A 514,634-nucleotide genomic window follows, 5' to 3' on the forward strand; every position below is an offset into this window, starting at 1 on the left:
CACAAATGAGCAAAATAAACTGAATAAAGACCCTTAAACATATATTTCCAAGTGATAAGAATGAGTTTGTAAAGGTAAAACTGCTTAGTCAAAGATATGTAAATTTTAAATGTTGATTAAATGTTCATTTAAAGTTACATTTCAGAAGGTTATGTCAGTTTGCCCTCTCACAAACAGCACGCTGCAGGGCCTGCTGCACTGCCAGAACTAGATGTTCTGAAGCGTTTTATCTCCTGCCAATCTGATAAGTGGAAGAAAATGTCTCATTCTTACTTACTTATATTTACATATTCCCAATTATTTGGCAGACCATATTTTTTTCTGCTCCTACTCTTATTCTGCCTCCTCCACCTTCTTCTTGAATTTTTGGGGATTTTTAGGGAGTTTCTTTTTGATTTCTTCCTATTAATCTACAGGGATACACTGAAAAGTATAAATATCAACCCTTTTCTGTCTTTTATAAAATAAAATTTCCATAGACTTTTCACTGCCTCTTAACATTTTCTATATTCTTCACAGATACTGTCTGTGACTGACAAAGCCAAATTTTTCTATTTTTTATATTTATGGCACATAGATATTTTATTTTAATTGAGGAGTCCATGTCAACTCAATGTATATAATTATTTTCCTATACTTTGTTCAAAATTTTTTTTATTTTTTAATTTAGATTTTTCATTTACCTACAATTTCTTTTTCTTATATGGTGAGGTAGTTAGTTTTTAAAATAGTGTGAGATGTTAACAAATGGTTCTGGAATAACTGGACATTCACATATTAAAAAATTAATCTAATCACAGGCCTAATATCCTTCACAAAAATTAATCCAAAATGAATTATAGACCTAAATGTAAAATTCAAAATTATAAAATTCCCAGATGATAAAATAGGAGAAAATCTAGATGACTTTGAATATGGCAATTACTTCTTAGATACACCGTGAAGGCATTTAAGAAATAATTGATGAGCTGGTCTTCATTAAAATTTAAAACTTTTGCTTTGTGAAAGACAAGGTCAAGAGATTGAGAAGACCTGCCATGAAGAAAATAGTTGCAAAAGACATATCTGATAAAGGACTACTAATCCAAAATATGTTAAAACTCTTAAAACTCAATAATAAGAAAACAAACACCCAAGTTAAAAATGGGTAAAAGACTTGAGCACTTTGCAAAACAATATATATAAATGATAAACAAGCATATGAAAAGATGCTCTTTATCAAATGTCATCAAGAAAATGCAAATTAAAATAACAAGGAGATACTATTTACACTATTAGAATAGTCAAACCCCCAAAATGAGATACTGTATACACCTATTAGAATACTCAAACCCCACACTGCTGACAACAGGAAATGCTGGTGAGAATGTGGAGCTGCAGGAAATCTCATTGCTGTTTCACTTCGGAATACAGGTGAGCAGTTTGTTACAAAATTAAACATACTCTTACCAGACACCCCAGCAATCACACTCCTTGGTATTTGTCCAGAGAAGTTGAAAACTTTATTTCTGTACAAACCTGAACATGGATTTTTATAGCACCGTTAGTCATAATTGCCAAAAGTTGGAAGCAACCAAAGCGCCCTTCAGTGGGTAAGTGGATAAATAAACTGGTAAATCCAGACAATGAAGTCATGAAATGAGCTATGAAGTCATGAAAAGACATGGAGGAGACTTGAATGTGTGTATTGCTAAGTGAAAGAAGCCAATGTGAAAAGGCTACTGTGATCCCAACTACTGCATGTAATTTTCTGAGAAAGGCAAAACCACATAGACAATAAAAAGATTGGTGGTTGCCAGGAGTTGGGGGATGGATGAGTATATGGATCAAAGATCTTGGGATGCTGAAAATACTCTGTGTGGTACCATAGTGATAGATACATGTCATTATACATTCTTCCAAACATTAGTATACACTATGGATTTGGAGTGACTATGATGTGTGAATGTTGTCGGTTCCTTAGTTGTAACAAATATACCATTCTCATCGGGAATGTTGATAACAGGTGGGGCTGCACATACGTGGGCACAGGAGCTACATGGAAAACGTTTGCACCTTCCTTTTAATTTTGCTGTGAACTAAAAACTACTCTAAAAAATTGAAGTCTGAGAAATAGCTTGTTATGAAAAGGAGTACCTTCGTCAGTCATAAATTTATCGAGTATGTAAGCATTATATGAATGCTTACTATAGGTCACACACAGGGAATAAAGTGCACAATGACATGATCAGTGGTGTAAAATACGTTACTAATGGGGTATAGAAAATGAGTGCACAAAAATAAAGCAGTATGACTCTGTACACGTACAGAACTGACACAGTCTGATAACCACTATTTCCATCAAGGGGAGGTCTAGAGAAATGACAATGTTATTCCTGATGCTGCTATTGCTAACAACATTTTGGGAACCCTTCTTCTGAAATTTCCTTTAGAACCTTTGGCACACTGTGAATACTTTCAATGGGATGAATTTACAGCTTTGGCATTTACGAATAATCTGATTTTTGGAAATAGCCAAAAGCTACATGTATGTATTAGAGCAAACAACTCCCTCCTTTTTTGCCATTCACTTTTTACCCTCTCCCTGAAACTATAATTTTTATTAACAAAGTTTTGCATTCCTTTCCATGATGGTAGATTTGTCTAAGCCTTCTTTTTATTTTCTCTTTATGTAGTCCCAGATTATGTTATTGAGGTTATGTACCTTCATGTTTACTAAAAATTTTTGAAGGGTTAAACCTTCACATTGTCTACCTTAAACTTATGCAATGCTGTTATGTGTCAATTATATCTTTTTAAATTTATTTTTTATTTAATTGCTGTTCAAGTAGTTTTCTGTCTTTTACTCCCATCTCAGCCCACCTCCCCAGTGCTCATCACCTCCCTCCCATTTCAACCCCCCTTAGTTGTTGTCCATGTGTCCTTCATACTACTTCCTGTAAACTCTTCCCTTTTCCCCCCTGAGATTCCCTCCCATCTCCCCTCTAGTCACTGTCTGCCTGTTCTCTATTTCAGTGTCTTTGGTTATATTTTTCTTGGTTGTTTGTTTTTTTGTTTCGGTTCCTCTTAAAGGTGAGATCATATGGTATTTGTCTTTCAACACCTGGCTTATTTCACTCAGCATAATGTTTTCCATTTCCATCCATGCTGTTGCAAAGGGTAGGAGCTCCTTCTTTCTTTCTGCTGCATAGAATTCCACTCTGTATATGTACCATAATTTTTTGATCCATTCATTTACTGATGGGCACCTAGCTTGCTTCCAAATCTTGGCTACTGTAAATTGTGCTGCTATGAACATTGGTGTGCATAGGTTCTTTTGGATTGGTGTTTTAGGGTTCTTAAAATATAATGCCAGCAGTGGAATTGCTGAATCAAAAGGCAGGTCCATTTTTAGTTTTCTGAGAAAAAATTGTATACTGTTTTCCATAGTGGTTGTACCAGTCTGCAATCCCACCAACAATGGATTAGGGTCCCCTTTCTTCAACAACCTCTCCAGCACTTGTTTGTTGCTTTGTTTATGATGGCTATTCTGACTGGTGTAAAATGATCTCATTGCGGTTTTAATTTGCATCTCTCTGATAGCTAGCTATATTGAGCATCTTTTCAGGTGTCTCTGATCTTCTGTATGTTCTTCTTGGAGAAATGTCTGTTCAAGTCCTTTATCCACTTTTTTTTTCAAATTTTTTTTGCTTATTTAATTGTTATTCAAGTACAGTTTTCTGTCTTTTACTCCCATCCCAGCCCACCCCCCAAGTGCTCCCCACCTTCCTCCCATTTCCACCCCTGTTAGTTTTTGTCCATGTGTCCATTATACTTGTTTCTGTGAATCCTTCCCCTTTTCCCCTGAAATTCCCTCCCCTCTCCCCTCTGGTCACTGTCAGCATGTTCTCTATTTCAGTGTCTTTGGTTATATTTTGCTTGTTTGTTTGTTTTTATTGTTGGCCCACTTTTTAATTGGGTTGCTTGTCTTCTTAGAGTGAAGTCGAGTAAGTTCTTTGTATATTTTGCAGATTAAACCTTTGTCTGAGGTATCATTGGCAAATATGTTTTTCTATATAGTTGGTTCTTTTTATCTTAATACTGTTTTCCTTAGCTATACAGAAGCTTTTAATTTTGATGGGCTCCCATTTGTTTATTCTTTTCTTTATGTCCCTTGCTCTAGGGGACATATCAGTAAAAATGTTGCTGCATGAAATATTTGAGATTTTCCTGCCAATGTTCTCCTCTAGGACTTTAATAGTGTCACAGCTTATACTTAAGTCTTTTATCCACCTTGAATTTATTTTGATGTATGGTGTAAGTTGGTGCTTGAGTTTCATATTTTTTTCACGTAGCTGTCCAGTTCTCCCAACACCACTTGTTGAAGAGGCTATTTTTAGTCCATTTTATGTTTCTGCCCCCTCTGTCAAATATTAATTGACTGTAGAGAATTGGGTTTATTTCTGGGCTCTCTGTTCTGTTGCATTGGTCTATGTGCCTGTTTTTATGCCAGTACCAGGCTGTTTTGATTACAGTGGCCTTGTAATACAGTTTGTTATCAGGTATTGTGATCCCTCCTACTTTGTTCTTCTTTCTCAAAATTGAAGCTGCTATTTGGGGTCTTTTATGGTTCCATATAAATTTTTGAAGTGTTTGTTCTATGTTTGTGAAGTATGTCATTGGTATTTTAATAGGTATTGCATTGAATCTGTAAATTGCTTTGGGTAGTATGGACATTTTGATGATGTTAATTCTTCCAATCCATGAACATGGTATATGTTTCCATTTACTTGTGTCTTCCTTGATTTCTTTCTTCAGTGTTGTGTAGATTTCTGCATACAGGTCTTTTACCTCCTTGGTTAGGCTTATTTCCAGATATTTTATTTTCCTTTTTGCTATATTGAATAGGATTTTTTTCTTGATTTCTGCTTCTGCTGTTTCATTGTTGGTATACAAAAATGCCTTTGATTTATGGATATTGACTTTCTTTCCTGCTGTTTTGCCAAATTCATTTATTAGTTCAAGCAGTTTTTTGGTAGAGTCTATAGGATTTTCCATGTACACTATCCTGTCATCTGCAAATAGTGACAGTTTTGTTTCCTCCTTTCTGATTTGGATGTCTTTTATTTCCTTTTCTTGTCTGATTGCTGTGGCTAAAACTTCCAGTACTATATTGAATAGAAGTAGTGAAAGTGGACAACCTTGTCTTGTTCCTGATCTTAGTGGAAAAGCTTTTAGTTTTTGCCCATTGAGTATGATGTTTGCTGTAGGTCTTTCATATATGTCCTTTATTATACTGAGGAATGCCCACTTTGCTGAGAGTTTTTATCATAAATGGGTGTTGTACCTTATCAAAAGCTTTTTCCACACCAATTGATATGATCATGTGATTTTTGCCTTTGCTTTTCTTTATGTACTATATTACATTTACTGATTTACGAATATCGAACCATCCATGCATCCCTGAGATGAGTCCCACTTGGTCATGGTGTATGATCTTTTTAATGTATTGTTGAATGTGATTTGCCAATATTTTGTTGAGTATTTTAGAGTCTATGTTCATCAATGATATTGGCCTGAAGTTTTCTTTCTTTGTTGTGTCTTTATCTGGTTTTGGAATTAGGATGATACTGGCTTCATAAAAAGAGTTTGGGAGTCTTCCATCATTTTGGATTTTTTGGAATAGTCTGTGAAGAATAGGGGTTAGCTCTTCTCTAAATGCTTTGTAGAATTCTCCCATGAAACCATTATGTCCAGGGCTTTTGTGTGTTGGGAGATTTTTGATTACTGCTTCAATTTCATCTGCTGTTATTGGTCTCTTCAGGCTTTCTGCTTCTTCTTCATTGAGTTTTGGAAGATTATATTTTTCTAGAAATTTGTCCATTTCACCTGAGTTTTCAAATTTCTTGGCATACAGTTCTTCATAGTAATTTCTTACAATCCTTTGTATTTCTGCGGGGTTAGTTGTAATCTCTTCTCATTCATTCTGATTGTGTTTATTTGGGTCCTCTCTCTTTTTTTCTTGATGAGCCTGCTTAAAGGATTGTTAATTTTGTTCGCCTTTTCGAAGAAGCAGTTCCTGGATCCATTGATCCTTAGAATTGTGCCTTTAGTCTCTATGTCATTTAATTCTGCTCTGATCTTGGTTATTTCCTTCCTTCTACTTGCTCTGGGCTTCCTTTGTTGTTGTTCCTGGAGTTCTTGTAGGCATAGAGTTAGGTTGTTTATTTGAAATGTTTCTGTCTTTTTAAGGTAGGCCTGTATTGCTATGAAATTCCCTCTCAGGACTGCCTTTGCCATGTCCCATAACTTTTGGGTTGTCGTGAGTTCATTTTCATTTGTTTCCAGAAACTTTTTGATTTCTTTCCTAATTTCATTCTTGACCCATTTGTTGTTTAATAGCATGCTATTCAATATCCATGATTTTGAGTGTTTTGGGCCTTTTCCCTTGGGGTTGGTTTCCAGTTTCAGTCCTTTGTGGTCAGAGAAAATGCTTGGTATGATTTCAGTTTTCTTAAATTTGTTGAGGCTTATTTTGTGTCCTATCATGTGGTCTATCTTTGAAAATATTCCATGTGCATTTGAAACGAATGTGTATTTAGCTTCTTTGGGATGAAGGGCTCTCTATATATATCAGTTAAGTCCATTTCATCTAGGGTGTTGTTCAATGCCACAATATCTTTGTTGATATTTTGTTTGGAAGATTTGTCCATATTTGACAGTGGGGTGTTAAAATCCCCAAATATAATTGTGTTTCTGTCAATATCTTTCTTGAAATCCTCTAAAATTTTCTTTATTTATTTGGGTGCTCCTATGTTGGGTGCATATATATTTTCAATGTTTATGTCTTCTTGGTGAATTCTTTCCTTGAGTAGTATGAAGTGACCTTCTGGGGTTTTTTTATGGCGATTTTTTTGAAGACTATTTTGTCTGATATGAGTATTTCTACACTGGCCTTTTTCCTGGCCATTTGCTTGCAAAATTTGTTTCCTGCCCTTCACTTTTAGTTTGTGTAGGTATTTTTTCCCAAGGTGGGTCTCTTGTAGGCATCATATGTTTGGGTCATGCCTTCTTATCCATTCAGCTATTCTATGTCTTTTGATTGGAGCATTTAATCCATTTACATTTAAGGTCACTATTTATAGGTACTTATTCATTGTTGTTTTTATACCTGTGTTTCTTTTTCTTTGTCTCTCTCTTTTCCTTCCTTTCCTTAAAGCAGTCCTTTTAGCATTTCTTGTAGAGCTGGTTTGGTGGAGGTGTATTCTTTTAGACTTTTTTATCTTGGAAGCTTTCTTTGGCCTTCTATCTTGACTGAGAGCCTTGCTGTGTAAAGTGAAGTAGCCTTGGTTGTAGTCCTCTGGTTCTCATTACTTAGAATATTTCTTGCCATTCTCTTCTTGCTTGGAGTGTTTCCATTGAGAAGTCAACAGCTAACCTTATTGTGGCTCCCTTGTATGTTACTTCCTTTTTCTTCCTTGTTGCCTTTAAGATTGTCTCTTTGTCTTAGAATTTTGCCATTTTAATGATGATGTGTCTTGAAGTGAACCTCTTTGGGTTCCTCTTGATTGGGACTCTCTGTGTTTCCTGGATTTGTGTGACTTTTTCTGTCATCAAATTAGGGAAGTTTTCCATCATTACTTTTTCAAGTAGATTTTCTATTCCTTGCTCTTCTTCTCCTCTGGTATCCCTATTATTCAGATATTATTATGTTTCATATTGTTTTGCATTTCTCTTACTCCCTCTTCATTCATTGTGAGTTTCTTTTTCTTTTATTGCTCTTTTTGGGAATTTTTTTCTACTTTGTCCTCCAACTCCCTGATCCGATCTTCTGCTTCATTCATCCTGCTTTTGATTCCTTCCACTGTGTTCTTCAGTTCAGAAATTCTATTCTTCATTTCCTCTTGGCCCTTGCTGGTAGTTTCTATTTCCTTTTTCATGTTGATATAATTTGCAGTGAGTTCATTGTAGTTTCCCTTTAGTTTCTGGTAGCTCATTGTGAGCTCTCTGAACTTCCTGATAACCAGTGCTTTGAATTCAATGTTTGATAGCTGACTTGCCTCTATTTCATCTAGCATTCTTTCTGAGGCTTCCTCCTCTTTTTTTGTTTGGGGATGGTTTCTTTGTCTTCCCATTGTTTGCGAGACTCTTATTTTTAGCTTCAGCTTCTAATTGATTCATTTTGGCTTACTGGGTTTATAGTGTGAACTTCTGTGGTATAATACTTGTGAGATTCAGTGATGTAGTCTTCTTGATCTCCCCCGGTCACTGGTCTTGGACTGCCCTTTATGTTGGCTCTGAGTTTGTTTTTGGGTTTTTGTTGTGTTGGGGTCTCTCTTTTGTGGTCCTTCCCACCAGCTGGTGAACTGATGGTCCCCCTGTCCACCACCCATTTTAATTTGTTGTGCTGGTGAGGGCAGGTGGTGTTGAAGCTAGTTCTAGTTCCACAAAATTTTGAGGATTCTCTGTTGCTCTTGTTCAGTTGTTTGCCCTTGGTAATTTCTCCACTGTTTAGTTGTATTTCCAACTAGGTCTTTGACTGAGGTTTGTGCGGTTTCCACTACCTCCTTCACCTTCTTCTGTTGTTATCTGTTGGTGGTTCCTTTGTTGTTGGGTTTCCTCTTCCAGTGGGTATCCTGGTGTTCACCACTTCCATCTTTTTTTGGTCTCCAGCTGGCCAGACTGGTTTTTCTGGTTTCATTGGCTGCAGCAGGCTGAGGGGCAATTGGTGTGGCCTTTCTCCCTTTTTGATTTACTCAGCCTGTCTCTCCAGCACTCTCCCAAGATCCAGATAGGCGCCTTCCCCCAGACCCCCACTGAGGGACTCCAGGTCCTCTTCCAGCAGTCTTTCCCCGGGAGTCACCACTGTGGGCTGGGGTGCTGGCACACACTCCTGGCCTGGCTTCCCTGGTGCCACAGGTTTGGGCTACGGGAGAACGGAAGGGTGACTCTCAATTCTCCCAGGCTGGCGACCACAGACTTCACCGGTGAACAAGGCCCCCTTGTTTGCTGCTTTGTGCCCATTCCTCTCTCTGACACTTTAAGCAAACAGGTCTCTCCCTGCATTTTTCATACTGTGCCCGGCCGGGTAGGGAGGGAGCTGATGATGCTGCTTTCTACCAAGGTGCTGCTGTTCGCCCTCGGCTCCCAAAGAGTCCGTGGCATACCTGGCACCAGGCCCCTGGCACCTGGCCTAGCAGAGGCGGAAGCCCTGGCCTGTGGCCTCTGTGCTGGTCCCTCAGACCTTATTGTCCTGCCGCCATCTCCTCACCATCTGGTCTTTCAGCGTCCGCTACAATTTCTGGACTCCTCTTTTCCTATATACTGGGGCACTGTTGGCTATTCGTTGTGTTCCTCCACAGATCAGCCAGGTTTTTCTCTCATGCGTGGAGGGAAGCGGAATCCCCTTTTTTTACTCCACCGCCATCTTCTCCCAATTATATCTTAATAAGTCTGTGTCAAAAATCTTGAAGGATTGGCTTTTTTATTGTTTTGAAATATCCCATATTTATTTTTTGGCTATTTGTTTTATATTTCTTAATTAGTAGTAAATATATATTATATAGCTATTACGTAATAAATATATTATATAATCTATATGTCTATATCTATAATATATACCATAGCATATTATTTATATTGATTTCTATGTCCATCTATATCTATATTTATATCATTCTCTACATCATCTCCCTAGCTCTTGTTAATCAACCTTTGTTTTATGTTAGTCTCTTAGAAATAACCATGCATGAGTTTTACTCTTTTATTGACCTTAAGGTTGTCATCTTTTAATTAAGGATGTTAGCTGATGTGCATTTAATGTTATTTATATACTGAGGCTCATCTTTGCAGTTTTATTTTGTGCTTTTTATTTGCCATGTTTTCTCTTGCTTCCCTTTATTTCTCCTCTGCTGGCAGAGAAATTGTACATAATATGTTTATTCATTTAATAGTTATCCCTACCTTTTACCGTATAAATATTGAAATGTAAAGTTTTCTTCCCAGATATAAAGATTATAAATACTTCTGTCCTCTTCCTGAAAAATAAACAAAAACCTTAGCATTAAGACTTGGTGACTAAATTTGAGAAGTCTCTGCTTTTTAAAAAAAATTTGTTTTTATTGAATTTATTGGGGCTATATTAGTTAATTAAATAGATTTCAAGAATAAAATTCTGTAATACATCACCTGTATATTATAGAGTGTTCGCCACTCACAGTGTAGCCTCCTGTCGCCATTTATCCCCCCCTCTACCCTCTTCTACCTGCCACACCCACCTTTCCTTCTGGTGATCACCATACTGTTATCTGTGTCTATAAGGTTGTTTTTTTCAATTAATCCCTTCACCTATTTCACTCAGTTCTCAAACCCTGACCCCCTGACAGCTGTCAGTCTGTTCTCTATACTTATGGCTCTGTTTCTATTTCATTTGTTTATTTTGTTCATTAGATTCCACAAGTAAGTGAAATCATATGGTACTTGTCTTTCTCTGATAGGCTTCTTTCACTTAGCATAATAATCTCCAGGTCTACCCACACTGTTGCAAAAGGTAAGATTTCCTTCTTTTTTGCAACCAAGTAGTATTTTATTTTGTAAGTGTATCACAGCTTTTGACCCACTGAAACACTGATGGGTACAGCAGAATAATTGCTATTGTAAATAGCACTGAAATGAATTAGGGGTGCATATATTCTTTTGATTCAGTGTTCCCGTTTCCTTTGGAAATATTTCCAGAAGTGCAATTGCTGGGTCATAAGGCAGTTCCATTTTTTAATTTTTTGAGGTAACTTCATACTGTTTTCCACAGTGGACGAATCAGTTCTGTACTTTCCTCAGCAGTGCGCTATGTTCCTTTTTCTTCCCATCCTCACCAGCACTTGTTTGGTGACTTATTGATGATGGCCATTCTGACAGGTGTTAGTTAATACCTCATTGTGCTTTTAATTTGCCTCTCTCCAATGATTAGTGTTGTTGAGCATTTTTTGTATGTTTATTGGCCATTTGTGTGTCCTCTTTGGAGATGTGCCTGTTCAGGTCATTTGTCCATTTTCTAAAAATTAGATTGATATTTGGTGTTGAGTTGTTTGAGTTCTTTATAGATTTTGGGTATTAACCCCTTATCAGATATATCATTGGCAAATGTGTTCTTCCACTTGGTAGGTTGTCCTTTTGTGCTATGCTGACTGGGATGTGGCCACTTAGTGTCCTTATGCACGACCCAATGATTTGTGTTGAAGGAAACAGGTTTTTATTAACAGAGTTCTGATTTTGGGGGTGCTGAGAGCACCCCTTCCCTGAGCCCTTCTATGCCATAAGACACAGAACTTCTCTTGCTCTCCAAAAGACAGCAAGCCAGCACCAAAAGTTTCCCACATCCCAGAAGTTCCCCATGTCCTTATCTGTCCTTAAGTCAGTCACACAAACAGATCTCCGTCCTCTCTGGAATGTGCACTGGTGGGTTTCAGAGTTGCCATCCTCTTGCAGCAGCTCTTTCCTTCAGGATCTGGGGTGCGCTGCTCTCAGTCTCCCCGTAGCAGTACAGGAGCCATGTGCCTGAAGCTGGAGCCCAGGGAGATGCATGTCCCAATGTGGGACCCTGCCTCCAGGAAAAGGCTCCCATCCACATGGGGTCTAAGCCCCTGGTGGGCCTAGCATCTACCTGGTTCCACAAGTACTCCTGTCTGTGCAGGGAGTAGGGCCAGAGTTCCAAAATGCCCAAAATGCAAAAACCCAGAGAGAGAGTTTGCACCAAACTCCAAATCCCTGTACCAAAAAACCCCATACCAGTGTCCACTATTTTTGTCAGCTGCCTAGTGTTTTGGACCCTTTTTTAGCTGCCATTTGTAGTCAAGGCAAGAGTTTTCCAACCATACACAGGTGCACAGGCATCTTTTAGTACAGGGTTGGGCATCGGCCCCATGCAGGCTCTGTAGGCACTTCCTCCAAAACTGTGTTGCCAGAGTAGATTTGCTGGCACATGTTTGCATAACCACGTAGTCTTTGTTTACAGTTTGTCCTAGGCAGCAGCTTCCTTTTGCAGTCCCTCCCTTCAGGAAGGAATGGGAAGCATCAATATGCCTTTGTTATGCAATGTGCCTTAGCCACTGTGCCTTCTGCTAGTCAGAAACTCTTCCCAGCCCCTATCCCATCTCTCTGCTTTGGGGGTCCCCCTGTTTTCCAGGGGCCTCCACTCCAATCTACACCTTTGTCTTCTCATGATGGTTTCCTTTGCTGTGAAAAAAACTTTGAGGTTTAATGTATTCACACTTGCATTTTTGTTGGTTTGTTTCACTTGCCTGAGAAGATATAGCAGAAAAATTATTGCTATGAGAAACATATGAGATTTTACTGCCTATGTTTTTGTCTAGGGTTTTTATGGTTTTGAATGTAACATTTAAGTCTTTAATCCATTTTGAATTTGTTCTTATGTATGGTGTAAGGAGGCAGTCTAGTTTCATTTTTTTTGCATGCTATTGTCCAGCTTTCCCAACACTATTTATTGACTAAACTATCTCCACCCCATTGTGTGGCCTTGCCTACTTTGTCAAATATTAATTGATCATAAAAATGGGTTTATTTCTGGGCTCTCTATCCTGTTCCATTGATCTATTTACCAGTTGTTATGCCAGTGCCATGCTGTTTTGATTATTATGGCCTTATACTATGGTTTTAAATCAGACAGTCCCTCCAATTTTGTTTTTTTTTCCCCCCTCAAGATTGTTGAAGATATTCAGAGCAGTTTGTGTTTCCATATGTTTTTGGAATATCTATCCATGTTCTGTGAAGTATGCCATTGCTATTTTGATAAGAATTGCATTGAATCTATATATCACTTTGGGTAGTATGAACATTTTAGTGATATTAATTCCACCTATCAATGAACACAGTATATGCTTTCATTATTTGCATTTTTCTTGATTTTTTTCTCCAGTATCTTATAATTTGCTAAGTATAGGTCTTTTACCTTCTTGTTTAAATTCATTCCTAAATACCTTATTTATTTATTTTTTTGGTAATTATAAATGAGATTGGTCTCCTAGTTTCTCTTTCTGTAGTTCATTTTGATGCATAAAATGTCACCAAATTCTGAATATTAATTGTGTATCCTGCTACTTTACTGAAATCATTTATCAGTACTACTAGTGTTTTGGTTGAGTCTTTGGGGTTATCTATATACAAAGTCTGTCCAGAAGGTATGCTGCCATATAATATGAAAAATAGAGACTTTTATCGAAGAAGACATAAGATACAAGAAGCATTGTGCATAGTACAATTACACCTCAGCCCCCTTCAAAATAAGCACCTTGGGATCTCACACAGTTCTTCCAGTCGCTATCAGTTGCCCTGCCATATTTTCCTGAATCTCATTCACGATCTGAAATCTCTTGCCTTTCAAAAGTGATTTAATTTTAGGAAAAGCCAGAAATCACAGGGTGCCAAATCTGGGCTATAGGGGGGTTGAGTCACCTAGGTGATTTGATGTTTTGCAAAAAAAACTGTAGGAGACATGATGCATGAGCAGGCCCATTGTCATGGTGAAGCGCCAATCACCAGCTACCCATAGCTGCAGCCTTCTGAATCACCTGAATAGTTTCTGCATAGGAATGTTCAAGCTCAACGAAAAATCTGATACAGTTAGTTGCTCTACTTGCTCAGTCATTTGGAGTGCTATGGCCACACAGTACACATGCTCACTCAATGAGTGAGCGCCTACCACCCCTACTGACTAGCACAGTGAAATTATCATTGTTCACACACCTGCATCCACTCTACTTGACTGCCAGGTTACATTGATGTCATACAAACTGTTCTCTTTATATTAACAATGGTTGGACTTTTGCTGAATAGTATCCCTTGTTCTGACCTTGTATACAGTATCATGTCATGTGCAAATAATGACAGTTTTACTTCATCCTTTCCAATTGAGATACCTTTTATTTCCTCTTCTTGTCTGACTACTGTAGCTAGAACTTCCCAAACTATGTTGAGTAAGTAAGAGTGGTGAAAGCAGACATCCCTATCTTATTTGTGCGTTTAAGGGAAATGTTTTTTGCTTTTGCCTGTTGAGTATGATGTTGGCTGTGGATTTGTCATCTGTGGCCTTTATTACATTGTGGTATGTTTCCTCTATTCCTACTTTGCTGAGAGTTTTTATCATAGATGCATGCTAGATTTTATCAAATGCTTTTTCTGCATCTATGGATATAATTATGCAATTTTTATCTGTCATTTTTTTATGTGATATATCACATTTATTGATTTGTGGATATTATACCAACCTTTCATCCCTGTAATAACTCCCACTTAATCATGGTGTATGATATTTTTAATGTAGGGCTGTATATGGTTTGCTGATATTTTGTTGAGGATTTTTGCATGTATGTTCATCAGGGCTTTGGGCCTACAATTTTGTCTCGGTAGTGTCTTTATCTGGATTTCAGATTAGGATAATACTAGCTGTGTAAAATGAGCTTGGAAGTCTTCCTTCCTTTTGAATTTTTTGAAACAGTTTGAGAATGCAGGTGTCAATTCTTTTGAATTTTTTGTCCTGGACCAAAGTATTTTGTTTACTGGAAAATTTTTAATTAATGCTTTGGTTTCATAGGTTGTAATTGGTTTATTCAGATTTTTTTATTCTTCTTGATTCAGTTTTAGAAGATGTTAGTTTGTTTCTAGGAGTTTATGCATTTCACCCAGATTGTCCAATTTGTTGACATACAGTTGTTAGTAATATATTTTAAATTCTTCGTATTATTTTTGCTGTCAGTTGTTACTTCACTGTTTTCATTTTTGATTTTACTTATTGGGGTCCTCTCTGTTTTTAAAGTCATGAGTCTGGTTAAAGTCTTAGCAATCTTGTTTATCTTTACAAAGAACCAGATTTTAGTTTTATTGATCTTTTATATTTTTTAGCCTCTATGTCCTTTATTTCTACTCTAATATTCATTATTTCTTTCCTTCTGCTTATTCTGAGCTTTGTTGTTCTTTTTATAGATCTTTTATGTGTAACATTAGGTTGTTCATGTGAGATTGCTCTTGTTTCTTGAGGTAGTCCTTTATTGCCTTGGTTCTTTCTTTTAGCACTACTTTCGATGATTCCCACCAATTTTAGGTTGTTGTGTGTTCATTTTCACTTGTCTCAAGGTAATATTTGATTTCTTTCTTGATCTTGTTGTTGACTCATTCATCATTTAGTAACATGTTATTTATCCTCCATGTGTTTGTGAGTTTTTCAGCTTTATTCTTGTAATGCATTTCTAGTTTCATACCATTTTTGTCAGAGAAGATGTTTGATAGATTTCAATCTTCTTGGCTTTATTAAGACTTGTTGTGTGTCCTAATGTGTGTACTTTTCTAGAAAATGTTTTATGTGTGTTGAAAAGAATGTATATTCTAATGCTTTGAGGTAAAATATACTGTAAATATCAATTTAATGTATGTGGTCTAGTATGTCATTTGAGGTCACTGTTTTCTTACTGATTTTCTGTCTGGAAGATTTTTCATTTGATGTCAATAGTGTGTTAACATCCCCTACTATGATTGTATTACTGTTGATGTCTCACTTTATGTTCATAAAAAATTTCTTTATATATTTAGGTTCTTCTATGTTGTGTGAACATATGTTTAAAAGAATTATATCCTCTTGTTGGATTGATCCCTTTAGCATTATATAATGTCCTTTTTGTCTCTTGTTATGGTCTTTGTTTCAAAGTTTATCTTGTCTAATGTAAGTATTACTACCCCAACTTTTATTTTTGTTCTTTCCGTTGGCATGGGATATCTTTTTCATCCCTTCACTTTCAGATTATCTGTAGCTTCTGTTCTGAAGCAAGTCTCTTGGAAGCAGGATGTATGGGTCATGTTTTCTTATGCATTCAGCTACCCTATGTCTTCTGATGGAGAATTTAATCCATTTACATTTAAAGTAATTGTTGATAAGTACTTATTCATCGCCATATTGTTCTATATACCTATGTTTCTTTTTTCTCTCTCTCTCATTTGGTATTAATGAACTTTTTTAGCTTTTTATTTTATGCTCAATTTTATTTATTTTATTTATTATTTTTAATTTTGTTAATTATTGTTCTATTACAATTATCCCAATTTTTTCTAATTGCTCTCCCCTCCCCCCACCCACAACCCTTGCTCCCACAATCAATCCCCACACTGTTGTCCAGGCCCATGGGTCCTTTATACAGGGTCCTTGCCTTACCCCTTCCCCTTCTTTCCCTCATTATCCCCCTCCCCCTGTCCCTATGATCACTATCAGTTAGTTCTTTATTTACATGTCTCTGGTTTTATTTTGCTCCTTTGTTTGTTTTGTTTATTAGGTTCTTCTTATAGGTGAGATCATATGCTATTTACATTTTACCACCTGGCTTATTTCACTTAGCATAATGCTCTCCAGTTCCATCCAAGCTATTGCAAAATGTAGGAGTTCCTTCTTCTTTCTGTTGCATAGTATTCCATTGTGTAAGCGTACCACAGTTTTTTGACTGGCTGTTTCCTGCACTTGGCTATTGTAAATTGTGCTGCCATGAACATGGGCATGCATAGGTTTTTCTGGATTGGCATTTCAGGCTTCTTAGAGTATAATCCCAGCAGTGGAATTGCTGGATCAAAACACAGTTCCATTTTTCATTTTTTAAAGAAATTCCATACTGTTTTCCACAGTGGCTGCACCAGTCTGTGTTCCCACAAGAGTGACTAGGGTTCTTTTTCTCCACAGCCTCGCTAGTACATGCTGTTTGTTGATTTGTTAATGATGACAATTCCAACTGGTGTGAGGTGGTATCTCAGTGTGATTTTAATTTGCCTCTCTCTGATGTCTAGTGATGGTGAGCATCCTTTCTTATGTCTCCGGGCCTTTTGAATGTTCTCCTTAGAGAAATATCTGTAAAGATCTTTTGTACATTTTTAATTGAATTTTTTGTCTTCCTGGTGTTGAGTTGTATGAGTTCTTTATATAGAACCCTAGTCTGAGATATTATTGGCAATTATGTTTTCGCATACAGTTGGTTCCCTTTTCATTTTGCTGATGTTTTCTTTGATAGTACAGAAGATCTTTTAATTTGTTATACTTACAATTTTTTATTCTTTCCTTTACTTCCCTTGCCCTAGAGTATATATTGGCAAAAATATTGCTGTGTTGGATATCTGAAATTTTCTGCTTATGTTTTCCTCTATGAGTTTTTATGATGTCACAGCTTATGTTTAAGTGTTTTATCTATGTTGAGTTTATTCTGATGTATAAGATGGTGGCCGAGTTTCACTTTTTGCATGGACCCTTCAAGTTCTCCCAATACCATTGGTTGACGAGACTATTTGACCCAATTTTATGCTCCTGCCCTTTTGTCAAATATTAATTGACCATAGAAACATGGGTTTATTTCTGGGCTCTCTGTTATGTTCTATTGATCTATGTGTCTATTCTGATTCCACTTCCAGTGTGTTTTGATTACCATGGCCTTATAGTATTGTTTGATAGCAGGTATTGTAATACCTCCTATTTTGTTCTTCTTTCTTATGATTGCTGGGGTTATATTGGGTCAGTTTTCACTCCACATACATTTTTGAAATATTTGTTCTAAATCTGTAAAATATGTCATTAGTAGTTTAATAGGGATTTCCTTGACTCTATAGATTGCTTTGTGTAGTATGGATGTATTAATGATGTTAATTTTTCAATCCATGAACACTGTACATGCTTCCATTTGCTTGTATCTTCCTTAATTTCTTTCTTCAGTGTTGTGTAGTTTTCTGAGTACAGGTCTTTGAACTCTTTGGTTAAGTATATTCCTAGGTACTTTATTTTTTCTTGTTGCTACAGTAAGTGGGATTATTTTTTCCTACTTTCCCTTTCTGGTATTTCATTGTTGGTATACAAAAATCCCTTGCTTTTTATCACTTTGAATATTTCATACCAATCTCTTCTGTCCTGAAGTGTTTTGTTGAGAAATCAGTGGGCATCCACATGGCAGCTCCCTTGTAGGTAACTAGCTTCATTGCTCTTGCTGCCCTTAAGATTATCTCTTTATCTTTAACCTTTGCCACTTTAATTATGATGTGTCTTGATGTGGGCTTCTTTGGGTTCATCGTGTTTGGAATTTTCTGTGCTTTCTGGGCTTATGTATCTTTTTTACTTACCAGCTCAAGGAAGTTTACAGCCATATTCCTTCAACCAGATTCTCTATCCCTTGCTCTTTCTCTTATCTTTCTGATATCCTTATGATGCAGATGTTGTTAGGCTGCATGTTGTCTGAGATGTCCCTCAGACTTTTCTCATTTAAATTTTTTCTCTTTTCTTTCTCTGCCTGGGCATTTTCTGTTATTTTTTTTCCTCTGGACCATCAATTTGATTCTTTGTTTCATCCAATCTGTTGTTGAGTCCTTCTAGTATATTCTTCATTTCAGATATTGTATTCTTTATTTTCGACCAGTTATTTTTTATGGTTTCTATATATTTTTAAATGCTTACTGTCTCTTTGTTTAAGTTTTCACTGAAATCATCCATTCTTCTTTTAAAATCCTTGAGCACATTTATAAGCATTATTTTGTACTCTGCATCTGGTATCTTGATTGCTTTCTTTTCATTTAATTATTTTTCTGAAAATTTCTCTTTTTCTTTCATTTGGGGCATGTTTCTTTGTATCACCATATTATTTGCCTTTCTGCATTTGTCTTTGTGTATTAGGTAGATCTACTATGATTCCAAAACTTGTTTTGGTGGTTTTATGTTGCAGGAGTCTTATAGGGCTTAGTGGCATTATCTTCCAGGTCATTGGAGCTTTAATCTCCCAGAATGTCTCTCATGTGGGTTATGAGTACCCTCCTGTTGTAGTTGAATCTTGAATGTTGTTGCCTGATTCATGGGTGGGTTTATCTTGGACTGGCTGATTATATGGATAAACCTTGATCGCAGTGTTTGAGCTGCTGTGTGGGATCTTACTCTTCCAGGGCAAAGTTGCTCCAAGTCATGTCTGGTGCCTTCCACGGGTCCGTGTTGTTGGTGTGTTGCTTGTGTGGCTAGTTGGGTTGGGCTCTGGCTCGGTCTGAAGTCTACTACTGATTGTGTTGGTTCTGGATCCACTTGGGCAGGTTTCTGGTGCAGGTAGATATTGGATGATGTCTGTAACCAGCCTTGGGCACCTGCCTGAAGCTACCACATAAGTCACTATTTGTGGCTTCCTCTGTTGTGCCTGGATGTGTGTAGGAGGGGCTAAACTGTGTACAAGGTTTGAATCTCTCCAGCTCTAACCTGGGGGCAGATCAGTAAAAGGTCCAAGGCACCCTGAAGTCTTCCTCCACCTGCTGGCTACTCTGCCACCTGCTGAGGTTGCCTTGTATCCCTCAAGAGACTTTTGAATAAAGAATGTAGAGTGGGCCTAAGCTGGCTGACACACAGACCCTACCACAAGGCATGAGCTTGATAGTATGGGGCAACCAGTGTCAGGAGAATGGGGCTACTAGCACTCCCATCAGTACTCAATGGAGGAACATGGTTTGCACTTAGAGCCATACCGCTCAGTCTCTGTCAGAGTCTCTGACCCAAGCTCTCTCAGGATGAGCAGACTGCAAGTTCAGGTTGGATGCAGCCATCCAGCCCCTCTGAGGAAGCAAACTCATCAGGACAGAGCTCTCTGGAGTCAAAAGGGCAGATTAAAAGACCTCTCATTGTAGAGGTAGTACTAGCTAAGCTTGTAGGAAGGGTAAAATACCCCCCATTCTGTAGCTACATAGCCCAGTGCCCATCTGAATCCTGGAGAAGAACATCCCAGGGAGACATGCTCTTCCAAAGATTCTAGCTCTGAGTAGCACTCTGATCCCTCTGTGGGGCTGAGCTCAGCAGGATGGGGACATTGGGACTGGGAAGGTCAGGTCAAAAGAGTCTCCTGTTGGAGGGGTGGTACTGGCTGAGCATGTGGGGGGAAACACAAGCCCCCCTTTGGCTTCACACTCCATGACATAGCCACACAAGTCAGCACCCATGTGAATAGAGAACAAGAGCCTCCTAGGGAGACTTGCTGTGAAAGTCCCAGCTCTGTCCAGCATTCTAATCCTCCTGCTTAACTGAGCTCTGTAGGGCAGGGCCACCAGGACTGGGAAAGACAAGTCAAGAGAATCACTACTTGGGTGAGGGGCTGCCTCCTGTGCACAGGGGAGGTGAGGAAGATTGGTCCAGTTCCAAAGCTATGCTGCCCAACAAATATCTGAGTCTCCACTAAGAGTTTCTCCAGAAAGAGAGGACACCAAAGGTCCTGGTTGGGTTCAGTCAGCAGACTTTTCTGTAGGACTTGAGCTCAGCAGAGTGGTGTTGCCAGTAGTTGGTGGACAAGGAAGTACATTAGCTTCCACCTACTCTGCAGCCATTTTGGCATCTCTATCTCCACTTCTAAGCTCTGTGTGGCATTGGCTGAAACTGCTGTTGCAACTGTGTCTCAGCCCAACTTCTTCCTCTGCCAGTCCTGCTTCCATTAGCCTCATAGCACTCTGCAAAAACTTTCCGAACATGGTTTGTAGTAACTCAGTGCACACTGAGTTACAGAGAAGCCAATTTGCAATATTCAGGTTGTCCTCAGTCTGAACAATTTTATACTATGCTTATAATGGTTTACATCCATTTTAGCATTTGAACAGACTCTTTAAAACATGATTTACTATTCCTCAGTTTATTCTGGCATACATTCTTGCACAGACTTGATGGTCTTACAGCATAAACAAAAATCAATAAAAGTCCAATTTAAAATGCCCAGATATTGAAGAAATAGTTTAAAGATTAAGTTCACCTTTATGTTTAATATTATTTACAAAGATTTACTGTTCTAAACAAAGTACACATAATGGGCAAATTGGTGAATATATAAAATGAAATCATTTGATTTACCATAATGACAGATGGTGGCCACCAGTTGATTGTATTAAATATGAATCATGTTCAGTAATCTCACAATTCAGGAAACTAGAGATGATCTCTATTTTCTACCTCAGATCTGTAAAATAAGCATAAACAAATAAAGACATGACAGGTTTGATAATTAAAAGAATGGCAAAGTTCCAAATTTACTACATAAGTGAGTTTATTATGAGATTTTACTTCATGGCCTAGTGATCGAGGCATAGTCAATCTAGATTAAGCATGGATATTTATAATTATCATATTTTTTACATTAGGGCTACCTAATGAGATATCGCCTGCTTAACTTTATTAAAGAAAATATGGAAGAATAAGCATAAAAACATGTTGAAAACTAAAAGGTACATTGAGTATTATTTCAGCCACATTACTTAGTCACGTAGCAGGGGTAATCATTGTAACTAAGATGCCCGAGTAATGGGTCTAAATAATCTGTAATCTAAAAGATCCTCAAAACATGACATATTTCTGTAATAAGACTGATTGTATTATGGAAATATAAAGTGAGTCTGAATTAATCCCCAAAGCAGCTCTGGATTTAGTGACGAGAGCACTGGACCTTGAGGTCCTGCTCACCACAGGTAGAATTCTGAGTTGTAGGCAAGTTACTTGACATCTCTAACATTCAATTTCCTCACTCTGAAATATGTGATACCTAATTCATAGATTCAATTCTGCAAACACGAGTGCCTTCCCTCTCTTCTAAGTCTAAACACACAGCCATATCAAACAGCTTCTCAGGGGTGGCCGTGGATGTTAGCTAACATTTGCTGAGGTTTGCTATTGTACGTGCCCAGCACAGTTAAATGAATTTAATCACTGAAGCCTCACAGGCATTCACATTTGCAGAACTGAGTTTCTGAATTAAGAGAATGGCTGAACAGTCTCTGTTTTATATATTTGTTATTGGCTGAATTGTGTCATGATAGGCATGAATTGGAAAATGCAAATGTTGAAGTTCTAATACTTAGTACCTTAGAACGTGACTTTATTTGGAAATAAGGTCATTGTCATCAATATAATAGGTTAAGAAGGGGTCATTAGGCTGGGCCCTAATCCAATATGACTGGTGTCCTTATAAAAAGGGAAATTTGGACATAGAGAGACATACAGGGGAAGAACCCCATGCGAACATGAAAGCGGCCTTGGACAGAGGCCTAGAAAAGATTCCCCACCACAGCCTTCAGAAGGAACCAACCCTGCTGACACCATGATCTCTGACATTCCAGCCTCTGGAGCAGTAAGACAATAAATTTCCACTGTGTAAACAATTAATTAATTAATAGAATATATGATACCTAAATTACAGCATTATTTTAGTGAATAAACTAGGGTAATATATATCATTCTTCCTAGAACAAACTGGGGGCCTATCAAATATTTATTGAAAAAGTAACATCATTTAAAATAAGGAAATATTTATTAGCAACTTTCTTCCAAAACTGAATTATACCTTACAGTATAGTTGATGCCTAAACAATAACAAAAATCATACATTAAGCTGCAGTGAAAGAGACTTAAAAGTGACTAGGATGGAGAATAAAGCCAAGATGAGACTACAGTGAAAACTCTAAGTGGCTATACTGCACTTAGGTGCAGGCTTCGACATTGGCTCTAATTCTCTGTAACTCGCATTCAAAAGAGACCTTTAGTTATACAACACATTTGCTCAGGGGCGGTGTGACTATCTGTTCCTGGGACTAAGAGCCAACAAAGATTTCCCCTGAGGTTCTCCATAAAGATGAGATTGTTGGAAGTAATAAACAGCATTCTCAATGGTATCCTTAAAATCGATGCAGTGACAAAGACTTTATAGAACTCTTTCTAAATAGGTTTCTTGCAATATTTCAGGGAGTAGCTCAGTAAACATCCTTCTGTGGACGGGATGGTGAGGGCACATCTACTAAGTCTTTCTTATTTGCCAAAGGGAACTGAGAAATGCATAGGTAACAGAGGCGGTTGTGGTCTAAGCTTAACACAGGGAGGTATTTTAGGGAGGCTCATGCTCTTCGTGAAAGTCGTCTCGAACACCTGTTTGCTTCTCACAGAGAAATTTTAAATAAATGAAAAGAGCAGTGAGCTTAAACCATAATCCTTGGAAAATACAAATGAGAAGCTATTCAATGTTGCTTGTTTTGCTCTCTTAACAGGTGCCTGAGCACTGACTATGAGCTAAGTATCATGCTGGGGATACACAGCACAATACTGTGGTTTGAAAACGATATTTGTGCGTGTGTACATTGACACCTACATCGCTGTATCTGTATCTACAGCTATAGCTACACCGACATCTATTTCTGTGCCTCTGCATCTCTTCCCTCAGAGATATCCACAAATACCTCAGTGCTGAGTGTTTGTCATCAGAATTGGATCCAGACAAGGGGAGAGGCAACACTACTTCAGTCACATAAACCTTATAAAAGACCTGCATCATCAATCCTTTTAAGGACATACGGGTTGCTTGATAAGATTCATACTTAAATGGAAGGCTATAATCTCTGGCACAAAGAAAGAGATGATTTTGTCTTTGACATGTCGTAGGCTCAAAATGCATCTCCACCCTTCTAGGTCATAGTTCCTTTAGTTAAGTTAAACATGTGATATTCTAAGTACTTTTCTTATAAGTGAGGCTTATTCTTTTAAATATCAATCTAAAAATCCCCTTACAAAATGAATAAACATATTATGTGGATAACACTAAACATTGGGAAAATCTGTAATTATGTGATTCAGTAATATCTACCAAGACTGCTGAGGTGGATTGGTGTTTTCCACCTGCCTTTGTTGTTCAGAATGTATACGATTCTAGAAAAAAAGGTATTACAAGGTAGTTTTATTTGTCAGAGAAAGACAAGAATCATGATTTCACTGACATGTGGAATCCAATAAACAAACTGAACTAACAAGGAAAATGGGGACAGATTCCTAGATGGAGAGCAGGCTGACAGCTGGGGAGGGGAGGGATTGAGCAGAAATGGAAAAGAAAAAGAAAAAAAAACTAGTGTTTTTATGTTAAATGACACAAACCTCTTCAAATCAGGCCCTAGGAAAGTAGGACTGGTATTTTTGGTGACATTTGGAGCTCAAATGAGTTAAATAGTTTTAAATTGCTAGGGAAACAGAGGAAAACTCTCCTTGAAAGCTTCATGAAAAAAGGGAGGGAATGGGAGTTAATTGTATAAAATACAGATTTTCTAAAGATTTTATTTATTTACTTTTAGACAGAAGGGAAGGGAGGGAGAAAGAGAGGGAGAGAAACAGGAATATGTGGTTGCTTTCTTGCACACCACCAACTGGGGACCTGACCTGCAACCCAAACATGTGCCCTGACTAGGAATTGAACCAGCAACCCTTTGGTTCACAGGCCAGCACTCAATCCACTAAGCCACACCAGCCAAGGCTAAAACACAGATTTCTTAACAAGCATAAAATCTTAAGTTACTTCAAACAGTCTAAATTTTAGATCCTGAACTACGGGGCCAAAGTTGATCATATTTTAGTAGAGAAATCCTAATTATTGTGGGAAATGCTCCACTGGATAAAAAATTATGCATTCATAATGAGTATCTTATCATTTCCGAATACTGTATTGTACAGAATCTCACCCCTCCTTTCTTTGGACTACATCTTCTTTGCATCTAGAATCCAGTTTTGTTATGTATCGTAGGCCTAGTCCATCAAGGGAGGCTGAGATAATGACCAGTGCTCAGGGTTTTGGTCTACATTGTTAAGTCTACCAATCACAGCAGTTCCACATCAACCCATCTCCTTTCCAGCAACTGGTTTAGGGGTAGAAAAGGGAATACAATGCAATTCTGTCCAGTGAGATGTAAAGACAAGTTGATGGAGAGGCTTATGGCAGGTTTTCTTTACACCTAGAGAGAGACTAATGGAAAGTATATCCAGTCTTCTGGCCTTAACAAATCATTGCACAAGGAATTGGTGCCTCCATTGTTGCAGGAATCTTGCAGTCACACAGGGATTTGACATTAAGTTCCTGGTGGCAGAGCAGAGAGGTCACACGCTGAGACGATGTCATCATTACGTGCATGAATCCCTCAATTGCCTCCTCTCTGGATGTCTCTGTATGGTATGTTGTTATGGTTTCTGTCATTATGTTTAAGTATTCTCTGAAGTCTGTTGTTATTTTTGTTATTTTTTGTAGCAAGCTAACTGCATGCTACATCATGTAAAAATAACAACGTAACTTTGGGCTTCACGGTTCTTGGAAGCCTGAAAGGTAAGGTCTAAAAAGTAAGATATCAGGTTTGTAAAGTTCTTTTAAACAACTTACTATGAACTTTTTGAATTTGGCATACTGAAACATTCACGAGTCTAAAAAACATCGTTAATAAATATTAACTTAAAGCATTTTATTCAGAAAATTAAGGTAATTTTGAACAAAAGAAGACAAAAAATTTTATTACTTCCCCAACTTAAATTTTTTTTTCTTTAAGATTTCATGACCTTAAAACATTAGGGTCAGTATTTAAAAATCCCTAAACTGGGTATATCGTCAAGATGTGTTTCATGTTGAAATGGGGACCTCTCTCCAAGAGCTTTTCAATACCTGTGGGTTCTTTATAGGTCACAATAAGTTTTAGGACTTTTTGAAATTGTACTTGATGTTAAGGGTTCCATCGGATAATCAGAAGCATGTTGTCTCAGGCCGGATCAGCAGTAACTCCCTGTCCTACTTCATGAGCGCGCTGTCCCGTGAACACAGCGCCTTGCCTGGCCCTGGCTCTGTCATCCTCATTTACACAGATCCGAGTTGTTCCTAATGAAAGGCAAACCAGTCATCCAACTGTGCTTTCAGGAAACACAGTTGCAACTGATTTTTCATATGTAGAAGAGTTTTAATAATGAAACTTTAGATGTTCGTTGAATTATTGACCATACATGCGTTGACCCAGGAATCTGCTAAAGATTTATAAAACAGTCTCTTTTCTATCTGAGAGCAAGTTAGAACACAATTACTTTACCTCTTTCATATTGAAAATCCAGGTGAGTGTAACTAAATGTTAAAGTCATTGGAAAGTGAGCTCTCCCTATTACTGCAGTTCCTACTTATAGTCCCTCCAGAATCTAATGGGAAAAAAAGCTTTCCACATACACAGACTGACAGTAATACTGAATACTTCGATTTTGGAAAGTGGTAGGCATCCATGCAAAAGTGTACCTCCCACTTACATTTAGATATAAAAGCAAAATACAATACATAATTATTCATGGCAAATGAGTTTATCTTTGAATAAAGATATGTTTTCAGAAACAAAAAGCCAACTTTTTCTTTTAAACTACCTTGTATGAGCAAATTTAAGAGATGGCCATAGTAAGAATTAAAAAAGTTAAATTGTTGAGTGCCATTTTAATCCCAGGTCAAAAATCCTGCCTGTCTAGGCACAAAAATTGATTTTATTACACATATCAGAGCAGATGCATGAGTATGTTCATTTTGTTGTTGTTGTTGACAGAAGGTTGTATGTGTGGAAGATAACTTGACCATGCCAAGATTGAAGCAGCATTTCCAACAATTCTGGTACTTCTTATTTACATTTTTAAATGTCCTTTACCCCTCAAGGCTAGAGTCATCCCATTTAATTCTTTTTGTTTAATGGAAGAATGCATTCACAGTTTCAGAGGAAAACATTTCTCTTCACAGTAGTGTTAATTATTGATGTGCTAGCTCCTTCCACGAAAACTTTCAAGGTAGCTTGGTATTGAAAGTGCATTGTGAATGTCCAGCTGGACCAGGAGTGAAGTGGCCCAGTCTGGTCTGCAGACACGAGACAGGGTGGGAGTGTGCCAGAGGCGCCAAACAACTGGAATGCACAGTCTGCAGCCATCCCTCTCCCTCTCTCCTGGAGCTCTGCAGGGAGTGACAATGGGCTGTCACAGTCGAGGCACTGTTCATAGGGTGGAGGAAGGAACAGTCAAGCTGCATTGTCAGTAAAAGTAAGCTGTCACCTTGGGAGATGATGTGAACACTGTAAGTTTCTTTAGAAAATGAAAGCTTAACTTTCACTTGTCATCCAGGGAGAGTGATTTCTTTAAATTCTAGCTGTCAGTAGGGTGTGATGTCAGGAAGAAAAGCTGGGCCCTTCCCCCACCCTGCATGGTTATAAGATAGCTGTGGAGAGCTGTCTGTGCACAGAGGTAAACCAGTGCACAGTGGTGCATTAGAAGTTTATCTTTGGGACAGGTTCTGTGTGTTCCAAATGCTGTGCATTCCAGAGTTCCTCCTTGCAAAACCCCATGGAGGCTTATTTCCCACTGAATGAAAACTGGCCTTTGCCCAATCCTCAAAGTCCTCCTCTTCACTACAAAGCACTTGTCAATCTGTTAAGAAAACTATTAATGAATATTTATATTGATGGTTACATTAGTGCTGTAAGGAAACTTAGAGCCTCTTTAGGTCCACCATAGTCTCAGCTCATAGATAAGGTGAATTATTATGTACATGAGCAACTAATTACATGGGAGGGGAAGGCAAGAGTTATTTTTCTTATAATTATTATGATTACATATAATAATTAAACAATAACTCGTTGAAATTGAAAGATGGCAGGGAGTGATACAGAGCTGTAATCAGAGAGGGTTGATGGACTGGCTACCCAGAGATCTCCAATTTCTTTAATTAATTTAGAGCAATACAAGTCTTCTCAGCTCACAGAATCTCAGCGCACAAGTGCTGCAAATAGCTGACTAAATTGAGAGCTTCTGGCTTACACTTACCAAAACCGCAGAAGACTCTGGTAGAAAGCTGAATGTCAACGTGTTAATTGATAAAGAGAAACATAACTGTCAAGTAGACTAGAAGGACACGTTGATCTTTCAGAGAGTTTAACTGGAAGTAATGATAATTAATTAAAATTATTACTAAAATATTACATACCAGGCACAGATTGGTGTGCTTTACAAAAGCCGTCATCTAATCTCAGCAACCCTGTAAGGTAGATGCTATCATTGTCCCAGTTTTAGAAACAAGGAAGAAGAAGCACAGAGGAGTCAAGAATCTTGACTATGGCCATAGACTTAGTAAACAGCATGTGCGGGTTGTGAACCCAGGCAACCTGGTTTTATCTACTCTTTCATGGCGCCTCAGCAGACGGTTGGGGAAGGCAGAGCACATGTTCAGACACCTGACTTACCTCTTTAGTGATTGGTACAAGGAACCAACCAATACCAGCCGATTCTCAGCCAGGAGAGCATTTGCTCCTAGAGGACATTTGACAACATCTGGAGGCATTTTAGATCGTCACAACCGAATCAGAGGCTTGCTACCAGCATCTAGTGGGTGAAGGCCTGGAATGCTGTTAAATATCCCATAATATACAGGACATCCTCAACAGAAAAGAATTAGCCAGTCTAAAATATCAGTGGTCCTGGGGCTGAGAAACCATAGTATAAGGCAGTGAGAGCTGCATCCGGCTCCACAGTGTGGGTTTGTGTCCCATTAGGGCACACTCCAGGAGTCTGGGGGCCAGAGTACTCTGTTACGTGCATAACGTCTAAATGTGCAGTTCAGATTTGCCTTTCTGGGAGGTCCCCACACTCTTCAGATCCCATCTAAGCCTAATTACCTCCCAAAGTCCCCATCTCTCAATATAACCTCACTGAGGGATAGGATTTCAAGTTATGAATTTGGGGGGGACAGAAATATTCAGTCTACAAGATGAATCTTTTGTCAAATCTTTGTGGTATCTTTTGATACCACTGTAAATAATACTGCTTTTAATTTTTAATTTCTAATTATTAATTTCAATATAGAAATATAATTGAGTTTAATAACCAATCAGATATCTTACAAGCTTTCTAAACTCACTTATTAGTCCTAGCAGCATTTTGAAAAAATGGATTCATTGGGTTTTTCCAAAGATAATCATGCCATCTGTAAATGGGGACAGCTTTGCTTCCTCTTTTCCAATCTGGGTGCCTTTTTTCATTTGTTTTTCCATCACTGTGGTGGCATGAGCTGCCAGTACCACAGAATGAGTGGAAGTGGTGGGCATGTATGTCCTTGTCTTGTTCCTGATCTTAGGATGGAAACATCTGGACTTCCACTCCTGGGTATAGACTTGGCTGTAAGATTTGTATAGATGCCCTTTTTTTCTTGACTCAGAAACTTCTGTTCCTAATGTGCTGAGGGCTTCTCTCACAAACAGATGTTGGACTGTGACAAGTACTTCTTATAGATCTCAACCTTAACCACTTACTCCCTTTCCTAAAGCCCATTAAAGTCTTCCTTTCCCCTTTGAAATGAAGTCCAACTTTCATAGCATGGCCCATATCCCTCACCACTCCTCAAAACACACTCCACACTCCACCACCACCAAAGTACTTACAGGACTGTGAATACATTAATGCTATTTCAGGCCTTAGTGAATTTCTTAGGTTCCTTCTGTCTGGAATATCATCTTCCTCACCCCACAGCACTTACACCTGCACCAGACACCCAAACAGTCAAGTGAACGGGAACCGTCCATGACAACTCAATTGAACATAACTTTCTTTGTGATCCCTACATCAGTCATCATTGTTGTATCTGTATTTATGCCCCCACTGTTGACACTGTCACCTGCATGTCAGCATTTGTTTACTTTTTTTGCCTTTCTCTTCAAAGATAGTGGGCGACTTAAAAAGTGGACCATATTCAGCAAAATGCTTGGTAGAAAATAGTCCCTCAGTACAAGTGAAATAACATTTATGAAAATCTTTGAAGACTGAGAAAAATTCTACAAAAATTTCTCTATAAAAATTGTAGACATTACTTTTTTGCAGCACATTCTATTGTATACATGTATTCTTTTCTCAAAGTAACTAATGCAACATAAATATTGATAAAAAAATTCATACAAAATGATAATATAATCATCATCATATCTCTGCCAATGCATTAATACTTAAAGCCAATAGAAAAATCTGATCCTATACTGTCCACCGGCCAGGGCCCCAGTAGGAATATCTTACATAATTTTTACAAGCATTCATTTAATCATTATGAAAAAATTATAGGCAAGTCCTATTATTATTTCTATTTTACTAATGAGAAAACAGAAGCAAGAGAAATTAAACTACAGGGCTGGAAGTAGCAAATTTTGTCTTTCAAATTAGACAATTTGGCTCTGAAATCTATTCTTTTCATCTCTGTGACATATTTAATTAAAAAAAAACTTTACAAAGCACAAAGTGAGGCTTCTGTGTTCCTTTCACTTTTTAGCTACATGAACAGTAGATAGTTATATCTAATTATGCTGTACGCAAAAACCAAATATTGCTTCCAGATTCCCTGTAGTGGAATTATAAATATATTATGAAATATAAGGAATACAGAAATGTTTCCTATCTACTTGAAATGTTCACTGACAACTGATAACTCACAACTATAGCTCTCAGAACACTGGCTTAAACACTTAACTTTCCTTGAATTCAGCATATTAGGAAAAACTATCAAATAGAAGTGAATTTAAAATAATTCTATATTACATAGTGGGTTTTATAGGTTCATACTACAGTTGCAATGACATTGTTGAATCTTTGTGTACTGGGTGTATGAAATGACCCATGAAACTGGAATACTCACCTAGATTTCACTTAGGGATAACAGAATACTTAAGAAAGAAGTAAACATAAAAATAGGAGCTTAAAATTTCTTCCCCAAATTAAGTGCCCTTAATAACTTTTCTGTTACTAATTTAATATAGCCTTGAAGAAAATAAATACTCATTTAAAAGACAGTATGAGCCATGACTGGTGTTACTCACTCGGTCGGAGAAGCCTCCCATATGTACACCAAAATTTTGTGGGTTCGATTCCTGGTCAGGGCACATGCTTAGGTTGTGGGTTCGGTCCCTGATGTGCATGAGCCCAAGTGATCTATGTTCCTTTCTTACACCAATGTTTCTCTCCTTCTCCCTCCTTTCCCCCTTCTCTCTAAAATCAATAAGTAGGCCCTCAGGTGAGGATTTTTTAGAAATCTCTAAAAGATATGAAACAAATCACCTGCACATGAAACAGACATTTTTTTTCCTTTTTTTCTATTTCTGATATTTGTGACTGTTTTTGCTTTACAGCTTGCTCTACAGTATCAGTGACTGAATATGTGTTGCATTAAGCCAGAGCTAGACAAAATAATAAAGTACACTGTGGGGGGGACTTTGCCTGCAAGTCCCCCCATCCATCATGGATGAAAGTAACACTACCAAAACATGATCTGCTTGGGAAGGAGAGGTGGCAAATCTCTCAGAGGAGAAAGACCAAGAGCCCCTTCCTCAATGGCTTTTATTGGGTTGTAATACACAGGAATACAGGTGGCAAGGATCAAACAGTAGATAACATTTCAAAGAAATCTGAGGGGTTAGTCTGAGTCAGAGGTTGTCAGGAAGGGGGTTTTGCAGAAACTCTGGGAGACATACTCATTTCCTGCTCAGATCCTTATTATATGAAAGAAAGCACTCTTAGCAAAGCAGGCTTCACAGGACTTTGTGAATTCATACTTATGCCCGATCACCTTGGATCCCACCCTAGCCGGCAAGGGGCTGCACCTCGTCCCCCATCACAGGTTTTCAGGCTTAAGTGAATTAGAGCCAGGAAGTGCTTCTCCCAGAGGACACGGGGACTCGGGCTATGTCAGAATAGTGGAGGGGCAAGGGTCCATCTCTCCCTCTTTGTTGCAGCCCCCCGAGTCCTTCCGTGATGGCCTCCCAAGTGATCGTGTCTGGCTTAGGTTGCCCCCCTCTGAGGGGTCTTACCTGTCACTGACTAACCGACCAAGCATTGGGGGCAGGGGATGAAGCAGAAGCAGGGCTGCTGCCAGAGTCAAGCTTTGTCTCCTTAGTGGCTTGCATTCCGGAGGTCGCTCACTCAGTCTTAGCCATGGGGGGGGGGGCAGTTACAACTCCTGAAACCAGGCAGAGCAGTTCCCAACAGTACATAGTATTTTTTTCAAAAATTGCCTTTCTGACTTATGTTTTTTTACATGCTTAAAAATGGTTAATTCCCAATAAAATCAATTTATCTTCTTAGATATGATAAAACCATGGTGTTCCCCTCTATTCCCTCCCAAAGTTATTTGCAACTCCAATACTAAGACTACAAAATTAGCAACAAATACTGAATTTGTCTCATGTAGTGTGTGGTTTAAGCCAGAGTTTTAGTTCTCTCTCTCTCTCTTTTTATTATTATTCAAGGCCAGTTATCTATCATTGGCCAAAATAATATACATTTTTTCCATTAAGATAAAAAACAGAACAAAAATGCTAAGGAGCCAACCTAGGGCAGTTCACGCATGACCTGCATCATGCTGCCATTTGCCCCTCCACACTTCTCATTCTTGTTGCTCAGAGTTGACATCCATCTTCTCTGCTTCACTTGTCTGATACTGCAGTCACACTCAGTTATGGTTGCCTTCTTTTAAGTAGCATTATTTTTAAATTGTGGCAAGTCTATGTGATAATTCATCACCAAAATGTGTACAGTGTTGTTGGAGATTATGCTAAACTGCTTTCCAAAAAGATTTCCAAGTATATATATTCACTGAGAGTGCAGAAATACATTAAGACATCAGTATATGAATGCACATTATTGATCTCTAAGGGACAGCCATAATAAAAAGATTTTCCCATATTTATTTCACCACAGAAAATTTTGCCATAGGATATCTATTAATGTGCTTGATAAGATACTACAATTTTGGGGACACAGCTTGAAAACCATTCAGATTTGGTAAAAAAATGAAAAAAAAAACAGGACAGTCTCATTACTGTCAATATTTTTACAACATTCTTCCATCTGGAATACACTGTAAATATTTCAAAATATTTGTGAACTAAGAAAAAGCATAACATTCAGTACTCTATTTTGTATTAAAAAGACTGAATCATATGTCCATCAGGAGCTTCTGGAAGTTTTACAAAGAGGTGACTGGTGAATTCAGTATTTTGCTGAAACCAGTTTTTAAATTTGAGTTCACTGTATAAAATTTCATCAAATACTTAGTTTTAAAAATATTTTAAGGGCATACACTACATAATTATAGTTTGTCTTCAAAAGCTAAAGATATGCTTTGTTTTTTACTATTTGAGAAAAAAATAATTTCAAAATTACTTGAGAAATTAAGGAATAAGTGGGACAAAAACAGCCTTTAAATATGGAGGTTAAAACAAAACTCGTGACTTGGAGCTACACTTTAATCAGTATTGTGGATTGGTTTAACTATAAGTTCTTCCTTCTACAAAACCACTACCCCCTGAAAAAAAAACAAACTTCTTAGAACATTGTTCCAATGATAAGACAAAAGGCCATTTCTATGCTTACCCCCAAAATATTCCTGTGATCTGAATCTGGAGCTGAGATCTCTGACCAATCAATGAACAGACTGAGGAGGCAGGCAGATCTATGAGCAAACATGGCTTTCAGGCTAAGCAGTAAGCAGAGCAAGTCAAGGAACTCCCTCCCCTGAGACTCCCACTGAGCTGGGATCTGCCTGGAGAAGGAAAGGCCAGCAGTGCCTCTGGCTGTCAAAACAGCCAAATCTAATTGTTTTGGCGGAAAGCATCTGCAATGTCAACTCTACAAATTAAGAAAATTTCTACAAATTAAGAACAAATATTTGTGATCTCTGAAAATACAAACAAAAAAGCAAGAGACTGAATAAAGTTAGATACCACTTTTTTCTCCTTTGGTTTTTCTGTGTGATTATTTCAGCAGAGATGCTTCTGAACACCAAAATCCTTCCTCCTTTTCCTCTTCTGCACACAAAGTTTCTAGCCTTCCTTGCAGTAGTTACAGCCATGTACCTGAGTTCTAGACTCTGCCTGACTGATAACACCTTCCCATAGGCCCTCTTCCTTGTTCTTCTTCCCTCTGGCAGCCAGCGGGCCGGGCCCAATGACCCCATGGCCTTAAATATCATTAAATGCAGATGACAGAGTATCCTTCTCAAACTTCCTGCCAAGTGACCATGTTGGGTAGAGTGGAGGAGTCTTCTCTATACTTCTCAGCAGGAATCCTATGTTGCTACGGGAATGTAACTGATATGTGTGGTCCATTCTTCCATTGGGAAACATTACTGGGGCTAACCCCTTCATATTACACTATTAGCAGACCTTAAGGATCCATGTCTGGACATGATGGAGAGAGGTAGAGAAATCTAAAGGTTTAGATGGATGGGACTTTTAATTGTCCCCCTTGAGGATAACATGGATATGTACTAATGACAAAAGAAGAGCATGCGTGGGTTGTGCTGGCTAACGCTATGGCAAAGACTGCAAACGTTCACTAAAATCTTTTCCCCATCTTCTTGATCATACAGTTAGTTGACCCTTCCTGGTATCTCTGGCCATGTGGCCATGTCACGATACCTATGGAGTGTGAACAGAAGTTATGTATGTTACTTGCTGCCCTGGCCGATAGAAACTTCCCACATGCAGTTGTCAATGATCTTTTCCCCTTCTGATTGACTTAAACAGACACAAATCCCAGAGTGTGTTTTAAAACCATTTGTTGAAAATGGCAGAGTCTTCAGCATGAAGCAGAGCCACAGTGGATTTGGAACTTCTGCCTCCGATACAGGACTGTGACATAGGCAAGAAATATAGGGGTTTCCCCCTCCTTTTAGCTACTAAAGGTTGAATGCTATTGACTAAAGCTTCTTAGCTTTCCCTTGTGAATACAAACCTGTTACCTAAGCTTATATGCACTATGTTCTAGTGTCACTCAAGTATCAAGAAAGTTTGGCTTATATACCAGTAAGGAATTGATACCTTACATTTGTATATTACTCTTACATTTGTATATCAATTCCTTAAATTTGTATATTGATCTTACAATTTCATAAATTCTATCTTATGTGATTTCTAGTATAATCCCTGAAGATAGGTATGGATTCATATCTACATTTTAATATGTGCTATTATAAACATATTTAAATGACACAGAAGTCTAAGAGGTGAAACATACCACCAGAAATAGCACATTAGTGACTAGTTATATTTTATGCCATGTTTGATTACATTGTCAACAAAATGAAGCCAAATGCATGTAATTAATTTTAATATGTAATTAATTGTAATGAGTAATGTATTTCCCATGACAATATTGATTTTCTCTTAAACCTATTGAGTAAATGCTTAATATTTTGTGGTGGAGATTTTCTTAAATTTACTTAACCAGTCACTAAATTTAGAATATGTTTTTTTTTGTAGAACTTTTCTTTTATTTAAAGAAGTATAATTACAAACAATCACACATATATGTTTATGGATTTGACTAGTTCTTCTCTAGTTTATCGTAAGTTTAAAATTGAGATTTCTATTGCCAATTGCCCTGTAGAAAAGCATAAATTATAAATCTTAATAGTATTTGGTATATTTCCTTGTTCTCTTCCTGATACTAGGAATTATTTATCATTGCACAATTTGGCAAGTGATAGGAGGTCATATTACTTATTTCTTTCTTTGCACCTTTGTTATTAATATTGTTGAGCATTTACTTTCATAGGCAATCTATCTGTGTATACTTTTTCATTAATCTCCTAATCATTCCCAATTTTCTTATTTTTGAAGATATAATATATTTATTTTTATAGAGAGAGGGAGAGAGGGAGAAAGAGAAGGAGCAAAACGTGGATGTGTGAGAGATCCATCAAACAGTCCAGTTGCCTCTTGCATTCCCCCAACCGGGGACCTGGCCCACAACCCAGGCAAGTGCCCTCACTGGGAATCCAATTGGTGATTTCATTTCGCAGGCCGGCACTCACTCCATTGAACAACACTAGCCAAGGCCTAATCATTCCCAATTTTCTTTATCTTTTTTTTTATTACTTTCTTTTTCAGTCACTTGTTTTTCTGATTTTTTACAGTTTTCTATATTTTATATTTTACAAAAATCTCTGATTTTTACATATTGCTAATGATATCTTTGACTTATAGGCAATTAAAAAGTAAGGCTTGAAGTGGTTAATTGATGGTTCCGAGGACTAAGTGGCAAAATCATAACTAAATGCCAGGTCTTCTGATCCCAGTTCTGGGATTTTGTTTTAAATTAACCTTCATAGCTGCCTTTCTTGAAATGAGGAATTTAGAAATCCAAATATGAGATGCAAAAATAATTGCACTTTGAGGATGCATTCCTTCTAAAATATTTTTGAGTGCTTACTAAAGTAGACTGCGTACTGCCCCACAGGAAACTAATGTATCTTGCTTTCTCCTTAACACTGTGTGCTAATATAATCCCCGGCACATAGTAGGTCCTCTGCAAATATTTGTGAATGATAAATATTAAGAGATATAATTCTTTTATCAAGAGATAAAATCTTAGTTTCTACATTCAAAGGACTGCCAGTTTTGTGGAAGTGACAAATAAAAGACAAAATAACAGGAAATGAGATGTGTTAGATGAAAATAAGCATAAGATTTATCCAATATCTAAGTAAATGTTAGAAATAATTTACAATGACTCCAAATCCCTTTACTCAAATCCATTAGCTAGGAACACAGCACATTATGATGGGACATTTTCCTTTCCTGACAAGTAATGGAATCATTAGACACACGCTGGCTTTGTAGTCAGATACACACCTGTATTGAAGACCCAGACTTTCTCGTTCTTGTCTGAATAATACAAATGAGGTGGCTTTTATGAACCTAAACTTCTTTACCTGTCAGTATTGTTAACGATGGCTATATCTATCCTCAGGCCTTAGAAGAACTGAAAGACAATAGATACAAATTACTCAGCTCTTAGAGGGTGTTCTAGAGGCAATTGTTCTTTTTTATGTTCCTCAGATAAATTATCTTAAATATAGCCTATATTGAAGATTACCTGCCATTCTAAGGCCATGATTATACCTTTAAGAAAACTATTAATAGTTTATTATCTTAATTTGACCTTTATTATTAATAGAGCTTTGGACAATCAGCAGCATACCTTTACCATGGGACCATGCATCTGTCTCACACAGAACAATCTAGAGACAGAAATGATGTATTGAGTTTAAATTCTTCAGGAATATATGTGGCACTTGGCTTTTAAGTTCCAAAGATCTTCAAAAGCACTTAATAATATACTGTATAAAATACAGAAATATTATTTAATAAAAGATATGCAAATGCTGAAGAACAGGCTTTCGATGAAGATCGCATGGTGTTACATTGCCTGTTCTTAAACCATAACCTGATTTTCCAAGTGGGTATTAGAGACATGTTGATCTGGGTATACTAAGCAGAATAAGTAACCACTGACAGTTCAGGAAAGGTGTTTGTGCTAGAATCTCACGTGCTTCCTGTCATGGGAGTGTGACAAGGACAGCCCTTGAAGGTCAATGTGCACATTTTCCAAAATGTGATAATTCCAGTTCCCAAGGAATTGGTCCCTCCTTCCCACTTGGGTGCTGGGTAGTGGCTGAGCTATCTTCTTATTTCTGTTGTTTTTCCAGGAAATGTTGGACTATTTATGTTATTAATTATTTATGGTTCATATTGCCATACTAAAAAGAGGAATTTTGAGTGGTCTTAAAATCACCAAATAGTTTACTGATTTAGTGGTAGAATAAACAAAGATGATTTTTTAAATGATGTAATTCTTTATCTTAAATTGAGCTGGTCTTATCAAATATTCTATATTCAATATTTTGNGGCTGAGTTATCTTCTTATTTCTGTTGCTTTTCCAGGAAATGTTGGACTATTTATGTTATTAATTATTTATGGTTCATATTGCCATACTAAAAAGAGGAATTTTGAGTGGTCTTAAAATCACCAAATAGTTTACTGATTTAGTGGTAGAATAAACAAAGATGATTTTTTAAATGATGTAATTCTTTATCTTAAATTGAGCTGGTCTTATCAAATAGTCTATATTCAATATTTTGTTGATCTATAGAAGCCTTAATTTTCAACAGCATGGATGGAACTGGAAAGCATTATGCTGAGTGAAATAAGCCAGGTGTTGAAAGACAAGTACCATATGATCTCACCTTTAACAGGAAGCTAAACAACAAAACAAACAAGCAAGCAAAATAAAAACAAAAACACTGAAATAGAGAACAGGGGGACAGCAAGCAGAGGGGAGAGGGGAGGGAATTTCAGGGAGAAAAAAGGGAAGGATTTACAGGAACTAGTACAAAGGACACACAGACAACAACTAAGGGGGGTGGAAATGGGAGGGAGGTGGGGAGTATGGGGGTGGGGTGGGCTGGGATGGGAGTAAAAGACAGAAAACTGTGCTTGAGAAATAATTAAATTTTAAAAAAGGAAAAAATAAATTATATAAAAAGGAAAGAAAAAGAAGTCTTAATTTTCAGACTATTTTCTTGTTTACTAAAAAAAACTGTTATGGGTTTCTTTCTCTATTATGTTGTGACTACAAGGGTTACAATAGGGTCTGCTGCTCAAGAAGTATTTCAACAATTTCCTTTACAAATATGAAAATACAACAGGCTGCCTTTCATACTTTTGAAATATTTTTCTTAAGGAAATTTCTTTTATTTCTTGCTTCAAACTAATTTAACTGACAACAGCCTCAATGGCTCAAATATGTGCAAAATATACTGATAGGTATGAAATAAGATAAAATTGTGAAACTTTGCTTCAAAAACAAGTTAGAAACTTTTTGATTCTTTTATCCAAAGACAGCAAAATGCATTCCTCTAATGATATGAAGTGAACAAAAACCTGAATTACTGAAGCAAATGACAAACTTTCCTCTATAATTCTACTGAAGAGAAACTATTAGAAATGGAAACTGAATAAACATTTCTTTTTGGCCCACTATTACCCATATACATGGTACAAAATACACAAACAAGGAATCAGTCATAGTGCAACCAGTAAGAGCAGCACAGTAATGATTATTCATATGTAAAATTTGCCCCTCTTATTAGAATAAAAACCCTGCCCAATTTTGTCTGTGATATAAAAATTACCTTTCCTCATCTTCTATTTGTCTTTCATACATCTAACTTTAATTCACTATTTTACAAATTAAAATGTTAGATAAGTATGGGAAAGGGCCAAATCTCAATAAATAGCAGTTGCCTCATTCTGGGCACTACCAAGAGAAGGAGGAGAAATGCAACTCCTGAAAACTTTGCAATAGAAACTACTGAAAATCAAGAAAAAAGAAAATATAGTAAAAATTCAGGAAAGAGTCTCTCAGTAACCTTTCTGATAACATCAAGAGGTCTAGCGTATATGTAGTTCGAGTCCCAGAAGAAGTGGGAGAAAGGGAGTCAGAAAAGTATTTGTAAAAAATAATGGACAGCTGAAAAATTTTCCAAATTTTATTAACTCTATATACCCACAGACCCAAGAAATACAATAAATAACAAAATAAACAAAGACATAATAAACAGATCAAAGCTCACACAAAAATACATTGCAATCACATTTTTGAAAAATTCTTTTTCCCTTTATCTTTTAGCGATGAAAGATGTTGAAATGTTTTTAAAAAGAGTACATTATGTATAAAAGCTCAAAGAAAATAATGAACATACACTTCATGTCACATGTCAAATATTTTGAGAAATTGTTGTATTCAGGATTGTGTCTGGATTTCCTTCTCAATGTTCATCTCCCAGAGTTTTCTCAGAATTGTCCTTGGCTAAAACTGTTAACTGATACTTCTAGATGAGGCCCTATCTCCAAAGGCATATAACCAATTAATTTTGTCAGATTACTAAAATAAAATTTAGTAGGGAATTTCCAATTTGACATGTATGCAAATTAATTCCATTCTATTTACCATCTATTTTAACTGTCTTTGTTCTAGTTGATAATCTTCCATTATCCATAAATTTCTTGTATATTATGATAAGACATAAAACAGAGTGGTCCCAAAGTAGAGAGCAATTCATTTTGCCACTATTGAAGATTTAATGTATTTATACACTTTTGTCCAAACTGATAATGAAAAGTGAATAATAGCTACTGAGAACAAGCTCCTAACATAGCAAGAAATTTGGTAACTTTCTATCCAAGTTGAATTAAAAAAAAAATTTGTAGTCCTTAACAAATAATTAGATTTTTATTAGGATCCATCCTAAAGCCTTGATTGCCTCACTCTCGTACAATATTTAATTTGTAAATATATGTCACTGGTTTATAATTAGAAAAAAGTAATCAGTTCAGTGAACTTTTCAGTTCAGATGTAATGAAATATTTCATCTAAAATGGTAACCAGAGCGGAGTGGGGAGGAGAATAATAAAAGAAAGAAGGGGAAGGGTCACCAAGGAACGTGTATAGAGGACACACGGACAAGGACAATGGGGGGGTGGGATTGAGGGTAGGAGGTGGGGCGGGTGGGATGGGGGAGAGAGGTGGTGGGAAATGGGGACAACTGTAGTTGAACAACAATAAAAATAATAGTTTTACTGCATTTAAAAAATAAAGAAAATGGTTTCATTTAAAAAATGGTGTATTTTCCTGATAAAAATTACTTTTCCCTCAACTTTCACTGCTTCTAATCATGATTAAAATGAAATTTTATATTCCTTATGCCTACACTAAGAGTCATCTTTGAGGTTCACAGTCAGGTAACATTTTCAGATAGCTTCAATATCAAATATGTGTAGGAAAAACTGATAATCAAAGTGTTGGAAAAACTAGGCAACTGATACCTATATTATTTTAATCATTGGGAACTGCTAGACTTCTAGATTCTTATAAGCTTTAGCCTCAATTCCTCTCCTTCTTTACCCACTTCTTTCAGGGAGCAGATAAATAAGATGAAACCCCAATCCATTTATTTTTTTCCCAGGATTTTCTTTTACTTAACGTTCCATTGTGTTTTATAGCCATGTATAGCTACTTACCTGTTTTACCTGTAAACTGTGGATTAACTCCTCAGAGAAAGTGCATTACTTTCACTGAAGCCTCATCACACGGTTTTTCCTTTTCATCTGCCCAGACTCCATCTGTTCCTTCTGACAGCTGATGGCTTGGCTTTACTCTTCCCTTTGATTCTCGTTTCATGTCTGTTAACAGTTTGACTTTGCTCCTTGCTTTCCTGTCTTCTGTTGCATCCTCATGGTTATTGACCACATGGATGCTTCTGACTTTCCTCATTTCTCTGCCCATAATCTCTGTTTATGACCCAAAGAAAGTCTCTGGACCTTTGCTTCAGTTTTGGTCATTGAATTTCCAGTTACGGATCTGGCTCTTTCTTTTCTTAGAGCCTGACATTTCTTCGAGTCTTGCCCACGTCTTTTCTTAGAGACTTTCCTTGGCATTATTCACTGTCTCTTTGTTCTTAAAAATTACATTTGTAGAGAAGTGCATGCAAAAGACTTAGTAGGAAAAAGAAGGGTTGAATGTAAGTGTTATACCAGACAAATGAACTCTCTGGTTTTGGTAGGTAAAACTGCTTGAGACTTTGGGTGACAATAATGCTGGCTGAAATTATTGTCATTTCTTCCCCAACTGGGAAGAATTCCTGATAATATCACATTCTTTATAATGACTGGTGGTAACAAAAGACATAATTGAGAAATATAAGAATTTACATGAAAAAGTAACAGTAAGGGATTAGGCACCATAAATGAAAGCTTTTAGAGCACGAATGTATTATTTATATTCATTATCATGATACAACACTAAGTCAGTATAACATTGGTGATATTTTATACATGCTTCAATACCACTCTGTGCAGAACTTCACTATTGCTCCTCTGATGCTGCATCACAATTATTTGCTCACCTATCTCCACCATTAAAATAAAATGTAATCCATGTAGTCAATTTCTGGCCTTCTTCTAAAAAGAAGATTATAGACAGTTTTTTGGTCCACTAGTCAGGTACTGCATTTTACTCATTATTTCAAATGTATAATTAATTAATTGGTTCAAAATTCCAAAAATTAAATAACCATATATAATTTAATGTGCTTAATGTAACAACAAAGTTTATAGCACTATTTATTGCAGTTTATTTTGGATGTCACTGTTTGCTCAGGGACGTAGAAAGAGAGGTGTTGACTTGGCAGGGGAAGAATTTTCCTTGGACACTTCAGAGCAAAGCCTCCCTAAGGGAGGGGTGGCTCTTTGAGAAGTAATGGGATTGACTAGCATCTGCAAGCTGTGAAACTAAAAAAAAAAAAAAAAAAAAAACTGAAGCAAAAATCCCTTTTAAGAAAGGTAGGCAAAGAATCAAGAGGAGGAATGAAGACCAGAGTTTGCAACTCAGATGAGAAAATTGGGGCCAGTGACTTTAAAGGGGCAAACATTTGTTTGTGCTAGGAGAGATTTCCTGAAACCTGTGGCACAGGAAACCATATATAGAGTGTCTGTGGCCCTGCTCACAGATGGAAGGGAATGGGCAGGTCAGGGCAAAAGGTCCAGAAGGACACTTTTCTGGATCTTCCTGCAGGCAGTAGGCTTTCACTTCTAGCGGCAAAGTATGTTGTGATCACTACCCATGATTTTCAGTCAACTTCTTAAGTATGTAAGTGCCAAAGATGAGAGAGACTGATTTATTGGGAAGAATTGCTTATCCAATTGCAGGAGCTGGCAAGTCTGAAATTCGTAGGAGAGGCCAGCAATAGAAGCTCTCAAGCAAGAGTTGATGATGCAGGCTTGAGGCAGGTTTCATCTCTGGGAAACCTTCATTTTTTCCTGTAAAGCCTGTCAATTGATTGGAGGAGCCCCATAGACACTGGTGAGGGTAATTTCCTTTATGTAAGGTCAACTGATTTTAGATGTTAACCACATCCACAGAACATCTTCCCAGCAACCCATATATTAGTATTCAATTAAATAACTGGGTACCATAGCCTATCTAAGTTGGTACATAAAATTACCACAGGCCACAACTTGACAGTTGGCAGCCATATGCATACCCTCAAAGCCAACAAAATTTCCATATAAAAAGAGTAACAAAATCATACTCCTGTCTCACAGGAAGCAACTTTCTTGTTATAACCCAAAACACACTTACCTCCTGAAAAGAATGTAATGTCCTTGGGTGGTGTTTCTTCTCAATATCTCATAACTTAATACTGTGATATAATGTTAACTACTATTTATAATAAGGGGATAAAGGGGGGGAAGAAAACAGTTTGGTGTGTATGTATGAATACCGCATAGGATCTATGATTCATATAAATCTGATTTGGCAACCCAATTCTTTGTGTGAGCTCAAATGTTAATACTGACCTGTGACTAACCATGTTATTTTTAATTAAATCTTAAAAATTTGCAATTGCAGTTGGCATACAATATTACATTTATTTTCAGATGTACAACATGGTGATTAGACACTTACATAACTTTTGAAGTGAACACCACAGTAAGTTTAGTACATGTCTGACACCATGCATAGTTAGTACCATGTAATTGACTATATTCCCTAAGCTGGACTTCACATGCTCAGGACTATTTTTATGACTGGTGACTAATATTTTTTTAATCCCTTCACTTTTTTCACCTATGGCCCTGAACACCCCTGTCCCAACTGGCAAACAACAGTTTCCTCTCCATATCTATGAGTTTGTTTCTGTTTTTGCTAAACGTGCTATTTTAATTATATAAGCAAATAAGACATGAGACTCTACTGTCAAGTTTTTCCTTTGAGTAGTTTTCATACTGTATATCAAACAGAAACTGAAGTCAATTCAAATATGCTGCAGTAAATGGAAGTCAGTCTCCAGAATTTAAGCAGAGCTCAGCCTCATGACAAGAGAAAAAGAAATAGACAGTAACTACTGAGGATACAACAGTAAACAAGATAGATTTGGTCTTGTGGGGTTCGACCAAGAGGTTGTTGATAGGGAGTTTGTCAGAGCTCATACAGAACTGAAAAAGGTACTTGAGTCTTGGAGGCAAATTAAATCTTGCTGATATCACCAACAGTACTTTGTTAAGTCTGACTTCTAATGGGCATGTTTACTTTCCTATGGTAATCCCTTGGAGTTGATAGAACTACTCAGAATGGTCCATAGTTCATATGTGCCAAATATAGGAGTCTATCCATGCTTAGACTGGAGATGTATAGATGGCAGGGCACGCTCACGGTGATGCGGGCACCAGTAACCACAGTGAGAAGGCCGCCGGGGTTTGGAAATGTCAGGGAACTAGGTTTTGGTATTCGTGAGCCTACAACAGACAAATTCGGGGGAGATTTATTTCAGGAATGCTAGTAGAAAAAGTGATTTCACTTAACAGAAAAGTGTGTTTTGAGATGAGTCTTTAGAGAATTAGGTATAAAACTGAAAAGCAATAGATTATTCAAAGCCTTGAGCCACCATGAACGTGACAACAGAGCACTTCCTTGCCCATTAAATTTAATCTTCCTGTTAGACACCTTGTGGCCTAGATACCATGATGTATTTTTTCAACTGATCTTTATTTTGTAATGACTAGTACATGTTAGCGATATCTGAGAGAAAATTCATTGTTTATATATCTCATTCAAAGAGTCATCTATTATAATATATTCAGAAAAATCCTCTTATTTTATTTAAAGTTAGCCTTCAATAGAAAATACATGGAGATGTTATAATATACTCAGCAAAGTAGGTACAATGCAGTTCCCAGTTCTCCCAGGCACGGCCTGCCCTGCACATGGTTAACGGCAGTTAATGTCCAGGCTGACTTCCCAGAGCCTCTTTCTTAACACTAAGGATTTTTACTGAAAGACCAGAGGAAGGTCCATATGTCAATTGAGACCTATAAATAAGAGATTAAGGAAGAAAAAAATTCTTTTTAGAAATTTATTTTTCTAATTTATTTGTGTACTTGCACTTTCCAGTGAAAACTAGTATGATTATCCAAGCACTGTGCACTGTGAAAAATGTTTCAACAAGACATTATATAAACATATAACTCCCATTGTGTTCTCTAGCACTTAAAATGTAAAATACCTCACCCAACTTGGTCAATACACAAAGAAAGAATCTTAGAAAGAAAGAATACAGAAAGAAAGAATCTGTTGAAGAGCCAGGCTCTTCAACAATGGATAACTTTCTTTTAAACAATACCCATATAGCATTATTATTCATCTATTTTCTTATGAAAACTTCTGAATAACATTAGAGAAGATAAATTAAATTTGGAACAAACATAAAACTGAAAACTGGGGTAAAACTGTGGAAAAATGTGTCGAGAGAGAGAAGAACTCAGATCTGAGTTCTCTAACTCATCTTTAAGTATCTGAACCTACTTCATTCACTGAACAACATTTATTTAACCCAGCTAAGGGCAAGTTCTGTTCTAGGCACCCAGGTTACATCCTTGAACCAAACACCAGTCCACCCATCTCAAGGCTTTCATTCTACTTCCATAAGGTTGGAATTTTTCAGAGCAACAGTAAGAACAAAAAGAAATTCAAGAAATCTTTAGTTCTAATATAGGTAGTGGGAAACTGTTGAACCAGTTTGTAATGAACGTCTTTTGTAATCGGTGTCTTTTGTAATCAGTGTAATTACTTTTTAAAAGCTTATTGAAAAAAAGACTTTAAGAAAGTGGGATAGTAAACATCTCACATGCCTTCTAGAAAGTTAGAAGGAAGCATTATTTTGACTGAGATGTTTCCAGTGAGTAAGTTCTTCTTTCCACAGTCTCTACAGCACCAAGCATCAAATGCAAAATGAAAATGTTCAATGAGTTATTCAGAAATTTCTTACAGATTTAACTCAAATATAAGAGTAATAGGTTTCTTAACTATTGTAGATCACGATAGAGCATTTGGCAAATTGTGGTTTGCAATGTTAAAAAAAGCCCTAGCTGACATTTAACAAAATATTAAATCCTTTCACAAATGTATATTCTTATTTATTTATTTTCCATATGATTAGACAGTAGTCAGCTCTCTGATGTTTCATAGGGAAAAAAGTTCTTTTAAAAAAATTATTATGTTTAAAACTCATGAAGTTTTTTCTTTGAGCAAATCTTAGCATTTAACCTTAATTACTGAAGTCATATGTGCTCTATTCAGAAAATTTGGGAAATACCAAGACCAGAGAACTGGAGAAAACTCTGAAGGGCGTTTTTAAAGTACTATTAGGAGTTTTGGTGTGTGTCTTTTTTTTCTAACACACTTTTTTGCTATATAGTTGTGGGGTAAGTGGAGGCAGTCTGGCTTCCTCACCCAGGTGTCTGGGTAACTAAGGGAAGCGGTGTTCCCATAACCTTGGAGAGGACTGATAACCAGTGTTCCCATAGCCTTGAGACTGGGTCTGATAAATTGTTCCCATAACATGAAGTGGGCTCACATGCACAGAATTATGTTATGTCATGTAATGTTCTGGCAGTTTTATGGCTTTGTTCCCCTCTAGTACTTAAACAGGTAGGGACTCCATGGAACGATGATGATGACACATGCACAAGGGGACAGAGACCACGATGGGTGCCATGATGGGGAGCCAGGGGCCATGACATGAGACATGCAGACAGACCTGCAGCTTGCAGCATGCGTGGCTCACCCACTCATGAATAAAGGTATGCCAGACATCCCAATGACTCCATGGATATTGTCCATCTGATGAATACCATGAACCTGCCCAGTCTTAGAGGGTCGCAACATAGTGGTGTGTATAATTTCCTATCATGTCATATAGCATATGTAATTTCAAACTCTTCATAGTTTCCTCTTTTTTTTCTCTTAGCACCCCCAAACATGTTCCTTTGTCGATAAATATTCATGTGTTTGTGGCATATAGACTTTTCCATATGTATAACAATGCTTTGAAATATATAAAAATGTTGTTCATATGTCTGTTTATTTCCTAAGGGACAAATGGCATGCTCCCATAAAGGTTGTGTGTGTGTGTACATGCATGTGTATTTTCCCATATTATTCACTGGAAAGTCACCCATTTAGGTTTATGGCCCTTCCTTGCCTTTCTAAACCTTCATCATTTACGTCAAGGTTTTTGCTACTCCATTTACCCAACATTAGCCTGCCTTCTCTCAAGAAAGAAACAGAAGGCATTGGAAAAAATTCAACATCTTTACTTGTAATCTAGAAATTTATTTAGATATTTGTCCATGATTCTTACTTTTCCTCCTTGCTCAGTTTTCTCTAATATTTCTGTGCATGATCTTTCCTTATGTTCTGAATCCTATCACCGTAGTACCACATCTGACACCATGTGCCAACATTTATCATGGAATTTGTTCATTTTATCTACCTGATTATATTTCTTGGCAAAAGAATTTAACAATGTTTATTGTCATATAAATATTAATAGATATTCTTTAAAAAAACAAAGATTTTATTTATTTATTTTTACAGGGAGTAGAAAGAAGGGAGAAAGAGAGAGAAAAACATCAATAAAGTAACATTGATTGGTTGCCCCTCATACGTACTATGGCCAGGGATGGAATGGGGTGCCTTTCTCTCTGAGGGAGGGTGCCCAACCAGCTGAGCCACACCAACCAGGGCAGATATTCCTGTTTCTAAATGAAAATAAGCTTATCATTAAAAAAAGAATATCTATTTCTTTTAAAATGATATTCTATTTTTTAATTCCCTGAAACTGATCATTTATGTTCTCTAATTTTTGTCATCCCTTATGCGAAGAATTTATCAATTTTACTAGACTTTTTTAAAGAACTAACAAGTTTTTCTTTAGTAATTTTTCTTTTTGCTGTAGTTGGTTTCTGCTTTTTTAAGTTATTTTTCTAATTACTTTTGTGATTCTTTTGTAAGCTATATATTGATAAATTTCCAAATAAAAATCATGGTTTTTGCTCTATTTATTAGCTATCATTCATGTTTAGCTGAACTCCACTTTTGTGACAGAAAATTCTCTGAATTATGCAAGTACATTGGTATTTTTTGAAGTTTGTTTTATGGCTCGCAAATGCTCTGTTTTGGTAAATGGCCGATGTGTATTTGAAAAGCCCCCTGCAGCTCTTTGATCTATATTAAATTTAAACAAATTGAATCAAATTTATACTTCTGTTAATTTTGTTTTTCAAAATTTTATATTCTTAGTAATATTTGATTTGCTTGTTCCCTCAGTAAAAAGAGAATGTATTCAAATCTCTCCTATTTGTGGATTTGACTACCTCTTTTTTGAGTTTTGCCCATTTTGCTTTATAAATTTTAAGCTAGAAGATTGCATGACGACAAATTTAAGGCTGTTAAATCTTCCTGCTCACTAGACTCTATCATTATGAAATATCCCTCTTTATCCCTGTAATGCTTCTTTCTTTACGGATAATTTTTTCAGACATCAGTGATATAAACACTTTTTTGTGCATCTTTGCATGGTATAAATATTTCCCTCCTTTGATTGTCAAGTCACCTGTGCCCACAAGTATAAGGTGAATCTGTTGTAAATGCCAAATGTTGTTATTTTAAAATTTATTGTAACATTTTTATTCATTAAAATGTTATACAATTTACATTTAGACAATAAAAATGTTTAAATGTAAAGTTTTATTACTCTTCTTTACATCCCATCATATACAGTGTTCTGTATTATTTTTACCATGTAGGTTATTTCTACATATATTTTGAACCTCAAAAAGTATTATAGTGGCTATTTTACATAAATGCTCTTGTGGATTTATGTAAATAATTAAACTTTCTGGTCATCAAATTAACCTTCCTGTATTACTGTGATTTCACCCAGGACAGTCTTTTCTCTCCCTAAAGAACACCATTTAGTGTTTGTTTGACTGTTGGTCTACTGGGGACATATTCCTTCAATTCTTTTTTTTTTTTGCTTGAAAATGTCTTTATTTGCCTTTATTTTGAATGACTTTTTTGCTGATTGTTATTCTGCATTGAAAAATGTCTTCTATTAATCTTTGAAAGATGATATTTCATTATCTCCAGGCTTCCATATTTTCTGTTGCATAATTAGTTGTTGAAATATAGTTGTTCTTTTAAAACAATGTGTCATTTCCCCCCCTCTAGCCGCTGTTGTAATTTGCTTCCAGCAATTTTTCCATGATGTGGCTATGAGCAATTTCCTCTCCCTCTGTCTCTGCCTCTCTCTCTCTTCATGTTTGGCTTTACAGAAGTTCCTGAATTCATGGCTTGCTGTCTTTTATTTTGCTTTGGAAATTTCTCAGTCATTTGTATCTCCTCAAACATCACGTCTTTCCTTTCCTCTCTTCTGTCACTTCCTAGGAATCCAATAATTTTTAGGAAGTTTTATCACTGGAGTTTTAACACCCATGTTGCTGTGTTTCAGTAAATTTTCTATAAATTTATCTTCTTATAATTGCTTGTCTTAATCTGTAAATTTTTTAATTTAATTTTAATTTTCAGTTTTAAAATTTAGTGTTTTTCAGTTTTAAGACATTTATAATTTCATTTTAGAAAGATTCATTATTTTGAAGAAATTTTTATTTATCTATGTTTTAAACATGTTCATTAAGTATAGGTACATTAAGAACCAAATCTATAACTCAAAAAAGCTAGACTAACCATGAATGTTTTTCTATTGCTGTGTGTTTTCTCTTGGTTTTGAACATTTGTTTCTAGTTTTTGACAAGAACGTCATAGTTCATTGAATATTAGACAATGCTTATGAAAATTGTAGAAGTCCTGGCTGTTATTATATTCCAATGAATAGAATATGATTTTTTCTTTGCAGTCAAACAGAGTAAAACCAGCTTACCTTGATCTATTTCAGGCTAGCCTATTTCCAATTTGCACTTAGTTGAGGGAAACAGTGTTTCTGGATTCTGAGTGGAAAAGCTGAGGAGTTTCTCCTGGCTTCTCTGCTTTGGACGGCTCTGAACTGTAGTGATGGGAGACCACAAAAATTCATGCTTAAATTTTTGCCACGTAGCAGCTACATTCTGTTTCATTTCTGAGTTAATGCTCTATGCATTAACAGCTTAGTAACCTGCAAAAGTATCTAGAAAAATTGTGATGCATCTGTTGGGTTCATTTTTCTGAGACTTTTTTTTTCTGTAATTTTAACCATCAACACTAGATGCCTTGATAACTTTCAATTTTGAATTCTGTCCCCAAGCCCAGTGGACTGCTGCAAGCTCGAACCTATTTTCTGCCATGCTACATCTACACTTTATGGAGAGCATCAGCAATTCCCTGATGGGGTATATGGCATTTAGTATGGAGCTTAACACTCTCTTGCATTTCCATTCTCTTGAGGATTTGATTGTTTGTATCCAGGTTGTCCTTTACTCGAATGTGTTGATAATACAATTTTTAAAAGACTAATTTACATTTCTATTTTTAAAATAATTATTTTATTGTTGTTCAATTACAGTTGTCTGCATTTCCCCCCAACTACTTCCCTCCCACCTTCCACCCTTGCTTCCTTCCTCCCCACCAGTTTTGTCCAGGTGTCCTTTAGAGTAGTTCCTGAAAACCCTTCCCCTCATTATCCCCTCTCACCTCCACTCTGGCTACTGTCAGATTGTTCTTAATTTCTATGACTCTGGTTATATTTTTCTTGCTTTTTTTCTTTTGCTGATTATGTTTCAGGTAAAGGTGAGATCATATGGTATCTGTCTCTCACTGCCTGGCTTATTTCATGTAGCACGATGTTCTCCAGTTCCATCCATGCTGTTGCAAAGGGTAGGAGCTCCTTTTTTTTTTCTCTTTGCTGCATAGTATTCCATTGTGTAAACATACCATAGTTTTTTGATCCGTTCATTTACTCATGGGCACTTAGGTTGTTTTCAGTGCTTGGCTATTGTAAATTGTGTTGCTATGAACATTGGAGTGCATAGGTTCTTTTGGATTGGTGTTTTAGGGTTCTTAAGATATAATCCTAGCAGTGGAATTGCTGGGTCAAAAGGCAGTTTCATTTTTAGGGTTCTGAGGAACTCCATGCTGTTTTCCACAGTGGCTGCACCAGTCTGCATTCCCATCAACAGTGCATTAGAGTTTTCGTTTCTCCACATAGCTCTCAAACACTTGTTTTTTGATTTGTTTATGATGGCCATTCTGATCTGTCTGAAGTAATATTTCATTGTGGTTTTAATTTGCTTCTCTCTGATGGCTAGTGGTACTAAGCATCTTTTCATATGCCTCTGGGCCCTCTGTATGTCATCCTTGGAGAAGTGTCTGTTCAAGTCTATTGTCTATTTTTTAACCGGGTTTTCTGTCTTCCTGGAGTGGAGTCATGGAGCTTCTTATATGTTTTTAAAATCAAACCTTTGTCCAAGGTATCTTTGGCAAATATGTTTTCCCATATAGTTGCTTCTCTTTTCATTTTAATGCTGTTTTCTTTGGCCATGCAGAAGCTTTTTAATTTGATGAGTTCCCATCTGTTATCCTTTCCTTTATATCTCTTGCTTTACAGGACATATCTGTGAAGATGTTGCTGCATGGAATGTTTGAGATTTTCCTGCCAATGTTTTCCTCTAGGACTTTTATGGTATCACAACTTATATTTAAGTCTTTTATCTGCCTTGAATTTATTTTTGTATATGGTGTAAGTTGTTGATCAAGTTTCATTTTTTGCATGTAGCTGTCCAGATCTCCCTACATCATTTTTAAAGAGGCTATTTTTACTCCATTTTATGCATCTGCCCCCTTCGTCAAACATTAATTGACCATAGGGACTTGGGCTTATTTCTGGGTTCTCTATTCTGTTCCATTGATCTGTGTGTCTGTTCTTATGCCAGTACCAGGCTGTTTTGATTACAGTGGCGTTGTAATATAGTTTGGTATCAGATATTGTGATCCCTCATACTTTGTTCTTTTTTCTCAAAATTGCAGCAGCTATTTGGGGTTGTCTATGGTTTCATATAAATTTTTGAAATGTTTGTTCTATATCTGTGAAATATATCATCAGCACTTTCATAGGGATTGCACTGAACCTATAAATTACTTTGGGTAGTATAAACATTCTGATGGTGTTAATTCTTCTAGTCCATGAGTATAGTACATGCTTCCATTTGTTTGTGTCTGCTTTAATTTCTTTCTTGAATGTTGTATAGTTTTCTGAGTACAGACCTATTACCTCCTCAGTTAGGTTTACTCCTAGGCACTTTATTTTTCTTGTTGCTATATTAAATGGGATTTTTTTTCTATTTCTGATATTTTATTTTTGGTGTACAGAAGTCCTTTTGATTTCTGTTAATCAGCTTAACAATAACCCACAACCTTCGGACCATCTTCCTTTTGATTTCTGAATATTGACTTTGTATTCTGCTGTTTTTGCCAAATTCACTGATTAGGTCGAGTAGTTTTTTGGTGGAATTTATAGAATTTTTTATGTACACTATTATGTCATCTGCAAATAATGACAGTTTTGCAAATAAGGAAGACAGTTTTGATTCCTCCTTTCCAATTTGGATGTCGTTTATTTCTTTTTCTTGTCTGATTGCTGTGGCTAGAACTTCCAATACTATGTTGAGTAAGAGTGGTGAAAGCAGGCATCCTTGTCTTGTTACTGATCTTAGTGGGAAAGCTCTTAGCTTTTGCCCATTGAGTATGATATTGGCTGTATGTGTCTCATATAAGGCCTTTATTATGTTGAAGAATGCCCCCTCTATTCCCACTTTGCTAAGTGTTTTTAGCATAAATTGGTGCTTTATCTTATCAAATGATTTTTCTACATCTATTGATATGATCATGTGATTTTTGTCTTCACTTTTGTTTATGTGATGTATTATGTTTATTGATTTGTGAATATTGTACCATCCTTGCATCCCTGGGATGAATCCCACTTGGTCATGGTGTATGATCTTTTTAATGTATTGCTGGATGTGGTTTGCCAATATTTTGTTGAGGATTTTAGTATCCATGTTCATCAGTGATATTGGCCTGAAGTTTTCTTTCTTCATTATATCTTTATCTGGTTTTGGGATTAAGATGATGCTGGCTTCATAAACAGAGTTTGGAAGTCTTCCATCGTCTTGAATTTTTTGGAATAATCTGTGAAGGATAGGGGTTAGCTCTTCCTTAAAAGCTTTGTAGAATTCTCCTGTGAAACCATCTGGTCCAGGGCTTTTGTGTTTTGGAAGCTTTTTTTAAAAGATTTTATTTATTTATCTTTAGAGGGGAAGAGAAGGAGAGAGGGAGAGAAACATCAATGTTGCCTCTCATGTGTCCCCCACTGGTAACTGGCCTGCAACCCAGACATGTGCCCTGACTGGGAATTGAACCACGATCCTTTGGTTCACAGGCCCACGCTCAATCCACTGAGCTATACCAGCCAGGCATGTTGGAAGCTTTTTGATTACTGCTTCAATTTCATTGGCTGTTATTGGTCTGTTCAGGCTTTCTGCTTCTTCTTCATTGAGTTTTGGAAGATTATATTTTTCTAGAAATGTGTCAATTTCACCTAGGTTTTCAAATTTCTTGGCATATAGTTCTTCATAGTAATTTCTTAAAATACTTTGCATTCTGTGATATTAGTTGTAATCTCTCCTCATTCAATTCTGATTACGTTTATTTAGGTCCTTTCTCTTTTTTTCTTGATGAGTCTGCCTACAGGTTTGTCAATTTCATTTATCTTTTCAAAGAACCAGCTCCTGGATTCATTGATCCTTAGAATTGTGCTTTTAGTCTCTATGTTGTTTAATTCTGCTCTGCTCTTTGTTATCACCTTCCTTCTACTTGCTGTGCGCTGTCTTTGTTGTTGCTTCTCAAGTTTTTATAGTCATAGGGTTAGGTTGTTTGTTTGAAATGTTTCTATCTTTCTTAGGTAGGCCTGTATTACTATGAACTCCCCTGTATTACTATGAACCGCCTTCGCTGTGTCCCATAAGTTTTGGATTGTTGTGATTTCATTTTCATTTGTTTCCAGAAACTTTGATTTCTTCCTTGATCTCATTCTTGACCCATTCATTGTTTAATATTATGCTATTCAGTCTCCATTAATTTAAATGTTTTTGTTTTTTTCCTTGAGGTTGTTTTCTAGTTTTAGTCCCTTGTGATCACAGAAAATGCTTCATATGATTTCAATTTTCTTGAATTTGTTGAGGCTCATTTTATGTCCTATCATGTGGTCCATCTTTGAAAGTTTTCCATGTGCATGTGAAAAGAATGTGTATTTTGCTTCTTTGGGATGAAAAGATCTAAATATATCAGTTAAGTCCATTTGATCTAGGACATTGTTCAGTGCCACAATATTTTGTTGGTATTTTATTTGGAAGATCTGTTGATTTTTGACAGTGGGGTGTTAAAATCTCCTACTATTATTGTGTTGCTGTCAATATCTTTCTTAAAGTCCTACAAGATTTTCCTTATGTATTTGGATGTTCCTGTGTTGGGTGCATATATATTTACTATGTTTAAGTCTTCTTGGTGGATTCTTCCCTTAAGTATTATGAAGTGACCTTCTGAGTCTCTTTTTATGGTCTTTTTTTAAAGTCTATTTTGTCTGATATGAGTATTGCTACCCTGGCTTTTTTTTCTCCTGTCTATTTGCTTGGAATATTTGTTTCCAGACCTTCACTTTCAACTTATGTAGGTCTTTGGTTCTGAGGTGGGTCTCTTGTAGGCAGCAAATGTGTGGGTCATGCTTTCTTATCCATTCTGCTATTCTATGTCTTTTGATTGGGGCATTTAATCCATTTATGTTTAATGTTATTATTGATAGGTACTTATTCATCACCATTTTTTGTACCTGTGTTCCTCTCTCTCTCAGTGTTTTTCTTCCTGTTCTTCGTGATCATGGTATCTCTCCTGCCAGGTAAGTATTTTCTTCCTGTTCTTAAAGAAGACCTGTTAGCATGTCTTGCAGAGCTGGTTTGAAGGAGGTATATTCTTTGAGTCTTCTTTTGTCCAGGAAGCTCCTTATTTGGCCTTCCATTTTAACTGAGAGTCTTGCTGGGTAAAGTAGTCTTGTTTGCAGGCGTTTGTTTTTCATTACTTAGAATATTTCTTGCCATGCCCTTCTGGTTTGGAGTGTTTCCATTGAGAAGTCAGCTGCTAACCGTATTGGGTTCCCTTGTATATTACTTCCTGTTTTTCTTTTGCTGCCTTTAAGATTCTTTTTTATCTTAGAATTTTGCCATTTTAATTATTATGTGTCTTAAGTGGGCCTCTTTCGGTTCCTCATGATTGAAACTCTCTGTATTTCCTGGATTTGTGTGGCTTTTTCTCTCATCAAATTAGGTAAGTTTTCCATCATTACTTTTTCAAACAGGTTTTCTATCCTTTGCTCTTCTTCTCATTCTACTATGCCTATTATACATATATTATTATGTTTCATATCATCCTGCATTTCTCTTAACCACTCTTCATTCTTCCTGAGGCTCTTTTCCTTTTCTTGCTCCATCTGGGTATTTCAACCTTGTCCTCCAGCTTGCTGATCCACTCCTCTGCTTCATTGATCCTGCTTTTGATTCCTTCTACTGTGTTCTTCAGTTCATAAATTGTATTCTTCATTTCCTTTTGTCCCTTGTTGATAGTTTCTATTTCCTTTTTCATGTTGATATAGTTTGCAGTGAGTTACTTATGGTTTCCCTGCAGTTTTTGGTTATTCCCTGTGAGCTCATTGAGCTTCCTGATAACTATTGCTTTGTACTCCATATCTGATCATTGACTTGCCTATATTTCTTTTATCATTCTTTTTGGGGATCCGCCTTTCCTTTCACTTGGAGATTGTCTCTTTGTCTTTCCATTGTTTGTTGTGTGTTGTGTTCAGTTGGAGGGGGAAGGCAAAATGATTTAATGTAGCAAGAACGCATTCTATGATATTTAAAATAGCAACCTGCAGAGAAGAGATAGGAAATATTTTGGATATGTGTAGTGTTAACTGTGATATATCACCCAAGTAGCCACTTTTTAGAAATGTTGGGGGAGGAGGAGGATTGTGAGTTGGATCTGGAAAGCAGTGAGCTCGTGGGAAGTCATGTTATGAGGTAAAGTGATAGTAAAGGAAAAAATAGGTGTCATGTGTGAGAATAGAGTGAACCACAATAGTATTGAAATTCTGGAAACAGTGAAGTGAAACAAGGTCTGAGAGGAGTGCTGTGTAGTATTTACAATTGTATGGGACTGCAATTATTTACAATAGTAATGGAGCAACAATCATAGGGTAGAATCTTTGTGATCTGAATAAGAATAGGAAGTACAGGACCTAGAATAGTGTGGTATTGGAACACAAGTGAAGTGAAAGATGGAAAATTAAAAATATGCTATGAAAGAGAGAACAAGGGAAACCAGTCAAACAATGCAACTTAACAAACCAAGTGAAGAAGACTAAACAGAAAGAAATTAAAAAATAGTAATAAAATAAAATAGGAAAAAAAATAATAATACAAATATACAATAACTTGCAAGTTCCCTGGAGTAGCAAAGTAAAATTTGTCTCACTGTCTCAGTTATCAGGATAACCCCTCTTTGGCTCTAACTCTGGTTCTTTCACAGCTCCAGGTTTTATTGTCTAACTTGTGGGAATAATAAAAAGAAAAAGAAAAAATGGAAGGAAGGAAGAGGAGATTTTAGAAAAGAAGGAATAAAGAATGAAAAAGGAAAGAAGAAAAGAAAGGAAGAAGGAGTTAGAAAAGAAAAAAGAAAACAACAAAAAAAGCATCCTGCTGGCTTTAAACAAGTCAAACCGGTTCTGCTGGTCTTCCTGGCTGCAGCGAGCTGATGGGTGATTGGTGGGGTTGGGTGGCAGGGTCAGGTGAATTCCATTCTGGGGTCTTCGGGCATAAGTGCTCAGTCTCCTCTGCTGGAGAAGGATTACATTTCTATTTTTTTTACTTTGAATATTTTTTTTATTTTCCAGTTATAGTTGACATACAATATTATATTAGTTTCAGGTGTACCACCCAGTAATTAGACATTATATAAATTACTAAGTAATCATTCCAATAAATCTTGTTCCCTTCTGATATCATACCCAGTTATTACAAAATTATCAACTGTATGCACTATGCTGTATCTTACATCCCTGTGACTATTCTGTAACTACAAATTTAAACTTCCTAATTTTTTCACCAAGTTAACCCATCCCTACAGTGCCCCTCCCATCTGGCAACCATCAAAATGTTCTCTGTATCTATGAGTCTGTTTCTGTTCTGCTTGTTTGTTTACTTTGTCTTTTAGATTCAGTTGTTGATAAATATGTATTTATTGCCATTTTATTATTCACTTCTTTTTCTTCTTCTTCTTCAGGAAGACCCTTTAATATTTGATGTAATATTGGTTTGATGGTGATGAACTCCTTTAGCTTTTTCTTGTCTTGGAAGCTTTTTATATGCCCTTTGATTCTAAATTACAGCTTTGCTGGGTAGAGCAATCTTGGTTTTAGGCATTGCTTTTCATCAGTTTGAATATTTCTTGCCAATCCCTCTTTGCTTGCAAAGTTTCTGTTGAGAAATCAGCTGATAGTCTCATAGGATTTTCTTTGTAGTTAACTAACTGCTTTTAAGATTCTCTCTTTGTCTCGAACCTTTGGCATTTTAATTATGGTGTGTCTTGGAGTGGGCCTCTTTGGGTCCATCTTGTTTGGGACTCTCTGTGCTTCCTGGACTTTAATGTTTATTTTCTTTACCAGGTTAGGGAAATTCTCCATCATTCTTTTTTTTCCCCCGTAGGTTTTTAATACCTTTTTCTCTCTTCTCCTCTGGAATCTCCATGATGTGAATGTTGGTATGCTTGAAGTTGTCCCAGAGGCTCCTTATACTGTCCTCATTTAGAAAAAAAAATTTTTTTTGCTATTTGCTGCTCTGATTGGGTGTTTTCTGTTTCCTTTTCTTTTAAGTATCTGATTTGATCTTCTGCTTCATCTACTGCACTGTTGATTCCCTGTAATACATTCTTTTATTTTTAGTTTAATAGATAATTTTATTATATATTTTCCATTTACCATTTATCTCCCTTATAACTTCTTCTACCTCTACCTACTCCCCCTGCAATCACCACTGTTGTCTGTGTCCATGAGTTCTTTTCTTTTTTTTTGCTTGATTCTTCCATGTCCCCAAACAAACCCCCAAATCTGTCAGTCTTCTCTCTACCTATGAATCTGAATCTGTTTTATTTTGTAAGTTCAGTTTGTTTATTAGATTCCCCATATGAGTGAAGTCATATGGAACTTGCCTTTCTCAGACTGGCTTATTTCACATAGCATAATGTTGTCTAGGTCCATCTAAGCTGTTCAAAAGGGTAAACTTTTCTTTTTTANTGTTCTCTGTATCTATGAGTCTGTTTCTGTTCTGCTTGTTTGTTTACTTTGTCTTTTAGATTCAATTGTTGATAAATATGTATTTATTGCCATTTTATTATTCACTTCTTTTTCTTCTTCTTCAAGAAGACCCTTTAATATTTGATGAAATATTAAATTGATGGTGATGAACTCCTTTAGCTTTTTCTTGTCTTGGAAGCTTTTTATATGCCCTTTGATTCTAAATTACAGCTTTGCTGGGTACAGCAATGTTGGTTTTAGGCATTGCTTTTCATCAGTTTAAATATTTCTTGCCAATCCCTTTTTGCTTGCAAAGTTTCTGTTGAGAAATCAGCTGATAGTCTCATAGGCTATGATAGTCCCCAAACAAACCCCCAAATCTGTCAGTCTTCTCTCTACCTATAAGTCTGAATCTATTTTATTTTGTAAGTTCAGTTTGTTTATTAGATTCCCCATATGAGTGAAGTCATATGGAACTTGCCTTTCTCAGACTGGCTTATTTCACATAGCATAATGTTGTCTAGGTCCATCTAAGCTGTTCAAAAGGGTAAACTTTCCTTTTTTACGGCCAAGTAGTATTCCATTGTGTAAATGTCCCATAGCTGTTTTGTGAGCTCTACCACTCACCTACTTATGGTCACTTGGACTGCTTCCAAATGTTGGTTATTGTAAATAACACTGCATATGTAGGGGTGCATATATTCTTTCCAGTTAGTGTTCAAGGGGTTTTTTTCAGATAAATTCCCAGAAGTGAAATAACTGGGTCATAAGGCAGGTCCATTTTTAATTTTTTGAACTATATGAAAGGGAAATTAAAATTCCCTATAACATATTCTTCATTTCAGTTCATGTATTTCTTCATTTCTGATGGGTTATTTATGTTTTCTATCTCTATTTCTATGTTGCTTGTCTGTGTTGAAGGTCTAAATTCATCTCTACTCTTCCCTTAAGTTTATTGAGCATCCCTATAACCAGAATTTTGAACTCTGTATCTAGTAGATTGCTTGTCTCCATTTTGTTTAGTTCTTTTTTTAGGGTTTTGTTCTGTTCTTTCATTTGGGACATATTTCTTTGTCTCCTCGTTTTAGCTCCCTGTGTTTGTTTGTTTTTTTAATTTTTATTTATTTTTCTTTAGAAGGGAAGGAGAGAAATATCAATGTATGGTTGCTTTTTGGTGCATCCCCTGCTGGGAACTGGCCCCTGCTGGGAACTGGCCTGCAACCAGGCATGTGCCCTGACTGGAAATCAAACCAAAATCTTTTGGTTCGCAGGCCCGTGCTCAATCCACTGAGCTACACTAGGTAGGGCTTTCCCTGTGTTCGTTTCCATGTATTAGGTAGAGCTGCTACATCTCTCAGGCTTGGTAGAGTGTCCCAGATAGTGCGTTTCCTGAAGGATCCAGTGGCACAGCCTCCTTGTTCCCCAGAGCTGGGCTTTCCAGGTATACCATCCCCGTAAACTGTGTACACCCTCCTGTGTAGTTGAGCCTTGATTGCTGCTGGCATGTCAGTGGGAAGGATTTACCTCCAGATCAATTGGCCGCAAGGACCGGCTGTGACCACTGTGGAGGATAGGCTACGCAGGAGCCCATCCCATGGAGCAGGACTTAGTTCATCGGGGCTCTGGTGGCTGCTGAGTCTGCCCCTTGAGTGTGTCACTTGAAGAGGTGGTGGGGTGGCACTTTGACATGGTCTGAAGCTGCATGCTGGCTCTGGCATCTCCAGGCAGGTAAAGGCTAAGGTCAGCCACTACATTTGTAGCTGTAATTGGTGGGGGTGGGAAGAACTTAGTTTGCCACCAGCTACTGCACCATAGCCAGAAGTGCAATTGAATTCCTACCTCAGTAAATTTTACTTTAAACTTCATCATTTCTGCTTTTTTGAGATTTTTTTTCTTACTCATAAACTTGAAAATTCTTGACATCCACTCGGGCTCTTTCTTGTGTATGTTTTATGGCTATGCTTTCCTTCTGAGCCTCACTTTAGCTATTACACAGAAACTGGTCTCCGGTTTGTGCCACTGCAGTCCCCCAACCTTCCTGAATGTTTTGGAATTTCCCTTTACATTTCTTATTGAACCAACACTGTGCGGGAAAGAATTGTATTGTTTTAAAATTTCTGATGCTAGAATGTTTTTCCTTCTGGTTTTGTTAACTAATTTCCAATGTTATTGCATACTAGTAATAAATGTGTACTTAAATTTTAGAGTTTGGTGAGGCTTTTTCTCAGGCAAAGCTGTGAAATTTAATGAGCATTTTGTGTTGCTTGAAAAGAAAGTGTGCTCTCTGTTTTCAGGTTATTGAGCGGCCTCCATTCTGACGCCTGATGCTGTCTTTTTGTCTGTCTCTGTGTATCTTCTGTCTCTTTGCCTGTTTTCTGGCCTGAATTTAAACTTGTTATGAACTCTACTTTAAAGTTTTCACTAGTGCTTTACTTAGTATTTTATTTTTAACCTTTCCAGATAATGTTTTTCACATTCTGTCTCTTGCACGTAGCTCACAATTTTAGTTTTCATTGCATTCCAATATTTTACATTAAATAAGTTAGGCCTCTTACTTTTGTTGATATTTTAGAGAAAGTTCAGCTTAAATTTGTCATGTTATTTTATGCTATTCTCTCTGTTTATATACCATTGCTTTTAAAAAATCTTTTACTTTGTAGTCAATTTACATTACTTCTCCAGAAAATTGGAAATTTTGTATAAGTTTACATTGCTATTATATTCTATTTATATTGCATTACCCATGCAATATAAACAATTATCAACAATGGTAGCCCTGGCTGGTGTAGCTCAGTGTATCGAGCGTGGGCCTGCGAACCACACGATCGCAGTTCGATTCCCAGTCAGGGCACATGCCTGGGTTGCAGGCCAGTTCCCAGCAGGGGACTCATGAGAGGCAACCATACATTGATATTCCCTTCCCCTGTAAAGACAAATAAATAAAATCTTTAAAAAAAAAACAATGGTAAAATTTTCACGTCCTCTCCCCCAACCCTCTACCAACCTAACAAATTGGGTTTACTGTATTATTTTTGGTTTGGGTTACCTTCGTGCTATTATAGTTACATTTTAAAAATCAACCTTAAGTGATATTATATGACTTCCATCAGGAAACAATCACAAGTATACACACACACACACACGCACTTCCACCATGTAGAGACGTTGTTGCTGCCCTGGCTGTTTCTGCTTTGCATTTGTCATGTGCATGTATGCCAACAGCAAACACATGTGACTTCTTTCCTGAAGACTTGGATCTATTGGCAAAGGCTGACTGCCAGAAGTGCTGGAGAATTGATATCCCTTAACCAGTGCTGAGGAAAGCTGATGGATAAACACACAAGCTACTCTAGCCCTTGACTGGGATGACTCCCATGCGTGCTCTGCACTCCGCCCCCGGGCAGCCTGGTTAGGTCCAGTTTCAGCCGACTATTGCTATTGATGCACCTTTAATGGTAATTCCCTTCCCGTTCCCTTGCTGGTTTTGTTTCTTCATCCTTGCTCTGGTGCTTACTAGGATTACCCCCCTTTAAAAATTTACTCGCACTCAAATCTTTATCTCAGAGTCTGCCTTTTGGGGAATACAATTAAATACATACTTTCCTCCTTCATCTATAAACTTCCATTACTTATATCATTTCTGCATTGCTGGGCATGTTATTCACTTTGGTTTTTAGTGTTAGGCTTACAGTAAAGAGAATCAATACTTACGGCTGTACTATTTCAATTTATTTTTTATTTGGCTAAAGTTCGGCCCATAACTGTTTCTTCAAGGTCTTAATGGAGTCATATTCCCTGAGTGCTTTTATTTCGAAAGTGTTTATTTGTTACATTTACATTAAAAGGCAGTTTGGCTGTGTATGGTATTCTTGTGTCAAAATGAAATGTATAGCACCATTGTCTTCTTGCATTTAACATTGCTGAGGAAAAGTGTGAGGGCACTCTGATATTCCCACCTTTCCTTTCATTTGTATTAGCTTTAAATTAAATTTGTTTGTTGTTAATAATCTTATTAATATTGGTTATAACATTGGTTAATAAGATGACATAGGTTTCACTTGTACAGTTCTATGATACATCATCTGTACATTGTATTACATGTTCACCACCCAAAGTCAAATCTTCCATCATCATATATTTGATATGTATTAATCTTTCAAGAAATAACTTTTATCCTTGAAGTTTAGAAATAATTGTTAGATATGGTGTGTCATTTCAACATGTAGATCCAGTACTTTTTTGACACCTGGAAATTTTTCTTGAACTAAATATTTAAATATTTAGTTGTTCATTTACTTTGATTTTATTATTTGGGGACTCTATTTATGCCTGTATTGAATATTTTTCTTCCAACTTCTCTAGCTAAATGTTGCCTTCTACATTTTAGCTCTTTCTTTTCTTTCTATTCAGCTTGTTTTACTTATCATTTCCCTCCCTGTCTTTTATATATTTTGAACAGTTTCTATTTTTGAATTATGTCCAATTTTACTTTTATTTGAATTATGATTTTATCATTTCCTTTTAATTCTTTCTTTAATATAGATGACCTGTTTTATCTTTTTCATATATCTTAATATCTCTTTCCTGAGGTCTATTATTCATGCTTTATATTCTTAATATATAGAGAAAAATTTCTACATTAAGATTCTGGAATATTAATAGGAAGATATGTGATTTAAATTTTTATTTTTCCTTGGCAATATTTTTCTGATTAGTTTTTTAATTATCTTTCTTACTTTTTATTCCTTTTCTCCATTTTTACTCATATTATTTTTGTATGTACACATCTTAAGTAATTTTTCTTGTTTAGATACTTGAGGAATTTCAAGAAGAGAGACCTGTGGTTTGATCAGGATTAATGTGTATTGTACATGTGAAAAAAACAGCAGTAACTTTCATTTCTCTCAGTCCAGTAGATGGGAGATATTTAGGCAGATCTTAAAATACAAAATCTTATATTATCCATTGTTGTTTAGCATGTGGACAGACCATGTCTTCTGAATGGGACTTCTCTAAGTAATTCTTTGTTTAGTCCTGGGTCCTCTGCTTTTCAAACATATTCATCTTAGAAAATTTTTTCCAACTTTCATTCCCCTGTCCACTAGTAACATATGAGAGTAGTTTGTATTCAGTGAATACCTTTTACTTTAAAAATGATATCTGCTAGTTTCTTGGTGACCAAGTGCTGTAAATATCTTATCTCTACTTTTTTCTTTACAACTGCTGCCAAATTTGCAATTTGGGGTTTTGCTGATGCGTAATTTATTTTAAGCTGGGTCTTGCCTCTTTCTTGCTTTTCTTGATGCATTGGTTGATGTCCAGTGGGGGAAGAGGGAACTTTTAACTCTTCATCATAACTTTCAAATTGGATTTCTAATCTACATTTTAATCTTAGCTCTTAAGAGCATAAAGAAAGCATAAAAATCTTCTGATCTAAGCATCTCATATTTCAGAAGGTAAAATTCAGGTTAAACTAAAACAATATTCCCAAGGCCAATACCAAACATACGTAAATAGGAAAATAAAAATTTTTCCCAGATCTTTCTCAATTTGATGCCATTTAAGCTACACAAACTATTCCATCCCACAATGTCTAGTGAGCCATGACTCAAAGCAAGTGCTTGTTAGCAAGTTAGGGCAATATTTGTAAACAATGTTAAACATCAACTCCTTCAGTTTATAATATGCAACTTCATTTCTCATTATTTGTAGTTTGAAATAAAATGCTCTAACTTTTTTATGATTGTGTATGTGGATTAAATTTTTTAAAATAAAAATGAGTTATTTCTATATCTGTGATTCTATTTTATTGTTATCTACATGTAATCACATTTACCTTAGTTATTCAGTTTAATTTATCCACTTTCATCCCAATGTCTAGGCCAATACAAATGTTATTTTTAATGAAGTTTTTAAACTTTATTTTTATTGTTTACACTATTATAGATGTTCCCATTTTTCTCCCTTTTGCCCACTCCACCCAGCTCCTGTGACCCCCCCCTTCTCTCAGGCCATCACCACATCATTGTCTGTGTCTGTGTGTTATGCATACATGTCTTTGGCTAATCCCTTCACCTTCTCTCATCCAGGGCTCCTGCCCCCTGCCACAGGTGTCAGTCTGTTAGTGGAGTTTTAATTCAGGACATTAAATAAATGATGGCTGAGATCTTATACATAGGAACTTTCCCATGATATAACTCAGCCCCTGGAAGCCTATGCTATATTTGAAATTAGACTGTGAATTACGTACATGCTTAAATGCCTCCAGCCTTTGAATAATCAATTATGTTATTTTCAGTTCTTATATTGCATTGGATCTTTATAAAATGGATCTTGCGTCCATGGATCTTTATAAAATTGTGTAATTTATCTATTGCTGCATAAACAAACTATCCCTAATCTTAGTGGCATAAAACTTGTTTTTTCTCACTGTTCTGCAGTCTGAGCTGGACTCAGATACATGGTTCTTCCGTTTCATGTGGCGACTGCTGATGCCTGAGCATCCAAATGGCTTTTTCCCTTACCTGTCACACCCCTGCCTCCACATGGTCTATCAATCAGGGTAGCTAGATTTCCTCATGTAGTGGCTCAGGGTTCCAAGAGAGCATTACAATACAAACCCGAAACTTTACTAAGCCATTGTATTTAGCTTGTTAGTGTTCCGTGAATCAAAGTTAGTCTGGTGGCCAAGCTCTGAGTCAGTGTGGGAAGGAACTACATGAAGGCATGACTACGAGCAAGACTGAGGCATTAGTGGGCAACCTGTACAATAGCTACCACAGGTGTTCTTCTGGCCTCTGTTGATTTATATCTCACGAACTTGAAGAATAGACTCAACTCTCCCTAAATTCTATAATGTCACTCCATTACAGAATCATACCGGTATGGTTTAGGCTCCTCGAGTGAAATTCCTGAGATGCATCTTTGTAAGCATTGTCTAGCATACAGAGCACTGTAAACTGAAACTCAAGTTATCTGCACAACAGGTGACCAAACCAGAGATATGTGTGTGTGGCTTAACCAGTCCCTAAGCTCATGCATGATGCCCTGCTGATGAAGTAGAAGGAACGGTATGTAGATTTTGAGTCTGAAGACCTCCTGGCCTGCCACTTCCTGGCCAATTCATCTTGCACTTTTCATCTAAAAAACAATGAGTATAAGCCAAAATTAGAAACAACCAAAAGCTTATCAGGATGCAAAGTAGTTAAGCAAACTGAGTTTAGTTACACAGTAGGATAATGTACTTTACTACATTTAACAATGAATGAGAGGACTTGTGCCAAAATAGCAGCATAGACAGACCTGGCTCGCCTCTTCACACAACTACATCAAAATTACAACTAAAATATAGAATAACCATCATTCGGGGCCATCAGAAAGTGAGTTGAATGAAAGTCTGACTATGAAATTAAAGAAGCCACATCCATCCAGACTGGTAGGAGGGATGCAGACATGGAATGAGTTGGCTCCACACCCACCTGTGATGACTACAAATTATGGAGGAATATCTCAGGAGCAAGGAGTCCCAGCCCTACATCAGCCCCCAGCCCAGGGTTCGAGTGCCAGGAAGATAATTTCCCACAAATTCTGGCTGCAAAAACCAGTGGGGATTGAGTTGGTAGAAGAAACTGCTGGAGTTCCAAGAAGTACCTCTTAAAGAACCCACACATGGACTGACCTACTCAGACTCACTCCCTCTGAGCTCCAGCACCAAGGTAGCAGCCTGAAAGGCAGCAGTGGTACACAGGGAGAAACTGAAGCATCTGACATCAAGGCAAGCAGAGACCATTGTCCCTTTGCTAAACCCTCCCCAAATAGAGCCAGGAAGCTGGTGCAAAATCTGAGCTTCTATCAACCTGGCTAACACTGTTTACCCACCTTGGAGACCCCAAGAGACTCAGCCCCACTCAACTTAGGAACCGCCCAAGCTGATCTTCCATATGAATGGCTGGTCTTGGCTCATGCTTCAAAACTTCCTAATTCCTGTCAAATAAGCAACAGCTGGCCTCACTGAGCTCCAGGCCCAACTCTAGCAGTAGCCAGCCTAGATTCACAGATTAGCTTCACCTGGGAATCTCTAAGCCTAGCACCAGCAGCAGCCATCCCAGATTGTTTTGTAGCTTAGGCAGAGTGGCCCTGGGTGCAACACAGGTGGGGCCTGACCTTGACCTGCACCACCCAGGAAAATCTAGAGCCAGTGTACCTAGTGAGCAGCTACAGACCATATCAGATTACCACCACCCTGCCCCTGCACAGCTGATCCTTTATGGAGGGTGGAGGTTGACGATAAGTTGTCACAGCCAATCCTGGCAGCTGACTAGCCTGGGTAAATCCCTCCCATTGGTCTGCCAATAGTGACCAAAGCTCATCTACAAGAGGAGGATGTACTCAGTCCCCATGAAGGGCACACCTTGAGTACCCAGCTTGGGTGATAGCAGAGGCTGTGTCATTGGGCCCTATAGGATACTTACTACATCCTATAGGACACACTACTAAGACACTGAGTCATAGCAGCCCTACCTAAAACATAGAAACAAACACAGGGAGGCTGCCAAAATGAAGAGACAAAGGAACATGGCCCAAATGAAAGAACAGATGAAAATTCCAGAAAAAGAGCTAAATGAAATGGAGATAAGCATTCTATCAGATGCAGTGTTCAAAACGCTGTTTATAAGGATGCTCAAGGAACTTAGTGAGGAACTCAACAGCATAAAAGAGACCTAGTCAGAAATGAGGGATAAACTAATTGAGATAAAGAACAATTTACAGGGGAACAACAGTAGAGTGGATAAAGCTGAGAATCAAATCAATGATTTCAAACACAAGGAAGCAAGAAACAACCAATCAGATCAATAAGAAGAAAAAATACAAAAAAAATGAGGATCATATAAATAGCCTCTGGGATAATTTCAAGAGGCCCAACATTCATATCATAGGGGAACCAGAAGGGGGAAAAAGAGCAAGAATTTGGAAATCTATTTGAAAAAATAATTAAAGAAAAATTCCCTAATTTGGTGAAGGAAATAGATATGCAAGTCCAGCAAGCACAGAGAGTCCCAAACAATATGTATACAAAAAAGCCTACTCTAAGACACATCATAATTAACATGCCAAAGGTTAAGGATAAAGAAAGAATCTTAAAAACAGCAAGAGAAAAGAAGTTAGGTTAGTTACTTAAAAAAGAGTTCCTATAAGTCTGTCAGCTGATTTCTCAAAAGAAACTTTGCAGGCTAGAAGGGATTGGCAAGTAATAGTCAAAGTTATGAACAGTAAGGACCTACAGCCATTTGATTCTAAATGATATCTTTGCTCTACACTGCAAAGATAGCATTTAGAATCAAAGGGCAGATAAAGAGCTTCCCAGACAAGAAAAAAATTAAAGGAATTCATCATTACCAAACCATTATTGTATGTGAAATGTTAGAGGGACTTATTTAAGAAAAAGAAGATCAAAAATATGAACAATAAAATGGCAAAAAACCCCACATATCTATCAACAATCAAATCTAAGAAACAAACTATGCAAATAAGAAGAACAGACAGAATCATGGATATGGAAAATGTTTTGATGGTTGCCAGATGGGAGGCAGATGTGGGGGGAGAATGGGTGAAGAGGTGAGGAGATTAAGAAGTACAAATAGATGGTTACAGAATCGCCATGGGATGTAAAGTATAGAAAATGGGATAACCAAAGAACTTATACACTTGACCCATGGACATGAACAATGGTGTGGGGATTGCCTGGGGGAATAGTGGGTGCTGGGTGGAGAGGTTCAAAGGGGAGGGGGAGCAAATTGGGGAAACTGTAATAGCACAATCAATAAAATGTAATTTAAATAAATCAAGTTACTTGCTCCCTACACCCTTTCCCCCAAACTCCAACATAGATAATGAGATAGGGGCAAGATAATTATTAAATTATTAAATTAATATTTCTATTCAAGGGAATAGTGGTGGTTTGTGTATGGAACACAGTGGTCACTGGTCACAGCAATTCCAAAATCTAGCTGGGAGATGTTTTTAGATCCCCCTCCTCTGGAACTTGGAGGAAAATCCCCTCTTGTATCCAAGTACAAACTCCCATTTAGCTTCTGATAAATATAATTAGTGTTCAAATCAGGGTTAGTCTGCACTGTATGTGAACTTGACAGAACACAGTAATTTCTCTAACATATAATATCTGAGTAAATGAGTATAGGACAATTTCAGCAAAGACTAGGAAAATCATTACCATGCAAACTTGATATGCTGATACAAGGTTTCTCCTCTTGAGTATCTTTCATTTACTGGGTTCCAAATCTGTGAAATGGCTCAGGTCTGAAAACAATTTTTCTTTAATATGGTTGAAGCAATCTATAGATTGAAAAATATCTTTGTTGGATGTCTAGCTATTTTGTCCAAAGAAGCTCTGCTGTTCTAGTACCTCCACAGGTATCTGCAGATCGAGCTCCCTTGTTTGTCCTGCCAACCTTGCTAATTGAAATTATTGTGCCCATTTAGTTTCTGGTGGTTAAAATACTAGATTATTTTGGGGTTCTATCACTCCCTTTACTACCTAGGGTCCTCCTTTGTTGGGAGTTACCCTGCCTGGTTTCAGGAGCTGTACCCCCCATGGCTAAGGCTGAGTGAGCAACCTTCGTACCAAAAGCCGCTATGGAGACAAAGCTTATCTCCCTGGCAGGAGCACTGCTTCTGCTCCTTTTTCCATAACTGGCCCCCAGTGCCTGATCAGTTAGCCAATGAAGGTAAGATTCCCTAAGGGGGGAACCACCTAAGACAGGCATGATCACATGGAGACCCCAAGGAAGGATTTGGGGGTCTATGAAGAAAGGGGGTGATGGACCCTCACCCCCTGGCTTTGACAAAGCCTGAGTTCTCATTTTGTCTGTGAGAAGTCTCCTAATCTCTTGGCTGCCTTACTCCCCCTGCCTGACTTAAGCCTGAAACAATGACAGAGGGCGGTGCAGCCCTGGGCAGGAAAGGGCAGGTTCCCTGGGCTACTCCTTGAAGGAGTAGCCGTGCTGTCCCTTTTTCTCCACAGGACTAAGTAGTCCATGTAAATTTGTCTCATGTCTCATCCATAACACCTCGGACACTGTGGACAGGTGTCTGTATCACTCCTTATGTAAAAGCCCTGGTCTTCAGATGACAGCTGCTACTAAGCCTAACAATTCTGGTTCCCCACACAGTAACACACTCTTTATCACTTTCTAAACAGTATCCTCTCGGCCTTTCCATAAGACACATTCATCTCATGAGTTTTCTGTCTGCTGTAATATTATCCTCTCCAGTAAGCCTATCTGAACCATAAAGGCCCCTTGCTCTACCATTTGCCATAGCAGTTTTACTTCATGTAATAAGAGCTATCAACATTCCAAGCTTCAAAATTCCAAAGCATCGTGTTGGCACCATCCCCATCTCCAGAGGCTTGCCAGGGTGTCAAAGACTGTGTCACAGGAAGGTGAACCCATATTGAAAAGTCCTCCATCATCCAACTTTCCCTGATTCATCTCATTCAGGATCCGGGTCTCAACTCTTGCTGGTACACGTACCCTAATTCTTCCAGCTCTTTTGACTCACAGACCCTTTTTCTCTTCCTTTGAGGAGCCCTATTCTTCCTTTAATTGGTCATGTTTAGCTAGATCCTAATGATCAATCTGGTGGTTAAAAGAAGAGACAGATAAATAATGAAGCAGTATAGTGTATCTTGATTTCTAAGGCACAAGCTTGTGCATTTTTGTCAAGCCAGAGGAGGTCCTAGCTTTTATCGTGGAGAAGTTGTTTATGTCCCTGGGCACAGCATGTTCAGAGGAATCTGAAGATTTAAGTGCATAGAACCATAGACCTAGATGTTACTAACACAGGTTTCAGGATCTGTCCCTTCCCAATCTGGGTTCTGATTTTAGCATAGCTGGCTTGTCAAGATTGAGAATTTAAACTTCTCTGGAGTTCTGCCATTCAGAAAATGAAGTCTTGGCCCTGGAGGTGAGAATTTCTTTATTTTTTACATGTTGCCTAGGAGACCCTTTGTATTTCATGATTTGTTTTATATTGGTGACTAATCACCTTTGGCTGTTTGTTTGCTACAGCTATTCAGTTCCACAGTCCTTATCATTACAATTTTCCCAAACCTCTCAGGTGCCTGAGATATCGCACCAGTCAATTCATTCCTCTCCACAGGCATCCATTCCAGTTCACCCCAGAAAAAAAATTTACCAATTACACTGAAACCACATGCTGAGACTTATTATTGTCAGGGATGATATCCTCAGGGCTGGAGTAGGATCCAGCTTCAAGTTCACTTTAGGGTTTGCTCCCTAGGGCCACTCCTGACACCAACTGTCACAAGGTCTCTGCTGATAAACATTCCTAGAAACACACATTTGAGAGGTAGGAGAAGTAGGCTGGGGCCAAAAAAGGAGTTGAACAAGAAGTTGTTACAACAGAGACCTTGGGAAGTTCTTTTCTTTTAGGGTTTAAAAATATTCTAAAATTAGATAGTGAGTTAGATTGCCGTACTTTGGGAAGTTCTCACATTGATGACCCTTCAAAGTTGTCCCACTGGGTAAGGGATCCAACTCTTTTACTTCCACGTCAAGCTCCCACAAGAGCTCATTGTACTTCTGGAGGCAGAATATCTTCTAGGGACAGTGAGTAACCTTGAGCAAGGTGGCTTCTTTCTGCCAAGGGCAAGTCTGAGAGAAGAGTTGTGAGCTGTCCCTAGCCAGTACTCCCAGCAGCTGAAAGGTAAGTGCCTACATAGTATGCCACCTCAGGAACTACTTGAGCCAACTGCAAAAGTCATATCTAGGCTTTCAGGCTGATCTCTTTTTTTTGTAAATTTTTTATGTAACTATTTTTCAAGTACAGTTTTCTGTCTATTACTCCCATCCCAGCCCACTCCCCCGTGCTCCCCACCTCCCTCCCATTTCTGCCCCCCTTAGTTGTTGTCCATGTGTCCTTTATACTAGTTCCTCTAAATCCCTCCTTTTCCCCCTGAAATTCCCTCCCCTCTCCCCTCTGGTTGCTGCCCCCCTGTTCTCTGTTGCAGTGTCTTTGTTTTTATTTTGCTTGCTTGTTTGTTTTGTTGTTTAGCTTCCTGTTAAAGGTGAGATCATATGGTACTTGTCTTTCAACACCTGGCTTATTTCACTCAGCATAATGCTTTCCAGTTCCATCCATGCTGTTGCAAAGGGTAGCAGCTCCTTCTTCCTTTCTGCTGCATAGAATTCCATTGTGTATATGTACCATAATTTTTTGAGCCATTCATTTACTGATGGGCACTTAGGTTGCTTCTAACTCTTGGCTATTGTAAATTGTGCTGCTATGAACATTGGGGTGCATAGGTTCTTTTGGGATTGGTGTTTTAGGGTTCTTAGGATATAATCCCAGCAGTGGAATTGCTGGGTCAAAAGGCAGGTCCANCCCATCCCAGCCCACTCCCCCATGCTCCCCACCTCCCTCCCATTTCTGCCCCCCTTAGTTGTTGTCCATGTGTCCTTTATACTAGTTCCTCTAAATCCCTCCTTTTTTCCCCCTGAAATTCCCTCCCCTCTCCCCTCTGGTTGCCGCCCCCCTGTTCTCTGTTGCAGTGTCTTTGTTTTTATTTTGCTTGCTTGTTTGTTTTGTTGTTTAGCTTCCTGTTAAAGGTGAGATCATATGGTACTTGTCTTTCAACACCTGGCTTATTTCACTCAGCATAATGCTTTCCAGTTCCATCCATGCTGTTGCAAAGGGTAGCAGCTCCTTCTTCCTTTCTGCTGCATAGAATTCCATTGTGTATATGTACCATAATTTTTTGAGCCATTCATTTACTGATGGGCACTTAGGTTGCTTCTAACTCTTGGCTATTGTAAATTGTGCTGCTATGAACATTGGGGTGCATAGGTTCTTTTGGGATTGGTGTTTTAGGGTTCTTAGGATATAATCCCAGCAGTGGAATTGCTGGGTCAAAAGGCAGGTCCATTTTTAGTTTTCTGAGAAAATTTCAAACTGTTTTCTAAGGAATATAAATGAAAGAACAAACAAATGGGATCTCATCAAAATAAAAAGCTTCTGCACGGCAAAAGAAAACAGTATTAAAATAAAAAGACAACCAACTGTATGGGAAAACATATTTTCCAATGATACCTCAGACAAAGGTTTAATCTCCAAAATATACAAAGAATTCACACAGCTTCACTCTAAGAAGACAACTAACCCAATTAAAAAATGGGGAAAGGACCTGAACAGACACTTCTCCAAGGAGGACATACAGAGGATCCAGAGACACATGAAGAGATGCTCAATATCGCTAGCTATCAGAGAGATGCAAATTAAAACCACAATAAGATACCACTTTACACCAGTCAGAATGGCTATCATAAACAAAGCAACAAACAACAAATGTTGGAGAGGGTGTGGGGAAAAGGGGACTCTGGTCCACTGTTGGTGGGATTGCAGACTGGTACAACCATCAAGCTGATCTCTTACAGTAGACATTTAAAAAATATTTTCTTTTATTTCCTGATTACATTAAGACTTTTTTGATTTTTTACTGTCATTTAACCCCCTATACCCTTTTCTACCTCCACCACCTCCCTACTCCCAAGAATCACCACATTGTTATCTGTGTCCATGAGCTTCTTTTTCTTTTTTCCTTTTGGTCATTCCTTCCACCCCCTCAACTCTTCTCCCTCCCCCCAGAGCTATCCACCTTCTCTGAAAAGGCATTTGTTTTTTAATCTACTCATACTCTTTCCTCTTCCTGGAATAACATCCACCTTTTTCTGGGAAATGGTTTTCTTCTTATCTAACTGTGTGCTCCGAACATTTGTGGCCATCTTCCTACATATCTCCACCCCTCCTCTAACTGTGGTTGGTTGTCCCAGAGATGATCACCTGACCTCAACAAAATGAATCGACATGCTCCACACCTTCCTCCCTGACTGCAAGATTAGCTCTTGAATCGGTCTAGATCAATTAATTCCCTTCATTATAAATTTTAGTAATAGTTTCCTTGAAATACAATTCACATGCCATAAGATCCACCCATTTAAATTGCATAATACAGTCATTATTAGAATAGAGTCCCACAGTCAAACCCACTATCTAATTTTAGCGTATTTTTATAACCCTAAAAAGAAACCCTGTACTCAGCACTCTCCATCTGCCTCTAACCCTCAGTCCTTGGCAATCACTAATCAACTTTCTGTCCCTAAGGATTTGTCTATCCTGGACACTTCATATAAATAGAATAATACATGTGGTCTTTTGTTACTGGCTCATTTAACCTGGCATAATTTTTCCTTGTTATAGCACGCACCAGCACTTACTTCTTTTTTTATTGAAGGGTAATATTTCATTGTATGGTTATACCACATTTTTATCTGTCAGTTGATGGAAATTTGGGTAGTTCTCACTTTCTGACTATTATGGATAATGGTGCTATGAACATTTGTGTCTGTAATTTTTTAAACTTGATACCAGAGAGAGCAACTCACAATGCTATGCACTTGCCTCTCCTGGGCATGTTTTAATATTTGGTGAGAGTTATTCTAGAATTGGAGAAAAGAAGTAGAAGAAAAGAGAACAATCTTTTATTTCTGTTTTCCACAAGGAATAGATAGGCACACCATACCCTTTCCCATAGCTTGATTACACAACCCATTAATATAACCCGTTTTACATAAATTGCTTTGAGCTGGGTTTCTCTCATGTGCAGACAAAAGATTTAAGGCTATTACATGTCTTCTGCTAAAACATCAAACAATGCTCTTATCAGTGGAGCTGTTTAAATGACAAAATTCCAAAGTTTAGAAATTGCTTACAGCCGCTTTCTGATTTCAACTTCCTTATCTCTGTGAAAATAACCTGCCTCTGGAAATAACCCCCGATCCCAAAGCACCGAACTCCAAACCTCACTTTGTTCAGAAGTCTGTCTAATGACATCTTATCACCTCTTCCAATTTGGGTTTAACCAATTTCTTCTGCACCCTAGCTCTGGGTTTAATTATATGTGAATTATCATTAGTTTACATATCTGCCTTGTTCACTAGATTAAAAGTTCTTTGAGATCTGGGATTTTTTCTTGTTCAACTTTGTGTTTCTAATAGTTCTCACTGTAATTAATTAATCATTTATTGATTTTTACATACTTGTCCCCTGCTCTATATTGGAAACTATGATAAGCCAAAATGAATAAAATCCTTGCAGGGCTTACATCTTATTATGAGAAAACTGTATTTCAATCCATAAGAATAAAATGTAAGTGTTGTTATCGTAAAAATAAGTACAAGCCATAAGAAAGTCAAAAGAAGATATAGTTAATTCTACTCAGATTATTGAATCTTAGATTGATAGGCAAATTTACTTGAAGCCCAAGGAGGGAATCCACTTAGGTTCTGGCAAACATATGCAATGGTTAAGTCAGGGTTAGTTTGCACCAAACTTGAGTTAACTGACCAGCCCATTCAGATTCACAGAGGCCATAAGTCTCAAACTGATCTGTATTGTGGTCTCCAGTTCACCGGGATACAAGTCAGATAGTAGGTCTCTTCTTCCCTTCGTGTCTTAATAGGAGTTAGGTAGATGGACCTGCTCCTTGAAATAGAAAGGACCCTAGCCATTCCTATTCTCATTGGTTATGCTTGCGTGGCAAGGAACTTGCATAATACGTACTTTTGCAAAGGGTGAAAAAATGACATGCTTTCCCCACAAGTAGCTTCTCTGTTTCTTTTTTAAGGCAATATATCTGATTAAAAAGTGGCTCGCAATATAGAAATTACAACCTGTTACTGAAATGAGATCCCTTCTTACTGCATATGAAAGATATAAAAGGGAAAACTGTTGATACAGTTGGTATCTATCCACTTCAAGCAGTTTCAAGGGTAGACGACTGAAAAAATCGCCAGTTGCTAAAGGTATTACAATAATGAGTGTGTTATAGTAAAGATTTAGAAGATAAAGTGGCATATTTAGCTCTGTGCTACGATGGCTTTCCAGATCTATTATAATGTTCTATTCGTTTGGGGGTAGCAATTCACTTTTGGAAATAGCTGCAAGGCACCAGGAAACACTTGCCGTGTCCTGGATGGAGACTACTTCAGACGTCGTGTCTTCATTAGTCTAGATGGGTCTGGAGTAGGGATAATCCATCCTCAGGGGAGGTTTTCCTCACTTGAAGGTCAGTCAAAACCTCCTATGTCCTGCCTTAATCTGCTAAATATCTCATGTAACCCATATTATCAACTATATAATAATAGTATCTCTTCTCTATTGTAATTTTGGAATACTCTATTAGAATTATCTTGTTACAGTTGTTTTATTTGTGTTATGGGAAATACTCCAAGGATATAAACCATGGTATATAGCAGGTGTTTGATGCATAATTGACTAGAATGTCAATTACTGAATGACTAGATATTAATCCATTATAATAGACTTTTATACATATATTTTTTTCACATTCATTAGTGTTATTTTATGGCACATATTTATTGTGTCTATAAATCAAAATTCTTTAGTTTTAACTTGAACTTTTATTAGTCGTGCCTGTTAATTACTTTACTCTTACGCTCTGTTAATGAATTATATATTTTATCATATGAAATATTCATCCTTGATATATCATTATTAGAATTTATACACACAGAAGATAATCAGTAAAGAGTTATAAAGGGAAAAGTAACTTTTTAATCATACATTTTTAAATGTATTTTCTTCTATTTTGGTTACTTTTCAAAATTATTTTCAGCCTTTTCCAAAATAAAGGGCAGATTTGTTTTTCAGTACGAAACAGATGTAAAAAAATTTATACAAAATATTTTCACTGGTACTCACAGGATTAAAAATACTTCCCAGATTCCTCAGCCAATTTTTTTGAGTTGCTCCCTCACTTACATCTCTAGCCATCAGACAAATTCACTATCCCCCTTACTTCCTCTACTTTTGTGGCTATTCAGGCTACCTCCCTTCAGGCTACCCATGATTTAAACTCTTCTCTCTTTTCAAAACAGTTTTAAATATCGCTCTCCTATGTATATTTTACCTACACTCGCAAACAACACATGCCAGAATAATGTCTCCTCTTTCCTTCTAAGCCATACATGATGTTTTTGATTCCAAGAGATCTTCAGAAAGAAATATTTTTTGTTGGTCCCAGTAAAGATGGCCCGTGCTTCCCTTTGCATCACTCAAGGGCTCAGGCTGCATGAACTCTACTTGAAGTCTGTGACAGAGTACAGAGCTTGTGCACTGAGAAGCCTGTACTTGGAAATCTTATAGACGACTCGCATATTAATTCCACATAGCTGATCTCTCAGAAGGTGAGAAATGCATGCCAAACTAGCCACAGGAAAGGTGCAAAATGACCTCTCTGAAGGTCTGCAGAAAAGACCATTTGGCATTGGTTTCATGTTATACACGCCTTGGAAAATGAAAACTCATTTTTTATGAGAATTCTCACCATGAATTGCCACTTTCTGTTCTCATTCCCTCTTTTAGCTCTTTATAGAGTCCATTATGCTGACTTCTTTTCTCCTTTGAATGGGTGTTTCATACATGGACTGTAATGGGTTTTGCTTTTCAGGTCATAGCCCAAGAAAAAGGGCTCACGGACAGGAACAGCAGTGTGGTGATTGCTGGGGGCGGGCTATATCAGAGGGATAAATGGTAATGGGAAAAATACAATAAGTTTAAAAAGAAAAAAAACCCTGGACCTTAAAAGGAAACTTATTTCACCTGCTTCAAATAAATATCTGCATTTTCTTCTCCTCTAAACTGTTAACAAGCTACTCGCTGTCTTTGAAATTGAGTGGTAGACATGGAAACTGCCTTCTATATTCTCTCTCAATTTTTGAATTGTGTCAAAAGACGCAATTCTTAGAACCTTCCCCAAGCAGTTAAGAACTTAGTTACACCACTGGCTGAAACATTATCTGCTTCTCTTCTGGTTAAATTTTTTCTCAACCACTTCCTGTTGTTGTCTTCTGGTTTCAAACATTCTCAGTTTCAAAATTTCCTTACTATAATTTATTCATAATAAATACTGCCCCTACAGTCATATTACTTACAAGAATATTCTTGATCCATCCAAAGGTCCAAAGGCATTTTTCAATTGCCAGAAGTCTGTTTAGCATTACTTTATACAATTCTCCCTGCTCCCCACCCCCCACTAAAATTGAGGCAGAATGTCTAGAAGGCAGACTATTTGGATGCCAGGACTGTGTCTTTTCATCACTACACACCCAGTGCCCAGCACTTTGTTTTGTATATGGTAGGTACTTACTAAACACTTATTATATGAATTTAAATAGATAATGACAACACGAAGAGAAATGTTTCCTTTTATCAGTCTTGTAGTGGAGTGAAGCCAACAGGTTTAGCTATTGAGAAACCTGTGGTGAATTAAGTCCTAAGAAAAACTCTATTATAGGTGAGATGGGGAGTGTGGCTGAAATCTTAATCAAATCAATAATTATAGGGTAAAAATAGAAGCAAATTACCAGAGTTTACAAAGGAATTCAAAACGACCAGAAAGAGAAATGGAGGATTCTGGAGTTCTTGACATTCAAATACTTCATAGTATTGGTTGTTGAAACTCAGATTTACTGAGCAAACTCCCTTTCCCTTGAGAGCACAGGCCAGAGTAGAGAGGGAGCGCTATCAGCTGCAGTATAAGCAGAAAACTTGGTTAGTTCAGCAAGTCATCCTAAATCAAATAGAAAGAGAAGATTCAGCCCTTCTCCTCAACCACTAGAGAACAGAGGCAAGTGCATAGTGCTGAGAGCCTGCAGTAAGGAGTATCACCAAGCTCATACAGCCACCCGTTCATAGCGAAACACTGCTCCATAGAGACTTGGAAAGTTAATGCAACAACGAATTGAATATTCTTCTATATATGTTTATTTGGAAGAATGTGAAAGAGTTTTATTAATGGATTTCCCCAAACACCTTGCCACCCTAAATTTATGCATTAGTTTCCTATTGCTGCCGTAATAAATAGCCACAATCTCAGTGGTCTAAAACAACACAATGTCATCCTCTCACTGACCATTCTGGAAGTCAGAAGTTCACAATCAGTCTCATGGGGCTAAAAATCAAGGTTCCCACGGGGCTGGTTCTTTCTAGAGGCCCTGCAGGGGGATCTGTTCCCTCACCTTTCCAGCCTCTAGAGGCCTCCTTAGATGGTAGCCCTTTCTCCATGTTGCAAGCACATTGCTCTCACCTCTGTTTGCTCATCATGTCTCTTCTCTGATCTTCCTGCCCCTTATAAGTACCATTGTGATTACCTCAGCCTACCGGGATAATCCAAAATAATCTTCCTGTCTCAGGGTTCTTAACTTGATTCCACCTTCCATGTAATGTAAGGTAGTAAACACACAGGTTCTGGGGACCATAATGTGAATATACTGATGGGACCACCTTTATGCAGACTAGTATTGTAGAATTCAGTTAAACGAGAGAAGGGATAAGAAAATGAAGCCAGCCTCCCATAACAACAAGAAATATTATTGCTAGGAAATTCCTTCAGACCTTTCCAGTAATTGTTATAGTTTTGAGCTAGCAAATAAAAAGCATAATAACAACCTATGAAAATAATATAATTCAGTGTCTAAAGATCTGGACATGTTTGTCAAGAGGAAAATTCTCCACTAACAAATAACTTTGAAGAAGCAAAATACAATTTCACTTATAGAATAGATGGATGCTTTATTTAGGAAATAAAGCCAACAGCATTAGCAAAATAATTCAGTCCACATAAGGCCCAAAGAACTAGCCCTGTCAGCTACCCCAGGAGCACAGTGAGCAGCCTTAGCCTTCCACTCACTGGAACAAAGACTCAGTGTGCGGCTCTTATAATCTCCACAAAGTGCAAAATCATATTGAGGTCATCGATATGCTGCTAGAAAAAAGAATGCAAGGGAAGAAGTCAATGGATCCAAGAGTTTGGTATATTGAGAAACAGGGAACCAACTGGGGCTAGCATTTTTGTCCTTCTGTAACACAGATAAAACCAGAAACCTGCAATTACACACCGTCAGTGGCCTTCTGGCTGAAAAGCATCTCAGTGTGAGAATTACTAAAGGCCTCTTCCCTAAGAACAAGAACCAAGAGATAACCCGGCATTTCAGACAGTATCATTTCTTTAAGAGAGAAAGCTGGGAGAAAAATAAAGTCACCTGTGACTAAAGATGAAATTGACACTGAAACAAAGACTGAAATGAGTGAAAATATTTCTAAAATATCTTTTCACAAATGCATGGGAAAAGTTAGAAGACATGTAAGATGTAAGTCGCCATCTCTGCATGTATGGGATCACTGCACATTTTCTTCTTTTGTGAAAACTGTCTACATATCCTCAGCCAAATAGCGCCAACATTGTAATGAATTACAACTCTAGTTCACAGCTATTTTAAAGGATATGGATGTTCATTTCTATGAGATTATTGCTCTATGGGAAAACAGGTAGAAAAACAAAAGCAATTTTAATGTGTATAGGTATAGCATTGCCTATGACGTCCATGAAATATTCAACAATGACTTTATGTGACCTTGAAAGAAACGGAAGATTGATAAGAGGTCAGGCTATGGAGTCAAACTGAATTCCAGCTCTGTCACTTAAACCTTTTAAAACCCAGATTCCTCATTTGTAAAATACAATTAAGACCATATTTTAAAAAAAAAACAGATTACTTGAACATTGTGAAACACTTACATAGTGCTTGACACATTGAATACTTAAAAAAAATAACAAGAATAGCTGCTACTAGCACCAAGTAATGAAAGCAAAGCATAAGTAAGTAAATGAGTTAAAACATTACTTCATAAATTCAGAACAAGAACTATGTTTTTAGTCAGAAACAAATATATAGCTAATTTTTGGACTTTAATGGAAGATTTTAAAAGATTTTCTAGTATAAAGCCAAATAAAATAGTTTAAAAGACATCATTTTAAACACATTTTTGCTTCCATTTTTCCACTTACCATTATCATACTGATGTAAATAGTAAAGGTGAGCATCTGGAAATGTACTTAATTGTCCTATATATTGTGAATATTTTTTTCTGCGTGTATTACAGGAAAGGGTAATAAAGTTGGATAGCTGGAAAACACTTCAATATAATTATTCTAATATTCTCATTTAGCTCAGAGTATAGAAATATTTATTCCCTGGTTGCCCAGACTGAAAGATGGAGAGTCAACATGGCGCCCTCAGCCTTCTGATTCCCAGGCCCAGGCTCCTCATCCTGGAAGGGAGCTCCATGCAGACAAAAATAGTTAATAAGGACAGTTTTCAGTTGCAATTTGCCATCTGAAGACTATCTTCATTATGTTTTGTGTGCATGATAGACAAGAACACCATGTATTTCCACAGAACTAACTCAGATGGATGCCTTTGAAGATTTATTTGGATGCTTAATTGGGGAGCATAAGCTGGAGTATTTATGTCTCTTCCTTCCTCTAAAAATATTGATCGAAGTATCATTTAAGACATTGCATCAATTAAGACATTGTTCATTAGATTCCACATATGAGTGAAATCATATGGTATTTGTCTTTCTCTGATTGGCTTATTTCACTTAGCATAATGTTCACCGGGTCCACCCGTACGATTGCAAAGGGTAAAATTTTCTTCTTCTTTTTTTAAGGCCGAGTAGAATCTAATGTGTCAATGAACAAACTGAACTAACAAGCATAACAGAGACAGACTCATAGATGGAGAGCAGATGAGAGCTATTGGCGAGGGGATGTTAGGGGATGGAAGGATTGAGCAAAAAGGAAAAAGAACTCATGGTCATGGACAACAGCATGGTGATTGCTGGGAAAGATGGGTATAAAGTAATTAAATAGTTATGGAAAAAAATTCAATAAAGATTAAATTAAAAAATAAAGACATTGTTTCCCCAGTAGGTTGAATTGGTTTAAAAATACATAATGCTGTTCTAAGAACTGGGTTTCCAAAAATATTGACCCAGATTTTTTTTATGTACATTGCAGTACAAACCCTCTGTCTTTACCTTATTTTATTGAAGTCTCTTAGTAAACAGATATTCACAGAAGACAATATACTTATCAAAATATTATTTCTTAAATTAGATAAAATGTCTTCATTATTTCAAATACAGAGATCAACTTAAAATCAAGCATGAGTTCAGAGGATGTACTGGAAAACACATAAGTATGTCTGTAATAGTGTTCAAAATTTGCTGACATTTAATATATTTCCAAGTTTTCTTCATTATATTATAAAGGATGAAAACAAGTTCATCCCTAGCCAGTGTATCTCAGTTGGTTGCAGGTTTGATTCATAGTCAGGGCACATACCTAGGTTGCTGGTTCATTCCCAGGTCTGGGCAGGTATGGAAGGCAACCAATCTATGGTTCTCCCTGCCTTCCCCTTTCTCTCTAAAAGCAATGAAAATAATATCTTTGGGTGAGGATAAAATAAATAATTTTTTAAAGTTCAGTTATGTGAAAAAATTAACATTTTGATACTTGAGATTGAAGGTATTTCTTAGAAAGACTGTGTGTGAGGTAAATAGTTGCTACACAACACAAGCCTTCCTTTCAGGTTTCTTTTCTGAAAAGGGAGTAAGGGCCATTTCGCTACAGATTATTTCCAAATCTTCACATTGATCTTCAACATTTCTTTTAACTTCCTAAGGTAATTTAGAGATCTTTGAAAGAAGAAAGGAAATTTATTTTAAGGATCTGGGGCAGCTGTGAATTTTTCCTGCCTTTAAAGAAAACAAAGCAACAAAGAACACTCTCATTCAGAGGATCTATTTAGATCCATATCTAATTTTGTGCTGGGCCCAGTTTTGACTTTACAATGGTATGAATCTAATCTAAAAAGTCTGGGCCAAATTAACTATTTAAAAAACTAGTATGTATCTCATTTACATCTTTATCTATATCTTTGTTTTTATATTCATACATCTATTTTTTAAATTCATACCTATTACTCCCCTTTTCCAGCCAATGTCTCCTTCTGATATCCCTATTTCTGCCCCGAGTGGGGTGCGGAGGAAGACCCGGAATGGGACAAGAGGAGCTGCAGTAGCAGGTAACACAGCTCTAAAACCATCCTGGGTGAAAAGGTGAGGAGGGAAGAGGACCACAGAGCATTAGAAACCAAACCAGCCCAAAAAAGGATGCAAGAGCAAGCCCCAGAGCAGTTTCACTTCCTTCGGGTGCCCTGCAAAGCTGAGCCGGGTCCTGTGGCCTGAGTGCCCGAGCTGCGTTTCCCGGGACACGGCCCCAGTTTCCTGAGGCTCGGAGCGCTGCAGAGGGCGAGGCCCGAGAGACCACCAGCGCACGAACTTCAAGTCCAGAGGGGAGAGCCGGGAGCTCTGCGGCGCCAGTCTGCAGGCGCCTGGGCTCCAGCGACACGATGCTGCCTGTTGCCCCGGGAAGAGCGGGAGGGGGCCGGGAGCGGCCCCCCGGCGGCCCAGCGCCCCCAGGTGGGTGGGCGCGTGTTCGGGGCTCTTGAGCGGGAAGCAGCCCGCGAGTCTCAGGGGCTCCTCGGAGAAGGAGGACTATGCGGTCCAATGAGGGGACCAGGGCTGCCCACTCTCCCCCATCTCTGCCTGCCGGTCCATCTGGCAGCCCGGCTTCTATGCTGGGAATTTGGACGCGGCCAGGCGGGAGCGCAATCTGTGTGCTGGCCGGTTAGCCATGGCCGGTGTCTCCAACTTTCCTGTAACTGGAACTTTACAGAGCACCCGGGACAGAGTCCTCCCGTTTCTAAAATCACCTTGGAACTTGTTAAAGATGTGCAGGTGTTTTAAAGTTACGCATGATCCTAAAAATTCTGTCCACATGTTACGGCAAAACCCCGTTTGCCATTACTCTGTTCGTAGCATCCACCGTTTATCTGCTCTGCCTTACAAAATCCAACCTGGAAAATTGCTAGGATGGATCATGACCTGCTTATCTGGCTAATGTGGAACCACTTCACCTGCTAATTTGTTAAAAGGAAAAATGATCAACTTGTCTGAATACATAAACGAATTTACAAGTCGAATAGACATCGGGGCATTCGTAGTCTGTTCTTTTTGAAGTATTTGAAATGCATTTGTGAACTTTATAATATTATAAAAAGTGTTCAGTTTTGATTTTTTTCCCCCAAAAAAGCCTTCAGTTGGTATTAAGATAACTGGAGATGTTCACAGTGAGAAAGAACTGCACAAAAAAGATCTGAGTAAAATTTTATGAATTTGTTGAATGGATTTTCTCATAGCTTCCTAGACGTTTCCAGGTATTATAGTTTTGGCTTCAGTTGCTTCTCTTGGTTAGTGTATGTTTTAATATATAAAATTTATAAGACTGGTTTTCCGTTAAAATGGGAAGTACATTTGTGACAATGGGAAATGGCAAGAAGGGAGTTGGAGGCCATGATCTCTCCATGGGTCAAGTTTTCAATATTGAGCATGGACACCGTTGAAAGCTGTGGCTCTGTGGAGGGCAGCGGAGCAGCCTCTGCCAGCTAGCATCTGTCAACAGGCAGCCAGGCTGCGGGACCCAGTGCAGCTTCGCTGTTTTGTAATGTCAGCTTAATGACTTAGTTCCATGAGATGAACTACAATTTGTCTTAAATTTTTGGATTGAGCATGTCAGCCAGAAAATGACTTTTATTTTACTTGTACTCAAGTCATATGTTGAGGTACTTGCTATTGTGACTAATGCTAGAGTGATGTGAACCAACTTTTCACTTTCTGATTACTTCTGTTCCTTCTCTGCACTTGTCTTCATCTCCTTTCATCTTTCCCAGTATGGTACTTATCACTTGCTTTATTTACCTCCTTATTTGGCCAAAATAATGAAATTTGTTACGTAGTGAGCTGTCTTTTGGTATTAACCCAGGCCCTTTCCTAGATATGAGTAGTCTTCCAAAAGAACTAGTTTAGGTCAATCCTTTTATTAAGTGGATTGCTTTATTATTGCTGTCTACTTTGGGCATCTCCAAGGCACTATAGGCTTGGCTTAGGGGTCAGTCCACCTCCTTCATTTTAGAAAAGAGAAAACTGAGAAGCAAGGAGTTCCATAATTAATTATTTGCAGATCATCCATTCTTCACTTCACCAACAATGCATCACCCTGTAAGAGCTGTGTGGTAATAGACATGGAAAATGGCAAAAACAATCTAGCATGGTGAATGTGATTTCATGCCTGGGGAGGTGTTTCTGGCGTTGGGTGTGCACTGTGCTTGTGGTGACGTCTGTGTGCGCTGCCATCAGAGATGTCTACAAGTGTCCCCTCTGTCCTTTAGTGGGGCCCCGCACTAAAACAATGTAAAAATGATTCACAAAATTGGATAAAAATTGTATTTAGACTGTATTTTGTGATTTGTGTTGAATTAGATACTATCCACCTATGTCCAAAAGAGAAATTATCCCTTTGCTTCATTCCAAAACTAGTGATTTTAAAATTTAATTTTAACTGCTACCTTCAATAAGGACTACATAAGTATTAAAGCACAGATTATTCCCTATCCTATAGTTTTTTATTTTTATTAATATTATTTGATGTTCTTTATGAAAAGAATTAAATAAATCATGAGCTTAAAAACAGGGAGTTTTACCATATGCTTATCATGTTTATACACAGTCTGTGAGGAACATGGTTTCTCTGGGTCTCTCTCCTCTGTCTTGAAGTTGTTGAAGATTTTGAAGCTTTTTACTTTGACTACACTTTTCCAACATAGTCAACAACCTAGGTTTCAACCTAGATTTCTTCTTCTAAGGAGACACCCTGATTCTGATTCTACTTGCTGGCTGGTAAAACTTGCTTTCTTCAAACCAGCTGGGACGGTCCTGATAAGACTAATGTTGCTGAGATTTTAATGAGGCAGTTTCTAAGGGCATTTTCACTTTGATATGAGATCATTCTATAATGTCCAATTGCTTAGGAATTCAGATTTTAAAAGCAGCATATTTGGTGTTATACTTGGGATAGCAGAGGGAACTTTTTGCCACATCTATCTGAACACATACTGTAGGTGACCGTGCCCACCTATGATTGCCTCACGGCCAGTCTAGCTTCATTGCTTATCCACTCTGTGATCTGGGTCATGATCTCAGTTTGTCCATTTAAAAAACAAAAGTAGGGAGAAAAATTACCTTTATTTGAAAGAGCAATTTTGAGGATTAAAAAAGAAAATACATGTGAAATGCTTTTCAGGGAGCCCTAGCAAATAATTGCTTGATACACGCTAGCTATTATTTGAATTTTTAGGTCACTGATCAGTAGTATCATATTTGCATATAAAATCTAGAGGGTTTTTTAGATTTTTTATTTATTTATCTTTAGAGAGGAAGGGAAAGAGAGAAGGAGAGAAATATCAATGTATGGTTGCCTCTCATGAGTCCCCTGCTGGGAACTGGCCTGCAACCCAGGCAGGTACCCTGATTGGGAATCGAACCCCGATCGTGTGGTTCACAGGCCCATGATCAATCTACTGAGCTACACCAGCCAGGGCTAAAATCTAGAGTTTTTGTTGGGAAGTTGATCATGTTAACTTAGGAGAAACTTAACTAAATGAAGTCACCAAATTCTACATCAAAAAAATTAGGGAATATGTCTTCCTGTTGAAAGACACTTTCTCTTCCTTAGGGAAACAGTGTAGTTAATAGTTCTGAGGAGAGAAAAAAATTCTGCAATGAGAGGAACTATGAATAGGTTGATTAAAATGGTATTAGACTAGGGTGGTTACAGGAAAGAATAAAATGGAAATTTAATAGGAGGTTTTTCTATATCACAGAGTACCAGTTGTGACCCAATTAAAAAATATGTACATATGTGAAAAAATAAGCATCAAACAGAAAATTGTGGGATACTTTGTCAAATTATAAGAAGATGGAGAATCTATTTTATCAAAATATTACTATTGGGTTAAAAAAATCCAATGTGAAGTAAAGAAAAACCCTGTCAAATATAAATCACATTTTAAGAGTGTAAGTGGCACTTACCTGATCATCTAAGTTACAGTTGATGCTTTATCACGTACTTTACATATTATAGAATGTATTACAGTAGTTTTACAGATAGCTAAGAAATAAAAGTAGGGAGAGCAAACATTTCAGAAATTATCATTTAAAAATAAGTTGTTGTATGACCTTATAATTCTTTTTCTTGTTTTAAATATAGAGAATAGTTTCTAAGTTTTACTGCAGACATTCATTTAGTCCAAGTGGTGAAAATATCAGATAATTTATGGAGTTATACTGCTCCTGTATTTATTTTTCACTCCAAGAAAAACAGTGAGCCATTTAGACATTTACCACTGGACAGAAATTTCTCTGTTGCTTCCAGGTGCTCTGCATGGAAACGATCCAAAAGGACCACTTCCCTTTGTAATTATGCAAAGTAATCCATCAATGCCTGTGGTGTTTTATAAGATTTCCTTTGTATCTAGTTAATTAAAATGTTATGTTTTGTCATACAAATAATGTATCCTATTTTCCTTTCTTTTGAGTTCCTGTACCACTTTTCCATATTGGTAATTAATGAAAAGTACAAGAACAGTTCTTGACTTGGAACTCCATTTACTATTTGCCTTTTTTTTTTTTTGGTCATAATCCTTGCTAAGGATTAACCACCCTCCTTTGGTCAGGATCAATATTCTCATTCCTTTTTGTACCAGTTTACCCATAGGATCAAGTCTAACTTTCAGAAGAATACCATAGTGTCAGGACCACTTGAAATGTTGGCCTTCTTTTAAGAGCCACCATTTATTGTGTTCCTACTTTGAATTCATATGATATGGATATCACATTACCTTGATAAGTGAGAGCATCAGAAGATTAGCACCCAGTTTGGACAAAATATTGTATTGTTCAGTATAGTCATATGAAAATATTTAATAATTCATTGTGTTCTTTCACTTCCTGCAAAAACTTTTCTAAACGGTTGAAGCTATAACTCCTAAATTGCTATGTCTTTTATGAGGGGAGGAGTGGAAGGTAGAAAAGCACCCACAAAGGTGTACAGAAACATTCCATATCAAAGTGGTACAATTCTATAAAATCATGTCGCTGGAATGACAAATTGTAGAGTACTGTATTTTACCATGTATAATGCTCACCCATGTTTTGTGCACATTATACATTGGATACCTGTTATTATGATGGCATGTAATCATTATACTCATGTATAATGCACATCCTTGTTTTTCCCTCAAAAAATTGGCAAAAAAAGTGCTCATTAAACAAGGCAAATTACGATTATTCCTTATGACTGTATGAAGAATCCTTAAAGTTTATGCATTTTCTATATTGGTTGATCACATTTTACTTATACATAATAGACTGATATAGTTATAAATTTTCAGGAGATAACTGCAATTTTAGTACAATTAGTGAACTACTGGGTCATTATTAGAAAGTGAATGAGGTAAAAATTTAGACAAAATCTACGTTGATTTTATATAGTGAGATAATTTCCTTAATTCTCTCATTGTTTTCAATAAAAGTTTAGAGCTTTCACTACTCCAGGCACTTATCTGTAGGCAGAAGACCCTTCCCTTACCATGTCCTGCCCATCAATACTCATGTAAAGGGTAGAACTGAGTATCACCCAGGTTCCCGAAAACAGTCACTTGGGCCAAGAGTGGGCGCTTGATTCTAAGGTGGGCAGTCAGCCACTTGACCGATTCATGACCAGTGATGGGGGTTGTCTGGCTGTTGCAGATTTGTTGAACTCACCCAAGTCCTTCTTTTTTTTTTTTTCCAAAAAAGAGATCACGAGACTTGTCAGTGGAACATCGGTCTTTGATAATATACAGTAGAGATGACAGCTAGGTTGACTCATGTGCAAGATGGATAATTACAGAAGATGAGATGAAAGAATGGAGACAGCTATGTTTTAAGGGCTCATGAGCCACAAATCTAGTGGATACAGAGTTGAAAACTATAGTATGCTACTTTTGCCCATAAGGCAATAGAAAGTTCAGTACTCTAACATCACAGAAAAGTATTCATTCTACATTCTTGTCAAGGGATAAAATTTTGAAGTCATGTCATTATTTGTCAAAAAACTATATGAAACAACTAATATGTAACAAATGTCAAAATTTGTAATGTGCCCAACCTGCATGAACGTGTTTTTAAAGCAGCATGTAGTGTCTTGAATTCAGACAGAAAGAATACGGTTGGGTAGACTAATTTAGGGTTGGAGTTTTATCAGGTGGGTATGCCAGAAAAGGAGAAGGATGAGAGTTGAAAGATGTGCAAAGATGTGATTGTAATAGTGATACATAGATTCCAATTTGGATAAAAAGGAAAATGGTCAGTTAAAAGTACATCTAAGGGATTATTTAGCATGAAACAAAGTTTTCATTAAACATATGGTATTTTCCACTGATATTCACAATGAGTGCAAGAGCCAATGTGAGGAAAGAAAGGAAGAGGAGGAGGAAAAGGAAGGAAATAAGGAGGAGAAGGCACTCCAGACACATGGAATAAAAGAAGGAAAGAAGAAAGAGGGGAAGTGAGACAAAATACTTGAGCATGTGAGGAAAAATCTATTACTAATGGAATTTATGGAACTTGTCTTGAAAAGTTTTCATGGAAGAAAAATTTTTGGTATGATGTCATAAGCTATTGAGTACAATTAAGTTGCTATAGTAGCACTTATCTTCAAATAAAAACAATAAAATTCTTTCCTTGATTCCACATCTCCTCTAGTTACTATCTTTCCACACTCTGGCTACCATGCTTTCAAAAGTTTTACACGTGGAGACCATATTCTCATCTCCCTTCACCCTTCAACTCATTCGAATTTGGCTTTCATCTCCTTTGCTAAAGCTATATCACTGTTAAAAGGAATCTAAACAACAAAACAAACCAGCAAGCAAAATATGACCAAAGACACTCAAATACAGAACAGGCTGACAGGGACCAGAGGGGAGAGGGGAGAGAATCACAGGGGAAAAGGGGAAGGACTCACATGAATAAGTATAAAGGGCACATGGACAATAACTAAGGTGGGGGGTGGAAATGGGAGGGAGGTGGGGAGCACTGGGGGGGCAGGGCTGGGAATATAAGACAGAAAACTGTACTTGAACAAGAATTAAACTTAAAAAAAAGCTATTTACTTCTCTCCTTAAGGTCATCTGTGAGTTTCATGTGCCAAATACACTGGCTCAATTCAGTCCACATTTTAACTGAACTACTCAAAGAATTTCAGCTAGTTCACCACTCTTGTTTTCTCAAAATAATTTGGTTTTGTTTGATTGTTTGTTTTTGTTTTCTTTTTTAAGATTTTGTTTATTTATTTTTAGAGAGAAGGCAAAGGAGAGAGAAAGATATTTCTCTTATATATTACATTGATTGGTTGCCTCTCACAAGCCCCAAACCCCACAACCCAGGCCTGTGCCATGACTGGGGAATCGAACCCGTGACCTTTAACTTTGTAGGGCAATGCCCAACCAACTGAGCCACACCAGTCAAGGCCCCAAATATTTTGTTTTTGAAGTCATCATTATACTCTTGTTTTCCTTCTTTTCTTTTTAGACTCTCCTCAATCATATTGGGCAACACCTCCTTCTGTACCAACATTTAAATGTTTATTTTATTTTTTATATTAATTATTGTTCAAGTATAGTTTTCTGCCCTTTACCCCCATCCCAGCCCACCCCACCCCACCCAGCCCTCTCAACCTCCTGCCCCTCTCCACCCTTCCTTGTTATTGTCCACATGTCCTTTATACTTGTTCCTTCAAACCCTTCCCCCCTTCCCCTGAAATTCCCTCCCCTCTTCCCTCTGGTCACTGTCATCCTGTTCTAAATTTCAGTGTCTTTGGTTATATTTTGCTTGTTTGTTTGCTTTGTTGATTAGATTCCTGTTAAAGGTGAGATCATATGGTATTTGTCTTTCACTTCCTGGCTTATTTTGCTTAGCACAGTGCTTTCCATTTCCACAGGTCTCTAGCATAAAAAATAGCATACAAAATCTTTCCATAATTTTATATTGATTATGTTAAAATATATTGAATTTATTGGATTAAATAAAACATTATAACTAATTTTATCTTCTTATTTGTTGTAATGTAGCTATACAAATTAAAATTACACATGTGGCTCTCATTTGGTATTTATACTATATTTCTATTGGATAGCACTGCTCTATACCTTCAGAAAAAAAGTTCCAATAAAATCCACTAAAGACTTGATTTCTCTCTTATAAACTACTGTTGAATATACAGGGTCTGGCAGAAGTAACACCTGGGTGAGTGTGGTTGGTAGGGTAATAATATGGGTGTAATAATTTATAGTTTTAACTTGAACATTTCACTTAAAATGTCATATGGTGTGCTTGAGTGTGATCTTGTTATGTCACAGAATTACATACTTTAGATTTTGTAATAAAATGGGGGCGTTTTCTGTGCCAGACCCTGTATATTATCAGATAATTCTCACAAATACTAACATAATTCATGATTCCTTCAGCAGTGTAGAGCAAACCTCTGTCCATTCATGCTCACCACAGAATGTATTTTCATAGTGACATTTCACTATAAAATATGAAATATTAATTAAATTTTAATTAGCATTTTAATATCACTGGCTCCTATTTTGCTTTACTAATTTGTAAGATTCTAATGCTTTATATACTGATGATTTCCATTTATCTTATGTATCACAAACATTTTTTAAATGTATTATTTGTTAAATGATTTAAATTTTGGCATTTGCTTCCACTACACGTATTTTAATGTTCCTTGTTTCAAGTATATGTAACTTTCTTTCGTAGCTTTGGTTTCTCATCTTGAGTGAAGTCTTACTAATCACTATACAACCAATATAGTTTTCTAGTTTTTTTCCTGACATTTAAATTTTTTATAGTTGCTTGTGGTATACCTGGAATTTATTTTTCTACATAACATGAGACTGAAATCCAATTGAGTTCTTTTTTTAAATAAGGGTATCCAATTGAGTAATGGCATTTATTAAATAGATCCTATGCTTCCTATCTAATCAAAATACCACCATTGTCATCCAGCAAACTTTCCTACATCCTGAAATTTGCATTCTGAATTTTCTATTCTCTTCCACTGGTGTATTTGTTTATTCCCAAGCCAATATCTGCTAAGGAGAGTTCTCCCAAGAAATCTCTGCCCTAATTATCTTGACTATTAGTAGGTATTTATTCTTTCATTCTTCCATTTTCATTTTAAATTATTTTATCTACTTCTCTTCCTTCCCATGCAACAATCGGGGTGTTGTATAACATGTGGTTTAGAGGCGTTTAATAGAGAGCAATCTAGCAATTTTAAGCAGGAAGGACTTTAACATAGGGAATTAGTTATTACACAATCAATGTACCACATTTTCAGACTATAAGATGCACTTTTCCTCCCAAACTTGGGAGGAATAATGGTTATTAGTGCTACTCTTGAGTTCTGTTTACATTTGCATTGGTGAAATGTGTTATTTATGTTATTAAATATTTTATCACATTTTTTGCTTCAAAATTTTTTCCCGTTTTCCTCCTCTAAAACCTGGGTGCGTCTTATGGTCCGAAAAAAATACAGTAAGTGTCTTGGGAGTAACACCTAAGCAGGGCCACCAGGGACAATTTTTATAACTGACCCCCTGGGTAGGGGCGGAGTAGTGAGGAGACATCCATTATCACCATGAGGAATAGAGGAAATCAGGAAGGCACTGAACCAGCTATTGGCTGGGGAGAATCAACTTTAAATGGTATTAAATCTTCCACTGGGTTAATTTGGGTAGAAAATTCTGTGTATAAAAGGTCCTAGGTTTAAAAGAAATATATAGTAATTTTGGTTTATTTAAATCAAATGACAAAGTTGGAAACTTTCCACTTGCTCATGTTACCATCACATGGATGTTGAACTTTCCTGATGTAGTTCTGTGAACGAATGTAACGAGATATTGCTTTCTATATTTAAAACATCTTTCCATGTAACATTTTATTGCAAAACTGGTTCCTTGAATCATTAGCTGGAAAATGTGACCTCTGCATGGAAATTATGGAAAGGAAAAATATCAAATTTTCTATTAGTATTAAACTGTATAGGATGTTAAAAATAAAAAAGAAAGCATGTAATGCTTTTAAAAAAGGAATTTAAGATAGATCTTTGGATATGCACAGAGCATTGCAATTTAAATTATATCAAGATTTGTATTTGTATTACAGATCAAACTAATCTCCTAATAACTTACACATTTCTTTTCCAACTTAACATTGGCAAATGTTACTTTAAAAGACACCTGAAGCTGGAAGTTGTGTTTGCATCTGTGGGTTGATTATCTATACTGATATATGCATTTATCTATATTGACTCAGATCTGAATCTGTCCCTCACTTGTGTGACTCTGAGCAGAGTACTTATCTAAGATTCCATTTTTTAATATCTGAGATGGGTAACACACTTATTTTATAGGAACATAATAGTGGCTAAATGTAATTCTGGGTTTAAAGTGCCTGGAACCCTCATAGCAAGTATTTAACAAATGGCGAATGTTATTACTTTCAGCCAGAACTAACATTCAACTTTCACTTTTATTAGAAGGAATGTGTTCACATGGCTCATTTTCTAGTTTTCCGGTGTCGCATACACACGAATCTCAGGATTGAGTACCTCTTATACAAGCTCTTCCAGTTCCCTTGTTTGATCTTTGTCATCACTATATTAAACACCATAATACCTCTAGTATGTATTTGGGTATTCAGTACAAATTGTATTTGATGAAACTGATGATCTGCTATGAAAGCAAATGACATGGTACATGAGAACTGTGTGATAACAATCAATGGATAAAGGACATTTTCCCTATTTTGAGAATTTAATCCTGTTTATACAGCATATATTTCAGAATAAAAATACGGTTAATTTTTACTTGTTCTTGAAGGAAACTTGGTCTACAACTATATCACACATTACCTCTCCGTGCCTGCCACAAAAACACAGCACACACACAAAGCTGGATCACAACGGAGTTGACTCAGAATCTCTTAACTTTTGTGTAAAGGCATTTATAATAACATCACATGGATGAAAATGAGAGTTTATATAGTTTTGTAGGTAAAGCTTTAGTAATAAATTCAGAATTGTTTAAATTATGTCCGAGCCATTTATTTCCTATAAGATATAAATTTATGCAGTGTGTCACCTAAATCTTTGAGGGTGAACAGACTAACAGATAGCTCCCCTAAAACAAATTTCTAGTTCTGAGTAACCTATGATAATTAGAAAGTCTTTGTGACTATGGAAAAAAAGGGCCAACTTTTCTACTTCTTTTAATAAGGTCAGGCTGATGAGAAGTTAGCAATTAACACATTTCATTTCTGCTTATCATTAGGGAAATATAAAGTAGTCATTAAAAGTACATTTATGTGTCATATTATAAGTATTATATCACCTCTTAGAATAATTTTCTGATCTGGAGTATATAAAAATCTAGGCTTAGGTTTCTCACTTGGAGTTGGAAGCCTACCTGCACCATTTACTTGTAATTTTATGATTTTAGGTAACTCTGTTACATGACCTCTCTGGACCTACCTCACTACGAAAAGATGAAAAATCATTTAGTTATACACACCTGCCGCATAGCAGGTGCCCAGTAATTTATAGTTACACCATGACAGTTGCTAAGTGAGTGAGTGGCCATGTGGAACTTTACAAAAAGTGACATACTTCTCAAATCTGATGGCCAATAAACTGGAAAGCTTGAAGTCATATTTCCAGAGCTTCATTCCTTCAGTATGATGTTGCCCAAACTGTATTCTGTAGTGTATATGTTCCTTGAAAAAAGTGTCCTATGGTGAAACAAGTTTTGACTATATTTATTAGAACATTCCAATGGGCTGAGAAATTCCGCAACTAACAGTACATCTTCAATGTTCTTGAATCCATTGTTTCACAAATATTTTTAATGTGGGATGTTGTCATCTCACAAAGGGAAAGGAAAAATGAGACAGTTGTCTCATTTCCCCTCATTTCCCCCCTTCCCTACTTGGTAGGGAAACAAGTTTGTTTGTTTGTTTGTTTTTTGCACAAAGTTATCATTCCTGTTCAATTGCAAATGGTTCTTGAGAAGATGATTCTCACAGCCAGAGACTGGCATGTATTCCTGGATGCTCATCATACCATCGTGTAAATAAAGTTCTTATCCTTTACTGCTGACCACACTTTGAATGAATGAGAGGGAGGGAGGCCTATTATGGGAATAGAAACTGAAGAGGCTCTGGAGAAAATGGCATTGGTAGGCTGAGAAGGGCCCACACGTTTATCCGTCATTTTATTTTCTTATGATTAATTCAATTGGGTCACAGCTTTGATAATGCCTATGTTGCAGGCCAGTTCTCAGCAGGGGATGCACGAGAGGCAACCATACATTGATATTTCTCTTGCTCTCTCCTTCCCTTCCCCTCTAAAGATAAATAAGTAAAATCTTTAAAAAATTCAATTCCTTAAAAAAATGGAACAAGGAAAGTACCTAGAGAATTCTAATGTAAGACTAGATTGTAGTGTGTATGTTTCTATTTAAATAGTATTTGTGCATCTCAGTTGAGCAAGTGATCTTACAGATATTTTCACGTTAAACTGCCACTTTGTCAATAATCATGTAGGCTATGTTAGTGGTCTCACACTGCTTAAATATTGAGCTTTTATTTATGAAAACATTCCAAAAATTAAGAGCAACTTGACTACATGGCCATAAACAGATTGCTTCCGTGCTAGAAAAATCTTTCAATGAAACATATGTTTGAAGCAAGCACATAGCTATTAAGAGTCACCCAAATAAACTATTGCTGAAATATATTTCTTCTTGAAACAACAGAAGCTGATGTAAATGTAAAAAATTTAGCCAGAAAATGGATTTTATGTCTTGGAGGTTGACTAACTTAACAGGTTATGTCAAAACAACATTAATATGACGATGGCTTTTATTATTCAGACTGGGTGCTCTTTAAAAGAGGGCGTAACCTCAGGCATAGGTCAGCAGAGATAAGCGTAATAATAAGTGCTTGCTGATAAGCTAATACAAAGAATGGCATTAGCATGTTCAGTTAAGTTTATGACAAAGGATAATCTAAGATGTATCCACTTCTGAAGGCCACATTTCCGAGTGTCCTCGGGGTCCTCTATCTACCTGTGCGTAGCCACTCTTGTTTTGGTACTTGCTTTTTAATTGTGTGGTTTGCAGAAGGGTTTTCTTTCAATATAACAACAACAACAACAAAAACCCTTAAAAATTCATAAAACTTTTTACAAAATATAATTTTAAGGCATTTTAAATATTAAATTAACTTTTAATCTGATAATAAGTAAATTAGTTATTTTTACTAAGATTCTATGACTTTTTAATTTAACTTAGAATACTTAGCTAATTAAAATACCTTCTGGGACAAACAGAGGGAAAAAGTACTATTGGAATTCAAAAGCAAATGAAATTTAATATTCTCCAAGTATGTCTAGAAGATTAAATCATTTTTAGTATTCTTCCTTTCTAAAAGAATACAGGCACACAATTGAAAATATCTCACAAAGACTTCGAAAAATATAAAAAAGTGGTGTATATATATAGTTTTATTTTTCTACATTTAGTAGTTTTACTTGTTCAGCTCTGTAGTTTTAATATATTTAATATTTTTTTAATAAAGATTGTATTTATTTATCTCTAGAGGGGAAGGGAAGGAGAGAAGGAGAGAAATATAAATGTATGATTGCCTCTCATGAGTCCCCTGGTGGGAACTGGCCTGCAACCCAGGCATGTGCCCTGACTGGGGATTGAACCACAATCGCGTGGTTCGCAGGCCTGCGTTCAATCCACTGAGCTACACCAGCTAGGGCTAACATTTATATGTACACTTTAAAAGCATATTAGTGTGGCCATTTGATGACTTCTTATTCATAAATATTTCAGTTTTGATTTCTCCTTATGTAAATCTATTGCACAATATTCAAAATCAACGACAAAAAACAATAAAAGGAAAATCCACAATAATTCAGTGATTTACTGGATAAAAGAATAGATCATCTTCCATGCAGGATTATCATTAATTAATATAAAGAAAGATTGACATTTTTTTACTTTTATTTATTTTTTTAAATTTATTTTTCAAGTACAGTTGACATACAATCTTTTATTAGTTTCAGGTATACAATGCAGTGATTAGACATTTATACCCTAAAGAGTTATCACCTCAATAACTCTAGTATCCATCTGGCACTATACATAGTTATTACAATATTATTAACTATATATGCTGTGCTATAGATTATTTTCTATGACTATTGTTATAACTGGCATTTTGTATTTCTTAATCCCTTTCACCTTTTTTTGCCTGCCCCTCAACTGGGAGGGGTCTTCCCATTGGGTGACCATTAACTTGTTCTCTATCTATCAATTTGTTTCTGTTTGGCTTGTTCATTTATTTTGTTTTTAGATTTCACACATAAGTGAAATCATGTGGTATTTAAGACTGAATAGTTTTTAATAACATAAATACTTTTTGGTAGCACTGGATTTGAGGTCAAATAAGCACAGGATTGAGTCCTGATCCTGTCACTAATAGACCTTCACCTCTTTTTTAAAAATATATTTTATTGATTATGTTATTACAATTGTCTCATTTCCCCCCTTCACTCCCATCCACCCTGTACATCCCCCCACCCACATTACCCCCCTTTAGTTCATGTCCATGTGTCATGCTTGTAAGTTCTTTAGCTTCTACATTTCCCATACTATTCTTGCCCTCTGCCTATTTTCTACCTACCATCCATGCTACTTATTCTCTGTACCTTCTCCCTTCTCCTCCTCCCACTCCCCTGTTGCTAACCCTCCATGTGATCTCCATTTCTGTGATTCTGTTCCTGTTCTAGTTGTTTGTTTTTGTTTTAGGTGTGGTTGTTAATAATTGTGAGTTTGCTGTCATTTTACTGTACATGTTTTTTATCTTCTTTTTCTTAGATAAGTCCCATTAACATTTCATATAATAAGGGCTTGGTGATAAAGAACTCCTTTAACTTGACCTTATCTGAGAAACACTTTATCTGCCCTTCCATTCTAAATGAAAGCTTTGCTGAATAGAGCAATCTTGGATGTAGGTCCTTGCCTTTCATGACTTGGAATAATACTTCTTTCCAGCCCCTTCTTACCTGTAAAGTCTCTTTTGAGAAATCAGCTGACAGTCTGATGGGAACTCCTTTGTAGGTAACTCTCTTCTTTTGTCTTGCTGCTTTTAAGATTCTCTCCTTATCTTTATTCTTGGCTAATGTAATTATGATGTGCCTTGGTGTGTTCCTTCTTGGGTCCACCTTCTTTGTGACTCTCTGACCTTCCTGGACTTCCTGGAAGTCTATTTCCTTTGCCAGACTGGGGAAGTTCTCCTTTATTATTTGTTCAAATGAGTTTTCCACTCATGGCTGTTTCTTTCCCCCTTCTGGTACCCCTATAATTCGGATGTTGGAATGTTTCAAGATGTCCTGGAGGTTCCTAAGCCTCTCATCATTTTTTTGAATTCTTGTTTCTTCATAATTTTCTGATTGGATGTTTCTTTCTTCCTTCTGGTCCAGTCCATTGATTTGTGTCTCAGCTTCCTTCCCATCACTATTGGTTCCCTGTGCATTTTTCTTTATTTCACTTAGCATAGCTTTCATTTTTTCATCTAATTTGCGATCAAATTAAACAATTCTGTGAGCATCCTGATTTCCAGTGTTTTGAACTGTGCATCTGATAGGTTGGCTATCTCTTCGTTGCTTAGTTGTATTTTTTCTGGAGCTTTAATCTGTTCTCTTGTTTGGGCCATTTTTTTTTGTCTTGATGTGCCTGTTTTGTAGAGAGGGGCAGAGCCTTAGGTGTTCACCTGGGCAGGGCAATCCAATTGCTATGTTGTGACACAGTCTGGATGAATGTGCCTACTTTAACTCCTTGGTTGTCGGACTTCCATACAGTTCAATTTTCTGTCGGTACTGGTTGTTTTGTTTATAAATTGTTATTGTCCTTATTTTGTGTATTGTGTGAGGAGGCACAGTGTGTCTACCTATGTCTCCATCTTGGCCAGAAGTTCTGAACCTTCACCTTTTGCAAGCCATGTGACATCTCTGATACTCAGAAGGCATTATGTATCCTGGTCATCACCTTAATTATTCAGAATAATTGGCTCATAATAATTCAATTCATATCTCTTATCTTCAAACAAAAACACTGCAGAAATTAACATTGCTTCCTCTAGGCATTTGAAATTGAGGATGTTTATCAAGAAAGAGTGGACTAATGCCTCCATAGTTTTATGAAGGAATAATTATCCTTCCTTATTCATTTATTCTTCAAACATTTGTTCTCGAGCTCCTCTGCTGGGTTCAAGGGATGCACACAAAGGTGACTCTAGCCCCCTGGGACTGTATTTAAGTGAACTATGTATGGGAACATCTGACAAATTCAACATCAAATGACTCAAGAAAACCTCAGTCTACAGAAATCTGAATAAGTTAGTCATTGGAACTAGTTAGCAGGGACAAAAAACAGTGAAGAGTGTTTTCTCTGAGTACTAGGGGTGACTCCTGATGCATACTGCTGTTCCAGAAAGTCACTAAGCATTTCCAAGTGTAGTCACGAGTGCTGTCCCCTGGGACAGTGCTTTGCAAATTTCAGTCATTTTCATAAGACCTTCCTCAATTTTTTGCTATACTACCTATCCTCTTGTTTAAGAAAAATTTTTCTTTAGTTTAAATATAAATTTTCTCTATAAGTGATAAAGTAATATTACTGCATAAATAAAAGTTGAGCATTGAAATAAAATAGTGTTGAGATAATTATAGCTATAGAGAGGCTCTGGCTATTTATGTCACTTTCTCTTTGTTCATGAGGTCACAAGCCCCATACTTGAAGTAATCAGAATTGGAGACGTTTTCTACCAGGATTGCCTTTCTCCCTCTCTGACTCTCTGTCTTTGTGTGTCCTGGAGTTTGCAGCCCACCCACTGGGCTGCAAAAATTTTTTGATGGACTGTCTCCAAGGCACATTTTACTTTCCAGAAGGTCGAAACAAAGATCAAAACAAAGTTTTATTTAGCACTTACAGGTGTCAAGCACTATGGGAAATGCTCTAAGTACTTTATCTCATTTCATTCTCACAACTGATTTCATAAGTGGTGTTATCCAAATGTTACAAGTGGGAAATTCAGCCTCAGGAAGGGAAATTATCTGCTTACAATTGGACTCTAGAAGCTTGGCCTCTTCACCACTACATGACTCTGATATGAATTCATTTCAGTCTCACACAGGCAGATCTATACACCCACATCAGAATGCCTTTCTTCCCATGAGGACTTTTTTTTTTAATCAGTAAAGTAGCTGTGTATATAGAAAGTCATTTTAATAGAAAAGTGTGCAACATAAAAGATGATATAGTTACTTATCAGTAGATCAACTTAGAAACATTTTAATAAGCAATATAATAGACAACCACAGTTTCCAACTAATAATTGTAAAAATTTAGAACATTTTGCTACTTTCAAGGACCTTGGAGGTGAATGAAAAAATAGGAAGTGAAATAACTACAATAAAATGCTAGAAAAACAGCATCTTTAATGAAGGCCATTAGTATATTTAAAATGAAAGCTATAATACAAATGTGATTAAAGTATGTTGTAAAATGTTTGTAATAAAGAGTGTAAGGCTAATAATTTGCAGCTGCCTAATGCTTTGCATCTTTGAAGGAATTTTCAACGGCCTACTAACTGACTGTTAGAAAATTCTTCTAAAGCCTCATTTGCTTTGATTCAATGACAAATCTAAACATGACCATTTAAGCTACTTTGTCCGGGTTATCTTACAAACACTGTGTGAGGAGAAGCAGAAACTCTATTGTCCATTTTCTGTTTTACTTCAAAAGGCTGTAGGAAAGGAAGAAAAGGAACTAGAGTTGAAAGCAGCGTTGAGATGTTGTGGTAGATAGAATAATGGTTCCCCAAGGTGTCTCCATCCTAATGCCCAACCTTGGGAGTATGCTAGGTCACATGGCAAGCAGGATTTCAGGTTGCAGAAATAATTCAGATTATAATCAGTTTACTTTGATGTGGGAGAATATCCCAGATCATGCAGGTGGGCCATAAGTGAAAGAGGCAGGCAAGAGAGGCAGAACCAGAGACGTGGCCATGTGAGGAAGAGAGCCAATGTTGCTGGCTTGCAAAGGGAGGAATGGGGCTATGAGCCAAGAACTGTGGGTGTCCTCTAGAAGCTGGTGATGCAAATGAGTGATTCTTCCCGAAGGCCTCCAGAAGGAACATAACCCTGACAACATCTTGATTTTATCCCAGTGAGACCCATTTCAGACTTTCATCTTCCTGAACTATAAGATCATAAATTTCTGTTACCTTTAAGCCACTAAGATTGTAGTAATGTTTTATAGCAGCAATAGGAAACTAATGCAGATTTTGAAACACATGTGGACTCAGTAAAAACCAAGTGTAGATGAATGCCTCAGGCAGGGCCTTATCCATCAGACATTCATACTCCATCAGTCTAGTGAAAAAACTGGGTGTAACCATCAAGAACTAGCTTTTACAAATGTGAAAAGAATGTCATTGTTAACCCTTATATAGGCACCCTCAACAAGATATGTACTTGTGGGGCATCTGTGGAATTCTTGTTGTTTGAATAGCAAAACGAAGCAAATAGGTCCCATTATTTGGAGCTTTTACATTGGGTGTTGTTCACATTCAATGGTTTTACTAGTTTAATAATCCTTACCATTAATGCTAATGGCGACTGTTACCGTTCTAATTCTTACTAGTACAGACAGATGAACTTGAGCAATATATTTATGTTATCACTGTTTCAGTGGCTATATATGCAAAATAGGATAAGAAGATCATTTGTTCACAGGATTGTTAAAAGCAGGTTAATGTTTGTATAACACCAAAAGAGTCATTGATACATAATAGACACTTGTTATGTTTTGGTAGCTTTTATTATAAATATCATCATCACCGTTATCACCATCATCACTGCCATACATGTCAATGACTGCTGGGGTCCGGGTTTCGTATTTTATTTTTAGGAGTTAAGGATCATTATCTTCAGTTTTTTCAGGTAAACAACTGAAACATCTTAGCCAACAAGCAACTTAACCAGGTTGAAGAGGTTTTAAGTGAGGGAATGAGGACTGTCCCTGAAATATTTGGCTAAACTTCTACTAAGGTTAGTCCTAGAGGCCAGCTGTTTTTAATTACATAAGCCTTATTCCATCCCAAACTTTAAAGGACAAAGATGTTCTGAGACAACTAGTTTGGGTGTGTAATCCTTGCCAAAGCTCACTAATATCATTTTATGATTCCACTTTGTTTTGCTATCTGAGACCATGCACCATTTCTTAACTCTGGTGTGGAATTACTTGAAGATCATTTTCTCCTAATGATAAAAATTCTATTGGAGTCAGGCTGGTTTGCTGTGAATAGAAGCATATGGGTATTTTCTTACAAAAGTAATATATGTGCATTGTAAAACATTTGAAAAATAAGGACTCATATAAGAATAAAATTATAATATAGCACAGTCCTCCACTTAAAACTAAGTGTTCATAGTACAATATTTGTCTTGATTTGTGATTGTGTGTACACATATAAAAGATATCACATTATAAAAATGGTCTTGTAATGTTCAGTGTGATCTGAACATTCATTAATGATACAATTTCTGATATTTTAATACCAAACAGTTACATTTTACAAAAATTTAGATCTGTAAATTGTTCAAGTCTGAATTTTGTGATACTTCAGGATTTTTTGATACTTTATTTTCAAGGTAATATTTTATACTAACTCTAGGAAAAATAAGGTTAGAAGATCCTTCAACCACAGGTCTTAATGAGATAATAAAATGAATTACCTTTTGTTAAAGTAACTTGTAAAAGTCTGTGCTCTTTTTGTAATATGTAAATCCCTTTAAGGGCAGTAATTGAGCTTTATAATCTTTACATCTCTTAAAATCTGAACAACTTTTTTTGCAGAAATCATTAAATAATTATTAAGTAAACACATAAAAAGATACAAATAATTAAGTAATTGATATTGAGATATTTTTATAAAGATACTTTTGGATGATTACGGTCAATCATCCTGTTGAATTTCAAAATACCTGATCTGAAAATGTAAGTGTCAAATGAGAACTATAAACTATTGGAGTAGTCAGAATCAAGATCATAGAAGGGTAAGGACAATTATCTGTAAAATATGACTAGCTGGAAAAATTAAGAATTTCCAGTGAATGAACTATATCAATCACCTCATTCTATTAAGTGTTGCTGATTTTCAACTTTGCTTGCAACTGTAAACTACCTTAAGATATAGTAATTCCTCAAATTCAAGTGGTAACATCTTTCAATACTAAGCCATCTTGTTTTTATAAGCTGAGAAAAATATAGGGGGAAATTCAATATTTGGATAACTATTTCCCTACACTACATTTAAATGTAAGTAATTGCGCATCTCTTCATGTGTCTCTGGATCCTCTGTATGTCCTCCTTGTAGAACTGTCTGTTCAAGTCCTTTCCCCATTTTTTAATTGGGTTAGTTGTCTTCTTAGAGGGAAGTTGTGTGAGTTCTTTGTATATTTTGGAGATTAAACCTTTGTCTGAGGTATCATTGGCAAATATGTTTCCCCATCCAGTTGGTTGTCTTTTTATTTTAATGCTATTTTCTTTAGCTGCGCAGAAGCATTTCATTTTGATGAGATCCCATTTGTTTATTCTTCCCTTTATATTCCTTGCTCTAGGGGACATATCAGTAAAAATGTTGCTGCGTGAAATATCTGAGATTTTCCTGCCAATGTTCTCCTCTAGGACTTTAATGGTGTCATGGCTTATATTTAAGTCTTTATCCACCTTGAATTTATTTTGGTGTATGATGTAAGTTGGTGCTCAAGTTTCATTTTTTTACATGTAGCTGTCCAATTCTCCCAACACCATTTGTTGAAGAGGCTATCTTTACCCCATTTTATGTTACTGCCCCCTTTGTCAAATATTAATTGACTGTAAAGAGTTGGGTTTATTTCTGGGTTCTCTATTCTGTTCCATTGGTCTATGTGCCTGTTTTTATGCCAGTACCAGGCTGTTTTGATTACAGTGGCCTTGTAATACAGTTTGATATCAGGTATTGTGATCCCTCCTACTTTGCTCTTCTTTCTCAAAATTGCAGCAGCTATTTGCAGTTGTTTATGGTTCCATATAAATTTTTGAAGTGTTTGTTCTATGTCTGTGAAATATGCCACTGGTACTTTAATAAGTATTGCAATCAGAGAGATGGAAATTAAAACCTCAACGAGATACCACTCTATACCGGTGAGAATGGCTATCATAAACAACAAATGTTGGAGAGGGTGTGGCGAAAAGGGGCCTCTAGTCCACTGTTGGTGGGATTGTACACTGGTACAACCATTATGGAAAACACTATGGAATTTTCTCAGAAAACTAAAATTGGGCTTGCCTTTTGACCCAGCAATTCCACTGCTAGGATTGTATCCTAAGAACCCTAAAACACCAATCCCAAAGAACCTATGCACCCCAATGTTCAGAGCAGCACAATTTACAATAGCCAAGAGTTGGAAGCAACCTAGGTGCCTGTCAGTAAATGAATGGATCAAAAAACTATGGTACATATACACAATGGAATTCTATGCTGCAGAAAGAAAGAAGGAACTCCTACCCTTTGCAATAGCATGGATGGAACTGAAGAGCATTGTGCTAAGTGAAATGAGCCAGGCGTGAAGGACAAATACCATATGATCTCACCTTTAAGAGGAAGCTAAACAACAAAACAAACAAGCAAGCAAAATATAACCAAAGACACTGAAATAGAGAACAGGCTGACAGTGACCAGCGGGGAGAGGGGAGGGAATTTCAGGGGAAATAGGGGAGGAATTTAGAGGAACATATATAAAGGATACATGGACAACAACTTAGAAGCGTGGAAGTGGGAGGGAGAGGGGAGCACGGGGGTGGGACGGGATGGGAGTAATAGACAGAAAACTGTACTTGAAAAATAATTAAATAAAAAAATTGGAAAAAATAAATTATGTTTTTAAAACATCAAAAATAAATAAATAAAAGTAAATAAATAAATGTAAGTAATTAAGCAGATTCAATAGATAAAATAGATTAAGATTGATTAAGAATAATTTAAAAGTATTATTTTTACATTTTCTTGACATAGCTTTATCTTTAAAACTTTTATATAGTATAGAGCTTAAATTTTTGGTGGACTATATCCTTACACATTTTAAAAGGAGAGGAAAAATGGAGGAACAATTGTAATAATCCTTCTGGTTCTTCTTATTCTAAATTAATATTTCTTTGTCTAGAAGTTCACATATTTATAAGAACTCAATTGTAGATCTTATTATATTATACACTTCCAAATGTCAAATTATTAATGAAAATGGCCCTGTTAGGAATTCCCAGTGCTTCATTATTTCAGTTTAGATGCGGGTTTAGTATTTAGTCTTGAACAAAATACTAGCCATGAGTAAAGCAATTAAACGTTATTTTTTTTAACTTTGACCTTTGTAACCAGATTAGTGCCTGAGTTCTGGGTTATTAATTAACTAATATTTCACCTGGAGTGTGGGAATGAATAATAGTAAAAAAACATTTTTAATAAAAGTTAGCATAAAATGCAATACTTGTATTGCTTAACGACATATTTTATTGTAAAATTCCTTTCCCCCCAAATCACATTCTATATTACTTTATTTTTTATTTTTTTTCTCTTTATTGTTCAAGTACAATTGTCTCCATTTTCACCCCACCATGCCATCCCCCGCCCCACTCACCCCCACCTCCCACCCTGGAAACCACCCCATTTGGCTTTGTCCGTGTGTCCTTCATTCGCGTTCCTGATGTCCCCCCACCATTATCCCCTGTTATCCCTCTCCCTCTCCCTCTCTGGTTGCTGTAAGATTGTTCTTGGTTTCTTTTTATAGTGTTGGCTAACGTAATAAACACAATGTTTATTTCAGAGTTGCAATCTAAATTTTAGATGTGTCATTGTAAATATCGTGTTCTTTGGCTGGAAATAGGGAATTTGGCCCTTACATGAGAAACAAAATCACTGGAGTAAACTCAGGAAGACTTTGAGAAAGTTAATGATGTATTAAATTGAATTATTCACATGCATTTATTACTTAATAAATGGCATTATAAGTCATTTGAATTTTTATCACTAGAAAAGCCTAAAATCTTCCTTCATTTTCTTTTTTTATATCACCAAAACTTGAGAAATAAAAATGGTGGTTGTGCCCTGGCTGATGTGGCTCAGTGGATTGAGTGCCAGAATGTGAACTAAAGGGTCACTGGTTTGATGCCCAGTCAGGGTACATGCCTAGGTGGCTGGCCAGGTCTTCAGTTGGGGGCATTCAAGAGGCAACTGATCCATGTATCTCTCACACATTAATGTCTCTCCTTCTCTTTCTCTCTCCCTTCCCCTCTCCTTAAAAGTAAATAAACATAAGACTATACTTTCAGGGATCATTTCTATAGTTCGTTATTAAAAGTAAATAAACACAATCTTTAAAAAATGGTAGCTGTAATCATCAAATATGGTACTAGAAATACTATCAGTATAAAAAAAGACTCTGCAGTAATTTTCAAACTTGAGTGAACTCGAGAATTAGCTAGGTGCTTAGTTACAGGATGGATGATTTTTTTCCTGGGCCCCAATCCCAGAAAATTCCGATTTTATCAAGCTCCAGAAGTGGTTCTGATGCAAGCAGGCTCCGGATCACATTATGAAAAGAAAATGGAATCACAATGGGGAAATGCAGCTGTTATCAAGTGCTTAACAGAGTTGAGGACTTCTCAAAAGACAGCCAGTGTTTTCTTCACTGATGAATATGTGAGCTCCACCCAGAAGTCGTGTTTACCATGAACATGGGTCCCCGGAGGCCTCAGGTGGCCTCTGGGGAGTGGCAGAAAATGTACTTTCCTAGGTCTGCTATTTCCTTTCCGGGCAAGAATGACTGCAGAGGATGCAGATATCAGGAAGGGGAGGGGAGGTTACATACATGCTAGTGTTGCTCTCAACAAAAGAATAAAAATTGATCCCAGTCTTTATTTCAGTATGTATGTATTTTCTAGTAGATAGCTATTTCTAAAATATTTTAGATAATCTCCAGAGTAGGATGTGAGGTAGCTTCTCCACAGAAGGTTCTGCTAAGGTGTGTTTTTATTTAGTTATATCCTTATATTGTGACATCATAGTCTGCATGTAACAAAACTGTTGAAAGACATTAGTGTCTAAATGATCATCAAATACTTGCTAATGTAGTTAGATTACGAGATTCCATTAGAGTTTGAGACTGTGAAGTGTATTTATCACATCCTTGATTTATATACTTCAGCAATACAGACAAAAAAGCATTCGTTTGCACTGTTAGCTTTGTTTACAAGTCCATGAAAGGAATTTAGCAGGAGAAACATAAACTATTTGGTCATTGCTCTCAAGCCATAATAACAGGTACTATATTTTTAATCCCCCACAACATCCTGTGCTTTGGAAAGAAGTGGTAGAAATGATAAGCAAGAGAGGGCAAATAAACTAGGGAATGTCAACACTACTGCTCAGAACTAGGACAGCAAAATTAGATCTGCCAGTGCAAGTGAAGTTAATTTTCTTTTTAATCTGCTCAACTGATTATATACTCTTATCTATTGGGAGCTTCAAGGAAGGGACTGTAGTTTTATTTCATTTTCCCAATAATATTGCCTAAAGTGTGGCTTGATACCCAAAGTAGACTTGGCAGTAGATGGCGTGAATATAAGCCCAGCTTCCTGACTTACTATTGACGTGATCTTGAGTAATTCTTTCAAACTTTTTAACTTGTGTCTTCAGTTTAATTTTTTTAGTTAAATTGAGTTCCAACACTTTTCTTAAAATTGTAGCATACAGCATTTGTTTACACCATAATATTCATGTGAATACATTTGGTATATTATTACTATTGAATGGAATTTCAGTGTATGTTTCTTTGAAATGTGTCCCATTCAAAATCAGGTGTTAAGGCACTTTTAGTCAGAGAAAACTCAAGATCTTGTATTAGAGATAAGGTAGAGATGGAACAATAAATATTCCACTTCCATGCCTTAATTGTTAAGAGATTATAAATAAAAGAATAAGTCAGAGGAGAATTCAGACGTTGCCTGTATTATCGATGAAGTTGGCATTGGCTAATGGTGGCGTATATAGTTTGTAATGTGAAATGTCAGAATTAGACAGAGTTTCTCATTCAAACACAGAAGACCTTGGACCATAAACCAAGGTAGTTTAACACAGTAGCTAAGAATTGGAATTGGGTTGCAAGTTTATCCTGAATCCTGGTTCCCACTAACATTCTAGGTTTTAAGGAATTTACAACTTCAGATTAGAGATGTGCTAAAATTTATTGCTGAATTATTAACATAGATCTATATCAAATTCTGACTTTGTACATTTTTTTTAGGTTAGGTAATACAGGTACACAAAAGCTAATAGAATTTAAATGATATTTTAAAGTACATTTTATTGATTATGCTATTACAGTTGTCCCAAAATTTCCCCCTTTGTCTCCCTCTACTCTGTATCCCCCTTTCCTCCAACACTCCCCCAGGCCCACTTAGTTCATGGGTCAGTAACTATTAAGTACTTTGAACTATAAGTTCATGGGCCATGAACTATCTATCCATGGGTCATGTGTATAAGTTCTTTGGCTTCTCCATTTTCTATACTATTCTTAACATCCCATGTATTTTTTGTACCTACCAATTATGCTTCTTAATCCCCTGTACCATTTACCCTATTCTCCCTCTTCCCCTTCCCCACTGATAACCCTCCAAACAATTTCCATATCGCTGATTCTGTTCCTGTTCTAGTTGTTTGCTTAGTTCATTTTTGTTTTTTAGATTCTGTTCTCGATAGCTGTGAGTTTGTTGTCATTGTAATGTTCCTTGTTTTGATCTTCTTTTTACTAAATAAGTCCCTTTAACATCTTATATAATAAATGTTAAATCTGATAAATCTGATGGGTTGGCTATCTCTGTTCTGTTTAGCTTTTTTCCTGAGGTTTTGTTGTGTTCTTTCATTTGGGCCATATTTGTCTCCTCAGTTTGGCAGCCTCCCTTTGTCAGTTTCTGTGTATCAGGTAGAGCTCCTTTGACTCCCTGTCTTAGTGCACCTGTTAAATTGTGGGGCAGAGCCTTAGTTATTCACCAGGGCAGGACAATCTGCTTCACTGCTTTATGGCTCTGTACATGGGGGATGAGTTGGAGAGGGGACAATGCTGCTGCCTGGCTGCTAGTGGTTTGCTTGGCACTTGTTCCATTTCCAGTCACTTCACCTACTTCCTGTATGCACCTGGTGCCCTTCCAGCTGTTGCTCTTGTGGTGGTTCTCAGAATGGGTAGGTTTGTGTTCATTCTAGGACTGTGCAGGCTCCTTAAATGGACTCTCCAGAGAGACTGGCTCCAACCCCCACTGATTTTTATAGCCAGACGTTATGTTTTATTTTTCTTGATCTGGTTACCTAGGCTATGCAGTCTGGCCTGGAGCTGGGATCACTCACACCCAAGGTATCCTTATTGATTTTCATCCACCACTTGTGAATATGGTACTGCCTATTCTGCCAGCTGCCACTACCACTGTCTCGTTGCTGCTGCCTTGTCACTGATCCACGAAGTAACATTAAAGAAGCCATATTCTTCCATGTCCTCTCTGCCCTGGCTCCCTATTTCCACCCCTTCTACCCACCTGGATGAATATGACTTCTTTAAATCCTTGGTTGTCAGACTTCCATACAGTTTGATTTTTCTGGCAGTTCTGGGTGTTTTTTATTTTGAGGTTAATTGTGATCCTTCTTGTGTTTTTGCAGGGAGGTAAAGCATGTCTACCTACACCTTCCTCTTGACCTCAACAGAAGTCTAAAGGATATTTTAAAATCTATTAGTTACTTTATTAGGGAGTTGCCATTCTTTACATATGTTTTTTTTAATTTTTATAGTTTTACTAATTAAAGAATTGCTTACTAACAATTTTTTTCTGGATTTATTTATAATCATAAATATTGAGGTACAATCTGATGTGCATTTCTGTGCATTTGACAAATCTGTATACTCATGTCATTTTATTCTGGTGGTGTAATTACTCAAAAATAATATCTCTGTTCCATATCTTTTCGTTCTCTTCCTTTACTACTTTTTGTTTTATTATATGTTTTTTCTTTGAAATTAACTTTACGCTTGTGAAAAGTGCTTTGCCACAGGAAAAGGTATTGATATTTCCAATATGAATTGCCTTACATCTGTATAAAAACTTGTCAAACCTTGATCCTGTTGGGGCCTCAATTGTAATACTAACAAATATCAGCAAGTGTTTGTTGATCACCAGTGTGACTATGGGCTTATTATATGGTTCTACTTGCTCACAAAGAAACAGAAAAACATGAATTCAACTCTTACTTGTCTTTCTATAAGCCACAAAGAATATAAGGATATCACTGCATAGAAGAAAGTAACATGTAGGCTGATGCTTTAAATATATGCTTTCTTAATTCATAATCTAGTGTATATATTTTAATTCTGAAATAAGCATATCTCTTTTCATTCTTTCTTCTTTTCCTCGATGTAGATCCATAGCTCAGGCCTTTTTTCAAAGCAAAGTGAACAATGAGAGATACTGCCCAAAGTTCTGTCAGGTGGGAACATTTCCTTTCACCATCCTGTTTCGGGAGTAACCACGAGTGAGTCTGTAGTGCAGCGACCATTCACTTGGGTGGGTGCCAGTATGTTTCAGACCCATTCGTGTCCAGCAAAGATGCCACGGGTACAGCAGCAGTTGATGCCAATACCTGATTGTACTTGTGAACACAGCAGTTGTTTCATGCTGGCAGACAAGCAAGTTAAGCAGAAAAGTGAAGAAATACCACCATTATTATTACATCATTCAAAACATCATTCAAATTTTCATTGGTGCACAAATATTCATAATTATTCCAGTGTTTGTTTTAGTTTCTATTTTGGTGATGGTGAGAGGATGGGGCTGAACAATTTGAGACCTATTTTTTCCTTCCTACAATAATTTCCTCATACTCTTTAAGAATTCTACCATTTCCTTTGTGTAGATATTGTCACTATGCATTCATGCCTTAAAAAATACCCACGGATATATGTATGGGCCCACCCAAACTGTTATTAGATATACCTAAGGAAGATGTGATTCACTTTACACCATAAGTTCACCCTCACCAGTGTGCCAGGGTGGCATTTTGGGCCTTCAGGGTTTGTGTCAGTGGAGATTGGTAACTAAAAAGCACCGGAAGATAGGGATATTCCTTTTTCCACAGTATACATAGCTGAAGGTCTCTGGAGAACGCTTCAAAGAAGATTCATTTTGTACATGTTTAGCAGAGAAGAATCCTTTCTCAGACAGTATTAGCTTTTCCTTAGTCAAAGGAGTGTGAGTCTGAAACTAGATAGGAGGCTGTGAATCTCCTGCTTGAGTCGGTTTTTGCACTCAAATCTACAATTGTTTTCTTTATAAAGGTGAAATTGAAGCTTCATGGGCTATCCAGGAGTGTCTTTTCTAAGGACCCTCGGATCTATTTGTTCCAGTAGACCCCTGCAGTGAAAAATTCTAATTACTTAAATTGTCTCTAATAATTAAGCGTTGTTTTTCGTTCTCCACTAATTCAGATGTCATTATTTCCCATGGAACTAAGAAGTTCAGTTCAAAGATCCAGTTCTTATCATTGTCTCTGGGCTGCAGAGGACAGAAACCATAGAGCTTTCATGACTGAATTTCTTAACACTTAGAGAAGGGAATGTTAGAACAATCTGGAGCAAAGGCCTGCAACCACAGCCTATAGGCAAAACCCAGCTGGTGGCCTACTTATGTACAGCCTGTGAATAAGAATCATTTTTATATTTTTAAAGAGTAGAAGGAGGGAGAGAGGGAAGGGGAGGAGAAAAGGAAGGAAGGAAAGAATGATGAAAGAAAAACAGAAGATGTGGACTGCAAAACCCAAAGTGTTAAAGTGTTAGCATCTAGCACTTTACAGAAAAAGTTTACCTACGGACCCATTTTCTCCATCCTGGCAGATAAGTATTGACTTTGTAATCCCATTGGTTGCAGGCCACTACATACTCCAAGCTTTAATTATCTATTCAAATTGACTCTTGAGGGCAACCCAGATACTTGAGATAATATTAAATTCTGAATCCTATATGAATGCAACCATACTGACACATTCAGTCAGATCCAATCTTTGGCCTTGCCCTTCTTGGTCTAATAACTCTTAAAATCCATTCTATATGTACTTTTCAGACCCATACTAATACATATTGGCAAAAGCCTATAATAATTTCTATGTATGAAATAAGTAGCTTCTCTTAAATACTTCTTTCACTTATGGGGTTTAACTCTAGGTATTGATCTTAGAGGCAAACAGTGAGGGATGTTGGCATATCTAATAAGAAAAGTTGGTATCACTTGTAAGACAATTCCCTCAAGTGAAATTTTGAAAACTCTTCATTTTTTATCTTGTTTTGTTTTAGTTTGTTTGTTTTAAAAGGAAATACACATTCCCCCAGTAAAGAAAGAGCCAAGAACATTTAGGAGTTTAAAATTCTTAGCCTCATCTCTGTCCCCATCTCGTCTCCAAGTCTTACGATTCTGTATTTTCCTAAATGTTTGCTAGGGGTTTTGCCTGCTCCTGAAGTTGAAACTCTGTCTTCGTGCATTTGCACGCTCTCTAGGACAGTCAGAGAAGCCATTATTCTCCACTCCATCCCTGTAATCCCTAGTATTAACTACATTTCACAGACACTGTATTAACTACATTTCTCAGACACCTCCTCTCCCCTCCATTGACAGTCCATCCCAGTTAATTACTACTGCAAATTTGAGTGACTATGGTGATTCTGCATGCCATAAGTTGCCAGTGTGCTACTTCCCCTTGGCAAGGTATTGCTTGTATTCTACACAATTATGAGAACAACCCAATTCCAAAGTCGACCTTGTAGAGTTTGTATCCTGGGGCTATTTTAGTACCTGCACTTATCAGTATCCTGGCAGAAAAAAGATGCCACCATCAAAGGTTTTAACTGGAAAAATTTCATAAAGTCATTCTTTACTAATATGTTCAGGACTAAAAGACCCAAAGAGGGGTAGGGAAGCATTCAAAGACTAACAGCAGGAATCCTGTACTGCCCCTGGGAGGGGAGGGAAGGAAGATCATGGCTCCTAGAGCCGCACGAAAACTGGAGTTGTGGAAGAAAGGCCACAGAAGGACCACAAAAGAAAGCAGCTACTGCCCAAACTAGCAATGGGTGAGTGAGTGAGAGGGCCAGTAAATAGCACTATGGTTCCTTGCTCTCACCTTCTCGTGTTCTGACAGTGCTTTCCATTGCAGTGGCCATGGGAACCTGGGTGGTGTAATCCTTAGGGGAAGATCCGCTCTGTAGAGGGCACAGAAAATATTCAGGTCCTAAGGAAATCATTGGGGAACTAAGAAGGCTTTAAGGGACTGTGTGAGATGATACTACTACTATATTTAATTGATTCTGATTATTTTTGTTTTGTTTTATGTTAGTCACAGTCTCTGAAATCAAAATTCATTCTAAAATTTGTAGTATATTATAGTTTATTTGGGCACAGTATTCTTAAGAGTAATGGGGTGTCTTGTGGTCCATGTTGACTTAGATTCAATAATCTGTAGTGTATTGGCATAAAAGCTGGGGAAGGAGATGGATATTGTAGAAACAGAATTCCATGAACTTACACTAAGTAAGTTTGAAACATTTTAAAACCTCCTTACAGATTTAGAATCTTTTTATGTCTGTAGTCTTAAATGAACTATTAACAATTTGTATTAGTGACAAAGAGTGATAGGGGTGGGAGCTGAACATTTACAGTTTTTACGTGAGGAGTAGGAGTCCTTAGCAAAATAATCCTGTAGAAATTAACACTATGCTTTTTTTAGAGAAAAGAAAAAAAATCTCTCCTCCCAGGTTGTTCTGTGAAGCATAAAAGCTTTTGTTTGCATTTTAAACAGAAGAAGAAAGTTTTACATATGTATAAAAATAACTGTTTCTGGTCATTTTTCACGATTTTTCACCATATCTGAAAAGCATAATCTTAAAATGTGTTGGTACTTTCCTGTATTTGAAAGGAAGAAGTAGGTTAATTAACATACACATGTATAGAGAGTTTCCTTGAAGGAGATGCTGAGAAATAGACAGATGCAGATAGTTTATTGAGAGGATGAGCCCATGAAATTCTAGTGAGAAAATGGGAAATGTGAGACAGGAAAGGAAGAAAAGCCAACAATGTGTATATTAATAAGCAGATTAATGTGATGAGCAATTACAATTCAATAGCACTGGGAACCTTCTCATTACTCTGTAAGTAAAAACCTCAGAATTGTGCCACTGAAGAGGGCAACACTAAGTTTTTTTACACACTGTCTTTCATCCCCGATTGATTGAGGGTTGCCCCCCATGCTGCCCAGCTCTCGATATTCCCAGTGCTTCTGAGCTTCTAGGCAGGTGCCCAGGGCTGAGGCAGCTCCCTTAGCCCCAGTGAAAGTCTCCAGGCAGCAGTGCCGAGGTTGGAAGTGGTCAGTGTGCTTATAGTCAAGTGACCATCAAGATGTAGCTGGTGGTCCAGGAAAATATGAGATGTACAGCAGCAGCATCTGCCTGACAGATAGATACAGTAAATAGCTGATACTTTTTGCCACCAAAATTAACCAACTTTCTTGGAGGAGAAATATGAGTTTTACTGTGTTTCACTATTCTTATCCTGTGGAAAGTCCCTAGTGTTGTTCCCCTGCTGCCCTAAATCAAAGTATAAGACTATTTCAGCTATACTTACTATATTATCTGAGTATAATCTGATATATTTGTGTGTGATTATATCAAGATTAATGTTTCTGTGAATCACTACTAAGTTCATTACTGATGCAAATAGTTTCTTTGTAATTTTTTGTTTGTTTGTTTTTTCTCTGCACGTTGGTTACCAGTTAGAAAACTATGATGTTGAATAAAGGCATCATGCAATCTTTCATCATGATGCACAGTCAAGCAAGGGTAAGGATGGGATCTTATTCAAAAAAAAGAAAATCTGCCAATCGAAGCTATAAATATGTATTAGGAAGGATTTAGATTTATGATCAGTCTCATTCTTTTGGAAAATGTAGTATAGTCTGTTCTTGGTATAAAACAATTATTGATATCAATTATCAATACAGGTTACCTTCAAGTTTAAGGGCTTGTTATAGTATTTTGCATGACAAATAATGTATCATTATGAAACCTGAAAGAATACTTTATAGTACATTTACAGAAATTAATATGGCTCTATTTTTTGTATATGCTATCATTTACTTTATTTTGCTAGATTAGAAATTTACATTTTAAATAATTTATTTGCAGAACTTAATTGCAAATTGAAGCTTTCCAGGAATGAAAACTTTGTGTTTCTATATTTCACGTTCATTATTTATTATTTCACTTCACAGCCTGTTAAAATTGGCCAAACTTAATGACAATAACCCTCCTTAAAAGGGCAGAATAATGATTTTAATTTGATTTAGTTCACGTGGATAAAAGTACATGTACCACGAGGCCAGAAGGCTCCTCTTGAGAATTCACAGAGAACTATCGTTGGGTCTGTACTGTACTTCACGTGTTACTCATGGACAAGTTTGCATTTTCTAGAATAAGGGAAAGGAAAACATGACTATAAAACGGTGTTTTATCAACTTTTGTAGTTTGATTCAACACAGTTTTGTACAAAAAGATTAGTAGAAGGCAGCAGAAATACCAATGACCATCTTCATGGCTCCGACAACTTACCTAACCTTACTGAGGCTCAATGTGATTATCAGTAAAATAAGAATAATGAAGCTAACTTCATGCAGTTTTATGAATTTTAAATAAAGTAATGCATGTTAAATACTTAGCAACATATCTGATACATGGAAAGTTTTAGTAAATATAATTGAGAAAACTAAACATTAAAAGAACCAAATAATTTAATCTAAAGAGAAGGAAAGGATGACATTTAATAACAATCCTCAGGTTTTTAAAATCCATCAAACAGCAACTATGGACTAAGTATCAGGCTTTGAAAAATTGTCAAACAATGATTATTGACTAAGTATAAGCCAACACAAATTTAAAAGGAAAACAATTTAAACATAGAATAGCCATAAAGTTTTGATAAAGAGTAATTTTTCTCGAGAAGTTTTGAAGAGTAGGTTATGATTAAGTCTAGCATTGATTTCCTATGACTGTCCTTATGCAATGCTGTGATGCCCAACTATACGATGCGGGAGTATTCATGCTGCACTCTGTATACCTTATAGCTTAGTCTATACTTTTACTGATTTAAATTTTAGAGTCCAGAAGTTCTATAAATTCTTCATAGATAACTATACTCTTAGAGTGTGTCGTATAATCTTTAACCTCTTTTCTCTTGAGAGGAAATCAGATTCCCAATAAGCTGTCACATACTTTGCATATTTGAGATTAATTTGTAGGGTGCTTAATATTGGCTACATCTAGCCCATCTGAGTACAAAGAATCTCTGAGGATCTTCTAAATAACGTTATTGTGTCCCTCGCTGTTAGACTAAAGGTGCAGTCTGTGGGGCCAGACTGCCTGCATCAGAATCCTAGTTCCAACAGCAATCTCATTTTCCCATCTGTAAAGTGTGACTAACATCACTGCCTTAATGGCAGGAATTCTGAGAATTAAGAGAATAACATATGTAAAATATGAAGAGTCCTGGCTTATGTTAAGCACACGATCATTTAAAACATTATTAATTTAATTTTTACTGTAATTATTTTATAACTATGCAAAGTTCCTCTAGCCGGTTAAAGAACCTCTTTTTCTACTATTCTTCAAACATTAAAATACTGAATCATGACACCATGTCTGGGTTTGTTCAACAAGAATTTACTTAGGATTCAGGCTGATTGAGATACTACATAGAGAATAACAAGTATATTGGTGATTCATACACAACTAGTGTGTGTTTCTCATGTGTTTTCTGCCAGATTTTTTCTCATTCTGTGTATGTAAATATATCTTTCAAATTTCTCTTCCAGAAATTATGCTAAGCATTGTGTAGGAATCAGTGAGTTGAGATAGAAAGCATCCGTCTTCGGAGGTACTTTTCCATAATGAGGAGGCCTGGCTGTTTTGGTGACTCCAGTGTTTTCATCAGGACTAGTTCTAGGGTTTCCAGGTGGGAGCTAGGTTTAGGGTTAGCACTTCCCCACCAGAACCTTCTATTTATGTCACCAGGATCAACTTTTCAGTTTATGACAGGAGGTAGTACTGCTTCATTTGTACTTTGCTACTGAATTTCTTTTTTTAATTTTTATTTTGTTGGTTTTCTGGGCATGGACATTTTATAAGCTGTCTTTATGTACCCATCTTGACTTGGAAGAAAGACTTTGAAATTCTCTTATGTAGGGTCTCTCGTTTTTCTCAGAATAATCCAAGTCATTGGATAGGGCCTTTTTCTTTACAAACCTTCATTTAATTAAAAAACAAGAGCCATGGCTCAGAGGAGTTAAATACCATAATCTAGGTGAAACTGTGGTCCCTGGCAGAGCCGTGCCTAGTAGCTCAGCACGCCTAATCCCAAACAATGTTCTTACCATTCTACCCCCAGGCCTCTCACTTCTGCTGAGCATCCTAGACTCACATTTGTACGTGAAATGTGTTGCCCCTGAGGGATTACTTTGATCCCATATGATCATGGTGGGGATAGTATGAATTTTATTATTAGTCTCTGATATAAGCCAATTAATTCATTCCCCAAGCAGCACATTAAATTTTTTGAGAAATAACCATCTAACCTTCTGTTAGCACTTTGAATATAAGGAAATAAATACATTTTTTTATTTTTTCCAGAAAATACAAAAGACATCATAATGATCTATGAAGAAGACGCTGAGGAATGGGCTCTGTACTTGAGGGAAGTTTTCTCACACGTCGTGAAAAGGGAGACAATCCTGTTACACCACCTGGAGAATTCCCCTCTGCAGGATTTGGAACTGCTGAATTTAAACTCTTATAAATGCAAACTTTTGATATTATCAAGTAGCCTGCTTGAAGACCTCACTCCAAATAAATGTCAGTTTCTGGAAAAGGTACTTAATTCACCAGAAAGTGTGGTCATCCTGCTCTGTGGGGTGACGAGTTCAGATCACTTGTACAAACTATTAAACATCTCTGCAAGCAAGTGGGAGATCTCAACTGAGCAGGGACCTGAAGATTACATCTCTGTAATTGAGAGCATCCTATTCACAGGTAGTGTTATAGATCTTCTTTATCTATTTATTTATATATTTTTGGTTTTTCTTATAATTAAAAACACTGACGTTTTTTGAAGAATAGATATCTGATGTTACAATAAAAACAGAAAAATAAAAGCAAATTTATTTTATAATATGTTATACTTTCCTGAAAACAGAAAAATAAAAAGCAAATTTATTTTATAATATGTTATACTTTCCTAAATATTCTTAATTTTTAGCTCTATTCCAACAAAGACATCAGCTGTTCTAAAAAATGGTTCATAACTACTTCTTAGGGCAGCTTACATGAGATCACACTTGGTCAAACAAAAATGTTATGCTATACTGCTACTTAGGAGTTTGGTTCTGGAAAATGGTTTCTTACTTAACTTGAGATAATACTATTGCTGTAATTCTTTGACCACTCGGTAGTTGTCCAGTGTCTCGGGGTCTGGGTAAAAATTACAAAGCTTTTGTTGCATTGATAACTGTATGATATTTATTACCGGTATGAAATACTGCTATTTTTACTAATTTTCAATAACAAATTTAGTTTTAATCGTATATCCGTTAAAGAGTAGCACATGAAGACTCCTTGATGAATTAACTACAGTTCCACGTAATAGTCAAAAGTCCAGTGCTTACTAATGTGAAAGCTCCTCCCTCCCTCCCTGTTCTTTTCTGCTTGAGGCTTGATGTGGAAGGGGTACTGTGGTCAGTTCCTTCTCTGCTTTTGTCCGTCTGCATTTTGCTTCACAGGGTTCCAGCTGTAGTTTCTCCTCCTACAGGGAAGAGGTGGGGGTTTTATTTTCCAGGGGTGATATCAGATAGTAAGCTCTTGGGGTATATTTTTCTTGGGGTATATTTCTGGGTTGTTTGGTGATCCCCTCATTCACTGAGCATGTCCCACCTGCAATTCCTTGATGGAGATGAATATTTCCTCTCCACTCACCATGTAGTTGCGGTGGCCCACCTTATACAGGGGCGTACTGTTGGTTTCTCCGGCTCCCTCACATGTCTCTTTTGATCAAAGTCTCTGAGCTATCCCCTGACTGGTTCTTTCTCTTACCTGGTCCCTGCCTGTTTGTAAAACTGTCGCTGGAGGTAGGAAAGAGAACAAAGGGAACTTAGACATTGAGTTGAAGAGATAGGGAAGCATAAACCTGTCTGCCCACCAGCCAGAAGCTACAGCCTCAAATTCCAGGGGATTACAGCATTTCTCTGCCAACAGAATTAACAATCCTCCCTCTCCAGCCTCTGGTACCTGGTTCGAGGTGGGACCAGGGGGAAGCGGGCTCATGCCAATAGAAGTTCAAGTGGCACAGGGAGAGGTGCTGAACCAGAGAGTCCTGTCAGTCTAGTCTGGGGAAAGGATGGATGGGTTGGAAGGTCAACCCACCAGAGGCATGCCAAAGTTTGGGAAGTTGACTGGTCATTCTGAGAAAGCTACTGGTCCATTCCACACCCAAACTAATATAATGCCAGGGGGTCAATTTTCTCTTTTGCCAGAGTGACCCACACTCATCCTGTGCTTTTACTTGTCCTTTTTCCATGACCACGTGATCCTAGCTGACACGTAGTTCATGGCCATGCAACTTCACATGTAGGCTCAAGGAGGAAGTCTGAAATGGATTACAGCTGGAAACACACACTAAGCTAGCCAGATACTAGGCGGGACTACACTTTAAGGTGGAGCACAAACTTGGGGCTGTGGCCTTCGTCCTGGCTCTATTAAAGACAAGAATGGACTTTTCTCATGGTGAGATAGGTGGGATGGGATATTAGGGAACCAGGAGGGGATCCCCATTAATTGTACATCATCAGTAAATCATACCACAGAGCCACATCCTCCTGTGCATGTCTCAGAAAAATCTTTTCCTTTACTTGTAAAAAAATATTTTGTTGTTTATGCTATTACAGCTGTCCCAACTTCCTCCTTTACCCCCTTCCACCCAGCCCACCCCCACTTTCATGGTCAATCCCCACACCATTGTGCATGTCCATGGGTCTTCCATACATGTTCTTTGACTAATCCCTTCACCTTCTTTCAATCAGTTTCCACCTCCTTCTCCCCTCTTACGTCTGCCAGTCTCTTCCATGATTTTTTGCCTCTGGTTCTATTTCGCTCATTAGTTTATTTTGTTAATTAGATTCCTCTTATAAATGAGATCATATGGTATTTGTCTTTTACCAACTGGCTAGTTCACTTAGCATAATAGTCTCCAGTTCCATCCATGCTGTCACAAAAGATAGGAATTCCTATTCCATTTTGTAAATGTACCAGTTTTTTTTATCCACTCATCTACTGATGGGCACTTAGGCTGTATGCAAATCTTGGCTATTGTAAATAGCACTGCTAGGAATATAAGGGTACACAAATTCTTTTGAATTGGTATTTTGGGATTCTTCGAGTGTATTCCCAGCAGTGGACTTGCTAGGTAAAGAGGCAGTTTCATTTTTAGTTTTTTAGGAAATTCCATACTGTTTTCCACAGTGGCTGTACCAGTCTGCAATCCCACCAACAGTGCACTAGGGTTTCCTTTCATTTACACCGTCACCAGCACTTATTGCCTGTTTATTTATCAGTGATGGCCATTCTGACCAGTGTGAGTGGTATCTCATGTGGTTTTTCATCTCTCTAATGGCTAGTTATGATGAGCATTGTTTTCATATGTCTATGGGTCATCTGTATGTCCTCCTTTGAGAAGTGTCTATTCGAGTGGCTCAGTTTGTTGGGTGTCATTCAGCAAAGCAAAAGAGAAGTGTCTATTTGAGTACTGGCATAAGAACAGACACATAGAGCAATGTAACAGAATAGAGAGCCCAGAAATAAACCCATGTGTTTTTCAAAAAATTGTTTTATTGTTGTTCAATTACAGTTGTCCGCATTTACCCCTCCATCTGCATTTACCCCAGCTATCCCCACCTCCCTACCCTGCTTCTGCCTGCCTTGGTTTTGCCCATGCGTCCTTTATAGTTGTTCCTGAAAACCCTTCCCTCAGTATCCCCTTCCACCTACCCTCTGGTTACTGCCTGATTGTTCTTAATCTCAGTGTCTCTGGTTATATTTAATTAATGAACCATAAGGACATGGGTGTAAGAGAAATAAACCCATGTCTTTATGGTCAATTAATTTTTGATAAATGAGGCAAGAACATACAATGAAATAAAGACAGTCTCTTCAATAAATGGTACATGCAAAAAAATGAAACTAGACCACGATCTTATACCATACACCAGAATAAACTCAAAATGGATAAAAGGCTTAAATATAAATTGTAACACCATAAAAACCCTAGAGGAGAACATAGGCATAAGATTTCAGGTATCTTGCATAGCAGTATTTTTGCCATTATATCCCCTACATATCCATTATATCCCCAGGGCAAGGAAAATGAAAGAAAAACTAAACAAATGGGACTACATTAAATTAAAAAGCTTCTGCACAGCTAAAGAAACCATCACCAAAATAAAAATGGAACTAACTGCCTGGGAGAAAATATTTGCCAATGATACATCAAAGAAAGGTTTAATCTCCAAAATACACAGAGTTTATATGACTCAACACCAGGAAGGCAAACAATCCAATTTTTAAAAATGGAATATTTTTTTCCCTTTGGATACTGTAAGATCCCCACTCCCACCAGCAACAAATGGCATTCCACTGTAGCAAAACTCTTCATTTGCCTCTTGCCCTGACAAACTGCACATGCAAGCCATTGCCAGTGTAACCACCACACCCTGCACTCGGGGCATCCCTACATGCACACCTCTTGTCTTTAATCACTTCCAAACATGGGTCTAGCATGGGTCTTGGAGTTCTGTACATCTGGAGAACACATATCAATCCCAAATAATTTGCTGGAAGCCCCAATCATTATGCATGAGGATGGTGGTACCCCTCAGTCTTAACTGTGGGGGACAGTGGGACTCACAGCACATCAACAACTGTCCTTAAAAATTCTTTGTCTTCCAGCATTCTGACATCTTCAACTTCAATGCTTTTAAAGCCTTGTTTCAGTTATGTACTGTTGTCTAACAAGTTACCCTAAAATTTAGCAACTTAAAAAAACAAACATTGGTTCTATCACAGTCTCTATGGCTGAGGAATCTAGGAGCAGCTTCTCGGGGAGGCTCTGGATCAGAGCATCTCGTGGGGTCGCAGTCAAGCCATGAAGAGCTACAATGGTTTGCGAGCCTCCGCTGTTCACTAGGGGAGGATTTGCCTCCAAAAGGATCTTACAGTGTTGGCAAGTTTGTAGTGATTTTTTTTAATTTTTTATTTATTTATGTTTAGAGAGGAAGGGAAGGAGAGAAGGAGAGAAATATCAATGTATGGTTGCTTCTCGTGAGTCCCCTGCTGGGAACTGGCCTGCAACCCAGGTATGTGCCCTGACTGGGAATCGAACCGCAATCATGTGGATTGCAGGCTCGAGCTCAATCCACTGAGCTACACCAGCCAGGGCAAGTTTGTAGTGATTTTTGACACATCTCTTTGTTGGATGTCACCTCTCAGAGATTCCTGTGGAAGGGCCCCTGGCAGCAGTGTTTCTGAAACCTTGCATGTTCAAAAGTGTTTGTGTGTTGCCTTGTTCTTGAAGTACAGTTTCACTGAGGACAATGTTGCTCTTCTTTCTTCTAGAATTTCAGTATTTAGGGAGATCCTATTTGCCTGGCTAATTAAAGAATCCTTCATTTGTATTTTAAGTCTAGTGACTTCACTAGAATGTTACCTTAGTGCTGACTATTCTGGACTATTTTGCCCAGAGACATGACTACTTTTTTATAAGTCCCCTCCTGCCTCCTCAAGATGTAGATTCAAGTCTTCTTTTATTTCAGGAGCAAATTCTGGATTTATAGCCGTTAATATTTGCTCTCTCTTATGGTGATTTTGTTATTCAAGATTGCTCTTATGTATCGGTTGGATTTCTTTTGTTTGTGATATATTCAACAATTCCTCTCCGATTTATTTTGATTCCTTATTGATATCCATGATTTAGTTTGTAATTGTCACTTCACTTTTTGCTATCTTCTTATTCTTTCAGTGTTCTTCCTTCCCCCCACTCATTTCATGATACTTTCACTCTTTTCACTTAGACCATTTAGTTGAGCATTGAAAGTTTACAGTTCATCTCTCGTTCTTGTCTTGCTAACCTCTCCTTAACCCCCTGTATTCTGCACTATATGATTGCTTCAAAGCAGTGGTTGTTGTTTAGTATATTTTAAAAATTCATGGTAAAATGTTTGGTCATATTTTTTTCACTTCTCTATGGCAACATGCTTTCAGTGTGTGTTTCTGATATGCTATTGGTTTTTATTTTCTCTTTCTCTTTATCTTGTAGTATCTTTGTATAGATCCTATGGTTGCCCAGTTTTTCCTTTGTACCTCTGAACAAAGTGAGGTTGTATTTTCTTTTTTTGCTCTAGCCAATGATGATAGGCAATGTGGGTTTTTTGTTGTGTGTTCTGTTCCGTTTTTTCCCCCTGCCGTGAAAGGCTGGACTTCTCTGTTTCCGCAGATGCAGATTGCTTTCTGCAAATGTGTCTTTTCTGTACAGTTCCTCATTTAGCCCTACTTTCTCTGCTTTTTGGAACCAAATTGCTTTCACAAATGCTTCTATCCGAAACTGCTGCATCATGTCTCCAATTTAAAAATGGATGGCTCCGACCCTTAGAAGAAGGCGTCTTTGTTAGTGCTTCTTGAAAAGGAGGAAAAGGTTTTCAGGAACATGTATGGACACATGGACAAACCAAAGGGGGGTAGGATCAAGGGTGGGAACAACAATAAAGAATGAAAATAAAGAAACCCACAGTTTCTAGATTAATTCTTCGAGGTTCCTTTCCGCGATGTCCTCCTGCACGTCCTTTGCACACCGTCACTGATTTGGCACCATCCCATGGTCTGGCCCTCTAGAATGTCCCTGTTTTCGATTTTTAATAAGTAGGGCATTTGCATGATTGTTTCTTATTCTCGATGGTTTGGGATGATTTTCAGGAATAAAAAGAGGAAATGTCGACTGAACATTAGAATTTTGAAACTGACAGTCCTCAAGTTTCTTGTTACTTCTTCTTCTTCTTTTTTTTGGTATGCCCCAAGTATGTATTTTGTTGTTGTTGTTGTTGAAAAGGAAAAATGTTGCAACTAGAAACTATTAAAAATTATAATCAAATGCACATAAAATACGAGTCATTGTGCTCATTTTCTTCCCTAAGACAGAGGGGTGCTATACATTGGTGGTGAAATTGTGAATGACTTTCCCCACTCATCATTTCTATTTGGCTGCTTAAATTATGCTGTCACTATGACATAACAATATTGACAAAAAAGAAAACTCTGTTGTGTTAGTTGTTTTATTGTATAATGAGTATGTTTAGGTCATTATGTCAGTGGTATTCTGCTATATCTTTCAATTATTTTTCTATTCATATTTGAGTAGAAATAAGCTTATCGTTTATGGAAAAGTAGGCTTATTTTGAAGACATTGTTAGACATAGACATAGACATATCTTTCCATATTCGAATTTTAGATGGTGATTTCTCAGAGTAACTTAGGTGGGCCTACCAAATGAAAAACACAAAAACATGCATAGGAAAACACATTCAAAGATGATATATTTTTCTTAACTACAAGCATGCAATCAGAATGTAGATCTGTAAGCAGTTTTCAAACCATGCATAAAATGATTTGTATGTATGAATTGAGTTCCTTGACAAACTCGGTACTAATTACTATAGTCTACACAATAATAAGTGTGTTTTAATAAATAGCTTAAGTAGTTGGCTAAATTATTTTGTTTCATATTGAATTTTTGACACCTTGTTTTCCAAAGGTGGGTGAAATAGGGTGAAAGATGTGGAATTCAATTTTTACTGTCCTTGTGCTACTTTCCCTCTGTCTCATAGAGAAATTATATAAAAGAGAAAGAGAACTAATTATTAAGAAACATGACATGATAAAGAGAACAATACAACGCCCAGGTGATCATGGAAATAATTAAGTGTTCTAATATGTACACATAAGGAAGAAAAATCAGAAAACATATTATAAAACTTAATGAAAGAAAAAAGATATTTTATAATTAATCAAGGTTCCAGAGAGAAGTTTTTAATGCTATAAAAAGATAAAATGATACAGTAAATCATGTTTAATCTGATTAGTTTTGTTTTTTATTTTGAGGGTTTTATTTTCTTTTAAGAAATTTTGAGACTGAATTTTTCCTCTTCAATTCCCAAATTTGGATTAATCCAATACAAACCTGTGTGTGTTTCCCACCTTTTTCTGTGTAGTATAATCATTTTGACCATATTTCTTTCAGTTTCTGTCTTTCGTTTCTTTATTTTTTGTATTTTTATCTCATTTTCTGCTACGAGTTTTTCCACACGTGCAGGTTTCATGCAGTATTGTTTGTATGTAATACAAATAATCTGATCTCAAATTTCTGTGGAAACAACTGGCAATTCTGAGTGTTACCACTCTGTACTTTATTGTGTATAAATCATCCCCTTAAAAAAAGTTTACAGTTTCTGTGATCAGGACATGTCACTGGGTCTTCTTCCTCCCATGCTCTCTGCTCTTTATTCTTATATCTTTTGCCTTTGGACCCTTCTTAGGCGCCCTGGTTTGCTCTCAACAATTGCAGATCTCTCAAAGCTTTATTTTATTGTATTTTCATTACATGAAAATGCAGTAAAATAAAATATGTATTTAAACAATAAAATTGTATTAAAATACGTTTATATTTCATATTCATTTTATATTTCAATATTTTATATTTATCATATTTTTATTGTCAAATTATAGCTGTAATGATAGTAGGAAAACTGCTAATTTTTTTTAAAGAACATTTTTTAGCTTTTATTTATTTATCTTTAGAGGGGAAGGAAAGGAGAGAAGGAGAGAAGTATTAGTGTATGGTTGCCTCCCTTGAGTCCCCTGCCAGGAACTGGCCTGCAACCCAGGCATGTGCCCTGACTGGGAATCGAACCACGATCGTGTGGTTCACAGGCCCGCGCTCAACCCACTGAGCCATACCAGCCAGGGCAGAAAACTGCTAATTTTTTAATAAATAACCTTAATGTTTTAACTTTGTTTTTGTATTACCAAACCAAGGATTTAAAATTTTTAGCTTCATTAAGCATTAAAGAAGAAGCCTAAAATAAAGAATAGCAGTGTAATAGTAGAATTATTGGAAAAACAAGACAAGAAAAACAACCACCACACATCAGAAACAAACTATATAGAAGCGTTTAATTTTCTTTCCTCCATCAGAGCTGTGTAAGAACTCGGGTTCCCTGGTCAGTGAGGCCTCAAGGCCTTTCAAATCAAGTCCATCATTTTCGCCTGAACTTTCAGCTCCTCCAGTGTGTGGCTCCAGATGGGTGTTTATGTCATTGGCAGGCACATGCTGCCCATGAGGGTGATTCCCTCTCCTCCTGTTGCACAAACCCAGCCAATTATTTCTACCTTCATACCACTGTTCTCTTGCTGCCCTCTCCATCTGGAGTACCCTACCCGTATTACCAGTCGAAATCCCAGCTACCTTTTAAGGTCCACTTGAAAAACCTACCTTATTGCCCTGGCTGGTGTAGCTCAGTGGATTGAGTGCGGGCCTGCGAACCAGACGATCGCGGTTTGATTCCCAGTCAGGGCACATGCCTGGGTTGCAGGCCAGTTTCTGGCAGGGGCCAGTTCCCTGCAGGGGATGCACGAGAAGCAACCATACATTGATGTTTCTTTCCTCTCTCCTTCCCTTCCCCTCTAAAAAGATAAATAAATAAAATTTTTTTTTAAAAAAACCCTACCTTATTAGTGAATTTATCTCAGATCCTTTCCTTTTAGAAAATATTTACTTCATTTCTCATTCTGTTATTATTGTTTGCTTATGACTCTCATTACATTTTTGTAATTATTTTTGACAGTGTTCCTTTATATTATTTCCTGTTAAAAAATAAAATGCCAGCCTTGGCTGGTATAGTTCAGTGGATTGAGCACGGCCCTGCAAACCACACGATCATGGTTCGATTCCCAGTCAGGGCACATGCCTGGGTTGCAGGCCAGTTCCCAGCAGGGGACTCATGAGGGGCAACCATACATTGATATTTCTCTCCTTCTCTTCCTCTCTAGAGATAAATAAGTAAAATCTTTTTTAAAAAGTGAAATGCCAGTACTTTTTAAATAAAACATTTTAGCACTCCCAGCATTCAAAAAATAACAGAAGAGTATAAATTGTGTTTTTAACTGTAGATTTATAAATGTTTTTTGATGCAGTTGGGCTTTTCACTGTTTTAATAATGAACAGGTTTACTGCGATATTCTTACCAAAAATACGCAACCTTAATCTGATCACAAGGGGATATCAGACAAACATAAACTAGATTCCACAAAATAATTTTTGTAGTCTTCAACTATATTAAAGCCAAGAAATTAAAAGAAAGGATGAGTGATTGTTCCAGGTTAATGTAATCTAAAGTTATACAATACTTGAACTTCACAGAATATTTAATATTAAATTAAATGCTGGATTAGGGAATATAGCTGTAGTTGTAATTTTGATAAAGAGAAGCTCTTCATATAGTCACATATGTCAGTGTTTTTCCTTTAGTTTACTACTTATATATATTTTCTAAGAAATCTTTGCTTCTCTTAAGTCAAAATATGTCTTCTAAAATATGAAACTTTTTCTCACGAAAGTATGACATGTATCTGGAATGAATTCTGTGTGCAATGTGAGTTGGGCTCCAGATTATTTTTTCCATGTGAATGAACTGTTCTTTGTGCACTTAAGTTGAATACATTTAAGAATTTGGAACCATTCAGGTTTCCTATTTGAATCATTGTGTTGTTTTGTTTTTCTAGGAATTTGTTGATTTTAACTATTTTCAAATTTATTGACATAAAATTGTTTATAACATTTCTTTACTTTTTATATCTGCTTTATATGAAATTATGTTTTCTTTTTTATTTCTAAGATAATCTATTGTGTCTTTTTTGTATCAATTAATTTTTCTAGAAGTTTGTTAATTTCATTTGTCCTTTCAAAGGACAACCATGTGAATCTTTAAAACATATTTTATTTTGTATTTTTTTACATTTATTTTTGTATTATATTGAATTTAGTTCCTTTTACTTTTTTTGAAATTTTAAAATGCTTAACTCTTAGAAATGTACCTTAAATAAATATTTAAAGGTATAATTTCTAAATACTTCTTCATCTAAATCAAACAAGTTCTTATAACTTTTTAAATTATTATTTAGTTCCACATATTTTCTAATTTTATTTTGACTTCTTCTTTAGAAATATCGTAAATAAACAGAAGTGTGAATTTTAATTTTTCTTTTAGTCATTGATTTCTAAATTATGTGGTATAGCTAGAGAATGTGATGTATATTATTTTTATAGTTTGAAATTTATTGAGTTCTATTTGACTGGTTTTTAAAATATTGCATGTTTTCTGGAACAGACACTTATCTCCACATTTGGTGTGTGTTGTTATTTATGGCCATTAGATCAAGCTTGTTATTTATATGGTATATAGTTTTATGTTCTTTTCTTTAGAAATATCTTATGTATTTGCTAACCTTTATATATTTATAAATATAGATAGCTAGATTTTTTCAATTCAGTGTCAAAAATTTAATCTTTTAACATGTAATTTAATTATATATTGATTATAATACTTGATGCATATAGATTCAGTTCTGCCATCTTACTTATTGCTTCCTCTTTTCTATCATCTTCTTTGTTCCTTTTTTGTTTAACTTTTTTTTTTGCTTCTTTTTGGACTGAGTTCCTCCCCATTCCATTTGCATGCTACTTTGTTCTTTCAGTGATATCCTAGAAATTACAAGATGGCCCAGGCTGGTGTAGTTCAGTGGACTGAGTGCAGGCTGCGAACCAAAGGACCACCAGTTCAGTTCCCAGTCAGGGCACATGCCTGGGTTGCAGGGGCAAGGTCCCCAGTGGGGGCGCCACATAAGAGGCAACCACACATTAATGTTTCTCTCCCTCTCTTTCTCCCTCCCTTCCCCTTCCTCCCTTCCCCTCTAAAAATAAATAAATAAAACCTTAAAAATTAAAATTAAAAAAGAAATTATAAGATGTATACTTAATTTAGCCATTAAATTAGTATTATTAACAATCTGTAATTAATTATACTTAATTTTTTTCTTTCTTCTGAAAAAATATAAAGACCCTTTATAATGCTTTAACTCAGGTTATCTATTTTTCCTACTTTATAGGATAATTATTCTATCTGACATTTTCCATGTTTTTTTTATATTAAGAGAATCGTTATTTGTTTATTTTAAACCACATGTTTACAGCATTCTTTATATGCCATTTTTTCTTGGATCTTAACTCTCTTCCTGAGATCATTTTCTTTCTCCATAAAGTATATCTTAAAAATTCATTTTGGTGAGCTTTGTTGGTAGTAAACAACCTCAATTTCTATTTGCATCATTACTGAAGATAAGCTGAGCAATTAGCCCTAGATTAAACACTGTTCTGACCACACATAAAAAATTTAAAAGCAAGACTTGAAAAATGTCAAATGTTTTCAAGTAGCATAAATGCATTCCAGAACAAGTCTAAAAATATCTGTAGGAATATGGCAGCCAAGAAGGTAAAGTTCATAATGTCAAACAGCACATCAAAAGTTATCCAGCCAAAGAAGCAGGAAAATTTTGCACACAATCAGTAAAAAATCAATCTTAAGGAGCTTGTAATCACAGTAAGAAGAGAACTCTTCACTCAATAATAAGAAAACACACAAAGCAATTTTAAAAAACCAGGCAAAATATTTCAACAGATATGTCACCAAAAATGATATCCAAATGAGCACATAGAAAAGATGCTCAGTGTTATTAGTCTCTGTACCACAAACTACAAAACTGTTCTCCCAAGGTGTTATACCAGTCTACATTTCCACCAGCAGTGGTGAGAGTTCCATTTGCTCAATACCCTCACCAACACTTGACCAGTCTTCTTCATTTCAGTCATTCTAATGGTTGTATAGTGGTATCTTATTGATTTTGTTTTCTTATACAAAATTAACATTTATTTTAACCACAAGTGCATGGTGGTTAATACTGCAACCACTACCCCCATCACCCTAGTGCTGTCAAGGAGACTGCTCTCTCCCCCACATTGAATGAATTTCTCTGCCTTAGAAATATGTCTGCATTCCCCTTCTCCATCCCCATCAGCCTGGATCACCCATCATTTTTCCTTTCACAGTTCACTGCTGGTCGCCCGTCCCTTTCCTTTCCAACTTACTAAAACACACACTCAATTATGGGCCCTACATCACCTACAGAGTCAATTCAGGGGCTCCAGGGCATCAGACAGGCTGCTCATAACCACATACTATGCAAACTATTTTAGAAAATTAGCATGATTTAAAACACCTACATTGATTGTTCTCTAATTTAGGCAATAATTAATCACTTCGAATAGTAAATGTGTAATGATAACTCATGGTATGTAGAATAAAGGCCATAGAACTTGTTTTGTACTTTTAGAATTAAGGTTTGAAAAATTATTAGCTGCCAACTTTTAGATTCACGGATTGAATATCTGCTTTTTCCCTTTTCTCTAAGAAAGCTAATCATTCATTAGAACTTCAAATTTCCAATTAAAAGGATGAATTGTTTGAAAAGTATATTACTTGAAAAGTCTGGATTATAAGTGTGAGTTCAGGTATGTGAGGCTTTACACAAGGGGTTATTCTGTCCCAGAGAGCTTCTCTGGCTTTCCATGATTTAATCATGTAGCTTCAATTACCGCGGAGGCTGCAGAAACCAAGGTTCCAAGGTGTGTTCCACAACTTATGATAAACACTCAGCTTTTCTTTGAAGAACTTTATCTTTTTTATATTAATCACTTTATGTTTTTAATTCAATTTTTCATTATTTTATTTTCTTTTGTATTATTTCCTAATGTCATTTGGGGATTATTATTATACATATTGAGCGATAAAACTAAAGAACACCAAAATTATTAATAGCTATTACTTCTAGATATCAGAGTATAGTTACAAGTTATTTATTGCTAATAAAAATGAAAGCATTTGGTCAGGATATTGTTTGTTGAGCTGATAATGGCATTTTGAACACTACTCTAGGTAGTTTTCACCATGATCATACTATGGAAGTAGTGCCTTATTCTAGAATTCTATTACTTCCCTTTTTGGATCAAAACTAAGGTACACTGTCTCATATTGCTCAGGATCATTTTTTATTAACTACATAATAGCTAGCTTGTGTAATTACTTGCTAGTCCAAAAATACCACTTCCTCGTGGCAATTTTTCTTTATTTTGTTAAAGACGGTCTTCCTTTTCATGTGTCCACTCATTTCACACGGAAAATGGTCATATGCTGTATTAACAGCACTGTTGTAAGGTTTCTCTGAAGATTAGTGTTAAAGAGAAGAAACTACATATACAGCAAAGGAGCAAACTATTACTGGCTCTCATTGAATCAGAGACCTGGTGCGGAAATCTGTGCCGAGGTACTCAGTATCCACAGGGCTTCACACCTCTAATCTAAGGTCTGTTGAACCCCACCCTGCAGTGATGACTGAGCCATTGACAGGGAATTTTACATACCAGCTGTGCTTGACTTAAACACTCCTTACTCTGGTAACCATTTACTAGTTTTAGTAATTAGTTTCCTAGACAGACACTCTAAACTTTTATTTTCTTAACATCAGTAATATTTTCTCATCCACACTCAGGTTTATGCTGGAAGGTAAAACACAGGATCGTATCAGTTCGACTAACAGCTTGATGCAAAATGATGTATCTAACACCGATTTACGGTGTTTTTATATTTCACATGGGTAATAAAGTGATAGGCTCTTATATTTTAACTTAATCTTCACCAAGAAACACAACAGGCTATTTAAATCATGTTGAGAAATAAAATAAATTTTAAAAATCAGACATTTTATGATACCACCAAATGGGAGTTCATTTATACTCATACAGAATATATATTTTTTACCTTAAATTTTGAGATATTTCAAGTTACTTTTACTAATATCTTAATATTTCTATAAAATGAGAAGTGAACTTCTAAAAAATATGCTCATTTATATATTATATGATAGCAGAGTTGGAATTACATGTGCTCCCAGGAACCATTTTTTCCCATTAAGTTTTTATGGTTGCATTCTTTACTCTGCAATTATGATATTCGTTTGAATTATCATAGAAACATTGGGGCAGATAGAAGTCAATATAATCCCTCTTCTTAAGTTTATCCTGTATATGTATTGTTTTGGACTGCTAATAGTATCATAATGCTATACAAATATTTGTAGAGATACAAATAATGCTTATAAATCTCTTTAATAGCTTCTCATGAAAGTTAGATTTTATTCAACATTTTTTAATTCATGTAACTCAACAAAAATTTGATTTAGCTGAAATTATGGTAATGAAGAACATGCACTTTTCAGCCTAAGTAGAATGTCACCCAACTCCCTGATATCCCTTTCTCCAGTCTGGAGCTTCTTAAGCTAGGGAGATTTTCTCAATTATCATTTCATTAGTCACAGTGATTAGACCATACACAATAATACTTTTATTTATGACTCTCTTAAATTCTTTTAAAATGTGAGAAATTATGGGTTTTGTCTAATCTGTCATTGTTTCTCAGACTTTCATAACTGTTCAGAAGTTAAGAAAAGTAATACAATTATTTTCTTTCTACTCTCCTTCTTTAAAAAGCTACTGTATAATTTCAAGTATTTAATTTTATATTTTATTTAATTTCAACAAATATATGACACCCACTTTGAATTATAGATAAGAACTTTAAAATCCAAAGCAAAATATTTAAAATTTTTAAATTTATTTTTTCTAATTATAACAAAGGTATAATGTTCACTGTAAAAAATCTGAAAAGTACAGAAAATATAAGTAGGAAAAAAAATGTCACTCAGCATGACTCTATCCAGAGTCAATCACTATTAACCTTTTAGCATATTCATTCCAAAGATAAATTCTTGTAGTATAAAATATAGGCTATTTAAAAGTTAACAGAATACTTGCAAAACATGTATGTACATAGGTCCATTTTAAAACAATATCGTAATACATTAGAGGAAGAGGCTCAGCATGAGTGGCAAGTTAGGACTAGACTAGAATGAATGTGGGAATAACGTTTGTAAAGCATCTGAAATGATAGGCCAAGGTGTCAAATTTAGCCTTTGCCTCAGGCGTGGTACACTAATAACTGTTCCGTGAGAAAATGAAAATATCCCCAAAATCAATGTTGCACTCTAATGAAGGATTCCGGTTTGAAACAAATGTTCGTAATAATGAAATAAAACATTAATATATGGATGCACAGATAATTTTAATTACATAGAATTAAAATGTAGGGAGAAGCAAAATGCAGTGTTTCAGAGATGAGCTACAAACAGATGAACCATTATGAAAAACGGAAGAAGATATAAATTTGTAATGACAATTTTTCTAGTATTTTATATGAAGCATTATTTCTAAAACACTCTCTTTATAAATAAATCAGACTAGTTCTAGAGTTAAAAGCCGTCTCAAATATCTTCTCCAACATTCTTCTTTGACAAATGATGTAATGGAAACCCCAAGACACTACATTGTTTGTTCAGGACCCATAGTATCACACCTGGGGAGCAACCTGGGAAAAGCCAGGCGGAGTCACAGCCCAAGCTCCCCCCGCCAAGTCCAGTTCCCAAATGCTGCGGTGCTTCTGCAATCAAATGTGTTACTTCTCTTCCATTATTTGTTCATGGTTGACCCATTCCTTTATTCCTAACATTAACATTCTTTCTAACATTCACTTATGAATATCTATGAGCCAAGCATTGGTATAAGAACTTTACACACATTTTAAATTTAACCCTCACAAAAACAATGAGGTTCAGATACTAGTACCACTCTGATTTTTTTTAATGTTTTTTTAAGATTTCATTTACTTTTCTTTAGAGGGGAAGAGAAAGAGAGAGGAAGAGAGATATCAATGTATGGTTGCTTCTCATGTGTCCTCTGCTGGGAACTGGCCTGCAACCCAGGAATGTACCCTGACTGGGAATTGAACCATGATCGTCTGGTTCACAGGTTTGCGCTCAACCCACTGAGCTACACCAGCCAGGGCTGATTTTTAAGTAAAAATAAGAGGGCAGGAAACTAGAAAACCACAGAGCCAGGATGTAGATCAGATCCTTCAGCATCCACATTTCAAATAAACACACAGCTGGACAAACTAACTGTTTGATCTGAAAAATGTTGTTAGGGTGCTTTGAGAGTACCAGACCAATTTTAGGTTTTTAGGCATATACATACTTAAATCTAATCAGTGTGTTCCGAACCACTCGAGATTTCAGCATCTGGGATGAAAACATCAGGTGGCAGTGACTGGCAGAAGCTGTGCTGAGACTGATGCTGTCATGGGCAGTGAACCCCATGCCCGCCTGTCATCTATGTTTGGCTGTGGGGAGATTCTAAGCTTTCTTTCATAATGCACCCCTACATTCTAGGAGGGTTGGACAGGAGGGTTGCAATTTAACATATTTTATGTTTTAGGCTCTGTGTCTTAATTTACACTTGCAAGCTTGCAATATATTTCATTTGAACACAATATTATATAGTCTTTCCATTTCAGTTGTCTGTCTCGTGAGCTGGATCATCTTTAGAAAGCTTCCTATCTGGAGTCGTATGGCAATACTTAACATTTATAAGTTAAATGAGTTTCTAAATTTTCAATTGGAAACATTTTCTATTTTAACCAAACTGTGTTCTTCATCTTTTTAGGCATCATATTTCAAAATTACAAGCTAAAATTATTATCTGCTTTTCCTGTTTTAAAAGTAGTCATCTCTCTCATTGGTCTCATTTCATTATAGCAGATTTTTTTCAAATTTCCTTGTTAATATCTCTTTTCTATTTTATACTTTTTTAAAAGATTTCATTTATTTATCTTTAGAGAGGAAGAGAAGGAGACATGGAGAGAAATATCAATGTATGGTTGCCTCTCTTGAGTACCCTGCTGGGAACTGGCCTGCAACCCAGGCATGTGCCCTGACTGGGAATCGAACTGCGATTGTGTGGTTCGCAGGCCTGCAGTCAATCTACTGAGCCACACCAGCCAGGGCTATTTTATACTTTTTAAGATAAATATTCTATCATATTAACCTTGATTTAATAACATGCAATGATACCCCAATGCCCTTTTTATCAGCATATTAGTTATACCAAAGATCAATGATCTTCATGAATTTATATGCTTTCTTTATATTAGTCTTTTGATATCTGTATTTTCTCATTGTTAATTGAAACATTAGAATCGAGTATTTCATAATGTCTCCTCTTAATTTTTACATTTAGATATTAGGAATACTTTTCTTTCATAATCCTGAAACTCACTTAAATATTAAGACTACTTTTCCCATAACCAGAAAATGCGTATTTTCTGGCTAACATGTTTTTCCACTTCCCATGCTACTTAGTGCTATGTCTGTATAATTCGTTTTTCCTCACTGCTCAACTTTGTGTAATTTTCCTTTGAAATAGGTATATTGGCTATAAGGAACAATCACCTTCCTTTGAAATACATATTTTCTCTTTTGGCTTGGTTGCTTTTCCACTAAGTAATTGTTTCAGCCGACTGACATTTATTGAGCTTCTGCTGTGTGGCAGGCCTTTGTAAGTACTTGGAAGGAAGGAAATACGGATCATCAGCTGCTGTTATCAAGAGCTCACTATCCAATGAAAGAAACAGGAAAATCAATAGTATGCAAATAATATGATTCATGCGACTCTTTCTGAAGAAGTACAGTGTATCCAGGGAGCTGTGACTGTGGGGAAGCTGGAATGGTCTCACACTGGGAGCAACCATTGATGGGAATGTTCAAAATTAGGACAACAAATGGGACCGTGGGCAACAGGCAAAAAGAAAAGAGCATACATGAAAGCGTTCAAACCAAAAGCAAGCTCAGACTAACCTTGAAGAGCAGACAAAACCAGTTTAGTTATTAATTGGCTTAATTAACAATTACCATGAAAACATCACTTTCTTACTATATAAGCTGCTTTCTATGGTATATCTCTGAGCCTTATTCCACTTTTGGATTTGAGTGCTCCTAGTTTGCAAACTGTCTTTTTGGTGAGTGCACAGTACATTTTTAGCAATTACTATGTCAGTGATTCATTGATTTTATTTACTTTGGCTATTCTTTTTTAAAAGATTTTGTTTATTTATCTTTAGAGGGGAAGGGAAGGAGAGAGGGAGAGAAATATCAAGGTATGGTTGCCTCTCGTGCGTCCCCTGCTGGGAACTGGCCTGCAACCCAGGCCTGTGCCCTGACTGGGAATTGAACCACGATCCTTTGGTTTGTAGGCCTGTGCTCAATCCACTGAGCTACACTTACCAGGGCTGGGTATTTCTTTTTTTGATTTATTGGTTTTAGAGCATGAAAGGAAGTGGGGGAGAGAGAGAGGGAGAGACATCAATTTGTTGTTCCACTGATTTATGCATTAATTGGTTGCTTCTTATATGTGCCCTGACCAAGGATTAGACCTGCAAACTTAGTGTATCAGGAAAACATTCTAACCAACTGAGCCACCCAGCCAGGTGGCCCTGCCATGGCTACTTCTGAATCCTTCACAATAGCATGAAAGAAGATGGTCATGTTCAGAGACTAGGAGATCAGAATGGCCACGGTGGAAGTACACCATTGTCAGAGATGAAGCAAAGTGGGCCATGTGGGCTCTTCTTCACTCTTAACAGCACTTCCGCTTGTGGGTGAGGCAAGATGTGAAAAAGCCGAGGCTCTTTTACCTTCAAGGGTTTTGTATCAGTTAGTCCTGGATTCGAGTTCAGCTCTGTGAACTACGACAATTTTCAAAAACTTTCAAAACTCAGTGCTTCCTCAGTAAAATCAGAAAAATAATAGTATGTATAATTGTGAGGACTAAATATAATTATGTAGATGAACCTCTGTCTAGGGTGTTTGAGACTTAATCCAAACTCAGCACACATTATCTATTATTTTTATCCCAACAAACAGACTTAGGGACCTATGAACAAGGTAAACCGGAAGGAAAGTTTTCCTAAGCTTAATTGCCTTTCTCATCTTCATGTATCTCCCTGAATAGCTGAGACAAAAACACAACCTCTTTCTGCCTCAAAGGTGAGTAGATTCAGTTTCTACAGTTTTTATTCAAGATAAGAGAAGGTTATACTTACATACGCATATGATGTTCCTGAGAAAGTGAGAGGAAATGAAAATATTCTTTAAAAGGATGCTCCTAATTTGAAGCAAGCAATTTCAAAGATACGTTGTTTAGACACATGAAAATAGGAAACCAAAAACTGTAACTCATCCCTCAAATTTTACATACATACAACACTGACGTTTTTATTTATATAACTTGGAAGGTAAAATCCTTAGATACTAAGTCCTTGATATTCTATAAATATATTCTTAGCTAAATCAGTTTAAGATGTTGATTACTATTTAAAATGTCTAAAATGCTGGCGAACATTTAAAAAAAAAACCAAATTAAGTCTGCCATTGAAGTTCAGGATCTACTCCTAGATACCTGTAAAGAATGAAGATATTGGAAGGAAAAAAACAGAAACGCATTTACTCCTTCAAATCCAGTTTAGACGGAGGAGAACTGTCACTACTGCTAGCAGCTCCGAGTGTCTGATGCTGTACAAGTCGCTTTCTCCGGCTGCAAGTCAGTCCAACAACATACAAACACCCCTGGAAATTCTCTGTGGAATAAAACATTCTCATGAGATAATTCAGTGAGCAACAGGAATGGTAAAAAAACACACACATAAATGGCCATTTTGGTGTAAATTAGTAATCCTAACTAGGTCATCAATTTAATGTCAAAAGGAACATAATCTTAGGTTGTTGTTATAAGAATTAATGCCTTAGCCATTTCCACTGGAGTTTTAGGACATATGTTGTTTTTAAATGCTCTGAAAATTTTGTGTCTTTGTTTCTATCATATCAACTCTGTGACGACTGACTGTCACAAGCGTGGATTGAACTGAGGCTGCGGAAACGGGATAGTGTAGTGAGGAGGGTCTCTGAAGTCTGCCTTGCTAGTTCCTCTTTGACTTCAGCAATGGTTCTACAACCTTAGGAGAGTTAATCTACTACTCAGTCTTATTTTCCTCGTTTAAAACAGCAACCCCACCCCATCTCCTTGAACTACCCATCAGCCTTCCTAGCTTTAATTCATTGCCAGTACTTCCCAGCTCCACCGGGCAGTGGACTTGTGAAATGTTTGCTTCCACCCCGTGAGATTATAAATCCTGGGAAGAAAGGCTTACCTCAGCGTCCTGTTCAACGCTTGGTTCATAGATGGCACTTCATAAGTATTTGTTCAAGAATGAAAGATGAATCTGTAAGGTGAAGATAATATTATCACCTACCTCATGGAGTTGCATCGTCTCTGAGTACATGCAAAGCACTAAGGGCAGTGCTTAACCCATAGTGAAGGCTCAGTAGTTGTTATCTGTTAGTATTCCTGAGGAAGTTTGTTTGTAAAATCTTGGTCATTGGTGTTAGAACAGATGTCTGTTTACATTTATTTTCCTTTTAGGTAATCAATTGATAATAGCTTCCCTTTCACTTACTAGAAGTGAAAACATCTTCTACTTACTAGTTAAGCTAGAAGACATCTTCACTAAAAAACAGTAACTTGCAGCTGACCCTGCTGCATTGCAAAGAGAAAGGTCAGAGTTAGAATCACTGGCTAAGATAACACAGTCACTCACCAAGGATGGAAAGGAAACTCAAGTCCAGTGGCAAGGACATGGAATTTGATGTGAAGTTAATATTCTTAAGTCACTTTCATTTATGATTTTATTATCTAATTTAATTATTCATTCATGGGAATAAAAACAGCAATTCTATTTTTACTTAAACTTAGGTAACACAAATGTGCAGCTTGTTTTACTTACTCTTTCCAAGGGCAGGGGCTTAGCATTTAGACATTATAAAAGTCTGTGCTTTCCTCTCTTTTTATGATCTGTCTTTCTAGGATCCTGTTTGTCCTTCTAGTGCCTTCCCTCCTTTCCCTTTAGCCACTGAGTCCTTCTGCACGTCTGGGTAGTCCACAGCCCGGTGAGCTTCTCTGCTGAGCCACTGAGAAGGTCGGGTTAGACACGCATGCCTTTTTCTTGCTTCCCTGTCCTTAGCCCTCTGTAATCTCCTGAAGCCTGCAATAGGCTCTGTAGCTATGTGGACATGCCCACACCAAAGACGATACTAACACAGAAACACTGAAATTGTCATAAATGTGGATGGGTCCCTGAATCTCAAAGGGAAGAGAATTACAGATAGATCCTTTGCGAAGAGAGGGTGGGACTTTTCCACTCTTAAGCAGATTCCCCTAGTCTCATCTCTTCAAACATTTCCAAATATAATATATTCACTCCTTCATTTTACAAATAAATATTGAGCTCCAATCATTTGTTCAACAGTAAACAAAATAGTCCATTCCTCAATCTCATGGTTCTAAAGATTCAAATGTTCTCTTTCTTTCTTCTTATATTTAACATTTTACATTTAAGGCCCACTTCTGAGAAGACCAACCCAAACATCTGGTCATCACCATGGTCGTTATCTTAACAACTAATATATGGTATTAAGAACACTTAACATAAGAATACTCTTATTCAGCATATAGCAGATACACACACTACACATGCACACATGCAGAAGATATGCATATATAAGCTAATGTCAAACTAAAGTACTTAAAGTTTAATTAGAAGAAAAATACACTCAAATCATTTTCTAAACAACATTGAAATTTTATTTTCTCCTTGAGAACCAGAAGATCCTCATCATTTCTTTTGCAAAACTTAAGATTTTGCTGTTGATTTTATTATGGATGGCTTTGTTACTTTATTCCTGAGTTAATTGTAGGTTTTTGTTTTTTAACCCTATTTGATGCAAAGTACTGTGTTGTCTTCACATTTTTAAAACTTATTAGAAGAGAAATAAAAGATCTTTTTTTAAATCTCCTGCCTTTTTATAAAGATTTTTATTTATTTACCTTTAGAGGGGAAGGGAAGGAGAGAGGGAGAAAAAAATCAATGTATGGTTGCCTCTCGTGCATCCCCTGCTGGGAACTGGCCTGCAACCCAGGCATGTGCCCCGACTAGGAATTGAACCACGATCCTTTGGTTTGCAGGCCCGCGCTCAATCCACTGAGCTACACCAGCCAGGGTGAGAAACAAAAGATCTTATTTAGCTGAACAATATATGGGGAAGGAATATTTTCTGACTCAGAATTTGAAAACTATCTATAAATAGTTTTAAATGAATGACAGAAATTAAGTATTCCAGCATTGAACAGGGATTATAGTTTTACTTGTATGTTCAAAGTAAAGTAATGTATGTGAAAATCTTGATTGCAAAAAGCCATTGGAATATAAAGTATTATTGTTGTACCTAATAGTGTAAATATATTTAATATGGTCTCATTTTAATTTTTTCATAAAATGTGTTTGCATTCCTCAAACAAATCCTAGGAGAATATATATCAAAAAGTTAGTTATGGTTATCTCTAAGAAGTAGAATTATTTATAGGTGATTTAATTTTTTTCTTTTTCTTTGTGTATTCTGTTATACATAATAAATATTATGTAAATAAAGATACATAAATTCGATTATGAAAATGGAATTGCTGCTATCCTCCCATGCAATAAAAATGATAGTTTCTTGATGATGTTCATTTTTGTCTGACTGATTAGAAAAATAACATTTGTGAGTTGTTGAAAGTCTGGTGTATATAAAATGAATGAGGAAGAAAATTCTTAAAATAAATATTATTTTCTACTCCTCATAAATAATTACTGTTAAGATAATGGTAATATTTTTCTTGTCTCATATATTCATATGTGCACAGTGTATGAATATATATATGTACACTTACATATATGTGTGTATACATATACATGTAGATATAGCCACACATACATATATATGCTTTTCTATTTTGGTGAGTCTTTGATTTTTAATATTGTTTTTTTAATGTATTTTTAATTACGGTTTATATTTAACATTATTTTGTATTGGTTTCAGGTGTACAGCATAGCAGTTAGACAGTCATATACCTCACAAAGTATCTTCCCCAACATTTCCAGTACCCACCTGGCACCGTACATATTACAATATGTTATTACAATATTGTTGACTGTGTTCCCTATGCTTTGCTTTACATCCCCATGACTATTTTGTAACTACCAATCTATACTTCTTAATCCCTTCTCCTGTTTCATCCAGCCCCCAGCCCCCTCCCCTCTGGTGTCTGTCTGACCTCTGTATCTATAAGTATGTCTCTTTTGTTTGTTTATTTTGTCCTTTAGATTCCACATATAAGTGAATTCATGTAGTATCTGCCCTTCTCCGTATTTCACTTAGCATAATTCCCTCTGTGTCCATCCATGCTGTAAGAGGATAAGATTTCATTTTTTATAGCTATCATATTCCATTCTATGTGTGGTTATCTATTCAGCTAATGTAACAAAAATGTGTTATGCTATTACAACCTCATTTGGAACACTGTTCAACTATATATTTTACAAATCAGTATTCAGATCAATCTATGCTTCTTTCTTCATTTTAAGAAAATACTAACACAAAGAAACTGTAGATTGTTGAATGTGCCTGTGTCGAGTGTGCACTATCATGCCTTAGGTGTTTCAATGGAATAATTTTTAAAGCAACACACAGTCATTCCTCTATTCATGAGCTCTGTGTCCTGTGTATAACTAAACATTCAAAGTTGGATTGATCGGTTCATACACAAATTTTTCTTGTAGCCTAGATTAAAAAATATAACAATACAAATTATCAACTTTACAATGTCATTCAGTAAATGACATAATTGAAAGTTTAATGGTCAGTTTTTGTTTGCAGTCCTATTCAGTAGATTTTATTTCATTCTAGACAATCTGTTGAAAAGGATTATTATGACTCGTGTTAAACTTCATGGAGGATATAACCAGGGTTTGTTTCTTTCACTGGCCTTGCAATTTCTAAATCTCAGTGTTTCATATATCCAGTTGCAGGAAATAGCTTTCAATGACATGGGTAATGCTAATATTGCCTTAACAACCCTGAGAAAAAGTACACAAAAAAATGTGTACTTTTCTTCGTAGTAGAAAGAGCAAGAGGCAAGCTTAGTATTTGCTAAGCCAAGGTGATTTTCTCTAGCATTATTGAGTTCCCGGCTTTAGGGTCATACTGATTGAAGTACAGATGTACTTCCTTAACACAGTCAGGCAGGAGTGTTAGAGGGAATAAACCACTGTCCAGGAGAGACAAGTCCTTCCTTCCCTGCCTCCAAGAAAGCAAGTGAGGCATGAGTTTATTCAATTATTGAATCAAACAACAAATAATTGAATCTATTATACATACAAATACATCATATCATCTTATTCTACTTATGCAAATATTAAGCATCTACTCTGTGAAGGGCCCTACTGTATATACCAGAAGCAAAGAAAAAGAACTTACTGCCTGACCTCAAAAGCTTGCATTCTAAATGGATAGACAAGGAATAGGAGAGAGATATAATTGTAGTTAATGGTTTATGCTATGATAATGTTATGGAAACATATCACATGAAAATATTTATACATTGCTCCTCAAACTTGAATGTGCATTCAACTGCATTTTATAGTGCTAATTCTGATTCAGTGGTCAGAATGAAGACTGGGGTTTTGCATTTCTGATAACCTGCTGCTCTGAAGACCATACTCTGAGTTGCAAGGTTTGCTACTATTTTTTTTTTTTTTTGCAGCAAGTTGGGCTAAGAGGTGGGAAGGAAGAGTGATTGATTAGTGGGTCATGGAATGGGACAAGGAGAGGAAAAGGGTAGGAAAAAAAGGGAGAAAATGTAATACACAAAATGGAATGAAAATGCAGGCAAAATAAAGCATACAGGCCATCAAAGACAGCATCTCTACATATATAATTTCTGTTGGAATTACCCTGCATGTTATGAACTAAAATTAGAAGACTAAAGTACCAAGAATAAAATATAAATATACATTCAGGCTAACATATGAGAGAATTGCAGTTGGTGGAATTTTGTACATTTAGAGTGCCAGAAAAAAAAATGAGCATTTAAAAAAAGTAGATGTTCTTCCTTTTGGAAACCAACATTTTGGGGGCTGTATTGAGAATATCCATTTATATATGTATCTGGTAGGTAAGAAGTTTTATTGTTATCATTATTAATAATTAGTGCCATCAATAGTATCCTTGGCTGAAATATTTCTTATATTGTGTGCATTATAATGCACCACAGACAACAAATGATTGTTTGAGAATGCTGAGGACTAGACCAAAGTTTGTAAAAATCTTTTGAAAGCACACTTGTCCAATTTTAGTTTTCTGAGAAAATTCCACACTGTTTTCCATAATGGTTGTACCAGTCTGCAATCCCACCAACAGTGGACTAGAGTCCCCGTTTCCTCACACCCTCTCCAACATTTGTTGTTTATTGCTTTGTTTACGATAGCCATTCTCACCGGTGTAAAGTGGTATCTCATTGTGGTTTTAATTTGCATCTCTCTGATAGCTACCCATACTGAGCATCTTTTCATGTGTCTCTGGATCCTTTGTATGTCCTCCTTGGAGAAGTGTCTGTTCAAGTCCTTTCCCCATTTTTTAATTGGGTAGTTGTCTTCTTAGAGTGAAGTCATGTGAGTTCTTTGTATATTTTGGAGATTAAACCTTTGTCTGAGGTATCACTGGCAAATATGTTTTCCCGTACAGTTGGTTGTCTTTTTATTTTAATACTGTTTTCTTTAGCTGCGCAGAAGCTTTTTATTTTGATGAGATCCCATTTGTTTATTCTTTCCTTTATATTCCTTGCTCTAGGGGACATATCAGCAAAAATGTTGCTGCGTGAAATATCTGATATTTTCCTGCCAATGTTCTCCCCTAGGACTTTAATGGTGTCACGGCTTATATTTAAGTCTTTTATCCACCTTGAATTTATTTTGGTGTATGGTGTAAGTTGGTGCTCAAGTTTCATTTTTTTGCACATAGCTGTCCAGTTCTTCCAATACCATTTGCTGAAGAGGCTATCTTTACCCCATTTTATGTTACTGCCCCCTTTGTCGAATATTAATTGACTATAGAGACTTAGGTTTATTTCTGGGCTCTCTATTCTGTTCCATTGGTCTATGTGTTTTTATGCCAGTACCAGGCTGTTTTGATTACAGTGGCCTTATAATACAGTTTGATATCAGGTATTGTGATCCCTCCTACTTTGTTCTTCTTTCTCAACATTGCAGCTGCTATTCAGGATCATTTATGGTTCCATATAAATTTTTGAAGTGTTTGTTCTATGTCTGTGAAGTATGCCATTGGTACTTTAATAGGTATTGCATTGAATCTATAAATTGCTTTGGGTAGTATGGACATTTTGATGATGTTAATTCTTCCTGGGCCTTTTGACCCAGCAATTCCACTGCTAGGATTGTATCCTAAGAACCCTAAAACACCAATCCCAAAGAACATATACACCCCAATGTTCATAGCAGCACAATTTACAGTAGCCAAGAGTTGGAAGCAACCTAGATGCCCGTCAGTAAATGAGTGGATCAAAAAACTATGGTACATATACACAATGGAATTCTATGCCGCAGAAAGAAAGAAGGAGCTCCTGCCCTTTGCAATAGCATGGATGGAACTGGAAAGCATTATGCTGAGTGAAATAAGCCAGGTGTTGAAGGACAAATACCATATGATCTCACCTTTAACAGGAAGCTAAACAACAAAACAAACAAGCAGGCAAAATAAAAACAAAGACACTGAAATAGAAAACAGTGGGACAGTGACCAGAGGAGAGAGGGGAGAGAATTTCAGGGGAAATAGGGGAGGGATTTAGAGGAACAAATATAAAGGGTACATGGACAACAACTAACGAGGGTGGAAATGGGAGGGAGGGGGGAGTACGAGGGGGGGTGAGATGGGATGAAAGTAATAGACAGAAAACTGTACTTGAAAAATAATTAAATAAATTAAAACAAAAAATAAAGCACACTTGTTTCCTTTATCTCTTGGAGAAATATCTCTTTACTTACCTGACTGGTGAGTAGTATTACAGTCTTTAATGTGACAAAAATAATGATGTTTAGTGTTGTAATTCTATGGGAATGTTGTAGTCCTTTCTAAATTGTAGTTGGATATACAAACTGAAAAAGATTGATTTAAAACATAATATTTATTCATTTTGATATCAGAAATCAGAAAAAAGGGGATGGAAAGTAATATTGAGCACTAACTCTAGACCTACCATATTATACATATTATTAAATGTAGTCAAAGCAATTCAATAAGGAAGGTACTGTTTGTCCCATTGCATGAGATAACACTACACCACTTCATAGGCAGTGTTAATACCTTACAGCAACAAAATAATCTTAGTCCCTTTCTCTGTATTCCTGTTATTATTACTGTCATTCATTTCATTTATATATAAACATACATAAGCACATATGTACTATGTATACTTAAGCATATATAATTGAATACATTGTTGCTAGTATTTTAAATAAAATGGTTTCTGTTAGATCAATTATAATAAGAAAAATAAGTGTTTTAATTTTACCTTTAGTTATTTCTTTTTGATACTCTTCCCTTCTTTATGTAAATTTGAGTTTCCAACCTGTATCATTTTTTTCCTCACTGAAAAAACTTCAAGTTTTCTTGCAGGCCAGTATATTGACAACAATTATCTCAACAATTTGTTTTAATGAGAAGCCTTTATTTTTCCTTTATCTTCGAAGGACAGTTTCACCGGGTACAGAATTCTGGGTTAGAGGTTCATTTCTCTTACACTTTACATATTTTACTTCAGGAAAATTGAAAATATCTTGCTTGCATGGTTTCTGAAAAGTCAGATCATTCTTATCTTTATTCTTCTATAGGTAAGGTTTTCTTTTTCTCTAGCTCTTTTTTCAGAATTTTTTTCTTTATCTTTGATTTTCTGCCATTTTAAGATGTCATTCCATCCTATACTTGTTTGGAATGTTTCCTACTCCGTATTATCTGAGTTTGTTGGATCTGTGATTTGGTATCAGGCATTAATTTGGGGATATTCGCAGTTACTATTGTTTGCAATAGTTCTTCTGTTCCTTTGCCTTCTTCTACTCCTTCTGGTATTTCCATTACGCATAGGTTATGCCATTTGTAGGATTCTCAAAGTCCTTGGATATTCCGTTATGTTTTTTTAAGTCTTTGATCTATTTCCTTTTCAGTTCTCTAAAATTATATTGAGATATTCTCCAGCTCAAACATTCTTTCCTCAATTTATGCTCAGTCTACTAATAAATCCATCAAGGCATTTTTTATTTTTGTTAGTGTTTTTGATCTCTAGAATTTAAAAAAAAACTTTTCCTAGGATTTTCTTCTCTCAGTTTACATAACCAATCTTTCAGATTGTCTACTTTATCTGTTAGAGCCCTTAGCGTATTGACGATAGTTATTCAAATTCCTAATCTGATAATTCCAATATCTCTGCCTTGTCTGGTTCTAATACTTAGTCTGTCTCATCAAGCTGTTTTTCCCATTTTGATACACCTTATAATTTTTTCTCAGTCCCTACACATGATGTAAATGGAGGGTTCCTTTTACTGGGGGTGAAAGGAACTGCTGGAAATTGGTCTTTGTTAATATGGTATTAAGGTATAGAGGGAGGGAAGCTTTCTTTAATCCTATAATTAAGCCTCAGTCATTTAGTGAGCCTATGCCTCTGGACTATGAACCTCATAAGGGCTTCTCAGTTTTGTTTTGTTTTTCTGCCCTTTTGGTGGTGCTGAATGCCTGCGGTGGGATGCAGGTGGGTATTTCTCTTCCCTAGGTCAGTTAAACTCCCATAATACCACAGTGATGGGAGCCCTGGGTAATTCATTCCCCTTCAGGACAGGTAGTGCTAAGAAGTATCTGGGCTATTACAAAGTGGTTACTTTTCCTTTCCTTTTGCTGGAAACAGGAGGGAAATTTTCCCCAATATTCACTGTGGGAATCTGGTTAAGTTCCTGAAAAAAGATAAACCTCAAAATAACGTCTTCTTTTCTTCCTGGGTTTGACTAGATTCCCCTGGAGTGTTTAACTCTCAGACTTGCCCAGATTGAGCATCCAGCAATTTGTCGATCACAGTTCAGTTTTCCCCTGCCCGGCACTGGTTCCTGGGTGCTTTCCACTCCCGAGTCTCTGGTCAGCTGAGTCTACTGGATTTGCCTGCCTGCCTCTCCAACCCTGGGGTCAGCAATGGCACTGTGTCTGCCCCTTTTTAAGGATCAAAAGTAAAAAAAAAAATAGTTGTTGAAATTTTTTAGTCTGTTCAACTTTCTATTTGTTAGAATAGGTTCCTTACATGTGATGTCTGACACCAGACTTCCTACTTTTGTTTTTTAGCTAAAGTGGGAACCTACTAAATTGAAAGTTTTGCAACTTGAATTTTTTCAATCAAATTGTAAACCCGTTTCTTGTTAAACATTCTTTAATGGAATTTTTATTAGTGACATTACATATTTTTATCTGGTCTCTCAGTGCTCAGACTGCTTCCAATTTTCTGAGTTATAAACTGTGCTTCTGTGGACACTCACAGAGATAAATCATCTCGTACATCCATGACGATGTCCTTAGGGTAAAATAAAATAGCTCTTCTTAATTTAATAACACAGAGAAATTATCAGAAAACATCCCACATATTTCCATGGCGGAACAATTTATGCCTCCTTCTGATAAGGTATATTAAATGCAATCAGTTTATTTGTTCTTTCATCAATTNCCCTTTTTAAGGATCAAAAGTAAAAAAAAAAAAATAGTTGTTGAAATTTTTTAGTCTGTTCAACTTTCTATTTGTTAGAATAGGTTCCTTACATGTGATGTCTGAAACCAGACTTCCTACTTTTGTTTTTTAGCTAAAGTGGGAACCTACTAAATTGAAAGTTTTGCAACTTGAATTTTTTCAATCATATTGTAAACCTGTTTCTTGTTAAATATTCTTTAATGGAATTTTTATTAGTGACATTATATATTTTTATCTGGTCTCTCAGTGCTCAGACTGCTTCCAATTTTCTGAGTTATAAACTGTGCTTCTGTGGACACTCACAGAGATAAATCATCTCGTACATCCATGACGATGTCCTTAGGGTAAAATAAAATAGCTCTTCTTAATTTAATAACACAGAGAAATTATCAGAAAACATCCCACATATTTCCATGGCGGAACAATTTATGCCTCCTTCTGATAAGGTATATTAAATGCAATCAGTTTATTTGTTCTTTCATCAATTCACAAAATGATGCAGCCAGTTCTGTAACTTTTTATATTCTTGGGGGAGAGGTTGTGTGAAAGAGAGACACAGAGAGACAGGGAGAATGAGGCATTTTACAAAAGTGTTCTAAATTGGTAAAGAAGTAGAGGCTTTTTTAAAATTTCATTTCAAGCAAGGCTAGTACTAGGAGAAATCTGCAAATCCCAGGGGTTCTGTGCCTTTATTCCACAGCTTTCATAAGGCAGGGAAAGGAAAAGTCCCTCTGCTCAGACCTGGCATGCGGACAGCTCCTCTCTAGAGGGCATCTCTTCCGCACTCTGCTTTCTTGGTGGCATTGTCTGTATGAAACTGGTGGCTTCACTTTTCTAGGATACAACGAGACTAAATTCTGGCTGTTTCCATCTTTATTGCTCTTGGCTCTCCTTTTTTCTCCTGTCAGTGTCCCTTAGCCAAAGATCACTAGGAACACACCTGTATTTGAACTGTTTGGTTTGTTGTTGTTGTTGTTGCTATTTGTAATTGATAGAGGGCACCACGGAAAACCATAGGGTGTCTCAGTAAGAGGCTTTTAAAAAAGACTTAACTGTAGGATTTAGGCTTGTGTTAAGTGATTTGAGGGAGCATTCAAGGCAGCATGGCTATCATTTGCTTATTTCAAAAAGCAGGTGTAATGTTATGACTTGGTACAACCATAACCCTTACCGAGAAGGAGGTGGCCCATTATCCCAGTATGCTTAGGACTGACAGCGTTTCCTGGGACACAGCATTTTCAGTGCCCAAACCAGGAAAATGCCAGGCAAACTGGGAAGAGTTTGTTACCTTATCTATCCAGAAGGCAAGAGAAGTGAGTAGAGGCTGAGGCTGGAACTGGTGAAAAAGTGATATTATCACTCACAGGAGTCAGAACTTGGAGTAATCGGTCATGTTTGTGGTTTGGTCTATGTCCAGTTTTTGCCCAGATTCAGACATGATTTTGCAGTGGTCTCACCTCTAACGTGGTCCATCACGGTGACTGAGGGGCCATGTCTGATGTTGATATTGCTCTTAACAACGTCAAGGCTTTTGCACAGGGTCTGGCCAGTTTCTAGCTGTTCAGGGTCTTCTTCCTTTTTTTCTAAGTCCCTGTTTTGGAAATTGAGGAGTACTTTTGGGGCTGGCCTAAGATTTTACAAATGTGATCTAGTTGTTAGAGCCTTGGTTACAGCCACACTGGTTCTGTTCCTTAATGATGCTGTGGGCTTGGAAATATTGAGTAATAAAATAGTATTATCTCTCTTAAACACAACACTTTTCCCTTTGATACAGAAAGGTGTTTTAATGATTAAGACCAAATGATAAATTACTAAAAGTTAAAATTTAAAAAATCAGATACTGTTTTTCCTTCTCTGAAATTCTGAATTTACATTAGCATATTTCAGTGTTATAGTAAAACTGTCATAAAGAAACTCAATTTATTTGATATAGAACACTTTTTTTATAGAACACATTACCACTTAGATGAACACTAATAGTTTACTATTAGACTAATGTTTCTGCCAGTTTATTTAGTGAGTGTCTCCTAGTTAAGCTTTTTGTTTTTAAAAACTAGAAATATATGTGAAAGGTAAATTAATTGTTCTGATTTAAATTGTTCCAATTTAAAATAAAAAAAAATTTAATTACAGTCATTGAAAAGATGTAGTTACATATTTTTAAGAATTGCTGTTTTAATAATAAGAGGAAATATTAGATGGTAGTTGGATTTTTGTGGGGAAAACCTTTAACTAGTACATGGACTTATTATATAGTTGCTTCCATTTAGTCACTAAGGTTACACCACCAGTAAGATTGTGGAGCGATTTTAATTATCAACATTGGCCCCTTTAACTCAGTTTGGTTTTTCTGTTTATTAATGAAATTGATTGTTCAGCATATAGTCTATTTAACAGTGGAGGAAATAAAATGGCCTTCGCTGTATTATAATCTGCGTTTCTGCACCTTTGTCTAGGTTCTGAGGACTACCTTGAGTTCAATGTTACAACAGATGTAAAAGTGGGACATTCTGGGGGAGTAAGTGAGAAAAGCCAAGTTGAAGAATTACCAGAAGTCTCAAGAAGCAGCACCCCACCGGCAGTGGTGATCCCCACTGAAATTCCCTGTGAGGTCAGTAAAGATGCCTTATTGCTTGACTGGCCTTGTTGTTTCATGGGTATTGCAAACATTCCAAAATAACTGGCATTTTTGTTTCCTTTGTTCATGGCTGTGTCCTCAGAACCCCAAAACAATGGCAATTAGTAGGCATTTGATGCGTATTTGTTGAATAATTAACCATTGGAGAATATCTGAAAGCTTAATATTATCAACGGTTGCTTCATGAGTTACAAACCAGCTTATAATTGGTACACATATTGAGTTACTTACAAAAGAACATTGGGTTTGTATGAACCAGATCAAAGATGTTATTTTCATAAAGGGAAACAGATTCTTTAATAGAATTTTAAAATACTTATTTTTCAGGATGATCAATATTTCAATTACATAAACATGTATCAAAGGCTTATTTTATCAAGGGAAATATAAGAGCTAGAAGAGCTGTCCTTTTGAGAATTCAAGAATAAGAAGGGGGGAAAGCAGGTTTCTGAAAGTGAATATATTAGTACATATTGCTGACATTTTCCCTCTTGTCTTCCTTGGAATGAAAAACTGAAATAAGCCTCTCAGTAGAGCTTGACTGGAGTTCCAGGCTGTGTTATCTTTAGACAATAAAAGAAGGCTGGCCCGCAGTGTCCGCTTCTTTGAGTGGGAGGAGCCAAAGATACAGGAGAGCCTTGGGGAGTTGCCTGCAGGGGTCCTCCTGGTAGAAGCCAGTGGATTTATGTGACTGGATGACAGCGGCTGCATTGTCTACTTGCTAGGGGGCAGGTTCGGGGAGAGACTTTCCTGATTCTGCTGCGACCAGCAGTCCCTGGGAGCAGCCGCACATTCTGTGTGGTTGGGCAGCATTTAATCCCTTCAGCCCAGATTTCAAACCTAAGCAGAAAAATCACAGGTTTAAACTATTATACTGTCAGTTCCAGAGGAACAAGAAAAAACTTCTCTGATGCTACTTTAGAGACCCCAGGAACCTGAACTATACGAGGTCACGGGAATTGAGGTAGATAATCAGGCCAGGAAAAACTGCAACCCACTTAAAGGACTCAAGAACTCAAGGGAGGGTACTCAGGCTAAACAATCAGGACTGGTGGCTTCTATCAAGTCAGAAATAATGGAAGAGACAGAAATAAACAGGAGAGGCTGTAATAAAAGACAAATAAGAACTGTTCTCAAGTAGGTAAAATCAAAGAAGAAAAAGCAAAAAAAAAGAAACATCAGAAGAGAAAGAAAGAGAGAAAGAAGAAAGAGAGAAAGAAGAAAGAAAGAAAGAAAGAAAGAGAGAAAGAAAGAGAGAAAGAAAGAAAGAACTAAAAATAGCTCACCAAGAATTATGCAGTGAGTCAAAGTAGCTGCTTTTAAAAATACCTGTAACAGTAAAAATTGAATAATATAAAACCTGATTCCAAAATTAAATTTGCAGAGAAATTAAAATCCAAAAATTAAATTCCACTTGCCTCCAGGTACAGATGATGGGTTAGGATCAAGTTTTTTCCAATGGCAGAATCATGAGCTATTTTTAATTGACATGGAAATAATTCTTCCAAACCCTCTGAAGTTAAATTATTTCATTGTCAGATTTCTCTTGGGTACTCAACTTTTTAAGCAACCCTAAGAGTTGAAAGGACATAAAGGAAAATTTTAGCACCAGCCCTACACCCTAAAAATTGAAAATAAGCTAGTCTGTGGACCAGAAATAGTTACCCAAGTAAAAATCTTGTGTTCTCAGAACCTCGCTTTTAGCACATATGCTAAAATTTTGATTCCATATGATAATTGCCAGGCACCACAGGAAAGATCATTTGTATCCAAATAAGTGAAACTTGTGTTTCAGATTTGCCAGGTAACATTCTGCCTGCGCCTATTGTCTGAAACCACACCTTTGAACTTACTCATGTCTCTGACGTCTTCCAATTAGTGGGTAAATAGAAACGCCTTAAGACTATGGCCTGCTTCCAGGAGGTTATCTTTGATTCCCTGCCATCTTACAAGATCTAGAAATTTACCATGCTCTTATCGCCAGCCACCAGGTCTTATTTGAGATGGAACTCATTCATACCCAGCATCTTCAAAATCTATTCGTTTCTCCATGTACTTGTGTGTTTCCAGCATGCCAGCATGGAGTCGACTGTGAGTTCTATCTGGTGGCAAAGCCTTTACCTTTCTGATGAGGAGGGAGTTAGTGTGAATCCGCCCTGCTACTGCCTTTTGCTGTGGAGCTGCTTGGGTCTGGGGACCTGCCTGCTAGCGGAGTGCTCTCCTTGCTCCCTCCTCTGTTCGGAAGAATCAGCTTGCAGGGGTTGTTTCCCTAAGGCAGCGAGTCAGGCTGCTGCTGCTGCTTTTGTGCCCTGGAGCCTGGGAGCACTATTCCCTCGGCCTCGCCATCTTTCCCAGCCTTGTTCCTTTCAATGCATTGTTTTATTGTCCGGACCTTGAAAATCTCGTACTACTTTAAAAACAGCATAAAATATTTTTCCTTCAATATTTTTATGCACCGATGAAGATATCCCTCATGCGACTTATTCCCCCTTTCAGAATCACCTAGATAAATTTTAGCAGGTTAAATCTGCTACTTCATTTTGGCCTCTTCCTTTACCTTTTTTAGAATTAGCATTCTTTGTACTATCTTGGAATTTTTAAATCTTTTTTTTTAATGGGCCAAGGCATGTGTTTTTCTAGCACATTCCTCTTGAGCTTGTCTCGTAATTGATTATGAGAGATGCGAAGTCAGTGAGTTCTGACTACCCAATGTATCTATTATTTAAATGAATCTTATCTAATCTTATACCTGTGGTGAAAATTCTCCCTGGGAGGCATTCTCACACTGGAAGAGCATATAAACCACAACTGGACCTGTTCTATTATTTGCTGGTTTCTCTTCCCTGTGCCCTGTGTTACTTCAAAGTCTTAATTTCATTAATTTTTCTAGCAAATTTCCTCAGAGCAATGATTTTCATCTGGGAGTGATCTTGCCCTCCTTCCCCCAGAGGATATTTCACAAAGTGTGCCGCAAGTTTTGGTTGTCATAACTGGGGCCTACTATGGGCGTCTAGTGGGAAGAAGCCAGGGATGTTGCTAACTATTTTATAATGTACAGGACAGTGCCCGTAGCAGTGACTTCTCTGGTCCAAAGATGTCCGTAGTGTCGAGGTTAAATCCTGTCTCAAAAGGTGAGAAATACAGTCATGGCTTACAGCAGTAAATGGTCTTCAGATCGCCTAACAACAGCATCAGAAATTCAGTGCTGCCCTTCAGAGACTGCTCTTCAATCCANAGTTTTGGTTGTTATAACTGGGGCCTACTATGGGCGTCTAGTGGGAAGAAGCCAGGGATGTTGCTAACTATTTTATAATGTACAGGGCAGTGCCCGTAGCAGTGACTTCTCTGGTCCAAAGATGTCCGTAGTGTCGAGGTTAAATCCTGTCTCAAAAGGTGAGAAATACAGTCATGGCTTACAGCAGTAAATGGTCTTCAGATGGCCTAACAACAGCATCAGAAATTCAGTGCTGCCCTTCAGAGACTGCTCTTCAATCCACCCAGTTGTTCTCTAATCACTGGCTAGAGCTGTATAATCTGTAAGCAGTTATGCTATTCATTTTTTTGAGGAGGAGTGTGGAGTGAAGTGCCAAATTACTTTATTTGATGGAATGGTACAAATGAAACAACAGAAGTAGATGATTTGGTACAACTTACACAAAAGATAAAGGTAACCCCAACATGCATGTGCGGTAGTGACCAGTGAAGTCACCTATGGCAAAGGAAAGCCTACCTGAGGCTCAGCTCTCATCACTGTCTCCCAGGATACGCTTGTCAAAGAGCTATTCTGCCCCTCCAGACTCAGACCCTCATCTTGTGTGTGCATTGGTGGGAGAGTCGTGAGCATAGCTGCCTTCCAGTCACTCTTTTTATGAATAATACCTGAAGCTATAAGAAGGGACTTTCAAACTTTTCTGTGGCGGGTGTGCTCAGAAGTATTGTAGTTTGCTCTCTGTTGCCTCCTGCCTCCCCTGTTATTTCAGTGAACTCCCATCCCAGGTTCAGTCACAGCTTCTATGTTTCTTCTTCAGTAGTACCATCCTAAAGAGCTTATTTTCACTGTTTTACCTTTGTAGGCAGGCCTTCCATTTATACTTTCCCCTCTTATTGGAAGAATCTGTTCACTGCAATCCTAGCTTTCTCCCCCTCAAATCTCTTAGTCCCTTTAGTGCAATTAACCACTATCCCTGCATTGTTTTATTCCTTCTTCAATGAAAGATCTGTATTTGGAAAATTACAACGTTGAAGAAAGAAACTGAAGAAGATACAAGTAAGTGAAAGCACAGACCATATTCATGGATAGGAAGAATTAACATCATTAAAATGTCCATACTACCCAAAGAAATCTATAGATTCAATGCAATTCCTATCAAGATTACAATGCCATATTTCACAGAACTAGAACAAACATTTCAAAAATGTATATAGAAGTACAAAAGACCCCATATAGAAACATAAATCCTGAGAAAGAAGAACAAAATTGGAGGAATCATATTACCTAATACCAAACAATACTGTAAGGCCATAGTAATCGAAACAGCATGGTACTGACATAAAAACAGACACATGAATCAATGGAACAGAATAGAGATCGCAGAAATAAACCCACACTTTTATTGTCAATTAATATTCAATAGAGGAAGAAAGCACATACCATGGGCTAAAGATAGTTTATTTAATAAATGGTGTTCAGAAAATTGGACAGATAGGTGCAGAAAAATAAAAGTAGACTACTTTCTTACAGACCACACATAAGAATAAATTCAAAATGGATCAAAGACTTAAATGATAGACCCAAAACTGTAAAAATTACAGGAGAAAACATAGCAAAATCTTGGACATTGCTCATAGCAATATTTTATTGAATATATCTCCCCATCCAAGAGAAAGAAGAAAAAATAAACAAATGAGACTATATCAAACTAAACAATTATTTCATGGCAAAGGAAATCATTAACAAAATAAAAAAACAACCCACAGAATGGGTGAGCATATTTGCTGATACATTTGATAATGGGTTAATATCCAAAATTTATAAAGAACTTAAGAAACTCAACATCAAAAAAAGCCAAACCACCCAATTAAAAAATAAGCAAAGGACCTAAATAGACACTTCTCCCAAGAGGACACACAGATGGACTATAAACATATGAAAAGATGCTCAATGTCACCGATCATCAGAGAAATGCAAATTAAAACCACAATGAGATATCATTATCTCACACCTGTCAGAATGGCAATCATCAATTAATCAACAAACAAGTGCTGGGGAGGATGTGGAGAAAGGGAAACCCTTTTGCCCTGTTGGTGGGAATGCAGACTGGTGTAGTCACCGTGGAAAGCAGCATGGAGATACCTCAAAAACTTAGAAATGGATCTGCCTTTTGACCCAGTGATCCCACTTCTGGGAATATATCTGGAGGAACCCAAAATACTAATTCAAAAGAACATAGCGCCCCTATGTTCATTGCAGTGGTATTTACAATCACCAAGATATCCATCAGTAGATGAATGGGTAAAACAACTACTGAACATTTACACGATGGAATACTGCTTGGCTGTAAAACAGAAGAAAGTGTTACCCTTTGCAACAGCACGGATGCACCTGGAGAGCATTGTGCTACATGAGATAAGCCAGTCAGAGAAAGACAAATACCATATGATTTCACTCGCATGTGGAATCTTAATGAACCAAGTGAACTAACAAGCAAAATACAGAGAGACTCATAGATGGAGAGCAGGATGACAGCTTGGGGTGGGGGGCTTAGGGAGTAGAGAGATTGAGCAAAGAGGAAAAAGGACGCATAGACATGGACCACAGGGTGGTGATTGCAGGGGAGGGGAGTATAAGGGGACTAAGTAGTCATGGAACAAATACAATAAACACATTATTTTTTAAAAAGACATCCACCCTGACAGAACCAGAAACGTCACTATCTATAACTCATATTAAAGACCAAGTTTCAGCCCTTTTGTTTAGGTATCATAGTTTTTCACGCATGCAGCAAAACATTTGAGTTTGACAGTGATCGTTGTAATAACCCTTTCTCTCTTTGAATGCTCAGAACTAAGTATGGAATAAAGAGAGGAAAGATTGAGCATGAAATAATGGCTTCATAACTGATAAAACTAAATTTGTGAGGATGTGACTATCCTAGCATTTTCTCCGTGGGATTAGATGTATTCATATAATTCCATCTTTAGTCAGGATGCACACAGTTGTTGGGGGAACCCGGGCAAGCGCAGTCCCTCCCTCCTGGAGCAGGCTACGTCCTGCACGCAGATGCCAGTACCAGCTGAAGCTGGGAGTCCTGCGGAAGATAAGGAGTAGAGCAGAGCAGGCTCAGTCTTTAAAAAGTCATATTTTACAGTCTTATTTTCATCTTAATTTGAAAATATATAGATTGTCTCTTATGTACACGTTCTTGCAAGTTCTTTCAATGACATGAAAAAAATAAAAATACCTTCGAGATGCTTAAAATCTAGCTGAGAAGCAAGCCATAGACCTGAAACAGTAGCTAAGAGCCGAGGGCATGACTTAGAAAGGGTCAAAGAAGTAGTGCGGGTGTAAATTCTTCATGATTCCTTTGGAAGTTGTGCAACTCCTTGTGGGCAGAAGTTGTAGGAGGGATCTGTGGAGTTGGTGAAACTTGAGTTCAACACTGATGGATAGGATAAGTGTGGAGAAAGAGAGGGAGATAAGGAATGAAACGGCAAGCCAACATTGTATACAAACAGAACTGGCTACCTAATCAGTTCAGATATTCATTCATCATTGTCAAGAGATGTTGACAATGCAAAACGAAAATCCAGGTGCTCTTGTTCAAATTATTAAGTACTTCAAGGCATTGTCAACAAAGCATCAAACTAAGTGCAGGGCCCTGCTAGGCGCAGGCCCTGGAGCAATTGCACAGGTCACATGGCCATGAAGCTGGCTCTGTGTACAAATGAATGTGTATGTGCCTCATTTGGGGTGGTCAATATGCTTGTTGTTCATTTAGAACTTTTCTCCAGAAATGGTTGAAGTGTGGAGTCATGCCTTCTCTTAAGGAGAGAATCAAAGCAGTCATTGTGAATGCTCATGAGTAAGAATGTGTTGCCTGGGTGAATAAAACATTGGAGAGGATGCTTAGGCATACCAGGTTCTAAAGGAGAGAGGTCAAAGTTAAGTAAGAAGTAATGTTTCCGTGGAAGAGAACTCTGAAGAACGTTGAAGCAGGAATTGGAGATCTGAGCTAAAGTGAAATGTGGTCATTAAATAAGGGGACAGACACGAGTAACAAAGGGACTGAAGAACTGTGCTAGACCTGAGGTCCTGTGTAGAGGAGATTGCAGATGTGAGAAATGGGAGGGGCTCATGGTCCTGACCCTCAGGGCTCAGATGGGTAGTGCACCGAAAAGGTACAGTGAAGAAAACAGGGAAGTGTTTCCGACATGTTGGATGTGTGGGCCAAGAGAAGAAATAGTGATAGTTCCCTTGAGATGGGGTCTTTTTATTTTTAAATGGGATTTGTTTTTTCATTTTTCTCCCCTATTACTCTCCCCTGTCCTGGCTGCCCTTCTCACATTCAATCCTCCCCACCCCCCACCATTGTCCTTGCCCATGAGTCCTTATACTTGTTCCTTGACCCTTCCCCTTCTTTCCCCCATTACCCCTCCCCCACCCCTCTGGTCACTGTAAGTCTGTTTCTTATTTCCATGTCTCTGGTTTTATTTTGCTCACTTCTTTGTTTTGTTCATTAGGTTCCACTTATAGGTGAGACTATATGGTATTTGTCTTTTATCACCTGGCTTATTTCATTCAGAATAGTGCTCTTCAGTTTCATCCATGTTGTTGTGAAGTATAGAAGCTCCTTCTATCTTTCTGCTGCATAAGATCTTTTCCTGGTGTGCAACTGAATTGGTGAGGAGAAATTTAGATCAAAATACTCTATGGACAAATATGATTTGGGAGCATTGGACCCTGGTGGGAAACTCCCAAAGTGAGTGTGTGTCAGCTGCAGTGATTTTGTAACGTCAGTGAATCTGTAGAAACACTTTGGTACAGAGCATTAAAGGTGTTAGCTTTATTGGTGGGTGTTTTTTGCTTTGGGAGATATTTAAGAAATAGAACTTTGACATTGATGACTTTTGGGTAATCATAATTGTATGAGAGCATAAAATTAGGTTCCTGTTCATTTTGTGAGGAACTTACATTTAGTCCACTTTGAAGAAAGCCTTTGAAGAGTATATCTGAAATCATCATAAAAATCGTATTTCATTTTAGTTATTCTGAAGGGTTAAGCAATATGATCTAAAGAAGAGTGCAGATTTTGAATTTATGTAGTTCTAATTCATCTTCAAGTGTATCTTTGTGTATTAGTTATCCTGTTCATAAAAGGGAAAAATAATAGTCTTCCATTTTGGTTTTGGTTTGTGCATTTATTTACATGTGTGTGTGCATATATACTCTCATATGTCTTGGTTAGAATTAAAAAAAAACTTTATACAAAATTTGCTTAGAATAAGTTTTAGTATAAAATAGATGTTTAATAAATATATACTTTTTTCTCTCTATGTTTAATTTCAATATTCTTATCACTAACTTAAAAATTTTTCCAAGAAGTTTTCAAAAACCCTTCCATAGGTTTAGCTTTTTCACCTTAATAAAAATCTTTAAACTGTTATATTTATAAACTTTAGTCAACTCAATGGCTCTTTTCAGATATTCATTATAAATAACCTACCCAGAGAATCTCTTTTAGGTAAGATTTAAAACTATTGGACTTTTAAAAAGTTTTACACTTTAATTTTTTAAAAATCATCATATTTAAATGTCAGTCCTTTCATTTATAGATTAATACGCCAAGTTCTAGAAAGGTGGAGGAAAGGATTTTGGAAGGACGGTTTGTTTACTGGTTAAATGACAGCTCCCAGGAGGCCCACGAAGAGACGGGGAAGCTCGCACGCAGGGAAGGGGCAAGGGGGAAGGGAACAGCTATGTTCTCACGGACTTTTCAGTTGTAAAATAAGGTATTGGAAAGAAAGTGAGTGGTTGATAAACACCAAGTCCATAGACTCGAAATGTAATGAGATTCATGTTTACATATTTCCTTTCTAAATATGGTTGAAAATATGGACATGATAGAAGACAAATTGATTATATGCAGCCTCTATCAGTAATAATTGCAATGAGTTATTTGGTGAATGTAAATGTTTTCAAATGCTTAATTGGGTTTTATTTTTCATTTTACAGAATCCTGGTGACATGTTTATTATTTTGAAAGATGAAATAATTAGTGATGCTGTGGAGGTTGAATTTATATCATATAATAAATGCATTAGAATACGACCAGCCCTCTGGAATAAAACAGTCTGGCACATGAAAGCTTTAGGTAAGAAAGTCTTTTATGCTTTAATAAATATAAAACATCATCCTGAATTTCTTTCAATAAATTTATGATAAATGGTTTCATTTCCCTACAGAAACTAATATTGTCCTGCAGGTGTTTCCTGTGTTAACTTTCACACACCCAAGGTTGTTACTATTAATCTGGTTTTGCAAAAGTACAAATGCATAAATTCTGAGAAGTGAGCTTGTGTACCATGTGGTGAAACAGCATCCAGTTACATCACACATTTTTATGTGTGTCAGTAGAGAGCACTTGAACATACGCTAGCTATTAATTATGGAACTAAAATTATTAGCTTTATTGCAACAGGATTAGTAAATATTTGTATTTTCCTTAATGAACTTTGAATTTTTGTTTGCTTTTCTTTCTCTCTCTCACTTTCTCATTCTTTCCCTCCTCCTCCCCCCTCTCTTTCTCTCTCCTTCCCGCCTCTCTTCCTTCCCCTCTCTCTATCTTTTTTTTTTCCGGTCATGCTCCTGAGTATATTTTTGGTTGTTTTGGAAAGCATAATCTTTTTCAATATTTTATCATCAGGGTAACATTTCTATATACAATCTTCCCTTCTTTTCCTAATTTAATTTATGAAGCTAAACACTTACTACAAATTTTGTAAATGTAAAAATATATAAAAGTAAACAGTATTTCTAATGCATCCTGAGCTTTTTTATGAACCTGTTATTAAGTAAGTCCATTTACACAGCATCTGCAAACCGTCTCTATTATGCTACGCAAAGCATGTGTCCCCTCTGTGGATTTCCTTGCACAGCTGAGATGAAAATTCGATTACAGAAAGGAAAGACTCTACACCAAGCATGTGTAAACATTCAGACACGGCTTCTTCTCATGGACAAGGATATGCAGGAGTAAGATGAAAAAGAATTCTCTTTGTCTCTTTCTTCCTTTTCCAAAGACCCTTACTTCCTTATGCCACAGTTTAAAATGATTTAATGAAGACTAATTTCTAACTAATTAATTTTGGAGTTTAAACTAAATCTAGTTAGACTAAAATGACTATACAGAAAAAATCAATATTTCAAATTAAGAAGTACTTAGATAATATATCCCAAATAGCAGATCGAAATGTCAAATAAAATTACTCACAATAACCACAGTCATGGAAATAAAGAACAAACTGACAGTAACCAGAGGGGATGGGGTCGGGGATAGCAGGGCAAAGAAGGGGAAGGGTCATCAAAGAACAAGAATAAAGGACCCATGGGCAAAAACAGGGTTGGGGGAGGAAATTGAATGTGGGAGGTGTGGGTGGGTAAGGCACGGGAGAGTAAGGTGTGTGTGTGTGGTGGGGAATAGAGACAACTATAATTGAAAAATAATAAAAAAAGAATTTATGTTCAGTCTACCTAGTAGCTAAAAGCAGTGCAAAGAATAAAACATATCAAAGTTCAAAGGTTTTTCAGAAAAGCAGAAAATGAATAATGTTTTTCAAGATATACTAATTCATAATATGTCTATATAGTTGAACAGCAAGTTTGTCGTAAAAAAATAAATCACTATTTATTAATTATGCTAATTAAACCTCTCAAAGTCTTTCTGTCAACTATTCTGTCCTGTAAATTAATGAGAGGTTTTCTTATGAAATTTTGTCTGCTCTGTGGTGTGTAGCAATATATAGACTGACCCTATGAGTCTGTGTGAGAATATAGATGGGACATGCTTCTACAGACATGACCCCAGAGTTTTATTTTCTCTGCCTTGTGGCACTGTTACTTAAAATTTTTGCCTTGACTGGTGTGGTTCAGTGGATTGGGTTCTAACCTGTGGGCCAAAAGGTTGCTGGTTCAATTACTAGCAAGGGCACATGCCTGTGTTGCAGACCAGGTCCCCAGGTGGGGGGACGTGTTAGAGTCAGCCAATCAATGTTTCTCTCACACATCAATATTTCTTCTCTTTCTCTTTCCCTTCCCCTCTCTCTAAAAATAAATAAATAGAATCTTTAAAAATTTTTGAGCCTTAGCAAGAACTATATTTTATATCATGACCCAGTACATATGCATAAATCTGTAATTAAGACAAAGGTTTTCAAAGCAATAATTAACATAATGGCGTTAGCCCTGTCACGTAGAACTGGACTGTCACTCCCATTCTTGCAACATGGGGAAGCTGAACAAGCTGAAAATAAATTCCTTTTCTTGAGTTCATGAAGAACTATGCTTGTGGGGCAAACCACCATTCCCAAACATATATATATATATATATATATATATATATATATATATATATGATAGTATATGTCAGAGAACCAGCAGGAAGATCTCACCATATCTCTTTTATGATTTGTCACCTGGTTTTCTTTCAGAAAGTCAAAATCCCACTGTAAGACTCCTAATCTCTTTTCTGATAAATAACATCCATATCTTCATTTAAAATCATCCTTATGAAATTTACTGAAATTCATTTCATTTGAGTCCAAAAACTGCAGAGCCCTCATTACCACATGTGTGCAGCTGTGACTGATGAGAAGTACTTTACAGCTTTCAGGTTTTTGTTGTGATTTCTCTCCCATTCTCTATTGGACAGATACTTACTTTGGGAAGAGGGAAGTTTTCTGTTTTATTCCCTTTATAATACAAGTGTGTACTCAAGCAATACGGTGGTAGGAAATTTCATTTAACTTCATCTAGTAAGGCTTAAAATTGCTTTTGTTGGCTTTAGATTACTCTGACCAATATTATAAGGTCCTTTAACCCATTCAGGAGATAAAGTAAAATTAAACTTTAAGAACTTTTAAATATTCAAAGCTTCATTAGGGGGCTAGGGTTAAAATTAGCTTTTTAGTTAGTCTTATGCTAATGTCTAAATCCAAACCCCAGAAAATTTTCCAGGAGAATCGGGGGAATGTCTCCGGGACAAAGAGTGAAAGTTTTAAAAGTGTGTTCTGACAATGAATTGAAAGAGATAAATTATGTTTACCTTTGTTATGATAAAATATGACTTTTCTTTTGACATGACTATTTATTGTTATTCTTTCCTGGGAAGCCCCAAATTCTTAGATAACTTGAATTGCTGGTATGTTAGATCAGAATTTGCAATGGAATATATTAGTCACTTTAAACAGCTTCTTCACGAAAAGCTTTGGATAAATTAAAATGTGTGGTGTAGCTGTAACTAGTACTCAAACATCAGGGTACTAAATTTTGCCTTCCCAAAGGGTTTTTCGTTATAATCAATTGAATAAAATTTCTGTCATTTCAATCAACTCTACTCTTTCTCTGTTCAACTACAACTTTGAGAAACTTAACTGTAATTCAGGTAATTTTCTTCATGTGAGTAGTAACAAATACCTAACTTTTCATGAGCAACTTTACTGTTCTCAATTATAAAGTACTATGGAAAGATGATCATAGATTATTTTTGTAAATGGAGGTTAGTTGTTAGGGAGAAAGGACTTAGTGCCTTGGATGAAGAGGCCAGGGGAGTAAAGAATACAAATATAGTACAGAATTCTGTTGAACAGCAATTAAAAATTTTTTAAATGAAAAAAATTCTGTACAATCATTAGAGCAAAACATGATCATTATCTAAGCCTGCTTCTGATTCTGATGATAATATTCATCCAGCTCTTAACTTCTGTTCAAACTGAACCATACACACAAGTATAACTACAATTTCCGTGTTACAAAAAGGAGTAAATCTAAACAAAGTGAATGGCAGTAGATACTTTGGGGCATAACCTAAAGCTTAAACTGAACACTTAAACTGACTCTACATGTGTCCACTAACTTTCTGAATGTAGAACGAGCCTGAATTTAAACTGCTACTCAATTCCACCTCTATACCATTAGCTAGCCTTAAATACATAGCATGAACTCAAACATACTTCATATATTATTGTGTTTTATGTTGAGACCAGGAAATATCTTTTAAATAACACAAACCAATGTAAACATTCTTCTTCAAAAGTGTAGAAAAGAACTGTTTTCTTCAAAGCTACTGGAAACTATGATTGTTCTATCCATAAAACTGTAAATGTAATGATACTATAATGATATTTTTGAAAAGAAATGAGCCTTTTGCTCCATATATTGGGTAACATATGCTTCCATACTGGGAAACATTTTGTAATGAAGAAATGCATGTACAGTTTATCACATGACTACTATTGTTCAGGTTTCTCAACTCTGTGAGGAAAATATGTCGTAAAGAGTTAACTGAGCATCCTCAATCTTCTTTTCATTCTAGAACACAAAAAAGGTGTGTTCTAACATACTCAAGTTTAATTCATGTCAAGCAGGATTTGGAAAACTCTTCAGCTGTGGACATAATTACTAAACACTAGCTCTTCTCATTATGTGAATAACACATGTGACTTCAGAGATAACAAATGTGCTGTTTTGAGAGAAGAAATAAAACTATTGTTTCATTTTAAAAAAGAAGTACAAATAGGTAGTTACAGAATAGTCATGGGGGTGTAAAGTGCAGTCTAGGAAAGGGAGTAGCCTAAGAACTTATACACACGACCCATGGATGTGGACAATGGTGGGGTTATTACCTGAGGAGTGCTGAGTGAAGGGGCCAAAGGGAGAAAGTTGGGACAGCTGTAATAACATAATAAAATATACTTTAAAAGATAATTTTATCATGGGGAAAATGGAGACAACTGTACTTGAACAACAATAAAAATAAATTTTATCAGGTTCTTATCTTGTAATTGTATTAAACAAGTCTAGAATTATACATTCTAGTTTGTGACTTCTAACTTTTAAGAATGAAAAAGAAAACGTACGTGCTAGTAGTTAATAAAATTGGTACAACTTCTTAAAGCCTTCCTACATGTTCTCTAAGAGATATAGAATGTGAGACATACATTATATACCCAATTTCTAACTCTATTTTTTGTGTTTTATAAGATTTCCCTGCCGGCTCCGTCAGTGTCAATGTCTACTGTGATGGAACCATGAAGGCCACGGCTGAGATTAAGTACTACACAACAGAAAAAGCTGGGGAATGCCTATCGGGAGTGGCAGGCTCAGGGGATGGTGTGTGCTGGGTAAGTTCATCTCTCCATGAAGTTGGTAATGAGCTAAAGAGCTAATGTGGACAAAAGAATGCATGTTTGGGCAGAAAGTCTGTATGTGGGTCGAATAAGAATGAATTACTGATCGATAGGAAGGGAAGAAATCAAGTTCTGTGCTTCAGAGAGTCAGATGAATTAGTTTGCTTAAGTCAAGCATGCCAGATAATGTCATGGGGAGACAGGTTTGCCCATTACGAAATAGCTATTGTGATAGGCTGATTTTAAAGCTATTACAGAGCAGATAAAGAAAGGCAGACGGATTAAAGAAAAGCCTTAAGAAATTAATTTCCTCTTTGTCTAGTTCTGAACAATACAAAACAAAAGTCAGGTCATGTGATGCTGTGCAGTTAAGAAGTTAGACAAACCAAAAATACCATAAAAAAGGGACCATGAGGTATTAATCTAGAAATTTTTATAATCATGTGGAAATTTTCAAATTCAGTGTATGTTTTTCTTTGTTTAATTTATCACTGTTATCTGATAGTAAAAGTTCTTGCTTTAAATTAACAATATTTATTAGAAGATCAGGAAGGTTAAAATTTTCCAGGACATTACAGAGAGGCATTTTTGAGCCCAGGTTGCTGCTATTACTCAGCCATGACTTAGTGAGGAGTTTGTGGTCTCAGAGAGCCCGGTTAGGGACATTTTTCCAGGGAATGTACGTGCTGTGAATCCCTGCCCTCATGGATTTAGAATGTAATGATTGCATTTTGATTAATCTCTATGCCATTAGTTTAATTTTTGCATTTTATTTATCTCCTTGTTACTGGACCCATTTTCAAAAGAGAGAAAGCTTGCTTGATGTGGAAATTTTATCCTTTATAAATGTTTTGCATCAAAATTTTACAGCAAAGTAAATGTCATTTCTTTTTATAGCTAAGAGATGATTAGAAGTATAACCTTGCTTAATTGCTATTGCTTTTTTTTTTTGGTGGGGAGATGGAAAAGGTAGAAGAAAGAGGTAGTTGAATGAACAATGTGATCTTCAAATTCACCACAAAACACTCATAAGAACTTGTAACAAAACGTCCAATGATAGGAAGCTGATAGGTTGTCATGAAGCCTTACATATTGAAGCTAGTTGGGAACTCGAGGTTTTGTTATTTATTTTGTGTAACACATTTTCCTGTTAGAGTTCTCCTTTCTGAACGGCATGATTTAGAACAACAGAAATGGTAAAAACATCTCAGAGAAGGACAGGGAGTAAAATACCATTTGTCAAACCAGGGAGTCTGGACATTTGACAAAGTGTCTATTTTGTGATTTCAAAGCAAGAACAAAAGTAATAGCTTGAAATACAGATTGTTTCATTTTTTGTGACAAGTCTACTGTATCTTCTACTTTAAAAATGCTGTTCATTGCAAAAGGATTAATCAAAGTGATATATTGCATTATGAATATATAGTCAGCAAAGAAATAAAGTCATCTCCAAAACACATTTTTGTGTTGGTTTTCCCTTAGGGAGGAAAAACCCTTTGTATATAGTGAAAATTAAATGTAATTTATGACTCTTGGACAGTTTTTCAGAATTCTGTAATATGCAAGTTAGTATTTCTTCTACAACTTTGAGTGAATAAGAACTTTTAGATAACTAGAAAATGCTGTTTTATGTTCACCTTCAGCATCAGGAATGAGGGGTGAATAAGGGTTATGACTGCATCTTAGGGTTTCTGCTCACCACCAAGCCTTGGTGGTCCAGTGACAGGAAAATGTGGGGCAGTCACAGTGTGAATGAGGCTGTCGCTATCAGGAAAGAGCCACTTGAAACTCGAGGCGAGAGTACTGAGAGGTAGAACTATTCAGGCCTGGTGACAGCAGACCACAGTGTAAGAGAGACATTAAAAGATTAAGTGTAATACATATGACGTGAGATAGATAGGCTTAGAGATTTAGCTCCTGTCACCAGGGACCCAGATGTGTTGTGGGATGAGATCAAGAAAATTCTGAGAGAGATCTCAGGCCACACTGAGCTACATGATCACATGCCTAAAGGAAGAAAAAGGCTTCAGTTCAGTCAGTCTCCACCAGACCTTGGCCCAGGTTTGTCTGTCTAATCTAGCGGCATCTGGACCACCCATGTTATACCTGTTGGTAATTCACTAAGATGGTAGATGTCAGCCTCTTCCCTTGACGAGAAGCAAGGAAGCACAGCAGCATTTGCTCGGTGTGTTTCAGGAACGCCTGGTTTCAAAGGAGGTGTCCCAGCCCACGCTGCCTCTCCTTGCGGGCATTTGGATTTTCTCCCACATAGATTATTTTTTTAACATTTAACTTTGCTCCCACATAGAATATATTTTTGAAATTGTGTAAAAAGCTTTGCTTTTTCTTTTCATCATAGAACAGTACAATAATTGTCTTTTTCATGTGCTCGCTACTATATCATTTAATTGGAAAATTTGGATACTTTGAAAATAGTCCATTGAACATCTCTATTTAAAGAACAGTATACATTGTAATTTTAGTCACTGTAATTACCGTATGTTTGTAAGAACATATACCTGCAGATTTCAATTTTTTCAATATCCAACCTACGTAGCTGAAATGCTATCTTGTAATAGTTAGCCTGAGTTTCTTTACAAATTTTAATGGTAGATGCAATTTAAGTAGTCCTAAAAATTAGTAATAAAATACCCTCTATAATCATTTAAAAGCTTTTGCGCATATAACATGAACAGTCTCTAAATTTGAGGAAAGAAATAATAAGAAATCTGTAAGTATTATTTTACAATAACCCTAGAATTTACAAGAGACTTTAGATTATCATTTAAAACCTCTTAAGCATACAGCAAAATCACCATTTAGTGAATATGAGAAAAAAAATGATAGTGAGAAATTTGATTTTTTGCTTATTTTTAGTTATGTCCATTAAGTTTAAGAATATGTTACCAAAACCAGGTTAATAATGTAACTGATTCCTAAAGTCATATTACATTTTTCAGTAGATATTAAATCCCGGCTCACAGTCTCAGAAAGATACAATTTCCAGATTATCACCTAAAACTGTGGATTCAAGAGAGATTCAATGAAAAAAAATGCAAATTTTTGAGAAGATAATTAGAATTCAAGTACTAGTGTTAGAAATACTAGTAACTCCTATTTAGCCAAGATAATTAAAACCTTTGACACTTTCATCCCATTTACAAAAGTGTCTGGGGACAAAAGTAAAGTTAACTTTGTATAGGAAGAACTAGGTACAATATAAAAATCAAATCATGTTGATATGCAAAAAGAACAGAATTATTGCTTAAAGCATTAGGATCCTATTCACTAAGAGTTTTTGAAATGGTACCAAATAATTCTTCTTAGTTGAATTTTTTATCAGTAAAGTGGTATCTTTGTGTTGCATGTTTTACTTTATACTTATTTGAATCTTATTTTCATGTTCATGTTAGGTATGCTTCATTTCCAGCTTTTATCCCATTGTATATGTTATTCGGTCTTGGGTTTCTACCCACAAATGTCTCATACAGTATGCAGCCAGATGCAGTTGGGTGAGAGAAGGTACAGGCTTAGGGAACTCATGTCATTAGGAATTTCCCAGTTGTGCCTAGTTCCCTTACAAGTCAGTCTCTTCACTAAGTTAACACTCAGGTGTCAGCAGTTGTCTCCCTTAAAGAATCTTCAGGAGATTCTTCCCACTGAAAGATACTGGGAATTCCCAGGCCTTTCAAGTAATTTCTTTTTGGTCCGTATTTCCTTCGAAAGGTTGATGGACACATTTCTTCCTCTTCTCATCAGCTCCCATTGATAAGAGGTGCAAAAGCATCTACTCTCCTCACTGTCTTAGGTAACCAGTGTTACCTAAGACACTCCATTGCTACAGACTTTTAGTGGCTCCCTGGGTAAGGCCCCAGCTCCTCCGACTGACACACAAGGCCGCAGGGTCACAAATATTTTCCAGCCCGTGTGCCTCCACAGCATACCTTCTCTGTGTCTTAACTCTCTTCGTAACTTCTACATTCTAGCCATCGGGATTGCTCACTCTTGTAGGACACCGTGGCCCATTCCCCCCCGCCCCCCTCCACTCCCCGCTTCTTAAAGGCAGGGGCGTTGTGTGTTTATTCTATGCATACACAGTTTATTTCACACAAATAGTGTGGATGCAGGGAATACGAGTGATAGTTACTACTGAAAAAATGGGAGAAGTCAAAGTGATTGCTTATTTTCTAGTGCTATCTGAAAAGCAACTTAAAATAATAGTATAGATATATGAGATATAAAGAGAGATAAAACTGCCCTCTTAAAATATACTCTTACTTATTTATAAAAATGAATAAATCAATCTGGTGCTTATGAAAATGAGGAATTCCAAGAGGTCCGTGATTCTAGAAAAATGAAGAATTGTGCTATAAAACTTTTCTTCATGTTCTACCTCAACCATGGACTGTATGTTAATATACGTTCTTACTGACTTTTAACAACCATACTATTCCAGATTCCATTCTTGCCTTTCATATGAATACTGAGGAAATGCTTGCTGCTCAGAAATGCCCAAGATCTTACCTCTCACTCAAAAAGCTACATATTACCTTTCCTCTTCCTTCCCTGGCAAGTGGCAGCATGGCACAGGAAAAATAGTTTTCTTACAGGGCAGGAGCAGGAGTTAGATTATTTTTTACTGAATCAGCAATCACTTGCTTCATGAAGCTTCGTGTTCTTGGTGCGAAAGGAATTTCCTCCTGTGTACAATGGAGAAGCTAGAGTATATGATCTCCAACGTCACTTCCAACTCAAATAGTCCATGACTTTATGCCAAGAAAAAAAATACTTTACTACATTGGAAATTATGATGGCTCTCCATTAAAAAGGTTGACTTGCATATGTGTGGGCTCCCCACATAGCCTTCATTTCATTTTTATTTGCACTCCTTCCCGATTCTCCCTCCAGAGAGGAAGGAAATGATTTGTTTCAGGAATCTTCTATCAGTTTTATTACTTCTTTTATACTTCTGATGAAAGATTTCAAATGAGTAGAGAAAGAACAGTCGAATAAGATGTAATTTGGAGGTTTATTTCTGCATTCACTTTTCAATAGTCTGTGCCTCTTATAAAAACAGATCAATGAGAATAAGGCCTATCTATTGAAGTTTGTATTGTACTAACAAAATAAGTGGCATTTCCTCGGCACTGTGTCTCCACCTGCAGTGATGGACAAGAGAAAGCTGATGATACCTGATTAGGATAGTTCAGACCTAACATTTACTCTCACCTCAGTTACAAATTATCGAATCAAATAGGAATATACTAATTAGTACACTCATTCATTTATTTGGAGAAAAGCAAATAAATTGATTAATTTTAACAGCCCATACAGCAGCTGTGATAGGGAAAAGTAAATATTTCTGAGTGCAGGTATTTAACCATTAACTCAAGAATACTGTGCGCTACAAAATTCTTTATTTTGTAAGTAAATTCAGTCCCTTTTATAGATTTTGGCTATGTCCAACTACTGTTTAGAATATATTTTCTTTTTTTAAATATTTTATTTATTTATCTTTAGAGGGGAAAGGAAGGAGAGAAGGAGAGAAATATCAATGTATGGTTGCCTTTTGTGCATCCCCTGCTGGGAGTTGGCCTGCAGGGAAGTGGCCTGCAACCCAGGCATGTGCCCTGACTGGGAATCAAACCGCAATCATGTGGTTCGCAGGCCCGCACTCAATCCACTGAGCTACACCAGCCAGGGCTCTAGAATATATTTTCTTAATGGCTTGCAATTTATAGTTTCTATGTACTCATTGGAAATTAATACCCCATTTCATTTTTTTTCTTTTTTTTAAATTGGATATTTCATTCAACAACTTTATTTTTTTAATCATATACTTTTTTCTTTTATTTAATTATTTTTCAAGTACAGTTTTCTGTCTTTTACTCCCAGCCCAGCCCACCTCCCTGTGCTCCCCACCCCCTCCCATTTCCACCCCCCTTAGTTGTTGCCCAGGTGTCCTTTATACTAGTTCCTCTAAATGCCTCCCCCTTTTCCCCTGAAATTCCCTCTCCTCTCCCCTGGTTGCTGTCCCCCTGTTCTCTATTTCAGTGTCTTTGTTTTTATTTTGCTTGCTTGTTTGTTTTGTTGTTTAGCTTCCTTTAAAGGTGAGATCATATGGTATTTGTCTCTCACTGCCTGGCTTATTTCACTCATCATAATGCTTTCCAGTTCCATCCATGCATTTCTCTCAAACTAAAGTATCTTTTATGCTTCCCGCATGCCACTCTCCTCTGTTCCCCGGGGCTGGCTTTGACTGCCCTTTACAGAGGATGCCAGTCAGCTGGTGTGAGCACAGCCTGCAGGGGCCTAATTAGAATGCAGGCTTCCCTCACTATCTAGTTGTTAATTAGCTTAACAATAACCCACAACCTTCGACCAACTCCATCTAGTTGTTTAGAGGGTTGGAATCTTCAATCACAAGGAGTGTTTCAAAATAACTTAGAAAGAAAAGCACAAGTCTAACAAAGTTAACAATGTTTCTTCATAGTTATTATTTCTAATGAAATAATTGCAGAAAATTAGAGAATTTGCATCTGATAGGAACAAAGCCCAAACCATTCATAACCCTTTGGAAATGAGGAGACTGAAAAAATTATTGGGGCAAATGTGTTTGTCTATTTATTTTCAAAAGCCATTATGCATTCTTGTGGGCTTATTTTTTAAGAACAGTTCTACTTCAACAATAAGATAAATAAATAAAGTGGATATATAATTTGGGAATCCTACATTGTATTTGGCATTTTGTGCCTTTTCAGTAAACTGCATCAAGACACAAAAGATGAAGTAAAAAAAAATCTTTGATGAGGAATATTCAACTTCTAATATTCACCCCCCCACTTTGGAGGTCAGCATGCTAGCCACATGAACATTATTACTTTAAGTAGTAACGCACAGATATATGAGGTCTGTCCAGAAAAAGTCCAGACATTATTAATATAATGAGAACAGTTTGTGCCACATCAATGTAACCTGGCAGCAAAGGAGAGTGAACTGGAATGCTCATGCGCGGACAATGGTGCCTTCACTGTACTAGTCAGCGGGGGGCAGTAGACGTCATTGAGTGAGCGTGTGTACAGTGTGGCTGTCACATTGAAAATGACTAAGCAAGTTGAATAACGAATCTGCATCAGACCTTGCATTAAGCTTGAACATTCCTCTATGGAAACTATTTGGATGATTTAGAAGGCCGCAGTTACGGGCAACTGGTGATTGGCAGCTTCATCACGACAATGGGCCCACTCATGCATCACATCTTGTGCAGAGTGTTTTGGTGAAACATCAAATCAACCAGGTGACTCAGCCCCCCTACAGCCCAGATTTGGCACCCCATGTCTTCTGGTCACCTTTGAGAGGAAAATTATTTCAGACCATGGATGAAAATCAGAAAAATGCAATGGGGTAGCCAATGGTGATTGGGAGAACTGTGTGAGATCCCAAGGTGCCTATTTTGAAGGGAACTGAGGCATCATTGTCCTATGTACAATGTTTCTTGCATCTTCTTCAATAATGGTCTCTATTTTTTCATAGTATGTGGCTGGATACTTTCTGGACAGGCCTTTTGATGCATCATCATCAATCTGGTTTAAAAGCCAGAAATGTAAGGGTCTCTTAATATATTCCATTCTTTCACCCTACAATTAAGCCATCACTAAGCCATATCAATTTTACTTACTAATATTGCTCACCCCTCCACACATCTCTCCAGTCTCAGCGCTTTGGTCCGCCACTTTTCCTCCTGCCCAGATGGCTGTGGCAAGTTGACATTTATACATTTTGCATAATTGATCAAGGTGGTAGAAACTGCTAGTTGTCCCCCAGTATTTGTTTTTTCCTTTCTCACATGATACTGTAACTTCAATATTGGCCTATGACTGCCCAGGTAAATACTGCACTTCCTGAATTTCTTTCAGCTGGGTGGAGCCACGTGGCGAGCAGCCTACGGTGTGTCAGCGGAAGTGTTACCTGCACATGTCTGGTCAGGTCCTTCATAGAAGGACAGAGTCATGCTGTTCCTCTCACTGACTTTTTACTTTGGGGAGGCAATGGCAGTTAGGGAGTGATAGATAAAACAACTAGGATCATGAAGATGACATATAGTAACAAAATAAAATGGAGCTTCAATTATCTAATCAGGAAACCACCATGTCAGCCCTGGACTGCCTACTGCCAGGCTCTTATGTTAAAGACAAATAGGTGTCTATCTTGTTTAAGCCACTGGCCTTCTGCGTCTCTGCATTTTAATAGCAAAACCTACATTCTAAGTAATTTTAAAAGGTGTATTATTTAATTTAAAAATTTAGAAAGGAAAAAACAAACTAATTTGTTCAGCTGATGCAAAAACAAGTTTGGGAAGCAAAGTCTCATCCATAGACTTACATACTTCTCTGAGTTACAATTATTATTTTCATGATTTGTTATATCTGAGAGCTCCCATCATAGTATTTAGAAAAAAGGAATTAATTTTACTGGAGATTTTACATATATACTTGTTTAAACTTTAAATAGTTGTTAGTTAAGTGCTATCAAGGTCCACAGCTAATGAGTCTTGGAGTAAATATTTCAATACAAGTTTCTCGGATATTTCCTCATTAGACTATAACTATAAACATATTTTCTTGTTAGGCTATAACTGATAAGGTATCAAAAGAGATTGTACAACAATGTGAATCCACAATCAATAACAAATATACGAAGGGAGGCTTTAACTGCATTGAGTTTTATATTCTTATATTTATTTTTGCAAATGTAATCACAGAAATGCAGAAATTCTAAGAACTGACTCACTGAAAACAGAAAAAAATAATTTGACAAAATAAAATATCTTGGTCCTATTTACTTATTTAAATTATTCTTTTAAATTAACTTTTTTAAATTAACTGCTTGAACTCAAAAGTTAAGAAAAAAAGAAAAGGAAAAAAGGCATTATGTAACCCTAAAAATATTTGCTTTACTCATAAAACCTATCAGTTTTTTTTGCAAGGTTCAGTAGAACTTGTGTTTAAGACATGTTTTGTAAACTATTTATCAAATTCCCCTTTAAATGGCTATTTTGGCTCCCTTTCACAGCACACATTACAAACAATGAAACAGATGAAGTGACTTTTCTTTCTTTTACTAATGAAATTTAAACAAGCATAGCAAATTGTTATAATAAGAACAAGATGTTTTCAGCTCTACTACTGAATTCCCATTTAGATACCTGAAGGTAAATCATAAAATGCTATAACTATTTCATAGATTTTTTTTCTCCTATTCGGAATATTTCACAATCCTGCTATGATCATGTCACTGGAATTGCTTCTGTTGTGAACCAAGGCTGTTACTGCCTTTCTCTAACAGCTTTCAAAAATGACCTTCATGTCCTGTGGCCAACACTTTAATTTCTTCACCAAACATCAATATTAAAACCTTTTTTCCCTTGCCCACCTTTACTATGGAACCTGAAAGCCAAATTCTCATATTTTCAACCTGTGAAGTTAGAGGTGGTTATACGAGACAGTTTTAGCCAATGAGACCAAAGGGGACAACTTTGGAGATTTTGTTTTTCTGATTAAAAAAAAAAAAGAATAGCTCTGGTTGGCAATAGCCATTTTGTGCTTTCCCCCCACCCCCCACCCAGGTATGCCCAAACACGAATATGACGTCCATCAGGAAACCATGGGGCCATAATCTATTCTACACTTTACTCACATTGTACTTCAGATTTTATTTTTCCTCCCATGACTAGAATGTGGCATAAAACACATTTTTTAAGAATGTGAAGACACAAATTAAAGGCCTTATTCTACTTATCAGCTCTGCCACTTAGGGTATCATCCGTTTTTTAGACCATAATTATCGCATCTATAAGAACAGGCATCTAAAAAACCTACCATGCAGGAATGTTATGAAAAGTGTAATTCTATAAAATCTAGTACATTCTAAGCGCCCCACATGTGGTGGTTATTGTTACTACTTAAATTCTTTGAACCTATTTCATTGTATACACTTATCTTACACCTATATACAACCTTTCACACCATTCCAAACATCTGAGATATCTCCCAACTGCCTGCATTAAATTGCCCTAAAATCCTTTTAAAGAACACTCTCCCATCATTCTCAAGTAGTATTCACACTCCTCATCCAAGAAAGAAATGAATTAGACTTGAAAGGGGTACTACTATATAAATAGTTATTCATCTCAGGGAGCTCAACTTTCAGTAATGAATATCTTTTTTATTTCTTGTTTGTTTATATTTTTATATTAAATCAGCTTTTAATTATTCAAAAGTATATATCCACAGGTATTTGTGAGAAATAATAGAGAAAGATAGTGTCTGGTAATTTGTGCTTTTTAAGGAATTGGTTCATTTCACTGAACTTGTCAAATTTATGGCTAGAGAGTTGTTCATAGTACTCTCTGACAATTACTTTAATGTGTGCAGGGTCTGAAGTGATAGCTCTTGTTTTATTCATGACATTTGTTATCGTATCTTTGTTCTTCTGTCTTTTGGTCAGTCTTGTAAGAGTTTGTCAACTTTCTTCATCTTTAAAAAATCATCTCCTTTTGCATTTCTCTGATGATTAGTGACACTGAACATTTTTTCATGTTTATTGGCCATCTGTATGTCTTCTTTGAAGAAATGTCTATGCAGGGTTTTTTTTTGCCCATTTTAATTGAATTATATGTTTTCTTGGTGTTGTATACGTTCTTTATAAATTTTGGATATTAACTCCTTATCAGATGTATTATTGGCAAATATGTTCTCCCATTCATTGGTTGTCTTCTCACTCTGTTGATAGTTTTCTTTCCTGGGCAAAAAAGTTTTTAGTTTGGTATAGTTGTTCATTTTTTCTACTTGTTCATTTTTTCTTTAGTTTCAAGGAGATATATCAGAAGAAATATTGTTATGAAAAATGTCTGAGATTTGATTGCTTATGTTTTCTTTTACAATTTTTATAGTTTCAAGAGTTACATTTAAGTCTTTAATACATTTTGAGTTTATTCTTATGTGCGGTATAAGTGTCAGTCTAGTTTCACCTTTTTTGCATGTATCTGCCCAGTTATCTGGACACTATTGAATAAACTGTCTTTAGCTCATTGTATGTTCTTGCCCGCTTTGTCAAATAATGGTGTGCATTTGTTTCTGAGCTTTCTATTCTGTTCACTGATCTATATGCTTATTTTATACTGGTATCATGCTATTTTGATTACTATGGTCTTGTAGTATAGTTTTATATCAGGTAGCGTGCTACCTCCATCTTTTTTTCCCTCAAGATTGCTGAGGATATTCAGGGTCTTTTATGATTCCATATAAATTCTGGGAATATTTTTTCTAGTTCTGTGAGGTGGACCATTAGTATTTTAATTGGAAATGTGTTGAATCAATATATTTCTTTGGGTAATGTGGACACTTTATTGATTAATTATTCCTATCCATAAACCTTGTATGTGCTTCCACCCAATTTTTTTCTTCAGAATCTCATAATTTCAGAGTACAGGTCTTTTACCTCATTGGTTAAATTTACTCCTAGGTACCTTATTTTTGTTTGATGGGATCATAAATAGGATTGTTTTCTTATTTTTCCTTTCTGATACTTCATTAACCACAATGATAGATCACCTCACAGCTGCCAGAATGGTTTTCGTCAAACGACAAGTGTTAGTGAAGATGTGGGAAAAGGAAACCCTTGTGCATGTTGGCACAAATGCAGACATGTGCAACCTGTGTGGAAAACAACATGAGGTTTCTACAAAAAAAAATTTAAAATAGAACTGCCTTATGACCCAGTAATCTCACTTCTGGGAATATATCTTAAGAATCTTGAAACACCAGTTCAAAAGAAAATATGCACCCTTATATTCATAGCAGAGTTATTTACAATAGACAAGATCTGGAAGCAGCCCAAGTGCCCATCAGCTGATCAGTAGATGAGAAAAGTGCTGTGGTACATTTACACAATGGATGCCACGCAACCATAAAATGTTTCTTTTTGCTATAGCGTGGATAGACCTGGACATTATTATGCTAAATGAAATAAGCCAGTCAGAAGAATGCAAGTACTATATGATTTCACTTATATGTGGAATCTAATGAACAAAATAATTTTAAAACAAAATAAAAATAAACTCATAAATACAGAGAACAGACTCACAGCTGTCAGAGGGGAGAAGGTTGGGAGCAAGGTAAAATAGGTGAAGGAATTAAACCAAAAAAAATAACAAAAAAAAAAACCCCTCAAAGACACTGACAAGTGTAAGGTGATTACCAGAGGGAACGTGGGGATGTGAGGAGGTAAAAGAGGGTAAAGGGAGGATAAATGGTGATGAAAGGAGACTTGACTTTGGATAGTGAACATACAATAGAATATATAGTGATATATATTATAGAATTACACGCTTAAAACCTATAATTTTATTAACCAATGTGACCCCAATAAATTCAATAAAAATTTTTTAAAAATCATCTTGTTACAATGAAATTTTTATCTTATATTTTTAATTTTATTGATTTCGGCATTTTTTGATTATTTTCTTTCTACTTGCTTTGAATTTATTTTTACTATTTTTCTGGATTCTTGAAGAGGGAGCCTGGATGACTGGCTTAAGATTTTTTCCCTTTTCTTATGTGTGTGTGTGTGTGTGTGTGTGTGTGTGTGTATGTATTTGCTGTAAAATTTTCTCTCAGCCCTGCTTTAGCTGTGTTTAACAAATTTTGATAGGTCGCATTTCACTTTCATGCAAGTTAATGTATTTTTTAACTTTCCTTAAGACTTCCTCCCTCTTTCATTCATTGGTTATTTGGAATTGTGTTGTTTGGTTTCCAAATGTATGGAGACTTTCCTATTATCTTTCTGTTATAGATTTGTTGTTTGATTCCATGTAGTTAGTTGGAAAACACAATCAGTATAATTGAAATTATTTTAAATTTGTTAATATTAGTTTATGTCTCAGAAGATGGTCTGTCTTGCCCTTCATTCCATGGGCATGTGCTGAGAAGGTTGCTCTGCTGTTGCTGAATGGAATGTTCTACATATGTTCATTAGGTCCTCATTGGTTAGATTATTGGATCATGAGATACTGTGCTTAAATTTTTCTATATTCTTGCTGATTTTCTCTCCATTTGTTCTATCAGTTTTTGAAAAAGAGATATTTAAGTAGTTATGGATTTAACTATTTGTTCTATCTGTCCTGTTAGTCTTTACCTCACATATTTTGAAGCTTTTGTGCATACACATTTAGGATTACTGTCTTCTTGGTGGATTGGCTCTTTTATCATTACACCATGTTCCTTTCTGTCTCTTGTAATTTCCTTTGCTCTGATGTCTACTTTATCTAATATTAACACAGTATAGCTACTCAAATAAGAGTTTTTATGTTAGCATTTTTCTAGGGGAAAATAATTTGAGGATTATTTTTTGTATACTAGTTATTTATCTGCAGGCATATTACTAGTAATATGATTGTGAAATTGAAAATATAAGTGATTCAACCAGATATCGTAGGCTAGAACATTAAAACATAACTGTATTACTTCCTAATTAATTAAATATTCTCACCTGCATTGTAAGAACATTTTTATTCTTTCTAAGAATGCTGCTATCTCATTTTTAAATTCAATGATATAAGCTATAACATTTCTCACATTGAAGTATCATAGTGCCTCAGATTTCTGGTGGTAACTCTAGAATTCTCATCTGTGTCTCAAAATCTCAGAGCTGTAAATGATCCCAGAGGTTATTCTATGACTAACTTGTACATGATGAGTGTAGTAACTCTATGACACACCAATCTACCTGCTAAATCTTGTATAGTTTTGAAAAGAAATATTAAGTTTACCTCTATATGGAAAATTACCAATAAGTAGATAATAGGCTATGCAGAACTGTCATGGCCATTGACAGTTTTTAAAAATTACATATTAATGTTATGAGTTTCATGTTTTCTTAATTCCCTTTTCCAGCTCAGACAGCTAACATATGTTTTTGAACTTTAAATGAAATAAAATCCAAACATATTGCTAATAAAGTTTTGTTCCATTGCTTCTATTAAAGATTTCTTGAAAAAATAGAAAGGTAATCACAATGCAATATTACCTCACACCTGGGTGGAAGTAATCAAAAAGACAAGAAATATCAAGTGTTGGCAAGGATGTGAAGAAAAGGGAAGACTTGTGCATTGTGGGTGGAAATGTAATTTGGTGTAACCACTATAGAAAACAGTATGAAGGTTCCTCAAACTATTAAAAAATACAACTACTATAAGATCGAGTAATTCCACTTTTTGGGTATTGATCTGAAGAAAATGAAAACACTATCTGGAAAGAATATATGCACTTCAATGTTGATTATAGCATTATTTACAATAACCAAGACATGGAAAGAGCCTGTGGACACAATATATGAATGGATAAAGAGTATGTGACATACACAGAAAATGGAATATTATTCAGCTATACAAAATAATAAAATCTTGACATTTGTGACAATGTGGGCAGAACTTAAGGACATTATACTAAGTGAAATAAGTCATACTGAGAAAGACAAATACTGTATGATCTCACTTATATATGGAATGTAAAACAAAAATCCTGAACTCTGATACAAAGAATAGATTGATGGTTGTCAGACTGATGGTGGGTTTGGAGAAATGAATAAAGGTGGTCAAAAGGTACAAATTTCCATTTGTAAAATAAAGTCATGAGGATGTAATGCACAGCATGGTGACTATAGTTAAATTTTATAACATAATTGAAAGTTGCTAAAAGAATAAATCTTAAAAGTTCTCATTATAAGAAAAAATTTAATTATGTATGATGATGGATACCAATTAGACTTATATTTCAATATAACAGTATATGCAACCACTGAATCATTGCATTGTATACATAAAACCAAAATAATGTTATCTGTCAATTAAAAGGGGTAATTATCATTAACATAAAATTGCCACATCTTTATTTATAGACTAGGTTTTATTCTATAGGAATAGTCAACCAAATAATCAATCATAATCATGCCGCAACTTAAATAAACTTAATTTAATCCACATAGTAAACGTTTTCATGTTAAGCACTATAGACCTTAAACAACATCCTCAGTGGTTACAGCATGAATTATAAACTTTTTATTTGGGCACTTTTTGAGATGCCCACTCCTCTCTCCTCTCTCATTCTACTACAGTCTTATACAAATCCTGAAAGTACTTAACCAGGTCATTACTTATGCTCCCTCCATGCCTGTAAGCAATTTGTTCATTTAGTCCAGAATGTTCCTTGTGTGCATGGCAAGATTGAGTCAGGCCATCTCCTCTGTGAAGCCTTTCCTGGCCACCCATTCCTTTGTGGAATGGAGTCATCTTCCATTTGCCCATTCTGTATGTAACCCACAGTGACTTTTCCATCAGAGTACCTGAAACTCAGTTTGTTACCCATATGTAATTACATGACTGAATATTTTGAAGGCCAAGCTTGTTGTCCCATCTCTTGTCCTTTTTTAAAAATGTTCCTGAGCTAAGAGTTCCACAGAGTCCATAGCATCAAGTAGCTTGATGTCAGGTTTTGCTCTATATTATACAGTTATAGGTTGAGAAAAGGACTTACATCCCCTCCCCCAGCTTCTTTTTTGTAAATATAGTTGGCATACAATGTATTATTTTCAGGTGTACAACATAGTGACACAACATTTTTATATCTTAACAATGCGCTCACCAAACTAAGGTGTTGGGAACCATTCTGCCTGGTTTCAGGAGTTGTAACTGCCCCTCATGGCTAAGGCTGAGTGAGTGACCTCCAGTCTGTGAGCCACTAAGGAGACAAAGCTTATCTCTGGCAGCTGTGCTGCTTCTGCTCCAACCATCTCTGCCCCCAACACTTGGTTGGTTAGTCAGTGATGGCTAAGACCCCCTCAGAAAAGGGGCAACCTAAGCTAGACATAATCACTTGGGAGGTCTTCATGGAAGGACTCGGGGGGCTGCAACAAAGAAGGAGTGATGGACCCTCTCCCCCACCCTATTCTGACATAGCCTGAGTCCCCATCTCCATCTGGGAGAAGCACGTCCTACCTCTAATCCACTTAAGCCTAAAAACCTATGACTGAGAGGGCGGTGCAGCTCTTTGCCAGCTAGAGCAGGATCCGGGGTGATTAGGTATAAGAAAGAGTTCCTAGAAGTCCTGTGAAGCCTACTTTGCTAAGAGTGCTTTCATTCATGTGATAAGGGTCTAAGCAGGAAATGAGTATGTCTCTCAAACCTTTTGCAACCCCCTTACCTGACAGACACTAACTCAGACTAAGCCTTCGGATTTTTTTTAAATGTTATCTATGGTTTGATCCTTGCCGCCTGACATTGATTGATGAGCTTTACCTGTATTCCTGTGTATTACAACCTAATAAAAGCTGTTGAAGAAGAGGCTCTTGGTCCTTCTCCTGTGAGCGACTGACCACCTCTCCTCCCCAAGCAGATCATGTCTTGGTAGTTTCATTTCAATCCATGGTGGACAGGGGGGACTTGCGAGCAAAGTTGCCCCCACACTAAGGCCTCTGCCACCTTTTCAGAGGGACATAGAAAACCCACTGAGCCCTGAATCACTTTGCTATTTCAGGCACTCGGATTTCTGAAATGTGAGGAAATAGAGTAACACGAGTATCTATTTGTTCAATACAACAATTTAATGTATATGGCTAGATATTGGCAATATGTCTAATTTTATTTGGAAATCAATGCAGAAGTTTTCATTAGGAATTTTTCCCCCACAATCCTGTCTTCACTCCATGGCTTTGTTTGATTGATCCACCTCCTCAGCAACAACCGTCTACATCTCAAGTCAGTTTGGCACCAGTCATAAGCGTCACAAAACACAATGTGAAAATAATGCTGGTCTTTGTAATGGGTTATGCAATCAGCAGGAGAACACTTGAGTTCTGTTTGCCTTCTCCTAGGACCGGGGAAGCAGAGTACATATGTAGTTAGTTGCTCTGTGTTTGCAGGGGAAAATGGCTGAGTATTTTTTCTGAGTATCCCATATCTGACCCTTAAGTTGAAGAACCAGACTCATAATTTTATTATTTTGTCTATTTTATCTATTTGCCAAAATCTAGTATTAAAACAAATTTAAGTGTTATTATTGACCTGCTATAATGTTCTTTTATAATTAGCAAGTATTAGAGTAAATACTTAAAAGCAAAACTTTTGTTTCTTGCATCTATTTTCCTATTACTTTAATAATTGGTTTTTAGGCAAACCCTAATATTTTGTACGAGTCTTTAAAATGGTAATAGCATTATTGAAGATTGCCCAGTATTTACTCCAGCTAATGATTTTTTAGTAGATTAAAAATTTCTTCTGTAGTTTTAATAAAGCAACACTTTTAAAAATATTTTCCTTTATTATTGTTGTTCAAGTACAGTTGTCTCCAGCTAATAATTTTTATTCTATTGCACTAAGGTGAATTTCCACATGACCAATTGAACTAATAAAAATGTCTTTTTCGTTTGAAAACAGAATGACATGGAAGAACTTGATGATATTCTCACAACTGTATTCAAACAAGAGATACCATATTATAAGTTCCGATGTCTCCAAACTGAAATGTACCCTCAAAAAGAATGTGAGTATTTTCCAAATGCATCAATTATTCTTTAATGAAATATTTCAATGTATGTGACTTGGTGGTAAATTTTATAGCTATGAATATAGTTGAATTGATGATTAGCTCTTTTAGAAATTTCCCATCATCTTGTCAGAGAGCACACTGATACAAACTTCTGAAGATCCACCTGGTAATCTTTTTTTTAATCACAGACACTAAAAATGTGCATAAATTTTTAAATCAGTAAAACTACCTCTTATGTTTTTATCATGGAAATGTTTAGAAAACTACATTATGATAGAAGCTGTTCGTTAACAATGATAACATTTTTATAATTTTCAAAATTCAAGAAAACAAGGTATGTAGAGGTAAAGTGCAATCATCTTTTTAAAAGTACGTGCGTTTAATAGCATATATGTTTATAATTATAAATTGTTGATTTGTACAGATATGTACCTGTTAACATTAGTTACATTTGGGATTGTAAAATTTCAAGGATTACCTGTTAAAATTTTACTTAATATGTGTTTAGTCAGTAATAGTCAGTATATATTACTGACTATATAAGGTGACTATTACTGACTAAACACATATTAAGTAAAATATAGTCAGTAATATATACTGACTATATATTATTTGCATGATGAAAAATATATATAAGGTGCAAGAATAAAAAAAGGTATATATAGGACCTACTACCAAAAAAGCCAGTCTTCTAATTATTATCATGAGCTCAGTAGTACATTTTCAAAATTGTTTCCACATTGTTTGTTGACATACTGCTTATAATTCACTTATATGCCCTGTATGTGCCAAACACAGTGATAGAGATGTAATGTTGAGTAAAACAGGAATGAAGTGAAAGAATACAAAAAATCTATGGTTATTAAAAGACATATTAAAGACAAACAAGTATATAAATTTTTTTTCTATATAGTCTCTGTCTACTAGAGGCATTTTTTTATCAGGCTGGTGAGTTCAGGGCAACAGTAAGGAGCGAATGGGATTCCTAAGACACAGCAGACTGCTATTCATGTGAATGTGTAAGAATTCATATTATGTGTGGTGAGGTTATATTTCCCTATAAATCATTATAAGAAACTGCCAATGGTATGCTTGTTTTGAATAAGTAACCTTGTGAGATTAGTGAAACTTACTTTTGTTTCCCATATATTTTAACAATACATATAATTTAACAATAGATACTTTACCTACAAAGTAGACATTAGATTAGGATGGAAAAGAAACATGACATGATTTCCCACTTAAAATGTAATTTAATTGGAGAAATGAGATAATATATATGTTATAACAGAAACAATGTGCTGAACTTTGAGGAACTGATTATATTGACAATAGAATTTTAGAGAAAACATACCTTATTTTTCAGGACCAGCTTTGTTAAGGAGATGGGATTTTACCTGTCTTAAATGGTGGGTAGGATTTTAGTGAGGAAAAAGAAAGGAAACAGAAGATGGAATTATGACAGTTTTTTATGACAAATTCCCCTAAATATTTTGTTTATTTAGGTTTATGGAATGAGAATTGCAGGGTTGAAGAGGAAAGAATGGATTTAGTCTTTCACTTTTATAGGTAAAGAATTCTAGATAAATATAAAAGTGTTTCTCTGTGTATTGTTCAGGTTATGGAATGAGAATTTTAGAGTTGGAAATGATAGATTATTACCTTATTTTTATAGGGAAAGAATTCTGAGTGGGTTAAATCAGAGCTCCTGAGGATGTGGGTGTGACTCAGCAGGTTTGGGGTATAGTCTAAGCTTGTGCTTCTCCAACAAGCTCCCAGGTAAAGCAGATGCTAGTCTTCGGGCTTTTCATTGAGCCTCAGGGTTTAGAGGGCTGGTTCTCAGTTTTGGCTGCATATTATAATCAGCTGTGGACATTTTAAATTATCCCATCCAGTCCTGACTAGGTGGCCCAATAGGTTGGATGTCGTCCCATGCGCCAAAAGATTGTGTGTTTAATTCCTGGTCAGGGCACATGCCTAGTTTGTGGGTTCGATCCCAGTCGGGGTGCTTACAGAGTTGGGGGAGCTAACCGATGGATGTTTCTTTCTCACATCAGTGTTTTTCTTTCTCCTTCTTTCCTTTGCTCGCTTTCTAAAATGAATAATAAAAAATACCCTCTGGTATTTTCTAATAATTCTGAAAAAATTATAAAGTATCCCATGTCTAAACCACACCTCATACCAATTAATGAAGAATCTGAGGGAGTGGGTTCCAGCTCTCAGTGGTTTTTAAAGTGATTTCCCCAGTAGTTCCAATTGGCTTCCAGGGCGACCCATCTCTGGTTGCTTCAGTGTGTTACCAACCAGCCAAACAATTCATACTGTTCTTTGATATGGAGAAAATATATTACTCTCTCTTTATAAAGGTTAGAAAGATAGCAGCATATAAAGTTCTGAATCATTACTAGAATTGAATGATTATTCTGTGCTTGACAACAAATTTTATAAAACAATTATATTCTGTAACAGAAGCTAAAAATGGAAAGTGCAATATAATCTACGTAATTCATTCAGTAACTTAGTTGGGTATTGCTAATGACAGTTGCTCGTAAACTTATAACGGAAGTAAGACACCCTTATAACATGAGGCTCTAATTCCTAGTTGAAGTGCAAAATAACATGATACAAATTACTTAATAAAAATATGCAAGATAGAAATGAACATGACTGAACTCATGTTTTGCTGGCCTTCTTGGTCCTATAATGTTTGATCAACTTCAGCTTCAGGTTATCTGGTCTTTAAGACTTCGCACCTGCATTTTCATAATTTTCAAGGTGAATCTATGATAAGAGTGAAGCTGCCCTTTTACATGAAATGCAGTTAATTGTGGGAGAAAGGTTAGGAAATAAATGGTAAGTTGCTGAGGAATTTCTATAGAAACACCACTATACGTATTCTGAGAGATAAACTCAACAGATGATCTGGTGTAATTCTAGATTTCTATCTGTGAGACAGTTCTTCAATGACATGGTAAAATGTTTTATTTATTAATCATTGATTATTTATTACTCCATATTTTCACTGAAATAAATTGGAAACTTGGAGACTGTGAAGAGATGGTAGGCATGGGAATTGACAGAGTGAACCTTGGGCACTGACCCACCCTGAGGGGGCCCAGTGCTGTTCTCCACAGATGATACCCGTGGTTCTTGAAAAGTTTGGAAATAAATGCTATGTGAATCAAACTTGTTTATCTTATTGCCACCCACCCTATTTTCTCTCCCAAGTTGTTTTCAGTAAATTCTGAGTTTATTTCTTGTTATTTCAGTCATAATAAGCAAACTGTTATTTCACACCATTATGTCTTGGTCATTTCCCTTACTCTCTAACCAACAAACTTCCCCGTTTGACTTTTTCCCACCCTAGGCAGGCAAATGTGGAGCGGGCGGGGGTGTGACAGTTGCAGAGATAAGATAGAAATATTCTCTTCCCTTGCAATGTTTCATTATTGATTTTGAAATGACGTTTTCTACTGATAAGAATTTTCCATAGAAAAAAGTTCTCCCTGGGAGAAGGCTAATAAAAGATTTCCAGATAAACTTGGTATAGTAATGTGATGTAGGATGTTTGAGTGCAACAGTCACAGAAATAATTCATGACAACTTCCTAGTGTGGGAATCATCAGGGACTGTGGAATCAATATAAGGGATTGGTAACTGGCAAACTTTTTTACTGATCTAATAGGAGATACTAGAATGAAAATATCTGAACACATTTCTTAAAGTAAGAGTAAGTATCATTTTGAGCAACTTCCATTTTGGTGGTAGAGTTACATGCAAACCCACATGATATGGGTCACCATGAAGTCGGTTTGAATGTCTCTCACTTGGGGTGGCGTGAGGCAGAACAGCACACGTGGCCAAGCACAGCTTCCTTAGCCCCTGTACCTCTTCCATGTTCTGTGTTTCAAGCTATCTTATGGATTCTCTTCTTATAAGAAGGTACATGAATCTCTCTAACTTCTCTCCAGAAGCCTTCCAAAGGCTGGCTAATGCAGAGAACCTCCTTTCATTTTACAGAGATGAAAAATAAAATAGTTCAATTCTTTTCTTTATTTTTATCACTGACACTATTGCAGATGTCCCCATCCCCTGCTTTTCCACCTTCACTGGCCTCCGCTCCTCCTTCCCTCCGGCCATCACACACTGTTGTTTCTGTCTGAGGTGTGCACGTATGTTTTTTACAACAGCGAAAGTTGCTGGTTCAAATACTGTGAGTGGCAGTTAGTATAGAAAAAAAGGAAACTAGGTTACTTTGAGGCAGATTATTTACCTTCATCCAGAAAGGAGAACAGCTTTACAAAAGCCCACACCAGTACCTGGAAAAGTCTGTCAAAACATACATCCACTAAGGAGCGATATCTTAATCTAAAAGAGAAGAGCATACGATCACCAGTCCAGCGACATGTGAATGCATTGACTCAGAGCATTATGTCCTAATATGTCTATGAAATGTAGAAAATGTAATTGGATATTCAGTACTTACACAGTAGTAACTGTGGACCTCGGATTTATCTTGAATTTGTAGGATCTTTATGTTCACAGAGAATAGCTCACTTGCTATCTGAATAGAGGAGAATAAAATGTCATTGGGTTGTCTCCTTTTATATCATCAAATGATATAATCAGATAGAAAAATACAGAACATAAAAAACACTCTTTTGCCCATAACTTACCTTTGCTGTATCATAACATTTTGTCATGATTTGCTTCAGATCCTTTTTTTGAGAAGTAAAACATTACAGATCTCATTCAATTTCTCTGTTTCCCTCTGTGATTTCACGAACTTGAAAAGTAACCAGTGCTTTAAGTTTCTTACAATGAGCATTCTTACATATGAATGCCTATGTATATGTGTGATAATTTCTCAGGAGAAATAACTACCAATAGAATTCCTGAGTTAAATAGGTATATCTGTAGTGCTAGATATTTTCTGGTTTCTTTAGAAAACATTTGTGCCAATTTAGAATTCCACCAGCATTATCATGCCATTGGGCCACATCATTTCTAACAATTGTGAAGTAATTTATTTTTGTTAACAATTGTGAAGTAATTTATTTTTGCCCATCTGACAATTGTGAAGTGGCATCTCACTTTTAATTTTTTTATTATAAATATAGCTGAACATATTTTCTTCTATTAACTTACAATTTCATTTTTATTCAGTGAATTTCTATTTACTAGTCCTTTTTTATTTGTTGTTATTTTTCTTATTGAATTTTGGGAATTTTTGTCTTTTTTAATATGCATATCATAGATAGTAACCATTTTTCAGTTTTATACACTGTGAATATCTACTTAATTGGTGGCATGTCTTTTCATTTATACAGTTGTTTATGTAGGCATATGATTAAAGTTCATAATAAAACTTAGTATTTATTAAAGCCCATACCCTCCTTAATTTTTAAATTATTTTTACTTTATTTGTCTATCATATTTAGGATCGGTTTGTGAAATTCCATTTAAAAACTCTAGTACAATTGAATAAAGTTATAGACTAATTTGATGAAAACTGCTATATTTACTATATAGCAGTTTTATATTATATAACTCTGACCATAGTATGATATTTATGTGGGCCTTTTTATTTCTTTAAAAATTATATTTTTATAAAATTTGTCAAAACCTATCTTAGATTTATTTCTAGTAATAGTTTTGTTCAAATCAAGGATTTTATTTTAGAGCTATGTTTTTAAGTGATTTATGACTGCTCTCTTTCTTTATCTCTGGAATTGATATGAGTATCTCATGACATATTATAGTTCTACATAGAAAGAGGAGATTTTGAAAAGAGAAGTTACTAACTTACTTCCTGAAATGAAAATTGGTAACAGGTAGAATCAACATCAAGCATATATTACAAAAAAAATGTTTTAAATGTCTTTCCAAAAAATGAATTTTGCCAAGTGTTAAGCAATCTTGTACATTCATTTATAAAACAGGTAGCCACTATGGAAAATATGTGATCATGGAGCTTTTATTTTATTTAGGGAAATAGAACAGACAATTAAACAAAAATAGTAGTACAAAATAAACATTATTATTTCAAACAGCAATATGGTAATGAGAAAAATAAAACAAACGGAGAAGATAGAGAATTGAGAGGTGATGAGAAGCCATGCAAAGAATTTGGCTTGGTGTCATCTCATTTATATGTAAAAAATATTATCTTGCTGCTTTGCAGAGAACAGACAACAGGCATGTATAAATGGAAGCAAGGACTAGATAGGAGGCCTTTTTAGAAGTCTTGGGGGAGACATGATGGTGGCTACTGCCTGATGTTAACCGTGGAGGCACTGAGACTTGCTTTTACATGGTAGATATCTGAGAGTAAAGATGGGGGGCTTGCTGAAGATTATCATAAGCCCAGGAAGGAGGTTGCATGGTATTCACAGCCATAACCTAGATGAGATCATCCTGTAGACAGTATAGTCCAGAGCAAAGGTCTGAGTCCTGGGCAGTGCAATATTTAAAGGTCCGGAAGAGAAGTTTCCGTAACAGGAGACTGAGAAGGAGACCCACTGAAATATAAGTGTGGTGTCTTGAGAAACAAATGAAGAAAGTATTTCTGAGAAAAGGAAGTAATCAACTGTGTCATATCCTACTGCAGAAAGGAGTGAAAATACGCCACAAAATAATTTGTGGATTGTAAAACTACTGGCGCCCAAAGTGTCCCCCAATGGACTCAGGAGCTCCCCAAATCCTTGTAGCAGGAATATCACACGGATTTGTTGGTTTCTCCTGGAAGTCTGTATCAGTAGATGGTATGTATAGAGCAAATACTAGGGAGACAAAGGGCCCCCAAGACCCTCAAATTCTTCACAATATCTAAAAATATTTGGAAATGATATTGATTCAGAGAATGTAAGATGTTAACAAGTGAAAAACAGTGCACTGTCCAGGAGAAACAGAGAACAGGATTATGTATAGTTACCATGAACTGTCCCTTAGGCTCATTGTCCACTGTAGTAAACCTAAATTTCATTTAGTATCCACCCTTTACTTATTTTAAGCATATCTGAAGTTGAATACTGAGTTGAGATATACAGATGTTGGAATAAGGTGTGAATATTGGTCTACAAGATAAATTATAAACACGGCAATATAAAATACAAAGGACAGGATAGCAGATGAGTTTCAAAACATGTTAACAGATCAGGCTGAGAATCCAAAGTGTGTGGTAACAGCAGATTCGCAACACATTGTAAAGTGAAGCTTGAAAGCTGAAAGTGTTAGCTGCATTATCTTCCAGCTGCTTTCTTACTGTTCTTCTTACTAAAGACCAGTTACTACTGAGGCCATCCTACAAGCCAGAAAGGTATGTTGGAAAGGTGAAGAGAGGTACTTCTTGAAATAATGGAAATCTGGGAAAGAAGCATGACTCCTACCCGTGACATCTGACCAGCTGTAAGAAGTTATTCACTCTGTGATCATTAAATTCAGATTATGAATGGAGATTACTTCTGGAAGAATACACTCTGTGGTGTGTGGTTGAAATGTTGTTTCCAACAATGCTTTATTTCTCCAAGGACTATAAGACTGTGTGTATATCTAAGAAACAAATTAAGATAAATATCTTTTAGCATACAATTGTCCTCTCCATTAGAGTCTTTTCCATTGGTGAGACATGAGAAAGTATTTTTAAATATGTAAACCATAAGTAATTCTCTTTTTGTAGCTGTTTTAAAGTAAGGATTCTCAAAGCTAGAGCTTTTCCTCTGAAGTTCTTGACAGGTCAGAACACCCCTGAGGGTACCCTGTTACCAGCTCACTCCAAACACACGTTCTTCAACACCCTAAAGGGATTCATTTGGTCTCTGGATTCTGCCATGAACATATAGTTACAGAAGATCTTTGTAGTGTCACTATAGGTCTAAAGACCCATTGCATTACCCTGAGAAGAATAGGAACACAAAGAAATAGAACTTATTTTAGTGTGTCGTACCTATAGGTTATGGTTTACCAAAACCACCACAGTCATTTTCTACACTGAATTAGCCAAAGTTATCCAAAAAAAACAGAACCAATGTGTGGATATGGTGTGTGTGTGTGTGTATGTGTGTGTGTGTGTATATATATGTATATATATATGTATATATATATACATATATATATATGTATACCTATATATACCTATATATACATATATATACATATATATATATATGTATTTGAGAGAGAAGGACAGACAGAAACAGATTTACTTTAAGGAACTGGCTCATATTTATTTTTGTGAAACTGGCAATTCTGAAAAGTTCTAAAATCTGCACCATAGGCCAGGGGGCTGGAGATTTCAGCAGAAGTTGGTGTTCCAGTCTTCAGTCCAAAGGTAGCCTGGAGGCAGAATTCCCTCCTATTGGGGCATATTAGTTTTTCCTTCCAGGACTTTCAACTGGTAAAATGAGGGTAATCTGCTTTACTCAAAGTTTTACTGCTATAAATATTAATTGCATCTAAAAAAACCTTCACAGTAACAGCTAGACTGGTGTGTGACTGAAGACCTAGGCACCACAGCCTCACCAAATTAATACATAAAATTAACTATTACACTTACCATTTTCCTATTCAGAGGTTGGCAGCTCTAAACGACTATAATGTACACACTTTGGGGAACCCAATAATCAGTTAGAAAAATACTGGTTCACAGGTTTGTGAAGAAACAGTTACCTAGTGAGTAGAAAAATTTCCCAAAGTATCCTTTCCTGGTTCATAGACGGAGGATGCGCCAATTTGTGGTAATAAATATAATTTGGGTCATGTACTTAATATAAATTCTTGGTCAAGAATATATAGATGTTGGTTGCTGTGTTAAGACATGCTGAATTATAGAGCTATTACCACTCTCCTGTTCCAGAGGTGTGCCTGTTGAGTTAACATCTCTTGCTTAGTGCAGTAAGCTAAATAATTTCTCCTGGAAGAAAGTCACATCCCAACCCCCAGATCTGTGAATGTTACCTTATATGGCAAATGGGACTTTGTCTGGGGTCCTGTATGAGCATGTTTTCTCCACACAATGAGTGTTATCTCATGATTATTAGTGTCTAATGATATAAGAGCTAAGTTTGTAACCAATACACTCTCCCCAAAGACACATTATTTCTAATTTGACTTACTCCCATATAACTGTATTGCCAGCAGCTACCCTATCAACCAGCACACCTACACCTCTCCATGGCGATAATTGTTGTCACCTTTTCTAATGAATATTCTTTTTCTCTCTACCTTGTAACCTTATGGTCATGAACCTGAATGTTACCTTAAATCCAACTCTTTCCTTCTGAGCCTGTACAGTGAATTCCAAGGCTTTGTTAACATTTCTTCTGAAGTCTCTGACATCTCTGTTCTTCTACATTTATTTTCTCTGCCACCACTCTAATTCAGACCAACAAGTGTCTCTCCTTCCTCCTGAAAAACTCTTCTAGCAGGTTTCTGTAAACATGCGTCACCTTGCTTTCCAACCCATCCTGCGTATGAGAGTCCCTGATCATTTTCGTAATCCATTTTCATTCTATTGCTCTATTACATAAAATGATGCTCCCAAAGGCACTTCAGCTCTACCCAGTTACTCTATTGCTCACAGGACTGCCCAGATTTTCTTCCTTGCCTTAGTTCATTTTTATTATTAAAATTATTTAATATTTTTAGAGAGTAAATCTGGTGCTTGAGACTACAAGAAGTTCTAGAAAATACTGAATAGTTGTTGCTGGTGAAATCAAGAATCGTTGCCTGATATGTTGATTTACTACTGGTGGCGTCCATTCCTTGGATTTTCATGTGAGACCAATCAAAGCCAACGGACAGCTTTCTACCTGTAAGGCATGGCCTTGCAGTAGAGTGGCTAGCCATCTAATCCCAACCCAGCCCAGCTGGTTCCACACTTTGTTTCCTGGCTCTTTTAGGCTCTTTGCTGGTTTCCTTCTAGGTTTTTGGTTTCCTTGCTGTCAAGATTCAGCAGAGTCAATGGTAATTTTCAAAAGGTATTTTCTAAATAAATACAGAGAAACAGAATATAATCACGCATGTATAGACACGAAGTTTCTAGAGATTTCTTATCTTAACCCGTTAGCCACAGATTGGCTGGATTGGTTAAGCACGAAGAAACCCCGCTCTTCATTACCTCATCACTGTCTAGGTTTGATAGTGGCAAATGGATAATGAATATATTTAAATGCTGTGAGATTTACCTTTGATCGTTGTCAATTCCAAGAAGTTCTAATAAGAACCACACATCATCCTTTGTGTCCTAACGTTATCTCTGGACATGGACTCCAGGCTCCTAGGCTGTTCTCTGTGGCCCAATGGCCTGCCTTGTCTTGTTCTGTATGTTGCTTATTACTCCCTGGCTATTTCTGGCTCACTTCCCTGGGTAAGGGGGCATTTCACATTATGCCCTCCGATACTCCTCTGAGCTCGAACTGTCTTGCACCAACCTGCTACGTACATGTTCTGCTGCTCTGCTATTATTCATTCTGACCTAGGTGCCTACAATCCCTGTCAGCCCCATTCATAGGCCATCCCATTTCCTTCTCCTTCTCTTCCTGCCTTCCCTTTTCTTTTTCTTTCCCTCTTAATTACTACTGCTACTAATTTTTTTTAAGATTTTATTTATTTATCTTTTAGAGAGGAAGAGAAGGAGAGAAATATCAATGTATGGTTGCCTCTCATGAGTCCCCTGCCAGGAACTGGCCTGCAACCCAGGCATGTGCCCTAACTGGGAATTGAACCGCGATCGTGTGGCTCACAGGCCCACACTCAATCCACTGAGCTACACCAGCCAGGGCACTACTGCTGCTAATTTTATGGTGGATTCTCTACATTGGGATGTTCAGTGAATAATGAACTCTTTCTGAATTCAAGGTTACATGTTCCATTTATTTCTCATGCTTCTTGTCAATTCATCATTCAGATATTTACATATCTGGAACATCAGTCTTCTAGAAGTCTATTTTTATAGTTTTATAAAACTTCCAAATCTTAAACACACAGTTAGCACATACATTAAGAATTTTCACTAAAATTAAAAAGACATAAGTCATTTAAAGGAACTTTAAATATAGGAACTTTATTTAAAAGTTCCTTTTAAATATAAGAACTTTAAACTCTAAAACTTTAAATCCTGTATTTTAAATATAGGATTCACTTTCATCCTATATTTTTCCTGTTATTTTGCCTAATAAACCTGGTAAGGGGGAAAATAAACAACATAGAACCAAGACCCTTGGACTGTTCTTTCTATCTCCAGTGTGGCTGTGGATATCAACTCTAACCGTGCCCAGTTTGGATGCTAACGAGGTAGGCCCTAAAACACAGAGGCAGCCGGGGAGAAGGCCTCAGAAATCACAGGTTTGGATGCTGACTTGGATGCTCGGTAAAGTTGAAGACCGACTGTACTGATTTGTATGAAAAATACATTGGACTTAGGTTTGATACCTGATTGAATAGATATTATTACCTTCATTTAATGCAAGTTAAAGTAGCTCATCCAAATCACACTATTTGTAAGTATTGGAGTTGAGATTCCACCCATTAAATCTTGTCCCAAAGCCCTAATATTTAAGCACTAACTACATAATATTGTCTCTTGAAAGAAAAAAAAAAGTAAGTTTTTAATTTTAGGGCTTAAAATAATAAAAGGCATTATTTTTAGTTTTATTAAGATAAAATTAGGATTCATTTGAATATAATACTGATTGGGAATTTAAGAATCTACCTAAAACATTTGTAAAAATATCTGGTATGAAGTTTCTTGAGAAAATTAACAAGGGACATATAAAATGGATGCAAGTTTTAAGTTTTTTTCTTAAATATTTAAGGGAATGTTTCAGTAACAAGAATGCAATTGCAAACGTTAATGAGGTGAATACAAACTTGAGGTTAACATTAATGTGTATATCTATGAACTTCACACTCTTATATTTTACATATGAGAGAGAACGAAACTGCAGCAGAGGCCTTTGATGGACCATTATTTCCCTTGTTTATGTAATTTATACTATCTAGGTTTTAGAAATATAATAACTTCATCAGAGTGTTTTATTGCTTCAAAATTCTAAAGAGGATTTCTGTATGTGTCTGCTATTTCTCCAAGGCAAGAAGTGATATACCTCCTCCTGTCACAGAGTGGTCAGATCCATAAACCTAACTGCATTCTGTTTGCAGATCTACAGAAAACTAACATTTTATTAGACTCCAACACTGAAAAATGGAAGGAACAAAAATTGTTACCTTTCTTCAACCTTTGCAAATGCTATTGTCTTATTCCTTTCATTGGAATCTGATGATATATATATACCAACATATATCTGATTTTATATATATATATATATATATATATATATATATATATATATATAGGAACACCCAGGGAAATTTACCTTGAAACCGTCTGTGGCATGTTTTCTAGTTCAGAAGGATACCAGAAGTCCTACAGTTCTGAATCCCACCCTCTATTTGATAAATGAACATCCTGAGGTCCAAGGAGATGAAGGAACTTTCTCAAGTACCACAGATTTAATGGCTAAGTTGGTATTAGAAAGCGTATTTCCTACCATTTTATCTTCTCTTGTTGTGTGCTTCAAAGTTTAGTCCTAAAGTGTTCACCTGGTCATCCTACTTTGAGTGAATAAATATTTACAATTCCAGATAGTGATTTATGAGAGCAAATGAAGTACATGGTCATGTACTTCCAGTTTGCATACTGGTTCGATTCCCAGTCAGGACACATGCCTGGGTTGCAGGCCAGGTCCCCAGTAGTGGTGCTCAAGAGGCAACCACACATTGATGTTTCTCTCCCTCTCTTTCTCCCTCCCTTCCCCTCTCTAAATAAATAAATAAATAGAAATGTAAAAAAAGAAATTATCTTGAAATGTTAGAAACAGCTCGTCACAGAGCCCCATAGGTGGAAGCTGAAGTTCTAGAGGGATAATTCAGCAGCTGGGTGGTCCCTCTGAGAATTGTAAGGTCTAAAACCCAAGGTGGGCTTCACAACTGAGAGCACCAGGGCCAGAAAGAAACCCAGATAAAATCTGCCTGTGAGAAGCATCAGGGTTTCTGTCTCCAAGGGAGAGATTGCTGGAGGCACAGAGAGCCTCTTAAAGGGCCAATGCACAAAAATTCATTTGCAGCCTCTTTCCTGGGCTCCAGCAAAAGAAGGGAAGAGTGGATTTGAGATGCTCAAAGAGAGTCTGGGGTTGGTGGCTGTGGGGAGAGAACTGAAGGAACAGCCACCAGGTTCCCAGTGCTGAGTCATCCCCCATACTTCAGGATTCTTCTTTTGTGGCAGAGCACTGTTCTCCAAGTGACATCAGCCTGAGGGAAAGCAAGAGCCCCACCCACAAGAATTCCTCTGCCCCACCCTGTGGAGCTTAAGCTGGAATGCTGATTATAGATTGATCAGTTTACCAGTTGGTCAGTTTAATGGCTCATTAGCTTAACAACTAAGGCAGAAAATACAGAGAAGCAGGTAAAATGGGAAGACAAAGAAACAGATCCCAAATGCAAAAATAAAAGAATTCTCCAAAAGAACTAGATGAAATGGTGGCAAGCTATATATATCATAGAGAGTTTAAAGTAATGATTATAAGGATACTTAACAGCATGAAAAAAGACATAGAAACCATAAAAAATGACCAGTCAAAAGTAAAGAATGAGATACCTGAAATAAATAATATACTGGAAGGAATACACAGCAAGTTAGATGGAGAGAAGAGAGCATCAGTGGTTTGGAAGAAGTGGTACAAAGAAAAAAACACCCAGGCAGAACGGGAAAAAGAAAACAAATGAATTTTAAAACTGAGAAGAGCTTAAGAAACATTTAGGACAACATGAATGGTAACAACATCCTGGTAACAGGATGAGGACAACATCCTCATCACGGGAATAACAGAAGGAAAAGAGAGCTAGCAAGGGATCAAGAACATATTTGAAGAAATAATGACCAAAACTTTCCCTAATCTGGTGAGGGAAAAAGTCTCACAAGTCCAGAAATCTCAGAGTCCCAAACAAATTGGACACACACAGGCCTACATCAAGACATATCATAATTAAAATGACAAGGCTTAACGATAAGGATAGAATCCTAAAGCCACAAGAGAAAAGAAGACAATTACCCACAAGGAAGCACCAATTAGACTGTCATCTGATTAATCAACAGAAACATTTCAGGCCAGAAGGGAGTGTTATGAAAGATTCAAGGTGATGAAAAACAAGGACTTACAACCAAGGCTACTGTTACCCAGTAGGCTAACATTTTTTTTCTATTTTTTTTATTTTTAAATTTTATTTAATTCTTGTTCAAGTACAGTTTTCTGTCTTATATTCACAGCCCTGCCCGCCCAGTGCTCCCCACCTCCCTCCCATTCCCCCCCCCCACCTTAGTTATTCTCCATGTGTCCTTTATACTTGTTCCTTTGAATCCTTCCCCTTTTCCCCTGTGATTCTCTCCCTTCTCCCCTCTGGTGCCTGTTCTGTATTTCAGTGTCTTTGGTCATATTTTGCTTGCTTGTTTGTTTTGTTGTTTAGATTCCTGTTAAAGGTGAGATCATATGGTATATGTCTTTCACTGCCTGGCTTACTTCACTCAGCATAATGCTTTCCAGTTCATCCATGATGTTGCAAAGAGCTCCTTCTTTCTTTCTGCTGCATAGAATTCCATTGTGTAAATGTACCGTAGTTGTTAGATCAATTTAAGAAGCTGAGGCCAACAAGAAGAGTATCACAAACAACAGCAAGGCTAACATTTAAAATCAACAGAGAAATAAGGAGCTTCCCAGACAAGAAAAAAATGAATGAGTTTGTTAACACCAAACCAGTACTGCAACAAATGTTAAAGGGTTTGCTTTAAGAAGAAGGAAAAAGAAAGAAAAAAAAACTAGAAAAAAAAAGTCTAACAATAAAATGGCACTACACACTTATATATCAATGATCACCTTAAATGTAAATGGATTAAATGACTGATCGAAAGAGATGAGGTAGCTGAAAGGATAAGAAAACAAGTCCAATATATTTGCTGCTTGCAAGAGACCCATCTCAGATTGAAAAACACATACAGGCTAAAAGTAAAGGGTTGGAAAAAGATCATAAAAATGGAAAAGAAAGAAAGCAGGAGTAGCTATACCTATATCTGACAAAATAGACTTTAAAACCAAGGTTATATAGTAAGAGACAAAAAAGGACACTACATAATGATAAAGGGAACAATCCAACAAGAGGTTATAAACCTAGTAAATATTTACGCACCCAACGTAGAGCACCTAAATATGTAAAGCAAATCTTGAAGGGCATAAAAAGAGTGATCAATAGAAATAGTGTCATAGTTGAGGATTTTAACACCCCATTGACTTCAATGGATAGATCTTCCAGGCAGAAAATCAATGAGGAGACAGCAGTCCTAAATGACATGCTAGGTCAAATGGATTTCATTGACATCTTCAGAGCATTTCACCCCGAAACAGCACAATATACATACTATTCAAGTGCATATTGAATGTTTTCTAAGTAGACCACATGTTAAGATACAAAACAAGTCTCAATAAATTTAAGAAGACTGAAATCATATCAAGCATCTTTTCTGACCACAATTCTATGGAATTAGAAATCAATCACACGAAGAACACCGAAAATCACTCAAGGACATGGGAGCTAAATAACATTATTAAACAATGAATGGGCCAACAAGAACAAGGAAAAAAATCAAACAATATCTTGAAACAAATGAAAATGAGGACACAAGAATCCAAAATCTGCAGGCAATCCTGAGAGGGAGATTCATAGCATTATAAGCCTATCATAAAAACAAGGAAAAGCTCGACTAAACAATCTAACTTCACATTTAAAGGAACTTGAAAAAGAAGAAAACAAAGCCCAAAGCGAGTGAAGGAGGGAAATAATAAATAAAGATCAGAGTGGAAATAAATGAAATGAGGTCTAAAAAAAATGATACAAAAGATTGATGGATCCAACAGCTGGTTCTTTACCAGAATTGACAAATCTTTACCAGATTGACAAATCTTTAACTAGACTCATCAAGAAGAAAATAGAAAGGACCCAGTGAAATCAGAAATGAAAGAATAGAAATAACAACGGACACCAAAGAAATACAAAAGAAAGTAGGAAAATATTATGAGCAACTATATGCCCACAAACTAGACAGTCTGGATGAAATGGATAGATTCCTAAAAACATACAGTCTTACAAAACTAAATCTGGAAGAATTAGAGAATACTCATAGAATACTTACTTGGCCATAAAGAAAGAAGAAAATTTTACCCTTTGCAACAGTATGGATGGTCCTGGAGAACATTATGCTAAATCAAATAAGCCAGTCAGAGAAAGCCACTCATATGTGGAATCTAATAAACAAACTGAACTAACAAGGTAAATGGGGACAGACACATAGATGGAGAGGGATGACAGCTAGTAGAGGGGAGGTTAGAGGGTGGAAGGGCTGAGCGAAAGGAAAAAGGACTCGTGGATGTGAACAACAGTGTGGTGATTGCTGGGTGGAAGCAGGTATAAGGAGACTAAAAGGTAATATAAAAAAACCACAAAAATTGATGTTTCTCTTCCTCTCTCCTTCTCTTCCCCTCTAAAAATAAATAAATAAAATATTAAAAAAAAAAAAAAACGCCCTGGCTGGTGTAGTTCAGTGGATTGAGCGTGGGCCTGCGAACCACAGTATCACGGTTCGATTCCCAGTCAGGGCACATGCCTGGGTTGCAGGCCAGTTCCCGGCAGGGGACACACGAGGGGCAACCATACATTGATATTTCTCTCCCTCTCTCCTTCCTTTCCCCTCTAAAGTTAAATAAATAAAATATTTAAAAAAAAAACACAAAAGATTAAATTGAAAAAACAAAAGGAGTTATTACAACATGTTTTGTTTTCTTACATTTAAGAGGTTTATATTCCTTTCTAAATTAAACTTACTCACAAGTAAGAGTTAGACATAACCATTAGTGAGAATATTAGCATATATATATATATATATATATATATATATATATATATATATACATACAGGGTCTGGCAGAAGTAAGTCCTGCTTGAGTGTGGTTGGTAGGGTAATAATATGGGTGTAATAATTTATAGTTTAAATAGAACATTTTACCTAAAATGTCATGTGTGCTTGAGTGTGATATTGTTATGTTGTAGAATTACATGTTCATGATTTTGTAATAAAAGTTTTGTAATAAAAAAATAGGTGTTATTTGTTACATACCCTGTTTTTTAAGATGAGACATCGAAAGGGGAGATTCTACATTGCTAAAACCATTTATGGTTTTCTTACATGTAAAGTCACATTAAAAGTCTTCTCAGGTGTGTGGGAATTACTTTTAGGAACAGATTTTATTCAACTTCTTAGGGGATTGCAGATATGAAAAAACATTAAATTATATTAATTTTTATGCTTACAGATAGGAGTTTCAAAGAACTTCCAACTCTTCTCCACTGTACAGCAAAATTTGGCTTAAAGAACTTGGCTATTCATCTGCTTCAATGTTCAGGAGCAACCTCGGCGTCTCAGATGAAAAATTCGGAGGGTTCAGATCCAGCACATATTGCTGAAAGGCACGGCCACAAAGAACTCAAGAAAATCTTTGAAGACTTCTCAGTAAGTGTTTTCCCCTTATTTATCTCTAACACTTTTTGAATAAAATGAGTGCGTGTGTGTCTTTGTATGTACACATGCTCACTGCCCCTTTCAAGATGATGCCACTGAGCAGCTCGTTGGTAGAGTCTGTTGGTTTTGAGTCACCCATTGTCTTAAAAGCATTCTGCAAGATTAGTCAGCTTATTTTTGCGTGGCTGTAAACTGTCTCTGACTCCACATTTCCACCTTTGAATAGACTTTTTGAAACTTACGTGGTCTTTTTGGATTCTGTATAGCCTGTTCAATGTTGGAGAGGAGACAGTGAGAAGTAAAAACCTATTACCTTTAAAAGTCTAAATAAGACATTATTAGGGACAAAAGGGTTTATACAAACACTCACTTTGTCTGTCCCTTCAACTTTATCTTTCCACTTTCTATAACCTTTGCCTATTCTTCCATATTCTGTCCTTCCTACCCCTACTAATACATACACAATAAAAAAGAGAAAGAAGTATTTATTCCTTTAAATTGTATTAATTTAATAAGGACAAATAAACTTGATGTAAAATAAACATGGTAAATTAAAAAAATATATTGGGCACATAAAAGAAGATCAATAATTATTAGGTTAAAGGAATACATTTTAATAATCATTCAAAAAGTCTACCCCATAAAAAGTTAATTCATGTTGCTTAAATTTGTTTCTCATCTATGATTCCTTTTCTGTCTTTGTTAAGTCACAGTTCCTTACTATGTATGTTGAAGCCCCCAATTCCAGAACACTCTTTGAAGAATATTAGTATTGTAAGAATGCAACCAAGGGAATATTTTCAAGGAAGGGATATTCCCTTACTACACAACACACACTTTATGTTTTCATAATCAACTCTAGAAAAACACTAATTTTCTCTTTGTAACAGAAGTATGCACTTTTTGCTAAAGAAAGTGAATTATAATTCTGATGGCTCTTAAGAAAATATGATAAGGCAATAGTTTCATTGATGGATTTGTCAAAATTAGGGTTCTCATAAAAAATCATTATTGCCCATGAACATTTAATATAAAACATTGAAAGCTATAAATAGCTTCTGGTCATTTTAGCGTTTATTCTGATTATTAGATTAAGTCAGTGTGACATTTTACTTTTAAAAAGCATTGGTATTGGTGATTTTCAAAGAACAAAATAGAAACTAATGTAAAATTTTTTCCTTCACTTTTAAGAAATAGCAAAGTAGTTATCAGAAGAGCATGTATGTCACTCACTAAGTGGATTTGAAATAGGATATTAACATAGTAAATATATTACAGAACAGATCCAGGGCAGGTGAATGATATACTATGGTGAAATAGACCCACCCTTGTGCTCCAGGGGTCCCCCACCCCATACTAGGTTCGCCTTGCCTGCTGCCAGGGAAAGATATCTCTCAATGTCAGCAGTTGGTGAAAAGGAAAGGGATTATTTATTTAAAGAGTTATACAAACTTAAGAGCAATGATATCATGTCTTCATTGAGATCCCAAAGTCCTTTAGAATACCTACAGATGCACAGTCCTGCCTTCCCCATCTGCCCAGTCTGGGGTACTGTACCTCAGAAAAAGAAATAGAAGTCTGTGGTTCTTCTTGCCGAAGCCGCACGGTTCAAAAAGACACTGCATGGCTGCCACACCTGGGTTTAAATCCCAGTGCCAATCTTCCTCTGCTGCACCATTTCTGACTCCTCCCACAATTGGCCACAGCTGCCAGCATTCCCATAATTTTCCAGCTTTACTGGGCTGCCATAGTAAGTCTGGGCAGGCATGGCCCCGTGGCATGGAGCCAATCATCTCCAAGCTTTTACTCAGGCTCTGTAACCAGGGGTAGTTGCCTCCCAGTTACATCATGGGTTAAAGGCACTCCCATCCCCCAGGCTCAGAACATAGCCACAGCTATTTAACATGCCTATGAAACAAGTTAAAGATTCAAGATATGTTAAATGACTGTTCTAGAGGTTACCTGCAAAACTGTTGCTATTCAAAACAACTCTCAATGGCCCTGTTCCATGTGTCCCATCCCCCAGCTCAGACTTGTGGGGGTAAGGACATCCTACATATATATATATATTTTTCTAGTATTTCCTGGATGCTGAGTTCTGGACCCCATTACAAATCCCAATTTGCCCCCCACCCCACAACTGGCTGCACCCTGTTACAAATATAGGGCATGAAGTTTTATAAGATTAATAAACTACTAGATTTTATTCTATGTCCTTGAGGTATGGAATAAGCATTATTTTTATTCCTGAAAAGAATTTAGATGGTAATTCTCACAGTTTATGAGTGCATACATTTTAGTAACCAGCCACTGCGTGTCATCATTGACTAGTGCAACATGGAAACATAGCATCTACCTCAGGTAAGTCAATGATTCAATTCAGCCTTGTGTATTTTTACCCATAATACTGTTTATTCAGCTTCATCTCAATTCTCCACAACCATTTTCTGAAATTTTCAACCACTGATGGACTTCAGTTAAATTTCCCCCTAAAAATCTTCAGTACCTGGAATTACTTTCTAAGATAGACACTAATTTCCAAAGAGTGAAGCTTCCAATTCTGGCTCTCCTGGGAAGGCTCAGCTTTTAACAGAGGAGTCCCCATGCAAGCTACACATGTTCCATAAATAATATACTAGTATATAATAATGCAATAGATACAATAGTGAGTAAGAGCGAAGGATTTGATGGAGATGGGAAATGCTTTTTTCTCTCTCTCACATCCTTAGGTATTTATACCTCTGCTCCTGCAATAATAGCACTAATACAATTTGATCACTGTCATTGTGTTACAGAACACAGCACACACACAGGGCCAAGGGGAGTCACCATATACTACTATGGAAAGGACCCCCTACCAGGTTCATCATGTCCACCGCCAGATAGGAAAGACATCTCTCAATGCCAGAGATTTGCAAAAAGGAAAGGAAATGTTTATTTAATACTATACAGACTTAACATAGTGACCTAACATTTTCATTAAAATATCAATGTCCTTTTTGGATACCCATAGGTGCCCACAGTGCTTCCTTATCCCCTCTTCCCTAATTCGGGGTACTGTAACTCCAGAAAAGAAGCACAAGTTCGTGTTTCAGGCCACTGGCACCATCCAGGCAGGATCTCTAATTAATCCAAAACCATGTGGCACCTTCTCATGGCCTACTGGCGAGAGTTTTTTCACCCTTCTTCCAGGCGAAGTTTCTCCTGCTTCCTAGGCCGTGGGGCCAAAGGGAGCACCCCAAAGCCACGTGATCCTCTTCTACCAAAGCTGCAGGGGTCTGCACTCTGGCCAAACTGCTTGGGTCTCTTTTACTGGCAAAGCTGTGAGGGGTCCCCCACTCTGACCAAAAGTGGGTGGCTCTCCTTCCAATGGCTGCCATGTCTGGGTTGAATTCCCCACACCAATCTTCCTCTATTTCTGACTCCTTCCACAGTCAGTTACACCTGCCAGCATTCCTGTATCATTCCATGTCTACTGATCTGCCATCCTGAGTCTGGGCAAGTATGGCCCCATGTCTTGGAGCCAATCTTGTCCAAGCTATCATGCAGGCACTGTCACCTGGGGGACCTGCCCCGAGTTACATCTTGCGAGGGAGTCCCTTTCCATCCCCCTGGCTCAGAGCCACAGCTATTTAACATATCTTTGCAGCCAGTTAAAGGCTGTATATATGCTAAATGGCCATGCCCTAGATTAGCTGCAAAGCTGTTGCTGTATAAAACAGCTCTGCATGTTCCTGCTCCCTGTGTTCCTTCCCTCAACTCAGACCTGTGGCAAGGAAGGGGTGAGGATACCTTATATGTCTTTCTAATATTTCCTAGACATCTTGAGTTCTGGACCCCATTCCAAATCCCTTTTTGAGGGGGGCATCCTCTTGGCTGCACCCTGTATCAATTGTCTGTGGGTGACTACTCATTCTATTATAGTGGCTGCATTCAGTGTTGCTAAGTTATGCTTGATAATTATTCTTTCAAATATATTAAGTGATTTTATTTATCCTATCTCTTAGTGAGCTGTTACATTTGTCTACTATAGAACATCGTAGTAGACATTACAATTATAGGTAGGATAGATCAGTTATTTTGTGAATGTTCTGCTGTTAGCAAGGAACTCAATGTAGCTCTTGAAAGGGACAGCAGATTTATAAGGGCGTTTTATGGCTATGGATAATTTGGAGTTCCATAGTTTTGCAAGCTGCCAAAGGCCTTTGGCAAATGCGTGGTTAAGAAAATGAGAGCATATGTATTCAGTTATAACATACAAAAAAATTTGTTTCCTATTGATTTATTCGTCTAGTTATTTTTTATTTATTAATTTTATTTAATGTAAATCCAAAAGTCATACCTTTTTATGCTAGATAATAGACAAGCTAAAACTTTCTATTCTAAATTATGGAAGCAATGTCTTTTTAAGGGTGTATCTAAACCTGCTAGAGAAAAAATATGCACTCTCATTATGATGTTACAATATTTTATTGTTTCTTTAACAATATTTACTTGGCTTTAATGTTATAATCACATATGATAAATCTGATTGTCACATACACATTCAAATTTTCCATGAACTGTTGTTTCAGAATTATTGAGAGGAGTATACATTCTTTCATGTTTGAGGTTTACAATCCAACCATAGACCTTACTTCTCTACTGAAGAAATATGTGTTTTTAAATTCGAACGTATTTTACCACCAGCTGATTTACTGATTTGTTCAATTCTTACTTAATTCCCCATCGTGCAACATTGTACATTTTAAATTCTCAAAGGAAGTTATAATACAGTAAATTTGGTCATTACTAAATAAAGTGAGAAGAAGAAAAAAAGCCTCATTATTTTTAGAAATGCAGGGAAAAAAGAGCCATTAGCATGCCTTCATTAATCAAAAAAGTACCATCTCCATTTTAGTGTTAGCTAGATGAAGGAAGAAGTGGAAGAGAAATAGATTCAAATCACATTTCTTACATTTCTTCATGGCGTTTTTCCTTTGAGGGGTGAATAATTTGTTTACAATCTACAAACCGAGCCTCTTTTTATTAATGAGTAAATTTCATGTTTTAATAAAGTTATCTAATTAATACCTACATTTCTTTCATGTTTCCAGTAATGCTAAAGATAATAATACCCTATATTTGTAAAATCCGCAAGGTCTTTCAAATAAACTACCTAATTTTCAGTTTCTGATAATGTCTTCTGGGAGAATTAGTATGAACAGTGGCTGGGCAAACAGCACAGTGTTTGTACTTAAATCCACAGTTGGGTGTGAACCACACTTTGCTTAACAGAATTCTTGAGGAAATCCCAGACTATTTCACATAACAAAGAGTAATATTGGAAATTAATTTAGTCCTTTAAAAACATATCTTTTCAATAAAAAACACCTGAAGTATAAAAATGAACTGTAACTTGGCCACAGATTAGGCGATATTTTGTGATTTAAGATAAAGTAATTAGAATAGGTTTTAAGCAAAGTAATATGTGCTATTTCCTTGTATTACCTTGAGCATGTCATGCCCCATATATCCATCAGTTTAAAACACTCCTACATCCGTGGATAAGCAGGCAGGAAAGTATATCCTTCCCTATGGGGCCCCTATGGGATTGCAGAACCAACAGATATTTTCTTAAGTGAGGACAGTATCCAGATGGTGTGTTCCTTCTTCCACCGCAGTATTCACTAATGTAGTTTGGTATGTATGTTAATAAGATCTTAGTCATAAATAATCTTCAGTTGAGTTTAAGAAATAGAACACGATTCCTCCACGCACTTTCTCTAGATGACTTTCTGACTGGGAATCTTTCTATTGTTCTGGTCTGTGGTGGGAATCCTGCGACATCTTGCGTTTGTTGACTCACCTGGACACTCTGTTCACCCCGATGGACAGGGGGCTGGTGTGTGTGTGAGAGAGAGAAAAAAAATTAGAGAGAAAGGGGGCGGGGAGAGAGAGAGAGAGAGAAAGAGATTGAGTACATTGCCCTCTAGTGTGTGTATATGGCTGACAGACAATAACCATGATCTTTTCCAAATGGTCCAGGGTTTGAAATGAAAGTACAAAGGGGTAGATGTTGAACCATTTGGAGTATCTCTAATATAAAGCAATGACTGACTGACTGGTGTAGAGAACTAATTACTCAGAAGACAGGCTTTATGTGTGAAGGCCAGTGAACATTCACTCAGCTTGGCCCTTATTTCTCTCATTCTTAACATTATTTGGTACTTTATATACTGTTATGCTCTCTAGTAGACTGTTCCATTTTGTTTAGTATATATTAGTATACTAATTAAGTCTAAATTGTAGCGTACCCTGCTTTGCCTGTGTTGTTTTTATTCTTATAAGTCTAGAAGCGGATCATGTGGGATGGTTCTCCTTCCTCCCCTCATCAAACGTGCCAGAGGTACTCAGAGTGTATTTACGCATTGATGGGGCAGAAGGCAAGCTGTAAAATTAAGGATTTTTTTTACCTCACTTACATAATAATATAATTTAAAAGATCTAATGTTTTAAATAAAATAATTGTTTATATTTTCTTTATACTCAGTATTTTTTTAATTCAGTTTTAGAGAATTCGTAGACAAATAGCCAAACTGCTATCTTCAGCATGTATTTTTAATAGGCTAGGCTACAATGAATTTTAGAAGTCTGGCCTTTGTTCAATATTGATGTTCTGGTAGAATCAAAGAAACGGGAATAAGTCACGTAACTGCATTTGACTGCATGTATTACAAATTCATGTCTGAGTTAAGCTTTTGGAGCTACTTAGCAATTTCTTTCTAAAATCTCATTAAATGCACCATCGTGACTATTATAGAACTTTACTTTTCCCCAAGTCCTTAAACCCAGTTTTGACACTCTAACTCTGTAGCTCTAAAGATCCCGTTAAACTAAAAAAAAAAAAAAAAAAGATCCTGTTAAGCTCCTTCAACTCCCCTCTCTTCTTCGTTAAATTTTCAATTTTTCTCTACCCATGGGGCTTTGGGATTCAGCCAGATTTGGATTTGAATCTTAACTTCATCAAATACTAGGTTTTGGGGGAGGATACAGCCACTGTTTTCTCTGTTTCAGTTTTTTTATCTGCAAATTAGAAAAATAATTTCTTGCAGGGTGTTTTTAGGACTTGATTAAATAATGCCAGAACATTAAATATATAGTAGACCCATGATACATGACATTGCACGGGGCTTATTTTGTTGGAACTCACCATCAATCATACCTTCTCCTTCTTATATATCATTAATCTCTCCCATTAAACCGACTGTTCTCTGAGGAAATAGAACATACACACACTTACACATTCCCAGAAACCCTGCTTTCTCTTCCATCTCTTTTCCAATGCCAAAATTAACTGAAAGAATGGTCTATACCAGCTGCCTCTTCATTGTACTCATTTCTAGCTCCATAATAAGCACAACTTTATCCCACTGAAGGTGCTCTGTCAAAGGTCCTGAACATCTACCACACATCAGATCTATTGGATTCCTTCCCGAGGCCCTTTGGCTCGAGCTTTGGCACTGTTTTTCTTGACCTTGCCCTCTTCCTAAATGTCCACTGACCCCTTGTTACTTTCTCCTCTCACTCCTTCAGCTAAGATTCTTTCTATATAGTCTTCTCTTGTGATTGATAGCTGTACCATTGTCTTTAATCTGGACCTTTCTCCTGACTAAAGACTGTAGTTTCAGTTTGCAGGATGAAAATATCCACACATATAAATTGCAAACATTTAGATTGCAATATACAAATATTATTTTGCTTCATCTTGGTTAGTGGCGTAATCATCTGCTTGTTGACTTGGTATAAAACTTGAAAGTCATTTTCAAACCCTATTAATATAGTCAGAAATGTCATTTATGGAGACTAACTATGTGCAAACCCTCTGCATAGCACTCTAATTCCATTATCTCATTTACGCTTCCACTATGCGTATGAATTTACTATTTCTCATTTTTCATTTGAGGAAATAGACTTACAGAGGTGAACTAACTTGTCCAATGTCACTCAGTTAAAAATATGTCCAGCTAGCCCTGCTTGGTATGGCTCAGTGGATTGAGTGCCAGCCTGCAAACCAAAGGGTCACCAGTTGGATTCCCAGTCAGGGCACATGCCTGGGCTGCAGGCTACATTCCCCAGTAGGGGGCACGCAAGAGTCAACACACATTTATGTATCTTTCTGATTCTTTTTCCCTCCCTTTTCTAAAAATAAATAAACAAAAACTAAAAAAATATGTCCAACTAAACCTTAAACCCATTTATATAACCTTTCTCTCTCTCAAACAACCCCCATCAAGGCTATCAATTCAATCACCATATCTCAACAGTTTTACTTAACTATAATCTTTTGTACCTGCTCCCTGATTTTTATTGTCTCTGTGGTTCCCTTCTTTTGCACCTTATTTTTCTCTTTTATTCTGCTGCCCCGAAAAGGTGTCCTAACAAGTCTTCTTTCCCAAGAAGACTTGGCATCAAGCCATCCCATATCAAACCATCTACCAAGAACCCACCACAGCATAGACCAGCCCACCATTTAGCCTCATCTTTAGCTTCACACCTCAGTCATCAAAGTGCACTTGTCCTTCTCTCATTACATTATTTCAGGCTATTTCCTTGGCCTTGAACTCCCTTCCTCCTAACTGAAATATTTTGAAATCTTATCCATGCCTGAGTTTCAGTTCAAACTCCATCTACTTCAGAAAGCTTTCAAAGAAAGAGGTTATAAGTCATCTTCACTGCACACCTCTAACCTCCATTGCAAATTTTAGCATCACCTAGAAACATTTGAGAAAGACGCTGAGAACATGTACTTTGGAGCTGCCTGCCTGTGTCTAAACACTGGCTCTGGTATTTTCTAGCCATGTACCTATAAGTAAGTCACTTCCTCTTTCTATGCCTCAGTTTCCTCAACTGTAAGATGGAGGTAAAGATAACACCTTTCTTCGTAGTACAGTTACATTTATTAACTGTAAATACATATAAAACCTGTACAACAAGCTGGTAAATAATGAGTACTCAATAAATGGTAAGTATTATTGTGTATTATTCTTCTGTTATTCAGTCTTGGAAGACCCTTTTGTGGAACTTTTTTTTGTGGAAGACCTTTTTATAGTTTAAAGTAAATACTGGTGAATTTTCAAAATTTGTATTTATGTATTGTGGGTTCTTTTTCCTGTCTTGCTAGTAGATTATGAATTCCATGAAGGCACAGTCAGTTTTGTCTTATTTACAACAGTATCACCAATACCCAACATAGTTTTTGGCAAATACTATGGATTTACTGATTATGTCTTGAAGTGACTTAATCAGTCGATCAGTGTTGATTTTGTCAGCTTTTCAGTTCCTGGCATCAAGTACTATGCTCCATTTATTCTGTATTTCCCATAGCACTGATCATAATGTCTTTCAGTGTGGAGATAATAAGTGTTTGTTGAGTAATAACAAAAGCAAAGACTCTTTTCCTGAAGGAAGAAAACTGTAAAAAGTATTAGTTGGATAAATTCAGCCGAGGACATGGCAATCGTGCATGAAGAGTCAGGGAGCTGTAGCTATAAATGAAGGGAAAAGATTTATTCTGGGGTTTTAGGGTATGCAAATCAGATGCACAACCAAGCAATACCCAGAGTATTCCAAAGAAGGAACAAGAGATGAGAATGTTTATACTAAAACTACTTCTTGAGGAGAATCAGCCCTGCCTTTTGAGCTCTGGGTTGATCTGAGATGGGAATCCCCTAGATGAGGAGCCGTCTGCAGAATGGGTATCAGTTGGTTCTTTGCAGGGTTATCCACAGGAGATTATATGTATATGTATGTGTGTGTATATATAAGAGATTATGGATACACACACACACACACGTATCTTCCAGGAATTGATGCCCAAGTGAAAAGTTCAAAAGTTTAAGTTTTCAAGCTGAAGTAAGAATAGAATAATTTCCTCGTTCTCCATTCTACTTGATTTTAGTAATTTGGCAGCTTGACTATAATGACCCCATTTTATTTCTTCAGTCAGATATTAATGTTATTTTCCTGTAGTTGTTTAAGAGGAGTGACTATGGGAAAGTAAAATCTTTAAAAAAAAAAAGAAACATTAACACCCCCACCCAAAAGAATCAGGCAGTTTCCAGGAACTTACCATTAGCGAAAGAGACATTTAACAGGGCTCATTGTCACAGTACAAGTGGTTTTGATCTTGGCAAATATTCCAGTATTTCAGTGTTAATACATACACTTAGTCTTTTGGAGACACTCTCCAAATCCTCCACAACTTTTTTTTTTTAAGAACTACTTTCAGGCCAACACAATGCATTAAAACATTTTCCCCATCATTTGTCTAAATATCTAGAGATGTTTTATGACTTTATTTTAATATTTTTTTACTAAAATGTATTTTCTTAGCATATGTAGATTTGCCAGTTTTCTAGTTTGTTAAATATTTGTTCTGGCATTATTAGGCATTTACATAGCAAGTAAACGATAAAGTATATGCTTGTTATTTTACTGCAAATGGCAAGAAATGAAAAGAGATGATATATTTCTGTCGTCAATATCAAAGAACTAAGTGGTTTCATTTTATATATGTTATCGTCCATTTAACAAATTCTGTAGCTAGTGACCAATTACTGAGCATAAGGATGCTATTTGTTCCATTTTCTGAGTAGTAACCATAGTCACTATGGATGATTTGAATAAATGATCTTGAGTATCGGAATTATAAATACCATAGATTTTGAGCAAGTCTTAAGGAACATTCACATGGAAATACACAACAATGAAAATATCTAAGATCAGAATGGAGGTTGCTTTTACTTTTCTGATGGTAGACATTTGCCATAAAATTAGGAATTGTGGTTCACACTAAGTCTACTGAATTAAGATCCTCGAGGATAGTGGCATTGCTCCTACCTTATCTAAAGGGCATCTTAATCTTTATCCAGATCAAGTGCATTCTTTTAGTTTCATATAGATTTGACTCAAGAAAGGAAGAGGAAGGAGAGAAAACAGACTATGCTTTGATGCATGCTCCCGTGTCAAGCACCGTAATTGACGCCGCCACATTACACCCTCATACTACCCTGTGTGAGCTGGGTCTTTTCACTCCCATTTTGCGGGTCAGAACCTCAGAACCTGCTGTTTGTTGGGAATTATGCACTAATCTAGCAGAGCTGTATTCCTCATCTAAGCTCAACTGTTTGCCATTTAATGCTTTTTTAAACTAATGCCTTTCTCTGTCTTCCTTGAAATTGTAGACCAGTAAACTATTATATTTCATACTCATCTTCAGTATTTATATTCTGATAGTACACAAATATATCCATAATTCTGCTGAATCTTATGTGGAAAAATATTATTATGAGCATTAGAGCTCAGCAACCAGAGGAGACAAAGCTGTTCCTACATGTAGGAAAAAGCTAAAATTGCACTCAGAAATACATTTAAATTGGGATGTTAAATACTTTTTTTCTAATTTGATTTAAAAAGTGACTTGTGGTAACAAATACAGAAGACTTTTCACCTCAAAACAATTATGTAAGAAGTAAATTAATATTTTATGAAGTATTATAGCATATTGTATTTAAATGAAACAATCTCTAATGGAACAGTGTGTAGTCATTTGGGGTTGGATTGAGAAGGTATGCCTGGGGGGAGAAAAGCAGTTATGAGATTTTTAGAGAAGCACATAGATTTAATTCCTGGTTATAATTGCGTTTTCAGTTAATGGATAAAGCCTATTTCTATGTCAAAGGAAAAAATGTGCAATCATTTCTCTCCTATGTCACGAATGCTTAAAGCTGAGTCCCTTAGTGGCAGTGCCTTGAACGGGCCAAGTGTCTCAGGCAAAAGCAAGTCTCCTTGATGCAGAACTTGTTTACAACAAACAAAGCAATAGCTAGTATCCCAGCAGATAATGAAGTAGGTGAATGTAAAAATATCAAAACATCTTCATAAATATTAAAAGACTCAGAAATGGAAGGCAGTGTCATAATTATAACAATTACAATCACATGGAGCTTTTCCTAAGAAGAAGATAAGTCACGAACTAAATTTTAAATAAAAAGCACTTAGTGAAAAAATATGAAGGATACATCTGGGTGAAAGAAATGAAATGTGCAATTGTGGGGAGAAGGCAAAGAAGGCAAACGCAAGCTCTGACTTGGACCAGAAAATCAAATCATCTTGTAATTTTTTTGTAAGATATACAGAGTCTGGCAGAAGTAAGGCCTGCTTGAGTGTGGTTGGGAGGGTAGTAATAAGGGTGTAATAATTTATAGCTTCAATTTGAACACTTCACCTAGAACATTATATGGTGTGCTTGAGTGTGATATTATTTTGTTACAGAATTACATGCTTATGATTTTATAATTAAAAATTTTGTAATAAAAAGACATTATTTGTGCTAGACCTTGTATATTGTTCTCTGACTCATTTACAATAAGGAACTAAGAAGGACTATGAAACTTTTTTAAAACTTTATAATTTAAAATGGAATTTCAATAAAATGTGTACCAAGAAATGTTTTTAGCACTCAAAAGAGCTCAATGCAGAAGAGCTCATATTAGGTATTTTAAAATACAGGCAATATGATTTTTTTAACTAAAAATAAAAAATGCAAGGCAGACCTGTGTAGCCACTATGGAAAACTGTATAGAATTTCCTCAGAAAACTAAAAATGGATTTGCCTTCTGACCTAGCAATTCCACTGCTGGGATTATATCCTAAGAACCCTGAAACACCAATTCAAAGGAACCTGTGCACTCCAATGTTCATAGCAGCACAATTTACAATAGGCAAGGGACAGAAACCACCTAAGTGCCCATCAGTAAATGAGTGGATCAAAAAACTATGGTACATTTACACAATGGAATACTGTGCAGCCGAAGGAAAAGACGGAGCTCCTACCCCTTGCTATAGCATGGATGGAACTGGAGAGCATTATGCTAAGTAAAATAAGCCAGGAGGTAAAATACAAATAGCATATGATCTCACCTATAAGTGGAACCTAAACAACAAAATGAACAAGCAAGCAAAATATAACCAGAAACATTGAAATAAAAAACAAACTGACAGTAACCAGAGGTCAAGGGAGGAGGTAATGGAGGAAAGACAGGAAAGGGTCATCAGGAACATGTATAAAGGACCCATGGACAAAGCCAAATAGGGAGAGGATTAAGGGTGGAAGGTGGGGGTGGGTGGGACCCGGGAAAGTGGTGGCAGGAGAAATAGAGACAACTGTACTTGAACAATTTTAAAAAAGTGTTTAGAAAAGGTGCAGTGAAATAAATCTTGATGCTTTTCATTCTTTTAATCTTCTCTTTTTGTAGAATTATTCTACAAAAATGTCACTTTTATCACTTCAAGGAAAAAATATTAAATAAAATAGAAAGCAAAAAAAAAAAAAAAGAAATGGCCATTTATTGGCGGTTTTGATTGGCTGCAGAATACCATAAAATGAACCACATTGTAAGACAGAAAGAGAGAGAGAGACAACAGTTGCCTTTTAACAGAATCATCATTATTTTTACAGTCCAAATTATTAGTCAAAATAAAAATAATATTTGAAAATAGATTTGTTGACTTTAATGCTGTAAGTTAGGAAGTCATGGACACCCAATGAATTAATGCATAGAATTCAATAAATACTAGTTATTATCACAAAAAGATAATTTAGGCACTTAACACCTGCTAAAATATACCTTGCTTTCCTGTCATATTACTTAAATATGTACTTTTCTAGAATTTAATGTGGTTCTTAGTTTATATTCAGTTCTTATTCTTTGTATACTCAACTTGAATATATAAACAAGTAGTTGATATTTTAAGCACCTAATATGTATTACAGTATGCATTCACTTTAATTTCTGAGAATAGACATAGATTTCATTTTCCTTTCTTAAAATGATTAGGATATGATTGCCTCTTGTAAGTCAACCTCTACATTTTAAAGAACTCATTGGGTCAGAAATTTTTTATCAGCGAGTCACTTTTCTATATCAAGCTGTGGTTTGCCCTTATAGACTTCATTATGACCCTGCCTACCTTTTTATAAGTACCTCAGGGCATGCAATCTGAATAAAGAATGCAGAAGAAAAAATTCCATAATAAGCATCTGAAGCTAAATACCTACTTTCTTTTACATGGCATTGATATGTTATACCAACAGTGGGACAGAAATAAATTTTATGTTTGTACATTTCAATGAGAAAATATATCTATTTATATTTTCCTTTCAATTTAAAAGTAGTACATGGTTATGTCAGAATATCTGAAAAGTACAGAGAAATATAAAGATTATTTACAACCCCACCTTCTAGAAATACCACTTTAAATATTTTTATGTGTTGCCTCACATTCATCTTTGGAAATTTAAATAAATTTAAAGGACCCGAAGCCCATTATTAGGTAAATGGCTCTCAGAGTATAATCATCCCTAGGAATTTTACAGTCACAGATTTCTTATTCTTTTCTAGTAGCAGGTGGTTCCATGCTCTGGCTTCTTTTTATACTTCCAGCTTCCGGGTGGTAGCAGCCTTCTCTAGCTCTCCCAGTTCCTCAGTGTTGATGTGTTGACCTTTTCCCTGTATTCCCACACAGGCACCATTCACAGAAGACTTCTGTAAAAATAGCATAGTTTACTAAAAGTTTAGAGCTATGGAAGGAGTTTCACTGTAGCAATGAGCTTGGCACGAATCTTCACCAATAATGATCAGCCCTTTTGCCTCCAAACACTCCCCTAAAACAAGTCTTCTCTTCTATTGCAAACTCCTGAGAGTGTGGTCATCTTATATCATTCCTCACAGTGTATGTCCTAAAATATTATTTTCCTTCTTCAAACAATTTATCAAGGAACTCAAAGAGGGGAGAAGAATCCTGGTGTCAGCTATTAAGATAGATATAGATATAGATGATATAGATAGGTATAAACAGATGATAAAGATATAGACATATAGACATAGACAGATATACAGATAGATGTATAGATGTGATATGCATTATTTTTAGAAGCTTGTTATAAAACACTTTATATATTATAAGGTTTTTAAATTGTATTTTACTGATTCTGCTATTACAGTTGTCCTGACTTTTCCCCCTTTGCTCCCTCCAACCCGTCACCCCACCCTCCCTCAGGTGTTCAGGCAATGGTAAATCTCCTCACCATTGTTCATGTTCATGAGTCAAGCATGTAAGTTATTTGGTTGCTCCTCTTCCTATGCTCTACATCACCAAGGCTATTCTGCAACTACCTACTTCAGCTTCTTAACCCTGTCACATCTCCACCCACTCCCTCACAGCCCCTCCTATCTGGCAACCATCAAAATGCTCTTTGTATCCATGGTTTTGTTTCAGTTCTTCTTGTTGGCTTAGTTTGTATTTTAGATTCAAATGTTGATAGATACGTATTTTTTGCCATTTTATTGTTCATAGTTTTAATCTTCTTTTTCTTAAGTAAATTTCTTTAACATATCATATAATAATAGTTCGGTGATGATGAACTCCTTTAGTTTTTACCTGTCTGGGAAGCTCTTTATCTGCCCTTCAATTCTAAATGGTAACATTTCTGGGTAGAGCAATCTTGGCTATAGGTCCCTGCTTTCCAGGACTGAATATTTCCTGCCAGTCCCTTCTAGCCTGCAAAGTTTCTTCTGAGAAATCAGCTGACAGTCTTATGGGAACTCTCCAGTAGATAACTAAGTGTTTTTCTCCTGCTGCTTTTAAGATTCTCTCTTTATCTTCAACCTTTGGCATTTTAATTATGAGGTGTCTTGGAGTGGACCTCTTTACATCCATCTTTTTTGGGACTCTGTTCTTCTTGGATTTACATGTCTATTTCCTTCACCAAATTAGGGAAGTTTTCTTTCATTATTTTTTCAAATAGATTTCTAATTTCTTGCTCTTTCTCTTCTCCTTCTGTCACCCTTATAATGTGAATCTTGGACTTTTTGACGTTTTCCCAGATGCTGCTTATATTATCCTAATTTTTTTGGATTATAGTTTTTTTTCTTGTTCTGATTGCTTGTTTTTTGCTTCCTTACGTTCCAAGTAATTGCTTTCATTTTTGGTTTCATCCACTTTACTATTGTTCTCCTGTAAATTATTCATTATTTCAATTAGTGTATGCTTCATTTCTGACTGGATCTTTTTTATGCTGCTGAGGTCCTCACTAAGTTTCTTGAGGATCCTTATAACCAGTGTTTTGAACTCTGCATCTGACAGAGTGCTTATCTCCATTTTGTTTAGCTCTTTTTTTTTTGGAGTTTTGACCTGTTATTTCATTTGAGAAATTTTATTTGTCTCCTCATTTTAACAGCCTCCCTCTGTTTTTTTCCATGTATTAGGTAAAGCTCTTAAGACTCCCTGTCTTGGTAGCATCATCTAATGTAGTAGGTGTCCTGTAGGGTTCAGTGGCACTGCCTCCCCTCCCCTAAGCTGGGTACTCCAGGTATGCCCTTTGTGTGGGCTGAGTATACCCTCCTCTTGTAGTTGATCCTTAATTACTGTTATCAGGGCAGTAGGAGGAATTTACCCAGGCCTAGCTGCAGGGTCTGGCTGTGACCACTAACCATCAACCTCCACCTTCTATGGAGGATCAGCTGTGCAGGCAGCAGGGTGGTGGTGCTCCAGTGTGGTTTGTAGCTGTCCACTGGGTACAAAGGCTCTGAGCCTTGGCCTTCCAGGGTGGTGCAGGCCAAGGTCATCCTCCACCTGTGTTCTACCTGTGGCCACCCTGCATGAGCTATAAAGCAATCTGAGACGGCTGCTACTTGTTCTGAACTTGGAGGTTCCCAGGTAAAGCCAAGCTGTGGATCTAGACTGGCTGTTGTTAGTGGTGAGCCTGTGGCCACTTAGCAAGAAGCACTGAGGCTGGGGCTCATTGAGCTCAGCTGTTGCTTGTTTGATAGGATTTAGGAAGTTGTGAAGCATAAACCAAGTCAGCCATTCATTCACATGGAAAAGTTACTGTCAACAGCTTGAGTGGGCCCATAAATTGAGTGGACTAGAGCCTCAGATATCTGCAGGGTGGGGCAAACAGTGCAAGCCAGGTTGATGGAGTCTCAGATATGGCACCGGCCTGCCAGCTCTGTGGCTCTGTTGGAGGAGGGTTCAAAAAAGGGACAATGGCACTGCCTTCCTTTCTGTCTGGGACAAAGCTGCCCCCCAGCTCCTGCCTTGATGTCACACACTTCGGTTCCTCCTTGTATGCCACTGTTGCCTTTAAAGATTCTACCCTGGTGCTGGAGCTCAGAAGGAATGAGTCTGAGTAAGTCTGTATGTGGGTTCTTTAGGAGGAACTACTTGGGACTTTAGAATTTTCTCCCACTCACTCAATTCTCACTGGTTTTTGCAGTTAGAATTTGTGGAGACTTATCTTCCTGGTGCTGGAACCCTGGGATGGGGGCCTGGTGCGCGGCTGGGAATCTTTGCTCCCAGGATATCCCTTCTGATTTTTTATCCACCATGTGTAGGGGTGCAACCAGCCCATTCCAGGTCTCTGCCTCTCCTACCAGTCTGGATGGATGTTGATTCTTTAATTCTGTAGTCATCAGACTTCTGTTCAACTCAATTTCTGATGGTTCTGAGTAATGGTTGTTCTATAGTTTAGTTGCATTTTGATGTGTTTTGCAAGGAATTGAGCCCTCTTTACCTATATATTATGAGGTTTTTCATTTAAAATTTCATTCAATTCCTTCATTTTTGTTATATATGCCTTATAAACCTGATAACCTAAGTTTAGTAGAAATATGAGATAAATCCCTTGGGCTATAAGAACATAGCCCAAGATGCTGCTACTTGGAATTGTCTTCCTTCACTTACTCAGTATGATCATCAGAGAGGAATCTCTAAAATCTCCAACACCTGCATCTAAAAGGCAGCATAGTCATACCTGAAAAGTGTAACAATATTTGAACCAGTGAGCAACCCAGATGATGCTTATCAGGAGCAAAATAACAGATGTTGAGGGATCAGGGTCACAAGGATGGCCCCAAGACTGGGCATGCTTCCTAAGCCAATGGAAGCAGGAAGTGGCTGACTTTCTCTTCCTGAGGACAAATTAGCCCCTACATCCAAGTGGAACAGCTCTGCCTTGGACTTTTACAATTCTCTGACTTTAGGACTAGAAGGCATTTTCCTTGATAAAATTTTGCTTTCCTAGTTAGGATTTAATACCCTTCTTATGAAACTGGCCTTTACTTCTAAGGAGTGATCAAGGGCAGACTTGAAGGTGAAGAAGAAATCGTAACATTTAAGAGCACCAAGGAACAATATGTATTTACTCACGTAGCATGCTGCTTTGATAATGTGTGGGCATGGACAGGCATTACCACAGATAAAGAGGAGAGAGACATACCTAATACCTACTTGATATTGATTCAGTGAGGTAATTGGTTAAAAAGTGAAAAATCCAGCTAATTCATGGGTTGCTTGATACCAAATTTTACTAATTATTCATTAAATTTTAGTGCCAGTTATCTTAATTTTTACAAATTAATAGTACACAACAAAAAACACTCTTTGTTTTGACTTCAGAACTTGCCAAAAATGTGCCCAATGATCTAAAAAATCAGATAAAAATGTACGGGGAAAAAAGAAAAAGAGGAAGAATGGAGGACAAGGTGAGAGGGGAAAAACACCGTAAAACAGAAGAAATGGGTAAGGCAGACATCTGTGGTGTGTCTGCCTACTCAGTTACTATAAAGAAACAATTTTTAGTTAAGTATTTCTTTATCAGTATCTCACAGGCTATATGTTTAATGTAATATATAGGAAACAGCTTAATTTAAACTGGAGAACATGTGATATTGACTTTCCAAATCTATTTTATCAGCTGTGAAATTTTAATTGAGAAAACTATCCTTAGGTTGTACATAAGTAGAATGACCTTTAGGAAAGATATTTCTCCTGTCCAGTCTGCCCAGTGACCGCTTCAAATGATCTCTCCCTGAAAGGGTATTAGTTTGGCTTAACACAGCCAAGCAAAACTCCATCTGTAACTCACAGTAGGAACTATTCACAGATGTCCCAGATGCTATTTTCTCACTGTTCGCTACCTAATAAATGACTCATATTTTCATAAAGTTCCTAGAAGAGCTAACAGTATCTGTATTTTCTCTCTTTATAGATACACATAATATAACTCTAAAAAAAGGTTTTCTGGGTCCTTAACCCTTATCTACATCTGCACAAAAAGAACTAGAAGCAACAAAATCAGGATATATGCAGTAGTCTCCAGGACAGTATAATTTGGGGGAATTAAGGAGGCAATTACCACTGGAAAGAACAAGTTGAGTAAAATGTCTGAGCAGTCCTTGAGTGTTTTTTTTTCCAACTCAGCTTTCTAACAAGACTATTGTATTATCAATTTATATCACTCTAGCTGAAATTAGTGCTAGTGAAACTGCAACAGAGAAAAGATTTTATAATATGGATATAGTGCTTTTTTTTTCTGTTTCTGATTTTTGGCATAGGCACAATGTATTTGTTCCATGATTCAGGTTTTCCACATCACAAATGTTATTTTCTCATAAAAAGGGTATACACACATTTCTCATAATAGAGGTATCTGTTGTGAGATATCTGTCATCCTTCTTATTCTAAGGTCTGTTTTATCTTCTTCACTTCAAAATTGTGAAGTAAATTTTTTACCACAACTGTATAGTCACTATTTTTTAAAAAATACTTATAGTTAAAACAGTTGTTCCAAGAATTAATGACTTTTTTGATAAACCCTAGAGAGCATTCTGTCCTCACAGTAGCTGAAACATGAGAAATAATGCCTCGTCTTAGGCAGGGGGAAATCTTAGCCTTTGAGGAGGTCGTAATTTCATTCTTAAAAGAGATTTTATCTTGAAATATTTGTTTGAGTATCTGTTCATCCTTGCATTTTGGAAAATATTTTTATACCCATGGTAAGCCGCTCAGTCTACACTTTAGGCTGCTCTTCCACTGTCCTAATCTCAGAGTGCACAGGCAACAGCTGGGATGGCGAATTCAGTCACAACAAATATGTTTCCGAATTTATGATACCTCTGTTCTCATCTTCGTTGTTGCAAATGCCATAGCTCCTTGGAATACAGCCATGGTATATGAGAGCAAGCAACAGTGTTGTTTTGATTACCTATTGGCTCAGTAGGTAGTGATTTTAATGCTTTTAAGTTAAATGTAATTGAATAATCATTGGTAACAAGGCAACTCATGAAAGTAGTAGAGGGAAATGATACACATGTGCTCAGAGTTCCTATCAAATGCAGATCATTAATATATCATTCATTTTTTTCAAGATTGAAACAGCATCTCATTCTAAACAGATAATTCCTTATCTTTAATATATTCCTTTCAGATACAGACAATGTACAGCTTTCTTACAAAGGGTCACTCCCCTGCATATGTTGTCAAAACTGTATCTAAACCCCTTGAAGTCCTTAATTTTAATCATTGGTAAGCTTCTGATTTCTTGGAAACTTCCAAACTTGTTCTTTTGTTTCTCTCGGGCTTCTCTCAACCCAATTAGCTTGTGTAGAGCAGACTAGTCTGGAGCTGTCACTTCCAAGCCTATTGGTCAAAAGGAAATGCAACCTTAGTGAGTGCAGAATCAATCACAAATGTTAATTAGAACAATGGGTATCAACACCACCGCTGGAGAAAGTGGACCTCATGCAATAAATACAATGGCGTTACACTTTCGGCATGAAAGCATGCAAAGGCAGATTAATTAAAATTTCAGGGAAATTTTAAGTCTTAGAAAATATAAGTCTTAGAAATTCTTTCCTATTAATTGGTTCTGGATTTCAGTCATTCTTGATGATTGAGGATAGATAAGGATGTGTAATATAGTCCAATGTAGACTATGTACTTTTCTACCAGTAGTATGACATGGTTTCTTATTTAAGTTTATGGATGGCCTTTATAAAGTCCTCTCCAAGGTCATTATATAGGAGAAAAGTATGTGTATTTTTATTTAAAAGTATATATATATATATATATATATATATAATTTAAATATCATAGCTCTGAACCAAACAATATGATTTTTTCTTCATTTCTCCTCATATAGAAACACCTTCCGTGTGATATATATGTGTGAGAAATTAAAGATTCCATCTGACTTATTTTGCAAAAACACAGTGTAACAGGAAAATAGATGATATCACCTGAAGGCTAAATGTTGGATTTGTTTTAAATAATTTTCTCTTACTTGAGCCAGAAAATCAATACTTTCCAATTTTAGTTGAACAAATCAATTAATGTATTGATTATTCCAACACATATTTATCGGGTACCTATTTGATGCCGAGTATTGTTCTAAACACTGAAATTTAAAACAGACTAGAACTCCTGCCATCTACTAGTCGTTTCCCATCAGACTCAAATGGGAAAACGACTATAAACAAATATATAATTAAGACATAAATACGTCAAATAGACATTAGCGTTTAAGGTCAAGGAGACATGGGGTGGTGTGTGGGAGGAGTTGGGGGCAGTTTCCAAATGGGTGGTTTGAGAAGTGTCACTGAGAAGGCAGCCTTTTGGTCATAACCAGAAAGTGATGAAATCCATGCAGATATCTGAGAAGAAACTTTTCCAGGAAGAGGAAACAGCACAGCAGATGCAAAGACCCTGAAGTGAATGTACCTGGCACATCCAAAAAAGAGAGCAGAGTGTTACTGAAGCAGAGTGAATGAGAGAGAAAGAGAGTAGAAATTGATGGGGTCATAAAAGTAACAAAGGCCTGAATACTTAGGTTCTTATACACAGTGGTGAAGATTTTGGAGAAAGAAAGCCATTAGAGAACTCTGAGGAGAGACATATTCTGATTTAACTCTCTGGCTGCCCTTTTGACAATAACTGGTACAAAACAAGGGCAGGGAGAATGGGAACTGAATGGAGACTATTCCAGTAATCTGGACAAGGATAGATGATCAAATGGCAATAGCTTAGACCAGGGTAGCAGAGGCAGGGATACAGAGAAGTAGTTATATTTGAAATATGCTTTATAAGAGCCAACAGATTGATTTTGGGTGATGAGATGTAAACAGTTAGTGAATAGTTACTGATGTCTTTAAGGATTGTGGTAGAAGCAGTGGAAGAAGTGAATGGTTATGTACTGAGGTGAGGGATTGTATGAAGAACAGGCTGACTGGAAAAAAATCGAGATTGGTTTTGGACATATTACATTTGAAACTACTTGTAGATATTTCAGAATTGAGAAGTTCAGGTGATGCAAGCACCAAGAGAAAAGAATGAGCAAGCAGCCTTTGAAATAAGAAGAGTTATCAAAATCTATTGACCTGGAAGCCAAGTAAAAGAAATTAAAATTCATCAAGAAATAGTGAACAACTGTCTGAAATGGAACTGACAAATTAACTAAGGTAAGGACAGAGAACCAACCTTTGTATTTAGCAATGTGGCCATCATTTGTCTGAAGTGCACTGAGGGGAGAGGTGTGACAGAGGTGACAAGGCATGAAATGATCAGAGAGGTTCAAGCCAGACAAGGAGGAGTGGAGCTGGGGAATAATAAGTATAGAGCAATTCTTTGGAGTCTTTTATTGTAAAGGTAAGCATAGAAAAGGTATTGTAGCTGATAGGCAACACAGAGTCAGTGGAGGTATCTTTCATTTTTTTAAGGGTTGAAGAAATTACACGGTTGTAAGTTAATGGAAATGACCAACAGAGAGAGAAAAATTAATGGTTCTGATAAAGAGAAAAGGCACTGGCCAAACCCGTTTATATCTGTTTAATGAGACAAGAAAGATGATGATAAGAATAATATGCATGTAGGTATATTTATATGTGCATATTTATGTATTTTCCTTAAAAACTAATTATTATAAGAAGTCTTTCCAAATATTGAAAACATGCAACAGTGATTCACTGGAAGAAGAGAGATTGAGATAAAATTTTCTAAGGAAGCATGAGCTTTGTGATACTTTGGGAACAATTCCGATGAATATTTTACTCTAATTTAGTTTGTCCCAAATATGCCTTATTAGCTCTTTGTGGAAAAAAACATGTTTTATAAAGAGTAAAGCATGGTTCTATACCAGACACATTTCCTGACAAAGAGTTAGAAATCCCTGATGAAAAGAGGAGGAGACACACACAGCCTCAGACTGACATGAGTGTCTTGGAGAGAAAGTAAACTGTCGGGAGAAACACCAGGGCAGTCTCATCTGTCAGACATGAATGTCCTCGCACTGACAAATCTCAAATTCAAAGGCTTGATTTCAGCCTATGGCTGAGACTTCAGCCAAAGCAAACACATTTCTCTCTTTATTAGCGATTAATTTTCTTTTCTCAGTACTGCAGAGTCCACTTGTTCAGATCTGGCTCTCACTAAAACATCGGTAAGCCAATTAATCCATTTCCTTAATGAGAACTCTCTATTACAGAAATGGGTAATTGCATAGACTTATATTGAATCTGTCAGTCTTGCCTTTGGTGGGAGAGTGCCAATTATTCAAGCAATCTGGCTTATTATACGGCAGCGTTGGACCTCGGCAGCATGATTACAATAATACCGTAGGAGTGAGGAGGGCTTGGAGTTAATTGTTTGTTGAGGACCTGTTATATAATAGATTGGGCTAGAAGCCTCATGCACATTTCCTCATTCCATGTTCTCCACTAATCTGTAAGGAACTGGTACTCATTTCACATTTTGGGAAACTGAGGCTCCCATGTTAGAGATTTAGTGAACTGCAGAGCTAGAATCATTATCAAATGACTTTCAAAAATGATAGTAAGCACCCTGGCTGATGTGGCTCAGTTGGTTGGAGCATTGTCCAGTAACCAAAAGGTTGCAGGTTTGATTCCTGATCAGTGCACATGCCTAGGTTGCAAGTTCAACCCTTGATCCCCAAACCCTGGTCTGGGCACCTATGTACCTCCTGTGATCCCAGGTCAGGACACGTATGGGAGGCAACCAATTGATGCTTCTCTCTCTCTCCCCCTCCCCTCTCTCTATCTCATCGTTGCTTTTTCTCTCTGTATTCCTCTCTCTAGAAGCAAACCCCGCTCCCTTTTAAATGCAAACATGAGTTCTTGACATACTAATGTCATGAGTAATTGACAGGTGGCTATTTTGAAATGTACCAAAAACAATGGCCCATGGTAAAGACAGGGATATAGAAAAGGAGATTATTTGGATAAATTAATGGAAACAAAATTTAGAGTTTTATTTGTATGGGAATAACAGGTAGCATATTTAATGACTAAGGGGGAAGCAGGTAAGTAAAAAAAGAGTTAAAAAGAGAGCATCCATTGGAAGTAATTTCTTTTTCAAAGAAAACAAATCTGTGAAAAAAGCATATTAAAAATGTGCCAAGTTGATATGGCTATAGCATCAGCACCTCTGGCCTAATACAAAAGATTGTTCTGTCTGTACCATATGTAAGAAAAGCCAGTGTTTCCCAGGGTGGCTGTGCTCATTGCTGTGTTGCAATCTCTTCACAAGTATAACATCCGGTTTTGATCCACCTGTATTTTAAAGCATAATTTAGCATACGTAATGTTATAGTGATGACTGGTAGCACGGTATAGTACAGAGAGACACAAGCAACTTACTGCAAAAGAATATCAAGTGTGTACCAATGGAAGGTCAAATAATTCTTGACAAGAGTGACAGTTCTGCCTCACATGTGTAGTGGAAAGCTGGTCGGACAAGAAACTGTTTTACTCAGACCTATGGCAGCGCTGACAAGTTACCAAATGGGCAGTGCCTGACAGTGAACAGGGTCATAGACTGTGTGATACACTGTGACTCAGCAGTCAGGGTTCTCCTATAGTTATTGCTGGCTTGTTTTGAGTGATTTGACTGTTTTCATTCATTCCAGTTTGCTGCCAAAAAAAGGTGGTGTTGAAAGTGCATCTCACTGCAACCACATAAATATTGTGAACCCTGCCTTAGGGCCAGAATGACACCGGCAAGCTGTCCAGTATAAACGTGGAGCCAAGGGTGAAGGCAGAGCCATGGGCACAGGCAGTGGGGTCTCTTATTCTAGAAGGAAGGCCAAGCCTGTATGGGCATTAATTATGATGACTCTCCCAGAGTGAATTAGAAAAATCATCATTAGCAGTATTAAGGGTATGCCAAAACTTTTGAGATAACTTTGTATTGAAGGAAGGAAACTGTGGTCCTACAACTTACTTGTTTAAAATGGCTTTTTCAATACCTCTCCACCCTGTGGTAGCTGAAGGAGTAAGCTGAGTTGTGTATGTCATATGCTAATAGGCTACAGTAGGCAACAAACAGCTGGGAAGAGTAGAGGGCTTGAATGCTTGATGAGTAGAGGGAAGATTTGATGTCTTGATGGAAATTAAAAAGTTATGAGCAGTAAGAGCCTCCATCGCAAGTGAATTCTAGAAACCAGAGCAACTACTTTGTTTTAGATTTATAATGAGCATTTAAAATGGCACCTCTAGCCCTGGCTGGTGTAGCTCAGTGGGTTGAGTGCGGGCCTGCGAACCACATGATCGCGGTTCGAGTCCCAGTCAGGGCACATGCCTGGGTTGCAGGCCAGTTCCCAGCAGGGGACTCACGAGAGGCAACCATACATTGATATTTCTCTCCTTCTCTTTTTCCCTTCCCCTCTAAGGATAAATAAATAAAATCTTTAAATAAATAAAATGGCACTTCTGTCAAAACAAGACAATCACAAATTAAGAAGCCTGTGCATTGATGTAGCCAATGGCATTATGGACATAGCTTAAAAACAAACAAAATAAACTGAAACAAAACTAAACACAAACTCACCTACCAACTGTTAGAACAATGCACCAGTGAGTTGAGGATTCCGTATGTAGCACCATAACAGGCACTATTGTGACTGCCCTAGTGTCATAATTCCATTTAAAAGCAACTGTGCTAGAGGAACTTCTGCCAAATTTTATACATTTGCAGCTCTATCATAATTCTTCATTGTCCATGTATTTTATGGGCAGGGTTCACCTGCTTTTTCATAATCAGGACCATGTATAAGTCCCTCACCTTCTTTAGGGACTTGCTAAAATGTCATCTCAATGAAGTCTACTGTAACAACTCTACGGAAAATTGCTCACCCCGATCCTCCCTTCACCTGGCATTTCAATTCTCCCTTATTCTGCTGTACTTTCCATTTTTCCATAGCACTTAAGACTTCCTGAAATACCACGTGACTGTATTTATTATCGGCCTTCCCCTCCCCCACACCAAGGATCCAAGGACGTAAGTGCTGTGAGAGCCAGGATCTTTATTTTTATTGCATTGAAAATCTTTCCAAAGTTGAAGAAGGTAGATTATCTAAACTAACACAGTAAAATTCAACACCCACACTGTCATTCTAAGAGCAAAGCAATGAAAAAGTTATAAGAAAAGTTCTTAAGAAGTCAATCAGGAAAACAGCTGTGTCAGAAAATTGCCTTGTGGATGTAAATTGAAATGTAAATCTTTCTGTGGGCTGTTAATTTCCTGAAAAATACATTTGGCTCATTAGAGGAACACTGAGACTGCTCATTAGCTGAGTGGAGAGAAATATGCCTTCAATGCTGTAACCCGAGGCCCATGTCTACTTTTTGAGAAACTATCTATTTCAATTTTTAAAACCCATTTATGAAGACAAAGAAAGGGGGAGGAGTCTTTTTTCAGTTTAACAGGTTTATTATTCAATTTATCATCAAATGCCATTGAAAATCTCATAGATGGGTAACATCATAATTGATAGAACCTGTAATATTTTCTTCAACTAATTAGTTGAAGGAGGGTCCTAGAGAATACATGAAACATGGAACAAACTGTCTAACCACTGCCACATTAAAAAGTTTAATTACCAGGGGGGAAAAAAAACCCGAAACACGTATTTCAGACATGAGTAAGTGAATGGCAGATAGCTCTTGGGGAACCTCAGTCCCTAAAACCCATTTTCTGTTCTGACTAGGACTAAGGACACTGTTGAAAAGCTGGTCTCTGAGGCTTTGGCATGCAGAGTGTGACTGTGTTTTCTGTCCACATACCTATGTTTGTAACAGTTATATCCAACATCTTACACTTAGTCCCTAAATGCTTTAAATTGTGTCCGGTCAATGCCCATTTCTCTCTGCCTTCAGCAATAACCTGGTTTACATTTTTTATCCTGTGTTCCTGAAATCAGGTGAAGCTGTAAGTACTGCTTATGCCCCCTCTACCTGATATGTGTTTTTACCTGAAATATTATACAATGAAAACTTAAACTTTTACTTAAATCTCCATTCTTTCCATCAGTTGAATTTATGGCATTTTTTCCTGGCTTGGCCAAGTCATTTTCCTTTCTAAATGGGCTGTTCTACAAGGGCCTATGTCTCTACTCAAAATTTCTATACCTGCTTATGCCTTTTAATTTTTTAAAGATCTTATTTATTTATTTTTAGAGAGGGGAAGAAAGGGAGGAAGAGAGGGAGAGAAACATCATTGTGTGGTTACCACTTGAGTGCCCCCTACTGGAGACCTGGCCAAAAACCCAGGCATGTGCCCTGACTGGGAATCAAACCAGCAACCCTTTGGTTTACAGTCTGGCACTCAATCCACTGAGCCACAACAGCCAGGGCATGCTTATACCTTTAAAATTTACAGTATTCCTTTGTGGCAAGTAAAGCTTATAGTAATCTTAAAGTTACATCTGTCTACCTATAGTAAAATAACCTAAAATGTAATATTAATCTCTTAAAATATATGCAGTCTTTCTTCCTAGTAGGTTAAATAATACTAAATATAGCAACAGAGAAACTACAATTATCTTATGACTTAATATGGTATGTAATATATATCGTGCATTCAACCTAGGCTATCAGCATTTGACGAGGTAGGTCTACCCCATATGATAATCTAGGAAACTAGAGTAATGGATGCTACACTTCTTATAGCAGCACCTGGATCCATGGTTCCTGGAGTTACAAGGGGAAGGAAATAGAGAGATGAAGTCTTACAGATGTAGGCTCTTAACTCCCCAGAAGTAACTGACATCATTTTCTCTCACAAACCACTGACCTAAACCAGTCACCTGGCCCCAAGCCAACTATAGTGATTCTGAGGAATGTAGGAGAACCTATAGACTATTCGGTGAAAACTACCTTTGTCACCCTGGCTGGTGTAGCTCAGTGGATTGAGTGCCGGCCTGCGAACCACACAATCACGGTTCAATTCCCAGTCAGGGCATATGCCTGGGCTGCAGGCCAGTTCCCATCAGGGGACTCATTAGAGGCAACCATACAATGATATTTCTCTCTTTCTCTCCTTCCCTTCCTCTCTAAAGATAAATAAATAAAATCTTTAAAAAATGTCATTTAAGAAAAAAATGACCTTTGTCACACATGTTTTACACATCAGCTGTGGGCACTAACTTAAGAAAAATCAAACTTCAAACAATGCAATTTTAATAAAAGTAATTTTAAATGTGTGCCAACATTCTGAAGATACAAGCAAGGATAAAATACATCAATAAGAAAGTAATTTTTAAAAATCACACTGAAACCAATTTTCTTTGGCAAGTCACCTTCTCTGGTGCTAATCAAATACCCTCTAACTGACACAATTAGCTTGAACAAGAGCAAATTCAGCTCCTAGCTTCCCTGTTGACTGTTGGATGCATCCAGAAACCAGACTACACAGAACTTGCTCATCTGTTGTCTATTCCCTCTAATTTACTTCTTCAATCATCGCCCCTAAGAGATTTCTTCTTTCAGCTTTCCCTTCCCTGAATGTCATTATGAGGCATTTACTTACCTCGCTACATAAATGAATGTAATTAGAATGATAAATGTTTTATATATTAAATATTGCAATGCTAGAGGCTTTTCCTTAAATTTTCTAGATATTTAAAAAAAAGGTTTTGGTAAAGTCATTTTATTATTATTTTTTATCTTTTTAAGATTTTTAAAATTTATTCATTTACTTATTTATTTATTTATTTTATTTAACTATTGTTCAAGTACAGTTTTCTGTCTTTTATTCCCATCCCAGCCCACCCCCTAGGTGCTCCACACCTCCCTCCTTTTTCCACCCCTCTTAGTTGTTGTCCATGTGTCCTTTATACTAGTTCCTGTAAATCCTTCCCCTTTTTCCCCTGAAATTCCCTCTCCTCTCCCCTCTGGTCACTGTCCCCCTGTTCTCTATTTCAGTATCTTTGTTTTTATTTTGCTTGCTTGTCTGTTTTGTTGTTTAGCTTCCTGTTAAAGGTGAGATCATACGGTATTTGTCCTTCACGCCTGGCTCATTTCACTTAGCACAATGCTCTTCAGTTCCATCCATGCTTTCCCAAAGAGTAGGAGCTCCTTCTTTCTTTCTGCTGCATAGAATTCCATTATGTATATGTATCATAATTTTTTGATTCATTCATTTACTGGTGGGCACCTAGGTTGCTTCCAGCTCTTGGCTATTGTAAATTGTGCTACTTATTTTTAGATGGAAGAGAAGGGAGGGAGAAAGAGAGGCAGAGAAACATTAACGTGTAGTTTCCTTTAGCACATCTCCTACTGGGTACCCGGCCTGCAACTGGGGACCCAGGCCTCTGTGCTGACTGGCAATTGAACTTATGACCCTTTGAATTGCAGGTTGGGGCTCAATCTACTGAGCCACAACTTCCAGGGTTATTTTATTCTTGTTTAAATAAACTTTATATTTAGGAGTGCTTTTAGAAAAAGTTATGAAGATATTGTACTTTCCATATACTCTCTACTCAGTTTTATTTATGATTAACTCTCAATGTTATTATAGCATGTTTGTCCCAATTAATAAACTAATATCAATATATTACCATTAGCTAAAGTCCATACTTTATGGACTTTTTCATACATTCATACATCCTTAGTTTTTACCTAAAATCTATTTTCTATTCCAAGAGCCCTTCAAAGATACTATATTGCATTTATTTGTCATATCTACTTAAGTTTCTCTTGGCTGACACAGTTTCTCATATTTTGTTTTTGATGACTTCTCTGTGTTAAGAATTGCTGGTCAGGTGTTTTGCAGAACGTTTTTCAAGAAGTACTTATGTGTCTCTTATGATTAGACAGAAATTATGTGTTTGGGGGAGAAAGGCCACAGAGATAGAGTGCCAGCCTCATCACATCACATCATGTCACATCACATCATGTCACATCACATCAATGGTTCAGACTGCCCACAGGACACACCACCATTGTCCTCCTTGATCACCTGGCTGGGACAATGTTTGACAGGTTTCTCTACTATAAACTAACTACTCCTTCATAATGTCCTCTTTAGAAGAAAATCACTATGCACAGCTCACTTCTAAAGGGTGGAGATTAATACTCTACCTCCTTTTTTTTTCAAACCCCAAATCCTTGCCAAAGCTTCCCATCCCACACAAAGTCATAGTGTGGTGTCAGTTCACCCCAGAGCACAGCCAGATGTTCATACTCCATCTCCTTGGCATCCCACTATTTACAGAGTACACAGAATCTTGCACAGGAGGACTGCCTATCTGCTTTATTTATTTATTTTATGCAGTAATATTTGTATCAGTATGAACTCATGGATGTTTATCTTATACTGTGGATTATAATCCTATTTTATTTTGTTGTTCAAACTGTTCTAGCTTTGGCTATTGGTACATGTTTCCATTGATTTTTTTTTTGTCCCCTTGATATACCTATATTTTTAACACTACTTTCTGACACTGTATTTTGTATATTATCTTGTATGTGTCCTGCCTGTCCTGGTATCAGCTATTTTTCGAGGAGCTCCAGTTCCTCTTACTGGAAAATGGTATCAGAAATCAAGATCAGGGTGCAGCCCATTGCTACAGGGTTACTGTTCCTTCTAGGTCCTCTAAGCTGGCAATGCAAAAAAGATACATGTTTTTTATTCAGTTCTAATGTACTGGGTTTTCCAACAATCCTCATCTAGAATAAAAGATTTTTCCTTCTTAAGTGAGTTACTTCGATGGCTATGGAAAATTGTGTGAGGCTAATGAAGAACTGCCAGTTCTGAAAGGTGAATGTGGGAGTCTTCCCTGGGGAACCGTATCCTTCAGGCATCAGATGTAAGGTGGGGCTATGGGACTATATATAAAGTCAGCATTCAGAGTATGTTAATTATATATATATATATTTGATAAAGTTGATACAGATATGTGTTATACATATTAAATATATTTGGCCTATATTTAAGGTGATAGCCAAGAGTTTGCTTTCTAATAAAAGTAGGGAGCCTTAATTTTATTTCATATTTTGACAATTGAATTAGAATTGCTATTATTCCTCCAGTATTTTTGGAGTTGTTATTTCTCCCCATTTTTTTGTGTTACCATTACTGACTTTCCTGATGATCTCTTTGCATGGGGGTGGCTGAGACTCCTAAGCCATGAGGATGTTAGAATTGACTGTGGTTTTTACCGTACTATTTGCAGCCCCTCTGGTAATTGGCCTTTATGTGAGAGCAAAAGCAATACATATTTATATCATGAGGTATGCCCAAGAACCGAAGACAGATCGGGAAGAATGAATACTGATGTGCCAGTCAGCAGGACTAAACATCTGGGTGACTACCAACCTCAGCATTTTCATTTTTCTGCTGTTACTAAAATTGGCAACCAGAGACTCCATTCAGTCTAATTGATTCTGCAGCTGCAACACCCAAAGTCATTCCATAAAATTGCTCTCACTCCAGAGCCTCAGAGCTTGCTTTTAATGCACAGCGAAAGGTCTGTGGCGTCAGGTCTGTGGTATCAGACAGGCCTCTTCCTTGCCATAGTGGGAAATACCTCCAAGACACCAAACAAGCGGGTAGGGCCCATGCAGGGCAACTTGACCCTGCTCTTTGTCAGAGAACAAGGGAAGCCCAGATTTCTCTGTAGACTATTATACACTTGGGTTGAGTTAGAAAGCTGGCATTGAGGAAATAACATGAATAAGTGAAACAACATATACACATCTCAACATTGCTCTCAGATAGAAATACGCATGCTAAAGGAATTATGAAATTGTTTTATGTTTTAAAGTTAGGTGACACAGAGGGAAATTGAGATCTTTCTTTAGAAAAGAGTCCTAAACATTTTACGATTCTCATTCTTATCATTTTATAATTTAAAGTAAGTGTTAATCTAAAAGCAGATTTTGTAGCTAGTTCTGTAGATAGACATGGGAGATAAAATGCAGGAAGGCAACAGAGGAAAAGGGAAGAAAAATAGAAAATTATTATTTATAAGAACTTGAGATACTGTATCCATTAAAAATAAATTATTTTACTCAACAATTATTTATCGAATATCATTCAGAGTGCTAGGTACAGTGACACACCTTAAGGATACTAATGTTAGTGAAATGGACTCTGCCTTGAATGATATGACAATCTGGTGTGATTACAGTGTGTGATAAGTATTCTTAACAAGTATTATCTTCCAAACACTCAGAAGTGCCAGCCAGCCTCTAAATTGATTTCCAATGAACCACAGGACTTAGCCAAGAGAAGAAGTAAAGGATAGACATTCTAGGCATAAAGAGTAGGATGAGCAGAGGCTAGAAGTGAGACAGAATATTTATTTTAAAATTTTCATGCACCTTTAACAACATTAAAGTAAGTATGTGGCATGTAAGAGGAATATGCAGGAAAAAGCTAGAGAGATGAGCTTGAAGTCAGTTGTATTAAGAAATTAATATGTACTTAGTCCTTGGGACAATGGAGAACATTAAGGGGTTTGGGCAAGAGAGTGATAGGCCATGATTGATATTTAGGAAAAACATTTTGTTCACATGATGGAGAATGTGTTGTAAGGAAACAGGAGATGCAAAGGGGCCAATTAGATGAATGGTGATGGGAAGCTGAATTGAGATGGAGAGGGAGGAAGACAGCAGTCCACTTAGAGATGTTTTAAGGGGACAGAGCAACAGGCCGAGGTGGCTGAACTGCCATTGGGATTGAGGAAGCAGAAAGTTTCTGATTTAAGAGCCTGAGTCTATGGTGGGACTCTTAACTGGTATGTGAATTAAGAGGAAAGAGGATCTGAGAGAAAAGTAACAACTCAGTTTGGGATGGGGATAGGTTGAATTGAAGTGCTTGTTTTATATTTCAATTTAGATGCTAGTAGGAAGTTTGATATATAGACCTAGATCTCATCTGAGACAGTCTGGACTGCAGATAATGGAATAGTAAAGGTGGTGAAGACAGGGAAAGGTGACTATAACAGAACGCACTATACAAGGACTTAAAAAGTAAATTTTTCATGGTGTAGCAATTAAATGCTTAAGCTCCGAAGCTATACTACCTGGTTTTCTGGTTTTGGAAACTTCTTCTTTGATTTAATTTTGAGAAACTTACGTAATTTCTTTGGACTTAGGTGTCCTTTGTAAGATGAATATAAGAGGTAAGAGGATTAAATAAATTAATATGTGCAATTTTCTTTAAAATAGTGCCTGGTATTTGCAGGTAACCAGTAAATGTATGTGTGTATTCGTGTGTGTGCCTGAACATGTTGTTTTTTTCTAATAGTAAATGTATCAATAAACAAATTTTAGTGTATGACATATTAAAAAAACGATATGAGGAGCATAAGACATGGCACCTGCCAGGAAAGTCACTATTTAAAAGGATTGTGAAAGAGTAAACAGTAGTGGATGATGACTGATTTTCCCCATCCTCCCCTCTTTCCCTCAGCTTCAGCCGTGTGGGACTTCCCTTTTGGCTCCTCCAGTGCCATGATCCCTGTTCTTTGGGAAGGTCCTCAGGACTTTGGCACCTGTTTGAGAAGACATTTGACAAACGTTTGGCCTCGGCCAACGTCTGCCATGCACACCTCAGCCTAGGCATCCACAGTTACGTTTCCCAGAGCCCCCCTTTCCACCTCAAAGCACTTCAGTTAGTCATAGTTATTCAAGAACTCAAGGAGGGGAAAGAGAAATGAGTGTCAATTAGAGGGACTACAAAAAAGCCAATGTGGGCAAAAAAAAATGAGAACTTTTCAAATGGTTAGTAGTACTCAGGTACCAGATTCAAAGGATGCTTCAGTGTTTTTAAGGGTGTGGAAATCTTTGGAAGGAAAGAAGTTTATCTGAGTTCTCAGAAGGCTTCTTAATTACATCTCTCCTATAGTTTTGGGGTTAGGTGTTGTGCTGTTAATACATATTAATGGCCTGTCTCACTTTGATTAAATCAAAACCATTTTGGAAAGTTCAAATGAGTATAATAATAATATAATGGATGATGACTAAGCTTGCTTCATTCATTCTTTAAAATTATTTTTATTATGGCAAAATAGATTTAACTTTATTTTGCATTGTGCAGGCCATGTCTGTCACTGGTAATCAGTAGATTTTTTTCCTTTAGCATTGTGCAAATTATTATTGCAAACTTTCATTTGTTCAGGAGTTAAAGCTGTGACTTTGGAAAAGAAACAAGGGCTATATGAGAAGTGAACAGATCAATACCACTGAAGAGTTCAAATAGCATGCATACAATAAAAAATATACTATTGTATATAAAATCAAAATGATGCATAAAATTCTACCTCACTGAGGTGAAAAACAATTACACAAATAAAAAATTCAATCATGAAACAAATTTCACTGGATAAAGATGCATGAATGAAATATGACCATGGAGGAAAAGTAGGTAACAAGCAGGGTGTAGAACTGATATTCCTAAATGGAGCATTTAAAATTGCATTATTTTCTTCTCTACCCTTGTATTTCTGACACCTCTCACTCTACTGGGGCTATTTTTCCCCTCCTCTGTGCTTGTCACCCATTAACAATAGTAGGCAATCGTCTTATTTGTACTGATTGTTTCCCTCAGTTATCCTATAGGGTCCATAGTGCAGAAATCCTACTCCATTTTGTTCATTGATTTAGGAGGAGTATTTAGAATACTGCCTGGCACAAAGTAAACTCTTGGTGCATATTTGCTGGATGAACACAGGAAAATGAAAAAGCTGAGAGCTGCAGCTTGTTGAAACATATTCAGGCAAGCATACTACAGATATGATGGCATCAGCACATAGACCGTGTGGAGTATGGTCTCCTAATGAGTATTTAAAACTGGCAAAACCACAAAATATGTTACTGAGAGGGAACCTTATTTACCCAGATATAATGTGAGCCTGTCCCTTTAAAAAAAAGACAGAACACATCCTTCCCTTACCCTTCAGAAAAATTCATCTCCCAGAAGGTTGAACAGCAATAAGCAAAGACAATTTTGTATTATTAAACAGTAACAATAATCACAAGCAGATAATAAACATAATCCAATAATAAACTCAAACCAATAAAATTTTGTGTTTACAGTTACAATAAGGAAGCATGGTGAGGAAAGTTTACCAAGAAGTGAATAGAAGTTCTCCGATGAACTCGTATTTTAAAATAACATGTGAAGATCAAAGGAGAGCTGATCAAGCCAATATGGCCAAATATTATGGCCTGTCTTTTCCATGAAACCTGCAAAAACAAAACAAAACAAAATAATCACCCTGTTTTGACTTTCCATTTGTTCTATGGATTCATCCATCTGCCTTTCTGCCTCTCTTTCTTTCTTTTAATCTTCAAATCGCTTTTTTTTTCAGTCCCTCAATGGTTGGTCCAAATTATTCAGATTTGAGGGCTCTTGGTGCTCTTGATCTTTCCATAACATTTATATTTCCAACCCATGCAATTTCTTGTATACATCTCACTTCCAATTAAATTAAATCTTCAATAAGTTTTGATCAAATTGATATCTTCTATTTCAAATAATTTTAGTGCCACGTCTTAATAAACTAAGTGCAAATGGTGTCTACACAATGAACTCATTTTAAAGTTTTTCTTTCCATAAAGCTACTTCAACTTCTTACTGTATAAACTGAAATCACCTAGTCTTTATTGGACTATTTATCCACATATTTAGGCTATTAGTATATAAAATATTTTCGGTGAAATGAGAAGAATGTTTTTTGAACCTTGCCCAGTAATTAGTATCAGCAACTTAGGCACTGATGGTCTGACTTCATTAAAAAAAAATGGCTTAAGAAACAGTGCCAAAATTTTTTTAAAGTGCCACCTTCTGTTTGGTACCTAGCAGATGATCTGAAGATTTAAATTATGTTAGTTAAGCCTATGTTTGGGGGAAATGTTAAAGACAAGCAGAGGACTGTTTTTTTTCTACCTGTGCTTAAGCTTAGCATAAAGGGCCAGAAACCCAGCTTGGACTAGGTGCTCTAATGTTAGTGGATGACGAAATACAGAGAGGTCTTTTGTTTCCGTGTCCTTTGAAGGGAAGCATATCCAAACTAGAAAAGTCAAAGAGACATATAAAGTAAAAAAATGAAAGTCCAAACCACAGATCTGAAAGCCAGAGAGGATCAAAGACCATCTCCCTCTTTCAAATTAATCTAAGTTTTCAGGGGTAGTCATATCACATGACAGGTCATTAAATAATAGGTCACTCTTGGTAATCTTGGAGAAATCATGGAAATTCAAGAGGTGTCGAGTGATATGGCTAGAATCTTGATTTTCCAGAGATAGGGGAAAGGTAGAGCCTTGACTCTGTAGAATAACAATATAATGTCAATCCCTAGTGATTTTCTAGACAGCCGTGTGATTTATTAATATTTAGGAGAGAAAAGGCATTTAAAAATGAAGTCATTGTTCTCAATAATATCAGTAATGCACATTCTTTTTTGATAAGCATAACAGTTTAGTTGAGATTTTATAAGTTGGGTATATTTTTCCATGTCTACATTTCAGGCAAGATAGAGAAGCAAGCCCTGAAAAATGAAGCAGTTAGGTAGATTGTTTACTTCCTAAGTAACATTATCAACGTTGATAAATGGTTTGCTATCAGCCTGGAAGTCCTGTAGGGTATTGCTGCGCATCCTGTTGCCTAGCCCTGTCCTAGTCAGCTTTTCTTTCAGCATTGACGTGAGCCCATAGTCCTGAAACATCAATTTCTCAGGTGGCTTAAAGCTTACAAGAAATCAACATTTACAAGGAATGCTGCTTTGGAGGCCCTTTGCCCAAAGAAGTTTACTTCTTAGGATAGTGTTGGTTTACTAACACATTTAAAATTTTCTATGTGGGAACACTTAATCTCTTTCTACATTCAAAAAAAGGGGAGCATGGCAGAGTGACAGGAGACTTTTAACCTCCTCCACTCCAAATACTTCCCTAGGGAAATAAAGAAAAAACTGGCCCAACCATTTTTACAGGACAGACACCCAATACCATATCCACCTGAGGCCTGAGTTTCCTCCAACATGCTCTCAATTTGACAAGAATATGCCTTAGGCAAAATGTGTCCTCAACTTGAGATCTCAGTAACTTCTGAATATTCATTAGGTTTTTACCATTCACTCAGACTACATGTATTCTAATGTGAAACCTGCAAAAACTAAGAGCTGGTTTCAGGGGCAGTAAGAGAGAGGTTTGTGATTGAAGACGTTGCAAATACGCATTATGCATTCTGTTCCTCCACAAATTCAGGAGTGGCACCCTCTGTCTCACAGGAGATTAATCATTGTATGATCCCTTGGGTTCCCTTGAGGGTCTGGGAATAGAGAACTTAACTAAAGGCCACGCTTCATTGAATTTATTAAGGATGTCTGTCAAGTTCCCAAGAAGTACAGATGTGCGCAGTCTGATTCATGAAAGCTCCAGGTGGCAATATTTTACATTATTTTTACATGTGCATTATAGATTTAGTGTTTGCAAATCTGTTCCTTGTGATTCATTAATTCAACCCATAAACCATGAAAAGGTAAATTATAAAATTGAATCCATGCATTCACAAGGGAATAAATAAAATCGTGCTTAACATTCATTCTGCTGAATAATTCTGCTGAACTTTGCTCTCACAAATCATGTTCTTTTGTTTCTATAGAATAACATGATATTGTTATAAGAACTCTAAGTTTTTTCAAGTCTGCTTGCCATTATTTTCCATTATATCAAAAGAATCAGTGATGTAAAATATTTTTGAGTAATTCAAATAATCTGTTTCTTTAAGTCATTGAAAATCTCCTAATACTGATATAAATTTCTAGACAGTTGTTCTTCAGGCAACAGTGCTGTCCCTCTCAGGATTATCTGTTCGTTTTTAAACACTAATATATACTTACTATATGTACACACTAGAAATATCATTACTGTTATAATTTTATTAATTTGTCACTGCAATACATCACATTAAATAATGTAATGAATGCGTATTACCTAGATCTTGATTAAAAGTGTATTTGTTTTTAAGCACTCCTGTTACCAAGGAAAATGGCAGAGTACAAGCATAGCCTTATCAAAGAGGAAAATGACAAAATCTTAAAATTGTAGTAATTTGGGGACTACCACCAGACTGACACCCAATGCTTCTGAACCTGCGTAGGGGATGCTGCTGGTGCCCACCCGTCTGTGTGTCCCTTCCCTGGCCTGTGCACCACCCTCAGCAGAATTGCCCTATGAATGGGAGCTTCCTTTCTCCAGACGTCACAGTTTCAGCACTGATGTTCACATGTGCAAATAAAACAGTTGATTTAGATTCTGTCTTCTTCACCATGCTCTCATCCCAAAGGATGAGGAGGGGAATGATTTATTATTATCTAGTAAATTCACCACAATTCCATCATCAAAGTAGGACATTTGTTTTAGGAGAACTCAGTTTTTGCTGGATAGCTGTTTCTTATATTTTTCCCCTTGCTCTTTCTGCCTAAAATGCCTCCAGTAAGTGAGGCTACATCAGACTCATCTATCAAGAAATCTTACTGCCACCATTGTGTTCCAAAGGCACAAAGGTCATGGTGCCAGGAAGGTTGAGCTATCCTAGGGGTCTTGATGTTCTTAGGCTTCTTCCCCATGACAGGACGCTACCTCTAACCCTCAAAGGAGTTGCAGCTCCGAGACAGGCACCCTGCACCTGTCTTCTTTCCTGCCACAATCTACCATGTCTAGAACGGCAGGTTTTCCTCTTTCTCTTTCACTGAAAAAGGGATTTTATTTGTGTGTAACACTCCGTGAGCCAATCCACCAGGCCTGCCTTCCAATATAATAGAAACCAATGAATTTTAGAAAACATTTTTACATTTCAGTAAAATATGTCTTTCAAAATAAAGGCTAAATAATAACCTTATTCCACCCTCACCTTTGCTTTCCTTTTTAGGATAAGCCCCAGAGAAGTTTAGACTTGTAAGTAGAAGGTATAATGAACATAATTTAAGTGGGAAATAGAAATACATAGTGTTAATATATTCAAAATAAAATATGTAACATTAATCAAGCACTTTCTACATTTAGATTCTAAGTCATATTAAACCTTAAATATGAATATTCTCATTTAATTTAATAAAATGTTGTATATAACTTAGTATTCACATATTCAAGATGGGGATACTATGTCAGTAACTTTCCAGGATAACATAGGTAGTAAGTTGAAAGCTTGGCTACAAACCAGATCCATCTGACTTTAGAGTTCATACTATTAGTTACTATACTCTTTCATTATCACATTTTTTGGAGATTAGAATTTTTTCTGTGAAATTTTTCTTTTTTTAAATTATTTTATTGTTGTTCATTTAGTTGTCTGTGTTTACCCCCCACTATTCCTCCCCACCGCAGCCAAACCTACCTCTCTCCCTTGCTTCCATGCCTCCTTGGTTTTGCCCATGTGTCCTTTATAGTTGTTCCTAAAAACCCTTTCCCCTTTCCCCCCATTGTCCCCTCTCACCTCCCCTCTGGTTACTGTCAGATTGTTCTTAATATCAATGTCTCTGGTTATATTTTGCTTGCTTTTTTTCTTTTGTCAAGTAGGTTCTAGTTAAAGGTGAGGTCATACGGTATTTGTCCTTCACACCTGGCTCATTTCACTTAGCATAATGCTCTTCAGTTCCATCCATGCTGTCCCAAAGAGTAGAAGCTCATTCTTTCTTTCTGCTGCATAGAATTCCATTGTGTAAATGTACCATAGTTTTTTGGTCCACTCATTTACTGATGGGCACCTAGGTTGCTTCCAGCACTCAGCTATTCATAAATTGTGCTGCTATGAACATTGGGGTGCATAAGTTCTTTTGGATTGGTGTCTTGGTTTTCTTAGGATATAATCCCAGCAGTGGAATTGCCGGGTCAAAAGGCAGTTCCTTTTTTAGTTTTCTGAGGAAATGCTATACTGTTTTCCACAGTAGTTGCACCAGTCTGCAATCCCACCAACAGTGCACTAGGATTCCCTTTTCTCCACATCCTCACCAACACTTATTTGTTGATTTGTTTATTATGGCTGTTCTGACCAGCATAAGGTCGTATCTCAGTCGTATCTCAAATCTATTTTAATTTGCATCTCTCTGATGGCTAGTGATGCTGAGCATCTTTTCATATGCCTCTGGGACCTCTGTATGTCCTCCTTGGAGAAGTGTCTATTCAAGTCTTTGCCTATTTTTTGAGTGGGTTGTTTATCTTCCTGAAGTGGAGTCATGTGAGCTCTTTATACATTTTGGAGATCAAACCCTTGTCTGAGATATCATTGGCAAATATGTTTTCCCATATAGTTGGTTCTCTTTTCATTTTAATGCTGTTTTCTTTAGCCACACAGAAGCTTTTTAATTTGATGCAGTCCCATTTGTTTATTTTTTCCTTTATGTCCCTTGCTTTAGGGGACATATCCGTGAAGATATTGCTACATGGGATGTCGGAGATTTTCCTGCCAATGTTTTTCTCTAGGAGTTTTATGGTGTCACAACTTATACTTAAGTATTTTACCCACCTTGAATTTATTTTTGTGTAGGGTGTAAGTTGGTGATCAAATTTCATTTTTTTGCATGTAGCTGTCCAGATGTCCCAACACCATTTGTTGAAGAAGCTATTTTTACTGCATTTTATGCTTCTTCCCCCTTTGTCAAAGATTAATTGACCATAGACACTTGGGTTTATTTCTGGACTCTCTATTCTGTTCCATTGTTCCATGTATCTGTGCTTATTGCCAGTACAAGGCTGTTTTGATTATACTGGCTTTGTAATATAGCTTGATATCAGGTATGATGATCCCTCCTACTTTGTTCTTCTTTCTCAAAATTGCTGCAGATATTTGGAGTTGTTTATGGTTCCATATAAATTTCTACAATGTTAGTTCTATATCTGTGAAATGAATTTTTTCTATAAAACATATATCTGGTTAATGTAATGGTGAGAAAGGGAGATTTTGTGGTCAAAGTGCTTTTATTTGAATACAGGTTCTCCAAACATTACCTGTGTGACCTTGAAGTAATCCCTACCAGTATATTATTGACGTGTAAGAAATAAACCTCCAAGTGTAGTAGCTCAAAACAGTAATCATTTATTATTTTTCATGATTTCTTGGGTTGGCTGGGTAGGTAGCTCTACCAAACAGGACTGTACCAGCTATACGGGTTCCTGAGGACAAGAGGAAAGTCACTAATATTGACTCTGTCATTATTGTGATATTTTATTCATCATGGAGTTTTACATTATTTTAATTTTTGAACTACTGAATTAAAATATTGTTTTCTGTTATTTCAGAGGTGTTTTTTTTTGGTACTCCCTTAAATTTTGGACCCAGGACAAGTGCCTCGCTTGTTTAATCCTGGCCCTGTCATTGAGGCTTGGGCTTATTCATCTGTCTGTGTCCGCTGACAGGCCAGCTGGGAGCTGTCTTGCTTAGGATGATCTTGGCTGGGGTGGCTTGGCTCAGCTCCATATAATCCAGTATGCGTTTGCCTGTGATGTTTTCCCCAGCAGGCTACATCAGCCATCTTCTCACGCTAACCTGGTCACGTTCTGTCGAACACAGAGAAGTGAGACAGAAGGCAGAAACGTGCCAGCACCTTTTCAAGGCTCTGCTTGCATCAGGTTTGTCACCGGCGCATGGCCAGTCCAAGTCACAAGAGCCCTGGGTCAATATGGGGGAGGAGAACAGCGTTACAAGGCAAAGGACGTGAATACAGGGAGACCGTTAACTAGAGCCATGACATAATCAATCTAACATTCTCGAAGCCTATCTTTCCTCAAATTTACAGTAATAATGCTACTAGCACCTCCTTCCCAACGTTGTGTGGGCACCCACTGAGTCATTCATGTAAAGTTCTAGTATGGTTGCTGGCACGCGCTAAGTTTTCCACAAAAGCTGTTATTTCATTATGTAATGCAATACATACTAAACTCTAGATAATAGAGTTAACTAGAGTCTAGTTAATAGTAATAAATACACACGAATGTAGCTTTTAAAATATAGCATATGTGAAAATGTCTATAGGGTGCCTCCCATACACAATTACTCAATGTTATTTGAAACTGAGCCTGATTTCTGTATTAAGAAGTCTATGCGGCTTGTCAAAGCAAAGTTGTGAGGTAAAATAAAGAGCAAAAATATGTCGTGTAAGAGAAGCCTTGACTTATCTAGAATCAGATTGTCTCCAGAGCATTTTACTAATTTAAACCATGGGCAGGAACACCTATAAACTCTATTTAGCTTAAGGAAGTAGAGGTCTGTGTGTGTGTATGTGCGCGTACGCAAGTGAGACCTTAAGAAGTATTATTCCTGGGGTTCCTGGGACTGCCAGGCGCCTTGCCTCGGATGAGCTAACTGCTGAAGTAAGGTGTTGAAAGCTGTGGCTGGTCGAACCCACTGGTGAAGATTTTCCATCATTAAGCTGTTTCTAGCTTTTTCAGTAGTAACTCTGAAATATAAGCCACAGAAGCCATGGCGATTTAATTTAAAGAAGGTGATTTTTATAATGTAAACTGTGGGTTAATGTTCAAAGAGTAGAATAAGAGGTACTGGGTTCATGTAAAAACTCTATGCGAAATATTGGGATTATGCAGATTCAAAGAGAAACAGGGTCCCAAACAACTAAAATTCCTGAGGCTGAGAATTCTCCAGTGAGCCCTGCCCCCATTTGGCACACGACCCCAGACCAGTGCTTCGGTAATGGAAACCTTTGTCCTGTGCATAAATGTCCTTGCTCTTTCTTTGAAAACTCGTATCAAATTTAAAGTTTAAAAATCCTAAATTTGCACCCCTGAAGTGTGGGTTGCACACAGTGACTTTCTTCCCCAAACTACATGCAGTGTGAACTGGGGGTGAGGAGTACTTTATAGTGGAGGCACCTAGCAAACACTGCTCCAGTCAGGTGCTCAAGGAGAACAGTGCTCCGGGGAGCCCTTCGGACAGTCCTCCTGACCCGCTAATGTGATGCGACAACATCGGCACTCCACCATGTGCTCTTCCTCCCCAAACCCATCACCTCTGCCTCGTCACGAGAAACAGTAGGTCAGTCCCTCTGGAGGGATGTTCTACAAAACATCTGCCAGGCAATTCTTAATACAGAGAAGTCATAAAAAATAAGGAAAGTCTGAGACAATGTTATACAGCCCAGAGTAGTCTGAGGAGACACGTTGTATGTAATGCGTTATCCTGGGTGGGATCTTAGAACAAAAAAAGAATGTTAGGTAAAAACCGAGGAAATCTGAATAAAACATGAAATTTAGTTATTAGTAATGCATTGATATTGGTTTAGTTCTCAAACAAATGTACCATATTAATGTAATCTCTTAATTATAGGAGAAATTAGAGGTAGGAACTCTCCATAATTTTTTTCTTTAAATCTAAAGCTATTTACAAGTAAAGAAATTATTTTAAAAAATTGATTCTAACCTACAATTTGGTTAAGAACTCAGATTTTTTAACAAAACATAAGAAATGTGTTTTCTTAATGTGAGTAATTTTTATTCAATAATAGTGCTATTTTTCTACTTGCCGAGAACTGTTTTCATAAACTTTAAGTGAAATGCCAATTTACAGGGAAAACTTAGAGATAACTAAAAGTGATTGCTCTAATAGTTAACATCTCCAGTTGAAGTATTTTATAACTGCATGATTATTCTGCATTTCCTTGAACAAGTCTAAAACATTCTTATTTTTACCATTTGAAATTCAAAAAACATTAGCTTAAAGTATCTATTTGTAAGAAAAACAAATCCTTAGATTCATGCACTTATATAATGCAGATATTTATAGACTATTAAGAGGAAACAAAAACAAAACTGCAGCTCTTTAAAAAAGTTTTACTTATTTATCTTTAGAAGGGAAGGGAAGGAGAGAGGGCAAGAAATATCAATGTATGGTTGCCTCTTGTGCTACCCTTGCTGGGAACGGGCCTGCAACCCAGGCATGTGCCCTGATGGAGAAACAAACCTCGATCTTTTGGTTCACAGGCCCATGCTCAATCCACTGAGCTACACCAGCCAAGGCAAAAACTGCAGCTTTTGATATTTAAAAATCATATATTGTTTTTGCTGTGATAAACTTAAGTCCAAGAGGGTGCCTATAATTATTACTCTAGTCTTCTGATGTGGAAACAATGGACAATTATTTAATTACACACTAAGCAATAAAAACAAACCTGGGATTTTCCTTCATCAATCTAACCAAAATTAAATAGCTATCAATACAATTTTTTTGTTTTTATATTCAGAGCCCATCACATGTATAAAACAACATAATCATGAAAGCATGCACATAAATAGAAACACGTGAAACTTTCATGACCATTGTAGTGCTCAGCTATAGCGAGTGAATGGCCACAAGCTGTTTTGGTACCATCCCTCTGGAACCAGCACCTACCTGATGGACGCTTCTTAATTACTGACTAGTTGCTAGGCCACATCCTTGTGGATTTTGTCTGTTACAGAAATAAACAAATGACCCAAAGTACTAGTATTCATTGTGCCTAACTATACTCAACTTTGTATGTGTTTTAAGTAATATTCTAATTAGTGTGTTTATCTGTGTCTATCTTTAGTTAGAGTGGAGTTTCCTGTGAACTAGAATCATTCCATGTATACAAATAGATTCCTAGACTAAATAGAAAAAAAAAACTTTAAGAAAAAGGGCATTCATGCTTAGTAATTCCATAGTAGTTATCATGAAAAGAGTAATAGCAATGAAAACAACTAACATTTATTGAGTGCTTGGTATATGCTTATAATTTGGCAAAACATTCCCTGTATTGTCTGAAGACAGAAATTTGTCTGTTCCGGATACAGTCACGTCTCCAGCATCTAAAACATTATATATAGTAGGTACTCAGTAAACATTTGTAAGAAAAATAAACACCAGGCCTTGGTTATACAAAATCAGTAGGAGAGTTGTACTGTGTTGGCCATATTAGCAAAGATCTAATTGGATCAAGAGCTGTTGATAAATTTTCTCACAGTTAAAGCAGATTTTTACATCCAGGGCTTGGTGCCAAGCCTGCACTCTCCCCACATTCCTGCATCACCACATTCCATTTAGGTCTGGTGATTTTTGCATATAATTAAAATAAAATTAAAAATTTTGGTGTGAATGACAACCAAAGGAAGAAAAATCATCGCACTAATGATTAGTGAGTGACCAGTGAAAGTAACTAGCAAGGCCGTAGGCCCACATCTGCACCAATAGAGGGCGCCCCACACTGATTTCAACCAGTAAAATGGAGAGGTTGGAGGTAAGTCGAGGTTAATTTTTATGCCAATACTTAAGATAATGGAAATGGAGTGAAATAAGACATTTTGTTACCTGAAGCTTTACTATGTGTAAGAACTCTAGGGAGAGTACAATAGTGCTCCTTCATCCATTAAATTGATGCCATTAAGATGAGAACAAAGGTAGCATAAATAGTAAGTGAGTAGGGATTGCAATGTTCCCATCTGCTTTTCCCCATGCCTTGTCATACTTACAGAAAATGCCTTGCTCAGAGCACTTCATCTTGGAAGGGTGAACAGTGAGAAACCTGCTTACAATCACAGGATCTCAGTTCCTGCTCACTTTATGTCAAGATCACAGTCTGTCAGGATCGCATGGAGAGAATAGACTGATTAGAATGTACAGGTAGGGCAAATGATCAAAGCACTTTGAAATTTGCAGCAGACTTGCTTCTGCTTTGTACTTCTTTTCTGGATCTATTTAGCAAAAAAAAAAAAAAAAAAAAGCCAAGTGTTCTGAGAGCAGAGGAAGTATGCTGCCAACTGCTTTTCTCCTACTACACCTGCCTTCCTTCCTCCTTGATTGCAGGTACTCCAAATCTGGTGGTTCACTTTTATATGAATTTGTAAGTTGTGACTTAAAAAGTAGAGAGATTGCCCTCTGCTTTATGAATAATGAGATGGTTACACAAACGTTAATCCCAGTATTTCTCAGCTCTCTTGTACCTCTTGCCTTCTATATCTGTTTTCTAGGACTGTAGGGACCAATTACCAAAAGCTGTAGCTTGAAACAACAGAAATGTTTTCTCTTACAGTCCTGGAGGCTATATGCATGAAATCAAGGTGTCAGCAAGGTTGGTTCCTCCCCACGTTTTGAGTGAGGGTCTATTTCATGGCTCTCACCAAGCTTCTGGTTGCAGGCAATTCTTGGTGTTCTTTGGCATCGCATGGTATTGTTATGTGTATCTCTGTGTGCCTTCATCTCCACATGGCCCTCTTAAAAGGGCAGCAGTCACTGAATCAAGAACACATCCTAATACAGTATAAATTCATCTGAACTTGACTACATCTGCAAAGAACCCATTTCAAAACAAGGTCACAAGAGTCAGACAGCTATTTACCTTTTGGGGGGGAGGGAGAGAGATACAATACAGTTCACAATACCTTCCTCGTGAAACCTCACTTAGAGGAAACAATGACGGCAATTTTTATATTATGGCAAATTTAGGGCTCATTTGTGGGGTCTTGTTTTTCCTCTGATTTTCACACACAGTGAGAATATCAAGTTCAAATTACGCCCTTGTTAATCCTTGTTAAACCTGGAAAAGATGGCGGTAAACTCCAAGGTAGAGAACTCTCTTTTGTCAAGCAGCCAAGCCCCAGCGAGGTGATGGGTTGACAGTGTGAAGAGACTGAGTAAGGGTTTGGAGACTTGGCATTTAGACAAAGGAAATACCAAGATGATAGTAAGAAACAAAGATATACCCATGAACCTAATTCACTGAGTTTGTGAATTTTTTGAAGTTGATTATCACCACAAGTCACCAAACATGTGATCAGTTTTCTGAGTAGAATTTTTACAAACCACATGTAATTACTTGAAATACTATAGACACATTTTATGTAATACTACACACATTAAAATCACAAAGGGAGGGCTGAATGTTGAATTTTACCAAAAAGGACTCTCCCACTGCTAGATGAGAAAGCAGTTTTGAACACCAGAAGGAATATTTTCTAAATTTTGAACACCAGAAGAGTGATGTATGGTTTGTAGAGACAAACATTAGAAATGTAAAGGTGGATGACGGGTGGGCCTGAGTTGAATTAATTAATGAAAGGAAAAAAGAAACCTTTCTTAGTGAGGGATCCTGTTAACATGTTAGCTCCGTGGGGATAAACTGTGCAGGCCTCATTTACAGTTCATAAACACTACAGTGACAGGTGCTCTGGGAAAGCAGACGACAGAGGAGCTACTACGCACGCAGGCGAGGGTCCGGAGAGGGAGAGCGCATTAGACCGAACGAGCAGCCAGAAAGAGCAAGAAAGTCATTACTAAGAGACACTCTAACACAGGAATGCATATCCTTCTGGCACAGCCATTGAATTTATTGATGTATTCAAATACAGTGCTCAAATAGAGTGTTCAAAAGATACCTTCTAGATTTAGATAAGAAAAAAATTATCGGGTTTCAGACTAAGTCTCTTGCTTTTTTTCAGTGTTACTGACAGAAACTTGATTTTCATTTCGCAGTGCAGTTTAGATGTCCTCCTTTCTATCTGCAGTCCCACCACATAGCTAGAGCTGTTGTTTCTTTTCCTTCCATACTCTGTATTTCACCACTTAAGTCGTTGTTCTATTGTCTACAACAAGGAAAATAGGGCCCCGTATGTTATTTTACCACCAACCTCTTGAAAGATAATGCAGCATGGTTATGTAACAGGAATTTGATATTCAGTTTCTTTTTAAGGAGCAAATTGTCTCTTCCCTGCTCCTTTCCTTGGTTAAAGTTATGTAAGATCATCAACATTTTCAAATTATAAAATACCTCCACTTAGAAGTGAAATATAAGTATCTGCTAAAGCCAAAGAAGCTAAACAATTATTTAATAATAATGTTATGATTAAGTCTGTGTTTATATCCCAGCTCCAAAAATAAGCCATAGGTATTAACTTAGACAAAACACTCAAGTATCTTAATCTGTAAAATGAACATAACAGTGCCTAGTGCATGTATTATTGTGGAGCATAAACAAAATGGTTGATGTGAAATGTTTACCACAGTGTCTATTATCGTAAGTGTTCAGTAACTGTTAACACAAAACAAAAAAACCTAAAACACTTCTAAAATAAGCATTCTCAAAATAACTGCCATGGGATTTTTTAAATGTTACCATTTTTATTAAAGTAATATTAAGTATTTTAAAATATAATTTTCTATGTGATATTTTGGGACTATAACAAAATATAATTTGGAGGCTCAAAATAAGTAAGACTGTTTTAACCATCAAACTATGAAAAAACAGAAATGGGTCTCTTTGCAAAAAACATGTTTTATGAAATGTTTAGGCAAAAGTACCCCATTTGGTGGAAGGCAGGTCTAAATGACCCTTTCTGCCCCTCATGACCTTGTCCTGTGTTCCATGGAAACTCAGCCTATCACCCCACTGCTTATCTTTGCTTTGCCTTTACCCCACGCTAAATATTCAGGCAACATTTCCTGATTTATTTTTTTAATTTTATTAAAGTTATTGGGGTGACATTGGTTAATAAAATCCTATAGGTTTCGGGTGTAGGATTCTATAATACATCATATAAATTGCATTGTATGTTCACCACCCAAAGTTAGGTCTCCTTTCAACACCGTGTATTTGATCCCCTTTACCCATTACTATCTCCCCTCACGCCCTCTCTCTCTGGTCACACCATGATACTATTGTCTGTGTCTGAGTTTTTTGTTTGTTTGCTTGTTGCTTTCAGTTTTATATCCCACATATGAGGGAAAATCAAATGGTTCTTGACTTTTTCCATCTGATGTATTCCACTTAGCACAGTACTCTCAAGATCCATCCTTGTCATCACAAATGGCAGTATTAAGGCTGAATAACATTTCATTCTCTATATGCACAACATCTTCTTTATGCAATCTTCTATCGAAGGACCCTTCATTTGTTTTCATGTCTCGGCCACTGTGAATATGCTGCAATGAACATAGGGGTACACATATCTTTATGAATAAATGTGTTCAAGTTTTTCAGGTAGATGCCCAGAAGGATTGTTGGGTCACACGATAATGCTGTTCTCAATTTTCTGAGGAAACTCCGTTCTGTTTTCCATAGTGGCTGTACCAATTTACGTTCCCACTAGCAGTATGCGAAGGTTCCTTTTTCTCCAAAACTGCTTCGACACCTGTTATTACTCATCTTGTTGATAATAGCCATCCTAACAGGTGTGAGGTGTAGCTCATTGTGGTTTCAATTTGCATTTCCCTAACAGCTAGTGAAGTTGAGTATCTTCCCGTGTATCTGTTGGTCATGTGTATGTCTTCTGGGAGAAGTGTCTGCTTAGGTCCTCTGCCCATTTTTTAATTGGAGTGTTGGTGGCTGTTGTTGTGGCTGTTACATTGCATGAGTTCTTTATATATTTTGGATATTAACCCCTTATTGAAGGTGTTCTTTGCAAATATATTCTCCTATTTGGTTGATTGTTAGGCAATTTTAGCACTACCTTGTTTCTCTTTTTGTTTGTATTCTTCCTTTTAATTACAGTTTGAAAACCCAAAGGGTTTTCCTGAAACAAATGATCCTCACTCTCCTGGGAATCCCAGACATCACCTATTTCAGACAGTTTGAGCAATCCCCTTGATAACACCTCCACCACTAAAAGTACATCAAGTCAATCACAGCCTACAATGTAGCACTTGAGATAATGTCCAGACCTGGTGAAGTGCCAGGCTCACTCAGCTGACGCTCTCTGCTTATCTGGAATGCAAACCAGAAGACATTTAGCTCTCATCACTCCTGCTCAGCCCCCACCTTGCTCTGCCTCATTGCCAGTGTAGAACAAACAGAGTAATGAAATCTGTCCACATGAAATTTGCAGAGAAAATGTTCAATATTGTGCTTTCCTTTTGGGAGAAGAATTATGTAGAAAGGACAAACCACAGAGCCCTGATAGCACATATTAAAAACTGACAATTACAGGGGAGGCTCATGAGTTACTCAGTGGCAGATAATTTAACAGTACAGTCCTTGCAAGAATTCTCCTGACATGTTGATTTTTCATTCAGAAAGAACGTTGCCCATCATCTCCCTCCAAAGGTCCCTTTCCTATGATGAAATGTCTAACAACTCCATTCCTTCCCATCAGCTATAAACTTCTGTGGATGCTGAGCCCAGTTACCTATTTTTGAAGCAGCCTTATTCTTATAATTAATAATAAGTAGTAAGCTTCACTTATGCAATTATTCAGGACCTAACAGACACTGAATGGGTGTCCCTTCCCCGAGGAAGCCCCCATGTGGGCAATGCACAGTGCTCCCTCATTGAATTTTGGTCTGTGCGTCAACCATGACTCATTGGCTAAGGGGCAGTTTACACATCATGAAGAAAATATTTGCTGAACTCACCATGGACCCTTAGAAGAGAAACAGTTGGGACATTGTCCTTTCACTGTATTAACATTTCAAGATTGTGTGGAAAATTTGAAAGTGTTTCAGATTTCCACTTATAGAGAGAATCTTTTTTTTTCATTTTACTTAATTTATTAATCTTTGTGTTTGAAGATCTTGATGTTGTAAGTATAATTGGAAAAAAAACAGGCTTTGCAGCCAAATTTTTTTCATGTGAAAATGATCCTAGATTTGCTATATAGGCATCAAAATTTGTTTACACTTATCATTTATTAATTATCTGGTATGTACTGGGCACTATGCTATATATTTGACGTATTGAATCCTGACGGTAATACTGCAAAAAAAAAAACACAACCATCCCCATTTTTTACCAGAGTCTTTAAAATTAAGACTCAAAGTTGCCAAGTAGTTTCCTAAAATAGGCCAGCAAATTAAATAGCTGGGATTTGAAAACAAGCCTGAGATTAAAACCCATACCCTTTTTACTAAGTGATGTTAAAAGCAGTTACTGTCGTTTTCTCTTTATTTTGCAGACCGCCCCAGTGTTTTTGGCTTAAAATATTTCTTGCTGTTTCTGATAGTTATGTGCCAGCTTGGCCCATCTGGTGCTATTTTCTGAAAATTTCACCGTCCTGCCTCTATTCAAAGATAGGCTTTAACATTCACTTAAAACATTTCTTACACTCACCTTGTCATGGTCACTCTACGTGATCACCTTGTTCAAACTGAATTTTGATGGGCTGGGCATGTAGGCAAGAGGATGTCAGCAGGATCCCAACCAATAGGGTGAATAATAAATACTGACATCCATCTACTACACATGCTCAGCTCTTCAGAGCTCTGAAGCAGCAAGCACAGCTCCAAAGCACGGTGGCTGAATTCCAGGACTCAAGTGGTAGACCAAATGGCAGTACAGGTATTTTGAGAAACTTTTATACCTCAACTAATTGAGAATATATATTATTAGGAGTCTTGAGAACACTATGGGATGTGTTGATAACTTCCCTCTGGTGTATAAAATCTGGATTATCATAAAATTAGCATTCTCCTATGGATTTATGACTAGGACATAGAAGTTGAAGGCACACACTATACAGCACAGAAATGTTGTGTCCAGGTAGAGATGTTTACTTCCAGTTCTGAAAGTTGTCAGTATTCTGCTTCCCAGAAAGTGGGTTTCTGATGTTCTGATTTATACAGACAAGGAAAATTGAGATTGGGCATTTTGGGGGGAATTTGGAAAGTCAGCTATAGCATGAGAATACCTACAAGGCCAAGACAAAGCTAAAAGTATAATAAGTAATGGCAATGCCCTTCAAAAGATCATGTAGGTATCACAAAGACACTTCTCCAATTAGTTCCCCATGTTATCTGCAAGCACCTTTAGCACTGATAGAAAAGATAGTGTCGTTAGCTAGGTCATCAAATGCGGTCGGTCAGTCCACTAAATGAAAGTGATACTGGCTTCCACACAGCTTCTTTCTTCAAGGCTGCAGGACCAGAATCCCATTCATCATGAGCTACACTGACAAGAAAAATTTTATGTGGCTAAACTTTTGCACAATTTTTAAAAATAACACATGGATTGTGGTTTACATAGGAAGAGACTTTAAAGATAGTATTCCCCCCTCCTCCCAGAGTAGCACTCGATGTCATTTCTACAAACTATAGTGATTCCCATCCCTGATCTCATCCTCAAGAGTCAGGCTTTTGACATCAACCCATCATGCTTGTATGTTGGAATGGGAAGGGACCTTCGATGTGGGTTAGTGCTCTTCTTCGCTTTGTAGATGAAAAGTCTACGTCCAGATGAATTATTACAGGTGGATCTGGCAGTGAAACCTCTAGTTCTCTTTAATCATTTCTTTTAGAAAGGAAACTAGGAAGACATTTCTACCGGAATCACCAAATCACCACAGTCTGAAAATGCAAGTGGAATTTGTTCAGGGACTACTAGGTCCCTTGCTCTGCTGCACTCTACTGACTTGAAGGAAAACTGATGAAAAACAGTTGAGCCATCAGGGTCCTTCTGCTTAAAGATCTTATTTTTTTCTCAAGGGCACAGGTAGATCATCTGCAATTTTGTACATAAGCACTGTAGTCTCCCTCCTTATCTGCAGTTTCACTTTCCATGGTTTCATTTACCCACTATTAACCATTGTCCAAAAATATTACATGGTGAATTCCAGAAATAACTAATTCACAAGTTTTAAATTGCACACTGTTCTCAGTATCATGACGAAAACTTGCTCTGTCCCACCCAGGACGTGAATCATCCCTTTTATATCAAAATTGTCCACTTTGTATCTGTTCCTTCCTTTCAGTTACCTAGTAGCCAGCTCTGCTATCAGATTGATTATTGCAATATTCCAGTGCTTGTGTGCAGGTAACCGTGACAGTTTCATGCTGTGTCACAAGGCCTGTGTCAGTTATCTCGTTTCATCTCATTGTGTAGGCATTGTACCACAGGAAGAAGAAGGGTGAGTACAGTTCAATAACAGAGAGAGAGAGACCATGTTTACATGACTTTGTTTACAGTATATTGTAATTGATTTATTTTATTGTTAGCTCTTAATCTCTTACTGTGCCTAATTATAAATTAAACTTTATCATATGAATGTATGTATGAAAAAAAGAACATAGTATATATGGGGTTTGATACTATCTCTGGCCTCAGGCATCCACTAGGGGTCTTGGAACAAATGTATGCCCTGCAGATGAGGGGTACTGATTCAGACTCCAGCCCACACAGTCCATGAGTTATGGCTACAGTGAACAAATTCACATGGACTACAGAAGTCCTGTGGAGAAAAAGAGACAGCATGGCCACTGTCTAAGTGAGAGAGAGGGCCTAGAGCCCTGTTTGGACAGGCTTTTATTGCTTTTCTGGGTACATTACATTGAGGATGGTCCTCATTTACTATGGACAGATTCGCTTTAGGTGATTACCTTTTACAGATAACAATGGAAAGTATGTTGTCAATTACTTCAGAGAGAAGGATGTTACAGGTCAAGGGGAAAAGTAGTTGAACTGGTTACACTCCATACTTGGGAGGTTTAGCACAGACTTTAGGAAGTTAAAGATATGCAGTAAACATTTTCTGCCTCAATCCAGGGTGAGGGAGTTTTATCAAAAGCAAGCCTCATAGCAGCCTAGGTACAGTGCAGGCCTTATTCCCCACAGGACAACCTATCCATGGGTGTGGCTCCAGTGTGCTCAACCTCACTTCCCACTGGCCTATCTGAGTTGGGAATGGGCTACATTCCCACGCCACATGGAATGGTCCCCTATAGGGTGCACTATGCAAATTGACATGGTGAGAATGAAAGCTAAAAATAGTAAGAAATTTTGGCCCCTGAGGACTTTCTGTCTTCTGGTTAAGACTATTGGCAGTCACATTGAAATTCATATCTATGCCCACTTACTACCCACGAGTATCATGTTTGACTGAGTAGGTGATTAGTTAGTAGGCAGTGGTGAACCAGCAGAGGTCCAGTGAAGCTACGGGCTGAGATAACATACACAGGAGAAATTAATAGGGGTCTAACAGAGGAAAAGGGAAATTATTTCCACCTAAGATGAAAGACAATAGAGGTAGTTTTTAGTTTGTCTTCCCTGTCTGATTCTAAGCTTCCTTCACATTGTTCTGTTCAGCTTTGCTGAAACATACCAATTATTCTTCATGAATAATTAATCAATAAACAATTTTAAAGCATAGCTATGTGCCATCAACCACCAACAAGCTAAGTAACTTCAATTTATCGTACACATAAAAAGTAAGGACTGAGAGTAAAGTGAGAAGATTTTTAGCTCTGCCTCCTCTACTTACAACCTCCTGACCCCAGGCAAGTCACTTCTCAGAGACGCAGTTTCTTCATCTATAAGACAAAAAGATTTAACTAGGTGATCACTAAGGTTTTGACTGTCAAACTCTGTCTTTCTGACTTACAAAGGAAGAGAACATGAAGTAATAACAGTCAAATGCTGAAAATATGTACAAGGGAAATAGTGATGCTTCTTAAATCCCTTCCCCAGTTTTTGATCACTTGTTTCAGATTATTTAGGAAAAATTACTTGCCTGTCAATGTAGAAATGTAAATACAACTATAGAGTGGAATATATCCAAAGAAATAAAATTATTTTATTATACACATCAGCATATTGAGTATTCTACAGTCAGTATGCAATATTAATGAAGTTTGATTACATGGACACATGTGTTTAACAAACAGTGACATTTGCATTGCTCTTGTCACAACACAAATTTAGCATCACCACGTCCCAACTCTCATTTTACCAAATCACCTAATTATGATGCAGACCTTCTGAATAGCGTATTCAGCTACTCAAGGACAGTCCCCTACACAGTAAGGCATTAAGCTTCCAAGTTTAAGAAGGCTGACGGATTCTTTTTCCTGGTGAGTTAAATCATATTTGCTTTAGTCGCTCTCCTTTTATTCAACAAAGACAATTTTCTTAATCTTCTTCAGAGTCACAAACTGCCTGCATTTTTTCTGATCACATTGATTTCACTAGCAACCCATTTTCTTGAAACTGATTATTTTGAAGAAAATCTCAAGCAAATAAATGGTTCTTCAAAAAGTCGATTTGCTTTAGGTGAGGAAGGAAATCAAAGGTTTCAGATAAATTAAAGAAATGTATGTCATTTCATTTATTCATGTACTAGATAAAGTGAATACAGCCCCTGCAGGGCAATCTGAAATGTCATCCTCGGGCCCAGCCTCCTCCTCTCTTCTCCATCCAGCTGAGGGCCTTAAGAATGGGAAGTAATTTACCCTGCTAGGTGGTATATTGAAGTGTCTGGTGAACAAATTGGGAGATTCTATAGGTAGGCCTGTAGGTGCCTCTTTACATAAGTTTAGTCACCGGGAATCATTTTATTGTCATTGCTGTTTCCATCCATTATATCCAATTCATTTCCGCTGCCTTGCTGATAAAATAACAGAAAGTTTTCAGAACACATGGAGACATATCAAGTATATTATTGGGGTGCTATCGCCCACTCCCTTGCAATCAGTCTTCTCCGATCAGTCATTCTGCTATATTGTTTTTTCAGTGGAGAAACCCCCATGTCAGTCACTGTTGCTCAGGTTTGCTTCCGGTGGACTTCTCTCTGTAGCACAGCACATGCTTCCCGCTTTTTAGACTCTCTCCCATCAGCTCAAAAACATTAAGAAAACCAAGTTTTCCTCCATTGTGTCTGGTTCTTGTATTGTGTTCTTTCCTGCCCTTCTCTTCTTGCCTAAACTCAGTCGTTGCCAATGTTTTGCCTTTGGACAATTTTGTTCTGCCTCCTCTACCACTACAGGCAGCACATCCACAGTGATTCAACGCTCCTCATCTTTATGTCGATGACCCCATATTTGTCTGTCTCAAATGCTTCATGACATTCTTTTGCAATTGCCTAGTTAATGAATTCATCTATTGAAGCTGTTGACATTTTTTTAAAATTTTATTTTTCAGTTACAAAGTGGATTCCACATTATTTTGTATTAGTTTCAGGTGTACAGCACAGGAGATAGACATTCATATAGGTTACAAATGTTTCCTCCAATAATTCAAGTGCCCAACTAGCACCATTCATAGTTATTACAATATTGTTAACTGTGTTCTATATGCATCACCATGCCTATTTGTACCACAAATTAGTACTTCTTAATCCCATCACCTTATTTCACCCTGACCCCAACACTCCTCCTCTCTGGCCTCCCACAGTTTGTTCTCTATATCTATAAGTCTATTTCAATTTTGTTTGTTCATTTATTTTGTTCTTCAGATTCCACCTACAAGTGAGATCATATGGTATTTGTCTTTTTCTGATTTCTGCTTTTCTTCACACTGGCCTCAACCAATTAAAACAACTCTGTAGACAACATTCTGCAATTAGCCACTTTTTATTTGAATAATGTTCACCATTTTTCTGCCAATAATTTTAATGAATGTGTAGTATTCCAGGGTTTTGGAATATGTTGTTTTCTTTAATCTCTTGTTGGAATATGTTTAGATTGTTCCAAATCTTTCTCTTATTATATGTAATGCTACAATTAAATCATCATTGTTGTCTCTGTATGGAATTGTATCTAAAGGTATGAACAGTTATGAGAATATTGTCAGACTTTTGCCCTACAATGTACAAATTTTCTTGTTCCAACAGTAGGTTTGTTATCTATACTTTCTCTACTGGAATGCCATTTTGCTTTCCAATGTATGGGCTAGACTTCTTTTGGATTTAACAATATGTTTCTGTCGATCTTTCCTGAGACCAGTGCCAGCGCCACGCAGTTCCATCCACTGCAGTTTCGCAGCATTTTCGTATTCGCTAGGCGAGCCCTCCCGCGTTGCCTTTTCCGGAAGCCCATGGCTATTCTCTTAGCAAACGCTTAGTGTTTCTAAGAATTTATTTGGTGTCTGCTCTTATAATTACTAATTGATATTTTGACTTATCTGCATTACATTTATGCATTTTTCAGGTCTTTAAAATACCGAATCTTTCTATGCAGAAAATATGCATCTCTCCAAATATATGATTTACCTTAATATCATTAATGTTTTATAGTTTTCTCTATTTAGACCTTGGACACTTGTTTGTTATTAGGCTCATATCTAGCAACGTTGTTGTTTACACAAATGCAAGTTTTATTATATTTTCCATCTGGTTATTGTTGACCTGTAGGGCTGCTTTTGATGTCATTAGTTTAATCTTGGACTTGCCACCTAACTAACTTATCTTGCTTATTGTTAATTCTCTTGGGCTTCCATATTTTTCATCAAAATATACTGTCATTTTAATTTATTTTACCTTGAGATGTACTACTTCTCAAATCTCACCACAATAGCAACAGTGATTTTCATTTTGGAAAAGCAAACCTTCAACCAAATAATTTATCGTAGGCTTATTCTCACACCTTATACCAAACCAATTCCCTCTTTTTAGCCTTCCATTTACCTGAGGTACCCTTACCTTTACCATCTCCATCACATCTGCAAGAAAGAAAGAAAGAGAGAGAGAGAGAGAGAGAGAGAGAGAGAGAGGAAGGAAGGAAGGAAGGAAGGAAGGAAGGAAGGAAGGAAGGAAGGAAGGGAAGAAAGGAAAGAGAAAGAGAGAAAGAAAGAAAAGACAGACCATCCCTCAGGTCGTTTTTCTTCCATAAACCCTTTCCTGATAACCTTGACATTTCTAATGCTTTGCTCCTCTGAACTCCATCCTACAGTGATAGCTCCTGTAGCACTTCTTTTCTATTCAAGTCACTTGATGTCAGCCATTCACTGCATATGAGTTGGAGCCAAGGGCCATCTTCTGTCATTTTTGTGTCTTCTCCAGCATCTAGTGCTGCTTCTTTGTGTGTTGTGAGAGAGCTCAACCTCCATTCTTTGAGTCAATCTAACACATCCAGTGTCTGGAACCTAGAATCATAGCCAGGTGGGTTCCATTTTCTATTCATCCCATTGCTGTACCAACAATCACGGATGGATGACAGTTCTTTTTGGCCATCTGTTACTGAGTAATTAGATGATGAGGTCAATAGAACATGGACTTCTTACTTGTGTATGCTCATAAAAATGGTATTTGATTTCTTCCTGATGAATAGGCCTTCACTTTACCTCAAAAATGCATCATTACACAGCCCCATAAAAACAAAAATCTGAAAAATCTTAACTGATCTATAGAACCGGAATTATAATTGCTTTCTCTTCTGGCTGTTAAAATGTTCTACTTTGAAAAATATTCACTTTAGTTTCATAATTTAATTATATATTTTATGAGTATATAATGTTTTATATTACAATTTTAACTAGTATTACTTTGGGGTTCAATTATAAAACTTACAATATCCATTTATATTAAAAGATATAATAGGGTATCATTTTTCACAAAGGTTTTGCATTAAACAAGTTCTTTACAGAAATAATTTTTTCCTGTTCCTTAGGGAAGGAGAAGCACAACCACTTTTTTTCTGTTAGAGGTGAGATTAAGTTAAAATAAATATAAAAGCAATGTTCTAATGAAGCAAAAGATAGACAAAACACTGACCCATTTCTATGTATAATATTTGAAAGCCATCTGTATTTTAATCTACTTTTTTTTATTCAAAATAAAGTACAGTAAGCATTTGCTGTTTAAAACAACAGGCTCTTTGAAATCCAGGAAAAACTGAAGAGCTCCTGCCACTCTCNTTTCTTCCATAAACCCTTTCCTGATAACTTTGACATTTCTAATGCTTTGCTCCTCTGAACTCCATCCGACAGTGATAGCTCCTGTAGCACTTCTTTTCTATTCAAGTCACTTGACGTCAGCCATTCACTGCATATGAGTTGGAGCCAAGGGCCATCTTCTGTCATTTTTGTATCTTCTCCAGCATCTAGTGCTGCTTCTTTGTGTGTTGTGAGAGAGCTCAACCTCCATTCTTTGAGTCAATCTAATACATCCAGTGTCTGGAACCTAGAATCGTAGCCAGGTGGGTTCCATTTCCTATTCATCCCATTGCTGTACCAACAATCATGGATGGATGACAGTTCTTTTTGGCCATCTGTCACTGAGTAATTAGATGATGAGGTCAATAGAACATGGAATTCTTACTTGTGTATGCTCATAAAAATGGTATTTGATTTCTTCCTGATGAATAGGCCTTCACTTTACCTCAAAAATGCTTCATTACACAAAAAATGCTCCATAAAAACAAAAATCTGAAAAATCTTAACTGATCTATAGAACCGGAATTATAATTGCTTTCTCTTCTGGCTGTTAAAATTTTCTACTTTGAAAAATATTCACTTTAGTTTCATAATTTAATTATATATTTTATGAGTATATAATGTTTTATATTACAATTTTAACTAGTATTACTTTGGGGTTCAATTATAAAACTTACAATATCCATTTATATTAAAAGATATAATAGGGTATCATTTTTCACAAAGGTTTTGCATTAAACAAGTTCTTTACAGAAATAATTTTTTCCTGTTCCTTAGGGAAGGAGAAGCACAACCACTTTTTTTCTGTTAGAGGTGAGATTAAGTTAAAATAAATATAAAAGCAATGTTCTAATGAAGCAAAAGATAGACAAAACACTGACCCATTTCTATGTATAATATTTGAAAGCCATCTGTATTTTAATCTACTTTTTTTTATTCAAAATAAAGTACAGTAAGCATTTGCTGTTTAAAACAACAGGCTCTTTGAAATCCAGGAAAAACTGAAGAGCTCCTGCCACTCTCCATCGCAATGTTTCTCCGCTGCATAACTCCCTAAATAAAAAGCAGTGCCACAAAGTGCATGAACAACAAGGTCTGCACTGAAGCAAATGCAACAAGCAGTAATCTAGGGCCTGGGATGGTAGGGCCTGTTTGTTCTTAATTAAATGGTGTAGTGCCACAAGACTCAGGTTTCTCTGAGGTCTAAAGAGAATTTCACACTGGTTTTATCTGCCAATCTTTTTTTCATTTAAAATAGTCTCCTAACTCAGACACTATAAAAACTCAGCACATTCCTCTATGAAGCTACATAGAGTGCCTGTAAAAGTAACAACATTCATGATTCATGACACTCGAGTCTCAGCAGGTGGCTCCTAGGGTACCACAGTGTCGTGGAGTCTCTGCAAAACCTGCAGCTCTCGTGTTGCTGGACACTCACTGAGATAGACCTAGAAGGCTGGATGCCCACAGCGTTTTCTGATTATCTACCGGTGCTGTCGTATGAGTTCTAACAATTCCCAGTTGTACTGATATGACCTTTCTTCAGAAGTGTCCGTTTTGTAATAATGTAGCCATGCCGGACCACTGCACTCTGAACTCACTAACTCATAGCCTTATGATCTCTGGGAAGGCTTGGTAGCCCTCTTATTGGAACGTCAGCATCCATTTGCTCTGCGGCTTGCTGCTTAACCAAACCCAAGTGAAGGAATAAACACAAAATATCAGGAGACAATTTGTTTTCCCAAAAGATTTTCTCTAATATAAGTTTATTTCCCTTACCCATTTGTTCCTTTATCAGAATAGCGATAAGATTAAAATTCATACTTGATGAAAATTAAGACACCAATCAACATGCAATTTTATTTTTAGTCAACCTCTTCAAAGAGGCTGTTCAAACATAGTTGGAACCATTCACTGAATGTTTTACTCTATTTTTTAAATAATCTTTCTCTTTCTTCTCCTCCATCTTCTTCTTTTTTACAAAACAGAGGTTATTATATAAGAAAGATTTGAAAATGAGCACTTGATTTTGGTTCTAAGAAATATTTATTAAGCTTCCACTTAATGCCAGAAAGCAAGGCAAGCATTTGTTATCCAGAAATGTTGTACTACAAGTGTGCAATTTAATAGATAACAATAATAAACGATTTAATCTAGCTGTGGTAGACAACATGGAGCGTGGTTAATATGGAATGTGGTTAACGTAATTTTTTGATTTTTTCCCCAAGCTTCTAAAAATGTAGATAAAGGAAAAGCAAGTCATTTGCCTTTTCTATATCAAGGACTTGTTTTTTTATTCAATAATATTTCATTTGTCTTCATTTAGAAATGATTGAAACCTCAAATGATCTCAGATACACTTCAAACTGCCAGCCTCAGCCCACATTGTACCTTGGCTCACAAAGCCAGAATAAATCACATAAAAACATCTTCAAAGATAAGTAAGAAGTGTTAGCCATTAGCCAAGACATAAAACTTGGAAGATGTGAACTCAAGACCCATAGTCAGCTCCTGGAGCAGCATATCTTACCCTGACACCAAGGACACGTGGTTTCAGTCCACCTGAGTTCTAGTTCATGGGCTACTGAATGCATGCAGCTATTCTGTGACTGTCTCCAAATCAGAACAGTGCTCACTCATCCTTCAGGGAAGTTAATAAGACTTGCCACAGAGAAAACAAACATTTTTCAAGTGCTTTACATGACTCTACAAAGCATGCTTTTACTCAGTCTATTACAATTCATTAAACATTAATTGAGCACTTATCCCAGACAATATGTTATTCCTAGGGAGAAATACATGAGTGGGACTGAAATGTTACCATCAAAGAGGTTACAACTGGATGAGAATTGTAATATTTACAAAGCAGTTACTATGTGCCAGACACTATGTGAAGTCCTTTACATGTATTATGTCATTTATTTGGGCAACATTCCTATGATGTTGGGGCTATTATATGCCTCAATGTGTAGATGACAAGACTGAGACACAGAGTCCAAGGAAATTACAATGAGTATTCAACAATTTTGAACCAGGATTCATGCTCAAGATTATAGGTCCAGAATATACACTCACGATCACTTCACTGCCTCTGGAGGAGTAGATACAATTTAATGGTTTCATTGTGGTTCTAGAAAACTTACCAGGTACAGAACAGCAGAGAGGAGGAAGTAATTTAAACAAATTGGGAAGGTGTTGTGGAGTAGCTATTCAGAGGAAAAACATTCAATTCAGTAAACACACACAGCCTTTATAATTATCCTACTTTTGCTGTTTTACTAAAAAATGGTGTTACTCTGATAAAGTTTTAAGGTCACATAGCTCCTATGTAACAGAATTAAGACTGACACCCCAGACTGTCTGAATTCCACTCTAATGTGCTACTTCTTTTGGTTTAAGCCTTATCTCAATTGTTACTCATGAGGAAAGAACCAAACAGAAGTGATAACCTGAAAGGTAACTGGAGAAATAAAAAGAAGAGGATTATTGGGAGGAGTTACAATTAAGCAGCAATAAAATTTGATTTAACATTTCGGAATGGAATGACATGTGACAGATGTTAAAATAAGTATATAAGGAAGCCACAAAATTATTGAGAGGCATTTGCAGGGAAACTGTTCAACAGCCACAGAATGAAAACAGGATATTCGATTTGGGCACAAAATGTCAAGAACACTGGGATATGGCTGCAGAAATGGCACATTCACATTGCAGATTTTTCTAAGGAGGTTGTGAATGGACTGGGCTGACATAAAAAATTTCAGGTGTGAAGGTGAAATTGTACTGGAACATTGGTTTCTTTGTTTGTTTTTTTTAAGTAGTCAACATGTAGTTTTATAAGTAGACTGCTGGGTGTCCCAGTAGACAGAGGTGAGCTTGCAGGCTCACTGCCATACGCTCTGCGACAGTAGCGGGGTGATGGGTGGGGTCTCTGTCACTTTAGAACAAAAGTACAGGGCATTGCTGAAGAAGAAAATGAGAACATTTGAAGATGAAATGGAAACCTTTAAAATTATAGGGGATTGCAAAGAAAAGAAATTTAAAAATCAGCAAGGATGGTTTCCACATATAGCATGAAAATGCTAAAAAAAAATTTTCACATAGGAAGAACAGGAAACTCCAAAGAGATAAAGCTCTTCCCCAGGAGAAAGCAAGAAAAAAGTGACTGAAAAATAAGGATGGAAGGATATTTTGAAAACAATGTGATGCTAAAATTTCACTGAGAATGGGAACACCTTCAGGAGATAGTGGCAACACAGATCAGATGAGAAACCACACCCCTTTCCCAGAAGTTTGTTGCCACAGACAGTTCCTGAAAACAACAAAGAAAGCTGTAGTAAGATAATGTCTGAGATTTGAGCTCATCGGAAGAAGGGGGCCTCCCCTAACCAGACTGTTCTCCTCACGCTTGGGTAGGACTTGGGGCTTCTTGTGTTTGATAAAGATTGAACGCTCTGCCTCCCCTGGGAATTCGCTCAAAATACAGAAACAGAGTCAGACAAAGGTCCTAAACAATATTCTTTTCTATACTTGACTTTGGCTAAATAGAAACACAAAATTCTGGGGGAAAAAAAGTCAAACTAGAAAGTTAAGTCATTTGAAATATATATGGAGTTTTATTTGCTTATGTGTGTGGTATTGGAAGGTAATTGTGTCCTTGGCTAATAAAAATGGCCCCTAGACAACTAATTATGAGTTGATTTAAAAATTGGCATAATGAGAAGCATATCCATAATAGTGAAGTTTTAGAATTTTATCTGATTGGTATAGGTGCTAAAAATATCTGAGTAACTGCTACATGAATTAAGAAAATTCTGGTCAGTTCTTAAAAGTTAACAATTTCATAACGGCTCACCACCTTCCATATCAGATACCATAAAATATTTCCAAGCTCCTAAAAAATTTTCTCTTAATATTATGCTACTGAGGCAAATAGAGCTGTTTGAATAAGAAACATCTCTCTCACTAAATTTGCTGTTTAAATTTAGTTGGGCTAAGTATACAAGTTTAGTCGAGTCCAGAGAACTACAATTTCACTCATATGTGGAATGTAATGAACAAACTGAACTAACAAGCAAAATAGAGACAGACTCAGAGAGCAGGTGACAGCTCAGGGTTGGGGGGTGGGGGAGGAGGGAGGAGGAATCAAGCAAAATAGAAAAAACTCATGGACATGGACAACAGTGGGGTGATTGTTGTAGGTAGGTGGTGGTGGGAGACAGTATTGGGGGATAAATGGTAATGGGAAAGAAAGTACAATGAAAAGTAAGCTATAAAAAAGAGAGAGAGAGTTATGTTATTGAATGAAATAAACACTGTGTTGTTTCTATGGATGAACTAGAAATCTATCTTCCTTAGCAGGTAGGCAGACAAGGTACCAGCCCTTCCACATCAGCAAAACTGTATGTGAAAACCACTTCAGACTTCTCCTATCATGCAAATCTCCAAATAAAGTAACATGTAGCCAGAGGTCAGAAAAATTCATCATTTCTCCAATTAAGCCATCATGTAAAGAGTGTGTATTTGGGGCCAGTTATCTGTATAGAATGATTTTATGCAAATAAAGCTTTAAATAAAATGACTTCATTGTCCTTGCATTACTCTAGGTCTGAAATAGGAAGAGATAGGAGTGATTTTAAGTAACACTTCCAGTAATATATTGTTATATGAGAAAAGATTAGTAGTGCATCCAGTCGTTTACGATAGAAAGTCCTGAGTGTTAAAGGCTTATTGGGAGACCTCAGATAAATTACTTCATCTCTCTAAGCCCCTACTTTTTCCTCTTGGTTCCTGCCATTCCACCCGAGGCAGCCTCCTACTGAATCGTGCTGTGGTCAGGCACGCTGATCCCCAGGGCTCTTGGGAGAAGTAGAGGAGTTGGCACATATTAGGAATTCAATAAATGTTTACTTTTACCATTGATACTGTTATGGTGAAGTAGTAGAAACTGGAGTTCTAGGTTATGCAGTCCTACAGTTATGGAGACCATTTTAGAATAGTTGAGGAAAGAAAGTTTGGCAACCGTGTAGTGAAGTAGTGTTAGAACATTCAGAAATTACCTGTGAGAGTTTGGAGTGGGAAAATTACATTAAGTTAGCTACAGGAAAGTTTCAGGAATGGGTAGTCCCCACCCTTATTTTGTTATATTTTTGTCCTGCTGCCACCACAGTCTCTGAGATGGTGGCGGGAAGGTGGAAGGGGCAGGCAATAGAAACAACCAAACAAACAGTCCCGAAAAAATCCTGTTTGCCTCACTTTGAGGAAGTCATCTTGGCTTGTGCAGCTTTGCATTTTAATTAATTAGAAAATGGGAAAGGCAAGGGCAGATGTCAGCTTGCTCATTGTATTGAATGTCCACCTGACACTTTCACACAGCCTTGCAGCCAGTCTCTGCGATGCTCACCTGGGACACCTCTCATGGCCTCGCTATGTTCCTCAGACAGATAATACTGGTGCAGAGAAACGGAACAGCTGGTACAGGAAATATCAGTGAAATCTGGTTTTCCTTTTTTTTATGTTCAACTCAGAGTGAGATATGAAAAGGAAGCAATTTTCTTAAGCCTTTGTTTTGTCTACAGTTATTTTAAGATTTTCCAGGTAGTAGGATTCTGAACGAACAACCTCAAGTAACTGGTCCACAGCTTTGCGTGTGCCTCAGCGTTCAAGTTTATAATGGAGGTGCCAAAGGCAGAGGTCTAGATGGAATTTGGGGGTGAAATGTTCATGTGACCTGGTGTTAGCTTATGCTGTATTATAAATTATCAAGAGGGAGTGGCAAGAAATATGTCATAACTTATGACATAAGTGTTATCAGAAAGTACAAGTTCTCTCAGTACAGAGGGACTCACTCTCTGTGAGATAAGCAATGAAGAACAACCAAGTAAATTAAAACTCCACTGGGCCCAGAGATAGTTCATATTTTTTACATGAGATGCAGATGTGCCTCCAAAATTCTATTAAGCACAATGTGTCAGAAACAGAAAAAAAAATTGAGAATCATTGATCTATTTGATAGAAATTGTGATGCAGTAAGTAGATATATGATAAAAATTTCAAATAGGCCAAAAACAGTTTATTAAATCAATAAGACCAACTTGGCTAATATCTTTCCATCTAACACTCTTAGATTTTTTATTTTATTTATAAAAATATTCAACCTTCAAAATTTTACAAAGCAGATTCCATTATAATCTACATTTTATAGATTAGGAAACTGTGTTTAAGGGACTTGCTCAAAGCCATATGGTTAATAAGTTGCATAGTTAAAATTTAAATATGACTGGGTCCAGAACTTGCTTAACCAGTAAAATCCATTGCCTTAGTTGCTAAACTCTTCTTCTTGAGATATTTTTCATGGGAATGGGTGGTCAGTATATGCATGGTTTCATGGTGTGGAAAGTCTAGGATTTTCAAAATTCTTCTCCAATGATGGAAAATAGTTATTATGTATTACTTTCATGAGATTTTGAGGTCACTTACTTTTTTCCTTATTATGCAAAAGCCCCCAGGTTACATATCATCTAGTTCATTTTGGGATGATTAAATCATGAAATGTGAATATTCACAAATGGAAAAAAGCACTATTTTTGTATCTGGAACATTTTCACACAGTCTGTGGGTTGGAAAAAACAATATTATTATATTAGGTCCATTTTAAAGATGGTCACAGTGAAGCTAATTGAGTTCTCTAACTCTACCCAGCTATTCAACTTAATCTCACTGTCCAATTAAAGATGTATATTATAATCATTTTAAATTATTTAACAATGGGGAGTTTTAACAATAGAGCTCTTTACCTCTCCTGCATATAAACAAATATTACTTAGCTAATCAAACCTAGTGTCTAGTGTGCATGCTCAATAAATGCTTATTGTCTTAATGAATGCAAGAATGTATATATCAAATGAATTTAGATAATGTATATTTATATTTGAGTATTTAAATACTTTCTCTGCTTCCTTTCCATGTAATAATTCTGATTTATGCTGAAAGACCTGACCGAATGGGGAAAATTTAACTGAAACAATTTGTTTATTCTTCTATTTCTCTGTCATGGGGATAGAATAGTTGGCTCCTTTCATTCCTAATCTAAACATTTCTCTCTCAAAAGTACAAATGTGCTTCTAACCAGCCTACCCAAACAACAGACTTCTAATATATGGGATAAGAACCAGAAGGATGAGTTATAGTATCCAAAATACCTTTTATTGGCCATTAGCTTTGTCACTATAGACAGTATAGTTTTATCTCATTTCATCACCAGATTCTGAACCTCAAAGTAAGATTACCATAATATTCTCAAGGCCCATCCTTGTTGTCACAAATAAGTCAGTCAGAAAAAGCTAAGAACTATATGATTTTACTCATATGCAGGATGTAAAACTGAAACTCATAGACAACAGTGTGGTGGTTAGCAGAGGGAAGTGGTTGTGGAGGGAGTCAAGGGTCCAAATATATGGTAGCAGAAGATAACTATGTCTGGTGGGCATACAATGCAATATACAGATCATGTATCATGGAAATGTACAGTTGAAACCTATGCAAACTCATTAACCAATTCACCCCACCAAACTTAATTAAATAACAAAATTAAGTTTAAAAAGAAAACAAAATTTCCATAGCAACAAAAAATTCTGTGATCTCAGATAGTGTGTTGCACACAATGGACTTTCCCAGGAATGTTATGTGACCCTGAGTCTAATATACTTTAAGCAGTAGCTCTCATGCAATGTCTTACTGACATTTTCACCAGCCCCAGTGGTGAGGACTTTCCATTATGAGGGCTCCAGCTTGAGAACATAGCTCTCCCTAAAACCTGAACCATCTAGGTACAGTATGCTCATTGTAGCCCAAAAGCCTGAAAAAATAAACATTTTCCCTGACTGTTTGACATAAAAGAGAGACACTTCCAGGGAGGGCATTTGCTTAATTTGAAACCCATTTTCACAGATGTCAAGGGAAAATTCTTCAGAATATGTATAAGGAAATGCTGTTTCAATGTGAAATGCCTCTAGCAAGCAGTTACTTCTTACAGCCTATCTAAGATTATTTCCAATAAATCATTAGTGATTTTGGAGATGACATTTAGATTGTCATTAAACATGTTTAGCTCCTTTTCCCTTTTGTTCAAATTGGGAACAAGTGATACAAAATAAAATATTTATCTGGTTGCAGAATAAAGGCAAGTTCTTCCTGAGAGTCTAGACTGTTACTTCTGCTATCAAAGCATAGTGACCCCCCTGTTTCCTTTGCTATTGCAGTCATTACGGTTCATGAGAGAAACTGCAACATGAGATGTTCATGCACTCTGTTCAGAACTTTGCCTCTTACCAGTTATTTGCCCCAAAGCAGTTCTCTCTGCATCTGTTTTCTCATCTATAAAATGGCAATGCTAAGTAATAGAACCTGCTTGATAGACTATTGTGAAGACTAAATGAGTTAATATGTTAAAAGTAACATATTAACTTTAATAGTGACTGGTAATGACAATCAAATGTTAGATACGATTGTTATCATTCGTTTCATTTACTGGCTTTTCTATAAGATACAAATCCCATAAAGACCATTTCTCCTTCTTTATTCATAGTAATGAGTCCAGGTCCAGATATGGCAAATAATCAATCACTATTTATTAAATGAATAAATAAATATGCAAGCCTTGTGAAAATGAGAATGGCACCAGTGACCAGTTATAACCACTGACAGTGTTTGATAACTTCCACCATTTTTCTGCCAATTTTTTTATTTAGATATATTTTTCTTTGTTTTAGGCCTTTCCCCCATAATGTCTTTTCTCAGTAACATTTTTACATAATATGTCTTCCCCAAACAAGAGAAAAAATCTGGTTAGATATTAATTTATCCAGTAAATAATTTTCAGTACCTGTTATGTGTATAAACTAGCCCTGAAAGGCATTTAAAGAAACATCTCAGGCACTCAGTTTTTCCAAAGATCTAATGGATCTATGGTCATAAACAGTGAATTAGAGATACTGCTTTTTGCTGCCTCTTTTCAGTGTTCTCAGCTTGGTTGTCTCTGGACCTGTACTTCATTGCCGCAGAGAAAATTGATAGTAATAACACAAGTGCCAGGAGTAGGGGCTAAATTTCACTGCTTTCTAAACTAATTTTCTGTCTGAGGTTTTGTCGTGAACCGGGAAGATATTGAACTCTCCAGGATTCAGATTAATACTGGCAAAGAATATACAAAAATAATGCATAAAAAGATGGCTGAAAATATTTTAGTAAGTAAAATGGAATATTTAATTTAGTGAGTACATGTGGATTTGGCATCCTAATATTTTCTTTAACTTTCTAGCCAAAGTAAGATGTTCGTTTGGCAGTTTTCTCCTTTGGGTGTTATTTCTAAAATTGAAAATTTGGGTAAAAAGACTCCAGGTTTGGCCCTTTCATGTGTCAAGTAAATATCATATTTTAATTATCAATGACAAATTTTATTTTATTCTCACTAGAATGCAATATGCTTCGTATGAGTATCATACAATTTTATGAGTTATTTTCAATTTTATAACTAATGCTTTTGAAAAGTTTATTCTTTAAAATAATGGTGTTAATAAAATAGTCAACATAGGCACTTTTCATGGGTGCAATTTTTAAAGCTTTAGCAGTATCAGAGTTTTATATGCAACATGAGTCTTGCACATTGAAATATTCAGGGCAGCATTATTTTAGAGAGAGCAATGTTCAACTTATTTCAACTCTAACAACAAATTTAATCATATTACCCATCAAAGCTATTACAAATCAGAAAGTCAAATACTTTAGTGTTATTATAATCATTGGAACTTTGTGCATTTTAATCAAGATTGATGCATGTAGGTGAAGAGAGTTCTTGAATTCCAAGAAATGCTGTTTCAGACAGGATGGCCTATAGTTGCAATAGTAGATGCCATTAAGTTCTCAATGACTTAAAAGCAAACAACATAAACTCTGCACAGTGAATGCAGTGGACAGCTTGGAACCTCTGCTCGCCAAAGTCACTAAAAAACCCAGGTTGGCAGACTCCATCCCAACTCCAATTTTCACACTTCTGCCTCAGGAGCAAGAGAATTTGGTGCATCACATATTGGCTTTTAAGCTTCCTGACAAAGCAAGCCACATGGCCATGCCTAACTCAAATTTGAAGTATAATCCCACCTTATAATGTGCCCAAAGTGAGTAGCACCAAAATATTTGAATAGCCCTTAGGACACAAATTAGGCCTAAAAGTGTTTTTGTCACTGTGGTAATTAAGTACTACTATTTACATCCATTTGATCATGTGTTCCATTGTTACTTATGAAACCAAGATATTTCTGTGATGTGACCCATTCTTCCACCTTATTAGCTATTAGGTTAATTTAAGGAGCAGGTTGGCAGTCCTTAAGAACCTAGTGATTTTCGGACCGATTAAGTACTTGAGCTGCTCTACTTTCTTCCTTTCATGTGTTTTGTGACCTTATATCAGTAAGATCACATGAATTCCCTTACTGAGTCAGACCCATGGTCATTCCAGCCAAAAAGCTTATCCTTGGCAAAAAGTGAGTCACTTCTATTATTTCTCCAGTGTTCTTAAAGAAAAATGATAGGACTATTATAAGAATTGCTATTTCAAAAATAGATGATTCTATTTAATATGCATAAAGATGAATATATACTTACCCAAAATCAAATATTTCTTTCTTGAATTTCAACAAAACCCAGTGAAAAAATGTAATGTATAAAAATTCAGTTTTAAAGAAGTATATGTAATTACGATTTTGAAAGTTATAATAGAAAAAATAAAATTGGTACTCTAATGAACAAAAATAAAACAATGAAATTCTAGTGATCCCTTTACTTGGTTTTTATCATTGAAGAGCAAAAAAGGATGTACTTTATTTTTTAGAATTACAACATTTTATTTTATTTTTATTATTTTTTAGTACTTGGAGTTTTATTTTTTACTGTTGTTCAATTACAGTTGTCCCCATTCCCCCCCTTACTCTTCCTTACTGTACCCCCCAGCCTCCCACATTCAATCCCCACCATGTTGTCTTTGACCATGGGTGTTTTATACATGATCCTTGATTACCTTTCCCCTTCTTTGCCCCATTATCCCTCTCCCCCCTATCCTCTGGTCACTGTCAGTTTGTTCTTTATTTCCACGTCTCTGCTTCTATTTTGCTTGCTTGATTGTTTTGTTGATTAGGTTCCATATATAGGTGAGATCTTATGGTACTTGTCTTTTACCACCTGGCTTATTTCACTTATCATAATGCTCTCTCCATTTCCATCCATGCTATAGCAAAGGGTAGGAGCTCCTTCTTTCTTTCTCCTGCATAGTATTTCATCATGTAAATGTACCACAGTTTTTTGATCCACTCATTTAGTTATGGGTACTTAGGTTGCTTCCAGCTCTTGGCTATTGTAGATTGTGCTGCTATGAACATTGGGATGCATAGGTTCTTTTGAATTGGTGTTTCAGGATTCTTAGGGTATAATCCCAGCAGAGGAATGGCTGGGTCAAAAGGAAGTTCCATTTTTAGTTTTTCAAGGAAATTCTAAACTGTTTTCCACAGTACATTTTAAAGCACAGAGCCCTTCTAAGACTATGCAACTCAGCCCAATTACTTTACAAATGACAAAACTGAGATCTAAGAAATATTCTGGTGAACAATATAAACCAAATTCATGCCTTCCTAATATTAAATTACATGGGGAGAAAACATAAAACTATGAATTCTATGACTGATTCACTAAAATAACATATACGATGTGCGTGGAACATAGCAAGTACTCCATATTATTGTTACTCATGAGAGGCAGTCCTCTATTCCAGGTTTTCCCCCAATATTTTTATTTCCAACTAACCTGGCATATTGACATTTAGCTCCTGATTAACAAATTTCAGATCTGTAGAGCTGTCAGGGCAGCTAGACAGTGTTTGTGGTTATATTTTTAAGTTATANCATGCCTTCCTAATATTAAATTACATGGGGAGAAAATATAAAACTATGAATTCTATGACTGATTCACTAAAATAACATATACGATGTGCCTGGAACATAGCGAGTACTCCATATTATTGTTACTCATGAGAGGCAGTCCTCTATTCCAGGTTTTCCCCCAATATTTTTATTTCCAACTAACCTGGCATATTGACATTTAGCTCCTGATTAACAAATTTCAGATCTGTAGAGCTGTCAGGGCAGCTAGACAGTGTTTGTGGTTATATTTTTAAGTTATACTGAAAGAATTTAGATATCAGTTACCATAATTTGTCACAATTTCTTTCCAGTTGTTTTAAAGGTGTAATGGCTTGACCACAATAAAAACACCATTATATTAGGTTAATTTACTTATTAAATGACACAGAAATCTGCTTAAACTACCTTTTCTATTGAAATACTGACTTACATGCAATATATTCCTTATAAACACTAAAATTTATTTCACATCTAACCGACATCACCAAATTTCAAAAACTGAGATACTGTGATATTTGTGTTTATCACTGCCAGGAATCATTGTTCCCTTAAGGTGTAGCTTTCCTACTTAAGTGTAAACTCAATGGATGTTATTTGGCAAAGAAGCTAGCAGGTAATTATGTTTGGAAAAACACATGCCTTTTGCGTCTATTATCTCTGATGAATTATCAGAGAGTGTATGACCTGAAAAAACAAGCAGTAATGCAAATATTAGACACAGTTTTATAAAATGGAAACCCAATATTTGTATGAAAATAAGACAAGAAGAAATAAATTTAATAAATAAATGTTTGCAAGATAATAGCCAATGTAAAATCCTATTCTTTGAAAAATATGGTAGCATTGTTACATCTCTATGCAGCAAAAGCATTTTTAAGAAAAAAGACTGCCTCTGGTCGCATTTAAAATTTTATAGTACCGGTTTTTGACCACACAGCATTAATTTGTATAAAAGGTTTCAAAGGAAACCAATAAAGCTATGGATACAATCCAAAACAAGAAAGAACAGTAAACAACCCTTTACAGTTTTGAGTCGGAAAACTCCTTGGCTCTCACTGAAATGCTCCAAGTGACTCACACTGCTATTAAGTATTTCCTTCTCATAGAGTCGGTTATCAGCATTTTTAAGGAATAAGTTGTTGTCAGAAAGGCATATAAGCTGAGAGAAAATGATTAAAGGGGCTTAATAAATGATACAAAGTTTCTATTTCAATTAAATCATTAAAACAAAATCTCATCTGCCTTATATAATATTAATGTCCCATTTTAGGGGCTTATAATTTATATTTTTACATCTATATGTCCATTTAACAAATATATAAATATGTAAATATAAATATAAAAATAAATGTATATGTTTTGATAGACTGCCAAATTGCCCTCCATAGGTGGTAAGCCAATACACATCGCTCCAAGTCACTGTAGAAGAGTGTTTGATTTCCTTGCCATGTATTCTCAAACTTAAAACTTTGCCATTCTCATAAGGGTAAAGGAATATTTTACTCATCTTATTACTATTGAGATTAAATATCTCTTCATGTTTTCAAGTGATTTGCCTGACATTTTCTATCAATACTTTATCGATGCTCCTCGCCCCCTACTTCTTGTTACTGTTGCTGAATCGTCAGTCTTGTCCTTCTCCATTTTGAAGAGCCACCTAGGTTTTGGGGAGACGAGCACCTTCTCTATGATATCATTGTAAAACTTCTTCTCACTTTATTTTTTGTCATTTGAATTTACTTACACTATTTTTTCTAAGAAGAAATTTTAACATTTTTGTGTTGCTAAGTCCATCGATCATTTTTATGGTTTATAGATTTTTGTGCAAAAGTTAGAGAAACTATTGAAGAGATTACAAAGAATTCTGTCATGTTTCTTTCATAACTTTGTTTAAATTTAAACCATTTATTCATTTGAAATTTGTTAGTTTAATAAGTAAAGCTCATGTCTACATTTTTCCCCTCCAAATGGGTACTTAGTTGTCCCAACAATTCCTAGTTAATTCTTCCCCACTTATTTCTATGCCACCATTTGTACTTAATAAATACCCATGCGTACTTGGGTCGATTTCTGTACTTAGAGTTGTTCAATTCTAATGCTCTTTTTATTCATTTTTGAATCATGAAGATGTGTTTTGATGTAGGAAGGCTGGTCCCCAGGTTTCACTGCTTTTCTTTTTCAGAACTTTGTTGGATATTCTTCTTTTTTTCTTCCAAACTTTAAAAACAAATGAACTTTTAAAATCAGATAGAGGTTACTTTTATTTATAAATTAACCTAAGAGACAATGAACACTCCTGTGCTGTTAAATCTCCCTTTCCAGAAACACAGTATGTCATTCCATTTATCCTCATGTTTTCTTTTTCATATCCTTAAGGACAGTTTTACACTCGTTGTTGTCTCATTCTTGTCATGTTTATTCCTCCGTAGTTGTTTCTTTGTTGAAATTATAACTGAGATTTTTTCCTGTATCATTATTAAAGTATAATTGGCATACAATATTATATTAGTTCCAGGTACACAACATAGTAAATCAACATTTGCATACCCTAAAATGTGATCACCCCAGTAAGTCTAGTGCCCATCTGTCATCATACAAGTTATAATATTATTGACTATATTCCCTGTGCTGGATATGATATCCTCATGACTTGTTTATTTTATAACAAAATTTGTGCCTTTTATTTTCCTTCACCTTTTTCACCTTTTCACCCCCCACCCCATCTCTATCTTGTAACAAGTTATTGTTTATATATAATAGAGGCTATTGATTAATATGTATTGATACTGGTACCTTACTAAATTATTTTTTTAGTTCTATTGAGCTAAAATTGGCAAAACTGTAATGTATTTAAAGTGTACAACATGATGATTTGACATATATATACCTTGTGAAAGGATTACTACATCGGGTTAATTAACACATGTACCACCTTACATATTCACCTTTTATGTGTGTGTAAGAATGCTTAAATTCCACAATCTTGGACGTTTCAATTGTTCAATACATTATTGAAACTATAGTCATCATGCCATATATTAGATCCTCAGATTTTATTCATTGTATAACTAAACATTAGTACCCTATTACCACCCTCTTCCTATTTTCCTCCATCTTCCGGCCCCTAACAACCACCATTCCAATTTCTGTTTCTATGAGTCCAGCTTTGTCTTTGGAGCCCATAGTGTAAGCCATTCATGCAGTATTTGTCTTCAGCTGTCTGACTTATTTCACTTAGCATAATGCCTTCCAAGTTCACCCATCTTGCCACAAATGACAGGATTTCCTTCTTGCTTAAAGCTGAATAAAATTCCATTTGATGTCTACACCACGTTTCCTTTATCCACTCCCCCAATCACAAACACTTGTCTCCATACCTTGGCTATCATAAAAAATGCTGCAATGAATGTGGGAGGACAGACATCTCTTTTGAGATAATGATTTCATTTTTCATTCGTTGTATACCCAGAAGTAGGACTGCTGGACCACACAGTCGTTTTATTTTTATTTTTTGAGGAACTCCCTCCCATACTGTTTTTCAAACAGAGTGGCTGTTTCATTTTACATTCCCACCAACAGCTGGCAAGGGTTCCTTTTCTCCACATTCTTTCCAGCACTTGTTATCTTCTGTCTTTTTAATGATAGACACCCTAACCAGTATAAGGTGATATGTCATTGTGGTTTTAACTTGCATTTCCCTTACGATTAGTGGGCACCTTATAATGTACCTGTTCACCATATGTGTGTCCTCTTTAGAATAAAAATGTCTATTCAGGTTATCTGCATATGTTTTAAGATTTAATTTTAGAGAGAAAGGAAGGGACGAATGAAGGAAGAGAGGGATAGAAACATCAATTGGTTGGTTGCTTCACATATAAGACCTGAGTGGGGACCAAAGCCACCACCCAGGCATGTGCCCCGATCGGAATCCAACCAGTGTGACCTTTTGCTTTGTGGCATGATGCCCAACCCACTGAGCCACACTGGTCAGGGTTCTCTATACATTTTTAACTGGGTTATTTGTTATTTGTAATTGAGTTGCATGGATTCCTTCAATATTTGGATATTAACCCCTTATCAGATATGCAGTTTTCAAATATGTTCTCCCATTCCATGGGTTGCCTTTTCGTTTTGTTGGTGTCCCTTGCAGGGTATAAGTTTTTTAGTTTGATGAAGTCCCACTTGTTCCTTTTTTGCTTTTGTTGCTTTTCCTTTTGGTGTCAAATCCAAAAAATCACTTCCAAGACCAATGTCAAAAAGTTTACCCCCTAGGTTTTCTCCAAGTTGCCTTTCAATTTCAGGCCTTACATTCAGACCTTTCATTGATTTTGAGTTGGTTTTGTGGATGGTGTAAAGTGGATGTTCAATTTCATTCTTTTGCTGTAGATAGCCACTTTTCTCAACACCATTTTCTGAAGAGACTATCTTTTCCCTGTTGTGTATTTTTCACCTTTTTAAATGTTAATTGACCATAAATGTGTGAGTTCATTTCTAGTCTCTCTATATTATTCCATTGACTGGTGTGTCTAATTTCATGCCAAACCACACTGCTTTGAGTACTATAGCTTTTTAATAGAGTTTAAAATTGGAAATGTTATGCTTATAGCTTTGTGATTTTTCTCCAGATTCTTTTGACTTTTCAGGGTCTTTTGTGGTTCTGTGAAAAGTCTAGGTTTGTTTTTTCTATTTCTGTGAAAAATGGCATTAGATTTTTGATGGGGTTTTCATAAAATCTGCAGATTGCTTAGGGACATTTTAACAATATTAATTCTTTCAGTGCACAAACAACAAGTATCTTTCCATTTTCTTGTGTCATCTGCCATTTCTTTCATCAGTGTTTGAGAGTTTTCAGTGTACATTATCTTTCACTTAAATTTATGTTTAAGTATTTTATTCTTTTTGATATTGTTAGAAATTGGGTTGGTTTCTTAATTTCTCTTTCCAGTAGTTCACTGTTAGTGTATGCAAACACAAATGATTCTTCTATATTGATTTCCTATCCTACTACTACTTATTAGTCCTCAAAATTTTGGTGAAGTCTTTAGGGCTTTATAAATATAGTATAATATTATCTGAAATGGAGACAATTTTATTTCTTCCTTTCCAATTTGTAAGTGTTTTTTTAATTCTGTCACTAATTACTTTAGCTAGGACTTCTAGTACTGTGTTGAATAAAAGTGGTGCGAATGAGCATCCTTGTCTTGTTCCTAATCTTAAGAGGAAAGGCGTTTAGCTTTTAACCATTGGACGTAATATTAACTTTGGGGTTAACATATATGACCTATATTATGTGAGGTACACATTCCACCCAAATCTAATTTATTGCAGTTTGTTACTTTTCTACTTATTGAGATGATCACATGGCTTTTAGCCTTCATTTTGTTAATATGTGGTGTATCACATTTATTTATTTGGATATGTTGAAGCATCCTTGCATTCCAGGAATAAATCCCACATAAAAATTAACAAGAAAACATTGAACTTGACCTCCACTTTAGATAAGATGGACTTAACAGATATATACACAATATTCTATCCAAAACCAGCAGAATACACATTCCTCTTAAGTACACAGAATTCGCCGGGTCATGTTATTTTTTAGCCCACAAAACAAGTCTTGACATATTTAAGGAGATTAATAACATATCATGTATCTCTTTTTGGCCACAATAGAATAAAATAAGGAATCAATTATAAAAGGAAAACTAGAAAATCCATAACTATGTAGAGATTAAACAACATGCTCCAAACGACTAATACGTCTACAGAGAAATAAAAATGGAAATTTAAAAATATTTTAAGATAAATGAAAATGGAAATACAATGTACCAAAACTTATAGGATGTATTGAGAGGAATTTTAAGGGTATTTATAGAAATAAATACCTACATTAAGAAAAATGTAAAGATTTTACCTATACAACCTAACTTGATATCCCAATGAGTTAGAAAGAGAACAAAGTAAGCTAAAAGTTAATTGATAGTAAAAATTGATAAACTCAGAACTAAATAAATTAAATAGAGACTAGAAAGAGTAAAAAAAATCAATGAAACTCAGAGCTGTTTATTAAAACCTTTAGTTAGACTAACAAAAAAGGAGAGAAGACTCAATAAAACAGAAACAAGATGAAATATTGTAACCAGTAACACAGAAATACTATGGGAAAAAAGAAGCTACTATGAATAATTTTACACTAAAAACTATATAACCTATAATAAATGAATAATTTCCTAGAAACATGCAACCTAACAGCACTGTATTACAAAAAAAAAAAGTAAAACCCAAGCAGACCAATTATTAGTAAGGAGATTGAGTCAGTAATCAAAAACCTTCAGGAACTAGTATAGAGGACACATGGACAACAACTAAGGGGGGGTGGAAATGGGAGGGAGGTGGGGAGCGCTGGGGGGTGAGCTGGGATGGGAGTAAAAGACAGAAAACTGTACTTGAACAACAATTAAATAAATTTTAAAAAATAGAAAATTTAATTACATTTAAAAAATTTTTAAAAACCTAACTAAGAAAAGTTTAGTACCACATGATTTTACTGTCAAATTCTAGCAAACATTTAAAGAACAATTAATACAATTTCTTCTCAAACTCTTCTTGAAAATTTAAGTAGATGGAACACTTCCAAACTCATTCTGCAAGGCCAGCAAAGGACACTACAAGAAAAAAAAAATACAGGCCAATAGCCTTGATAAACATACATGTAAAAATCCTCAACGAAATGTTAGCAAACCAAATTTAACAGTACATTAAGAGGATATTACTCAATTATTTTGATGTATATATTATATTGCAGTTGAGTTTTTCAAGGATATAGTACATTATTTGTAAATGATGATAATTTCCTCCCTTTTCTCCACAACTTTAGTACATCCCATTTTATTCTCTTATTAATTATAATCATTAGCTCAGTGCAGTGTTTTTGCATAGGTGTGATAATAGGCATCCTTGCCCTATTTCCAACTTTAGTGACATGATCCTCATACTGTCTTTCACCACACAGCTCACCCTCTTGATTCCACTGCAACACTTAACTCTGGACACGATGCCTACTCTATGAGCCAAACAAAGGGGCACATTTGCTTCCTGAGGGTTCTCATGCCCAAAGCCATATGGAAAAGGGCACCTGGGACTGGCACTCCCTCACTCTACAGTCTGAAGTACTAGACCCCATGGAAATTCATTACCATTCTGCTGCTGTTCCAGGACCCTCCCCAGTTTACACACACCCATCTGGACTCAGAAGGATGGCTTGAAACTCCAGTCTGAGGTACAGAGAGCCCTTCCCACTCTGTTGCCCCAGGGAAGTACACCTCAGTCCCCACGACCAGCAGAGCTTATTTCCAGCCAATACAGGCTCCAAGCCTTGTATAGGATGAAATGGAGGCTCCCTTATTTAAAGAAAACAGAGAAAAGGGATTCAGATTCTCCCTTTCCTGAGGCGCTGGAGTCAGTGGTTTCAATGGCATTCCCAGCATTCAGCTGACTTGCTTCAAAGGTGACAAGAGGCAGAAAAACCTGCCTGAATGATTCTTTCCAGTGACACTAGAAAGGAGGAAATAAGGACGCACTTGGGAAAAGAACATTCTGGAAGGCTACAGAAAGGAGGATGACACAGGGCAAGGAAGTGGGTGAATGTATATCTGTGTGAAGGGGAAAAAAGTGCCTAGCACAGACTGGTAGCTATTATAATTTCAGGACATCCCCTTCAGATAATTAGAGGCTTTCTATTGTCATAAGACCAGATTGTGAATAACTGATCTATTTGAAGCATAGCATGGTCTTCACTTATATTTAAAAGCGAACCATGAGATTAAAGGAAATAGGTGGATCAGATTAAAGCCTTCCCACCACAAAGGAATGTTTTGAAGAAGAGGAAAAAAGGCTTCAGATACTTAACAAGTTGTTTTACACAGAAGGAAATTATTTCGCTGGAAGCATTAGATTTGTCAGTGCTTCAAAAGCTCCCCAAATTATCTGATTCATTTTCAATATTATTTTAATTCATTTGTCAAAAAAGTGACCCAAATATCCTATCGGACAGCATTAGTGTCATGGCACAGGAATAACAGAAGTACTCAGAGGATAATATAAAAGCCTAAAGTACCTGAGCAATGAAATTCCATAGCCAGTCATAATACATTTCCTAGGTATTAAGTCATAATTATGATTACAGTAGATCAGAAAGGGGAATGTATAGCTACAGAAAGACGTCCTGACGTTGGGTATGAAGCACACATTCTCTCTCTGGGTGAGCAGAGAATTGAATTTATATTACGAGAAACCTAAATATTTATTGCTCATAATTTTACTGAACTGTTGTATTCAGCTTAAGGTGCCAACCTCCAAAAATACATAAAAAATCTAAGATAGCTTGAAATAAAGAAATAAGAAATTAAGAAATCTTTAGAAAAGAGGTTTTAGGAATAAAGTTAAGGATTATTGTGGTTAGCCTACAAAGTAGAAGTCAAGATCAGTGTAATTTTCTCCTTAGGGATATGGTAAAATTTTATGAAAATTATACTAGGCAATTGTGATCTGTCTATAAATTGTAACTAATCCCAGTTTCAAAACCCCTAGTTTACCAGGAAAGGCTCTTTGATGAAATTTCCCTCTCCGGAAAACAGAGGTAGTATTTCATTTACCACAAACCTCTCAGAATTATTTGACATATAGCATAAAATTAAAGTAAAAGGATGGTAATACTAAGGGATATTATTATTACTTCCACTGACAGTTTTATAGAGTAACAATAATTTTTAAGAAACCAACCTAAGTAAAAATGGAATTTCCATGAGATCCAAGGACAAATTTGCCAGTTATCATTGTGACAAACATAAAAATGAGGTTCTCAGGGGACAAATAAATGTCAGAGACCTTTAAAAACAGAAAAAAAAAAACTGTCCTTCTAGGTTGTTTTAAAGACCTAACTGTATAAGAAACGAGATGGTGGAACAAAGTCCTTATAGTATCTTAACAGTTCTGAGACCATATGATCCTGAACGTGACTTGAGGTGAAAACTACTAGGAAAGATGACAAACTGTGCCAATCACTGAGCCAATGGAGAGTGGAGCACCAGATTTACCCATATACACAATACATTTCCTTTAGTTTCCTTAATGTACTACCATTTAATATTGTCGAATTTCCAGAGCAGAAATTCATATGTCTAACTTGTGTGGTGGAAGCGACGGCTTCTTACTAATGTTAGTACCTTGTTACCACAGTGTTAGTTGGCTTGGCTTTATATTTCAAAAAAAAAAATTAAACTGTTGTATGTAAGATTGTGTTAAATCATGGGTTTCCATTAATATCTGTTAGCAGTACAAAATATGTTAAAATAGGGGCCCTGGCTGGTGTAGCTCAGTGGATTGAGCGTGGGCCTGCAAACCAGAGGATCGCGGTTCGATTCCCAGTCAGGGCACATGCCTGGGTTGTAGTCCAGTTCCCTGCAGGCCAACTCCCAGCAGGGGATGCACAAAAGGCAACCATACATTGATATTTCTCTCCCTCTCTCCTTCCCCTTTAAAGATAAATAAATAAAAAAATAAAATCTTTAAAAAAATATGTTAAAATAGGAAAGTGAAAGGATGTAATTTTTAAAAGTAAAATATTAGATTCAGCCATTCATAAGTTGTAAATTTTATTTATAGTTTAAAATGTTAATTAAAAATAAATTTACTTCTAGCAAAATAAGTCTGGATATTTTATGTCTTTATTGAAAATTTCTTTATCTTCAATTTTATTATCTTATTTATTTTGTCAAATTCTAAAATACTTAAGACAGCTTCCTAAGAGTCATGAAAACATTCACGCATCAGAGAGTATATTTGGAAGCATTCATTTATTTATTCCTTCACTCATTCACTCAATAAATGCTTACTTAACATCTACCTATTACTGTGAGGGGAGCTTAGGACTGTGAAGGTGAATGAGGTGTGGTTTGTGCCTCTGTTCAAGAAACTCAGAACTCTTACAGACTCATAGGCAATGAGTAATTTAAAATGCTCCATCAAATATATGCATAAAACAAGTAGCAATTTCAAATGCCATAATAAATATATGTGTGAAAGCTAAGGTGGGCGAGAAGGATTTATAAATGTGTGCACAAATTGCTGTGGGGCCCCTGAGGCAGATGTTTTAGACATTCAAGGCGCATATATTTTTATAATTGAACTTAAGTTTTCGACAACGTAAACAAATTATTGCAATGCATGGAACAGACCTTTCTGATTGCATGCTGGCTAACTCCTTAAATAAACTAAATGACCCAGGCAAACCAGATTGCTCATCGCTCCCCGAGCCCACCATTTACTTTCTCCCATCTTCATAGAATAACAGAAATGAAAACAAAAATCACTGGCTTCTGGGGTCAAACAAACCAGATTCAAGGGACATGAATCTCAGTGATCCTCGGTTTCCTTGTTTTTAAAATGCGAATGCTCAGTTCACCTCCCTGAGTTTTCTGATGACAAGAAACAATCAAAGTAAATGTACTTGGCATTCTGTTACCATTCAATGAATGATAGTTACTGTTATTATTATTATGACTTGCTGTGCTCTCTGTACTTGAATACCCTATCATCATCCACCTGGTACAATTCTTTCTGACTCTGAAGCTCTACATTTCATGTCAAATTTACTTCTAACTTACTCATTTTTCTAATGTGATTACTCCTTTGTTACATAGTAAAGTTTTATATTGTACACACTCTAAGACCCTTGGTATATATATTTTAAATTGAATTAGGTTTATCTAACTTAGAAAAAGCAAAAGAGTGGGAGAGAAGGAGATGCCCAGGAACTGTTAAGTGATACGCTAAAGGATGCACAACCAGTTAGGAGCAGAGGTGGGGCTGGAGGCAGATATCTGATGCTCAGTCTCAATGTCACTGTCTCTTAGGAAGCGTGGCTTTTTATCTTAATGGGCCAAATTTATACTCAGTACCTCACTTATCCAGGCCTTGTAAGGTCTGGATATCCATTAGTATAATGAATAATCAGGCTAATTAATTATAGCAAACACTTACAACATTACTAAGACTGCCTGAGTAATATGTACGAATACATACACTTAATCCTCACAAAACACTGTAAAGAGGGCATCAATGTTATGCCCTCACTTATAAATGGGGAAACAGAGCCAGTGTGAGTATCTTCCCCAAGGTCATGCTGCGGGCGAGTGGCAGAGCCAAGATTTAAACCTGGTCTCTAGGGTCTTCACTATTCATTATACTGACTCTTATTTTTCATATCATCTTACATCCTGATTTAAAAGTGCAACAATAAGAACAACAACAACAAACCTAAAGTGAGTAGAAGAAAGGAAATAATAAAGGTCAGAGCAGAAATAAATGAAATAGCCTGAAAAAATACAAAAGATCATTGAATCCAAGAGCTGTTTCTTTGAAAAGGTAAACAATATTGGCAAATCTTTAACCAGACTCATTAAGAAAAAAAGAGAGAGGACCCAAATATATAAAATCAAAAATGAAAGAGAAGTAACTGATACCAAAGAAATACAAAGGATTGTAAGAAAATATTATGAACAACTATATGCTAACAGAGTGGACAACCTGGATGAAATGGATAAATTCCTAGAAACATACAATCTTCTTAAATTAAATCAGGAAGAATCAGAGAATCTGAATAGACAGATTACACCTAGTGAAATTGAAGCAGTAATAAAAAAAAAAACTCCCAAAAAACAAAAGCCCTGGACCAGATGGCTTCACAGATGAATTTTACCAAACATTCCAGGAAGAATTAACACCTCTCCCTCACACTATTTTAAAAAATTCAAGAGTAGGAAAGGCTCCCAAGCTCATTTTACAAGGCCAGCATTATCCTAATTCCAAAACCAGATAAAGACACTACAAAAAAAGAAAATCACAGGCCAATATCCCTGATGAATATAAAGGCTAAAATCCTCAACAAAATATTAGCAAAGTGAATGCAGCAACACATCAAAAAGATTGTACACCACGATCAATTGGGACTTGTTACAGGAATGCGAGTTTGGTACAACATGTGCAAATCAGTAAGTGTGATTCACCACATAAACAAAATGAAGGATAAAAACCCCTTGATATACCAGAAGATGCAGAAAAAACATTCAATAAATCTAGCACCCATTTATGATAAAAAATTCTCAGTGGTGTAGAAACAGAGGGAACAAACCTAAACATAATAAAAACCATATATGACAAACTAACTGCCAGCATCATAGTCAATGGGCAAAGTCTACAAGCATTCCACTTAGGATCAGGAGTAAGACAGGAATGTCCACTTTCATTTCTCTTATCCAGGCTAGTACTGGAAGTCCTAGCCACAGCAATCAGACAAGAAGAAGAAATAAAAGACATCCAAATTGGAAGAGAAGTAAAACTGTCAGATGACATGATACTATACATGTTATGATATGTGCAGGTGACATGATACTGCACATAGAGAACCCCTAAGATTCCACCAAGTTACTAGAGCTGATAAATTAATTCAGCAAAGTAGCAGGATATAAAATTAGTAGCCAAAAATGATTTGCATTTATATGCCAATAATGATCGGATTTCCCTTTCCCTAACAGGAAGGGAAATCAAGAAAACAATCATATTCACAATTATTATAAAAAGAATGAAATGCCTAGGAATAAATTTAATTGAGGATATAAAAGGCCTGTTCATAGAAAATTATAAGACACTGAAGAAATTGAAGAAGATACAAACAAGTGGAAGTACATGCTGTGTTCATGGATAGGAAGACTTAACATTATTAAAATGTCCATACCACCCAAAGCAATCTATAGATTTAACACAATTCCTATCAAGATTCCAATGATGTATTCAATGAACTAGAACAAATATTGCAAAAATTTATATGGAACCACAAAAGGCTCTGCATAGCAACAGCAATCCCAAGAAAGAAGTACATAGTTGGAGGAATCACACTACCTAATATCAAACTATACTATAAGGTCATAGTAATCAAAGCAGCATGGTATTCTTATAAAAACAGACACATAGATCAATGCAATAGAATAGAGAGTCCAGAAATAAACCCACATCTTATAGTCAATTAATATTCAACAGAAGAAGTTCAAGGAATGGGCTAAAGATTATTCAGTGTGAGTAGCAGTGATTTGTCTTGCTTCTGGGAGAAAGCAAGAAGACTCTCCTCATCCCCCTCCCATTGAGAAGGTGATCATAGAGTCAGGGGTTGACATAAAGCCAAGCTAACAGACTAACCAGACTAACCCTGTAGGGCAGAGGTCCTCTGGCAACTCATAATGAACACACAGAGTCAGCAGCAAATAATCATCTTGTGTGAAACTCCTGAGATGTTTGCTGTTACTACCCAAACCAGTTTCTTATGCCTGTTTGAGATTTAATTGTCATTAGCAATACTTTATATAATTCATATATTCTTCTAAAACAGTTAAATTTGAGAATAGTTAGCAAATCACATGGCATTGTTTATCTCAACCATTATGCTTCTTGAGTTTTCACAACATATGTTTTTTTATAAATTTAAAGCATGAAAATATTTCCTAGGTGTTAAGACAGCTTTGAAAGGCCTAATTAGCACTGAAATAACCTATATTTCACTTCCATGAATGTTTCTTGACATACAAAGTTATTTATAAATAAACATATGATAATGCCACTAATGTTCAAATTTTTGAGTTCCTGTGAATGTTTTGTTCACTCTTCTCCTTTATTTGAAGACTACTGGACACAGGATGCTTCACCAAAGCATTTTTCAGTATTTTTTTATTGATGTTCAGTTACAGTTGTCCCACCTTTTTCCCCATTGCTCTCCCCCACCATGTTTCCCAACCCCACACTCCCACAGTCAATCCTCCCCATTGTCTGTGCCCAGGAGTCTCATTCATGTTCATTGGCTTGCCCCTTCCCCTTCTTTCCCCCATTGTCCCCCACCCCCACCCCTCTGGTCACTATCAGTTTGCCCTTTATTTCCATGTCTCTGGTTCTATTTTGCTCACGTCTTTGTTTTGTCATTAGGTTATGTTTTCAATTGCAACATTTCCTTTCCACTCTTCTATTAGCTATTGACCGTAGATGTGGCACACAATGTGTATGCTAATCACAGCTCCAAGAACCATATTTTGACAAATATTTAGAGAAATCTTCAGAAACTGTATTACTTGTGACTTATTCTAGGTTGCATCACTCTTGAACTTCATTTTCATAAAGGTCAAGCCTTTGATAATTCAAACTTATGGAAGGAAACAGCACTGCACATAAATTCAAAAGCAGGACTGGTCCAAAAAACATTATTATTTGGCTCTGGAGATCATTACACAATAACATTTTATGAAAGCCACATCTTTATTTCCCTAGTTTTGTAGCTCTTGGCCTTCACTGACATGTATTAAGTGAGCATGGAGGTGCCTCCCAGCAACTGCCCTTGATATTTACCTTCTCATTTTATCTCCAGGGTTGGCATATCTGTTAAGTAGTGTCTGAATCCTCCTCTCCATCTTTAGGGACTGTATCTTCTAAAAAGTTCAGTCTTTCCAGTTCTCAGAAACATCCTTTATGCCAGAAAGTAACCATCCCAAATTCAGATTTTACTAGCAGGTTTTATTGTGTTTTCATCAAATTTATCCTGAGTAAGGTAATTTCTAAAATCTTCAGCTCTCTCTTTTTTGAAACTGTGATGCTTTAACCAAATTGCACAAGTGTTGTTTTTTTTAAACAGATGGGTAGTGGAATATAGTAGCATTTGATAAACATTATAATAAGTATTATAGTAGAATGATATGTGAACACCCTAAAGTAGTGATTCTCAGCACTCATGTCACATTTGAATCATATTGGCACATTTTAAAATACATATTCCCAGGCCCCATTCAGGGGATTCTAGTTAAATTCATCCAAAGCAGTCATTGTGCAATCCCTGTTTTTACAAGCTCCTTAGAATAGTTTCCATGTGCAGCCACGGTTCAGAGCCATTGCTTAGTCACCTACAGGAGAGAATTGCACTGCATTCCTCACATTTCATGAAGTGTTTTGAATCCTTGCAGCTTCCAATGTGGGGGAGTTCTATTCTATTTCTTGTATAACAGAGGTGCTCATTTTCCTCTTACCTTTGTGTTTCGCTGTTTTCCACAGGCACTGAAACAGTTCTGAGAAAATCACTGTACAAGTCTCTTAAAAATACGCAATCAATTTCTACCGATTAAGATTGCTCTCCAAAAATACCATTTGCCAATGCCTAGCAGCCAAAGACCTCCATAAGCATATGTGTAGACAACAAGATTAGGTTTATTACTTGCTGTAGCAAGGGACTCTGTACCTCAAGGGAGACCACCTCGTGGCTAACGGCGCAGAAAGCATCTCAAGAGTGATAATGTAGGAAAAAGATATTTTTAACATTTGAGGACAGTGTTGGCAGGTATTGGTCAGGATGTGCAAACTAGGAAGGTGCTGAAACGGCCAATGATCTTGCATTTAGAACATAAAAGTTTGTGAGGAGTTACTTTTAGATCAGTTGGGCATTAGTCTTACTTTGGGACATGGACATTTGGACAACCTGGCTTTAACGGAGTTTGAGTGTGACCATCGGGTTTACAGCGACCGTCACGGCTCTGACTCAGGATACTGTGTTCCTTTAGAAAAATGTGTGTTTTAATGATCAGCTCCTCCCTCACAGTATACCAGGCGTGCAGCAGAACTGTTACACATTATAAGATTCATGGAATAACACTGATTTTCCATCCTCAATAGAGTGATTAATGCTTAGCTATCTAACAAGAAATCATATATGATTTATGCTTAAATCATATATAATAAGTCACTCAGAATATATTTAATAGAGTTTTTACTCTTACTTTACTCTATATAATAAATAGAGTTTTAAACTCTAAGCAAAATAATGTGCCCATTTATTTACTCAAAAACATAAAACTCAGTGAGGTAGGTCACTTTACCTTCCAATGTTAGCACTGCTACAAATTAGCTCTGGGGCCACCAAATGCTGAGGCCAACCCTCATGAAAGGGGCAGAAAACCGTCAAGGAGATCGTGCCTCATTGGGAATTTTTTCTTCTTAATTTACTCCATCCTCCAAAGAAATGGTATAGATTTAAAAGAAAAGAATTTAATAATTTTTCATTTCATTGAGATTAAATTTTTTTAATTTGTTTTTTGGGAATTTAGTAGGAGAAATTCAGGCTATGTTCTTACACATAAAATTATAGGGCTGATTTTAGAAGTCATTTGAAATAAATAACGAGTAGCCATTCCATACTGACTAACAATGTACTTTCAATCGATACACCTGATGTTCAGGTGTAGCCGTGTAACACAAATACTTACATTTCAAACACCACAGCTGCCATTCTCTGTGTTCTTTGCAGCGTGACTTTGGAATGACAAGCTCTGGGCTGGAGCCTGACTGGGACACCCCCTGTCACCGTGTGCTCTGGGGCATGTTGAATGGTTTTAATTGTGCATGTATTTGCTTTTATTTAAATTTGACATCATTTCCAACTTGTGAAATATCCCCAACGTAGTACAAATTCTCATTATACCCTCACCAAGCTTTCCAAAACCTTAGCACCTTAAGTAGCAACATTACAATGTTCAAAACCAAGAACGTGAGATTGATGTAGTACCATAGTATTCATTAATCTAAAGAATCTATCCCACTTTCTGTCAGTTTCCCCTAATATACTTTTTCTGGGCCAGCATCCAACTTGGAATCATAGGGTGCATTTTTGCCATGTCCTTTGGGGCTCCTTTAACCTCAGATGGTTTTTCTTTTTCTTTCATGACTGACACTTCTGAAAAGTACAGTTATTTTGTATCAAATCTCTGTTTTTCATCTATCTAAATTTTTCCTAATGGTTACATTTAGGTGATTTATTTTTGGTGAAATGCTAGAGCAGTGATATTGTGCCTTTTTTTTAGTGCGTTCCATCAAGACGTAATGTTGCTTATTCTCATTACTAGTGATACTAACTTTGACCAGTTGAACAACGTGGTGTCTTTTAGATTTCTGTAAAGTCATTTTTCAAAAAAATATTAATGATTGCATATACTCTCCCTCCCATTTTGCTTTCTAATTCTTTCCCCAAATGTGATACGAAGTAATGAGAGGTATAAACTTCCCAGTTACTAATTAAGCTGGTAGATTCCCAGTATTATTTTCTCTGTCCATTCTATGCTTTCAGATGGGTGAATTATTCTGAATAAAAGACTCAATTTTACAGAAAAGTCTATTTGAACATGGTCTACAGGTTGTCCTGGGTAATTTGACCTAAGGACACATTGGTACCTTCTCAACATGTTGGCCTTAAATACACTCCAGTCCCTGCAGCAGCCCTATGGCAAAGAGTGAAAGAAGGAATAATTACATTTTGCTCCATTCTGGAACTTAAAGCTTTCAGAGTAAAACTGGAATTATATTTCTTTCCAGCTATTTCATTAACAAGAAATTATTAAATAAAGAAAATTGCATGCTCTTCGTTATAGAAATGTGTTACAAATTCCTAGTCTTGACTTGAATAACCCTTTCCCCTGACTTTCTATTTCTACTAAAACAGTCCATGCTTGGTTTCAGCCCATTCTACAGTTCGTGAATAATTTAGAAAAAGTACCTTGAAAGCAGAATCGCTTAGAATTCAATATACATTTGGCAGGGTAGACACAGATTCAGACTTTATGCTTGGATAACTTGAGCGTGACTGAGCTCAGTCCAAGGTTCACGGAGGCCAGGGCAGTGATCTCACACCTCTCAGAAAATGGGCAATTAATGGCACTTAGGCTGACAGCAACCAGAATACAGTCTGACAAGAGGAAAAGCCTTGTGCTTTGCCGTTATGAAGCATAATGTCAAAGAATGCCTACAGGGGCCAAAATGGGCTGGGACGCTCCCTTCGAGTTAGCATCATTGGCAAGCAGCAGGAGTCACGAGGTGTCTCAGAGAGTCAGCATGTGTGACCTGAGCCTGGAGCTCCCTCTGTCTAATTAGCAAAGAGAAAAACAGGTCAGTAGATTTTGAGCCCAATGACTAAAAGTTGCCTGCCTTCTTCCTGAAAGTAATTCCACATAAGTAAGTCTTAATATATTATTTTGACCTAAAAATTATCAAAACTTTGGAGTTTGGGCTCCAATGTTTAAAAATAATGGCATGATGTTCACTTCATGCCTAATGTCTCACACAGTTCTCTCAGTATCTCACTTGGTCCTCCCAGCACCCATGTGACTTGTGTCCCCACGTGTTTTAAGGATGAAGAACCTGAGTCTCAGAGAGAGTCGCCTGCATCAGAGGATATAACCAAAAAAATTTGTGTCAGGAAAAATGAAAGTTACCATGAAGTCTGCTTATATATTTTAATAATGAAAGTTTTTAAAAACTCAATGGAGGCTACAAATACTAAATTCTATAGACTTGTAAAATTTGATATTATATTTTTGGCTTATTTTGAGGGCATAAATATTGACTGAAGATATATCATCTAATAAAAGGAAATAAAATCACAGTACCAAAATTTGACTAATTTTGTTGTCAAGAAATTGAATTGTCTATACAACTCAAAAGGAAACTTTTACTGAATCATCAAGGATCAATAATTTCAATAAAATTGTTGATGGAAAATGTTTAAAATACATAAGAATATTTGAAATGCATATAATCTGCCATCATTTAGTGATGGTTTTCAAGATTTGTTCAAAATAAAGGGTGGTAACAGAAAGCAAATAAGGTGAGTAACCAAGACTTGGTGTGTTTACTACCAAGGGAAGTCGGAGAACAGGAAGATACAGTAAAAACCACATTTTCTTTCTTTCAATTAGCACATTAACAGAACTGGAAGTTCAGCTCTGTTTTGGAGATAAAGAAGCTGAGGCGCGGGCAATTTAAGTAGTTCTTTGCTGAGGCCACAGAGCCAGTGAGCTGGACTAGAACTCAATTCTCTGACTTGAAGTTCAATATTATTTGCATACTTCCACCCTGCGGCTTTGCCCACATTAGTTAGCTATGCTAGTTATAGAGAAAATCTTCTGAACATAGCATGTGACTGTTTATTACATATAATTTTAATTTGCTTATTGTTTACTAAACACAATGCAGGATTCTAAATCCCTCAAATAAAGCAATATGAATATAGGGATGTATAACTTATAATGTAACCATAAATGCAAATTTGAGTTACCCAAAATATTGGTGATCTAGGGTTCATTAGGAAGCAGACAGCCGTGGTGATAAAAGAAGGAGCTTTTACCACTTCTTGCTTGTGAGCGAGCAGTGAATGAAAGTGTTCTAAGCTCAGAGCTTCTGAATTTAGGAACCAAAACTACATTTTGTTTCGTCATAGACTAGAATAGTAATGTGATGGGCAGAAAGATACCACAACACACAGTTTAAAAGTATATAATTTATTTTAAAAGTATATAAAAACTTAAATCCAAAATTTACAAAACAGCAGCTAAGAAGATGGTGCCCAATTTTCACATTTTTATAGGGACAAAAACCTACTGATAATACCACCCATGCAGAGTAAGGGTCCTATCAATTAAAGAAGCTTTCCATTTCTATATTTATTATGAAGCTTAAATTACCTCTTGCCCAGGCCTCCATCTAACTGCAATTGACTATGGTAAAGACTGAACACATTCTTGCCTGTGCACAAGGTACACAAAAACAACCATAGCACGTCTGAGTTTTTATCATGAGCTCAGCTGAATCAATGGTCAACTTTCTTGGCATACCATTAATTGGCAACTCAAATTTCAGGCCTGCCTGAAGTTTGTCACACTTATGCAGACACCAGTTTTCAAAATTATGTAATTTTCCTTTGGGTGCTGACCCAACTGTGCAAGACTGTTTTGTTTTAATTTCATGGGGCAAGATGACTTTAAGCTGTGGATAATGATGAGTGAGAAGGCCAAATCATAGGTAGGCTTAGGTTAGCTTCTGAGAGCCCAAGGATAAGATGCAAGAATCTAACTTAGAAGACAAACATAAGGTTAATAGTATGTGTTGGTAGGGCACTCCTGAAGCAGGTGTCAAACCTAATCTGCACAATCATTAGAAGTAGAGTTTATAGGTCAACTTGAAAACTGAGGGAAGCACCAACCCATCCAGATGACTTCACCAGAACATAACCTGTTTGACAAGAGCTTCATGGGTAGGCTCATATCTAGAGGTCTGCCTTGATGAATATTAAAGGGATCCTTCTCCAAACTGGCAAAGTAAGGCAAATGATCAGATCCACACTAAATTACTTAGCGTTGAGCAAGCACAAGGAAAGGTAAGGAGGCCTAGCTCTGAAGATGCTGAGAAAAGGCAAATAGAAGTGACTGGCCACAGAGTCTGGATTGTTTGATGAGTGAGATTTGATCATCATAAAACTAATAAAATGGATGGAGAGTAAAGAGAAAATGAAGGATGAGATGTTCAAATGAGAATATGCCCATTCTTCAGTATAGTATGGGCAAATACTAAACAGAGTATTTCTGTTCAAATATAAACAGAAATAAAGTGTTTAAACCTAGGGAGAAAGTAAAGAGATCAAGTTGCCAGGGGTTGTGAGGGATGGAGGGTTGGAGAAATAGGTGGAACACAGAAGTTTTTAGGGCAGTGAGACTGCTCTGTAAGATACTATAATGGTGGATACAGGTCATCACACATTTGTTCAAATACACAGAATGTTCAACACCAGGCGTGAGCCCTAACTACAGACTTGGAGTGATGGTGATTTCTGAATGCAGGTTCATCATTTGTAACAAACGTACCACTGTGGTGGGGTGATGTTGATAATGGGACAGGGTATGCATGTCTGGCGACGTGACTATATTAAAAGTTGTGTACCTTCTGCTCAATATTGCCGTGAACCTCAAAATGCTTTCAAAATAGTCTTTTTTATAAAACAGAAATTTAAAAGGGGATTTTGGCTGGAAAATGGGATGTGAGAGTTTGAGATGAAAGATAAAGATGGAGAACATAGGCAGAGATGGGCAGAAGAGACATAGTTAACCAAATTATTATCAGAATTTTTGTATAATGTGGTTACTGATTGCATGGCCCATCCCCACCCTGCCACTTCCAATCTATCCTTATCCACCGAATGATTGCTTTAAATGCAAAACCAGCAAAGCATCCAAAAGCATGACACCACTCCCTATCACTTTACTGGGATTCTATTTGATTTTCTGATTACACATTCTTGGGAAACCTTCCAGAAGCAGATCCATACACTCTTCAGCCCCAGACTATAATAATTAATAACTGCATTAGTGAAAAAGCAGAATGTTTGCTATGACTTCAGAGGATATGGGAATATAATCAGAGAGCATCCTAGGTACTGCTTAGATTTACAAGAGAAATTCAATGATTTTTCTTGTCCACCTTGTGAAAAACAAAAGAAGCAAAGTAACAAACAAAAGTGGTATTCTTTGGCTTTAGCTGCAGATTAGCATGAATAACTTTATGATTAGAAATTTTTCTCACATGAAGAATTTCTATTTTGATGTCCTTAAATGCTTCAAAATGTATTGCATTCTGTGGGTACTGCAAAGTCTAATAAATATGTAGCCTTTTACTATGAATTTTAAATATTTCCCTTAAAGAATCAACTATAGATGCTTTCCAATGGCTTTCATATATTGAACAATTATTCAGTACAAGGTAATATGCTGGGAGTTTTCATATATAAGGCTGTTAATTTTTATCACAACTGTTAGGTGACTGTATTATCTTTATTCTGTACATGAGGAAGTGAATTCTTAGGATGGACATGTAACTCTCCAAAGACTACTAGGTGATAAGGGCAAGCTGGGATTTGAATCCTGCTCCCTAGGCATCAAAGCCCATTTCTTTAGTTCCTTAGCTAGTCGCCTTCCTTAGGCTTGTACTTGTGAGAATTCTTATTCGCACCTTAAAATAAAAATCTTGAGTGAGTGGATACAGTAGTTTTTGCAACTATGGTCACTACAGTTGAAAATACAAGTGACTTTCAAGACTGCTAGCAGCCCTGGCTGGTATGGCTAAGTGGACTGAGCTCCTGCCTGCAAATCAAAGAGTTACAGGTTGGATTCCCAGCCTGCATTGCAGCCACGTCCCCAGTAGGGAGCGCTCAAGAGGCAACCACACATTGATGTTTCTCTCCCTCTCTTTCTCCCACCCTTCCCCTCTCTAAAAATTAATAAATAAAAATCTTTAAAAAAAAAAGACTGCTAGCAGGTATGCCCATGTGTAGTATCCCAGATGAGCTCTGGATTTTCCTAGGTATGTAAATTGTTTGTTTTCTTTTCTTTTCTTTTTTTTTTTGTATTTTGTATATTTGTAGATGTCATTGTCTAAGAGTTAAAGAGAGAAGCTGAAAATATCTTCTATTATATCTCCCAGGAGTGTCATATTGTTGACACTCTTTAAAAAATGATCCTAGGAAATGGTTTTTACTAGCCCTTGGACAAGTGACCACGTGGAGCTTTAATTCGTACAAGTTTTAACCACTCAATAAAACCACTCTCTTAAGCAGACCCAGCCTTTCTAAAGGGTACAGAGAGAATGGTTTGCCATACCATCTTCATCAACACCTATGAGTATACAAATTCCTTCTGAACCCTGAGAGCTAAGGAACGCGGCCCTTTCCCACTCCTTCTTGGTTCACATAGCTGTGTAGGATAGAAGCAATGCGTTCAGCCTCTATGGTTGAAATTCTTAAATTTATGGATAAAAAATTGGAAGCTTGAGGATTTGTAAGAACTTCTAAAAAAATTATATGGCTACTGTTGATCAAAGGAAGAATTGAACTCAAGTCCTCTTTCAATCACGTGTATTTCTTCCTGAACCATGTTGCTGCTTTAGTTGAATGGGAAAAACAAACAAACAATGACCAAAAGAAGCACCAGGGACAGGAAAAATTTTGGAGTCATTTTTTAATGATCATAATAATGGGCTCTCTCAAAACAAGCCAAGTGTAATTGAAAAAGAAAGGCTGCAATATAATGTGGATTTTTTTCTTTTTTTATTCTTGTTCGGCTACAGTGGAAGTGGTGAGGGGGCGGGGAATGAAGACAAATGTAGATATTTATAAATAAATCCATCAAAATCACAACATGAGATCGTAGAAAACATGGACACAAGAATTTCTTTTCATCAACCCAAAATATCTCAGATTCCATGATTTTAAATTCAAAATTTTAACATGATCTTATTAGTCTTTTTATAGAGCTTGTCTTCATAGAAATTGTAATGGGATGCAGCATAGCAGCATTATTCAGCATTTGTTTGTTCTTTCTCATATTGCTTATGGGCATAACTCATTCTGCATATTTTCCTTCCCACCAGGCCTCTGGTAAAATATTTAAATTGCAGGTAAATAAAAAGCAAGATGGTAAATTTCTCAAAGTCCATAACATGTACAAGATGATTGCTAGGCATCACAAGGTTCTGGATGCAAATGCATATTACTTAAGACTCAAGTATTTGTTCATCTTATGACAAAATATGATTTTTTCCAAATACTTGTAGATCTAAAAAAGTAGTATTTAAGAAAAAACCAACCTTTTGTACAGTGGGAGACAAATTATTCTAGTTTGCCCAGAAAGCGTTTCCTGGGTGAGCTTCAGGACTTTCTGGCCTAAAATCTGGACAGTTTAAATTGATCATTGTACAGTCAGTCTATATCTGTGTGGAAGTGAACAATCCCCTCAGGAAGTATGATTTATCCACCAGACAACTAATCTGAACCATTTGCAAAGGCAGAGTCAGTTCTCATGGAATCTGAAGATTATTTTCCATCTTTTTATATCACAATTGTTATGGAATCTTATATCTGACAATGTAGTCATTGATTCTGCAAAGGACTTGACTCGATGGGCAGCTTAAGTATGCGTGTCTGCATGCTCTGGGTTTGAAAGATTATGGAAGCAACTCCAAAACAGGACCAACAGGAGCCCTAAAACAACTGGAAAAAAGTTTTACAGTCTTTTAAACACTTTTTGGTTAGGCTCTCACCAGGAATAGCAATCATATTTTTTTCAGGCAATTTACTTTATTCCCTCTTGAAGTACCAGCCTAGAGAATCCCTATAGAATCCTTCCAGTTTTCCTCTTCTAAGTCTCTTACAGAAAGCAGTAAGAAGAGAAAAATATGGCAGAGAGAGTAAGTCTGGCAAATTGGAGCATGGGGGTGTCCAGATCTCAGGGCCTGAGGTTTTGAAGTACATTGCCAAAGCTGACCCAGCACGTTTCCTTCCCAGCATTAATAATTACTTGGCACTGAAGAAACACTTGCTGATAAAGCATTTCGTGGTATGGTGTTTTATTATCCCTGTCTTGGAAAATGGTAGCCACTGATAATCTAATAGAGAGGAAAAACTCACTTCATTAATTTATTATAGCCCAGAATCCTGGGCAGGGTGTTTGATTACAGGGAATATTCTTCATTTCTGTCAAATTATAAAGTTGGCAAAACCCAGGAGATGATGTAAAGCTTTCGCAAATGCCTTCCGGATCCTGTCTTCTAACAGATCCACCAGGAGCCCGCAGTTTAAGCTTTTCCGACCATTTTTATGATTACTCAGTTTCTTCCAATTTATGTTTACTTTAATAACAAGCTCATACTGGCAATATTAAGTCATTTTGTCTTTATCAACGTGGTGCCACAGAGTCAGAGATCCTGGCAGTGCTGCTAATTACTGTGTGTGACCCTGGGCTCAGAACTTAATCACCCTGGGCCCTTGACTTCTTTGTGTGTCAGACGGAAAGGCTGGACTAAGGTTGTCTCCAGCTTTAATATTTTATGGCCTATGTTTGAATTAAACATTTGGAATAAGTAAATAGGAAAGAACTTTTTAAAAAAATATCAGAAGAGGAATATAGTTAAGTTTTGTTTGATTCCAATGCAAAACTGAGTTATTTGAGTTTGGCTTGCACGCAGAGTGCGCAGAGCCTCGTGGCCATTGTGATTGTGATGTGTGCTGCAGAAAGACTTATTGCAGCGTGTGTTCTAGTCCTGACACAAAGAAACATGTGGAGGATTTCCAAAAAAGCTGGGATTCGTTCATGAGTGATGCTTTTGCTTCTCCACAGGGTTGTACATTATCCCACCTGTTCTATTGTGTCCTTTGCAGCATCTGTCTGCTACCACTTATGTGTTTTCTTTATTAATTTGTAAAATCCGTGATTTTAAACACTTCATGTTAATAGAAAAGAAGCAAAAGTGTTATATACTGCTGTGCATGGTGCATGGCATTGAAATCAGAGAGACAGCAGGTTGCAGCTGAGAGAGGCCTTTGACCAAGGAATACAAATCCCTCATCCAAATGAGGGATGAGAAAAAAACACCCCGCTCATGGCTGGCAAACCAGAGACCTGGACTTACTGATACTTTCTTTTATCAGTAGAAAATTAGATCTTGCTCATTTCCAAGAGCACAATTATTTTTAAATGTCTTTGATTTTATAAGGACAATGAAAAGATAAGAAACAAAAATTTAAAAATCATTTTGCTGTATGAAAGTTTCATGTGGACCCCACTGGAAAGTCAAATAATTCCACAAGGTTTATAACAAGAAATAGGTGCTGTCTACTCTCTCTCCTTGCAATTGTGATGCCCCAGAGGCACCACATTGATTTCTTTGCATTGGTATATATATGTGTGTGTATGCATATATGTGTATATGTATATGTATATATGTATATACTCATATATATGTATACTTATGTATATGTGTGTATTTATGCATATATTTGTGTATATGTGTATACTCATATATGTGTATATATGTGTGTATTTATATATATATATATATATTTGCTTTCACTTTTCTAAATAAATATTCTGTACTACTAGCTCCTGATTATTAGTTTTAGATATCATTTATTGACTTGCTACTATAGAATATGAGAACTTCACTCTTGCACACCTCCCTCCAGCATACCTTCTTCCCATCCTCATCACTCCTATCTTCTCAATATAGTTCTAGCCTTCGTTTTGGTTTGATTACATGTGATGTTTGCATATTATAATTATTTAAATGATATTCATAGCTAAGCCATTGAGAGAACAATTACACTTCATATCTTGTTTCACTTTCTCTCCCTGGAGTTTATATGACTTTTTGTTCCTATTGTTTGCTTTCCGCTCAATAGCCTGCATCACAATCACTACTTTACACCCAAACTCTCTGAAACAGTTAAATCTCAACTTCATGCATTCAAAATAATCAAATTATCTCCAAATTTCATCTTTTCCTGAGCCATTCTTTTCTAATCTATACAAATCAACTCTGGGCCTACTAGCTTCTCCTGGCCACTAGCTCTCCAAGATTGAAGTCTCTCTTTCCTCAGCCCCCCATCTTCTGGTTTCTTTGTTTACTTCTATATTTCAAAGTGCACATTCTTCCTTAACATCCTGAGAAAGGGTGCGTGGATCAGAAATCATTTGGTCAATATCTATATCCTAACCTTACCCTTGCTTAATAATTTTTCTGGATATAAAAATCAAGTCTTGCCCTGGCTGGTGTAGCTCAGTGGATTGAGCAAGGGCCTGTGAACCACACGATCACGGTTCGATTCCCAGTCAGGGCACATGCCTGGGTCCAGTTCCCTGCAGGCCAACTCCCAGCAGGGGCCGCACAAAAGGCAACCATACACTGATGTTTCTCTCCCTCTCTCCTTCCCCTGTAAAGATAAATAAATAAATAAAATCTTTAAAAAAAATCAAGTCTGGCAATCATTTTCTAGAAATCTTAAGACATTGTCCCATTGTCTTCTAGCTTCTGGTGCGGCTCCCAGTTTTGTTGTGAAATGGCATGATTTAGATCTTTATTCATGACTTTTACTAGACACTCAGTAGAACACTGTTAATATCAAAACTTTTGACCTGCAGTTTGGAGATATTTTGATAATTTGTGTGTATATGCATGTGTCTGTGCGAAGTCCTCTAGTTGTCTAACCCGATTTTGATCTCACAGTGCTGATTGAGGTGTACTTTTTCACACCTCTTCACATGTTAACCTATTTATACACTAGATTAATTTCTTCTGGATGCTGCTACAAGTTACCATAAACTTGGTACTTTAAGCAACACAGATTAATTTTCTTACAGTTTTTGAAGTCAGAAGTCTGAAATGAGTTTCACTGGGCTAAAGTCAAGATTTTGGAGGGCTAGATTCTTTTTCTATAGGCTATAGAAGAAATTTATTCCCTGGCCTTTCCCAGCTTACAGAGGCTGTCTTCACTCTTGCATTCCTTGGTTAATGGTCCCTTTACCCAAACTGACACATGTTCAAATCCCTCCCTGTTTCCACCTTCATCTCACCCCTCCCTCTTACCAGGACCTTTGTGATTACAAGCAGGCCCACCAAGACAATCCAGGATAATCCCTCCATCTCGAGACCCTTAATTGAATCAAATCTTCAAAGTCAATTTTGCCTTAAAAGGAACATATTCACAATTTCTGGGGATTCGAACATGGAGATCATTAGGGGGCCATTAACTCACCTACCGCAGGACACCAGAACCGAGAGAGCAATCCTATGCTTCACTCCTTTATGATTGTTCTCTGACTCATCTCTCTGAAACCCTACTCTTCATAGCAGGACCATGACATTGGGGCTGCCTATCTCCCAACTCCTTTATGTATGTATATATGTATGTATGTATGTATGTATGTATTTTTGGCATCACACCTTACAATAGTAGTGTGGTCAGTGCCAGCAGCATCCAACCTTTCCAAAATTCTCAGTTGATTTCCTATAGCTCCTTCCATATGTACAATCTGCTCTTGCTTCTTCATTCACATACATGTTTTTGGCACTTTACATCTGTCATGTATATGATTTTTTTAATTTTTAATTTTTATTTAATTCTTGTTCAAGTACAGTTCTCTGTTTTATATTCCCAGCCCTGCCCCCCCAGTGCTCCCCACCTCCCTCCCCTTCCCGCCCCCCACCTTAGTTATTGTCCATGTGTCCTTTCTACTTGTTCATGTGTATGGTCTTATTTGGTATGCCACCCAGTGATTAAGAGATTTGACCCTGCTAGCCAAAAAACTTGGTTTGTAAATCCCACTCCATTACTTACATTTGATCATGGGCTACTTAATCTCTCAGTAAGTTGGTTTCTTCCTCTTGTAAAAGAAGAGCCATAGTGCTTAAGAAATTGAATGGTTTTAAGAATATAAGTGATGATGTATGAAAAGCACATACTAGAGTATCTACAATATAACATGCATTCAAAATATTAGCAATGATTATTACTGTTGTTAACTTACGCAAAAGTAGGTGTACAGTCATCTGTATGGAAAAAGACATGCAGGCTATGCTTTTCACTAATAATTAAATAATGATACAAGAATAAACTCTGTGTTTTGCATACTCAAAACTGTAAACCACCTTTTGCCACCCCTGTACACACACACATACACACAAAGAGACTCTTAAAGATTAAATGGCTCATTCCAAGTTATACATCTCTAATTTGCAGAGCTACAATACACAAGTTTCACCTCAGGTTTCATGCCTCCCTAAGAAAACTTGAACACAGCACTCAAAGCAATTCCAGGGGAAATGTTTGTGCCTTCTCTAAGAATTCAACCTCAAAGAACCAACTGATGGTATAACTCAACTAATGGTAAAATGAGCCATGATGTCAGTTTTAGTAGCTGTAGTGGGCAGCTCAGTGGTCCCTTTCTCAAGTCATCCAAATTATTTTTGAGTTGTGTTATTTTCCATCTAATAACTTGAAGTTGGGAGGAAAACACTCAAGAGAGCTTTGGTCAGTTATGTATGTTTGTACGTACTGTTCTGGCAATATATTGTTGTATAACAAACCACCCCAAAACTTGGTGGATCAAGATGATGATAATGATTGATTTTGTTCAGAATTCTGAATCTTGTGCAAGACTCCGTAGGGGGCATTCCTCTTTGCTCCAAATGACTTCATTTGGAGTATACTCTCAAAGATGGACCATTCACACGTCTGGCAATTGAAGGTCTGGTGCTATGCCTCTGTTCCTCTCCATATGGGTGCGGATCTACCTCATAGCCTGGTTGCTAAGTTTTAAGAGTGAACAGCCTTCCCTGGCTGGTATAGCTCAGTGGATTGAGCACAGGCTTGTGAACCAGAGGATCAAGGTTCGATTCCCAGTCAAGGCACATGCCTGGGTTGCAGGCCAGTTCTCGGCAAAGGACACACGAGAAGCAACCATACATTGATATTTCTCTCCCTCTCCCCTTCCCTTCCCCTCTAAAGATAAATAAATAAAAATCTAAAAACAATAAAGAGTGAACATCCTGAGAGAGAGTCAAGGCAAAGTCATATTGTTTTCACAGCCTAGTTTCAGAAGTAAGATAGAGGCACTTCTGTCCTACTCTTTAGTCGAGGAAACTACAAAGGGCTGTCCATTTTCAAGAAGAGAGAACAGGAACACTTACTTTTGTGAGGGGTTGGCAAGGTTCTGGAGGAGCACATGGAGTGGAAAATCTAGGGGATGGGAAATTTTTGTATGTATATACACCCATACATATATGTGTATATATTTCATAGTTCCACACATATGGACTTCTTGAGCTATGTAAAATAACAATTCCACTCTGGCATTACCCATCTCCTTTATTTTTTCATAGCAATTATGATTACCTGGCATATTATATATTTATTTGTGTATTATCTGTCTGATCTCCACTAGAATGAAGTTCCATGGAAGCAGGAATCTTATCACATTTTATTTATTACTGTATCATTATTACCCAAAATATAGCATGACACATAGTAGGTTTTCAATTTATTTGTTGAATGCATTAATGGACAATGCCTCCAGGAATTTGGGTCATGAATTCATAAATGTGGGCCCTCAGGTTGAACACTGAGACATCAGTTAAAAGCAAGGTTGGTGACATTCTCTTCCATATTTAACAAACTTGGCACATGGAAGAGAATGAATGTTATTTAAGTTCATGACACCTGCATTTGCAATCTCATGGAAAATATAACTCTATATCCACGTTCCTCCATATTTTATTTCTCTTTCATAGACTAGCCATTGCTACAAGCTTCAGCAGAGAGATTTTTTTTTTTGAATGGCTGCTGTGAAGTAGTAAGAGGCAGTGACAGATATAAGGATTTCATTTGCTTTTCATAAGATACAACTTGTGAAACCTCATAAAGTCCTAGTTAATAAGTTGCCTGCTTTGCTTTGAGATGTTTTTAATAGCTCATACAAGTACTTATTTCTGAAAGTATATCTTTTGGCACATTAAGCATCAAGTAAAAATAATGTCAAAGGGCCTCTTTTGGCCTTAGAAAAGCCCTCAAAGCATGGAAAGCAATAGTAGATTATGTGCCCTTTTTCAGGTGAGTCATGTTATGATGAATCCTTATGACAAGCATTAGCTGTGAATACATACAGCCGCTAACTGTGACCCTCATTCAGATTCTTGCCACGATGAGGCAACATTCTCGATAGCCATTTTGGTTGTGATGAAACCATCTCATACCTACAGTAGGGAAACACAGAGTAAATTTATAAATTATGCAATGTTTCTGTGCTAAGGCATTTTAAATATCTTACATTTTGATTAAATGTACAAGAAGGATATTATAAAATGCCACAGATGATTTTCAACATCTTTCAGATGAAAAATTGTGAACTGGTAGAAAAGTAAGAGAGCTATAAACCTTGTCCTTAAAAATTTTATTCTCCACATTTGGTTCTGGTGGACATGGTGTGGGAGAATAGCTAAAACAATAAAAAGGTCTCATTGGCATGGTGTTAGATTTTTTCCACTCATGGAAAATAGATACTTCCATGTTAAAACATCAGTAGAGGAGATCACTACTAATATCATCATTATCATTATCACCATCATGTTAATTATTATTTATTGGGTACTATACAATGTGCTAGGAAAATAGAAAGTGCATTATATATAGCATGTATTAACACATTTACTCATCACAACATTTCCCTAAGGCAGGTATTATTAGTAGCCCATTTTTCAGATGGGCAAATCGAGGGACAGAAAGTTCAGTCTTTGGCTAATATCATAGAGCTAATAAAAGGCTTGGTCAGAATTTGAACTTAAATGGCGCCTGAGTTCATGCTCTTAACCACACAGCTCTATTGCTTCAAGAAGGCATAATGTTACCTATAAAGAAAAACTTTAAGTTCTGTTTCAGGAAGTGATATGATAGTAAAATCATATACCCTTCAGGTAATGGCGTACAGGAACTAAAGCGTAGTTGTAGAAGTTGGCTGGTGCTATCACACTTCACCTGTGCATTAGGTGGCTCCCTCTGCATTGTATAATAGTAGTGATACTTCATCTAGGCCAAGAATCGCCTCATCTAACCCTTGAAACAACCCACAGAAGTAGGTACTTGATTTACAGGTGAAAACTAGTTCTGAGAAATATTAATCAGGAGCCACTTTGAATGAAACTTCACATCCACTTTTGACATGTTCGATCAGTCACAGCATCTTCTCCCTACACTGCACAAATGGCTTTTTGCATTTCAGTTCATTTTTATCTTTCTTTAAAGCATAATATGTAGAAAATATTGCGTATTTTTTCCTCTTCAATATTAAAATGGCTACACAAAAATTCACCAATTTTGATAAGTTTTTTAAAAATGCACGCTGATATGACAGCTGTCACAATAAAATCTAACAAAATTGTTTCTAATGAAGTTAAAGACAACTAAGTGCTACTAGAGCCATCCTAGGGGAAAAAAATCAAATGAACTTTTTGGCCAACCCAGTCATTTTGTTGGTCTTGGCTGGGGCCTGGAAATAAGTAGTTTATAAAGGCTCCCACCTGAATTTAATGTGCATCCGTAGCCAAGATCACTACTCTTATCCAATAGTGGTCCCCATCTCAAACTCCTAAAATCAAATAATCTAGACTCTTCTTTCCAAGACAGAGTATGATTTAAACAGGAGACTTCAGTGACTGGAAATCTCCAGTGCTTTCTTGTATGGGTTTTATCATATAAGACATGGTGTTAACATGTAAAATGGATTTTGGAACCCACTCGCAAATGACTAAGTGGTTCTGGGTAGGATGTCATAATTTTAAATTCACTTTTTTTCTGATTTTTTGACAGATAATCTTTTTATAACATATGATATACCTGAATTGCCTTCTAACTGTGTTTTTATGCTTAGTAAACCGGACCCACCCTTTTTTTAGTTAATGCAGGTCTGATTCACAAAGGGGTATCACATCGGGATAATCTGAATCAAGCTGCATCACATTTGGGGAAAGAACAAGTTGTAGATGACAATAAAGCTTTGTTCGTTCATAATTTAAGAGCTCATCTTTCTGTGGTTTGTATTTATTTCTTTGTAAAAGTAAAAGAAAAATAAACATTGAGCTAAGGGGCATGTCTGAAAAAGAACAAGTTGATTTAAGGGTGATGAAATATAATTCCTAAATATAATACCTAACATTTGTATCATCTATTAAATATTTGATAAAGTGGAAATGCACGTCTGGACAGCAATTTAAGCAGATAAAAATAATTAGGAGAAACAAGCCCAAATACAATGCCTCTGTTTCAGCAAATGACCTTCCTCAGGCTTAGCGCTGCAGGAGTTGGTAATGGTTACAGGCTGTCAAACAAAAGCCTTTCAGAGACAAATCAGGGCTAAAAGGCTAAGTGCTTTGGGGTTTATCTTGGAAATGCTGGCTAAAGATTCAGAAAATAAGCAAGCGTGGATATAACATTTTCTGTGGTGATGGAGGTCAAGGAAATAAAGTAATGGGAAACCATAATTTAAAATTAATTTTGGTCTTCCTGCAAGAAAAGTTAAACAAATAGTGCTATAATCTGTGAAATTTTACTTTTATTTCTCTTTTTATTACACCTATCACAAGACAGGTAAAGTCTGCTCGATATGTATGTTTCTCCACTGAGAATGCTAATGCATTCTGGAAAATTCAATTGCAGATATATAGAGGATAAAATATAGACTTTTCTATTATCAGGAATTTTCACAGTTATCTTTAAACAACAAAGTTGTGGTGCTCATCCATCCTAGATGGTATCACAGGATTTTAATTGATTATTAGATTTTGTTGCATTAATTCCATAATTCTCTTATCCACATTCTCTAGAAAACAATTATCAGTCAAAGACAGAGGATATGAATTTAAAATTCATTTTTACCACCAATGTAAATTTTTAAACCTTTATTATCATTTATAGAATAGAACTTTGATCTGCAGTTGAATATGATTTCACATTGAATACAAAGTTTCATTTCCAAATATCTATTATTTTCACTAGATTTTTTTATTTTTAAGTATTTTTATGGATTATGCTTTTACAGTTTTTCCAATTATCTCCCCTTTCTCCCCCCCCACCCTTCCTCCCCAACTGTCCAGCATTCCCCCCAACTTAGTTCATGTCCATGGGTTGTACATATAAGTTCTTTGAGTCCTCTGTTTCCTATACCATTTTTTAAATCTCTGCCTGTCTATTTTATGCCTACCAATTATGCTTCTTCTTCCCTTTACCTTCCCCCCTCATTCCTCCTTTCCCCTTCCCCACTGAAATCCCTCCATGTGATGTCCATTTCTCTGATTCTGTTCCTGTTCTGGTTGTTTGCTTAGTTTTTGTTTTCATTGTTTTTCTTTTAGGTCCATTTGTTGAGAATTGTGAGTTTGTTGTCATTTTACTGCTCATATTTTTTATCTTCTTTTTCTTAGATAAGTCCCTTTAACGTTTCTCATAATAAGGGTTTGGCAATGATGAACTCCTTTAACTTGACCTTATCTGGGAAGCACTTTATCTGCCCTTCCATTCTAAATGAAAGCTTTGCTGGATAGGATAATCCTGGAAGTAGGACCTTGCCTTTCATGAATTTGAATACTTCTTTCTACCCCCTTCTTGCCTGCAAGGTTTCTTTTGAGAAATCAGCTGGTAGTCTAATGAGAACTCCTTTGTAGGTAACTCTCTCCTTTCCCCTTGCTTTTTTTAGGGTTTTCCCTTTATCTTGAGTAACTTAATGATGATGTGCCTTGGTGTGCTCCTCTTTGGATCTTTTGGGACTCTCTGAGCTTCCTGGACTTCCTGGAAACCTATTTTCTTTGCCAGATTGGGGGAGTTTTTCTTCACTATTTGTTCAAATAAGTTTTCAATTTCTTGCTGTTGTTCTTCTCCTTCTGGCACTGCTATAATTTGGAGATTGGAATGTTTCAAGTTGTCCCAGAAGTTCCTAAGTCTCCATCTTTTTGAATTCTTGTTTCTTTTCTTCTGGATGGATGTTTATTTTTTTTCTTTTGGTCCAAATCATTGCTTTGAGTCCTGGTTTCCTTCCTGTCACTGTTGGTTCCCTTAACACTTTGCTTTATTTCACTTTGGGTATCCTTCATTTGTTTTTGTGTTGTTTTTTGACTAAGCTCAATCAGATCTGTGAGCATTTTGATTACCAGGGCTGTAAATTCTCCATCAGACAAGTTGGTGATCTCCTCCTCGATTAGTTCTTTTTCTGAGGCTCTAATCTGTTCTTCCATTTGGGCCATATTTCTTTGTCTTGGCACAGCTGATAAGTTGTAAGTGGGCGGAGCCTTAGTTATTCACCTGGGGCAACCCTCCTTGTTGCATGGTGCTGCCTGTGAGGAGGGGCCAGAGAAGGAACAGTACAATGGAGCTCACCTGCTTGTCTCTATCGCACTTTCCAACAAACTCCCTTGTGAGACCGAGATTATCTCCCACCACAGCAGCCCCAGCCTTAGCCCACAGTCAGCTCTGAGTCCCAGTTTTCTCCTGAAGTCAGCCCTGCCCACCCAGTCAGTTGTGTCTTAGTGATTTTTCTGTGTCAGCCCAGCCATCCACTGCCTTACCGGTCTGGTTGTTCTGGCTGATTTTTTCTTTAATTCCTTGGTTGTCGGAGTTCCATGCAGTTTGGTTTTCTGGTGCTTTTGGTTTTTTATTGATTTTACACTGGTTGTTATCTTCCTTTTGGTTGTACAAGGAAGTGAAGGGTCTCTATCTATGCCCCATCTTGGCCGGAGCTTCTTCACTACATTTCTTTTAATGTTATCTGTCCACAGTACAGATAATTTTGACAAAGAGCACTGTGTTGTAGTATAAAAAGCACTGGGCTCACTGGACTTGGATCCACAATATATGAACTCCAGACTCTGAGTTATACTGTATCTGAATCTCTGCATTATACACTGTGAGCCAGGGACATTGCCACTATATCTTTTTGTTTGTTTGTTTTATTTTTTATTCTTTAATTGCAGTTTACATTTAAAAATATTCTGTATTAGTTTCTGGTGTACAGCATAGTGACTAGACAATCATACTTTACTGTTTCTCCCGATTTTTCAAGTATCCACCTGAGTCCATACATAGTGATTACAATATTATTGACTATTTTCCCTATGCTGTACTTTACATCCCTGTGGCTATTTTGTTACTCCCAATTTGTAATTCTTAATCCCTTTACCATTTTCATGTAGTCACCCAACTATACTTACCTCTGGCACCAATTAGTCTGTTCTCTGTATCCATGAGTTTGTTTTTCTTTTGTTTGTTTAATTTGTTCTTTAGGTTCCACATATATGTGAAATCATATGGTATTTGTCTTTTAAGCCGCTATCTCTTCATCTATCTTCATTGATAAGACTTCCCTTCCAAAACTGATATGGTCGATATGAGGATGGTGATATACATGAAACTGCTTCCAAAATATTAATCTTTGGGAGATCCAAGATAGTAGAGGAGTAAGTGGAAGCTATGCTAACCTTCTCCCAGGACAAATCTGAAATTACAACTAAATTGTAGAGAAATGATCCTGAATAAATAACTGAAAACTAGCTGGAGAGAAGCCTTATAAACATGGACAGACAGACTAAACCACTTCACTACAATGAGATCTGTAGATGGTGGGCAGGAGGTGCCAGAGGGCTGGCTGGGCTCCCATGGGTGGTGGCTGAAGTTCTGTAGGGATATGTCAATAGCTGGGGGCTTCCCCCTGAGAAGTACAGAGTCTAAATTCCAAGCTGGGCTCCACAGTCTATAGCACCAGAGCCAGAGAGAAACCCAAATAACATCTAGCTGTGAAAAGCACCAGGGTTTCTGTCTGTCAGGGAGAGATGGCTGGAGACAGAGATCCTCATAAAGAGCCAACACACAAAATTTCATTTGCTGCTTACCCTGGGATCTAGCAGAGAGGGAGAGAGAGCAGAGTAAACTAGAGATGATTAAGGAGTCTTGTTGGTAGCTCTGGAGAGAGAACTGAGGGAATAGCCAACATGACCCTGTGCTGAGTCTTTCTCCATACTGCTGAGCTAGCTCTCTCAGGCAGAGCATTGCTTTCTGAATGAAATTAGCCTGAGGGGAAGCAGTAGCCCTGCCTACAGGATTATGCTGTTTTATCCTGTGGAGCTTAAGGTGGGTTGCTGATTGTGGCTTAAGCCAATACCATTGATTAGTTTAACAACTAAGGTGAATCTCTAGGAGTTGTTTAAGACTTCAGCTAACCCTTGCCTTCGCACAGTGCTGTTAAAGCTAGACTTGGTGCATGGCTTAGTTTTTTTCTGCACAAAAACAGGCCCAGAGAGGAAGACATGCTGTGGATCACTGATAGTTCTAAATAGTTTGACCAGGGCCAGACACCCGCAGCATCTGACCAAGTCCTACACCAGAGTGTTTGCTTATCTACTTAATATATAAAAACAAATACAAAGAAGCAGCCAAAACAGGAACGAAGAAACAGACCCCAAAATTCAAAAACTAAAGAATTCTCCAGAAGAACTAGGTGAAATGGAGATGAGATTTATCAAATAGAGAGTTTAATGATTATAAGGATACTCAATAGCATGAAAAAAGACACAGAAACCATAAAAAAGGACCTGTCAGAAAGAAAGAATGCAACATCTGAAATAAATAATATATGAGAGGAATAAGAAGTACTTTAGATAAAGCACTTTAGAGGACAGAATCAGTGATTTGGAAGATGATGTAGAAAAACATACAGAGGCAGAACAGCAAAAGGAAAAAAGAATTTTAAAGTATGAGGAGAGCTTAAGAAACATTTTGGACAATAGTAAGCACAACAACATTCGCATCATTGCATTACAATAAGGAGAAGAGAATGAGCAAAAGATTGAGAACCTCTTTGAAGAAATAATGACCCAAAACTGTCCTAATATGGAGAAGAAAAAAGACACACAAGTCTAGGAAGCTCAGAGAATCCCAAACAAGTTGGACCCAAAAGGGCTACACCCAGACATGTTATAATCAAAATGACAAGGCCTAAAGACAAACAGAATCTAAAAGCTGCAAGAGAAAAACAGGTATTTACCTACAAGGGAGTACCAATTAGGCTGTCATCTGATTAATCAACAGAAACATTTCACGTCAGAAGGGGGTGATATGAAATATCTAAGGTGATGAAAAGGAAAGACCTACAACCAAGGCTACTTTACTTAACAAGCTTATCATTTAAAATCAAAGGAGAAATAAGGAGCTTCCCAGACAAGAAACAGTTAAAGGACTTTGTTAACAGTAAACCAGTACTGCAACAAATGTTAAAGGGCTTGCTGGAAGAAGAAGAAGAACAAGAACAAGAACAATAACAACAACAAAAATTTTTAAAAACAAAGGAAAATAATCTAACAATAAAATTGCACTACATACGCATCTATCAATAATCACCTTAAATCTAAATTGCTTAAATGCTCCAACCAAAAGACATAGGGTACCTGGATGGATAAGAAAACAAGACCCATATATATGCTGCCTCCTCCAAGAGACCCCCTCAGATCGAAAGATACACACAGACTAAAAGTAAAGGAATGGAAAAAGATATTTAATGCACATGGAAAAGAGGAAAAAAGCCAGGGTAGCAATACTTATAACCAACAAAATGACTTTAAAACCAAGCCTCTAGTAAAAGGCAAAGAAGGACACTGCATAATGATAAAGGGAACAATCCAAAAAGAAGATAACCCTGATAAATGTATATGCACCCAACATAGGAGCACGTCAATATGTAAAGCAAAACTTCATGGACATAAAGAGGGAGATGGAAAGAATTACAGTCATAGTTGTGGATTTTAACACCCCTTTGACTTCAACGGATAGATCTTCCAGGCAGAAAATCAACAAGGAGACAAGGCCTTAAATAGCACAGTGAGTCAAATGAATTTGATATCTTCAGAGCATTTCATCCCAAAGCAGCAGAACATACACACTTTTCAAGTGCACATGGAATGTTTTCTATGTTAGACCATGTTAGGACACAAAACACATCTCAGTAAATTTAAGAAGGTTGGTATCATATCAAACATCATCTCTGACCACAATGCTATGGAACTAGAAACCAATCACAGGAACACTGAAAAACATGCAAATATATGGAAGCAAAATAACATGTTATTAAACAATGAATGGATCAACAATGAGGTCAAGGAAGAAATGAAAAGATACCTTCAAACAAATGAAAATAAGGACACAACTATCCAAAATCTGTGGGACACTGGGAAAGCACTCCTAAGAAAGAAATTCATAGCATTGCAGGCCTATCTCAAAAACCAAGAAAAAGCTCAAATAAACAATCTAACTTTATATTTAAAGGAACTTGAAAAAGAACAACAAAGCCCAAAGTGAGCAGAAGGAAGGAGATAATAAAGATCAAAGCAGAAATAAACAAAATAGAGTCATGAAAAATGATATAAAAGGTCAATGAATCCAAAATCTGGTTCTTTGAATAGATTAACAAGATTGAGTAAAAAAGAAAAAGGATTCATGGACAACAGTGTGGCAATTGCTGGGAGAGGGTGTTATAAGGGGACTAAATGGTAATGGAAAAATAATACAATAAAAATTAAATAAAAATAACAAAAGAAAATATTAATTGATTTATAAATGTGGAGAAATGTAATTGAGGTCTTTCTAAATTACAGTGCTTCTAGCCATATATTACATACATTTCAGAAAGAAATTGTGGATAAAACTCTAATTAGGAGAAATTCATTTCATCTAGTGACCTTGAACAAATCAGCAAAATTTTTTTCTGCCTGGTATCCCATTTGTGATATTAGTTTGTTATCCCATGAGAAGTGAGAAGGTGGGAAAGCAGAACATTCATTTGGGAAACAATGGGTTGCCTGCCTTGGGTGTAAGTATAGGAACATGTAATTGTATGTATTGCTTGAGGTAGATTTTGAAGAAAGAAGAGCCACACACACTAGAGTTCTGTGGTACCGAGGCAACATTACGCTTGATAACATTACGTTATCAAGCAACATTGCTGTGAAACCCATATGTTTTTACTTGTAACATTTTCATCTTACAACAATTTTTTTTCTGAAAAAATAGGACCTAAGGCAAGATTTTCTGATTATAACGTATCTCCATTCATCCTGTTTTTTTACTGGTCAGAACACAAGAAACAACTATAAGATATTTTTCACTGTAGTTGTATCCAAGCCAAGTGTAAAAACATAGCTGTCTTCTGCTTCTCAAAAAATACCTAGCTACTTTGCAATCAGGGACAGCAGAGGAAAATGAACAAGGAAGCCTGGAGCCATCTTTCCCAAATGCCACCTGTCTTCTCTGACCCCTCATACCAGTGTCTCCATTAGCCCCCTCTCTCAGCATCCATACAATGATGGTACTGGTTTCTGATGTCTTGCTTGTGCTTTCAAATGCTATTATTGCTGTTTGCTCATCTCTTTGGAGACTGATAGTGGGCCTTCTTTTTTCTCATAGCTCCCACAATAGCCAAGACGGCACTCATCTCTGTGTGTGCCCTGCAGCCTGCATTGTTAGACAGCTTGGCCCCAGCCACCTGAGAAGACAGGGAGAGCTATGCTCCCACCATTTGCTTGTTCCCATAGACAGACATTTGTTGTCTGGATGCCCTGGTTAAGGCAGGCAACCCATTGTTTCCCAAATGCATGCTCTGCTTTCCCACCTTCTCAACTTGATTATGTTGCTTGACTGCTCATGACTCCTAGTAAATGTTTTATCATCTTTCAAAGAGGCTCAAGTGCAACCACCATCCTGAGACTTGTGCATCTCTTGCAAAGTTTTGTCAGGTGCCCCTCTGTTGAAATCTGTGACTCTTGATTTAAAGCACTCTTAGGTGACCTGACACATTTTTTTTTTGTACACACTTATTTCCTCATTGTTAGGGCCCTCTAAGAACAGACATTACCTTTGTAACTGTGAACAGGTTATTTGCCCCACTATAGCTTTTTTCACTCATTAAATGAGGATTACAAGAGTAAACTTACCCATAAAATAACTTTGAAGATAAAATTAATATAAGTATAAAACTTAGACCAATGTCTTATGTGGTAAATGTTACTTAAGCTATTATCTTAATTATATCACCATACCTATTGTATTATAAATATATATGTGATGTCTGTATTTTTAAAATTTTGTATTGTTCAATTACAGTGGTCCCCATGTTTCCCCCATTATTCTCCCCTGCCCTACCCACCTCCCACCTCCCACATTTAATCCCCCTCCAAGTTGTCTATGTCCACGGGTTCTTTGTACATGTTCCTTACTTGACCCTTCCCATTCTTTCCCCTGCTATCCTCCTCCTCCTCCCTACCTCTGGTCACTATCAGTTTGTTCTTTATTTCCATGTCTGTGGTTCTGTTTTACTCATTGTTTTGTTAATTGGGTTTCACATATAGGTGAGATCATATAGTATTTGTCTTTTACCACCTGCCTTATTTCACTTAGCGTAATGCTCTCCAGTTCCATCCGTGCTATAGCAAAGGGTAGGAGCTCCTTCTTTCTTTCTGCTGTGTAGTATTCCATTGTGTAAATGTATCACAGTTTTTTAATGTACTCATTTACTGATGGGTACTTAGGCTGCTTTCAGCACTTGGCTATTGTAAACTGTGCTGCTGTGAACATTGGGGTGCATAGGTTCTTCTGAATTGGTGTTTCAGTGTTCTTAGGATATAATCCCAGCAGTAGAATCACCTGGTTAAAAGGCAGTTCCGTTTTTAGTTTTTTGAGGAAATTCTGTACAGTTTTCCACAGTGGCTCCACCAGTCTGCAATCCCACCAACAGTGCACTAAGGTTTCCCTTTTTTCCACAGCCTCTCCAATACTTGTTGTTTGTTGATTTGTTAATGATGGCCATTCTGACTGGTGTGAGGTGGTGTCTTATTATGGTGTTAATTTGCTTCTTTCTGATGGCTAGTGATGGATGTCTGCATTTTTAAAGAGAAACTTAACTTATCCTTGCTTATATTTTTATTGTATAACCTAGTTTCTAAATTAATGCTTTTGAATAGATAAATAAAAAAGAAAGCCCCTAAGCCATTGTTCTAATTCTCTAAATATTAAATGTTGCCTCAACTGAGCTATAATTGCTTCAATTTGATGAATTTCTAAGCAATTCAGCTTTTGGGTAAAGGATACATCTTTATAAAACTTTGAAATATTCTCAAACATGGCATAAAATTTAATTTTTTATTTGTTCACTTGGCTTACCTATTAAATGCAAATCTCAGCTAAGTAACTCAATTCTTACTGTTTTAAGTACATGATACATAACAATGTAAAGGTGTTCAAATATCTATACGTAATATTAATACATTATGCTAAAAAACTATTTCATCTAGCAAGTCAATAATTATATTTATATGTGCTAAGACATTGTTGATTTTCATAGAATCTTACCCTAAACAGTTTTAGAGTTACCTTCAGAAAAAACAAATAGCATTAAATGCATTATCTAAGCCATGTGAATTCTTTTTAATTTTATATAGACTTTATTTTTTTAGAGCAGTTTTAAGCTTACAACTAGATTGAGAGGTACATACATAAATTTCTCATATGTACCCATCCCTTGCATATATATAGCCATGCCATTATCAACATCATTCACCAAAATGGTACATTTACTAAGGGTGCATCTACATTGACAAACCATAATCACTGAAGTCCATAGTTCACCTTAGTCTTCATTGTTCATTGTTGTCCACCTGATGGGTTTGGGCAAAAATGTAATTACATATGTCAATCATTATAATATCATAAAGAGTCTTTCATTGCCTTAAAAATCCTCTGCCCTAAATCGTTTTACCCACCTCGCTTCTGGTAACCACTGATCTTTTCATTGTCTCCATAATTTTGCCTTTTCAAGAGGTGATAAATTGGGTTACACAATAGGTAGTCTTTTTAGATTGTCTTCTATGAGTAAAATGCATTTGTTTCCCAGGTGTTTCCATGGCTTGATTGATTGCTTGATGCCTTTTTCTCCCTTGATTATATTCTATTACCTGCATGTACCACATTTTGTTTATCCATTCACCTACCGTAGAATATCTTGTTGCATCCAAATTTTGTCAATTATGAATAAAGCTGCTAAAAGCATCCATGTGCAGGTTTTTGTATGGACATAAATTCCTAGCATGTTTGAGTAAATACGAAGGAGTGAGAGTGTTGTATCATATGGTAAGAGTATGTTTAGTTTCGTAAAGGACCGCCAAACCGTGTTTCCAATTGGCTGCACCATTTTGCACTTCCACTAGCAATGACTGAGACTTCGTGCGGCTCCATGCCCGTGTCCATGTTTTCTGTCGGTGTTTTCAGCATTCTGGATTCTGGCCATTCTACAAGGTGTGTGACGTCGTCTCATTGTAATGTTTATTTTTCTGATGACATATGATGTGGAATATCATTTCATATGCCTATGTGCCCTTGTATAAGATGCACTTGGTGAAGTGTCTATTAAGATACTCGGTCCATTTTTAATCCATTTTTTATTTTTCTTCTTGTTGAATTTTAAATGTTTTTGTATACAGGGTAGGACAAAAGTGGGTTTACAGTTGGAAGTATGTAAAACACAGAATTTATTCTTTATTATTGTTTATTACTTATTGTATTATTTTCTATACAGGCAACTGTAAACCTGCATTTTCTCCACTCTGTATTTTGAATAACTATCTTTTGCCAGGTATGTCTTTTGCAAGATTTGCTCTCAGTTTGTGGCTCTTCTTATAATTCTTTTGGTGTTGTCTTACACAGAAAAGAAGTTATTTTAATGAAGTTCAATTTATAAATTATTTTTTCATGGATCATGCCTTTGGTGTTGTTTTTAAAGATCATTACCATACCCAAGGTCTCCCTATGTTATCTTCTATGAGTTTTATAGTTTTTCATTTTATATTTATGTCTATGACCCATTTTGATTGAATTTTTGTGAAGGGTACAAGGTCTGCATCTAGATTCATGGTTTTGCATGTGGATGCCCAGTTGTTCCATGACCAGTTTTTGAAAAGAGTATTTTTGCTACATTGTATCACCTTAGTCGCTTTGTCAAAGATGAGTTGACCATAATTATGGGGGATACTTTTTGTTTAAAGAAACTATTTTAAACCTTATATATTGCCTTGTGAAATCATTCTTCAGTCAAATCTCATGGACTGCCATTTGGAAATAAATATTTTCTACATTTCAAACCAGAAAAATCCCTCTCAAAAGATATGTAAAGGTAAAGCTGAAAATAAACTGCATTAGGCAAATTTATTTAAACTTCATCTAAGGTTACACACTCAATTAAGTTACTTCCAGAGGAAAGTGAATATTAGTCACATCTTGATTTCATTAGACTAGTACTGATTTCCTTTAGACTATAAATGTAAAAATTAGAAATTATTTTCACAAGTGACTGAAATCTGCCCAAAACTCACTTGAAACTTTAAAAATGCTAAGCAACTACCTCACAATGAGAAGGTTTGCAATTCTCCATGGCATAATGGAGTGGAACGAGTCTCATTTTTCAATGATTATAGAATATAAAAAGCAGCACGTTAATGTCTTGGTTGGGACCTGCACAAAATAAAATTTATTTTATTATTACAAGTTAAAAGCTTTCAGAGTTCTAGGCTAAATAAAATTATGTTTTTCTTCCAAAGTGAGCTTACTGGCTTTATTGATTCTTTTCTATTTTGATTTTACATGTGGCCATGGGGGAACTGTATTTTTTAATATATAACAAGGTTCCTTCTACCACAAAATTTTCCAGTTATGTTATCTTAAAAGCAATACAAATTTACTTTCAACCATTTTGTTCTCCTATTAACTTACCAAATTTATTTCACTATAGCTTTGGGTTGTCTTTGGTATATAAAGTGCATTTTTGTATACTGTTCCTCCTAAAAAATTTTTGTTGCATTTTTGGGATGACATTGGTTAATAAAGTTATACAGGCTTCAATTGTGCAACTCTATAATATATCATCTTAAATAAATCTGTATTTAGGTAAGATCTTAGATTGTGCACCTTGCCAATGTAGTTCTCAAAGTTAGATGGAATGCTAAAGTGTCTTCTGATAACTGATTTGAGTAGAATCTGGTAAATTTCAAAGGAGTGAAATGGCAACTATAAAGCAGCAAAAGTACCAATTGAGGGTGCATGTGTGTGTGTCTCGGGTTTCTCTGATTATGAGATACCACTCTGCTGCTAAATGATATTGATAGTCTTACTAAACTCCACACTTTAAATGTAAATTTTTTAATGGGAAAAATACTTAGAGTACTCTGGTGCATTGCAATATATAAAAATAATATTAAATGCAATATAAAAATAAATATGTTATATACTTTTATCTCTAGTGCCTATTTTCCATAGGAACAGCCTCTCCTTAAATTGACACCTGCCATCTAATTAAAGGTTTGAGGCTAGAAATTTTATTTACTATCTCATCATATATTCATTAGTGTATGATTCACCTTTCTGGCTATTGATCTTTCATGATTTAAATGCTCTGATCAACAGAAATTAATCTTCTTATTCTTGTATTTGGAATCTAGGTATTATTTCATTCATGTAAATATCTAATGAATAGTTTAATAACAATATATTCTCCCTTGTTTGTGTGTTCAATGGACTGAATGCCAACCTGGGAACCAAAGGTCACTGGTTCAATTCCCAGTCAGGGCACATGCCTAGGTTACAGGCCAGGTCCCCAGTGGAGGGTGTGTGAGAGGTAACCACAATTTAATGTTTCTCTCCCTCTCTCTCTCCCTTCCCCTATGTCTAAAAGTAAATAGATAAAATCTTAAAAAAAGACAACAACAATATAAGCTTTAAGAATCCTATTTAATTTGCCAAAAAACACTTATTTTATGATAGTAATAATACAAACTTAGGGGTCTTTTGTTTCATTTGTCAAATAACACTTGCCTAACAACCAAACGCTATAATCTTTGTGGAAATTTGCTGGGACTCTAACTGGTATTTTTTTTAAAAAATTTTAATTTATTTATCTTTAGAGGAAAGGAGAGAAATATCCATGTATGGTTGCTTCTGGTGTGTCCCCTGCCAGGAACTCGCCTGCAACCCAGGCATGTGCCCTGACTGGGAATTGAACTGCAATCGTGTGGTTCGCAGGCCCGCGCTCAATCCACTGAGCTACACCAGCCAGGGCCTCTAAGTGGTATTTTATATTTGCTTTTGGCTTGGATTTCAGAAACCACTCAGTCTTCTTTTTAAACAAAATGTCCGACAACTGTGCTGATGACATTGCTAGCCTTTATTGCTCTGCTTGTATTTTGAGGTTTTTTTCTTTTATTTGTTTGGGTTTTTTTACCCTCACTCAAATTATCAAAGGCTCAGAGAAAAGAAGAAAAAATGTGGCTCTTTGTAATAGTCAACACAAATGTAAACCTGAGTACCCCTTCACTAAGTCCAGACTGCTAACTTGGAAACATGTAAATCCTTTCATGACTTAGTTTTAATTTAGTTTTCTTCCAAGTGAAAGAATGATTTTTTAAGTTGATTTGATTAAGTATTCAGAATGGTATAATGATGTATGCTTTTGACATAGGGGTATTTTGTGTTTCCTTTACAAAAGTTTAACTTTTTTTACTTATGATTTTGAAACTAAACTGATTTCAAGATTTTAGAATTACCACTAGCAATGCTCTTTTCTGGCATTAGTTATACACTTTTGTTACTGTTACAGGAATAGAAAATCAGAGTTAAGGTAATAAATGCAGCAACCATAGGTTCATGGTTCATTGAAGTCAAGTTCTTTAATGGTTCATTTAGTCAAGTTCTTTCAACTCCTCACCTGTATACTTTGTATCTCACTCACGGCCAATTTCTCCTTCCCTATTCTTGGTTCACCAAACAGGAAACACCCTTCTGAATTTTCACCTGCTCTCTCTCATATCATTTCATGCTGGAAGAAGGCAAACTAGTTTTCATTTTAACCTAAATAAGTCCTTATTGTAATATCCAGAGTGTAAAATCAAGTATAAGTCATTTGAGAATTAAACACTATAGAATCATTTACAAGACCTCTGTCCTCACCAGCCCTGCTGACATCCAGCCCCCAGGGTGCCTTATACGTCACAATCTAGGCAGTGGTACCCTGTAAGACTTCATGGGACAACCTACACAACTGTAACCTGGAGCTCCGTGATAATTTTATTAGTTTAATGAGTCCAGTCTTGACCCATCATCACATATGTTTTGTGATCCCTCACTCTTAAAAATAGAGATAAACTTTTAAAATCATTGTAAGCTACAAAAAACACTATTCAGGTTTATATTTTTATTCTTTATATTCCAAGTTAAATATAACTGATCTTCATTTACTCATAACTGAATATAAATTATAGCATAAACAAATTTTAGTATGTGAAAAACCAGGGCTGCATAAAAATGTGTTCTGTAATACAAGAGTGATGTTAATGAAGATAACAGAGATAAGTCGTTGAGTGCTTTCTATGTGCCGACCTCTGTGCTAAGTATCTGACATGCATTCTTTTATTTAATTTTCACAATCACACTGTGAAGTAAGATATGTTCATGCTTATTTTTATATGCAGAGAGACCAAGAAAGAGGAAGGTGCTTAAGCACAGGTTGGTAATAAATGAAAGTGTAAGATTTCATTCTAGATCTTTCTGATGATACTTCTGGACTCAAACTCTTAGCCCCTATAAACCTACACGTATTTGTAGATGACATGTTTAATGACAATGTTATCATTATCAACACCATCATCTAGAGATATTTTCATTACTCCACAATTGGAGTATAATGTGCAAATGTTGACTCCAGTTTCCTTTTCAAAATTCACATGTTTTCCCCAAAATTCACCTTCTTCTTTGACTGGGTAGGGTTGCTCTTTCCCCTCTACATATCAGCTAATCAATCTTGCTTTATCTTGCACCATTCTTTTTGCCAAAAATATCCACATTCTTTCCTCTTCTACCCATTCATTTATTGTTTACTCATCCATTATCTTAAAAAACACATGTGAGCTGCTAGGACTATATTTAAGGTCTATCTCTCAAAATCTACCCATCCTTCAAATTCCAGCTGTAGTTATTCCTACCTGGAACAACTTCATTCTTTGTCTTCTATTGCATTGCTTAGCCAAACCAACACTTGAGACTATAATTCTTTTGTGAATTTCACTTTTATTTCTCTAGCTACATATTCAGAATCTTAGAAACTTATGTTATATATTTTGTATATACCTGGAAACTTGCCTAGCATCATGCATGTGAAAAACATTCAATAAATATTTATTAACTAATGAACCAAGGTTTTTTTATTATTCATTATGCTTGAAAATGTTAGATGGCATGTCTAGACTAGGTAAGAATTTTCCAGAGCTAACTTGTTACATGAGGTTAGTAAAGTCTCCTGTTCCAGAAATGGATTCTTCAAGATGTTTTGGTTGAGTTCTGAATACCATTCTGAAATTGAGTAAATTAATTAAGAATGATTCTCTGCTCTTAGTTTTCACCTTTGATTTGTGTGATTATATCCTCCTATCTCTGATATTTTTTCTCGGTTTTACTAAATCCCTTTACTCTTCTATCTCTTTTCCACCTAACTTAATTTTTAAATGGTGGATACAGTGTGCAGGGTTTTTTTTTTTTTTTCAGTGTATTTATTGTTCAGAAGCACCTAACACCCAATTAATCCGTTTAACTTTATAGCAAATTGTTTGACATCTTTTCATTTTTAAAAAAGAAATAGCCCTGACCAGTGTGGCTGGATTAGTTTGCTGTGTCCCACAAAGCCAAAGATCAGCAACTGGCTTCTGTCCCCACTTGTGTGTGCAAGAGGCAACCAGTGTTTCTCTCCTTCTTTCTCTCCTCCTTCCCCTCTCTCTAAAAATAAATAAATAAAATCTTTTAAGAAAGGAACACAGTAAAATTTGATTAAATGTAATGTATAGTTTTATGTTCAACTGCTTGCATCTAAACACCTTTTTTGGTATTTTTATAATCTAATTTGGACTTTGTGCTTCAGTACTGTGCAATTTAATTCTATGAACCTGCTTTCATAGTTAAGTCTTTTTGATCAAATTAATAGGCAATCATGTAATTAACTACCTTTTGTTTTCCCAAGTTGGTCAACTGTTTAACTTTATTAAAAATTTTTGGAATACTCACATTTAATATCCACATACCCACTCCAATATGTTTTTCCAAATGTTATATGAAACAATGTAAAGGATATCCAAGAATGTTGGTATTATATCTAAAACTCTCATCTCAAATACATAGAAAAGGTTTTCTATCCTCATCTTTAAGTGGCAAGAGTTCTTTGGAAGAGTGTCTTTTAAGAAAAGAGTGTTTTCAGCATCAGGATTGGTTACCAGATGTCATCATGCTAAACAAAAACGTAACACAGTCAATTTGGCCCTTGGCCTCAGCTTTCGGCATTGAAGCTTTAAAAAATGTTGTCTATCCCATATCCTTGATATTTCTTAAATCTACCTTCTCCATTAAACATTTTCTTTCACTATTCTCATTACCATTCACCTTGACATTTAAAATAACCCCCTTTCCTTCTTATCCACTGTTATTGGAATTATTGTTCTGAAATACAGGCAGGAATATGCTACTTCCCATTTCTTAGAAAATAATTACATCCTGAAAAGCATCTAAAATTTTATAAAATAAAACCTGAATCCACCACCCTGTCTTGACATTCATATGTATCTTTCATTCAACCTAATCAAACCAACTATGAACTATTTCACCAAGTCATCTCTTGTTTCCGTCATACCTGTCCATTGACCGAGAATTTGCTCCCTTCCTTCTTTTTATATATTAAAACTATATTCATCTACTCTGGCTGATGCAGCTCAGGACACTGAGCTCCAGCCTGCAAACCAAAGGCTCACTGGTTCGATTCCCAGTCAGTGCACGCTCCTAGGTTGCAGGCCAGATTCTCAGTAGGCGGTACATGAGAGGAAACCACACATTGATGTTTCTCCCTCTCTTCCTCCCTTCCCCTCTGTCAAAAAATAAATAAATAAAATCTTTTAAAAAACTATACTTATCCTTTAAGGCTCACCTTGAATACCATCTACTCTGAAATGTTCTTTGTTCCATTAACACAATGGAAATAGTTGCATGTGCCCATATTATAGCATTTCACAAGTATATGCGTATTTTAAAGCTTGTTTCATTTTGTCTTATCTATATATCTTTTCTTCCCGAATAACTTAAAACCAAGGTTTGGATTACTAGGTCTTCATATTTATGTCTCTCACATTGCCTACTACAATGTTTTGTGTACCTGTACACTGGATGTCACACCTACCCTCTCCATAGCCCTTGCCTACATTAAAGCACGTTGCTGACATTTTAAACTCATTTTCTGACAAATACATCTTAAGCACAGTTGTCCTATAACCCTCTTCACAACATGGTTCTTGAAAGGGACTCAATATACCTGATGTCTTCCATTCTTCACTCTATTTTCTCTTCAAGATCCTTCATCCTCAGCAGGGGTCATAAGTGACCTTAACTGAAAACTTTAATAAGCTGTTTTTTAGGGCCTTTCCTATTTAATTTTTTATATTTGGGATATGAATTCTATAATATAAAAAGAAATTTTTGTGAGAAACTATATGAATCTGCTTTTGGACCATATTCCCAGATGGCCTAAGAAGAAACAAATTTTTTAAGAGATATAATGAGAACTAAGATATTTATTCCTACAACGCACCATTGAAAAAATTTTTGAGACCCTGTGTTTGCTGTTTATCATGCTTCAGCATAACATTGATTATTATTCTTAACATTTAGTAAGACTAATATTTATTATTTCAGTAGAAATCTTATCTCAGATTCTGTAGCCCAGTGCATTCCTTTTAGATAATATATAAAAATATCACAAGGTCAATTTGTTGCTTTTTAAACACATATGAATCCTCTTATTATCATTCCACAAAGATCCATATGCTTTAAAGCTCATAAAATCATGTATAATTAACACGGTGGGATGTTGGGCTAGAGTTAGGCTAATTACAATATCTCCAGAACCTTATGAAAAGATTTGGAAAACAACTGCTATGTTAAGATTGTTTTTATTCACACCCTCAAAATCAGAATGTTATGATCACTTTGTACAGTACTAGATGCCAAAACCATGTGGAGCTTTATGAACGTCAGTCAAAAAAATACCTGCTTTCTTTTTAGTTTATAATTTTAATTTTATTAAACATTGTGTGTTGCACTGAGCATTTTGACTACAGATTTTATCATTTATGCTGGAGTTTTCATCTAGAGAAGTGAGAACCAAGTAAATGTCAAGATAATTTTAAAAATTTCATTTCAGTATAGTTGAAATCTAGTATTATATTAGTTTCATGGACACAACATAGTGATTCAACATCTTATAATGTGAATACCACACTCAGGCTGGTAAACTCCTGTCACTGTGCAAGTTTTCACATTATTATTGACTGTGTGCTCCCTCCCCTTTTCACCATCCTTCCTACTCAGAAATCTCTGGAAACCATCATTTTGTTCTCTTTTCATAAGTTTATTTTTGGCTTGTTTGTTCACTTGTTTTGTTTTAAGACTCTACATATAAATGAAGTCATGTAGTATTTGTCTTTTGTTGTCTGACTTACTTCACTTAGCATAATACCCACCAAGAATATTTTAACTTAATCTCCTCATCTAAAAGCAAATGAATAAAATGTTGCCTCTGTTACCTGCTTATTTCTTAATTCTCTATTTCACTTATAGGAACCGAGTTTACTATAGTTAAATAAATAAAGTAGCATATTATAATTATTTTATTATTTTTAGTCTCCCGATAAAAATGTGATGTTTTGGAGAGTAGGAATTATGTATTTTTTGTTTTTAAGTTATTTTTCTTAATTACTAACAGAATAGTTAGATATAATAGGCCTGCATAAATATTTTAATAAGTGAACAAATAAAGTCAAGCTGCAGCTCCAGAAAAAAAAGTTATTAAAGAATTAAATATCTTATTCCTTGATTTTTAACATCTCTATTAGCTTAAAAATTATAGAGGTTTTTTAATAACATAATTGTACTGTCATACTCTGTTTACATAGAAAGTTAATATTACAGTTCTTTTTCCATTGCAACAGAACTTCTAGAGGTACACAGTTGCGAAGACATCAAGTCAAATAATTATTGACACATCTCAATGATTCCCTCATCAAATCAACATGGTCACCATCTTCTCTTAAGTGTAGATCTATATTTTGTATGATGAAGGAAAATTTAACATATGCACATTTATTGAGTACTTACTATGATTGATGTGATATGTGTTTTGCTTACATTATTCTAATTTAACCTTCCCAGTCCATTCATGGCATAAATATTACTATTCAAAATTTTCAGGATAGAGTATTGAGGTTTAGAATAAAGTATCTTGACCAATTACATAACTAATAAATAATAGAGCTATACTTTGTTCTTAGATTGGCTTTAAAATCTAAACTCTGTCTACTGCACCACACAGCCAAATATTAGAGTAATTAGATATCAGGTGCCATCATCCTTGTCTTTGAATCCATTGTTGATTTCATTAAAGAGTTGAAATAGCAGTAGATACAATATTTTGCAAAGTCAGTATGATTGTAAATGCAAGAAACTCAAGAAACATTGGTTCTTTAATATAAATATTTCTAAAGATCCTTTTATTACTGAAAAACATTTACTTTCTGCTACATAGCCTGATTATAGAAAATATCAATTTTATATTAAACTTATGAAAGTACTCAAATCAGTCAAACTCTGGTATTTTTTGAACTTGAAAGCAATTTCTTTCCAAAAATTTTTTGGCTTGCTTTTTGTTTGTTACAAGTGTTATATAGCTTCAGTTACAGCACAAAAACAATTTCATTAAGCTTCATCCTCAGTTGATACACCTACAGTTACATACACACTTCCCCATGGTTCCATTATTAATTCACACTGATCTTGGCCTCATAATGTCTAGGTTTATGAACAATATTTAGGAAGTATTTATAATGCTTAAAATTTTCAAAAACCATTTTTGTTTTTAATTGGCAAAAAGTTTCTTGTTAGGATTTCTTAAATATTAAAATTTTAAGTGTATTCTTCATCTAACTTATGAAATTAGAGGTCAGGCTAATTGGAAATAATGAGTGGCTATTCAAATAATGCCTTTAACATTTTGTAACATGCCTTTAACATCAAAGCTTACAAACATCAATCAATATGTCAATCTCCCTAGTAAAGTTACATGATTTTTATATTATCACTTGATTGATTTGACCAAGGGGAAAATATAATTTAAATAGAAAATGAACCTCTATATCAAGTTCACTAAAAAATTACTAAAAACATTTTTATTTTCACATTTCCACTGGAAATGAAACAGTGTGTTCTTCTTTGGATAACATTAGTTTAGAAAAAAAATTAGTTCCATTGTGCTCCCATTGGCCAGAGTGGATGACAAACCAAATTGTTGAAGTCAATATGTAGGCCAAATATTCTTGCATACCAACCTTGCTGTAAATTTCATAATGTCTTAATATAAATGTTTTTAATTTTTATTTTTATTTTTTAAAGATTTTTATTTATTTATCTTTAGAGGGGACGGGAAGGAGAGAGGGAGAGAACATCAATGTATGGTTGCCTTTCGTGGGTCCCCTGCTGCAAACCGGCCTGCGACCCAGGCATGTGCCCTGACTGGGAATCAAAACATGATCCTCTAGTTCACAGGCCTGCACTCAATCCACTGAGCTACACCAGCCAGGGCTGTTTTCAATTTTTAAATGTACAGTACTAATGCAGAGCATATAACCTAATTATTTTTCTCAGTTTCGTTAAGAACAAAATCTGAGCTATTTAAATAATCACTTGGACTCCATGGTAACAAAACGTGACATGTTAACTCAGGTAGTTAACTCATTCTTTTCTCTACATGCTTTTGCACAAATAGAACTGTCACTTATATTAGTTAGCCTTCTCTATGAGCACAAATATGTTTCCTAAGTATTGACCTCATGTCTTTTTCAGAGATTATAAATAAAAACTAGCAATTCCAGAAGTAATAGGTTTCTGTCTTTTCTCAGTAATTCTCCCTTCTACATGTAGAGGAACTGATTTCAGAAAGACAAACATGAATTCCCTTACCTGGATTTTCTTTTTCATTTTAAAGAACAAAAATAAACCACTGTAACATTTTACATCTTTCACTGTATTATAATAGTTGATGTAATTAAGAATATCCTTTTAAAAATGTGTTTTATTGACTATGCTATTACAAGTGTCCCATTTTTTTCTCCCCTTTAGTCCCCTCCTCCCTGTACCTTCCCACCATCATTCTCCCATCTTAGTTCATGCCCATGGGTCACACGTATAAGTTCTTTGGCTTCTACATTTTCTATACTATTCTTAACCTCCCCCTGTCTATTTTGTACCTACCATTTATGCTTCTTATTCCCTGTATCTTTTCCCCCATTCTCCTTCCTCCCTCTCCCCACTGATAACCCTCTATGTGATCTCTATTTCTGTGAATCTGTTCCAGTTCTAGTTGTTTACTGAGTTTGTTTTTGGTTTTTTTTTTTAGGTTCAGTTGTTGATAGTTGTGAATTTGTTGTCATTTGTTCATATTTTTATCTTATTCTTCTTAGATAAGTTCCTTTAACATTTCATATAATAAGGGCTTAGTGATGATGAACTCCTTTAACTTGATCTTATCTGGGAAGCACTTTATCTTTCATTCCATTCTAAATAATAGCTTCGCTGGATAGAGCAATCTTGGATGTAGGTCCTTGCCTTTCATGACTTTGAATACTTCTTTCCAGACTCTTCTTGCCTTGTAAGTTTTCTTTTGAGAAATCAGCTCCTTTGTGGGTAGCTGCATCCTTTTCTCTTGCTGCTTTTAAGATTCTCTCTTTATCTGTAATCTTGGATAATGTAATTATGATGTGCCTTGGTGTGTTCCTTCTTGGGTCCAAATTCTTTGGGATTCTCTGAGCTTCCTGGACTTCCTGGAAGTCTATTTCCTTTGCCAGATTGGGGAAGTTCTCCGTCATTATTTGTTCAAATAAGTTTTCAATTTCTTGCTCTTCCTCTTCCACTGAGCTACATCAGCCAGAGCTTCTTGCTCTTCCTCTTCTCCTGCTGGCACCCCTATGATTTGAATGTTGGATCATTTAAAGTTGTCTCAGAGGTTCCCAAGATTCTCCTCATTTTTTTTGAATTCTTGTTTCTTCATTCTATTCTGGTTGAATGTTTGCTTCTTCCATCTGGTCCAAACTGTTGATTCGAGTCCCAGTTTCTTTCCTGTCACTATTGGTAACCTATACCTTTTTTTAAAATTTCACTTTTCATAGCCTTCACTTTTTCCTCTATTTTTCAACCATACTCAACCATTTCTGTGAGCATCCTGATTACCAGTATTTTGAACTGCGCATCTGATTGGTTGGGTATCTTTTCATCTCATACTTATATTTTTTCTGGAGCTTTAATCTGTTCTTTTTTGGGCCACATTTTTTTTTGACTCAGGGCACCTGTTACATAGTAAGGGTGGAGACTTACGCATTCACCAGGGCAGAGCAACCCAGATGGCTGTGTTGTGGCACTATCTGTGGGGGAGGAGTCTGAGAGGGAACAATGCTGCTTGTTCAGCCCTCATGGGCTTTCAGTCACTTCCCCAGCTACCCACTATCAAATTGGGCCCTTCTGGTGCTGATTCCCGGGTGGGTAAGTTTGTGTACATTCTAGGACCCCGTGGGTCCCTCTAATGAACTCTCCTGGGAGGTCGGGAGTTTCTCCCACTGCCACCTGAATCCCCACAGGTGTTTTTAGTCAAAGGTTTTGAGACTTTATTTCCCCACGTTGGCACCCTGGGCTGTGAGGTTTGTCTCACTCCCCAGTTGTTCCTCCCAGTTTTTCTGCAAGCAAATGTGGGCAAGCTTTCTCCACCAGCTGCCACCTTTTCCACCCTGGTCCTCCAGCTACCTTGCCCCGACTCCTCTCTGCCCTCCTGCCGGTCTAGATGAAAGTTTCTCTTTAACTTTTTGGTTGTAGGACTTCCATACAGTTCTTTTTTCTGGCAGTTCTGGTTACTTTTCGTTTTTAAATTTGTTGTTGTCCTTTTTTTGGTTGTGTGAGGAGGCACAGTGTATTTATCTATGCCTCCATCTTGGCTGGAAGTCTTGATTTAAAATATCTTTTGAATGGATAAAAAAGATTCAGAAATATTAAAAGGAAGGAAATTTTATAGTTTTTAAGAGAAACAGCTGTGCTTAGTTTTTCAGGAGTTATTTATTATACCTAAAGCTTGTAATTTGAAACTTAAAGCAATTGCAATGAGTTTTATTTTAAAATAAATTTATTGCTTATTTCACGTGTTCTATTGCTCCGGTTATCATTTTAATACTATGTGTCATTAAGCAACCACAGATGGCACAAATACAATAAGACAGGTAATATAATGAAACTAAGGTATTTAAATAAAAACTTTAAAACTATTTTCATTTCTATCAGCTTTTTTAGTATATGTAAAGTGCAGATCTATTAAGACTAATGCGTATTATTTAAAATTACATTTTTTTCAGATTCAAGAAACTAGTAGAAACAATGAGCCAGACCATGACTATGAAGAGCATATTACTTCACTTCCTGCGTACTTTCCCAGTAAGTGTCCCTACGTTAGGTGCAATGCATATATATAATCTTTGTATTACAGAACGTAAATGAAAAGTAAGACTGAAGAGAGCATGGAAAAGTAGTTAACTGAATGACTTTTAATTTATAGTATGGCAGACACATTACTAAATTACCTTGCTAATTTAAATATTCCTAAATTTAGTATTTAATAATCGAACACTTGTTTTCCCTACCCAAACAAAATACACAAGTCAGATTGATATAAATATTCTGACTATTGAACAACTACATTTTTTTAGTTTCTTTTTTAAATTTAAAAAAGATCACATTCTTTTCAGACCTTTCCTTAGCTAGGAAATGAGCAAGTTAAAGAAGTTCTCTAAGGTCCTCCTCACTGGCTGTAATAGGATGTAATGCTGTCTAGTCTAATGTTGGAAGATTACTTCCGTCTCTGTAGATAGGTCACTGTGCCCATTGTGTCGGATTCCATGGGTACACAGCAGCTTGCTTCACCAGCATGTCTGATATGCATCACTTACCTAACATTTCCAAATCTGGAAACCCCAATTCCTGCCACTCCCAGCCTACACCTCCTGCTGACTTCCCCATTCAAGCTAGCGAAGATTCTGTCCTCAGTGAATTCAGTCCTGAAATCCTGGTCACCCATGTTTTTTTACTTTGTCTTCTACCCCATATTCAGTCTGTCAGAGTACTGTTGGCTCTACCCTCAAAATACAGCCAGCATTCAGCCATTTCTCCCCCTTTTGTTGCAATCACTCCTAATCCACTCTGTCACCAGCTCCCCTTGGATTATTACAGTAGTCCAGTGGCTGACAATGGAGGGCTATTTTCTGCCCTCCAAAGAGGATATTAATGAATGGGGTTTTTTTTTCAATTACAGTTCACATTCAGTGTTCATTTCAGGTATGCGACATAGTGGTCACACAATCATACTTTACAAAGTGCTTTCCTCCTGATATTTTCAGTGCCACCTGGCACCATATACATAATTACTACAGTATTACTGACTATATTCCCTATGCTGTACTTTATACCCCTGTGTGCATTTTGTAACTACCAACTTAGACTTCTTAATCCCTTCACCTCTTTCACAGAGCCCCCCAGAACACCATCCCTCTGGCAACCGTTAGTTTGCTCTCTGTGTCTATGAGTCTGTTTCAATTTTGTTTCTTTACTTTATTCTTTAGTTTCCACATATACATGAAATCAAATGGTATTTGTCTTTCTCTGACTAACTTATTGAACAGAGAATTTTTTATTGCCATGGCTTAAGAAGGGAAGCTTGCATCTCACCTTTGTAGAGCAGAGACCACAGAAATGCTGCTAAATATCCTACAGATCACATCCCCACGCAACGCAGGAGTATCTAGTCCGAAGTGCCAATAGTACTGCCTTGTTTTTAGTTTTTTTAATTTTTTAATTTTTTATTGTTGTTCACTTACAGTTGTCCCTATTTTCCCCCCCTTATTCTCCCCTGCCCTACTCACCCCCACCTCAGACATTCAGTCCCCGCCCCTCCATCAATAGCAGCTTCCACAGCTGCCACCCTGAATACACTAGGCTTCATGAAGGAACTAATCACTCTTCTCCAAATTTCCCAACACTGTCACATCGTATTACAATCTTTATCATCACTAATGAGGCCCTAGATCATCGCCCCATCTCTGACCACTCGCCTGCTTGTTCATAGCCACAGTGACATCTCACACATCGAGCAGGCTTTTGATTCAGGACATTTGCACTTTTAACAGCGCATAGTTGAAACTTAGGTAGGCATTCCTGATCACAGTTTTTTCATAGGCTAACCTGCATCTCATTTTAATACATTAAAACACAATGTCTTAACTAACAGTCTTCGGTAAAATCAGTACATACCTTGAAATATTATTGCAGAACACAAAAATAATACTAAATATTAAAGTACTGTGTTAATAGGTGAAGTTTTAATGCTATGCATTTTATTATTTTTAATGATAATAAATGATGATAAAGGCCATCATCAATAATTTAAAATGACATTTAATTCTCAGAAAAACTGTCTGAAGTAAGAAAATATTACTTCAGTTATTTGCACAGAATAGTGTCATTGCTACAGATAGTTGGGACCTGGAACTATCTCCCATGTGAAACTCAATGTGACTGGACTCAGGCCTCAGCCTCTTTCATGGAAGAGTTGGTGAAGCATAGGACGCCCACCCTAGGTCAGCAGATTTCCACTGGTTCCAGCATTGTTACAAAGCTTCCTAAATCCCACTGACCCACTACCTGACTCTCCAGGGCTGGATTGCACTTTTGGACATATTCGATAAGGTCCAAGGAGACTGTTGCTTAGACAGTGCATTGGCTGCAATTTCCTATAATGTAAATGTAATTTTAAGTCAGTGTTTGATTTACCCAAACAGATGTAGTAAAGCCCGTTTGCTAGCCCTGAGCAGTAATTTATTTTCAGTTATTCTATCATCTACTCACACCATCAGGATTTCCAGAGACTGCTTTGTTTTAGGCTCAGTGTTTGGTGTTAGAAGTGGACAGTGGGGATCTGTGCAGAGATCTGTGCAAGAATGAAAGGCTGTCTGCTGGGCCTGGGCTGGTAACCAGAGAATCTCAGTTCACAGCTCTAGTACTGGCACCTATACTTTTCTTCCCTCGCATGAAAGAAGAGAAAAATTAAACAATAAAATCCAATGTCCAAATATGGAGTACCCACATAGGCATGATTTTTCTGCATTACTAATTTATTTTCCTTCTGCTGAAAATTTTCTACATTGTGACTATTAAGTTAAAAAATATTTTCCTATAAGCAACTCTGGCTTTTGTAGCTATATTTAAGTTTAACAATAGTTTAAAAGCAATTATTTGCTTTTTTCACTGATGATGACAACAGTTCACATATTCCCTGCAATATAGAGATCCAAAAGTTTATTTTAAATTTCGTGAAGGCTTAATTTACAGCAGAATTTTTATAAAGAGAATATAAACAAAATTGTTTTAATATTTAAAGGCATTACATTATAATATCCAGTTTTCTGTTTTTCTTCCTGAGTGGTGAGAAAGCTTTAATGTACAGTATAAAAACAAATGTTGGCATCATCATTCTCAGAGGGAGGGCATTTGATCATTTGGTTAAGTTTCAGGATAGAGTACATTTTATAGGTAAGAAAACTGAACCCTAGAAGGATTTACCTACTATTGGCAACTTGGATGGCTTCCTCATTAAAAAAGAAAATATTTATCCTGGACGGTGTGGCTCAGTGGACTGAGTTCTGGCCTGCGAACCAAAGGGTCACGAGTTCTATTCCCAGTCAGGGCACATGCCTGGGTTGCCAGCCAGGTCCCCAGTTGGGGGCACAAAAGAGGCAACCACACATTGGTGTTTCTCCCCCTCTCATGCTCCCTCCCTTTTGCCCTCTCTAAAAATAAATAAATATTTTTTTAAAAAATTAACTTTTCCCAAGTAATAATTTTAAGGATTAAAGTGTCATCTGTTGATAGCTATATGTTAAAACAATGACTAAATAAGAATCACAGATTTATTTTATTACATTATTCATAAGGAAGTTAAGATTTATTTTTCCCTGTCTTTACCTTTTCCATCAATTTTAACTTGTAGCTGTTATCCTCTTTTCTAATAAAAATGCAGTAATGCAGTCATATCTGTGAATCTGCTTGAACAGTAACTCTAGAGAATCAGAATATTATAAGTTTGCCTCATACTGAGACAGCAAGATGTAATGGAGCTTTAACAATTCATTCGATAAATATTTTAAAAACCCAAGAATGACTGACTATTCACCAGATTTATGCATTTGTCAGCTTTCCACTATATCACATCATAAAAGTTTTATTAGCAGTTCTACCACTTTGGTATGAAATTATAAAATATGACATGCCTCCAGATGGTGTGGTTAAATGAAATCACACAATCTTCCTTATAAACAGCCATACAGAACCCAGCATTTCATCATGAAAGTACGCAGACTTCTAGGCCGAGTGCTGAAGGAGCTGAGGCGAAGGAAACAGCAAAGGAAGAAGAAAAGAATGAACCAGGCACGGAGACCAAGTACAGCCTGCCCAGCGTTGAGGGTGGGAACTCTGAGGACCAGTATGATGACTTGTATATGTTCATTCCTGGAGACAATCCAGAAATTAATTCACAAGAGCCACTCGAGGACAACAGACCACCTCTCCCCCCACCACGACCTGTAGTTGCTGCCCTCCAACTGGATAAACCTCACCTCACATTACAAGGTAAATTTAAGTTTAAAGTAACAATAAAAAATTTTTGACAGACTTAATAGCATATAGTGCAGTGGCAAATCTATACAGAGAAGATCAACTTCTAAAACCAAGAGCAACTTTACTCCATTCTTTAACTGGGACCTGGGAGATCTGGCCAAAGATACCTGCTACCAACTATTCCTCCATCCCTTTTTTTCCTTCCTGCATTCCTTCCTTCTTTCCTTCTGGAACAAAGAATCATTGCAAAAGTTTTAAGTAAGTAAAAAAGAAAACCAGGAAGTAGTCTGTAAATTCTCTCACTGAAATGAAACTGAAATAACATGGAATAGTAAATGGCAACTTCACTTCTAAAAAATACTCTTAGTCTTCCAGTAAAAGGGAAAGGCTAATGTGGTACAGGTTTGAAAATGACCTTGGGCATGTCACTCATTTGGTAGTTTCAAGGGAAGCAAGTGGCGGAGGGTTTATCCCACACTGCATTGAGACCAAAGTCTAAGAACACTCTATACGTATATTGATTAAGTGGAAGAATAGTGAAATGACTGTGACCATATTTGCCCCAAATGCAGGGTCATGGTGTCTAATGGAGGAAGGGGTCAAGGAGCATGAAGAAGAGCATCCACGTCGGCCCCATTAGCCTGGAGTGTGCGACGGACTAACAAACGTCCAGCTTCACACTCAAATTAGTGACTATGACAAGGTCACTAATTTTCACCCGCTTTATTGGTCACTATTTTCTATTTACTTTCCAAGTTAAGAAAATGTTCTTACAAATAATATTTTAGAAGGAGGATACAAGAAGTATCTGTTATCAAGACCCCATTTGTCACAGTACTGTAGTTGTTGAGTCCTAAAAAGTTATGAAGTATGTAAAAGCTGTTTCAAAAAGGAGATTTTGAAGCCATGAGATTTAACATTTGTGGCCTTGAAGGCCCTGTTTCTATAAAAGTTAAGTTGATTAACGTAAACCTGTACTAATGTTATGCACTGTATTTAGAGGTGGAAAGTACTGCATAATGGAAAGAATGGAAACCCTCATAGGCACGCCCCGATCCATTCACTCACTCAACAAGTACTTGTTGGTTGCCTACTATGTGCCAAGCTCGTATGGGCCATTAAGATAGATCAATGAAGTAGGTGTATCGATCTTGGGAGCAGAAGAAGGGACATAGATTAGTAGTATACTGACGACAAAATTCTGGTATATGTTTATCATTTTAATAGCTGTGAACAATTTCATATCATTATTAAAATTAATTGTTAAGAGGCAAAGTTGTCTTTTATCAGCTAAATCTCTGAGAAGAGCTAATGTTAAGTTAAATTTTTTCCTAATGGAAATTTCTATATGCGGTAAGTTGAGGTCTAACACTGCTTTATCCAGAGTTTTTACCAGATATCTAAGACCCAAAGTGCAATTTGGGTTAATATATTTTCTGAAAAGTATTACACATAAAAGCAAAATAAAACAAAAACTTGGTCCTTTTACTTAAAAACTCTGTTTTTACATTTTATATATAGTGTTACTTTTAACTTCATCTTTTCAACTTAGCAGCAAATGGAAAATAAAATACCAGTATTTGTCTTTAATATTTGATTAAGGTCTTTAAAAGTAAGACTGGAAGCATCCACTTTTTTTTTGCCTGACACTTTATGAGTTCTTTGGCTTTAACTAGTGATACCTTCAGAAATTGTCCCTTAAGAGTAGCTTCCTTATGTCCTCATTATTGAAAAAAGAGACCTCCTCATCAATGTTCTAAGTATCAAATTCCTTGTGATGGTTTTATGGACATATTCACTGTAGAAAACACTAATATAGAACACTGTAGAATGCCTTTCAGTTTATAAAGAACATATTGTTTCTTTTTATCTTTACAACAAACTTTCAAAGCAGCCATCACTTAGGATCTCTCTCTTTTTTAATTCTCTATTTATTGATTTTAGAGAGAGAAACATTGATTTGTTGTTCCACTTATCCATGCATTCATTGGTTGCTTCTTGCATGTGCCCTGACCAGAGATTGAACCCACAACCTTGGCGAATCAGAATGATACTCTAAGCAAATGAGCTGCTGGGCCAGGGCAGGATCCCTTTTTGACTCAGATCCAAGACCATAGAGCCTGTAATTAGAAGGTGTCAAATCCCTGAGGAATCCCAAATACCTCAGGTTTCTGGGATTTTAAGGATTCTTCTTTTTGCTTTACACTCTTGCCCCAATTATTTCCAAAATTAGAATTATAGAAGTGATTAATTTTATTGTTATTTACCTATGTACAAATGCATTGAGAAAGTGCAGGTTCCACTCTGACATAAAAAGTATAATAATCTGATACACTGGGAAATAAAAAGTAAAATGTATTATTTCTAGTGCAAGTCCAACTTTAGAAAGAATTGGGAAGGGAAGTGGGTGGAGGAACAAAGATAACAGCTCAGGAAATCAGATTGTAAAAGTAAGATAGTTGACACATTCTACTAAAAATAAAACACTGTAAAAGTCTTTCCCACACACTTAATCTGGTTTCACCTGTGATACTGTCAGTGAAACAAGTCATGAAGTCAGAATCTCAATACCGTATTATTCTTAGGGGAAAAGGCAAGTCATGGTGATGTTAAAGTTAGTTGTAGGTAGGCCTGTATACATTTGGAGTTAAACTAACTGAACCAATCAAATAGAAGACTATTAGAAAATAATCTTGGTCTCTCCTCCTATGCCTACCCCCAAAATTGCTGAACCTTCTCATAAGAGTATTTTTTATTCTTCTTCATAACTTTTCTTTCTCTTCAGCTCCTAAGTTGTTCCATTAAACTATCCATAAGTGAATTAAAAAATTTTTGGTCAGAGTCTCACCCAAGAGAAAAAAGAACCATTTTCCTTTAGTTCACATGCCTGAATCTCCCAGAATAACATAAAATTTTTTTTCTGTCAGTAACTAAAATCTTTGCCATTTTATTGTTTTCATTAATGCTTTATGTAAAACATTTGTCAAGGGGAAATTTTTAAAAAATTCTCATTGGCCTGGCAGAAAGCCATCAAAATTATTTTCAAGTTACTCATTGGCCAGGGTATATGGTATCTTTATCTGCTAAATCACTGCTGTTGAATACTAAAATATTTTAATGCGTTTTTATAAAAGTGTGTAAAGATGTTACTAAGTATAAAAACCATTGAAGACAGTATATTCTTTTCATATGAGTTAATATTTGAGCTGTTGATTCTCCATGCCATCTTTTAGGTCATGAACTCTACTTTTCAGTGTTCTTTACCTGAGAATGAGGTTCATGTTAGCTTGTAAAAAGCAAGAGCTTGAAGGTCAGTTTGTCATTGTCAGAGTAAGACTTACCATAAGAAACCAACAAATAGTGCTTCTAACCATTCCGCCCTATCTTCAGAGAAATTGAATTTTAGGCAGAATACCCAGAGCAAACCCTGTGAAAGGTCAAATGACTTCAAGTAGGAAAATAATCTAAAAGTATTATGCTTGAAAAATACAAAGTTTCAAAGTTTCTGGAATTTGAGGATTAATTTTATAACTCCATTTCCTGATACTAAATCATTCATAAACTATGTGGGAACCACTTGCAGGTTTATTTATATTTTGAGAAAAATTCATGCCTTAAACGTTTTTTCTTAACAAAGTTAACAAACTTTGCTAGGAAAGCTATGTTGAAGGATATATTGGCAAATTCCATGGTGCACTTTTCTTTTGGGGGGATTTATGTTGTAATATATAAATTATTATGGGGGAAGTTTAGGCAAGTGATCGTTGAACATTAAAAAAATTTCATTCCATTGAAAAGTAACCACCATGTAAATATTTCATATACAGGGAAAATGTTGGAAGGCCAAATGGAAAGAAGTCAAAATTGGTGCAATGCCAGTGCAAGACAGGAAATGGGAGGTGAACCTGAAGGAGAAGAAGAACAGACAGAAGACGAAAAGAAGCAGCAGGAGGAGGAGGAAGACCCATACACTTTTGCTGAGATAGATGACAGTGAATATGACATGATACTGGCCAATATGAGTACAAAGAAAAAAACTGGAGGCCGGTCTTTTATTATAAACAGACCCCCTGCGCCTGCGCCTCGACCCACAAATATTCCTCCAAAAGAAGAAACCACACCGTACATAGCTCAAGGTAATGTCTTTTGTTGTTGTTTATTTGTGTGTGGTTGGGGGTGAATTTGTCCTCTTTTTTGATGGGATCGAAATAGCCCCAAAGATGAAAAATACCTTTTCATGTCATAGGTGAGTTGTACTGGCTTATTGTAAAATCTAGAAACACCGTGCATAAAGAAAATAAGAATTAGTGAGTAGGGGGTCTAGTTTCTAATTATTTATTAAGAAGGACAATTTTGACAAACCATCCGAAGAACATGAAACCATACCATGTGTGAAGAAATTCTATTTGACATTTTCATAATTCTATGAGAGGGAAGCTCAATTTTTAAGAATAATGTGCAATGTAAGAAAAGAAGGTAGGTCCTTTATTTTTTGCCCTTAACTTTCTTTTTTGCTCCTAATTTCATTTAAGATAACTTTAAAATCTAAATAGTTTGAATACTAGAATCTCATATATGTAACCACAATTCCTCTGATAATTGCACTTCACCCTAATGATTAAGATTCACTTCATCAGTCACAGAATTTCTACATCATTATAGACATTAACTCTTCTTTCTCATTCAGTACTCAGTTGGACCTAAATAAAAAACTAACAAATCCCTCAAGCTATTTTTATACCTATAACCCCAGCAGGATGTATTGACTCTACTCTTACTTCTTAACATCTGGTTTAGTTCACTCCATGAGTCCATAGTGTCTAGAGGACTTTTTACTCATCAGTTCCAGGCATGCAAATAAATGTGTTGAGTGCCCTTTTTGGGCTAGGGTGCCATCTGGGAACTGGGAATATGGAATAAAACAATATCTCCATCTCAGAGGAGTTTCTGAGCAACAGATATGAGAATACCACATTTTGTCATGTATAATGTACACTTTTGGACCACATTTTAGAGGGAAAAATAATGATGCACATTATTCATGGGTATAATGATTACATAATATGGGTATAATAATGGGTATAATAATCCTGTATAAAAATGTGGGTGTGCATTATATGTGGCAAAATATGGTATGTAGAGTTCAATGTGACCCTTTATTGAGATTTTTGAAGAAAATATTTGGAATCAAACAAAATATTTCATTGATAACTAAAGCTGAGAGGCAGTAGGTTATGCATTTAAATAATCCAAACCAGTGATTAAAACAAAACATTGAAGTATATATACAACAAATCTACCCAAAGGAACACAAGTACTTATCTGTGCTTAATAGATTCGAAAGAAACTGTTCTGTTGCTTAAGCACTATATATTGTGAGATTTATGTAAGACAGTTGATTGAGTATATTTGAAGTTATTTACCAGTGTATAATACACTTATTTAATAGAAATCTGTTTTTGATAATGTTCAAGAAACTTAAAAAATAGGAAATGATGACAAATTTTAAATGTTTCTGTTAAAATCAAAATGTGCTGGAACAATTGTCTAGATTATTCAGGCAAGGGAGAAGCTGTAATTAGAAATTCTCAGACTGTCATAGTGACCTCAAGAATATTACAGGCTCTTTGATAAGGTTGGGACATTCCAATCAACAATTTTAAAAAGAGATAGATGTACATCAGTACCATAATTTGGTTATATTTTAGCAATCATTAAAAAGGTACATCATCTTCTGTATCTCAATTCTTAAGGAGTTCTGAGGACCGCGAGTAGACTCCCCTGTTGTGTGGTTCTCTCCATACCTCGTTATCTTCTTGTCCTTCAATTAGAGTCCATGGTCTTATTTTCCGTGGGCTCTTTCTTGTTCTCTGTTTGTTCTTTTTTGTACTATTCTCTTTCTTTGGTGGTGGTAGGGGCAGTCTAGCTAAATATTTCAGCTATCATTTTCTTTTCATTTTGTTTTTATTTTTAAACTTCTGAGATTTTTGTTTTTCTTTGGTTCTCATGCTGTCTCTATTATATTATCTTTGTTTGTTATTCGTGCTGTCTGGAATACTTGATACTCGCCTCGAATATCTGGCTGTCTTAGCGATAATTTTATGTTTGAGAATAAAACGCCAAAATCTTGAATGAAAATTCTACTTGTTAACTTGTGGACTGTGTTGTTGGGGAATGGGGAGGTGACCAGCTTTTTTACTGAATTACCCCCAAACTGTTAGTTTATTTAGATCTACTCTTCTTTGCTTTTTAGTTTTTCTGGAATAAAATCCAACTAACTCTGCTCTACATTTATATACCTGGTGGCCAGCATTCTGAGATCAGAGTGTGGGAAGAAGACTTGGAAATGTCACCATTTGTGTTGCGCAAGTTCACTCGCTTTCCCTGTGTGCAGTTCAGTGTGCGGCACCTGCCGCGCACTGGGCCTCATGTCTCACAGCCCTTGGCATTTTGCATTTATTAGTTACATAAAATTTTATTGAATATCAAGTAATAAAGTCTTTCTGCATTTTATGTAAATTCCCTACATGACAATGATACAATTTGTCATATACATACACATAAGAACTTTAAAACATCTTAGAAATCTTGTTTCCAGAAATTTTAAAGGCTATCTATCTCATCTACTTAAAAGCCTGACAACCCTTCAAAATTTGTAAGAATTCTTGCTAATTCAAAAACACAATCTAATTTCTTCTCACATTTGTGTTATATGCAGAGAGGAACCAGTATTATACTGTATGATGATGATGATTATTTTGCATTTAAGTATATAAAAACTTGTAGGTTATCTGCTCCACATCCCAAATCAGTAACAAAAACAGAACTGTCAGTGAGGTCATCAAAGTCCCTTTACATTGTTTCTTCTTTTTTTTCTCTTTCACTGGAATGTATCTGCTTGCCTCTTCCTTTATGCTATTGATTGTTGTTTATTCTGCCTCAACACTAGAAAAACTGCCTCATCGGCTAATTCTGTCTTGTTGTTCTTTGCATTTCAGAATGTAAAATTCATTACCTTTTCTTTTTTTCTAGCTTACACGAATGTATTAAATAAAATTGCCACCATTTTCCAGAAAACCATTCACTCAATTAGAACATTAAATTGCCCCAATTCTTGCCAGAGCACAGAAGTGATAGCAGAAATATTGGCACATCCAAGGTGTGTTGATGTAGCAAAAGGAGAAGGATGTGGAGTTGGGGATGGAAAAGGATTGAGGAATGCAAAATCCCAAGTTACTATTTCAGAAACTCAAGAAAGTTCTGGCAAAGAGACTAAGCAAACAAACTAGGGAGAGACAGGAAAATCATGTTGGCTATTGTGAGATCATTGAAAACAAGTATGTTGGTGTCTACCCCGGCACAGAGTTCTTGAAATCCTTGTAATTTTCTGGGTGGTATGAGTGTCTTTTTTTCCTAATGAGGCACCTCCGTATGGGCTCCTGGATGTGAGCTGGTAACTGGAAAGACCAAGTCATAATTGGAAGCTTGGAATTTTTAGCCCCACCTCCCATTCTCTTGAGAAGGGAGAAAGGCTAAAAAATGGAGTTAATAATCTATTGTGTCTATGTGCAGAAGCCTCTATAAAATCCCAATGTAGGGGATTCTGAGAGCTTCCAGGTTGGCAGACATATCCACACTTGGATGGTGATACACCCCAGCTCCATGGGGACAGAAACTCATGTACTTGGAACCCTCCCAGACTTCACCCTATGAATCTCTTCATCTGGCTGTTCATCTGTATCCTTGATCATATCCTGTAATAAACATATAAATGCAAGTAAGTGTCTCCCCGAATTGCGTGAAGAGGAGAGCCCATACAGAATAGGACAAAGTTCTAGAACATTTGCATATAGCTGAGAATTCTAACTGCTTTCACAGAGTGTAAAATCAGAGAGAAACTCTGTTTCCACCATCACCAACGTACCCTGCCTATAGAAATGTAATATTAATGCAAAATTAACTGTTTTTTAAAGATTTTGCTTATTTTTGTAGAGGGGAAAGGAGGAAGAAAAAGAGGGAGAGAAACATCGATGTGTGGTTGTCTCTCACACACCCCCTGCTGGGGACCCGGCCCACAACCCAGGCATGTGCCCTGACTGGAAATCCAACCAACAACCCTTTGGTTCACAGACCAGCACTCAATCCACTGAGCCACACCTGCTGGGGCTAAACTCATGTATTATTTTATTCAAGAGATATGCTTGTGATTTTCTAGTTCCCTTCCTATTATATTATATCTAATTTTATGTCAACAACCACAGAAAAGTTAACTCATTTTACTTTAATGAAAAGTTTTTGAAGTCTGCCTGCAGATATTGTATTCTTCCCACCTTTTTCTCCCTATAATTTTGAAAAGCATTGGATTCATTAAGCTTCAAGAATATGAAGAAATTAACATAGATTTACAGTGCTTCTTAGTGACAGCATTCTTGATTTAAGACAAATCAAGAAAAGAAAATGAGCACTTTGCATAGTGTAGATAGATTGGTGGTAAAACTATATTCATAACTCATAAGAAGAGATGACTGCCTATTGGGGAAAAATTTTAACATCAGATGATAATATCCCATTTTTCCCTCACATAATTCATAGAACCTAGATCCTTCTGCAGAATCCATGCTTCTGATTTGGAGTAGAATATAATTTCTTTTTCAATGTTCAATTGCTACTGAGTTGCCCTTGGCATTTTGCAGTGCAACAAAGCTATATATGACCTTTTGGAGAGCTACTCAGCTACCAAGACCCCAAAATGTCAAGTACAACTCAGTTGCTCTCAGAAATTTTCCACTTGCAATTCACTTGTACTTGAAATGGATCACATACAATACAGTTGAAATGCAAGCAGAAAAAAAAAGACCTTGTAAGATCTCTTAGGGAAATTAATCCATATCAGAGTGGAATGTCCTCATTAGTGATGAAATACGGTCAAGTGGATTAAAGTAGGCTTCAGACCGAGTGCCTTGGGTCCTGTTCTTTGGCTAGGTGACCTTGTTCAAACCATTTAACTTCAGGACTTAGTATGTATATTACAGGTGCGCTCAGGGCAGAGAAACATATTTATCATTCTATTTGGAAGCCCGGTGTCCCTGTCTTCCCCTCTGAGTCTCTCTCTGCCTCTCTCTTTTCCCTGGCACAGTGCTGGTGCAACTCTGCAAAAGAGCAGTTGTTCAGGTCTGTGCTCACACCTATTCATTAGAGGCTGCCCAGGCTGCTTGTGTAACCCAAGTGTTTTGATGTGCTCTTCCCGCCATTGAAACATCGTGGAGACACTGAATACGACCTAAGAAGAACTTTGCAGACCATCTGTAAGAGAGTTGGCATTATAATGATGAACTTTCCTAGCTGCATCTTCCAGAAATTAAATTTCTTCATATTAGTGAAGGGGGAAGAAGGCAGTAATAAACTATGGTATCAATTGACATGAAAGGGTTTGTATTTCATGTGACAATATAAGCAAATATTTTCAAATGCTTAGATTGTCATTCAATAGCAGAGTGAATTCTGATATTTTTCTCCTTAAGATATGAAGTTTATAGAGTCTCTGTTAAAGATGTCTTTCGTAAGAACCTTAATAGTCTGTGTAATAGTTCTTAACTGGTGGTGATTTTCCTCCCAGGACATGTTTGGCAATATTTAAAGACATTTTCTGTTGTCCCAGCTGGGACAGTACTGTTGACCTTTATTTGGTGGAGGCCAGAGGGTCACTAACCTTCCTACAGTGCACAGGACAGGACCCACTGCAAAGCCTTATCCAGTCCAAAGTGCCAGTAGTTCCCAGGTTGAGAAACCATGACAGGGGTCGTTTCCATTGTTGACACAGCAAAAACATTTGAACACAAGAGAACAGTCATTTCAAGATGAAATCAGAGATGAATCAAACAGCCGTCTGCACAAATTTTCTTTTTTCTCACTTTACATTTTCTGAATTCACAATAGTTTACACCAGCACTTTTAATGTGTTTACCTTTTTTATTATAAATATTTATTCAATAGAGAAAAATGAGGTTCTCCGTGGTTCTGGCCCTCTGGGAAGCCTCTCCTGGGGAGCCAGCGGCAGGATAGTGTGGAATTCACAAAGATTGTGGAGCCGCATGGAACTGAATTTGAATGTTGACTTAGCCACTTAAAAGTTGTGTAACTCTGTGCAAGTTACAGAGCTTCTTCTTATTCTATTAATACTTTTTAAAAAGGAATAATAATACCTACTTCAGAGAATTTTCATTGACAACTACAGCCACATGTGAGTAGCAGGCAGCACAGTGCAGGATGCGGAATGGCAGCTGCCGCGATGGAAGGTGGGCTGTCGTGCAGAGGAGAAGGGACCTGCGGTATCTCCCCAGGCAGTAGGCCTTTGCTTCTTCCTTTGGTTTCAGAGGCAAATGCATTATTCTACATGACTTTTCCGAATTATTAACTATCAATATTAAACACTATATAGAACAAGTGGGCACAGCCCTGCCCTTTTGGAATTTTCCATGTGTATATAAGTTATTTGCAATCTGCATGCATAGAGTTTCAATCTTTTATCATTTGTCTTCTTAACAGAACTAGCATTTAATATTTGTTAAAAGAAGATGTGACCAGATCCAAATCCTATCAGTTACTTTTCAGGATAGCAACATTTCCCAGTACAGAAAGAGAGGGGGAGAGAAAGAATGAGAATTACTTTCGGTGATCACTAAGTATAACCAAAAGGTGAACTCCTGTCAGTTTGCGGAGTGTTGCAGGGACTGTGTAAGGATGTAAACCACTTCTCTTTGTGACAATAAGGCAGATTGCTAAGAATGTTGCTAAAGTAATATATACACACATCATTTCCTTATTAACTACAAATGGATGGTCAAAAAGGAAGGTCAAGCAATAGGTCTGAATGAAATCATGTGGGAGGAGACAAACCTTCAGGCCAGTGCTGTGCAAGCAGTACATGAGTGCTGCATAGTAACAGAGGAAGAAGGACATGCTTGCCTTGAGGTGGAGTGGAGATTTTGCTAATCGACTCATTACAGTGGCCTCAAGGCTCTAATTACACAGAATTCCGCAAACTGTGCGCTCTCTCATGCTCTCTCTCTCTGTCTCTGAATGTTTCAACTTCCTGAGTAAGAAAGGTTCCTAAAATGGAAAAATTCTTATTTGCAGCATAAGAGATAAATGTGCAAATAAAAACAGTTTGTATTCTACTCTTGTAAAAATTAAGTTCCTTAGAAGTAGAAAATATAATTGATACTGAGATTTCCTGGTTTGAGGAGAGGATTTTTATGGCAACACGCTTATCAGGCAAAGATTTTATCACAAATTGAAAAGGAAAATTAACGTTTTCTCCTTAGGAAACCAAAGCGTTCACTGATATTGCTGTTGAGTTAAAATTTTTGTGCTACTTTCCTTCATGTAGATATGTGCTTTCCAACTTTCCGTCTCTACCAATCTCAACAGTAAAGCTCTAATCACACGAGTGACTTCACATATGCTGGCTGATATTTGCATGTTCTTCCTAAAGAAAAAAAGCCAAAACTCCTGACTCTGTATGTCTGCTGGAGAGCAAACTATTTTCAGGTCAAAGACCTTCATATTACATGGCCGATGCCATTACCTGTGGCCACATCACCCTAGTATACCTATTCCAATGTGGTAACCTATGTTTGATAAATGTGTTCAAACTAATAACCTGTAACTATTGCTACTGAATGAAATGGTAGTTTTAAACTGACTGGAGTACTCAGTTTATTGTAGTCAATTTAAAAAGAGGTGACACCTCTCTTGAGAGTTTGTTTCATTAGTCAGTGTGACTATATAGAGAGTTAGAACATTCCCTTCCCCGTCTTTGCCGGCTAGACAAAGGGGTTGTTTATATTGCCTTCCTCGACCTCATTCTCCTTTCTGTAATTAGCTTTTGCCCGGTGTACATTGAGAGAGAGGTAGGGAGAGTAAGGCTACAGCGGATGCATTATGACCCTTGTCCATACCGATTGTTCTCATCTCTATCCTCTCTCGTCAGTAGACACGGACACATTTGCCCTTTGCTCAAGTGAATAAATACCTCAAAAGGGAGGACAGTATAGAAACTGTGCCTGAGTCTTACTTACTTTTGCATCCTCAGGACCTAGCACGGCACTTGGCTACAGAGTTAGCAACCTAATGACAGTTTGTTGACTGAATAATAAATAACAAGTGCACTGCTGCTACCTATACAGTACCATTCCCCGGGAAGTCAGAGTACAATACAGATCTTTCTGTTTTATGTTCTGTCAAGTTTCTAGTTTCAACAGTGGTCATCAGTAATAAGCATTTGGCTCTAAACATTTCACTTTACACTTCTAATGGGAATGTTAAGGATTTGTCACTTATAATTTATATCTTTACAGATACATGTAGCCATTGCACAGACTTTCCATTACCTTAGCTACCTGTGAAATAATTTCAGATGAGCTTCATCAGATTCTCTAAGGGAAGCTTTGGAAGAGTACCTTTGCTAAAATAGGCTGCAAATGAGGTTGACGTGAAGAATGTTCTTGCAGAAGCAACCTGGAAAGACAAATAGTGCAAGTGAATTCATTACATTTCACCTTCTCTCCCTCCTCTGCTCTTCTGATAATTTTGCTTTGCTTAACGTTTTGAATATTTAATGCTATGCTAATTTTATTCCATTCAATATCATTTCTATTCTAGAGAAAAATTTACAGAAGCTATTCTGCCAATATTTAAAATAAATGGGGGTGTGTTTGGAACATTCGCATTGTTTAAGATTATTTTGAACCTCAAAAATTGCCTTGTTTTCTCTGTAGACTTTCTTTTAATGTTTAAAAGAAGTGACAACTACTAGTAATGCATTCATTTTCTCAAATTTCGGTTTTAGGTAAGAAGAGAAAAATTAAATTTCACTGGGGCTGAGAGTCAACAAGTTGACTGTGCCACAATTGCTCTGATAGCCTTATTTGAACATTGATGCATTCAAAGAGGACAAAAACAGTATCTTCCATGCATTCAAACACAGAGACAGGATCTTCTCCATATATTATACAAAAAAATAACACTGATCTGTGATTTAATTTTCTAGTTTTTCTATTAAAGCCCCCAGCAAAGTAATGTCTCCCTTAAAACATAGCATTCTATTGAAATTTATACTCACTGAAGAACTTATTCGGGCACCATTTGGCTGGGAATGATGTGGGGAAAAAGAATTGATCACGTCTTAGAATTCTAGAGGTGACTGCGATGTTAGAGGTCATCTCATCTAAACCCTGACTTTGTCAGTAAGATAATAAAGGCTCAGGAGGAGAAAACCATTTTCCCATGCCACACATGTTAATACAAAACTCACACTCTTCCACCGTCCCAAGTACATTAACATTCTAGAATATAGATTTTTCCAATTTCTGTATGTTTAAAAAAGACAGTCATCTTGCTCACCACAAATCTTGTACAAAAATGTGTACTTTCATATATAAATCTGAGTGACCCATATCCAAATGTTCAGTTCTCACCATATTATGGATTTTCTGTTTAGCTCTTATAAAGGTTGTGTAGGTGAATATGGTATGTATAAAGTATATAAAGCTCTTTAGAACACAGATTTTGCTGGTGGAATCAATTTACAGCATTTCAGCTAATATTGACTTTAAAAGGAAAGATGAGTAAATTCTGGAGTTTGACATCTGTCTGCTCTCTTCCTGAGGCTAAGGGAGCAGGAGTTTTTGGCATGCACGTCTGGGTCAGTGATCGTTTTGATGAACCAGCTCTTTCTCCAGGAAGCAAGTTAATGCCCGTCTTCTCCAAAATTACCTTCTAGTTTTCACAGCAGTGAGAAATGAGTGTGTGTGGCGATATGCTCATTGCTAATTTGGGTTTGGTAAGGAAATGTGACTTGTCTGTAGGGGAAAGAAAGGACCAGTAGTGGTAGGTGCAGCTGGAGGTGAGCGAGGGGATTTCAAGGGAGGTTTTACAGGGAGAGCGGACCTATTTTTTTGTGGGGCGTGGCTTCATGCACTTTCTGTTTTTACAAAATTCTTTTACCAGCACTTTCATAATCATCCTACTCAGAAGATCCTACTTCCTCCACCCCCCAATTCTCTACTTCATCGCAGGCTGTTTCATTTATAAACTCTGGGGAAATGTCAGCAATAAACAAGTATACCACATGCAACTTCTTAATATATAAACTGAAAGAATGTTGATTTAACATTTACTGTATTTTTTAATGAAGACCGGGCATTTGTTGTCAACAAAACATGTTTAAATAAAATATACTTTATATAAAGCTTAAAGTGGTTTTTTTAGAAATTAATATCAAAAAGCTGGAAAAAGTCATTCCATTTCCAAGTTCTCTGTCATTTCAAACTTCAGCAGAATTCCCAAAAAAAACTCACTGATTATTGCACTTTTTATTTGAAGAGCATATTATCTGAATTTATCTTTGGATTCAGATTATTTTCCAGATTAATGATGACACACTACAGCTCTTTCATCTAAATAGTCTTAGTTATTATCTTAATAATACTGGGGAAAAGTATAGTGTCTGCCTGTTGTTAAAATTTCAAAAATGTCTTTTTTTTTCAAGACTTCTAGAACTAGCCAATGAAAAAAATCAAGAACCACCTGACCTAAAATATATTCACAGGTCAGATATCTATTAGTATGTTTTATTTTAGAAAAAATGTAGGATAAAACCTCCATAACTTGCCAATAGGTTATATTTAGCGTGTTTTCCAAATACTAACTTGAAGAGGAACATTGATTTTCAACCAGAAGTATGATTTCATGCATATAAATTTTTAAACACATCACACTTTGAAAATGTCTGTTTCCTCTGTGTGATAGAGGGTAGTAGAGTGGAGCACCCTTTCTCTTGACAACAGCTGGCAAGTTATATATGCTTATTAAATAGTTATTGGTTTGATATGACTTACTGAGCTTTTTATAAATATGATAATGTGTCATCTGGATTAATCCTGATATGACCTTGTTATTAATCAAATTGGCCTATGGGGTATTAAAACCAAAGACAGGGATCCAGGAGAACTGCTGGGGTGCTGATCATGGCTTAGTCCTTTCGCAATGCAGTTATGCCCACCTCCTTCATTTATAAACTTGTGAGGTTGAACTATGTTGCCAAGGCCTCCTCCAGTTCCCCAACCCTATAAATCAAACTACCTATAAAAATAAATGGAATTCAGCAATGTTCAGTTTCTAAAGTCAAGTTGTAAAGGGTAGAGACTTTTTTATTAATAAGTGCCAGAAGTGATACGGGACTCTGTGGGTGCTCAGTAAATATTAAATAATCAGTTTTATCTTTTATCTGCAAAATGGGATGAGTAATGCTGACGTGTCTCACAGAATTCCATCTGAGAGATAATAAATGAGAACAAAGCGCTTTTCAGATAATGAAGTAATTTGAATAAGCTGCTTTCACAGTTCTGAGGTCCAGCTAGATGATGCAGGAATGGAGTGTCTTTTTTATTATTACATCTGTGAGATGCCGCGGTCTTTTTCATCTGTTTTAGAAGAAACAGTCATTAGCCTTGCTTATCACCACGAAGTCAGCATGAGTAATTTCTGCACAAATGGAATTTTTCATATGATTTTAATGTTTATCACTTATAACAAAACACAGCTTTTATCTTTACCTGATATCAAAATGGAATTATATCTTGATTTTAATAGTTTAATGAGTCATTCTATCAGCATTATCCTGCTCAGCCCACAGAAAATGCCTTTTGTGATGACTGATAAGCTGCACAAGTGAGAAAATTGTAAATTTAATAATCCTCCTACTCAAAAAACTACAACTCAAAATTCTTGCTAAGAAAAATGATGTGTTGCATTCTAGCTTTCAGTTTGTTTTTATTTATAATTGTGTTCGAGAAATCATGTGTGCTGTATTTTTTACAGTGTTTCAACAAAAGGCCGCCAGAAGACAATCTGATGGTGACAAGTTCCACGGTCCCAGGAAACAAGGTACCAACACAAACGTCAGTTTATTTAATTCTCTCCAAAGAAGACTTAGAGAAGGATTAGGAACACTGAATAAAGTCTCTTGGGATACAAGTAAATAAGTGTACTTGATTAACTTTACTCTTAACTTTGTTTTACCCAAATATCATTTTGCCATAATAAGATGAATGCCAAAAATATTTTAATTAACAAAGGCAAGAATTGGCCTTATTAGTATATTTGTGGCCATGTTGATGATGTTATCAGGGCTCTAGGAAGGTCGAGTAAGACAAATTCTCAAACATGCATCAAAGAGTATGCTCCTATAGACCCTTAGAGAGAAGCCTCTGAAATTACCTGGAGGGAGGCAGAGATGAATGACTGCCTGCACAAGGGGACCAGCCTGGGTTTTATGTGCTCTACATTGGCTCCAATCAAAGATTTTACCCTTTCTCACTATGCTCTTGCCTTCAGCACTTGATCCTATGTTTTTCAAACCATTACTTGTCATGCAGAGAAAAGCTAAATACTGAAGCAATAGAGATATCTCTCACACAGGGGGGCTATTTTTCTCTTGCTCTATTAAGAGGCAGCTGCCTCCTGTTCTCCCTGACACTCTTGGTTCTCAGTAAGAAGAGAAAATGTACTTGTCTACCTTTTTTTCTGCTAATAAGGCCTTGGTGAGAGTTCAAAAATGAAAATGGTAAAAGGTGGCAGAAGTGGAGCTCACACTGGCTGGCTCGATAATCGATCAGCATGCACAGACCCTTCTCACCTCAACCCACCTTTGAAATAACTTCGGTCCAAATCAATATTACCTTGAAATTGTTACCAGTAAATTCTTGAGAGCAGCATTAAAATAAAACCAGGAAATTTTACAACAGCTCCAAAGCACTCCCATAGTCAGTCACCTTTTGTGCCATTGCGCAGACAGCTGGGTCCTGACTGTGCCAACGTCTACCCCTCCTGAACCTCAAAGGGCCTGCTCCTAGGATGCCATTGATTGTCCTCTGAACAAAGCTGTGTCCCTACAAAGATTGTTAGTCACCCACGACTCCAAGTGGTGTTTCCCACAGCAGGAAGTCTCTACTTTTTGATCATTCTTCCAATCAAGCCCCTGGTGTTCGAGTGCAGCACATGATGAACCTGAACTTCCAGTCCACCGTGAATGTCTTGGATGTTCTGCTTATAGAGTGACAAAATTTATAGATTTATAGATGCAAAAATTCAACTGGAAAAGTTTCCATTTCTAACGATTCCGTATTGGACGGGGAGGTGTATCTTTGTAAGTCTACTGCTATTCTACCACTGTGTCTTTAGCTCTCTTAAGAAATTGATGCAGAATTTCAGAGGTAATCTGTGTGCTGTTAGGATCAAACAGTGGAAGAAGAATTAAACAAACCACAAAATACTACTTCTCTCTGGACTTCCCCACGTACCTCGCAGAGCTTTGGAAAGAGTAAGGAGAGGAAATGTCTTGAGCTGTTTAGGAGAATATTTCCATGAAGCATTTTTTATAAATTATCCAATGATTGTGTTTTAATTAAATTCTGCTAGGAGTTGGGGGAAATGTGGAGAAGGCCACAGGTGATGAAGGAAGGTGACAAGTAACGAATGTAATGAAGAAATCTGTGATCTCTTCATTTGAATGCTTCATCTTATCAATTATTTTTTTAGCTGCTCCACAGAGGGCAATATATGGAAAGGCTGCAAATGTCTATGGAGCTTAGATGAGAATGATGATTGTTCTGCCATGTGTATAAAATAAAATTAGTTCCTTCTGTGCCCAGAAAACAAAAAAAGAGGAGGAGAGAATAATGAAAGGAAGTGAGGACCTAATTATAATTTTTTGGATGACTACCTGTTCGTATCTTACCTAATTTGCTTCAACTATGTCAATGACTGCCAGATTTTTTAAACTATTTGAGGGCTGGGATTCTGAGATTTTAATTAGGTTTTTTTTTCTTCGTAGATATATTTTTTCTTTCTATACATGTAAATCCAATTTCTTGATGATTACTCAACTTAGAGCAATTTCCTTAGATTTCTTTAACCCTGGACATCAGTAATTCAGCATAACAGAAAAGAACGTTGATATATTTACAAGGACTAAAGAAATATAAACCTCATGAAATGTTTCTGAAAAAACCTCCCTGATTACTGCAATCTGAGAAAGAGAAGATAATTGAAAATAATTGGGAATACTTTTTAATTAAAGACTTCTAAGTACCTAAAAGGGCTTAATGTATACAACCATTTCTGTCTAAACCTCTTAAGATATTTATGACTATCCAGTCCATAGAACATACTGGTCGGTCGAAACTGCTTACTCTTCAAATATACCAGGATTCCATGGTATAATAGGAAAAGCAGTAAGTGCTTCACCAGTGATAATCTCTTAATTTTGTAAAGAACAAAAAAAAAGGTCCTTTTATTAAATGTTTGTCAGAGTCAAGATTTTCTAAAGGGACTAGACAAGTTCCCTAAAAAAAGGTCAAAGAAATTATTTATTGCACTATATGCTGAAAGGAAATGGGACTACGAGAGCCAACTATATTTCCACTGAAAATATAAGTGTTTCAGATGGGCTGTGTTCACAACTGCCCGGGGTTGCCAGGAAGTTACACTATTGCTAAATCAAGGAATTTTCCTGAGGAACAGGAAAAAAAATTAATTGGCACCGTTTCCGTGGAAACTCAACAGATTTTTTTCAACTCGGTTTTCACATCTTGAAAAAATATAAGGAACATTCTGAGGACTTTGGATCACAAATAAAAGTTTCCATCAAAATACAATTTTGAAATCAGTTTTCCCAAGTTGGTTTTGAAATTAGAAAATGCCAGAGTGGTATAGCAGAAAATGCTGCTTCTACACCTCCACCTTTTCCCAAAAGTGAGCCTCACAGGCTAGGCGAGGGCTTGTTCTTCACATTGCAAGCCAGAGACCTGAATTTTGTCAGTGAGTTTGGACTTGATCACAGTTTTGAAGTCTGAGTCATATTAACCAAGCTCACAGAGGCCTAATCTGTAACCTTTATAGTCCCCAATTCCAACCTGTTAAATCTATACATTCTAGTGACTAGATTCCTTCCCAGTGACTGGAATACTTATACTCATTAGGCCTCTGCCAAATAATAAAGTGTCTATAAAAGAGAATTAGTCATTAGAAAACTACTAGGTAAGCATGATTAAGTCAAAGGAGAATGGAGGAATTTGAGGGCTGCTTCTTTAAGGATTTGGAAATGTCTAAATTTTTTTTACTCACAAAATAATATAATAATCTAGGGTTAACATTGCTCATGTCTCCCAAACATGTTACATTTATTTTCTCTGTTATATTATTTTTTCTTGGGCAATGCCAAGGGGCCTTTTCTATCCTCACCAGAATCATCCCTATTTTATTCATGCGGTCTTACCTCAGATCTGGTACATGGCAATAGATGAGATTTATCCTTCTTTTTTTAAATATTTTATTTATTTATTTTCAGAGAGAGGGGAAGGGAAGGAGAGAGGGAGAGAAATATCAATGTGTGGTTGCCTCTCATGAGTCCCCTGCTGGGAACTGGCCTGCAACCCAGGCATGTGCCCTGACTGGGAATCGAACTGCGATCCTTTGCTTCACAGGCCCGTGCTCAATCCACTGAGCTACACCAGCCAGGCTGAGATTTAGCCTTCTTAACATCTTAACTGCCACACCGATCATGAATCACATCCACAGCTCTCAGCCACACAGTTCAGTGCTGAATTGCACGCAGGATGTGCTGTTGCTGTTGCTCTTAAATGGCAAGCCATTTGTTTGAAGGAGATTTGGGGGGGGGGGGTTGGTGAGGGGAGGGGTAGAGCACATCCACCCTAACCAACTGCCTAAATCAGTGACTCCCAAACTCAGACGAACATAAGAATTATTTGAAAGTTTCTAAAATGTGGTTGGCTGAGTCTGACCTTAGACATAGAATAAAAATAGAATACGTGACAATAATAATGAGCAATAATCTAAAAACCAACATACAAAAAACAAAATCTAACCAAAAGAAACTCTTTCAGAAGCATATTGTAGTCAAATTTGGCTTCTGAATGTATTTCTAAAATAATCTGTACAGTGTAATCCTAATCTTTGCCATGTTTAAACCCATGTTTCATGTAAAAATTTAAATCTCCAACCATTTTCTATTATATAATTATATCATCTGCACTAATGACTTTCGCTACTATCATTTGTTCACAGGCTTTCTATGTTGTTTTCTTATTTTGAGACACATTTCTCTAAAAGTATAATTCTATCAAATGTGGAAGAATTAAAAATGTAGAAAGATTCATGTTACCATAAAATGTGAAAAAGAAGATATTTATTTGTGATCATGAAGACTATTTGGATGTGTTTAATAAGCAGGCAATGAATCTTCTCGGCTCAGCAAGCCTGTCTGCCTGGCTCCTGTAGGCTTCGAGTTTGCAATTCCTGGTGCAGCCCCTCTCCAGTAGCTTCACTACAGATTGCACAGTTGTTATTGGCTGGTCTCCCTGGGGAGTGTTCGTGTTCATGGGAAAGATACAGTCAGAGAACAAATCTTGTGTGTTCTCTAAGTGCCCAGTGCTGTGGCAGTTTGATAAATGTTAAATAATAAAATTTTCTGTAAGTAGGAGACCTGGGAAAATGTGAATAGTATTACCCTTATTTTTGAAAAGAGAATGCTGTTCTCTGAGGCATTTTCTTCAGGCTGTTTTTGCCAGTACTAGATATATTAAAAAGAAAGGAGGATAAGTTATCAAGTTGTGGTCATTTGTACTCCATAAAAGAATAATGGGCTCAGTTCTCTTTTTCAGTATAACTTACATTTCCATTTATCATATTGTTCACAAAAGCTTTTTTATTAAAGTCATACCTGGAAAAATGTTTTAATAGTTGGGGTTTTGTTTGAAATGGTGATGTGTCTATAGCCCACAGTGTGGCTTCTCACAAATAAGTATTTGTGAAGTCAAGGCATCAGTAAGACAGCAGAGCTCTTAATAACAGTGAAAACAAAGACTGGAAAAAAAGCAAATGCTAGAGTAGTTGGGAAGTAATCCAGCTAATTCTAAGACTGAAAAATGAGATCGAAACAAGGTCAGTAGTCCACCAGATCCACAGCTCTTACTCACGCAGATGCCAAGCTTTCAAAGTTTTTCCCTCTCCAGCTCTGGCCTTGCAGTGTACGAGTACATTCAGAGAATAGTCCTCTCACTAGAAAGTGAGGAGGGGGGATTTCATGTTACATTTTGCATCCAAAGAGGCTCAAGTAAAGCTCTGTGGTGGAAAGATGGGGTGGTCAAGAAGAATTCTGTTAGGAATTTATACAGGGAGTTGATACTTGGCAGACCTGTCAGTACATAATGCCGAGGAATCACATACCACCCCCAGGAGACACCACCACACTAGACACATCCTGCTGAGCCCTGGGATCTTGCACTGTGAACTACACTGATCAAAAGTCCTCTGCAGTCCTAGAGCAGAAATCAAAATTTGATCTGAACACAAGCAATAGTCTCAAAAGATAAATGAACACTAAATCTGTTGGTGAACAAGATTCTATAGATTTCGAGAAGGATTAAAGAAGAAAACAAACAAATAATATGAGAACTTAAAAACTTACTCCAGAGGAAAGAAGAAACTTTCCATCACAGAAACTCAGGATAATTATACTTCTACAAACATTTCTTTAATGAGTAAGATGGTCGTATCTTCCACAGAAGTGCCAGGGTATCAACATGGAGATAATGGGAAATACACAGACACGCACACTAAGAACATTTCAACTAACAGTTTATAACTTTTGAAATCTGAGGAGCTTTATAAATATCGTACCATTTTATAAAATGTTCGAAGGCAATAACTATAAAAAGTATGTGAGCCATCAAGGTCAGGCTTCAAAAAGGCTGACAGACGATGCAATCCATCATCAAAACAGAGAATGTAATTGGAGAAGGGCTTGTCCTCAGTACATGGAAAGACCAAAAACAATCAGAACACCCGGAGAACAGAGATCCAACTCCTGTATAAAAGGTGCATTTAGAACAGGACCGACAATACAATAAACAACGTAGCTAAACGAAGCTGTAGAGAACACAGGATGGGAAGTGAAACATGCAGACTGTCCGGGCTCACTAAGGTCCAGGAGAAGGGGAGAAATGTACCCGGATTTAAAAGCACCCTAACAAATCTTTCAAATTATAAAGACAGAGACACAATCCTCATGTATTGAAGAACCATTTTAACCTAAATTTTCTATTAAAAAATCAAAATCAATTTAAAAATTACATAATCTGTGTAACAAAAATTTGAATGAAAAAACTAAACATTTTATTGAGAAAAGATTGGGAGTAAAAGACAGAAAACTGTACTTGAACAATTAAATTTAAAAAAAAGATTGTGACTTATATTTAGTCAGAGGTTTTGCTCATGTCAAAGAAATACACTTTTTAGATATTTTGGATTTTAGAAAGAATAATATTCTATATTTCTATAAAAGTATTACCCTCAAAATTGTCTAAGTAAATAAGAGATTAAGCAAATAAATAGCTCAAAAAAGGAGTCATGGCATTAAAAAATTTGTAGTGAATAATTAATTTACTGAAACACAATATTCAATTTAGATAATTATTATAAATTTACTTATCAACCATGTGAATGTAAAATATTGGTAATAAATAATAAATATATAATGCAACAAATAATGGTATTATAATAATATGAACCTAATTCTTAAATAGTTTAAAAATGTCTAGAAACTAGAAGAAAATGAAAAAAATAAAATCATATCATTTTATTTGTGACTTTGCTAATAAAGAAATATAAGGTAAAAACTCTGAAATTTAGAGTAGTCATTATTTTAAAATAAATAGAACATATACCTTCCAAATCACCTAACATTTTATAATTATTTATAAATATGTACTATATATGTATTATGCTAGGTGTTATATATATAGTCTTTATAACACAAGCCAGAAACTATAATTAAAGGCAAAAAAGGAAGGACACAAAACCAGGTTGGGTATAAGAACAGCAGTTACAATACCCCTTGTAAACATGTCAAACACCCTCACAGAGCAGTAGCAATCACTGAGGACAAATGGCACTGTGTTAACCATTTCTATACAATAGCTCATTAAGTCCTCACTGCTATTTTCTGCATAGATACTATTTTCCTTTTTTTAAAGGATTGGCTAAGTAACCAAGGTCAGTCACCTACTGTACTGTTTTTCCAAGTGGGCTTTTGCGACAAAGTGTGTTACACACATTAGCTCCTTTAACCCTTGCAATAAGGGTTTAACCCTTATTTGCAACCCCGTGAGGAAAGTATTATTTAGCTTCATTTTATAAACAAAGAAACTGATGTTTAGAGAGGTGGGGTGAAGCCAAGCTGATTTGTACCCATGTCTGCAGAGACCATTATGCTGTACGTTCTCTACTATGAAAGACAGATTCAAATTTGGATAACAGACAAAATCAAACTACATTCCGTTTAAAAAACAAAACAAACAACACGTTGCCATCCTGGCTGGTGTGGTTCAGTGGTTGAGCGCCAGCCTGAGAACCAAAAGGTCGCTGGTCTGATTGGCACATGCCTGGGGTGTGGGCCAGGTCCCCAGTTGGAGATGTATGGGAGGCAATGGATCAATGTTTCTCTCCCTCTTTCTCCTTCCCTTCCCCGAGGTCTAAAAAATAAATAAAATCTTTAAAAACAACATGTTTAAAAATAACATATCAATACAAATATTAAAGAAAATTTTAATTTAATGGTAATGACTACTCAAAGAAACAGAGATAGAAACAAAAATAAAGTTGTTGCAATCTCAATTTTAGAAAAAATAGAATTCCAGGTGAGCATATTCATTAGGCGAAGAAAACCATTCTACTTATTTAAATTTAAAATCCAAATAAAAGCCTGTCACTCATGTACTTTTATGTGGCAAATATTAAAGCATTAAAACATTTAAACAAAATGTGATATAATAAAAGAAACTGACAAAATCACAGTAGTAGTGAGAGGTTTCAAATACATTGAATCTTTGATAAAGTAGTGAAAATGCAAAAGTATAAATAAAAGAGGTGTGTAAAAATTATGATGCCTGTACTTAATAGACTGTATACTTTTCAATATCCATAATTGTACATGATAATATGCGAGCTGATAAAATGAGCTTAATACTATATGACCTATTCAATCTCCTTTCTGCTCTCAATACAATATTTAAAGTATTAATAACAGAAATTAAAATGAAAACCAAGAAAATTCTGAAAAACTCTGAAGGCAAAAAGAAAATGAAGCACAATTGGCTGCTTAGAAGACAGCTGTAAAAACTGCCTCTGTAAGCAGAGGCAACGTCAGAGCCTGAACACTATAGTCATCATGGAAGAGAAGGGAAACAGAGGAACTAGAAACACTAGGAAAAACTTATGGGATGAAGCCAGTGAAACAGCTTTCATGAAAGTTGAAAATAATGGTACAATTGAAAGAATTCCCATGTGAAAACACAACAAATGTTGATGAAATCTAAAAATCTATTTTTTACGTTTTGGTTTTTTATTTAATCTTTATTATATATTTTTCCCATTACCATTTAGTCCCCTTAGATCCCCCTTCCACAGCAATCAGCACAGTGTTGTCCATGTCCATAAATCCCTTTTCGTCTTTGCTCAGTCCCTCCACACCCTGACCGCCCCACACTAGCTGTCATCCTGCTTTTCATCTATGAGTCTGTCCCCATTTTCCTTGTTAGGTCAGTTCATTAGATTCCACATGTGCATGAATTCATATGTTAATTTTCTTTCTCTGGCTGGCTTATTTTACTTAGCATAATTTTCTCCAGGTTCATCCATACACTGGCAAAGGGTAAAACTTTAACTTTCTTCCTTTTTACTGCCAATTAGTATTCCATGGGGTAAATATCATAATTGTTTTAGCCACCCATCTACTGATGGATACTTGGCCTGCTTCCATATCTTGGTGATTGTAAATAATGCTCCAGTGAACATAGGGTGCTTATATACTTTCAAATTAGTGTTTTGGATTTCTTCAGATATATTCCCAGAAGTGAGGTGGCTGGGTCAAAAAACAGATCCATTTCTAATCTGTTGCAGTATCTCCATACTGCTTCCACAGTGGCTGCACCAGTCTGCATTCCCACCAACAGCGCAAAAGGGATCCCTTCTCTCCACATCCTCCCCAGCACTAGTTTTTTGTTGATTTATCAATGATAGCCATTCTGACAGGTGTGAAATGATACCTCATTGTGGTTTTAATTTGCATCTCTCTGAAGATTGGTGACATTGAGCATCTTTTCATATGTTTATTGGCCCTCTGCATGTCCTTGTGGAGAAATGTCTATTCAGGTCCTTTGACCATTTTCTAATTGGTTGGAGTTTTTTGGTGTTGAGATTTGTAAGTTTTATATAAATTTTGGATATTAACCCCTTAACAGATGTATCAATGAATATGTTCTCCCATTCTATGGGTTATATTTTTATTTAGTTGATGATTCCCTTTACTGTGCAAACCTTTTTAGTTTGTTGTAACCCTATTTGTTAATTTTTTTCCTCTGTTTCCCTTGCCTGGGTAGGTATAGCCAATAAAATATCGCTACAAGCAATTTCTGAGATTTTGCTGCCTAGGTTTTCTTCTATGATTTTTATGGCTTCAGATCTAACATTTAAGTTTTTGATCCATCTTGAATTTACTCATTTGTGTGGTATAAGAACATGGTCTAGTTTCATTTTTCTGCGTGTATCTGTCCAATTTTCCCAACACCATTTATTGACTAACCTGTCTTTAGCCCATAGTATGTGCTTGCCTACTCTATCAAATATTAATTGACTATAACAGTATGGGTTTATTTCTGGTCTCTCTATTCTGTTCTGTTGACTTGTGTATCTTTTTTATGCCAGTCCCAGACCATTTTGATTACTATGGCCTTGTAGTATAGTTTGATATTAGGTAGTGTGATTCCTCCAACTTTAATCTTCTTTCTCAGGACCACTGATAATGGGGAGGTTGTGCATGTGTTTGGTGAAGAGGTACATGGGAAATCTCTGTATCTTCTACTCACTTTTACTGTGAACTTAAAACTGCTCTAAAATAAAGTATATTTTAAAAATAAATTAATTTATATTTAAAAACTATGTCAGTTGGTAAAAGGAATTTTTAAAATATCACTAAGTAATAACTCAGGAATGTTTTAACTCAAAAGGTAATCGGGGACAAATTTTGCCACTGAGTTATTTCAAACTCAAGTAAAAGAATTTTTCTCCTATATGAACCACGCCATGTGGTAGAAATATTAATGTAATGTGCTAGTTTTTCATTAAGAAAAGTGCATAATAATCAAAGTTAATGATGGGAAAGATATATATTATTACTGTTCAACTATTCATAATTTTTTAAAATCCCACAGACTAAAAATGATGATGATTTTTTGATGTGATTAGCAGTATCTTAATAATTCAAGGGTAGAACTTTTCTCCTTAAGTTTAGGAACAAGATAAAGATGCTATTATCAACATTTTTACTCACCTTTATACCAAAAGTTTCTAACAACTGGAATGACATAAATAAAAAGTGTAATTCTTGGGAAAGAGAGCATACTTTTTCATTATTTTTAGATCATATATCTACATATCTAGAAAGCATGACAGAATCAACTACAAAGCTCCTAAAATGGTTAAATATATTCAGAAATAATTTGGTTTTTTATGTACCAGCAATAATAGTCTGAAGACACCATGAAAGAAAAATAACTTATTCACTCTGCAATGGAAACACAAACAGTTCCCAATAAAAAAGGGAGAGGCACATCCTTTCCCTAGACAGGTAGATAAATAGTCAAAAGTCTTCTTAAAATGATTTATGGATTTAAGGAAACCCGAATAATTTTGAAAGGATTAAAAGAACTTATTTTTCCCCTGGGGAAAGAGACAACAGTTTGGGAGACTGCTTCTAATTCACAAAGAAAACAAACACACAAACAATCAAATAAATAAATAGGGCTCAAATTAAGCAACATTTAGAAAAATAAAAAGATGAAGGTAGCACCTTTTGCTATATATCTTATTAAAGTCTGTTACTTATGCAGTGCTTAAATCTATACATTTAACATTATATCAGCATGACAATCACTAGCAGTAAAAAAGGTTTTAGATCATAAAACTATTAAGGTTTTGTGCTTTTTTTTTTTACTCAAATAATGCAAAGTATTAGCGAAAGCACAATAAGACAGGCCCTTGTTCACCATCCCAGTGAGGCTGAAAACAGCAACGCAATCTGGGAAAGGAGGTTGGTATTGGTTATTAATAGCTCTGCAAGGATTTTAACTAAAAATTCTCCTTTTGGGAGTCTATTCTAAGATAATTAACAGCATAACAGCCAACGATTTGCGTAAAGGACTTTTAACCAACAATAATATATATTGTAGTAAGAATAAAAATTGATGACAGCAGCAGAATGGCTAAACACTTCATGGACCATACAAACTTTTTAGATATAATATAGCAACCCCCCCCCCCACACATTTCAAAGAATATTTAGTGGCATAGAAACATTCTTAGGTTATATGAATAAAAAAGACAGATAACAGGAAACAATATCAGTATAAGCTCAATTTAGAAAAAATAAAAGAAATGTACACTGAAAAAGGAGAAATACTGGAATGTTGACAGTCTTTGTCTCTCAAAGAGTGTAATAGTGAATGATCATCGTTTTGTCTTTTGGTGGATTTCTTTATTTTCTAAGTCGTGGGGAAAAGTCGTGTTCTAAATCCCCAACGATTAAAGTGAAACAGCAAAGAATGCATTGTTAGTGAAAAAATTATTCAGATGCTTGTCAACATTAGTCAGATGACTTTATTCAGGGGCACTGTGTTTTAAGTACAGGGACCAATGCAATGCAGTTTTGCAGTAAAAGAGAGACATTGGTCTCCTCTGAATACAAAAGGAAAAGTGACAGTTTATAGCCAAGCAGCAGAGCGTGTGGGACAGGCAGAGTATGGATGGAAAATCACTAAGAGAAAACATCAGGGGTAAGAGGGATTCTAGCTATGTCGATCTAGTAGGATTCCTGCTAAAGGCTGGCAGGTAGTCAGACATTCACCTGGGAGATGGTGGAAGATAAGGAAGCCAATCATACATGGAGGTTGATCAGATATCAAGTGCGGGAGATTCTGGCAAAACCGCTTCAGTATGTTGATGCTTGTGAAAATTAGGTACCACAAAGACAGACATGGAAGTGTAAAAGGTAAAGCTTAGTTGGAAGAGGACTCAGCGGAGTCTGACCAAAGTTTAATGAAGGAGAGACACTGTCATGTACCACCTTAAGTTAAGGAAATGTGGAGACTTACTTGCTTGTCAATTACAAATAAATCAACATTCCCGGTACCTGTTAGTCTGCCCATGTGAACCTGAGCTTATTTACCTGCCAATCCCCTAGCTATGGAAAAAATACGACTTCAGATTTAAAACTCGATCACTGGTTCTTTAAGTCCTGTTATTGACCAGTTTTTCCCAATTGCTCACAAAATACTTTGGTAAGATGGTACAGCAAGATAAGGCATACTGTCGTATATCTGGCGTGGTTTGGAGTGGCATGTATTCTATGGAGAAACCCATTAGGAAAGGGGAAGATATTTTCTTGTTGTGAAAAAACATAGTATTATTATGGAGTGTTAGAAATTAGAAAAAAGATATTACCTCTGATATCATCACAATAGAATAGCCGGTATCATCTTTAAAATTTTTCTTCAGTGCCCTATATGTACAACATTGACAATGTTAAGATTTTACTGTATATGCAATTTTGTATCCTGCTTTTGTACTTGTCATTATATAATAGGCACTTTTATGTTCCCACGAGGTCTTTTTAGTCATTCCTCTTATTTTAGTGACTGCCTAATATTTAGGTAGACATCTTATGTTTTAAATTCCTTTTTGTTGAGCAATCAAGTTGTTTCCTTTCAAGTTTTCAGTTAAAATATGTTCTAGCCAGTCACTTGGTAAACAGAAAGAATTTGAATGAAAAGCCCAATATGCTGTCTTACCTACAGATTCATATACTGACCACATGTTTCTTGATGTTTATATGATGAGCATTTGCTCAAATAGGATAACTTCTAGAAAGAATAATACTGAAGAAACTAAAAGTTTGCAGTTGATTGCACAGCCAAAAGGCTGTGAATCAATTAAAAAAACATAACTTTAGAATCTGTAGTTTGTCTTGAAGTTTTTACAGTAAGAGACCAAGAGGCTGTAGTATATACAGTTCACAGCCTGACAAATGCTTTTTGAGGAAAATTATGTTAAACTTACACTAGTGTGTCTGAAAATAAACTAAGTATGAAACTGGGAGGGAAGGAAAAAATCCCTCTAGCCCCTGCAAAATAGTAACCTAAGTGCAAAAAAGCAATTTTGCACACACTACTTAAAATCAACAGGTGGCACATTTTGGTTTGACTAATCTACCCTTAGGAGGAGAGGTGGTAAAGTTCCTTTGCAATTTATCATGCCTAATAGGAATTTATCAAGCAATTTTATTCTCTCTTATCAGATTTAGTGTGCAAAAAGTAAAAGCAGATGTATGGAAAAGCAGTCTAGCTGTCAACAACTCACATTCAGGACTTGGTACCTAGACTTCTGCTGTTCCTAACCTTTGTTCTTTTGCTATCTTTACACAAGTGTACAGAGCTGAACCCCCACCTCCCAAAAGTCATCTTACTTATATTTTAATAGCTAAAACTTGAAATACAAAAGGATGATTGAAATAAATTTTATTTCTAAAGATTCTTTTTTTTTTAAGTTCAGCTAAACTGAAGCTGGTACACTTTTCTGGGAAGACTTTTCTTGTAAAAACTTCCACAGAAAGCAGAAAATTCAGCTGCATGGTTACCTGAGATAAAAATGGATTCACACTTAGGTAAAGAGATGACAGGAGTGAGGTGCTAGTTAAATGGCATAGCTGTTAAGTGATGATGCTAAGCCTCCACGCTCTGGCTGGAACGGCAGGTAGACTCTTCCGCGAACTGCACCTTACAAATTGAATTGGAGTGTGGAGACCTATAAAAAGCACTGGTACAAGAAACTAGACTTCAGTTGTTATCTGTGCTTTTGGCTGCCGAACCAGTGAGCTCTGTGGTGACTTGGGCATCTCCAATTCCCCTGGGATTTCATGCTTTGTCATCCCAAAGGAAGAGATTTAGAGTACAGAATCTGTTGACATCTTGTTAGTTCTGGGGCAATAGGACTTCTAAAGAGAAAAGACAAGCCAAGAAAGCCCTGTGGGGATCAGAATGATGGGCCATGGAACAGTTTTATGGGCATGTAAGTCTTTTCAGAAAGATTTCTGTATCTTTGTCCCCAGATTCCCTGCTAGATTTCCACTCAAATCTGAGAGCAACATTAGAAGTTGTTTCAAGAGAGCCCCGAGGCTCAAGTCTCCTTCACATACTCAATCCTACTACAAAGGACTTGAAACTTCTCTTTTCCAGACTAACCAATCTTAATACTATCAAAGAACCCTAATTACTAGAGAATTTTAATTCCCTCTTATCTCCCCAGTCCCTGTCAGTCTCTTCTAGTTGATCTATTTCTTTCCTGACAAAGGGACCCCAATAAGGAGTGACTCTCCAGGGACAGCTCTTTAGTGCACTTTGGTTAGGATTACCTATTCTCTGCTTCTAGACTTACGGGCATATTTAGATCTGACAGTGCGTAATACCTCTACTGCTGCAACTGGGTTACCGCATCCCTTCTGAGATAAAACAGTTAAGTGTGTTGGACTTCGGAAAAATATGTAAATGAGAAGGTATAAATTCAAATGAGTTCTGTAGCTGGGCAGGTAGCACAACTATGATACCATGCAGTGATCATCAGGAGTGGCAGGGCTTGGGGTAGCCAGGAGAACACAGAGCATTCCTAAAGGCAAGCAGGCGGTTCATGCAGTCTCCCAACACCGTGTGGGACAGATCACTGGATTATCCCATGGTCTGCAGTGTGCTGCCTCTGTACTTCCGGCCAGACTCTGGTGTGGCATTAGCAGCCACACATGGGAAATGGGAACGTCTAAGGTTCTTCTTGTGCTGAACAAATAAGACATGGAATGCTCCAAAAATAAACTCCTGAAAAGAAAGCCATTCACCACAAAGTGATCAGCAATGATATATTTTAAATCTTCCAAGAATAAACTCTCAGCCCTGGCTGGTGTAGCTCAGTGGATTGAGCAAAGGCCTGTGAACCACACGATAGTGGTTCGATTCCCAGTCAGGGCACATGCTTGGGTTGCTGGCCAGTTCCCAGCAGGGGACTCCCAGAGAGGCAACCATACATTGATATTTCTGTCCTTCTCTCCTTCCCTTCCCCTCTAAAGATAAATAAATAAAATATTTTTTTAAAAAAGAATAAACTCTCAAATAATCCTAACCCTCTTATGGCAGTACGATTTTGGTTCAGATCTCTTTTCCCAAAGCTAAAGAGATAATTTTTAGTCTACAATGATTTATTATTAATTGTAATGCTAGCATTTATTTAGCTTACTCTGTGGCAGGTGCTACGCTAAGTATTTTGTGGGGATTTCTCAGAGTAATCCTCACAAAAGACCAGGCAGTAGGCACCACCCATGGCTAGTGCGGGGCAGAAACTTTGCTGCTGTTCTTCCTCTCCACTTTCTTTCCACTGGTGCAAAACAGTGTTTTTAACCATAACACAAGTGTCAGGTACACCATCCTTAGAAAAAAAATCATTTAAAAACCTCTATTGATTTATTCTGTAGCGGCTCATACACCCGCAAGAACAAGAAACCTAAGCTGTTAATTTTTTAGTTTTCCTTTTCTGGTTGTCATAGGTTCGCTTCTTGTTGAAACACCCTCCCCTTCTTTCACAGACAGACCTCGGGCGGAGAGTCAAGCCTGTTCCACTGTGAGGGGCTACCTGGCTGCGGGGCAGGAAGAACTCATCCTCCTGCAGGAGAAAGTGAAGAGTGGGAAACTGTCTGTGGACCAAGCCCTTGAGAAATTTAAACACTGGCAGATGGGAAAGACTGGCCTGGAAATGATTCAGCAGGTAATACATCCCCTTCCAGAACATTCTCTTACAGAGCTCCTAGCCTCTTTGTCAAGACTGAGTCTTCACAAGAAATATATGTTCTTTGGGGGGGGGGTTTGTTTGTTTTTTTAAGATTTTATTTATTTATCTTTAGAGGAGAAGGGAAGGAGAGAGGGAGAGAAATATCAATGTATGGTTGCCTCTTGTACGTCCCCTGCTGGGAACTGGCCTGCAACCCAGGCACGTGCCCTGACTGGGTTGTTTTTAAATAGACACAAAGATAAGATGTTTTCAAACTACTAATCAAAAGCTGGAAAATATCCAGACTTCGCATTTACAGATCATTGGTGAATTCAATGCCAGAACCCAATGTATTAGACCTAAAACCTAACCAACTTCTAAGGCTATCGTTAGTACAGTGAATGTTTTATGAGTCTCATTGATGAAATTAGGGTGACACCTAATTAGTTACACCTTCAAAGTAGGTATCTTGGGACCTCACGTATTTCTCCTAATTGCCATCAGCTGCCTTTTTGTATTTCCCTCAATCTCATCAAGGGTCTGAAATTTCTTCCTTTTCAAAGGTGATTTAATTTTAAGAAAAGTCAGAAGTCACGGAGTGTCAAATCTGGGCTATAAAGGGACTGAGTCACGTGGGTGATTTGTCTTTCACCAAAAAACTCTGCACAAGACATGATGCATGGATGGGCACATTGTCATGATGAAGCTGCCAATCACCAGTTGCCCATAGCTGCGGCCTTCTGAATCATCTGAATAGTTTCCATGGAGGAATGTTCAAGCTTAATGCACAATTTGATACAGATTTCTTGCTCTACTCAGTCATTTTGAATGCAATGGCCACACTATACACATGCTCACTTAAGGGTGTCTACCGCCCCCACTGACTAGAACAGTGAGGTCATCATTGTTCACACATGCACATTCTGGTCCACTCTCCTGGGCTGCCAGGTTACGTCAATGTCCTTGTTATACTAATGATGGTTGGACTTTTTCCAAACAGACCTCGGATGTGTTTATGTACGTCCGCATGGGTATGTATTTCAGATCAGCTTAGTCTTGTCTTCTGTAAATTTACATTCTGAGAGGTGATTAGAGATTAGAGTAAGTAGTTCAGAGATAAAAATGAAAACAAAATATGCCATATACACCCTGTGAGATTCCTCAGTGAGGGCTTATTTTATGTATCCCACAGGCTTATCTCTTCTAAAACATTCCACGAGTTTTTATCTTCTCGTTATGGGAAGCCCAGTGTCTTCCCAATCAGTTGCCTGGCAGGTGTTTGATAAAACACATTTAATTAGCTAGTTTACATCAAAGTATAAATAATCATTAATAGCTTAATATTCTATCTTTACCAGGGGATTTTTTTTTCCTTGAAACAACACTTAGAAAAACAACACTTAGGAAAGCATTTTTTAACCACATGGAAATGAGCCCCCGTGGTGAAATTTGAACAATATGGCACATACGCAGGAGATCGTTTAGGCAAGAGGCCTGTCCCGGTACATCTGAGATGACCCCATATCAGAAACCACCTGTCTCTGGGGGCCGCTCTGGCTGTGGGCCAGCGTTTAAACATGGCTCGGACATTCCAGGGCTAAGCAAGGACAGTGATTTTGCTAAACAAATGTGCAAGAACGCCGACTGTAGAGTTCCGCGACTGAGCGCTGTTCATGCTTCTCCATCTGTGCCAGTGCCGCCGCCACCCAACATCCCTCTTCTCCTGAAACAGGGGAAACCTGCTTAAGGGCACACATACAAAGAAAGCTCTTTCCTCGAAGTGCCTGATTATCTGAATTTTGTTGAAAGAAGTCAGTTCTACTCCCTCTTCCTTAGACCCTTCAATAATAAAGTTTACAATTTAGAGTAATCCAATCTAGCCGCCACCTTGGAAATATCTTCACTAGTAGTTTTATTAAAAATTTGGCTATTGGTTATTCCTATTTTGTTTGTGTATTTATATTTAATATTGTTTTGGAAAGAATTGAAGGGGGTCCGTCCATACTCACTACTTTGAGACTGATCTGACTTACCTAATATAAAGGGGCAGTGGGATAACGAATAAGATTAGTATTGATGCAAAACAACACAAAAAAATTAACCTGTAATTTTGAAAGCAAGCACTAAGGCTACTTTCCAGAAGACCCCAAATTTTAGCCATTCTGGCTGAATACTGTTCTAGGTATCAGTCAGTCCCTTTCCTCTTTCCTCCCCATCTTTATTGAGATGTAATTGACATGTGACATTTTGTAAATTTAAGGTATTCAGCCTTAGCTGGGTAGCTCAGTTTGCGTGTTGTCCAGTGCACCAAAAAAGTTGTAGGTTCAGTCCCCAGTCAGGGCACATAACTAGGTTGTGGATTCAATCACTGTTTGGGGCACATATGGGAGGCAACCAATCAATGTGTCTCTGTCACGTAGATGCCTCTGTCTTGGTCTGTCCACCTCCGTCTCTCTCTAAAATCAATAAGCATATCCTCAGGTGATAATTTGAAACAAATTTAAAGTGTTCAAAGTGTTGATTTGTTACACTTGCATACTGCAAAATGGTTACCACCATAGTGCTAGCTAACGTTTCCATTGTGACATACTTACAATTTGGGTGGGTAGAGGGAGTGAGAACATTTAATATCTACTCTTTAGCAAATCCTAAGTATATAATACAGTGTTGTTTTCTATAATCACTATGCTGTACATTAGATCCCCAGAACTTGTCTTGTAGCTGAAAGTTTGTATCATTTGACCAACATCTCACCCCCATTCTCTCAGTCTCTGGTAACAAGCACCATTCTACTCTCTGCTTTTAGGAGTTTGATGTTTAGAGATTCAACATGTAAGTGATATCATGCAGTATTTGTCTTTCTCTCTCTGACATTCTTTACTTAACATAATGCCATCAAATCATGTCCATCCATGTTGTTGAAAATGGCATAATTTCCTTCTTTCTCATGACCGACAAATATTCCACTAAATATATTACATATGAAATATATATAATATCACATCTTCTTTATCCATTCACCCACTGACAGACAGTTAGGTTGTTCCCTTGTTGTGGCTGTTGTGAACAATGCCACAGTGAGCGTGGGATTGCAGGTGTCTTCAGTATCCTGTTTTCATTCCTTCTGAGAGATAGTCAGAAATGAGCTTGCCAGATCATGTGGTTGTTGTACTTTTAATTTTTCAGGAACACACATACTATGTTCCATATGGGGAAACCAATTTACATTTCCACCAACAGTATTTGGGGTTCTTTTTGCTCCACACCCTGCTAATGCTGTAATCTCTTGTCTTTTTGAATATAGTCATTGTAACCAATGTGAGGCAGTATCTCATTGTGGGTTTGATTTGCATTTTTCTTTTTTTTTTAAACATTTTATTTATTTATCTTTAGAGGGGAAGGGAAGGAGAGAGGGAGAGAAATATCAGTGTATGGTTGCCTCTGGTGTGTCCCCTGCCGGGAATTGGCCTGCAACCCAGGCATGTGCCCTGACTGGAAATCGAACCACGATACTCTGGTTCACAGGCCCGCGCTCAATCCACTGAGCTACACCAGCCAGGGTGCATTTTTCTTTTAATTAGTGATGTTGAGCACCTTTTCATGTATCTGTTGGTCATTTGCATGTCTTCTTTGGAAACATTTCTATTCAGTTTCTCTACCCATTTTTTTAACCAGGTTATTTGGGGTTCTTGTTGTTGTTTGTTTTTTGCTACTAAGTTGTATGAGTTCTTTATGTGTTTTGGATATTGACCTCTTATCAAGTATAAGATTTACAAATATTTTCTCTCATGCTATAGGTCACTTTTTTATTTTGTCGATTTGTTTTGCTCTGTAGAAGGTTGATGTAGTCACACTGGTTTACTTTTGCTTTTGTTGCCTGTGCTTTTGGCTATCATATCCAAAACAGGTTGCCAAGACCAATGTCAAGGAGCTTTTCTCCTACATTTTCTTAGTCCTTAATATTACAGCCCAGACAACAATCAGAACAAAACATTAATGTTCTCCCATGTTCTTAACATTTGTGGATTCACATTCAATCCCATACACTTCATTATTACTTTTGTAGTTTATAAAAATATTCATTTATACATGGAGGATGAATCTATCAGAGGTAACTGTAGTTATATTGTTATTGACAGAGGCATTATCTTAGGAAATTAGCAGGAAAAAATGGCACAAACAGAGTTAATAATAGAAGAGTTTCTAGACTAATGAAGACCCCCGCAGAATCCCTGGAGCTGAAAGTAAGGTGATTGAGAAGGTAAAAACCTCATCTTTCATTTTCTTCATTTCCGCTCGAAGCACTAGGTGCCTAATTGCTCTACTCAGGAGAGTAACTGCAAGGCAATGAAAACAACTCTCTCTTTAGGAAATGTGGTTTATTGGTTCCAGGGGAAGAAACCCTTAGGGAAAAGCATTACTCTTAGGTTTTCCCCTAAAAAGGGATTTTCAAATGTTAGCTTATTTTATATTATGGTTAAAAAGAATAGATGTTCAATGCAGAATATCTGGAAAGAATGATCGCAAATTAGCTAAGAAGGAGAATCCAGTTGTGTTCCCTTTGCTCCTGCGTCCCTGGTTCTTGGACAGGATTCCTGGGGAGGACTGTATGCTACAGAAGCTGCAACTGGGCTCCGGCTGCAGCAAGTCATCATTGTTGTGTCACTCCCCTGCCTTCTGTCACTAAATAGCCAGTGTAGACCCTTAGCTGTTAGACTGGCAAGACAGCTCCCAAAAGAATGGGGCTCTGGATTCCAATCCTAACTCTACCACTTACAACTGTGTGATTTGGGAAAGTTACTTAACCTGTTTGTATTTCAGTTTCTGTTCATGAAATATGGGATGATGGTGTTTTCTATCTACTTCATGAAGTTGTGAGGATTCAGTGAGATAATACATGTAAAGTATCAAGAATCGTTACTGGGACATTCTCAATACCAAATCAGTACTAAGTAGCTGTGGTGGTACTGGCGATGGTAATGGGTGTTTCATGTTGATCCATGACAAATTCATAAATCTTGACTTCTGTTTCCTGGTTGTTTCCTCATTTAGGAAAAACTGCGCCAACTAAGAGATACCATTATCGGGAAGAGACCAGAAGAAGAAAATGTCTATGGTAAGTAAAATTGGCCTATTATTCAAAAATGATAGAGTGATGAAGCGGAAAATACAAGGATTTTGGAGTTAAGCCAGCCATAGTTCATATCTATACTCCATCACTTTCTGGCTGTATAACCAGACAGTGTCCTCAATCTCTAGCACTCAGGTTTCTTGTCTGCAAAACAGGACTAATTATACATATCTGAAAGTAGTTTGTAAGTTAACAGATGCAATACTTTCACCTTCTCTGACCCATAGTGGGCATTCAGTAAATGCTAGCTATTTTTTTCCTTTGATTTTGATGTAAGTTGCAAAAATGATGATTTTGCTTCAGTTTCATTTATCCAGGAGCCATTGTAGAGTATTAAATTTTTAAGTAGTCATACTTTTTTAATAAGGTAGCATAGTCTCAATACAGTCAGTTCTCACAATTGTCCACACGTGGACCATTTTAATTCGTCAATCTCCGGTTGCCTTCCCCTACAGCTAGCGTGTTCCTTGGCAATGCAGATTTCCCTTGCTAATAACTAACAGTTGCTCTCCAGTGGTGCAGCAGGATTGGGGGAGGACTCATCTCAACGTTCACACAGAGCAAACAGTATTAAGATGGTAAATCCTCTCCAAAGATAAACAACACATTCCAAAATTGAAAATAAATATGTTCTCACTACCTGACCACTCTTTCCCCAAGTCCCTACTTTTCCACAGATAATTAAAAACTAACAACCACTAGCAAAGCTCGAGAGCCTTCCTCTCTTCCATTTTCAATAATACTGCATAGCTTTCAGCTAGTGCTTAATGTGGAAATTCACCCTGTTCAAATTCATTTCCTTTTCATATTACTAGGTTGTTATCTACTTTCCCATAGTGAATTCTTCAAGCTCTCCTAGAAATGTTTCCTAAAAGAGAAATACTTTCTACAGTAATTAAGGTAATAAACATGGGACTAATTTATAGATTACCAAATTCTACAGACTTCCATTCTAATGCAAAATAAGATGAAAATTTTTAAAAGTATAAAATTAAAAAATATATAAATGATTTTACTAAGTAACATTAAGTCATAGTAGCAGCTAATATTTACTGACTACCTACAACACATGTAATATTACCTTATTAATTTATTACAATAACTTTTTGAGGTAGGCATTGGTTTCAATTTATAAATAAGGGAACTGAGACTCTGAGAAGCTAAGACACCCAAAGACACACAGATCAGAGACTAAAACCGATTTCTGTTTAAATCCAAAATCAGTGCTCTTCATCATTGACGTCCTAAGTAGGGATCAGCTAGCTTCCCTTCCAGCCAAAGTGGAATAAATAGTACCAAATAAATTCTTCCACTGTACAGAACACTAATACTGAGCAAGAATATGACATACCTGAGTTCAGAGAGTAAACAATAGGCAACCTAAGGCTATAATCCCAGAGACAAACAAAGCTTCTGTGGTAGCTCTCATGATTCCCAGACACTGAGTTCCTGGCCACAGCCTGTGCAAAACCAGGCAGTCCTGTCAAGCTGCGGAGACAAAGATCAGAGATCAGGGCAGCTCATGTTGCTGGAGGGTGTGTGGCAGGTCACTGCAGCAGTAGCTGTGTAGAGGCGACCTCAGAGGGAGTAAAGGACAGTTCAGGTCTGTGGCTGAGAGACGAACTGTGCAAGCGCACAGCAAGCCCACCTGAGAGGTGCAAGAAAGCAGTTTTTTAGGACACTACACACAGAACAGAGACACTAGAATTTGAGCAGAATTAGGGAAAATCCACACTAAGATATTTGAGTCCCTACCCAGCCAGGGTGGAAAGGTCTTTTTGGCATTTTGTTAAAATACCTGGCATCCTGCAGTGAACACCAAGAGATGTGTAGACTAAGGACCATGACCTAGAGTAAGACCTACCCTAGATAGGCCATAACAAAGCCTACAACCAAGCCTCTATAAGATCCATGTGAATCATACAGGGAAAAAAATCTAATATTTTACATCTGCAGGCTTTGTGTAATTTTCAGTGTTCTTTACTCCTTAGCGAGGATCTACGTTTCTGTTTTCACTGTCCCCTCACCCAATATGACATATTTAGCACTGATTGTTATGTTCCAGTTTTGCTGTGTGTGAATTCTCTAATTTCATTTATCTGAACATGCCTTCATTTCAACAAATTTTTGAAGGATGTTTTCTCTGGATTTACAATTCTATGTGGTCATTTTTATTTTTAGCACCTCAATAATATTACTATATTGTCCTTAGTCCTTCATTGCTCCTGTTAAGAAATCAGAAATATTTTTCTCATTTTCCCTCTATATAAAATGTGACTTTTTTCCCCTGGCTGCTTTCAAAAGTATCTCTTTATCTTGGCTTGAAGTAGTTTCACTACAGTTGCCTATATGGATTCTTCTTAACAGTTATGCTCTTTGGAGTTTTCTGAAGTTCTTGGAACTGTATGGAGGTGGCTTACATTAAAATTGGAAAGCTTTGGTTATTATTTCTTTTAAAACGTTTTGTCCCAAACACACCCTTTTCTCCTCTGGGACTCTCGTCATATTCATGCTAGACTGTGTTGTATTGGTCTACGTGTCTCCGAAGTGCTGTTCTTTTTAAAGATTTTTATCTTCTTTTTTATTATAGTGGATAATTTCTATTGATCTGTCTCCAACTTTATTGATTCTTTTGTTACATCTAATCTGCTGCTAAGCTCATCTGATAAATGTTTATTTATTTTATTGTGATTTTAAATTAGATAACTTCCATTTGTTCCTTTTATATAGTTTCAAATTTTGCTGAGATTTCCTATTTATGCACTCCTGAAAATCATATTTTTATGTAGTTAATTATGTGTATCAGAGCTGCTTTAAAATCTGTGCTAAAGTCAATAATGGATCACCTCAGGTTGTTTTCATTGACAGTTTTCTTTTGCTTCTCTGTGGATTAGTTTCTGGTTTCTTTGAATCTCTTCCTTTACAAAAATGAGTGCTGAACATTATAGATAATCTATTGTATTTTCTGAATTCTGTAAAATTCTTCAGATGAATGTGGGTTCTTTCTTTAGTAGGCAGTTCGATTACAGACATGAACTCACATTGGTTCAGCTCTGAGCCTCTTTCAGTGTTGACTTGGAGAAAGCCCCGTGTCTTTTCTAAGGCGCTCAGTGGGCGCTCGGTGCACCTAAGCTGGGAGTTACAACATATAAAAAAGGGAAAGATACGAAGACAATCATGTAAAGACAAAAAAAAATCTGTAAAGATAAGTGAATTATATGGTTGTAAAATCTTTATAGAATGAAGTTTAAAGTATGGAATATGAAGAATCAGGTACCAAGAAGAGGAAAGAATAAGGTAGGAGGTATGAAGTGGGGAGTGTAAGACATGAAGCCTGAAGAGGTACACTGTTGTCTCTGAGTAGATCCTAATCATTAACGATGCATATTTTAGTTCCAAAGCACTAGTAAACAAATAGATTAGAGATGGATACACACACACACACACACACACACACACACACACACACACATACATGGGAGTCTAGTAGAGAAAATAAAATGGTGCACCAAAAAGCCATTTTATTCACCAAAAAATAAAGCAGACAGTTAACAAAAGAGGAATATGAACAAAATAGTTTAAAAATAAGAAAAAAATAATAGTATTAAACTGAGTCATATTAATAACTACTATGTAATGTAAATGGATTACGTATTTCATTTAAAGGTAAATATTTTCAGACCAGATAAAAAGTCATACCCAACTTTATGCTATCTAAAAGGCAGGTATTTTAAATATAAGACACAGACAGGCAAGTGTAACAGAGTACAGGATCCGCCATGCCAATCGTAAGCATAAGAAAGCTGACATGGCTGTATCGGTACAAGACAAGATAAACTTCAACACAAACCGTATTACAAGAGATAAAAGAGGATATTGCAAAATGATAAAAGGGCAGTTCACTAGGCAGGCATAAAAATCCTAAATATTTGTGTTCTTTATACTATACATGTACTTAGAAATTTTATCAAGAAGCAAAATTTGATAATGCTCCGAGGTGTTTTTACCTTTCTCTTAGTAATTGAATGAACAAATATATAAAAACCAGTAATAACACAGAAGACCTAAACCATGCCATCAACTAGCTTATCCAGTTAACATTTACAGAACAAGACACTGAAAATAATTCAGAAGACATGCTTGTTGAGGGTGGATACATGGAAGGTTCACCAAGATAAGAAATTTGCTGCACTAGCAGAAAAAAATTTCAGTGAATGTCAGAAGATTAAAATGCTCAGAGTATGTTCTCTGAGAGAATTCAGTCCTTTGAAATTTTATATTCTTTTACCACAACAGAATTAAAATTTAATTAATTAGAAAAAGCTCTCAAAATATTTAGGAATTGAATACATTTCAAAATAACAGATCAAATGAGAAATTATCAAGAAAATATTTCAGCCTAGATAATAATGAAAAATAATGTATCAAAACTCACAGAATGCAACTAAAACCACTTAGACAAACATATATGACTATAAATGTTACAATAAAGATAAAAGATTAAGGTCAATGATCTAAGTTTTCACCTTAAGAAACTAGAAAATGAAAAGCAAACTTAATCCAAAAATAAAGGTATGAGAAAAATAATAAAAATAAGATTGAAAAATTCATAGAAAATGAAAGATATGACTAGAGAAAATTTTAAAAACCAAATATTAGTTATTTTAAAACATAAATAAAATAGTAATACCATGACAAAAATGATCATGGAAAATATGGAAAACTAGAGTTACTTATATCTGGAATTAAAATGAGGCTATCACAGTAGATACTATAAAAATAAAATGATACTAACAAAGTATAATGAAACATATATCTCTACAATGACATATTCATAAAAATGCCAATACATTTAATAACTTAAATTAAAAGAACGAATTACTTAAAAAACAAAACTTACCAAAACTGACTCAAAAAGAAGGAAAAAACTATGCTTCCCTGAGTATACCTCTTTGTGTAGTCTGCCTTTTAAAACTCTGTAACTATTTCACATGTTCAACAAACAAGAATGGGGCTGGGAAGAAGAAAAAAATGGAATATAAACCAAAAAATAAAGAACCTTATTGATGTTACAAATAACATTTACACTGAGAGGGATAGAAAAAAATAAGTTGAGAAAACAGAACATTCTAAGGCTAAAGTTAAAAAGAAAAAAGTACATAAAAATGATATTCTATACTTCATTTGGTAGGGCTTATTGCCCTGCAGGGGTTTGGTTTAGCAATTTCAAAACAGCTTTGTGTATATTGTAAGATTGAGCAAATAAATGTACTACAGGAGCCTGTTTTCCTATTGTTAGAGAAAGGAGTTACAACCAAGAAAAGAAGGGAGCTTAGAATGAATCTTGTGGTATTAGATTGGAATTGGAGGTAAGAATGTAACAACTCGTGGTTATACATGTACGACAGAGATATAGAAATGAAATTGTGTTCATAAATGTCTGTACATGTTTTTAGCTCTGTCTGCTGAGAAGACCTAGAAGCAATGACAGCTTGGCATCAATGAGAATATCTACACCTAAGTCTTAGTTTACAGAAACAAATGTCCGAAATGCATGTGAAAAGATGCTCAAGACATTTAATCATAGGAAAGGGCAAATGAAACTACGGTGAGATACCAAAACACAACAAGTATAATGGTTGCAATTTTTGAATATCGTCAGTGCTGTGATTAGGATGTGGGAAAACCGGACACGCCCCTCACGCACTGCTGATTGGCGTGTGACTCGTTGTGTTGACTCTAGAAGAGTTAAGCAGGCACTTAGGACGTTGCCTAGCTGTTCCACTCCTAGGTATTTTTTCAAGGGAAATGTAAGTATGTGTCCATCTAAAGACATAGTCCCAAAAGTTTATAGCAGTTTCATTCACAATAACCACACTGGAAATAGTAACCCAAACGTCCAATAGGAGAACAGATCGTAACATGGCAGTCTATTTATACAATGGATACATACTGTCATTGGGAAGGGACGTCACTGGGAAGGGACTGGCTGAGGCAGGTGTGCCCCAGCGTGGTTTGGAACGTGTGGGTTCCTGACTCCATGCAGGCAAGATTGTAAGGCATGAGTACAGGTGATTTTGAGAGTACGTTTATGAAAGCTGGGGACAGTGAGACAAAGGGGGAGCTTGGGACAGAGGAACCAAGATCTTAGGAACAGCATTGAGCCTAGGCAGAGCCGCTTCACCTCTTAGATAGTAAGGAAAACAATCAGGCCTAGGTGGGGCTGCTTAGACTTGGAAAGCAAGTCACAGAGACCAGAGGAGTGAGCCAAAGCCGGGTTGCTTGCCTCATAAGAAAAGGTCCCTCCAACAGAAGTGAGCCTAGGCTGGGCTGCTTAGACTCAGGAAACAAGTTACAGGGGCGAAAGGGGGGCCCTCAGAGACAAAATCGGGGCGGGGGTTGTCTGGGATGAGCTACTACTGCCCACTGCTCCCCTGGTTGCGAGTCTAGTCAGAACCCTTAGAGCCTAGGAGAAAGAAGGCAAGAGTATACACTGCAGGAAAGGGGGGGATGGGTGTGCCCAAAGAAAGGTGCACACTGGGTCCTTTGTCTTGAGGGTTATCTGGTTTTTGTAGGCAAGAATTGTAGGGGAGGTATTAATCAGATTATCAGCTTTTGAGGTATGTCCTTCAATATGTTGATGTATCAAAATGAGTGTGTAGTGGGGTTTGGGATCATTCTCTGGACAGCTTCCCCTCTGTCTTGGATATGGCTCTAATTGTATTTTTGTTGTTATTTATTCCCCTGACTTTGCCATTCTAGAGTTTGGCTGGCACTAATGACACTAACTGGGTCTCCGTTAGTTCTCTTCCTGAATACTTGCTCTCTGACTGGAGAGGAGAGTTGCCTATGGTTAGGGAAGATAAGACCTTGTGACTCAGTAGCTGGCTGCTAATTGTTTAACTATTATACCTCTACCTCCCTATTCCACTTGTCAGAAAATTTTCCTAGCTTCTTACTAACTTGCCTCACACACTATTCAGCAATAAATAGGAATACTTACTGTTATAAATAACAACATGAATGAATCATACATATATTACGCTGCGTGAAAGATACTAGACACAAATATCTGGCTGGTGTGGCTCAGTGGATCGAGTGCTAGCCTGCAAAATAAAAGATTGCCAATTCAATTCCCAGTCTAGGATACATGCCTGGGTTGTGGGCCAGGTCCCCAGTAGGGGGCGCGTGAGAGGCAACCACACATTGATGTTTCTCTCTCTCTCTCTTTCTCCCTCCTTTCCCCTCTCTAAAAATAAATAAATAAATAAAATCTTTACATAAGAAAAGAAAGAAAGATACTAGACACAAAGAAGTACGTACTGTAAGATTCCATTTATCTCGCATTCTAGATAAAACAACTCTAATGGAGATAGAAATCAGGTCAAGTGTTATCAGGAGCAATGGCAGGGTGAGGACTGACGTAAGGGGACATAAGAGGATTTTCTGTGGGAGAAATTTTCTCTATCTTAACTGGCTATATATATTTGTCAGAAGCATACACTGAAAAATGTTTGAATTGTACAGTATATAATTATTACTGAATAATGTTAACTTCAAACAAAGGAGTAGCCCAGCCTAAAACAATATTATAGCAGAATAGCAAGCTTTTATTAAGTGTCAAACATATCTAAAATATATTTAGAAACAAGCAACAGGAGGAAGAAAAACTAATAAAACATTATTTCTCACACTTGATGGAGGTATTTTTTAAATCAGATTGTGAAATTTCATGCTCACCTTAAAGATACATAGTTAAACCAAAAAAAGAAGACTTAAAATACATATTGAACAAAACTCACTAGAATGTGTTTTTCTTTTTTATCTTCTAGACAGGCTCACCATTGTGCACCATCCAAATGGTAAGTGCTTGGTATTTATTGAAGGCTCTAGGGCTAAAACAAAGCCCATGGTAAACCAATTTCAATATAAATTAAACCTAATACCATTAGGCAGACCAGTGTAAAATCTCACATAGCTTTTGTATTTATATGCAAAACCACTTGGCAGTCAAAATACTGTGATGGTTCTAGAATAGCAAGGGCTCGAGGCATTGTTATGTAGTAAAAGAAGCTTATACTTTGAACTCTGCTGGACCTGGCTCTCTACAACTTACTAGTCGTGACCTTCCGCAAGTCACTTAAGCTTATTAGACCTCAGTTTCCTCCTGTGAAACACGGATAAGAATCCCACCGTGGGAATTGCTGTGAAGATATATGTGAATAAGAGCAGATGTTTGATGAATGGAAGTTATTAATAGAGCAAATGAAATTGGAATAACACTTGAGAGAGTGATTCACTTTAGTGTGATGGAGAGAAACGTGTGCAGAATGTTGGGAGGGCAGAGAGAAAGTAGAGGTCGGCCATGCAGCTGTGGGATAATCCAGAAGCAGTCAGCTCTGGCCAGAACGGAAGCACTGACTGGGAGCCGAAGCTAGCGGTGAGGCTGCGACGGAAAACGGGAAGCCTGTGGTAAAAGCAGGAGGGCAGTAGCATAAACCAATGGAGAGTAGTAGAAAAATTGTTTTCTTAAAAAGTGTATTTTGCAACTGGCGAATCCTGGTAATTGGAGAAAAGAAAAAGAGGAAGAAGGTGTCATCACAAGTGGAGGTTGTTATTCAAAGGTGTTAGACTGTTTCTGGGCAGAAGCAACTCCTCAGCATCCTACTCAAGTCAATTGGTGTAGGTGGGAGAATCGGCGTACTTGCCAAAGATGCCTTTTCAATATGCCCCTGCATCGCCTCAGTAATTTTTCCCCTTACCCATACCTTACCCTTTGCATATGTAATTTTGAATGTGCTGAATAAATGAATGATTAAATGTATAAATGACTAAAGAGATAGTAACAGAGTTTGTACTTCTAGGTAATGAAAGTGTTCACAACGAAAATACTACATATAGCACACCTTTTGGCAATAAGGTAGGCTGTATTTATCTTAATTTTTTGTAAAAAGGAAAAAAGAATTTTGTGGAGAAAGAACATAAGAGCTTTCTATCCTGATTATGCATTGAACCATACTAAAAATATGAATAAAATAGGTTACATAACCATTTGTGTGCAAAATTCATGAGCAGTAACTTAAAGAAATTAACTATTTGGGAAAAAGCAAAGAAGGAACTTGATCTAAGGAAAAAGGAATAGAGGCCAGAGTGTAGTTCGAGTCCACATTTAGGGACCAAATAAATCTTAGAGGCGATATGAAGGCACAATCTTTATGGTGAGTCTATTTGAACCACAATGTATACAGTCTTTAACGTCTCGGTCTAGAAAAAAACGTAACCCCACAATTGTGTTCATGTGCATATGTACTACTTCACATCGCAGAGTCAGCTGAAAAAAGATTGCTAATGAGAAGCTCTAGACACACTAGACAAAGACAGCAGCGGTTGAAAAGCAAGACCAGTTCAAAACAGCACTGATAATGTCCTGCACACAAATTTCTCTTCATAAAAATTGTTATTCCCCCTATCTATTTATTGATAAGATGTAGGGAATTTGCAGTGTTACTTCAGGTCATGTGGCAGCTGGATTTCCTGCAAAAAAATCCAGAATTAGAGCCCTTGTCAAGTTCTCGTAATAAACCAATTGGAGTGTACCAAATTTTAATAACCCTCTATTTCTCTAGTGTTTCAAATAAATCATGAGTAATCTTAAAAGCCATTCACTCTTAAGAACTGATCGAAGTATTTGCATTTCTGGGCTATTCTGTGCCCACCAAAGGGCCACGGGCCTAATGCGCAGCCCTCAACACACGGGCTTACTAGAGTCATCTGGCTACAGAAGAGTTATGGGATGCCAGCTAGGCCCGGGAGTTTATCAGAATATCTCGGTGAAACGAAGATCCTTCTTTGCAATCTAAAGGACTGTACAATGATGCTCTGTTATTTTGGATAAGAGAAAAGAATACAAATTCCCAACACTTGGGCTACTCTCCATCAAAATGGAAATAAAGTCTGAAGTCAAGGACTGTGATGATGTTGAGCTTTACAATGACCGAATCCTCCTGAAAGGGAGGATTTCTTGTCAGCTACCTCAACGCAGCTGCTTTTTCACGACTGTGAAAGGCAGCTATGACTTTTTCATGTTTCTTTGCTCAGCTTCAAAAATGGAGAAATGCTAACCAGCTCTTTATATATTTTTTTTCTTAGCATCCTGCTCGACTCCAAGTTGAGAANTCCATCAAAATGGAAATAAAGTCTGAAGTCAAGGACTGTGATGGTGTTGAGCTTTACAATGACCGATTCCTTGTGAAAGGGAGGATTTCTTGTCAGCTACCTCAACGCAGCTGCTTTTTCACGACTGTGAAAGGCAGCTATGACTTTTTCATGTTTCTTTGCTCAGCTTCAAAAATGGAGAAATGCTAACCAGCTCTTTATATATTTTTTTTCTTAGCATCCTGCTCGACTCCAAGTTGAGAAGGAATTTGGTTTCTGTTACAGAAAAGATTACTAAGGAAGGTAAGAAAAACAGCCATGTTTTTTAAAAACCTAAAGTAGGCTTATTAGGGACTTGAAGGAATCATTTGTCTAGCAAACAGAATAAATATTTCATTTTCTTCTCCTGAAAGAATAAACATGTGTATTTTCCAAGCCAGAAGTGATTGTTCCTTAGAAAGATTTATGTATGGGGGTGACTTTATGCTAGCTAATCAATTTCAATTGATGATACATTATTCACTAGTGCATTTCCTGTGATCTCATTTTCAGGTTATTGTAATGAAATAAGAATCTGCAGATACTGTGCTTTCTGCATGAAGCAAGCTTGCATTTGGATGACCTGCTGTCTTCAGGGCAAATCTATATTGTGAAAGAAAAGGCAGTCCTCTGGATTTCAGATTTTATTATTGCCACAATTTATTGGCATTATATCTGCTTCCGATGGGTATATCAAGACTAAAATTGAATGCCGGCATTCTTTGAAAATAAAATTCTTGCATTTTACAATGCAGTTACCACTGAAGCAACTATTTTCCATTTTGAAAATTGAAGGACAAGAACAGAAACATTAGATGCTCTATAGCAAAGTTATTGGGCCTAATTTAGGCACTAACCTTAATAAATTACTCCTCCAGCCCTTAGAATAACAATGAAAACACAAATTTGTTCAGTACATATTTGCTTTTTGAGTGACTGATCCATTTTCTGAATTTCTCACTTTCAAAACTATCTATTATTATTACATCATGTTTGCAGAAAATTTCCTTTATTTAGTGCTTATTTGCATATAACCCTGAACATCATTTCTCTAACCTTTTGTATCTCATGTTAATATATATTTCTATAACTATATACCTCATTAAAAGGCTTGCAAATTCATCATCTTATTTCTTAGACATATTTTACTAGCTTAGAATAGAAAACAGTTTACCCATTCTATGATCTGCATGAACAACTGCTGCAAATAAAATGAATGTTTAAAGCTACGTCTGACTTTTCAAAATCAATGCACGGGGGAAAAGATCAATGCATGGAAATTAACCACTAATTTCATCTGCTTGCCATTTTACAAAGAGAGAAGTCTACAAAAATTATTTGAAAATAAGTGAACTTGCATAATAGGACAAAAGTCCCCTTTCAAGCCCTCTTTGCCAGAGCTAGCTGGACCCCAGAAAGCATGACTGACTCTTCTTCTATGAGCCTTCATCCTCAGGACTAGAAAATTACTGGAAGTGCCCTGAAGGTGCAGAGGCTCCAAGGAACTTACAAAACAGGATGTGCCAGACAACTACTGGATCCTGCACCCGAAAATAACATCCAGACAAGCTGCAGCCTGTAGAAGACCAACAGAAATATCCTGCTCTACAGCCACCCCAGTCACCTCATAAAAGCTCAAAGTCTCCTTGCTCTGGGCTGGTGTATCACCAGCCCCTCTACCCTCTTGGAAAATGAATTAAAAAAATTTACTCTCTGTACTTTCTTCTGTTTCTGAATTCTTTCACAGCCCACATCACCAACCACCCTAACACTGACTCATTTCACATGAAGTAGAATAAACAAATGATGTTTGTCTAGCTTCTAAACAAAGATGGGAATGTTTATTTTTAAAGTGATTCTGCAAAATATTACAGAATCAGGTTTCTCAAGACTATTAAGATTGTTAAATAAACCTGTTTTCTAAATAATACAGTTTAATTAATTCCTATAGAAGCTACTTTTGATTATTATATTTCAAAATTCAGCCTAAATTTCACATCCGAGCTTTCGAGAAATGGCAAGCTGTCCCACACACTGGGCCCTCATTCCTGTGGCTTGCCGCACCCAAGCAGTTAGGGAAAGCAGTGGGAAAGTTGACTGCCTTTCTGCAATTTTCTCCATCTATAAAATGTAAATGTACGTATCATCTCTTAAGTCCAAACTTCCATATTAGCCTGTGACCGATGCCTGCAATTGCCCCATTAGCTTTATTCTTATTAAAAATGTAAAATCCAGTGACAAGTAAAATGTTAACTTTCCCAATTTTAATATAATTAGCTCATTTCTTACCTGAGACTCAGTTAAGGGTGGAAACGGGAGATGAGGCCTGAGTGTTAATCAGGTCTCTAACATAGATGGGAATCTAAATTCAGGATATGTAAAATACTTTCCTCATGAACTGGGTTAATGTAAAACAAAACCATGGCAAAAAGCCCATTTCATAGTCTCTTTCCATAGACACACTGGCCCTGGAAATCTTACTCCTTTGTCATTACAAAGAAACATGAAAAAAGAAACCTAAAACTCCCTGGGCTTTCTTTACCATGGTTCATCCTGTCCTGGCGGATTAGGCTGAGCCAGAGCAAGAACATCGGTCAGACAAGGTTGGAGCTGGATGATGGAGACGAGTCCACAGCATGCTGTTCTTGGAAGAAAGAGATGAAAAGTAGAGAAATGCAAAGGCAGAGGAAGAGTAGCCCAGATTTTGAAATGTTCCCAAATGAAAATGCTCCATAAAGAAGCAATATTCGTAATCTCTGGGCTTTATTCTTAATGTATAGAATACTGCCCATCAAGTTTGAGCCATACAACAGAAGGTTTGCCTTAGTGATGAAAGGTCAGAGGGCAGACTGGAGGGGCAGGATGTAGGCTAGAAATGGGTGAACTCCCCCCAGAGGTTTGGGGCATTTTTCAAAGAGCCCTAGTCACTGCCAGGAAGGAAAGACCTCCACGAGAGGCCTCGTGAGGATTCTGTTCTGACTCCAGAAGACTGAGTGGCCTGTAGCTAATATACCTTATCTTTTTTCTTTATCCCCTCCTCAAATCAGATTTGCTCTGAGGAGTGAAGCCATCCTCTCACCTTCAGCCAAGAGCCAGCCCCTTCCTAAGGTTCTTAAATTTGCCATGACTCTGACTTCTAGAGAAATACACATACGAACAGGTCCTGAATGTTATCGAAGGAATTTTCTGTTTAATAGTAATTCCCTTCTTTTCCACCAGTCAATTTTCTAGGTAACAGAGAGGACGCATCTAGACCAGTGGTTCTCGAATGAGGCAATTTTGTTCTCTCTGCCTTAGATGTTGGGCAATATCTTGAGACATTTTAAATGGTCGTGACTACAGAGAAGGTGGTCCTGGCATCTAGCACACAGAGACAAGGGATGCCAATAAACATCCTTTACTATGCAGGACAAAAAACTTCCCACTCCAAAATGTCTGATATAGACTACAGAATAAGATATTAAATTCAGGCCCTGGCTGGCGTAGATCAGTGGATTGAGCATGAGCCTACGAACCAGAAGACCGCGGTTCGATTCCCAGTCAGGGCACATGCCTGGGTTGCAGGCCGGTTCCTTGCAGGTTAACTACCAGCAGGGGGCGCACAAAAGGCAACCATACATTGATGTTTCTCTCGCTCTCTCCTTCCCCTCTAAAAATAATAAATAAATAAATAAAATCTTTAAAAAAGATATTAAATTCATTAAAATAAAAAGTTAACTTTATACAGAATGTTTTGCATGTGGAAACCCTTGTGAGAACATGAGTGGAAGTCTTTATTTTAGAATACATATGGCTTAAGTTTGAATGGATCATTAAATACTCAAAAGAATGGCTGCCTGTGATGCATTTTGATAAATCACACAGATTATCCTACCAATGAAGACTCCAATTTTAAGAAAATAAGACTGCTCTCAGTATTTTTCTAATGAGAATGACCTTGTAACTCATGTTGTCATTATATTCTGTTGTGTACTGACCTGAGTTTCTTCTTGTTTTCTGTAATGCTCAGGGGGTCTGGTTTTATTAACTTAGACACACCTGAGCTTTACTGCATACTGCTTTTCTCAATACGTGGATGTTTTGGAGAGAGAGCTGCATCCTGTGCCTGACTGAGTGGGTCCCAGCAGATGAGCACAGAGCTGGCTGGCCGCCTGAGGCAGCCCTGTGTGTGGCTCTGCCAACCGGATGCGCTGCCTCCTGTTGCGGGGCTGATCTCTGAGGACGAGAACTAGTTCCACCCAAATGACAGCAAAAGACAACATTCTCAACACAAGAGACCTCATATTTATATGCCTATATATCTTCAAAATGCAGGTGATCCTGCTTCTCACCCAATCTCGGGGTGCTAAGTGACATTGTGTAGTAAAGGATCAGGGCGGTACTGCCTTCCGGAGCATGAGCTCTGAGGTTAGACGGACCTCGTTTGAATATGGGCTCAGCTGGGTCCTGCCGGTTCGATCATTGACAAAACGGGGTTAACAATACCAACATTAGCCTAGTTGGAGAATTAAATGGAAGGGGGTGCCTTAATTAATTTATCATTTAAAGAGGTGAAAGGAAGTATTGTTACTAAGTATAATGGAAAGCAGGCATGAGCCAAGAAAGCCTCAGTCATAGCTGGGATATACGGTCATATTACTAAAATGTATGCGCTTGGAACCTTTGACTTGGAGTAAAGTGTCAATGAAGTTAGTTTGCAAGAAATAATGCTCTTTGAAATGTGAACGGTGTAGGACCTGAGGCTGCCTTGTTATCTCACTGGCTCTTAAGTACAGCTTTATAGCATATAATTCACATTCATATCATTATTTTTAAAAAACCAATTACGAAACAACAATTACAAAGACATGACCACCTGGGTCACCCGTAAGCATCAGAAGCCTCAAGCGGAAAAATCCATCAACAGTGAGGCACTACAGTATTGTCTCCCAAATCGTGTTACAAAGATTCCAGGAACTGCATTAGAAGGGGTTCTGTGAGCCACTGAGCCCAGGGGTCAGGTGTGTTTTAGTCCCTTTTAGAAGAGCACATTAAATATCCACATTTGGAAGGTTAAGTAATCCTGCAACAAAAAAAAGTCTCTCCAGTTTAAGAAATATACTGGCTTACATTTTATGTATACGTAAGCTGGCCTCATATTTCACGTCCTGGGAAAAGAAACACTGGCTGAAGGATGTGTGCAGTGACGTGTTGAGATGGAGCCTAAACCCTGGGTTCAATGGGAAACTGTCAGGATCAATTAATTATGTTTCCTATGGACGCAGGAGTGGTGGGGTGAGGGGATTGGCACCATTCAGGACCTGCACTTGGTTATTTAGCATAAAGCAAAAGATTAAGTTCTAAATTTTGCAAATAATAAAAAGAGCCAGCTTTAGTCAGAATAAAGATCACTATCTTCAAACCCAGTGAACTAGCTAGCAAGCCCCTCCCAGAGAAAAACACTAATTTGTTATAAGATACTTTATATGTCTTCAAATGAGTATGAAGCTTGGATCCGCTCAGAAGTGGTGTAAGGTCATCCAGACGGGCTGGGCGCTGAAATGTGTCAGACACTGAAGCCATTTCTGAGTTCACGCAAACCAGTGGGATTGCTCAGATTGCCTTTTGCCCTGTGTAGCAACGTGACCCTCAGAGAAAAACTTAGTGTAAGCAAATCAACCAATACTTTCTAATGGACAGTCTCTTTCATTTCTCGAGGTGAGAGTGACCACGTATCAGCTGTGAGAAAGGTGCTACAGTTTTCTCCTAGCAGTTTCTCTTTTCTTCATTTGAGCAAAAAAAGAAAGACAAGGAATTCGGTGTAATGTGAACTGATGCTGTTCTAGCATCCAAGGCCGGCACTCAGTAAAAGCATTTGCAGTCACATTAGGGAGCCTTAAGCATCCTTGGCAGACATGGACATTTGTCATAATGTTGTAAAATGAGGTGTTCTGTGATTCAGACATGGTAAGTCATGACCAGTACCTCCCAATTCTTCTGTGCCAGCAGACTTGGGGACTCCCAGCAGATGCATCATTAACAGTGACAAAGAAGATCAACACATGTTTTCCTCATCTTGGCTTCCACGTCCTGTGACTGAGATGTTTTTATTTTATTTTATTTTATTTTATTTTGGAAAGAACATTTAACGTAAGGCCTACTGTCTTAACGCATCATTAAATGTTCAACACGTCATTGTTGCTTTATACGTACAATGTTGTACAGCAGCTCTCTAGAGCTTATTTTGACAGGGATGTTTATAGACCTTCTCGAATAGATTTGGGTCTATATTGGCCTTTCTGGTTTTAACACAACACCCCATCTATCACTATAAAAGCTAGCTGCTTCCTCACCAATCTGAAAAAGATAACAGAGAAGCAAGCATGATGCTTTCCTAAACGATAAGCCAGTTCTTCAACCAGAGGAGCAAATGTCCATGAAGATTCTGCTCATTTCAGCCTCTGAAGTGGAAATGGGAAAAATATTCTTTGGAATATGGCAAAAAAATCATTTCAAGAAAAGAATAGTTCAAGACCACAGAGAACAACACATGCAAAGACCCTGTGGCAGAGGAATCAGAGCATCTGAGAAGCCAATGTCCAGTGAGAGGAACACAGAGGGGAAGAGGGAACAGACTGCAAGAACCAGCCACGAAGGACAATAGTAAAGGTGCTGAGTATTTTCCAGAAAATAATGGAAATCTAAATGAGTGTTAAACAAAAAAGGATTTTATGCGGTAGCTCCCCTTTATCTGCAGGAGATACGTTCCAAACCCCACAGTGGATGCCCAAAACTACAGATAGCACCTAACCCTGTATATACTATTTTTTCCTACACATATATACCTACCTATGATAAAGTTTAATTTATAAGTGAGGACCAGTTAAGAGGTTAACAACAATCACTAAAAATAAAATAGAACAATTACAACAATATACCATAATAAAAGTTATATAAATGTGGTCTCTCTCTCTCTCTCCGATAACCAGTGTTATAAATGAGATGGCTACTGAGCGACCCTCAGGCAGCTGACGCTGCATGGGTGCACTGGGCAGAGGGTGATTCATGTCCTCAGTGGGATGGAGAGGATGGCACTAGATTTCATTGTGCTACTTAGAATGGAAAGCAGTTTAAGCTTCCAAATTGTTCATTTCTGGAATTTTACCTTTACTATTTTTAAATGGCAAGGGACTGTGGGTAACTGGACCTGCAGAAAGTGAACCTGTGGCTAAGAGGGGAATGCCATCCTTGCATTTTGGAATGAATGCTTCAGCTGAGGGGCAACAAACTGCAGAGAGCCAGGTAGGTACCAGTTGTCCAAGCACAAACAAACATATTTGTTCTTAATTTTGAAGCTACGCACATTCTATGTTATGTAACATACAACCAGAAACTTAGTAACTTAGAATAATACATCTCTTATCTTAGAGTTTCCTTAGGTTACGAACCTGGCCACAGCTTAGGTGGGTCCTCTGCTCAGGGTCTCACAGGTTGTAAACAAGGTATCAACCTGGCTGAATTTTTATCTGGAGGCTCATGTGGGAAATAACATACTTCTGAGCTCATTCAGATTGTTTACAGAGCTCATTTCTTGTTGCTGTATAACTGAAGGGGCTGTTTTTCTGCTGAAGGTCACCTGCAGGTCCCAGCAGCCTCCTACAATTACTGACTATGTGAGCATCACCAATGTGACTGCTTACTCCACCAAGTCTCTGCCCTCAGGGTGTGCAGGCTGAGGCAGTCTTTTATTTTAGGGCCTTTGCCTGATAAAGTCACCCCCTCTGAGATAATATGACTTTTTACTATCTACAATTTAACTGATTTAAGACCTTAATCATATCTGTAAAAACCCATCATTTTGCCTTTTTCTGACATCTAGAAGCAAAGGTCCCCCACCTACCCACTAGAGGGGGAAAGATTAATACCAACAGTGGACACAAGGGGGCAACAGTCATGGGCATCGCATTAGATTTTGCTTACCACACCATCAAACACTAAAATTTTATATTACTAACAACTGAAAGCAAGTTCCATGTGCCAACATGATCTTCCTACACAGATTTTTATCTTTATTTGTTAATAAGAACTTTGCTAAGAGAAAATCCCTATCCCTGAGAGATCCATAGTGCTTCTCTATCCAAGAAATGTGAATATCTGGTATTCGTTTGCTACCTTTCAGAAAATGGTAATGTTTCCTCTTGTTTTTTCTGGTTCTGTTTCCACCCATGTCTGCTTTTACATTTCTGTTTAGCTAAATAGTTTTCTCCAAACATCATCATTCCCTTACTATAGATGCACTTTTGGTATTGAAAACAAAGAAATGGAAGCCAAAAACAAGTGGTGTGAATAACACACTGCGTGACTTTTTTGAATTTAGCAAGCTTCATTACCTTTGCCAGTTTAGAGTTCTTTTCAGAATTATAAAGACTTACCATAGGATCCAACATTGCCAACAATGATAGCCAGAAAACAACCAAAAATTCCAGAAAAGTGAAATTTTACTATCTAACTTTTAAATCCTTCATGGTGATCAAACTGGAATTTAAACTCTATTTACTACTTGAAGCACTAATTCTTAGAACATCCCAGTGATAAAAATCGAGCAGTCCGATAAACCTACTTTTGAATCCTCTCTTCTTCCATCTTTGCTTCCTTCTTTTCCTTCCTTCCTTCCCACTGCCCCCTTCATTTATTTATTTGTTTGTTTGTTTGTTTGTTTATTTATTTATTTCTCTCTATTCTTGTTCAAAGCCAAGCACGGTTTTAGGTGCTGAGATAAAACATTCAACAAGACATTCAAGGTCTCTACTCTCTCATTGCTTACATTGTAGTAAGGTTTGAGGAAAACAGATAATAAGCAAACAAAATAACAAATAAAGAACATCAGCAAAATGATAAGTGCTATGCAAATAAAAAAGTAATACAAAGTAATGAGACAGAAAGTGATTTAGTGGCTTCTTGAGTTTAGGTGGTTAGCAAAAATCTCTTTAAAAAGACATTTTTTGAGCTACCAACAAAACAATTGAAGGAGCTCAGCCATGATAAGAGAAGCAAGAATAGTACGGAACACAGGGAATGGACCCAGTGCAGAGGCCTCCGAGGTGAGGATGAACTGGACATTTTCTGCAAATGAGAAGATTAGCGTTATGATGTGAAATGCATCCCCGTTAAAAAAAATGTCACAGTGAAGCCCTAATTCCCAGCATCTCAGAATGTATTTGGATACAGAGTCTTTACAGAGGTATTTAAGTTAAAATGTGGTCATTAGGGTGAATTCTAAACCAACATGGCAAACAACACAACCAGAGTGGTAGTTTAATGGTAGGCGCTCTACTGATTACCTCTTCTATAAACAGGCTACGTGGAAAATACCCATAAAACCTCTTTTTCAGTACTATGAGCCTGTATCTCACAACCATGTGAGCACTCAGCTGCTCTTGACTGAGCTCCTGCCTGTGATTCTTCTGATCTATGGGCCATGTAGGTGGCTCTGCTGGTCTTGGTTGATTTGTTTACATATCTGGGGTCAGCTGGCTATGCTAACCTAGGATAGCCTGGGCTGGGGCTTCACACTTTGCTTCTGTACTAAGTGAAGCCCCAGCACAGATCCACAGCAACTGCAGTGAGCAAGACAAGGAGAGCAATTGCCTAAGTTCTTTTCCTATTATTTCAAGTCTCTGATGTTGTTGCATTTATTTGCATGCCAGTGCCCAAAGTAGGTCACATGGCTGACCCATAGTCAATGCAGAAGAGAAGAAAAAGTTATATGGCAAAGAACATGGATATATAGAGGGGGGAAAATCAGGTCTCTTAATACAATCAGTCTACCATAGATGCTTCTTCGATCAGTTTGTTCCGTTAAAATGCATACAAAACTACAGAGGACAACTACGTAATAAAAAGCCAAATCATAATTAAAATGATAATGACATGGAACAGTATTTGCATCTCTAATGTATAAAGATCACATTCAAATTTACAAGAAGAGTATCAAGATGCCAATGGTAAATTCCCAAAGGACAACAACAAAGAGTTCGTTTAAGAACAGATGCAAGCAGTGCACAAATACGAGAACAAAGGTTTATCCTTATTTATGATCAAAGACACCAATTAAAGCTAACCGAAGATAGAAATTACACTTAGTATAAAATTAGCTCCCCCCAGAAAAGATTTAACTGAGAGCAAATGAAAATAATGAGACACAACTCCACTGGAACATAATATGGCAATATGCAGAAAACACAGTAGCAGGATTTTTGTTCTTGCTTTTTCTCTACCTCATCTATTCACACGGCTCAACCCCCTACTTCATTGAAGAACCCCCTTAAAACTCACCTTCTCAGAAAGGCTTCCTCTGACATCCCCACCTGAACAGAATATCTTTTCCTCTCCTTTCTCAAGTTTCTCCGTAGTCCTATGACTATCGGATATATAAGTATTCATTTATTGCCTATCTCTCTAACTAAAATAAAACCTCCATAAAGTCAAAACTTCAACTGCCTTTTTCACAACTTTGTCACTAGACACAAAACAGTGGCCAGTACAGACACTGAAATACTTGGTAAATCAATGAATGGATGATTGAATTAAAAAGGATAACAAAACCACACATTTTCTTTTTCATACATTTTAGCAGTGTAATCATAAGGAAAAATTCAAAAGAAATAAAACCTTCATGCAATAAGGTGTTTATTCGTGCATGACCTGTGATAGCAAAACAGTGGAATCTATCTATACAACAGGGTTTTGGACATTTATTGATACATTTATTAAATAAGTGGGTTGTTATATTTTTTGAGTACTCACTCTGTGTTAAGCACTTCTCCATGCCTTCCTACGTTAAACTACATTTTAATGGAACTAGCCACTAAAGAAACTGGTGCCAACTATAAGGACAAACAATGATAAATGCTGGGACAAGATAAGAATCAGGAAAGGACAGGCAGTAAAAAAAAATGGGAGATTACTCAGGGTTTCAGGCAAGACTTCTCAGAGGATATTAACTGAACTTGACTATTGAGGCCTATGCAGGACAGAGCTCACAATCTAGCATGTAAAATGGAACACAACATTATAGAGGATATTTTAATAACTATGTAGAAACATATATTCATGGAAGCATGAGTTGGAAAAATCAGAATAATTACCTGAGGTGTCAAACCTACAGAAACTTTTAATTTTCAAATTCTTTAATGTATTGTTCCATCATCTCTGCATTTTTAAAAAAGTAATATGAGAAGAAAAAACAATTTGGAACAAAGATATGTAAGAACTAAAAGTTTTGGAGTGCCATGTTCAAAACTGCCTCTGGAAGAGCCTGCTACCTGCATGCAAGACAGCTTGGAGGGAAGCTCACACGCTGGTGTTTGGATGTTCTGCCAGTTTAACCACAGACACCTATGGTCTGGCTTCTTATTTCAATATCACCTGCTGGGAAGCCATCTATAATTGTAAAACAGGGAGTTAGAAGTTATTTCAGTGGCATATTTTGACACCAATTTTTAGGATCAATGATGAAATAGGAATTCCGCCCCATGGTATACTTTCTGCAATAGCAATTTCAACAGCACAAATCTCAGTTTTCACAAAAATGTATTCATCTTTTTTCATTCTTCATCTACATATGAACAGCATGATAGAGATACATGGGACTTCCTTCTTCTGAGGACATAGGCTGTGACAAACTGTTTAGCAATTTTAAGAAAACTATGACCATTTGGCTACTCATTTTGAGGGGGAAATTGTCACAGGATGTCCTTCCATGTTAGGAGGACAGAAGGAAGGAAGTGGCACCTGACTTCCCACGTGACTTGTTTTTTCCATCACAGGTGAGGGTCATATATGTATGAAAATCATGGGAAAACTTTTTTAAAAAGTAGAGAATCTTCTGAGTTCCAGTGACTAGCTGTTACATAGAATTGGGGAGAAAGCATCTTGCTTTATTCCCATGCAGTTGTAGCTGAGGACTCAGTAGGTCGCTGGTGGATGGCAGTCCTCTTAGGACAAGTGGTGTTTTCACCAAGGCACCAGCAGCAGACACAGCAAAAGCCCATGTAGTAGAGCGTGATGACAAGGACGCCACAAAATAACTACAAAGACACTAACAAGTCCTCTAGGGGAAATGAAAACTATCAGGAAGTGTTCCAACGTAACATCTTTAGCACACACATCTTAAAACGGCCTAGACAACTTAGATAACATTTAAATTCGACAAGTTTTACCAACATACTGATGCTCTGAGCCATCTAGATTTTCCAGTGAACACAAAGTATTCATTCTCCAGTAGTCATTCGTGGTTTAGGTCATTAATTATAATGCCTATACCTAATATTTTAAAACCATATTTTCCCTTCCATTCATTTGGAGGAAGAACAGAGACATTTCAAGTATTTTTTCAAAGACCTATACAAATTCAAAATCCTCTGTGTGACAGTGAAATGACCATCAGCTTTGAAATAACTACTAACTGCCACTTGTAGGTTGTCTCCTCCTTGCCAGACACTATTCAAGCAACTTCCTCTACATTATCTCTCATCTTCACTGCCGCCTTAGATGGCTGGCATCACGGCTTTATAGATTTCCAAATTAACTGTCTGTTGTTGGTATTCCTCTCAGTACTGGTGGTCAGTGGGTAACTCAGAAGGCAATACACAATCTTGTTTATCTGTGAACTTGACGATCTTTCTAATCCTTGAGAAACTGATCATTTTTGTTTGGTGCCATGAAAGGGACCGGTTTGTCTGGGCCTGGCAAATGTGACCCAGCTCTGTATGGAAAACCTACAGATGCGAAGTGGTGGGCAGGAGCCAGATCTTCAAACTGAGTTTTCCTGTGGGAATCAGGCCTAGAAAGTGCTTACAGATTGTTACAGCTTGCTCTTGCTAAAACTCCCTCACCCTGGGAGTGAGGCTTTGTCTAAAGCAACAAATGTGTATTGTCTATCTTCAAGGTAATTTCCAAAGCCTGTCTGAGTTCTCCCAAGGACAAAGCTAATAAGCTCATCGCCATTCCCCTTTGCATGTTATTTTTATTTCCTTGATTACACCTAGAATGTAGACAATAATGTTCTATGTGATAGATAATAAATCTTTCTTTGATGTAAGACCCAAAGAAAAAGCCTGTCTATGCAAGGGTCAGGGCGCTCCCCTCTTGAGGGAGTGGCTGAGGCACCATAGGCGCTCTCCCCTTGAGAGAGTAGTTGTGCCTGCTCCCTTTTCCCACACAGGATTGTTGTCGCCTGTGCATTGATTCTCGCTACCAACCACAACAGGCGGACTCTGCTGGACAGAGTCTGCAACAGTGCCAGAGGCCGTACCTTTCTGCAGCAATCATTTGTCATATTGGGCTAGCTAGTATCTGAATCCCCTTCCCTTTTCCTTTTGGCATTGCCATCATCCTTTTGAAAAATTCCCAATTGACTACAGTCTTCACAGAAAAGCAATCCTGATTTACGTACTTCCACTATAGCCTCCCTACTTTAAAGGCTGAGGGTGAAAGATTCTCCTTCCATCCACAATTGGCAGACTCGGTTTCCTAAATTCAGTGAATTAGAGTCCTCCCTGGGATGTTGAATCAAAAGTTGAAGTCAGATTAATCATGCATGGGTATAACAGAGGTGCAACTGTTCCTGCAGCATAGCCTTGACGAAAAGTCTGCCTGCTCATCACCTAGAGGACCCCTGGTTTCTGTCCACGCTCTTAGCTCAGTCCTCAAGTCTTCCATTTAATATCCCACTCTCCGTCATCTTCCCAACAAATTCCCATTTGCTCAGATAACCAAGGTCATTTCTGTGCTTATAACCAGCAGTCTAGACTGGAGAAATTAAAATACATCAATTTTGGATTGAATGTGTTCCCCCTAAAATATGAAGTCCTAATCCAGAGTACCTGTGAATGTGACCTTATTCGAAAAAGGATCTTGGCATTAATCAAGAGAAGATGAGGTCATCCTGGAGCAGGGTGGGCTCTTAATCCAGTGTCCTCATGGGAAGAAGAGAAAGAGGCGTAGAAGAGGAAGAGAATGCCTTGTGAAGACATAGACACGTGATGGAAGAACACTACTGGAGCATTGCAGCTGCAAGCCAAAGAGGCCAGGATTGCTGACAAACCTCCGAAGACAGGAAGAGACAAGGAAGGATTCTTCCCCACACATTCAAGAGGGAGCACAGTCCTAGCAACATCTTGATTTCCGATTTCTGACCTTTAGAACTGTGAGATTTACACTTCTATTGTTTTAAGTCCCCAGTTTTTCATACAGCAGCCCTAGGAAATATGAAACAAATTATTACTAATGACAATTATAAGCCATTTGCCGTGTTATTTGCTCAAGAAACTCATTATACATCTGTAACATCATATGATGTTTTTCACTTACCAACCCATCGTTTTGCATATAGTAAGCAGATAAATAAGAACCCCATGATAAACTTCTGATTCAAATAGATCATCCCTCCCCAAAAAATATCTTGAAGGAACTGGAGATAAAAGACACCTTACATACATAGGAAAAACCATTCAAGTGATAGAGGACTTTCCACTAGAAGCATGGAGATCAGAAGGAACTGACAGAATGCTTTCAAGTGCTGAATTAAGGGAACTGGCAACTCAGAATCCCATACCACCAAAATTACCTGCACAGGTACAGGGGAGATCAGGCATGATCAGAGAAAGGGAAATTTTGCCAATGCAACTAACCTAACAAAGAATTCTGAACGTTTCCCAAACAGAAAGCAAACAATAAGAGAAAGTTTGGCATGTGAAGAAGGAACATAGGCAATATTTGGAAGGAGCACTGGGCAAACCTGAGCACATGGTAAGTGTGATCCCTCTGTATTATGTCTTACAACCGTGTGTGAATTTAAACTAATCCTGGAATCAAATGGTTAATTTGAAAAAAAAAAAAACCCCAGTTAGTGCACAGAAGTGTGCATAAGAACAGGAAGCACAGGGCTGAGTGGGAGTGCCCTAAGAAGTTAAGTGTTTTCCTTTACACTCTCTTTTCCAACACTTTCCTCATCTTGTTATCTACTGGATGATAAAATGTCCCTCACATCCACCAGACCACTTTCTGAATACTCTAAGAAAGCAGTCCCCAACCTCCAGACAACGGGCCATTACGGTACACGGCCTGTTAGGGGCCGGGCCACACAGCAGGCGGTGGGCTTGCATGTAATGTGCTTGAATCACCCGGAAACTGTCCCCTTTCTCCCAATCCATGAAAAAATAGTCTTCCACGAAACCAGTCCTTGGTGCCAAAAAGGTTGGGGGCTGCTGCCCTAAGATATTTTGAAAATAAGTTATAAATCCTGTCCTTGACAAACAAGACTTAGATAACTTCAGGGTAACACAAGGATTTTAGGAGATCTTGGTGTTCACCCTGACAATGCTATTTTCACCACCCTGAAATGTATAGAGATAAGTAAACAGTGTGACTCTTTTTAGTTCTATTCATACTCAATTTACTGTGAATGATTAAGATGGGTGAAGTGAAAGTATTAAAACAGAGAAGATACAGAGATGCTCGGAAATGAAGACATCCAGAAGGCTTAAAACTGTGTTGCAATTGCCTTAAAACTTTACCAGACAGCAATAAAGTAATTAAAGTAGCCAATGATTGGATTTTTGAACTTCCTTAAAGTTTTGTTAGCTCTCATTTGATAAACTCAAACTTGGCTGCACAATACTGGGCAGACACACGTGTGTTATAGGCATCATGCTAGCGTTGTATTTCCTACTGGGATTTTCACTATGTACTAGCTCCTAAGTCATCTCCAAATTTTTCAGGTTTCTTTCTGATACTGTCATTAAATTGGTCAACTAGATAGAAGCAGCCCAAAGCATTTCTTGGTCTTAAATTAGTCATGGCAAATATTTCTGCAAGAATACAGTACGAATCTCACACATTTATCCCAGCATCTGTGCCATGTTTGTTTCTGTAGGCCAGAGGAGAGGAGAAGAGGAATTCTTATGTTGGTAAACTGGAAGTCTAAGAGTTCCACTTACCATCTGGGATGGCAGCTTTGACAAGAGCACAGGTCTATTTTCCTCACTCTATTTGCCAAAATAAGGCACCATCATGCAAAGACAATGATCTTGGTGATCTGGCTTAAATAAAAACACTGGAATAAACACCTTCATGGAAGTGGTTGCATATATTTACCATGATATTCAACAAGTTTCTTGAGTTTTTAGAAAAAAATCTCATGCACACACTTAGCCTATACAAACAAGAAGTTACATAAACCCAAGAAAATTAAAGCACTTTATATAGGGCACACACTTCATGATGTATAATATTATAGTCAACTTGTAAGTAAAGAAGGCAACTAGCAGAAATAACTTTTCTAGCAAAAACCGCTTATGTGGTTTGCAGAATTCTAAAATACCAGCCTTTAAATATGTACTATTCCACCAAAGCGCCAAAAGGAGAATAACAAACTAAATACAGCAAAATATGTCCTCAATTTAAAAATTTGGTAAGGAAGTAAAATGAAGACCAACTTTCATTGGTGCCATTGTAAAGAATCAACTTAATTTCTCCAGCATTATTTTTTCATAAACTCCATTAAGGAATACAATTTCAAATAAAAAATTTAGGTTCACCTAAAGCCATTGAACAATGAATTCAATGGTAATACTTCTGTTATTTAATCCCTAAGTGCTAGAAATACTCAAACTTTTCCACTGCAGAATCTTCCCTGTTTTATAACAGAAATTGTGTATTTTTGAGGCCAGATGGGCAACTAGGAAGCATATTAAGTGGCAGCCTGAGGTCATAATCAGAACAGAGATTCTCAAGCGCTGCCCCTTATGGGAAAAACACTAAATCAGGTTCTTCCTGTCAGCCTAGTGTCTGAATAACCTTAGCACGCAGTCCCACACTGGCAGCCGCTATTGAGCAGATGTCCACCAGCAATTTTACAGTGAATGCGCTATCAGGCCCCAAACTTGGCTTTTGACAGAATTGTTACAACAGTAAACATTCGCCCTGGGCACTAACCTGACACAAATCTTTGACAAGCGGTCTCACTCATGCCGTGAAAAGAACCAATAGGTATGATTCTCGTCTAGTAGACCCGGCGGCAGCCCGATTTAGAAATGGTGTCGATAACAAGACTAGTGGCAGCAACTAATTTTCTGACTTTGTTTCCCCAAAAAGAGTTACCAGATGCTTTTGGAATTGAGTCTCAGATGTAATGTTTATGTGCTGTACTCTTTGCAAATCTAACTATAAAGACACTAATCATCTTACCGTTCACAGTCATTTCCTTTAACCAGAGGATGTTCATTTGGGGAAAGCACTGTCATCTCTGTGGAAGTGGGTGGCCGAGTTATTTGGAAGAAACCTTTAACAAAGGATCTGCACAGGTAAGTGTATCCACTACTGATCGGGGATAAAGGACGGGAGGCCTGGCTTGAGTGCACATAAGACTGAATTCTCAAGGAGCTGCATTGCAGTGGGAGACTTGTTCAGAAATGCCATCCCAAAGTCAATTTTGGTGTTTTTCTTCAAACTACCCATATTATGTGTCTTTTTAAAAATTCTAGAAAAGTGATATTGCAAAGTTACAAGCTGCCTTCCGGGTGCCTCTTTGTAGCTCTTTTCTCTCAGAGTGAAATTATTCTGTCCCTGCAAGCCCTAAGAGGAAGAATTTAGCAAAGCCCAGGAGTCACATCAGGGCACTTATATTTTCCTTGATAAGTTTACTCTTCACTGCTTTTTATCAGTAGATAAAATGCTATAGGTGTCTGCAGGCTGAGCATCCCTCTCAGACACACTTGGGTTCAGAACTGAGTCTGCGGTCTCAGGTGCTTCCTCCTGAGGGGATTGCGTGGAATTGAAATGCTGCTATCACCATCTTGAGGAGGAGGACCGGGCTTCTGGAGGAGGCATTGACCTTGTTCTCACCTAGAGCCAAAGTCCTCCCTTTCCCCACCACAGTGTTTTCCCAAATAAGTTAGAGGCAGAGGTGCACTTCTTAACGAGCATCCTTGACCTCAGAAACAAAGTTGAACTTACTTGTTAAACAGTCTGTGACACACCTTGAGGAAAAGGTTTCAGGAAAATGTTAGCAAAAATACATTAGAAATAGCACATATTTTTTGCACAGCGTCAGCTATGGGACACAGATTAGTCATGACTCTCAAGGGAATTTTCTTTAAGTCATACATCTCATGGAAAGAGCCCAAATGGAGTGATTGGATATAAATGCCAATTACAAAGCAATAAAGATGAGGTTTAATGAAATATTTACTAAAACCCTTAAAGGCCAAGACTAGCAGGAATGCATGAGAAAAATACATAAAATTTCTATGATTTCAATGGGAGTCAAACATATAATAACAGTGTGGTATACCCGTAGAGGTACACTGCTCAGATGGCCCTTCAGGAGAGAACCCCCTGCAAAGAGCCCAGTGAACCGATAGCTCCAGGTGCCCCATCTTTGGGATCCACTTCAGCATTCACACCCTTCCTTGGCCATTCCCCTGCCAACAGCTGCATACAGTGGGGGAACCGGAGAGAGGCCATTTCTGCCCAGTTCGGCACTCCTCCAACGGACAACTTTGGTTTTAAGCAGCCCACTGGCCTCACCGAGACACTCTGGGACTGGCCCTGCAGTCTTTGGCTGTTCCAACCAAATCATCCTTCCTTCTCTTTTTTTCAGAGGTATCAGGCATGCAGCAGGGTCTGAAGCCTCTCCTTGCCAAATTCTCCCCTCCCCTTTCTCTCTTCCAGGTGCTCCCCCCAATAAATAAATCTCTTGCACTTTTAATTTCATCACGGGTCCACTTATTGGAGGACCTGAGCTGATGCCGACAAATACAGAAATCAATGCAGGTGTGGCTTATCTTTCTGGGAGACAAAACAGTAGCTGAACATTTTAAATGAGTGCTAACCACTGGAAAGAATAAGCACATACCATTTTCAAAGTCTGGTTTCCTTTTTAAAGCAATGCTTCCTTATAGCCATTTCAAATAAAACTTCCTTTTCCTTGGCCTTCTTACTATACTCCTTACTCCATGTCTCCGTCTAGCACAAAGTAAAATATGTTCTATTGATATTGACGGAGAGGTTATACAGACGGTGAGCAAATTTGTCTCTTCTAATAGATTTCAACATTTTCTAAGAATACTTATTACTTAAGAAGAGCTATTCACACTAGATACTTATCATTCTAAACTGACACACTTTATGTTTCCAGTACCTGGAGAGAGGTAAGCTCACGTACAGATTTAATTTAACTTAAATAACTGGCTTCAGAAGTATGTGATGCTCCAAAGCTTATAATTCATTTGATCACAACTACCAAATAAATTCTGTATTAAGATTTACCCAGGCTTGGCAATTTACTCTTGGAAAGGCCTTGGAGGCAGTTTCATATTTCTCTATCAATTGTTTTTCAAGCTTTCATTTGCTTCGGGTCTGTCTGCATTATCAGCCTCATGTTCTGCACGGTTTATGATGCTACATTATCGGCTTGCATCGCTTCCCTATAAACTCCTATTTTCTCTGCAAACAGAGAGACTGGAACCCATAGCCTACCCGACCTCCTCATGATGCTGTAGACTCTGAGGATGAATTTGTATTAGAGTGTAGAGTGGGAGGACAGAGGAAAGGAAAGTGCCTGCTCCCTCCCCTGAGTGCCATCTGCATCCGAGGGCACAGACGGTGCCCACCCGGAGAGCTGTTCCGCCCACGGATAAGCCCACACACTGCGCCACTGACAGCTGTGTGAGGAAGAAACACTAAAGCTGAGAAAAACATGGAACTCGCTTTAAAACTGCACATATCGGTCATCAGAAGACGCAACAAAAGCCCCCTAGGAACAGAAATATGAGGCTCATTTTAAGTTTTATAATTGGCTACTAACTCCTTTAGCAAAAATGAGAGAATTTTTCTTTTTTAAAGACTACAGAATCTCTAATTGCCAATCTGTTCAGAGACTTACCTCCCTTTACAAACTAACAAAAATAGGTATGCAATCAACCTTTGGAATTCAGTGTAAGAAATAGAAATTGCTGCTTTAGAATTTCTTTGCAAATCAATGTCTTAAATTAGATATGAGGGAGCAAGTCACCTTCTATGTCCCTTATAAAAGGAGAAAAGGTAAGATGTTCTCTGGAGTTGATAGGAAAAATTCCACTTTTCCTGACTGTAAAGCAAGAAAAAGGCCACCGGCAGATAAATGAAAAACCTGAAGGGAAATAATAAAAGAAGAAGGTGGAAGGAAGGAAAAAATGCAAGAAAAGAGAAAGTAATAGGAACCATTTGTTTTCTCCTTTTTTAAATGACAAACATTTAGACTCATGTTGAGTACTGCTATTAATAAAATAATATTGCCATTTAACAATCTATAGCAAATCTTCTGTGACTTTAGATTTTATACTACCTACCCTTATTTTGATTATTATGCTACGTAGTTTTATTTCTCCAGAAGATTGCTGGAATATATACCAGAATGATACTCTCTTCCCTCAGGGCAGGGGGTATCCAGAAATAAAGTCAGTGTCCAAGACCTTATTCGGAGGGGGTGGATCTGACAAGGACTGAGAAATACCTCTTGTTGGACTCAAACGTAGCCACTGGATAACTGAATGGAAAGACAAACATTAGTGACAATTATGAGCTACTTCATTAAGAGAGCAATTTTACCCCATGTATTGCCTCAGTCCCCAATGCAAATTAATTTCTCGGGGCCTCCCTTCATATTCATTAACTCTGTGTGAACATCAGCAGTGGATTCACTTGGTATCCAGCTCATAGTCCTGCAACATAAAATAGTAGAGAGACAAATATTGATGCAAAGTGAAAGCTCTATAAAAATTATCATTGCCATTGTTCAGTTATTTCTTAACGTTAATATATAAGAATAAAAGTGAAGAGATTAAAGATTGCAGGGGAGTAAGTGGAAGCGACACTAACCTCCTCCAAGGACTCGCCCAGAATTACAGCTAAATTGTAGAGAACTCATTCTGTATAACCAGCTGAACAGAAGCCGGAGAGAAGCCTTATCACATGGACAGACAAAAGAAACCACTTCGCCCTGACAGGACAGGTAGGGAGTGTGGAGGTGTGAGAGGGCTGGCCGGGCTGCCACAGGCAGCAGCCGAAGTTCTGGAGGGATAGTTCAGCAGCCAGGAGTTCCCCCTGAGAAGTGTGGGTTCTGAGCCCCAAGCCTGGCTCCCCAGGATACAGCACCAGAGCCAGAAAGGAACCCAGATAACCTCCCGCTGTGAAAAGCATCCGGGTTCCTGTCTGCCAGAGAGAGTGCAGGAGACTAAGAGGGCCTCTTAAACAGCCCATGCACCACATTTCATCTGCACCCACTTAACCTGGGCTCCAGGAGAGGGAGGGCGAAGTGAGCTGGAGGAGCTTCAGGTGAGTCTTGGGTTGGTGGCTCCGGGAGAGCACTGAAGGAACTGCCACCAGGATCCCTGTGGTGAGTCATTTCCCGTACTACATAAGCCATCTTTTTTAGTGGACCAAACTGAAAATTTCCTCGTTCATATAGATATTTATATTTCCTTAAGGAGAGAGAAACAATAAAAAATAACTTTATGCCCTGGCTGGTGTGGCTTAGTGAATTGAGTGCCAGCCTGTAAACCAAAGGGTCGTTGGTTGAATTCCCAGTCAGGGCACATGCGTGGGTTGCAGGCCAGGTCCTCAGTAGGGGCTGCTCAAGAGGCAACCATACAATGATGTTTCTCTTCCTCTTTTTTTTTTCATTCCCTTACCCTCTGTCTAAAAATCAAATAAATAAAATCTTTAAAAAATAAAGATAAAAGATAACTTTCTGCCAGGTGGATATAAAGGCCATAAGAAACACAAACCAGGGAAAAGAAATAGAAATGATAAGGTTGCCATTTTATATGTTTTGGTCAGAGGAAGAAAAAGTGATCAAAAACCGAGTAGAATTAAGGCCCAAGTCAAGTCCGCCACTGATATAGGGGAAGAGATTCCCGACCCAGGAAACAGCAAGTCCAGAGATCTTGAGCTGGGAATATGTTTGAGATGTTTGATGCAAACTGGGGGTGCTTGAAGTGGGTGTGTGAAGGCAGAGTGTAGAAGTGTCATCAGGAAAACATCCAAGGAACAAATCGTCTAGGGCCTTGAAGTCTGGGATGGAAAGAATAGGATAAGCTTTAAGCCTATAAGGGAGACCACAAAAACTCTGTAATTTATTCATAAAATGTTGTGTATTTATTCTTACATGTTTAAACGTCAGTCACCTCCAAAGTGCTCTCCATCCCACGCAATACACCTATTGAGACTTTTTCCCACTGCTCAAAACAGTTTTTGAACTCGTCTATTTTGGTGCACTTAATGCTTCTGTCATTTTTTTTACCTCTTCCATATCAGCAAAAGCCCTTGGAGGGGTTTTGTTTTCCATCCAAGGAAACAAAAAATGTCACTCGGGGCGAGATTGGGTGAATAGGGAGGGTGAGGCACAAGATCATGCCTTTTTTGCATCAGAAACTGCCGTGGGAAGTTTCGTCAGCACAGTGTGGGCAGGTGTGCTCATAAATCACTCATCATGAAATGGGCTATCATGTTGAATGTTCAAAAAAAAAATCACTGAAGCTCAATGCCGCCTCTCACAATAACACCAGCTGATACACTGATACTGATGGGTTCCTAGAACACTCACCTCGCAGTGGAAGACTGTACTACAAAGGGCCTGCCCTCCAGAAGGTAATTCTGGGTTTTGGGGGGGACCCCCTTTGTATATGTATAAGAATGCCACACTAAGCAAGCTTTCATGAGAACCTTTAGCTGCTATAGTGGTCCACTGTCCTTGCACTTGAAATTTGCTATCTGTCTAAAAATAGCTATAGCAAGAAGAACCAGGAAGTGGAAGGGAAAAGTCAGGAGAGGGACCATGTATGCACAGAGTGTAGGATACATTTTCTCACTATTGTGAAAATAACACACCTCATTAGGAAGTGTGTTCATATGATAAGTATGGTCTACATGCTAGCATCTAATCGTCCTGAGTTCAGGTCTCCTAGGGCTTTTTTGACTAAGCCAGCAATGTAGTCCTCTCCCTCAGCAGAGTTTTACAATTTAGTCACTGCTGGTTGAAATCATCAGCTCTGTTCCTGTTCAACAACCAGTTTCTAGACGTCACAGACAACCACATCATGATGGCGTCAGGAACTGCACCACTGGTAAAGCAGAGAGGAAAGCTTTACCAGAAGGAAATCTCCTTCTTGTGTGATGAGTTAATTAGGACAATGAGTTAGAATCCAGTCTTTGAATGAGGGAGAAGAAACCATGATTCCTTCCGTCCTCTGCAATACTTCTCAGGCTCTGTCATTTCTTCTGCCGGTGACCACTTCTCTGTAATCCAAATTGCCCAGTATTAGTCCTCATTTATCTACTGTGAAGAGCTTCAGCACACGAATGACAACACACTTCCCCAGGGACTGAGGAATCTCATTTTCAAATTACTTAACGTAATTTGGGCTTTTGCTTATGAAAAATAAAAATTTGTTCAGTACATGATCCATGCTGTATTTTGCAACTGAAAGAGAAGCTTATGACCACTAGTTTTCCCATCTAATTCAGAAAACCAACTTTCATCTGCCAGTGATAGGTGTTTGCCAATTACCAAGTATAAATATCTAACCTAATGTGCTTTCTTCAGACAATGTCCTCCCTAAAGTAAGTTCCAAATGCACAAACAATGGTAAGAGCTAATGAAAGCTAACACTAGCTACTCTATCACAGGTGTATGAAATTGGTAGGTATCAATATCAGGCAGTAGACACATTCTCAAGGCAGCTACATCAGCATTCCACATATCTTAGGACGTGGCCACCCCAGCCACACATTTCTCCTTTGTGCACTCCTCTGCCATAAACAGTGGTTGCTTACTTTAACAACATTTGCACTGTATGACCCTGCCTTGTCTCTGGCCACAGTTTATTGGACCAAGTTATCACTCGACCCAAGGGAGACAAGACAAATTAGTGGCTCAACAGAAGCCAATGGGAAGTTCTCAGACCTTTGTAATGAGACTCACAGAGTTGGTAGTTGGGCCAAGCTCTACAAATGAAAGTCCAAGAGCCTCCTAGGATCACCCCAAATTCTTGCCCTGGCCTTACACATCGGCATTTCCTTGTATTCTGTAAACTGCTAGAAGATTGCTGCTTTAATGTGTGATTAGTTAAATTACTCTGAAAGGGATTATCACCATTGGAAGCAAGACAGCTTTGACAGATAACATCACCATGGAAAAGCCACAGAAATATTTATCTGATTCTAGTGGTTTTTGACATTGATTCAACAATGTAAACCTCGTATCTGCAGGGGATAGCGTGGAGATACAGAGGAAAACTAGACAGAATGATCAGTTGCTTTCACAGAGCTTGTGTCCTAGAATCCTTGCACAGCAGCTCTTTCCCTGACATTTGGTTCATGTGACCATATGAAAGCCTGAGTCTTTTCTCCATGGCATTTACCCTAAATATTAATGGTTTAAGCATGGTGAAATCTAATCGAGGAGATATGTTTGTCTTGTTTTCTCCATGATATCTAGTTGGCTGGTCACTAATTCAGCAGTCTGCTTAAGAGCATGTGTTTGGATGTCAAACTAGACCCAAAGCCAATCTTAACTCAGTGTTAACTCTGAATGTGACCTGCTTCTAAGACTTGATTTCCTCTTCCATGCAAATGGACCTCCTGACGACATCCATTCCTCTGTAAGAGTGAAATAAATTAAGTAAAGCACTTAGCTTATGCCTGACACAAATTTAGTAATCAGTAATTTGTCACTAATACAAAACAGAAAGTACGTAGCAAATGTTTCTTGAAGTAAAGAATGGTGTTCTGGGAAGCCACTCCTGTGTTTACCCCTCGTTTGTGGGGAGAGAGGACAGCTCTCCGTGAGCACATTCTCCCAAGGTTGACATGTCCGGCCATGAGACAAGGTCCACAGAAAACGTCTTCACAGGAAAGCTCAGTGTTCAAGTGCTCACTTCCCTGGTGGCGGTGCTTCTTTGGCCACCTGCTGCCTTTGTGCTGCCGGCTTCCACGTGAGTAAGTCATCCAAGCAGACAAACCGACCAAACGATCTGTCATGCTCGTACAGTGCAACAACGAGTTTCTGAACTTCAGCACTACTGACGTTGTGAATCAGATGATTCTTTGTGATGGGAGCTCTCCTGGGCATTCCAGGATGTTTAGCAGTGTCCTTGGCTGGCTGCTACCTCTTAGATGATCTCTGAGTCCTGATAACCAAAAATATGTCTTGACATTGCCAAATGCCTCCTCAGGGGGCCATCAAATCACCCCCAGGTGAGAATAACTGGGTAGCAAGATCATCAGGGGGAAGACCCACCCCGGCTACCAGTTCATAAGGAATCTAAGCATTATGTATGTGCTTCAGCACTGGGGAATGCAGCTTCCTTTGGGGAAGAGAGGTGGGGAGGGGAGGGTGGATCATTTACGTGGCTAGTTCTAGAAGCAATGGGAAATCAGACCCGAAGATACCACTATTTTTAACATGCCCGTGCCTGCAGACAACTGTCAAGACTAAGGAGAAGGGTCCAACACACCCAACGAAAATTGCTCAGAACTGTACAAGGAAAACTCTCCTTAGTACATTTGACATAGCCCTGGAGTATTTCACCAAAGGGACAAATTCTGTTTTCTTTCTTATCTGCATTTTTTCAAAATAATTTTATCATCCTATGAAGAACACCAAATGTATCAAGGTATTACCTGAAAAATTAATTATGTTGGCATTTGAAGAAGCCATTTGCTTCACCTTAAGAGCTTACAGTGGCTTGCATTGTCAATTATAGGAAAAGACTTAAGAGACTTGTACCCTTGGACACCCCCTGGCCTTGTCCTTCGGAGCTGGTGCCATGGACCTGTTACACTCGGGCTTCTTTTCCCAGCACACTGAACCCTTTTGCCATCAAAATGTATATATTTTTAATATTAGAGAAATTAATTAGAAAACTAAATGAAAGAGAGTCCAGAAATGACTCCCTGGTTTCAAATGGGACATTAGTGCCATTCTTAGTGTGGCAAGGACTCTTTCACACCTGTCAGGAGAAGTCACCTGCTGTAGAAAGACATCGATCTGCGTGTGACTGTGGAGCTGTAAACAGTCACTACCCCCACACCTCCAGGTCAGTGATGAAATTTTACATACTCCAGCATGTCACAAACACTTTAAGGTCGCTTCTGAATAGGAGCTCTCTGGCTGTTTCCTGGGGCTGCTTGCCAGAGTCCATTTCAGCTAACATTCTCAGGACACAACTGACTCTCTCCATAATGCAGCCTCTGGAGGAAGGAAAAGTGTTTGTGCTGCCCAGGAGTTCAGGAGAGAACCCATTCTCTCGCCATCTCTGACACACCTCGTCGGGCAAGCGGCCAGAGCTTTCTGAAACTGTTAAATTGGGTTCCTTATTCTAGTCTTATTTCTTAGATATTTTTATAGCCCAGCAGCTTGACATACTCCTTCCAACTCACTGATTAGTGCTTGTTTCCTATCAAAACACGGGGAAAATATATCTTTTGATTATGTGTGATTTCCCAACAATGCTAACGCAGAACGTTTTCTACTATGTGTAGGATGGCAGGACAAGCCGTGTTCCAGTTCTTTATTATCCCCAACTCCCACAGAGCTGAATTTGGCTTGGAGTCTCTCTCTCTCTTTTTTTTTAATATGAGTGGCAGGTGGAACAAAGTTGCAAGGAGAAACCTTATTTTTGTAACAAAGGAAAAGGAAAAATGTATAGAGAGGAAAGAGCGAACAAAATTCTGCTGTAGACACTTGAGCACTCTTTTCTAACATGATTGGTTGGCTAGTCATGTGAGTACCCAACTGCCTCCTTCTAATCCGTTTGGCATTGAAGCGTTCCTACAGTATAAAAAGATTTACCTTCCCCCAAAGCCCACAAAGTGTACAGTATTCAGAGAAAAGATAACATATTTACCTACTCGGAGAAGTAAAACGTTACAATCATAAATTATTTTTAAGGGCAATTGGCCGAGTAATTTCCTTGAATGTTGCATCTCTCTTTGTTCTTTAGTGTTGTATTGGGGGGAATAGAAGTTAAGAAAACCTGAAGCCCAAAGCCTTCCTGGTCTCTCTATTTAACTTCAAGATTGCTGGAGATCATACCAAAACAATACTAATATATTCTCACCTCCAGTTACTTTCCCAAGACACATTCACGTGTAAAAGTGACATCACCAAAGCCCGAGGATGTGACTTTAACTGCCAATTCCCTCAGTTGTTGGGAGTATCCAGTTAATGGAATCAGGATAGGAGTCAACTACCAATTTGTACTTCGTAATTCTTTCACCTTGTTTTACCCCACCTCTCAAAAGTTGGCATGGGGATGTAAAGTACAGCACAGGGAATAAAGTCGATAGTATTGTAAAAACTATGGAGGGTTCCAGGTAGTTACTGGAAATATAGAAGAGGGAACGCTTTGGAAAGTGTACGATTATTTAACCAATATGCTTTACACCTGAAACGAATACAAAATAATACTGAATGTAAATTTTAAGTTGAAAAGTAAAAATTTTCTAAAAGACAGGAGTCAAGTCTCATCCATGTTGGGATCACGTGTCCTCATTCTGTACTCTAGCTATAGGCTGCTAACCCAGAAATGCTTGTCCAGACAAAATGAGGGGCAGGTGAGTGGATATGGGTGGACACACAAAGCCATCTCAGTGGAAAAAAACTCGAGGGTGTGCCCATAGATATGGGTCAGCAGACGCCGCCCTGGGTGAAGAGGAAAGTGTGCCATCTGTAGCAACCATGGAATAACTTAGTCACTGAGGAGAAAACAATCCATAAAACAGAAAATCACTTGCATGGTGAGGTTAATTACACAAGCTTTTAGTTATTGTTTTTCTAAGTACCCATACGAAAGATTGCCTGCCATAAAATACGCAGTAAATCGCAGGCAAGAGGAATGTCAACAAAATCTCCAGTCAGACTCTCTTTCACAGTGCCAGAGAAATCGTGGCTCCAGTCCCCAGACCTCACTGATCGTGCCAACCATGCACACAAATGTTCTGCTATTGTAACCACAAGTATAATTTATTCTCTTTATCTACATAAAATATGCTTACTAAATATGGCAGGCATGAAGATAAAGACATAGCAACACCATACTTTGCTGTAATGTAAAACATTACTTTGCAAAGACAAATGATTTTCTTATCATGGCTTCTCATAACCCAAAAGATGAAAGCTTCTATAAATGACTTTCCAATTACTTCTCCAGTCTTACTCCTGACTTAGCTCTAGATTAGGAAATAAATTAAAATTCTTAGAACAAACAGGTTATTTTCCTTTTCAGAGTCTCATTCAACTAGAAGAGGCAAAACGTTCCACCAGGACTCGACATTCACTTTCTCCAAATCAGAGTCCACTGAACTTGACAATGCTATTAGTGCTGGCTTCTTTTCCCTTTTCTAGTGACAGGTGGTTTTAGAACTTGATTCTGGACAACTGTGAACTCTTCTACACTGAAATTCTCTTTGATCAACTATTCCATTTTGAAGGCTAACGTAATTCAGTTTAGAAAAATGGCTACTTTATTTATACTGCCCAAATATTCCCTCTATTCACTTATTTTCTTGATTCTCATTCATGCAGCACTGAGCAAATATTTCCTGAGCTCCTGGGAGTCAGTCCCTGTGTTTGCTATATTACTGGGCTGCCATAGTAAGTCTGGCATCTCCACAGCCCCAAGCATCTCCAAGCCCTCACACAGGCTCTGTAACCAGGGGGAGTTGCCTCCCGGTTACATCCTGGGTGGAAGTCACTCCTATCTCCTTGGCTCAGAGCGTGGCCACAGCTATTTCACTTATCTATGAAACCAGTTAAAAGTTGTAGATATGTTAAGTGACCATGCCAGAGGTTAGCTGCAAAGCTGTTGCTGTACAAAACAGCTCTCAATGGCCCGGCTCCATGTAGCCCACCCCCCAGCTCAGATTGGTGGGAATGAGGACATCATATATATTTTTTTCTCTAATATTTCCTGAACCCCCTGAGTTCTGGACCCCATTACAAATCCCTATTTGGGCCCACCCCCCTGGCTGCACCCTATTACACATCTGTCCTTCATAGTTGTCCCCGACAGGATTCTTTAGTATGAGTGTTGGGTACTATTCTTTCCCCGCCTGGAGTGAATAGCCCTTATATGAGTCTTTTTGTTTTAAATTTGTAAAAGAAGGGCTATCACTTTTTTATTGAACACAAGGGAACTGGAGTCAGACATAGTCTATTCTTTCCCAGTCTTTAGAATAGAATCTCCGAAAAGACCTAAACAAAAGAAAACCAAGTACGCAATTAGAGAGCTTTACAGGGATTGAGTAATGTACGGCAGAAATGTTAACCCAGAGCCCTACGTCTGTTGTCCCCCCTAGAATTTGCTCGTAGAAAGAGACAGCACAACTCAATCAACAGGAAAACTCAATAAGCTCAACAACAAACTGGAAACTTTAAGGCCTAATAACATGCTAAAATATCTATAACAGATTAGTTTCTTTCTGACTCTCACTTTCCATTTCTGTACAATGGGAATAACAATTCTTACTTTCCCAGCACCAGGCTCATGAAGAGATCAATGAAGGTGACAAAGTGCTGGACAAATGCTTATTTTAAAATAGAGATAAATGTCCGTGGAACAAAAGTCTGTCAGAATTCCCACTATTGTCTAGCATCGAGTGGATTGCATATTGAGATGTTATCATCTGGGTTTCAAATACCCCCAGCAGCAGTTAATGTTGGAAAAAAAAACAGGAAATCCCTTCTCCTCTCATTGGTCAGCTGGATCATTCCTACCTGCCTCAGGCTGTTAATGTCTTGGGGGATTAACATTTCCCTCCTTGCACATTCACGCAGGAGAAAATGGAGTATGCCTCTTAAAAATACAAATTATATTGAAACAAGTGTATTGCATCTGCTAAAAAATAAATATCATGGAAAAAACTGTACTTATTTGAGTAACCAATAGGCATCATGGAAATTAAGCAACATAATCCAGCTTGATCTTGTTTAGTGATTGCCTTAATGGCCTGTATTTCGTGATGATTCCTGGGTTTTGTGGAATGTGTCACTGAGTGTTGGAAAAGGGAGTAGAAGCAGGCACTGAAAAGTGTCTGAAGGACAGTGCCAATATTTCACGTTATTAATACTCACATAGACATTCAAGAAGGACTAATATTAGGCATTCAGCATTCCCAGGGCCAAGGGTTCCCGTTTTTGCTCCTGTGAATAAGGTGATAACTGAGAAAAGTACATGATTACAAAGAGTAGGGCAAACAATAGGCAGAATTAAAGGGCAACAACTGAGAGCAAATGATTTCAATGGAAATGGACCATTAGCCCTCTGCTGGGCAAACCTAATCATTGGGAAGGTGAAGAGATCTAATCATGCAAATGATCTCATAAACTGCAGCCACAAAGACTTTATGGCCAGAGGAACCTTCCCTGGTATCAGGTAATCCTAGCTCGTTTGCTGGGCATGAACAGTCCTTCTCCAAACCCTGCCCCATGGAGCCACAGCCAGGCTCTCCCTGTGCCTGGGCCTCTCTGCTTGCTTTTGTATCTGCTTGGAATTGCCCTCTCACTCTGGTTTCCAGCTCTTTCATGTCTGATCAGCTTTGCCTTGTGCTTTTGGTCTCAACTAAATACTGGTTGCTGGGCACCTTTCCTGCCCTTTGCCCATGTCCCATGAGCACAGCCTGTCTCCGTACTTCAGTAGCACCATGTGCTACCTCGACAGAGTATACTCATTGTCCTTTATTGCCCATTCACGGCTTTCACGCAGATGACCTACACATTCTAAACATCCAGAGGCAAACCTGCTCCTTCCAATGTATCTCTAGCATCTTGCATGACTGCTGCACATTAAAAGTTAAGAAAAGAAGGTTAGCTCATGTTCTGGAGTTGGATGAATCTGTCCTCAAATCCTCCCCATGGCACTTAAAAGTTGTGTGACGTTGATCAAGATGGTCATGTTTTCTGTAAAAGGAGACATAATTAGAATTGATGCACAGGTTGTGGTGGGCATTAGTAGAAGCTAACATAGGGAAAGCATTTGGCTCACATACAGTAGCTGACACATGCTATAGTCAGTGGTAGTTGTTTTAATAGTAATATTATCCGAGATAGCTAAAGTTAGATTTAAATGTATTTCTCTGCTTTATAACAGTGTTCATTTAAGTCCTAAATTGTAAGGGTTACTATAAATACATGGGCCTGCTCTAAATATTCCCTAAGGGAGTTTGTTCAGCAGGTTTATGCTTTTTAAATGTTGTAACAACAATCTATTCTCTGGCTTCCATGAAGAACAACAATCTACAAAGAGTCACAGCTTAAGCAAAAGCACACAGAACGGGAGGCTAGAGGGAGGGTGGATGAAGTGACACGTTCCAGAAAGAGACACAGAGAAAGTGAAATTGTGAAATGCACGCCCATGCTCATGGCACCAGAAATCTCCAACTCCCCTTTCAAGGTTTAAAGAGGCAATTTTCTTTATTATCATAGGATAAAATGGCGGCCTCCTCAGCATAAAATTTCAGCTTAAATTTAGATATGGGAAGAGATGTGTAACCAAGATAGCAATTTAGAATGATAACCTCAAGGAAGGTCAAAGTGGAATTCTCTTGGCATATTTGGCTGAAGTTAGAGCAGTTACCATCTGATTTAAGATCTCTGTATATCAATATTCAAGAGAGTGAAATATACTCTCCAAGAACAAGTTGTTTAAAACATTATGTGTTGGGACTTGCAGTTAAAATGCTTTTTAGGAGAGTTTTGGCATTTAGTTGGCTTTGTTGCTGTGTTTTAGTTTAGTTTTTTTTTTCTTTTTTAAGGAAAAGCTACCTACCCCAGTCCTCTTTTGCCCATAGTAGGTTAGGTCCCATCAGAAAGTCTGTAATTATATTAAGAATACCATGTCGAGCTCAGTAGCAATAGCATAAACAAAGTATTATTTAGTATAATGATTATAAATGATAAGGTCAAGACATAAAAATGTAAACTGTAACCACACACATTGATTTGTTGTCATTGCTATAGGCATTCAGCGCACAGGGAAGTCAAACTGGCCTGGTCCCTTAGATGCTCCAGGCCACGGTTCCCTTGTGCTCTGCTGAGTCCTGTCCATATCATTCATTGTGCCTGGCACCAAGTTGATGCTCAATGAAATGTATGGAATTGATTAAATGGGTTGTGTTGAGCTGGTTCTAAATCTGACTCCACAACTTGTTAAATCATCTTGTCCAAGGTATTCACCTTCTTTGAGCCTCAGCTTCTTCGTGGGTAAAGTTAAAAATACCATCCACTCTGTACCAGTTTAGTGAAGATTAAAATGACATGCCTTGTAAAGCAGTTAGTACAGTGTCTGGTATTGTTGGTGCTCAGTATGTGGTGCTAATTTTAATTTGATTCTTTCAGATACCAAGAAGCAACCATAGAACCCTCTGGAGCTTGTTCTCAAATCATCCCAATAGGCAACTGAAACATATCAACAATTTTTGTAATTACAGACTGCAATTACAAAAACCTTAATCAGCTAAAATGGAGAGTCTTGGAATAAAATACGAAGAGCGGTGGCCAGCCTGTGTGATATTGGATAACTGGAGGACTCCTCTGAGGCCTGCATGGAGGTGAACCACACTCTCACCTCGAGTCCCACTTTGCACACTTCAGCAGTCACCTCAGTTTGGATAAAGCTGCCTTATACACTGATAACGCTCCTTTTTGTGGAATATTATTTTATCGGTCACATCCCTCAGAAAAATGAAAAGCAACAAGAACAAGAACGTGTACAGTATTATATATACAAGGAGACTGAGCTTTGAAATAACAGACCAGTGTTCAACTTCTAGTTTCAGCACTAAATTGCTGGGCACCTTTAGACAGGTTAGACTTCCTAATTCTCAGGTTTTTCATCTTTAAACTGAGGGCAATCATTACCCTCAGATTGTTGACAGGAGTAAATAAAATAATGTATGTAATACATATGTCTAACAGACTGTCCTTTGTGTCTGCCAGATAGTAAATGCTCCATAGGTACTCAGTCATCATCCTCCTCAACACTGAGGCAATGCGATGAGGTCTTGTTTGGCAAGGAACTTTGACCTTACTCATTTTTAACTGTGTCTGACTAAGTTTAAAAACACTCATATTCATTTAGCTGGTAGAAAAGGGAGACAAGAAGAGGAGAAAGGGTGAGAGTGTCTAGGTCTTGGTTTATTCTACTTAGTTTGGCCTGACAACTTAATCTTTATAATCCAAAAATGGAACAGGGCCCACTGAAGTTTGCCTGTGCCTTTGAAGTCTTTTCCAGAATTGTCCTGAAGTGTCCAAGCAACAAGATGAAAACTTGCTTAGACACACCAGTTTGTACGTGAGAACCAATCCCAGCAAACTGCTACAAACTGTCTATTTTTTAAAAATTCAGTGTTTTTCATCACAAAATAGTAACAAAGTCAGAATACTCTGACCCAATATGGTGAAACACATGGAAAAGGAAACCACCCGCAAAAATAAACAACCCCTTCTAACCCCAGCATCATTTTCTACAGAAAGATGTTCCAGCTCCCAGAGCTCCTCTTTGCAAGTTCCTTCTGCCCCCACACTGCCACCCCCAAATCCTGCTGCTCCCGAGTCTGTTCAGTTTGTCTTTCATCCTCCCTCCACACCCACCCACTCCTCCCTGATGACAGCCTGCCTAACCCTGCGAGGAATCACGTGGCAACTAGTTTTTGAGATTTATCTTGATACTCAAAACAAAAAGAAAACAGAAGCCTAGAAGAAAGACAGTGATGGAAATGGGGCCAAGAAACTGACAACATTATCAGGATACAGGACCTAATTGGGCAAGAATGAGGAAAATTAAAGGTCCTTAGAGGGAAGAACTTTCAACTCTAGAACGAATTTTGGTGTAACCAAGTCTGACGAGTGAAGGGCCATGTAGTATGTAAGGGGCAAAAGTTTGAAGTCATAGGTTATCATCCAAGGAAGGATATCGCAGGGGAAACTTTCAGCAGTTAACTTGTATACCGCGTTTGCCTGCAGAAGTTCAGAGCCATTTGTTGCTGCCGTTGCTGTATTTTTCCAAAGTCATTTCCTATCGATTCAGCACACCAGGAAACTACGGCTGGGCTCACTTTGCCAAATACGAATTTCTACTTTGCTGACTGGATGGCGTCCAACAGCCACATTGCATTGGAAACAATAGCACCTTGCCTTTGAAAGGAACCGTTTGTGAGGAAGTAGGGAATGTCTCTCAGATTTCTCATCAGTTCTGGGATTGAGTTGTCACTTCCATCTGACCCTAAAATTTGGGCTGTTGGTCCCTCCTCCTGGGAGAAAAGCTCTTTCCCCACAAGTTTACCTAAGGGATCCTAATACTGTAGCAAAGATGTTTGTTAAAAATGATATACTTTAGAAATAGACTGTGGATGGGAGAATAACACAGACATGGTTGCAGTATCCAGATATCCCTTTTATAGCATAGGGTATTTGATAGCATGGTATGATAGGAGATGAATATCCTAGAGGAACTGAACATGACCTTAAAATGATTTCTAACTTTCAGGATACTTATCCATAACAGGAGGATAACAATGCTAGTCCTTTCTTCTAGAAAAGGTGAAGAAGAAAGGGAAATATAAAGTCACTATGCAAAGCAGAAAAATGTAGATAATCTTGTTAGCCTGAAAAGAAATGCAAGGTTTGAGTTCTGCCAACAGAAAATTTGTCCTTTAGGGTCTGGATACTAGAGTGTCAACAGCTTGTTCAAATGCATTTTCCCAGCTTGCTGCTTTCGTGGGTAGAAAAAGGAATGGCATGGCTCTCTTTATTTTGTTTTCCTTTTTATAAATCCACATTGACAGAGCTGAGCGGACCCTTACTCATCCCTGGGGAATGTGCAGCAGAGCCGCATCAGTCCTTTGGGGGCCCCCAGATGACAATGCCAGACGAATGAACCAACCTATTGGAAAACTGGCAAATGACAGACTTGCCAGAACTAAGAGCTTGAAACATCAGAGAAGGTCCAAAGTAAATCTTTGAAACAGCTCCAAATTCAGGCCCCCCTCCCCATTGCCAACCACACCTGCTTACAGCCAGGGCATCTGCATTACACCATGGTTGCCAAGAAGGCTGTGCTAGAAAAAGAAGATGAGAACATCCACTATGATGAGATGTTGTCCCACATCCACAAGATCCGGGAGGTGGTGGACAGGCTGTCTCTGGAGGTGGAGGGGAAAGAAATCTGATTCACAAAAGCCTACAAGAAGTACATTGATGATGACATGAACTCAGTCAAAGGGAAACTTGGAGAACAGAGACCAGCAAGAGTAAAACCTTTTATGCAGGGGCTGCAGAGCAAATGGAGCACATCCCTGCTAATATCAAACACTACCAGGTCAGGTCCTTTTTGGTGACCACATGACTCCTGAGGGCATGGGGGCTCTGCTGGACTACCATGAGGATGGTGCAATCCCATGTAGGATTTTTTTTAAAGGATGGTTTAGAAATGGAAAAATGTTAACAAATTTAGCAATTTGGATCTATCACCTATTGTTCATAACTGGTTACTGCTTTTCACCCACACACCAGGACTAGGACAAATGGGACTAATGTTATTATCTTGAGCTCTTCATTTATTTTCACCTTGATTCATTTGAAATAGTGGCATTGTTTCTAAGAAAAACATATTATGTAAGTTGTCCAAAATACAATACATTTAAACTCAAAAGAAAACAGAAAAATTATTTTCTAAAATGCTTGGTGTGGTTGTAGGAGTAGTGAGATGGGGAAGGGGTGGTGAATTATAAATAGAAGTAGGACAAAACTAAAGAGTAACTTATTGAAGGTGCTTCTGAAGGTGAAGTTTGTGGACACTAGATTACTGTGGCAGCTGTGGGAAAATGCAAGAGGCATAGCCCCTTGGTTGATGAGCCCAGGCACACCTGTGCTGAGAGTAAATTGCTTAATTTTTTTTGAAACTTATGCAAAATATGTCGCTTCTATGACAATCCTTGTATCTCAGCTTCTAGTGGTCTATGCCCGCATTTGAACTGGGGTCTCACATTACATTTGTGTTCATCCTCTGGCCAGCACCACCTCAGCATCTAAAATGAAAGCAAGTAATAAAGAGGCCATCCAGGTCAAGGAGACCCCTAGAACTACGGGTGCCCCGTGTGTGTTTGGTGGTAAAAAGAACCATCTGTCCTTTCATTTTTAGGTCACCTGTAGAACATTAACACAGCAGTAACATTAAGAAATATTTCTTTATTTTTTTTAATTTTAATTTTTGTTCAAGTACAGTTTTCTGCCTTTTACTCCCATCCCAGCGCACTCCCCCAGCCCTCCTTACCTCCCTTCTGTTTCCACCCCCCCTTGTTTTTGTCCATGTGTCTTTCATTCTTGTCTTGTAAACCCTTCCCCCTTTCCCCTGACATTGCCCTGAAATTCCCTCCCCTCTCCCATCCGGTCAATGTCAGCCTGTTCTCTATTTCAGCGTCTTTGGTTATATTTTTCTTGCTTGTGCATTGTGTTGTTTAGGTTCCTGTTAAAAGTGAGATCATGTGGTATTTGTCTTTTACTGCCTGGCTTATTTCACTTAGCATAATGCTTTCCAGGTCCATCCAAGCTGTCGCAAAGGGTAGGAGCTCCTTCTTTCTTTCTGCTGCATAGAATTCCATTGTGTATATGTACCATGGTTTTTTGATCCATTCATTTACTGATGGGCACCTATGCTGCTTCCAACTCTTGACTGTTGTAAATTGTGCTGCTATGAACATTGGGGTGCATAGGTTCTTTTGGGTTGGTGTTTCAGGGTTCTTAGGATATAATCCCAGCAGTGGAATTGCTGGGTCAAAAACCAGATCCATTTTTAGTTTTCTGAGAAAATTCCATACTGTTTTCCATAGTGGTTGTACCAGTCTGCAATCCCACCAACAGTGAACTAGGGTCCCCTTAAGAAATATTTCCTAGCGCCTGGCTGGGTAGCTCAGTTGGTTAGAGTGTCATCCTGATAAGCCAAGGTTGGAAGTTTAATCTCTGGTCAGAGCTTAGAAAAATCAACCAATGAATCATAAATAAGTGGAAAAATAGAAAAGTCAACCAATGAATTCATAGAAAAATCAACAAATGAATTCATAAATAAGTGGAACAACAAATTAATGTTTCTTTCTTTCTCTCCCTTCCTCTCTCTCTCTAAAATCAATAAATTTTAAAAATTATCAAAAAGAAATATTTTTTAGAAAAAAAGGTAAAAATTAAATAATTTAAAAAATACAGTTCAGTCATTTATATGACTTTGGTAAAAACATATGTTATAAAGCAGAAATTAATTTCCTCATGTAAGCCACCAGGTCTATCCTATCCAATATTCTAAAACACTATCTGAAAACAGTAGTACAATAATTTATTTCTGAATTTTGCACTGACATTTTATGAACCCCCCATATATGATTCTTATTAAGACTCCACTAGATGAAGAAGTATAGATGAACCCAGTGTAACTAATCAAAAAGTAGTTACAGCATATAATAAGGGATAGTTTATTTCTTACAAAAAATAAATAAACAGTTTTTTTTTAATGTCAAAGAAACACAGATGTAATGAGTTAATTGATGGACATTCACATGTCATTTGCATAAATCATTCCTTTGCTCATGCACAGAACCTTTAAAGTTTTCCTAGAGAAAATAAACTTATTGTTGAAAAGGTCATCTTTGGAAATTAAAAATAAAAGTGCTGACCTGGCTGGTGTGGCTCAGTGGATTGAGCGTGGGCCTGGGAACCAAACAACCACAGTTTGATACCCAGTCAGGGCACATGCCTGGGTTGCAGGCCAGTTCCCAGCAGGGGACAAACAAGAGGCAACCGTACATTGATATTTCTCTCTCTCTCTCTCCTTCTCTTCCCCTCTAAAGATAAATAAATAAAATTTTTTAAAAAATAAAAATAAAAGTGCACCAAGTTTATTCCACGTTCAGAAACTCTTTGGGTATACTTTAGAAGTTAACTGTTGTTTCAAAAAGTAACATTCTTCAATCCAGATAAGCAAAACTGACAACACCATTTCATCTCCAACTACCATGTGGCTGACAACTTGAAATGCCAAAGAGGGAGTTGTAGATTCAGGGAGGATTGGACTGAAAAGAAATATAAAGCTGTATCTGGGCCCAGCAATGCTTTGCGTTGGCTGCAGAAAGGGCACACATTTGCCATCCCTAAATTATCCTTAAGTGAAGCTGCCCCCAAGCTGACATTTTCCCTTGCCTATCTGTCTTCCAGTTAACGCATTCTTTCATTTCTTTCTCTGAGTTTTGCTGCTCATAGAATGCCGTCAGTGCTGTTCAACCATGGAACTCCCCAGATGAAGTAAGCTCCTGAGTAAAATGCTTAGGGCATTTTAGAGTTTGGTCCGGTGTTTAGTGGGCACTACAAGAAAATTTCCACCAAAAATCAATCACCAAACTCCAGAATATCATAGTAAGAATGTTGCTGCTATGACAATGACTACAAGTAGGGTGCAGACCAATGCATGTGCCGATAGCTTATGATATAAAAGGAAGGTTCTGTATTAAATATAAAAAGTTAAATGCAAGATATATCAAGTTGGCCAAAAAATGTTGTTTAGTTTTTTTTTCTGTAAAATGGCTCTAGTAGTGCTTAACTGTCTTTAACTTCATTCAAAACAATTTTGTTAGCTTGTATTGTGACAGCTTTTATATTAGCATACATTTAAAAAGAAACTTATCAACATTGGAGAAATTTTACCTGGCCATCCTAATATTGAAGATGGAAGAAAATGCACAAAATTTGGGGCATATCGTGCTTTATTGTTGAGAATCTCCCTGCCTGGTTTCAGGAGCTGTAAAACCCCACGGCTAAGGGTGAGTGAGTGCCCTTTGGACCATAAGCCACTAAGGAAACAAAGCTTACCTCCCTGGTGGGAGTGCCACTTCGCTTTTTTTCATAACTGGCCTCCAGTGCTTGGTTAGTTAGCCAATGACAGGTAAGATTCCTCAAGGGAGGATTGACCTAAAACAGGCATGATCACATGGAGGCCCCAGGGAAGGACTTGGGGGGCTGTGAAGAAAGGGGGTGATGGATTTTTGCCCCTTGGCTTTGACAAAGCCTGACTCCCCGGAGTCTGTGAGAAGTCTCTGAAAATTCTTGGCTATCGTTCTCCTCTGCCTGATTTAAGCCTGAAACAATGACAGAGGGTGTGCGGCCCTGTGCTAGAACAGGTGGGCTCCCCGGCGATCAGGCCTGAGAAAGGATATGTAAAATCCCACGAAGCCTGCCTTGCTAAGAGTGCTCTTAGTTAAACAATAAAGGTCCGAGCAGGAAATGAGTTTGTTTCTGAAAGCTTTGTAGCCTTTTAGCTGATAGACCCTAACTCAGAAGAAGCCCTACTAGTTCTTTGTATGCTATCTACTGTTTGATCCTTACTGCCTGACAATGATTAATGAGCTGTACCTGTATTCCAGCACAAATTAAACCAAATAAAAGCCTGTCTAGGCAAGGGTCAGCACACTCTCCCCTTGGGGAGTAGCCAGGCCGCTCCAAGGCACTCTGCCCTTGAGATGGTGGTCAAGCCACTCTAAGGTGCTCCCCCCTTGAGGGAGTAGCCATGCCGTCCCTTTTCCTCCGCAGGACTCAGTAGCCTGTGTGAATTTGTCTCATGTCTCATCCATGATGCCACGGGCACTGTGAGCCGGTGTCTGCATCACTTTATTATTTCAGAAAAGGTAAAAATGCAACTGAAATGCAAAAAAGATTTATGCAGAATACGGAGAAGGTGTTATGACTGATCAAACATGTCAAAAGTGGTTGGAGAAGTTTCAGGCCAGAGATTTCTCACTATATGTTGCTCTACAGTCAAGCAGACCAGTTGAAGTTGACAGCAATTATATCAAGACATTAATTGAGAATGATCAACATTATATCCTGTGGGAGATAGCTGACAAACTCAAAATACCCAAACCTCAATAAAGTTATTGGTAAAAATGAAAAATGTGTCCTTTTTCTTACGGAAGAAAACTAAATGAATGTTTTGGCCAACCCAATAATTTGTTGAAGACTATGAAAATGGAGGAAAGGAACTGAGAGCTGTTGAATACCTTTAGGGATTTCATTTACCTTTAGGGATTTACCTTTAATCCTTGCATCAATCCTATGAGTAATAGTAGCTAACATTTGCTGAGAGATTACTGTATGCCAGTGGCTGTTTTAAGTGCTTTATCATCATTAAGTCATTTAGTGCTCATTTAGTTTTTATAAGTCTATGCAGTAGTTCTCTTACTATCCCATTTTACAGCTGATGAAACCGAGTCACAGAAAACTCAGCTTAGTGACAAAGTGGGATATGAATGCAGGCAATCAGAGGTCACAGCCCACACCTTCAAGCACCTCATAGAGCTACTTTTTCAGATGAGTACACTGAGGCCTAAAAGAGTGAAACAACCTAGAGAGCTAGTAAGAAGCAGACTCAGAATTTAAACTCAGATATTCCTAACTACAACTGTAATCAATGTAGCTCTCCAGGCTGTCTACAAAAATAAAATTTTTAAGTATTTAAATGAGATTCAATTATAATAAGCTTAAAAGCAAATGAAAAATATCAATCCCTCGTATTAGATTTTTTTTTTCCTACTAGGCTTAATTGAACCACTAATCAGACATAAAACTTTCTTCCAGTTAACAAAACAAGAGACTTTTGTTGGCTGGAGGTCAAACTGAAGTGAATGCTCCTATGACCCAAGACAATTAAGAGTGTTCAGGACAATAAACTTTTGTTTAATTCAAGAAGAAAATAAATGCAACTGCTTTCTTAAAAACAAAGAAAGGCCACACTGATCAGAGGGTGAGGGAAGAGGAAAGCAGCATGGTAAAGATCTTCAAGGCTCTCTTATTGCACATTCCCTCAGGGAATAGAAATGATTAAAGGCATTTTCAACTCAACCTTTCAAACAAAAGTAAACACCAGGCAACTAGAATCTAAAATAAGTACAAGCAACAAACAGAACAAACTAGAAGTAAGCAAGCAAAAAAGGACAGAAGTAGAGAAAGAAGGATTGTTTCAGTAAATTACATTCCCATTCACCCAATTTTCTTATTCCGAAGTGTTTTCACAATAACTACAACATAAAGAACAATGTGTCATTCTTTAATGAGCAAGGCCAAGTCTTTATCAAGTTAAATTCTTCCTCACATGCCTGGGTCCTCAAGATTTCCAGTATGAGGACCTTTCAACACCCCTAAGCTATCATTTCTTTGCTATGTAATCTTAAATTCCTTATAAACAGTCAATAAACTAACAACACTCTAACCACCAGTAGCCAGCTCTGAATTGCTGCATTATTTCAATTCTAAATTTTGTTAATCATATGTTGTGAGTATAGAAATCACGATTATTTCAGGTCTCTTCCTTTTGAAGCTGAGCTTGTCATGTTTCAAGACTCAGGAACAATTCTTATGAGCAGAAATGCCAATACTGTCTGGGAAAAATGTGTGTTATAGCTGCCAGCATTTTCACTGCCTGTTAGGATTCAGAAATGACCATGCTCAAACAATTACTAAAATATAAGTTTCCTCCCGATCAATATCACTGAACATGACCAGTCATTCCTCCCTAGCATTTTAAAACGAGGGTGTCATTGGGTCCTGTTCATTGACTCTCATGCAAATACAGCAGGTCCTGGAATAACATGGTTTTATTGTAGCATTGATCAGAAGTCATAGTTCCTTCAATTCTTGTTTATATCAATCAGCCTGACTAAAAAGTGTTTTCACTGTTCGTCATTTTGCCTGAAGTAGCAGAACATATCACCGAGATTAAATGAGGACTTCCTGTGTAGTATGGGAAGATACTTCCAGGTTGCACTTCAGGTTGCTCTCGAGTGGTTAACTTCCTGGCCTTCCTGGTGGGCTGACTCCTGGGTCATTTCAGCGTGCATGCCTTATCACGGTGCACTCGCCTTTCAGCTAGAGCAACCTCACTAACTTTGAGTCTCTCTCCTCGCCTCTTAGCTTAGATGCCTGACTGACAGAAAATACTGAATTAGACGCCCACCCCCAGCCCTGTACCCAGAGCCTGAGTCCTCCCTCTGGAAATGTCCAACACACGGCCTCCTTTCAATAAAATGGTTCCATTCTTTCTTACTGCTGGCATCTTAATGATACTGAAAAACAAGACATTCTATCCTTGCTTTCATGTCCATGAAACTCAGGGAGAAGTAAAAAGGCCTAGATTATGATCATAGGAAAATAATAACAAATCTCCACATTTGATCTTTTTCTGATACCAAAGTATTCTGTGTTAAAAGGGTAATCTAATGCAGACTACAGTAACTTAGCTAAAATGCTCTGGTATCCTTTTGGCAGTAAGAGCAAATGTATGTTTTGTGGGTACTAGGAAATGTGGGTTATTAAAAAATGCTATTTGTTTATTCATCCATTTCTTCATTCACAAATACTTATTTAATGCCTTCAAATGCTGGACACTGTTCTACGTGTAAAGTACTGAAACAGACAAAAAAAATTCTGGGCCTCATGAAGCTTACATTCTAATTGGGAAACACAGAGAGTAACAAGATAAATAAGCAAACAATGTGCATATTAAGCTACTACAGTTTCTAAGAAAAAATTAAAGGAAGATATATAGATTATTGGGAGGAGAATGATTTAAAAAAGAAGTATGTTTTCTTCTAAACATTCACTAATTACACAAATATGTAGCATAATATTCGTTAAATCTTCTAACAACTGACCATGAACTTGTACTGTTTCTCTCTCCATGACGTATACTGTGGAAAACTTTGAAGTACCACAGAATCAAAGATTCAAAATAACTCTAAGGTTATAAACTTAAAGTCACATCTTCCACCCTGCTGAGGAATTATGAGACTACTGAAAAATTAAGTGTTTCCTACGCGATTGACCCCTGGATTTTATTAGAAGATAATCCGTCAAAATCACATAAAATGTTAGTTTGCAAGGGATAAACCAATGGGGCCTAAACTTTTGAAGAATTTTCAGACTTTGGTTAACTTTTTCTACTCAAGGATATCACCCCTAAAGTGCCAAACTGTTCTGTCTTTAGTAGCTAAAAACTGGAATCTGAGTTTCTCTCTACAGGGGCTGCAAAAATCTGAAGAATCTCATTCTAAATGTAGCCAGATTGCTTTAACACAAGTAGTAGCAGAATGTTGGTTGGAACTTCTCATTTACAGCAAAGTCCACAACTAAAAATAGGTTGCTGTAGACCACGTTTTCTAAACAGAACCACCAATAAGGTGGGCCAGGGAGAAATGAAAGAACTGCTGAATATGGTCACCCAACACTTCAATGTTTCACCCACAAGTCTATGAAGTCAAAAGGTGGTGAAAGGGTGGAGGGCCTTGGGGTCCACAGAGACCTGCAAGTTCTGTTGCCTGGTATGATACCAGTTCCTTCTTCTCCCATGAACTTTCTTCTCCTCCCCAAAACCAAAACTGTAAAGACTCTGAGTGACCCATCAGAATAAGGTGAAACTGTCACCTCACTCACCTGTTGGCTCTCTGCTTAAGCAAGAATACTCACCGATCTGCCCCTGAACCTAACCAAGCAAAGGAAAAGAAAGTTGGGAAGAGAGGCAGCTGCAGAGTAGCCTTCACCTCCCCTTGAACAACAGAAAGGATGATAGAGCTTAGGAAGTCTTGCTGGGCTTCACCCAAGAGGCCCAGCGGTGCAGTGAGGTGACATCAGCAGCAAGAGCCTGTGTGGTGGACCACTTATGGCAAGGGCTGACAGGGGGTAGAAGAGATTAACCAGAACCGGGTTCCCCATGCAAAGTACCATGCATGCAGAAAAGCATGCAGGATCCTCCAATAGCCCGCTCCCATTCCCCATGAGTGTGTCAGGCTTTGAATCCTGCCCCACCGAAGGCGCCCATTCTCAGGTAGTTTAATCATCGGAGCATTGACAACTAACAAAGAGAGGTCTGCAAACTGAAGATAGTTGAATAATGAGATTCTTGCCATGTTATCTTTTCCTTCTTCCCACTCCGGATCAGTAAAGAAAGCCTAGAAGAAACAGAAATACAGAAGTTTGAATCAAGATTTGTTTTGTGGGACTGAACAGAGCTTTAATAATCAAAATAATAAAAGAGTTCTAAAATATGCTCAAGGTGCCAATAAAGAACTCACTACTCATTAGGAAAAAGGGATTTAACATGTTACAATTAAAGTTGAGTCTTGGAATAAGTAAAACATGTTCAGAGATAAAAATGGCATATCCTAAAGTACATCCAGAAAAAGTGTAGCCATTGTTAATATAACAAGAATGGTTTGCATGATATTGATGTAACCCAGCAGCCAAGGAGAGTGGGCCGGAATGAGCATGAGTGAACAATGAGTTGACTGTAGTAGTCAGTGGGGATGGTAGACGCCATTGAGAGAGCATGAGTATTGTGTAGACATGACATTCAAAATGACTAAGTAGAGCAACGAATCTACCCCAAATTTTGCATTGAGCTTGAACATTCCTCCATGGAAACTATTCAGATGACTCAGATGGCTGCAGCTATGGGCAACTGGTGATTGGCAGCTTCATCATGACAACATGCCTGCTCATGTATCATCACATCTCATACAGAGATTTTTTGGTGAAACATCAAATCACCCAGGAGACTCAGCCCCGCTACAGCCCAGATTTGGCACTCTCTGAGTTCTGGCTTTTCCCAAAACTAAAATCACCTTTGAAAGGAAAGAGATGTCATACCATCAATGAGATTCAGGAAAATACGATGGGGCAGATGATGGCAACTGGGAGAACTGTGTGAGGCTCCAAGGTGTACCTTCTTTGAAGGGGACTGAGGTATCATTGTCCTATGTACACTGTTTCTTGTATCTTATGTAATAAATGTCTCTATTTTTTATACTACATAGCTGGATACCTTCTGGACATGCTTCATACTATTAGTTGTGAGAATATTTAAAACAAAGGCACACATTTTGGTTCAAAAACCAAAACGATATCAGTGTGTACAGTCTGATCATTTCATCCACAATTCTATTAAATTGAAAACGCTGCCTGAGAAATGAGAGATTTATTTCTAAAAGCATACCTCTAAAGTGTGGCTACCAGTGACTGGGAGAATATTGGTGGGGAAGTCCTCCTTTCCAATCAACTTCAATTCGTAACTTCCCATCTTTCTCATAGAACACTATCACCAGGTTTCATTCTTATCGTGTGTAGAGGAATATCTATTTATTAGTAGAGCTGTGAATCTTCTGAGTGTTCTAGAATACTCATTTATTGCTCTCTTATTTTCAGTGGGGCATCTGTATTGGACAGTTTCCTCACATGCCACTATCTCTATAAAGAACTTAGTGTAGGTATAACCTAAATCTATATGCATTATTGTATAATTTCAAACCATGAGACCCATAGATACAAGCAAGTGCTCCAAATTACATAGCAGGGCAATACTAATATTGGGACTAGGTTACAACTAGTCACCTCTCCTTCTCACCACTGCCTCTGACTCAAAGCAATCCTTCAAAATATACTCCCAGCCAATGTCACTAATTCAAACAGCTTATCTTAAAGCTGCTGGATGAATCCACACCCTTGGGGGTTTCTTTAAGCTAATTTGCATTAAAAATGATCATAGCTTTCTCAAGAGATATTCATCCCAGTGTTTCAAATAGATTAAATGGTATAAATAAGAATGAATTTTCTAGTATCCCTTTTCCAATTTTAGTCAAAATTAATTTTTGATGTTTTATTAGCAACGACCCCACAAAATTCCCTTTAGTTTTCACTTCACAATGTCATATTCCAGGATGAAAAATGCTGCAGGAAAGACTTAAATTATTAGAATATGTTCTTGACTGCAGCAAAAAAAAACAAGTAATTGATGTGACTGTGCCTTTTTTTAAGTGTTCGAAGAGTGTTTAGGGAGTAGGGTGTTTTGAAAGTGTTTTATCAGGCTCCTGATACTATACTATACTGATTAGTGAGATAAAAAGCACAGCAGGAAGCTATTCTTCTGGCTTCACATACACAACATCATCAGGTTGCTTTCAGATTGTTTTTCTAAGGCTTTAAAATCAGATCTCATCAAGCTCTATGTGGTCCCAAATCCTTGGCAGCAGGTACCAATATAAGTAAATAAACTCCTGCAGATACTCACAGCTAAAGAAGAGAAAGCTTTGGATTAGGGCTTTGCCATAAATCAAGGGCTGCCTTACTGTAATTACCGCCACAACAGAGATTAGGAAGTACATCAACAGTTCTGCTAATGTAAACTCTGTACTTCTTCTGACTGGTAACATTCTGTCTTATTTCTTCTGAATTAAGACTGTTCCAGATTTCTTAGCAAAATATTTGAAGTTCCTGTAGTATTCACATACATAATAGTGTAGAGGTCATCAATAGAACACCTGATCAGATAAGAGGAATTGAGGAAATCTTAAACAAGAATATGGAATTGCAATTAATATATCAAAAATTTAGATAAAAACTTCCAGAACCAGCTTTGGCCAAAGATAATGACTTTGTAAAAGAAAAACATGATATAGCTATGGTCACTGTAACAACTAGCTCAAAAAAGTTTTACTTTCCATGAAAGAATTTAATAATTTAGTAACTCAGAAATTATCTTTAGGCCCTAAAATTAAGGTCAAAAGAGTTTAAAAGTTAACAATACTGAGGGCCATAATAACAATTTACTCAGAAATATTTTTGAGACTAAATTTGACATTGATAGTAACAGCCATTTAAGTGAGAAACGATGGCATTAAGCAAAAATGAGTGCAGAAAACAATAAAATCAGAAATTAAAGAGGAGAAATGACAACCAACACCACGGAAATACAAAGGACTATAAGTAAGCGAATATGACAAGCAATTATACACCAACAAACTGAACAACTTAGAAGAAATAAACTCCTAGAAACAAAGGTTTTCCAGGCTGAATCAGGAAGAAACAGAAAATCTGAATAGACCAAACTACTAACAAAATCAAATCAGTAATTTAAAAAATTCCTGAAAAGCAAAAGCCCTGGATTGCTTCACAGGTGAATATTACTTAACATTCAAAAAAGAACTAATACCTATCCTTCCCAAACTATTCCAAAAAATTGAATAGAAAGAAAGGTTCATTTTACCTGACTAGCATTGCCCCAATACCAAAACCAGATGAAAACACAATGAAAAAAATTTATAGGCAATATCCTTGATAGGCATAGGTGCAAAAATCTTCAGTAAAATATCAGCAAACTGAATTCAGCAATACATTAAAAATATTATACACATGATCAAGTAAAATTTATTTCCCAGAATGCAAGGCTGATTTAATATCAAAAAATCAGTTAATATGATATACCACATCAACAAAATAAAAAATAAAAATCATGTAGTCATTATATATGCAGAAAAAAACATTTGAAAAACCCAACACATATTTGTGGTAATATCTCAGCCAAATGGGGGTAAAGAGAACATACTTCAACATATTAAAGGCTATATATAACAAAACACAGCTAACATCACACTAAACAGTGGAAATCAGAAACAAAACCTTTTTCTTTAAGATTAGAAACAAGACAAGGAAGTTCACTGTCATAAATTTTATTTAACATAGTATCTAAAGTCTTAGCCACAGCAATCAGACAAGAAAAAAATGCATTCAAATAGAAAAAGATGTAAAACTTTCACTATTTGCAGATGACATGATATTATATAGAGAGAATCCTAAAGAATCCTGCAAAAAAAAACCCCACAAAACTATTCAATCTAATAAATGAATTCAGTAAAATAACTGGATACAAAATTAGTACTCAGAAATTGGTTGCATTTTTATATTTTTTATAGAATAATAAACTATCAGAAAGGGAAATTAAGAAAACAGTCTCATTTACAATTGCATCAGAAAGAATAAAATACCTAGGAATAAATTCAACCAAAGAGATAAAACACCATATACTTGGAAAACTATGCACATTGAAGGAGACACAAATAGATGGAAGCATATAACTTGCTCACGGATATAGAAAGAATTAATATCCTTTAAATGTCCATACTACCCAAAGCAATCTATGGATTCAATGAAATCCTTACAAAAATGCCAATGACATTTTTCACAGATTGAGAACAGAATAATCCTAAAATTTATATGGAACCACAAAAGACCCTCAGAAGCCAAAACAATCTCGAGAAAGAAGAACAAAGTCAGAGGTCTCACACTACCTGACACCAAACTATTCTGCAAATCTACAGAAATCAAAACTATATGGCACTGGCATAAACACAAATGCACAGATCAATGGAATAGAAATAAACCCACAACTATGTAATCAATCTATGACAAAGAAGGCAAGAATATACAGTGGAGTAAAGACAGTCTATTAAATAAATGATTTTGGGAAATCTTGTAAGACACATGCAAGAAAAATGAAACCGGATCACTTTCTTACTCCGTAAACAAAAATAAACTCAAAATTGAATAAAGACTTAAGTGTAAGACCAGAAACCACAAAACTTCTAGAAGAAAACATAAGCAGTCAACTCTTCAACATTGCTCTAAGTAATATTTTTTGGATAGGTCCTCTTGGACGAGGGAAACAAAAGAAAAAGTAAACAAATGGGACTACAATCTAAAGAGTTTTGCACAGTAAAGAAACCTATCAACAAAATGAAAAGATAACCTATTGAGTGGGAGAAAATATTCATCACTAATATTTAATAAAGGGTTAGTACCCAAAACATATAAGGAAGTCATACAACTTAACGCCAAAAGAAAATCTGATTAAAAAGTGGGTGGAGGACCTTAACAGTCATTTCTCCAAAGATGTACAGATGCCCAATGGACATATGAGAAAGATGCTCAACATCATTAATCATCAGGGAAATTCAATTAAAGCCACAATGAGATATTACCTTACAACGGTCAGAATGTCTACCATAGATAAGTAAGGCCCTGTGCCCTGTTGGTGCTATTATAAATTGATATAGCCACTATGGAAAACAGTACAAAGTTTCCTTATATAATTTAAAGTAGAAATACCATATTGACCCAGCAATTCCACTGTTGGGTATTTATCCAAAGAAATCTCAGGCAATAATTGGAAAAAAACATATATACTCTTATGTTCACTATAGCATTATTTACAATAGCCAAGATAGGAAAGCAACTTAAGTGCCTATCATGATGAATAGATAAATAAAAAGTGGTACGTAGATTCAGTGGAATATTACTAGGCCATAAAAAAGAATGAAATCTTTCCAGTTTTGACAACATGGATGATCTGAGTGGGTATTGTGCTAAGTGAAATAAGTCAGAGAAAAAAACCATATGACTTCTCTTATATGTGGAATCTAAAAAACAAGACAAGCAAACAAAACATAAACAAACTCATAGATAAAATAAACAAATTGATGATTTCCAGATGGGAGGGGGATTCGTGAATGGGTAAAAAGGGGGAGGAATTAAGAAGTACAAATTGCCCATTATAAAAGCAGTCATGGAGATTTAAAGTACAGCAGAGTGAATATAGTCAATATTATAAATACTGTCTATGTTGTCAGATGGGTACTTGACTTATCAGGGTGATCACTTCATAAGTTATGCAAATGTCTAACCACTATGTTGTACATCAGAAACAAATATAAGGTATGTCAATGGCAATTGAAAAATAAAAACTTTTAATAAAATGAAAATTAAAATTAAAAAAACCCTGTTTTGTAAAAAGAAAGCAGATACATTTAGATAAAGCATAAACAAGTCGCCTAGAAGAAGTCTTTCAATTTTCTGTAGTCCATCCCAAGGATGATGACATGTTACAAATTGTACAGAAAGGAGAAAATACAAGCCTGCAGCGAAATTCTAGAGTTGGAACACCCTTATTCTGATATTAAGTTGGGGCTATAACGAAAGTCACTATAGATTTCACAAATCTGTTTACAATGCAGTGCACAGAAAACATTGTGTTCACTGTAATACAACACCCTGTGATACAGAAGGACTATAAAGTAATGAAAAAGTCACTTGCTTCAAAGAAATTTCAATTTATGGATTTGAAAATAAGGGAAGAATGCTTATAAAAACAAATATAAGTATGCAAGGGCTGGAAACACATAAACATATTTTCAATTACACTCTAAGTCAATGGCTACTGAAAAAATCTCACTGGAGAAATTATTCACAATGGAGACTGCCTTACTTATGTTTGGTTTTATACAGCGGCATTATTTGTATAATTGAGGGGAAAGGAGTGTCAGAGTGACTTTGCTTTTGTAACATACCTTTCTATGAACAGCAAACTAATATTATTAGCATGTCTTTAAAAATTGGAGATCTCAAAAGACATATGGTAAAATATCTTAAAATAAAATGTCATTTTAAAATAACAATGTAAGAACCTATGGAAATATATTGCAAGACTCTCAACTGTTTGATGCAAAAGTGGGAACTGAATTAACTCTGTTTAAACTACATTCGGCCTGCTGGTGAAGTTCTGATTTGTTATAGTTTGTGTTCAATTTTAGTAAAGCATTATTTTTAAATTATTTTGAATTTTAAAGCCCTTAGGCAGAAAATGATCTCTCCAGCTTTGTTTAGATTCTACCATTCTCAATTATTTACAAATGGCCTAATTCAAACATTTATCTTTCACATACTAGCACCATGTAGATATAGGACATTATAATTTCTGCCTTGGAGTTACAAACTTCTTTGTGCTCCAGTTTTAAAACTGCATACACACGTGCAAAAATTTTAAGAAAAATGATTGATTAAAGGTTTTGTATAATCCAACAGTGTGATATGTTTTCTTTTAAAAAACACAATATAATCTCTAGTTGCACTAAGAAATGTCTAATGGTCAGTTTACTAAACTAGAATGGATCGCTATTTCCAATCCTGAATTACAGATATTAAAAAGGAACGTTGACAAATTGGAAATGACATGGACGTAGAAGGTCTGCAAATCATGTTTTAAAATAACATTTGACCAAAAAGAAGTATAAAAAATGAGTAAAAATTGCCATAAGGAAGTGTATATTAATCTGTTTTACATTACTAGATAGCAAGCAGAGTATCGGGTTTAAAATGGTTAAAATTTGACTCATAACAACTATGAATTCTTGAGCAATACAGCTATTCCAATAGTAATGGTGGTGATCCACCCTGGCTGGCATAGCTCAGTGGATTGAGCATGGGCCTGCAAACCAAAGGATCGTGGTTTGATTCCCACTCAGGGCACACGCCTGGGTTTCAGGCCAGTTCCCAGCAGGGGATGCATAAGAGGCAACCATACATTGATATTTCTCTCCCTCTCTCCTTCCCTTCCCCTCTAAAGATAAATAAATAAAAATCTTTAACAAATAATAATGTGGGTGATTATTATTTCTTATTATTAATTCTCTCTAGAGAGAATGCATTTTTCTCCCCATGCACACTTTAGAAAAACTTCCACATCTATTTTTCTGGATACAATAAGCAGGAGATTATCTTTTTAATTATTTACAGTTATGTCCATTGGGATCATCTAAGAATCCTTTTAAAAAACGGATACTGCTGATCCCAGCCAAAACATATGAAGCTACTGGGAATACAACCTGGAGGAATCTATTTTTTTTTAATCTCACCAGGATATATCTGATATTGCTGAAAAAATCAGCATTTGGATCTCTACACAAGAGCAACAGATTTACACTGCATTACCACTGTCATTATGTTCCAGTATAAAAATCTAGAATCCCATAAAAGTCATTTTTTTCAAGGTCTGTTCTTTGAGAAAGAATTGCTTCTTCCATACGGTTATTAGGATGGCCGAGAAAGTCATGCCCCTCCTCCGAATCATCAGCCATAAAGTCCAACCGCTGTCTAAATGATATAACATTTATAAAACACCAAATACCTTTCAGAAAGCTTTCCCCCATACCAACAGAGATTATTTTCCCTAGGACACAGCCTTCTCTCTCCAGAAAGTCAGTTTTTCATATCTAAGTTATCAAGATCAGTGGTTCTCCAAGTATAATTCCCCAGACAAGCAGCCTCAGTGTTACCTGGCAACTTCTCTGTAGTGGGACCAGCAATCTCTGTCACACCACTCCCAGGCAATTCCAAGGTACATGTAAGTTTAAGAACCGCAGTCCTAGATTAACACCACGGGAGCGGGAACAGGATGTGTCAGCAGGATGAGAACTTCACCTTTTGACATTCCAAATCCCGCAAACTGTTGGTCCAGGGGGGAGTAGACCTTCCACATCTATTTTCCTTCCACATCTTCCAGCACCACAAATTGTACAGATGGTTTATTTTTTTTATTTTTCACCAAGAAATCTGGAACTTAAAAGAAGTGCACACACACACACACACCTCCTAAAGACAAACATTGACTCTGAGGGGCCGAATAAATACACTCACAAGGACGACAGAAATGTTCTTCAAACGGCCCTGTCACGTAAACACTCATGAGTGTTCACTCCTTTCCTTCAACATCTCTAACTTAGCAATGACTTTAAACCAGCTGAAACCAATGAAGAGGCCATTACTTAATGAATTCTTTCAAAACTGTACAAAGGCATACTTTTCGGCTATGAAATTCCACCTGGTTTAAAATTTTAGACTCAGTTGAGAAAAATAGGAAGAGTATCTTTCTTTGATCTGAGAAATGATAGTTGGCCTGTGAACCAAAGGGTCATCAGTTTGATTCCCAGTCAGGGCACATGCCTGGGTTGCAGGCCAGGTCCCCAGTAGGGGACACAGGAGAGGCAACCACACATTGATGTTTCTTTCCCACTCTTCCTCCTTCCCTTCCTCTCTCTCTACAAAAATAAATAAATAAATAAATAAATAGATTATTCTTTTAAATGTCACTTTCATAATACTCTTACTTATTTTTATGCTTAATATTTAGTTTTATGAATTATCGTTTGGACAACTTAAAATTTTTCATGCAGTTAACTTACACCCCACTGATGTTACTACAGAGAAAGAAGAAGAGCCGTTCCATCCCTGTAAAAAACGTGTTTTTTTCCCAAACAGTAAAAAAAGGAAAACAGTCAAAACAGTCAAGAAGGCTTTAAACCAGGTGATTACTAACGTGGCTTCCAGCTCCAAAGTCTAAGGTCCAGTAGTGTTTAAATAAACATAGTGCTTCTTACCACACAGCCTTCGGTTGCTGGCACGAAGAGCAAGTAGAGAGGGGAAATAACTGTATATCTGAGAGAGGATGGCCTGGCCCCCAAACTAAATGTCTGGCCGGCTGAAAAATTAGAAAGCACAGATGTGGAAATGAGAGAGGATGGATACAGAGGCTTTGCGGCTTCCTTTGTGGGAAACCCTCGCTATTTAACCCTAATCTCGCGGCATTACGTGATTTCTCCGAGTCTTGCTCCAAACCCTGGTAGGGAAAATAGAAGGGTGCTTTACAGTCCGCATGCATTTTAATTCAGTCAAATTAAAATGGGTCTCACAGGCATAAGAAAAATTGCCACAAAGTGGCAAATAAATTACTGGAAGAGCAAAAACATGATAGAGAATATTTATCTTTCGCTATATTTCACAGGCGACAAAAGGGGACATGACCTTGCCTGCTTTTGGTGTCGAGGCACAGTGCTCCAGGTGCCCTGGGGCTTCAAGGCCCGAGGGCGACGTGTGAAAGCAGAATAACATATTAATTAGAAATGGATCTGTCTGTGAATGACAAAAAAGCAAAGTAATACTAGGTTTAAAAACAAACAGAAGAGTATTTTTCTTTCAAGGAAAATTCAACAAGATCCTTCTATTTCATGGTCCCCTTGGCATGCTTTCCATCATCAAATTTCTCTCATGGTCCGAGATGACTATTCCAGCTCCAGCCACTGTGTCTCCATCCCAGCAAAAGAGGGAAAGAAAAAAGAAAACTAAGGGCATTCTTTCACCCATAACTTAGTCAAATGGCCACCTGCCTCCAAAGGAAACTTTAAAGATAGTCTTTACTCTGGTCCAGCCGAAATTTGGTAATTCCATTGCTGAGGAAGAAGAGGCAAGCTAGTGCGACCATGACATTTATCTTCCAAACTGAAACCCTCTTGAGTAGCAGAAGAACAGCACCAAGACGGACACAATAACTGGAGATGGACACGATACCTGGGCCATGTGCAGGGATACCAGATTTGGGGGAAGAGCCAGCAGTCCCTGCCGCAGTTAATAATACTGGCTGTCATTTTGGAAGGCCAAAATACGTGCCAGGCATGTCAGAGTGAGTAAACTTTTTACTTATCTATTTATTAAATGTTTATATTTATGACTCATTAATCCTCACAGCAACCCCATAAAGTCACTATTTTTGCCCCCATTTTAATGGTTAGGAGATCAATGCTCAAAGAAGTTACTTAACTTGCCTACAGACACACAGGTGACAAGGGTCAAATCTAGGGATTAAATTCATTGTTTTCTGAGACCAGAGCTCCTGTTCTCACACAGTCCTAGTGCCAGCTGCTAGCGCTTTAGGTAAAAATAGGTTCTCTGAGCCCAAATGCATTACACTAAGTTCAAGAAGCCCAATATTAGAATCTATGCAATGTAATTCTAGGTATTTATGGTTCTAAAAAAGGCAACACTAGAGTGATTTAATGCAGATCTCTGATTATGGGGGAATTAAAGAGGGGATTATATGTAAAGAGGCACGAAGGCAGTTTTGGGGGTGAAAGAAATGATTCTGCTGGGAGTTGAATTCATTTATTAAAACTCAGTGAACTGTATACTTAATATATTATGATAACTTTTATTAGATATGTTATAATTCAATAAAACTGATAATAAATAAAATATTAGATAGGGCTATATAAACAGTAGATAGATATTGTGGGTAGATAGAAGACAGACATATATCAATCCATCTTTAGTGTGGCAAAAAGAAATGGTGATGAAGGCTATCAGAGATATGGAAGGTAAGTCTGCAGTTTTCCACTCACAACCTAATGTTCCATCTGCATTACTAGAAGTGGAGGCTGAGAAGGGTGCTCTCCGCTGCTACAGCCCTTTGTGTGTTTCTGTAGTCTTTCAAACGAGCTAGAGTTTTTTATTGGGACGCTTCCTCTAAGAGACCTCGTCTCTAATAATGTGATTCTTCTCCTAAGCTTGCACTTGATTCCACCTAGCTTGATCACATGGTATATTCTTCAGTATTTTTCCCTTCTCCAACCAGTTTATTTGGTTATCTATGTGTCTTGATCAAAAGAAAGATTCTCTAAGAGCAAAGGAGAAACCACCTAGTAACTGTAACACTCCCAAGGAAAGGGAGATGTGACTTCTGGAAACAAGGCTGCGTTGGTCTTGGAAGCTCTTTGCATGCTGGACAGAGGGGTTTACACTCCACACAGTGGCTAAATAAGAACTCTTGGGATCCCTGGCTAGTGTAGCTCAGTGGATTGAGCGTGGGCCTGCAAACCACACGATCGCAGTTCGATTCCCAGTCAGGGCACATGCCTGAGTTGCAGGCCAGTTCCCAGCAGGGGACCCACAAGAGGCAACCATACATTGATATTTCTCTCCTTCTCTCCTTCCCTTCCCCTCTAAGGATAAATAAATAAAATCTTTTAAAAAAAAGAACTGTTGGATGAGATTTGAGTTATTTTGTACAGAAGACTGACACAGAAGAAAACAATGCTTCAGTAAGACGAATCTGGCAAACTTTCAGGGGGTGGATTAGAGGAGGCAGAGACTGCAGGAGGCAAAATCAACTGGGAAGCTTCGCAGTGGTTCAAGGAAGAGCAAATGGAGGCCTAAACAAGTGGGGCAGTGGGCACAGGCAGGGGTGAGATGAGATGAGGCAGCTGAGAGCTGCAGAGAAGGTGCAAACCGACTGTTCTGCCTCCACCCACCGCCCACCAGCCCAGGCCCAGAAGTGCAGCGAAGGGGAAAATGATTACAGTCTGACAAATAAAGGTGTGGGTGGTCCCAGAACCACATATTGAGACACTGAAATTGTGCTTCTCTCCCTATAATTTATATGTTTATCATCCTACTCACAGAATGTAGGTATTTGGGGGTTTTTTAGGGGGGATGTATAATTATATACATTTTTTAACAGTGAGGAAGCATTGACATTAAAAGCTTGGTGAATTCTTCTTTATTAAATTAGGTTCTTCTTTATTAAATTAAATTATAATATAATTGGCTACCATCAATAAGGTTATTAGCATCCTGTTGTCCTCAAACAGTAATTCCAACTCCACCCTTTAATTTTTCCCACATTTTGCATGTGCCTCTTCCATTGCCTGTGCAGTTGACAACAATGCGTTGTTTTCTTTTTCTTTATTTTTTTCCTAATTGGCCGTATTTTGTAACAGGTTTATAAAATTTAACACCTGCTGTAACTCACATGTAAAGAGAAAGTGAAAGGTTCTACATGTAGATCTCTACTTAATCTGGCCTTCTGTTTTAGTCCCCTCCCTATTGGCTACCCAGGAAGAAATTGAGTAAGTTAAAACTTAATTTCATCCAATAGTGCTGACTTCCTTCCTTTACAGGAATATTTAGCCCTTTCAAAAAAAATAAAATTTAGCCCCTGGGCTAACCCCTATCCCTGCAGGACATATGTACATGGTGGGGGGTCTGGAAACTGAGGCTCTGGAGTCCTCTTGGAAAAGTAGAGTCAGAGTCTTCTGTGCTTTGCTTCCCCGGGTCTCCATGGCAACACCCCTGGCTCCTGGGTGCTGTTCCTGCTGCCACGCAGCAGAGCTTCACTCTGTGTCAGAGGGAGTCAGGTTTCAGCCTCTCCCAGCTTTGTGGGCACCTCCCACTATATGCTGGTAATCCTGTATCACCCCTACTCTCACTGGCCACAGATCTCTACAGGACAGCCACAGCCTCCTTCCAGTCCATGGGAATGGTATACATCACCCCTCACTCCACATGCAGAATCACCAAGGGGGCCCACCAGTTCTCAATTTAGCTTCTCACTGTAGAACCCAGAAGGCAGCTCAAGAAGGCCATTCTACAAGATCTTCTTCTTCCATGCACACTGTGTAGCTACAGTGCTGCCACCATGCCTGAGATTGGTGCAAGACATGACTCGGAGGTGATTTCTAGTCCTGAATAGCTGTGCGCCCTCTTTGCTTCCATATCATCCTCCCTAACCCATCTCCTTTGGAGCAGGTGAAGCCAGACAGCCCAGTAGTCTCATTAGATGTGTGACCTCAGAGCAGTTACTTACTGGCTCTGTGTTCCAGTTTCCACAATGGTAAAATGAAACTGAAATAAAAATTTGCACCATATCGATATTGAGAGGATCAAATGAGCTGACACATGTAAATCTATACAGGCATAACAGCGACTAATGCACAGAAAGCACTCAATATGATAACACTTTCCCTTTCCCTTCTCACAAATTTCCTGGGATAGAGCAGGAGGAGGCTTTTATTTGCTTCTCTAGTGATATCCTCTTCTGGACTGCAGCCAATACTAATGGCAGGCTGTTACGGCTCCTCTGTGCTACTGGAGAGCTTGACAAACTAAAGGCTTCACACCTGGGAGAGCCTGATAAACTAAAGCCTGCACGGTTGGTTGTGGATATATGAAGGAGGAGATGAAGAAAATTGGAAAAGCTTCTCTCGAGGTCAAGGCTAGCCCTGCAGCATCATCGTATCACAGAACAATGGGGGATAAGCCTTTTCTTGCTCTCTTCTTGGTGTTCTTTCCCTAACAAAGTGTAATCCCTTCCCACCTCTCCACTGCCATTTGCCAGGTAGTTACACAAATTAGGTCAGAGGTCTTGGGGAGAGAAAGAAAGCAGCACATTCTGAATTTCAAATGTTACTCTCTGTCGGTTATGTTTCTAGTCTTGCTCTCTATACTCTAAGAACTGACCAAATAATCCGGATTATGTTCAAATTTTCCTGTTCTACCCAATTTAGCACTTGCATAATATGCCTTCCAGCTAAAATTCAATGAGTGCAACTTCATCTGTTGCTAAATGCCAAATATGCATATTTTATGAACTATCTCTTATTCTTCCCCCAAGATATTGTCTTTCTGTATGATTAAATACATTTCATTAACAGTTATCTATTCTGTACTAATCATAAAAAATAGCAAAAGGTCTTAACAGATACCATGTAATATGATTACTTAATTTCTGCTAAATGTGGTAAGGCTAATTACTTGTGATATTAAATGGAGGGGAAATAGTAAATAATCCCCCAAACTAAAATATGCTTCAAAACTCAAGAGTACATTGTAATGGGCAGTGAGCATGACCACATATCGATCCTGACTGTTAATTCACAGTAGCATGGACTGACCACATGGAACAACTATTTTCTAAATTGAATTATGCTTTTTAGAAACTTCAAGTTGTGAGTGTCAAATGTGAAATTATTACAGAACGCTCATTACTGCCGTAAAGCACACCCAGCATCTCATATGGAAAAGACAGGCCGTGAAGTGCGCTTGGCCTGCTTGAGTGCAGCTTACCCACCCGCGAACCCTCAGGGTGCACTGAGCTGCAATGTAACAGCCTGCGCCAGCCCCTGCATCTGCCCCATGTTCCATTTGCTCAGAGTGAGTAGGTCTAATCGGAATCAAGTGACATAATGGTGACAGTAATTGTCACTAAGTAGCAAATTTGGATTTATTTATTTGACACTGAACCATAGAAATAGGGAGTTTGGGGAGAAATAAAATAGAGTAAAGCCTTGACTCTGATGAAGAGTTTGGAAAGTAAGGATTTGAGAAGAGATGTTATCCAGTTTGGAGGAAAGAACCCAAAGAGGATATTTATCAACTATAAGTTTCAGAGTACTTTCAAGCATGAGCTTTGGAACCACAGGAATTTGAAATTAAATTCTGGTCCCTCTAGTCACTGGCTCCATGGGTTTGGACAAATTACATAAAGTTGATGAGCCTCAGCTTTCTCATCTGTGAAGGAAAATACCTGTCTCATTGGAGAGTAAATTAAATAATGTAGGCGTGACAGTACTGTCCATGGCCCACTATCCAGCTTTGGGGCGAGCTCCGTTTGGCACCCTGCTAGACATGTGAGGTCCTATTTGACCATCCTGGGGGCTCTGTGCTAATTAACCTCACAGCATAGCTGGATGATAAAGCAGCGAAGGTTAGTGGCACCAACCTGGGGCAGCTCCCTCATCCTGAGAGTTAACTACAAAGAGCTCTTAGTCACTAGGGGAGCGTAAACTAAAACCATAATGAAATACCACTTCATACTTACTAGATTGGTGAAAATTAAGCTGACAATACCAGTTGATACCAAGAATTCCAAACAACTGGAATTCTCATACATTGCTGGTAAGAGTGCAAACAATATAGTTTGGGGCATTTTCTTACAGAACTAAATTTACTCTTACTGTATGATGCACAATTTCTCTTTACGTATATTTATATTCATGTGATACTACTTAAGATAATATCAACAAATAATCTCTGTGCTAATGTTTATAGCAGCTTCATTCTTAATCACTCAGAACTGAAAAGTACCCAAATGCCCATCAACTGGAGGAAGTATAAAAACATTGTGGTGTACCCCTACAATGTAGTGCTACTCAGTGGTGTACAAAGAACTAGCTCTTGACACTTGCAACAACATGGATAAATCTTGAAAGCATTATGGTAAATCAGGAAGGCCAGAGACAAAAAGCTACATACTGTATGATTCCATGTATATGACATTCAAAAATAGGCAAAGTCGTGGGGACAGAATCCAGGTAAGTAGCTGACACAGGCTGGGGACTGGGGAAGGGACTGACTACAGTGGAGCACAAGGCGTCCCTCGGTCCAATGGGCACTCTCTGTACCTTCACTGTGGTGGTTACATGAACATTCATTTGCCAAAAAGCACCAAACTCTGTGTTTAAAATTGCACAGTTTTATGCATATGACTTATGTCTCTATAAACCTGACTTTTTAAAATATATCATACCAAAAGAAGGTGAGTGAAAGAATTATGAGAGGTAAATAGAAATTAATAAGTAGTGGATTTAAACCCAAATTTTTATACAAAAATATCTTAGTTATATGTTTATGAAAGACATAGCTAAAAACATAATCCTACAGAAGCTTGAAAAGTAAATGGATGAAAAAAATGTCATGTAAACACTGAAAAGAGCACAAATTTAAAACCAAAATAAAAATGGAAAATAAAGGAGGTCAGTGTAGCCAATAATTGATTCTTGGAAAAGAATAATAAAACTCATAAACTTCTCAAGAGACTTAATCAAGGAAAAAGGAAAGAAGCACAAACAACTAGTGTCAGAAATGAAAAAGTAGATATTACTACAGTTTCTGTGATCAATATCAAGCAAGGATATTGTGAATATCCTCTAAATGTAAATACCCTGATAGAAAGGTCAAGGTTCTTGAAAAACAGAACTTACCAACCTGACAAGAAATGTATTGTTCCTTGAACTATTTTAAAAAGTTAAATTCAAATCTCACAACTAAAAAATTAATATTAAATTCTCTTGTACCAGTCAACTTGAAATAATACATAGGAAATATATCACAAATCTTGAACCAAGTTTTTCAGAGAATAGAAAAGTATGCTCTGTTAGGAGGATTCTGAAATGACTCTCAACGAATACTGCCTTCTGGGACCCTTGCCTCAGGTAATTCCCTCCCCTGGAGTGTGACCTGGACCAAGTGATTTGCTTTCTAATGAATAAATATGTTAGTGTTGGGATATCACTTTCAAGATTAGGTTAGCAAAGACCGACTTCTGTCTTGCTAGCAAGTTTTCTCGTGCTGACACTCTCTCTCCCTACTCACTCTGGTGAAGCCAGCTTTCTTATTTTGAACTGTCTTGTGGAAAGGCTCACATAGCAAGGAACTGAGAGTGGCCTTGGCCCACCAGCTACGAGAAACCAAAGACTGAATCTAACAACCAGCAAGGAACCTTGAACCTTGCCAAAAAACCTCATCAGTGAACTTAAAGTTGACCTTTCCCAGTCAAGACTTGAGATGGCTGCAGACCTTGCGAAAGTCCCAGGGCCAGAGGACCCACCAAAGTCTCTCTTGATCCACAGAACCTGTGAGATAATAAGTGATTTTGTTTCAAAACACTATGTTTTGCCCTGGCCAAGAGACTTAGTTGGTTGAAGTGTCGTCCCGTACACCAAGAGGTTGAGGGTTGGACTCCAGGTCAGGGCAAATATCTAATTTACTGATTTGGTCCCCAGTTAGGACACAGATCGGAGGCAACTAATCACATAGACATTTCTCTCCCTCTCTCTCTCATTCCCTTCTTCCCTCTCTAAAATCAATAAACATCCTTGAGTGAGGATTAACAAAAAATGTTTTTAAAACATGCTATGTATCTTAGCGTTTCTTCTTAGGGCTTGCTTCTTATGTGGTAATACATAACTAATACAGAGAGAAACAGCTGTAATTTTATTTTGGGGCCTACCAGGCTTTTAATCTCTTACACCAAGCATCCATGGAATGTAGCTTGTCCCCTGAGAGGAATGTGACCTCAGGCCGGGCAGCTGTCTTCAGCCAAGGGCACGTTCCAGGGCGACTCAGCTGAGCACTGTCAATTTCTAACCCTCCCAGCAGCAAAGGAAGCCAAGTGCTCTGGTGTCAGAGAGGGGAGCTGGGTAGTGTACCATGGCACCGAGTACAGATGATAAGATCATTAACATCAGAAATCTAACAAAGCATGTGAAAGATCTCAATGCAGAAAACTACAAAAGGTTATTGAAAACAATCAGAGTTCAGTAAATGGGAAAATATACCATGGATATAAATTAAAGGTTCAGTATCATAAAGATGTCAAATTTCCCCAATATGATCTGTAGGTTTAAGACAATCCTAATAAACACTCTACTATTGTGTATGTATATGTTTGGAACTTGACAAGCCAGTACTAAAATATATGTGGGAATATAAAAATATAAAGGGCTAATTTTAGCCAAGACATTCTTAAAAAGAAGAAATGGGCAGGAGGATTTAAATATTGAATATGGGGTGTTATTATAAAGGTACAGTAATTAAGACAGAAAGCATTGGAATAAGAATAGAAACAACAGCATAAAAAATAATAGAAAGCCTAGGAACAAGTCATGCACAAATAAAATGTTATTTACTGCAAATAGGGCACCAAAGAACAGTGAAGAAAAAAACACGTTTCTCCCAAAATGGTGCTGGAACTAGAGAGCTGTGTTGATGTCTGTACGTGCAAAAATGAAACTCGACGCTAGCCTCACGCCAAACACAAAAATCACCCACAGTAGATTCTACAGCTAAATGTGAAAGATAACAGAAGGCAAATTTCTAAAAATTAATGAGAGGATATTATTATGAACATAAAGTAGGAAAAAAACACCTTAAACAGGACACAAAAGGCTTCAACCATACAGAAAATAGATAAGCTGAGAATATTGAATTTTTTGTTAATTGTTATCATTAACAAAGTCAAAAAGCAAACCACAGAATTGGAAAGTATTCACAACTGAAAAACAAAAAAGCCAAAAAAAGGCTTACTTCTTGAATCGATGTTTTAAAAAAAAATTCCGCCCTGGCTGGTGTAGCTCAGTGGATTGAGCGCAGGCCTGCGAACCGCACGATCGCAGTTCTATTCCCAGTCAGGGCATATGCCTGGGTTGCAGGCCAGTTCCCAGCAGGGGACTCATGAAAGGCAACCATGCATTGATATTTCTCTCCTTCTCTCCTTCCCTTCCCCTCTAGATATAAATAAATAAAATCTTCAAAAAAAATTCCACAGTCAATTCACTAGAAGTTATCCAAATAGCCAATAAACTAGACAAAACCTATTACTCAGAAATTTTATTGCTCCAAATATATTCAACAAAAATGTACGCACATGTGCATAAAGACCTGCCTGCACGAGCATCCATAACAGTATAATCCCAACAGCCCACAGGTGGAAACAAACAATTAGCCGCTTTATGGACCAATGAATTGCGGGTAAGATGACTGAAGTCTGAAGATCTAATGTAGAACATGGTGACTACTGAACACTGCTTTATATAATTGAAATCTGCTAAGAGGTAGAAATTAAATGTTCTCACCAAAAAAGGAGTATACATTAAAAAAACTGCTACACTTTGCAATATGATTGGATTTTATATATAATACTCATCTAGCACGAAAGAATTCATATAGGATTATTCAATTTATACAAAGGTCACAAATAGGCAGGACTAAGCCACGGCGTGTGAGAATGCACGCTCAGGTGGTAAACTGTAAATAAGAGCAAGGGCGTGGTGACTGTGAACTTCAGGGGAGTTTCTGGCTTTGGAACAGACAGAAAGGGTGGTGAGTAGGAGGAAGCACAGCAGGACTTCCCTCAGTTTTGTGTTTCTTGATCTTAGTGGTGATCTCACAAATGCTGACTTAGAATTCGATTAATCTCTATTTCAAGGTTTGTTCACTTTTATTTATCTATATTATGTTTTACAAGGAGAAGTGCAGAGAAATTTATATGCCTCTGAAAAGAAACGAAAGTCCCTCCTTACATAACAGCTTTGCCGGTTCCAGCACCTGGCAGCTTCTGTTGTGTAGCTCTTCCCTATGCATATTTCATAGGCATATCTCTACAGCATATATTTTTAACTTTTAATACAAATTTTACTCATTATATAATATGTGCCTTAATCTCTTTACTTAGTACAATATATGTGACAATCTCTTCACTTAATAACACATTGTAAATGTGTTTTCTGGTCAGTATATGTTTATTATCCTCATTGTTTAAGCCTGTATAGCATTTTATTTTTCATATATGCCATATTTTATTTAATCATTTACTTGAAGTATATTTATATTGCTTCTGATTTTTTTTACTCGTCCAGACAAGATTTGCATTAAATGTTCTTGGATATATATTATTGTCTTGGTGTTTTGTTTTGTTTTGTTTTTATGAATCATTTTATTACATTCACCAAGATTGCCAATTTTTTAGCTTCTGACTCATTGTTTCTCTCTCCAGCACAACTTGATCATAATTTTTTGGAGATTTCAGTGTCAACCCATAGGAACTAAGAACATTCCAACACCCTGCCTTGTTTCTCAGTTCCTCTCTCCTCCACTCCTCCAATGAACTCAGCTTCCTAACCTGGCTGTTCTCTTCCCTTGTCACACCCTAGAGTCTAAACCCCATAATGGCCAGTACTGCACATCACACTCTTGGACCATCACACTTATCTCCAACACTTCCTGACTTTCCCAAGATCTGACACTCATAAATTCAACATATTTTATGCCGCCCCTCCTTTCCATGTCTCACTTTCCTATTTGCCCTTTTTAAATTCCATCATCCATCATTATTGCCCTCTCTTGCTTACGCCAATTTCTCTCTCATTCCTGCCTTACTTCATCGTACTCACCCAACAAAACCCCAAATCTGACAACGGCTATATTTCCACCTATAGGAAACCTATAGGAATGTCTGTTTCCACGTACTTCCATAAGCTGGGGAAGCATATTATACAATTATGACTTGCTTTACTTTAAATTCTCTAATAGGAATGGTAAAGCAGGTCTTCTGTGTGACAGCCTAGGGAACAGCAAGCACATTGCCAGCCCTTAGTGCAAACCCAGTATCCTCCTGTGCTGCTCTAGTCCATTCACTCTTGCAGCCTTCTAGAAAACTACAGCCCACCTTCTCTTCTCTCTCAAACTCCAACACCTCTTCCCCTGTCTTCACTCTCAGGTGAATAATGTGCTTTATATTTCACTGAGACAATTAACCAGAAAAAAATTTCCAGAAGTGCCCTTACCACACCTATCCCTTTCCCAGCATCTGCACCTACATAGTCTGCCTTTCCAGCCATCGCTTCAGTTGGAATATCCCTGCTCTGGCTAAAGGCAATCTCTCCTGTGCACTGGATCCCACTGCCTCTCACCTGCATGCTCATCAGTTGAGTAATTCCTTCATTTCTCTTTCTTCCATCATCATTTTTCCAGTTTCCACTGTGACACTCCCAGCAGTATACAAACAAAAGTGCTGTAATTTCTACCATCTAAATAACATGAAGAAAGTCCCTTCTTGACTCACTATCCTCTTCCAGTTGTTCTCCATGTATCTGCTCCTTTTTATTATAAAGCTTCTTTAAAATATTCCTTTACCTGCTATCTCCAATTTATTCCTATTTTTTCTTGAACCTACTATAATATAATTAGACCTTTACCCTCTACCACTACTCCACTCAAAACTCCTTTTAGCAAAGAAACCAACAAGCTCCTATTGACCAAATCACTGGTCAACTCCTGGACCAGTCAGCTCCCTTGCAAAATTTCCATCCTTTGTTTTCTGGAATAATACACTCTCCTGATTTCCCTTCAGTGGCACAGGCCACTCCTTATCTTTTCTGGTTTATGCACACTCCCCAAATCTAAATATTAGAGTCTCTTAAGATTCCATCTTTATCCATGCTCACTTCTTGGATTGTATATAAATAAATGTTTGTGTTTCCCAAACTTATATCAATGACCAAGGTCTCTCTCCAGAACTCCAGATTCATAAAGGATCAACTGCCTACTAGACCAATATACATGAATGTGTAGTAGACTTCTTAAACTCAACAGATTCAAAGCATAACTTTCTTTTAACCCGCCTCTCCCACTTCCTGCCCCATTTCAGTGAAATGCACCTCCATAATTCCAGTTCCTCTGACCCAAACCTTGGAGTTAAAATGAAGCTCTCTCTGTTTCTTAGATTCCATTACCAATGCATTTGCAAGGCTTATTGGATCTGTCTTCAAAATGTACCCACTTGTCATTACCCCAACAACTACCACCCTGCTCAGAGCTGTCACTGTTATTTATTGTGATCATTGCCATAACCTCCTGACTGGTCTTCTACCCTTAGACAGTCTATTCTCAATCCAGAAACAAGACAGTCTATTCTCAATCCAGAAACCAGTCTATTCTCAATCCGGAAACCAGCGTGGTCCTTTCAGCATTGCAGTTGAGCTTGTGTTATGTAACTATTCAAAATTGCCCGTGGCTTTCCTTCCACTCAGAGCTGTCGGTTACAGAGGCCTAGGAGGTCCTGTGTCATCTAGCTCCCTGCAACCTCTCTGTCCTCATCTATTCCCACCTCCCTCTGTCTCTTCTCCAGCCATACTGGCCTCTTTAACATCTACCAAGAAAAACATGAGTTCCTTCTCCCTCTGCCTAAAAAGCTCTTCCAAAAATTACTGCCACGTCTTGCTTCTTCACTTCCTTCAGAATACATTCAATTACCGAACGGATGAGACATTTGCAAGACGACCAATCTAAAATAGCTTTCTTTTCTTTTCCCTCCACTTCCTTTGTTATATGTGCTCTATAGAACATATTACTATATCTGTGTGTGTATCTTCTTTTATATATAATACATGTGTGCATTGTATATAATCTATACTCTAAAATGAAAACTACTTAACAACAGAATTTTTTGTAAATTTTGTTCATATCCTGGCATCTACAACAGTATCTACCAATAGCTGGAGCTGAAAAATAATTAGTTGAATAAATAATGTACACATTTGTATTTTTATCAGATACGTAGTCTTCGTTATTTAAAAGATTGGCTGTGCATTCCTGGGCATTTCAGCAAAGCCCCCTCCTGCACTTTGATTCTTTACACCTGCATTTAAGAGGGGAAAAGTCCTTTATTATTTTCTAGAGTTGGTAGTTTAATGGAAGTCCACTGTGCAGCAGATTCATTTTAAGGCCACGTTATGTCCCTGCCTAACCACTGACAAGGACAGGAAGTAGAATTAATGGCTGATTTTTCAGAATGATTCCCCCAAAGCACTACTGCATGAGGCAATTGAGGGTCTTTCTTATTAGAACATATTTTGTTATGTTTTAGTGTGCATTTAGACACTGAATTCCTTTAAAACTAATGGGAGTTCTGTGAACGAAACACATTTATAGGACACAAAAGGAAATGGCTGAGTAAAAACAAGCTGTGAAAAAATGATCTTCTAGCTTGCTACTACCTAATCTGGTACATGAAGCACTTATTTTAACATTTCTATTAGATAACATGAACAGAAAAATACCAGCTCCAGCATTTTATTGATACTCTTGCTCTTATTTCTATGAATGCCTCCTCTTCTTTGAGTCATGTATTGAGGTAAGAAAATAGTGTGGAATGTGATTTTTTTACCTAAATCAGAAATGCCATCCTATAGTTAGTGATTAATTGCCAAAAAAAATTTAGTTGCAAACATAATTTTGGTAATACTTAAAGCTGTGCATTGTCAGTGAATAAATAACTAAGTTGTTCAAATTTTCAATGAAAAACAGCACTTGTTCAGACTGGTTGTGATTTGTTTGGATGTGTTATTTTCCTTTGTTTTTCTAAAAGATCTACAGACTTATTCTCACAATGGGTATTCTTTTACCTCCAGACCATACTTAGCAGTGCATCTGCTATTCCACATTGCTACCATAACCACAATTTTATTCTTCTCTGTTCCTTGACACATTGTTGCCTCTATAGAGTTTATCAAAAGGAGCAAGCTTCTTTATTTTTCTCTCCAGCCATTGCTAACCCAGACACTCTGTGGCCAGCTCCTTTCACTGCTCCAAAATAATATCCCAGGAAGATCCCATACCTTTTCAGTCTCTTTCAGCAAAAAAAGCAATTTAATTGAAGTAACTGTGATACCCTTTCAGGCGTTGAAAAATCTCATCCAGTCTCAATTAGAACTTCAGTCTGACTTTTACTCCAAAGCTCTTCCCATCTCTGCAGTTCAAACTGATCCCTGGGAGAGGTAACTGCCATGATGAAAATGATCTTAGCCTGATTCCACCTTCCTTCCTCCATCTACATTATTCCAAGATAAAGGGAGCGTGCAAGGAAGATAAAAATGTCTTATATGACAAGGGTATTATAATTTGTCATAGCAATGCACTTCTTTGGGACCCCACTCAGGGACCTCCAGCCCAGGTATTTCCCTCATATGAGTGATGTACTCCAGTTGACTCCTTGCAGCTGCCCTCAGTTCCTGCCTTCCTTGGTGTACCTCTTAGCCTCTTCTCATGAAGTTGCCTCACTCAGAAGACGTCTCTCTTGGTTAAGAACTCATTGAGAGAGCTGGAACCTTTCCATGGCAGCCATTTGGACCTTGGGAGATTTGTGCGTCCTTAACCCAACAGCAATAGAACACTATTTGTTACTCCTTTGTCTTCTCTATGCATCCTGCCATTGCAAGTTATTCCAGCCAGCTCCATGGCTTAACAATTTTCCAGGCTGGAAGCAAGCAGGAAGCAAGCACGAGTTTCTTTGTTTATGCATTTTTCTGCTCTAGGGAGCCTGTAAAGATAAAAAAAAAATCCTATCAGATTTCAATATGGTGGGAGCATTAGGAAAGCTTAAAATCTCTGCAGCTACTCAAGCATCCAGCCAAAAAATAAAACTTCTTCTCCCACTTCCTGGAATCTCCAATCTCTAAGATGCATTCTCTAAGAGACTCATTAATTAGTTAAGGGAAGTGTTAGAATCCCACTTCTTTGAGAGGAGAAAGTAAATGTCATAGTACTCTTAGTTAATTCAGCAACATACTTAATTTCATAAACCTCTCTGCAGTTACTCTTTGAAGTTCCTGTTCTCTAATAGAAATTGGTAGTTGGATTGATAGTTCCTTGAGAGTTTCTGCTACCTTTTAGCAACTAAATTATAGATGTGTTTAGCATTCCTCTTTAAAATATGAGTGCACTTACACAGGATTAAGCCATCAGTTGAAATTCTAAGACAACAAAAAGTGTCTCAGTCAATATCCTGTCTTGCCTATCTCACCATTGCAGAATCTGTCATTATGCCTTAAAGCCAAAAGTATTGTGTAGTAGGCTGAATAATGATGAGAATGTATCCATATTCTCACCCTAGAACCTATATATATGTTTCCTTAAAATGCAAAGGAACTTTGGGTATAATTAAGTTGAGAATCTTGAATGAGGAACTCATCCCACATTATCTTAAATGTATTCACAAATGCCTGTATAAATGGGAGGCAGAGGGACATTTGACTTCAGCAGTAAGAGATGTGATGGTAGAAGCAAGAGATTGCAGTAATGCAAGGAAGGTATCAGAAGCCAAGAATTGGAGGAGGTCTCCCGAAAGTGAAAAATGCAAAGAGCTGGATTTTCCCGTAAAGCCTACAGAATGAACAAGCCTTGCTCACACGTTGACTTTACTCCAGTGAAATTGATTTCTAATTTCTGGCCTCCAGAATACGTTATCTCACTTGGGATACATTAGCTAGAAGTCATTAAAATTCTGGGATCCAGTGAACTTCCTCAGTGAGAACACCATCACTTCTCATACTATAAGAAAATCGAGAGTTAAGGCTTGTTTTAGGTTTGTTAAAATCAAGTTTCTAGCTTTCCCCCATCCCTCTGTTATGCCCAGTCTGTGTGAGGTGGTATTCCTCAGTGTGACCCCTCAGGTGGCTGCCAGCAACCATGGGACAATATTCTACCTCATTCACTGAGGGCACAAGACTATCATTCAGTCACGGTCTATACATCTTGCCTTTTAATTGGATTTGGCCAGATTAGGGCATGTGCTCAGTCATGGGCCAAAAACAGCCCAATAATGCCATTCTTTAATTAACCCAAGCAAGTGTCACTGAACCAATCACAAGCAAGGAGTGTGAGTGGCATAACTGGCAATAACTAACCATAATCTACCTTGGAATCTGGAGATAAATGAACACCAAGGCAAAACTAGAATTAGGAAGAAGCCAAAGGATAGAGAGACCATATAATTTATCATCTAACCAAAACACTACTGAGAACAAAAGGGGAAACTACCAAGAAAATAGATATTGTCAAGAATTCCACCAAGGCAACTAGCACTGTCCCACTCACCCTGGGACATATGCTCACCCAATTGATACAAGCCAATAGTGCCGCCTATAAGCATTTTGATTAGGGTTGACCAGAACATTCTCTTGCCTTAAGACCTATTTCTAAGAATAAAGGATTCCAAAAATGAGGAAACACTTTATCTGCAATGTTGGATGACTTACCTAAGTCATATCATTAGCAAGTGGCAAAACCAGGTACATAACTACATCTTCTTAACTCAAATTCAGTGTTCTTTCTATACCCACTTCATCTAACGCAGGGTCAAATACAAAGTCAACCTCATTCGTATTAGTTTACTAAGGCTGTCTTAGCAAAGTTATGGCTTCAGCTACAGAACTTTATTGTATCACAGTTCTGGAAGGCCAAAATCAAAGTACTGACAGGGTTGGTTCCTTCTGAGGCCTATAGGGGAAGGTTCTCTTCCAAGTCTCTCTCCTTGCCTGTAGATGGCGATCTTCTCCTTGAGTCTCTTCACATTGCCTTCCCTCTGCATGCGTCTCTGTCATGCTGAGACACATACCAAATTGCTTCTTTTTGTAAGGACTCCAGTCATACTGAATTAGGGCCCAACCTAATGGACCCATTTTAACTTCATTACCTTTGTAAAATTCCTACTTCCAAATAAGGTCATCCTCGGAGGTACTGACTGTTAGAGCTACAACATAACAATTTTTGGAGAATATAGTTCAACCTATAGCACACCACCAAGGGAAATTCATAGTAGTAAGGTCACTGGACAGGGGAAGGATCTCTATTTCAGATCATATGAGAAGCCACTGAGAAAATAGAAATGCTATCTCAGAAAAAACTCTTTGAGAGAATTTGTGAGAAAGGATTTATTCCCTATTTCTTCAAAAGTCAGAATGAAAATGAAATAATGAAAACTGGCTAAAAGTAGATTTTATTCACATTTCTAAGCCTTTGAGCACCTTTTTCTTCAGAATTTCATGGAAGTTCTGACATTTTAACTTAAATTTAATGCAGGGCACTTTGGGTCTAGCTTTCAGTCAACTAACTCAAAAGCTATCAGAGCTTCTTTCAGCTGATTATGTTAACATATTGAATCCAGAATCTCTGTTCAATGCATTCATACCAGTGAATTTAGTCTGATCTAATTCCTGACAACCTAATATTTAGAAATTTGTTCTCCAGGATTCTATGATTATAATTTAGCAAAAAGTTTTCAATTATTTTAGAATTTACTATACCTCCTCGTGGCTCACACTCTGTACTTCACCCTTTCTGATCTTTTTGGACTTAAGTATGGCTATAGTCCCAGAAGCAGTACAGATGTTAAGAATAGATCCTGACAAGTATGAGCAATTTCCTGCAAGGCAACTACGTCAGGGGAGTCTGTTACATGTCCTCAGAAAAGAAAATAATTTTTTCAGACAGAGGAAGAATAAATGGCTGTTGTCTACTTAACAAGATAGACTTGATGAGATATGTTGGTTCAAAGTCTCCAGCTTCATCAGAATCCATCTCTATAAGCTCCATCCCAATTTTTAGGATTCCACTCCTTCCCAAACAACCCCCTAATTTTACATAAGCAAATCTTCAAGGTTGGGAATTAAATTTGTAATATAACACATCCCTATAATTAAACTTTAGACTTGATTTAAAAATAATAAGCAATGCAGTTACAGGAATAAAAGCTACATATTAAAGGAGAAAAGTAATGACAAACTGGAATTCATAAAAGTAAATACAATTCTGTGTCTGTCACTGTCTCTAATCTTGATGGCCTTGGTGGTTTCTAGGACAGGTTGGTATCTTTCACCAGTGGGATGTACAAGTGCTTGGCTTAGGACTTGGAGAAGCTGAAGGAGGAGCCATAGGGGTGTGCTGATACCCCAAAATAAGCCAGCAGATGAGCAACAAAGTATATAGCAACAACAGCATCTGTTTTCCTATAGCAGCCTTATAGTATAGTGGCCTTTACAATGTAATGGCCACTGCTTTACTACCAGCTTTCCTCTCGCTCTCAAATTTCTTTTTGGCCAACCTCAACTCTGAACTACACAAAGAGAGAGTTCTGGAAAACATAGTTTCAGCATAGCTAAATTGACACTGTCTGAAGCCATTATCCTTCCAATATTCTTTTCTCCTGTCTCTTTACAATGTCCCAGCTGCCCTTCCGTCAGCATCCTTTCCCCTCCTTTAGTCAAATAAGCAAAGGTCCCTAGCATTCAACTCACTTAAAGAATTATGTTGGGGGTGAGAGAGGTTTTACAAGATCTCTGATATCTAATCTCCTCTTAAGCCTTTTAAGTTCAGCCAGTTCACACATGTGTGTATATTTATAAATATAGATATATTATGTGGGCATAAAACTATATATATACACACATGTATATATATAGTGTGTGTGTGCATCATATAGGTGTTTATAGGTATATATGTGTGTATAGATACATATGAATGGTATGTGTATGTACATATACATAGTCTATATGAGCACACATGTGTGTATATGTAAAATCAAATCTTTGTTTCTTAGTTTGAAATTTCATATTTACTCTTCTACAATTAAAGTTTTCTTTTGAATAAAATCAATAAGCTAATACCAGAATCTTGAATAAACTTTAAAATAATAAATGGTGGTTCTACCTCATTTTAGACACTAGGATCCATTGTTTCCAATATGAATCAATTAAATTAGAATCTTTGTTTTCTCTACAACAGTTTGATTTAATCTACAGTAGAATTCCAAAAGAATGATAGCCAATGAAGTTTTATTATTAACCTTTTCTGATGTCTCTTTATTGAGTAGCTTCTAATGTGAAATCCTTATTCATTACCTAAATTCTATTTTACTAAAGATTAATTTTTAAAGATGTTTTATATTCTTATAACTTTACATCTTTGACACTTTCACCTGGATTTGACAATTTATTAAAAAGAAACTGGGACTTCCATTCAAGATGGCAGCATAGGTAAATATAATACTCTCTCTGCCTCCCACAACCACACCAAAATTACAACTAAACCACAGGACAGCCACCATTCAGAGCCACCTAAACTCTGACTGAATGGAAGTCCTAGAACTGTAGAGTTAAAGAAGAAACCACATTGAGACCGGTAGGGGAAGCAAAGACGTGGAATGGGCTGGTCCCACATTCATGTGTGCAGGGTAAAAATTGGAACGGATATCTCAGCTGCAGAGGATGCCGTGAGGAGTGAGGGTCCACCCCAAATGCCCAGATTGTGTGATGGGGAGGCTGTGCTATAAGACCCTACAGAGCATCTACTACATTGGATGACTCTACCAAGCCCGAGAGACATAGCAGCTCTACCTAGTACATAGAAACAAACATAGGGAGGCTGCCAAAATAAGGAAACAAAAAGACATATCCTATATGAAAGAACAGAACAAAACTCCAGAAAATGAACTAAACAAAATAGAGACAAGCAATTTACTAGATATAGAGTTTAAAACACTGGTTACATGGATGCTCAATGTACTTACTGAGAACTTCAACAGCACAGAAAAGGACCAGTCAGAAATGAAGAGTATACTAACTGAAATGAAGAATAATTTACAGAGAATGAACAGTAAAGTAGATAAAACCAAGAATCAAATCAACAATTTGGAATATAAGAAAGCAAAAAAATACCCAATCAGAACAGGGGAAAGGGAAAAGAATCAAAAGAAAAACAGGAGGATAGTGTAAGGGTCCCCTGCAGCAACTTCAAGTGTACCAACAATTGCAATGTGGAAGTGCTGGAGGAGAAGGAAAAGAGCGAGAAATTGAAAACTTATTTAAAAACATAGTGACAGAAATCCATCCACCCTAATTTGGTGGAGGAAATACACATACAAGTCCCAAACAAAATGAACCCAAGGAGGTCCACAGCAAAACACATCATAATTAAAATGGCAAAGATTAAAGACAAAGACAAAATCTTAAAAGCACAGGAGAAAAGCAGTTAGTTATCTACAAGGTGGCTTCCATAAGGCTGTCAGCTGATTTCTAAAAAGAAATATTTCAGCCCTGGCTGGTGTAGTTCAGTGGATTGAGCGCAGGCCTGCGAACCAGAGTATCATGGTTCGATTCCCAATCAGGGCACATGCCTGGGTTGCAGGCCAGTTCCCAGCAGGGGACCCACGAGAGGCAACCGTACATTGATATTTCTCTCCCTCTCTCCTTCTCTTCCCCTCTAAAGATAAATAAATAAAATCTTTTTAAAAATCAAAAATAAAAAGAAATATTTCAGGCAAGAGGGGATTAGCATGAAATATTCAAAGTGATGAAAAGCAAAGACCTACAACAAAGATTACTCTACCCAGCAAAGCTATCATTTAGAATTGAAAGACTGTAAAGAGCTTCCCAAATAAGAAAAAGCTAAAAGAGCTCATCATTACTAAACCAGTATTATGTGAAATGTTAGAGTCTTCTTTAAGAAGAAGAAGAAGAAAAGAAATTAAAAATACAAACAATAAAATAGCTATAAATACATGTCTATCAGTAATTAAATCTAAAGAACACAAATGAAGAGGCACAACTGAAACAACACATAAATACAGAGAAACATTTTGACAGTTGCCAGATGGGAGAGGGTTTGGAGGAGGGTGGGTGAAAAAGGTGAAGAAATTACAAAGTACAAATTGGTAGTTACAGAATAGTCACAGGGATGTGAAGTACAGCATAGGGAACATAGTCAATAATATTCTAATAACTATTTTATGGTTTCACATGGGTGTGAAATTTATTGGGATGATCACATAACGTTATATAATGTCTGATCACTGGGGTATACATCTGATACTAATATAATAATGTATGTTAACCATACATGAAAAATAAAAATGATTTTATAAAGGAAAAAAGAAGCCATTTTATCTTGATGATTCATATTCATATCTTGATGATTCATATTCATACTGAGTTCCTCATATTAAACACTCCTTTGTAGGAACTGGTTTAGTATATGAATGCATGGCCCATACCCAAGCACATGCAAAAAATGAAAATAAATAAATACGGTCTCCTTGACCCTCATTTTCAGTATACCTACCATAGGGCCCCCTGGGCAAATCTGATCAAAGGCAAAATGCTAGTACAATGATAGTGCTCATGCCACTCCTTTTATGTGCTCCTACTTGACTTTCTCCTGTCTTCTCCTCCTGCCTTGCCCACCCATTCCAACTTCCTTGCAATAAGACACTATATCTTCTTTTTGTACATCTAGGTGCTCAGTTAAATGAAGTACTCAGCATTCCAAAGTTATACGATACAGATTTTAGAGCTACTCTAAAAGTAGCTCTCAAGCAATGTGACAAAACCATTACAGAGCCCTGACTCAAGTGGCTCAATGGATTGAGAGCTGGCCTGTGAACCTAAGGGTCACCAGTTCAATTCCCAGCTAGGGCACATGCCTGGATTGCAGGCCAGGTCCCTAGTGTGGGGTGCATAGGAGGCAACCACACATTGATGTTCTCTCCCTCTCTTTCTCCCACCAATCCCCACTCTCTAAAAATAAATAAATAACATCCTTTTTAAAAAGCATTACAAAGCCCTCAAATTACTGGAATAGAGCCCTGCCTAGCTATCTATTTATAAAATGACTTTTTTTCAATTAAAGTCTATATTCAGTACAATTTTATATTTTTTTGCAGTGTATAGCATAATTGTTAGACCATCCTATATTTTACAAAGTGTCCCCCCCCAATATTTCCATATCCACTGGTACTATACATGGTCATTACATTATTAATGACTCTATTTTCCCATGCTGTATTTTACATCCCCATGACTATTTTCTAACTACCAATCTGTACTTCTGAATCCTTCATCTTTTTTTTTACTCAGCTCCTAACCTCACTTTCCTCTGGCAACCATCAATCTGTTCTGACCTCCCTGATTGTACCTGGAGGAATAGTAGAACACAACAGCATGTCCAATGCCCAATTTTCCAAACATGGGAAAGTAAAATAGGACTATTACTGGCTTCTCTATTCTCTCAAACGCAATGATCCCTAACAACCACAGTTTCTCCTGTATGTATCAAAAAGTCTACTTCCATGGTTGTTTTTAAAGATGCATGATTTTATTCAACATCCTTAAAACTGTGCATACAATAGCAAGAGTACACAACCACAAAGACAGTGGAGAAATGCTCCCCTTTTTGCCATACTCTGGAAAGCCGCTCCCGGAAAAAAGTACCCATGACAATACTTCATGAAAAAGTCTGGCAGCTACACTAGCTTTTTGCTGAAAATTGAAAAACTGAATCAAGGGAAATCACAAGGACAAAGAAAAAGTTAAATTTCAAGCCAGTGAGGTCTGATTTGATGTCTTTTAACATAAACCTGTGGGAGAACCTGCCTCAGGTGAGCTTAATACCAGCAAAGCTTCTTGAATAATAAAAGCAGGGTATTCAAGGTGAGCAGTGAAATTTAGTTTGTATAGAAAGCAGGACCCTTTCAGAACTTTTATATCTGGCATTAGAAATATATTCTTAATTGAGTTCCACTGTTCTTAACTTCATTCTGCATTTTATAGAAAATTTTATTGTTGGAAGCCAATTTTATTCTGCTTTCCACAGTTTCACGTTTAAGTACCACTGCAGTTGTTAAAGAGGCACCAAAGTACCAGAAGGATTCTCTAAGACAGAACACAGCTATGCGCTACTACTATTCTACATGTGTGTGCAGCAGGTTTATTTCCAGACATCCTAGCTACCACCTGGCTACCTCTTTCTGAAGAGGTTTTACATGCTGGCTGATATTCTCTTTATCATTGTTTTCTATCTATATCTATCAGTGATTCTCAGTTTAGGCTGCAAATCAAATCTCATGAGGACCTTTTAGAAAGCACTAGTGCATAAGTCCCACTCCCAGGAATTCTGGTTTAATTGTGCTGAGATGGAGTGTAGACTTTCACATTTCTTAAGCTCTCCGGGGGATTTTAACATGCATTTGGCATTGATAGTTGCTAAGGTAGATGATCCTTTCTGCACTGGACTCTCCATTCCTAGTCTGCCCTCCTCTAGATATTATTTCCTCCACCTCACTTCATCCACCCACTCCCATGGTCATACAATAGAACTTCCTAGTATCTTCAGTCCTCTATAATGTCAATGTTAAGCATGCTCCTCTCTACCACCTTTTCAAATATTCTACAAGCCCACTTTGTCCTTCACTCTATTGGCCATCTTCAAATTGCAACTCACCTCCTCATAAACTCACTTAGCCCCATTCCCACCTTAAATTCCATGGCCCATCATTATAACCATTTTTTCTGTTTAAGCCATACCTCTTTCAGCCCTCACACATTCCTTTTTGCCCAACAAAACTCCAATACTGGATAAATCTAATCCCCTGTATGCCCTATACGTGGTGGGTTAGACATAATCGCATCTGTGATGACTGGTCTCACTTCAGATCTTTGACCGTTGACCTCAAATGAGTCTTCAGACCCTCTAGAGATCCAACCATGCATCCCTTCCTAGCCTACTCTTCTAGGCTCCTAGATTGCTATGTGTACTTTCCATTATCCTTCAACTTCTAAGACCATTTACATCTTCTTCATGCTCAGGGAATGGACTTGCTTCTTATTTTATTTAAAAAATTAGAAACCATCAGAATAAGAACTTCCACAAGCTTCCAGCACAAAAATCTACCTATCCCTGTACTTTGTCTACATGCTTTACATGATCTACAGCATCGAAGTTATCATTATTCTCAGGATGAGTTTGCACAGGCTACTGAGGAATCATTTAGAAAGAAAACAGAGCAACCAAGTAAAAGAAAAGATATCCTCTACAATAGATATACATAAAAATATAGATACCACATGTATTGATTTAACAAACACATGTTGATCAGCTATCATATGCTAGTCAATATTCAATGTGTGGCAGCAACAATTTTAAAAAGTTCTTTAACACCCCAGGTGTACCATCTACATGGAAAAGTCTCCCCAAATATCTCACTGGCTGATTTCTCACCTACTTCAAATCTTGGCTCAAATGTCACTTTCTCAATGAAGCCTATTCTTTCTTTCCACGCTATTATAAATATCAGTCTTATTCCCTCACACACACACACACACACACACACCCTCCCCCATTCCCTTATCCTACTTTATTCTTTACTTTATCTATAGCATATTTTCTGTGTGATATGATTTATATTTATTTTATGTTTTTAAAGTTTTGTTTTCTGTGCCTGCATGTGAACAGCTTAGTGTAAATACCTTTATTTGCTTTGTTTGCTGATGTGCCCCAAGCACTAGAATAACCTGTGTATAGAGGAGACTCTCAATATTTGTCAAACCACTTTCTAATTTTCTCAATTTTCTCTCTCTGGGGTTCTTGTTAGATAAATGATTGGTCTTTTCCTAATATTTGCCATATCATTCAATGTCTCTTTCATGTTTTCTGTCTCTTTAACCCTTTGTTTTGATTTTAAATAATTTCATCAGATCTATTTTTTTATTTACTAACTCACACTTAACCTGTTCATTGTATTATTAATAGCTTTTTTTTCTTTTCACTTGTGGAAGCTCAATTTTGTTCTTTTTCAACAACTTTTGATTTATAATGCTCTCTTTTGTTACAATTTGATTCATTTGTATCTTCTTAAACATACATCTGTCATCATAAACATACGTATTTTGTATTGTCTACTAATGATTCTCATATTTAAAGTCCTTAAGCACCTAATCCTACTGTTTGTTTGTCTGTTGACACTAACAGGATGTATATTTCTATGGGGGGCTCTGCCTGCATCCCCCACCCCCCACCCTGGCTGCCACTGATGAGAATAAGTCTACCAAAACTTGATCTGCTTGGGGAGGAAAGGTGGTCGATCTCTCAAAGGAGAAGGACCAGGAGCCTGTTCCTCAATGGGCTTTTATTGGGTTTAATTTGCATAGGAATACAGGGCATATATGTAAAGCTCATCAATCATTATGAGACAGTAATGATAAAAAAATAAATAAGATTCAAAGAACTATGAGGGCTTATTTAGAGTCGGGGTCAGATAACTAAAGGGACATAAAACTTTGGGGAACAAACTCATTTTGTGCTTGTACCCTTATCATTTAAATTGAGGGTATTAGCAAAGCAGGTTTTACAAGATTTTATACATTCTTTGTTAGACCTGATTTCCCCAGGAGACCCACCCTTTCCCAAACAGGACCATACATACCTCTGGAATTGTTTCGGGCTTAAGTCAGGTAGGGAAGTAAGGGAGCCAAGAGATTAGGAGACTTCTTACAGACACAATGGGGGCTTAGGCTATGTCAAAGTTCAGGGGTGATGGTCCAACACCCCCTTTTTCTATAGTCCCCCAAGTCCTTCCCTGAGAGCCCCTTCACAACCGCACCTGTCTTAGGTCATCCCTCCTTCAAGGAATCTTACCTATCTTTGGCTAACCAGTCATCCACTCAGGATGAAGCAGGGTGAAGTTAAAGGGGCAGAGGTGGCGCCTCTACAAGGAAGATAAGCTTTGTCTCCTTAATGGCTTATGGTCCCTTTTTACTGAGCCTTGGCATGAGGGGTTATAGTTTCTGAAACTAGACAGGGTGGTTCCCAATATATTTCCCTTCATATCTTCTGAATTTTGGATTGTGAAGAGTTCTATCTATGACAGTCTTGTGTAGCCTAGGATTAGGGTGGGGCCACCCAAAAGGGTTTGCATTTGCTTCTGCCACTAACTCTGGCCAGACTAGCAGAGCATCTTTTTTAGGTGAAATTTTTCAACTTGGTAACTTCTGTACTATGGCATTAGGGTAAATACAAACCTCACACACAGGAGGCAGAAACAACATGACAAACTGTTAAGTGTTTGCACACTAGAAACTACATAGAAATATATAAGCTTCTTCATTATCTCCCATCCTTGTAGGTATAGGTTTCCTACTCTTATTCACACTTATACTAGGAGTGCAGCTTTTGGAGATGTTGCAACTCCTCCTCTCATTGTTGTTAAGGTCCATGTCCTAACTCCTTACCTCATATAACCATTAAACCAAGTCTTCCAGTGAAATTTCACACCACATCATTAGCTCTGTACTAGTTCACTCTTTGTTTTGGCAATATGGGTGTTACTAAAGTTCCTATTAAGTCAGCATGCATTTCAGAGAATGCTTCGTACATCTTAACCACAATTTCTAACTGTTGATTCATTTGTACTTTCTTAAACATACATTTGTCATCATAAACATACATATTTTGTAGTGTCTACTAGTGATTCTCATATTTAAAGTCCTTAGGAATCTAATCACACTGTTTGTGTGTATGTTGAACCTAACAGGAAGTATATTTCTATGTTGTACACAGGTTTTCAAGTTATACACAAAAATAAAATTGAAAAGGAAATCAATAATTATATATGTAATGATAGCAGATTATAAGAATCTTCCTTGCAGTCTTCTCCAGTAGTTTTTCATTTCCATTTTTTCAAGATAATGTTTGTGTATTCTGTTTGGTGAAATGTTTTTTTGTCAGTTTGTGTTAGTTAAATGTGTGATTACTTTTAGTTTTCACTTTGATTCAAGAAAGAACAACAAAACAACTTTTTAACTCTAACTCCACCTAATACAATAAATGATATACATAAGAGCACTTTCCTATGTATATTTACATGTTCTTATTTGTTTGTCATTTGTTTTTGTAGCAAAGAAAGTAAGGTTTATTTTTAGGAAGTGGCCCACACCCAGAGACACAGGGAAACTAACACTCAAAGATCTGACACCTTAGTGGTTTTCAGGGGATGGGTTATTAAAAAAAATTATTAATACCCAATTTAAATACAATTGAACTGGCATACAAAAGAGTTGGGGATGTGCTCAAGATTACACAGTTAGTGTTTTCCCTGAGAATTTTACCTCATAATTCTGATTTCAAACACTCATCTGACAACAGCTATTCTATCTTTTAAATCAAGTAACTACAAAAATCATAGGCCTCAGTGAGTCTAAGTCAGAAAAACATAAAGTTCCTTGGGATTTGGGTAGAGAAAGAGGTTGCTTTTAAGTTGCAGTCAAGGGCCAGGGACAGGAAATCAGCATCTGTAGGATGGCACTTGAAAACAACAGAATATCTCAGATCTATTGACATAATTGACCATCAGGTACACTGCATAGTTATAATATCAAAGATGTCATATTATAATATTATGCACTATGTAGAATAAGTTTCATGCATGCAGTTGGCTCTGAACAAATATTTGTATATGAAAATATGTGCCTTTGTATTTGTACTTCCATGATTTTTCTTCTTAGTTCTTGACACCTTACACATAGTAGGTGCTTAGAAATTGAGTTTCTATGGAAATTCACAGGAATTCAGCAAAGGGCTTGAGTTTTTCATTTCTGTGAGTAATCAAATGGCAAGTAATTCTGTTGTGTATTTGTTGATTTTTATGGTTGTTAACAGCATTATATGAGGTCATTAACAGCATTATATATAAAAAGTTCAACCATTGCTTATATAACTAGGATGGTTTGCATGATACTGATATAACCTGGTGACTTCACTGTACTAGTCAGTGGGAGCAGTAGACACCCCCACTGACTAGTACAGTGAGCATGTGTACTACGTGACCACTGCATTCAAAATCACTGAGTACAGCAACGAATCTGCATCAAATTTTGCATTAAGCTTGAACATTCCTCTGCAGTAACTATTCAGATGATTCAGAAAAGGCCACAGCTACAGGCAACTGGTGATTGGCAGCTTCGTCATGGCAACATGCCACCTCACACATCACATCTCCTGCAGTATTTTGGCAAAACATCAAATCATGCAGGTGACTCAGCTTCCCTACAACCCAGATTTTGTGCCTTGCAACTTCTGGTTTTTCCCAAAACTAAAATCACCTTTGAAAGGGCAGAGATTTCCAACTATCAATGAAATTCAGGAAAATATGATGGGGTAGCAGATGGCAATTGGGACAACTATGTGAGGTCCCAAAGTATCTATCTACTTGGAAAGGGATTGAGGAGTCATTGTCTTATGTACAATATTTCTTGTGTCTTGTACCTTTTTCAATAAACATCTCTATTTTTCATAGTGGATGGCTGGATACTTTCTGGGCAGGCCTCATATTTTCTAACAAGCACATAAGGTATCCAAGTTACCTATTGGTAATAGGAGCACAAATTCAAAACACTACTATTTGCTTTTTTTGTTTGTTCCTGGCAATTAAAACTTCTAAGCTCTTAAACATCAGTATTACATGATAGACTTTGGAGTTAGTGTTGGCCATCAGAACTTATTCTTCCAAGTGACAATGTTGTGATTACCTTACCAAAGTCTTGGGCATCTATTTCTGATTGCCAGGGTTCCAATTCACAACGTGGATTATTTTAATATTGGTAAAATTTAACAATCTAACATTCTTTAGAATTCTCAGGATGAAAATAAGACTCTTTTCTCAAATGTTCTTACTCTCATTTACAGTAGACAATCTGGCTTAAATATTTATTTGAGGTTTTTTTTTTACTAAAATTTAGACCACTTATCCCAATTATATTGGCCAACATGATTTGAGGGTGCTAATTTAATTCTTCAACAATCTTATAAGGCATTTATTATTATTATTATCCCCATATTTTACATAAGGAAATTGAGAAACTAGAAGTTCTGTAATATGTCCAAGGTTATACAACCATTAATTGGCAAGCCTGCAGATGGACCCAGATAATTTAGCTCCAGAGATGTCACACGTAACCTTTGTGTCCACCTCAGCATCAGCCGTAGGAGTGATGTGTGCCAGAGACCAATTAAGATTTGCACCTTTGGTACTTTAAAGATGGATTGAGAGCCTCTTTTAGAAATGCTATCTGCCACTTCACTCAAGCATTAGGAAGTTACTGTCACCTATTTTATGAAGATGCTAAATCTGTCTGAGCAGTTACTTTGTTGTATATTCCACATAGGTCTCCAAAAATGTTCTTGAGTTCAAGAATGAGATGCCAAATGAAAACGGGATATGGCAGTCTGTGCTGAGTAAGCGGGGTAGCCACTGGGATGTGTAAACGTAAGAGCAGAGATCCTAAGTCCTGCTTTTCATATGGGTCCATCAGACCTACCTTGCTTAATGGATGGACTTTCCTAAATGAAGAAATAGTAATTAATGTCCTTAAAAAGAGTCATTTTTCTCTTTCCCTTCTAGTGGTCCTTTCAAATTTATCTTCATAAATATTGGGACCATCTGTACTTCACTTTTATGTATTTATTGCCACTTCTAATCCTAAAAGTTTCCTTGGTGGTGTTCTGTTTCAGAGGGCCCAAGGCATCTCCATTCTCTAGCCTGATGGATCTTTTTGGAGAAGAGATGAAAACTAGTTTAGCAGCATCACTGGGGACAAACAGTGCATTCCCATTAATATTTTGAGAAATACTAAGGTTGGTACGGGAAGTTTGAATGTGCAGTCTGCCAAAGCAATTACTTTTTAAATGTTTGTTTGAACAAACACCATGAAGATAACTTTGTAAAAGATAGCTGAAGAATAGCAAAGAAAAATTTTCTAGAATATTTATCTCCAGCAAACATCTCCAGAAGGATGTGGTGAGGAGGAAGAAGTTAATCAGAACTAGCAACTAGAAATACTAATGTTTTTAGTAATAAAGAAACACTCAAGATACAGCTTAATGCAAAATCATCACATCAATTGAAACAAGAAGTTTGATATAATCTCTACCTGAGCTGCAAATTTCTATTTTTTTTACCTTCATGGAACATTAAATTAATAATGAAATCTAAAGCGGTCTTCTCTATAACTAAAAACTACTTCAGTGTATCAAATTTAGTCAGCCATTATTATCCTGACCAGGAATTATCCAGATATTAAGGAACACATAAAACATTGTGGGTTGGTGGTTGCTTCCTTACATAATCAAGTTCTAGTACTCTAAGTTTCTTATTCAAATCAGTAGAGACAAGGGTTAACACAGTTTTATAAAGTTTGAAGTAAGTGTAATCTAAATCCAAAGATATCAGCATCTACCTTGACCAGAAACATACCCAGGATATTTATGAATTTGGCTGGCCATGGAAAGTAATGAAATGCTGCTGTAATTTTCAAAGTCAGATACCTTTTTTTCCTTAAGGAACAAAACATTTTAGAAATGGAATTGAAGAAAGTTTTTACTTTACAGTACATTTATCCAGGAATCTAAGCATATAAAGAATATGATAACAGTATTAAGATTTTTGCTGGCATGAAGAATGGCAAATTTTTCAATTTTTGTACACCATGACTATGGTGTTCTTTTATAGTAAAACAGCTTTCACCAGTGTTGTCTGGGTCATGAGGTTCTAAAAATAGTTTGCAGACCAAGGTGACAGCAGTTACGGTGTTAAGAAGGATAAATTCTGGACATACTCATAGACAAAGGACTTCCTTGCAGAATGGACATAGGATATGGATTAAACAAAAGGCAACTATAAGATTTTTGTCCTAAGAACCTGGAATGATGCAGATGACATAAACCAATGAGATGAGATTAAGTTTTAAAAAAGAAAAACCTAAACAATTAAAATATTGTTTAATTGGATTTCATCAGTGTGGTAGGCAGAATAATGGTACCCCACCCTGCAACCCAAAGATGTCCATTCCTAATCCCTGAAATCTGTGATGACATCATGTAACGTGGCAAATGGGAATTAAGGTTGTAAATAGAATTAAGTTTACTAATCAGCTGACCTTGAAATTGATAGGTTATCATGCACTACTCAGGTGGCCCGTGTGATCATAGGGTCCTTCAAAGTGGGACACGGAGGCAGAAGATGAGTCCCAATGGACACAATGAACTCAAGGCACCATCAATAGTTTGAAGATGGAGGAAAAGGATCATGAGCCGAGAAATGCAGGTGGCCTCCAGGAGCTGGAACAGGGCCGAGGGGTGGGGAAGATTCAATCTCTCTTGCAGCTTTTGAGTAAAGAACAAAGTCCTGCCAAAACCTTGATTTTTGCCCAGTTATGACTCTTGTCAGACTTCTGACCTACAAAACTGTAAAACGATAAATCTGCATTGTTTAACCCACCACATTTATAGAAACTTGTTATGGTAACAACAGAAAACTAATGCATTAAGTGAGTTGTTCATTGAATCATTTCCTTTCCTTAGTCACCCATCCTCACAGCCTCGTGGTGGCCACGGTTGAGCTGTAAAGGACAGTGTGGTTCAGTGTAGCTGGTGTTAATCTTTCACAATCTATCTAAAACAAGTTCTGAATCACCAAGCAACCGATGCACAATGACAATAAAAAGCCCAGTATGAAAACATACTGCTACCATCTCAGAGTCTTAAATCGATTAGAAATGTAAAGTTAAACTAGAGGTCTGAGAGAAAGAGAGAAGTTGGTGATAGCTTTCTCATGTTCTGGGCGCATCTGGAAACTTCCAGAAGTGGGGCTAACAACACAAAGAGGTTTTGATTAGCAACATAGTTAAATGAAGTGAAAACAAAATGCATCACACAGACGGAGAGGGAAAACAGGTGAGCGATGGTGGAAGTGTTGAGATGAGAGCCGGCGGGAACGCGAAGCAGCAACTCGGGCACCACGGCCAGCATGTAACACTGCGAAAAACCTCTGGAGATCACAGTCCCCTTTAGACGTTCCCTTTCTCAAAGAATAATTTCACCATCCATGAGTTACCCAAGTCATAACCTCTAGCATCAGCTTTAACGTTTCCTTCTTCCCTACATTTCATCAATTATCAGCTCCTATGTCCAACTTTCTATACCTCTCCATTCCCTCAACTGTTTATCTGGATCAGACCACCTCCATCGCTCACCTGGTTTACTCCAAAGCTTCCCCACTTCCCTCTTGGACCACCATCTTCTCTTTTTCAGGTCATTCTCCAAACTTCTTCTAAAGTAGTCTTCTTAAGGCATATATGTGACCCTGTGCCATTAGTTAAATCTTTCAGTGGCATCTGGAGACTTAGTCATGAAGTTCACACTCATTAGCATGGGTTATACAGAGTAGTTCTTAATGTCATGTCGTTTCTCTCCTTTCTCCAACCCGCTACTCTATTCCTGAATGGTAATGAAATCTTCAGAGTTGCTTGAATACACCACAATTTTTCTAGCCACTGAACATTGCAGGGACATTTGTCTTTGCTTGAAATACACTCTTACGCCCTCTACCTAATCCCACATGCCCTCACCTGGCTAATCTTATGCATGCTTCAGATCTCAGCTGACAACAGCACTTTGATCAGGCAGCCCTTCTTGATCCCCAAAACTAAATCACGACACTCCTGTGGGACCTCAAACACCCTGCACCCACATACCATGTTATAAGTGCCTGTTCATTTCCCTGTGTCCACATTAAACTGTTAACTTCTTGAATGAAGGGATTTTATTATAGCCAGAGTTAACTATCATACCAAGCAAAATATCTGACACATAATAGGTTTTGAATAAATATTTTTCAAATGACAAAAAGTGTGTAACATATATTTGCAAAGAAAGAACATACAGCATTTACTGTAATTGTTCCTGTCTCTGACCAAACACTGATGCTGTTTTCTAGAAGTAACCAAAATTTAGCATAAGAAGCCAGCACGATCACAAATTTTGTAGTTACTTATCTCACCCGCATACCAAGTAAGTGTGTAGTACTTTAAGCTACCCTTTTTCAAATGTGTCTCAGCAATATTGACCAATAATCACAAGGTTTTCTGCTGGTTCCTTGTTAAACAGAGCTAAAAGGCTAGTCATATAACAAAGAGAACCTCATTATTTCTCCACTTTTTTCTGTACTACTTAGGGTTTAACTCATCAGCCCATTTCCCTGTATTCTTTACCCAGTCCTACCATTTCCCCAGGCTTAGTCTAACTTACTGCTGGACACAAGATATTGGCTAAATAGCTGAGTCTAACAGATTGGGCTTCCAAATCCTTCCAAGTCGCCACAAATAATATGTCTTTACTTTTTTAAAAAAGATTTTGTTTGTTTATCTTTAGAGAGAGGGGAAGACAGGGAGAAAGACAGAGAGAGAAACATCGACGTGCCAGAGGAACATCCATCAGTTGCCTCTTGCAAGTCCCCAACCGAGGACCTGCCCTGCCACCCAGGCATGTGCCCTGACTGGGAATTGAACCAGCAACTCTCTGGTTTGCAGTACAGTGCCCATCCCACTGAGCCACACTGGTCAGAACTAATATGTCTTTTCTTTTACCAATGGTATTCTCTTAGTCAATAGGAATAGCTTGATCTGGCTTCTAGTTACATGTCCTTTGTTAAATCCCAAAACTAGTTTTTCTTACTTTTCTAGCTATAAATTTTCATGGCATTGGGGTATTTGGAGGTTTAATAATTTGGTTATTGAAACTGAATTATTTGCAGATGACCAGGATAAGAAAATGATTAGTAGTATAATGTGACTATTCCCTGAATGGTATCTTTCTCTCCCGTTACCAGTACAGGTGCAGGGAAGCAATGGAAGGGCTGCAGTTCTTCAGTGTAAACAGTCTTAGGCAGTAGAACCAGAATGATGTTCAGTCTCAGTAAGTACTGTTTACAATGGCTTTTGTTTCACCAGCTCCAAAAAACAGAATGTGCCAAATAACATCACATTTTAGCAATAAGATACATTTTAGCAACTAGGTGCTTATTGTTAACAGAGATTAATAATTATTCTCCAGCCACGTGTTGCCCATTGTCTGTTCTGGTTTTTCAGTGTGGTTTTAAATCACAGAAGCAGAGTGAGTTTTCAGTTTCTACTCTCCAAAGCAAAACTACATCATGTTCAGTATGTGCCACCAAAGGACGAAAACAGATTCGCGTTTGTTGACTCGAACAGATTCAGTTGACTAAAACAGATTCAAGATTGCAGGAGAAATCTACCAGTACTTTAACTAAGCCATCATGTAACAAAGGTCTCATTGAATTATTGTTTCTCTTTCCTTCATATTCTTCATCATGCACTAGTCAACTTTTATGCAAAATATGTGAGACTGTGAAGTTCACACATTTTTATCATCCTTAAATCACAGCTGATGGCTATTTTCTGACAAATGTTGTTCTCCGCAAATTAATCAGAATTACGTTTCCAAAACTATGATATTATTAGCATTGTTTAAGTTCTGTTCTTAGTAAGGGAGCCATTTTTCCATGTAAAAGACTCCTGAAAATTTCTTATCACTAAGTCATACGAAGGCTCTGCTAAGCAGCCACTGTTGGAACAGATCCTTAACTGGACGGAAAAACCTTAGGTGGGTTCCCTTGGACTCCAGGGTATTAGGTGACACTTTGATTCAGAATAATGAACTCGATACAAAAAAAAAAAAGCACAGGAATAATTCTGATAACCACCAGGTAGTGCCATGGACATACAGACATTTACTTCTCTTGCCTAACAACCACCATTTTAAAATCTAACCTGGGCATCTGTCTTTTGGGTTAATCCGTTTTATGTATTTATATTTACTTTAATTACTGTTATATTTGGACTTATTTCTGGCAGACAATTTTACATGCCTATTCACCATGTGTTCTAGATTTCCCCTCTTCTTTCCCATTTCCCATTGAAAGGATAGACTGTTCTGCTGGTCTGTTTCTACACTCCTGGTGGTTACCGCTGATCTTTTGATAGCATACATGAGTTTGCTTTCTCTTTTCATTTTTAAGCCTATTCAGAGCTTAATTGTTCCCTCCTAAGAAGTCAGCTGCTAGCTCAGAAGGGAAATGTTTGTCAGTTAGAGAAAGGCTTCCTCTGAAAGAAATCTGTTTTACATCAGTCCGGGTGCTTATCCCGGGCCCTGGCAGGCAGTAGCCCTGCCTCACAATGCGCGCCTGTGCACTGCCCTTCAGGAGCTCGGGCATCACGTGTGGCGGCACAGGCAGCTGCAGGTCTCACCCCCACCTGACCCTTTACAGTCCAGGCAGTGCTGCGGGGGCCAAAACTCGGGGTCTGGGTCTCTCTCTAAAACGGTCTGTAATGTGGATGATACCTCCTCAGGTCGATGTCATTAGGACAAACAAACCTGAAGACCCCTCCTCTGCAGGGCAGCCTGGAAAACCAAACACTTGAGCATAAACTTATGTGCTGTTGGCCCTTCCTGTGGTCATCACATAAAACACTTCAACTCTGGGCTGCTTTGGATATATTTTAGCTTGTTTTGGTCCTTTATTTTTTAAACAGTAAATCTTACCAAGTTAGTTACTCATCCCAACTTCCCTTATCTCGAAAAAAAAAGTGCTCTTGATTTACTTCTCTTCTTGCTTGAATACTGTGTCCTAGAACAGTAGTTGGCAAACTTTTTCGTGAAGGCCCAGGTAGTAAATATTTTACACTTGAGGGCCATACACAACAATTCAGGTCTGCCATTATAGCAGAAAGGGCCATAAATAATAAGCAAACGAGTGGAACTGCTTTCCAATAAAACATTACTTACAAAAATATGCAATGGACCGACTTTGGCCCAGGGCCCATAGATTTCTGATTCTTGTCTGAGAGTGTCTTCAGAAGGACCATTGTGTTCTAACTGTTCAGAGGCAATGTACCAGTGGCATTTTTTTTCATGCATTTAAAAGACAATCCATCTGGGAAACATTCTAGATTCAAATATCTTTTTATTTAAAACTGTAAAAATAATATTCCATTATCCAACATGGCTATTGCACAACATAACAATAAAATTCTTGTTAGATTAAGAAAATTTGCTTTTAATCTCTGGAAGTTTACTGACATTTTTCTCTTAATCTTAGATCTTCATACATTTCACCATACATATAGCAGAGACCAGTTGCTTCTTAGAGCATTGAATTGATTCTCATTTGGAAAAGAAGCTACCATAGAAAGTCAAGGCTTCCTTGAAGTGTAAAGAAAAGAAATGAATTCTTTTAAAGTTTAATGAGTAAGTAAAGAAATATTAAATCCAAATCCAGGGAAAGGAAAAAGAAGTTTTCCTTAATTTTTAGCACAGTAGTATTGTAAAGATCAGTATTTTCATCACTATTTACAACACACAAAAATGCTCTGTTCTCAAGTTCTTTCAAATACATTTAGATTACCTCTTTTCTAAAATGGTTTTAAAGAAGCAAATAAATGAACTCAGTCTCTTCTGCTACACTGCTTTTATTCACACTGGATGCAACACTCGGCAGTGTGCATCCCCCACACTGGGTAAACATAAATGCTGGGAGTTAAGATCTTAATAAATATCTGGTCCGATTTACTATCAAAGCCCAGGAGAAAAAAAAAGTCGCAGCACAAGTCTTGAAGCAAACTCAGAAAAGTCTGGGAGGATTAAATTATCTGATCAATCAAGTACTTGTCCTGAACATCACTTCTATTTTCAAGTGTTTCTTTTCTACCATTGCTTTAAAAAGACAGGTTGAAGCAAAACCTAAATTGAGAATAGAATTTTCTCTACCCCGCTGAGGTTTCAGCTCATTTGAGAAATACAAACACTCTTCTTAAATATCGTTACATAATGCTCAGCTATAACATTCAAGCTAGTCATGACCTTGAACATAGGCACACAATACATGTAACAATATTTAACAAATGTCACAAAGAGTTTGTTTGTATCTCTCAGATCACCCATGATCTCCACCAGGTTCAAAGCCAAAACTAAAAATGGGTCCTATGCAAGCTACAGGAAGGAATTTTATCTTACTTCAGCAAATAGCTGTAGTATACTTATCATGTATGAGATTTATTCCAGGCATCACTCAGGGTACAATTATGTATGATATATGACACTGCCTTCCAGAAACTCTTGTGTCAGAGAAATAAAGTCTCTGTTGCAGACCCAAAAGGTTGACCAAATATTATGAGTACAAGAAAGAAAAATATTTCTCTTGAGAAATAGAAAACATTCTTGCAGTTGATAGTATTAGAAGTGAATTTTAATAGATAAGCCAATGTTGGCAATCCACGGTGAGTCCTGACATCCGAATGAAACAGTTCTAGTGCACACAAGTCACAGGACGTGCGAAGACTAAGTGAGGCTTGTGGTTGTTCCCAAACATAAGCCGCCACAGACAGGACATTTTTCCTAACCACTAGTCCAATCCTACACTAGACACACAGGAACTTTAGAAGTTACTCTGAGGATAATCATTTTCATTCATTTTGATAAATAATCCTACTTTCTATGTTATACTTTCAAGTAGTAGGTAGGAGAAAATGAAAAATATTTAAAGTAAGAAGCCCAAGGATGAAGTAATCTTGTCTGATGGCTAAATCCACGGGACCTGGAGTTAAAATTGAGTTCAGACTCTTTCTGCAGCACCAGCTATTTGCCCTTGAGAAGATGACTAAACATTTTTATATCCTAATTTGCCTTTCTAAAAAATGGGGTAATACCTGCTTCAAAACTTTATTGTAAAAATAAAATAAATAATACATACAATAATTTCATCCAACTAAACAATTAAAGATCTGTTACATATCTCCAAATGAGGCAGGATGGTGGGAAGCTAGGAAAATTCCTTAGCATGTGGAACAGGGAGACTGAGGCAGATCCCTGAACACAAGGGCTGAGGAATTCACTGCCAGGTGCAGATGGTCACCAGGGCAGGAGGGCCCCCAGGGCCTGGCAGGGGGCAGAACTGAGAAGACAAGAACCTCACCCCCAGGGCAACCTCTTCTCGCCTGGTCTTTCTTCCTTGGAGAGAACATCTAGGCCTCAGTTGTATTTCAGCTCCAGGCCCAGAAAAGCAGCAAAACCAGGTGGTGACCCCAGGACCAGCAGCAGTGACTAAAGACCTCCTACCGGGCCACTGACCAATCAGTGGAGACCATGAACCTGAAAGGCCCACCTGGAGAACTGATGAGTATTCTACTGAGACCCTCTGCTGAGACCCCCCGCCCCCTCTGGACAGCAGCTGTGTCCTTTTCCTAGCCCCCTCTTCTTTCCCCACAGGAACGCCTCTCCTAAACTCTAAGCAACCCAAGACTTATTCATCAGGGGAGCAATGGGCAGCAGCAGCTTGTCCCAGGCTGAGCCCCTGGACCTGTCCCCAAAGCCCCCTTTTCTCTGACTTCCCAGTGAGCTAAGCGAGCCCAACCATGGCTCTCCTTTTGCTTCCTCTATGCTAAGCCCTTCCTTGTTTCATGGTCCCCAGCTTTAATAAAATACCCTCATAGTCACCGAGACTCATACTGTGAAATCTTTACTGCATGAACCCACACATTACAGCTGGACCTTAGGCAGACCCAGGCAGGGCTGGGCCCCTCTCTGGTAACATAATCATATAAAGTTTATTACAATTTTAACTGAATCACCTATGTTTATGCTTTTATACGGATAGTACCCCCTATTTTCTCCTTTAGCGTATGGTTTCTTAATATAAGAAAATTACACATATGACATTCTGCAAAAGGCAGTTAGTAGAGCGTGTTCCTGGGAGACAGGAGGTCATGAAAAGGGGAAACCAATCAAAGCTACTTTTATAAGGAGTTCATTTGTGCAACAGAAGTAAAAGTTCACGCCAAACCCTACACAGTGGGCAAAAAACCTGCAGTGGTGGCCTCCGACCTCATGAATCGGTGCAGGGACACTGTGAGGCTTCCTGACATCAGCGATCGAGTCCACAGAATCTACAGGGTGCTCTATACTGACAGCCAGCCCCTGGGCATGTTCTTCCCCACACCCCCAAAACAGCCCTAGCCCTCTCCAGACAATCACAGACTCCTCGGGCCTCCTGCCTATTGTCCTGCCGGCAAAGGGGATGGCGCAGGATGTGAGCTTTTTAACAAGGGAATGAATACTCAAGCAAACCTCAGATAACAGTCCGACAGCCCTGACCACCACAAAGCGCCTCAGCCAGTCCCCACCCCTGCTCTCTTTTGTTTGCCTTTAGGCAGAGCCTCTGCTTCAGTCTGTCTGTTCTCCGAGGACATTGTGCGATCTCTTTTATCTGAGCTGAAAGGGGTGAAGAGACTCCCTCCAGAAATCAACTTTAATTTGGGATTAAAGGAAGAATCCAGTAAATTTGCTTTTCTTTGCTCTCCTTGGTATCTCCAGGTAACAATGTACATCTGTGTTCATCACGCACATAGGTAATGGAAGGGGAGGGGACAAGGCCCTAGATTGTTAGCTATGCCCCCAAATCCATGGTCTCCTCTTCTTCCTGGATGCACGGACTAGATTCCTAACCCCTTCCCAGTGAGTCGAGGCCACTGAATGTGAACGCAGGGGACTCAAGCCCGGAGGAGGAAAACCAGCCAGGCGTTTCTCTGCTTTTCGGTTCTGGCTTAACAGGGCAGAGACACCCTCGGAGTGAACTCGAAAGCTGCTCCTTAAAGAAGGCAGGGCCTTGAGCACTCAAACTGGTTTCTGAATTTACTAAGTTAGCACAGAAACTCTGTGGGGCCACAGCACTCGAGAAGGGGCTCTGGTACTGTCAACAGCTTGTTTACTTGACTCTGTAAAAATTTTAGGTGGGTCACAAAAAGTAGATTTCATAAAATTTAGTGTTACATTCTGAACACACCAAATTCAAACAAATGACAAACACAGAGAGAACGTTGCGAGTCACCAAAATGCCAATTGATAGATCTAACCACTGAGGTCCAGCCCTGGCAGAAATCGGGGAGAAACAAAGGGTTTACAATGTGAGTTCACAACTTTTGCCTTAACTGAAGGTATAAGCTAAAGAGACAAGATTCTCATACGTGACATAGTGCAAAAAGTGATTAAGCTCTGTAAGGTTTACTCTGAGAATAAATGGTGTGGGAATCAAAGAAAGGAATGTATGTGGGCATACGTTGACCTCAGAAAGTTTCCAAGGAAAAAGAAGAATTTGAGATTCATTTAGATAAGATCACAAACGGTGGAGAGGGCAAACAGTTCGTCCTGAACTCTGGCAACACCATCAGAATTCCTTGCAGCTTCCAGAGACACTGACACCCAAGTCTTTTATTCTCTGCCCGTGTGTCTCTGGGCCATGCCTTCGCAGAAAGGAAAAAGTGGCAAAAACAAGAGTTCAGGAATCTAGTCCCATTTTAATTGTCATTTGAATGACCTTGAGCAAATGCCTCTCCTCTTCAGTGTTCTCCTCTGTGATACTCATAAGGCCCAGGCTGCCTGTCTTCCAGGATCAAATGAATGCATGAACATAAAGTCCCTTAGAAATGTGGGAAGAGCTATACACATGTAAGTCATTATTATTGCCATCCCCATGGTCTTTATTGCTATTTGCAAGAGCAATAAAAGGGTACCGCAGTATACGTGATTTCTATCGTCTTCAGGGTTGTATAGTTGTGTGTACAGAACAAGCTTTCTTTTACCTTTACCTAGATTTTGGGTTACACATTGGGCACAGGGCACCAGCTGTGGTTATGCAGTTCACTTATTCAGTCAGATGGCCTTTGGGGACAATTTGAAGACTTCTGGGATAAACATCTATCTCATCACTGATTGGTTATACCTCTTGTTTCCATGGCAACTCTAGATCCATTCCACACTCACCAGTTTTTGTTCCCATTCCCTGTAACATATACTTTACAGCAAAAGACAGAATGTTTAATGATGTAGAAGTATTTTAATAAATGGAGGTATAATTTAAATAGAAGCTTTTGGCATTTTTAGAGTCCTTGGAGTTCTCTACATGTTGCAATAGACTAATAGTTTTTTCCTCTAAGGTGAATGGAGCACAGCAGACACTGTTTATAAAAGTCCTTGCAAGAATATTGAGAAAATGTTGTGCCACAAATCCTCTGACACATTTCGTGAACAGAGGCCTCTAACCAATATTTAGTTCACCTTAGGCTCCCAGGAGAAAAAAATGCAGGTTCTGAGTTCTCATTTGACACACACGTTTCCATGACTGTCTCACACTCTTCTGTCTTACCAACTGAGCATCACCCAATGCCTGCTCACGGTGGGAGGTCCGGCCCACCTCTTATGGAGCAGGGCGGAAGTGCGGGGAGGATGACAGCGACATGAAGATGGACATGTCAGCGGTCTGACTAAACTCACAACAATCCTAGAAGGTAGAAGTATTTTTCCCATTTATTTTATCTGAGATTATTGAGACTCAGATTTTCAATTAGCTGACAGTGTTGTGAGGTATATAAGTGACAGAGACCTGGCCGGTGTGGCCCAGTTGGTTAGGTGCCTTCCCGCACAGAGAAAGGTCGCAGGTACAATTCCCAGTCAGGGCACATACTTAGGTCATAGGTTCCGTCCCTGGTCAGGGCGCATGTGAGAGACAACTGATCAATGTTTCTCTCCCTCTCTTTCCCTCTCCATTCCCCATTTCTAAAAATAAAAAACTAAAATCTTTTAAAATAAATAAGTAAGTGGCAGAGCCAGGACCCGAACACACACAAGTGTGTCTTGACCACCAAGACGTGGGCACACCCTCGGTCACTGTACTTTCAGTGCGGTATAAATACTGCAATTTTGACGTTGATCAGTGGCTCTGGTTCTTACTTTGGATTTCCACAGAAATCAGAACCTAAATCAAGTGCAGGCAGTTTATTTAGGAACTGATCCCAGCAAGCAAGAGCGAATAAGTAGAGAGAGAAAGACAAGAGAAAGAGAAAAACTACTATAACTTGTTCTTTCTGGTGGGTCACAGGTAGATTCCTCTAGGACAGATTCTTGATTCTACCAGGACTGTTGAGAAGAATGTAGAATGCCTTCTAGAACCATCCAGCTGATGATCAATCAGAGCTTGAGCATTCATGCACTAGCTCCCCACTCCCACCCCCACTGACTGCGAGCTGTCTCTGTGCACGTTAACACCCCTCGCTTCCTGGCTACTCTTCTGTACAGAAGAAGGAGCTCCCAGAGCAGCAGAGATGACCTGGGGTAAAGTACAGAAAGACCCTAACCAGGCTCCAGGTGGGGTTGACTGTGTTGAGTTGAGACTGAACTGTCAGAGAACTGCCTACCACAGGTCTGGCAGACAGTGGAGCTGGAGGACCTAGAGGCTATGGTGCGGGCACTAGGGGTGTCAGCTGTTCCCTAATTCTAAGATATTTCACAACTTGCTGAGGTAATGATTGGTGCACCCTGTGACTTGCACACTTTGCATCTAACACGAAGGTCACCCTAACTGCAGTTAGACAGCAGCTGTCCCAATACCCACAATGGGTTCAGCGGTAGCTTCTCTGAAGCAGTCACCATAGTCCAAGTGCAAGTTCAGCTGCAAGTTTTGTCACAAGCCTGCATGCACAAGTCACCTAAACTCAGTGCATTTCTGTCTCCTCACTGGTAAAATGGACATACTAGAATCCACCTCATAGTTTGATGTGGGGTTAAATGAAGTAATATATGTAGAGCACTTAGCAGGGAGCCTGGATATAATAAGTACTCAAAGGAGTGGATAGAATTTTACCAAATAATTTGCAATTACCAACCTATCAATTTCCTTCTCTCATAGCAGGAGGTAAGTGCATTAAAAGCACTCCAGGTCTTCCCACTCATGATTATAATATGCTAATCAAAAGCTTTAAACAAAATAGCTACTATTCCAGAAACCAGACACCATGGTGACTACAAATTTCTCCACCCAAAACCCAACATTTCCTTGGTACTTTGTCTAAGAATAATGAAGTGTTTCCCGGCATTCCTCTCTCACACAAACTAGAGTTATAGGGGAAGTTTTCAAAGCCTCATATTACCACTTGGTAGAAATCCTCTACTCTGATGGAATACCAGGTGGTCAGAGAAGGGGAAAAAACAACCTGCACAGAAGCTGAGTAGCTTCTAGTCTCCATGGCAACAGCACATCATAGTCTGGCCCCTTTACTCTGTTGATTCCCTTAACATAAAAAAAATGAGCAAAGAGAAAAAAATCCAGAAACAAAACAATGTATCTTTTTGTGGAGTGGATGGTGATGAGGCAGCAAACGTGGCTATGAGAAGATTATAACTACCTACAGTTACATGGCATCTTCTTAGAATTATTTTTTCCGTAAGGGTGATAGGTTAATATTGATCAATCCAAACTTAGCTGACATTACTCATTCTCCCAGTGTGTTAGCCACAGCACACATGCAAGATGGCACCCTGGGGAGAGGGGACAATTGGAGCCAAGCCACAATTGGGAGCAAGATAATTGATCTCCACAGGAGTGAATTTTATGCTACGTTTCTTATCATAAGCTTTTTTGCTTGATTTCTAGGAAAGATGTTGAACATCTTTTGAACGATCAGAGCAGCACATCTCAAAGCCAGGCCTGTGGAGCCCCTGTGTCAGAATCCTGAGCGTTGTTAAAGCACAGATTCCCAGGACCCGTCATCAGAGATTTCAGCAGTGCAAGCCGGGACTGGCACCAGGGCAGTTGCACTGAACAAGCAGCTCCTGGGTGTTCTTCTGCACCCTACCATTTGAAACCACTAGGAGCCCGCGGATTACTCAAAAATCTAACATTAGCTAACTTTCTTCTACTCTGCTATTCGCATTGGCATTCAAAAGATGATTTTAGGCCTGACTGGTGTGGCTCAGTGGGTTGAGCATTGTCCCACAAAGTGAAAGGTCACTGGTTTGATTCCGGTCAGGGCACATGCCTGGGTTGCAGGCCCGGTCCCTGGTTTGGGGCTCGTGTGAGGCCACTGACAAATGTTTCTCTCTGGTGCACTGCTGTTTCTCTCCCTCCTTCTCCCTCCCTTCTCCTCTCCCTAAAAATAAATAAAATCTTTTTTAGAAGGTTGTTTTTTATAAATGTGACAGATCCTGATTTTCTACACATGACCTACAGAGATAATCCATTTTTAAGATAAAAACCATAGGGAAACATTCAAAACTACTGATATAAAAGGGATGGATCTATTTTTGAAAAAAATAGCTGTAAATTATCAATAAAAAGTGAAATCTTGGTTTAACTAATTTCATTTAATTTCCTCTAGTGCCTCTCTAATTATAATAATTCCATCTAATTAGCATAAAAGTACCCTTTAATCGGGAGGAATGGGGGACATCTGTAATAATGTCAACAATAAACCTCATTGGCTATGATACTGCCATCAGTAAATGAGTGGGTCTCAAAACTATGGTACAGGGTTGGGAAGATGGCGAGGGAGTAGGAGGGAGCAGATTCCACTTCCCCCTACACACGGGAGAAAAACCTGGCCGATCTACAGAGGAACAGAGCAAATGGCCAACAGTACCCCAGCATATATGAAAATAAGAGACCAAAAAATTATACTGGACACTGAAAAACCAGACGGTAAGGAGACTATTGCAGGACAATAAGGTCCCAGGGACCAGCACAGGGAACAAGGTGGCTGTAGCCTCAGGCCCAGCACCCAGCACTAGGTCCATCACAGATTCCTTGGGAGAGAGCCAGTCCACTGCTTCCTCCCTCTCTGGTCAAGCAGGGTTTGAGAAGCACCAGGAGAGACCTGGTTGCTTGAAGCTACAGAGAGGGGAATAAGGACAAGGAGGCAAACACACAGGAGCCGTGATCACCCCCGGAGTCTGTGGTGGATGGCTTGGGAGAATTGAAAGCCCCGCAGTGACGCGCACTGACTCTGATAGGCATTGGTCTGGCTGGAGAATTGGGCTGTACTGAGCGGCAAGCTTGAGTAGGAAGAATTTCTCAAAAAGTAAAACTGTCTGGGGGATTCTCCTGCAACAGTTGCTCGGCCTACTCCCCACCCAGCCAGGTGAAAGGCCCTGCATTCCCCCATAGCACTAGGAAGAGTTCCCGCCCAAACCCGCGGGACCCAGGCAGCCAGGCCGGGTGTGCACCCCCACACCCCAGCCCACAGCGACAACCCCCAGGAGAAAGAGTGCTCTGAAGAAGACCTGGATCCCCTGCATGGGGCGCTGGGGAAAAGTGCCAGCCCAGCTCTTGGGAGAGTGCTCAAAAGACTGGCTGAGTGCACATCAAGAAGGGAGAGAGGCCACACCAATCGCCCCTCAGCCTGCTGCAGCCAGGGAGACCAGAAAAACCGGTTTGGCCAGTTTGAAACCAACAAGAGGTGTTTGTTGTTGTTGTTGTTGTTGTTTTAAGTAATTTTTTAAAATTTTTATAATTGTTTTATCTCCCAATACCTTTTTCCTCTCTTCCTTTCTTTCTTGTTTTATTCCTTCTTCCTTTCTTTCCAATTTGATCTCTTCTTCCTCCCTTCTACTGCCTTTTTAAAAAATACCCACAAGTGAGACAAAAACTTGGAACTGAGAAAGGACCAGAGTTGGACCCAAAGAGGGGGCATCCCAGGAGTTGAGAGAGAGAGACAAATTTTAGTGTGCTATTGCAGAGAAATTACTGCATATTTGTATTATTATTTTTCATTATTCTTACATCTTTTATTTTAATAGTATTTTTGTATTCCTCTTCTTTCTGCATAGTTTTCTTTGCTTGACTTGGTTATATTGTATCATTTGACAGGTTTCCCTGTTCTTTCTTACACAGTGTATTGCTAATTTACTGTCCTTCGTGTTCCTTGTGTTCCTTTAGCACACTACCCAAAGTTCTATACCCCCTATTCATGTTATCCAGATCACATAGAGTCTGTCATATGATTGTTGCTCTAATATTATTGTAAATAATAGCTGTTCCATACAATTGTAAATACTTCACAACACCCCTCCCGGATCTTAGCCCACTTCACAGTTTCCTGAACTCTCTTACTGTAGTGGTTAACTCTACTCTCTCACACTACACCTATTTACTATCCTTTACTCTTATCTTACCTTAGAATCTGACCTCCCACACATCACAGCTTTCTAGATACAACTCACAAGACTTCCGTTCCCAACGAGAGTCTTATCTTCTGTCCATCCTTTCTTAAAAGTGGCTAGTGGGGTTGAAAATCACAGTTAACACTATACATTGGCAAAGGATCTCCTAATTCTTCTCTACCGGCTGATATTGTAAATATCATAGAATACTCTCTTGCTGTCATAAACCAGTTTGCCTTCCCCTCCATCTGATCACAAAAAAAGAGTAGGTGGAAGCAGTGAACACCAGGATACCCACTGGAAGAGGAAACCCAACAACAAAGGAACCACCAACAGATAACAACATAAGAAGGTGAAGGAGGGAATGGAAACCACACAAACCTCAATCCAGGACCTATCTGGAGATACAACTCAATAGTGGAGAAACTACCCACTACAAACAACAGAACAAGACCAAAAGAGAATCTTCAAAACCTTGTACACACAGTAGAACTATCTTCAGCACAACCTTCCCTCACCAGCACAACAAGTTATAGGAGATGGTGGACAGAGGAACCATCAGTTAATCAGCTGGTGAGAAGGACCCACAAAAGAAAAACCCCAAAACAACCAAAACCCAAAGACAAACGCAAAGCCAAATTAGAGGACAGCCCAAAACCAGTGAGCTTGGGAGATCAAGGAAACTACACCACTGAATCTCACAGGTATTATACCACAGAAGTTCACACCATAAACCCAGGAAGCCAGAAAAAATCAATTTAAGAAGCTGAAGCTAACAAGAAGAGTCTCACAAACAACGGGAAGACAAAGAAACAATCCCCAAATAAAAGGAAAAGAGGAAGCCTCAGAAAGAATGCTAATGAAATACGGGTAAGTCAGCTATCAGATATTGAATTCAAAGCACTGATTATCAGGAAGTTCAAAAGAGCTCACAATGAGCTACCAGAAACTACAGGGGAGCTACAACAAATTCACTGGAAACTATATCAACATGAAAAAAAAATAGAAACTATCAACAAGGACCAAGAGGAAATGAAGAATACAATTTCTGAACTGAAGAACACAGTGGAAGGAATCAAAAGCAGGCTGATGAAGCAAAAGACCAGATCAGTGAGCTGGAGGACAAAGTAGAAAAAAACACCCAGAAAGAGTAAGAAAAGGAAAAGAGGCTCAGAACGAAGAGGGATTAAGAGAAATACAAGACAATATGAAACTTAATAATATCTGTATAATAGGAATTCCTGAAGGAGAAGAAGAAGAGCAAGGGATAGAAAGCCTATTTGAAAAAGTAATGATGCTAAACTTCCCTAATTCGATGAGAGAAATAGTCACACAAATCCAGGAAACACAGAGAGTCCCAATCAAGAGGAACACAAAGAGGCCCACTTCAAGACACGTCATCATTAAAATGGCAAAATTCCAACACAAAGAGAGAATCTTAAAGGCAGCAAGGGAGAAACAGAAAGTAACATACAAGGGAGCCCCAATAAGGTTAGCTGCTGACTTCTCAATGGAAACTTTCCAAGCCAGAAGAGAATGGAAAGAAATATTCTAAGTAATGGGAACCAGAGGCCTGCAGCCAAGGATACTTTACCCAGTAAGGTTTTCAATCAAGATAGAAGGCCAAATAAAGAGTTTTCCAGACAAAATAAGTCTATAAGAACACACCTCCACCAAACCAGCTCTGCAAGACATGGTAAAGGGACTGCTTTAAGGAAAGGAAGAAAAAGAGAGAGAGAGAGGAACACAGGTACAAAAATTGCAATGAATAAGTACCTATTAATAATAACTTTAAATATAAATGGATTAAATGCTCCAAACAAAAGACAAAGAATAGCTGAATGAATAAGAAATCTGAATGACCAGCTGAATGCCTGGCCCTAACTGGTGTAGCTCAATGGCTTGAGTGCAGGCCTGCAAACCAGACAATCGAAGTCTGATTCCCAGTCAGGGCACATGCCTCGGATGCAGGTCAGTTCCCAGCAGGGGACTCACAAGAAGCAACCATACATTGATATTTCTCTCCCTCTCTCCTTCCTTTCCCCTCTAAAGATAAATAAATAAAATCATTTAAAAAAAGAAAGAAATCATAACCTACACATATGCTGCCTACAAGAGACCCATCCGAGGAAAAAAGACCTACACAGACTAAAAGTGAAGGGCTAGAAATTTTCCAAGCAAACAGACAGGAAAAAGAAAGCCGGAGTACCAATTCTCATATTAGACAAAATAGACTTCAAATAAAAGGGCCATAAAGAGAGAACCAGCAGGTCACTTTATAATACTCAAGAGAAGAATCCATCAACTAGACATAAATATTGTAAATATATTTGCACCCAACATAGGAGCACACAAATATATAAAGAAAATCTTAGAGGACTTCAAGAAAGATTGACAGCAACACAATTATAGTAGGGGATTTTAAAACCCCACTGTCAAAAATGGACAGATTTTCCAACCAAAATGTCAGCAAAGATACTGTGGCACTGAACAATGCCCTAGATGAAATGGAATTAGCTGATATATATAAAGCCCTTCATCCCAAAGAAGCTAAATACACATTATTTTCAAATGCACATTGAACAGTTTCAAAGATAGACCACATGATAGAACACAAACAAACCTCAACAAATTCAAGAAAATTGAAATCATACCAAGCATTTTCTCTGACCACAAGGGATGGAAACTAGAAACAAAATCCAAGGGAAAAAACTCAAAACACAAAAAAATCATGAAGATTGAATAGCATGCTATTAAACAATGAATGGGTCAAAAATGAAATCAGAGAAGAAATCAAAAAGTTTCTGGAAACAAGTGAAAATGAGCTCACAACAACCCAAAACTTATGGAACACAGCCAAGGCAGTTCTGAGATGGAAGTTCATAGCAATACGGGCATATCTAAAAAAGAGAGAAACATTTCAAACAAACAACCTAACCCTACACCTACAAGAACTTGAGGGACAACATCAAAGACAGCTCAGAGCAAGTAGAAGGAAGGAAATAAGCAAGATCAGAGCAGAATTAAATGACATACAGATGAAAAGCACAATTCTAAGGATCAATGAAACCAGGAGCTGGTTCTTTGAAAAGATAAACANCCCAAAACTTATGGAACATGGCCAAGGCAGTTCTGAGATGGAAGTTCATAGCAATATGGGCATATCTAAAAAAGAGAGAAACATTTCAAACAAACAACCTAACCCTACACCTACAAGAACTTGAGGGACAACATCAAAGACAGCTCAGAGCAAGTAGAAGGAAGGAAATAAGCAAGATCAGAGCAGAATTAAATGACATACAGATGAAAAGCACAATTCTAAGGATCAATGAAACCAGGAGCTGGTTCTTTGAAAAGATAAACAAAATAAGCGAGCCTTTAAGCAGACTCATCAAGAGAAAAAGAGAGAGGACTCAAATAAACACAATCAGAAATGAAAGAGGAGAGATTACAACTGACACCAAAAAATACAAAGAATTGTAAGGAATTACTATGAAGAACAGTATGCCAAGAAATTTGAAAATCTAGGTAAAATGGACACATTTCTAGAAAAATATAATCTTCCAAAACTGAATGAAGAAGAAGCAGAAAGCCTGAACAAACCAATAAAAGCAGATGAAATTGAAGCAGTAATAAAAAAACTCCCGACATGCAAAAGCCCTGGGCCAGATGGTTTCACAGAATTCTACAAAGCTTTTAAGGAAGAGCTAATCCCTATCCTTCACAGACTATTTAAAAAAATCCAAATTGATGGAAGACTCCCAAAGTCTTCTTATGAAGCCAACATCATCCTGATCCCAAAGCCAGATAAAGACACAACAAAGAAAGAAAACTTCAGGCCAATATCGCTGATAGACACTAAAATCCTCCACAAAATATTGGCAAACTGCATCCAACAATACATTACAAAGAACATACACCATGACCAAGTGGAATTCATCCCAGGGATGCAAGGATGGTTCAATATTCGCAAATCAGTAAATGTAATACATCACATAAACAAAAGCAAAGACAAAAATCACATGATCACATCCATAGATGCAGAAAAAGCATTTGCTAAGGTACAGCCCCCATTTATGATAAAAACACTCAGCAAAGTGAGAATAGAGAGAGCAACATAATAAAGGTCAGATGTGAAAGACCTGGAGCCAACACCATACTCAATGGGCAAAAACTAAAAGCTTTTCCACTAAGATCAGGAACAAGACAAGGCTGTTGACTTTCACCACTTCTATTCAATATAGTATTGGAACTTTTACCCACAGTGATTAGACAAGAAGAGGAAATAAAAGGCATCCAAATTGGAAAGGAGGAAACAAAACTGTCATTGTTTGCAGATGACATGATAGTGTACATGGAAAATCCTATAGACTCCACTCAAAAACTGCTCAACCTAATAAATGAATTTGGCAAAACAATGGGATACAAAGTCAATATCCAGAATCAAAGGTGTTTTTGTATACCAACAATGAAACAGCAGAAGCAGAAATCAAGGAAATAATTCCATCCAATATAGCAAAAAGAAAAATAAAATACCTAGGAATAACCCTAACCAAGGAGGTAAAAAACCTGTACACAGAAAACTATAGAACACTGAAGAAAGAAATCAAGGAAGACACAAACAAATGGAAACATATACCTTGTTCATGAATCAGAAGAATTAACATCATCAAAATGTCCATACTACCTAAAGAAATTTACAGATTCAATGCAATACCTATTAAAGTACCAATGGTATATTTCACAGACATAAAATAAACACTTTAAAAATTCATATGGAACCATAAATGACCCTAATAGCAGCTGCAATTTTGAAAAAGAAGAGCAAAGTAGGAGGGAATCACAATACCTGACACCAAACTGTATGACAAGGCTGTTGTAATCAAAACAGCCTTGTACTCGCATACAAACAGGCACATAGACCAATGGAATAGAACAGAGAGCCCAGAAATAAACCCACATCTCTACAGTCAATTAATATTCGACAAAGGGGGCAGCAACATAAAATGGACTAAAAATAGCCTCTTCAAAAAATGGTGTTGGGAGAACTGGACAGCTACATGCATAAAAATGAAACTCAAGCACCAACTTACACCATACACCAAAATAAATTCAAGGTGGATAAAAGACTTAAATATAAGCCATGACACCATTAAAGTCCTAGAGGAAAACATTGGCAGGAAAATCTCAGATATTTCACGCAGCAACATTTTTATTGATATGTCCCCTAGAACAAGAGACATAAAGGAAAGAGTAAACAAATGGGATCTCATCAAAATTAAAAGCTTCTGCATGGCTAAAGAAAACAGTATTAAAATAAAAAGGGAACCAACTGTGCGTGAAAACATATTTGCCAATGATACCTCAGACAAGGGTTTCACCTCCAAAATATACAAAGAACTTACATGACTCCCTCTAAGAAGACAAGCAACCCAATTAAAAAATGGGCAAAGGACTTGAACAGACATTTCTCCAAGGAGGACATACAGAGGATCCAGAGACACATGAAAAGATGTTCAATATTGCTAGCTATCAGAGAGATGCAAATTAACCACAATGTGATATCACTTTACACCAGTCAGAATGGCCATCATAAACAAAGCAACAAACAACAAGTGTTGGAGAGGTTGTGGAGAAGAGAGGACTTTAATCCATTGTTGGTGGGATTGCAGACCGGTACAACCACTATGAAAAACAGTATGGAATTTTCTCAAAAAACTAAAAATGCATCTGCCTTTTGACCCAGCAATTTCACTGCTAGAATTGTATCCTAAGAATCCTGAAACACAAATTCCCAAAGAACATATGCACTCCAATGTTCATAGCAGCACAATTTACAATAGCCAGGAGTTGGAAGCAACCTAGGTGCCCATCAGTAAATGAATGAATCAAAAAACTATGGTACATTTACACAATGGAATGCTATGCAGCAGAAAGAAAGAAGGAGATCCTACCTTTTGCAACAGCATGGATGGGATGTGAGAGCATTATGCTGAGTGAAATAAGCCAGGCAGTGAAAGACAAATACCATATGATCTCACCTTTAACAGGAACCTAAACAACAAAACTAACAAGCAAGCAAAATAAAACCAAAGACACTGAAATACAGATCAGGCTGACAGGGACCAGAGGGGAGAGAGGAGGGAATTTCAGAGGAAAAGGGGAAGGGTTTACAAGAACAAGTATAAAGGACACATGTACAATAACTAAAGGATGTGGAAATGGGAGGAAGGTGGGGAGTACAGGGGGGAGGGGTAGTCTGTCCCAGAGTCCCTCTTTCTGGGAGTAAAAGACAGAAAACTGTACTTGAACAATTAAAATAAATAAGTTAAAAAATAATTTTAAGAAAATAATAAAATTAATTAATCACAAAAAAACAATGGTACCTTTACACAATGGAATAATACGTAGTAGGGAGAAAGAAGGAGCTCCTATCCTTTGCAACAGCATGAATGGAACTGGAGAGCATTATGCTAAGTGAGGTAAGTCAGGCAGTTTGAAATAAATACCATATAATCTCACCTTTAACTGGAACATAATCAACAAAAGAAAAAAAGCAAACAAAATATAACCAAAGGCATTGAAATTAAGAACAATCTAACAATAGCTAGAGGAGAGGGTGGAAGAGACAGTGGGAAGAAGAGTTTTAAGGAACTACTACAAAGGACACATGGGCAAAACCAAGGGAGAGGGTGGAAGCAAGGGAGGGTGGTGGGATTGGCCTGAGTGGGGAGAAATGGTGGGGGGGGGAGGGGGGAATGCAGACAACTGTAATTGAACAACAATAAAGCAATAAAAGAAGTTTTGAGCTTAAAAAAGGTTTTGCCCTTTACTTTTATAAGATAGCAATCTTATGTTAAAAGACAGAAACCTAATGTAATAAATAATTTATTTCATACCTCTTAAAAATTATACAGGCTACATTTAGTTTCCGACTCATTTTTATTCATACATTCACATATTTAAATGTTCCCCAAGGGCCTACTAACTGTAAGGCAATGCTCTGTGTGCTGGACTTATGAAGTCAAAAATCCCAGCCATCACAGAGTTTACATTCCAGGAGGGAAGGCAGACAATAAACAATGACTTAAAATAGCTACCATGTCAGATGGTGAAAAGTGCTACAGAAAAATATGAAGCAACAAATAAGGTGATTGCAGCTTTTAATAACTGGTATGAAAAGACCTTAAAAAGAGAAGATGGTCTTTGAGTAAAAACCTGAACATCATGTGAGAACAAGTCTTACAAACAGTGGGGCATGATGTACAGGCAGCAAAGACACCCAGTGCAGACGCCCACAAACAGATCCTGGCCTGTTAGCATAATGTGCCCGTGGCTAGAAGTGGGTGATTGAGGGGAAGATGAGGCCAGACATAAGAATTTCAGCACAGGAGACACATATCAGGACCTTGACTTTTATTTCAAGTGAGCGTGAAATAAATCATGGGAATGTTTTGAATGAAGAAATTATATGAACTGGCATGTTTAAATACATCATTCTGGCATCTGAATTGAGAATAAATTGGAGGGGGGCCAAGAACAGAAAAAAGAGAGAAGGTATTTCAGCACTCTATGGTAGAACGATATTGGATAAGATTAGACTGGAAGTTGTGGTGGTGGTAAGAAATGAGAAAATTCTGAAAAATATTTAAAGACAGAATCAAAAGAATTTATAGAAGAATCAGATGTGGGATCAGGAAAGAAAAGAGTCACTATTATCTTTTTTATGTAAGGAACTGAAAAAAAACAGAGCTTTCTTCAAAGCTGCATTTAAAAGAAAATACTGGATATGGAAGATTGGGAGAAGCAGGTTTTGAGACATGTTAAAATTAAATCATTTGTTAGATACCCAGGTAGCAACATCAAGTAGACAGTTCAATCAGTAAATCTGAAGTTCAGGAGAGACAACCTGGGCTGGAAGTGTACCTTTGTAAATCACTACCCCGGATAATATTTCCCAGGGAGTGAGAGTAAATAGAGAAGACAAGTTCAATGTCTAAATACTGGAGCACTTCAATATTTAAAGATCAGAGACATGAGTAAAAACCATAAAAGACTGAGAAAGAGTGGCAGGCAGGTTAGTAGAAAAAGACAGAAAAGCGGAGTAGTCTTGCAGTTAAGTGATGAACGTATTTCAAAGAGGTGAGAGTGATTAAAGATGTCAAGTGCTTGGAGGTCAGTAATGGAGGTCTGGGAATTGACCATTAGATTTAGCAACACAGAGGTGAATTACCAGCTTCATCAGAGTGTTAGATATAACAATACTTCTGGGATGGAAATTCTGATTTTACTGTATCCAGGAGAAAATAGAAGAGAAACTGGAGAGAACCAGTATAAAAAATTTATCTCTAGACCTTAGCTCTAAAGAAGAGGTGAAAAAAGGGTGATAATAAAGAGAAATCTGAGGTCAAAAGGAGTGACTGTTTCTCTCTTCTATCCTTTTAAATATATATATGTATATAAATATTTAAAAATATTTCTAATCTAAGATAATATTCAAGTAGAAAAACCCAATTAAATTACAAAGGAAAAGAGGGAAGCATTGCTGAGCAGTGTCCTTGAATAGATGAGAAAAGACAAGACCTAGTAGACAAATGGACCTATTACAATTTTTTCTTTAGTAATAAATTGTTCATCAATAATGTCGAGAGAGAGAAAGCAGCTGCATGTAGCCATGTAGCAGTGCTTATGCCAGTTTACGGAAGTCCTGTGTCATTTGCTTTTTCCTCAGGGAAACAGGAAACAAGCCCATCTGGGCGAAGGGGGAGGTGAAGGGTTGGGAGGTTGGGGGAGAAAGGTAAGAGTGAGAACTACCCTGTGCTTTAGGAGACTGGGAAAGGAAGGACTTGGGAAACATGATAGACTGTCAGTAGTAAAGCATCATCTTGAGGAATGGGAGGCGAGACTAGTCAGCCATTGTGATCTAAATGTCTGGAGTCAAACAGAAAAGTCTGAGTTATTGATCATAACAAGTTTTCCCATTTGTTTTAAGAAATATCTCCTTTTAATCTTGCCTAATATCAGTTTGAGTATTTCTCACTCTCCATGACAAGTGCTGGGTCATGGTGATTACCCCTGCCTGCTGTGTGAATTGTGGAGGAGTAGTTGCTGAATCTATTAATTTTTCAGTTTATAAGAAAGTGAGATTTTTTAAACTATTCCACTTATTCCAACCCTATCCTTTACTCTGGAGGTCCCCAAGCCCCAGGCCACATTAGGAACCAGACGTCACAACACACATTGAGTGGCAGGCAAGTGATCGAAGCTTCGTCTGTATTCACAGCTGCTCCCCATCCCTCTGTTACCACCTGAACCCCACCTCCTGTCAGATCAGCAGTGGCATTAGACTCTCATACAAGCATGAACCTCCCTGTAAACTGCACATGTGAGGGACCTAGACTGCACGCTCCTTATAAAAATTGAATGCCCGTTGACCTGTGGTAGAGCTGGGGCAGTGACGCTAGTGCTGGGGAGCGGCTGCAGATACCAATTATCATTGGCAGAGAGCTCTGGCTGCACAGAGACCATAAGAAATCAATTGCTTGCAGACTCATATCAAAACCCTATCAGTGAGTGGCAAGTGACAATTAAGCTGCATCTGGTGGCAGGCTTATAGTGGCAAGTGAGTTGATGTAGTTCAATTGTACAGCTGCATCTGGTGGCAGGTTTTAAGTCAGAGTCCAACAGTTATTTTAGTCCACACGTGGCCTGCCCACTATTTCATTTACCACTTCCATCTGTGCCTCTTTCCCACACTGTGCACTTCTCTCGGTCACTTTTGGTAAGCCCCATGCTAACAATGGCCAAAATGACAAAAAAAAAAACAAACGCTGCTGGAGAGCTTCTTTGAAAAGATGGAAAGGCTCAATGATGAGTCAGCAGAAGACTCTGAGACTGCCACCAGAAAGAAAGTTGCATTTAAAAGGAAATACCAAGCAAGAGTCCTACTGGAATTATGGGCTCACTGCAACAGGTGATTCACATTCTCCACGCCCACTTTGTATAATATGTGGTGACCAGTTATCCAACTAAGCCATGAAAACTTCAAAACTGCTTTGCGACATGAAGACCAAGCACTCTGCATTAAAAGACAAACCTTTGGAGTTTTTCAAAAGACAAAAAAATGTGAACACGAAGAACAGAAACAATTATTGAAGGCCACCACTTCACCAAAAGTATCTGCACTAGGACTGTAATTCTTAGTGGCTAACCATAAAGCTAAGAAGCCCTTTACGATTGGTGAAGAGTTAATCCTGCCTGCTGCAAAGGACATCTGTCGTGAACTTTTAGGAGACGCTGCAGTGCAAAAGGGGACACATGTTCCTCTTTCGGCGAGCACCATAACTAGACGAAGTGATGAAACAGCAGAGGAGATGGAGGCACAACTGTCAGGATTCATGAGTCACTGTGGTATGCTATCCAGGTTGACAAGTCTACCAACGTTGACACCAGGGCAAGCTTGTTTTTGTGTGATGCATGTTTCAGGAGGATGTTCCTGAGGATGTGTCATGTGCACTCTAGTTGCCGACCAACACCACAGCTGCAGAACTGGTCAAGTCTTTGAATGATTTCGTATCAGGAAAACTGAATTGGTCATTTTGTGTCAGTATATGCACGGATGGAGCAGCTGCCATGATTAGATGGCTTTCTGGTTACAGTACTCGGGCCAAAGAGGTCGCCTCTGAATGTGAGTCTACACACTGGGTCATCCACAAAGAAAGGCCGGCTAGCCTGGCTGAAAAATGTCACCTGAAGTTAATGTTTTGTAGGATATGACTAAAATCATCAACCACATTTAAAAAGTACATGCCCTTAATTCACATCTGTTCACACAGCTCTGTGAGGAGATGGACGCAGAGCACACACGTCTTCCCTAATACACAGAAGTGAGATGTTTCTAAAGGTAGACCGCTGACCAGAGTTTCTGAGTTTCAAGAGCCACTGCAGACATTTCTTTCAGGAAAAAGTCATTACTGGCAGCACATGTCAGGGACACAGGATGGGTCTCCAAATGTGCTTACTTTTGTGACATATTCAACCTGCTCAATAAATTAAATCTGTCACTTCAGGGAAGAATGACAACTGTGTTCAAGCTGGCAGATAAATTGGCTGCATTCAAAGCCAAACTGGAATTATGGGTGTGATGTGTGAACACTGGGATTTTTGACATGTTTTGAACATTAGCAGAGATTTTGAAAGAGACGGAGCTGGGGCCTCCTTTCTCCTAGCTGGTGCATGATCACCTATCTCAACTTTCAAAAAGTCTGAGCATTACTGCCCAATCTCCAAAGACCCCAAGCTGGGAAGCAATGGATCCATGACCCACGTGTGAATAAGCCAGGTGAGTCGATTTTGTCTGTGCTGGAAGAGGATCAACTACTTGAGATCGAAAATGACAGTGGCCTTAAAAGTATGTTAGAGACAACTTCAAATCTCCATACATTCTGGGTTAAAGTCAAGGCAGAATATCCTGAGATTTCCACAAAAGCACTGAAAAGCCTGCTTCCATTACCAACATCCTATCTTTGTCAAGCAGTTTTCTGTAGTGACGGCAACAAAACAAGATTATGGAATAGACGTGACATAAGCAACGTACTTTGGGTGTTATTGTCTCCCATCACCCCAGCTGGGACCATCAATGGCATCACCCAGCCCTCCTTTAATAGTTAAGGAGTAATTACAGTCCTAAAACTACATTTGGCCCTTTAAGGGCAACCACAAGGCTGATGTGGCCCCCAGTGAAAATGAGTTTCACACCCCTGACTTAGTAGGTATTCATTAAATAATACTGTACTAACTACTTATGGTGTCATATGGGTACTATAGTTATCAGGTTGATCACTTTGTAAGTTATATACATGTCTAATCACTATGCTGTACACCTGAAAACAATATATTGTATATCAACCATAATGGAATTTTTTTTTAATTTTTAAGGTGGAATTAATTACTATCTATATTAGTTAGCTAGACAGACTGGGTGTCTTAAACAAAAGAAATTGATTTTCTCACAGGTCCGTAAAAGTCCAACATCCAAGTGTCAGCAGGTTTGCTCTCTTCCGAAGCCTCTCTCTTTGGCCTGCAGACAACTTTCCGCACACTGCGCCCCACATGCTCTTTCTTCCGTGCACGGCCAGTCCCAGCGTCCCTCTTGGGGTCCTAATCTCTTCTTATAAACACATTACTCAGATTAGACCAGGGCCCACTTTAATGGCCTCATTTTACCTTAATTACCTCTTTAAAGGCTCTATCTTCAAATACATTCACATTCTGAAATACTGGGGGTTGGGGCTTTAATACGCGATGTTTGAGGGGACAGAATTCGGCTCCTAACACTGTCCCTTCAGCTTTCACATCCCTGTTCATCTCTCATAATCCAGACACCTTAACAGACACATTAGAAGAAACAGGGGTTTCAATGTTTCAGACACCACAATCTGAAGAAACAGAGAAGTTTGGATACAATGACTTTCTTTTCCCTTCACTTAACTGGAGACTTTGTCCCCTTTCCCTGCTTCATTTCTACATCTTGAAATTTTAAGCAGCAATTCTAAAAACATATCCACTTTAATAAAATACTTACAATAAAGCATTACATTTGAGTCATGTATTTTTAAATCTTAAAAGATATGTTCTTGTATCTGTAAATAATAACTTTGATAAGAAAATTGATAACATGAAAAAGCAGAATACATGCACTGTGAAGTGAGAAAAATTTTTAACAAGTAAAAAAATCTTTTTTACCAGAATCAATAACATTAACTTTAAAAAAACAACTTTAGCAAACACGATGACTTGCCCAGCCAATAGTCATTCACTCTCTTTCGTGACAATTGAAAAAATTATGTCCACCTTGTTTCAAGAAGCCACTGCCACAGGAGAGGCAGAATTCTCCAGACCCTTGGGGTGAATCATGATTGGCATAAAAGCCAATCATAGTAATTCCACCCCATTGGCAGGGGGTGGTCTAGCTTAGGAGAATGAACCTGAAAGGAAGTCAGCAAAGAGCTCTGAAAACGGAATATAGGAAAAGAGTACTTTTTCCTGCAGGAAAGAAAGTTACATGACAATATGATTTTTGGAAACTCTGTGGCCATCTTGTCCTCCAGAATAAATCTCTTCTTTTCCCTCTGACAACATGCACTAAATAAGATAACAGTCTCTGGAATCAGGCACTAATTGTCCTTAACACGAAAATCACTTTAAAAGAACTGCCAAAAGACAAACTGGATCGCTCTGACACTCAGCTAGAAAAAGGGCGAGAACAAATTACTCAGGCGAATTTATAACTCCAAACAAGGATTTTTAAAAAAATTGGTAAACAAAGTGTTCATGTTGGTGGGAAAGTAACAGAGGTAAAAAAAAATTAAAAAGGTATTTTTAAGTCTTAATTTTAAAAACATTGTCTTTCAAAAGCATTTCTTCTTAACACTATTTTATAATAAAATAAATACACTGAATTGTTTTAATTGTCTGCTTAAACAAGAGAACTCAGGTAGTGAACCATGATCTACAACCCCGGGCAAAATCGGCAGAACGGGTAGCCCTCTGCCATCGCACCCTGCCATTGCTTAGTCCCGCTTCTTGGGAATTAAAACTTCAGTTCAAAATATTACAAAAAGGCAGAAATCATCAGGGTGGTATTACCCCTCTGGCTGAACCAGTAACACTGTAGCATTTTAAAATATGAATCAACCTAAATTTTATAGAGACAGAAAATCCACTCTTTCCACAGCCCTCTCCCTTTCATTTTCAAGGTCACTATGATTGGGTCTGTGTAGGTGACTGGTGGGAGAGTTATATATCCCTATGATTTGTGGAAGATTCTAAGTCATGTAAAGTATAAAATACTTAGCATCCATCTAGGAAACTCTAGGCTCTATGAAAACAGAGAACAGGTCTGTCCTGCTAAGTTCTGTGTCTTCATTGGCTAGAGAGTTCAATAAATATTTGTTAAACGAATGGGTGAATGAGTGGGAACTCAAAATAAGAGTCACCATCATAGTCCCCTCTACCCTCCACCTAAGCCCCAGTTACTATGCTTAAATATTTATTATCCTTTACTATACAACTTGATTTTTTCCTACTCCAAAATGATTCAGCTAATAATGTCTATTAAATTCCCAATTCAATACCTAGATGTGTACTTACAATCACTTTTAGTTTAACAGGGTGATTATTTAACTCCTGTTACTCTTGTGATATGTTTACATGATGTTACCTATGTATCTGTGATCTAGTATCATTTCACAGGTAAAACTGCATTTGGTAAAAAAGCATTACGCTTCTTCACAATTTCCAAAAAAGGTAAATTTGTCCATCCTCTTATTTTCAAAGACCTGGGAACAAAAGATGTGACACAACAGGTCAGAAAAAAAAATGATCATGTTCACGGAGCTCAGTAACCCAGGAATCACGCAAACCAAAGGGCCAGGTGACCACAGACCTTTGCTAACAGGACACATTATCTTAAGGAACAATTTAGCAGAAAAGGAGAGTTCATCTTGCTCAGGGAATGAAACATGCCAGAGTTTATCAGACATAATTCTGTAGCAGACAGAAAAAAAATCATGAAGTCTGAATCCAGGTGACATTTCTGGTAGCCACATTATTAAGTAAACACTTGATTTTAACCTGAATAAGTTGACACACACACACACCCAGCCTAATACTGCCCCTCTTCGCTTTTGAGAGAACTTCGTACTGAAAAGAAGCGGTGTAGTGAGGAAGTGAGTAGTTTCTCGATCACCAGTTGACAATTACATTTCTTGCACTGCTTCTAAAATGCCCTTAGAGAGGGGGGAAATCTCTTAGAGTCAGATTGTCTCCTGGAACAAAGTAATTTACCTTAAAAATACGGAAGATCAGAGGAGATTAAGATGGCGACAGAGTAGCACAGAGAGAACCCAGCTCCCGTGCACCTGGTAGAAAATCCAGGCGGATCTACTGAAGAACAGCATAATCAACCAACAATTCCCCAAGATTCATGAAAATAAGAGACCAGAGAGTGTGACAGAGGAACCAGACAGCTGCAGGTCGGCGAGGCCTCCAGAAGGCGAGTGAGGACAAAAGCAGCTGCGCCCGAGGACTCCTTCGCAGCGGGCTGCGCCCTCGGGGGGCGACCTCTGGTGTGTGAGTACGGTGGAGAAGCGGTGGGCGATCTGGGCCAGGGCATCAGTGGGAAACAGAGGCCCCGTCTGGGTCCAGTGCCGGGGCGCCTGTGGCGGAGGGAACTCCAGAGGCCGGGCACCCGGTGGGTCTGCAACAGACTCCGTGGGAGCCGTGGGCCTGCTACAGGGTCCATGGGAGAGAACTGACTCCCCCCTCCCCGTCTAGGCAGGCAGGTTAATACCGGGCAGAGACCTGTGGGCTCAAGTTAAGGTAAAGGGTGGCAGGGGCGTAGGGCCCTGTTCAACTGCGGACTCTGTGGTCGCCAGCCCACCAGTCCACCAGTCCTCCAGCCCCGGGGAATTGAGAAGGACACTGTCCTCCCGGTCTTTTGGGATTGGGCTGGGCTGGGAAGCAGGCTTTGTGGAGAAGTCTCTATTGGAAAGTGAACTGAGGTGTTCTGGGACAGCAATTTGCCTCACACCCAACCACCCAGCAGCCATCTAGGGGAGGGGCAGGAACACCTGGGTCCCACCACAGGACTGAGAAGGACAGTGCCAGATACCTCCAGACCCAGGCAGCCTGCCGGGGGCGCCATACCAGCCCTCAGAGAGATCCTGCTACAACCAGAAAAACCGGTTTGGACAGTTTGAAATCGACAAAGGAAGGTTTTTTTTTCTTTCTCAACTTCTTTTCTAAGCAATCTTATATTTTTTAAACTGTATTGTTGCTCTATCTTTCAATACTCTGTCCCTCATTTCTTTTTCTTTTTGTCCGGTTTTAGTCCTTCCGTTCTTCCCAAATTTTCCCCTTATTCCTCCTTTCTCCTGACTTTGTGTGTGTGTGTGTGTATGTGTGTGTTGGATTGTTTGTTTGTGTGTTGCTTAGTTTTCTTTTAGGAGTATTTTTTTCATTATTCTCACTTCTTTTGTTAATTTTAAGAATATCTTTGTATTCCTCCTCTTTCTGTAAAGGTTTCTTAGTCCTGGCTGGTTATAGTGTACTATGTGACAGGTTCCCACTACTCTTTCCTCCACAGTGTATTGCTAATTTTCTATACTTCACTTGCTTTCCTTTGGCATACTACCCAAGCTCTATAACCCCTATTTAGACAGATCACATAGAGCCTATCACATGAATATGGCTCCAATATTATTGTAAATGAGAGTTGTTCTATACAATGGTAATACTTCATAACACATCTCTTGGACCATAGACCACCTTACAGGTTCCTGAATTTTATTACTCTATTTACTCACATGCTACGCCTAGTTACTAACCTGTACTCTCACCTTACCGGAAAATCTGACCACCCGCAACCACACTGCTTTCTAGATACAACTCACAAGCCTCCCCTTCCCAACAAGAGACTTTACTTATGTCCATCCTTTCTTAAAAGTGGCAAGCTGGGTCGAAGAGTATGATTAACTCTATACATAGCCCAAAGATTGTCTATTTCTTCTCTACCAACTGTGACTGTAAATAACATAAAATAGTCTTCTGCTATCATAAACCATTTTGCCTCCCCCTCCAACTGATCAAACATGCACAATAAAGAAAGGAGTAGGTGGAAGTGGAGAACACCAAGCTACCTGCAGGAGACTGCACCACTGAATTTCACAGGTATCCTACCACAGAAGTTCACACCATAAACCCAGGGAACCAGAACAGATCAATTTAAGAAGCGGAGGCCAACAAGAAGAGCAACACAAACAATGGGAAGACAAAGAAACAATCCCAAAATGAAAGAAAAGGAGGAAGTCTCAGAAAGAATGTTAGATGAAATAGAGGCAAGTCAACTATCAGATATTGAATTCAAAGCACTGGNTGTCTATTTCTTCTCTACCAACTCTGACTGTAAATAACATAAAATAATCTTCTGCTATCATAAACCATTTTGCCTCCCCCTCCGACTGATCACACATGCACAATAAAGAAAGGAGTAGGTGGAAGCGGAGAACACCAAGATACCTGCAGGAGACTGCACCACTGAATTTCACAGGTATCCTACCACAGAAGTTCACACCATAAACCCAGGGAACCAGAACAGATCAATTTAAGAAGCGGAGGCCAACAAGAAGAGCAACACAAACAATGGGAAGACAAAGAAACAATCCCAAAATGAAAGAAAAGGAGGAAGTCTCAGAAAGAATGTTAGATGAAATAGAGGCAAGTCAACTATCAGATATTGAATTCAAAGCACTGGTTATCAGGAAATTCAAAGAGCTTACAATGAGCTACCAGAAACTACAGGGGAGCTACAATGAACTCCCCGCAAACTATACCAACATGAAAAAGGAAATAAAAACCATGAGGAAAGGCCAAGAGGAAATGAAGAATACAATTTCTGAACTGAAGAACACAGTAGAAGGTATGAAGAGTAAGATCAATGAGGCAGAAGACCGCATAGGCGAGATCGAAGACAGGGTAGAAAGAATCTCCCAGACAGACCAAGTAATGGAAAAGAGAATCAGAAAAAATGAGGAGAGTTTAAGAGAAATGCAAGACAATATGAAACAAAATAATATCCGAATAATAGGAATACCAGAAGGAGAAGAAGAACAAGGGATAGAAAACCTACTTGAAAGAGTAATAACGGAAGATTTTCCTAAGTTGAGGAGAGAGAAAGTCACACGAATCCAGGAATCACAGAGAGTCCCAACCAGGTAGAACCCAAAGAGGCCTACTGCAAGACACATCATCAATAAAATGGCAAAACTCCAAGACAAAGAGAGAATCTTAAAGGCAGCAAGGGAGAAAAAGGAAGTAACATACAAGGGGGTCCCAATAAGGTTGGCTACTGACTTCTCAACGGAAACAGTCCAAGCAAGAAGAGAATGGCAGGAAATATTCCAAGTAATGAGAAACAGAGGCCTACAACCAAGGCTATTGTACCCAGCAAGGCTCTCAATCAAGATAGAAGGCCAAATAAAGAGCTTCCAAGACAAAAGAAATCTAAAAGAATACACCTCCACCAAACCAGCTCTACAAGAATTACTAAAAGGGCTGCTTTAAGGAAAGGAAGGAAAAGAGAGAGACGGAGAGGAACACAGGTACATAAATTGCAATGAATAAGTACCTTTCAATAATAATCTTAAATGTAAATGGATTAAATGTACCCATTAAAAGTCATAGAGTAGCTGAATGGGTAAGAAAGCATGACCCACACATATGCTGCCTACAAGAGACCCACCTCAGGTCAAAAGACCATCACAGATTAAAAGTGAAAGGATGGAAACAATTTTCCAAGCAAATGAACAAGAAAAAAAAGCCGGGGTAGCAATTCTCATAGCAGACAAAATAGACTTCAAATAAAAGGGCCATAAAGAGAGAACCAGAAGGTCACTTTATAATACTCAAAAGAAGAATCCACGGACTAGACATAAATATTGTGAATATATTTGCACCCAACATAGGAGCACCCAAATATATAAAGAAAATCTTAGAAGACTTCAAGAAAGATTGACAGCAACACAATTATAGGAGGGGATTTTAAAACCCCACTGTCAAAAATGGACAGATCTTCCAAACAAAATACGAACAAAGATATTGCAGCATTTAATGACACCCTAGATAAAATGGGCCTAATTGATATATATAGAGCCCTTCATCCCAAAGAAGCTAAATACACATTATTTTCAAATGCACATGGAATATTTTCAGAGATAGACCACATGATAGGACACAAAACGAGACTCAATAAATTAAGGAAAATAGAAATCATACCAAGCATTTTCTCTGATCACAAGGGACTGAAATTGGAAACTAACCCCACAGAAAAAAAAACAAAACACCCAAAAGCATGGAGACTGAATGGTATGCTATTAAACAACAAATGGGTCAAGATAGAAATTAGGGAAGAAATCAAAAAGTTTCTGGAAACAAATGAAAATGAACTCACAACAACCCAAAACTTATGGGACACAGTGAAGGCAGTCCTGAGAGGGAAGTTCATAGCAATACAGGCTTACCTAAAAAAGATAGAAGCATTTCAAACAAACAACCTAACCCGACACCTCCAAGAACTCGAGGAACAACAACAAAGACAGCCCAGACCAAGTAAAAGGAAGGAAATAAGCAAGATCAGAGCAGAATTAAATGACATAGAGACTAAAAGCACAATTCTAAGGATCAATGAATCCAAGAGTTGGTTTTTTGAAAAGATAAACAAAATAGACAAACCTTTAAGTAGGCTCATCAAGAAAAGAAGAGAGGACCCAAATAAACACAATCAGAAATGAAAGAGGAGAGATTACAACTGATACCACAGAAATAGAAGGGATTGTAAGGAATTACTATGAAGAACTGTATGCCAAGAAATTTGAAAGCCTAGGTGAAATGGACAAATTTCTAGAAAAATATAATCTTCTAAAACTCAATGAAAAAGAAGCAAAAAACCTGAACAGGCCAATAACAGCAGATGAAATTGGAGCAGTAATCAAAAAACTCCCATCACACAAAAGCCCTGAACCAGATGATTTCACAGAAGAATTCTACAAAGCATTTAAGAAAGAGCTAACCCCTATTCTTCACAGACTAAGAAGAGCTAACCCCTATTCTTCACAGACTAAAAAAAAAATCCAAAAGGAGGGAAAACTCCCCAACTCTTTTTATGAAGCCAGCATCATCCTAATTCCAAAGCCAGATAGAGACACAACAAAGAAAGAAAACTTCAGGCCAATATCGATGATGAACATAAACGCTAAAATCCTCAATAAAATATTGGCAAATTGTATCCAACAATACATCAAAAAGATCATACACCATGACCAAGTAGGATTCATCCCAGGGATGCAAGGATGGTTCAATATACGCAAATCAATAAATGTAATACACCAAATAAACAAAAGCAAAGACAAAAACCACATGGTCATATCAATAGACCCAGAAAAAGCTTTTGATAAGGTGCAACACCCATTTATGGTAAAGGTACTCAGCAAAGTGGGAATAGAGGGAGCATTCCTCAATATAATAAAGGCCATATATGAAAGACCTACAGCCAACATCATACTCAATGGGAAAAAACTAAAATCTTTGCCACTAAGATAAGGAACAAGACAAGGTTGTCCACTTTCACCACTTCAATATAGTATTGGAAGTTCTAGCCACAGCGATCAGACAAGAAAAGGAAATAAAAGGCATCCAAATCGGAAAGGAGGAAACAAAACTGTCATTGTGTGCAGATGACATGATAGCGTACGTGGAAAATCCTATAGCCTCTACCAAAAAACTGCTCGAACTAATAAATGAATTTGGCAAAACAGCGGGATACAAAGTCAATATCCAGAAATCAAAGGCATTTTTGTATACCAATAATGAATCAGCAGAAGCAGAAATCAAGAAAAAAACCCATTTGATATATCAAAAACAAAAATAAAATATCTGGGAATAAACCTAATCAAGGAGGTTAAAGACTTGTATGCAGAAAACTACACAACACTGAAGAGAGAAATCAAGGAAGACACAAACAAATGAAAACATATACAGTGTTCATGGATTGGAAGAATTAGCATCATCAAAATGTCCATACTACCCAAAGCAATTTACAGATTCAATGCAATATATATTAAAGTACCAATGGCATATTTCACAGACATAGAATAAGCACTTCAAAAATTTATATGGAACCATAAAAGACCCCGAATAGCAGCTGCAATTTTGAGAAAGAAGAACAAAGTAGGAGGGATCACAATACCTGATACCAAACTGTATTACAGGGCTACTGTAATCAAAACAGCCTTGTACTCGCATAAAAACAGGCACATAGATCAATGGAATAGAACAGAGAGCCCAGAAATAAACCCAAATCTCTAAAGTCTATTAATCTTGGACAGTATTAATATTGGACAAAGTTTCTTTAAAACTTTTAAGAAAGGATGGACAGAAGATAAATCTCTTGTTGGGAAGGGGAGGCTTGTGAGTTGTATCTAGAAAGCAGTGTAGTTGTGGGTGGTCAGATTTTGAGGTAAGGTGAGAGCAAAGGTTAGTAACTAGGCGTAGTGTGTAAGCAAATAGAGATAATCACTACAGTAATAGAATTCAGGAACCTGTAAGATGGTCTAAGGTGGGAGAGATGTGTTATGAAGTATTTACCATTGTATAGAACAGCTCTTATTTACAATAATATTAGAGCAACATTCACGTGATAGGCTCTATGTGATCTGTCTAAATAGGGGTTATAGAGCTTGGGTAGTATGCCAAAGGAAAGCAAGTGGCTTGAAGTATAGAAAATTAGCAATAAACTGTGGGGGCAGTAACATAAAATGGTGTAAAGATAGCCTCTTCAACAAATGGTGTTGGGAGAACTGGACAGCTACATGAATAAAAATGAAACTTGAGCACCAACTTACACCATACACCAAAATAAATTCAAGGTGGATAAAAGACTTAAATATAAGCCAGGAAACCATTAAAGTCCTAGAGGAGAGCATTGGCAGGAAAATCTCAGATATTCCACGCAGCAACATTTTACTGATACGTCTCCTAGAGCAAGGAACATAAAGGAAAGAATAAACAAATGGGATCTCATAAAACTTCAAAGCTTCTGCATGGCTAAGGAAAACAGTATCAAGATACAAAGAGAAGCAACTGTTTGGGAAAACATATTTGCCAATGATACTTCAGACAAAGGTTTAATCTCCAAAATATACAAAGAACTCATACAACTCCACTCAAAGAAGACAAGCAACCCAATTAAAAAATGGGCAAAGGACTTGAACAGACACTTCACCAAGGAGGACATACAGAGGATCCAGAGACACATGAAAAGATGCTCAATATCTCTAGCTATCAAAGAGATGCAAATTAAAACCACAATGAGATACCACTTAACACCAGTCAGAATGGCTATCATAAGCAAAGAAACAAACAAGTGCTGGAGAGGTTGTGGGGAAAAGGGGACTCTAATTCACTGTTGGTGGGATTGCAGACTGGTACAACCACTATGGAAAACAGTATGGAATTTTCTAAGAAAACTAAAAATGAACGTGCCTTTTGACCCAGCAATTCCATTCTTAGGATTATATCCCAAGAATCCTGAAGCACCAATACGAAAGAACTTATGCACACCAATGTTCATAGCAGCACAATTTACAATAGCCAAGAGTTGGAAGCAACCTAAATGCCCATCGGTAAATGACTGGATCAAAAACCTATGGTACATTTACACAATGGAATTCTACGCTGCAGAAAGGAAGAAGGAGCTCCTACCTTTTGCAATATCATGGATGGAACTGGAAAGCATTATGCTGAGCGAAATAAGCCAGGCAGTGAAAGACAAATACCATATGATTTTACTGTTAACAGGAATCTAAACAACAAAACAAACAAGCAAGCAAAATGTGACCAAAGACACTGAAATACAGAATGGGCTGACAGGGTCCAGAGGGGAGAGAATCACAGGGGAAAAGGGGAAGGACTCACATGAACAAGTACAAAGGACATATGGACAATAACTAAGGTGGGGGGCGGAAATGGGAGGGAGGTGGGGAGCACTGGGGGGGCAGGGTTGGGAATACAAGCCAGAAAACTGTACTTGAACAAGAATTAAATAAATAAATATAGAAGATCTTTCTTTGTCTTGAAGAAAAATATTTTTGGCTAGGTTATAGACTTACAGTCACCCAGAATACCCATTCCTTGCAGTAGCCCAGGGTAATGACTTCTGCCTTTCTAGTTTTCGTGGAAGATCCTTGGGCCAGTAGAAAGGACAGGCAGGTGGGAGTTCCCAGAATCAGCAGTGATGGGACAAGAAATGGCTTCATTTCTCTACATGGCAATTCAGTGCTTTTTGTGTTATTATACCTAATAACCTTGTTTCCACCTTCTTAAAAACACCCACTAATACTACAGAGCAATATTAGAAATGTAAAGTACCATGAAGAAAATAAGAGAGTTGGTATGGAGTACAAATTCTGGAATCAGTCACTTCTAAGTATAAATATCAGCACCTCCCCCCATTTCTAGCTGCATCAACTGGTGAAGCTACTGAATTTCTCCCAGCCTCAGGGTCTCCATTATATTAGAGGAGAGAAGCACGCTTATTTCACAGCATTTATTTAAACATTGCATAAGATTATGTATGTAAAGCGCTTCCCAAAGTGCCTGTAGTTACTCAGCAGTCAAGAAATTGCACTTAGCGCCATGCTGCTACTATTGATAATCATGATCTATATTCGATCTCATGTATGAGCACTGGTAACATTTCGTTTTTGTATTTATTGATTTTAGGTGGGTGAGGAGAGAGAGAGAGACTCAGTTTGTTGTTTTACTTATTCACGCGTTCATCAGTTTTCTTTCACACCCTGCCCAGGGTCAAACCCACAACCTTGGCGCATGGTGACTCTGCCTTCACCAGCAGAGCTGCCCGGCCAGGGACTAGCTCTGCTGCCCTTTTCGCATGTAGTTTTTCATTCCGATTTCCACGTGTCTGCTTCGCATTGTTTATACAATAACGGGATCGTAATTCTGTGTACATAATGTCTGTAGCTTGCTTTTTAAAGTAAATATTTCCATGTCAATAAAGTTCTACAATATAATTGGCAATGGCTGTATAATTATTTCTTCTTCTCTCTATAATAACTTATTTCACTGATCGCCTTATTGCTAAGCATTTGGGAGATGGTCCCAAATTTTCTCTATAATTAAAAATACTGTGATGAATTTCCTCGCACATAAATATTTCAATATAATCCTTGTGGGGTTAAGTTTCTGAAAACAAAATCACCGGGTCAAACAAAGTGAATACGTGCTTCTTTAGGGTTTTGACACATTTTGACAGATTCTCTTCCGTAAGAGGCACCCACTGAGAATATGTGAGATTCTCTTTTTCTGAAACTATCCACAACACTGGGACTTGTAATTCTGCTTTCAAACAGAAAAACATTGCCCATATAATAGCTGCAAGAAGGTGTTAAATTTCTGTCACTGTAAAATAAAAGCATTTTCATGACTAATCGAAATCTCCTAGTTGCTCTCTTACAGTTGCAGTTTATTCTAGAAAAGGAGCTGACAAACTAGGGCCCCAGACCAAAGCTCCCTTACTGTCTATTTTGGCACATTCTATAAACTAAAACTTATTTCTACAGATGAACATGGCAATTGATTTGTTGATAGAGCACTAACTTCAACTCTAATTAAGCAAAATACATTTTTATTGTTTAATCCTTACAGGAGGATATATTTATTGATTTCAGAGAGGGTGGGGGTTGGGCAGAGAGGGAGAGAGAGGAATTGATGTGAAAAACATTGATTGGTTGCCTCTCGTACTCACTCCAACAGGGGACAGAACTCACAGCCCAGGCATGTGCCTGACCAGGAATCGTAACCCCAACCCTTTGGTGTATGGGATGATGCTCCAACCAGCTGAGCCATAGTGGCCAGGACTTCAACCATTTTTATTGCCTCTTACTTCACATCTGGGTTCTAAATGCGATTTCACATAAATAATTTCCCAGTAAATGAAAAAAAGTACCTGAAAAATGCTTCCTGATAGAAAACAGGGCTTCTCTCAAGGAAGAGGCTTCTGTTGCACACCTTCTTCCAGTGAGTGTTGACAGTAGGCAGCTAGCTCTCGAAAGTCCCCAGGCCGCCTGCTTTCAAATCAAACTGGCCCACTTTCTAAAAGGTTATATCTCTGATCAGTGAAAATGGCCAACACGAATGAATCTCAACTGGCATTTGTAACTTTTTAGTTTGGGGGGAATGAAACTAGTCTTGATGCACACACACTATTTCACACTTAACACTGTTGAGCCACTATATCCCCCAGAAAGAGACGCACGAGAGAATTTTAAAAGGAACAACTAAGCATAGAACAGAAAATGTAAATCTAACTTTCTTTCATTTTTCTGAGCCACTTATTTAGGTGGTGAGTGAACGTAACATTGGAGGTATTACTTTGCTTTATGGCAAAAGGTAAGAAAAATGGCTAGGAGTAGAAAAAATACACACAGGAGTAAGATCTGGGTGGCTTTTCCATTATCTGTGACTTTCTTGATGACCGTGCACTTCCATGAGGTTGAACTTAAGTAACTCTTCTCTCTTCCTGAAGGTCATTTAGGTACATGCTGAGACAGTCTAATGCATATACCTCTTCTATCCTCAGGTTCAGTTTGGCAGAGAAATCCTTTCAAATAAGCAAGAAAAAAATAGCCTGATTTTTCACAGAATATAGGCTGCTAAAAATCAACAGCAAAATAACATATTAATTCTATAACAAGAACAATGGACACTAGAATTGAAATTTCTATAAACAGATTATATCAAAGTCATCTCCTTTCTGTAATCAGGTGAGCCAAGACAAGGAGAATATAATCAATAGAATTATCAAAGAGTAGCAGTAACGATGGCAATAATATTTAATGTTTGAGTGCTTTCTCTGTAGCAGGCCATGATCAGGCTGAGAATCAAATTCAACTCACTTTCAATAGTACCAACAAACACTCGCGTATGTTAACCAGGCCCTGTTCTTGTTCTATTATGTGTATTAACTTCTCGAAGGCAATGGCACCAATGAGGTAGGCACCGTTATTACCGCCCTGCTACAGAGGTGGGTTGGCAGGTTTGCCCTGCTGACGGAGCTGGTACACACTGGACCCGCAATTTGAGCGTGGGCCTCTTGGTCCCAGAGCTCATCCATGACATTCTCCTGCCTTTCAAACTCACCTGATGATGGAAGGTGAGAAGATTATAGTAGCATAAGCTGTAGTCCCAGCTGAGGCTAGAAGTATTGAATAGACAGGTTTTTTTTTAAGGGGAGGATTACAAACTACAGAGAATGAAAAAGGAGATAACTACTACAAAGGGTCCATTTAATCCCTATTATCTTCAAAACTTTTAAAATAACAACCGGTATATTCGACTGTTTGACAGAAGAAGGCAATGGTCCTCAAATCTCGCCCAGGTGAACGTGGTACCACAAGAAGGTCAAGCACGCAGGGACCTAGCAGGTGCCAATGTGAACACAGCAGCAGCAGTGGTGCAGGGGCAAGCGGTAGTTGTTACAGGAATCACAAAAATTGAGTGAAAGTAGCCACGATTTCTGGGGGTGCAGAATTAAGTACAAATTGTAGAAACAAAATAGCCACAGGGATGTAAAGTAGAGAGCAGGGAATAATGTCAGTATTATTTAATAACTATGTATGGTGCCAGATGGGAACTGGGAATATTGGGGGGAACACTTTGTAAAGTGTAGGATTGTCTAACCACTATGCTGTGGTTAGAAACTAATACAAAATAATACCAAATATAAACTGTAATGGAAAAAATAAAATTTAAAAAAAATACTTCCCTCTATCCCAACTGTCCCCCCCAAAAGTAGCCACCATTTCCAAAAGTATATTTTAGGTGATGCTAATAAGAATTATCCAAATACGAAAAATGCTGTATGGTTTGGTAATAGGAGGAGAAGCTGACTCAAAAGAGTTACACAGTTTTCTTTACCACAGGACTTCCTGGATCCTGGCACAGGCCTGTCGAAAGAGTATCCAGCCATGTACTATGAAAAATAGACACATTTATTGAAGAAGACACACAATACAAGAAACATTGTACATAGGACAACGATGCCTTCAGTCCCCTTCAAATTCAGCACCTTCAGACCTCACACAGTTCTCCCAATCGCCATCAGCTGCCCCATTGTATTTTCCTGAATCTCTCCAATGATCTGAAATCTCATCCTTTTCAAAGATGATTTTAGTTTTAGGAAAAGCCGGAAGTCACGGGGTGGCAAATCTAGGCTGTAGGGAGGCTGAGTCGCTTGGGTAATTTAATGTTTTGCCAAAAAACTCTGCATGAGATGTGATGCATGAGCAGGTGCATTGTCCTGATGAAGCTGCCAATCACCAGTTGCCCATAGCCGTGGACTTCTGAATCATCATCCAAATAGTTTCTGCTGAGGAACATTCAAGCTTTAATGCAAAATTTAATGCAGATTCATTTCTTTACTTGCTCAGTCATTTTGAATGCAAAGGCCACACAGTACACACATTTACTCAGTGGTGTCTACCACCCCCACTGACTAGTACAGTGAGGTCATCATTGTTCACACATGTGCATTCCAGTCCACTCTCCTTGGCTGCCAAGCTACACTGAAGTCACACAAACTGTTCTTGTAATATTAACAATGGTTAAACTTTTTCCAGGCAGACCTTATATACTAAAGTGAATTTCCATCAAACAACTATCATACACAGCATTTTCTAAACTCTTTTGAACACAGCATTTTTTTCTTAGAAAAAGGTTGAACATTTTGTAGATCACTCATTTTCCATGAAATGCAGTTTGACTGAACTAATCAACCTTTACTTTTTTCTCTGTGGTAAAAACTGTCAGAGTGCATTGCTGAGGGAAGTATTTGTGCTATGTGTCTCAGGTGTTCCCATCCACATACACTTACATGTAATACAGTATTACAAATCAGCAAAACCAGGCTGCCTGATCAGGTCAAGGTTGTGTCAAATGCCTACCCCTCACAATGGGTGAGGGGAATGGAATTGCTCAGATTTGGAGGTGAAATGATCCAGAGAATGCAATTGCAACCTAGACCGATAGACAAGGGGGAGGAACACAGCAAGTTATTACGCATCAGTTAGTACATTCGCCTAAATGTTTCAGTCCTTTAAGTAGGGAGCCCTTTAAGTTTTCTCCTTGTTTCTAACTGTATTTGTTAGCTTTTGGGGAATAAATGTTCGCTGAAGAAAATTGAAAGAATTTTTTTTAAATGTTGAATGATTTGAATCCCACCAACAGCAATTTCTTCTTTTTAAACACTGATATAAACATGTTTATTGAAAATAAATTAATATTTTACACACAACCAATTTGAAACGATTCATAACCCCACAAACTGAGATATCCTTGCTAACCAATGCATTAAAAAAACATATTTCCCATCTGTATATTCTAGAAGCAAAAGTTGGAATTACAGACTGCATACTTCTGAGTAGCCTTTTTTCAGTTAATATTCATTTAATTTTTTATACTTTATTTACCTTTGTCATATTAATAGTAATCATATTATCCAGAGCACCTCACCTCAGATATGTTTACACTCTACAGTATAAATGATACCAGTGTAATGATACCAAAAGTACCATTCTGGTGATACCAATGTGTCATTTGTTATTGACTGCAGGAGTGTTCCATCTCAAGTCAGAGTGAGGCTCTTGGTTGCAGCCACGGGAAGGAGAAAAGGTCTGGTCAGACAGGAATTTAAAAGTATCCACTGAAACCAGAGTCAAGTAGCCAGATGCTACCTCCTCTGTGCAGAATTGCTTGACTGGCTCACTCCACCCTAAGGAGAGTTCTTCCACTTGTGCCCAATAACCTTCTGTCTGTGTGTCTGCCTGTCTGCCGGACTGACTGACTGCCAGTGTCCTCTATTGTAAAAGCTTGATTAGTGGTATTGTGGGTTTTACATGCCTAGATCCCCGTGAGCCTCCCAAGGGCAGATAGGAGCTCTTATTGGTTTTTGTATCCTCTGGGCCAGACTTCAGTAGACATCAAATATATGTCTTATTGACTTAATTAATGAATTAATTCACAGGAGAACAAGATTTTTTCTCATTTGTGCAAGAATTCCCTGCAAAGGCTTATCTTATTTTTTTGAAATAGGCAAAGTTTGAATTGGTAATTCTTAAAGTATCATTAGGAAGAAAGTGAAATGTAATTATTCCAACACTAACCTGAATATTATGCTTAAGCATTAGTGAGGAATGTGCCTAAAAAAGCCAGGTGTCTATAGAAATCAAATAACTTGACAACCAGATGATAGTTGCTAAGAGACTGCATTTTTCTGGGAGCACATGGCATATGAAGTGTGGCCTAGATTCATACCCCACATAAAGCATCCTCCTTGGAGTTATCTAAAAAGTCGGATTTTGTTTGGTTTGTCAAGACATATCAGTCACTTCCTTCACTGTCCTGCTCCTGCTCCTGCTCCTGCTGTTAAAATCATGGGTCTATACATAGAATATTAATCCCCACCATTAATCTGTTGTGACAAGATTAATCCAACACCATCATCTGTTGTGGACAAGTCGTTTAGACTGCAGACTGAGGCCCCGTTAGCTCCAAAGCATTTCAGTCATGTTCAATGCCACCCTCTCCTTAAGTCACCACTGAGAAACAGCCACCACTTACGATGTACTAACAGAGCCAAACAAAAAAATTAAATATCTGCAGTGTTTCTGTACTCCAAAGGGAAAGAAAAATAAATTGGAGATTATCTGCAAGTTTTGAAAGCCTTGTGTTCACCACAGTGGAACATAGTGGAGATTTTGCTGTACTCTGCCCAAAATGGAAAACTGATCCCAGATGTGGCCAATGGGAGATCCAAAAAGTGCTAACCTCAAAAGCTAGAAAACATGTTTGAAATATATATGTCAGTATTTACCTGCTGTATTGGTGAGAAAGTTTATTGCAAGTAACAGAAACTCAAATCAAATGATCTAAATTTTGATCACTTGATTTGAGTTTCTAAGTCAAAAGAAGAAAGGACTTCCAGAGACATTAGAATAACTCAGATAACTCACAAAACCACAGGGATTTCAGGAAAATCAGAAGCACACCGAAGATGTCAGAGACTAGCACCACTGACAAGTGGATACGTCCCTCTCCACCTTAGTCTTCAACCAGACACTCTACTTCTCCCTGAGCATCAGTCCCACTTCCTGTGTTGCTCCTCATGCCTCCAATGTGACCATCAGCAGCTCTGAGTCACGGCCAAAAGACCAAAGCCCTTGGCTGCTCACCTCCAAGGTGGGAAGTTCCATGGAAAGATCAGGATTGGACCAGCCTGAGTGGCTTGGACAAGCCACAGTTACCGGCCCTCCTGAACCACTGGAAGTAGGAGCAGCCAGTTTCTAAGAGGAGGACTGAAGCTGTTGCAAAAAGAAGGGCAGACAAGATTAATCCGTTGGTTTTAAAACCAACGGACGTCCATCATCCAACCTCATTGGCAGTTATTTTAATATCACTTTGATCAGTTTGTCACAGCAAAGTGGCCACCTAATCCCTACCTTATACAACGTCACCTCTATTATTCACTATTCTAAAATGTTTCAACTTTTTTCACCTTAAAACACTAGGGGATTGCTATGACAGTGCCATTGATTTTTCTCACGTGTGTTCTATAAAATGTTTACACAAAATTCTGAGGTTTAGTTTTTACGAATTAAAAGAACGCATTGTGTTGAAAGACCAGAAGCAAAGGCGGAGAGAAGAGAAAGATGCATGTGATGCTCCTTCCCAATAGTTTCTAAGATGTCTAAAATCACTGCTTCCCAGTTTATAACAATCCCTTGTTCAATCAAGAAGAACAACATTAAGACTAATGAATATTTTTTTAAAACCCATAGGAAAAGCACTGTCTGTTCACAGGTGTCTACCACAAATAGGCAGAGGTCCGCACTCTGCAGTTACAAGCTGCAGTCCCTGGTTTTGTCCCTCGGATATGCCTCATGAGAATTCATAGTGCAGCACTGGCTGGTGTAGCTCCGTGGATTGAGTGCAGGCCTGAGTGCAGGCCTGCAAACCAAAGGATCCCGGTTCGATTCCCATTCAGGGCACACGCCTGGGTTGCAGGCCAGTTCCCATCAGGGGACGCATGAGAGGCAACCACGCATCGATGTTTCTCTCCCTCTCTCCTTCCCTTCCCCTCTAAAGATAAATAAATAAAATCTTTAAAAAAATAAAAAAAGAATTCATAGTGTATTTTAAGTAAAAGAATATGACACATCTACATGGAAAAATTCTCATAAGGCACAAACTATTTATTCAGCATCATTTGCAGAACTAAATTCACTCTTCCCCATCCAGAAATATGTCTTTATTTTAAAAGTGTGGTGTTTAAGGAAGTGTTGCCTCACAGATACTTGGAATTTTTTATCTGTTCAAAAGGTAATTATCAGCCAGAAGTATAATAAGCACACTTCATGGCTAGTCTCTCCAAATGTTCCAGGCAGTCTTCTTTGTGTGGATTGTTACTCATATGTATCAGTCTAACTCGGAGATTTTGAACTTTTTTCGTCTCATGTCACACATACACTAATTACTAAAATTCTGTGGCATATCAAGAATATATTTTTTGTTTTTTCTGACAAAAAATAGGTGTAATTTTGATTCATTCACACTGGATGGCTATTGTTGTGTTGGCTGTTGTCATTTTTTATTTGACAATCTAAGGGAGAAGAGGGCCACGTCCCTGACTACACAGTCAGGCACTGTGCTGTTTTAAAAATTCTTGCTCCACACCAGTTGAAAAATCGCTGTTCTGACTGAATTGCATCCTCTTAACCTAAGAATACTTCACGCATGCCTTCTAATTACCTGTAGTCCCGTCCAACTTTCAATTAACTTTCAAATCATACTAGTTCCACTCGCATTTACCCATGTGCGAGTCTTACTCTCTCCCCGACACTCACAAACAGTCACCTTCTCTTCCAGGACAGACAGTAACTGCTGACCTGCCACAATCACCACTCACACGAAGTCCATGTGAGTAGGTTTATTTCTTCACAAAGGGTCTACATTATCAGGCAGCATAACAATGCTGTGGTCAATGACAGACCACATATATGACAGTGGCCCTGTAAGATTGTAATGGAGCTTAAAAGTCCCTTTTGCCGAGGGACACCGTGGCCACAATAACATGCTAGCACACCGACCGCCTTTCCGTTTCGTGCAGCATCAGTCTATCAAAGTAATACCTGGGCCCAGGTGAGCTTCTCCCAGGCAGCTGGTCTCCCAAGGTGACACTGAACCAATGACCTTTGTGGTTCTTATTAAAGTTGCAAGAGGCCCTTTAGCAATAACCATTAGGAAATTTTGAAAAAAAAAGGTTTTTTTAGGCCTGGGAAAATACAAGGCACAGCAGGGGACACTCCACAAGGTCACATGTAGAGAGAGACAGAGAGGCAGAGAGAGAGACAGAGAGAGAGCAAGTGCGCAGGCCTGGAGTTCTGGTTTTATTTGGGCTAAGGGTGGGGACATATTGTTTCTCAGGGTCCCCTTTTATTGATGAATTTAAAACGTGTGAGTGAGAATTTAAAGCATGGGAAAAGTCAAAAAGAAGAGCCCAAAAGTTATCAAAATCACCCAAAATCTCTAAAACGAAGGAGCCACAGTGGAGGAGGCAGCCTGGCTCTGGATCTAGTGTGTGGCTGGCAGTGTGTTGGTCTGAGACAGGCGGCTTTGAAGTGGGCGGCTCCTTGAAGTGGACGCCTTGGCAACCAAAGCTTCAATCAGGGCCATGTGCTACCAAAACAACAATGACAACAACAACAACAAAAGCAAGTTAACTGTCCTGGCTTACAGTATGGTTACTCACGTTTGTGGTGATACCGGTATAAACAAACCCACTGCTCTGCTAGCCCTACAAAAGTGCAGCACGTACCATCACAGCGGCAGGCTACAATGTTCGCACAGCGACAGCACCGCCCATTGTCGTGTTTCTCAGACATACCCCCACATTAGGTGGCCCAGGACTGTAATGACAAACATGCAAGTGGGACTTAGGGAAAACTAGGGCTAACAGCAGCCGAACTGTCACCACCCCTAGGCCAAGGGGTCAGAGAGAGTGACTGCTGAAAACAGAGGGAGCATCCACAGACCCATGCTAGGCTAGTTTTGTTGGACGAGCTAGTTAGTTAAAGAAATTGAAAGGAGGCGTTAACAAAAGTCCACAGCAACTGGACAGAATCATGGTGGGTCTTTATCTAATACTAAAATGATTAGGATTAGCTGTGTCTTTATTTTCACTTTTTACTTCATGTTTCTAATAATTCCCCTGCCTTCTATTTCCTAAAGTTCCAACACATGGCAGATTGGAAATGCCCTTTCCTACAGGTAACGAAAGATGCTCTGCCTGGAAGAGGCTTCCTGGAGAGGAGCTGCCCTTCGCTTACGCAACACAGGCCGCACGGGCGCCCAGAGGGGAGACAGCCCAGTGGAGGACACCGACACCCTATCCTCACTCTCCTCCCTCCTCCCATCTCCTGTTGAAGTTTTCCACTGGCTAAATCCTTTGATGTCCATACAGGTCAGTCCCTGGGATAAAAAGCAGGAAACAGATGGGGGAACGGTGGGTCCCCTTTCTGTACAATTGAAAAACTCGTGTCCCCAGCAGAGCAAGGGCACAAAGTCCCATCATCACAAGTCATTTTGGTCACACTCCCTGTGCTACGCATCCCTGCATTGCCTCTGAGCTCCAGATTCGCGCTTCAGCACATGCTCTGCCCTAATGAGCAGAATTCCTTTAAGCATCTCTCTTGCACAGTGAGCTGTTTGCTGAGCTTTCTCAGCAGAGGGCCCTGGGGGACACTGAGGAAAGAAGGGGCCCTCCTCCTGCTGTTGGCAGCCACTGCCCGGGGTCAGCAGTGTTGGGGGAAGGACTACAGTCACACACGTCCCCGACCATACACGCAGAGCTTGTGGCCCCTTGGCAAGCTCTTAGCTTCTCAGCTGCAGCCTGGCCTGGTAGTAAAAATAGAACCCATTTCACAGGGTTGTGATGAGTCCTGATGTTAAAGTTCGTATGGACTCAGCATATTGCCATGCAGTTCTTACATGGTGAACCCAAAACGACCCGGGCTTTCTTCCTCACAGGCTTGGGGTGTGGAGCTGGGTAAAACTTGGGCTGGCACATGACTGCTCTGACACAGACGCTGGGGGAACGTAAAGGCCTGCAGTCACCTGAAGACACAGTCGCAGGGCAATTATTGCAAGTATCCAGTCCAATACATTGATCAGTACTTCAGTCTTTATACATGAGACTTCCATCTCTCTCACTCCCCCTGCTTGTGAGCTGTGACTTCGGGCCTCTCCAGGGTTAAGTGCTTGGATGGAAGAAATAGAAGGAGGCAGAGAAAAGCTTGTACTTGACTGGTAGAGCCAAAATACGCTTCATGCTATCTAAACCTCTCTCTTCATCGGGGAATATAAACGTCTAATCATTCGATGTTGTATGCTGAAAACTAATATAATACTGTATGTAAACACTCTATGTTGTACAGCTGAAACTAGTATAATATTGTATGTCAACTGTAATGGGAAATAAATTAATTTTTAAAAAGCTAATCCTTTTTCTTACCAACACTGTTAGGATTCTCCGGAGGGATTCCTCTCCAATGGTGTATTCCAGTTCCCCCGCCCAGCTCCATCCTTGGTTCCAGAAGCCCACTCAGTACTGACCTTCTCTGTCCTCAAGATGGTACCCGTCTTACATGAGATTTTAAAATGTTCCAGACCAGATCTCTCACACCCCAAGTGGCTCCCACTAGGCCAAAAGAATATTTATGTACCCTTTGTCCCAACGAACTCTAGGACTGAAGGTCAAGCCAAACAGAGCAACAAGTCCGCTCACTTGACTTCCAAAGCCGCTCGCCAGCACCCTCTCAGCCTGTTCTCTGGGAGGCAGCCAGACCCCAGCCCACCACGTCCGCCCTGACAGTGAGGTCCTACTGCACACTCGTGGACCCGCTGGTGGAACTCGTCACAAAATTGAAAATGAAACAGGTTTTAAAAACTTCCACAGCTTTTTGAGGGAGGGAAGTATTTCTGATTTGTAGTCTTCCTAAGAGACTATCGGCTATAATTTATCATGTTATGTCTTTATTTTTCTTCCCCACGACCGTTAATCAGACCATCTCTTTGGTAACCACATGCACGGTGATAAATTAGCCTCAGGTTGCCTTGCTGGGGGTTTCCCACAGACTGGGCCCTGCCATTGTGAGGGTAACACACACAGTCACCGAAGTAGAAACGCAACTGTTTATGCAGGTCACAAACCCCACCCATTAAAACCTGTCTTTGGCAATCTCGCTGTGTCCGGCCAAACTAAATTGATGTCACCAGTGGTCGCCATTTTATTATATACAAAAATCAGATAATAACATTTCTGATCCAACTATGCTTATGCTAAATAGTAATAATGACCCATTTTGGGAGAGGGGGAATAAATAATTTTTAATTTATTGTTGCCAAGTTCTGCTGACAGTTTCATAGTCCTGGACATGAGCCTGGTAATCAGAAGAGTTTTAAACAGAAAGATAAAAGTCCATAGAAAAGGAGGTTAGGGTTTGAATGGTTTTTTTGTTTGTTTTGTTTTTTGGTTTTCTTAAAATTCAGACAGAAAAAGTACAAGGATAAGCATAACCTGTATGCACTATTCTGTTGGTAAGACTGGTCATGTGCATCAGTAGAGTTAAAATGGTCACAGTGCTGCACAATTAGTCCGAAAACGAGTCATGAGAACCCCTGGAGGCAGCAGCTCCCCAAACTGGCTGTGTCAGAGCTGCCTAGAACGGTCCTCCCTCAGGTGAGCTGGACACAGACCTGTCATACCCGAGATGGCCACTAGTCCACACAATGTCCATTCTTTGCTTCTTGGTAACAGAACCCTGATATTACTAGAGCAGGGTAGCCAAATAAAATCCTTTCCCAGCTTCTCTTGAAAGTTGGTATGATCCTGTCGCTAATTCTGGCTGGTGAATATAACTAGAATGCTGTCTATTACTTCTGAGAAAGCTTCTTTAAGAGTGATGAACAGCTGGCTGTGAATTTTGGGGGGTTTCTATCCCATCCCCCTTCCTGCCTGTGTAACTTGGACTGTAAGCCTGGATGCCTTCAGCAAACATCTTAGAACACGAAATAATTTTGAAGTCAGAAGCCCTAGATGACAGATCTGAGGAGCCTGGGTCCCACTGACCATTCAACTACCAGGCCAGCCCTGCACGGCTTCTACCACTCTCCTTTCATGGGAGGGAAAGTAAACCTGACGTGCTTAAGTGCCTGTTATTACACACCATCACGTCCTAAACACAGTGATGCTGGCATTTTCTGGGCCGGCCCAGACTCTAACAGGTTATTTTAATTTTCACACAACTATAACAACCTCAACAACGCCCCCTGGTTACCAGTGATTGTGGCATGTCATTGGGAAATGTTAAAACTGGGGGAAATGCCTATCGTAGAATGAATAGAATAGGTATTTGGAGTTTTGGGTTTATCGCACCACTTTAGCTTCCCTGAAATTTTACTAGCAAGATCACTGATTATGAGACACAGAAGTCGGGAATTCCCAGCAGAGAAAGTTACAGGGCCGTGAGAGGAAGCTTTGTGCATACTCAGCACAGAAAGGAAGCCAAGGGCAATGCAATCTAACACAGGTGTTGCCACCCACAGCAGGGGGAAGACAAGGTGTCAGGTGAGTGTCAGTGAGACGGTACCTATAGCAACATCAGTGTCAGGGAACGTATTCATTATAGAGTTATGAACCTCTTGTACGGTAATGGGCCTTAACTGAACAAAGCACCTAGAAATCATGGTAGCCTACTGATTAAACAAAATCAAAGAAAGCCCCAAAGGAAGACACCTATGTTAATTACCTGGTAAACTCATAGTGCTGTTTTGGTTGTCTCAATTAATTACTTTTTTAAAAAATTTAAGCTCCTAGTTAAAGAAACCTCTTTAGGTATTGTGGATTGGAAACACCCAATTCAGTAAGGCTTTACTAAGCATCTACAGGTCATGATAACGGCTATTCGGGAACCGTCGTGCCCGTGAACTCTCCTGTTGGCCACACCGAGCAACTGCTGTAGAAACGAATGTGGCAGCGTCAGATTCACAAACTGAGCGGACACAAACTATCCTGACCTAACTAGCAATGAACTAGTGTTGCAGCCACACATCCACACTT

At 37.5% G+C, this 514,634-nt stretch overlaps 1 protein-coding gene and 2 pseudogenes across 3 annotated transcripts; all 3 read left to right on the top strand.

Moving 5' to 3' along the window:
• The first annotated feature begins 82,160 nt into the window (after nucleotides 1–82,160).
• Nucleotides 82,161–380,283, top strand: BANK1 (B cell scaffold protein with ankyrin repeats 1). Of its 3 annotated transcripts, none has more exons than XM_037036243.1 (17): nucleotides 82,161–82,356; nucleotides 116,819–117,217; nucleotides 149,514–149,668; nucleotides 158,928–159,066; nucleotides 163,953–164,092; nucleotides 181,587–181,692; nucleotides 199,113–199,309; nucleotides 326,819–326,897; nucleotides 330,831–331,139; nucleotides 334,955–335,263; nucleotides 347,010–347,075; nucleotides 362,947–363,125; nucleotides 368,181–368,244; nucleotides 376,092–376,121; nucleotides 377,124–377,179; nucleotides 378,653–378,717; nucleotides 378,967–380,283. In XM_037036243.1, exons 1-16 carry the CDS (start codon nucleotides 82,287–82,289, stop codon nucleotides 378,710–378,712), a joined length of 2,358 nt encoding a protein of 785 aa, XP_036892138.1. In that variant the 5' UTR covers nucleotides 82,161–82,286; the 3' UTR covers nucleotides 378,713–378,717; nucleotides 378,967–380,283. The 3 variants fall into 3 exon arrangements, with proteins under 3 accessions (XP_036892138.1, XP_036892139.1, XP_036892140.1); XM_037036244.1 differs by having other exon boundaries at nucleotides 379,771–380,283; XM_037036245.1 differs by lacking the exon at nucleotides 376,092–376,121.
• LOC118979979 (uncharacterized) lies at nucleotides 105,371–105,465 on the top strand (annotated as a pseudogene).
• Nucleotides 380,284–413,625: 33,342 nt separating the features above from the next.
• LOC118979966 (translationally-controlled tumor protein-like) lies at nucleotides 413,626–413,978 on the top strand (annotated as a pseudogene).
• The last annotated feature ends 100,656 nt before the right edge of the window (nucleotides 413,979–514,634 follow it).

The sequence above is a fragment of the Sturnira hondurensis genome, unplaced genomic scaffold (genome assembly GCF_014824575.4).
Source record: "Sturnira hondurensis isolate 20B ecotype Veracruz unplaced genomic scaffold, ASM1482457v3 Scaffold0022707, whole genome shotgun sequence".
NCBI classification, from domain to species: Eukaryota; Metazoa; Chordata; class Mammalia; order Chiroptera; family Phyllostomidae; genus Sturnira; species Sturnira hondurensis.

Coding starts and splice junctions, on each gene's coding strand:
- BANK1 (XM_037036243.1), top strand. CDS start 82,287: ATGCTGCCTGTTGCCCCGGGAAGAGCGGGAGGGGGCCGGGAGCGGCCC. Junction 149,669..158,927: donor CCACTGAAATTCCCTGTGAG/GTCAGTAAAGAT, acceptor TTCATTTTACAG/AATCCTGGTGACATGTTTAT. Junction 377,180..378,652: donor GCACACCTTTTGGCAATAAG/GTAGGCTGTATT, acceptor TTTTTTTCTTAG/CATCCTGCTCGACTCCAAGT.